At 37.0% G+C, this 576,716-nt stretch overlaps 3 protein-coding genes and 1 long non-coding RNA gene across 9 annotated transcripts; 2 read left to right on the top strand and 2 right to left on the bottom strand.

Moving 5' to 3' along the window:
• Positions 1 to 4,352: 4,352 nt before the first annotated feature.
• Positions 4,353 to 6,467, top strand: CCN1 (cellular communication network factor 1). Its single transcript, XM_028102537.2, has 5 exons — positions 4,353 to 4,415; positions 4,714 to 4,927; positions 5,278 to 5,634; positions 5,766 to 5,977; positions 6,100 to 6,467. Exons 1-5 carry the CDS (start codon positions 4,353 to 4,355, stop codon positions 6,400 to 6,402), a joined length of 1,149 nt encoding a protein of 382 aa, XP_027958338.1. The 3' UTR covers positions 6,403 to 6,467.
• A 26,361-nt stretch (positions 6,468 to 32,828) lies between these two features.
• On the top strand, positions 32,829 to 42,044 carry LOC114208349 (uncharacterized). Of its 5 annotated transcripts, none has more exons than XR_003609015.2 (6): positions 32,829 to 33,429; positions 33,710 to 33,965; positions 34,265 to 34,350; positions 34,731 to 34,923; positions 40,275 to 40,372; positions 41,554 to 42,044. It is a non-coding gene; the product is annotated as an uncharacterized LOC114208349 (long non-coding RNA). The 5 variants fall into 5 exon arrangements; XR_003609012.2 differs by lacking the exon at positions 33,710 to 33,965 and adding an exon at positions 33,535 to 33,652 and having other exon boundaries at positions 32,834 to 33,429; XR_003609014.2 differs by lacking the exon at positions 33,710 to 33,965 and having other exon boundaries at positions 32,839 to 33,429.
• Positions 42,045 to 60,193: 18,149 nt separating this feature from the next.
• Positions 60,194 to 121,198, bottom strand: ZNHIT6 (zinc finger HIT-type containing 6). Of its 2 annotated transcripts, XM_028102416.2 has the most exons (10): positions 120,398 to 121,198; positions 119,153 to 119,218; positions 118,959 to 119,065; positions 118,791 to 118,876; positions 107,863 to 107,966; positions 85,929 to 85,997; positions 85,070 to 85,150; positions 83,533 to 83,610; positions 64,191 to 64,315; positions 60,194 to 60,390 (listed from the first exon to the last, which is right to left on the bottom strand). In XM_028102416.2, exons 1-10 carry the CDS (start codon positions 121,027 to 121,029, stop codon positions 60,350 to 60,352), a joined length of 1,389 nt encoding a protein of 462 aa, XP_027958217.1. In that variant the 5' UTR covers positions 121,030 to 121,198; the 3' UTR covers positions 60,194 to 60,349. The 2 variants fall into 2 exon arrangements, with proteins under 2 accessions (XP_027958217.1, XP_027958218.1); XM_028102417.2 differs by lacking the exon at positions 85,070 to 85,150.
• A 17,902-nt stretch (positions 121,199 to 139,100) lies between these two features.
• Positions 139,101 to 521,032, bottom strand: COL24A1 (collagen type XXIV alpha 1 chain). The gene is made up of 60 exons (XM_088022947.1): positions 520,977 to 521,032; positions 511,486 to 511,550; positions 484,635 to 485,983; positions 478,044 to 478,097; positions 475,307 to 475,360; positions 444,887 to 444,940; positions 441,474 to 441,527; positions 429,370 to 429,414; positions 424,452 to 424,505; positions 423,216 to 423,260; positions 415,740 to 415,793; positions 412,856 to 412,900; positions 400,820 to 400,873; positions 398,698 to 398,742; positions 391,499 to 391,552; positions 391,378 to 391,422; positions 390,722 to 390,775; positions 390,402 to 390,455; positions 385,806 to 385,859; positions 365,668 to 365,721; positions 341,864 to 341,917; positions 340,171 to 340,215; positions 335,838 to 335,891; positions 332,552 to 332,596; positions 301,989 to 302,042; positions 299,144 to 299,197; positions 297,687 to 297,740; positions 296,294 to 296,347; positions 287,120 to 287,173; positions 286,791 to 286,835; positions 286,626 to 286,670; positions 271,012 to 271,065; positions 260,719 to 260,772; positions 254,476 to 254,529; positions 254,032 to 254,085; positions 252,684 to 252,737; positions 252,408 to 252,515; positions 229,038 to 229,091; positions 227,063 to 227,170; positions 223,775 to 223,828; positions 223,466 to 223,519; positions 222,779 to 222,835; positions 217,767 to 217,820; positions 210,918 to 210,971; positions 210,755 to 210,808; positions 205,385 to 205,438; positions 204,155 to 204,262; positions 183,750 to 183,857; positions 182,029 to 182,136; positions 181,881 to 181,934; positions 181,160 to 181,222; positions 176,765 to 176,818; positions 172,463 to 172,498; positions 164,551 to 164,586; positions 164,428 to 164,454; positions 152,042 to 152,107; positions 151,231 to 151,399; positions 145,063 to 145,172; positions 142,325 to 142,540; positions 139,101 to 139,247 (listed from the first exon to the last, which is right to left on the bottom strand). Exons 1-60 carry the CDS (start codon positions 521,030 to 521,032, stop codon positions 139,101 to 139,103), a joined length of 5,124 nt encoding a protein of 1,707 aa, XP_087879073.1.
• Positions 521,033 to 576,716: the final 55,684 nt, after the last annotated feature.

Genomic DNA, 576,716 nt, shown 5'->3' with positions numbered 1-576,716 from the left:
GGTGGGCTCGAAGTCGGAGCAAACGCCACCCTCTGACACACACACACCCACACCCCCGCGCCTGGGCGTACCCTCTAAGTCTGGCACAACGCGGCAACTCGCTGCCCCGCTGGGAGGACGAGTCAACAGTGGGGTGGACGGGAAAAGTGACATAATCCGGCCGCGGCGCCCTCCGCGCCAGCCTCCCACGCAGCGCGGGGTGGACCCGGGGCCCTCGCAGGGGTGCGGGCTGGGGCCGGGCCACTGCGGTCTCCCGCGCGCGCTCGGACCCGCCCGCCCGCAGCTCCTGAGGCCCCGCGGCCCGAGGCCCAGGGGCCGGCACTCCGCGGCAGCGCGGCGGCCGCGCGGTCTCAGGCCCTGCTCCGGGGGCCGCCGCCGCCCCCCGGAGCTGGATGACGGAGTCTTGAAAGACTTTCACCAAATATGGGCCGGGGCTGGAAGCGTCCTGCGGCGCGCGCCGCCGGAAACCTCGAGCCCTGCCCACCGCCGCGACTTCGGGCGCGCGGGCCGGGCGGCCGGCAGGGGGCGGCGGGCGGCGGGCGGCGGGCGGCGGGCGGCGGGCGGCGGGCGGCAAGCGGCAAGCGGCCCTGGCGCGCCGACCGCTCCAGCCCCCGGTCTCCCCGCCGCGGAGACCCTGCGCGCTGTTTCCGCAGGGGTCCCCAGGGCAGTCGAGGCCCTCCCCGCGCGCCGGCCACCCAGATCCCGCCGCCAGCCCGATGACCTCTGGCTCTCCCTACCATCACTCCACGGGGTGGGGTTGGGGGCCCCGAGCGGGGTGGAGGGAAAGGATGGCGCGGGGACGTCACCTTAAAGCTGACCTTTCGCCGTCACCATAAATTGTTCTGTTCATTAAAGTGGCTATAAAAACTGTAGTTGTGAGACTGGGTGTGCAGGCGAGGACCTGACCAAGAGGGCACATGCCCGCGCAAACACACCGCTGTAGAGGCGCTCCTATGGTCCAAGGCGGTGGTTCTCAGGGTGTGATTCCTCGGGCCAGCAGCTGCAGCATCACCTCGGGACGTGTTAGAAATGTAGCTAATAAGAAACGCTGGGGTAGGGCCCAGCAATCAGTCTCTTAATCAGCCCTCCAGGTGATTCTGAGACACGCCAAAGTTTGAGAACGACTGGTCTAGGGCTGGGAAACAGGAGTCGGCAGTTTTAGGGTGATTATTATTCTCAGTTGCCGCCAGTGAACCCTTCTTTTGGTGACCTAAAATTCCCTGGCAGCAGCGGGTGAGAAATGTCCCCATCACTCAGCTCAAAGCTTGGAGCTGCCGAAGGCAAGCAGCTCTTTCTCTGTGTCTTGCAGCCCAAGGAAACAACGCGGGCCCATCATTCCTTCACGGGGCGCCCGTACAGGGAGGGAGTGAGGAAAAAAAGCAAAAGAGCCATGCAGAATTAGCATCCGAAGACACTTACCCATAAACATTTGCACATTTCCCCTCTAATCTGTCAACGTGAACTGATCTGCAGCTCTCAGCGGAGGCAAGAAGGCGACCGGACATCTGGGGTTTCTGGACCATCCTTAAGCTGGACGTGAGGATCTGCAGTTCCTCTCGTCTAATGCTCTCGTTTACTAGCAGGCACACCAGGACATAGTATATGGAAAGGCTGTGCACATAGGTTCCTCCAGTCTCTCCCTCTCCCCACCTCCTGGCCCTGTTTGCTCCAGCCACCCCCCCCTCAACAACATACTCCCTGCCTTAAATGGGTAGCTGATGGTAAGGCTCTCTAAGTTTCTCCTTTAGGGCAAACTGATCCTCCAAGATGCCCCAAATGAAGCCCAGAAACAAACCCACACACCCTTGTTAGAAAACTTTAATCTGATTTTTAAAGGAATCTCTGGAATGGCCTGTGTTTCAAAGCTGTGCGGCAGACTGAATCTTTTTGCGTATCTCCCATCCCCCCTCAATAAAAGAGCACGGTATATCCACTGGCCAGTTGGATCATCCACTATAATTTTATTTTAAATCATGATAGACAGATTGCGTGAAAAACAAGGAATTCCAAAGAATTTCCTGCTCTGGGAACAGAAGTTAAGTCTATATTTAACAACATTTGAAGCTGTCAAGAATGCTTTGTGGTTGGATAACAGCGGCAGAAAAATGTTAAAAACGCAGGCTACTGCTATACCCAAATATGGAAATATTGTTACGTCTGGTGTCTGATTCACCATCTGGAAATACTTACAACCATGAAGTCAAATAGAAAAGACTCCACAACAGAAGCCAGGAACACTCCTCTCCATTCTCTCCCCACGACCTCCTCCCACCCTGTACTGCGCCTACTCACCCCCATCCCCAGTCACTTCACTAAGAGGGAAACAATAATGAAGGTTTAATGCAGGAAAAAAAATTTTCCAAATAATAATGGATGGACTGTCTTGAGTACGAAGTAGGGCCCAGATTTTCCTCACTTTATTTGCATAGCACCTGACAAGCCATAGTCTTGAAAAGTAAGCCCCGCACCCCAAACCCCCTCCAACAAAGCCTTAGAGATCCTCCTCCTAACTAGCAAAAGACTCTTAGACTTATGAAAGGGCACTTTTGAATGAATGAAACTTAACTCTTTCCTGCCACAGTTCTCTTTATTGGAGGATGTTTTCACTGCAATAGCTTCTCATTGTGATTACCAGAGTCATTCACAGAAAAGTTGGCACTTAAGGACTTCTTAAGCAAGACTGCTACATTGTGAAGACTGAGCAGCCCTACACTTTAAAAAGGCCGAAGAGTTCTAGAGCACATGTAAAAGAAAGATTAGCATAATTACTTGTGTATGTTTTTATTAAAATTGCACAAGAAGATAGTTTTTGAAATTTTGAGGGAAAATTTATCAATCACACTAATGATATTGATGATGTTAAAGCAAATTGCTTTGCAGGGGAGTCTTCTACTGAGTGTGTGGAAGACAGAATAGGATCTTATATTCTGCTAACAGTTTTACTCCAGAACATTATATTCTAATCTATTTCTTTGTACTTGACTAGAAAAGCATTGCAATCCATTTGAAATGGGAGGCTTCTAAGTGGTCCCAAGGAAATGTGTTAAAAACCCCACATAACTTTTAGCTTTAGATCCAGTGGGCACAATGGTGCTGGAATCTGGTTTGGCATTGCAGTATACACAGGTGATGATCTCAGGACAAATCACTGCAAGGTGGTCCCCCCCGGCTTTTGGCTGGCTGCTTAAGTTAGCATCGCCTCCCGCCCGCGGAGGGAGGCTGGAAGGGCTTACCCAGTCTCCCGCATCCGTGAGGAAGTAGAAGTCAGCCTCCCGGAGAATTCCCTGCGTTCGTTTCCTCTCGGACTTCCAACCCAGGCAGTGGGCTGGAACTAAAGTGGGAACCTCCAAAAACAAACAAGTACGACATACCAAAAAAGGGAGGGGGGCGGAAGGGGGAAGACCTCTGCCTGGGAATCTGCCAGACAGTGGGGGAAGTTGATTTTTTTTTCCTCTTCTCATTCATAAATGCCAGTGCGGGTATTAATTTGCAATACACTTAACTTGGCTAATAAACACCATGCCAAAGCTTTGGGACTTGATTCGAGCATGCCTGTATGAAATCTACAAATAGAGTCCTGGCTCACAGACGCAATCCCCCTCCCCGTTCACCTCTCAATAGATAACTTGACTCTCACCTTCTCTGTAAACAAGCAAACAGCTCGCTGCCTTCCCGGGTGAGGGCTTCCAAGGCTGCCCGGTCAACTCGGCATCACCAAACAAAACCACTTTTGTTCCTTCCTCCCAGGTCTTCCCACCCTCCCAGTGCAGGCAAAGTTCTGAACTCGTCCCCCTCGCCCCTTCCACCACTTTCACCACCAACACGCCAGAAAGAGCCCTCCCCAATAGAAGTAGTTATTTTAAAGTGGAAAAAACGGGAGATTGTTTTCTTGACGGGTCCAGGACCAAAAAAAAAAAAGAAAGAAAAGAAAAAAAAAGATGCAACGGAGCCAGGGGAGGCGCTTGGCAGCAGCCCGCGCCAACCAGCATTCCTGAGATGTTTGAGAATTCTGGAACTCGCAGACAGAGCCGACGTCACTGCAACACGCGGCGCCGCGGCCGGCCCGTATAAAAGGCGGGCTCTGGGCGCTGGGGCAGACCGCGAGCGAGAGCGCCCCCGAGCAGCACCCGCGCCCTTCGCGCCTCCTCGGAAAAATCTCAACAGAAGGACGCCTGCAGCCCGCTCGCCGCCGCGGCCCTCGCCCTCCTGCCACCGGGCCCACCGCCCCGCCGCCCCGCCGTCCGGACCGGAGCCCGTCCCGCCGCCCGGAGCCCGGGACCCGACCTCGTCCGCTGCGCACCAGTGTGTCGGCGTCTTTGCTTCCGCGCTCGTCCGGACTCCTGCGCGCCACAATGAGCTCCCGCACGGCCAGGACGCTCGCCTTCGCCGTCACCCTCCTCCACTTGGCCAGGCTGGTGAGTTCTTTTGCCTCCGCTTCCCCATCCGCTCTCCCAGGCCCTTCTCCTTTCCCCAGATTGCCCCCGGCAGAGAAAACTAAACTCAAAAGTTCGGGGGCTTTCTTTAGCGCCCCCCCCCACCCCCGGAGACGCGTCGGGGGCCTTGCTGGCAGACGCAGCCGCCCGGACCGGCCGGGCTGGACAGGATCAGAGACCCCGTGCGGACAGGGTCGGAGGAACTCCTCCACCCCCTCCCTTCCCTGGGCTCCTCTGCGAACCGCGCCGAGTCTCACGCGTGCCTTTTCTCCCCCTCTAGGCGCTCTCCACCTGCCCCGCCGCCTGCCACTGCCCCCAGGAGGCGCCCAAGTGCGCCCCAGGAGTCGGGCTGGTCCGGGACGACTGCGGCTGCTGTAAGGTCTGCGCCAAGCAGCTCAACGAGGACTGCAGCAAAATGCAGCCCTGCGACCACACCAAGGGGCTGGAATGCAATTTCGGCGCCAGTTCCACCGCTCTGAAGGGGATCTGCAGAGGTAAGATGCTTGTGGTTTGGCCCCCTTAAAAAAATAATAGTCCTCGTAGTCAAGAAGTTTAGTAATTTTGAGACCATGTATGGTGATGCTTTGTTGTTGGTAGCTTGGCAGAAAGGCACATGATTTCAGCAGTCTGGAATGCAATTCAGTGTGTCTGGGCCCAACGAAAAGCGCATACGGAAAAGTGATTCCTGACTAACTTATTGTTCTGGTCTGGAGTCCCCGAGGAATTTGTAGGGAACTTTACCATAAATTGAATTTAACAGCAGAAAATAGGTATGCGTTTCAGGCCATGGTTGGGAATCTTAGCTTTATTCTATTTTCCGTTTCTCTTTTGGTGCTCTTTGCAGCTCAGTCAGAGGGCAGACCCTGTGAATATAACTCCAGAATCTACCAGAATGGGGAAAGTTTCCAGCCCAACTGTAAACATCAGTGCACATGTATCGACGGCGCAGTAGGCTGCATCCCTCTGTGTCCCCAAGAACTCTCTCTCCCCAACTTGGGCTGTCCCAGCCCCCGGCTGGTCAAAGTTACCGGGCAGTGCTGTGAGGAGTGGGTCTGTGACGAGGATGGTGCCAAGGAGCCCATGGACGACAGGGATGGCCTCCTGGGCAAGGGGCTGGCCTTCGATGCCTCTGAGGTGGAGTTAACCAGAAACAATGAATTAATCGCTGTTGGAAAAGGTGGCTCCCTGAAGCGGCTCCCAGGTAAGCTGAGACTGAGCCCGAAAGATGTTGTACTGAAACACATTCCTAGTTTGGAGCTTTGTAGAAATGAGTACTTGAACGTGCTGGGGTCAGTGTGCCTCTGAGAAATTTGTCCTCTTGTCTGTCTCTAGTTTTTGGAACGGAACCTCGAATCCTATACAACCCTTCTTTACATGGCCAGAAATGTATCGTTCAAACAACTTCGTGGTCCCAGTGCTCAAAGACCTGCGGCACTGGGATCTCCACACGAGTCACCAATGACAACCTTGAATGTCGCCTGGTGAAGGAGACTCGGATTTGTGAAGTGCGGCCTTGTGGCCTGCCGATGTACAGCGGCCTGAAAGTAAGTTCGTGGGGGTGCTCAATAGCCCCGTCCCCGGCAGGCAGCTGGGCCGAGATGCGGGCCTCTCTTCCAGGAACGAGAAACCCCCGTTCATAACTTTCCTTCTCGCTCCTCTCTTACAGAAGGGCAAGAAATGCAGCAAGACCAAGAAATCCCCCGAACCTGTCAAGTTTACTTACGCTGGATGTTCAAGCGTGAAGAAGTACCGGCCCAAGTACTGCGGCTCGTGCGTGGACGGCCGGTGCTGCACGCCCCAGCAGAGCCGCACCGTGAAGATGCGCTTCCGCTGCGAAGACGGGGAGGCGTTTTCCAAGAACGTCATGATGATCCAGTCCTGCAAGTGCAACTACAACTGCCCGCATGCCAATGAGGCGGCCTTTCCCTTCTACAGGCTGTTCAATGACATTCACAAATTTAGGGACTAATTGCTACCCGGGTTTCCGGAATTGCTACCAGGGTGACCGGAACTGGGGAGAAGAGTGCCAGAATCACGGAGCTATGGGTGGGGGCGGTGGGGGTGAGGGACTCATTGTAGAAGGGATGCACTGCTCATTCGTGAGTAGTATTAAGGTATTTTGAAACTGCCAAGGGTGCTGGTGCAGATGGACACTTAATGCAGCCACAATTGGAGAATACTTCGCTTCATAATATTGGAGCACACATTACTGCTTCATTTTGGAGCTTGTGCTGTTGATGACGTTCTGTTTTCTGTTTGTAAATTATTTGGTAAGCATATTTTTCTCTAGGCTTTTTTTCCTTTCGGTTCTACAGTTGTTAAAAAAAAATTAGTTGATCAGTTAAAGCCTTCATCTTTTGACAGAAGTAAATGGGAGGGGGTTCCATCCCTTCCTGGAGGTGACACTCTGTGAGTGTCCGTGAGAGGCAGCTATCTGCACTCTAAACTGCAAACAGAAATCAGGTGTTCTAAGACTGAATGTTTTTATTTATCAAAAATGTAGCTTTTGGGGAGGGAAGGGAAATGTAATACTGGAATAATTTGTAAATGATTTTAATTTTATATTCAGTGAAAAGAATTTATTTATGGAATTAATCATTTAATAAAGAAATATTTACCTAATATCTGCGTGTGTGGCGTTCAGTATTTTTAGGGACTACCCAGAGTCATTGGGAACAGGCTAACTTATGCATTCTTTCAGTCATTCAAACAGAACTACTTGAGTGCCTGCTTTGTGCCAGGAACTGTTCTAGGAGCTTAGGATAAGAGCAGGGAACTAACCCTACAAAAATAAGACAATGATTGCTTTTATCTTCAGTTGAGAAAAATCTTTGCATTTAAAAGTAATCTTTTTAAAACATGTATTGAATATGAGGCATTGTAGGAAGCACAAGGAATCTGAAGCTAAATTTGTGATTTAAATAAATAATGCTTTTTTTCATAAGAATTCAAAGCCAAAGGGTCTCCATCACCCTATCACTGCATGGTGGGTATAGTAGAGTCATTTATCATTTTAATCACTAGGTTATTAGGCTTGTCACCTTGGTAGAGGAGAGAAACTTTAATGAATACAGTCCATAACCCAGGCTGCCCATATCTAAATCCATGGGCAAGATTAAGTAGGTTGGATAATGTGTTATAAAAGGTCACTTGTTTATAACTTTGTATTTTCCCAATATTGCTCCTAAAACGTAGGTGAACTACTTAAAAATCCACCCTTAGTTGGGATCAGAGAAAAAATCTTGGGGAGTCTATAGGAGTCAGTCTGTTTTCACTGAATGATCTTGAAGCAATGACTTGTGTTAATCCTAATAAGCCAGTGATTAGGTAAACATGCTGTTAAATGCAAAGGAATGCAAGGAATTTCAAGTACTTTTCCAATAGCGTGAGGACCAAGCTACCCCATCCCCCCTTTCCTTTTTATAATATATGTTATACTGATGGAGGAGGGAGCAGTTAGATAGAGTTGGCTATCCAGAAGGTCAAAGGCTAGATGCAGAGCATTCCTAAAAGAAAAGGACCTCAATCTTAGGTCTAGGAGAGGTTGAGAAGGCTGCGTCAATGTTTGTGAAAATGTTGGTAGCCTGTTTTAGAAGAATCCACCTCTTTAGAAAGCACTGACAATAAACCTTTTATAGAGGAGTTTTCCTTTCATCGACCCTCTTGGCTCTTGTTCAAATCCATAGTGAAATATTTCAGTCTGCACTTGGTTAAGAGAGTACTTGAATTTTTAGGCATCGAGAAAGTGCTTTGAAAGAGGAGGAGGGGGACAGCTCGTGGTGATTTTTCAAAACAGTTTAATACCCGATGCTTTAATGAAGACCTACAGAAATGCACTGCCTAAGCATCTATGTTAAAACCTTACTGAAATGCATAAAGGTTAATAGAAATGTGATGGTAAAAATCTATGGGCAAAGGCTCTTCTGATTTTGGCAATGTCTTGCCTGAAATATGACAACTTGTGCCTACTGAGTTGTCAGTTTTTCTTGCCTGAGGCATTCAAATTTTAAGGTATTTGGGAACTGAAACACCACCTGGTGCAGTCTTGGATGCAGTTAAACTTGTCAGTGCAATATTAACACGTGAAACAATAAAAGTGTGAGGTTTTTGTGGTGCAGTCTTGTTGAACAGACATCTAAATTTACAGGAAAGATTTTCACATTCCCAGGCAGCAATCCTGAGGTCTTTTCCTCTGACACTGAAGCCCAGCAAATCGCTTCTTACATAGAGATCAAAGAGTAGTATGTTATAGATCCTTTAAGTGCGTAGGGAGGTAATATGTATACAAAGAGGCTCAAATGCGAAATAAAACCAGACATGGGAAAATACTGGATCTTTGGGTCATTAATCGTACTGTAGTAAATATAGTAAGAGTGATGCATAAATGCTGATTCCATTTAAATAAGAGTGCTCAATTAATAAAGATGAATAGATGCAAATTATGTCCATTTTATTTGACTATAAAAAGTGAATAAATTCAAAGTAGTTGAGAATAAAATTATACAAAATAGAACATAAAACTTTTATCTAGGCCTGGCATGGAGTTCTGCCTACTTCAAGTACTGAGAAAACAAAATCAAACACCATGCACCTGCATATATGAAACAGAGGTTATTTAATATAAGCACTCAAAATATAGATATACCCCTCCACGCACAGCAAAGATTTGTGTTGTTCTGGCTTTCCAATCCAAAAGACCCTGGTGGTCTTGAGCTGTGTTTTGTTTTTGTTTTGGGTGACCTGAGAATCTTAGGAATTTAGTGAATTTTAAGAAGTATTCTATGGGACATTTAGCAGCACCGTAAGTGGTCTCACTGTGATGATTTTCACTTAAACATATGTGTTGTCCACTTCACAAAGAGAAGCAACTGAGTCAAAATTAGCAAAGTATATTTTAGAGTTATCTTTCCAGCAGAGACTAGATTTGCTTTGTTCACAGTCTTCTCCTGCCCTCTGGATACTCTTTGTAAGTCAGATGAGCAACAGCAAGGGTCCAGTAGGAACCACAGTAGAGAACTAAGCCATGTCCTGGGCAGGTGGCAGGTGATGCAAGGGAAAGAATCCCAGACTGGAATTGGGAGACATGTCTTTCAGCACCAGCTCTGGCATTAATTAAGTGGGTGACTCTGGGGAAGTTTCTGGATGGTTCTCTCCTGTTCTAAAATGGCACAATAGCTTCCAGCTATATTTGTCACCATAAATATTCTTTTTCATATGCTCTCTTTGGTGCATTGACTTCCATACCTGAAAAACGTTGTCTCTCGAGCAACTGAATACATGAGGTGAACACCACTCAGGTCTTTCTGTGGGCAAATGCGCTCACCCCTACGAAGCCTCTGAAAATGTAATGTTGTTAGGCCCTCTTTCCTCTCTAAAGTACTCTTGGTTACAGGATGTGGCAATCCCTGGATCTCAGTCTATAGGTCCATGCTTTCATCTCCCTGTATAGCCCCAATATCTGGGCCTCATTAAATCCCTGCCCTAAATAACTCATTCTTTAAAACAAAGCACACTGTGAAGCATGACAATGATGTATGTGTCCTATTGATAGAAGAGACTTATTTGTGACTTACTTTATTGGTGGTGGGCAACACTCATCCGTGTCATCTTATAAAGTGCAATTCAATTAAACAAGCACTCCGATGCATTTGTTAGTGCTTTACAATTCTCATATCTTCTGCTCACATATTCTGAATCTGCCCCTTTCACATGTCCAGTGCAAACATCCAAATCGAAGCCATCATCGTCTTTTCCTTTGAATTACTGAAATGGCCTCACTTGTGACATACTGTCTTTTCCAAAGGTGGCTGAAAGAATATCTTCCACCCCACATAATACCTTTGCCCTTCTGCAATGTGACCCTGTTGCGTAGATGGGGTTTATTTTTCCACCCTCTTGGATCTGGGTGGGCTTTTTGACTGCTTTAACCAACAAATACCCAGGAGGCAATGCACTTTGGTGCCAGTTCCAATTGTGGCAATGGCTAGAAGCTCCTACTTCATTTCTCTTAGAAATGAGCTTCCATATAAGAAGTATAACTACCCAAGCCCAGCAGGCTGTGAGAAGCCCATGCCACAGTGACAGGCCCCAGAGAGTACAATGCCATGTGGAGAAAGAGAAAGGCCGGGAAGTACCTTCATGGGAACTACATGTGCAGGAGGGAACCATCTTGGAAGCAGATTGTCCAAGCTGAAGTTTGTCTTGTGAATCAGAAATGGAACACCACTTGAGTCCTTCCCAGATTTCCTGACCCATAAAATACTGAGCAAACTAATGTGGTTATTTTCAGGCCCTAAGTTTTGGGTGTTGTTTGTTACACAGCAATACATAACCCAAACATCACTGGTTTCCTGCAAAAATCCATTTTCCTTATGGGAACCAGGGTGATTCTTTAAAAATGTGAAGCAGAGCATGTGAATCCTTGGCTTAAAGGCTCCATGGCTGCCCTTTACTCTTGGAACAACATTCAACTCCTTACTTAGCATACAAGTCCTGGGCCCTGCCTACTTCTCTTCCCAATCACCCTCACCATAATCTCGCTTGCCTGTTTCTCTCTGAAGTAAGCCATGTTAAGTTCTTCCTCAGGGCCTTTGCACTAGCTGTTCCTCTGCCTCAAATGCCCCTCTTGCCTCAGTGTCCTTTATGCTTCTTCTTGTCATGCAGGTCTCGGCATAAATGTTACCTTCTTAGACCTTCCCTTGCCACGCAGTCTAAAGTAGTTCATTCTATCAAGTAATTTTGTTTTCATCACTCCCTGATATTTTCTTGTGTATTTATTATGCCTCCCACTTCTAGAATAGACTCTATGAGAGGAGAGATTTTTGTGTTTTTCTCCACTGTCAAAGCACCACTTGATAGTGTGCCTGGCATAAAGTAGGTGCTCATTAATTTAGATTAATGTTGTCTTAAACTGAGGCTGAATTAGAAGGCATCCCTTCCCTGGCACAATGTGTTCTTCCTACTTCACCTTGGGCTTTCCCCTAGCTGTTAGTCATTCCTCTGTCCTTGCATTCATACATCCAGTCAGTAGACACTTGTTTGGCACCACTATATTCCGGGCACAGTGCTATGTAGTTGTCAACAGTAGTTGACAAAGAAGCAGGGTTCCTTCACTTTGTGGTATAGGAGACATGCACATAAGCAAAAATGAGTTAAGGATAGGTTCAGCTGCAAGTAACAGAAAACTAAATAAAAATGGCTTGAGGAACACAGAGGTTTATTTCCCTCTCATGTGAAAATCCAGGTAGGCAGTACAGGGCTGATGTGATGCCACAAGGTTTCAGGGACTGAAGCTCCTGCTATCTTGTTCACCATGTGCGGCCTCCATTCCTTAAATCACCTCATCTAGCTGCAAGGAAGGCTGGGAAATGTAGTTCATATGCTGGGCTGCCACGTCACTGGCTAAAAATCAGAGAGCCTGTTACTACAGAGGAGAGAACTAGTAGTCTATACCACATAGCCCAAAATATGTTGTAATAAGTATAATAGAGTACAGAGGATGGTTGAGGAGAAAGCTACAAACTCTTTGAAGCTGGGATGAAAGAGGGCTTCTTGGAGAAGTTGTCACTTCAGTAGTGTTTTCAAAGATATACAGGCTGGAAACTATTCAAAGGCCTTAATGCTTGAGGTGGAAATTTCTGAAATAATTCATGATATCTTCCTCATCTCAGCCATTAAGAGAAGTCAAAGACATCTGCACTACCTGGGTTTGGAGTCTTATAGACCGTTAGTATTTGAAGCTGCTTGTATTTTTTGCTTTGGGTTCAGAAGTATCATGAAGAGGGTACCCACGTTACAGTTCTCTAGAGAAAGAGAACCAATAGGAAATAGGATATATGTATGTGTACACACACACACACACACACACACACACACACACAAAGAGAAAAAGAGATATTTATTTTATGGAATTGGCTCATGGGATTATGGGGGTTGGCAAGCCCAGAATCCTTAGGGGAAGCCAGCAGGTTGGAAATTCAGGTAAAAGTTAAATCTTTTTTTTTTTTTTTTTTTTATTTGAGAGAGAGACTGAGAGCACATGAGAGGGGGGAGGGTCAAGGGAGAAGAAGACTCCCTGTTGAGCAGGGAGCCCGATACGGGACTCGATCCAGGGACTCCAGGATCATGACCTGAGCCGAAGGCAGTCGCTTAACCAACTGAGCCACCCAGGCACCCCAGGTAAAAGTTAAATCTATAGGTCAGGCCAGGAAGGCTGGAAACAAGGCAGGGTTCCTACTGTCCAGTCTTGAGGCCAGATTCCTTTTTCTTTGGGAAACCTCAGTCTTTTCTCTTAAGGCCTTCAACTCATTAGATGAGGCCCACCCACATAATGGAGGATAATCTGCTTTACTCAAAGTCAATCACGTCTTTAAAAAACCATCATGGCGGGACACCTGGGTGGCTCAGTCGGTTAAGCATCTGCCTTCGGCTCAGGACATGATCCCAGGGTCCTGGGATCAAGTCCCGCATTGGGCTCCTTGCTCAGCAGGAAGTCTGCTTCTCCCTCTGCCTGCCGATCCCCGTTTCTGCTTGCTCTCTCCCTCTCTCTCTATCTCTCTGACAAATAAATAAAATCTTTAAAAAAAATTAAAAATAAGATACCATTACGGCACATCTAGACTCATGTTTGACCAAACAAATAAATGGTCATATCATAGCCTAGTAAAGATGACACATAAAAGTAGCCATCATAATACCTATGTAGTAGAACCTTTTGGGGGCAAGAAACTCATGTCCACTCTCTAAAATGGAAGAAATTTGAGCAGAGTCAGAAAAAGCAAAAGCTTTGCTAGTTATACCCAAGATGCCCCCAGGCTGTCATTGTGCTTGTGCATGTGTGGGGAAGGGGGCCAGCATTTATTTTGCATCGACCAGATTCGCGGGCATCTCAAAAACGCTCTGGGCACACTGACCCCCAAGCTCCTTACAGAGCTGGCAGGATCTACTTTAGTCGAGATGGCTATGGGATAGGGGGAGCGGAGAGAGATCCTTATAAGAGCTGTAGAGAAAGGCTTTGCCTAAATCTGCACGGACACAGCAGGACTGAACCCATCACTTGCACACACCCCAAGACAGACAAATAGTACTCCTTCCTCTGGCCCTTTACGCAGATCCTCACCATAGCACTGACACCACTGTATTGCGACTGACTGTTTAAGCTTGAAGAGTTTTGTCAATGAGTGAGCACCAACTAAGAATAAATTGAAAGGGGTATCAGAACTATCTTCCAACATCTCCAGATCTTTATGGAGAAGAGAAAGCAAATGTGTTCTACAACGCCCCAGGGCAGAGTTCCCAGGCTGGGGGCTTGGGCAGGATTGGGCTAATACACATGTTTTGTTCAACTGGCACAGGGTTTATAAAAACTGAGATCTGTTGCCAAGATTTGAAAGCTGAGAAGTTTTCTGAGAAATCCAAATCTCTGGCTTCCTTTGAAAACTTCATAGATCTGGCAGCAGTGGACTGACGGTTGCTACGTGGTGGGAGCGGAGTTACAGCCTCCTCAGAGCGAGTGCTCTGCCGTTCCCCAGCACAGACTGAAGGAGAAGAGCCGTGTGTGTATGGCGGGTGGCTGGGGGGCTGAAGGGCAGGACGAGATGATCTCTAAAAATTCAGGTTCTTTCTTAAAATGGCACAACCTAGAGCACTACTTTTACTATGAGAGTGCTTAGAAAAATAATTTTTGGCATGGAAACACTGTTGTCATAAGCCCAGCAAAGAATAGAGACTGCTGCATTCATTTCAAATGCCTGTGGGGCTGTAAACATGGCCTCACTTCCCAGCTTCCTTGTACAATAACAGTCTGTGTATTTTTGAGTAGAAGTATACACCTATTCCATTTATAATATCATGTCACATTTTCCAACAGACACTGGATAAGCTGATCAAAGATAAACACTGCATCCTGAACCGCCACTGAATCTAACCACCTATTTTTGTAGTAACCAAAGAGCCTTCAGAGGGGCATCACAACAGATAGCCGGGAGTTTGCTCTAGAATTTTTTTTTTTAAATGATGCGAAGTCCTTCCTTCTTCCTTTTAAATGACGCGAAGTCAGCATTCCATAGCAAGGATGGCGCCCTTCTCCAGCAAACAGAGAATGATTCAGCGCGGTAAAAATTTGGATCTTCCATTAAGGAGATTTGCTCGCTAAAAAAAAAAAAAAAAGTTGCTCATTCATGGAGGGAGTTTAAATTCTGGGCTCATGAGCAAAACCTTCATAGAGGTCCTTCCTATATTCCAAATTAATTTGTTCTTGGAAAGGAGCCCACGTCTTTTAATTGACTTCATTCAGAATGATACTTAGCTATTTACAGTGTTCTCTTTAATGTCTGGGGGTTTTTCTTAACAAGAGGAAGGCATACTTATACAAGAACATTATAAGAAATACAGAATGTCAAAAATGAAGGTTCCTAGGAAACATTCCCCTTTAGTAAATGCATGTGCCTGTGCACACACGCTCATACACACAGCTACTTTTAAGCGCATTGTGCTCATTATTCACAGATATGGGGGAGTTCCTAACTTGCATGTATTAAAAAAAGATTAGGCCGTACATAGAGCTTTACATTTACTATACCTTGGAAGTCAATTAATGTTGCTTTATGCAGTTCTCCCTTAGTTGCTATAATGGTTTTATAGACGTTCATTATATTACTGATGTGCCATAATTTATTTAAATACTTGATGTGACAGACACTACTGGATGCCCATCCAACAGCCATTCCCCCGTTTCCTTGACTCCTTGCTACCAGAGCCCCAATTTTGTTCAGGTGTTCTCTCTCCCATTTGACAAAGGAAATCCTGTCTCCACTCTAACGCCAGGGTTTGCATCAGGCCTGGCTTCAGCCAGCTTGAGCCTTCTTCCCTTATCAGTGAGAGGCCCTAACAGGTGATTCACCAATCTTGTGGGGGTAGGGAAAGGTTCTGAGAAAGGGGTCCTTGATAATAAAAGGAGACTGGAAGAGGAAATACCTTTCCTCTTTGCTGGACATCACTCCTCTTGAGCCCAGGAAGGAGGCGTCATTGACACCCTGACGATGGCAAAGCAGAAAGGGGAAAAGCCCCCGAGTCTCTGAAGAGATCACTAAGCTGCTGAATCACCCAACCCTGGCCTCACCTGACAGCCAGATCTCTTGTTTGGTGTGATGATAAATCTCCTATTATTTAAGCCATTTTTGTTAAGCCAAATGTCCCTTATAGCTAAAATCATCCTAACTGATGTCTATGGGCTTTATAAATAGCATTGCAATAACCATTTCCAAAGGAGAAGAAAGTACTTTTAGATGTGAGTGAATAAACCGAGAAACAACTATTTGGCAGGAGTAAAACTTTCAGTTATTTATTTAACATTACTAAGTATATAGCACTTGATAGACCATGGGCCAGCAAGACATGGGGTGACAAACAAGGAAATAAAGAGACATGGCCTCTGGCCTTAAGGATGTCACATCTAGCAGAGATAGCAATATATACAAATAATTCTGGTGCATTGTAACCATGCCAAAAAACTCAGGACTATGAGAGTATAGAGGGTAGTTGGAGGAAGCTTCACAGAGGACAAAAGAACTGAGCAGAGTTCTGAAGGATGAATAGGAGTTTGCTCTTTGGAATTACGTCCCAAATTGAAAAACACCAAATCATTCGAAGCCTAGGAATACTATCAAAGTCAGCAAATTTATGGCCTCAGACAAGACCTGAGCAGTAAAAGCCATTTTGCATTTTCACTTTTGCACTTAATGGCTGATAAGAGGAAAAGCAGCCCTCGGCAGGGACCTGTCGGAGACACGCCCTGGTGATGGGGACAGGCCTGTTCCTTCCACGGGAGTTAGCTCTGGAAATCCCCCGCTGCCCCAGGAATCAGGGCTGCTGGCCTGCAGAGGGTGAATTAGCACTGACACCCCCAGATATGAGCTGGAAATGGTGGCATGCAGCCACTGCACCACACCAGCAGGAGATAACAGCCGTCTGCTTCTCCACATGGCAGCCTCAATATGACAGGATCACTGGTGGGTCACCCAAGGCTGCCCCAGTGCCGACTTGGACCCAGTGGCAAAGGCAAAAAGCCCAGAGAGAAGTGGCCTGGAAAACTTGGTTACTGCCACCTGACGCTCCTGTGTTTGTGCCACAGGTCAGATTCTTGTAGGAGGCCAGCCCCTTAATGGTTTCCGGTTCCTCCCAGGGCAATGCTCACACTTACTGCTAGCTGTGCACAGCTTTGTTGTACAGGAGTTTAAAGTCGACAACAGTGTGACATGGAAACAAAAGGCCACAGGGACAGCTCCATGCTGGCTCCATAACCTCATCTATTCCTGCAGACTCGAGCGAACTATCATAATGGCACTCACAATCAAAGTGAAAGTCAAGAAAAGGTATTAACTAGACAGCCAAGGGTCTTTGCATTCTGTATGGGTGAGTATTAATAAGCAATTCACAGTCTTATGTGCTACATCAATGATAGCTGAATTAGAGGATTTGGATGATTTCATTATGTCCAGGCATTTGGTCTACACCATTCTGGGTATCTGCATATGCTCCTAAGGACGTGTTTAAGCCCGCCCCCCACCAGTCACCCTCACGGTCACCTGCCTAACAGTTGTACATTCACTTTATGCCCCCAGACGCTGGAGACCAGATCTCTTGGCATGCTTATGGGAACCTAGCCATTGAAATAAATGGAACATGGCAATTGTTCAGCACCAACAACAGGATCCGCTGCTTTTTTGGGTGAGGAATGGTGAGGCCAAAAAAAGAAAGGGAAGAAATCCCCTGTAACATTAGACAGACTCTAAGAAGTTCTGAACTGGGGCCAAAAAGTCAAGATTAGTAGTCACATCAAATTTTTTCTGTAATGCATTTTTGGCCTAAGTAACAGATATTCATTCATTGATATATATATATCTGCACATACATTTAAATGTGTCTATTGTACAGTCACACACACACAGAGTTGCTGTTTATAATTCCTGTTCGTTATAGGCCAGGCACAGTGCTGGGCCATAGGGGCTACAGCTCAGTAAGGACTTGCTGTCTAGGAGTCACAGAATCAAAACCTAGGTCCTCATTCCTCAAGGGCTGCTACCCACAACTGTTCCTGCTACTTTGCTCCTCTGGTTTTCCCACGACCTTCATGGAAGGGAATCAGGGCTAGGTGGTTACACACTCCTCACTCCCAGAACGGAGGAAGGACAAAGCCACTCTAGCCCAGCTTCCCTGGATAACTATGGAAAAGGGACATTATTTTAAACTTATGATATACATTCTCTGCAAAGGGAAATCCACGTGGTGTATTCACATAGAGGCCCAAATTTATCCCTCAAATATCAAATCCCATTTGGAGTCCTATGGCATTAAACCATTACTTAGCACTTTCATATACCCTATATCATCTAAGACTTTGATGATTGTTAAGATACACCACCATTTTCCACACCACTAAGAAAAATCCATCCAAATATGGCCAACTATGTCATACCCCCTGCAGTAAAATGCACCTTGATTTCAGAGATGTTAAAGGGTAAAAATATGTCCTTTCTAGAACCAATGACATCCAAGGACTCATCTCTCAACTGGACCGAGTTCAGAGAGGACAGGAACGCATCTTACAGTCTTCTCTACTTTGCTGTGTCTAGCACGGTGTCATGCACATAGAAAGTACATCGTAAACACTCTTGAGTGAATGAATGAATGAATGAATGAGTAGCTGCTACAAATTCTATGCCCCCTTACAGGAAAGGGTGCTGAGCATTCTGTCAGTGCATTCAAGGAGAGGTAAGAAGGTCCAGATTGGGTCTGCTTCTTCCTATGGCACCTAACACTGCAAACAGCTGGACTCAGTGAGCAGACATGGAGGGAGCTCCTCTAGCACTCACAGCAGCTCAAGGCCTGCTCACCTCAAGGCCTGGTCAAGGAGCTGCTGGCCAGACACACTGCGACGCCAGGCTCCTCGGGGACCTATTTATGTTTCTCCTGAAAACCAGTGTGTAATATCAAACTTCTGAAAATAAAATCACAGTTTAAGTGGACTGTGGGAGCCGCATCTTTAGAGGAACCTGCTGGCAAGTTCTCTTGTAAAGTCAATAACCATCCCAGGTTTATCTATTGTATGACTTTGTATTTTGTGTATCGCGTTCCCGTAGAGCAAGGCACACACCCTTATATTGAGTTTTCCCACAGTAGAGTCTTTGTGCTGGGTCAGTGGCTTAAAGCGCTTTTGCTACAACCAGCCTCTCTTCCTTGAGGGTTCCTGGTCCGCTCAGGCGGTCCTAGTCAGACCAACCCCCTCCCCCAGGTGCCAGGGCTTCCCTGTCGTAGATGGAGCAAATGGAAACCACATTTTCCTTTGTTTTGTTTACTTTAGAATGAAGTTATTTCTGCCCAGAAAGTTGCATTCCAACTTCAGAGAGACGGGCCACAGCGATAACTCAAGCGCGTTCCCCGCACAGAACAGAGCACGTGTGAGCGCACGCATGACGCAGGCGCGTGCCCTGCGCAGAACACAGCAAGCGTCAGCGCACGCATGACGCAGGCGCGTGCCCTGCGCAGAACAGTGCATGCGTCAGCGCATGCATGACGCAGGCGCCTGCCCCGCTCAGAACAGAGCACGCGTGAGCACATGAATGACGCAGGCACATACGGGGCACAGAACAGAGCACGCGTGAACTCATGCGTGACGCAGGCACGTGCCCCGCACAGAACAGAGCATGTGTGAACGGACGCATGATGCAGGCACATAGCCGGCACAGAACAGAGCATGAGTGAACTCACGCATGACCCAGGCACATAGCCGGCACAGAACAGAGCCCGCGTGAGCACATGCATGACGCAGGCACGTGCCCCGCAAAGAACAGAGCCCGCGTGAATGCACGTATGATGCAGGCAAATAGCCGGCACAGAAGCGAGCACGTGTGAGTGCACACATGACGCAGGCTTCTACCCCGCACAGGACAGAGCCCATGTGAGCATGCCACCCGTGTGGGGAGGGAAAGGGAGGAGCTTCATACTTTTGACCCATGTGTACTGAGCATCTGAGACATTCTAGGTTCTGTGCCCCTTGTTTGAGAGAATAAAGAGATGAACAAGACTCAGCTTCTGGCCTCATAGTCTAGTTACAGAAACCTGTGCCAAATAATACAATGCAGGTGTGAGGCTACCTCAGCCTGAGAGAGTTGGAGAAGGTTTTACATGAGGTACAATCTGGAAGTCAGGCCTTGGTAGAAAAGGGGAAGGGAGAAAGGGCAAGGCAGACAGTGACAACAGCGCATACAAAGGCACAGGTGCGCAAGAGCGTGGAGACCCTGGAAATTTTTGGTCAGAGGACACTCTGCAAATCTCTCCCTTTCTTCCCACTCAGAGTTGGTGACAGTAAGTGAAAGACATCCCTAGACTGGGCCCATCATCTCAAGCCTCTAGGGAATCCTAAACTTGACCTCCCAGATCCTGTGTTTCCCACAGACCTAGGAACCTGTAGTTCTAGTCCTGGTGCTGTTGGTGCTACAGGACCCACCAACAGGAAATGGGACCCACATATGTGAAAAGATCTCCTCCCCTATAGTTTTGCTGTCTAAAGGGTGAGAGAAGCGGGAGTGAGCCAGTGAGGGTCTTTGGTGATGGTTCTGGCACGACACTGTAATACCCGATCAGAAATGCCAGATGGCTTACTTACACTTGCTTAGTTCTCTTCCCTTCTTCATCCTAAACTGCCACATGGCTTGCAAAATCCACAGGTTCATATTTGCTTGACCTGCTCCTCTGAGTCTGCCCCCCACGGTGTGATAAATAATCCCCGGAAAACACAAGTTCTCATGATCCCTTCAAAGTGGTGAGAGACATCAGAGGCAGCCGCTACGGGTTCCTGAGGCTTTAATTCTCATGTTCCTAATCTCTGGGCTCAGTCTCCTGTCATCATTGGTGGACAGTTCTCCCACTCACTACTGGTGGGCAGGTGTCATCTGTTTTATTTCTTAATACTATTCAGTCAGAATAAAAATAATAGAACTACAGAGGTGAACTGGGGGACCCTACACTTGGGAGAGACTTAGAGGTTCCTGGCTCCACCTACCCCCCCCAGAACCCTCTCCTCAGGTCCTTGGCAAGGAGTGACCTGAGCCTTTCTCACGGACAGAGATGGTATCTGCTCTGCCTCTTTCTGTAGTTCATGCTCCAGAAGTGTTAGCTGTTCTTCTGAATATTACCTTGAAATCCATATCCCTATAACTTTTAGTAACTGTTAATGGTTCTCCTCCTGGCAGTGCTCAGAATGAATTTAATCCTCTTCCACATATATTTAAGGTCCCTGAATTATATGCTTCATCCCCAGGCTGCACCCCCAGCCTTTCTTTTCTTTTCTTTTTTTTTTTTTTTTTTTTCCCCTTAAACATTTATTGTGGGTAAAATTATTCCTCACATGGTCTAGTCTTTAGGCCTTCGTTCCCTGGTTGCTTGCTTCCAGATACATTGGGAGTTTGTCAAGGCCCCTCTAAAAACAGGATATTGGTGGGTTCATTGGTGGGTTCACAGAACCCTCTAGATCTTCCCTGAGTGCCAATGCCAGGAAGCCTATCAGCTCCCTTAAGGAATCTAAGTGCACTTTTATTTACAAATCCACCTTCCCTACTAAACCATGAGCACTTACTCTCTTGTCTTCCCAACCTCCAACACAAGTACAGACTTAAATTTCAGAATCCAAGAGACAATATGGTACAGGAGGATTGGGTCTTAACTTTCTTAGTATCCCCAGACACCAGCACGAAGCCTGGTAACCAGCACGCCCTTAATAACTATGCGGTCAATTAACCAATTCATTTGTTTAACGAAAGCACATTCAGCTTGCCTTTAATTTCTTAGCAGTATGTCAATACTTACTAATATAACAATTATTAACTGAAATCTCATGGTCTATTTCATATGACCTCTATAAGGATGAGCTGCCACTTCTACTTGTATTATTGACTTTCCTTAATGTAAATTTAGGATCTGGCATTTGTGCAACAAACCCTTCCAAAATTTGGTGGCTTAAAACAACAAGGATTTATTATTTGTCACAATTTTGTTTGTCAACTGGGTGCAGCTGGGTGGTTATTCACGCAGTGACTCACTGAGCCAGGAACTTGGGCTGGGACTGAAATGTCCAAGATGGCCTCTCATCCCCTCGGTCTCTCTTCTTGCATCGTCTCATCATTCAGTAGTTTAGCCTGAGCTTCTTTATAGCCAAAATGCTGACTACTAAGAGGAGATGTTCCATGAGGACAGTCCCCGTGTGCAAGCACCTAGCACGCCCGTGAGTGCTTCACACTTACTAAGGCCTCATTGGCCAAAACAAGTCACATGGTCAAACCCGGAGTCAATGTGGGAGGGAACTGCACAAGGTCTTGGGTACCAGGATGTGTGATTCCTTGGGAGCTACCAGTCTTACAGTCTATTTATCCTTGTTAAATTTCACTGTTACACTTTTAAGAGGGAGTATTTTTTTTCTCATGACTTTACAGAATCCCAAATTTTTCTGGATATAGGCAAGCCTGATGAGGAGGAGGAGGAGGGTACATCATTTATTGTCTACTGTGTGCCAGGTGATTCTTTTCATATTTATGATTCATGAAAAATATCCCAAGGACAGAAGTATTAGTTTCATTTTAGAGATAAGTGAGGTTCAGAGAATCTCAGTAAGTTCCTTAAGGTTTCATGTGTAGTTGAAAGTAAGATTTCAACCTAGGTTTCTCATTCCAAAGCATGTGTTTTTTTTACCACTGTACCATGCTGTCTCTCAGAGTCTGTACTTTTGACTCAATGAAATATATAATTCCCTGCAAAAAAATGTTCTTTAAATTCTAATAAAGAACCCAAAAAGTCAGAAAATGCAAAATAACTTTTCTTTCTCTAGAGTTCCTTAAATGTTTATCTTGTTTTGTCCCAGGGTATTTTATTGGTGGTGGTGGTGTTTTTTGTTTGTTTGTTTGTTTGTTTGTTTGTTTTTTAAATATAGCTAATTCTCCTGTGAAGTGAAGGAGCCCTAAAGTGCTGCTCATCCAGCAGGGCTGGAGAGTTTAAGGATCTGAATGAGGGTTCTGATAAGACTTTACATACATAGTTATAAGGCAGGATTCCTATACAAAAAACCTGGGTTTGAACTTGAATTCAATCTTAACCCCATCTGTACTGTCTGAATTGCCAGCCTAATTGGCCTCCAAGTAGAGAACTATGCTTTTTTCTTTATCTACTCTAGTAAATTATTAAAGGGCTCTTCTGCCCAAGGGGAGATCATTAACCACCTGGGAGGCTGCAGAAGGCATCTGGCAGGTGCAGCAAGATGAACCAGGGCAGCTCCAGTTAGGATGGCAGAACTCAGCTTCCTCAGGCAGCTTCCACTGGTCAGGCAGAATGAGGAAGAGACCACCACCGGGCAGGGGGAGATGGGGAGGGGCCAGTGGGCAAGAATGGAGGCAAGAATGGGATGGGATGGGGGCACCTGGGTGGCTCAGTCGGTTAAGCGTCCAACTCTTGATTTCAGCTCAGGTCATGGTCTCAGGGTCGTGGGATGGAGCCCTGTGTCACACTCCTCCTTCAGTGGGGAGTCTGCTTGAAATTAACCCTCCCTCTCCCTCTGGCCCTCCCCACCCTGCTCTCTCTCTCAAATAAATCAATCTTAAAAAAAAAAAAATGGGATGGAGGAAGAGGGCCTCCCCTGTCTAGCCTGCAAATGGATTTTAAACTCATTAGGTAATAAAAATCCCATTTGCCCGATCGAATATGTGCCATATGTACCTGCATTTACCCACACTTTGTGGAATTCTGAGGTGACAGCCTTGTTCCATGTAAAAGTAGAGGTTGGGGCAAGTGCCAGATTGGTCACTGGAGGAATGTTTATGTAGGCGACATGGAAGAGCAGCAGAGTCATAGAACCTCAGCTTATTTCTTTACCAGTCCAACCTCCTCATGTCATAGTTGAGGTGACATGGGAGGTTATGTGACATGGCCAAGGCCACTGACTTTGTTAGTTCCAGAGATGGGACTAGAACACATATCTCCCAACTCTAGGTCAGGGCTTTCTCCTTGGCGTTGATGCTGTTGCCAATCTCCGTAGGTTTAATGAGTGTTTGGGGGTAAAAGTTGAAAGCAGTTTTCCCAAGGAGTCGGGGGACTAGAGCATCCAAATCACGGCCTTTAGGCCAATAATTCCCAGCCTGCTTAGTTTCATGCTCTCATTCCATCCTTCAATGATTGCTCCTTTTGGAATGTGCTGCAGCCATTAAGAGAATTCTCATTCCTGTGACTCTCCTCTCAGCTTTTCCATCCACGGAATGGGCCCCAAGTACAACCTTTTACTCCTTCCCTGCCCAAAGATCTTGGAAGGCTTCCTGAGGTACCACATGGTTCATCTTGAGTCATTTTCCAGGGTTCACCTGTGTGGTGTCAGAACCGATCTTCGTGCAGATTTTGGGTTGCTCTGTCCCCGAAATGTGCACACACAAAAAATCACCCATTTTTGATTTAGGGGATGATACTTCCCTTTGTGAATGGTTTGTACACCACGCCAACTAGGGGGCGAAACTTGGTAAGGAAAGGGATGGATGGAAGTATAAGCCGAAGAGAAAATTATGTCCATGATTACTGAAACATACTTGATAGACGTGTGCCTATTTCTCACTGAGAACAGTACCAGGGATTAAAGGTCCCTGTACTTTGGGAGGTCACTGTCTATGGGAGCGGCAGATCAAAACAAATCATTTTAATTCACGAGGAATGTGAGTGTGGGAGGTTAAATTGCATGGCCAAGGCCAGAGATGGGACTAGAACCCACATCTCCCACCTCCCAGGACAGGATTTTTTTCCCCAACCTTGGAGCTGTCACCAAGCTCAGCAGGTGTAACTATGTACAGGGCAGACATGTTGAAAGCCATTTTCTCTAGGGGCCAGGAGTTTGGGGGTTGAGAGAGGCATGCAACAAAGCCCTGCAGAGCCAGACTGCAGAGCCTCTGCTTCAGGGCAAGCTGACAAGGGCCTGGGGAAAGGCATTCCAGGCAGAGGGAACAGCCTGGGCAAAAGCAAGGACGTACTCTGGACAGTCTTGGGCTGCTGTGGCTCATGATCTTCAACCCCACACAGGAACCGGGTGCAGAGTGTCTGCCTTCACGTTCTTCCATGTGGGGGGCCTCCCAAGGATGTCCAGAGAGCTCGGCCTCAGGTTCTTATTGTCTGAGGTCACTGAGCCTCCTGAAAGTATTTCAGGAATGTGGAGGCCTGACTCACTCTCTTCCTTGAGTTCACAGTCTGAAGTTCATAAAATCGCTTTCTCCTTTAGTCATTCTTATTCAAACATCGGCCCACATGCTTCACAGATGGGGCTGGCAGGAGAAATCCGGGGACACATTTTTTGCTCGGGCTGTGAAAGGAGATCAAGGGGAGATTATTCATCAGGGGCCATCCACACACACAGGGAACAGGCCAGCTGGTGCAGGGAGCAGAGAGCCCTGGCAGAAAGGAAGCTGTGCAAGCTTTTATCTCTGTGCTTTGGTCTTCTCATCTGTAAACAGGGACAGTATTCACACCTGTTTCAGGGAGTCGTGATGATGGTTAAATGAGTTAATCCACATAAAGTAATAAGCACTTGAGAAATCCTAGTTTATTATTGATATTATTGCTCATACTTGGCAAAAGAGTGAGTTTTCTAAACACAACGTGATGGGGGACAGGAAGTGTTCCTGGAACAGGACTGCAGGAAGTCAACCTGGAAGGAAGACGTCCCCTGCAGCACACAGAGCTGTCTGGACGAGGATGACTTGGACCACAGCATACCCACAGTGGGAACGGCAGTGCCAAAGCTTGGATGAGAAGAAACTCAAGTGTCACATCTGGCCAGACGCCAAAGACAAAGTTTCAACTACAGTCTTCTTCCAGGATGGAAACGGGTATCAAAATGTGCAGAGAATAAACACAGGGGACAGGGAAGAGACAGTGGGAGTATGGGCTGGGCTTCCAAATAGCCCTGCGCAGAGTTCCAAATTGGTCATTCATCTTATTTTTCCTGCTGCGATGTAGGCAATGAAATTATCAGCAAGGCGGGCTAAGCACAGATCAGATGCTCTGTGTTCCTCCTTTCTGATTCCAGGTCATTTGAGAGGACTGAAAATGCCTGGAGACTTCTAGATCAAAACTGCCACCCACACTGCCCCCAAGCTGGTTTTGAGATCTCTCCCACAATACATCATTGGTTGTCTTGACTCAGAGTTGAGTCCAAGCGGTGTTTCCATTGTTGGAATTCTGTGTGGACAAGGTGAACCTCTCTCTGCCTTCCAGAACACTCCTCAGGGAAACTTTCACTCCTGCCCAACTTAGACAAAGCACCGGGCACAGAGTGAGCCCCAGAGAAGGTAAGCACCCAGGCCCGTGGGGCCTCGGGAACGTCTGGCCAGTACAGTGCTTGATTTCTTCCTTTTACTCCGGTCCCTCAGTCCGCATTGCCTCTCCTCTTCCCCTCAGCTGGAAAGGGCAGGCACCTGCCTCCTTGTGCTTCCGTCACTGTAGTGACCACAAGGTAAGAATCCCACATGAATTTGAAAGCCTTTTTTTTTTTCTTTACAAAAAGTAAAAATACTCCCAGTGGAAGAGAGGATTCAAGGGTTTCACTGAAAGGCATTGAAAAACACTATTGCCGGCTCAAAGAGAAAGATGGCTGAATAGATATGAGAAGAAGGCTACATCAGTCCTATTTTCAGACCAATGAGCAGATATAAATTACATTACTCTCTTGTTTCATGAAAAGAGACTAGAGAGTTGAGACGAGGTGATTCTTGAAAGAAGAAAAGGTTATTAGATTCCTTACTATTAATCATTAAAATTTCTCAATTTTTTATTAACTAGCTTTTTTAAAAAATAATAAAATACGTGCTTATGGCAAATAATTCAGGATAGAAAGAAATGAGGTGAAAAGTAAAATTCCTTTCCTCCACTCCACACCCTCCTTCCCACACCTTCCTGAGTCCCACTCCCCAGGGAGAAACCACTTTTAATAGTTTCTTCCCCATTTTTCTAGAACTTTCTATGTACATTCCAATCTCCTCTGATACTACTCTCCTCCTTATTCACCCACAAGAGGCCTTCAAACTTGGGATCTCATAATATTCTAATTCCTTTGTCAGAAAAGCACTTCTAGTCTTTGCAAGGCTGGCTCCATTATTCTGCTAATATCTACTTCAGAATTGTCACCTACCGGAGAGATTTTCTGTGACCTCTCTAAATAAAAAGGAATCCTATCAACACCACCATTCTCTACCCATCAGGGTATGCTCACCACTGTCTAGCCAACCCTTAACACAATGTCTAGCACACAGAAGGTATTTGATAAATATATGACGGACACACGCATGAGTACGTTAGGCGTGTGCATGCACGCACACGTACAGATGGTGTCACACAAAGAATTCTGCCCAAAATGGTAATAAAAATAATTAACATTCCTTAAGCATTTATGTTGCAAGGACTGTTCTAAGCTTTTTACGTGTATTCTTCCATTTGGTCTTTACAACAACCCCATAAGATAGGTACTAATACTATCTTAAAGAGGAAAGCGAGAGATGGAGCCACAGGGAGGTTAAGGAACTTCTTAAGGTCACATAGCCTGCAGATGACAGAGTCAGCACATATAAATTTACCTTCATTTAAAAATGACTATTTAGCCTTAATTAATATATTTTTGATTTTTAATATACACAACATGAGATTTACCATTTTAACCATTTTTAAGTGTAGTTTGGAGACATTTAGTAAATCCATATTCTTGTGCAACCACCACCACCATCCGACTCCAGAACTTTTCTCATCTTCCCAAACTGAAACTCTGCACCCATTAAACAAAAACTCCCCATCCCCTCCTTCCCCCAGCCTCTGGCAGACACCATGTTATTTTCTGTCTCTATGAACTTGACTACTCTAAATTCCCTCATATAAGTGAAATCATACAGTATTTGTCCTTCTGTGTCTTATTTCACTTAGTATAATATCTTCTTTAATTAATGTTTTAATGAATAATTTTATTAATAATTTTAATGTTCTGGGGCGCCTGGGTGCCTCAGTTGTTAAGCGTCTGCCTTTGGCTCAGGTCATGGTCCCAGGGTCCTGGGATTGAGCCCCACATTGGGCTCCCTCCTCCGTGGGAAGCGTGCTTCTCCCTCTCCCGCTCCCCCTGCTTGTGTTCCCTCTATAACTGTGTCTCTCTCTGTCAAATAAATAAATAAAATCTTTAAAAAAATTTTTTTAGTGTTCTACTCATACACACGATACAAAACTCAAAAGGCACAAAAAGACATAGAGTAAAAAGCAAGTTCTCCTCCTACCTCTGTCTCCAAGCACCACAGGGCAACCACTCTTCCAGTGGCCTTCCATATACAATTACATACCTACACAAATATTTTTTACACAATGAGTAGCATATTCTGCATATTGCTCTGTTATGTGCATTTCCCGCTTAACTATATACCTTAGAGACAGTTCCACATCACTGTACATAGACCTGCTTCTTAATTATTTTTATTGAAATATGATGTACATACAGAAAAGCACATATACTGTAAGTATGTTTACAGCTGGATAAATCTTCAAAAGCTGAACACACCTGTATAACCAGCACCCCCATCAAGAAACAGAACGTCACCAGTTCCCCGGGAGTCCCTTTCCGACACCGTTCCAGACATGATCCATTCCCTCACCAAGGGTAACCACTCTTCTGACTCCTGAACAGACTAGATTAGACTCATCTGTGTATGCAGGTTTTATGGAAAGCATCCTACTGCCCATACTCTTGTGTCTGGCTCCTTTCATTCACCATTATGCTGGGGAGATGCACCCACGTCACTGAATTTTGGGGGACACGTAACGATATCCTTGGATCAATGAAAGCCCTGTCCCCGCTGGCTGGAGGTCTTGCGTGTGGTATGCACAGTCTCTCCACCTCGCCCTCGAGACCCTTGAATTCCTCTCAGTGGCTCTGTGATGCCTTAAAGAGTCCACAGCTGGCCAGAATGCACCTCCAGCTGAAGAAGTGATGAAAACCAGCAGCCGTGGGTTGAGGTCTGTGCAGAAAGTACCATGGGAGCAAGGAGAGGGGAGAAAGGCACAGCAGCCCTGCCCTCGGATCAGCACCTCTGCAGCCGCGGCTCAGGAGGACATGCTGCTTGCGGCCTCCTTCACTCCGCCAAGAACTCTAATCTTGGATTCCCTGAACATGCGGATTCATGACAAAGCACTGGTTTGCGTTCCCTTTGCAAATGTTACTTTTAAAGTGGAGTCAAAACTACTTCCAAGTGAAGAGCTAAGCAGCTTTAACTAATATCAGCAAAGGGCCTAAAAAAAGAGATGTAGTTGATGCACTCCATCTGTTTGCTCTCTTCTGCCCTAAGACTCAGGACAAAATACCTTTTTGGGAAAGGAACTGTCACACACAGGGCAGGAACAACGTACCAACAGGCCAGAGTTGGACATGCTATCCAGCTTGGGCTGCCCACTTACGAATTCGAAATCCCTAACTGTCAAATCAGTCCCCAACCTCACCCCCGTCCATCCCTAGTCTAGCAATGACACGAGTATCTATTTCCAGATATGAGCAGTTAAGTGGCAGAACCCATCGGCACATTCGTGTGGCACATCACCGCCCTGAGTGGCTCAGGAGGCAACACACAGGACTGCATTCTTGTGGTTCGCCTTTCCAGAAAGGCCTTTCCAAAGCACCACATGCTGCCCGCACGGGGTCCAGCAGAAGAGGGGGAGGCAGAGGATGTGCCCTATGGCAGACTCTGCTTTACCAGAATAATACCATGCTCCTTGCTTTGGCCCATTGCATTCCTCTCCGCACAGAGGCCTTCTCCTGGAAGGCTGCACTGCATGGGCCTCCCCAGAAAAGCTCCTCTCTATTTACGAGACAACCTGTAACGAATTAAGTATAGTGGCTCCAGGGTATCCTGATCTCATTTGGGTAATTTAGCAGCAAAAATTTGCTGAAAACTCAAGATAATCCAGAAATCATCCCCTGGCTTTCACTTAGGATGTGGAAGGAGAGAGAGAGCGAGGAAAAAAAAAAAAAAAAAAAAAAAAAAAAGAATAAGCACAGGAACAGAAGAATAAAGAGCTTACGGGAGAAGTTGAAAACAAACCTTATCCCAAGTCCAGACAGAATATTCCATTTAAATGCTTTATAAAGATTTTCTCTGGTGAGTTACAGAGTACTGTTTAAGGCATGCTACTTTATGGTGACTTCTCAGTCTGGCAGTTGTTGAAAGGTGTTATATACCCACTGCAGGCAAAGGAAAAGACACAGGGGAGGACCACATACTCCCAAGGCCAGTTAAGGACAGAGGAGGGTCTGCCAAGGCCAGAGCCAACCTTTAGTCTATGTCACCAAAGGTTGCTGTTCCTCTGACCCAGGAACCTGTGGAGGCCACTCCTGGGTAACCATCTACCACCCTGTTTGGCTGTATTCCACATTCCTTCTTGGAAACTTCTCTAAAAAAAGAGAATGGAGATGAAAAATGCCCACAGGGAAAGTTTTCATAAGGGCCCACAAGCTCAACTGGCTGGAATCTGAAGAGGGCAAAATATGGAATGTTCACCCCGAATGACTGAATAGAAGATAAGCAAACATCAGGTGACAGAGCAAACACACAGGAAATATGATCTACCTACCCCAGGAAGGACTACAGTTCTTGAGTTCGTCTTTAAATGGGAGCAGGTTCTTATTGACTCTGGGGTTTTGAATCCAAGTCTGAGCAAAAGCTGCCCTCTTGATTCTAGGAAGAACAGGAGAGGGCAAGGGCCAAGGATTTTTAGAGCTGGTATAGACTGGAACCAGTAGACTGGAACCAGCCCCGTGGGAATAGAAGTTCCAAGAGTCAACAGTAGCTGGCAGCAGAGAGCCTCTCCAGGCTGGAGGATGGCGGGATCCTCGACTGTCCATGCCAGAATGTACCTTAGAGATGGCCCAACACGGAGTCCTTTGTTTTTCAGGTGAGGAACCCCAGGACCAGAAAGGGTAAAAGGCTTGTCCAGAGGCACACAGTTGGTGTGTGACACACAGCTGGGAGCAGAGCCGGTGAGCTGGCTTTCATTCCCCTGCCTCGGCCAATGTGTGACACAGGACCACAACAGTTGTGGGGCAGAAAGAAGGGGAGAAGTTATGAGCTTTGAGAGTCATTAGTAATCCTATCATTAGACACACAGTTAACATCATTAGCCAGCGAAACATGCTAATGTGTTTAATGTGAGAGGCAATACTTATTGCACTAATCAGGTGACTGGTGCCAGTGACCATTTATGGCAGACATTTTTTTTTCAAGTTTACGATTATAGCAATAATACATACATAAAAAGAGATTTACACATTTCCTGTCTAAACACACACCTTGACCATCCTATTATGTAGACTGAGTGAGTGAACATGTCCCTTAATTTTGTCAGAAAAAAAAAACACTTCAATTGAATTATAGACAGACTGAAGACAAAGTTATGTGGCATATAGTTTAAAAACAAAATTGGTTAGGTCCCCCTCCCCTTTTCTACTATTCATTAGTTTTAGAAAAGTGACTTCAGTCCTAATGAAGGTGTTAAGAAAGCAGACGCAAAGACAAAAGTCCATTCAATCAGCACTATGCACGTGCCGGGAGGGTGAGGAACAGTTTGCCCAACTGTGGAGTCCCCAGCTTGGGGCAAGGTCCCATGCCCATGAAAAGCATGCCTGTGAAAAGCATGGGTGAGTCAGTATATTTTAGATGCTTTTTTTTAAAGGCCCTTCAAGGAGCTGAGAGAAACTAGAGCACTCAGGTTGAGGGAGGATACAGACTTTTTTCTCATTGTTTCCTAATGTAGGTTAGATCATCAACAGTCTAGAATGCTGAAAGAGACCTCTTGTATTCTATTCAAGATAGATGAATGCCATACTGTCATAGCCACGTAGGTCTAGAAGGCCTTCAGAAATCACCTAATCCAGCATCTTCATTTTCCAGATCAGAAAACAGAGGCTCGGTTAGATCCAGTAACTTGATAAAGGTTAGCACAAGCTCTCTGTATACTCTGCCAACCTCCAGTGTGTATACTGGAGAAAGGGTTTGGGGGTAGGGTGGTGCAGACAACCTTTCAACAGGTCTGTGAATCTTTCAAAACGCAAGCCATACAAAAAAATGTATACAGAGTATTTTCCTGGAAGATTTCGATCTACATGAATTAAACTTGAAGATTTAAATGAAGGTTTTAAAACATTACAATTATAATTATCATCCAGCCCTCCAAAGTGTTCATTCAGAGTAGGAAGCAGGTGTGAGCACTTTGGAGATGGGCCTTCTGTTCTCTTGGAGGTGCTCAGGCCTGTGCTGACAGCTGCTGGTGACATGGAGTGGGGAGATCAGAGCCAAATGCTGAGAGGAACGCACTGGTCCAGCTGACAGTGTCACCAACTTGCTGAGACTCAGCATCCTCATTGTTTGCAGGGGGTGACCCTTGACAGCTGAAGTATACACTTTTCAGCAATTGTCCAGTCTGACGACAATTTTGTGACGACACAAAACCAAGTTTGGCCAGCACTGAACACCCCTGGCTCCTCCAAAGTGCTCCAAACCTCAAAGCCCAAAAGAGAGCTTGATGAATGAGCCCACATAATGGAACGTAAATGGGATGCTGTTACCACTCCAGAATGACCACTACCGTTTAATGAGCACTTACTATGTATGGTGCTCATGACCTCTTACCTCATTTTCGCTCAACAAGAGCGATGCACGGTAAGGGTAACTGCTCTCTGTTTCAGAGATAGGAAAAAAAGACCAGCCATGGCCCAGCAACTTGGCCAGACACCTGGCCAGTTAGTGGCAGATCGGATTAAACTCCACTGTCTGACCCTAACTCCCCTGCCTCCTCGGTTAGGACCCAGGCAGGTGGAGCTGCACTCATGCACCAGTATTCCAGATTTTAAGTTATTGTCGAGAGACCCCCTTAATTCCAGTGTTTGTTCGGAAGCCTGTTTTCTGAAACTTCGCGTTTGTTTTTCATGCATGCGTCTGACTTCCTTCAATTTCTCTGCAAATTTCCACCAAATAAAACCATATGCACTTCCATAGCAACACTGCAACACAAACATGGTGTAATCTTTGTCCACTGCAGTACACAGCTTGAAAGGTTTAAAAGAAAGAAAGAAAGAAAACCCAAAAAACCAAAAAACCCCCAAAAAACAAAAACGACATCTGTATACAGTTGAACCGAATCCCATGGTAACAAATACAAACATACACTTGGTTCTTTTCTTTAAATGTTTTCTCTTTCCTTTTTAATAGTTTTAGAACAGAACCTGGGTTGCAACACTTGTGACTAAGCAGGGCCCCCATCCGGTGACCGATGAGCCATCGGGGCGGCGCGGGCCTCCTGCGGGACAACGGCTACTGCCCTCCGCGCGAGCGCCAGTCCCCTCCCAGGAGCTCCCGCCGCTGGCGCTAGAGCACGCGGGGACCCCGGGGCCGCGCGCCTGGCCTCGTGGAACCCAGAGCGGCGCTGGCCACCACGCCGGGTCGGGTTCCCGCGGGAGGCCGGGCGCGACCCACCCCGCAGGACGGCGCGTGGCTGTGGGGAAGGGGGGGTGCTGCTGGCCCCTCCCCGCCCGCCCGCTGCCGCGCGGTCCGCCCGTCCCTGCCATCCCCGCGCGCTCCCTCCGCACGCCCAGGCGCAGTGCCCGCCGCGGCCCGTTTCATCCTCCGCACCAGCCTCCCGCGGCGGGATTAGCCACATTTTGTACCAACGAAGGCCTCCACCCTCCGGGAAGACAGCCACTGACCCAAGGTGACACGGCTGGAAAGGAAGAGTGGAGGGACTTGAATCCAGGACTTTTTTTTTCCTTTTACTCTACTTCGCGTGGCCCCTGGCGGCTAGGGTGCGGGGGAACCTATCTGTAGCCCCGTGCGACCTGTGCGGTGACTCCCCGGTTGCGCCTCCAGGGGACCGGCTGGGTTTGGAGGCATCGGCTGCCGTGATGCAGGTAAAGGCGGGTTTGTCTGTCTGCGGTCCCTGCTTTCCCCTCTGCTTCTCTCTCCTCCCCGGAGCCCAGGCTTTTTAAGCGCTTCCTCTGTCCTGACAAATGCAGATGCCTCAGAGATGAAGACATCTCAAGCAACTAGTCAGTTGGGGTTGTGCGGTGACCGGCTCCTGTTCCTATAGGAAGGTCCAGCACTCACTAGCTGAAGGGGGAAGGAATTCACCAGGTAAATGCCATTCTCCGGGCTGCACATTCGCGAACCCGAGAACCTTCTTATGACCAGGTGCTAAAACCTGAAGAAGATGTTCCTTGGCTGCTTCCTCACTGGGCTTGTGCTGAGGTACCCGATGATCTACTGAGGTGGCAGGTAGGAGGTTGAGGGACAGCCAAGTGGTGATAACAAGAAAGCCTGCCACTTCTGGAATACTTCGGAGGTGCCAGGCGCTCTGAGAAGCTCTTCAGAAGATTTCATCCTCACAAACCCAGGAGGCAGTATGATTCTTCTGCTTTAACCCATGAGAGATCCAAAGCTTTCAGAGGTATCTGTCCTGTCCAAGATCCTGCGGTGGCAGAGCCGGGTTCTGCCCAGGGCTGCAGATTCCAGAGCCTGTGACTTCCCCATAGAAGGGGATGGGGACCGCTCATCGGAGACACACAAATAAGAGTGCACAGGGAGACCACATTATTCCTCAGACTCAGGCGAATTTGAACCAGCTTTAAGATATGGGGTGGGGGCGGGGGGACGGAGACATCCCTGCTTCTTGGCCAAATCCAAAGAGGAGATCCAGGGTTTCAGTCAGGAAGGCTCTTTTTTTAATCAATTGTTTTTTGTTTTCAGAACTAAGGTGGAAATGACCCAGTGAGGAAGGAAAATGAGCAAGGCCTGCCCTGGTCACATAATTAAAACATATATGCTGGCCAAAGGTACATCACTCCCCTACCCCTCCCTCCAGTGAGAGAAAGGCCCTTTCTGAACCGGAGGCCTATTAAAGCATTCCACTGGAGAATTCTCTGACCCTTCTGAAGGGACACTGTGAGAACCTTGTTCCTTAGAATGCAGTCACACAAAGGGTTTTGTGCAAATACCGAGCCATGATTCTATAAATGCAAAGAAGCATTAGGGATGGTATGTGAACAAAAGCTGGACAGAGGATGCACGCCCAGATGCTGAAGTTGGCCAGGTTGCAATCTGAATGATCTAATGTTTTCTGGCTCCTTCTTGCTTTGCTTTTCCAATTTGGTTTGAATATTTGCATTACTGTATTATTTTCCCTGTACAATTGCTGTTGTCTGTACACAATTAGGTCATTTTCCTAGTTGGGTGAGGAGACGCTTCAGACGTGAGATGAGCTACAGCTGGTAGCTGGTTCTCTCCCGGGATGTGCGTTTAGATCCCCATCTTGTTGATCCCAAAGACTCTACCTGCACCCAAGATCTGAAAGTTTTAATGTAGGTCATTCAACCAAGTGGAAAGAACCACAGCATCCCTTTGTAATGGTGGGTAAGCACATCTTGTTTCTATAACTTTCGGGTTGATCTGCTGATCTAATTATGCTGTTCCTTGGGCCAAATCTAACCCTGTATCGTAATGCTCCAGACAAAAGGAAGGGCTGTTTCCTGGCGGCCTGTGGCTTCTTAGGTCGGTGGAAGTCTGCTAAAGTAGACCCTGAGCAAGGGAGAAGGAAAGGGAAGTACCACGGTGAAGAGGAAGGGCAAGCTGCCCCCAGACGCGAACCCAGAAATGCACGTAGATGTTCAAGCCAGTACAAGAGGTTGAACTTTGACCTAGGACTTTGAAGAGGGAGAGAAAGGGGGATCCCAGAGGAATGGAGGCTTATTTCGCAGATGAAAGCTGATTTGGGCCATGTTCACAAAGTGCTCTGCAATCCCTCACCGGTGTAAAATCTCACTGATACACATGCCTCTAATCCAGCTTTCTCACCTCTCTGGAATTTGTGGCCCTTTGGGCAAAGCCAGTGCTACCTTTTATGTGTGTGCTACCTTTAAAATAAGGTGGGGCCAAACAAATGGAAAGGACAGGCTGTGATTAAAGTCACCAGGGAAGCCCCCTGACTCTTAAAAGTGCTTTGTAATCAGACATGACCACACTTAGCTCATCGAGTGCTGCATTCTGGCAGGACCATCTTTCTGGCTCAACCTTCTCATGGTTCCTGCTTGCTTCCTCTCCCCATTCCTGAGATCTGAATCTATGACGCTGAACTTGTTTCTCCTCTCTCCTTTCCTTTTTATCCAAATAATTCATTCATCATTTGTTTACTAGATATTTGATCACCTATGTCACATCTGTTCTAGATGCTGGAGTTACAACCAGTAAATAAGGAGTCTCTGCTCTCACAGAGCTCAGTCTAAAGAGGAACACTGACCACAAAGTGTGATAGGCATCATGTGAAGGGAAGCCCACTTCAAGAATTTAGCAGTGACTGAATCAGGAGGCAGCCAAGACTCAAAGAGATGGTTCTCACAGATGGCTGATGGCAAGATTGGAGCTAGAGAGACCATTCAGGAATCGAAGCCTGGCCTCCTGCCACCACTTCCTTCCTAAGGCTATCTAGAGTGCCATAGTCAGTCTTTTTTGGTCTTTTTCATCCAGTTACACAGAGTTCACACAGCCTTCTCCCAAGACTATGCTATTCCCACCTCAGTAAAACTTTCATTTGTCACTAAAGCCAAATATGTGCCCTACCTCCGAGAACTGATGTGCTGATAAACTGAGCTGATAGATGTAAAAGTGCTTTGAGAACTGCACTGCAATACAATTCTAAGTACTAAAGCTACTATCAAAGTAACATTTAGTTTCATCGACAAATCAGCCAAGGGATTAACCACTAGTCAATACCAGGCTCTGTGGGAGTGAAGCTGTCGAAGCTGTCTTCATGGATATAGTATGGCTCCATCCCTAAAGGAATTTATGACAAGCTGATGGTACAAAGGGAAACAGAAAACAAAGTAGGCATTTATGGAGTGCTTGTCATGTTGGTTTCCTTACAGTATCTCAAATAATCCTCACAGTCGTCTAGGATATAGGCATTATTTTCTTCCAGGATGGAAGGCCCTCCCCCAATCCCTGTCTGTTCAAGCACAATACAGCATAGTAGCTAAAAGCCCTGGATCAGGACTCAAACTGCTTGAATTCATATCCAGGCACTGCCAATTGCTTTCTATATGATGGGGAACATTACTCAAATTCTCTATGCTTCAGCTGTAAAATTGAGATGCTAAGAATAGTACCTATCTTATGCTTTCTTGTAAGGATATTGTGACCATACATGTTAAGTACTTGCCACAGTGCTTGGTCCAGAGTAAGCATGAGACCAAAGGTAGGTATTATTATTATTATCCAGCTCCAACACCTTTTTATCTGCAAAACCTTCCCAGATCCCCCATTAGAATTGTTTACCCTTACATCCTAACATCACTGTGGGCATGTCTCTAAGCATATTTTTAAGTGTACCTGGTTATTAGTGTCTAATACAGAAAAACCAATAAAAATGTTGATGGTTGGATAAATGGATGTTTCTGTCTTCCAAAACTATATCACATGTTCATAGAAGGCAGAGTATTGTGTTTCTAGCTCTAAGACAGAACATCTGGATATCCTAGATAAAATATAACAAATATACTTTTAAATGCATAGTCAAACTCTCATGCAAATTAGGGAAATCCTCATCACACACGTGTGTATGCACATGGACTGGGATTCAAAATGGTAAATTGCCACTGAGCTCTGCTGCTTTGGGAAGCCTGTCTATCCCAGTGACTTTGAGGCTTGGTTTTAGGGGCATTATGGGAGACACGAGACCAGGCTTAGTGCCCTCAAAAGATGGAGAGTTGGAACAGAGAATTCTGCATAAAAGTGAGACTCACAAAAGGATACATACTAAATGAAAGAATAGACTAGAAAAAAAGCCTACCTATCTGCAATGAAGAGAAATGAGAAACTTTGTCTGTCTCAGCCTGGACTCATAAGATGTTAAAACACAATCTTTCCCTCACACAAGTGTAGGATTTGAAATTTATACTATCTACATTGTCTGGGAAACTTCAGCTGTAAATTAGTTTAAATTGGCCCTAGGTTGGTAGCATACCAGGGCACCTGGAAGAAGCAGCTCCTTTGTGGAAGGACATTCCACAAGCTTCATAGGAGTCTAACAGATAAAGTCCCAGTGAACATAAGATCACAATTAAAATGATAACCACGCTAGGAAACACACAAGCTACCCTGAGTGAAAACCAGTAGAAACCACAATGAACAGAATTAGACATTATATAACAGTTCTTGTATACCAAATATCAATTGTTTAAAATGTTTAAAGCAAAAGAAAGGGGAAACAAAAACATGAAAAAAGAATAAACAGAATCTAAAAAGACCAGGCAGAATTAAGAAAAAAGCCAAATACTACTTCTGAAAATAGTTAGGATAATTATTAAAATTAGAAACAGGAAGCAAGTACAATAGATACAGATAAAGAGAGAATTAGAGAACTGGAAGATAAATCTGAAGCCATTACTGAAGCAAAAAAGGGGAAGGCAAAGAAATGGGAAACAAGATATTAAAGAGGTCAGGAAGAAAAAAAATAGAAACGTGAGAAAGGCAGTATTTAGAGAAAAGGGGCTAAAATATTTCCAGAATTAAGGGAAAGAAGTAGGCTTGTTTAATCTTTGAATCTATTTTTTTTAAAGATTTATTTATTTATTTGAGAGAGTGAGAATGAGAGAGAGAGAGAGAGAGCACATGAGAGTGGGGAGGGTTAGAGGGAGAAGCAGGCCCCTCGCCGAGCAGGGAGCCCAATGTGGGACTCGATCCCAGGACTCCAGGATCATGACCTGAGCCGAAGGCATCTTTGAATCTAAAGCATCTGGCAAAGTGCCTGGTACATAGTTGATGCCCAATAAATGTTTGTTAAGTTGAACTGACACATGTGCTATAGCATTTGCTTGTCCATTACTTCATACACCTATTTATTTAAAAAATTCACCAGAGATACAGTTGTGAATGAAATAGACAAAATCCTTGTCTTTATTGACCTTGTGTTCTGGATGAAGAAGGCAAATAATAAACAAGTGAACAAACTAATACTCAAGATCCTTTTTGATTATAAGAAGTGATATGAAGAAGTAAAAGGGTTATTTAGTAGATATATCTGGACGAGGATTTCATTGAAGAAGTGAGACCTCAATGATAAAAAGTCAAGTGAAAGAACACATCCTAAGCAAAGAATATAGCAAGTACAAGGGCACTGAATGAGAAATAATGTGGCATTTTCAAGGAAGAGAAAGAAGCCAGTGTGTCTGGAGTTCCATGAGTGACATGGAGAGTGATATGAGATGTGATCTGAGAGGTGGGCAGGAGAAATGGGATTTTTTTTTTTTTTTTTCCTGAGAGCAGTAGGAAGTCATTGGAAGATTTTAAGTGTAGGAAGCAGTGTGCTCTGTTACCTTGGCCACTGTGTGGTGTGGGAATGGACTGTAGTGGGAAAAGAATGGAAGCAAGGAGCCTCATTGGTGATTTCAGTTGTCCAGGCATGAGATGACAGAAACTCAGACCAGGATGATTGCTGTGCATATGGAGAAAATTGTTTGGATTTAGCTATTTTTTGATGTAAAAGGTGAAGGAAAGAAAAGGAGGAATCATGCATAATTCCTATTTTTTGATTGAGCATTTAGGTGAAGGGTAGTGCCATTTTCCAAGATGGAGAAGAGTTCTACTCTTCTCTAACACTTGGGTGGGGGTGAGGTGGGAACATGAAGCAGGAGTTCTGTTTTGGGCATGTTAAGCTTGAGAAGCTTATCAGACATCTAAGTAAACAGCTGTATATAAGAATATGGAGGAGCTCAGGAAAATGAGCCCCAAGTGAAGGAACGGTCATATATTAAGATGTAGGTTTCCTTCAAGATCTTCTTAATAGTGTAGGCTTGGACAGGGGTACACATAGGAGACTGACCACTTCCAGCTGCAGACCCTGTGGGAATAGTCAATGTAGCTCCAGAGTTCAGAAGACTCTGCCTGCCCAGTGTCCAACCCAGAGGGGAGCCTGGAGTCTTCCAGCCCCATCTAAACTCATTGCTTTTGGTAGTGGCTGTAGTTTTAAGCCAGTGTGCAGTCTGAAAGATGCCAAAAGACTGAGTACAGAAACGGTGTGGTGACAATCCTAAGCGGCTCTGGTGTAAGCAAGGGTGGAGAAGTCATCAGATAATCTGGCTCCCACCCACTCCCACCCACCAGCTCAGAGCATTGTATCTAAGAGATCCAAGGGAGTAGAGTCAAGAATATGACGCATCAGGAGGTACAAAGAAAAAGGAGATCCCAGCATGAGGTAATGACTGTAAAGTGCCATAGCCCATTACACAAGCGAAAGTGAAACCTCTGAGGAACAAATAAACAAAGGGTATCATATTGATATAAAAATACAAGAAGCTCACTCTGTGGTTGCTGACACACATCACTGTGGAAACAAAACCATGTCCAAAGTGGCTATGGTTAAACTTGGAACCACATGACAGGAGGTTTAGGAAGTTCCAAAATAATCAAGAATAACTTGAACAAAGTAGCATTCTTCCCCAGGCTTATGGTTTTGAGAGAAGGGATGAGCATTCCTCTGGAGAGGAGGGGCAGAAATTCAAGGGGTCAAAGTGACTCAGGGTTCATTTGAAAGAAGGAAACTACTGCAGCCTTGGAAAAGGCCCATCAGTTGACTGACACTAGTCAGGATTCACTCTCAAGTCCATGAGACTATAGTAGAATGCTTTCCTTCTCAGCACTGCCCCCCCACATATGTATATGTGTATATCCATTCTTACTTAGAAATTTGTCTTTTTTTATTGCTCAGGAAAACCAAGACTATCACTTTAATTCTGTACCTGATCATGTCCACTTTACCTCGGCCACTAGGAAACTCAGAACCAAATGAAGTACATAAAACTTTAGGTAAGCATGTAGCCTGTGTGGCAACTTCATTGTTGCCTTAATCTTGTTTTTATATTCTTATTTTTCTCTCATTCACCATTTTCTGATTTAAAAACAAAAACAAAAACAGCGTTTTTGACCTACAATGTGTTTTGGAATAAAGTAGAATACAAATAAATAAACTTTCTGTCCAAACAAGGCAGCATGAAAAGCAGGCACCTGGTGGTAGTATGCCATCCCAGTGAGCCAAAGAGGTTCTAATTACTGTCTGTTAGACACTCACGTCAGAATCATTAAGTTCATTAGATAGACAGGAATCTTGCTTCAGCCATAAACAAGATGACAAATTAAACATTCATGAACAAAAGAAGGAGGTATTCAAAGTAAGAAGGGCAGAGCCAATAAAAACAATCAAATGCGCAATTCTAATTCCTGTAGGGGGTGATTTCCACCCAGCCCAGGGTAAAGCTTCCAGGAGGAGCTCCTCTGGCCTGCCTGGGTGGTTCTCTTACAGAAACTTGGCTGTGTCCTGGGTATAGCTGGTCCCTCAGCTTTCAACTACTAGGATTGACCACGCTTTTGTCTAGACAAGTGGGTCAAAACCTCTGGAAAGTTTACTTGGCCTGGTTTCTGATTATTTCTTTACATTTTAATAGTTTTTATTCATTTTTTGTTCTTTTTTAAATTACCAAAGTTATTCAACTTTTTTAAATTATAAAGGTAACACAAAGGTAATAAAAATTCAAGTAATATCAAAAAAGGAAAATAAAAAATCAAACTTCCCCTTCTTTACCTCCCATTCCATTGCTTCTCCCCATTCATCAAGAGTAACCAGCAATATCTGTTCAGTATGGATACTTCTGGATCTTGTCTATGCACATTCAGACATATTTACATATGTATACATATACTCATAAAGTTTATGTATAGTTTTGTGTTTTTTTAAAGAATTTTTTATTCACATTATTCTGTCATTTGTTTTTTGCACTCATTAAAATATTGTGGATTCTACTTCTATTACATACATATCAACCACATTTTTTATAATGGTTCCTGAATGAATCATGAATCAGGAAAACTATACCATACTATATTCAGTCTATTAAGGAACATTTACATTGTTTCTAATATTTTGATAGTACAAGTTAATGTCACAATGAACATTCTTATACTTGTTATCTTTTTGCTGTTTTCTTTCTAAGGAGAACTGCTGGATCAAGGGTATGCATGTGTTAAATTTTGATAGACACTGCCAAATTGCCTTCCAGGAAGATTGACCAATTTGCACTTCTACCAACTATGAAAGAGTACCCTTTGTTCACATTCTCATCAACAATGGAGAGTGCCAGTTTTTAAAATTTTGGCAGAACTGATTGACAAGAACACAGTACTTATTTTAATTTGTCTTTGGCCAGTAGTAAGGCTGATCATCATTTTTAGTCCTTTTTACTATGGCTACAATGAAAGACAAAGTTGAAGGTGTGGTTTTGGTTTCTTTTTGATACAGATGACCATCAAAACAGTGATATTTTGAACTATTGATCCCTACGAAGATCCACATGTGAATGTTACACATTTCCATGTCAGGAAAGTCAATCGTAATTGAACTCCTAAGGTCAAATTGTAACTGGTGTTTATTCTTGGATTCATTTAATGGCTTTGGTCCAAAGTATTAAAAGATGTCAGAACTGTATTCTGATAATGTTCTCTTGTACCACCATTATCACACTAACAGTTATATGTAACAGAAACAACTCTGATCAAATTATGGAAAAAGAAACATATTAGACAACTATTGGGATCCCACTATTGAGTTAATTAATGGATGACTGGGTCCCAGGAACACCATGGTGATCTCAGAGCAGGCATGGTATGGCTAGAAGGTCACCTCCAAACAGCAAATGTTTTAAGTTTCTAGATCTCTGTGCTCAAGCCTAATTCTCTTTTTTCTTTCTCCTTTCCTTTCCTTTTCTTTTTCTTTCTTTCTTTCCTTCTTTCTCTTTCTTTCTTTTCTTTTCTCTTTCTTTCTTTCTTTCTTTCTTTCTTTCTTTCTCTCTCTCTCTCTCTTTCTTTCTTTTTCTTTCATCTTTTTCTTTTCTTTTGTTTTTTTTCTTTCTTTCCCTCCCTTCCTCCCTTCCTGCCTTCCTTCCTTCCCTTTCGAGAGAGCGTGTGAGCAGGGGAAGGGGCAGAGGGAGAGAGAGAATCTCAAGCAGGGCTCTATGCTCAGCACGGAGCCTGATGTGGGGCTCGATCTTATGACCCCAAGATCATAATCTGAGCCAAAATCAAGAGTCAGATGCTTAACTGACTGAGCCACCCAGGCACCCTCCCCCAAGAGTCTAATTCTAGGAAGAAAACATTTTATTGGTTTAACTTGGGCCTCAAGGGAGGGCAGACTCTTAATTACAGTCCCCATGGATGACAGACTGAATCCAACAGGAAAGAGATCCTTCTTCAAAAGGAAATGAAGTACCCTTAGGAAGTGAAATGGATGCTCCTTAGCTAAAAAACAAACAAAACTATCCCCTACACTCAACTTTATAATCGCCACTTCTTCTCTTCCCCTCATAAACCTGCCCAGTCCCCACAGTCATACAGATAATCTGACAGACAGCATGCTCCTCACATCCAAAAGGGGAGCTTATGCGGCGGAAAAATGGAGACCATCCTATTCGTTACATTTTGTGCAATGCTTGTTCAAGAACCTTCCACTTTTCCAGCCCTGGGATTAAAATATTTAAGTCTTAGAATAAGAACAATAATCCTGAGGTGTTTTTTTTTTTTTTTTAAGATTTTATTTATTTATTTGTCAGAGAAAGAGAGAAAGAGCACAAGCAGGGGTAGTGGCAGGCAGAGGAAGAAGCAGGCTCCCTGCAGGGAACTCGATGCAGGGCTGGATCCCAGGACCCTGGGATCATGACCTGAGCTGAAGGCAGATGCTTAACCAAGCCACCCAGGCCTCCCCTGAGAGGTTTTAATATTGGTCTTCACTCATTCTCCCTTCTCCTTGGTTATCCTTAAATGCACAGAAATTGTTTATTCATTTATTCATCCATGCAACCACTATTTATAGAGAGCAACCTTCTGCTAGACATTGTTGTAGGTTCTGAGGGAACAGCAATGAAATAGAAAGACATGGTCTCTGTCTTGGTAATAGATAAGGCTGGAAAGAGTAAGCAAGGTTGGAATTTGGACTTTGGATTTTATCTGAAAAGCAACAGAAAGTTACTCAAAGGTTTTGGGCAGGCAAGAAACATGATCAGATTATACTTTAGATAACACCATTCTAAACGGACAGACAGACAGAGTGGACTCCAAGGGTCAAGAACAGAAGCCAAGAGACCAGACAGAGGATCAATGAGGTAGCTAGAAAAGATGGTAGCCTGGACTAGTTTGGTGGCCAAAGAATACAGAGATATGCACAGAATGAAGAGATATTTAGGAGGTAGAATGAACAGGATTAGATGATTAAAATGTTATAGGAAAGAGACAAATATAACTGGTATTTCTGGTATGAGCAACTGGATGACTGGTGATGACAATGGGTAGCCCAGGAGGAGCTGGTTAGAGGCAGGTGGAGAAAAGGATAAATTAGCTGTGGGTCACACTGAGTACATGTGATTCGCATTTCAAGTTAGGTGTCTGGTCTAAGTTCAGTAGAGATATTCAGAATATGGAGTTATCAAGGGACATGAAGCCAAGGAGTTGGAAGACTCTGCCCAAGGAGAAGGTGTAAATTGAACACAGAGGGTCACCAACATTGGACTCATAGTTTAAAGAAGAAACCCTAGAGTATTCTGCCTCAAGAATTATAACTTCTGTATCCTGTGGAAGTCCACATCAAGTCTTCTCCATCGCAGTTTATTCTATAGACTGTAACAACAGCCAGCTCCTTCATCTCAGATTAATGACTTAGGCAACAGTCCTGGTGGATCCGCCATTTGCTTCAGCTTGGAGAAAGATTCCCAACTAGTTCTGTTCTGTTCCATCTTGTTTGCAGAAAGAGGTGTTCCTCATCATGCCCATCTTCTCACACGAATTGTCCAGGCAGGTCCCCCACCTTTGGTTCAAGCCATTGGACCCCGGGCTATACAGGCTATGGATTGGTGGTGAGGTGAGCCCAGCCCTGACTGAGGCCCTGCCTTCTACTCTGTTCTTTTGTCCTCATGGCAGATTTGAGGATGGCATTTCCTCCACACAGTGTGGTCCCAGTTGCCCCTCTCCCTCACTTCAGTGCTAGGTTAGCCAGTCACTGGATATGGAAAAACTGTGCATTTGCTGGATCCTTTGGGTCTTTGTTTCTGTTTCTGTCTGAGGTCCCAAAAAGAGAGATGAAGAGAAAAGAAATACACAGGAAGCACATTAGTAGGCTGAGCTAGGACTGTGCTACACTTTCAGATGACAGCTTCCCTACAAACAGATGATTCAGGGATCAAGCTGGAGTTCTTAATACTGCCAGGAGAGACCCAGAAGGCTGGGAATAGGGCGAAAGATCAGACACCTAAGTTGTTGAAAACCACACAGAGTTTTGGTAAATATATGCACAATTTAAAAAACTTTTTTGCGGGGCGCCTGGGTGGCTCAGTCGTTGGGCGTCTGCCTTCGGCTCGGGTCATGATCCCGGGGTCCTGGGATCGAGCCCTGCATCAGGCTCCCTGCTCAGCGGGAAGCCTGCTTCCTCCTCTCCCGCCTCCCCTGCTCGTGTTCCCTCTCTCACTGTGTCTCTCTCTGTCAAATAAATAAATCTTTAAAACAAATTTTTTTTTTTGCAAAAATATAGGTGTCTCCAGTTTAGCCCTCCCTGCTAATCCAAGGAATTGCTTGAGCCTCGTGGCCTAGTCCATGATCCTGGCTCTGACTGAGGCTGCCCATGAAGGCCTCAGTGAATTCCTCTTGGAGCCTCCAGACTTCCTTGGCTGGTAACTTGTTCCTCTTGGGACAGTTTTGCCTGAGTTGAACGGCCTGGCCCCCAGCTGTGTGCCGGCCCTCTCTCCGGTAAGAGGAAACGCTTTCAGTTTAGTCCATTAACACAAACATTCAAAAGCAAACATTCAAAAGCCACAGCTCATGTTCATATAAATAAAACAGGATTGAGGAAAGCTGCACCCCAAGAAACCAAAGGGGCATTTAAAAAACTGCCCTTGCCTTCCAAGTAGGCAAGCCGGCAGCAAAGCCACAGCGATCCCAAAGGCTTGTGTGCCTGGTAGAGCTGGGTGGCGGAGGCCACAGACCTTTGAAGAGGAAATGCCATCCCCGGGACAGGCAGGCAGCCAGCCCCTGAGTCCTCAAAGTACCAGAGAGGAGCAGAAAGCAGTGAAGGAGAAGGGGGAGAGCAGTGAGGAAGTGAACAAGGGGAGGAGGGAACAGAGCAAATAAATGGGGAGACTCTTCCCGACTAGGGTCCCCACACCCAGACCAAAGAGTCACTAGACAGAGCAATTCACTGTGCCCCTGAGACCAAGCCTGGGCATCGAGAGTCCTGGGCGGCGGGCACAGCCCAGGGTGACTAAGGCTTTGAGGAGGGGAGTGTGTCGCAGCTGAGGGGTGGAGAGGGGTGGTGGTGTCTGGGCTGAGAGATGCCTTCTCTTTGAACGCTTCAGAGGAAATTAACTTTACAAGGTGCCTCCCTGTCTCCTAGAGTTATTAAAAGAAAGGAGGGAGCAAAGAAGAAATGGAAAAACGGTAATACCTCAGGAAGGGCTATGTGATCCTAAGAGAAGGAAATGAGAGGAAGATTAAGTGACAAATGTGCAACTTACCCTCAGGGAGGAAGAACTCTGAATGTGACTTTGTGCAAATGGAAAAGAAACACAACAACCAATGTGGCAAAGGGCAAAATGTGCCCATGCGTGCCCACGCACGCACGCGCACACACACACACACCTCCAGCTTTGAATATCTAGAGATAAATGACTAAATGCTGTAAGACTCCAAGAGTCTGTCAGTAATCCTGTCTCAAGAAGGCAGCACTGAATGCTAAAGGAATGGCAGCGAGTGGGGGAGTTGGTGTAAATCATGGGGTCACCAGAAGGTATAAATCTGGGAACCTTTGCAAGTCTTAACAGTGGGGCTAGTAGATGGATAAGCTAGGCACTGACTGCTCTTTTGTTGAAGAAAAAAAAAAAACACTACATCTAAAAACTCTTAAAAAAACCCCAAAAAACCAAGGAAGCCAACTGAAGCCATCTATTTCACAAGGTAGGAAGCCAGGTGTTTTCCTGCGTGTTAAAAAACCAGGATTTAAATTTTTAAAACCCTCCTGCCTGACAATAATCCTCAGATCAGATGAAGCTACCCTCGCCCAACTCTGGTAAGCCCTGCCAGTGTTTGAAAGCACAATCCTTAGAAGCCTGTGCCTGCCCAGACACATGCATCCAGTAACTTCTTAGATTCAAAACTGCGTTCAGGTAGAATGGCAAATCCCAGGTTGAAAAAAAAAAAAAATTGGGAGAGAAACAACCCATCTATCGCTTCTTCTCTGTCTCTGCACTCCTAAGTCCTTTAGTCCCTCAAAGTCACTTAGGATGGCAAGTCTAGAAGGACTTTGATGCCTCTAGAGGTGACACTCAGGGTGAGTGGCCTCCTCATGCAGGAGATACCCCTGGGCCTTCCAGATTGCACTGTGTTTAGCCCACTGGTGAAGGAAACAACTCTAGGTGGTTTCTGCTGGCTCCTTCATCAAAGCGGCTCCTTGAACCTCTCAAAGCTCCACTCCTTCCAACATGGAAGCCCTAAGAGGGTTAGGAATTGTCTTCACCAAATTAACAGAGTATCCTGATTGATGTACTTTAGGACAGAAACTAACCAAAGCAAAGTATACAAGGTCATGATGGATAGCTCCATTCTTCATGGGCTAATTTTTATTTTCAATTTTTCTTATTATTTTGTGTATCAATAGATTTAGAAACAATTATAGCCAGGGTATACTGAATGTTTACCATGTGCCAGATGCTACATATATATCTTGTATAATTCTTATAAGCCTGAAATGGGTACCATATTGTTTCCTTGGTTAACTGAGGCTCAAAGAGGCTATATAGCTTGTGAGAGGTTATACAACTAGTAAATCATAGAGTCATAGTTTGAACTCAGTTCTATTTAATACCCCAACCAGTTCCTTTAATCACTATACTAGACTGGCTCCAGGGGCAAAGATAGTTTTATTTCTGTAGCAGGGAGAAACCAGTAAGAAATTCCATGGTGAGACCTTTGACTAGTATAACTCAATGTTCTGCCTCTGATATTGAACAGCAAGGACATTGGGTAGGCAAGGCTAGGATACTGTATTAAACAAGTCGAATAATCTAAATACCTTTTTATTGCTCATTAATCTATGTTAAATCCATTAATGTTTTCAGTCTACATAAATCTCTTGGATACTAAGTTCTATAACTTTATCATTTTATTCATTCACTATATTTTTGTCTCCTGAAACTACTTTTGTTAAGTTTCAAGGGAAGCCCTCATGCTCTAGTATTCCCAGATTTATTTAAAATATTTTATTTATTTGAGAGTGAGCGAGCGAGAGAGAGAGGTAGTGAGAGTGAGAGCGCACAAGCAAGGGTGAGGGGCAGAGGGAGAGGAAGAAGCAGACTCCCCACTGAGCAGGGAGCCTAACATGGGGCTCAGTCCTAGGACCCTGGGATCATGACCTGAGCCGAAGGCAGATGCTCAGTGGACTGAGCCACCCAGGCGCCCTAGTATTCCCAGATTTAATAAAATTGCTGATAGAATCAAGATAAAAAAAAAAAATCTCAAAAGACTGGAATGAAAAGGAGTAAGAAAAAATTATAAATCATGAACTGTGGTTCCATCAGTCAGCCTGTTGACTACGGAATGATGGTTAAAAAAGAAGATGGACACTGTCACTCAGTGGTCAGCCACAGGATGTGGTAATCTCAGGCTGCCTGAAGAGAAACATGAGGTCCAGGACAAAGGGTAGGATTACTCTGGTTTAGTCTTCACTGCATGTATAGTAAGTCATGTTCTAGACACAGGTTTAATAACAACAAAGACATCTGAGTGTTAAACAAGAATGATGAGAAAATGAGAGTGATTCAAAACCACATTCCATGAGTGTGAGTGTATGTACGTGTATTGGTCGTGTTGAGGAAGAAGTGGAGGGGGGCAGAGTAACTGACATGAACATTTGAAGGTGGGGAGTGGATTCAGAGGGAAGAACTGGAACCAAATGGAAAGAAATTGCAAAGGGATGATTTTGGTGCAGGGTAAGGGAGAATTTTCTAACTCTCAGAACTGCTAAAATAGAATGTGCCACCTCAAATGGTGATAAGCTTCCCATCTGTGGGGGTATTCAAATTGAGGCTGAATGACCATTTGTGAGAGATGCTGTTGAGGGAATTCTGACATTGGAGGTGGGTGAGGGTGCGGAAGTGACTCCATGATCTTCAGGATCCCTCCCAGTTACCAGATGCCACACTTAGTATCTCTCACCATCTGGGCAATCCCTAAAAAAGCTATTAATCTCTCAAAGCTTCAATTTCCCCTTTAGTAAAAGCATTACATAAAACCTGTGAAATCACAAGTTTGATGTGAAAGTGCTAGTTATATTTTACTAGGATTCATCACAATAATTATATTTATGAAAATAAAAAATATTCATGAATCACCTAAAAATCACCTTGCTTACCTCCTGAGGCACCTTGGAAGGCCCTGGACTAGCTGATCTCTATGATCCTTTTGGGTGTCAGATGCCAAGATTCTATGGTTCTGCAGACTTGACATGTTGGAGGTGATCAGAGAGGAGAGCTGTTTGGAAAAGATGACAAGACCACTAACAGGAGGTGCTCATTTAAACTTCCTCACATTCTCTCTATCATCACTTGGGCAATTGTTACTGCTGCAGTTGCAAACGAGAATAAAGGAAGCATGCCAGAAGGACTGCAGAATGACAGGAAAATGTTACTAGGATCACCTCTCAACTCCACTTCTAGTTTGATTCTCAGGCTCGCTTCCCCTATGTCACCATATATGGGTACGCATCCCCATGTAAGTTAGCCCAATGAGGAAGAGAGATGGAGTTCCAGCATTCTTAGTGAAAATCCAGAGGCTCACTCTGGTATGGATTGACATGCCCATTCCTGAACCAAATTACTTCGGCTGAGAGGGTGGAATGGGGAGAGGGGTATCAATCTCAGCCAAACCATACAGCTGAGAATGAGGAGAAGTAGCTCTCAAAGGAAATATGGAGTATTAGATAGGACTAAGCAATGTTGGATAGTCCAAGCTCTGGCCACCTAACATCATCCCACAGCTTCCAAACATACAGGCCACATTCCCTTCCCAAAGGGAGATAATATAAAAGCTCATCCAGTTACTAAAGCTAGATCCAAGTCCAATATTTAAGTCAATGTGCAAATCATGTCAAGTAACTCTTCATGGTTCAGTGATCTGTGGGTAAATAGTAAGTTTAACCACACCCTATATATAATAGGAAAGAGAAAACAGAACTGCAATAAAAATTTCAAATAGCAGAGGGGAGAATGTGAAACATCCGGTGGCCATCAGTCCTCACACATATTACAATCTTTTTGGGCAGAGATGGCAAAGACTCCCTATCTTGCAGTGAAGTGAAGGTCTGGGGTTGCCTCAAGTTCACTCTCCAAGAGGATCTCCCTTGTCCAACCTCTTTAGAGGACCATACAGCTTTAGCAGCCACTGCTGGTTGGTTTAACACTAGAGTGTATGAGTGGTGGGGGATGGGGCTCTGAGGACTGATTTAGGGGTTGGGCAATCATTTTGGTCATTGGGGATTTCTCTGTGATATAAATCCCTCATGACTTTTTTTTTTTAAGGATTTTATTTATTTGAGAGTGAGCGAGAGAGAGAGAGAGAGAGAGAGAAAGAGAGAACGAGTGGGGGAGGAGCAGAGGGAGCAGCCGATTCCCTGCAGAGCAGGGAGCCGGATGTGGGACTGGATCCCAGGCCCCTGGGATCGTGACCCGAGCCGAAGGCAGACGCTTAACTGACTGAGCCACCCAGGCAACCCCCTCATGACTTTAGTTGGCTCCCATCTGTGTGTTTTTGGTTGTGATGTTTATGTGTCAACTTGACTGGGCCAGGTAGTGCCCAGATATTTGGGCAAACATTATTCTAGATGTTTCTGTGATGATATTTTAGATGAGATTAACATTTAAATTAGAAGACTGAGGAAAGTAGATTGCTCTCCCAAATGTAGGTGGGTCGCAGCCAATCAAATGAAGGCCTGAAAAGAACAAAAAGGCTGACCCTTCCCAGAGTAAGAATTCCTCTTCCTGACCACCTTTGAACTAGGACATTCCTTCAGACTTGAACTGAAACATTAGCTCTCCTGGGTTCCTAGCTTGCTGTCTCACCTTGCAGATCTAGAATTGTCAGACTCTAAAATCACATGAGCCAATTCCATATAATAAATCTATTTCGAACTGGAGGGTATTATGCTGAGTGAAATAAGTCAATCAGAGAAAGACAATTATCATATGGTTTCCCTCATTTGTGGAACATAAGAAACAGGGCAGAGGACTGTAGGGAAGGGAGGGAAAACAGAATGGGAAGTCATCAGAGAGGGAGAAAACCCATGAGAGACTCTTAACTATGGAAACAAACTGAGGATTGCTCGAGGGGAAGTGGATGGGATGATGGGATAATTGGGTGATGGGCATGAAGGAGAGCACGTGATGTGATGACCAATGGGTGCTATATACAACTGATAAATTACTGAACACTACACCTGAAATTAATGATGTACCATAAGTTGGCTAACTGAATTTAAATAAAAATGAAAGAATTTTTAAAAAGACAAGAAAAAAATATTAAATTTCTCTTTCTGTATATAAACCCTTTTGGTTCTGGTTAGAGAACCCTGATTAATACACTGGTCAATTCCGTGGGTTAGTAATAAAAGTAGAGATCTAGTTGATTATAATAGCTTTTCATTTAGAGTACGGGTTTGGGATGGTTATAATTAAGGGCTTCTGCTTCCATATTGGCCTCCGTCTGGGGGCAATACAAAGCAATGACCTAGAGAGGGGAGGAAGAGCCCCTTTCCCAGAGGGCTGCACACCAGCTGCATCTTTTCAAAAGGCACGGATGTCCCTTTGGACAGGTTGGAAGGGTATAACAAGAGGATTCTAGAAGAGGCTTGGGAGATCCCACTTATTCCAGGTCCTAATCTTTCCCTTCTCCCTTATTTTGCTCAAACTAACAACTGTAGGAGGGAATCTGGCTTTTCCATTCAGTCGAAGATCCCAAACTACTGCCTCTACTTGGGACTACCCATCACAAGCAGAAAGCATTTCTTATAGCAAGGCTCTATTTTATGCTTTCTTGTTTTTTAGAGGCATTAGTTTCAAGGTAAATCTCTCTTACAAGATTTACAAAGGCTTCACCTTATAATCAATCCATCCTACAGCCTGAACTTTTGTCCAAGTCTCTTAATTTGGCACCCCAGGGAGACATATGAACTGAAGGTCCCAATATACATTAGACAATGGAAAAACCAACTATTCCAGTACCACAAAGCAAGAATTGCTAATGGTCAACTATAGTACTTGTCCTCCAACACCCATTTAATTCTCCTCCTCAGAGGAGGTCCACAAGTTTTAGTCAATCACATTGCCACCCAGTGTCAAAACTTTCTTTGGTTTCCTTGTAAGCAGGTGTGGCCACAAGGCCAAGTTCTATAAATGGGATGTCACAGAAGTGCTGTGTGCAACTGCCATAAAATGTCCTTAAAGGGAAAGTTAAGATTATTTTTCCTTTATGGACAAATGTTGTCCCTACCAACTAGACACTCTAGTCTAGGACAGAGGCTCTCCTCACGATCTTGATTCAGCCAATTCCATAATCAAGGGCCTATAACTTGCCACACTTCATTTCCTGGTTTCAAATTCTGATATAGTTGACAGAAAATCCAACCTACAAATACTTGAATAAGGAAAAAGAAAGGAATGTATTGGCCAGTGCAACTGAACACTCCACGGGGATATATGGCTTGGCTTCAGGCTGGCTCTCCTTACAGTAGCAAAACAGGCTAACCCACTTTCAGCCTTACATTTTTACAGCAGGGGAGAGTCCATGCCCTGCCTGTTTTGTAGTTCCCTCAGAATGCACCAGCTTAGGCCACCTGCACAGTTGGAACCAAACATGTGGTCAGAGGAGTGGGATACTCTGATCTGTTTAGGCTGATGAAAACCCACCCAGGAGCTAGGGTTGGGCTTAATCCCATCCAAACCAGATGGCTGAGAACAAAGAGGAGCTGGTAGTTTCCCAGAGGAACTCAAGGCATGGTTACCAGAAAGAAGGGGGATGCCTGTCAGGGAGCAAACAACAGATTTTTACTATACCTTTTAATATAATCCACACTTGTACCATCACTTGGCCTCAGCTTTCTAGATTCCTTACTACTCTTTGGAGAACGACAAAATGGGACTGTAGGAGATTTCAGATGATAATGAAGTACTTCTGGGTGGGCTACATTACAGAATTCCAAATCAAGTACTTTTTGATGTGTGATATAAGCTGAGAAATAACTTGCTTATCCTCTCACTGCTAAGGGGCACCCAAGTTTGGTAGGAAAGAGAATCTGATTGCTTAGAAAGAAAACCAAGCCAAATCTCACAACTGCTCCCCTTGCCACTTAGAAAGTGAGAAAAGAACCTCTGGATCATGTTCTCCCTTTGACTGTCCACACACAGGTCAGCCACAAACAGTGGCTTCCTTCTTACAGAGTCCCATGAATTCATTCCCGGGGAGACCGGATGCCGGCTCCCACTTGGCTCTCCTCAGCACCTCGTTTTCCATTTCTAATGCTTAGAAGTTTTGTTTGTGAGGGTCCAACTGTGGCAGAAACTATTTACAGGCTTCTAAGCTGCACTAGCGGCAGAGGCCAAAGACGTTGGCCGAACAACTGACCAACCTTTCCAGGGAGAGATCTGAAGCAGAGGGTGTGAAAAAACACCTTCCAATCTGTCAGGAACATGGAAAATGCTGTCTCTTCTGTGTTGGCGGGGGCCCAAAAGCACAGCATCCCAGCACCTGGTTAACCAGCCACCGAAACTTCAAAAGAGGTTGGACCCTACTGTTTTTCTTTAGGAACACAGAGCAGCGGTCAAGAGTAGGACCACAGGGCTTCTAGTTTTCTAGGAAAACTAAGAAGTTACTGGGCATTTGGGACTGTCTTTGCACCACGGATTTATACCATATGGACTTAAACTAGAATCAACTGTTCAAGGAGCCAAAAGGAATCATGATACCAAGAGGTGGTGTGTGACGGTCTCTTCTCACAGTAGAAATAACTGAGTGCTTAACAGAAACCTGGGAGAAGGGAGGTCTTTCTGAAGTTAAGAGCAAAACCACCATTCGAGAGTCCCTGCATGACATACCCCAGGGAGATAGAAAATTCCCCCTTTAAAAATCAAGTGGTTTAATGTACTTCTCTCCTTGGTTATATAGTTTCAAGCATGAGAAGTGGCTTGAGTTCTATGGAATTAAGAATGAAAACTCACATTTCCCTGTTTACAAGGCCTTTCATTTGTCTGCTCTGGTCTTTTCATGGGTTTCCTCCTACCATCCCATTTCCACTTCCGAAGCCATTCCCGATTCCCAACAGGTCCTGAAATGATACTTCCTCCCATGGGTTGTCCTAACTACACCCCAGCCTGACCCCCCCCCCCAAGCCTGTCCTGTCCAGAGGCAAAGCTTAATCGCTCTCAGCTGGAGTCCCCAGCATGCCTAGCACATGTCCCTTCTGCAACATGACAATCATTAACAGTTGTCTTTGCATCCTTATGTCCTTTCCCTGTGGGCCCTTTCCCCGTGGGCCGTATCCCAAGGAGTCCTGGAGAGCCATGTGCCCTGAGGTCTGTTGCAACTGCTTCGAGCAGTGCTCAAATTGGCAGTACACAATTCATAATGGCCAGCAAAACAGACTTGAGGCTAATACCCTGGAATCCACTGAAAGAAACTGGCATAAGCATTAACAGCTGCTTTCAAACCAACTGAAGTGACTGAAGTTTTTATGCCCAAACCAGCGAAATATGTGAGTACTATGGATGAAATGCCCAGAGAGGAACAAAACATATTAGGAGAAACTCAGCCTGCTGTCCATCATCGAAGAGAAAAAACTCCAAGCAAAGCAGTTTCACAAATTATGAAGAAACTGACCTTTTCCAAAAAACGACCAGACCAAGCTCACTCCGGAGGTTATATAGCCTAAAGGTTAACAACATGACCTCTGAAGCCCAACTGGCCTTGGTTTGAATCCAGGTTCACCTCTTTACTCTCCGTGTGACCGACCCGTGGCTCAGTTTCTCTGCCCATATCCTACAAAAGGGGGATGATGGTACTGCACTCAGGGGACTCTCGAGCCCACATTTTAACATCTCTGAAATCTTTAGTTGTGAAATAGCTTTTGGCCAGGCCACAGTCACGAGGTAGTTTTCACTGCTTGTACATACATGGACTCGGTGGCTGTTTCTGGTGGCACGAGTGGATAACTGCAGCCTTTCAGTATTTGGGTCCACAAATCACTGTCCTGATTGCTGGGAAGCTCTCAGAATGCCTTACCCAGTAATTTCACTTAGGTTTTTCTTTTTATATGAGCACAGAGTGATACAAAAACTTGTCTCAATACCCTATTACATCAGTTCTACACTATTATTTCATATTTTACCATCTCAAGTCAGGATGTGACACAATTAAGCTGTTTTTCGTTCCTGGAGGTATACAAAATAGTGTGTCTTACAAATCGACGGAGTGTTAGATTTGTTGAAATAAAATGACTAAAAGAGCTCTCTAAGTATAAACAGTCTAAATTGAGTTTTTAAAAAGCATTGTATCATTAGTGTAACTGGCAGCCATCTTTTCTTTCTTAGTGTTACATAAAATACACATCGTGTCATTAACGACATTTTAGGTTCAAAAAAACACAGCAGTACCTACCTCACAGGATTGTGAGGATTCAGTGACTGATAGTTATGTTTACAATGGTGCCTAGATCATGCTAAGTTCTAGGTTTTTAGCTATTAATATTATCCTATCAGTCAGGGATTTTGCCACAGATTGAAGGAGATCAATCTATAAAAATTAAAACTTTTTATAAAATCTTTTGATCTAGAGAGGTTTCCTACTCCTCCCACCTCATCTCAACACCCAACCTTCACTGAGGGCTTACGTCATGCCAGTAACTGTGCTTCCGTTCTCATGCAAGTATCAACCATAGATTTGGCCCTTTAAGACGAGAAGAATTTCACCAATAATTATATAGACAGGAAGAAAGATAATGCCAGGTACAAAGAGGAATCAAGAGAAGGAAAATATTCAAGCTCCATTATTTACCATTTAGCAATTTGGCCTAAGAATAAGCTTTAAGCTCTATGCTTGGGTTTTTCACCTGTAAAATGGATTTAAGGTAAATCCTGTCAGTGATGCTGCCGACATGACCATTTCCATTCCCCACCTAACCCCTGTTCACAAGTGGCAAGTGGGCTCAAATTCTTAACTCTTGGTGGAGCTGAGGAATACGAGAGGGGAGGTGAAGCTGGGGAAAGAAACGGCAGGCTGTCTCAGGAAGTGGGGAAGCAGGGGGTGGGTTAATTTCAGATAAGGATGATGAAACAGGCATCACCTACCCAGGAGATTGCTGGACTCACCCTGTTATCCTAGAAGTACAAGTCAGATATAGGACTGACTCAGATTTGTCCCATCGACATTTCAGCCTGAGTGACATCTGCCACCATGTGGTGCCAAACTACAGAATGGACTTGGGACTCTACGGTTAGATGCTCGGAATTCCTGGACAGTTAGTTGCACCAACGCAGCCTGTCCTATCTTTCAGCCTGCAACAATGCAAACCCATTTCACGTTACTGCATTTTTTTGTTTTGTACCCCACTTACTGCAGGGCTTTACTCTCACATCTACTTCACTAGACTGTTGTGAGAAATCTTAAATGTTGATCCAAGTACATAAAGTGCTTGGAATAATGCTTGGTATTTTGTAAGCTATTAATACATGTTAGCTATTACTCTTATTATTAGTATGATGTTAAACACATTTAATAACCGGTATGGCATTAGCATCAGACAATCAGGAGACACATCCAGGGTGAACATTAACTATTACTTCTATATGCGGGGATCACAACTATTACTGCTCAAGCCAGGTCTCAGAGAATAGGTAGAATACGTTCATGGAGAGACAATGCATCAGAAGAAAGGCACAGAAGGGCAAAAAAACCTGGAATGTCCATAAAACTTTTATGTTGTTTCGTGACTGAGGCAAAGGGTTGGAAAAAGAAAGAAAGGGGGGGAAGGGGGGGAGGGAGGAAGGGAAGGGAGAGAGACAGAGAGAGAGAGACACCGAGGGAGGAGGCTGTAAAACTAGGAGGTTGGGGCCAAGTCATAAAGGGTAAGGGTCTTGGTACTTTATTCAGCAAAAAAGAAAACTGGCAATAGATTTGTATAGTAGCTCATCAAAGGCTAAAGGATGCATTCAGTTATGAAGTTCAAAATGAGCGCAGTCACCACACTCCAATATGGGAAATGTTTACATTATAGGTCTTTTTAAAGAACATGCGCACACATACTTTAGATAGCTTTCACCGACCAAAGTTGAAAGAAAACACTTTGTAGTGAAGTAAGATCGCCCCAAATTTATTTAAGGGTCTATTTTTATTTAAGTAGTGTTCAGTTTTTAAAGTATTTTCCTCCAGTACAACTCTAATTTCAATATCAAAATTTCTCAAATGTTGATGAAACTGGAAGTTTCCAAATCTGTGATGGCAACAGATTGGCGCTGTGTGCATGTGATGAAACCAACAGCAACAAAATGTCAAACACAAATGGAAAGTATTTTTTTTAAAGTCTATAATGGCAACTCAAAGCAGCAATGGCATCAAGCAGGAATTAAAATCTCTAGTTAAAGCCAATGAAGGTTTACAGGTTAGTTTTGAATTTTATTCCTTATGTTATTTCAAATCGGAAGACTCTTGCTACTCAGACTCAAAGAGGGTACAACGAACATCTGTTAGTTTTGTATTCTCAGTAACCATCTTGCCTCTCCTGTTCCCTACCCTCTTCCTTTTTCTGATAATTTCTCCTTCCTCTGGGGTAGCTCCTCTCTGGATCAGCTCAGGGATGGAATATGATTGAATGTAGGCAAAATCAAAGTTCTTTCCCAAATTTTGTATAACGTGCTGCCATGCTTTGTTTATGACATAAGCTGACACCGTCAATGGCTGCCATCTACAATTCTCACCTCACTGCCTCCCTCCCCAAAGAGAAAGTTGGCCTGAAAGAGAAAAACAACCCAGGAAGGCACAAATCAGAGCTAAGTATGAGAGATGGAAAGATGCCTTCCTAGGGTGTTTGGACCAAGTCATGCCTGGGCTTCCCTGTATATGAGCCAGTAAGTTGCCATTCATGCTTATGCTAGCCTGCGTTGAGTTTCTGTGACTTGCAACTGAAGAACAATTGGTTAATACAGTATCTACTTGAAAATAAATTTTAACACAGTAGTGTATGATTAAATAAAAGCAGACGAGGTATCTTTACTTAAAACTTAATGACTAATATGAAATCAGGTATAACACACTGTATATGTCAACCAAATTAAACCAAATGTGTAAGAAAATTGTTGGCATTAGTTAGGCGTTTAACATTTCACTATACACTGTGAAACCTGAACCACACTACTTGCTACAGGGAAACAAATTGGCTCAACTACACTTTGGAATCTTAAATATCTATTATACTAACTCTCTTTAACTCCTATTTATAATATGAACAGGTGCAAACTTTGTTTACTGTAATTTATGGCTATCAATCCCATATATAATAATTAGCAATTATGAAAGGCCTACCTTGCCTTTGAAATCATTGTTTAAAAAATAAAGAAGGCCAGGTGAAGCTTTCCTCCTTTTAAAATGTGATTCATGAACAAAATGCAGGATGTTGAACTTAACATGGGTCAGGGAGTTTGTTTATTCCTCTGAATTAATCAAGAATCCAAATGGAGAGGGTCTCAAAAAAAAAAAAGAAAAAGAAAAAGAAATTAAGTCTTACTACTACGGACTTCTAGGGCTCTTGATGAATTATTCCCACTTCACCCCCTCCAAGTAGTTGTCACAGTTATTCGCTCAAACATGTTTATTGTAAATCCTGTGGGAATAAATATGTATATTAATCAAATGAGCTGATAGTTATATTTAAGGGAACTATGCTAAATTCTTTCCTAAGGAACAGTCTATAACTGAAAAATCTAATAGAATTCTAGACTATATAGGGATGGCAGAGACACATTGCATCACGCAGATGTTTTCCCCCTTTTGGGGGAAAGTATAGGGCAGGGGGGAAAGTATAGGATAAATCCTTTGGTTGTCCAGTTTTCAATTTAAATTCTAGAAGACATGGAACTCAATACTTTTCTTGGAATGAGACTGTGTCATAATAGATTTCATTATCAGGAACTGCTCTCCACCCTGATGCTCAGATCGTACGCTCCTGCTGTGTACTTTATCCCACTTTTCCCACTGACAATTCTGTGACACATTTGATTCAATTCATCCTATTTCTTGCCTGTTTCAAGAAAACAAATTTTACTTTTAGATTAAATATGAATCCTTTGAAATCCCATTTAGTTGTCTCCCCAGAAATACCGTGAAAAACCTAATTCTACACAAACCTTTCACGTATGAGGAAGATTCCTGAAGCTGCTTTAGGAAGTGTAGCTATTTCTCAAATTGCAACACCTTATTTTCTATGAATTACAGTTCCACTATTACTGATATACTAAGGGTCTTTGTGGCATTATTGTCTTTGGATTCGCTTCTCCAGTTTTGACCTCCAGGTTACACATAGTTGTGTTCTACAAGTTTCTCCTACGCTCATCTTCTCATTTCTATTTTTCCCAAGCCTCTTTAATTAATGCCTCTGGCTTCTTTTTGGTCTAAAACTTATTCCAATTATAAACTAAAAATGAATTCACCAATGTCCCATTTTATCATTGTTTTCTTAACCATTAAGTACACAGATGCAACACAGATGTAATAATCTTTTACTCTTTTATAGACATATTGCAATTTCATAACTGTGTAAATTCCAATAAAACTAGGAAACTTTAATTTCAATATGTGAGATCATAATGTATACAGAGCTGCCATAAGGTATAAATTAAGCCATGTACGTACATAAATGCACATATACATTCCAGTAACACTTTGAAGAGTTCCAAGTGTTTCTTTCTTTAGTTATTGCTGGATGTTTCTGCTCATCACAACACCCCTGTATGGTAATGAGGAGAGTGGAATGGGAACGGGATGAAAGGCACAGAATTCATAATAAGACACAGCTCACTGTGCAAACAAGGAGAGCCAAATTTGTGAGCACTGATGGTTCAAACAATGAGAGGCCATTGATTTTGTGAACTGAATATAAGAAGTAATAGTTAATAGTATTTATTTATCCTTTACATGTGACACTGAACTAGATGCTACCCAAGTAAAAAAGACCCACTCAGTCATCTCAAGAGGGTGAGTTACAAACAAACCCCAAAGACAAGAATGGGCAACGATGGGTCAGTCCTCCTGTGGCTAAATGGTGTGTCACACAGCCTTTATGTTTAGTGAGGTTCTACCAATGAAACTGCCAACTTTGTGGCTGACACAGGTGATTCTTGGGTTTGGGCTTGCATCAAACTAAACAAAAAAAGTTTTCAGCCTTGGAATTAAGCGTATTAAAACCCTGGGCCTAACTGAAATAAGCACTATGCTGGTCAGGTGCAAAAAAGGGATTATTACTAGGAATAAGGGCCTTACAAGTCAATCCAAGAGGCTAGGAAATACACCTTTTCGAAGAAACTTTTAGATTGTTTAATTACTCAGAGAAACAAAAAATTTCAACCACCCACTGACAACATCCCAGTCATCCAACAGCTAGTCAATGCATAGTCAGTCCTCTGCAATTGTCTGGGAATTTTCGCCTTCTTCCTCCAGAAGAAGTGCTCAATTTCCATTGCCAATGTTCTTGGGAGATTCACTTTTCACTGAAAAAAAAATAAGTAAACATACAGTCAAGTGTTTATACTGTTTCTGTTTAGCTTGTTGTTTTTCCTTCTTCTCTCCTCCCTTCTGATGCATACCAACAGCACTGCTCATGGGGACAGACAAACCATGTCATGTTCCAGGCGGCCAGGATATACAGCTCTGGCCACAATAAAGAAACGATGTCTGAGAGTGGCAATTACAGTTTGTGAGGCAACATCCTTCCTGACTCTGTGGAAGACTTGGGAATGGTCACTTCACAGTGTGGTTATGATCCCATATTCGTACCACTGGAAAGATCACTATTATCACATAGGCTGGCCAAGTGTGGTTGGAATAAATTTTTCCGTAATTTTTTTTTTTTAAACTTAAAATTGAGGGTCAGTGTATGTTGAGTGAATGTGCGCTGAGAGAAGACTAGCTAATCGCCATCTCCTTCCTTTCATAGGAAAGATAACTTAGAGCAGAAATGGAGCCCCTTTAAAGGAGCTGTCCTGACTGGAGCAAGCAAGACTATGATTCACTTACTAAACTGAGAGTTCCTTAAGGAGAGAGACTAGATCTTTCCTCCTTATAGCTAAGGAGGAAAGATCTAGTCTTATAGCTTACACTCCCAGTGTAACCTGTTTGCTGAATCAATATGAATGCAAGTCAACCAGAGTAACAGCTCTATTTCATTGCATAGTGAAGCTAAAAGGAAATAATATATTAAAACACTATGAAAATTAAGGTTAAAATACAGATTACTCTGCTTCAGGCTTATAGCCTTTTATTTCCATTGTGTAGATGAGGGAAATAAAGCTCAGAAGCAGAGTAAATGCTCAAGGGCCCACAGCTTAGTAAGAGCTGATGCTAGAATCATAAACCGAGATCTTGCCTCATATTCAACTGCCAAGTTCCTTGGGGTTTGTCAATGGTACCTAGATTTAAGATTGTCCCAGCAACCAAAATGTTTACTGAATCCTTTTTTATGAGTAAAGGATTGAAACAGGTTCAATCCAAGATACAGTCCTGATCCTTGTAGAATTTTATAAACTCTAGCACAGTCCTTCAAGTATTTCCATGATAATACAAGTCAGTTTTTCTCCTCTGGCTTTCTTTGCAATGTATACACATTTTATTATAGCACCTATTGTACTGTAAAGTTTACATGTGTGTTCTTGTGCCTGAGGTCCATTCCCATCTCCCCACCCCAATATGTCACACACAGTGAAAAAGAGGAAGAGAAAGGGGGGTAAGGAAGAATGAGGGGAGGAGAGAGGGAGAGAGAATGGATGAAAGGATATACTGGCCCAACATCAGACTGATGAATAAGTAGCTCCTATGTTATATATTTTCACTAATTGAAATCATCAGTTTTGGGTTGGATTCCTTTTCAAAAGGCAGAGGCATTTTCTATTGGAGTTACCTTAGAACAACAGAGAAATACATTTTGCTGATATTTTTAAATTAATGGAGCTTTGTACTACTGCAGTTTGGGGGAAACCCTTCTCTTTCTTTGCTTCCTAAACTGTCCTGTTTTCTTCTTTTATTGCACTCCATTTTTTTTCCCTTAAGATTGAAAAGCAGCAGCTCTTATTAAATCATCTAAATCTACTAGCTACCTTTGGCAAATAGGGACCTGTGAAGCAAGTAACACCACTCTGAGCACTTCCCACTGGACTGATACAAGATGGGTGATCAGCACTTCACATTTTCAATCTAGTGGGCTACCTTAATGGCTCAATCTTTTATAGTCAACCTTTTACATTGCTTAAAAAGCAAAAAGCAAACAAACAAAACTTGCCTATTGCCCATCAATACTGGCAGACGTTTGAAAAACTGTGGCAATCTACAACCATAGCAAACATTGTAACAATGATCAAGTGTGAAAACTACTGAATGCCAGCCCAGAAACATTATTTTTCCCAAACGAGAAGAGAGACACCTTGTGCTATGAACTCAAGATCAAAATCCAACATTTTTGCCTCCAGAGAGAGAAGGAATTTCAAGGCTTTCCAAAGAAAATGCCCTGTTCTTATATAACCCTCTTCCTGCATTAAGGGACCACCCTGCAGAATATCCAAAGCTATGAGAATATACAAAAAAACAGACACCTTGAAGTGCTCACACAAAGAAATGCATGTACAAAACACCTGGCATTATTTTTAAAGTGTATTTATGATGTGACAACACTGATATGGTCCTTAAGATCCTGTCAGACCCTCTAAGTTTTTTGCCACAGCAGCTGTAAAGGATCCTCTATCCTGAAAGCATGAGTCACTTGTCTTCCTGTAAATAAGTCAAATATCACATACCCACCAAAAAATAGCAAATTTTACTTAATCAGGTTCCAAGTACACTACAAAAGTAGCCTTTTCATTTTGCTTCATTACAGGAAGCCTTCCTTCAGTGTGCATTCCTAAACAAGGTGAAAGAGGAGCTGTGTGTGCTCTGTTTATTTACACAGACATGTTTGCCCTGGCTAGTACCCCACATTACTAAACAACTTTCCCTGAAACCAACATTTAGAGAGCTATGTGAATTATAATAAGGAAAAAGTAAGGTTTTACACAGCTAAAAAAAAAAAAGTGAAATTGGTCATTTATAACACACTTGTAATTTGAGAAAATCAGATATTCTCAAATTGTGAAAAATATAAAGTCAATAATTAATCTAAAGATTTAGAGGCCCATAACCAATTACTAGAAACTTCACGTTTGCTATCTAACATTCTAGATTCAAATTGTGACGCTGACAAAATTTTGACCACTTTGAAAAAAAAATTTCTCTTTTACTAAGAAAAAAACCTATTATACACATGTAAGAGAACACCTTAAAACAAAGGTTACTGCCTATTTCAGCCTATACTGCTGGTGTAACAATAAAACCTTAACCACCTGTTTCGAGTAATTTTATTTAAAAAATAGATTTCAATCCAATCCAAGGATTCACTGGCCATCTGGAGACTGTTAAAATGAAACTTGGCCTGTAATTATTATTCTTAGCTGAAAGAGGTATCTAATGGTTTTGAGTTGAGTCACCTCTCTCCCTTTTAAAAAAAGTAATTTCTGAATTTTATTCATCCTCTAGAATTTGCATTCAGAAACACAAGAAGCTTACTCTAATCAGCAGTTGCAAATATGGATGAGTCATTTTAGATACTAAACTTTTACATATACCATTTCCAGTTTTAATACTTCCAATTCCACTATGCACCAAAGAGGGACAAGTACCTTACTTTTAAAGAATCACTAAAATGACAAGGAATATAGCCAAAGAAACAAACATCAAGGAAAATAAAACCAGCGCATTTAAAAAAAGGAGATAAAGGTCAAGTCAATGTCACTAGCTTATTCTAAACACAGTCCAAATTTCAAACATGACGTTCTTTTAAACATTATCCCTTTCTATAAGGTAAGATACTAAAAATGTTTTATAATCCCTCATTTTAGGAATCTCTTTCAGAAAGAGTTTTAACTAGAGAGTAAATTTATCTGATATTGGACAGACTGTTACTTAAAGGTTATTAGCTTTAAAAAAGACAAAAACCTGTAGAACTCCAATAAGGCAAAGAATGTCGTTTTATAGCCAAACTTATTCATTTTGAATTGATATTATAAGCTATGTGCTCTCAAACACGACAGAATCAGTAGCTCATTCATTTGGTTCTTTACATTAACTATAGCTAGCTATAGAGCAAATTCAGTTAAGTGTGTAAATACAGTGAGAAAACAAATATATAAAGAAATAAACCCAGTTGTGTAATTGCTCAGGCTCACTAGAGTTATTCTAAGCATTACAGGAACAAATTTATATTTACCTTGGTGAAGAACTTCCATGTCATGACTGGATTCCTTTAATACCACATGTAATGTTGGATACTCAATGATCACTTTGTTCCTCAAATTGTCACGGAGACTTTTGTAAGGATCCAGTTCATAATACCTTACAATAAAAAAAGCAAAACAAAAATTAAAAACAGCCTTAATATTCAAAGTTACTAATAAGATATATCAGAGTCCCTTACATTAAAAAATTTTTAAATGTTAATGACATTAATTCAATACTTATTTCCTTATAATATAGTAAGTTTAGTGCCTCTAAAAAAAGTTAAAAGTGCTATTATTATACAGGTTCTAAAGCTAAATAAAGAGCATATCAAATAATTTGACATTAGAAAAGATTGAGAACAAGTCATTTTCAGATCAAGGAATAAAGACTAACTTTTATACAATATCTATGGTTTGATGTGTCGTGAATTCTTCTTGGATCAGGCAATGACTAGTTCAAAATTCAAATTCCTCAAATTTATTTAGTTTGAGCCTTAAAGAAAAACAAAAAACTATCCCATGATAATTTTCAGTAATATATGGTGTTAAAATAACTGGCTACCAATACTTTCGTAAAAAGTTAATTCTAATTATAAAAATAGTTTCCAGAAATTTACATTGCCATACAATTAAATTTGGCCTTCCTTTATTTTGAAATTAAAACAAAACAAAACAAAACAAAACAGTGAGTTTCTGGATGAGCCTAAAACACAAAATTTAAGGAATATGGAGTTTATCAGTCATGCTATCAGTCATGACATAGCTGTCAAATGTGTCACAGGTAATTAGATGCTAATGTTCCTTAAGGTATGAAACTCTCAAGTCATTACTTAAAAAAAAAAAACAACAAAACACTTTTTTTTTTTTTAGTTGATGAAAGATGCATTCCCCTAACATCCTCCCCCTTGCTTGCTTTCTGGAGTAGCAGAGAAAGAGGTGGAATTTCATCTAGCTCACTAGGAGTTGCATACGGGTATGTGTTGGCATGTGAATATCATGTCACATTAAAGACGAAAAAGTTGAGAACATGTCCACCAGTGTAGTCATAATTCTCCAACTTTTTTCTTCCATCTCCACCAATGACAGATGATATTCACATGCAACACACACATCCTAAGGGATACCCAGCCTGACAGCTGTAACTCCATCCTTTTCCCTCCTACTCAAGAAAGCATACTGGATCCAAGTGATCAAGAGTGAGGTTATCACTGGAATATATTTGAATCTGCTGTAATTTTGTTAAGAGTAAATCACTTACAAACTTCGGTATTTCCTAAATTAGTAAGAGATTATTTGTACAGTCACTCGCAGCTGAGTGAGGCATGCAGTGCACTTCTGAAGAACTCCTGGTGTAGTGACCTCTCTGTAAGTTTGTTCCATGGAATACTTTTCAAATAAGGGGAAAAAAAAGTGCTTAACAAAATGAAAAGACAAACCTGCTGTAGAAACTGATTTCTTTTTCAGAAGTAGGTGACAAGTGAGAGAATAACTGTACTTGACATGTTTGCCTGACTACATTCCCTACCCCTGGAATTCCATTCTTCATTTTAGAGTCAAAGAAAATTTTTTATGTTGAAAAAAACATGAAATGCAAAATACTCAGTTTTCCTAAACCAGCCACCCCAGTGCCCATAGGCCACGGAATGCATACATTCTTTTCCCTGTGTAATGTAACACAGATGTGCTTACAATACTTTAAAAGTGGTTCCAGCATTCAAGGATTAAATGCTTCACATCTTTTAAACATTATTTCCCTTTGAATTAAGCAGTGTCTTTTTTTTTTAAAGTTAGCAGTAATTACACATAAGAGAAAAATGAGATTGAATTAGATATTGAAGTATAAGATTAACTTTTAAAGTAAAATATAAAATGGATATAACCAAATTTTTCTTAGGAGAAAATAAGACTTGAATTCTCAAATGAGAAATTTTCAAGTAGTATCCTACAAATGCTTGCAGTAACTTATCTTCTGTGAATTTAAATGAATCACAAGACTTCTATTAAGAAACATTTCACAAATCAGGGAATGTTTACTTATTTCAGTCTTTCGTAATTTTCAGTGTAGACTTAACATTTTAGGTAATTTGTTTCTTTTCATAATATTCAATCTTCATTAGGTTTCTCTATATTTCCAAAGCTGAATTTAAAAAAAAAAATTCTTCAAAAGCCACATGGTAATTGGAAGCCTACACTCTTGCTGATACAGTATAAAATAGGTTCCCAGCAGAGGAACATCTAGAAATACTTAAGAATTACCATATAAGTTATATATTACTTCAACCTTAAAACTACAATGATTACTTGTTCAGTTAAAAAAAATTTTTGGTCCCTGTTTTATGTGTGTAGCAGGCCCCTTTTTTCTTTCTACTTTAACAAAGCACTTAGGATGCAAAAATTTGTAAGAGCTTATAATGAATTATTTTTAAAATACTATATTCAAATACAATGAAAATCTGGTATGTTGTATGGTTTTCATTAGAACCGCTGAATTTTATTTCGTGTTTACCCTAAAATGTTGCAAACTTCTAATCACAGCAATATTGGTACTGAGTGTCAGTAAGCTTCTAGGCTCCAGCTTTCAAGTCTGTTAAAGAGGTTGGACTTCACTAGATCATCTTTTAGTTGAAATCCTGAATTTCTTTCTTTTTCTACTACTAATGGTTACTCTTAGTCTACCGTTAAAATGTGCCCGTAAATTTAAAAAGAAAATTATGTAAACTGTTTATAAAGAAAAGCCATCAAACACATATGGGGTAACATTTTGTGACTTGCAGTTAAATAAAGCAGCAACTTTTAGTGGCTGCTTGGGTTTGGGGCCCAACACTGTGAGTTAAAGTCCATCACTTAACTGGTCTGTGATTCTGGACAAGTTACTTTACTTCTCTGATCCCTAGTTTCCACACATGAAACTGGAGAATGACAAGTGTCACTTCAGAGAGTTATTGTGGGGTTAAATGATAGAACAGAGAAACTGCTAGCTCAGTTACTGAAGCCATGAACAAAGTTCTCCATTTGCATAATTACCTAAAATAAAACACATTCTGATAGAAACTTTAGTTCAGGACAGTCATTGGACTTCTTCAGAGTAACAAAGAATGGCACTTATTATGTTAGCACGGAAACACATATTTGCCTTTTTATGCATTTTACATTTTAAATACAGAATTACAACTTTCAAACTATTATTTTAGATCACATTTCCTTCCAGGAGGCTAAAAGTACGTTGAATGTTTCTATTTCTATTATCTTTAGGCAAGTTGTAGAGTCCAGCTTGGCACTGCCTAAAACATTTAGACCTTAGCTCTTTTGCAAGCCATTAAGTTACTGAATCCTAAGGGACACCTTTATCTGTTTGAAATTTTCTCAGACTCTGGAGTTCCCATTAGTAGAATGGCTCTGCTACCCTAAGATAAACTACTTAGGTTTGGAAGAATTAAGACACCAACATTTGTCTTTTTTTTTAACCCTTAGGGACCCTCTCAGACATTTCCTCTTGTTATTTCACTTGCTCACCCTCACAGGCTTGCTAGCTGACCCTGCTCCAGGCAGCTTCACAGGGGCATTATAAGGGCAACATGGCTCAGTAGGCTAAACAGGTGTTACAGTGATTGACATTATATAAATAAAAGTTGTCTTGATGGTCAAGGGTATGTTTTTAATCTTGGCTCTGTTACTAACTTTCAAAGAAACTGCCCAAGTTCTCAACTTCTTCCTCTACTTTACTTGCAAATTAGGATTTTAAAAAAATTTCTCCTAACTCAAAAGAAGACAGACTTTTAAAAAGTCACAAACCACTTTATTTCCCATCACTGACACTCCTTAGATCATTTCCTTTCCCCTCCTAAAAAATATTGAAGCTAAATATGAATATTCTCCAAATTTAATAATCTAATTTTAGTCCCGAGGCCACAGAACTTTTCCCTAAAAAATAAAGTCACTGGATGAGGTGATCACTAAGCTGACTCCAACTTTAAAATTCTACAAGTTTTGATATATATTTTAAGGATCTTATTTGACAGAGAGAGCGAGCACGCAACAAGCAGGGGGAGCGGCAGGCGAGGCAGAGGGAGAAGCAGGCTCCCTGCCGAGCAGGGAGTCAGACGCATGGCTCGATCCCAGGACCCCGGGACCATGACCTGAGCCGAAGGCAGAACTCAACCGACTGAGCCCCTACAAGGCTTTTTTTTTTTTTTTTTAGATTTTATTTATTTATTTGAGAGAGAGAGAGAGAGCGTAAGAGCAGGGTAAGGGGCAGAGGGAGAAGCAGGCTCCCCGCTGAGCAGGGAGCCCAGTGTGTGGGGCCTGGTCTAGGGGCGCTGGGATCAGGACCTGGAAAGGCAGGCACTCAACTGACTGAGCCACCAAGGCGCCCCTCCTTACATGTTTTGAAATTTATGTGATATTTATAGCACTTATGTTCTTAACCGTTGCATTTATTTCTCAATCTAGATTTCAGAGTTAAAAGTGCAACTAACTGATTCCAAATGTACAAGGTTGAATCTCTGGCTATTAAGAAAGTTACTGTATATGCATGTATACTGTAAGCAAGCTCTACGCCCAGCATGGGGCTTGAACTCACGATCCGAGATGAAGAGTCGCATGCTCTACGGACTGAGCCAGCCAGGCGCCCCAAATTGACCTTAATATAAATCAGTTATCTGAGAGTTAACTGTTTTTAAGGTATGGCTCATCCTGGCATAACTGAATTATGGTTTTTGAATCAACTGCAAATTAATTGTTTTAGATTCACATTTATCAAATTCCTTGAAAATAATACAAACTTTAAAGTACTAAACTTTATGTAATAAAGTAGAAAGTGAATGGATTAGAGAAACAAACTAGTTTTCAAAATCCAAATGAAAAGGAAGAAAGAACCCAGATTGTTAAAGAAGACCCAGAGTAGGAGAAGAAAATACATAAACTGAAACATATAAAACCAAACTAAGTACAGGGGTCAGAGAGTTTGAATTCTTCTGTTTAAAAGAAAAAGGTACTATTTAAAATTTCTCCAGGGGCGCCTGGGTGGCTCAGTCGGTTAAGCCACTGCCTTCAGCTCAGGTCATGATCCTGGAGTCCCGGGATCGAGTCCCGCATCGGGCTCCCTGCTCGGCAGGGAGTCTGCTTCTCCCTCTGACCCTCCCCTCTCTCATGTTCTCTCTATCTCATTCTCTCTCTCAAATAAATAAAGAAAAATCTTTAAAAAAAAAAATAAAATAAAATTTCTCCAAATAATACTCCTTTGTCACAATTTCTGCAATTCATACAGTCCAAGTCATATTAGAAACGGATCTTGCCAAAGTTGAATATTTTTCTTACCTAATTTCTCTTAGTTTTCATATTAAAAAAAAAAAAGCCAACAGTAGTTGAATTAGTAATTTGCTGCACTTTGTTTTGGGACTTTAATATATCTACGTAACTGACGACCACAAGTGCTTGATAATGGGGCACCAGTCATGAGCTGGTAGTACTGTATATACATGCATATACAGTAACTTTCTTAATAGCCAGAGATTCAACCTTGTACATTTGGAATCAGTTAGTTGCACTTTTAACTCTGAAATCTAGATTGAGAAATAAATGCTTTCCTCTTTCAAAAGGAAAGCTCAACAGTCCATAACTGCAGTGGTAAATGATTCTAGTCTATCCATGGTATGAAAGCTATGGATGTGGTAAAACAGTGGCCAATTACATATTTTAAAACTTTAAGGAGGGGGCGCCTGGGTGGCTCAGTTGGTTAAGCGACTGCCTTCGGCTCAGGTCATGATCCTGGAGTCCCGGGATCGAGTCCCGCATCAGGCTCCCTGCTCAGCAGGGAGTCTGCTTCTCCCTCTGATCCTCCCCCCCTCTCATGTGCTCTCTCTCCCTCATTCTCTCTAATAAATAAAATCTTAAAAAAAAAAAAACTTTAAGGAGGGCCTTACAAGGCTCTTACTTGTTCTAGATGCCATTTGTTCAGTCTTTCCTGATCCTTACTGGAAGCTCAATTATTTTTAAATCCAGAGGCTTGGGTTCCAATCTTAAGATCATTAAGATCTGTGACTCCTCAAGGGTACTCCATTTTCTTCATCAGTATAATGATGGAAAAGTTATCTATTCAAGGGCTAGCTTGTAAAGATTAAATAAGTGAATTTAACAGACGAAAATGCTTCTAAAGTGGAACTTGTCCAACTAGTATCAGTAATAAGATTTTATACTCCAAAGATTTTTTCTAATAAAGCAGCTCTAGCAGGGAAATGACATACTAGTCAGGAATTATGTTCACGATGTATGATGAGACTAGTTAGTAGAAAAAGCATATCTTGTAGAGAGACCTAAGTCCAAATCCTGGCTTTGTAACTATAAATTGGTTTCTTTTGGGTAGGTCAATTTCTGAGCTTACTTTTCCTATCTTGTAGAGATATAGTATGTTACTTCATTACAATTAATGCATGTAGAAATGTAAACACTTATTCATTAATTCCTCAAATATTTATTTAGTATCTAACACATACAGGTGGTCTGCTAGGTAACAGAAGTTCACAGAAATAAATCCCAGTTTACTGAGGGTACTAGTCAAAGAAATAATTACCACATTTCATTGGGACAAGTGTTATGATAGAAATCTAAAGCTAAGTAGATACTCAAAAAAACATTCTTTCTTGTTCCTTACCCACCTGCAGATATTCTTTCAGGCTGCACAGTACACTCAATATCTAGGTACTTCACTTGCTAACCCTAGCTACCTCTCCCACTTCTTAACTGGTTCTTAAAATCCCTCCTCCTTCAAAGACTTTCTAATTAACATAGGGAATTTTAATTAGCCTTACTCTTTGTTAACAAAACATATTTCTTTTGGTACTAAATTGACTGTAAGAGTATGATTACAGACAATCTTCAAAAAATTTTTTTTAGGATTTACTTATTTATTTGACAGAGAGAGTGAGCACAAGCAGGGGGAGTGGCAGGCAGAGGGAGAAGCAGCTCTCCTCAGAGCAGGGAGCCTGATGCAGGGCTCTATCCCAGGACCCTGTGATCGTGACCTGAGCCGACTGAGCCACCCAGGCGCCCCTTAATCTTCAATTTTTATTAGAAAGTATCATTTTGCAAAATATGATCAGTCTCCTCAGAGAAACTTTTGCTTAAACGTTAAATAGTTCATGAATTAACTACACCACAGAATGATATCACTTTAGAAATGGCAAGTATTTAGTCTTTTTTTTTTTTTTTTTTTTTGTCTTCCAGCTGAGGGCAATGAAGCCCTGAGAAATTAAGTACCTTACCCAGGGTCATTCAAGGAGATGCAGGGTTGGGGCTACTGAAAGCAGATCTTGAATTCCTTCACTCTACTGTTTGCTTGTTCACTTATTCCTCACTCAATACATATTTACTGAGGGTCTACCTTGTACCAGACACTGTTCAAGGCTCTGAGAAAATAGTGGTGAGCTATTAGGTATTCAGTCAAGGATGAAGGCTTTTCAGGAAGAAAGTATATGTACAAGGTAGACAGAGTCAGGAGTAAGCTAGTGTCCACAGGACTAAATGGAAAGGAGACATGGGAATATACATAGAATTCATAGTTTGGGGGGGCGCCTGGGTGGCTCAGTTGGTTAAGCGACTGCCTTTGGCTCAGGTCATGATCCTGGAGTCCCGGGATCGAGTCCCACATCGGGCTCCCTGCTCAGCAGGGAGTCTGCTTCTCCCTCTGACCCTCTTCCCTCTTGTGCTATCTTTCTCTCTCTCAAATAAATAAATAAAATCTTAAAAAAAAAAAAGAATTCATAGTTTGGGTACTTCTAAAAAAATTAAAGAGAAAGGCCGGAGGAGGTTGAAGCTCTTTGGCTAAAATGAAATACCTGAAATCACTTAGAAATGTCAACTAATCGTGTCATTATTACCACTGAAGAGTATATAAAGTTGGTTACAAATTACCGTATAACTAGAATGTATAAATTTAGTACATTAACACTGAGAATTAAAATCTATTTCCCAGGACACCTGGGTGGCTCAGTTTGTTAAGTGTCTGCCTTCAGCTCAGGTCATGATCCCAGGATCCTGGGATCGAGTCCCGCATCGGGCTCCTTGCTCAGCGGGGAGCCTGCTTCTCCCTCTGCCTGACGCTCCCCCGTTCTCTCTCTCTGACAAATAAACAAATAAAATCTTTAAAAAAATAAAATCTATTTCCCAAGCTTTCAGAGAAAACTCTCACTTTACATTTCTCATAATTTCTGTAACTAGTAATGAATTTAGTATATATTTGAAATGAGATCATCAATATGGGAACTGTAGACTTACAATCTAGTAAGAATCTGACCATCATATCACTTTGGATCTTCAGTACAGCCTCTCAAATTAAAATTCTCAAGTTCACAACTACTAAGACTTTAATAGTTGTGCTTGCATCCGTCCTGTAAATACTAACCCAGCTTTGCCAACTGGCTGAGCTTCAGCTTCCCTACAGCTAAATTTACAGTTCTTATCATAAAACTGCTTTAAGCAGAATTCCCTGCATAAAACCCACTGGATATGTCTTCTCTGATAAAATATTTAGTACCTCACTCTACATATTTCCTTTATATGTATGGACGTTCTTCAGGTTGATTTTAACATTTTACAGTCTTCAAATGATCTCTTGCTTTCTTTATTCTAAGGTCTAGATCTGAAATGTGGTCAAAGGTTAATACCATTTTGAGCACATACTCATCTGATCATGTCTCTCACTCTGAAAAATAAGCACAATCCCAAAAAGCTGTAACAAAGAACTGGGGTTGGGTTTTACATAATCTAAGAACACGCATTATGTCCATTTACGGCATGTGCTCTATTGAAGAAAACATACTAATGCATTGGGAGACAGGCAGGCCTAGGTTTGGATCTAGGTACCACCATTTGGTGGTTACAAAGCTGCAGGCTGGGCTCTCTATGCAATTATAATGTGTAAAACTTATAATGCATGTATAATGTACCATAATCATAATGTATACAAATGCTTACCAAAGCACCTATAAAACAGTAGAGGCACTCAATAAGAGGTTGTTATTAATAGTTATTATGTTTCGTAAAGATACCTATTTGCCTCTAGATTTAACCTTGTTTTAAACTCACCCTTGCAGCAAACTTTTTTGTGTTTGGGAAAACTTATTCAGGATCTTCACACTTTTTTGGTTATATATAACTTAAAATAGTTTTGGAAAACAATGATACTTTTGTGTATATATATTTCTTAAAGATTTTATTTATTTGAGAGAGTGAGAGAAGAGTGAGTGGACACGCCAGTGAGGAGAGGAGTAGAGGAGGAGGGGGGAGGGAGGGGAAAGAATCTCAAGCAGACACCGCACTGAGCATGGAGGAGGAGCCCAATGTGGGGCTCAGTCTCACAATCCTGAGATCACGACCTGAGCTAAAACCAAGGTTGGACGCTTAATGGACTGAGCCACCCAGGTGCCCCACTTTTGTATATTTTTAAATAGATTATCTAAACTTTCATTTAAAATCTTTACTCACAAGTTTAAATAGATGCAAAGAACATAATTTATTGTGTAGTGTAAATACTGATTGAAAATGAAAATGTTACCTTACTCTTAAGTAAATTCACTCAAATCTAAATACCACAGCAATTTGATACCGATTATCATCCATTTAAAATGCTCTTCTCTTTTTTCCTTTTATTCCAAGCTCTTCCGTAACAGTTAGAAATCTTATATGGTTTCCTCTTCCTCTTGAACTTGTATTTCCACTCCAATTCTCCGAAGAATTTTACCCTGAGTAATGCATTTATGTTTGAAAATCTTTTATTGATTACCCATTTATACTTTTCTGTAACAAAAATGTGTATGTAAGCTAAAAAAATTAACTTTACTACCTATGACCTTAATACTTTAAATGTTAAAAATACTTTATTACTACAAAATTGATCAAAACACAAACATACTACATTTGAAGTAAAATTTTTACTGGAAATGCATCTCATGATGGGCAACCATGGGTGATGGCATCTTCTATTACAGGCAAGTTTGCTTACTATTGTAAGTACTCATTAATAGAATCAAATTCCAAAAGGAAAACAAGGAAATTTAAGTAATGCCATCTAGAGACATATTGCTGTCTTTACTAACCCTTCAGCAGTTACTTTCAAGGGATCTAATAAAAAGGCAACAATGGAGCCTGCAATTTTCATAAGACAAGACATCTGAAAGTAATTAATGCTGTTCTTAGACATTCTGGAATTCCTTTAATGTTGTCTGATAATATATTTAATTCTGTACCAATATTCTCAAAATAATAACTTCTAACACCTTGTTTTCTAATGGCAGGACATTTTTAAAAATCCTAACTTTTAACTGCATACTATAAATTTCTTACTTAGAATATCTTCAAAGTATATTTTTTAATTATTTTCTATAAGCCTGAAATAAGATAATTTAATCTTCCAGTTCCAGTTCAATTAGGCAAAGGGTACAGACTAATATCTTTAAAGATGTAAAAATCTGATTTCAAAAAATCCATCTTAATATCAAATTATATATTTCTCTATACATCTTCAACAATTCAACTGAATAAACATCTGCCAAATACTTATTATACAGAAAACATGTCAAACACTGTATGGGAACCAAAAATGTCCTCAAGGAGTTTACCACCCTGGCCAATATTTCTCAAAGTATGATCATAGGGATAACTTAGGAAGCAGAGACTGTAAAAAATGCAGGTTTCTGGGTCCTATATGAAACTGATAAACCAGAACCCCTGAGGGTAGGCTGGAAATCTATATTTCCAACAACTGTCCTAAATGATTATGATGGACACTGAAATATGAGAAGCACTTTGTGAGAAAAGAAGAAATACAGGTTAAATGTTCAGTTGGGGAGATGTTTAAGGTAAGGAGGAATAATTGGCCAGTAGGGATATGGGTTAGGTGAAAAGCAAGGAGGGGTGTGGCAGGGCTATGAGGAAAGGCAGGCAAGAGACCAGGCTCTTAGAATCAACTAAGGCTGAGAGGTGGTATCTTGCAGGCAGAGCTGAGTGTCAGGGAAATCAGAATCTGAGCAAGTTACATGAACTGGAGGTCAGCTCTGCTCTAAGGTAGAAAAGGTCTTTGCTTGCTGGGCGGGGAGGGGGAGTTAAGGGGGGGAGGGATTTGTGTTAGTGAAAGCCAAAAGGAGGTCAGATGGGTCTCACTAGAGGCCTTTACATAGGCAAAATCAGTTTCTCTAAAACAACATAGGAAAAAGTATCTTACCTCTTTAATTTCACTGTAAATGATTTTTTAAATATTTCATGTTACAGATCAAAAGAAAGTAAAGTAACTTTAGTTTTTATTTAAAAAACCTCTCAGCATGGAAATAAAACCTAAGAGAGAGAGCTCATATTTTTGCTCGTTTTTCTTTTTCAAAAAAAAAGAAAAAGAAAAAAAAAGTGCTCCAAAAATTATTAACTACAACCAGCACAGTAGGAAACAGCCAATAAAACCTGTGCAAGTACAGTAGGGTAGTATCCCCAAGAGTAATAATCTTCTGCGATGCTCATTAAGTCAAAGCCTAAATAATATTTTAACTTGACTTGGATTTAAAGTCTAAACTCTTAACTTTATATGCCAATCTTTGGAAGTAGAATGAAGGCAACCGGTGTGAGCTTCCATCAAAAAATGACAAGTCTCACATGTCTATGCAAAATGCTCACACCTTCCACTGGGCACTTGTTATGCCTTATATATATAAAATACATATCTATTGTAGCATTTACCCTATATCTACCTTCTCCCCTAGACTGTGAGCTCCTTGAAGGCTAGTCTTTTAGAAGCCTGTGTAACCCTAGTGCTTAACACTGAGCTGGCATAGGAAAGGGACTCCATGATACTTTAGGTCAAGTTCATTTATCAAAAAGCCTATCTTTTGAGCAGGAACTGCTTTTTCTGAAGTGACTTTTAATTATACTGGGCAGTTGTTACAATCTTTTTCTATTTTTCTCTCTCATTTTCCATATTGAGAATTGAAGCCCTCAACTGACTAAATGATATAGTGACAAATAACCAATAAAAAATGCTTTAGGGTTGCCTGAGTGGCTCAGCTGGTTAAGCGTCCAACTCTTGATCTCTGCTCAGGTCTTATCTCAGGGTTATGAGTTCAAGCCCCATGTTGGGCTCCATGCTGGGTGTAGAGCCTACTTAACAACAACAACAAAAAAAAGTCCTTCAGAGCAGAGATTGGTAAAGTACGGTCAGCAGGCCAAATCCAACCCACTGTCAGTTTTGTAAATAAAGTCTTACTGGAACATAAGTCATACCCATTCATTTATGTATTATCTATAGATGCTTATGTGCTATAATAGCAGAGTTGACAATTGTGACTGAATGGCCCACCATGCCAAAAACATTTACTCTCTGGCCATTTTAGAAAAAGTTGTCCCAGTCCTGCTTTTGGGTATTAAAGTGGTATCAACACCTAGCAAATAGCAAGCATACATACATTTAAGTGAATTAGTACACTACTTACTAAAAAAATTAAAAAGTCATTGACTTAGTACTGCAGGAAATATAAAGATGAAGATGCCTAATGTAGTCACTGTTTTCAAAAGGGAGTTTATCATCGAATAGGATAAATCTTGTTGGGAGAAAAATAAGACATGATTGCAGGAAACTATGAGAAGTACAACACATTTTTTAAGGCTCAAGGGATAAGGAAATCACATCCAGTTGGTGGGAAGGGATAGGCTCCACTGCAAATACTGATAAACAATAGTCACTCAGAAAAACGGAGAGGAGAGACTCATTACGGAGGCAACCATGTAAGCCAGGGTGGTAAGGGAGAAATGAAAGATGGCTCTAAGGTCTTATGTCTCACTATAAGAATGACAGTGCCAATAACAAGGAGTAAGTATCAACATTTGCTGACTGCTTACTAGATGCCAGGAACGTAACCCATTAATCTATATTTAAAACAAAACACACACACACACACAGGAAGAAACAGATGTGGTGATGCCAGGAACATAACCCATTAATCTATATTTCACACACACACACACACACACACACACACCAGGAAGAAACAGATGTGGTGTGATGAGATCTAAATGGTTTGAGTTTAAGATTTAATGAGATGTGTTAAGATAGCTACAAACCAGGATTTGGAGTTTGGGAGAAAGGCTGAAAATATCTACATCTGGGAGTCATTGTACAGAAATAGTACTTGATAACACCTTAAGTACACAAGCTCCTCAAACCTCAGATTCTCTTAATATCCAATTTATGCTAAAAGAAACAGAAACTAACATGATTGGGTATCTGCCCCCATGTGGTTAATGGTGAGCATGTTGAGAGTATAGCTAATATTGAACTTAGTTCCCACAAGCATAAGAAATACAAAATGGTTGAAACAAGTTGTTATTTAAAAAAAATGTAATGCATAATACAGTCCACTGCTGGCTACATGGAATTTTTTTGTTTTAAACAGATTTCCTCCTTTTTCTAAGGAAGTAATCTTTAGGATTAAAACAATAATAAAACCCTTATATTGAGTCAGTTCTGCAAGATGTTGACAATATCGCAACTCTCATTTTTTATAATTTTTTTAAAAAGATTTTATTTATTTGAGAAAGAGAGGGAGAGCAAGCACAAGCAGGCTCCCCGATGAGCAGAGAGCCCAGTGTTGGGCTTGATCCCAGGACCCTTAGATCATAACCTGAGTGAGCCAAAGGCAGATGCTTAACAAAATTGAGCCACCCTGGCACCCCTATGGCAACTCTTAATACATGAAGAGTATGTACTTACCAAGAGTGATTTGCTATGTGCCAGGCACTGTGCTAAGCAGCTAACATCACAAAGTAATCTTCACAACAATGCACTATTGCTTCTGTTTTGATCCCCACTTTCAGGTGGGAAAACAGGCTTAGTAACCTTCCAAGGTTTGAACCAAATTTGTAACATTATTTTGACTTCATAGAAAATCTACTTTGATGTAGGTTCTTGCATAAAAACAAAAAGGTTATTAAGTGGAACATCTCATAATTTGGGTTAGGTTTGCGAAGCAGTGATCTAATATAATAAGCTTAGTATTTACAACGGTGAGACTTTTGGTCTACAAAGTCTAGTCTGGAACCTCTCAAAGTAAAATCAGGTCTAGTCCACAAATTATGTATTCTGAAAGGATAATATTACTTACTGGAATATGATATAATTTCACTCTGAAGGAATCCTAATATCAAATGAGTAGTATAAAAAGGCCATTGTTTTTATTTATTTTTAAAGATTTTATTTATTTGACAGAGAGAGAGAGAGAGCGCGTGCGCACAAGCAGGGGGAGTGGCAGGCAGTGGGAGAGGGATAAGCGGGCTCCCTGCTGAGCAGAGAGCCCGATGTAGGACTTGATCCCAGGACCCTGGGATCACGACCTGAGCCGAAGGCAGATGCTTAACGACTGAGCTACCCAGGCGCCCAAAAGGCCATTGTTTTTAAAAATAATGTTCCAGAAAATGATGCCACTTCTACTGAAAACTCAATGTGCCCTAAGACTCTCCAGGTCCTACCTGCATCTCTCCAAAAACAGATCCATGCCAGGAACCTTAGTCAGTCACCTTTGCTTCCTGTTCGTTTTCCCCATTCATTCTTGTATAAACCCCAGTTTTTATTTCTATCCTTCAAAGATAAAATGTGCTTAATTAATGGTTTTTGAGTAAATTTGGCAAGAATTATCCCATAATAGCTTAAACCACATCTTTATCAAAAGTAGGACCTTATAGGGGCGTGTGGGTGATGCAGTCGGTTAAGCACCTGACTCTTGGTTTGGCTCAGGTCTTGGATCTTGAGGAGCTGTGGGACTGAGCCCCACATTGGGCTCCGTGCTCAGAGTGAAGTCTGCTTGGAATTCTCTTTCCCTCTGCCCCTCCCTCCCGATGTCTCGCTCTAATAAATAAATCTTAAAAAAGGAAAAAAACCCAAAAATAAAAAGGACCTTACATAAACATCAAAGCAGCAAAGTAAACATAAAGAATGAAAAATGTATCTCATCTTCCTTATGGGAAATAAATGGTTTCATTAGTAAATACAATACAGAAAACAGATTTGGAAAATTACAATTGAATGAACAGTACCAAACTTGGGAGTATTCTGAATTCTTCAGTCAGTAACAACTTAAGTGAGCAGCAATACAATGACTGCCTCTTATAGTACCTGGCATTACCGACATAGGTTTTTCTGTTTCAAAACCACTCATTTACTTTCTGAGAATAGAGAGCTGGTTAAGAAATGATGTGGCAAGAGATAAAGGGTGGCCTGCTAACACAAGCACCTTTCATGAATTCTCCTCCACTGAGAATGTAAGCTCCAAAGGGGCAGGAATGGTTCTCCTTACTGCCATCACCCTAACGTCTGGAATACCCACCTGGACCACAGTGGGTATCACTGTCTGAAAGTGAATGAATACATGAATTTACTTAAGAAGCCATATTAGCTCTTATAAGAAAACACAAATTCAAACTCTGTGTATTCTGGAAAGAAAACTCCCGAACAGATCAGCAGCAAATTCCTTAGGGTTAGACATGCATTCTATAATCGATCTAAAAATAAAAGTCATGTATGGCAAAGCTAAAAACTGGGAAACATTTAAGATTGCTCTAGCTGATCAGGTATATCATGAGACAACTATCATAAACCCTCCAAGAATGGAAAACACAACCAGTAGAAACTGGCAACATCAAGTATTTGGTAAACAGACTTTACTCTGGAGTCATCAGAATGCTGTAAATTGTAGGATACATTTAAAATCAACAGCTACAAGGAAACTACATGTTTCTGCCTTGTAAGTACTTTTAGGAAATAATAAAATCCTCCTATTTTAGCATGCTTATCTTATATTAGAAGCCTAACACTTTAAAACCTATAAAATCTTACTTAGACGTTCTCTGAATGTTTAATGATAATTAAAAGTGTAATTATACAATCAGACGTTAAGTGCTCATCTTATCCTATCTATGAATGCATTATCTGAAAAACACTGTGATATAAAAAATCAAATGAAAATCTATTTCTGAAAGTATTCTCATGTATCTAATTTCATTAGTCATGATTAGAAAATACTTGAAAACTGGGAAGTTTTATAGAAATTAGGATCACTGTATCATGAAGCTGACTTAACAATCAGAAATATCTGATGTACCTTATCCCACTTTAGAATAAAAACTCCTTCACTATAGAGTTTCCGAGGACCTAGGTTGTAACCTACCCTTTCTTCCTAATGTTTTCATAGATCACTGAGTTCAAATAAACAACTCAAATGGGGAAATTTGGATGGCAAGTTTTTTATATAAATAAGAGAAAAGCCAAAATACTTTGGCTCACGTTTAGTATCAAAACAGCCTATTCTAGGTATTCCTTGAACAACACTCACCTTTTACTTTATTAATCTATCATTCTTTTCCCCTTGGGGATTAAGGTTAACTCAAGACCCAACTTTGATCCTCTATCGGTTCCTAAAGAAGGTATAAAATAAGAGAAGATAAAGGACCTTAAAGGAAAATGAAACACAGAAAAACTGAGTGCCTAGAATTAGGTCATTCAGTGTACTTCTCTGACCTTATTTTAGGTTCTGGTTTACCCTCTCTGTTAAAATAAACTTTTCCAATCTGACTGGTATCTTCCTGTGCTCTGGTCTCTCTCTATCCTGATGTCTTTCTAATGCAATTGCGTGAAATGATTTTCCCAACTGCTCCCCTCTGGATCATGTCATGCTATAGGCATTTCTGCCAGCCACTCTCCTGGAAAACCCTGGTCTGCTAGGACATGCTGAGATCTCCACCTCGAAATCTCTATCCTCTTTGTTCTTCGAGCATTTATAGCACACATTTCCAAATTAAAAATGAATGCTATCTGTGCCCAAACAGCCTGTCCTGTATTATAAACTTTAAAATACTCAGTATCCACCTTTTTAACATGTACAATTTGAGTTTCCTTGAATTTTAGAAGAAGAGGATACTAATGCCAAAGAGTCAAGTTTGACTGGCTCAGTGAGCTGGCACATTTCTTTACTGGCCACTCCCCAGTTTGCCTTGACTTAAAATAAAAATAGAGTAAACCTTCTCTTTCTGGTAATGGAGGAAATAAAAATGGAAACAACAAAGAAACAAAACAAAAATCATAACTAACACAAAACAAAAAAGGAAAAAGAAAACCCCAACCTTTTGTTCTTAGCAGTTGTACCAAAATTATAATGGGTTGTTTTCCTTAGCTTTGGTAAAAAAATTTCATTATTTGCCAAACAGATGAGGTAAACAGGGTGACTGTGGTCAAGATGATGGCCAATCTCACCAAAATATTTTTATCAAGTCTAGAAAAGCAATATGGTATTTCAAACACATACTTATTAAGAAAACAAATAATTGCATTCATGGCCATTAAAATAGTAGCCAATGGCTGCTATCCGTAATTATTCAAAGTCTGATAAGTACAACAAAGGAAAATGATGACGCAATCAGTTGGATGGGTAGCACTTTTACTGTCTCCCTTCCAATCCTTCTGGAGCCATTTACATGTTATCCCCACACTGGCAGTCTAGCACCAGGAGCTGGTAAATGCTCAGAGTGGTACAGAAGTGTTAGAATGTTGGACACATCAGCAGGTTGTCATGAGAAGACTTGGGAGAGTATATATTAGTTCCATGGCCTAGAGAAGATGAGATGAGACAACTATCCAGAAAGCAATTTCATTTTTCATAAAAACCCTCACAGGTGTTCTTTTAACAGGCTTATGAGACTAAAGGCACAGTATACCCATCAAGAGTGCACCACATAAATGTGAGTAACATTTACAAGAATTAACTAAATAAGATATAGTAAATGTTAAGAAAGGAACTGAATTTGAATGAGATAACAGATAATAAAAGGAGGAGAAATTATTTAATGACTGACAGGAGGTAAATTCCAAGGGAATGTTGCAAATTGTTTTGTTTAATCATGAATTGCATGAAATTTAAGATTTTGCTAGGCAAAACTGAAAGAATGCACCTTTTACATCAGTATTTCTCACTAATTACATAAATGTTTGATTACCAATTTGAGAAATACTGATTTTGGTTAGCATGGATGTTACAACTGGATAAACTATCTTTGCAAAACCCACAAAACCTTCTATCCCTCTCTCATTTGAGATTCCGAATCTTTCAGGGGAAGGAGAGTTAAAGCATGAACTGCATGTAAATATACTGAATTAAGAAGTCTAGGGAAAAAACTATGTGATAGAAAACTTGAATTTTTTTTATCACTGAACCATGATCAGTGATATGAAGTTGAGAGTATTTGAGATATGTTGGTAAAAGGTGGTCAAGATTTGGTGTTTAAATCTATTCTTAGCTACAAGTGTTACAATCTTATGTGTAGACATTTTGTAAGAATCCATTTATCTGGAGTAGTTATAAAAAAAGCATGCACTTACCGTGTGCTGAATGAACTATCTTAATCTTTCACGACAACCTTTTTTTTTAAGATTTTATTTATTGATTTGAGAGAGAGAGAGACAGAGGGAGGGAGGGGGCGCGCACACAAGCAGGGGGAGCGGCAGAGGGAGAAGGAGAAGCAGGCTCCCCGCTGAGCAGGGGGCTCCGACTCAGAGCTCCATCCCAGGACCCTGGGATCATGACCTGAGCCGAAGGCAGACGCTAACCAACTGAGCCACCCAGGTACCCCTGGGATTTCAACCCAGCTCTGCTGGGTTTCACAGCTTGGACTCTAAAACCTCTACGCTATGCTAACAAGTCAAATCATAGGTGAGACTGACCAGATACAGTCTGAATTGATTCTAGTAGTTTTGTTAATTGAACAATGGAAGAGCATCAAAGGTCATAAAAGATCAGTGTTTTGTAATTCAGTACAACAACAACATAACTGGCACATAAGGAGACTTTGTAGAGACTCCCAGAGATTGTTTGGTGTAGTCTATTTTACCACTCCATTAATGAAGGAACAGAGCCTAGTAAAGTTAAGAACTTTCTCAAATAATATGGTTTGTGAGAACCCAGCTCTCTTTACATTTCTCTGCAGAGAAAGCAATACATGCAATCCTCAGTTATCACATGAATTTTTGCATTTCCAAAGGCAAAAACGTGAACACTCAAACTCTGTTGTAGAGAGTATTTCTTGAAGTAAGTTAAAATGGGAATTAGGAATCTTTTACTTGTACATAATGCCATTTTAAAATATCTTAACCAGAGTAATTTTTCAATTGAACTTATTCTATAAGTGTGATTATTTTAAAATTTTAATTTGAAAATCATAGTAGTATAATAATCAGCTACTTAAGCTAATCAAGCTACTTAATTATATTACAGAATTAGAAATTATATAAAGAAATGGGGAGGGAAGCAATTTTACCTTACTAAATTTTGCTGCATATATTCAACCTTCATTAAAATTTGGACCCCAGTTTGAGAGCGAATGTAGGCTTTCAACCTGAAATAAAAATGTCATATTGAAGGAAGCAAAACTGATTTTTAATATATTTCAAGATAGTATCTATGGAAGACCAAACATTTATGAGTAGCTAATAATACTTAAAATTCAACTATCCAAGCATAGAAAAGAGGTTAAAGATATTTTCTAACCAAGGATTTGAATTTTAAAAAATTACCTTTCTTCTCTCTGTAAAATATCTTGAATTAAAAAATATCTATTTCAGTTAAATTAAGTTAAACTTGATATTTTATTTATTTTAAATAAATGTATACAATTTAGTGACAGGTACTTTGTCTTACTGCCAAACACATGACCAATGATAACAACTGGATTATCAGTAATAAGAAGGAATAATAAGAAGGAACCACTATACGTGTGCCAAAGACACTACTTGATATGGGGCATGGATCTGGTTCAGTCTGGGCAACCTTTTTATTAGAAGTAGAAGATGAAATTTAACTAGAATTGGATCAGACATTTTAGAATCCACCCAGTCTAAAATTTAAACACCAGGTTACTCTGGAACCAAACCAAGCATTCATATCCCAAGCAGGTACCATCTGGAGAAAACAAAGTCAAAGGGGTTCCTGCTCAGGAAAACTAATTCACACTCTATTAGTTTCCCTTTTTGGGAAACTGCCTACTGTGTGCTAGGCCCTGTACTAGAAACTTTATATATGCTTTTTTTTTTTTTGAAGCTTCAAATAACCTTAGCTAGTGGATATTATCATTCTCATTTTACTGATGAAAAAATTAAGGTCCAGAAGTTAAGTAACTTACTCCTTGATCACACAGCTAAAAAGGGACAGAGTGAGCTATTCTAGCCCAGATATTCATAACTGAATCTTTCTACTACTCTAGGTTAACCATTTTTGTTAATGCTGTATTTCTGGACAGGAGGCAGAGTGTATCTTAATTAGTTTTATGAAGACTTGGCTGAAACAGAATTCCCTGTCTTTAACAGTTACTTGGAAACTCTTAATTTTCAATGTTTTTGATTCAACTTTAAAGAAGTTTTATTTGAGAGCTAACAGTGCAGACTCGGATTCCAGACTGCCTGGGTTTAAATCCCAGCTTCCCTGCTTATTTGCTATATGAATCATTTAGCCACTTTAAGGCTTAATTTCTCCATCTGCAAAATGGGTATAATAGCAATAATCTACCTTAAAGGGTTACTGTGAAGATTAAATTAATTAACACATATTTATTATCTCTTTCAATGAGGATCTGGAAAACAGTAAATACTAAGTATTACACACTGTTTTTATCGCTATCTAAAAGCATCACCCATGACTGACAAAGCTTTGGGGAAACACCAAGGAAATGGCACAGAAAGTAAACTGCACTCACATACCACATTCTAACAAAGTCATAGCTTTACATAATAAATAAACACATAACCAGTACCTCAACATTTTTAATAATGTCAGAAAATTACAAGATTTTTGAACCATACCTTTGACGAATTACAGGATCGGACTTTTCAGGATCAATGTAAGGTCTTAGGATTTCATTAATAGTTTTATCATCTGGTACTCTTCCCAACAACAACAACAACAACAAAAGACAAAACTTACATTATAAGTTTCTACTAATGGTGTTAACTTGAAATTACTAAATCTTGTGGCTTTTTTGTTTAAATGACTGAACACAGACCTTTTATTTTACTCTTGGCAAAATATAACATCCTTTTAAACAAAAATTACTTAGGAAAAAAGCTCAAAAAGACTTCTTGGACACACTTAAAAAGTCCTAAAAAGCAATATTTTGAGAAGCTCCCTATAAATCAATTATAAAAATATGAAGCCTCTTTTAACACACACCTGTGCTCACAGATGAGAAGAACTCAGAGTGAAATATATTTGAAAGTTGCAGAAATATAAAATCTGAAAAAGGTTGCAGATGATGCTAATTTCAGTGCATGTTCAAGTTTATTCATTCTAAATCATAAGACCAGGTTAAAAACTGATACTACTTTCCCCGGAAATAAAGGATTTCAGGTTTTTCAACTTTCCGGTAAATACGCACATTGTTTAGAACTATAAATCTGTAAAAACAAAATTAAGACACTGCTTTGAATGAGTAACTTTCCTCAATCAATTATGCATATTCATATATACTATTGTGCTATATATCCCTACCCATAAAATTTAAGTCCTTTCTGTGACTTTAGTCTGGTATACAACTTCAAAGATAACAACTTAGTTATCCATTCTACTCCTGACATACATTTAATGATATCACATTTAACAGTTTATTGTAAATACAAAAATACAATAAGAACAAAGAAGTTCTTAATAGTGGTAATACTATACCTTTTTTCTATGTACACAGCTTGACTCTGAGGAAACTGGAGCTTCACATGCCAACAAAACTGTTGTTTTCTAAATTAGAAGATAATCTTATAAGGATTAAGGTAGACAATGAAAGTTTGAGCATAGATCAAACCTCTTGAATTTTTGTTTTCAGATACTAATTCAAAAAGTATTCCTTGAATTTAATGATTTAATGTATCTTTTCTATTTTCTCTTTTCTAAGATTTCAGAGGCTGTGTTTTTTAAACAACATACCTGTAAGGATTTTTAAGAGGAAAACAAAATTAAGTGCAGCAGTTATGAATTACAAGGACTTTACATTCCTGAATTAGAAGGCAATTTCTCACAATTCAGGGGCTTTCGAGATCAGTGTGTTACTACTTGAAGTTTACAAACAAATCTGCTCATCTCTAAAAACAATGAGCTGATGTCTTTGCCTAACTAGTCTGGAAATTAGGTGAATGAAGTGTTGTCTGGTTGCGACCAGCTGGCTGCAGACACACTTCTGAGCCATGAGTACGTGCATTCAGTAGCAAAACAGTGGACAACAAGTTGGTTGCTAAGCAGAACACACTCTGAGCTAGAGTCCTTTTGCTTTCAGGTCTAAACTTTTTGATACAGGATCAACAGTAATAATTCACTAAATGTCTAATTTTAGCATAATGACCACATGTTCTATTTAACATACCTAAATTTGGTGACACTATATGCCATTCTTTCTTTAAAAAAAATTTAATGCTGAATTACTGAATCCAACAGAGAAATTTAGTATTTCCAATGCAAAATACTGAATCCAACAGAGAAATTTAAATGTTTTCACTATATGATGGTTTTACATGTTTTCCTTACTTAGAAGAAATTTCTAACAACCCACTGGCAAGTTAATGGACAACAGCATGTCCAAGCAAATGACCAGCATCACTAGAAATCTATCCCTTAGCAGCATGGCTCCAAAATCTCAAATAATTTTCTTTTAATACAATCTAAGTATCTCTCACTAAACATTTATATGATTTAGTCAACTTTTTGTCAGAAGATAATAACCATAAAAGCAAGTAAAAATCCTTCTGTTATGGCAAGTCTATCACAGATCTGCTTATGGAAGTTTTCTTTAATAACAAGACAGTTTTTGGCTTTAGCTAGAAAAAAATATGCTTGATTATGCTTATGTTGAAAGTGCCATTTACCATATAAGAAACAATCATGTTAAATTTAGTATTTGTTTTTTTGATAGAACAAAGGCATAAAGCACCCTTTACTAATTTAAAGACCAGATGTCTAAAATCTCAGAGGAAAAAACTCTAAAAAAAATCTAAATGCAAATATAACAGTTCCTGGTTTTAAATAAACAATTCTTCCAAAACAAAACACTCTGCAATGTTCGTAATCTGCCAAACAGGTATCACATCATATCACTATCAAGAGGCTCAGAGATTCCACATTTCTTTTTTTTCTAAAGATTTTATTTATTTATTTATTTATTCACTTGAGAGAGCGAGCGAGCGAGCACGAGTGCAAGCATGGCAGGGGGGAGGGAGGGAGAAAGAATCTCAAGCAGATTCTGTGCTGACTGGAGTATGGAGCCCATACTCCAGTCAGCACATACTCCATCTCACAACCCTGAGATCATGACCTGAGCCGAAACCAAGTCAGATACTCAACCAACTGAGCCACCTAGGCACCCAATTCCACATTTCTTAGTAAGAAATATAAACTGATTTTTTAATCTTAATGTATTATATGGTTTCTTTCTAAATATATTTGTTTTTTCCATGTTAAGTTATAGGGGAGAAAAAAGATTATGAATTCGTCATCTTATGGAATTGTAAATCATATTCAATTACTCCAATCATTGCTTGAGTAATTTCAAGAACCATTTATCTTTCTTAACATTCAGTAGACCCTAAATACCTTCAGAAAGTACTTAGCATTCCAAAAACAAAGGAAGAAAAGCCCTTGGAAATAATTTTATTTGCTATAGTTAACTAGTTGTGATTGTAAAGAACTCATTCACTACTGTTTTATTATATATACATTGCTAAATTAGGACTATTATAAAAATCTTTCCATATTTGGTCTCAGTTCAAACATGAACAAATTTGAAAAGTACGTTTACTTTTAAAAAATGTGACCTTGCAATTTTTCAAAAACAAAGAAAAAGAGTATAAAGAACACTCAATGTACCCATATTCAGGATTAAACCAACTTGCATATTGCCATATTTGTTTGAAATACTTTTTTCTTCTATGGAATAAAAAGTTATTTCTACTGTTCCTTGATCAAATTCCCTTCCCATCCGTCATCAGAGGTAGCTAATTTCCTGAGGCTGGGTGTGTATTCTTGCCATCCATGGTTTTTTATTTTATGTATATATACACACACACATACCTATAAACAATATAGTATTTTGTGTAATATTAACATTTACTTCAAAGTTATCATACTCTACCTAAATATCCTATGCCTTGCTTTTCATTTACATTATGCTTTAGATTTATAATACATACAGATTAGTTCATTAATTTAAACCGTTGTACAGTATTTCATTTTGTGAAAAATTCCAAAATCTATTTATCCATTCTCTACTGATTGACATTATGACCGCTTCCAATTTTCTATCATTTGTTCTTCCATATTAAATTACAGTATAGAAAAAAATAAAAGACACTCCCTAGGGATGGGTCTATGATTTCCCTCTACTGGTACACAAAATTAAGTTAGCTTCATTGAAAGACTGCCTGTACCTTTCAACTCTGTAGTAGTGTAAAAGCATTTGCAAACAGTAATTCAGAGCAGAGGATTGAAGTGAAAGAATGGACACAGAGAGGTTGAAGGGTACTGTATAAAGAATTCCTGAAATGGCTGAGTTAATTTATCTCTGAAGTAGTTGCCAATTATTTAGTGTTCCTGAAACTGATGTAGTCCTGCCGTGGGCAATCAAATCTCTTCTAAGTCTCAAAGAATTAGGTTTTTTTATTACGTAATTTTAACTCCAGTGTAGTTAACATACAGTGTCCCATCAGTGCTCCTCACGATAGGCACTAGCATCTATTTCACACCCCCGCCCCCACCTCCCCCCTCTGGTAACCAGCAATTTGTTCTTCAAAGAATTAAGTTCGTTCCCCACTTTTCATAATTATATATAGCAATATATGCCCCAATTACAAAAATACACATATACCAAAATCCCAATAACATTATTTGTGAGGGGGATTGTGAGTAATTTTATGTTTTTTGTATTAGTGAATTTTCTAAAAGAACATTGCAAAGGGAAAAGTAACACTTTGGCGAGTATCTTTATGCACACACACGTTTTTGTATTTTAGACTGTTTCGTAAAGACAGATTCCAAGGAGTAGAATCACTGGGCTAGAACAGGGTTTCATAACCTAGGCAGTGCTGACATTTTGGACCACATACTTCTTGGTTATGGCGGCGGGGTAGGGGGGAAAGGGGTGGTGGTGGTGGGAAGACAGGGGAGACAATTTCCCCTGCAGGATGTTTAACAGCATCCCTCGAGATGCCACTAGCAACACCCACTCTTCCAGCTGTGACAGCCAAAGATGCCCCCAATTACTGCAGATGTCCTCCGGGAGGCAGAATCACCACTTAATGAGAACCAACGGGATAGAGGTTAAAACATTTACTATTACTCCTACTACATTAAGACTACTATTCCCTAAATTCAACAAAATGCCTTCAACTATAGTAATGTCACTGTGTCCTTGCCATAATTACCAATGTTTTCACGAATGGAAATACTATACCCGAATATTCTAGGTAACTTAGGTACCTCAAGGCACTATGTCTAGAATTTGATAGCAGACTGGTTTAGAAAACGGTGGGAATTGTTAAACCTAATGTCCCCTTCTGGACCACCTGACAAAGTAAGAGAATGGTGACCTCTCTCTGAGTCCCATGAAACTAAAAAACTACTCATACATAGCAAAGCTTTTTCTCCTATCCCCTCAATCATGCATTCTTAATTGCGGGCAGCATCACCCCAAAGGGGGTAAAGTTTGTTCTTGAAAGGGCTAAAAAAAATCTTAAATACCATGGTGTGTGGGCTTCCAAAGGGCCACTGTACATAAACAAATAAGACAAATAAGTACACAGTGTATCTATGGTATCAAATATCATGGAGGAGCAATTAAAGGGAAAATGTCTAAAAGGGCTCCTTGGGAGGCAAAATAAATAATAATAAACAAGATTGAGAAACACTTATATGTATTAAAAGAGGAAAATAAATATTATTTTACACTTGGTTTTAATAAGGTAATACAAGGCACTTACCTAACAGCTAATGCTTATTAGAAACTGTTAAGGGTCATTCTCTCCCACAGTTTCAAGAAAATAGTATGTGTATGATGACACAAATTTATAGGGGATGGAAGTTCTAAACCCACGCCTGTAATTATTCTTCTGACTCCATGACTTAAAACTGCTAATTTTCATATCTGGAATCCTACCATAATTCCAAGGAAAAAGGGCAGAAAACAAAGGCATCAGATCCTTTTAAAGTGGCACTGATCTCTTGATACAATAATATTTTCAATCTCATTTATAACCAAAGAAATATAAATAGAAATATTTTTACCTGTCAGATTCATAAAGATGTTGTTAAAATTAGAAATACTAGAGAAGTATGGTGAAATGGACACTTTCCATTGTTGACAGGAACATAAATTGGTATAAGCTTCTGGCAGTTCAATTTCAAAAAAGCTATAAATAAATATTCATAATGAAAAAAATACACGTATTTTTGCCTCAAGAGTTTTATTCCCAGGAATTTATTCCAAGGAAATAATTGGACAAGTAATGACATATGCTCATGTCCAGTGTCACTCTAGAAAAAAATAAAAACAACCTGATTGGATATCATCAGAGAACTGATTAATAAATTATAGCAGATCTACATAATGAATGAAAAGATGAGGCAGAACTATATGTACTGAGGTAGAAAAATGTACGTGTTGAATGAGGGCATATATGCTTAAAATATATATTCATACATGTATTTACAAGTATGAAGGACATGCCCCAAACTTTTAACTATGGTTATTTCTTGCCATTACGGAAGGACTTAATCCTACTTTATATATCTCTATTAAATCACTGACATAATGATTTGCTAATTTTTATCAGCAAAGTAAAAAATGTTTCCATTGGACAGTACAGGATGGTAGTCCTAGAAAGGACAGGACTAATTTTATTTTATTAATTTTAAATTAATAAAATTATTAATTATTAATTTATTTTTACTAATTAAATTAACTTAAATTTAAAAAGAATTAATTTAATTCTTTTAAACCTAAAAATATTCCTTATTCGAAATTTCTTTTAAGAGGTCTCCTTTTTATCTCAGAAATTATTACCCAACCAGAACTAGGGTTACTTATCTAATCATTCTGACAGCTTCAAAGTTATCTTCCTCAAGAAATATGCCACAGCTAAGAGTTATATATGAAGGTTGAATTCTAAGAACTAAGATTTCTAATATAAAATTTAAATGAGCTTGAATATTTTTGTTCTTAAAAAAAAAATCACCAATTTTCATTCCACTCTCTCACTGACTAACCAGTATTTATTCAAAGCCTCCAAAGCGCTCCCTAGGCATTAAGGATGCGAACAAAGGGAATGAGGCCAAGGAAAGCTTCTGCTTGGGGCCTAAGCCAACCACCAATCCTGGGCACGGTGTTTCCCTTCCATATGGCTGAGAGAGGAGGAGTACAGAGTTTCCATATGAAAGCACCTTGTTCTTCATGGATGCTGTACAGAGGAAGAACACTCTACATGCTGTATGGACCAGAAGTAGGACAGGGCGAAAGTTAAGTGGACTCTGTGCTTGAATCCTGCTCTTAACAATTTATAAAACTTGATGTATTCTTGAGCAAGAGACAAAATCTGTGACTCAGGTTTCTCACAGTAAAATGGAGATAACAGTAGTATTTATATCATAGGATCAAATGAGTAAAAATATGTTGAGAGCTCAGAACATATAAAAAATGTTAGTTACTGTTATTGCCATTGTTGTAATTCTACATTCAATTCAGTGTTCTGAATTATGAAGCTTAGAACAGAAATATTCACAGGTCCTTTAACTGAGAATATTTTGCCACAAGTTCCTAACCAAATTCCACTTACACTGAATTTAGTGTTTAGTGGCTAGAGATGAAACTGAACATCTGGATTCGTCTTAGATTATTAAAAGCCCTGAATGTTCTGCTAAACACTATGGATTTTATTCTGTGGTTAATGCACCAACAACAAAGGTTTTTAAAGAATGAAATAAAGGGCTTAGAGAGAGACTCATCATCCTACTACTTAACTCCCCTAGTAAATATTTCTATAGTATATTCTACAGTAATACTGATTCAAGACATTAACTTTTCAGCCCTTGTTTGTAATTATTAAGGGAAACTTCTCTCACTAATTTTGAGAAGCACAATGACAGATCATGTCAGTTCAAATATGTCTAAAATTTTTACTTCCATTTTTAAATACAGGTGACACCATGGGAGTAACCTAAAGCTAGAATTTCCACATGTCTAATCTTCAGAATACTATACCACTAATAATTTAATTATTAATTATAATTATAATTAATTATTTACTAATTAATTTAGTAAATTAAAATTTACTAATTTAAGTAAAGTCTAAAGATTATCAAACCTACCAGCAGATCCTTTTATCAGAGAGCACTAGCAAGTAGCAATAGTAATAAAAATAGTTTATTAAGTGCTTTTAATATGTCAGACATTGTTCTAAATGTTTTACATGTTAGGCGAACGTGCTAACCACTACACTACGGAAACCCGCTACATGTTTTACATGTATTAATTCATTCAATTCTTATAACTCTGAGATGAATGCCATTATTTCATTCTACAAATGAGAACCCTAAGATAGAGAAAAGTCCCTCTTTCAAGGTCATTATTCAGCTGGAAAGTTGCAGAGGTAGGATTTGAACCCAGAAAGTACAGTAACTCCAGAGTCTATGCTCTAATCAGCTATACCATTATGAACTTACCAGAACTGCAAGTTCAATAACAAACCATGTATTTTTATGTACTGTTAATTCAAACGCAGCTCAGTTGTATTTTATATATTTGCCTTCGTATTTTGAAATCATTTATGAGTTATAGTTCAATTGCCTCCTTGGCAATCTCTTACCACTATCCTCCTTCCTAATCCATAACCATACTTTGATGAGTGGAACCCATTCCCTACCTCTAGGGACATGCACTTAACTAGCTGGCTTAAGAAAATCACTATCCTAGATTTTCCTTGATACAATGGCTCAGGCTCAGGACTGGGCAGCTGACCTAGGTGGTCCAATCATGAATTTCAGGCTTCCTGTTCAGTAATGCTGGGAGAAAAGCACTCCTAGATGTTTACTGCAACTCAAACTGTTACCAGGGGCACCCTATGACCTTGAGGATTCAGCTGACACCACTGAAGATACAATGGAGAATCAGCAATAAACTGGGTTGATGATGTAATTGAGTCATTTTATCTATTAACTCTGAAGTCCACCCTACCTCTGGACATTCAGTTATGATGGCCAATAATGTACCTTTTATAGCTCAAACCAGTTTGAATTGGGTATTTTATTTCAAGCAACATCAAGTATGTTGATATAAGGAATTAAAGTTTCTTCTTTCTAGGTTTCATCTTTCATTTTGAAGCAGTAGAGAGGGAAGATAGACTAATCTATAAATTGTCAACTCTTATGAAATTTGGAAGCAGCACATACTACCTGAAGGAATTTCAGGAAAAAACCATTTTGTCCCACATCAGTTATAAAACCTTATTTAAATTTAAAGGGGAAAGAAAATGTACCAAATTCTGAAACCCTTCAAGGAAAAAACAAATGTGTAAAATATCTACATAATCCTTCACTCACAGGCATTTTATCTTTTAAAATACATTTCAAGAGCAAATTTTAAAGTCTCAAGAATATAACTATTCCTCATAAAAATAATCCATCTATTTTATTAGGAATGGTACCATAATAAGTGTTTTTGGAAGAGTGAATAAAAAGGATCTGTGTAGTTACTTAGCATGGATTAAAATTACTGGAATTGGGGAGAATGAAAACCATAATTTTATATGTCTCACATCATTATGAAAATACTTTGAAAAGTTCCAGTTATATATTACATTTTGCTCTTTTAAAAATTAGTTTCACCACTACACAATAATAATAGGAAACAGGTTAAGTATGTGGTACTGGCTTTAGTAGACAGTATATTAAGAAAATGGATATAGCAGGTGAAGACTGAAATGAAAAAGTACATTTTGCTTCAAATAACTGATAAATACTTGAGCACTTAATAAAGCAGTTCTCAACTGGGAGCTGTACCAACCTGGGCGGTGGGGACATTTGGAAATGGCCAGGCATTTCTGACTGTTCCAAGACTGGGAAGCACTTTAGGCATTTTAGTGGGCAGAGACAAGAAATGTTAACCTTCCTGTAATGCATGGGAAAGTCCCACACAACAAAAAACTGTCCTGTTCAAAATGCCAACAGAGCCCCTACTAAGAAACACTAGAATGCAGAAGGGAGAGCAGATATATATGCATTAGCAAAAACCGAATGCCAGCACTAAATGCAGCATGTGTTTCATATTAACTATGGAGAAAATATGCATTATAGGAACTGCAGCAAAAAGAAATAATGGAGAAGATGAGCTATCATGTGTATTTTCACAGATGGCTAGAAAATAATGGATGAGGAAAACATTCTAAGATTAAGCATGGTGACCAGCCTGGGTACACTTGGTTGAATACATTAGGAAATTAGGTGGGGACAAACTATGAAAATTCATTATTTAGTTATGGGTCCCTCATACCAACAGAAACATTTTCTGCTCAAAGTATGACTGTCTAAACTCCCTGGCATGGCATATAAAGTCCTGTAAAGCCCAGCCCCAGTGGGGCTCTCTCCAACCTCATCCCCTACCACTTACAAACTCCCAACCTAGTTTCTAGACACACCAAACTACATACACTGTCTTAAATTTACTACTTTATCCTTTTGCATCTGATATCCTCACCACAAGACCATCCTTAAACCTACACTGAACTTCTTGATTTTGAACAGGTGATCATCACAATAAAAACACATTTTATAAAGATGTATCGGACAGCCGTGTATCGAGTGACTGAGGTAGGGAGGGTGCTTAGAAGTTCCTCAATAGTCCAGGGTGAGACAAGGTGGGCCTGCATGGGAGAATACAGTTGATAAATGTTACAGTGAAGTAAGTGGAAAGGGACAGATGCCCGAGGCATATCAAGAAGTAGTAGACCCGGGGACTGCGGAAGGAAGTCTCTAACTGAACCAGGATGGGGACCCCAAGATGACCAAGGGTGTTTTCCATTTCCATGAATGCTGGCTAATTGCTATTATGGAAAAGTACAACCTCTGTGATGCTCTGTCACAGAAACTTTCTCACCACTGCCTACTTGGCCCCCATAAGGAAATGCCTGTTTGGGGAACCAGTAAGTTTCTACTTTTTCACACTGTTTTTTCTAAATCCCTGTTGTTGCTCTGAAATCCTTCCACCAAACTAGATCACTGCAAAATCCACTTGTCCCCCCATGACCACAACTGTTATACCCGTCATTTCCTTTTCCTTTGCTCTTTTCTAAAGTCAGTTTGCAGTAAAGGACAAACCTATACTACTTATGGGTCATCACGTAAATAAAATACTGTGCTTTATGAAGTGTATCACCACATAACTGCTTAAAGGAAAAAAATGCTACTGACACTAATAAAGAAGTAGATGGGTATATTACTGCAATATAATTAGAATGCTGTAATTTTATCCGAAGGAAAAAAAGTAATATTGCAAAGCTGTAAAAGGTTATTTCTTTACAAGAGAGACATCTAGTGGCTAGCTTCTGAAACAGGACTGGAGCTCAATTATTAATTCACACTGTTGTTAAATAATGGGCACACTTCTACCATCTTCATACTCTAAGAAGAGACTTAGGCTCTCTTAGACATTCCGTATTAGTACATTCAGACCTATTCCATTCTTTTTCCATTGTAAAAACATGCCATAATTTAAGTAATCCACTACTGGCAAATAACTTAGTCACACCAGTCTTTTGCTATTACAAACAACACTGCACTCAATATCCTTGTACATATTCCATTTTCCATTTAAATGGTTGTATCTATCAAATAAATTTCTAGAAATGGAATTGCCAGGTGAACAAGTAATTATCATGTCTTCCTGATCCATCTCTTTTCCACTACTGACCTTACCTTTGTCCTGGGGCCAGTGTTTATTTTAAACAATTAGGACATTTTAGAAAAGATAATCTGAAAACCTTCTCGATAGCATACATTAAGAAATCCTGAAGAAATAAAATAAACAGATTGAGCTCATCAGCAAGTAAGAGCTATCTTCTGGAACCAGAAGGAAGCAGGAACTAAAGATCCTGGAGGGATGCTGAAGCAACACCTGCTCTGGAAACCTTTGCCAATTTTGATACCGAGAGGCTTGTCGACAACCACGGGGTGACAGGAGACAAGATCTTGGGCCCACATATGTTGGAGACCTCAAACTAGGATCACAACATAAAACTAGCGAAAGTGTAAACCAGAAACATCCTGCCCACTAGCAAAGGAAGACAACTAGGAAACGTGTGGACCTTAGCTCGGGCTCTAGGGAGAAAGGTAGAGAGGGTGGAGGGAAAGATCTCAAATGAGAATGCAAAACTGTAATTTCCTCAAATTGGTTGGGATTCCAATTATTCCTACTAATATAGTCTGAGAAACTTAAGACTGAGAAATTAAAGAGGATCCTGAATTGGCGCCATGGAGTATCTTGGCATAAGCAAATGCATGCCACCTTCTATGTCAACTTGCGTTCACAGCTACTTTTTAGAAGAAAAAAACAAGGAAACCAGCCACCATAATCAAAAGTCAGCAGGAACAGCACACAACAGTAACAGACTTCCAAGAACGTCTAATACTGGAATTATTTACACAGATAATAAATGTTCTAAATTAAACAAAGGGAAACTTAAACATGAGAAAAGAATACAGTTTGATCTAAAAGAGCAGATAGATTTGGGAAAGACACAGAAGTTCTAGAAATGAAAAACAAAACTGAAACAGAAAAACACTCAGTGCATGAGCTAAAGATTAATCAGACATAGCTGAGGAGATAGTGACTTGTATAACTGAATAAATTACCCCGAATGTAACAAAGACAAACAAGAGATTAAAATAATGCCTTAGAATTTCCAGAATTGTCATATTCAGAAAGCACAAATCCCAAGGAAGATAAATTAAAAAAAAAATCACATGAAGACCCATATCATACTGAAACTGTAGAACTCCAAAGACAAAAGTGAAGATCTGAAAAGCAAGTGAAAGAAAAAAAAAATACTATATAAAAAAGTTCTCAAAAGTGGCAAAAAATGTAAGACAAGGAAATAAATAACTGAATAGAAGTATTAAAATAAAATATCAAGATATTTCATATTCAGCTAAACTATCATTCAAAAGTGAGGGTAAGCTATATGATCCCATACATGGAATTTTAAATAAGGCAAAAACTCATCACCAGGACATCACAGGATGTCCCTGGCAAGGAGAGGAGCTAATAAGGAAAGACCTTTCTGGGGTGATGGTAATATTCTATATATTCATAGGGACTGTGTTAAATAGATACAGGCATACCCTGGAGATAATCCTGGGTTTAGTTTCAGACCACTGTAATGAAAGTAAATACTGCAACAAAGTCGGTGAAATGAATTCTTTGGTTTCCCAGTGATAAAAAGTTATTTTTACACTATACTACAGTCTGTTAAGTGTGCAGTATTATGTCTAAAAAAAGTACATACCTTAATTAAAAAATACTTTATTGCTAAAAAAAAAAAGGCTAACCACCATCTGAGATTTCTGTGAGTCATAATCTTTTTGCTGGGGGAGGGTCTTGCCTCAGTATTGATGGCTGCTGACTGATCAGGGTGGCAATTTTTTAAAAGACAACAATCAAGTTGGCTGCATCGACTGACTCTTCCTTTCACAAATGACTTCTCTGTAGCATGTGATGCCGTTTGATAGCACTTTACCCACAGAACTTCTCTCAAAACTGAGGTAACCCTCTCAAACCCTACCACTGCTTTATCAACTAAGTTTATGTAACATTCTTAATCCTTTGTTGTCAATTCAACAATCTTCAGAGCACCTACACCGGAGTAGATTCCATCTAAAGAAACCACTTTCTTCATCCGTAAGAAGCAACTCCTTATCTGTGAAAGTTGTACGGAGACAGCAGCCATTCAGTCACATTTTCCGGGTCCCCTTCTAGTTCTCCTGCTATGTCTACCACATCTGTAAGTTACTGCCTCCATTAAAGTCTTAAACTCCTCAACATCCTCCATGAGGGCTGATATCACTTCTAAACACACCTGTCAATGTTGCTATTTTGATTTTTTCCCATGAATCATGGCATCTAGAATGGTGAGACCCCTTCCAGAAGGTTTTCAATGGACTCTGCCCAGGTCCATTAGAGGAACCACTATCTATGGCAGCTATAGACTTATGAAATCTTTTTTTTTAAGATTTTAGTTATTTATTTGACAGAGAGAGACACAGCGAGAGAGGGAACACAAGCAGGGGGAGTGGGAGAGGGAGAAGCAGGCCTCCTGCTGAGCAGGGAGCCCGATGCGGGGCTCGATCCCAGGACCCTGAGATCATGACCTGAACCAAAGGCAGACGCTTAACGACTGACTGAGCCACCCAGGCGCCCCTGAAATATATTTCTTAAATAGTAAGACCTGAAGGTCTAAATGACTCCCTGACCCATGGGCTGCAGAATGGACGCTGTGTTAGCAGGAATGAAAACATTCATCTTATTGTCCAGCTCCATCAGAGCTCTTGGGTGACCAGATGCATTGTCAATGAGCAATATTTTGAAAGAAATCTTTTTTGTCTGAACAGTAGTTCTCAACAGTGGGCTTAAAATATTCAGTAAACCATGTTGTAAACAGATGTGCTGTTATCCAGGTTTTGTTGTTCCATTTATAGAGCATAAGCTGAGTAGATTTAGCATGCTAGGATTTTTGGACCAGTAAAAGAGCCTTGGCTTCAGCTTAAACTCCCCAGCTGCATTAGTCCCTAATAAGATAGTCAGCCTGGCCCTGAAGCTTTGAAGCCAGGCATTGACCTCCTCCCTAGCTAGGAAAAGTCTAGAGAGCATTTTCTTCCAATATAAGGCTGTTTTGTCTGCACTGAAAATCTGTTGTTTAGTGTAATCACCTCTAATTATATTGGCTAGATCTTCTGGATAACTTGCTGCAGCTTCTACATCAGCACTTGCTACTTTACCTTGCACTTTTATGTTGCAGGGAGGGCTTCTTTCCTTAAACCTCACACACCAACCTCTGCTAGCTTCAGACTTTTCTTCTGCAGTGTCCTCACTTCTCTCAGCCTTCATAGAACTGAAAAGATTTAGAGCCTTGATCTGGATTAGGCTTTGGCTTACAGAAATGTTGTCACTGGTTTATCTTCTATCCAGACCACTTAAGCTTTCTTCACATCAGCAATAGGCTGTTCTGCTTTCTTATCATTCCTGTGTTCACTAGAGTAGCCCTTCTAATTTCCTTCAAGAACTTTTCCTTTGCATTCAGAACTTGGCTAACTATTCAGCACACGAGGCCTAGCTTTAGGCCTATCTTGGCTGTGACATGCCTTCTTCATTAAGCTTAATCATTTCTAGCTTTTGCTTTAAAGTAAGAGACATGAGACTCTTTCTTACATCTGAACACTTAGGAGGTCACTATAGCATTATTAATTGGCCAATTTCAATACTGTTGTATTTCAGGGAAGGCCTGAAGAGAGGGAGAAAGATGGGTAATGGCCAGTCGGTGGAACAGTCAGAACCCACACAACATTTATCAATTAAGTTGACTGTCTCATATGAGTGCAGTTCATGGCACCCCAAAACAATTACAATAGTAACATCAGGGCGCCTGGATGGCTCAATTGGTTAAGCGACTGCCTTCGGCTCAGGTCATGATCCTGGAGTCCTGGGATCGAGTCCCACATCGGGCTCCCTGCTCAGCAGGGAGTCTGCTTCTCCCTCTGACCCTCTTCCCTCTCGTGCTCTCTATCTCTCATTCTCTCTCTCAAATAAGTAAATAAAATCTTTAAAAAAAAAATAGTAACATCAAAGATCACTGATCACTGATCACCGTGACAAATAATAACGAAAAAGTGTGAAATACTGTGACCATTACCATGTGACATAGAGGCACGAAACGCCCTGCTTGACGCAGGGTTGCCACAAAACTTCGACTTGTAAAAAACACAGTATCTCCAAAGCACAATAAAGTGAAGTGCAACAAAAAAAGGTATTATGCATTTGTCAAAACTCAACAAGTGTACACTTAAGATTTGTGCATTTCACTGCATGCAAATTTTATATCAATAGGAAAAGTGAGCTTCCTATCTTTCAGATAACTGTTTAAACTGTTTTCTCTTTCATTGAACATATCATAATGTCATTTCATGACAATTCTTCCACATCTAATTTGTTTTTGTTTCATGGCTACCTAGACTTCCACCTTGGGAACATACCATCAATTTACCTCAGTCCCATAGTAGTGACACTTGAGTTGTTGCCAGTTTTTACACTATTAAAATTAATGCTGGAATAGATATGTGTAATTCTGTAAACTGTACGAATACATTTGTGGGCTAAATTACTTGAGTATGCATATGTAATATTTTGAGAAATAATACCAAATTGCATTCTAAAATGACCACTAATGTATATTCTCAGTAACAATGGAAAAGCAAATTGGTCTGGCTAACCCAGACCTTCATTAGATATTATCAATATATACTTATAGGCCATGTATTTATATGTATATATCTTTCTATGATATATATATATATATAAAACTTTCCATGACCATCTATTCCTATCTTTTTCCTAATTAGGTACTAGTCTTTTTTCTTATTAGCGCATAAACACTGTCATATATGCTAAAGATTTTTTTTGTCTAATTAGTCTTTTGAGCTTACTACAGTCTTTTTTTACCATACCATTTTTAAAAATTTTATGTTTAGTTATTTTTTTTTCCTTTATGGCTTTGGATGAGGTATTTCCTCTCTTCAAGATTATAAAAATACACCCGTATTTCTTATTTCAAGTTTAGGATTTTGATCCACCTGAAATTCTAGTCAAAATTCCAGCTTTTCCCTGATAAACAGCAAGCTGACTCAACCCCATTTATTAATTATCTGTATTAATTTGAAGTGCTATCTTCGTCATATGCTAGAGTACCAAATAGCCTTCATCTACTTTCTATAATTTAAGCTACCTGTGGATTTCTATGTCAACACCAAAAAATTTTACTAGAATTTCATAAATTTTAATGAGTCCAGCCTCGTTACTCCTCTTTTTCAGGTTTTTCCTGGTGCTTCTTCCATGTTTATTCTTCAAAATGAACTTAGGTCATTTTGTCATAAACTCTTTCCTTCTTCTCAAAAAAGAAAAAAATTCTCAAAATCAAAACCAAACAAAATTAGTATTTTGATTAGGATCACATCATTAAGAAATGTTATTTCTATAATACTGAATCTCCTAAGCACAGGTACCTTTTTCCATTTGTTCTAATCTTTTAAGTTATTCAGTAGAGTTTAGGTTTTCTTTATACAGATCTTTCATATTTCCTCCATAGTTTTTGATTAGCATTGGGTGAAAGTGAACATAAGTTATACATCTCACAAAGAGATGAGGTAAAGGAGTTACCTCTGAAAGCATCACTATTTTAAGGAATAGTCTGGGATCTGCTCCAAAGTAAGTAGGGAAGCCTTCTACTGGACACATTTCCTTATCAGGGTCCTCTATTTTTTGAAAGAGAAGGTCAATATTGTTTTGGCTCAATTTATTCTTAATATAAGCATCCCTTAACTTTTCTTTGTTCATTAAAGTTACCCATTAGGACATTCCTACAAATTCACTAGTCCTCTAAAATTCATCACTATTAAATACATTTAAAAAATTTATTTTATTTTATTTTTATATATAGAGAAAGTGAGTGGGGGAGGGCGGGAGGGGAGTGAGAAAGAGAGAATCTTAAGCAGGCTCCAGCCCAGCATGGAGCCTGACTCCACGTGGAGCTCGATCTCATGACCTCGAGATCGTGACCTGAGCCAAAATCAAGAGTCAGGCGCTTAACTGAGCAAGCCACCCAGGTGGCCCCACTATTGAATACATTTTTGATCTCACAGATTGATTAGTGTTATACCCCACTTTGACTATAAAATGAAAATTACACTTCCTATTCTTATAAAAAGTCACGCATCACACAATTTTGCATGTGAGATTTAAGAGATTTACAGTCATACTGGTCAAAAACTCCTGCCATAAGGATGCCTGGATTTACAATGAACCTTCGCTTCTAAGGTACCCACTGCGCCTGCTATATAACCTACTGATAGGTCTACAGAGAATTCAGGCACAATGGGGCAGTAGTCACACTTCACATGTATTTATGTGTGGTAACACCCACAAAGAATTCTTCACTCTGTTCAAAAATTACCATTGGAACGTTTACTTCTAAACAAGTTCAATTTGAGTTTTTGACTATATTGTAACTCAAGCTGCTTAAACAAGCAAATGAACAATTTAATATTGAGGGAGTTACAGCAATCATCTTAGTACCCAGGACGAAAATCTCATATGAACAGTTACAGTAAAATCCCCAAATATCTGAAATTGAAAGTTTTCTCAGTAACTCCTCTGCTAGCAAAACCTGCCTGAGCCAGTTCACAATCATTATTTACCCATTATAATGTAAACATTTGTAGGTTTCACTGTAGACATAGTATCCTTTGATTATGTGATGCTGCTCCAGACCTCCTAGAGGTGAATATAACATAGTAAATTTACCACATCCCCAAGGATTTCAGATAAGAGAAAGCAGACTTGAATTGTCATTGTGTATTATTTACTAAGTGCCAGGTACTACTTTAGGTATAATTTCATTTAATCCTCTCAACACAGTAAATTCAATCTTGCCGAAGATCACCTAGTGTGTACTAAATGGTAGAGGCAATATATATATATATATTTTAAAGATTTTATTTATTTGACACAGAAAGAGACAGTGAGAGAGGGAACACAAGCAGGGGGAGTGGGAAAGGAAGAAGCAGGCCTCCCGCCGAGCAGGGAGCCCGATGTGGGGCTCGATCCCAGGACCCTGAGATCATGACCTGAGCCGAAGGCAGTCGCCCAACCAACTGAACCAACCAGGCGCCCTGGTAGAGGCAATATTCAAATTCAGGTTTATCTGAGTCAAAGCATTAATCACTTTTGAAAGTTGAAAAAAAGTACGGAAAATGAACCTCTTAAAAATAGAATATTGGGGCATGGGAAGTGAAAATAATCCTTTGAAAAGATTTAGTATCCCCCCTTCCCTCCTTCCAGCAATCATCTTAATACTAATAACACTCATCTAATAACACTAAATCATAAAGTAACACTAAATCATGAAGTAACACTTAAAATCATTAAAACCTAGTCATTTTCATATGAATGGCTAAGAAAACAAAGGTATCCTAAAGAAGGTACTTCTAAATTTTCTAAATTTTGTTCCATTTTTTTCTCCTACAAGTGAAGTTCAGGACTTTATATATTTATCTTGCTACTTATACACCACCTTTGAGCAATAGAAATTTTTTGCAATCCTGATTCTACTATACATTAAGTTCAAGAAGTAGGTCTTCTGTATTAATCTAAATCATTGGTTCTCAAGTAGGGGTAATTTTGTCTCTCCCCTTTGCCCCAACTCCAGGAAACATCTGGTAATCTCCGGGGACATTTCCTGTTGCCACAAGAAAGGTGGGTGGGTAGAGAGGGTGTGTGTGTGTGTGTGTGTGTGTGTGTGTGTGTGTGTGTGTGTGTGTGTGTGTGTGTGTGTGTGTGTGTTACCAACATCTAGTGGGTAGAGGCCAGGGATGCTACTAAACATCCTAAAATGCACAAAATAGCCCCCCGGGGGGGTAGAGAGGGGTGGGTGTGTGTGTGTGTGTGTGTGTGTGTGTGTGTGTGTGTTACCAACATCTAGTGGGTAGAGGCCAGGGATGCTACTAAACATCCTAAAATGCACAAAATAGCCCCCCGGGTGGGTAGAGAGGGGTGTGTGTGTGTGTGTGTGTGTGTGTGTGTGTGTGTGTGTGTGTGTTACCAACATCTAGTGGGTAGAGGCCAGGGATGCTACTAAACATCCTAAAATGCACAAAATAGCCCCCCACAACAAAGAATTCTCCAGCTCAAAATGTCAGCAGGGCCAAGATGAGAAATCACGATCTAAATCACTGATGGAAATGCTGAAGAAGAATAAACAAAATACTGGGACACACTAAAGAGATTTCCAAGCTGATTATCAATTAACTAACTAGCAATATTCTCAATATTCAGTATGGCTTTCATCTAACTGGGAACTCATCTTAATGCTTTATTCATCTAACATCTGAATACAGACATTTTAAATTCAGTTAGTAGCAAAACCATTTTCATTTAAAAATAATAATGGGCAATTTAACAACAAAACATATGGAAAATTTAGTTAGATTTTGGATTATTATTATTATTTATAATTTATTATTATTTTTTTTCACTGAACTGACCCCCAAAACGGTCCTATGAATGAAAGATCATCTTACCATAATGGATTGGATTAAGTCAAACTTTACACTCTGAAACATTTAAATATTCCATATCTCAGTAGAATTAAATAAAAAGCAAATTTAAAAAATGTCATTTCAACCTTTCAAATTAGCAACATTTTTTCTTTAAAGAGAAAACTCAGTGGTAGGGACGTTTAAACGGGTATTCTCATATACTACAAATGGAAATGAAAACTGGTTTAGTCCTAGTTTATTATTAAAAGTCACACTTCACAGATGAGGAAACTGAGGCAAAAAGAAGTTAGGTGGTTTAGCTTAGTATCACATAGCTAGGAGGAGGCTGGTTATAAATTTGAATATAGGCAGCCTGGCTCCAGTTTCTGCTCTTAACTACTCCATCTTACTATCTCTATGTTGTAGAGACTTTTTACAACTATTTAAAATGCATCAAAAATGATTGTAAGACCAAATTAAAGGATAAACAGACTGGTGAAAATATTCTCTATGTATGGAACAGAGTAAGATGAGCTATAAACAGGCCCATCTTAAAAAAAAAAAATTCAAGAGCTCACCCTTTCCAATAATTAGATGTAATCTCTGTATTCTCTGATCCAGTAAGTCTACTTTCTAGGGACTGATTGTACAGAAAAAGTCATGTAAACACACAAAACAATTTCTTCAAGAATTATTATTTAATGTAATGTTTATTATGGCATCATTTCTAATAATTAGAAACTAAAATAAGCTAAATGTTCATGAATATGGGAATAATTAAATAAATTAAAATACAGCAGCCATAGCTGGAATATACTACTTAGAAATAAGGCAGATTTGCATTAACAAGAAAAGAGCTCCTAGCTGCAGAAAAAAGTATTCTTTTATTTATAAAAATTTAGTAATGTTTAACTTAAAAAGAGTCATGTAACTTTGTATACTCCTATGTATTCAATATTGTTTTATTTTATTAATGGAAAAAAGAAGAAAACATGATTGAAGGAAACATGAAGCGTTATCAGTGGTCATCTCTACATAATGGAATTATAGGTGCTATTTTTCCTTTAAACTTTTTCATGATGAGGCTATATTATTTTTTACAGTTGCTACATACACTGATTCCTTCCTACACTCCAGTTAGTGATTAGGTAAATTAATACATTAAAGGTCACAACTCAGGGAGCTTGGGTGGCTCAGTCAGTTAAGCGTTTGCCTCTGGCTCAGGTCATGATCCCCAGGTCCTGGGACTGAGCCCCGCACTGGTCACCCTGCTCAGTGGGGAGTCTTCTTCTCCCTCTCCCATTGCCCCTCCCCGCGCCTGTGTGCTTTCTCTCCCGATCTCAAATAAATAGTCTTAAAAAAAAAAGGTCACAACTCTACATAATAACTATCATCAGCTCCATTTTACAGATGTGAAAACAGCAAAGAAATTGACTATAAAGCCTATTATGAACTATGCTGCTAATCTCCCATGTGAAAACACTAAAAAATTTTAAGAAAACCAACTCCAAATAACTATAAATTTATGAGCAAAAGGCATAATGTAAAAGGAGTCCAATTTGCTACTTCAGAGATCTGAGGTGTTCCAAAATAACCAACTATAAATTTGGGTTCTAAACCCAAGAAATATACTGAAAGTTAGGGGTGCCTGGGTGGCTCAGTCATTAAGCATCTGCCTTCGGCTCAGGTCATGATCCCAGGGTCCTGGGATCGAGCCCCACATTGGGCTCCCTGCTCAGTGGGGAGCCTGCTTCTCCCTCTCCCACTCCCCCTGCTTGTGTTCCCACTCTCGCTGTCTCTCTGTCAAAAAAATAAATAAATAAAACCTTAAAAAAAAAAAAAAGAAATATACTGAATGTTTATTTTTGGAAACAAAACAAAACAAAAACTTCCTACATACATTCATGTATCTAGAGACCCCAAAATTTTACATTTGAGGGTATATGCTTTTTAGTACTAAGAACTAAGCTCTGATGGTAATCTGAATGGTTTCCTTCATAACACAGGAATACATTTTATATTTGAGAAGACACAAACCAGTTACCTTAAATTTCAAATAAATTATGTCAATTTCTAAATATGTCGGTTTCAAAATGCACACTGGAATCATCTCATATTTGATAAATGAAAACACTACTTTATTTCTGAAAGCTACCCAAGAAAAAGGAAAACCACTTTTACAAATACTTGTCTTGAAACATATAAAATAAATGGATAACACTATCTTCTAATATAACTTCTTTTGAAAAGGTGGAAAGTTTATTGGAATAATGATTATTCTGATGGTTTTGCCTTTTCAGTTTATGAAGCAACAGAACTGGGAGGGAACCTTAGTTTACCTACTACAACCCCCACATCATACAGATGAGACCCAGAGAAAGTAATCTGCTGAAGGCCTTGCAGTTACTACGAGGCTGAAAAAGGTAAAACTCACTCAGGATTTTTTACTCTAAATCCAGAATCTTGACGTTTGAAAAGTATTACCTAATAATTTAGTGGGCTTACAGTATTTTGGGATCCCGTTCTCCTCTGTACTAATGGGACCTTTTAGACCTAGCACTGACAGAAAGCAGCAGACTAATCTCTACTGTATTATCCGTACTCACAGATTTACTATAGAATAAATGTTTTCCAAACCTCTCTTTTCCAACATTGGCTTTCAAGTGAATCTTACTGGAACCCCAAAGTGGAAGCGATATAAAAACCAAATTGCTCCAGTAAAAATTGTACAGGGGTCCTGCTTTAATTTACCATTTTGTCCTTGTAACCTCTGAAATACTTCCATGGTACCTTAGGTTTCAGATATACATATATACACACACATACCATAAGCCCAAATTTTTATTAGTCACATGACGTAAAATTGGTTTAAGTTTCTAAATGCTTTTCTTTTTTTTTTTTTAAAGATTTTATTTACTTATTTGAGAGAGAAAGAGTGAGAGAGAGTGCACAAGAGGGGGTAGAGTCAGAGGGAGAAGCAGACTCGAGCCCGAGTAGAGTCAGAGGGAGAAGCAGACTTGAGCCCGATGTGGGATTCCATCCCAGGACTCCAGGATCATGACCTGAGCCGAAGGCAGTTCCTTAACCAACTGAGCCACCCAGGTGCCCATAAGTGCTTATTTTCAAATTGTGCAATTATCTTGGCATAGACCAATAACAAAAAGCTTACAGACCACACTTTGAGTAACTATGCTCTATAGCAAACCAAACCTTAAAAGATGTTCCTGATCAAATCAGAATACCCAATATACTAAGAATGCAGTTAGAAACTTACTTCTTATCAAAAAATGTTGAATTTTCTTTTCTCTTGGTGAATCCATTGGGTAGAAGCTTTAAGTTAATACCTTGTCTTCTGGCACGATTTTTCATAAAGTACATCTAATAACCAAAAATAAATAAATAGACTAATTTTAAAATGCCTTAAGTTTCAGAAGTGAAAAAACAATGTTCAAAATATAACAGTTAAGATTTATTGGGTATTTATGTTTCACAGACTGCACTAAACAGCAATATCTCATTTAATCCTCACAATACTATCAGATAGGCACTATTACTACCCCCAATCCAGGAACGAAAGTTAATGAGATGCCAACATTATATAGCTATTTCCTGAGAGAGTGAGCCTGGGTATACTCAGGTATATCTAATTCTAGAGCCTGTGTTTTTAACCGTACATTCTATACGCCAAAAGAAGGATGTAATGGGATTTTTAAAAATATAGGTCATCTGGCAATTCACAGGGGCTACCTGTACCGTGCCTTTTCTTTTACTGAAGGGTTTATACCATACGTAGCTGTATACATGCCTGCTCTGATTATTAGACAGGTAGTTACACTCGGGAGGGGACCATGGCATTGCCTAGTACAAGGCCCAACTTAAAGAAGTCACTGCTGTAGAATATACAAAATGGGATATGTGAATAATCTGGCTCTGAAATGTGTTACTCCACTGACCATCTGCGTTGGCTGAGCTGAACTAGTCAACTCCAGAGAGTAGTGAAGGAAGTAGTATCATCAAGACTTCTTCCTTGATCTCTCAAATGGCAAAGTATAAATGCATGTTTTTGGTTAAGTGAATGGGAATCTAGAATTTGCAATGCAAAGAGTTAGACAATTAAATCATAAGCCAAGGGAAAGGAAGAGTCAGTTATCATTTATTAAGAAGGGAAATAATTTAAGAAATTACATGCAATTTTATAACTCATGGGACTTTGGTTTCAGTAATGGCAATGATTATAAGGACCAATCCTCCCAATGAAAACATCTAAGCATTACAGATAATGGAGGAAATAAATACATGAAATAAAATATATTTAAAAATCACCTTAAAAGCATTGAAGAGCTGAAAAAAAAAAAACCAGGAAAATACAAGCCATTATTTAGTGAAAAGCAAAAGCCACTTTTGCAAATTCTGGCAAATATAGGCTTTCCCTTTCAACAGCCTTCTCAGTAAGAGGGTTAGAGTTAAGATCCTGTAATCTTCTAGGAACTCCTCCTCAAATGAACCTCAGTAACAGAATATGCCTATTAGGCAATAAAGATAAGGATGAACCAGAAATAAACCCTGTCCCCAGAGCATGCGAGGAAATTTATATTGGAATGACTGGAACAGAGGGGAAAAAGGAAAAACAATTCATCAGAACCTGTGGCCATGGGCCAGCTCTTGCTAAGATTTGAAATGATTTGCCTTGCTTGTGTAGTCAAGGGAATCTTAAACTTTCAACTTGGTTTAAGATAGGTCCAGATTTGCAATATTCCCCAGTACCTGGCAGAATAAAAGAAGGTCTGCGTCCTACTCTTCAAAAAGTTCTCACAAATAATTTAAGAAAAAAAAGGAGTATTCAATAAAAAATAAAGAAGCATAAATAATGCAAGAAAACAAAGGTCAGTGGGCAAGAACCGAAAGAGAAAAAAGAGGTAACTGAGAATTCCCCATATATTCAGACACTAAAAGGATCATACACAGACTGTAGAACAGCTCTGCAAAATTTAAAAACATAACAGCTTGAAAATACGTGCAGTGAAGAGAAACTATAAAAACTGACTCAGGAGATTTTTTCAAAGAACTAAATAAAACTAGAACATTTCCAGAATATATTACAGAGACAAAAAAGATTTAAAAAATTAGAGACGTTAAAAGGTAGGTAAGATATGGGGAGAAGACTTAACTCACTTTCAATGGTAGTTTTAGAAGAGAAGGAATAAGGCAGAGGTAATCTTTTAATAGAAATGGGCTGAAAATATCCCAGAACCGATGGAAGATATGCCACAGATTCAAGAAATCTAACAATTCTCAAGTTAAGATGAAAAAAAGAAATTTGCATTTTCGTATTATAGCACAAATACAGAATACCAAAGAGAAAAAAATGCAGCCAGATTAAAAGATTTTAAAAGCAATTAAAGACCAAGTGGGACTTATTCCTGGGCTGCAAGGTTGGTTCAACATCCGTAAATCAATCAATGTGATACAATACATTAATAAAAGAAAGAACAAGAACCATATGATCCTCTCAATAGATGCAGAAAAAGCATTTGACAAAGTACAGCATCCTTTCTTGATTAAAACTCTTCAGAGTGTAGGGATAGAGGGTACATACTTCAGTATCGTAAAAGCCACCGATGAAAAACCCACAGCGAATATCATTCTCAATGGGGAAAAACTGAGAGCTTTCCCCCTAAGGTCAGGAACACAGCAGGGATGCCCACTATCACCACTGCTATTCAACAGAGTACTAAAAGACCTAGCCACAGCAATCAGACCAGAAAAAGAAATAAAAGGCATCCAAATAGGCAAAGAAGGGGTCAAACTCTCACTCTTTGCAGATGATATGATACTTCATGTGGAAAACCCAAAAGACTCCACACCAAAACTGCTAGAACTCATACAGGAATTCAGTAAAGTGGTAGGATATAAAATCAAAGCACAGAAATCAGTGGCATTTCTATACACCAACAAGACAGAAGAAAGAGAAATTAAGGCGTCGATCCCATTTACAATTGCACCCAAAACCATAAAATACCTAGGAATAAATCTAACCAAAGAGGCAAAGAATCTGTACGCAGAAAACTATAGAATACTCATGAAACAAATTGAGGAAGACACAAAGAAATGGAAAAACGTTCCATGCTCATGGATTGGAAGAACAAATATTGTGAAGATGTCATGGCTACCTCGAGCAATCTACACATTCAATGCAATCCCTATCAAAATACCATCAACTTTTTTCAAAGAAATGGAACAAATAATCCCAAAATTTGTATGGAATCAGAAAAGACCCCAAATAGCTAGAGGAATGTTGAAAAAGAAAAACAAAGCTGGTGGCATCACAATTCCAGACTTCAAGCTCTATTACAAAGCTGTCATCATCAAGACAGTATAGTATGGCACTGGCACAAAAACAGACACATAGATCAATGGAACAGAATAGAGAGCCCAGATATGGACCCTCAACTCTATGGTCAACTCATCTTCGACAAAGCAGGAAAGAATGTCCAATGGAAAAAAGACAGTCTCTTCAACAAATGGTGTTGGGAAAATTGGACAGCCACATGCAGAAGAATGAAACTGGACCATTTCCTTACAACACACACAAAAACAAACTCAAAATGGCTGAAAGACCTAAATGTGAGACAGGAGTCCATCAACATCCTAGAGGAGAACACAGGCAGCAACCTCTTCGACCTCAGCCGCAGCAACTTCTTCCTAGAAACATCGCCAAAGGCAAGGGAAGCAAGGGCAAAAATGAACTATTGGGACTTCAAGATAAAAAGCTTTTGCACAGCAAAGGAAACAGTCAACAAAACCAAAAGACAACCGACAGAATGGGAGAAGATATTTGCAAATGACATATCAGATAAAGGACTAGTATCCAAAATCTATAAAGAACTTATCAAACTCAACACCCAAAGAATAATCCAATCAAGAAATGGGTGGAAGACATGAACAGACATTTTTCCACAGAAGACATCCAAATGGCCAACAGACACATGAAAAAGTGCTCAACATCGCTCGGCATCAGGGAAATCCAAATCAAAACCTCAATGAGATACCACCTCACACCAGTCAGAATGGCTAAAATTAACAAGTTAGGAAACAAAGATGTTGGCGGGGATGTGGAGAAAGGGGAACCCTCCTACACTGTTGGTGGGAATGCAAGCTGGTGCAGCCACTCTGGAAGAGTACGGAGGTTCCTCACAAAGTTGAAAATAGAGCTACCCCACAACCCAGCAATTGCACTACTGGGTATTTACCCAAAAGATACAAATGTAGTGATCCAAAGGGGTACATGCACCCCAGTGTTTATAGCAGCAGTGTCCACAACAGCCAAACTATGGAAAGAGCCAAGATGTCCATCAACAGATGAATGGATAAAGAAGGTGTGGTGTGTATACACACACACACACACACACACACACACACACACACACACACAAATGGAATACTATGCAGCCATCAAAAAAACCCCAAAATCTTGCCATTTGCAACGACGTGGATGGAACTAGAGGGTATTACGCTAAGCGAAATAAGTCAATCAGAGAAAGACATGTATCATATGATCTCACTGATATGAGGAATTCTTAATCTCAGGAAACAAAATGAGGGTTGCTGAGTGGTGGGGGGTGGGAGGGATGGGGTGGCTGGGTGATAGACATTGGGGAGGGTATGTGCTAGGGTGAGCGCTGTGAATTGTGTAAGACTGATGAATCACTGACCTGTACCTCTAAAACAAATAATACATTGTATGTTAAAAAAAAAAAAAAAGAAGACAGTAGGAAGGGAAAAATGAAAGGGGGGAAATCGGAGGGGGAGACGAACCATAAGAGACTATGGACTCTGAGAAACAAATTGAGGGTTCTAGAGGGGAGGGGGTGGGGGATGGGCTAGCGTGGTGATGGGTATTAAAGAGGGCACGTATTGAATGGAGCACTGGGTGTTATACGCAAGCAATGAATCATGGAACACTATATCAAAAACTAATGATGTAATGTATGGTGATTAATATAAAATAAAACAAAATTTAAAAAAAAATAAATCTGAAAAAAAAATTTTTACCTAAATATATTCAAATATATACTGACTGAAAAAATATAAAAATGATCCTGATTGAATGAAAAAAAACCAACCCTTTTTATTATCAAAAAAAAAGGGGGGGCAGTTAAAATTCCAGGTGACTGCAACAATAACAATGGAAGCCGTTAAGGCACTGGAACACTAATTCTAAACCAGAATTCCATACAGAAAAATCATTTCAAAATGAAGAATGGCAAATAAATAGAAATTCAAAAAAACCCAACCAAACAAAAAAACCCAAAAACCCGACAGAGGAACCCAAGACATGGCAAAAGAGCAAACCCTCTCTAAAGGAAATTCTGAAGGATGTACTTGAAGCAGGAAAAAAGTGATCTTTCAGATATAAGATTTAAGATGATGACAGAAGGAATAAAGAGCAAAGAAAGTGGGCTATATAAAGATAAACTCAAGGGGCGCCTGGGTGGCTCAGTGGGTTGTCTGACTTGGGCTCAGGTCATGATCCAGCCTGGTGTCCGGCTCCACACTCAATGGGGACTCTGCTTCTCCCACTCCCTTTGTTCCTCCCCCTGGTTGTGCGCGCTCTCTCTCAAATAACGTTAAATGGAATTTAAGGTAACTGCTGGTAAACTGTTATTGCCTGCTACTTACCTTTATAAACAAATTATGTTGGAATGCAGCCCCACCCATTCATTTATATGTTGTTTATGACCATATGGCCTGGAAAAAAAATTGACTATTTGACCCTTTACAGAAAAAGTTTGCCAACTCCTGTTCTAAGGTCTTTTGCGTTGTTTAGGCACAGGGTTCGGGTACTACTTAACTTTAGATACTGGCAAATTAAGCATGCATGTTGTAATGTCTAGCTTAACCAATGGAAGGACAGAAAAAGGGTGTATAACTTCTAAACTGATAAAGAGAAAAAAATCAAATAACTAAAAATAAAAAAGTCCAAAAGATAAGAAGAAAAAAAAAACTGGTACAAATAGCAAAAATAATGCGACACATTTAAAGTCAAATATATAGGTAATTTTATTAAAATGTAAATAAACTTAATGATTTAGTTAAAAGTTACAGACTATCACATGGAAGAAATGGAAATATCAGAACATAAGGACACAGAAAGGCCTTAAGTAAGGAAAAAAGAGACCATGCAAATACCAAACAAAGACTGATAGAAGTAATACTTTATAAGTGTTGGTCAAAGCACACAAAAAGCTAGAGACAAAGAGGGTCACCTCATAATGCCAAAGGATAAATACACCAAGAAGATGTATTTCCTGAGGCAGGCATTTAATAATTTAGCCTTAAAACATATAAAGCAAAACAAACTGAACCACAAGGGGAAACAAATCAAACAGGTCTGTTTATCTACTGGGAAATGTTAACATACTTCTTTTTGAAAGTTACAGAAGAAACACATACACAAAAAAAGTCAGTAAATATAAACAATTTGAACATAATTAATAAACCTGACCTATAACAGGTATATAGAGTACTATATTAAGCAACTGCAGAATATTCTTTTTTTCAAGCAAACAGAGAACATTACAAAATCTGACCATATACTGGGCCACAAACACAAGTACTGATGTATTTTAAAGGAATGTTCTCTGACCGCAGTGCAATTAAGCTGAACATAAAAAAGAAAGATTAATAAAAGTTGCATTAAGAAAACAGAGAAAACACATAATAGCAACTGATCTAAGAAAAAAAGACATAAGTAACCAATATCACAAATGAAATTACTACAATTCCTATAGAGCTGTAAAGGAGAGGTTCATGAAGAACTTTATGTCAATAAACTTGAAAACTTAGGTCAAATGGACAAATTCTTAGAAAAATGTAATCTAGTAACATTAACTCAAGAAGACAGAGAAAACCTGCAGAATCCCACAAACAGTAAAGACTATACCTCAGTGGCCCAAACTCTAAGCCCATACTGGTTCCTTAATAATTTTACCAAACTCCCAAGGAAGAAGTAATTCCAATATTAGTGAATGCATCCAAGAATAAAATGGGAACATTCCCAAATAATTTTATGAAACTGGAATTATTTTGATATGGAAACCTGAAAATACCAAAAAGGAAAATTAAAGGTTAATCTCACTCATGAAGAGAAATACAAAATGAGAGCATGGATAAGGTGAACACACCCATATAATTCACATGAATTCTGCAGAGTATAAAAAGCATGATATGATAATAACACACCATGCAAATTTAGCTTAAAATAGAAAACGAATTAAAAGATTGCTCATATTAGAAAATTATAGATTAAAAGAACAAAAATGAAATAATCAAATACAGAAAAAGCACTTGATAAAATATAACCACCCTTCATAATAAAATCTGATAGCAAACTAGGACTAGAACCTCTATAATCTAGACATCACATTTAATCTAGAAAAAATTTAAGAGCAAACATCATGGTGCAATCTTGGAGGTTTTCCTTCTATAATCAGGACTTATAAAACAAAAATGTACAGAAGAGTTAACATAGCAGGCCTGAGACTGTTATCTTTAGGTGGTTTTGCTTGCAAGGCTGTCCCTTGGCCGGTGCCTGGAAATTTGAATGATTGTAAATGGTTCCCTACACTGACTTTTCCTAAAACAGTAAGTGTGGTTCACTGTGCCTGAATTGTTTGTATAAACAACATGGTTTTATTTGCTTTCCTTCTGGGAGTCTGGAATTTGGCACTTGCTAGGCAGAGGGAGGGTGCCTCTGTGACCAGCTCCAATAAAAACCTTGGGTAGTGCATTTCTAATGAGCTTGCCTAGTAGACAATACTTCACAAGTGTTATCACAACTCACTGACAGGAATTAACTGCATACTGTGTGACTCCAGATGGAGAGGATTCTTGGAAGCTTGCAACTGGATTCCTTCAGATTTTGCTCCTTTTCTTTTTGCTAATTTTGCTCTATATTCTTTCACTGTAACAATTTTTAGCCTTGAGTACAACTGTATATTGAATCATGTGAATCCATCTAGCAAATCAAACCTAGGGAGGACGTGGGACTTACAACATAAATATCTACTATCGTCATTAGTACTTGACAATGAATGGGAAGTCCTAGCTATTCCAATAAGAAAAAGAGAAGAATAAGGAGAGAAAGATAAAAACAAATTGGGATGAATCGTTTATAGAGAAAATCTCAAGGAATCGATAGATAAGGCACAAGTATAGATTTTATTTCTATAAAATGCAGATTATAATGCCATAAAATAAATAACAAAAATTACATTCTTCAATACCAGCAAAGAGATTAAAAATAAAAAAGAAATACTATTTTAAAAAGCATGAAAAAATAAAGTGCCTAGTAACAAATCTTTTAAAAAAAATTATTTATTTATTTATTTGAGAGAGACAGGGAAAGAGAGCAGGGGAGGAGCAGAGGGAGAGGGAGAAGCAGATTCCATGCTGAGCACAGAGCCTGATGTGGGGCTTGATCCCAGGACCCTGAGATCATGACCTAAGCCGAAATCAAGAGTCAGACACTTAACCGACTGAGCCACCCAAGTGCCTCTAAAGTGCCCAGGAATAAATCCAACAAAAAATATATCAGATCTTTACAGAGAAAATTATAGGTATTAAAAATATTAAATAAATGCAGAGATTTAAAAGATTTAATGCTGTGAAGAAGTCCAATCACCCAAGTTACTCCATAAAACAAATGCAACCCCAGTTAAATTTCCCAGGTGGGGAAAGGGGAATGTAGAATCAGTAGGCTGATTCATCATATTTGTAGAGAATTACAAGGAGCCATACCCGTAACTAGAGGATAGCCATACTCCAGAAAATGAACAAAGTCAGTGGAATTACTCTAGGAGGTAGTGAGTTGCAGTAAAAAATTAAAATTGAGACAGTGTAGTATTGGTGTGGATAGACAAGTAGGCCAACAGAATACAACAGATAGGCCAGAAACTGACCCAAGCAAACATGGATGCTTGATATATGACAAAGGCAGTCCTGCAGAGCAGTAGGGAGAGAATGAACTTTTCAATAAATGGTGCTAAGAAAGTGGGTTATCCACATGGAAAATTAAATGGGATCTCCACTTCACATGATACACAAAAATTAATCCCAGGTAGTTTACAGATATAAATGTGAGATGCAACACTATAAATAAAGCTTTTAGAAAATAACTATGGGAGAACCGCTTAAGTAAGAAAGAGTTTCTTTATAAACATATAAAACTACTAATTATAAAGGAAACATGATAAATTTGACTACATTAAGGTTAAGATCTGTTCATCAAAGATATTATAGAGAGTGAAAAGCCACAGAATGGAAAAAGGTATTTATAAATAACCAACAGACATCCAAGAAATACAAGGAATTCCTACAAACCAGTAAGAAAAAGAAAGTTGACCAATAAAAAGATGAGCAAGAGACCTGACCAGGCATTCTACAAAATGAAATCCAAATGGCCAATGAAATATTTGAAAGAATGCTCAATCTCATTAGAAATCAGAGAACTACAAATTAAAAACCCCGATAAAATTACAAAGCCATCAAATCGCAAAAATTTTAAAACTCTGATCAAATCAAATATTGGAGAGGATGTGACAACAGGTACACACAACACTGGGAGTCTAAACTGGTATAACCACTTCGGAAAATGTTTTGGTTACATCTAGTAAAACTGAAGATGTGCGCACCCACAACAGAGTAATTCCATTCCCAGGTATAAACCCTAGAAAAAAACAGGTACGTACATAAACCACAATTCATAAACAAAAGTGCTCAGCAACACTGTTACGGTTTTTTTTGTTGTTGTTGTTATTACAGAAAACCTGGAGTCCATGTTATAATAGAAAACTCGGAGTCCATGAACAGAATGGATAAATAAATGATGATATGGTCCTAAACTAGAAAACTATTCAGAAGAAAGAATGGATCAGGGAATGGCACAAGGGAGTGGCAGGGAATTTTTGAGAAGTTGGTAATGTTCTAATTCTGGACCTGGGTGGTAGTTACATGGATGTTCACTTTTTAGTTATTCATTAAACAGTGTATTTGTATTTTATGTTTTTTTAATATGCATGCAATTCTTTATGATAAAAACAAAAAATTTAAAAAGTAATTTATCTTTTAAGCAGAATTTTAGAAAAACATGATGCATAATTTTTCTTTCAGAAATATGAAATGTCAAGGCTGTACCAGTAATAACAATAAGGTGTTTTAAAAGTGCTAAAATGCTGCAACTCCAAAGCCAAAATGGTCTTTGAAAAAGGAACATAATTCTATGACATGATTTAATAACACTATTAAAATTTCTAGAATAGCAGTTGCAAATATTTCAAATACATAAGCTTTAATTTGCATGCTTAGCTTAAGGAATGCAAAAGGGATGAAAAAGTATGAAAATTAGGTGTAGTAGAAGAGAAAGCCGTTAGTTCTTCCTTCAAAATTAGAATCTGAACACTTCCCAATAATTTAACAGCATTATCCAAGCCACCATCATCTTTCACCTCAACAGCAACAGCTTTATAACTAGACTCCCTGCTTTCAATCTTCCATTCTTGCCTACTAAAGCTCATTTTTCAGACAGCAGCAAGAGTGATCCTTCAAAAAGCAAACATGCTCAAAACCCTCCCATGGCTTCTATTTTCACTTAGAATATATTAGGAGCCCTCACCAGTTTCTCTAAACTCATGTTCAACATTCTCCTTACTCACCTATGCTTCAGTCACCCCGTCCCCATTTTAATCCTCAAATACACCAACCTCATTCCTAACTCAGTCTTACTTACGCTTTTGTCACTACCTGGAATAGTCTTCCTCCAAAGGTTCACGCGGCTGCCTCTTTCTCATCATTCAGATCACTGCTTAAATGTCATCTCTCAGAGAAGCCACTCCTGACTACCGTATTAAAAATAGTCACGACCTCCTCCCAAAAAACACCATTTTCATTTCCTTTTATCTCCTGTGCTTTACTTTCTACATGCACTTAACTCTATCTGAAATTATATTTGTTCCTCTACTCATCTCCTGTCTTTCCCCACAAAATACAAGGTCCATGAGGGGAAGAACTTTGTTTTGGTCACTGATGTATCCCTGGTAATTGGAATAGGTCTGGATCACAATAGCCACTTACTACATTTATTAGGTGAAAAAAATGAATCTAACTGATTAAAAGAATTCTAACTGGAAGAGATGAAATACTTACATGTTTATTGCTTATTGGTCTTTTTAAGAAAGCATCTCTAGAAATGTGGTCTGCCGTTCTTGCCACATCTTCCAAAAACCGATAATCTAAAAATTTCAAAATAGAAAAATAAACTGACATATGCCAATGGCCAGGAAGCATCAATCTGCTATGCATAAGATGACTTACCACTTAGGAGATTCATTTCAGTAAACTGTTGTATGGAAACATATGCAGTCTTATCCCGGACTCCATTACAGGTCAGTTCTGCTTTGTGTTTCTTTACACAGGGCAAACTGAAGAGACAAATGAGGTGGTACTTTTATACTCTGAGGTAAGAAAGGTACAGACAGAGGTGGTAAGGTAGGAAATTACATACATACCTGCAGGAATATCGCATACAACGTGGACATTTGTACTTTGCTTCTTCTGTACCACAAGTTTCACACCTACAAAAGCCCACAAGAAACTTACTAAGTTATCAAATATTAATTCTACTTACTGACTTATAAATTTTTAATGCTGAGTCAATTACTCATCACAATTTATAGACATGTAGTCAGTGAATAAAGTACATGGAAGTTACTCTGATAAAATACTTGATAGCTGTCAAACATCCTTAGAACATTCTCCTCCAGGAAACTGTCTCCGTCTCCAAATGACAACTACATTTACAACGTTGTTAGTACTACATAATCTAAGCAAACATACATTAAATTAAAAAAAAAACTCACTTTTGACTTCTTTTTCTACTGCAATCAGAGAATGAGATTATTCATTAGTATTTTAACTTGTAATTCCTGGCAGTCTGCTAAAGATTGTGTGTGTGTGCACCTATACCCAGAAGTCCAATCCATGAGTTTACATACCTTAAAGCAAACATACCACAAAAAGAATATGAGACCAGGTCAAATTTACAGAGTATCAGCTGTATCTTTTCTCATCTCCACATCCAATTTAAAATTAGCATTAAAATAATCTTGAAATGCTATTACCCATCATCTATCTCCAATTACTCTTGTAGGATCTTGGGATACTGACAACCAAACTACAGTCATTTCTATTTGGCCCACTGTGTTCTAGACAGTAATAGTCCCAAGAATCTGATTACTCTTATATCCCACGCTGTCACATGATCATACACTATAAGGAAATTAAACATAAAGCAATAAATATGCATACTATCCATAAAGAAAGTAAACAGCTGGGTGAGTTCAAGTGCATTTTTGTCTAATTTTAACTTAATCCATGTTGTCATTGTTAGTTTTATTAGACTTTTCCTTATGTCTATCCTCTTTTTAAAGAATACTGAGTCAAGAGCATATTAGATCAAATCAGAATCTGGTCCAAGGGTTTTCTGGTCCCCAGAATTTTCACTTCCTTACTTGGCCATTGTCCACTGGCCACTAACAGCCTGACATATTTTCACTGAATTTGTTGTCCTTTGACAAAACCCTGCCTTCCCAATTACCCCCTCCCTCCACCACCAACACACACGCTCCAGGGACCCAAGTTTGCATTTATTTTTCCACCATCATTATGCCACACCCGGCTGCTAGATTTCCTTCAATCCAGACAACAGAGGACTCCACAGCTTTATTTCCCCGATGAATTGCTCCCTGTCCTACCTTGACATGGCCAGTTTCCGTTTGAAACCCACTGGTGGATTTATCTGAGGCTCTTCTTTCACCTTTGGATCATCCATCACTTCTTCCTTTGGGAAATACTTCTCTTCTTTTACACAAACGTCATCCATCATTTCCTCCTTTTTTATGTTCTGAGCAACAAACACCTCCTCTTTTATCTCCAAGTTATCTTTCTTCTCTTCCTTCACATCTAGCCAGTCCATCACCTCTTCCTTCACCTTCACTTTCTCTTCTTTTACCACAAAACTACTATTCATCTCCTGCTTCACCTCCAAAGTGCCTGGTTTCTCCTCTTTCACCTCAGGCCCATCCTTCACCTCCTGCTTTACCCACCGGCCATCCAGCATCCCGTCTTCCATTTCCGACCAGTCCATAATTTCTTGTTTCACAACCGTTAGGTCCACTCGCATCTCCTCTGCCGTTTGTCCACTTCCTTCTCTATCCTCTGTCTTCTCCATTCCTGCCTGTCCATCCCCCGCTTCTACACTGCCAGCGTCCGTCCCTGCTGTGCCCCGGACTCTCTCCCTACCGGACTCGAGCCTTAGCCGCGCCCCCTCAGCTCCACTCTGCAAACCTCCTCCCAACGTCCCTTCATTTTCAACAGCAGTATCCATCAGCTCACGACCTCTGGCCTTCGCTGCCACTCTGTCCTTCAGTGTGGCTTCTCCACGCCAAAAGGAACGATTTCTGGGTCGGAACACCGACAGCTGCCACGTGCGGGACCGAAAGCCGCAAGTAGCAAACACCCGCCTGCAGCTTTCGTCCAAATCGTCGTAAAGCAACACTTCCGCGCCTCGCCACTTCACGACTCGTAGAGCCCTTTACGGCTCTGCGGCAAGTCCGGGCCCAGAGACACGCGAGAATCGGCGTGAGGCCACGCCCTTGTGAGCTCACTTTTGGGGCGGGGCTTCGTCAAACCCTGCCCCGGGGGAGGCAGCCTCCCTCCGCTTTTCCCGCCCCCAATTCGTGCTTGGCCACACTCCTCGGTAAAGAGTGGACTTGCGGGGCGGAGCAGGGAGAGGCAAATCTCTGACCGTTTTGGAACGGTTAAGACCCACCCTGGTCTGTATTATCTTGTATGAAAATGGAAGAAACACTTGATGCCACGGCTCGGCAAGCTTCATTCTTCACCTATGCACTAGAGACGATGGTGTTGTTATTGTGAAGATTAAATGGAGTCATGCATGGAAATAAGCCAGTAGTTACTGAAATAAACTCAATAGATGGTGGCTGTTGTCACAGGGAATCCTGAGAGGTTTCAGATAGGAAAGAAGGAATTAATTTTTATTCTTTAAGTTCCGTCAGTAAGAGCCCACAACAGCTAGTTTCCCATTCCCAGCATCCTACAGGATTCTCTCTTTAAAACAAACCGAGCATTGCTGGAGTGGTGGGGGTGGGAGGGATGGGGTGGCTGGGTGATAGACATTGAGGAGGGTATGTGCTATGGTGAGCGCTGTGAATTGTGTAAGACTGATGAATCACAGACCTGTATCTCTGAAACAAATAATACATTATATGTTAAAAAAAAAAGATCATAGGAAGGAAAAAATGAAGGGGGGGGAGTTGGAGGGGGAGACGAACCATGGGAGACTATGGACTCTGAGAAACAGATGGTTCTAGAGGGGAGGGGGGTGGGGGGATGGGTTAGCCTGGTGATGGGTATTAAAGAGGGCAGGTATTGAATGGAGCACTGGGTGTTATACGTAAACAATGACTCATGGAACACAACATCAAAGAAAAATAAATAAATAGGAAAAAAAAGAATGTGTGTGTGTGTGTGTGTGTGTGTGTGTGTATCCCTAAAGACTGGGCCAAAATTTCAATACCCAGGAATAGAAGATCTAAAAAATAATACAAAAATGCAAAAAACAAAAACCACACTTTTATCTATCTCAATTACTTTTTTTAAAAGATTTTATTTATTTATTTGACAAAGAGAGACAGCAAGAGAGGGAACACAAGCAGGGGGAGTGGGAGAGGGAGAAGCAGGCTTCCTGCCAAGCAGGAGCCCGATGCGGGGCTCAATCCCTGGACCCTGGGATCATGACGTGAGCCAAAGGCAGACGCTCAACCACTGAGCCACCCAGGCCCCCCTCTCAATTACTTTTCAAAATTATTATTATTACATATGGGGCATTAGGCACTTTCACCTAATCTTCACATCATGTCTGCGAGGTGAGGTATTTTTCTCACTGTGTAAGGAAACTTCACAGGAGATACATTTTTCTTGCTGTATAAAGGAGTCTTCAAAGACTTCAAAGCAGCTGTAGGGTGCTTTGTATTATCTCCTCAATGCAGGGCATTTAACTGTTATCACTCATTTGCAAGTTGGTCAAAGAATGGGAATTTTGAATGGGTGAGCAGAGCGAGGGAGGGAGAAAATTTTGAAACCCAGTTGGGGCACGAGGGATTAAGTAGTGCTGGAAGGAGCACAGAAGTAAATTGGGAGAGTTCAGTACAATCTTCTTATGGGTTGTGAGAAAGAAGCTTCCAGAGGAATCATATGGATAGTCTCTTTTGGAGATACTTAGAGATGCTAGCTGCCGTGGAGTCAAAGAAAGCCTGATTGGATTTTCAGGCCAGATCACATATTTACACGGGGGAAAGGGGCTAAATGGTAGAAAGAATCCATGTGGTTTTTGCTAAAGACAAGATTTGTGAGATGGGAGCAACAAGAGGGAGTGTTGATCCTCAAGAGAACAAAACCATCCAGATTTCCATTTAAGAAAGGGAAAAGTTCTGGAACTACAGATCAGGCACCAGAAGCATGAAGACTCTAAGATTTTAAAACTTTTGTCATTTGTTCTTGTAACCTGTGTTTTTTTAACAGTCACTGGAGGAAAAATCGTTAAACCAGTAAGGCTCATTGATGGCATCACAGCTCATCATTTACCTAAGTTAAACAATCCACACTGTGGGATGGTAGTTTTAATGGAGATACTGGAAGTTGTGGTGATATTGTTGAATGGTAGTTTTGAAGGAAAAGGGAGGCTTGAGTAGTCCTGAAAGAGGGAAATTTGGGGTGTTGGAGTATAGAGCACAGCATTGTATGCAAGAAAGGAGATAGCACAAGGACAAAGAAAGGGAGGCAGAAGTTATGTGGAGCTGTCGCTGAATTCCTATCCAGTTCCTCAAACTCCTTTCTCCCCCTTTTCCACCTCGGTGGAGTACAGGGACAAGCCCAGCTCTTTCACAATAGGATTGTGCTTATCATTTCTGTCTCCTGCCTCTGCCCTAGGCATCACCCTGCAGCTCTCCTAACCACTTTGAGAAGTGGCCCTTTGTCAAAGTCATAGTGGAGTTCATTTTAACAGCCAGAAACTTAGGAGTGCTTCCTAGGAAAGCATCTTAGCTGTGATTGAAATGTCATGAAAAAGTGTATCTTAGGGATGGTTAAATCATTTCAGCAGCTCAGTAGGCTCTTTGTGTAGTCAACTGTCTGCTTGACTATAGAATGAAGATTATAAGGGCCTTTCCTGACCCTTCAATAGGTAAGAAAACAAAGACCCAGAGAAATAAAATGATTTGTTCAAGATTAAATGGCTATTTAGTGGCAGCCCTGACACAGAAAATTAACATTCTGGTCAAAGCCCTTTGTTTGCACTTGAGCTAGTTTAAGATAAAGGCCAAGAGTTGGAATTTCAACTGTGTCCACACAAAAGCCAGGAACCAGAAAGCCTGGAAGTCTGAGTTTTATTGTGTATGTGTTGTGATGTGTTGCAGGTGGGGCTATTCAGAAACAGATACTGATAGGAGTTGTTAGGGATCGATACCTGTGAAGAGAAAGGGGAGGAAGCAGGATCGGCCAGAGAAAGCATTTAAATTGTGATGCAGGTCAGACCAGCCTTGGCCAACCTGACAGGTAGCTCAGAGAAAGCATTTGTCTTTAGAGTGTCCCACTTCAGGCAGAAATGCCTCATACTTTATATCTGGCCCCACTAGGTCATCTGACACAGGCTGTCCCAGAAACGGCTTGATCTTGGGCCAGAGGCTTCTCTGCAGCTGGAGCTGACAGCTGGACTGCACTCTTTGTGGCCAGGTAGCAAGTCCTTCTTTGGAGAAGATCTGGGCGGCACATCTCTGTGGCTACCACGGTATGAATGTGTGCCTCTAGCCACATGGCTTTTTGTCACTGAGTTGGCTTCATCCTACTTTCTTTGTAGGCAAGTTGTCTCTCTTCTCCATGTACCTTGTTAAAAAAAATACTGCCATTCCACAACTCCAAGGTTTATATATCCTCAGTGCTTGTATAATCATGGAGACTCACTATTGTCTAATTCCAAATGTTTGGGGAAAAGAATCTGATTGGATCAGCCAAGTAGGGGAGGTAGGGAAAAGCTCTCCTTTGCCAGTAGCTAGGTGACCACTCTGAGTCTCAGTCAATCTATCTGTAAAATGGAGATAGTTATACGTATTTCACAGATCTGTTTTGAGAATTAAATAAGACAATGTATGTGAAAGAGCTTTGTAAATAGTAAAGCATTCTACAAATATAAGTATTATTTTCCTTATCCTACCAGTAATTTTGAGAGTCCTGCTGATGATAGCTTGCTTAATTGTTTTCTCTTTCAGTTCATGGAGGACAAAGTTGAGATAATCACATTTCCTAGTTCTGGGCACATTCTTCTCATGTGCAACAACACTTTCCTTAATATTTTTGCTATTTGTACATCTCCACTATCATTACCCTCCCTTCGCTCTTATACATTTAATATGATTCCATATATATATATATATATGTCTTTGTGAAATACGTAGAATTGTTTTATTGTGTGCATCTTTTTAATAGCTTCATTGAGGTATAATTCACATAAAATAAAATATGTCTATAATAAATATACAATTCAATAATTTAAACTTGAAATTTTATACAGTTTTGCAACCATCACCGAAATCCAGGTTTAGAACATTTCCATCTACTCCCATCCAATACCCTTGTTCCCATCTGCAGTCAATCCCTGTTCCCATCCCCAGCCCCAGGCAACCATTGATCTAATTTCTATTCCTATAGATTTGCCCCTCCTGGAAATTTCATATGAAATAATATAATATGTGGTCTTTTGAGTCTGGCCTCTTTCATTAAGCTTAAAGTTTTTGAGGTTCATCCATGTTGTAGCATGTCTCAGTAGTTTATTCCTTTTTATTGCTGAATAATATTCCATTGTATGGATATATCACATTTTGCTCATTCATTAGCTGATGGGCATTTGGATTGTTTCCAGGTTTGGTGTTATGAAAAATTCTGCTTCCACATTCCCATACAAGTCTTTGTGTGTATATTCTCATTTCTCTTGAGTAGGTACCTAGGAGTGGAATTTCTAGACCATATCATAAGTTTAATTTTTAAGAAAGAGCCAAACTGTTTTCCAAAGTAGCTATACCATTTTACATTCCCACTGGCAGTGTATGAGGGTTCCAGTTTTTCTACATCCCTGCCAACAGTTGGTATTAATTGTCAGTCTTTTTGATTATGGATAGATAATGATATCTCACTATGAATTTAATTTGCATTTCTTTAATGATTAATAATGCTGAGCATTTTTTTCATGTGCTTACTGGCCAGTTCTCTATCTGGATTAGTGACATATTCAAATCTGCTTTTAAATTATTTGTTTTTTATTACCAAATTGTAGTAGTTCTTCACATGTTATGGATAAAAATCTTTTGTAGATAGCCATCAGGATGTTCCTTAATGATTCCCACCTCCTGCTATTCGTGCCAATGTATAAAACTTTCCCAAATTATCCAAGATTGGCCTGTGTTACTGATAGCATACAGCAGAAGTATATTGTGTTGCTCCTGAGATTAGGTTTGAAAAATGGCTGTGGTTTCTCTTTCAGGCAATTGCTCTCTCACTCCTCTCCCAGATCACTTACTCTGAGGGAAGCAAGCTGCCATGTTCTGAGTTGCCCTACCAGGAGGGCTCATGTAGCAGGGAGCTGAACTCTCTATTATAAGGCTGAACTGTGTCCCTCCAGAATTCATATGTTGAAATCCTAATCCCTAGGACCTCAAAATGTGGCTGTATTTGGAGATAGGGCCTTTAAAAGGTGATTAAGTTAAAATGAGGCCATTCAGGTGGACCCTAATTCAGTCTGTCTGGTGTACTTCTACAAGGGGAAATTTGGACACAAATAGAGATCAGGGATGTGTGCACACAGAGAAAAGACCACGTGAAGACATAGCAAGAAGGAGGTCATCTGCAAGCCAAAGAGAGAGGCCTCAGAAGAAATCAAACCTGCCAACACTTGATTTTGGAATTCTGGCCTGCAGAACTGTTAGAAAATAAGTTTCTGTTATTCAAGCCACACATTTGACCTATTTTCTTATAGCAGCCCTAGCAAACTAATACACTGGGCAACAACCAGCGAGGAGCTGAAGCCTGTCAACAGCCATGGGAGTGAGCTTGGAAGCAGATTCTCTAGTCCTCGTCAAGTCTTGACATGGCTGCAGCTCTGGCCAACAGTTGCTCCTCATATTAAAAAATTGGGTGACATAATAAATATTTGTTGTATTAAACTGCTAAGTTTCGGGGCAGTTGCTACACAGCAATAGATAATTAATACCAAGTCCTTGTATGGTTTGCAAATATATTCTCCCACTATGTGACTTGTTTTTAATTTTCCTAATTATGTCTTTTAAAGAGCACAAGTGTGATATTTCAGTGAAGTCCAGTTTATGAGTTTTTCAAATGAATTCTGCTTTTTGTGTCACACTAAAAAGTTTTTGGCTAGCCCAATGTACCAAAGATTATCTCCTATATATTCTAGAAGTTTTCTAGTTTAGCTCTTACATTTAGAGCTGTGATCCATGTTGAGTTTTTTATAGAGTAAATTAATGATTTATTTTTCACATATGGATCTCTTCTTATCCAAGAACCATTTGTTGAAAAGATCATCCTTCCCCCTTGAATTGCCTTGATATTTTGTAAAAAAATGAAGTCATCACAAATATAAGGGTTTATTTCTGGACTTTCTGTTTCATTGATTTATATGTCTATCTTTGCACCAACATCATACTCTCTCGACGATTGTAATTTTATAGTAAGTTTTCAAACTGGGTAATTAAGTCCTCCTCTACTGGTCCTTTTTCAAAATTGTGTTGGTCATCATAGCATAACAGATAGAGGTGTTGAATCACTATGTTGTACACCGGAATCTAATGTAACATTGTGTGTCAACTGTACTAAAAAATTTTTTAGAAATTGTGTTGGCTATTCTGGGTCTTTTGCATGTCCATATAGATATTAGGATCAGTTTATCAATTTATACATAAGAGGTTGCTGGGATTTTGACAGGGATAGGGTGGAATATATAGATCACTTGAAAGGAATTAGCATCTTAACAATAGTGTGTCTTACAATCTATGAAAATGGAATGTCACTCAGTTATTTAGATTGTCTTTAATTTCACTTAACAATGCTGTGTAGTTTTCAGTGTACAAGTTTTTGCATGTCTTTTGCTTAATGTATTCCTAAGTATTTTATTCTTTTTTTTTTTAATTAAGTAAGCTCTACACCCAATGTTGGGTTTGAACTCATGACCCTAAGATCAAGAGTCCCATGCTCTACCGCCTGAGCTAGCCAGTATTTTATTCTTTCTGATGTGATTTTGAAAGAAATTATTTAATTTCATTTTTGGATTTTCCATCACTAGCCTATAACAATGCAATGGTTTTTTTATATTGATTTTGTATATTACAATCTCACTATTCACTTTTTTATTATATATATTATATATAGCTGGATTCAATTAGCTAATATATTTTTTAGGAGATTTCATATATGTTTATGAAGGATGTTTGTCTATAGCTCTCTTTTCTTGTAATGTCGTCATGTTTTGTTATCAGGGTTCTGTATGCTTTTTAGGAGTGTTCCCTAACCAATTTCTACTTTGCTCATTTGTTATTTGATGGTATCCAATCTTAGCCAACACATCCACTAAGTTCATTTCAATCACTATATTTTTCATAATCAGTTTCTCCAGCTTCCTTTTGCTTCATATTACTAATATTCTCCCTTATCTCTTTGGAGATATTTCTTTTACTCATTTAACATTTCTCACTTTTTTTTAAAAGATTTTATTTATTTATTTGACAGAGAGAGAGAGAGACACAGCGAGAGAGGGAACACAAGCAGGGGGAGTGGGAGAGAGAGAAGCAGGCTTCCTGCCGAGCAGGGATCCCGATGTGGGACTCGATCCCAGGACCCTGGGATCATGACCTGAGCCGAAGGCAGCCGCTTAATGACTGAGCGACCCAGGCACCCCTAACGTTTCTCACTTTTTAAAAAATCTATTAATTTTGCTCCACTAGTACAAATTGTCCAGTTTTCTAAGAAAGTTCTTTTATGGAATTACACTCTTCAGATGCTGTAATATTTTCCCCTATGATCTCATATTCACTTGGGAGTATCAGCATCTTCAGCTGTAATTCATACTTGAAAGGGAGGATCAAAAGCCTGAGACTTGGATTGTGATTCTTCTGATTTTTTTTTTTCGGGGTGGCTGGTAAGAAAGAGAGTGGATGAGTCTTAGGGTAGAAAGCTCCTGATGTTATAGTCAGAGCTCCACTAGAACCACTCGGGTCTTTCATGAGGAAAACATGCCCCGTATGCCTGCATTTGCCATCCCTTTCAAGAACTACTATATTCTGTGGTTTCACCCAGGGTAGAAGGAAGAGAAAAGAATTGTTGCAAGCCAATCTGTATGTATAGTTATCAGCTTCCCTGATGTTACTCCACCTCCATGGGCAGGTGTTGGGCTGGCCCTGCTGTTGGCCCTTGAATTGGGGTGGGCTGTGATCCACCAAGGTTAATGTGGGTAGACAAGGGCAGAACCAGAGATACCACCCCTCCATTTTACCCCTTACCTCCATCAGTGTCCATCTATGACTCTAGGCCTTCCTTTCCCACCACAATGGGCCCCAACTCCCTTTCATCTTCTACAGGCTTTTCAGTATTTCTGAGGAGGCTCCAAGATCCATTACCACCCTCTCATCTATATGACATCTTCGGGATTAGACTTGGGGACTCCAGGAAGTATTGGCTTCTTTTTATAATTGGCTATCTTTTTCAGCAACTGGATTCTCCAGATTTATTTAAAAGATAGGGATGATAGTAACTTTCTGAAATAATTTCAGAGGTGTCCTAAACATCCTTCCTACTGGGTTTCCCATGATATTGCTCAAATTTTTCCAGGATGCAAAATGTTTTATTATATCCACAAAGGTTTCATTGTATTCGCAACTTTGAGGCAATGTAGCAATTCCCATATACTTGTCCATGGACTGTTTTATCAGCATCACCTTGTGTGTTTGATAAGATTTCTGGGTCTTTCTATAGAGGTACTTAATCAAAATAGAGCTACTGGAAAATCTTTTAACAAGCATCTCTGTGTGTACTTACGACGTATAGGCAGGTTTGCGAATCACTGGGTGAAGGCATTACAATTACACAGTCCAAGATGGTAGCCACAGTAGCTACTGAGCCCTTGGAATGTGGTTATCCAAACTGAGATGTACTGTAAATATAAAATGTACACTGACGGGCGCCTGGGTGGCTCAGTTGGTTAAGCGACTGCCTTCAGCTCAGGTCATGATCCTGGAGTCCTGGGATCGAGTCCCACATCGGGCTCCCTGCTCTGCAGGAAGCCTGCTTCTCCCTCGGCTTGTGTTCCCTCTCTTGCTGTCTCTCTCTCTCTCTGTCAAATAAATAAATAAAATCTAAAAAAAAATTTAAAAAAAAATAAATAAAATGTACACTGACTTTCAGAGATTCAGTACATAAAAAAAGAACGTAAAATATCTCATTAATAACATTTTTATATTGATCACATGTTGAAATGAAAATATTTTAGATATATTAGGTTATGTATAATACATTATTAAAATTAATTTCACTGGTTCTGTTTTGTTTTTACTTTTTTTAATGTGGCTACTAAAAAATCTTAAATTACATATGTGGCTTATATATTTCTATTGGGCAGTGTTGCACTAGAAGAGGTTATTAGAATTCAAACTCCAATTAGCTGAGATTTAGATAATAGAAATATTCAAGAATCGGCTAAGTGTAGTGGTTCATTTGTTAATTCAGTCAATAAATATTTGTCTCTTCATTCTTCAAATTGTAGCCTGAGCGTCTTTGCAAATCACAAGTCTGATAATGTCAGCCAACTCCTTAAAACCCTTTAAGGTCTAATTTTTGCTCTTAGGATAAAGAACCAAATCCTTATCATGGCCTTGCAAAGATCCCTCATAATCTGACCCATATCTTCTCTTCATCCTCATGTCTAATTACTCATCCTTCAGATGGAAGAAGGCCCTACTTCCCTAGGGAAGCATTCCTTAGGCACTCCTCCTCCCCTCTGCTCCAGCCTAGGTCAGAGTTCATGTGTATGTGTGTGTTTCTTTCAGAGCACTGGTTTCAAGTTGTGATGATATATTCATGAATACTATCATTTGCTTAACATGGTTTATCTCCTATATAGGAAGCTCATTGAACACAGGGACCTTGCTTTTTTTGCTCAATTTGAATTGCCAACTCAGAGCACAGTCTCTAGTTCACAATATGCAATAAAACATGAAGACATGGAGGACTTGAGCACCTATTTGCATCATACACTGTGCCATTCTATGTGATTATAAGCATTAAAATCTACACTTTGTCTTCAGGGAGGTCACAGTGTAGTGAAGGGAGACAGGCATGTGAAGAGCAGTAGCAACCCATTGAAGCAAGTGTAGAAGACAGAATGGGACCCAAAGAGGAAGCAGCATGCATTCCTTTGCGGGAGAAGTTAAGAAAGGTTTCCCAAGGAGCTAACTTAAAGAAAGAGTAGGAATTGGCCAGGAAAACAAGGCAGGAGAACTTTCCAGGCAAAGGAATGAAACATATAGTATGTTCAGAGAACGTGAGATAAGTTAGGTATGGCTGGAGTATACAGACTCTGATGAGAAAAAAAGGTGAGCAGGTTGATAAGTAGTCAGAGGCCCGGTCACCAAGGCCTTATAGGCCTTGCAGAAAAGCTTGCATTTCTTTATCCTATAGGTGATCAGGAGCCAGTTTCATTTCCTCAGCTTGGGTTCTGAGGTTGGGACACAGAGAAAAAAACCACAGATTTGTTCTGGGTATGATTATTCTTTAGCAGGGGAGCATGACATACTATGATTTGGATGGGCCTATTATTACAACACAAGTAACTTGTTTCCAAAGAATTGGCCAGATCCATTACTGGCAAAAGCATTATTTGGATCAAACAAACAAATCATGATTCAGGAGGTTCAATCATAATTGATGAGCCTTTAGAAGGATCCAACAATTGGGTCATTACTATTAGAGGAATCCAGGACCTAATACAGAAGGCCTAACTGTTTGCAGCAGAGGGGTACATGAAATAGATTTCTCAAAAGGTTTTAGAAAAAAATTTACTGAAAAATATCTAAAACATTTATTATCTTTTAACATCTGAACCCTGAAGTCAGCAATAACATTGGTTATAAAATCAAATAAATAAAGTCTGATTGCTTTAATTTCTCACTTCCAACTATTAAACCAAAAAATTGTTGGTATCTAGTAACTAATTTTTGTCCAAAGTTTTTTATTTTTCATTGTAGGAAGACTTGGAAAAACGTATAGTGTTTTTCTATGGCATACTGAATTATGTAGGAAATATTTGGGAAAAACTAAAAATTATTTTAACTGAATACTTCATATATTGTCTGCGCATTTGTTTTGGTAGTTAAATGGCTTAACCTCTTTTACAAATTGAAACACTCAACTGAGAAAAATTGAATGTAATATCAATAAAGTTCAATTAAAGTTTTTATATTCTAATAGTTGAGGGAGATCTTTAGCCCTTCATGAAGAATGTCTGTTTCATGAAACTGGATTTCCAGTGTCTGCTTCAAGAAATGAGAAGTTTTCAGGAAGGGGGTGGGAGGATGGGTTAGCCTCGTGATGGGTATTAAAGAGGGCATGTGTTGAATGGAGCACTGGGGGTTATACGGAAACAACGAATCATGGAACACTACATCAAACACTAATGATGTAATGTATGGTGACTAATATAATAAAATAAAATTAAAAAAAAAGAAATGAGAAGGTTTCTTGAATTTCAACTCTAAATTTGTCCTAAACTGGATACCTTGTAAAATCAAATTATTTTTAATGGATTGTTAGTGAGATTACTTTGCCCTTGTGTGCAGTCCTGAAATTTCACTGCTGGTATCGCCGAGATGATGCTCGGATTCCCCACCAGTTGCTCTTCTCTACAGAGGTGCCATTTTTCTAAATTAGCTTTGAATTATACCAGGACTCTGAATCCAAAGCACACAGATTGCATAATTGTGTACCTGGGCTGAGGTGATAACGACTTAATCATACCTTCAGAGCCAATTACTATGTAGGTCATGGTAGAAAAGTTGTGCTTGAAGAGGGCAGAGCACATTACATTGAGGGCTTAGCTTACACTTATTTCTGAAACTATGAAAGCTGCTAGGCTTGTGTGGGAGGACCAAACTTAACATTTTGGTCAGAAAATGAGGTCTGTCACAGTGCCTACTGCTGATCACCATGTTTCTACTGCTCAGGTCATTTCTGTGCCACTAGCAACATTCCCTCTTTTTGTTTATTGTAGTCATCAAACAAAAACTTGTTGTTTCCTATACAGAGAACAACATTTATGTTTCATTCCAGGTAAAAAGCAGGGATAGATCTAGGTTTTGTGAAGCCCAAGGCTCATACAACTTAGGGTCCTCTTTATGGAAAATAACTAAAAATTACTGTACTTTTGCAAACTTTACAAACATAAATGCCCACATGAAGACATTTTTGAATGCTACTTCAGGGTCCTGAAGCTTAAATTTATTAGTGTCAATGGTAACTTTGCCTCTATATAAAGCATATGTCATCTTCTCTTGCTTCTTTCAAGTTCACCTAAAATATGAAGGATGGAAGGAAGGAAAGAAAAGTACAGGAAAGTATAAATAGGTGGATAAAACCAAATAAATATTGTCAGTTTAAAACATTAGAAAATAATAATATACCAAATGATTCTAAATATGTGCAGAATTAAAATACCTGACAATAACATTCCAAAATGTCAGAGAGAGATAAGTAGAGTTAAAGTTTTGTAATATCCTTGAGTTGTCTGGAAAGTAGAAAAGTACTAATTTATGTGGCCTCTACAAAGTCAAGGATACTTATTATTGTCTTTAAAGTAGCCACTAAAAGAAAATAAAAATAATGTTTAACAAGCTAAAAGAGGGAAAATGGAATAAAAAATATTTTACCAATCCAAAGGGAGAAAAAAGAAACAGAGATGTGACAAATATAAAATAATAGTAAAATATTAGGTTTAAAAGAAAATATAACAGTAATTACATTAATTAAACAGACTAAATACTCTTAAGAGTCTAAAATTGTCAAAGTAGTTTAAAAATAAATAAATCTACAAGCATATGCTGAGTATAACAAATATGCCTAAACAGAAGGATGCAGAAAAGTTAAAAATAAAAAGAGGAACAAAGATGTACCATGTTGACACTAAGTTACAACACAGAATTGGTATGGTCCAAGCATTTACACCATGAAAACTGGCTAATGCTACAAGTAGGGATTGTTTCTCTTTTCACCCTGGAGGGCTAGTTATTAAACATTTACCAGGACACCTCTGAATAAAGCTGTGGTAAATTTGAATGCAACTAATTACAAGTATAAAGCAAAAATGTGAGATGTAAAAGGAGAAACAGGAGTGTCCATAATCACAGTTGGAGATTTTTAACACACCTCTCTCATATAACTAGAAGAAGCAGACTAAAAAAAAAAAAAAAAAAATTGCCCAGTATAGATGAAGAAACAGAGAATTAGTGATTTAACCAAGTACCCCAAACCGATGAGTGAGAGGGTTGGAACTGAATTCAAATTTTATGCATCTAAATCAAATATTCCTTCTGCTCCAGTTTTAAATCACAAAAAAGATTGGTGATATTTACTTATAACGACCACTGTAATTCCTACATTAACATACAAAAATGGGGAGAAAAGGGAGAAAAGGCACATTATATACTTATATACTGTTATAGTTGTACCTTATTTCTAGAAAGCCTTTATATATAATCTATGTTCTAAAAATATAAAATCTATTGTTACAAAACAAATTATGGGCATGACTGTAAAAACAGATGAGTAATTTTATTAAGGGATTCATCACCACCTCCTTGGTGATAACCAGCATGGAGCTTATCCACTAAATCTTCAATGATGTTGTTGCTTCAACAAGAGCAGCAGCTAAGGCTTACAGAGTGATTGATGGCTTTGTGCAAGGCAGTTTTATACTTTCCCATAATTTATTTAATCCATTCAATCAGAAAATGAGATAATGTGACAGTTAATTTTATGTGTTAATTTGACCAGTCATAGGTGTCCATGTTAAAAATTATTTCTGGGTTTTTCTGTGATAGTGTTTCTGGAGGAGATTAGTCTTTGAACCAGTGGACTCAGTAAAGTAAATTGTCTCTCTCCTACAATGTGCATGGGCATCATCCAATCCACTGAGGGCCTGAATCAAACAAAAGGCAGAGTAAGGAAGGATGTGCCCTTTTTGCTTTGTCCGCCTGCTTGAGGTGGGACCTGTCATCTTCACCGGCCCCCAGACTGGATTTTAATCCATTGGCTACCCTGGTTCTCAGGCCTTTGGATTTAACTGAATTACATCACTGGCCTTCCTGGGTCTCTAGTTTACAGGCTGCAAATTGTGGGACTTCTCGGCGTCCATAATTGTGTAAGCCAACTCATCATGTTTCCATATAAAAACATAAAATAAAAAATATTTTTATATATCATACATATATATAACAATATTATATGCATATTATATATAAAATCTGTATTTCTACTTATATCTATCTATATCTCCCACTGGTTCTGTTTCTCTAAGAACACTAACTCATAAAGATTTTTACTTTTATTATCCTCATTTTGCAGTGAAGAAACTGAGGCAATGAAGAATAATATACCCAAAGTCACACAGCTAATCCCCAGAGTACTCTTAACCACTACACATATTATACTGCCTATGATTATGTTGATTAAAATGTGCTTTAAATTTAATATTTCAAAAACATAACAAAACATAAGGTAAGATATTTCTATTTTATATATATTTCTTAAATTATATCTAGGAAAACCACTTATGTCTCTGAAATAAATTTTTTTGGGGGGGAACAAAAGGTATGGCACATAGACAGAAACTCTACTTTCTTTCATTTAGAATCAACCTCTGCTCCTTTTAAAAAACAATTCTATGGTCCTCAAGCAGGAAATCAGACATATTTGCCATCGCTCCATTTAAAAAAATCGTGGTAAAATGTACAACACAACATTGGTCATTTAAATCATTTTAAGTGTCGATTCAGTTGCACTGAGTACATTCACATGTTGTGCAACCATTATTACCATCCATCTCCAGAACTCTGTCATCATCCCAAACAGAAACTCTGTACTCATTAAAAAATAATTCCCCATTTTCACCTCCCCCAGCCTGTGATAACCTCAGTTGTATTTCCTGTCTTTGAATTTGTCTATTCTTGATACTTCAGATAATTTGCCCTTTCTCATCTGGCTTATTTCACATAGCATAATGCTTTCAAGGTAGTCAGTGTTGTAGCATATGTCAGAATTTCATTCCTATTTAAGACTGAATAATATTCCATTGTATGTTCATACCACATTCTGTTAATCAGTTCAACCGTGGATGCACATTCGGGTTGTTTCCATCTTTTGGCTATTCTGAATAATATCTCTATGAACACTTGTGTACAAATATCTGTTTGGGCCCCTTCTTTCAATTCTTTTGGGCATATACACAACTTAGAATTACTGGGTTATATTGTAATTCTATGTTTAACTTTTGAGAAACTGCCAAACTGTTTTCCACAATGGCTGCACCATTTTACATTCCAACCAGCAACATACAAAGGCTCCACTTTATCCACATCCTTACCAATGCTTGTTACTTCCCTTTTTTTTTTTTTTGGTTTGTGCTTTTTTTTTTTTTTTAGATTTTATTTATTTATTTGAGAGAGAGAGACACAGTGAGAGAGGGAACACAAGCAGGGGCAGTGGGAGAGGGAGAAGCAGGCTTCCTGTGGTGCAGGGAGCCCGATGTGGGGCTTGATCCCAGGACCCTAGGATCATGACCTGAGCCCAAGGCAGACGCTCAACGACTGAGCCAACCAGGCGCCCCTGTTTCGTAGTGAGTGTCAGGTGGTATCTACCTATGGCTTTGGTTTGCATTTTCCTAATAACTAGAGATGTTGAGCATCTTTTCATTTGTTGGTCATTTAATATATCTTCTTTGGAGGAATGTCTATTAAGTCCCTTGCCCATTTTTCAATTGGATTGCTTTTTATTTTGAGTTGTAGAAGTTTAAATTAATTGATTAATTAATTAAATTTTGGTGCAAAATGGTGGGCTTTTTAAAAAGATTTTATTTATTTATTTGACAGAGAGAGAGACAGCGAGAGAGGGAACACAAGCAGGGGGAGTGGGAGACGGAGAAGCAGGCTTCCCGCGGAGCGGGAGCCCGATGTGGGACTCGATCCCAGGACCCTTGGGATCATGACCTGAGCCGAAGGCAGACGCTTAATGACTGAGCCACCCAGGCGCCCCCCAAAATGGTGGTTTTATTAAAGCATGGGGACAGGATCTGTGGATAGAAAGAGCTGCCGAGCTGTAGGAGTTTAAAAAAAAAAAAACATTCTGGGGTATTAATTCCTTATCAGATATAAGATTTGCAAATTTTTTCTCCCATTTTGTGGGATGTCTTTGTACTCCCTTGATAGTGTCCTTTGATGTACAGAAGTTCTTAACTTTGAAGTAGTCCAATTTATCTTTTTCTTTTTTCGAACATGCTTTTGGTGTCATCTCCAAGAAATTATTGCTAAATTCAATGTCATGAAGACTTTCCCCTATGTTTTCTTCTAAGAGTTTTATAGGTTTAGCTCTTATATTTAGCACTTTGATCCATTTGAGTTGTTTTGTATATGATATCCAGATAAGGGTCCAACTTCATTCTTTTGCATGTGGATATCCAGTTTTCCCAGCACCATTTGTTGAAAAAACTGTCCTTTTCCCATTGAATTAGTCTTGGCACCTTTGTTGAAAGTCAGTTGACCATACATGAGAGAGTTTATTCTGTGCCATGACCTCATTTTGTACAAGTAGGAGATAAACCCTCTAATCCTCTTATAGGTATGTAACAGATATTTTGTAATGAGGCAAATGTACAGAGTACAGAAGGACCATGCCAGAGGGCTATTATACATAATAAAAGGATATGGTAACAAAAGAAGAAAAACGAATACCACCAAAAAAAGATTTAAAGCATATTTTTATTATAGATAGGTAAGTGTGGTTTGCTGTGGCTAAAGATATGTTTATAATGGATGTACAAGCTTTTCTATATACCGAAAGGTATATTTTTCTTTTAATACTGAACTAGCGGTTCTCTGACAAGGAAAGTCTGAATGGGCTGAGCCTATTTTAAACGGCTAAAGACTTTTTTTTTTTCCTGAATCTTGCTTTAAAGACTGGTGAATTGAATTCTTTTAGGTCCCAACACAGTAAATTTAACAATAGTGAAATAAAATCAATGAATACTACAAAACATGTAATTCCTATGAAGCAGAAATAATGCTTTTTATAATTTAAAAGCAGCAATTTCAAAAGATTTGCTGAATTAAAACTTTACAAAATATATATATACATAGTATCATTCCAGATGATCATGGATTTTTTTAAAATTAGTATATCACAACCCCAAACTCTAACCCAAACCTACTACTGGAAGTAGCTGGCCTGTAATATTTTTTACAACAATTTAAAAAATAAAAACAAAAGAAACCTCCCAATTCTCTTGTGCATGAGCACAGGTGACAGTGTGCTGGCTTTGATTCCATATCCACGAAGAGAATTTTAAAACAGAACAATGACTTCACATAAATAATGTTTTACTTGCTATTAAGTACGTAACCAAACAAATTAAAATAAGTACTAACAACCAAAACATATCTTGATGTAACCAGTACATACACTCTTAAAGAATGACAAAGACGAAAAAAGAAATAAAATAGTCTCTGAAAGCCACAAGCACCTTGATCTAGAAAGAGCACCGAGCAACACAAAAAAGCAACACGGAAGAGGTAGTGCACCACCGGCTAAGATGTATATGCCCGCTGGGGGCCTGAATACAGCTTAGTGTTTGGGAAAATAAGACATGTCAGACTGTGGCTTGTAATTTTTAGACAGAAGCATTGCACATTTGGAAGCATTAGCCAGTATTGCTCCACAGTGCTCTGCATCTCCAGCTGTCTAATGGGTACTTTGCTCTCAGTCAAAAAATAGAGGCTACCCTGAAGAATTCCATGTTTATAAATTTTCAGTTCTCGGGAATTCTCTAAGAAAGCTCAGATCAATATAATTTTTTAAAGAATTAAATACTTTATCAATTATAGTCCTTTAAAAATGCCTTTTCTCCTTCTTAGGAGGAAATCTTTTCTTCCTGAGATTCTTTAAGATTTAGCCAATGCTTTATTCCATGCATTGCACAATGATAGCATCTTTCTGTCTGAATTTTTCCCTCTGCAGCAATTACCTGGCCAACAGCACAAATTCTGAACTAATTCAGAAACCTTAAAGAAAGCATACAGAACTGCTTTCCATATAGTACTTCTTTGGGGTTTTGAGATGAGGAAGTTTTTGTACTTCAATTACTGGAAGCTGATTAGGGTCCTGGGTGTGAAAAAGGAATTTTGCCTTATGCCACCTGCCATCTTGAATCTGTAAAACAAGAACAAAATGCTTTGGTATGTAATTGTGTCATTAGCAGTCATTCTCAGCAGACGATGCCCTTCACTGTCAGACAATGAAGATTTACTTAAGGATTAGAGATAACGAATAGAAAGTGCCCAGAACAAAGTCAGTGCTCAATGGTAACAATCACTAGGGCTAATTGAAAACATGGGTTCATTCCTTTCTCTAAGTGGCACCAAGTGTTCTGATTTTTCAGTCTCAGGGACTAAGGCTAGGCTTCTGCTTCTCTTGTCTGTGGATCATTGGACCAGATATAAATTAAAAGGCTGTACTCTTCCTAATCTGAGGAACACCCATCTGTTGTGTGTTCCTTCATCTGGGGCTGATTCTTTAGGATGGGCATTCTTGGATGAAAGGCAATGAGCTATCTCACCCTCTCTGAACTTTAGGCAGGAAATAACCAGAACTGCTTCAGTCAGAAGTAAATTACAAATATGTTGAATCACCTTTTAGGTTTCTTTTTTTCCAGTCTGTGGTTACTGTTTATATAGTTTGTTTCCTCTCTTCTTTCTAGGCCTTTCTGTTTTTCTTATTACTGTATGCTCTTTTGTTTCTGACAAATTCTACTATGGAACAAAAACATCATAAACTCTCTTATGATTAAGATTCAACAAGACAAAATAGAGAAATACAATTGACTAGTTTTGTGATGCTTTTTAAGTTTATTCACTTACTCGTTTACAGAATTATCATGATATAAATTTTAAAATTTGAAGGATCCTTAGCGATTATTTAAGCTATAAGTTCCATTTACTAGTCATCAGCTTGGTATGTGTGTATAAGACACCATTAGATTAACTCATTAAGTCTTTCAAGCAATATTTATTGAATACTAAGTACAATTGGCACAGTTGAGTAAGATGTAGTCCTCTATTTTCTAACAGTGTTTGGGAAATATGAAGATGAATTAATTAGTTCTGGCTTTTTTTTTAAAGATTTTATTTATTTATTTGAGAGAGAGAATGAAAGAGAGAGCGAGAGAGAGCACATGAGAGGAGGGAGGGTCAGAGGGAGGAGCAGACTCCCTACTGAGCAGGGAGCCCGGATGCGGGACTCGATCCTGGGACTGCAGGATCATGACCTGAGCCGAAGGCAGTCGCTCAACCAACTGAGCCACCCAGGCGCACTAGTTCTGGCTTTTGGATACTAGCAGCTTATAAATCTAGTTGGAGAGGGGAAACACAAACACATAGACATTAACACAAGACAACACATAGTGAGCGCAGTATAAATAATGTAGACAGTGAGTGCTAAATCCCTCATTTCCAACTGAAGTACTCAGGGAAAGCTTCAATGAGCTCAGAATTCAGAATTTAAAATGGGCCTTCAAGTATGCCTAGTATTTCCACTTAGTTAGAGAGGTAGAGAAGGCATTTCAGAGAAAGATAATGACATGAGTAGAAACAAACATACAAACAAAAAACTGCTGGAAAAGTAGAAGATGGTTGCAAAAATAAGCCTAGAATGGGGATGAAGTGCAGATTTTGATAGAAATCCAGGTACCACCATTCTCTTTATATATAAAATTTGAAAAATAAAAACTTACCTCACACAGTTGTGAGGATTAAATGAGATTACAGTTAAAGTACCTAGCAGTATAGTGTGTCATGGGCTTTGGAGTTATACACACCTAGGGTTTATTTCTTACTCTCCACTAATTAGCTACATGACCTTGAGCAAGTTATTTAACCTCTCTGTGCCTTCACTTTCTTACCTATAAAATGAAACTTCTTTACAAAGCTGTTATAATTAAATAAAATAATGTATGTAATACAGGGTAACTGCTATATAATAAGGCCTCAATGACTAATAGTAGGAATTATTGTTGATTTTATTATTATTATTAACAGATCAGTTTGGCCATACTTTAGGGTTAACAGCCAATGAAAGCCCAAACTAGAAAGGTAGGTGGGACCTGACTGTTTTAGGTGCTAAATAAAGAGCTGGTAAGTTTAGATTGTGTCTCAGAGACAGTAGTGAGTCACTGAAAGTTTCCAGAAAAAATGATTAAAGTTAAATGAGTTTGTTGATAATATTGATCTCTTTGCTTATAGAGAATGAACCATATATTTCTAACAGTTTGCCTCTCATTTTTCAAATACTCAAGCACTATTTGTCTGAAAATAAAATGTGAAAAAGTAGAGTCCCCTGGAAATGATAAGAGATGTTAAATCACGGGCTTCATGGTACACACGAACAGGAAACCAAACTACTTAAAGTCATTAATGATATGTATGTAAAATGGATGCTCTTTATAACAGGGTTGGGAAATTCTTCTGTAAAGGGCTAGATAGTATATGTTTTGGATTTTGTGAGCCACAGTCTGTCACATTTATTTAACTCTGTCATCATAGTGTGACAACAGCCATAGATAATAAGTAAACGAATGAGTGTGGCTATGTTCCAATAACATTTATTTACAAAAACAAGTGGTGGGCTGGATTTGATCTGTGGACTGTAGTTTGCCGACACCTGCTTTATACCACAGTATTTTAAAATTATAGATTTTTCATGACATTTGTTATTTAATTTTAGTAAGAAAAATGAGCTATTATTCAAATATTGATTTTTAGGGCCAGTGAATCTGCAATTCTGCCCATATTTGGTATCAAGTATAGGGACTGACAAAATGAAATACAATGGACTTGCCTCTATAACCTGTATTCCAGACATAATGAGATGTAGAATTACAGTAGTGAAAATATAAGAAATCAATCTATTTATTTATATGCTCTTTCTATCCATGCAGGGGTAATATAAATATTTCATATGAGCAATAAAAATTAAATTTATGTATTAATGTCTGTTTTGCATATAAAAATCCATGGATAACCAGTGGGTGTGACAAAAGTTGACAAGATATGATATAAGCAAATGATTGATTCTGAAAAATGTAATGTTATTACAAATCAGGCACATTAAAACTTACTACCCTTCTGGATCTTCAGTTTGCAATTAAAGTCTTATCCCCGTTGTTTTGATTTTATGGCCTTATCAATTTTATGTTAGTTATACTGAACAATTCTAAAAGTGCCATCCCTTACCTTGCAGTCATCTGAAAGTACTTTAGGTTCAAGAAGAGTGTTTTCTTCAAAAATCTGGCCATTCCATCCCTTGAAGCCAATAGGCAATCCTGAGCCATTTGACTGAGCACTTGTCCACACTGGCATGTTTAGACAGTGAATGGTGATAATATGGGTGGCTTCTGAGCTCAGTAAGTGAAGGAAGTTCATCTGGACTTTTCCAACTCCAAACTCCAACTAATGTCATAGAAATAATATACAGGTTATAAGGTGGCAATTGAGAAACTTCTAATTTGGGGGAAATCTGAGGAAAGTCCTTGAAATGCAGCCTTGAGAAAGCCCCTTTCCTTGGCATTTAAGTGCCAGTCAACAGTGTGCTGATAAATGCTTAACCACTGGCTCTTGCAAGGGTGGAGTGGGGGTGGTAATCCCTGATTTACAGCATTTTCCAATTTCCGTGGTATAAACACTCCTACTCTGACTGACTTCCGGCAATCATGGTAGTATCACTGAACATGGGAGTTGGAAAGGGGTGTTAACAATAGGGTCTCCTGAGTCTGTATGAGCTGGCTTCAGCATACCTTTAGGCTACTAGACATGACAAAAAAATGTTATATAAATTATATATAATTTATATACTTTCCTTTGAAGATCTTTTTTTGAGTTTCCAAAGATAAGTTACAAGTTGCAGTAATACCTTGTTGAGTCGTTTTAACTATGAGAGCCTTTAAAGACAAGGATAGAATCTTATTCTTTGTGTTGCCAGCCCCTAATGCAGTTCCAGTCATAGAGTGGAGTCATCAATAAATGCTTATTGAAATGAATGAATGCATGAACAAGTATTAATAATAAAGTCAGCAATACAGGGCAAAATTGGAGCAAGGAGGTCTGTTGCAGGTTTCCCAGGCTTGGACAAGGAAGTAGATTTTTCTATAGCTTTTGACATTATTATTATTTTATTATTATTCAAGCAGGCATATTGTCATAACATAAGTGAACAAAAGTGGTTTCTACAAGGAATTTATATTAATTTCCAAACCTAAAATTAGAAAAATATCAGTTATGAGGTATCAGAGAAGGAAAAAAAAAAAAAAAAGACAACCACCAAAAAAGTTAAAGGAAAAGGGAAGAAAGGCAAAAAAAAGAAGGTCAATGAGGATGAAACCATGGAAGGATCATCATAAGGAACATTAGAGTTTAAGTAGATCAGGCTCCTTTATTTTATAGCTGAGAATCACAAACTTGTAAACTATTTAATCTTTCTGAGCCTTAGTGTCTTTGTTGGTAAAGTGGAGTATGACACTGACATGGCAGGATTGTTGTAAGGATTTAAGGTGCCAAATGTCACTTACCTAGCACAGTGCCTGGCACAGAGTAGGCTCTTTTGTGGCTCAGAGTATCATTTGCCAGGTTAGTAGAGGGACAGAGACTAGAACTCAGGTCCCTGGTTCCAAGTCTACCATTCTTTCCACTACCTGCCCAGTCTTTCTCAGGTTGAGTTTATGGATAGGAGAGATAGGAGAGTTGATTCAGCAAGGAAGGAATTAGAGTGCAGCAACTTCACTGTTCCTATCTCCTTTGTACACACTTCCCGATCCCCATCTGTCTTCTGTGATAAACCAAATAAAAATCCTGGGCCAAATCCAGGGGAATGAGGATGATCATGCAGATAATCTGGAATTAGGACTATCATGCTGATCTTCATCAGAGGAACATGGATTCCCTAGGAATGGAAGAATCTTTCCTGCCTCTGCTTTGAGAGTAATAATGGTGAATGCCTACCACGATGAACTGGTGAAACACCCTTAATGAAGAGGGATATTTTAGAAAAGGGCAGTGAAACAATAAGCAGCTACAGAGACTAACAGACTGCACATTTTAGCTGCTGCCTCTTTATGATGGACCAAACATACAAAGGGCAGGTGTATCAGTTATTTGTCAATGAGAAATAAGTCCTTGGTAATAATACCAAACTGGTTTAACCAGAAAAAGAAAGAAATGCAGTTTTGATTTCTTCAATATGTTATAGGTAGAACTAAGCTCTAGGTTTTATAAATGCTTGTTATAATCCCAGTATCATACCAAAATAACTTTCATTCATTTTATTATACTTGGAAGAAGTTTTAAAAAATATTCAATGGATGTTTAAGGGAGGTTCTTTGTGCCAAATCCTCAAAAATAGCAAGCTTTGTGGCAAAATTCCTTTTAATGATGTCATTTTCAGAAAACCTTTAGGTAACTGATTACTTACTAATTACAAACATTGCAGCTGTTCGGGGATTTTCTAATGTATGTATATGCAAAAGAACATATGTATCACTTTTTTTTTTTTTTTTTGAGAGAGAGAGCATGCATGGCAGGGGGAGGGGAGAGGGAGGCCAGGGAGGGGCAGAGGAAGAGGGAGAGAAAGAATCCCAAGCAGACTCCCTGCTGGGATCACAACCTGAGCCAAAACCAAGAGTCAGCTGCTCAACTGACTGAGGCACCCAGGTGTGTGCCCCCCAACATTTCTAAAAGGAAATTAAAAAGCATAATCAGTAGAATAAGCCATGACATGCCAATCATAAAATATACAATCAAAATATCAAGATTCTACTAGAATTGTTTTTTAAAAACAAAAAATTCTTTCTTATATATGGTAGAAAATGATCTTGCTTCCATTCATAAAAATCATAATTATTTAAAGTGACAGAATTTAAAAAATCATGTTCACTGATACTGGGCAAGTACCTGCATATATTCTACAATTCAATACATACCTTTGTTACAGAAATAGGAGATACACATGTCTGACCACCAGCACTGAAATTACAGAAAACCTCAATGGCATCTGAAGGGCATCCGAGATTTGGATCAATCCAGTATTTTCCTATTAATTCATTGTAAAATGTAAAAATACTTAAACTCCATACTAAAACATATTTGAACCATCATTGCAAATTATCACACTTTAAAAATATATTTTTATAGTCTTAATTGTAAAAAAACTTAGAAGATTATGAAGATATTTACATTTAGTCAATGAATGAAAGCGGTGAGCGTTATGTAAAACTGATACCCAAAATACTGGGTTTTTCATATACCTATCAATTTAAGGGCATTTTATAATTTTGACAAAAACTGATAGAATGGCTGAATTTACTGCTTCTTTCCACAGATGAGCTCATCAGCTTAAAGGGAACTGTCTAAAATTACATAGTTAATAGAAAAGTTGCAGTTGATGTGGTGTACTTATATACATCTGTTCTGTCATTACAGAGTTTAAAAATGAATATATATATATATATATATAAAACAGAAACAACTTCTATCTCCCTGAGCTAAAATATTATCTTTATAATAATCAGAATAAAAATAATAAAACATCCTTTGTTTTCACAGAAAGAAAATATACAATTAAATGATTATCATTTTTGTGCTTTCTTCATCAGATTTGTGAGAAAAACTGAAATCCCTACAGCCAGTGTAAGCCTGCCAACTTTTGTCTTCACTGAATGCCCAGCAGAATCAAATGGAGTCTTAAAGTCAGCCTATAGGAAATACTCAGGCTGAAAAAGTACTGATCTAGTATCTTAATTCCAGAGTAACAGGCTCAGAATATTGAAGTAGCGCCTTATTCTAACAGCAAAGACTAAGAATGTTTGAATGAGATAGCCCTGCTTTTTTTGCATTAAAAAGGCAAGACAGTCAAACAGTATTTGGCAAATGTCATTTCTACCGTAGGTAGAAATCCTTGTCCGTTCCATCCTTACCCTATTGCAAAGATTCCTCTACCTCATGCTGGGCTTCCTCTCTGGTCTGTTATTTTAGACTTCCAAAACATCCTCAACTCTTCTTTCCTTTACTATTCTAATCCTTCAAAGTGAATACTTGCTGAACTGGTGGATCCAAGAGTAGGGACTGTCCTCTACTGCAGCATTTTCAAATTTGGTGGCATTAGAACCACCTGTTAAAACTCAGATAGCTGGGCCTCATCCCGAGTTGCTGATTCATTAAGTCAGGGCTTGAGAATCTGCATTTCAAGAGAATCTCGTTCTGGTCCAGGGACATTTGAAGAACCACTGCTCTATTGCAATATGGAAGAAAGGGGCAAAAGAAATCCTACCCTCTGGTCCCTTTTTGTCCCCTTCCCTTAGAATTTTGGACATTTTGTCAAATTTATAGAAATGAGTGCTGGACTTTTTACCAGGGTCTAATGCAGGCTTCCAATCTTACCTAATGGGGTAAAAACATTATCTTCACTACTATCTCTTCTCTTCCGAGAAACAGTTTCCTTCTATTTTGTGAGCTAATAAATTCCTTATAAAAAGTTTTCCATCAAGCAAACTCTTGTTGTTATATACGGTAGAATTCTTTGAATTCAAGCATTATGTTGTATAATGGGGACCTGGTAGGGACTTCGTAATTTTTTTCCGGATATGCTGAGCTATTAACGAAGCACTATACCATAATATATCTTTTGTAGGCCTAAATGTTCTAACCCAAAACTGGCTCTCCCATGAGGACAGTGCTTCCCTTTCAGCCCTTTCAAGTTCTGCCACAGCCTCTATTAGCATTGTGCCTGGAGTAGGGAAGGTGTCTTTCTTGCTCTTCATTGCCACCTCCATTCTCGCTATTTTTTCCCTAAAACAACTCCATGGTAAAATTACTATCATTACATTATGTCATCCATTACCCCTTCCCATTGCAGTCATCCACTTTCTTGGAAGATTTTAGCATTGGATGGCTATCACTTTCAGAAAATATATTTATGACCCAAGCCGTGATGATTTTAAATTCACATGGGTAGCACTTCCAACACCCTGGCCTCTCAGTTCCTTGAACTCTTCTGCCAGTGCTCTCTATCCTTCCACTGCTCCCCCTACTACCCCATTCACTTTAACCATTAACTTCCCAGGCCATATTCTAGCCTTTGTTATTACCTACAACTAGAATTCTGCCATAATTTCACCTCTTCTCTTTTAAGCTCATTCACTTTGGTGTCCTGATTCTAATAAATTCTTCCATTCCTTCAGGACCTAATATCCATTGATACTACCACTTTTTTCATCTCTCATCATATGTGAATCATATGTTCAATTCTCTTCCTACCCAAGTAAACCCCTAGTCCTTTACTATAATTACTTCCTTGGAGACTTCCTTAACATCCCTGCCCTGCCTCACTTCAACGTACTTGTCTTATAAAGTCCCAGTCTTATAGAAATCCAGTTTTGTGCCTAATCTGTGCTTGAACTCACGCAGCTAAATATGGCTAAAGAAAAATACAACCATGCAGGGGCACCTGGATGGCTCAGATGGTTAAGTGTCTGCCTTCGGCTCAAGTCATGATCCCAGGGTCCTGGGATTGAGCCCCACATTGGGCTCCCTGCTCCGCGGGGAGTCTGCTTCTCTCTCTCCCTCTGCCTCTCCCCCTGCTCATGCTCTCTCTCTCTCTCTCTGTAGCTCTGTGTCTCAAATGAATAAGTAAAATCTTAAAAGAAAAGAAAAGAAAAATACAGCCATGCTGACTGGACTCACTTTAAAATTCAAATGTTTGTAAGGCTGCCAGATAACGACACTATGTTTCCCTCTGTCACTCACCTAGCCAACTAGCTGAAACCTTTTCTTCTTCCCTCAACTTTATTATACCTATTCCTTCATCCTTATTCTTGACTGATAAGCTTTCAATTTCACTAAGACAACCAAAGCAATCTGAAAGGAACTTCTATAAGCTCCCACTGCTACAACTATTTACCTATCTGTATGTGCGCACATATATTCTGTCTTCCTTGTTACTCTTGTGAATAAACTGTGTTCCCATATAAGGCTTACCTTGTCTATTATACCTTCAGTTTCAAATTCTTCCTCTCTTATTTTTCTTTTGAGTATAATTCTGTTTGCTATTTCTGCCAGTTCTCATTCGTGGTGTTTTACCAACCAGTACTCCTTATTACCATTGATTATGTGCTGGGCACTCTATTTGAGAAATGATTTGTGGAAATAATTTGAGCCCTAGGAGGATATATTTTATAGAAGACTTTAGTTTCTGTCAGAATGGGGTAGGGGGTACGAGCAATCTGGAACCATCTTAGTCCAAGTTCAAAGCTTAAGATTCTGAGCTATCTTCATGATGTGAAGCTAGGTTACAATCTGTATGAATGTCTCTTTTCTTCCAGTTTATGTCTCCTCTTAGAACGGAGCCCTTTGAAAGCCTAAATCCCCACGCTTGGTGGACCACAGATTCCAACTTTTGACTCCTAGCCCCATGAAGCCACCAAAAGCAGTACTTAGTTTGTGAACACACTCAGGACAAAAGCAGCTCTAAATGTGTTCTGTTCATCTCTCTGCAGTCTTCAAAATGTTGGCTTGAAATGTTCTCACTATTTTGTTAGCTATTTGATGCTTTTAACTTAAAAAAACATTTTAAAAAATTTAGCCAGGCAATTTGAATTACCTGCTTCATTATTGGAAATGGATACTCTCTGGCTCTACAGTTTTCTCTTAAAATTGGATAAAGTTTTAACCACTACCATTCCTCTAAACTGCTCCTGTGAAGGTCATCACAGAACCTCATACTGCTAAATCCAGTAGCCTCTCTCAGTCTTAAGTTTACCCGACAGGGATCCAGTTGATCCCTTCCTCCTCAGGCAAACATTTTCTTCACTCCACATGCATCTAGTTTTCTTCCTATCAGGTATAGCTTCTTCTTAGTTTTCTTTGCTGGTTCCTTCTCATTTCACTGATTTCTAAACATTGAAGAGCCCTGAGGCATAGTGTTTAGACCTCTTCGCTTTTCTTTCTCCACCTACTCTTTAAGGAGTCTTAAGCAGTCATAGGGCATTGGATGCTATTTATATGCAAGTGAATTCATAATTTTTACCCCTAGCCAGGACCCCTCTTTTTAACAGCCACCTACCTCCTGGACATTCTTACTGATCCTTGACAGACATCTCAAATGAAATGTATCTAAAACTGAACTCCTGATCTTTTCTCTAAAACTTGCTTCTCCATCTCTATTACAGCAACCCCACACTTCCATCTGTTAGTCAAAAACGTTGTTAGAGTCATCCTCTATCCTTCTATTTCTTTCTTAACCCACATCCAATTATCAAAAACTGCTGGCTCTACTTTAAAGCATAACCAAAGACTCGATCATTTCTTATCACTTCCTCTGCTACCAACTCTAGTTCAACCCATCATCATCTCTTACCCGGATTTTTTCAATGGCCTTTTCAGTGGCTTCTTTTACACTTGTCTTCATTATATTTGCAATACATTAGCCAGAGTAATATTTTAAAAATCTAAGTCAAATCATATCATTTCTTTGCTGAAATACTTTTAATGGCTTCCCACCTTATTCAGAATAAAAGCTGGAGTCTTGAGAGTAGTCTATGAGATCCTATATAGTCTGTTTTTTTTTTTATATCTTTCTGACTTCATTTTCTACTACTTTCTTCTTACGTATTCTCTTCTCGTCACACTGGCCTTCTTGCTAATCCTAGAACACACTGAGGACACTCACTGCCAGGGCCTTTGCAGGTGTTCTTTCTGCCTGGAAAGCTCTTTCCCTAGATTTCCTGTAGCTTGTACCCTTACCGCCTTCTGATATTTCCCAACTGCCATGTTCTCAGACATGCCTTATCTAACCACTATATTTAAAACTAACCCCACTCCACTTTCTATCATATCCGATCCCTTCCCTGCCGTTTTGTGTTTCCCTATAGCATTTACTGTCTCCTAGGGATGAAAATACTTTTGGGCATTAAAACCTTTCTGCTACCTTGCAATCCATACCACTTAGCTATTTTTCCTACAAGGAAGGCAGACCTCGAATTAGATTTTAGTCATTTGTATGCCTTAAAATGTCTTTTTTTCCTTTCAATTCTATAGAATTGCAGTTCTATGCCTTCAAATATGGGAAAGAATCAAACTTAGAATTACTATAGGCAGTTGTAACTATAAATATCAGTTTAGTTTTTGTGGTAATCTAGGGCAAGAAATATCTATAGAAGTTAAGCATTTTATCAATATAAATAAAATGAATATTTTCATTGTACTTCTATTGGAAGTATGTATTTTTGGACAAAAATGGGTGTGTGTGTGTGTGTGTGTGTGTGTGTGTGTGTGTGTGTGTGTTATGTGGCATATATGTATTTAAGTTAAATAAAATATGGACTACTATTCACCCTACAGAAGGACATAACATGTTTTTTTTTTTTCAAATCAGCATATGTGTCACTGTGTTGGAAATAGAATTTTTAGTAAAAAATGGTAACTACTAATATTGATTGTACCACTGACCACAGACCCAATAGAAATTAAAGTTAAATGATGTATTGCAGCAGACAGGGTTCCCCTACTTATCATTAGATAATATAACTGTTCTACTTGCTTTAAAACTTTTCCTTGATGCTTCTACTCTAAATTCATTTTTGCACCTCTGGTTAATGGATTTGGGGTATCCCTGTAGGGACAAAAAATTCCAAGAATTAAATGATGCATTTAATTTCCATTTTGTGTAAAAACCATAATGTTAGGAGGTATGGTGGTAGGGACTCTATCATGTTTTTTCATGTTGCCACCTCTGGTGGACCTGACAGGTACTCCTGTTAACCCAAAGGTCAGTCCTTTCTATTTTAATTTTTAACATGAATGTGATATGTTCCGGGCACAAAGTGTAAGCAAGTGATAGAGTTCAGGTGGAATAGGAAAAACTGGGGATCAATAAGGCTTGCAGAAGACATTGTTAATGTGAACCCTCAGAAAAGGATACTCTGACTTCAGAGTTATGTCTCCCTCTAAGAGTATTTGTTTTTTGAAAACACTAAAATGCCTTTTACAAGGGTTTTATCAAAATGATTACGATTTGAAATGAATACACTGTAAATCTCAAACACACTGAAATGATGAAATTGGACATCAGAGTTTGAAAAAAACCAAGAACTTACCGTCTGATACTTTGTGTTCACAGTTAAGCAAATCTTTACAGATTCGTGCTGGGTTATCTCGTGTGCCAAGAGGATTCTTGATACTGTGCAGTAAATTGCTAAGGTAGTTCAGGGTTTTGAATATCTCTGCACTGTAGTCAATTAAAGTTACTTCGGTATTCTGGTAGCTCTGCCAAGTCATCATAGGGATCATATTAGCAAAAAAGCATAGAGTAGCCATTACCAGTATGTAATCCTCACAATCAACAAGGACCAAGGCAGAAGAAAAATGTATTCTTGTTGTACACAATGAGTTGGGAGTGGGGTGTAAAAAACAGTTTATATTTAAATATAGGCTTATGTGTATGTTTTATTAATCTTGATCCTAAATAAGAGATTAAATTCACTCTAAAGGCCTAGTTTTCAAGCTAACACGAAACTTAACAATTATTATGGCTACTGTAGTATAATGTTTTAAAGAAAATCATACATTGAATAGAGTTTGAATAAGAAAAATGAGTAACAATGATAGATCCCATTTTAAGAAATGGCTGGGCTTCATTTAACTATTTTCTTCTACAGTATCTAATTCCTTATTTAAAAAATTCCTTAAATATATTACATTTTTGTTTTAAATGTTTTCCTTAAAAAACATTCTATGCATATATTTGTTTATTAAAAAATGCTTACTTTGTCCTTAAAAATAGTTTCATTATGTTCAATCTGTTTTAAGTACAATCTTTGAGATAAAGCCACATTTTGGACTCTGAAAAAACTTTCTGTTTAATTTGTATACTGAGACTGCCAATGTAAATAAAGCCAGATATATTACCTCCAACTGTAGGGCAGTATGTGATTCAATCAAGGCTTGAATAGCAGCATTGATATCCATTTGTTTCTGGGTAAAACAAAACCATTTGAGATTAGCAGTAACATCAACACTGAGTACTCTAAAGTAAAGGCTGTAAATTCTGAAAGCAGTGCTATTAAAGTATACTAGACTTATTACCTGAAGGGGGTTTGTAACTCTTACGGTTAGACAGATCTTGCAAATTTTGCCTGGATATCTGAAAGGACAATATGCTGCCTTCATCCAAATCTCGAAAGTCTCCTAATTAAAACAGGACCAAAGTCTAGAGCCCTCAAATGAAAAACTATTTGTCACTGCTACATAAAAACGCATGCAAAAGTTACTCAAATGGAAGAAGAATGAAATATGACCCCCTCAGTTAATAAATTGTAAAGTGAAGAATAAATAACTGTAGTAATTTATAACAGTTACATTCTTGGAAGGAAAATATAATAAAATACTACTGTCCTGAGGTAGTCACCACATTCGTTTAATCTGATACTTTTGCGGTCTTAAAAACAATTTCTGAAGTTGGAAAATGCACCATTAGTACCAAAAGAAATAATACAGCATGAATCCAATCTCCTCCTGTATTTAATAAAAGATATTTTTAGAGAAAGGCTCAGCATAACCATTAGTAAAAGTCTTTTTGTATTTTATTTTTTAAAAAGCTTGGAAACTAAGAAGTATGAGTGGGGAGAAAGTTCTGTGAAATGGCATCTGTGTCAACAAATCAAGCAATCTAATTTCTTTCAGAATGACTGTGCTGCTAAGATATCTTTTTACTTGGAGGGCCATACAATAAAAACTGTTTTCAACAGATCTCTCATAACTCATGGCTAGTAATTTGAAAAACTATTTAAAATGATGGGACAATCAATAAAATGCACTCTTCCTTGCCTAAACATGTGGTTTTCATATTGGAAAATAATTGAATCATTCTGTATATATATATATATATATATATATATATGTATATATATATATATATATATACTGCCAAATACTGTGATACATATTGAGGCCAAAACAGTATGCTAAAAAGAAAACTTCCCTTGTGAAGCTGAAGTTTAAGGGAGAGAAAGGCACTAACCAAATCTTAAAACTACATACTTACAAATTGTGATATGTGCTAATGAAAGAAAAAAATGTGCTTGGACCCATGAAGAGATTAGGGGGTTTCAGTGAAATCTAGAGGAGAAGAGCTTTGGAAGGAGTAGGTCAGGGAGGGTTTCTTTGAAACAATGACATTTGATTTGAGATCTGAAGACTAAATAAGAATTGGGGTGGGGGGGGAAGCTTTCCAGACAGAGTAATAGCCTTGCACAAAAGCTATCAGATAGAGAAGAGTGGTCTATTCACAAAGCAGGAAGGGATCAGCCTTTCTGGTTCTATGAAGAATAATTCTGACCATCATTCCTGTGTGGATGAGCAGATTTTGTGCATGGGTCCCATAAAAATATTGACACTAAACATGGGCAACTGAATTAAGTACTAAATAGTAGTCAGTCACCTTTATATTTTCCAGTTGGTTTGTGAATAGAGCTTTGATCTTAGAAAACCTAGCATAAGCAGTTCCCAGACTCTTCAGTTCAAGACTTTTTGCACTTTTAGATATTATTAAGGGCCTTAAAAGAACTTTTATTCATGTGAGTTACAGCTTTTGATATTTACCACAGTGGAAATTAAAACAAATTTTAAGACTATTTGTGCTAACTGCTTTAAAATAACCCATACGTTAATACAAATATTTTAATGAAAAATAACTGTATTTTCCAAAACAGAAAAGTGTGGTAAGAATGGCAGTGTTTTACACGTTTGTACATATCTTTAATGTCTGGATTGATAGAGGATAGTTAGATTGTCATATTTATTTCAGTATTCAATCTGTTATGTTATTTTAGTTGAAATATATGAAGAAAATCTGGCCTTACAGAGATATACAGTTGGAAAAGGATTCTTTTATTTTTTGAAAAGATTTTATTTTTTTATTAGAGAGAGCATGCCCTGGCAAATAGAGGGAGGGGCAGAGGAGGAGGGAGAGGGACTAGCAGATACCACCCTGAGCATGGAGCCCAAGGTGGGCACATCCCACCACCCTGAGAGGAAATAGGATTATTTTAGTAGCCTTTTCAGATAATTGTGGATATTCTTCTTTGATACAACAGCAAAACTTGACAAATGATAGTTTAAGGGTTAGTTGAAATGTGAAATCTGAAATCAAGTCTGTGAACTTTTTATGCTTTTTGTATTAAAAACTATTGCTCTATCTTAAACTGTGAAAGACTCTTTCATGTATCCACGATTTTGTTAACATCGTGCATTGCTTATTTAGAAAATACTGATTTATGGAATTAGGCAGATCTTCCAAATACTGACACATTTCATTATTAATATCACACAATTACATTTGTTAACATCATCACCAATCTCACCAGAAAAATATAACAGGGAAGCTATCAAGCACAGTGGTAAATACAAGTTTTCCCGAATTTTTATTTTTGCTTGGCATCAACTTCTGTCAGTTCTCTTGAAATGACAGGCTCACTTAAATCATGTTTAAGGAAATATCTGCCAAATACTCATGTCTGTATAACACTGTCAAGTAAATATGGTGTTCTATGAAAAGAGCAGCTAGTTCAGTTTGAGGCAAACATTATACTTCAGTATGCAGCAGAAGCGTTCTTCTATATGTTATTCTATTTCATCACACAGATTATTAAAAAGCTATATACTCAAGACCGGAGTATTTAGGAGACAGAAAAAACTGGAGTAATGACCTCTCAGAACTGCCTCTCCTATAAAAGCAATGAGAAAACTGGAAAAAATGTCAGAATGAAGATTTTCCAGGATTATAGAAATTAACAAAATGCTTGCAGCAATGTGGGGAGCATTTACTTAAGAAAAATAATCTCGTTAAGGGCAGTGAGCTTCATGTAACTTTAATTTGCCCCATTCCCATGTCTTCCTTCCTTTCTTTCTTTTTTCCCCCCATGTCCTCCTTTTCAGTTCTGTAGTAGCTAAAAAATAACACCACATAATTACAGTAAAAACAAGAAGCCTAAAAGCCATGAGGGGGGGCGTGCAGAATGGTGTTGGAGTTGCTTCCAAGAGTCATTTCCCGTGAATTATCATTATCTGACCTGTTTGGTGGTCCCCTGGAAGACACTACTAGCAAAGCTGTCTTTATTTTACTTGACTCATAGCTCATAGCTCACCCAATGCAAAACACCTTTTCTCTGGGAGCATTTTTCAAAAACATTTACAGGGAATTGTTTAACTCTGTGTCCACAAAGACTCTGAAAAGCTTTGACATATTTCTGGAAATCTAGAAGTCCATGTGCATATGTAAGGTTGTGCACATTCTTAGAAAATATCTGAGACGACCCTAAGTTCTCTCCTCTGGCTTCCAGTCTCTGTGAAATCAGGAAGTTAAAGCTAAGGTATAGTTTTCAGTTGGCTGGCTGAGCAATGAAGGGGTGCCGCAACATACACAGAGACATTTGGTAAAAACTGGATTTACTGGTTCTTCCATTTAAGGAAATCTCTTTCCAATTGTTAGCTGGCCATTAAGCTAATTGAATAGACTTTAGTGGTCACACATGTCAAAGAACACAGACTTTATAATATTCAGAAAAGTCACTAAACAAACAACAACAAATAGCAACAAAAATAAAGCCGGGGCCAGGGGGAGCAATTTTATTTCTAGAAATGCCACATTACATTATTTACAATGCACAGTTTTCAACAAAACAACAACAAAAGACATGCAAATAAACATTAAAGTATAGCCCATAAGCAAACAAAAATGTAGTCAATCGATAGAAACTGCTCCTGAGGGAGCCCAGATGCTGTATTTTGTAGACAAAGATATTTATTAGCATTTTAGATATGTTCAGAAAACTAAAGGAAACCATGTATATAGAACTAAAGGAAAATATGAAAAAGATATCTTATAAGTAAAGAATATTAATTGCAAAAAAAAAAAAAAAGAAATTATGGAAAAGAACCAAAGAGAAATTCTGCAGTTGGAAGGTACAAAAAAATGAAATGAAAATTTACTAGACAGGCTCAACAGTAGATTTCAGTAACAGAAGAATCAGTGAACCTGAAGACAGGTTTATTGAGATTTTCCAGTCAGAAGAGTATACAGATAAAAGAGTGAAAAAAATGAGCAGAGGCTCTGAAACTTATGGAACACCAACAAGAATAGTAACATATGCATAATGGGAGTCTCAGAAAGGGAGAAGAGAGAAAAAGGGGCAGAAAGAATATTTCAATAATGGCTGTAAGACAGTGATGAAAGAAATTAAACAAGAAGACACAAACAAAAGGAAAGATATCCCATGCTTGGATTAAAAGAATTAATATTGTTAAAACGTCCATACTACCCAAAGCAATCTACAGAGTCATGCAATCCCTTATCAAAATTCCAATGGCACTTTTCACAGAAATAGAACAAACAATTCTAAAATTTTTATGGAATCCCAAAAGACCTTGAATACCCAAAGCAATTTTGAGAAAGAAGAACAGAGCTGGAGGTAGCATGCTCCCTAATTTCAAACTAGATTAAAATCTATAGTAATCAAAACAGTATGGTATTGGCATTAAAGCTGACACCTAGACCAATGGAACAGAATAGAGAACCCAGAAATAAATCCATGCTTATGTGGCCAATTAATTTACAAGAAGGGAGCCAAAAATATACAATGGGGAAGAGGCAGTCTCTTCAATAAATGGTATTGGGAAAACAGGACAGCCACATGCGACAGGATGAAACTGGATCACTACCTTACCCATACACAAACATTAACTCAAAATGGATAAAGACTTGAAAAAAACACAGGTGGTAAGCTCCTCGATATCAGTTTTGGTGATAATTTTTTTTTGGATTTGACAACAAATGAAGCTGGTCCATTCCCTTACACCATACACAAAGATAAACTCAAAATGGATGAAAGACCTCAATGTGAGACAGGAATCCATCAAAATCCTAGAGGAGAACATAGGTAGTTACCTCTTCGACAACGGCCACAGTAATTTCTTTCAAGACATGTCTCCAAAGGCAAGGGAAACAAAAGCAAAAATGAACTTTTGACTTCATCAAGATAAAAACTTCTGCACAGCAAAGGAAACAGTCAACAAAACTAAGAGGCAGCCCACAGAATGGGAGAAGATATTTGCAAATGACATTACCAGATAAAGGGCTGATATCCAAGATCTATAAAGAACTTCTCAAACTCAACACTCAAAAAGCTAATAAGCCAGTCAAAAAATGGACAGAAGACATGAACAGACACTTTTCAAAAGAAGACATACAAATGGCTAACAGACACATGAGAAAATGCTCAACATCTCTAGCCATCAGGGAAATACAAATCAAAACCACAATGAGATACCACCTTACACCAGTTAGAATGGTAAAAATTAACAAAACAGGAAACAACAAATGTTGGCGAGGATGTGGAGAAAGGGGAACCCTCTTATACTGTTGGTGGAATGCAAGCTGGTACAGCCACTCTGGAAAACAGTATGGAGGTTCCTCAAGATGTTAAGAATAGAGCTACCCTGCAATCCAGCAATTGCACTACTGGGTATTTACCCCAAAGATACAGATGTAGTGAAAAGAAGGGGCAGGTTCACCCCAATATTCATAGCTGCAATGTCTGCAATAACCAAACTGTGGAAGGAGCCGAGATGCCCTCCAACAGATGAATGGATAAAGAAGATGTGGTACGTATACACAATGGAATATTATTCAGCCATCAGAAACGATGCATACCCACCATTTGCATCGACATGGATGGAACTGGAGGGGATTATGTTAAGTGAAGTAAGTCAAGCAGAGGAAGACAATTATCATATGGTTTCATTCATATGTGGAACATAAGCAATAACACGAGGACCATAGGGGAAAGAAGGGAAATCCAAAGGGGGGAAATCAGAGAGGGAGATGAACCATGAGAGACTATGGCCCCTGAAAAACAATCTGGGGGTTTCAGAGGGGAGGGGATTGGGGGGTAACAGGGTAATAGGTATTGAGGAGGGCACTTGCTGTGATGAACACTGCATGTTATACTTAACTAATGAATCACTGAACACTACATCAAAAATTAATTATGTGCTATACAGTGGTTAACTGAACATAATAAAAAAATAAAGTATAGTTGAAGTCCAAAAAAAAAATAAAGAGTACTGCTAAACATAGCTATAGAGGTAAATATAAAAGAGAATATAGATTCTAAATAGTCAAAATAATCCTGAAAAAGAATAAAAGAGTTGAAATCCTCACACTTCAATTTCAAAATTTACTACAAAGCTACAGTAATCAAAACAGTGGTACTATCATAAAGATAGACATAGACCAATTGACTAGAATAGAATCCAGGAGTAGACCTTCACACATACAGTCAAATGATTTTTGACCAAGGTGTCAATACCCTTCAATTGGGAAAGAACAGTCTTCAACAAATAGTGCTGGAAAAATTTGATATTCACATACAAGAGAATGAAGTTAGACCCTTACCTCACATCATATATAAAAATAAACTCAAAATAAATAAAAGACTTAAATAAAGGACTAAACCTATAAACCTCTTAGAAAAAATAGGGGAAAAACTTCATTACATTGGATTTGGCAATGGTTTCTTGGATATGACAGTAAAAGCAAGGCAAGAAAATACAGACAAATTGGACTACATCAGAATTAAAAACCGCAAAGGACACTATCAACAGAGTGAAAAGGCAACCCATGGAATGGAAGGAAATATTTGTGTCATATACTGGATAAGGAATTAATATCCACAATATATAAAGAACTCCTACAACCTAACAACAACAAAGAAGCAACCCAAGTCAAAAATGGGCAAAGGACTTGAATAGACATTTTCCAAAGAATACATATAACTCAATGAGCACATGAAAAGATGTTCAACCTCACTAATCATTAGGGAAATGCAAATCAAAACCACAAGTAGATACCACTTCACACCCATTAGGATGGGTGTTATAAAAAACAAACAAACAAACAAACTAGAATATATAAAGCGTTGGCAAGGATGTGGAGATATTCGAACCCTGTGCAATGCTGGTGGGAATGTGTTAGGGTGCAGCTGCTATAAAAAAACAGTAAAGCAGTACCTCAAAAAATTAAACACAGAATTACTATACGATCCAGCAATGCCACTTCTGGGTATGTACCAAAATGAATTGAAAGGAAAGACTCAAACAAATACCTGTACACCTATGTTCATAGCAGCATTATTCACAGTAATCTTTTAAAAGATGGAAGCAACTCAAATGTCCACCTGGATAAACCAGTTGTATATATACAGACAATGGAATATTATTCAGCCTGTAAAAGGAAAGAAATTCTGACACACGCTACAATGCAGATGAATCTTGAAGATATTATGCTAAGTGAAATAAGCCAGTCATAAAAGGTAAAATACTGTATGACTGTCACTTACATGATGTTCCTAGAGTAGTCAAATTAATAGAGACAGAAAGTAGAATGGTAGTTGCCAGATGCTGAGGAAGGAGGAATGGGGGAATTATTATTTAATGGGTACAGAGCTTCAGTTTTGAAAGAGCAAAAAAGTTCTGGCGATGGATAGTGGAGATGGTTGCACAACACGTGAAGGTACTTAATGCTACTGAACGGTACACTTAAAATGGTTAAAATGATAAATTTATGTTATGTATATTTTACCAAAATTAACAACAATAATAAATAAATAAATAAATATGCTCATTATCCCTTACACTTAACCATCCCACTGCTGGGAATTAGTCCTATGGATATTCTGCAAAATGATAAGCATAGGGGCTGGACAGTTGTACTGTTTGTATTAGTAAAAGATTAGAAACAACTTAAACATCCACCAACAGAGGACTTACATCACTATTCTTAAGTAAAATGACTATTTTTTTATTTTCTGTGAATGGGGGGCAGTGAAGAACACAATGGCTTTTAGTAGATTAATAGTGTAGAGTATGTTTCTTAATGCATAGTAAGGTACCAGCAATTTTAGATGTTAACTCAATGAAAAAGGCTTTTATTCCTCCCTCCCAATAGGCATTAGAAAGAAAAGAAATGTCGTAACGCTTAGTCACTCATAAATTTTCTTGGCAGTACACATATTTGTATAATTCCCAACGTAGTCCCAAAGCCTAGCTCATGCCTGGCACATAGTAGGCATTCAATTTGTTGAAATTATTAATGTTTTCCCAAGGATAGTCTTTAGTGAGGGCAGGCTCAGAGAGACTATTAAGAGGATTTGCTGGGGGAAGACGTTCAGTAAATCTAAGTGCCCATCTGAGTGTAAAACTCTCATTAGGTGCAGTGAAGGAATCCGAAAGCAGGAGCTCCCTCCATGTGCTCTTGTTAGAGAGAACACGTTCTCAAATGAAAATCACTTAAAGTTTATAAACATGAACATAAAATAGAATATAGGGAATAAGAAGTAATCAGATTGTTGGCACTAATGAGGGAAATTAGGATTCATTATACCTCGGGAGAATGAAATCTTCATAATTCTTCCCCAACTTATTTGAATAAAATGTAGATCTAGTCTAAGCACTCTAGTATTTTGAGGAACAGTGTTATTTTTAAGGTTTCTGAAGTCTTAAGATCACTGCATAGGGTAAACACTGATGGGATAAGAACTGATTTCAGGTCATACCCTTCTCCACAGTGGAAGTAACCGCTTGTCCTAAGGAACCAGGACTATACCAGCAGCTGCAACCTCTATATTCACCAATCCAGGTTTCACAGTTGACCCACTGATTGGAGTAAATCAGCTGAATACTCCTTATCTCATTTAATTATTTTTAATGATTACTGTTTCCACCCCCTACTCTTTAACACACATACTCATCTTGTTCTTCCCTGCTCCCCATCAATCATTTTTGGTTAACTTTGACAGCCTGTTGTAGATTTGTTAGTTTCTAAATATTTTACCATGTGCACTGAGGTCTGGCCATCACTGTGATAATATCCTCAAACCCAAAAGCACCATCAATATATATTCCTTTTCCTGAAACACTTTTTAGCTATTCTTCTTTAGGAACTTGGGCACAATACTTTACTTCCATAGGTCTTAAGAAAAGGGAGTTAAACTGGATTCAAGGTTTTCAAACTTATCTTGACCCATAGCAAGAAATATATTTTTACTTCATGATAAGGTTCACCTAAAAATACATACATTTAACTGAAAAGTTTTACAAAACCATATTTATTCTTGCTAGGGCTGATATACCGATTTTTTTTTTTGCTTTTTCTATTGAAATAAAACTCACATAACATAAAATCCACCATTTTAACCATTTTTTAAAGTGTACAATTCAGTTGCTTTTAGTAATTCACTATGTTGTGTAGCCATTACCACTACTTAATTTTGGAATATTTCCATCACCTCTAAAAGAAACCTTGTACCCATCAAGCAGTCACTCCCTGTATTTTTTTCTCTTTCATTTAATTTCATTTTGAAAGAATTTTGAATAAGACTCACTAAACTGTTCCAATCCATGAGCATGGAATGTTTTTCCATCTCTTTGTGTCTTCCTCAATTTCTTTCATAAGTGTTCTGTAGTTTCTAGAGCATAGATCCTTTACCTCTTTGGTTAGGTTTATTCCTATGTATCTTATGGTTTCTGGAGCTGTTGTAAATGGAATTGATACCTTAATTTCTCTTTCTTCAGTTACACTGTTAGTGTACAGAAATGCAACTGATTTCTGTCCATTGATTTTGTATCCTGCCACGTTGCTGAACTGCTGTATGAGTTCTAATAACTTGGGGGTGGAGTCTTTTGGGTTTTCCACATAAAGTATCATGTCATCTGTGAAGAGAGAGTTTGACTTCTTCTTTGCCAATGTGGACGCCTTTTATTTCTTTTTGTTGTCTAATTGCTGAGGCTAGGACTTCTAGTACTATGTTGAACAATGATGGTTAGAGTGGGCATCCTTGTCATGTTCCTGACTTTAAGAGAAAAGCTCTCAGTTCTCCCCCATTGAGAATGATATCCGTGTGGGCTTTTCATAGATGGCTTTTATGATGTCGAGGTATGTTCCCTCTATCCCTGTACTTCGAAGAGTTTTTTTTTTTCGAAGAGTTTTAATGAGGAAAGGATGTTGTATTATTTTGTCAAATGCTTTTTTAAGAAAAAAGAGTCACTAATGAGTCACAAGTCAGTCTCAAATAATTGCTAAATAAATTACTAAGAGAACGTTTATCTCTAATTCTATGATCCTATTCCATTCTGGACATTATTTCCCTCCAAGTGAAATATTCTTTCTTGGAGGATTCCCACTGAAATTTTCCAAGAGATGCAACTTGCTTTTTGGACTCATTTATTCATTCATTCAACACTTATTAAAAGCTTGGATGGAAAAGAAATTAAAAAAATAGTTTCCACCTTTAGAGAGTTCACAATCTCATAATAGAAAGAGACTAGCATGAAAATGATTGAGTATCAATACGAAGGAGAAGTTCTACCTTGCAGTGTGATGAGAAGGAATTAGGAAGAATTTCAAAGAAGCTATGATCATAAGTTGACCTTAGAAAAAATATATAGGTATTTTCTCATTGACATTTAGACTCCTTCTCAGGGTTACACTGCTGCTTTCCTACCATGGCCTGTGCAAATCCCAGAAGGATAATATAAGGAAACTAGCTTTCATACTGACCAAGAGGAAGGAAGACAAAAAGGAAAGAGAGGAAGAAAAGAAGGAAATAAAGAAACTAAAATTTATCAAGTATCTACAATGTGACAAGCACACATATTTTCTTATTTAATTCTCCTAATAATTCCTCAAAGTATATACTCTTATCCACATTTTGTTCAGAGCAAAAATCTCTCATACTACTTCATTTTGGCTGTATAGGAACACATACAAACATTTTTCAAGTGAGACAGGGCTATGGTGCTACAAAGTTTGGTATTTCAATGTGAAAACTTCCACTAAACACCTCTAATTTGCCAGTGATCTTTTAGGACTTATATCAAAGTCATTATAAAATGCGAAGAAAACTGATGAAGGTATTTGTAACCCATGCTTTGTAGAGAGCTAGGGGGGAAGAGGACCAGAAGTAGAGAATACTTTAAGATTAAAGACAGGCATTCGTACTGATGCTCATGCCAGGGAAGGTTTCAATCTCCCAGTCAGATGGCCAGAAACGGGGAGTAATTTTTTAAAAGTCATGGAGAATGAACCTCGTGTTTCCAAGGATATAATCTTCCTGTGGCATCCTGCTTGAAAGTTATTCTTTGCCCTGATGAAAAGCTGAAAGGAATGAAGCATTTCTCGCCTGCTGAGAATAGACCACAGTGATCCACCAGCTAGAACTGTCAGAGATCCAAACGATACTAGAGCAGCATGTAGAAGTAAGTAAGGCCAGAAAGCATAGGACTAGGCCTTGTTTAGGATAATATAGACAATGGTGGATCTTTTTTAGGCAGGAAATCTGAACAGGGAACATTGTAGACCAGGCTGCTGTAAGAGTGGGTCAGGGGTGAAGGTTGGGGATGGAAGGAGACCTCTTGCAGGAAGAAGGAAGACAAATAGATTATTGAGTATGAGAGTGAATGCAAAGCATGTGGGGAACCAAACTGGGAACTTTAGAGTCCAGGAGATAACAGCTGAGAATGAGGCAACAGAAGCATTGCTTCAAAGATAAGGGTAGAAAAAAAATAAAAAAGATAAGGGTAGAGAGCTCTGGGTTGTCATAGATAACAAGCAAATACAGAAGTTGGAGGCCTTCTACAGCCACCAGCAACTGAGAAGGATTCATGTAAAGCCTAAGAAGTGGGTTACTGTTTGGCAGAAAAAGAACATTTAAAAAAGGAGAGCCAGAACTCAGAAGTAGGGAGAAATGGAAGGAGTTAGTATTTTTTTGAGCACCTATTATGTCAGGCATTGTGCTGTGTGTTTTACTTCTTATTTAAAACTCATGGGACACCTGCATGCTTCAGTTGGCTGAGCGTCCAACTCTTGATTTTAGCTCAGGTCATGATCCCAGGGTCATGGGATTGAGCCCCGGGTTGGGGTCCCCACCTCAGTGGGGAGTCTGCTTAAGATTCTCTGTCTCCTTCTGCCCCCCACCACTCTCTCTCTCTCAAATAAACAAATCTTAAAAAAGTAAAATAAAACTCAAATCCACCCAAGAAAGTAAGAGACCATTCCCATTTTATAGACAAAAAGTCTGGGGTTTAGATTTTGTTATTGTAGTTGGGAAGACACTATATCAGATTAGCAAAAAGAACAGAGGTAGGGAGAAGAAACACCTTTTAACAGGGAATTAGAAGAAGCTTTAAAAAGCTTTAATGTAATATGCTAAGATAAAGTAAACAAAACCAAGAAAACTTACCCTTGGGCCCGGTGCTCCAGGTGGACCCTATAACATAACAAATTTTAATTTTGCAGTAGAGATCTCAAACCAGGCAAGCATATAAGCATCAATGTAAACAGATATAAATGTAAATAAACTCACTGGAGGCCCTGGTTGACCTTTTGGCCCTTGGGGACCCTAGAAAAATGGAGACAAAGCACAATATGTATATCTTATGCTTTCAGTTTGGTATAAACAAGACAACTAAGATTCAACCTCTACCACTGCCTTTCCTGTGAGGCAGGTCATAAGATTCAAAGTTGTTTAACTATATTGAAGTTATATGGTCTTTTTACTCAACTTTCACACACATTCATGAACAAGCTGGATATTTACTTTCATGTTTTATTAATATTACTAGAAACTGAATTTATTCATTTTAATAAACAATTATAAATGTAACATTTAAAAAAGTTAATATTGCTTAAGTATGTTTTTCCTGTTATTTCTATCTACCATCCACCTTATCAGCAAAGATGGAAACTTTAGTGTTCTTAGACACCTCCTTTTCCATCAACATCCACCTATAATTTGGCTACCTACTACTATTGAATTGACCTCCAAATCTCTCCAAAATACTACTTCTCCGTCTTCACAGCAACTGTCTTAGTTTAGTGTTAATCATGTGCTATACACCGAACGTTTGTGTCCCCCACCCCCCGCCAGATTAACATATTAAAGGCTTAATCTCCAGTGTGATGGCATTTAGAGGTGGGGTTTGTGGGAGGTAATTAGATCACATGGAGCCCTTATAAATGGTAGAGACCTTCTAAGAAGAGGCACAAGAAAAATGATCTTTCTACCATATGAGGATACAGCAAGAAGGCAGCTGTCTGCAAACCAGGAAGAAGATCCTCACTTGACACTGAACCTACAGCACCTTGATCTTAGACTTCAGAGCCTCTAAACTAAGAGAAATAATGTTTGCTGCTTAAGCCATCCAGTCTATGGCAATTTGTCTATAACAAATTATAGCCCTAGCCAAGACATCACATTTTGCTTGGACTCCTAATCTGACGTCCTGACTTTATTCTCTCTACCATGCTAACTATATTTTACTTATAAAATGGAAATCTAATCAGGTCATTATTTAGTTAAGATTATTCAATGGCTCTTTATTGTCTAGAAGATAAGTTATAAACTTCCTAACAGTGGTAGCTACTATTTATTGAGAACTTACTACATACCAAGTCGTGTGCTCACTTTTTGAGAACTAACTATATGCCAAGCTGTGTGCTATATTTCAGTTAAGAGAATGGCAACCAGCAAATACCAGACAGAGCTAGGATTAAAATTGAAGTCAACTGAATAAAAATGTATATATTCTTAATCAATGTACACCACTGCCTCCTCTTCAAAATATGGGCCTCACCTCTACTTACTCTCCCCAACACACCTACACTCCATCCATAACCAACTACTTGTAGATCTCTGAATCTTCAAAGTTCTTTCACACATGCTTGCTTTTGCATGTGCTATTTCCTTGACCAGGAATGCTCTTCCTTACTTTCTTTATCTGTTTAACTCTAATTCCTCTTCCAGTATGTCTTTAAAACTCTATATTCACCTTGCTCACCCTTCCCTGGCCACCTTTCTCCTGTTCACCCAATCACTTCTGCATTCCCTAGTACATAACACAGTGGAAAATCCCTAGGAACCCTTAAGAGTGTCTTAGTCACCTTTTCATTTTCTGGAACAAGAATAGTGACTACTTTGTAGCAGGTATTTGAAAATTGTTATCGAATGAATGGATATTGTTAAAATTAACTAGTATTAATTTAGAAATTAGAATAATTAAAATGTGTATAGTAAAATGTGAAAAGTTATGTTGACATTTTTCAAAATGAAACAACAGTAATTGGGGCGCCTGGGTGACTCAGTCATTAAGCGTCTGCCTTTGGCTCAGGTCATGATCCCAGGGTCCTGGGATCCAGCCCCACATTGGACTCGCTGCTCAGTGGGAAGCCTGCTTCTCCCTCTCCCACCCCCCTGCTTGTGTTCCCTCTCTCGCTGTCTCTTTCTCTGTCAAAAAAATCTTAAAAAAAAAAAAAGAACAGTATTCACTGTTAAGAATGTCTGCTCAAACTATGGACTCTGAGAAACAAACTGAGGGTTCTAGAGGGGAGGGTGGTGGGGGATGGGTTAGCCTGGTGATGGGTATTAAAGAGGGCATGTACTGCATGGAGCACTGGGTGTTATACACAAACAATGAATCAGGGAACACTACATCAAAAACTAATGATGTAATGTATGGTGATTAACATACTATAATAATAAAAAAAATGTCTGCTCAAGGGGAGCCTGGGTGGCTCAGTCAGTTAAGCATCTGACTTTGGCTCAGGTCGTGGTCTCAGGGTAATGGGATCCAGCTCCACATCCAGGTCCCTGATCAGTGGGGAATCTGCTTGTCTTTCTCCCTCTGCCCCTCCCACTGCTTGTGCTCTCTCTCTCTCTCTCAAATAAATAAATAAAATCTTAAAAAAAAAAAGAATGTCTGCTCGGGGCGCCTGGGTGGCTCAGTCATTAAGTGTCTGCCTTCAGCTCGGGTCGTGATCTCAGGGTCCTGGGATCGAGCCCCGCATCTGGCTCCCTGCTCCGCGGAAAGTCTGCTTCTCCCTCTTCATCTGCCTGTCCCCCCAACTTGTGCTCTCTGTCTCTGAAATGAATAAATTAAATCTTAAAAAAAAAAAGAATGCTCAAACTTTCACTTATTTGATGGTCAACTGAATGTTAAGATAACATTGAGTTAAATTCAGATTATGGTTAAAAGATGACAAAACACAATTTATCTTCAATTGAGATTTGAATAATGTTGATGTTATGCTTGACTTATATTAAGTATTGCCAGAGCTGTTGATTCTAAATATCCTGTGACAGCTAGAGCCAACAATAGTAACTTAAAAAATGGTAGAGTACTCCAGTACCACGCTTGCTGGTCATTTCTTAGTTTGCATGGCTTATGATTACAATTTAAAGTAAAGAATGTACAAAACTTGTACCTCAGGAGCTGCATGATAAATTATGGAAATGTCATATCGGAGATAGCCTTTAAATATATAGAGGCTCAGAATGAGTTTGGCTGTGTAAGTTTCTCCATTCTGGAACAACATTGTAAAAATAAACAGTGTACATTTCACCCCACTTGGCATATTTCTGATATTTGCAAAAATCTCACTGGTGGTTCAGGACAAAACATATGTCTTATCTTTGACTTTGAAAGAGGAATTTATCATAAAAAGAAGAAACTATTTCTACTGCTGATTTTATTAATTTCTTTTCAGCTTGTTATCCAAAACAAGTCAGGTCATCGCAAATATGATCAAATGAAATACTTGCAACCAAACAAGACAGAGCAAGACAACCCTAAGAAAACAACTACATAGAACAAGGCAATTAGCCAAGTAAAACAAAATATTATTCAACAATATAGCATTTATTAGTTCTTTTCTATTCCTTTAGCTCACTCTCTCTAGATACTATAGAAAAAGTATCTAAAGCAGTTTATAAAAAAGCAGTTTAAAATGAAACTGATTGTCTATGTTAATTTCCTAAAGGGAAACCAAATTAATGTGAATGGTTAGGGTGATAATTTGGCCACAGTCAAAGCCCACTACTATTGGAAATAGACTCTCTATTTAATCCCAGAATTCACATTTGATCCTCCAAAGGTAACATATTTTTTCTTACTCTTTTAAAATACTGATAAGTGCATGTCCTTGAACCCGAGTATGTTAGAATTTGCCTTTATATAAATGCAATCTTGACTTAGTTTCATAACTTTAGGCTGGCTTAGGTACAGAGGGCTTCCTTATTCTCATTTATAAATTGAGAAGCTTACATTATAGAATGTTTAGTAGCATCCCTAGTCTCTACTCACTAGATGCAACTAGCAACTCTCCCTTTTCCCCAGTTGTGACAACCAAATATGTCTCTACATATTGCCAAATGTCTCCTGTGGTGTGTGTAGCTGGGGGGATGGCTCCTGGTTGAGAACCACTGATTTAGAGGGTTTAATTGGTAATTTAGTAATATTAAATAATATTTATTAGAAGTAATATGATTAGGATGGAATCAGTGAATTATATGGCACAGAAGATAACTACAATTAGGAATCTACGCATGTGGAATCTGCCATATAAATGGCTGAGCTATTCTTAATGTATCTATCTATCTATCTATACCATCTCCTTGCCCAAGTTGCTCCTAAAGCTTATTTTCTGAGACATACTATAATTAATAGAAAAGTACAATAGTGTGGGAATTGGGAGACCTGGGCTCTGGTCTTATCTCTGCACCTAATTAACTGTATGTCCTTGAGTGAGTTGCTTCACATTTGAATCTCAGATATCTCAACTGTAACAAGATTTGGTGAAGATAAATCGCTAAGATTCACTTTAAAATTGTGATTTTCAAACATTTTATCAATTTTCTTCTTCATATTTTATATTTGAAGAAAGAAGGTGACCACACACATACAAGTTGGGAATTTTAAATTTGAAGTTTGTATGAATATAAGGAAGTATGTACTTGAATTAAAAGAGTTTGATAATTTTTTATTTGAATGAATTATACTATCTATGAATTTTAAAAAGAATCATATACATATGTACTTTAAATTCTTAATTTGTTAATATTTAGGACATATTTTCCCATAACTTAGCTTTTCCTTATAAGGCATCTTCTTCACTTTCAAATTGGAGGCAAATAAGATAATTCTGCTAATCAAGAACTGTAAAGACACATGAACTTAGATATAATATGTGAGAAAATGTCAATTGTATTCTTCAACATTTTACTGATTTCCATTAAATAATATGCTATAAAAATGAGGCAGCTAAGCTAAAAATTTAAATGCTGAGATCATTCTCTATTTTTTTCTGCTTCTGTGGCTTTAAGCCACAAGTTGTGCCATTTTGTCAAAATCCTTTTCAGATGATTGACACCAGGATATTATTTTTGTTATGAGTTAAAATTTTATTTTTTTACTAATTGTATCTTTTATTTCTGGTGATCATTTTTGCATTACTTACTTCATAAATTAATCACATTCTAAAAGTGTTTGGTGCCTTATGGAAACCAGGAGATTTTTATAACTTTTTAAGATTAATTTACCAGTAACATAATAGTTTTGAAGCAGGGGAGAGGAGGGGGTTCTACGTGCTATATGCTAGGATGGCTTCTTAGGACATCGTAAAACTCTGGGTCAGTTTAGAGTGTATATATATATATGTATATATATATATAGGAGTGCAAGGACTTATTTTTAAAATAGTCCATAGGCAGGCAGATATGGAGCACATATAGGCAGATATGGAGCAAATACAGAATAGAAAGGAAAAAGTCACTCTTTAATATATGGCAATACAAAAACAACTTTCTTTGCGGTGGAGAGGACCTATTTGGGACCAACACTAGAGTTTATAATGTTAAATTGTAGAAGATATAAAGCTTCCCAGCCATGAAACCCAAATTTATTCTCAAGGGGATACATTCATGTATTGTATAATGAGCTGTAACCTTTTTTTTTTTTAATTTTAAGGCATTGAGTAATGATTTGATCTTGGTATAAAATGGCATAGCTTTATAAATTCTTATGCCAGCTTCACAGAAGATTTAAAAGATTTACAAATCCTGCCTGATAGATTCTTACGTTTCTGATCTTTGTATGAAGAGTGAAGTATCATATTTGTCTCAATACAATAGATCTTGGCTAATAAAAATTCATTCCAAAAATGCCTCATGTACTGGTATTATTTGAGGCTGACCGCCTTGAGGATATATTCGGAAACATAATAGGTACCTAGAAGTCTTTAAGCAGTCAGTTACTTAAACACAGAAATGGAAAATTCAGTTCAACAAACAATTTAAAATTTATCCTCGAGAGTCACTCATATTATACAGATTCTTCCTCTCAAATGTTTAAAGACAACTATCATGTCCCAACCCCTCAAATGTTTTCTAACTCATTCACCAGTAATTTACTAAATATTTACTGAACACGAACTATGAGGTAGGTACGATCTTAGGTGTTGCAGACACAGCTTTATAACAAACAACAGATAAAACTGTCTGTGTCATGGAGCCCACAATCTAGTGGGGCGAGATATAATAAAGCAAGAAACCCAAATAACTATGTAATATGTCAGGTTGTAAGGAAGCAGGTAAAGAAAAGATAGGGAATCTCAGGCAGATGGGGGCATTGCTATTTTACATAGGCTAGTGAGAAAAAGCCTCTCTGAGAAGAGGACATTTAAGTCAAGACTAAGGAACACTTCCCAGGCCTTGTACTATGTCCTACTAGTTCTTATGTCCACAGGTGGCGGTTGGGTTGAGGATAAAGTGTCAGCAAGGAAGTCCACCTTGAGCAAATTATCCCTAAATTACAACTTCATGAATAGGAACTACAGAGATAAAGAGCATATGGGCAAGAAAAAGCAGGTGCAAAACTCAGGAAGTGAAGAGAGAGCAGTGAGAACAAAGGAAAGGGATGCTCAGGTTGCAGAAGTCTGGCAAGGGCAAAACATTCCCGCTATTTCGACTGGTTTTTCAAGGACATGGCTCTGGGATACATCACTGATCTGAGAGAGCCCTTCTCTGAATGTGCTTTACTTTTGTCCATGTTCCCCTGTGGGGATGGCCTGACTGGTGCCACCACCTGCTTTATTCTGGATGCCATATGTCTATCAGCACCACCTAAAATTTCAGGCATAATCCGCTGAATTTGCAATCCATCAGAGCCACTGAATTTTCTTTCATACGATATACCTGTGACATTGTCATAGGGACTTGTGGTTTCCTAACCCTGAGGAAAGCTTATGTTCCAGCCACAGAACTTGGAGAGAACAGGTCGGGAAGGCAGTTGGAAACAGACAAGTCTGGAAAGTGGGCTAATTCCAAGCCTCTCTACTTTTCCTTTCCCCTTTCCACTCCTTCTGGGGGATATGACTTCACTGTGTGCAGTCATCCTTGCTTCCTGCTAGAGTAAGTCCCCTGAGGAAATATGCAGGCCAGGCTTCTGCAAATTAAAAACATCTATTTTGGGGCACCTGGCTGGCTCAGTCTGTAGAGCATGCATCTCTTGATATTTGGGGTTGTGAGTTCAAGGCTCATGTTGGGTGTAGAGAGTACTTAAAAATAAAATCTTAAAAAAGAAGAGGAAGAAGAAAAATATCTATTTTGATCCCTCTGGGGATTCTTAGGCTATCTAAAATCACTTAATTTCCCTTCTTCAGCTAATTAACATAACTGCAACGTACTTATTCTGAGCCCCAAGCATACCCTATGGTGAAAAGAGAAAATGTCAGCTGGGTCAATGTAATTTCATTACCTTTCAAGCAAGACTTTTCTGCAACCTTTAAGTTTATTCTTATTTGCCTTCTGTACTTGGTTTCACTCTCCCTCATTTTACTCCATGCCTGCGCTCTGTTTAAGCTCATGCTTTAGTAAGTTCAGCAGAATCTCTGCTGGGGAAGTGGCCTCTTTACAAAATATCTTCTTTAACCTGGAAGAACTGGCATCCCATAAAAGTAGGAAATAGTGCCAGCATAAGCCATATAGGGCCAGAATGTGCTATGTACCTTTTGTCCATCCTTTCACAATTGTTTCCAATTGGCTGCAATATATAGCTCATGATTTGCTTCTGCTTTGCCCCTCTTGGGCGCTGACTGGACACAGTGGGCATACCCCTAAGGCGACTTGGCGGCGCTCTTGCCCCAGCACTGGTGTAGAAGGCTCACAGAGCAAATGCCTGACGCCCGACAAGGCAACTTTGCCATTTCACACAGTGCCTGGGAAGTATTTGATTGGCGGGTTCTTAAACATGTTTAGGGGTTATGTTCAGGTCTCACTACAAGGTACCATATAGGTTAGTTCTACTTCCTGAAAACGGTAATTTTATTTTTATTCCACAAGTATTAGAGACATAATAATGAAAAAAATCAAACAAGGCCCTTGCTTTTATGGAACTTATGTAGCCTAGTGACAAGTGATAATATAACCACAAATTTAAACTTACAGTTTCACCTCTGATGCCTTTTTCACCTCTGGGTCCCTACAAGAAAACAAAAAATGTCGGTTTAGTGCTACTGAGTTATTTATCCAATGTAGTTGAGGCAATATACAGAAACATGATAACTTATGTTTTTGTTCTTTCTATCTAGCAAGAGCTTCTTTAGCAAATTTATATAAATTCTAGTTTCCTTTTCCTAAAGTAAGCAGAGCAAAACACAAACAAAAACAATTTATTGATTTATCATGTTGTGCACAAAGTGAGACAGGGATAACAAGCACTCAGTTAAGTCAAAACAGCTGATCTGACAATCAAATACAGAGCAATTTAGAAGGGAAGTTACCAGACTACATTCTTCTAATATTTGTTTACCTCAGCCTTTGAAAACCTTGTTTCTAGGGTGATGTCCTCCTTTTCTTTCATTTTCTCTTTCTATTCCTCCTTCTGAGCTACATCCCACAAACTTTGCTACGTTGCACACAAGAACATTCAGTTTGAAATATTTTCTAACTTTCCTTGAGACTTTCTCTTTGATCCATGGATAATTTAGAAGCACATGGTTTAATTTTCAAGTGTTTGGAGATTTTCTTATTATCTTTCCAGTTTACTGATTTTTACTTTAATTCCATTATGGCCATAGAACATACCTTGTATGACTTCAGTTCTCTTAAGTTTAGTAAAAAGTTTTTTAATGATTCAAAATACGGTCTATTTCAGTGATTTCCCATGTACAGTTGAAGACAAAGTATAGTCTGTTATGAGATGGATGTACTATTTAAAAAATTTCTGCTAATATTTTTGTTTTCATCCTTGTGGAAATTATATATGTATTTTTTATTTTAAAAATGAGATAATACTATTCATCTTTTCAAAACCTGAATTTATACTTTTACAATATGTTATGAATATTTTCCATACTAATCCACATTCTTCCAGATAATTATAATGCTTACTTGTGCTTAATAAACTATAATCTTTTTATTGAATTTCCTATTAGATTATTTCTAATTTTGGTCATGATAACACTGTGACAAATATCCTTGTACTCTGTAAAAATTGTCCTCCAGAAAGTTTGTTTGAGATTGCATGCACGCCTGCAATATAGGGGAGTATATGTCTTCTGATACACACCAGGTACTATCATTCTTTGTTCATCTTGCAGGCTAAAAATACGATCTCATTATTTCACCACTGATATCACTTCTTTTGTGTTTCCTGTCTTGTTCTGAACTCCTTTTAAACTGGGATATTAACTTTCAAAAACTAATTTTTAAGATACCTTTATAGAACTTGTTTTTATGCCCCCCTCCCTCCAGCCCAGTATTAACAAATTGGTATGTACGTTTTTTCATACCTTTTTTCCTAATCAATATTGACAAATATATTTATGTATGTATGGGGTGATTGGTTATATTTTATAATACTGATATCATATTATGTACTCTTGTATGCATCAGATTTTTCACACTTAACAATACATCATGAACAACCACAAGGCAGCTGAACTAGATATAACTGTTTTTAATATTCACGTAGTAGTCTATGAAATGGCTAGACCAAGGTTTACACAACCATTCTTTTACAGATGAACATGTGATTTCAAGTTTTGCTAATACAGCCATTACTGTGAAAAAAATCTTTGTAAACATTCCTTAGTGTACTGAGTGCTTAATTTCTATGGCACAAATTCCTCCAAGTGGAACTGATTGGTCATAAGGTATATGCACTTACATTTTAACAAATATCTTTCCATGGAGGCTATAATTCACATTTCGACTAGGGATAAACTGTTCTCCCTAATACCCTTCTGAGAAGTTAGATGTAATATCCTATTATTACTTTAATTTGCATTCTGTGACTGTAAGTTAGGAGAGCATCTTTCCAAATAATTATTGACCTTTGGATTTGTTCAATTTTCTATTGAGTTTTCTTTTTCATACCAACTTCTAAGAGCTCTTTATACATGAAGTCATTATATGTTTTTGCAATCACTTTTCCCCAGCTTATATTAATTTTGTTTGTGGAATCTTTTTCCATTCAAAATTTTAAAATTTTCAAGCAAATACATATTCTGTTCTTTTATATAGTTTTAAGACTTCCTTTCTTATATAAAAGGTCTTCTCAACCCTTAAGCTACACTTTAGCTTTCTAGATTTTTTTTTTTATACTTTAAAGTCTTAAAAAAAAAGATTAAAGAAGTTGGGTGAAATAGGGTTCCAATTTCTTACAGCAACAGTAGGACTAAAAATAATTCCATCTCCCTTCCCTATCACTGGTATAGGAATGCGCATGTGGCTGATCAGTGGACATGAGGAAAAATGCTATGGGAGACTTCTGGAAAAAAACTTCATTTTTTCTGAAGATAGGGCTGTTTTCACTTTGGATAATTACATCTGGATGTAATTGCTGAGAAATTGTAGTCATCTTGCTAGAAGCCTAATTATGAAGCTAACACTCAGGACGGCAGACTAAAGACATGGAAAGAACCTGGTCTTAGATAACATGATTGAGTCACTAAATTAACCAAACCTGAAGCCCTTCCTACCTCTGGGCTTCCCACATGTGATATAAATTTCCTTATTATTAAAACCAGTTTGATTCAGGGTTCCTATTAATTTATAGCCCCAATCATCCTGATATACCATTTTTGTTATAATTAAATTCCTATATATTCTGAGATCTAATTCTGGGCTCTAGCCTGTTTACACTCATCTATTTGTTTATTCCTTTGTACTACCATATAGTTTCATTTACAATGACTTAGAAGTAATGTTTCCTTATTTGGAAAAGCAAGTCTTTCGTCCCCCACTGTTATTTTTTTTTTTCCACGAAGTATTGGCCTTCTCAAGTGCTTATTCTTTCATAGTGAGCTTTTCTTAGAAGTTTCTTCGTAGAATGGAAAAGATGGAATATGGAAAATATTTGATGTGCATGTTGAATATCAGAAGGACCTTTAAGAACTATCTATAAACAAAAGATATTTTAATTGGGCCATTTCTTTATTATAGTTTCCTTGACCAATTAAATTTGCACATTTTTTGACAGAGGAGAACAATCATTCAGTAATCACAAATATGTGTTTCTTAGCTTGCTGAAGAACCACCCACCAAAATCTGAGAATTCTCCCACTTACAATATCCCACTTAGACTATATGGCTCTGAGTGGTAAATGCTGAAAATCTAGAGAAATGTTGAGTTATACTTTTTATTTTGTAAAGCCAAAAACTCAGCAATTTTGGTGGGAAATTCTTTCCTAATTTATCAAAGAGAATATACTTTATACTCAAAGCATTCCATTTTATATATTAAGACTGTGTGTCTCTCCATATAACACTTTCAAAGGATTCAAAATACTGATTCCCTAAAGGGAATACCTCTTTCCTCTCCAAATCTCAACTTGCCCCTACCTATTGGGTTCTTCCTCTTGTATGTTTACACTACTGTTAGTATTGTCAAACTCTCCCCTGACCACTCTGCCAACCATTGTCTTATTTTTCTGTTTTATTTCGTACTCAAATTTCTAAAGGCACTGGCCTCTACTAACTGTCTCAATTTCCTCTCCAGACACAGCTTGAATGGGGGCAGAAGGAGCACTGATCTTGAAGGAAGAAACATCACCTATGTAATTCACTAGCTGTACCACCTTGAATAACTAGGTGAACCTCTGTAAACTTAATCTGTTTCCCCATGTCTTAAATAGAAATAATAATACCTACTTCAAAAGTTTGTTGCAGGAATTTGAGAAAAGTTATTAAATATTGATATTTATTTCCTTCCTTACTGCAGTCTGTACTTTATCTTCTACTACAATTTATTTTCTTAAAGATCACTGTTAACCACTCCCTACTTGAAACTCATCTATCTGAACCTTGTGCTTTTCTGTTTTTCCTGGTATTCCCATGAACTATCTCTTTCCTTTACAGTAGGTCAGCACTTCCAAAGACTCAAATCTTGGCTGCCTGCAGTTCTTTTGCTAAGCTTTCTCCTTGAGAAAATGGATTCCTTTTATTGCTTTAGTGATCACCTCTATGCTAATGATGCTCAGCCCCTTCTCCCCTGCTCCAGTTCTATTTTCCTTTCTTAATTCAAGTTTTAAGTGTCTCCCTCACTATATACACCCCCTTCATTACACATAGGATCTCTAAGTTCTCAGGAACCACCTTCTAAATGAAAATGCACATCCATTTTTGCCCTTGGCTTCTCAAATACCCAGGGTGATCCTTTTTGGATTACTCTAGAAATAGGGTTAAAGGGGAAAAAACAAGAATATGAAAAAGAAAAGGAAGACCTATATTGTAACAAACTTACAGTTCTACCTGTTGGGCCTATTATACCTTCTTTGCCAAAGGGGCCAGTGTTTCCCTGTTGAGGTAAAAGGAAATCAGTCAGTCTCACCGCCAGTATAATGCAGAAAAATTCTAGAAAATTTCTTGTGCAACGGTAAAATAGTCCGTGTTCACGCAATTCCAGTTTTTAGTATAAAATCTTATAGTATCAGAAGAAATCATAGTACTTTTGATATGCAGAATGTGACACAATTCTATATATTATTACAGATTCCTATCAGGAGAGTTACATCTGTATAATTTCTAACAAACTGATAAATCAGTATTCCAACTTTTATGTGGTGATAACTTCAACGATGCCATTTTACATGTGGGTCGTTACATAACAAATGCAATTACTTTACATAAAAAAGACTACATAGAATGATGAACAAAATAAAAAAGAGGTGGTCCATATATGCAATGGACTATTACTCAGCCATCAGAAAGGATGAATACCCGCCATTTGCATCAACATGGATGGGCCTGGAGGGGATTATGCGAAGTGAAGTAAGTCAAGCAGAGAAAGAAAGTCAATTACCATAGGGTTTCACTTCTTTGTGGAACATACGGAATAGTGTGGAGGACATTAGGAGAAGGGAGGGAAAACTGAAGGGGAAGAAATCAGAGAGGGAGACGAACCATGAGAGACCCTGGACTCCGGGAACCAAATTGAGGGTTACAGAAGGGGGCGTTGGGGGGATGGGTAACCGGGTGGTGGATATTAAGGAGGGCACGTATGGTGATGAGCACTGGGTGTTATACACAACTAATGAATCGTTGAACACTACATCAGGAACTAATGATGTACTATATGCTGGCTAATTGAACATAATAAAAAAAAGAAAAAATTTTTGAATAACTTTCTTTATAGACGTTGAAGGAGATGTCTGAGTGACATGCAGTATAGAATTGAGAGAAGGTTTGGGAAAGAAACACAGAACATCATATAGGACCAACTTCAGTTTCTCCATCTGTTAAATAAGATTGCCTGTGTCATAGGGCCATTGTGAGAATTAAACGTGAAAAACGATTTTGAAACTGTAAGCTGTTATTGATTATGAAGATAACTTTGAATAAGCTCAATCTGGTCAACTCTTCCCTAACTATGTATGGAACCGATCTTTTTTTTTTTTTTTATTGAAGTATAACTCACATGCAATATCCTATTAGTTTCAGGTGTACATCACACTGACTCAATATTTGTATGCATTACAAAACGATCCCCACATTGTCTAGGTACTATCTAGTATACAAAGCTATTACAATATTACTGACTACATTTCCTATTCTGTAAATTACATCCTCATGACTTACTTATTTTATAACTGGAAGTTTGTACCTCTTAATTCCCCTCACCTATTTTGCCTGCCCCCAACCCCTCCCCTCCTCTAGTTACCAACAGTTTCCTTATATCTACGTATCTACTTCAGTTTTGTTTTGTTGGCTTGTTTTATTTTATTTTTTTATTTTTATTTTTCTTAAAGATTTTATTTATTTATTTGAGAGAGAGAGAATGAGAGAGAGAGAGAGAGAGAGAGAGCACATGAGAGGGGGCAGGGTCAGAGGGAGAAGCAGACTCCCTGTTGAGCAGGGAGCCCGATGCGGGACTCGATCCCAGGACTCCAGGATCATGACCAGAGCCGAAGGCAGTTGCTCAGGCAACTGAGCCACCCAGGCGCCCCGGCTTGTTTTATTTTTTAGATTCCACATACAAGTAAGATCATACTGTATTTTCCTTTCTCTGTCTGACTTACCACTTTTTTATGAATACAAAATACCTGTTGTATTATTTTCCCTCAACCTCCACTCCCACTCGCAGCAAATTTCAGTCTTTCTGGCTCACACTTAACCCGAATTCTTAAACGTAGTTATCTAATAGGCTTTCTTTTTGTCCAACGCCTGCCAAGGTACAGAAAATACTAGCAATTGAGATCATTATGTCATAAAGTCCATCCACAGAGAGCCTAGAATGAGATAAATTAGCTGGTACTATAAAAGTAAATCTAATGGAATCACTTTTAAATACAAAGACTGACTTTAAGTGATAATTTGTAAATACGGCACCCAAATCTCAAAGATCCACAATCAAATCCAGAGAGTTGATTTCTTAACCTAATCAAATTTAAGCCCTAGACTGGTTTATCACTGAAAAAAAGTCAACAAAGTTTTCATCTAATGAACTTGACCATGATCTGACTCTCTAAAATAATGATTTGTTAAAAGAATGGAGAGGTATACATGAACTCTAGAAAACAGTAGACCAAACAGCAAAAAATTGTCTATGTTTATCTAAATGTGTCTGAAACACGAGGTGTTATGATTTTATTATTTATTATTTATTTTATACTTTTAGAGAGGGAGAGAGAGGTGTTGGGGGAGAGGCAGAGGAAGAGGGAGAGAGAGAATCTCAAGCAGGCTCCACGCCAGCATGGAGCATGAGGCGGGGCTCCATTTCACAAGCCTGACATCATGACCTGAGCTGAAATTGAGAGTCAGACACTTAGTGGACTAAGTTACCCAGGCGCCTCTGAGGTGTTATGATTTTAATGGTTGGTACCAGCTAACTACATAAATACATCTTTGAGATGAAGAACAATTGATCCAAATTTCCTGCTTCAATTAATTTATTTAATCATCTAGTACTTATTGATTATTGAGCAAGAACTAGTTACTAGGCCACTTAATATCCATTCTATATTCTAATTATGCAATTAGCAGGCAACCTTATAACATATTATTTGATCAATCAGCTGTGGCTTCAAATTTTGGCTCTTCTACTTACTAGCCAGATAATGGCCTTGAGAAAATTACCTATCAGAGACTTAGTTTCCCCATCTAAAAAATGGGGATAATAGCATCTCACACAGGATTTTTATCAGGATTAAATGATATAAGGGTCACAACCTGAACACTGGTAAATAATAGTTTTTTGCTAAATATTAACCTATCGTGACTTTTCATTGTCTTTATAATGACTTAATAAGAGATCTCTGCTGTTATAAATTGGTATTTGTGAGCAGTTACCAGAACTTTACTGTTGGTGAACTGATAAAAGTTTCTGGAGCTGCAAAGCAGTATAGGCTCAGGCTCTGGCCTACGGAAACCCAGCACTTGGTAAGATTCTGCTTAGGACAGATGCTAGGCAGGGAGCCAACTTCTCTTTGACAATATCAAGAAAGGACTAGTTAATGGAGAAAACTTCATAAAACTAGAATGAAGGTATTTAATTAGTAGAGAACTTAATATATAAGAACTTAAAAGCGATATTTATTATAGAGAAGCCTGTCCACATATAACCCACCTGTGGATAATCAAGAATTGGGCCTTATATAAAAGCACCAACTTTCCATGGCTCTTCGGAAATCATAAAAATAACTAATAAATTTGCACCTGAAGAAATGTTGAGGCGGGTCTTTAAGCAAATATTTCTCATGACAACACTGACTTTTGTATTACCGAAAATAATTTATTGTGAGAGTTGGAGAAGGGGTGTAGGATTTCAAAAATTTGACTTCTCATTTAATATTTTGCACAAGATAGTGGTTTTCAGCTGTAAAGTCCTTCAAGATTCCTTTCTCCTGTTTCTGGACCTGTCTGCTTCTTCTCTCTGCTGTCTCCACCCTTGCCCCAGTAGCTGCTATTAGTTAAGGGGGTGCTACTGCTAAAGTCAAACCACTCTTTGGCATTTTATAGCTTTTTTTTTTCAGTTTTATAGATCATCTCATCAATTAGGAGACTGTGGTTAATGAAAACAAAAACAAAACAAAAAGCAAAACAAACAAACAAAACCCAGTAATTGCTGATGGCTTACCTAACGCTATTTCTATTTGCTACAGTCTGCAATTCTAGGCAGAATTCTAGGCAGCTAACTAGAGTTCTTCAGACACCAGCCTTTGCAATCTCTAAGCAGTTCCTCATCACTCTCCAGGGATAGCTACCCCTGAGCTGGGAAAACATAGCTATTGGGAAATATTTTTCAAAGTGTGGTGTGAGGAGCTCTGGTGGCAAGCCTCCTCCAAGTGGTGTGTGGGGGTGGTCTCTGGTTGTATTAATGCTTATAACATGAAACTGCTTTATGTTTTTGTTCCTAGTGTGAGTTAATAAATACATTATCCAGTATCAACATTAATTCTGATATATATTTTCTAAAGTAAGAACTGGGAAAAGGGGTGGTCTCTGGGGTCCTTTGCTCAAATTAATATATTAACTGAAAAAGGCTGAGAACCTTTGCATGCGATATACTGAGTTTCTATCTTAAAAGTCATTTTATTAAGTTATTAATTTGGAGTATATTAATTTTAGAGTTCTTAATGCTAATTCCCACAATAAGCAAAGAATCACAATTTCCCGGCAAGTAGAATGACTTTATACTTACTCTCTGTCCAGTAGGACCTTTAGGACCTGATACTCCAACAATGCCAACATCTCCCTCAGGACCCTAAAAATATAATTAAAATAAAAAGTCAAAATCTTTAATTCTCTATGAACATTTTACAAGTGAAATAATCTTGTAACAATCTATTGAGTCGGCTCTTAAAAAATGGAATGTTAATGTGAACGGATAGTTAATGATGTACATGCTGAAGTGCTACGGAGGAATTGTTCTGAAGTATGCAAGTTACTTTGAAGTACGCCAAAATGAATTCAGAGAGGGAGAGACAGACAGAGAGATTCATGATAGCAGGTAGAATAAAAAGCTGTGGTAGAATCTAGGTAATGGATATATGGGTTTTCATTCATTCTCTCAACTTTGCTGTATGTTTGAAAATTTTCAAAATAAAATGTTACATGCAAACAATGAATCATGGAACACTACAATGATGTAATGTATGGTGATTAACATAATAAAATAAGTTAAAAAAATGTTTGGGAAAATGGAATGTGAGGGGACAAAGGCGAGTTAGTCAATAAAATTGGTAGGAAAATACATAGCTACATAAATTTAAAATTAATACTTAATTTAATAGTCAAAATTCAAATATATAACTGTACCAATGGAAATTTTGCAGATTAAGAAATACAAAGGCTCAAGTCAGAGACTAAATATTGGTATTTCGACATCTTTCTGATGAACAGCAGAAAATGTGTAAACATACTCTGGGGCCTGGGAATCCTTGGAAACCTGTCAAACCTTGAACACCATGTTCTCCCTGCAATATGAATAGACAGGATAATCATTATTGCGCAATGGTGGCCTGGCCTGTAGAATAATAATACTTAGTGAATTTCTGAGTTGGCACATACAGGCTCGCCTTTCAGACCAGGCTCTCCACAGGGTCCTTGATCACCTTGTGCTCCTCGGTGACCTTTTTTACCTTGAATTCCAGGTTGACCAGGTAGCCCTTGTTCACCCTATGGACCGAAAAAAAAAAAAAAAAAAAAGAAAGGTGATCTTGACTTTAGAATCTACAAACATATCGGCTTTTAAATGAAACCCAAATACAGGTCCATCCTTAGGCATAAGTACAAGGCCCTGGGGAAATCAAATTCTGCATGGTCATTCTCCCTACCAATATTTTCACACAGTAATATTTGATTATAATAAGCAATAAGGGTAACAGTGGAGAAAGAAAATTCCAGGGATTGTGGTCGTAAGTGTGGAAAGAAGAGGGAAGGGGTGACCTCAAAACTATGAGCAGGATAGTGGGGCTAGAGAAGGGTGAGAGGTGGCATGTGTGAGGGGGTGTTTATACATAATAGAATTTGTATTGTATTTGAATTGGTATTATTTTGCTGCGTTTTCCTCACCATACAGAGATGATTCAGCTGATAACAGAAACAGAGCAGGGTCTCCTGAAGTGTGAGCCCTGGTTTTTGCCATGGTGATCTTTTCAATCCTATCATTAAGAAATTTCCATTACCTGTTTCCCAAGGTCCCCTTTCATTTCATATATACTCCCTTCGTCTCCTAAAATTCCACTTTAAAGATATACTGAATCACCACTGTTCTATTTGTAAAAGTTAAGTCTTTTCTAAATTTGTTTCATTTTTGAAATGAAAGTTGCAGTATCTTTCACACCACCTCTAAAAATGAGAATCAGGAGGATTTTAGAGATAGGTTCATGAAAAATGATGCTTGGTAGATTTTGATCAAAGATTCTTTAAGATTAGCAAATTATCCTTCACTGTCTGGAAACAAAGATACAGCTTTGGGATGTGACAAATATGGATCCTTTTTATTGCCAACTCATGCTTGAGAGACAGGAATTTTATTTCACTTCCTAGTTTTAGCATTGGCTCAGCTACACTGAATTTTAGTGGAAAGGGATGAGTCATTTCCAGTTTACCCATATGGGTCAGATACCTGAACATTCTTTAGAATAGGAACTATGAAAATCAAATTAAGAGGTAATAATGATGAGGGTGCCAACATCTTAACCCTTGTCTTTTATGAAATTGCTTTAGATACTGAACTAAAGTTGTATGGGTTGTATGGGTCAATTCTGCACTGAGATAGTTCTAAAACAGGTTTTATTTAGAAAGCCTTATTGAATATACAATACTCCATACAATGAATATTAATGCAAGATTTAATTATGATCACTTTGACTCTAAGAAAAAAGCTCTACTCTTATCAGATTTATTAATTGGTTGGTTAGATTCAGATTCAGAGGAATAGGAAGTGTTTCTAAGAAAGTATGTATCTGGAAGTAAATAAGATTTCTCTTTTTAGGAGAAGGTGGATGACAGGGAAGAAGAAACAGAACGAGTCAAAGAGCATTTTTTTAAAGCACCGCCAATACTGAGTTAATGAGTTGTTCTGGCAAATTACATGCACTGTGGCTATCACAGGAGATGAGTATGTCCAGGCCACACAGTTTCCTTTTCCTCCTAATGTGTATTTATTTTTGGTCAAATTTACTAAAAGCTATTAATCTTACCATCCTGTGATCTAGCCAATGAACTCAGGGACAATATGTTTGTCAATAGTGCTGCTCACCTATCAGAGAAAAATGTTAAAGTACCTTTGGGCCTGGGACCCCTGGGCTTCCCGGAAGGCCTGATGAGCCCTTGGCTCCTCGCGGACCTGGAGACCCCGCCAGTCCCGTTCTTCCTGGGCTGCCTCTGGTGCCCTAAGAAATAAGATATAAAAATTGGGGCATTTCCTAAAAATCCATCCAGAAGCTCAGTATATGTAGGAGGGGTTGGTCTTCTGAAAGGCTGCTGTTGACACACAGCCCAGGTTTGAGAGTTATCCTGGGCCTCTTTCCCAAATAAGTGAAATATTCAAGTAATGTTTTGACTCACCTAAAGTCTCTAATTATAGTTAATGTAATGGTCTGAGGTATTTAAAATGAAAATACTGAGGCAGTATAGTCTGTCAGTACCTTCGGACTTAAACAGCCTAGGTGTAAAGTATGTGTGTTGTATTTTAACATTCTGTATTATATTCTGAGGTATGCATGACAACTCTAATAACTGATTAATATTTCCTTAAGAAAAATATTCTATGGCTATTAACTAGACCTATTGTGATCATTTCTCAATATATACATATATTGAATCATTATGCTATATATCTGAAACTAATATAATATTTTATGTCCCTTATATAGATTTCAATTTAAAAAAAGACTAAGAAATTTTAAAATAAGTTTGAGTGGTTCATTTGTTAGCTCAGCATGGAAAATCACTTATTGATATGACTTAAATCATGTCCTCAAAGTAAACTTGCTTGAGATTATTGGCCTTGAGGCAAGAACAATGGCCTGAAATGTTAAAGACAGTGAAGCAGTATCAGTAGCCAATTAAAAAACAAGGCAAATGCTTTTGAGTGGTTTTCCTTTCCTCTTGATGAATCAATAGATGCTACCAATACTACTCAGTTGTTTCTTTGGGGGGTCAAGGCTGTCCTGAAGGGACTGAAGAACTAACTTATGTGAACAGTTTGTAGACTGACCATAGGTGAGAATATTTTCAAAGAATTTAAAACACGAAATCAGTACAACCTCAAGTGGAATCTGCTCAAGTGTGATAAAACCGATAGCAATGCAAAGGAAAAAGATTTATTGAACAAATTTACAAAACTTGTGAAAATGTAAGGTATTTAAAGCTATGGATATTCATTGTATTATTCACCACCAGGTACACTGAGGAAAACACTCAGACCTAGCATGTGTTTTTGAACCAGTAGTATCAACAGTGAATTCCATTGACTCTTGCAACCTTTATCTATTCTGTGATTTTTTTTGTGAAAATAGAGACTGAATATCCTAATTTTCTCTATCACACAGCAATCTGATGGCTTAGCAGGGATAAAGTTTTATTGATATATTTTGAGAATGAGATTGAAATGTTTTTGAACAGGAAGAACCACCCTCAACCTCTATTATTGAATAATGAATGGCTTTAGAAACTAGATTTTGCTGCAGACTCTATAATGCTTATCAATGAATTTAACTTAAAATTACAAGGCAAAACAATGTCTATATGTGAAACATATACTTTGGTAGTCATTTCTTTTTCTTTTTCTTTTTCTTTTCTTTTCTTTTTTTTTTTAAGGGTGAGGGCAAGGGCAGAGGCAGAGGGAGAGCGAAAATCTTAAGCAGGCTCCACGCCCAGCACAGAGCCCAATACAGAGCTTGATCTCACAACCCTGAGATGATGGCCTAAGCCAAATTCAAGAGTTGAATGCTTAACTGCCTGAGTCACCTGGGCATCCCAAGTAATTTCTTTTTTTTTTTAAGTCATTTTTTTTTTTTTTAAGTAATCTCTATACCCAACATGGAGCTTGAACTTACAACCCCAAGATAAAGAGTCACATGCTCTACTGACTGAGCCAGCCAGGCACACTGTGGTAAAGTCATTTTGATGACAATTAATGTTTGAATCACAAGTAACGTCAAGCAACTTTATACATTTCCTGTGGTGTCAAAAATTAAAACAATAAGTGAGATCTTCATTTCCCACACAAATTTGCAGTGGGTAGATTTTCTGAGCTCAACTTCTTTCGGTAGCATTTTTTAGCACTAGAGGGAAGAAATCTCTATACCTCAAAATCCATTCAACTCTGCAGCTGAGGAGTTCCCACCTAACAGTTCAACTAGAAATGCTAATATACAGTGTATAACGACATGCTAGAAGGCAAATAGTCAAGAGAAGAATCTAACAGAATTTTATAAATTCCTTCCAAGTAATGAATATGCACAATTAAAATCATATGTTCATGAATTTGGCAGTACCTATCTGTGTGAAAAGAATTTTCAAAGATAAAATATGGAAAACATGGAAAATCTCATTATAGGTCAGCATTAACAAATAAAAAGAAAATTTTGAGGATAGGAAACTGTAATAAGCTAAATATTATCTCTCCTCCCACAAATCATTCTATTTTTTCTCATTAGTAGACTTGTATTACAAAAAAATTGTACTTTTATTGTATTTTAAATTTCATAAAGAAAAATTTTGTGAAAAGTCTATTTTCTCTCGTTACATAAGTTCTTAAATAATACCCTTAAGTTTGCCTCTTGCTCTGCAAAGCCTAAAATAGTTACTAATATTTACGGAAAACATTTGCCGACCCATATTTTAGAAGATGACTGCTACTTTCTCAGTTGATTCCTGGGATACTAAACTGGGGTGTGCAATCATTCTTCTAGGCATTCAGCAAAGATTTGATTATTATATAGAATATCATTTATGTGAAAGGAAGGTACCATGGGAAGCCCTATGAGGAATACATATATAAATAAAATATGGTTTTTGTTTTCAAGAAGCTTAAAATTAAGTGAAAAAGATAAAATGTAATATATAAATAGTTATAATAAAGACAAATATTTTTAAAATTGCCAGATGAGAAGAGAGATACAAAGCAAATACTAGAAGGGTCTGCTTGGTGCTCATCAAAAAAGGAATTACTGAGAAAGTAGAGTAGAACAAGATCATAAGATAAAGATATTGCTGGGGCCCCTGGGGGGCTCAGTCAGTTAAGAATCTGACTCTTGATTTTGGCTCAGGTCATGATCTCAGGGTTGTGAGATCAAGCCCTGCATTAGAGCCCCATGTCCGGCTCGGCACTGAGCATGGAGCCTGCTTGGGATTCTCTTTCCTTCCCCCCCTACCCACGCCCCCCACTCGCATCTGCTCTCTCTCTCAAAAAAAATAAAAGATAAAGATATTGCCCTTAAAGTTACAAATGTGATAGGAGAGGTGATTTTATCTCTTACCATTTCTCTATATTAGTGGCTCTCAATATACATAAGGAACAATTATGAGGACAAAATCCTCATTGGGGGAAGGTAAAAGGGAGGGGAGAAGGAGAGACAGAAGGTCAGTAGGGGGGAGAGTGAGAAGAGGGAGGGAAAGAGAGAGAGAGACAGAGAGAGAGGGAGGAAACAGGGCAGGGTAGAAGAGAAAGAGAGAGAGAGGGAGATCGATCCACATTGTGGACTTAAGATTCAGGTGGTATGGTTCTCCACACGTTGCTTGCATCATTGACCTAAGTGCACTAATCTCTATTTCCTTCCCCTTGCGACATGAACTTGAGAACCCTGGATTCATGTAATCTATCCTATTTCTTTCCCCTTGCCACACAAACCCTGGATTCATGACATGGTGTCATCTTAGAAATCATCAATGCAAATGAAAGCAAATCCAGTCATAGTCATCTGAGACTTTGGGATATACAATTTCAAAAATGTTCAATGAAGACATAGCTGTTATACCAATGACCAGGTCTCTAATAGGAATATGACTTTACAGAAAAGGCAAGTCTCAAAAACAAAATTCTGATAAACAGTGTCCTCCTCACTAAAAACAAAAACAGGTGAGAAACCTAAAGAAACAACAGCTTGCAGAGAAGGAAGGGTATGTAAGCAAGGGAAAAAACAAAACAAAACATACAGACCTAGGTCAATATACAGACTTAGTTCCAGAGTTAAACTAGGTGGAAAGTAGATCAGTGTAAGGATTTTTAAAAATTTTTTTAATTTTCAATTTTTAAATTTTTTTAAATTTTATTTTTATTATGTTATGTTAGTCACCATACAGTACATCATTAGTTTTTGATGTAGTGTTCCATGGCTCATTGTTTTGTATAACACCCAGTGCTCCATGCAATAATGCCCTCCTTAATACCCATCACCGGGCTAACCCATCCCCCCACCCTCAGTGTAAGAATTAAAAAAAAAAAAAAAAAAAGGTGGGTTGTCTTGCAAGGCTGTGAACATCCTCTCCTTGAATGTATTACAGAGGTAATAGATGCCACAGGAGAGACTACCACAGGACAGATTACCCTAGACAGTTTTAGGATACCTCAACATTCCAGAATTCTAATATAGTAGCACTTCACTTGTAATTTTAGGCAATTTTTTAAGACCTTTATTCACCAACAGGAAAAAAATGTATCTTTTGGGTGATTCATGGACAACAGACATTCAGATACTGCTGAACACTCCTGAAGTCAATAGATATTTTTAGCTGAGAATAAAAGGACGCTCAGACTAGTCCTTAGGGTTAACTGAAAACTAGAAACTTTATTTGTAGTGCTATCACACATTTAACAGAGCACAACGAATATGTTCCAAGTCATTTACTGTTCATGTTGGTTTCTTAGAGAGAAATTTGAGGATAGTAGCAGAGTGTTCTGGACAAAGTTCCAAACAATGTTTCATACAAGTAGAGAACAAATATTTCTTATTATGAACACAAAGATGGGTGAGTAATTTTGCTCTCAAGAGAAACAGATGCTAATGCCTAGGCATTCTTTCCAGTATCTTCTAAATGATTTGTTTAAAACCCATCAGCAAAGAGTAAGTCATTCTGAGCAAATTTTTAAAAGTAAATAAAATCATATTTAATTTGTTCATAGATGCTGAAACCAATAAACAGTTTACCTGAGTCTTAAAAAAAGTTAATAGTATAATAATACATGATGTCTCATGGCTAGAGACTGCTATTATCTTCAGATAGGGGTCAGATTCCCTGGTGAGTAAGTTTTTTTTTTAATTAACATATAATTGACGTATAATATTATGTAAGTTTAAAGCCTACATATTGTTGTTTTGGTACTTTATGTATTACAATGTGGTTATTACAGTAGTGTTAGCTAATACCTTTATTATATCACATGTTTATAATTTCTTTTTTGTGCTGAGAACAGTTAAGATTTAGTCTGCTAGCAACTTTGAAATTTACAATATGGTATTGTTGACTATAATCACTATGTTGTGCATTAGATCTCCAGAACTTATTTATTTACTAGTTGTGACTCTGTACCCTTAAATTGGTTTTCAACTCTTCAGGAAGTGTCAATTTTGACTGGACTGAAACTGGTGACTGCTTGGGTCAGTCAGTAATCAACAATATCAGCCACAACAAGAGTTACTTTTTATTGAGTGTCTTCTGTGTATCAGAAACCATAATGGTAAAGAGAGAGAGAGAAAGAGAGAAAGAGAGAAAGAGAGAGAGAGAGAGAAAGAAAGAAAGAAAGAAAGAAAGAAAGAAAGAAAGAAAGAAAGAAAGAAAGAAAAAGAAAGAAGGAAAGAAAGAAAGAAAGAAAGAAAGAAAGAAAGAAAGAAAGAAAGAAAGAAAAAGAAAGAGAAGGAAAGAAAGAAAGAAAGAAAGAAAGAAAGAAAGAAAGAAAGAAAGAAAGAAAGAAAGAAAAGAAAGAAAGAAAGGAAGAAAGAAAGAAAGAAAGAAAAAAAAAAGAAAGAAAAAGAAAGACGAAGAGAGGGAGGGAGGGAGGAAGGATAAAGAAAGAAACTATAATGGCAATATGGTTGTATTATTTTATTTAATCTGTCAGTGAAGGAAAGAAGAGGGACATCCTTATCTTTCACTTTGACTTCCCTGTGGGGAAAGGAAAGAAGGGTATGTAAGCATATACATGTTTATGTATAGAATTGCCTTTTCTCTGGAACTGAATGTTAAGATCTGGGATGGAAAATGGACTTATCTGCATACATTTAGAGGACAGAAAGAGAAAGATTTTGGAACAATGATGACTAGTTTGTATATGACAGTGGAACATAACAAAATGAATGGCACTCTGTTACTTCCTAGGCCTCTTAATTCAGTTGTTTTAATTTCATTAGAATTGGAACAAATATAATAAGGAATAAGTAACAAAGAAATAAAATTTGTTAAAATACAGGCAACAGTAGAAATCCACATTTTAAAGTAGACTAACAAAGGAAAACCATCTTTAAAACTATGTTGAATGAAAAGTATTTTTGATGTTAATTTTATTGATTTCTCAACAGCAGAATGATAAATTTAAAATGACACTAAACTTCAAATTAGTTGTTTTTCTTTAAAGTAGCACCTTGAAAATTACTAGAAAGTTTTTCCCTTTCCCTATTTCCAAGCATCCTCTGTGCTCATAGCATTATGTTTATATAGTTATTTACTGTGTGAGAAAATAGCAATTAAAATTAATTTACTTTCTATAGTGCAAAAAAATATGTATGATGCCCTGAATTTTTTTGCATTATTAGGAAACGTAAGTACTGCATTTTTTGTTAAGCCAGCAAACCCATGAGTTATAAAAGTAACGCTTTGCTTCCTTTATTCCAAGCAACTAAAAACACTTCTGTTTAAATAAGGATTTCTCATTTTATTTGGTTTACTAAATATATCCCCCCTAGGAAAGAATTGGCTGTTTGAAAATGTGGGATAGTAATTATTAGGTGATTATATGCAAGGCTATATTATATAAAAATAATGTAGCATTCATAACATTTTCCTTCAGTGCCAGTCATAAGTAATGTGGCCAAATGCTGGAAATAAGATTTATGAACGAGCTGTGCACTAGAGTCAGGAGGTAACTTTAGTTTTGAATCTCTAAACATATTAAAGCTTATGGAACTTGGAGCAGGGTTGAGACAAGTCATAGAGTAGTGGAGACAAGTCAGGTCTGCTTGACTTAGGTCCTATTCCCAAGAGTATACAAAACTAACTCTTGTTCAGCCTTAATGAATACAGGCATTTCAACATTGTATTACCTCAAAGAAATTATTTCTACATTTCCATTAGAATAACTGGTGGTTTACCAGTCTTGCAAAATGGACAGTGCAAATGTCACTCTAATATTGGGCAAAATTAATGTATCTTTTGAAATCTCCTTTACTCAGGTCTTAATCTATAATCCAGGACTAACAGGGACTGGAAGAGGGTATTTCATTTATACTTTGGCTCCTAGACATGTCTAGGCTCACACTACTATGAAGAAATAAATGTCCATCTTTTATTTCAAAAATAACCGATCTATACCCATACTCTTATTTGATCCTCTGATAAACCTGTGAACATGCCAATTCTTTCCTAACTGCAGGTTTTTCCATTTTGGTTCCTTTACAAAATATGTTTTGTTCCTCATTCTTTATATGCCTAGCTCATTCTTACCCTCTCAAGGGAGATATAGATAACTATACCCAAGTATGACCTCCTCCATGAGGCCTCCACTGTCTACTCCATCTATAATCTGTCTCCACATGCTCTATCTCAAAACACTATTTATTTCTCTCATAGCACTTAGCACAATTTGGAATTAACTGATTTCTTTATATATGGACTACTAACCAATTACTGGGTTGATTCATATTATATTATGAATTCTTTTTCTTTTTTTCAGGTCAAAAATGGTCAGATGTCAGGATGCCTGGGTGGCTCAGTCAGTTAGGTATCTGCCTTCAGCTCAGGTCATGATCCCAGGGTCCTGGGATCAAGTCCCACATCAGGCTCCTTGCTCAGTGGGGAGTCTGCTTCTCCCTCTGCCTGCCGCTGTTCCTGCTTGTGCTCTGTCTCTCTCTCTCCGACAAATCAATAAACAAAATATTTTTAAAAATGGTCAAATGTCAGACATTTCTTGCTGTTCCATGTATGTTTCATGGAGGCAGTTCTTTGTCTATCTTGTTCAGTGCTATATTCTCTAACTCCTGGCTCATATTAAGCACTGAACAAATATGTTGAATGAATGAATGTTAGCTTAACCATGGATATCTATTATTACGGGAAGATGATAATAGCAATAAGGGCATGTAGTCTGCTAAACACTTCACATACAAACCATATGAAGTAGGTATTATTACATTCCTGTTATAGATGAGGCTTAAGATGTTAAGTAGCTGACACATCTTAATTTTATTCAGGACTCCAAAGTCACAGTTATTATGCAAAGACCATTCATTCTTCAAACATTTTTTGAGCTTCTTCTTCTTCTTCTTTTTTAAAGATTTTATTTATTTATTTATTTGAGAGAAAGAATGAGAAAGCGAGCATGAGTGGGGGGGCAGGGAGAGGGACAAGCAGACTCCCCACTGAGCAGGGAGACCGATGCAGGGCTCGATCCCAGGACCCTGGAATCGTGATCTGAGCCGAAGGCAGACGCTTAACCAACTGAGGCACCCAGGCACCCGTATTGAGCTTCTCCTATGGACCTGAGGCTGCTGAGTGTTAGGGCTGCAAAGATGAATAAAACACAGTCTTAATTCTACATGAGTTTGCCATCTTTTATTGCAGAAAGACATGAAGATATGTAATCAACAACCATATGATCTGTGCTCTGATGGAAGCAGTGTATACAAGTTCAGCGCAGGGATGCTTAACTCTGACTGGAGAGTGCAAGGAAGAGTGTCTGAAGGAGGTAACAGTTCAGTTAAGTCCCAAAAGAGCAAGAAATTGTTCATCCTAAAGTTAGAAAGATGGAAGAGCTTTCCAAGCAGAGGGCATAAATGACATGTACAAAGGCATGAAAGTAAGGAAAATATACAGAATTTGGGGGGAATACCTAATTAAGCATAGCTGAATAGGTATAGCATAGTGGTTAAGAACACAGGCTCTGAATCTAGATTGCCTGATTTTGAGGTCTGGCTCTATTATTTGTTGTCTATGTGGGCTCAGGCAGGTCCTAGTCTCTCTGAGTCTCATCTTCCTTTTCTGTAACCTAGAGATAATAACTATACCTACTTCATGGGGGGTTTTGTGAGGATTAAATAACTTCATACATATTCAGCACTTTGAATAGTGCCTGGCACATGGTAAGCCTTTAATAATTGTTAGCTGTCATTATGACTGAAATGCACAGCAAATGTGAGGTGAAAGGTAGAATATAAGACTGGAAATGTAAACAGAGGCCAGATCATGAAGATCAACATTCCCCAAAGAGTATGAACTTTATTGGACTGGGAGTCACTGAAGAATCAACTAGGAAAGTTACATCCTTTAGCAAATCTTTCATTTTTTTGCTAATAAGCAGCCAAACAGACTGTGTTTTGTCTGTTCTGGAAGCGTTCCTAATGAGCAGTAAATGGGCCAAAACAAGCAGCAGGGGAAGAGGGAGAAAGTAGCAATCAGGATAAGCCATAACTGGAAATCACCCTCTTAATAATCAAGAGTTGACAGGATCTGCTGAATGTAGATCTGGCAAATGCAAGTATGTTTCTTTCTCCAAACTACCGTGAAGAAAGAAATGAATCTTCTCAGAAACAGAAGTTTCTTTAGTATGATTAGCTCACAGGCTAGAGAGCACAACAGATGGGTGGCAGGGCTGCTGGTGTTCCTAACAGAGGCTTCCATGGTGGTCCTGCTACTCTGTGCTTGGACTATGAGTGGGCTGATGAAGTGTGTTTTCCCTTCTTATACTGGACACAATCCACAGTGGAAACCTCAAGACTTTCGATGTTCTTTTAGGACAAGCATCTCATTTTCTGCAACACTTAAGCCTGTGTTCACCTGACAAAGTGCAAAGTCAAGATTGAAAGGCCTTCATTTGCCTTAAGTCAAGATGTTAGGTTTGTTTCTTTCCCTCTTTTCCAATAACCAATTTTATTAGTTGCAGCAATAAAAAATAAAAAGACTGGTAAGCCTTCGTTTCGATGACAAATAGATTTACGATCTTTGCAGGGAAAAGTTGTTTTCCTTTTTCATAAATGATTAAGGCACTACAGAAGTCCAACTCGATGAAAACAGCATGGTAGACTCATTTACTACAGATGTGCTAAGTTGACTAGTCTCAAAACACTCATTTATACAGAAGGAAATTCACACAGGCAACTGTGAGCCTCCCCAATACTGTCCTTCAGTTATAGTCACATGACTTTGAAAAAACACTGAAACTGTGGAGTGAATATGCCAAGAATTCTTTAACTCCTTGGCCACATCAAAAAAAGAAAGAACATTGTTTAGGAAAATCAGGCAGTTGCATAATGCTAGAAATCCCAGAATAAATATTTTTCTCAGTGGAAAAATCCAGCAGTCTTTAAAGGTAAGCCAAGAAACACCACGGTGCCATGATTAAAAAAAAAAAAAAAAAAGACCAATGGAAAGATGTCCTTATCCGTTGTTGAAAATATTCCAGGGAATATGCTAGTATTTAGAGACTGCGTTACTTTCTCTTAATTAGTTTTTCTATTGCCATAGTAAGTTTTAGAAATAAATAGAAATCATTTTACCTAGTGACCAGTTTAGCCATTGTTATCTAATGTCACTGACCAGACTAGTTCCTCATAAAGCATCACCATTCTAATTTCATATCATATATTCTACAGGAAACAGAACCATTTGTAGAAAGTATTTCTGTATTCATAAATACTAATAGCATGTGCAAACTTTGGGGTTAAAAAGGGGATTCCTCAAGGGAAAGTTATTTTGTTTTTTTTCTATTTTGATGGATACAAAACACTTCAATATTTATGACATCCTGATATTCAAAGTATGCATGTGAAATTTTTCTAACTTATTCTTTGAAAATGCTAAAAGTAGGAGATGATGAATTATGATCTGATACCTAATTTCTTACTAATGGCAATAGCAGATACCATTCAACTTCATGGCCCTAGGCAATATACTGCAGCAATATTCAACATTATTGTAATTCACATCAATTTCTTTCATCACAAAATTCCATGAGATTTTTATATTAGCCCTATATAAATGGACACGTAGCTCAGAATCTGTTTTTTAAAAATGACTGCCCAGTTAGAAGTAGAATAGTTTCAGAAGTGGAACTAGAATGTGCATGTTTTATGGTCTAATTTATACGCAGATTCTCCTTTCTCTTGATTATGTCTTCAGCCTCTCCATCTCTACTAGGTCCACCTATCATTTAAATGTGCTCAAGTTTCTCTCACTTCAAAATAACTTCTACTTTAATTTCAGTTTTGTCTCTAGTTATTGCCCTACTTTCTCTTTCAGAGCCGAATTTCTCCATTGAATTGTCTGAATATCTGATTTCCTCACTGTCCACTCTCCTCAAGCTCTGTAATCCTATTTCTGCCCCCACTAATCAAATCAAATGGCTACTTGCTGAAGTTACCGATGACCTCCATATTCTAAAAATATAATGGTTATAATTTTATCTTTTTTAGATTTTGGTACCAGACAGGGTCCTTATTTGCAAACATCAGAAACCAATTCTGCATAATTTAAACAGAAAATTTACTGAAAAGTCATTGAATAGCTTATAAAATCACAGGTAAATCCAGAAAGCCAGGTTTGGAAAATGCACAGAATTGAAGGAAGTTTAGGCAGCCAGAGTTTGGACACTGCAGTGTGCATCACTGTGGCTGCTGGACATGGTCTCTGGTCACCCCTGGAAACTGAGTACTACTGATGTTACTGCCACTGCCACTAGAAGAGAATCTCTATTATCTCTGCTTCTGCATATCACAAACTCCCCAGCCAAAGGTCTTGGTGGACACAACTGATTGGTTCGGCCTAAGTCATGGGCCTATATCCCTGTTTCAAGGAGGAACTGGAAGGTGAGAGTCTAGAATTCAACCTCTGTGGAAAGTGGCCTCTCACTGGGGTGCCTGGGTGGCTCAGTGGATTAAGCATCTGACTTGATTTTGGCTCAGGTCACGATCTCAGCATTGTGAGATAGAGCCCCGCATCGGGCTCCATGCTCAGCAGGGAGCCTGCTTGAAGATTCTCTCTCTCTCTCTCTCTCTCTCTCTCCCTCTGCCCCTCCCCCCACTCTCAGTCTCTCTCATTAAAATAAACTTTTAAAAAGAAAAAGGAAAAAAAGTGGCCTCCCCCAAGATCAAACAGAGAGCAAACACAAACATTTATAAACATAAAAATGAGGTTAAGATGCTGAGTAGCCAAAAAAACAAAAGCAAAATTAAAGAATACATGTCCAAAACAATCTCTCAGGATTATTAAACATAGTTGATAACTTCCTTCTTGAAATATTTTTTGCTAAGTTTCCATGACATGATATTCTTTTTCTCCTATTATGATCACTCCCTCTCAGTCTCCTTTGTAGTCCCCTCTTCTGCTTTTACCTTTTTTTTAAATATTTTATTTATTTATTTGACAGAGAGAGAGACAGCGAGAAAGGGAACACAAGCAGGGGGAGTGGGAGAGGGAGAAGCAGGCTTCCTGCCGAGCAGAGAGCCCGATGTGGGGCTCGATCCCAGGACCCTGGGATCATGACCTGAGCCGAAGGCAGACGCTTAACGACTGAGCCACCCAGGTGCCCCCTTTACCTGACTTCTAAATGATGGCACTCCTCACAGCTTGGTACTGGACTTTCTTTCCATTGTTTACTTAATATTCGTGTTTTTCTTCATCTGTTCCCCAAATCTATTCACTGCTTCTTCTCTATCTTGCTATTTGACCTGGGAATTTGACCTTCACGGACTGCATCACCTGAGGTCCCTTGTCCTCTCTTGACTTTCAGTGGAGGTTGGCCCATAGGCTACATATCACTAGGATATTAGAGGAGGGAGGAGTACTACATTTATTTCTCCCATTTCCTCCTGGCTTTGACATTCTGTCAGTGGCTGGGTTACTTTCAACTATAGCTCCTGTGAGGTGCTCCTTTTCCGACAGTTCCAGCTCTCAACTGGAGTCTCAACTTGACATTTTTTCTTTCCTTTAACCTTTCAGCTCTAAGGGCAGTAACCACTTTCTACTGTTGATAGTCTCTGGATTCCCCCAACATCCCTTATTGACTGTCTTAACCCTGTCAACATTTCTGTAAATATCCTCTTCAATATTCAAAAGTAGAGTATTTAATCTACTTTCTAACATGACCGATTAAGTACATTTTTGTACGCTGATGACTCTCACATTTCTATCTGACCTCCTCTCTGAACTCTAGGCTAGAATATTTAATTGCCTACTTAAAGTCTCCATCTGGATCTTATAACCTTGCCCATAAAACCTGCATAGAATGTTTCTTTCCGGCTTTCCTCACCCCCAATAATCATGCCTAATTTACCAACTCCTGCTTATTGTTCAGTGTCATCTCTCTCTCCCTACCCCCTCATTTCAAGCTACTTTACTGAGGTATAAATGACATAAAGTAAGTTGCAAAGTATATAATTTGATAAGTCAGCATAAAGGATTTCACACATCTGTGAAAACATCATCATAATCAAGATAACAGATCCGCCCTCTCCTCCAAAAGTCTTACCCTGTCCCTTTGTAAGCCCTCCTTCTCACACCTCCCTACATACACTCCATCTATAGGATACCCCTGATGTGCTTTCTGTCACTACAGATTAGTTTACAATTTCTTGAATTTTACATAAGTAGAATCATATAGTATGTGCCTTTTACGGGTGTGTGTATTTTTTTTTTCAAGTAGGCTCCGCACCCAGCATGGAGCCCAATGTGGGGCTTGAACTCATGACCCTGAGACCCCAAGACCTGAGGGGCTTGACTCAAGACCTGAGCTGAGACCAAGTCGGATGCTCAACCTACTGAGCCACCCAGGCACCCCTGTCTGCTTTTTTTCACTCAGCATATTTGAGATTCATTCATGTTGTAGCATGTATCAGTAGCTCATTCTTTTTATTGCAAACTAATATTTCATTGTACATATGTACCACAGTTTTTTTAGCCAGTCACCTTTTGACGAACATTTGGGTCATTTCCATTTTGGGGCTATTACAAAGATAAGTGCTATAAATATTCATGGACAAGTTTTTGTGTGGACATATGTTTTCATTTCTCTTGGCTAAGAGCAGAAAGGCTGAGTCCCATGATAGGTATATGTTTAGTGTTTTAAGAGGCTGCCAATGCCAAAATTAACATCTTAATAGTATTAATACCTAACACTTAAGTATTAAGTATTCTGACCTGTGAACATAGTATATATACCACTTGTTTAGATCTACTTTAATTTTTGTCAGAAATGCTTTATACTTTTCAGCATATAGGTTTGTACTTTTTTGGGGTCAAATTATCCCATTTTGGTACTATTGTAAGTACTGTTTTTTAAATGTCACTTTCTGAATGTTCATTGTTAGTATATAGAAATGCAATTCAAATTTGTATATTGTTCTTACATCCTCCAACTTTGCTAAATTTACTTAATTTTTTTGGTAGATTCTTAAAGATTTTCTACATAGATGATCATGTTGTATATGAATAAAGACAGTTCTATTTCTTCCATTTCAATCTGGGTGGGTTTTATTTCTTTTTATTACCCTGACTAGAACCTGATTGCATTGATTAGAACCTCCAGTACAGCGTTAATGTGTCATTTAAATGTAAGAGGGTAATACAGATATCTGTAGGCGTATGAGGCCTCAGAAGGTTTGTCTCACAAATACCTACATTGGAAATACTTTCTGGAGGAAGTCCTGAAATAACAAAAGAAACAAATTCAAGAGATTCTATAAAGGTTATTGAAAGTAATAGTGATAAAATAGCTTAATTAAGTTTACTACTCAAAAAAGAAGCAATGGAAATAAAAACAGAAAGTAAATGCGTAAAAACTTAAAGTCTGGGGCACCTGGATGGCACAGTCAGTTAATCGTCCAACTCCTGGTTTTGGCTCAGGTCATGATTTCAGGGTTGTGAGATCGAGCTCCATGTGGGGCTCTGTGCTCAGCATGGAGTCTGCTTGAGACTCTCTCTCCCTCTCCCTCTGCCCCTCCTCCTATGCTCACGCTCTCTCTCTTTCTCTCTCAAATAAATAAATCTTTTTTAAAAAACCCTAAAACTCAAAGTTCAAGGCAATATCAAAAAACGATGAAGGCAAAGAGTAGTTTATAGAAACAAAAGGAAATGAGAGCACACACAAGTTCTTATTTTGTTAGAGACAAGATACAGATAGTGATATATTTAACAAATCAATACAGTTAAATACATACACATTTGGTTTTAAGTTCAGTGCAACTGCTACAAGAACATCCAGAAAGGGCAATTGCAACAATTCTAAACAATGTCAGGGATAAAACAGTCTTTCCCATTAGTGCTGCTATCATCACACTTATTTAGTTGGGTTTGGCTAATGGAACATCCCGGCAGGGGATTGGAGGTCAGGGGAAGACTGAAATCTGCAGCAGATTCAGGATGTCATGTAAGTTACCTCGCTGTTTGCATCTTATGATTGAGCAATGATAATATCCAATAAGGACGATAATTGTATATATCTTATAAGATTATTAGCCTATCCAATGGGAATCAAGAAAGAAAGAAAAAAACAAAAACAAAAAAGATAGTCTTAGACAAGGAAAATACAGAATCAAGATGGAAAATATTCTTAGTGGAGAAATTTTAGATGCATCCTCTACAATCTACAGCAGAAGGATGTTCACTGTTGTTGCTACTGTTCAACATAGCATTGAAGGTCCCTGCCAACTTATGTGGAAGGAAAAAGAAGTGAGTGTAAGAAAAGAGATCAATCTGCCATTATTTGAAGATGATATTATCTACCTCAAAAACCCAATAGAGTCACAAAAGGAAATTATTTGAAATTTTTAAGAATCTAGTTGTATAGAATATATCCTGAATCAGTAACATTTACTTAAACTAGTAATAATGGGGGCGCCTGTGTGGCATAGTCAGTTAAGCATCTGATTCTTGGTTTTGGCTCAGTCGTGATCTCAGGGTCATGAGATTGAGCCCTATGACAGGCTCCAGGCTCAGCGTGGAGTCTGCTTAGATTCTCTCTCTCTCCCTCTGCCCCTCCCTACCATGCTCTCTCTCTCTCCCTCTAAAACAAATAATTAAATCTTAAAAAAAGAATTGTATAAATAAAAAAATAAAATAAACTAGTAATAACTAGAGAATAAAATAATACACAAGGCCTTTATTATGGGGCAATATTGCATATTGTTAAGAGCAAAGAATATGGAGTTAGGCTGCTTTTGTGGCAATGAGACAACGAAAGTGACAGTCTCTCAGTGCCTCAGTATGTATGTAGGTATGTATTTTTTTTTAAATTGGAGTAGAATTGACCTCAGTTTCTTCATGTATAAAATAAGGATCATTAATTGTATGTATCTTATAAGATTATAAAGATTAAGTGAGTCAATATAGTCAAACACTTATCATGGTACCTGGTACATACTTAGCATTATATGAATTTTTGCCATTATTGTTTTGGAGCTATTCTATTATAGCACAATAAAGATGATAAAAATAAATATTTCATCTCTTTTATTGGATAACTACAATGATAAGATATGAATTTTCTCCCAATATATCTATGAATTTAAGGCAAACCCAACGACAATTCAAGTTTTCGTTATGTTTTTAGAGAAACTCAGCAAATCTAAACTCAAATGTATGTGGTAGAAGAATAAAGAAGGGGGACTTGCTCTATTAAATATGAGGACACATTACAAAGCCATAGAATAAGAACAGTGTGATAATACAAACAGACCAGGGCAGGGGACAGCCAATTTTTTCTGTAAAACGGCCAGAGAGTAAATATTTTAGATTTTGTGAGGCCATTGGTCTTTGTTGCAACTACTCAACTGTGCTTTGTAGTGCAAAAAGCAGCTGTATGTAAACAAAACACTGTGGCTGTGTGCCAATAAAATTAATTTATGGATACTGAAATTTATGCTTCATGTAGTTTTCACACGTGACAAAACCTTCTTCTTCTGTTTATTTTTTTCTACCATTAAAAATGTAAAAACTGGCTTAGCTCATGGGCCATACAAATATAGATCCATCTGGTTCATCAGGTGTAGTTTGCTGATACCCAGAATGGAACACTGATATAGACCATGTATAAATGAGAACTTAAATAGAGTTGGTTGGATGTTTTCTGTTTGTTTTTGAGATCCAGTCTCTGCCCTTCTCCACCCCACTCTATGCTCCGGCAGGTTCTTTACCCTCTAGCTGTTGGTTAGTGACATACGAAGGGGAGGTAGATGGGAGAGAGCCCACTCTTGGTACAGGCAGAAAGGGAATATATTGTCATTAATAATTTTTTAAAACAATAACAGCTTTTTTCATCATCATATACTGGCAATTCTAAACAATGTCAGTGACAAAACAGTCCTCCCCATTAGTGCTGCTATTATCACCCTTATTTAGTTGGGTTTGGCTAATGGGACATCCCAGCAGGGGACTGGGGGTCAGGGGGAGACTAAAATCTGCAGCAGATTCAGGATGCTATGTATGTTACCTTGCTCTTTGCACCTTAAGATTGAGCTATGATAAGATCCAATAATAACAGAGGGGTCTGGGGCTGGTAGAGATACTGTATGGACCTTCTGAGAACCCCTCTGTAACAGAATCACAGCTTATATCCATAAGGTTTTGAAGACAAGCCACGCCTTCCTTTGTCACGTGTAATTTCCCATCTGGAATGCAGTTCTGCCCTTGCACTGCTTAAAACTGAATAACAGACCTTGAGACATCAAACGACTATGTGCCCTGAATTGCCCATTATGAGCTAGGTGATATCTGATCTGCTGATTCATAAAACTGGATGTGCAGCAGGAGCATTCTCCTCCTAAATGGAAATGGCCTATATTGAGACTGGGTGCTATCAGGTCCAGAAAGAGCAAACAAAATATGGAAGCAGCCAATTAAGAGTTCCATGATACCTGCTCAACTGCTTTACCTCTGCTCCTTCAGCCTAGAGAACTCCCTTTCCCAGTTAACGGAGGACGGAAAAGCTCAGATCTGATTTATGGATAGATCTACACTGAACATCACCATCAGCTAGAAGTGAAAGGCTGCTATGTTAAAGCCTCAAAGGTGTCATCAGTAAAGGGAGTTCTTCCCCAGTGGGCAAAACTTGGGCAATCCATATCTACGGGCAATCCATATATCCATGTTTGGTTATTTGCCACCAAACAGCCCTGGTTGATACTCTTAGAGTCCTAACTGCCTTTTGGAATAGCCCTGAGTGTGCAAATAGCCTCAGCATCTGGCTTTAAGCCCCCTTCATTCTTGTCTGTTCCATGTAGGACCAGTGACTTGATTTCATGCATAATCTTTCACCCACACAGTCAATAAAAACAGTGTGGCAGATTCTAGCAACAAGGCTTGGAGTGGCATCAAATGAAATCAGTATCTTATTTGTGTTGATTATTTTCTGTATTGGCTTTCTCTCAGCCATTAAATTACTGCCCTTTAAGCATGATGCCACTATTGAAGAAGGGTGTAGAGTTGTTAGAAAATGTCTATTTTCTTGCTAGAAACTAGCAGCAGGTAATAGTCACTTGCCACATTGCTGTTTTTATGCCTAGAAAACAATTCATATTTTGGTCATCTAAATCAATGTTTTCATTTCATGGAATTTTCAATCCTTTGTAGGGAGAACTTCAGGTATCACATATTGCCAGAAAAGAAGTTGTCTGTCACATGAACCATTGAGTAAACTGATATAAAACATAATTGATAACTTTGACCTGTCACTAATGTCTGACGATTGCCTAATATACTGAATTATCTGAAATTCTTATTAAACACATTTATGTAGGATCCTGGTTTCTATTATCCATATCTGGAATGAGTATCTGAATTAGTAGTATTAGCCAGACAAGAAATGATTCCCTCTTCCTAGTAATTAAATAAATCTGTTTGCTATTAGTAGTATTTACAACTCACTTTTAAAACCATCCATCCACATACATACCACCTCCATGATCAAGCTTGTGTTCAGCAGCAAGAAATATGATATGTTTTGAAATGTGGTTTTCTTTGTTTCAGTTCTCAAAATCTTATCTAAAGTAATAAGGTAAGATTCACTATAACATTTCCCCAGTAAAACTTAATCCACAAAAATACAGACTCTCAGAACAATTCAATATGTTTTGTTTTAAAATCCCCAACCTCATTTTTTAAAAAAGATTTTATTTATTTATTTGACAGAGAGAGAGAGAGAGAGCACAAGTAGGCAGAGAGCAGGCAGAGGGAGAGAAGCAGGCTCCCACTGAGCAGAGAGCTCAACTCGGGGCTGGATGACCTGAGCCGAAGGCAGACGCTTAACCGATTGAGCCACTCGGGTGCACCCCCCAACCTCATTTTAAGACTAGGACATGGTGAGTCTGGAGAGCAGCATGAGAATGAGGGTCCAGTGCATAAATGTCCTTAAAGACTGAGATCTCAAATGAAAGAAAATCCTCTTTCAACCAGACTGTTGTCGATGGCAGACAGAAGTCTATAAAATAACTATTTTAATTAAAAATATCAGACTGCTGTCAAAGTTTTCTAGGTCTTAACCTGTTGCTCTGATGTTCTGACATACTGCCTCCAAAACAAATAGAAGCCATGTTTAGACTCCTTAAAAATATTCATCTTTTCAGATAGAATCTGGCTGTATTACTTCTGAAATAACTGAATTGTCTAGCTCATAGTTTCTTTAATTAATTAATTAGTTAATTAACTATTTCAAATGAGATATCTCATCATAATGAAAGAAGAATATTAGTTTGGGTTTGGGCTTAGGTTTAGCACCATGCTATATTTAAATAAACAAGTAGGATTGATTTAGTATTTAAGAAAAGAAAAACAGGTCCACAGACAACCACATCCAAATAGCAGAAATGTAAAAGGGTAAATATACAGGGTTCCTGAAAGTACGTGGTTTATTATTCTAATATTTCAAGTGAAAACACAACATTAGATTAAAAAAACCTGGATTATGAGGATATTAGGGAAGGAAAGAGAAGAAATGGCTAAATGAAGACAAAATATGATTTTTAAGTTTCTGATCAAATAAATAAGATAAACATTTGCATAAAAATCAAAGAGAAGCTATATCATTGCATCACCACTAGATGAACACAGAGAAAATATTCACACAATTTTTATAAAATACTGAGGCTGTAAAAGTAAAGGGAAAATGAATTTTTGCAGAATTTCCATTGAGTTACTGTCAACCCTTAAATATTCCAAAGGTGGCTTAAGATATTTGATGAACTCAAGACATAGCCAGGTTGTGTAGTCCCTAAAATTTTGCTTCTTTATGGTTCTTATTTATAAGTTTTATATGTGCAAAAATGGCATGTATTATCTATCATATGAGTTGTTAGATATGAAATATCCAAGAGAATATACTCATTGACATTCCCTGAAGATCATAAACACAATTCCAAAACAACTATTAAAGCAGGGGTTGGCTAATCTGAGCCAATATCAAAACCGAGAAAGCCCAAATATATATGGTCTAGCAAACAGATGCTTATTAATAAGAAAGGAAAAGTAAAGAGAGATTCATTCTACTCACAGGAAGTCCCTGTTTTCCTGGTAGCCCAACTTTTCCAGAGTTTCCTGAAATGCCATCAGCTCCCTGGTATCCTTGCATGCCTTTTGGCCCAGGTAGGCCAGGAAAACCCTTGGTAGTCAAAAATTAAGTGGATTATAGAGAGATGCTGTACAAATGTTTAAATGACAAATACTTGTATATTTGGGTATATTTTTAATACCCCACCCCCGGATAAATTTTCCTGTTTCCTTAATTCTTTTTTGGGCTCAACAGATCAGGTAACTGTCTTTAAAAGTTCCTTAAATAGAAATGCCGAGCTAACTAAAATGTACTGTGTAAGCTTTTGAGCTTCAGTGCAATTCTCTCGTATTTTTCATTGTGCTGGCCTCTGCTCTACCCAGCTATGGAGAAAAGTCAGCTATATCTTCACCTGTCAGTTTACGACACAGCTATATTTTACCATCAGCAAAACCTCATGCTGTGTTATTTTCTCAAGAAACAAATTATGGTTCTTTTTGTTGCCACTCCGAACTAGATAATTATATGACTGCATAAAGGTCTGAACATTTTGTTTCTACTCTTGGGCAAGTAGATTTTATCTGTATGAATCTCTGATCTGAATGTGTTTATAATTTATGTTCATTTTCTTTTCTTTTTTTGAACCAACGCAGGACACCCAAAGTAGGCATCTAGCCCTTGGCTACGGAAGCCCAGCAGGAAGTAAGTCTTTGCTAATAAGCCAGTCAACACATATTTGCTTGGCTAGAGGAAACTGATGGCTAAGGTAAAATTAATCTTTGTTCTGCGATGAGATGATTTAAAACATTTTCTTCTAAGACTTTCTGTTCTACTTGCCAGGAAACTGAGAGGATATGTCCTTCAATTACAGTCCAGCTCATGCTTTTTGTTCATGCTTGAGGATCTCTGACCTTTGTCACCAATCATTTAGTCATATTTCAAGTTCCCTGTTTTCAGTCAGGATCAGAGAGTAGGATGAGTCCACAGAGAGAGCTCCATAACACTGGAAAATAGCATCCTTCAATTGCAGAGACTTATATTTAAACAGCAAGCTTGGTTTTGAGCTAATGGTCATATTTTGTTCCCTGTGTTCCAGCTCGAGCTTAATTTTTTTTTTTGAAGACAAGCTGATTTATCCAACACTTGTCACAATTGGCCCCAAACTTTTCTGCTTGCTGAAGCTGCCAATTCTATTTAGAAAAACAAGAAAGATGAAAAGGGCCTGCTACTTACAGGAATCCCAGGTTTCCCAGAAGGACCAGGAGCTCCTTTTCTCCCCCTAGGGCCCTAAAAATGTGAAGCACAGTTATCACTTAATTGTAATAAACTTAACTAAGCTGAAGGCATAGAAAAGAACCCTGAGACGGGGATGCTGCAGCCAGTCCTGCCTAGTCCTGGCTAGCTGTACATCACCGAGATTTCTGTTTAACTTCCCGGGAGCCATTTTCTTTATATGAAAATGGGAGAATTTGACCAGATAGTTTATGAATTTCCATCTAGCTCCAAATTCTAGGATTTGAGAATTTAAATCTTGGCTCTAAAAGGGAATCAAATATTAGTTAGTAAATGTCCATGTTTTCAGACAGGGCCTTTGTCTTCCTATTGAAAGTGGCTAAGTGCTTCACTAATTTCATAAACATTTATTGACTATTTTGTATGTGCTGGGGATGCAAAGTCAAAGTTACTGATCTCAAGGCACTCACAGTGTAGTAAGGGACATGAATCAATAGCCTAAAATGTGCTTATCTGGAAGCACGGAGAAGAACATACTTGTGAATCAAAGAAAAGATATTTATTTCCCACGGAACTCTTTGTTTTTCCATGTGTGAGATGTTTTAAATCATAATTGATTCAGCAGTAACTGGTCTGCCAGGATAGTTAGGAACTTTGCCCTTTGTGAATCATGCCATTATTCTGATGATATCTTAAAATTATTTTAAAAAGAAAAATGTGGGAAAGAGTGACCTAGTTCACAAATAAGAAAAGGAGGCCTATTGTCATTACCAGACACATTTCTCAGAAGTCATCGAAAGTTCTCACAAACAGAATAATTCCACCAAAATGGGATGTTATGTTATTCAAATTTGAAGACAAATTGTGCCAAAGATTCAAACTGACAACAATAACAAAGTAAATAAGTTCATAACATATTACATCCTCTGAAAATGATCTTAACATTTTAAGAAGGAATAGTATATGCAGTCATAGAAAAAAAGGGTATTTTCTGTAAGAGATAAAAATCCAACTTTGTTAGAATTTGATAGTGGGGAGGTATATGAACTAAGAGTTCTACCTCCAGCTTGGAAAACTATTTTACTCGCCTTAAAAAGTCACTAATGTAAGGTCCTTCTAAGGGTCAGGAAACCAGGAAATGAAACAGTAGATGATTTGACTTTAGTTGAAGAAGATGCAATTCCTGGAATAATATGATCTCTAAAATACAGTATATCTTTTAGAACAAAATAAGGAAGTAAAATAAACAAATAAGATTTTAAATATTGAAAAAACTGTGATTTCAGTTACCTCTAATATCACTAATTAAATAGTATATGAACTGTGATAATATTCAAATATGTTAACCAGAGTGTTTTTTTCCTTTAGAGTATTTGTTTTTATGCAAAGTGACAGATCTGTTCTAGATTTTAGATTTTCAAAACAGACTTTTCCTTAGCTTATGAATTTCAAAATAGTCCTCTGAAACTCATGGTGGAGTAATAACTTGAGAAGGATATAATATTTTGGGAAGAATATATTTTTAAATGCAAAAGCCTGGTTTTTAAATATTTAAAGCCTGTATTTGAGTATCAGAAACCAAGGTGACAAAGAATTCAAATCATGCATTTTGCCATAAAGAACAGATTTAGAATTATAATAGTATAAGAGAAAATTTTTCCTACTTAAGGGAATATAAAGATGTTCAAGTTGGAGAAAAGTAAGAAGAGAAGTAAAAGAGAAGCAAGACTGTTCAACCCTGACAGGGATCTCTGAGAAGGGCCCTTTACACCTCACTCTGCCCTCAAGTCCTAGCTTGGGTAGAAGTAATACCCTCAGATAAGTGTGGGGATTTGGGCACAGAGACAATGGCTAGGGAGACTAAAGTCTTCATTTAGAGGCCCACATAAACTACACTGAGTGTCAGCAATAGAGTAGAAATTTCTGTAGGAGATGTCTACGCCAGTGGGCTTGAGAAAGTCTGAGTCCCCCAAGCACCCAGCATGGTATAGGAATTAGAATGTATTTCCACGTGGCCAAGAACAGAAGCATATAGTGGTAAGGGCCTATATAAGGAGACTTTGTACATTTTCTATACTCAGAAAATAGCTGTACATGTCAGCAAGGTAGGGCCCTGGTAGATGTCAACATGGTGGGATCATAAGCAACTGGGGATAAACATGGATAATGTGCATTTCAGTGTATACTATTGTAAATAGATGACTAAAGACCAAATTCACCTTCCATTCCTCTTCCCCACCACGGCTACCCAGAATGTAACTGCAAACTTAACAAGAGAGTGAATAGGGAAAACTCTAAATCAAATGTAGGATATTTGTGTGGATGGAGTAAAAGGCACTCAACTGATTAGATTTCCACCAATTAGGTTTCTACCACCAGGAAGGATGGGCACTCAGGACAGATGTTAAGTTCCATTATAAAGAACACAAAAAACAAAGTCTTATTTTTAACATACTTGAGTTTATGTCTTATGGTTCAGACATACCACACATGTAAGTAAGGGTTTTACTCCAAATGTTCATATAACAAAATAAAAACAAAGAGATTCACATATCATCACAGATTGATTACATTTTGGGATGACCATTATGTTGGGGATTATTTCAGAAAAGTTAAATGTTGTGTAATGAAATCTACACGTATGGGTCTATTATCATGAAAATTAGAATGGTATTCAGACTTGGATGGGCATCAGGAAGCAGCTCCCAATAGAATAACATGAAAGGGAAAGTATGACTATGAAGTATTTTTTGCTACTTGTAATAGGACAATTGTGGCAAAATCTGTCTATTGAAGACAAAAAGTGTTTAGCAAGTAACTAAACTATAGTCTCTGCTGTTTTGAGATGTTCAATTCAGGAAAGATTTCTTTATTACAGTTATTATCATCATCATACTAAAAGGAAGTAGGCCCGCTAGGAAAAAAACATAGTCTTACAATTGAGATTTTAAAAGTATAACAAGATCAACAGGGGCGCCTCAGTCATTAAGCGTCTGCCTTCGGCTCAGGTCATGATCCCAGGGTTCTGGTATCAAGCCCCACATTGGGCTCCCTGCTCAGCAGGAAACCTGCTTCTCCCTCTCCTACTTCCCCTGCTTGTGTTCCCTCTCTCACTGTCAAATAATAAATAAATAAAAATCTTAAAAAAAAATAAAGATCAACAAAGTGTAGAACACTGATAGAAGGTAGTCTAATTCTGTTGATAATGGACATTTTAAAATGTGTCATTATAGTCCAAACCCTTGTTTGCTTTTTATTTAAATGAAACTGAAAGACAGTTACCTCAATACTTTGCTTGTTCTAACTTTGTTAGAGAGGATAGCTTTACAATATGAACATAGATTTAGAGTTAGGCAATAATTACTCTTTTTCTCTTCTTCTTTTTTTTTTAAACCAAGAAATTTCAATTCACTAAAATCTGGAATTTTGTTTTGGAAGAAAAATAAGATATTGGCTTGAGTCTTAGTCTTTGAAAGCCATTATAGGACAATTCACTACATCTGAATTAAAAAAGTCTTTGAAAATGTAGTGGTTGTGCAATCAGCTTTGATTTGCTCTTTTTCTCTACACATGCATGAGCATGCATGAGAGCCCAGTGAATAAGTTAGTTGGTTAAGTAAGATTAATCATATTTTACTTAATTTATAAAAGATCTCAAAGTAATAGAAGGCTTTTGTATAACATTGAGAGACAGGAAATTTCTAGTGTTGGTTCTGTTGTTAACTAATTCTGTGATCTTAGGTAACTCTCTCTGAGATTCAAATTTCTTCATCTGAAAAATGAGAGGGTGGTCCAGATGATTTTAAAGGGCCATTTGCAAACCTAAAAAACTTTGCAGCTTTGCAAAAACAAGATGACAACAATTGGACAAGATCCACCTGACCACTGAAGGTGTCCCTACTGAATAATACATGGTCAATGATTATTCTTGTAGCAATTATGACTATTTTAAATTCTAAGAGGGTTTTTAATGTAACCTTGAACTGTATGCCAGCATTGCCCAAAGCAGGATAGAACTAATTCCCTTGGATTACACAGAATTTAAACCATGGTTTCTCAGCATCTTTTGGCTCTAATACACAGGGAGAGTTGACCATGGCAGCTGGATATGTGGTTGTCTGGTGAGAATATTTGAATTTCATTGACATAATTTTAATAGATACTAATAAATACTTTAAAAATTTCTTCTTCCTGACATATGTCAAAAAAGAAAAAGAAAATACTGAGAATATGAAAGTACTAATTGTAAGAGATTAGAAATTTTAGGATCAAACCTTGGGAGCGCATTTGCATCCTTAGGCACTTAATGCAAATATAAGGAAGTAGTAGTGTTCTAGGATCATAGCTTTTTCCACTATTTTTTCCAATTTGGGTATTAAAAATTGTAAGTAAACGGGACAATTACTTGAGAAAAGGTTTTCTCTCTGCATTTTTTTCTTGTTAAGACTTGCCTTCAATGGGATACTTTTATTTTTTATTTATTAGTTCTTATTTATTAAGGAACCTGACAGGGATTTACTAGGTAGATGTCAAGACTATTCAAAATGGCTGTAGGTGAGTGAGCACCTATGTAATATCAGATTCAACCCAATTTTACTACTTATTCCCACAAGTAGGAAACACAAAGTATGGATGAAAACTTAACAAATTAGGAGAAATGTGGTCTCAAATTGATTACTTTTTATCCATTCTCACCTAATTTATTACTAAAATACGGTACGTTTTCTTAAGAATTTAATTTAAAATCAATAGCAGGTGAAATCAGAATGCTATGAAAAGCAAGGCAGCAATGAACTGATGGTACAAATTACAAAGCAAGTTATAAGTCAACAACCTTCCGTAAGGTTGAGGCAACATCAGTGCGCAGGGCAAGAGATGTCTAAATTCAGTGGCTAATACATTTGTAGTTTATTTGATAACAGATAATTGGCTTGTCTTATGGAAAAGAATATTTTAAACCAATTGTGAGTCTGTGTCACATAGTCAAACTATTTCTACCCGTATCCTTGCTGCAACAAAACAGGTTTAACTGATAGGTTTTCACTTTTCAGCACTGGTTTTAAGGCTTATTTGTATTTTTGCTTGAAACCCCAAGGAGAGACCATTCGTTTTGGACAACTTTGGGCAATTTTCACAAAGCCAGAAAAGGCTGCTGGTAAAGGGAAATTGGGATGGCAGTCAAAACACATGAAATAGTCAATGATCATGTTTTCGCACCATTATTGACAAACACTCTGATCAGGGGCCTGCAGTGATCCTTGCTCTGGAAGTGTGAATGATCATTTAAATGACAATGAACAGCAGCTCCCATGTTCCTGCCTTCTCAAACAAACCATAAGTACCAAATTGTCTTAAATAATTTCAACTTACTTCAGATTGTCTCTCTCCTTTTAGTCCTTGTTCACCTTGGTCACCTGGCTCACCCTTTAATAGGAAACCAAACAGAAATCACGTATGAAGCAGAGACTAAATAAGATATACAAACACTAATTTTTTCAATGCCAGAATTGCAAAGAGTGTTTTCAAAACATACTGGGGGCCCTTGTTGTCCAGCAGCACCTCTTGGTCCTGGTAAACCCACATGACCCTAGGAATAGAAAATATTGTATTATTAAAATAAATAGAGACATGTAACTTAGAGAATAGGGTAGTATCACTTAGAATGGTAGCAAAATGTTACAAAGTGCAATTTAAACATCAGGAATTATGATTCTCTCTCTGAAATGTTATAGAACATAATATCCATTGGATATTATGATAACTGAGAAAGAGTGTAAAGTTTTGCTTTATTTTGCACATAGGTTAATGTAGTGGGGTGAATGGTGGCCCACCAAAAGATGTCTATGTCTTAATCCCCAGAACCTGTGAATATGATTTCATCTGGAAAAATGGTCTTTGCAGATATCATTGAGTTAATGATTTTAAAAAGATATCATCCTGAATCGTCTATGACAAGTACCCTTAAAAGAGAGAGACACACACACAAACAACAAAGGAGAGGGCCATGTGAAGACAGAGGCAGACACTGGCGTGATGTAGTCACAAGGAGCACTGTCAGCCCCCAGAAGCCAGAAGAGTAAAGGGAGGATTCTCCTCTAGAGACTGTGGGAGGGAAGACGGTCTACTAACACCTCAATTTCAGATTTCTGGTATCTGGAACTATGAGAGAATAAATTTCTATTGTTCTTTTTGTTGTTGTTTTTATTTACTTATTTTTTTATTATGTTACGTTAATCATACATTACATCATTAATTTTTGATGTAGTGCTCCATGATTCATTGTTTGCATATAACACCCAGTGTTTTAAACCACCCAGTTTACAGTAATTTTGGTCAGGAAACGAGTACAGTAAATAACCATAGGAATAGAGAGTTTGAGAACAAATTTCTTTCTTCAACCTATTCCCACTGTGGAAGTGAACTATGGTCTCCATTTTTACACACTAAGTTCATACCATTTGGATAGATTTATTGAGTTGAAAACTGGAAGTTGTTACTCTATATAATGCCAAGGCACATCAAGTGACTTTGATATTCAGCAATCTGTCATTACCCTAGTCCTCCTAAGAAGGAATGCTGACCTACCACATTTCCCTTTTCAAGTGTGTAAACAGAAGCCAGCACAACCCAAGGGCATGTCAGGGTATGCATGAGGAATTCTGCATGTAATCTCTTTTATCCCCTTCCCTACTGTCCTCTTTGTTTTAGATTATTTCTTCCTACTCTCTGTGCACTACAGAAAGAATGCCATAGGCTCATCTGTTTTTCTGGGCTACGAGAAGCAAGGATTGCCTACATAGGCTAATGAATTTATCTCATAGAAAGATCAGTTGAAGCCTTCTTTGTTTGCATTCTTTGAGGCAAATGTTTATGGTTTTAAGATCCAACTTCCTGATTAAAAGAAAAAAAAAAAAGGAATCCTGTTTAAGAGAATGAACAGTGGCAAGAGGGAAAGGCTAGCTTGGAAAGCTTTCTATAGAACGTGGCCATAACTAAAGAGAATACCATGGCCTTACCTGACCAGAATCAGGTCAGTCAAGAGGAAGTTTGGTAAAGTAAATATGATTGATTATAGGTCATTTATTAAGCAGAACTCAGGAGAGAAGTGATTGGTGAAAAGCTGGAGTTACAAAGTGCAGTGAGATCGAGCATACGAGCACACTATAAAACTCAAAACCATGAATGGCCAATTGTGATTTTGCTACCATTTTTGTCTGTAGTTTACAGGGACTCTTTTCAGAATGATCATAGAATAGCCAATTGCTTCTCTTGGTTTTGTGAAGTCTGGATACAAATCTCATGAAAAACAAATATGCTTTCTAGGAGTTTCACTATAACTCCTCTGGTTCTTTCTATTACAATAAAAATCGACAAAGGCCATTTTTTCTGCAGTGTTAAAAATTAAATATGCTGTAGTAACTATTATTATAAAGTCAGGTAGGCAAGGTTATGGGAAATGACTGACTTTGCCTAATGATATTAGTGGTGGGATGAGCTAAATGGCCAAGGGGAGCTAGATGGTCAAGGATTTTATAAGGGAAGTGATGATAAGCTGAATCTCAAAGGATGAATGTTCCAGGCAGGAAAGTAAAAAGAAGACATTCTGGCAGAGGAGACAGCATGGGGGAATAAATGGAGATTCATCTGACAGAACATGTTAAGAGGAGAATGGATTTGAGAGGGCTATCACTGGGGATAGGGAGTCTACTTAGGAAGTTATTAAAGTAATTCAGACAAAAATGATGAAAACTAAACTAAAGTAGGGCAAAGTGGCTAGATAGCAGAGCTATCTGAGGTCGAAAGAAGTGGCCAAACAGATTTGAGAGATGAGAGGAGAGAGAAAGCAGTGAGAGGAGGGAAAGGATGAGAGAGACAAAGAGACAGAAAGAAACACAGGGAGAGCAATAGACACACAGAGAAAAACAGACACAGAGAGAGAGCAATAGAGAGAGACACAGACCTAGACAGACAGAGAGAGAGGGATGATTAATTTATTGGCTTGAACACCTTAATGTCTGATGGTAGCATTCACTGAATTGGGGACATAGAAAGAAGAGGATCAAATTTGGGGAGGATGATGGAACTGTTGTATAGGACATACTGAGGTAGAGAGGTGCCTGTGATGCTATCCAATAGCAATTTGGATATGCATGCCTGACGCTAAGGAGTGATGACAACTGAGGACTTAACATTGTTCTTTTATTGTGTGCAAAGATGTTATGGACTTTGCCAAACCAAAGTGGAATGGAGTTTGAGCTAGAACATAAGTTATTCAATGTATTTCTAGGACTTCATCTCACACAAGTGTAGTCTGACTTCATCTTGGGTATATGTATGTTTCTGCCCATAGCTTTAAAAAGCCAATGTTGACAGTATAATATGCTTATTCCCACTATGTACTCTGGCTTTCTCAAGCCTCAGATGAATTTATCTTGACCTATGGAATGTATAGCTTTCTGGATGACAGCTATAATTTACTATATCTGTTTTTATACTGATTAAATGTTCTTATTCTCTATGTCTTCTGCATATGATGTCCGCAGAGGTAAGGACTGTGCCCGGGGTGTCCAGTATTAAATTCATGGCACCTAGTTCTGCTCCTGGCCCATGGCAGACATTCAAAAATATGATGAGAGACCAGAGATGTTACTATGCATGATACATAAGATCTGTCATGTATAATAATGCCTAATGAGTATTTACTGATGACAATGAGCAAGACACATGACTTTTATAATTCTGTTTCTTCAAAAGGAAAAAAGAACAAAGGATGGTGAAAAAGATTTTAAAAAATTTCTAATTGTTCATGGCTAAATGGAAAGAAAACCTGCATTATCCATTCAATTTTTTAAAAAAGATTTATTTATTTATTTGAGAGAGAGAGAGGGAAAGAGAGTGTATGCCTGCACACGAGTGGGGAGAGGAGCAAGGGGAAAGAATCTTCAAGCAGACTCCCTGCTGAACACAGAGCCCAACGTGGGGCTCTATCTCATGACCCTGATATCATGACCTGAGCCGAACCAAGAGTGGGACACTTACCTGAGCCACCCAGGCACCCCCATTCCATTTTTTTAATCCAATAGGCTAACCTTGAGTTCACCACAATTGTAAGAATATTTGTGAATATAAAAAGGTTTTTAAAAAGGTTGGTGATTATTCAGTCATAAAAAGGCATGAAGTACTAATACATTCTACACTGATGAACTTTGAAAACATTATGTTGAAAGAAATGAAGCCAGACACAAAAAGTTATATATTGTATGATTCCATTTATATGAAATATCCAGGATAGATAAATCAATAGAGATATAAAGCAGAGTAATTGTTGCCAAAGGCTGGGAGAAATACAGAGTGACTGCTTAATGGGTATGGTGCTTCCTTTTGGGGCAATGAAAATGTTCTAAAACTATGTAGTGTGTGATAGTTTTCAATATTGAGAATGTACTAAAAATCTCTGAATTTACACTTTAAAATGGTTAAAATGGGGGTGCCTGGGTGGCTCAGTCTGTTAAGGATCTGCCTTCAGCTCAGGTCATGATCTCAGGGTCCTTGGGATTAAGCCCCACGTTGTCGGGCTCCCTGCTCAGCGGGGAGCCTGCTTCTCCCTCTCCCTCTGCCCCACCCCCCGCTTGTGCTCTCTCTCTCTCTCTCAAATAAGTAAATAAAATCTTAAAAAAATAAAATAAAATGGTTAAAATGGTATATTTTATATTATGTGTGTTTTTTTTAAAGATTTTATTTGAGAGAGAGAGAGAGAGAGCACAAGCAGGGAGAGCAGGCAGAGGGAGAAGCAGACTCCCCATTGAGCAGGGAGCCCGATGCAGGACTCGATCCCAGGACCCTGGGATCATGATTTGAGTCGAAGGCAGAGGCTTAACTGACTGAGCCACCCCGGCAAGCCTATTATGTGTATGTTAGCACAATAAAAAAGAGGGCTTGATGATAATGCTAACCCTCATTTTACTAGAGTGAAAGGATAGTATATACATTTTAAAATTACAGAAAAGCAAACATTTAAAAATTTCATCTGAGGCTACAGCAGAATAATCTAACTCTAAATAAAGCATGGTTCCCCTGCATGAATCAAACTTGTGCTTGGGAAAACTTGGCAGGGGACAAGTGCAGATATCTCATGGCTCTTAGACGTCTAAGCTATAAAATTATTGTGGCTGTCTGGTTCAAGATGGCTTGTTTAGAATAAAACCAGCAACAAATGAAAAAATGACCTCTAAAACCTATAGCTTAGACAAAGAATAGAATAAGACAGAAAGGAAGATGTGGATCAAACTAATTCATGAAATATCCACAAGTGAAAACTTCACCGAGAGTATTTGTGGAATGAGGAAGGAGAAATAGATTCTACAGTAGGCCTAGGAAGAAGTTCTCAGATGAAGGATTTCTGAATAAGGTGTGACTATCCAGAATAATGCAGGCAGGGTTTTTCTTCTGCTAGCCCGGTGAAGAGATTCTTTTTTTCTTCCAAAAAATAGTTACCTGTTTGTTTGGCAGTAAATTTGCTGGTTTAGCTACCAAATGTTTTGTAGTTGGTAAAGGCCAAAAGAAGATAGTGCAAGAACCTGATTTTCCTGAGAATGTGTGAAGTTATGCACAACAGAAATGAAGTTTTAGATGCTTCTCAAATTATTCTGGAAGCAGTGGGTTGGCTTCTCAACCCAAAGAAAACCTAATTTCAAGTAAATACACTGGCTTCCTTGGATTAAGAAACACTTATAGATACAAATTTTTATATAAATTTGAAATAGAATATATATATATATGACATCCTAAAAATGTTTCTCCAAAAATAGAAGAAATGCAAGATGACCATCAAAACAACTTCACAAACATTTACAGCTACCTTCAACATTTACTTCAAAGAGAATTTTAGGAAGTGAAAGTTGATTTTTCAGATTTCGGCCTTGAGAAAATCAATTTATTAATGATAAGTATCTACCTACCAGCTTGTTCATTCAATCTGGCTATGTAAATCTTCATTTCAGATATGATTACTGAAATTATATATGAGAGAGGTATATTGGATCAAATAATCCATCAATTCATTATTAAAAATGAATTATGTTTATATGCATATTATATACTATTATATTCAAAGCTCAGAACAAAACCCTGTAGAAGAAAGACAGAAGTCATATTCAAATTGGAGAGCTAAATATCTACACATTAAAAATAATTAGCAAAAATATCAGCAACAGAAGATGGTAAAATATTTCTGTAGAATGATTTTTAGAAATAATAAATATTATAGGACTACAGAATAGGGAAAGATTCCTGTTAGGGTGAGTTGGGAAAAAAGAAGTTTGAACTAAATTATAAAATATAGATAGGATTTGTGTAAATAAAGAGTAGATAATACTGTGAGTAAGCACAGAATACTGTGAGCAAAGGAAGGACATAGAAACTATAGGAAGAGAATTAGCAGATGACCATTTTGTTTCGCTATTGACACTGTAAACAGGAAGAGAAGAGAGATGAGGCAAGAATACTGAACATCCTAAACAGAAATATGCTAATAAAAAAATGACACAGAATACATTCTATACTTAGTCTAATATAATTTTGGCTGACGAAGTTGGTCTCTCAAAATACTTCTAAGAATAGAAGAGGACAAGAATTGACAGAAGGCTTGAAAGTAGGACATTCATCCACCCACTTGACAACTCTTTATTGAATTCCTACTACACACCAGGAACATTATGTTCTAGAAATTGGGGATATAATGATGAGAAAGACAGACAAGAGTCTTATTTTCATGGATCTTACTTTCTGGTAAGGAAAAATAGACAATAAACAAAAAAAACCCCACAAATGTATAAAAAAAGGTAAGATAATATAGATAGCATTAAATATGATATAAAGTGATGGATAGAAAGGGCAGTTAGGGAAAGTCTTTCAGAAAGTAACATTTCAGCTGAGATCTCAATGATGAGAAAAAAGCAGCAATGGGAGAAGACAAACATGATTCTAGAAAGAAGGAACAGAAAGTACAAAGAGCTAGGCTTGTTCCAGGATCAAAACCACACGACATTACTAATAACTCAGTGATGCTTCTTTTCTTTTTTTTTTTTTAAAGATTTTATTATTTATTTGAGAGAACAAGACAGAGAGAGAGAGAGAGAGAGAGACAGAGCATGAGAAGGGGAGGGGCAGAGGGAGAGGAAGGAAGCAGACTTTCTACTGAGCCAGAGCCTGACTAGGAGTTTGATCCCCTGACACTGAGATCCTGACCTGAGCCAAAGTCAGACACTTAAACGGCTGAGCCACCCAGGCGCCCCAGTGATGCTTATTTTCATTTGAAACTGAGAAAAATCACAGAGAACACTAATTCAGTGTAGAAGCAAGGTGTGAAATTTGCTGTATTTACCTTATAGCCCTCTGCTCCAAGCTCTCCTCTCTCTCCTTGTTCCCCGACTGGGCCCTGCAGAGACCACGTGCAAAAATAATCAGTTTCACAGTTGGATCTCAGTATTTGTGAATGAAGATAATACAGTTAGTGTGGAATATTTTTTTCCAAAAATATGAAACCAAATGTATAACAATTTGCTTAGTTCCACTAAATAATTTCAAAAGATTGAATTTCAATAAAAACAAGAACGTCATAAGCATGGAATTATTTAAAGAGAATCTCATAATGATTCTGCAAGAAAAAATATTGAAGAAATGAGGTCCACTTAAACAATATAAATTTTCAGATGGATAAAATATGTTAGGCATGTTGGCAAAATAACTTGCATTTTTACTTAATGTTAAAATGATAGAGAAAGATTTAATCTGAATCATTCATTAATTAGAAGATTATATTTAATAATCTTTTTATTGATTTATTTTTATTTTTTTGAAGTACAGTTGACATACAATATTATATTAGTTTTAGGCATACAACATAGTGATTCGACATTTATACACATTAGGAAATGATCACCAGAATAAGTCTGGTCACCATCTGTCACCATCTGTAGCTATTATAATATTATTGACTGTACTCACTATGCTATACTTTACATCCCCATGACTTATTTATTTTATAACTGGAAGTTTGTAACTCGTAATCCCCTTCACCTATTTCATCCATCTCCCTACACCGTCCTCTCTTGACAGTTTGTTCTGTGATTTATGAGTCTGTTTATGTTTTGTTTGCTTTGTTTTTTAGACTCCACATATAAGTAAAATCATACAGTATTTTTTTTCTTTAACTTATTTCACTTAGCATGATGCCCTGTAGGTGCACCTACGTCGTCACAAATGGCAAGATTTCACTCCTTTTTATGGCTGAGTAGTAATACGTGTGTGTGTGTGTGTGTGTGTGTGTGTGTGTGTGTGTGTGTGTGTGTACATACTACATCTTCTTTACGCATTCATCTATCAGTAAACACTTACGTTGTTTCCATATCTTGGCTCTTGTAAGTAATGCTACAATGAACATATGGGTGCATGTAACTTTTCAAATAATGTTTTTCATTTCCTTCAGATAAATACCCATGTCGAATAGCTGGATCATACAGTATTTCTATTTTTAATTTTTTGAGGACTCTCCATACCGTTTTAAATAGTGGCTACACCAATTTACATTCCCACCAACAGTTCATGAAGGTTGGAATTTTTTCCACATCCTTGCCAACATTTATTTCTTGTTTGTTTGTTTTTTTATACTAGTCGTTCTGACAGCTGTGAGATGAAATCTCATTGTGATTTTGATTTGTATTTCCCTGATTAGTGATGTTGAGCATCTTTTCATGTGTCAATTGGCCTTCTCTATGTCTTCTTTGGAAAAATACCTATTCAGATCCTCTACCCATTTTTAAAAAAATCAGACTGTTTTATTTGGGTTGAGTTGTAGGAGTTCTTTATATATTTTGGATAATAATCCCTTATTGGATATATCATTTGCAAATATACTTTCCAATTTAGAAGTTTGCCTTTTTGTTTTTTTGAAAAAACATTTTAGTTTGATGTAATCCCAATTGTTTATTTTTGTTTTGGTGCCTTTGCCTGAGGAGACAGATCCAAAAAAATATTACTAAGACTGATGTTCAAGAGTTTACACCTGTTTTCTTTTGGAAGTTTTATGATTTCTGGTCTTACATTTAGGCTTTTACTTCATTTTGAGTTTATTTTTGCATGTAGTGGGAAAAAAGTAGTCCAGTTTCATTCTTTTGCATGCAGCTGTCCAGTTTCTCCAACATTATTTATTGAAAAGACTATCCTTTCCCCACTGTATATTCTTGCCTCTTTTGTCATAGATCAATTGATCATAGAAGTGTGTGTTTATTTCTGAGCTCTCTATTCTGTTCCATTGATCTATGTATCTATTTTTGTGCCAGTACCATAGTGTTTGATAACCACAGCTTTATAGTACAGTTTGAATCAGGCAGCATGATACCTGCAGCTTTGTTCTTCTTTTTCAAGATTCTTTTGGCTATTTAGGGTCTTGTCATTCCATACGAGTTTTAAGATCACTTGTTCTAGTTCTATGAAAAACCCTATTGGAATTTTGCTAGGAGTTGTATTAAATCTATAGGCTGCTTTGGATAGTATGAACATCTTAACAATATTAATTCTTCCAACTCATGAACATGGTATATTTTCCATTTATTGTCATCTTCAGTTCTTTCATCAGTGTCTTATAGTTTTCAGAATACAAGTATTTCACCTCCTTGGTTAAAATTATTTCTAGAGATTTTATTATTTTCAATTCAATTGTAAATGGGATTGTTTTCTTAATTTCTCCTTCTGATAGTTTACTATTGTATAGAAATGCAACATTTCTACATATTAATTTTGTATCCTGAAACTTTACTCAATTAATTTAGTAGTTATAATAGCTTTTTGGTGAAATCTTTATTTTCCATTTATAGTATAATGTCATCTGCAAATATTGACAGTTTTATTTCTGTCTTACCAATGTGGATGCCTTTTCTATCTTTTTCTTCTCTGATTGCTATGGCTAGGATTTCTAGTACTATGCTGAATAAGAGTGGTGAGAGTAGGCATCTTTCTATTGTTCCTGATCTTAGAGGAAAAGCTTCAGCTTACACCATTAAGTATGATGTTAGTTGTAGGTTTGTCATATATGGCCTTCCTTATGGAGGTTTTTATGGAGAGTTTTCATCATAAGTGGATGTTGAATTTCGTCAAATGCTTTTTCTGCATCTATTGAGAGGATCATATGATTTTTATCTTTCATTTTGTTTTTGTTTTTTTTAAAGATTTTATTTGACAGAGAGAGAGAGAGCACAAGGATTGGGAGCAGCAGAGGGAGAAGGAGAAGCAGGCTCTCCGCTGAGCAGGGAGCCCAATGTGGGGCTTGATACCAGGACTCTGGGATCATGACCTGAGCCAAAGGCAGACGCTTAATCAACTAAGCCATCCAGGCATCCCATCCTTCATTTTGTTAATGTGTGTATCAAGTTGATTGATTTGAAATATTGAACCATCCTTGCATTCCTGGAATAAATCTTACTTGATCATGGTATATGATCCTTTTAATGTATCGCTGAATTCTGTTTGCTAATATTTTGTCAAGGATTTTTGCATCTATGTTCTTGCATGTATGTTCTATGTTCATCTATGATATTGGCCTGTGATTTTCTTTTCTTTTCTTTTTTTTTTTTTGTACTGCCTTTATCTGGTTTTGGTATCAGGATAATGCTAGCCTCATAGAATGAATCTGAAAGCATTCCTTCCTCTAATTATTTTTTGAGTAGTTTGAGAAGTATAGGTATTAATGCCTCTTTAAACATTTGGTAGAATTCACCTATGAAGCCCTCTGGTCCTGGACTTTGGTTTATTGGGAGTTTTTTGATTACTGATTCATTTTTATTACCACTAATCAGCCTGTTCAAATTTCTATTCCTTCCTGATTCAGTCTTGGAAGATTATACATGTTTAGGAATTTATCCATTTCTTCTAGGTTGTCCAATTTATTGGCATATAACTATTTGTAGTAGACTGGGAGATGCTGTTTTTATTTTCATTTGTCTTCAGGTATTTTTTGATTTCCTCTTTAATTCTTCATTGACCCCTTGTTTGGTTAGTAGCATGTTGATTAGCTTCCGTGTACTTGTGGGGTTTTTTCCAGTTTTTTTTTCTTGGTATTTATTTCTAGTTCTATACTATTATAATCAGAAAAGATGCTTGATATGATTTCAGCCTTCTTAAATTTATTAAGACTTGCTTTGTGGCCCAACATGTGATCTAATCTAGAGAATGTTCCATGTGCACTTAAGAAGAATGAGTGTTCTGCTGTTTTTGAATGTTCTCTGTATATCCATTAGGTCCCTCTGGTCTAATGTGTTGTTTAAGGCTACTATTTTCTTTCTGGATGAACCATCCATAGATGTAAGTGCCCTACTTTATTGCATTACTGTTGATTTCTCCCTTTATGTCTATTAATATTTGCTTTATAAATTTAGGTGCTCCTAAGTTGGTTGCATAGATATTTACAATTGTTATATCCTCTAGTTGAATTGATCCTTTTATCGTTACATAATGCCCTTCCTAATGTCTTGTTACAGTCTTTGTTTCAATGTCAATTTTATCTGATATGAGTATGCTACCCAGGTTTTTTTCATTTCCATTTGAATGGAATATTTTCTTTTCCAACCTTTCACTTTCAATCCATGTGTGTCTAGGTATGAAGTGAATCTCTTGTAGGCAGCACATAGATGGGTCTTGTTTTTCTTATCTACTCAGTCACCCTATGTCTTTTGATTGGAGCATTTAGCCCACTTACATTTAAAGTAATTATTGAAAGGTATGTACTTATTGCCATTTTGTTAATTGTTTCCTGGTTGTATATGTAGTTCTTTTCTGTTCTTCTCTTGCTCTTTTCCCTTGTGATTTGATGATTTTTTTAGTGGTATATTTGGATTCTTTTCTCTCTCACTCTTTTTTTTTGTGAATCTATCATAGGTTTTTGGTTTGCAGTTTACATGAGTTTCATATTTAACACCCAATGTACATAGCAGTCTATTTTAAGTTGATAGTTCCTTAAGTTCAAGCACATTCTAAAAGTCCTACATCTTTATTCTCCTTCCCCATATTTTGTGTATTTGTTGTCATAATTTACATTTTTTATTTTGTGTATCCCTTAGCTAATTACTGTAGATATAGTTGTTTTTACTAAATTTTGGGGGGGGGCAGAGGGAGATGGGGAGAGAGAGAGAATCTTAAGCAAGCTCCACACCTAACATGGAGCCCAACACAGATGGGGCTTTGCATTTAGATTATACAGCTACAAATAGTGCATGCCTACAAAATCATGTTATGAAACTAACAAAACAAAACTCCTTGAAAAGATGTGATTGGTGCTGTCAATCTATTATCTTCATTGCATTTTATCTTGAAACATCAAAATAATTTTAGAAAAAGACCTACTGGTTCACCTCGAGGCCCAGGTGGTCCTAGTACTGTGCTATCTTCTCCTGGATAACCCTGTAATGAAGATAATGATTTATAAACAAAACCAAATTAATAAAATAACCTTTGAAATATGCAGGCTATAATTGTCTAATATGTTATGAAATATACTATCTTTATCTAATTAAATGGAAAACTTTTACCTATAAAACTTAGCATAGGATATTTTATACAGGTGTGATTCCTATAGGTTCTAAGAAGTGTCAATCTGCTTTAATTACATAAAAAGCAGTTTAGGAATTTGCTCAGAGTTTCAAGTTTGCAATGATATTGTAAATCAACAGGAGTACTGTTGTAGTTATTCTTAATCCATAAAAAATTTTTACTACAAATGTACCAGTTATTTAATCTGTAGTCTCACAATTTCTTTGAATAAGTAATTAGTTTTACTTTTACAAAGCTTTACAGATTGCAAAGTGCTTTAACATATATTATTTCATGAATATCTTGAAACAGCCGATTGAAGACATCTCAATGACTTGTTTACATTTTTGTCTTTTATTATTTATCTTTTAGAATTTGCAGTACTTCCCAAGTTGAAAAGTGTTTCTTTTATTCTTTGAAAATATTGCATGCATATTTTCAGAAAGAACACAAAAATTTAATATTTAACTTTAGGATTAAAAAGTCAATATACACACATACCTTTTCTCCTTTAGGTCCTGGCAACCCAGAAAGTCCTGGTTGACCCTGATGGCCCTAACAAAAGGACAAGTAAGCAGACAGTCTCCATATAATTTGTGCATGTTCTACCTAATAACACCAAGGCCATCCTATTAGATATGGCAATATTCTGAATGAAAAATGAGATTTATTCTCTAGGGGGGTGAGGCCTAACTATACTAGAAAGCTTGTTATCAGTGAGATTTCATCTTAATTTGCATATCTGAGATGACATCTTTATATAACTATTTTCATGTAAATGCATTTTAATTTCCAATTAGAAATGATTACCCTATATCCTGGAATTCCTGGTTCTCCATCAGGTCCCATCAATCCTAAATGTCCCTAAAAAACAAAGTAAATATTAGAGAGAAAACAAACAACTGTTCAAACCATTAAACTTATACTCTTATTATTTATTTATTTAGTACTTTTATTACTTAAAATTTAGATTTTTTGAGGTATAATATTTTACTTAGTCTGAAATAGAAAACAAAAAATAACACTCTAACTTTTGTCTTATTTTTCTTCTGAACCACAAGAGTCCCACCAAAAACATGTCTCTGTAGTTTATTTCTGGTATGAATATTCTTAACCATATTAAGAAAAATATTTTCAGTTGTTAGAATCTGATAGGTTTCTAGTAAGTTCTGGGAAATGTAGTTTGCACCTGTCAAAGTTTATGGTAGACGTGCATCACTGAATATTAGAATATAGTCTGATAGTTTTCCATATTGTCACAATGGGATCAAGGAGAACATATGCATTGATAGTTTCAGATGCTTTGATGAACTAAGTTTCAGCTCTGGTCAAGCTTGTTAAAATAGAAATGATTGACAACTTATGTACAATAATCACCCTATTATTGCTTTTCTTATCAATATTTTGCAGATGAGGATACTATATAAATTAGGGGTCATTAATAAATGCCCCCAAAATACTGAAAATGTGACTCAGATAACTGAAAAGAGCAAAAATAATAATCCTAATAATGTCTTATCTTTCATACTATTAAAAAGTTTCCACATCAACTCTCCTATTTGAGTTTGAAACTAAACAGGAGATGAGAAAATTAAGGCATAGAGTAGGTATATGCTTAACCAAATATCAAACTAGAAATTCTAAATATGATTATTTACCCAAAGAACCCATGAGAACCACCTATCATTAAAGTGGATATAAAATAAAAATATTAAAGTAAATAGGTATGTTACACAGGATCAATAAGAAGATATAATGGGAAAAAGGACTGTATTATAAATCATAAAATCCATAAGAAACTAACAATAAACCTAACAAGATAGAGGTAAGAACAGAATGAAGGAAATAACAAAACTTTATTAAAAGGTATATAAGAAGATATAAGTAAATGGAAAGACATATAGTGCTTCTCTACTGAAAGATTCAATATTAAAGAACTTAAAGAGCTGATTTTAAAGTTCACATGGAAGAGAGAATTATAGTAAGAGCTGAACTTTTTAGAAAAATGAATTATGGAGTACTTGCCCTGACAGATCTCAAAAAATACTGTAATAGTAAAATAATTTAAGTAGAGTGGTATTGGACCTAAAAACAGACTAACAGAGTGACAGAAGAAAACAGAGAGAATGAAAAAAGCCAATAAATATTTGAAAGTTTAGTTTATGATAAGGGTAGTATTTCAGAAAAGTGGGAAATAGATTGACTATTAAATGATTTTGAGACAACTAAATATCAATTTGGAAAAGAGAAAATCAGTTCTTTACAACTTATTTCATAGCAAAGAAATAATTTTCATATAAGTTAGGGGTAAAAATAAAGCTATAAAAGTATTAGAAGGATATAGAAGAGTGTTTTCATATACTTTAGGTGGGAAAGGCATTTCTAATGAAGAAATAAAACCTAGAATTGTAAAGTAAAAAACTGACAAATTTGGCTATATAATTAACCTCCTGTCCAGCAAAAGATATCACAAACAATATTAAAAGATAAATGATAGAAAGGGAAATGTATTTGTAATATATTTTATAACATATTTAACAAAATATATTATCTAAAATATATAAGGCATTATTGCAAGTCAATAAGAAAAAAACAACCTAATACAAACGATGTAAAGTACACATGAAAAGGCAATTTCCAGAAAAAAAATACAAATTACTTAATTGCAATCAGGGAAATGTAAATGGAAAGAAAATGAGACACACTTATCAGATTGCAAAACATCAAAAGAGTTAATAGGAAGTATTGGTGGTGGGAGAGTGAATTTGATGAAACCTTTTGGGAAGGTTAAATATGTGTCAATATTTAAAAAGTGAATATTCTTTTTAAACAAATCCAAAGTAGGAGCCTACTTTGATGGCAAGACTGCAGATTAATTCTGATGTTCATTAAAAATTAATCATATTATATAAAGTACTTTAACATATAAGCCAAAAGCAGAGAAATATTAGTAATTTAAATAAAAGGAAGTAAGAAAGACCTGAAGTAGTAAGATGAATATGTAAAAGGAGCCTGAGACAAACTTTCCTCAGACAACAGATGGATTATGCAATGCTCTCAAGCAGGCGTTGGTAAAAAGTCTAGCATTTGTGACATTTAATGGAGAGTAGGAAATATACATGCATTGTGTATGTAAGCTTATGAAACAGTGAAAACACTAAACACTAAATCACAAATGTTCTGCATCTCTTGTGCTAGGACTTTCTGAACAGGTCCAAATATATTAGCAATAAAATTTTGCTATTATAGGTTCAGAGGTATTATGTGACCCTTGCTTCCAACATCATAAAAAGTTCATGCAAAAGATTAAATATTAGATGTTATAGATATTGTTCACAGCTGGTTAAAAAAAATCTCCAGATAAGCATGTGGAGTCCAAGCTTATAAATAAAACCTTTAAATAAATCTAATTTTGGGGGCGCCTGAGCAGCTCAGTCAGTTAAGCGGCTGCCTTCGGCTCAGGTCATGATCCCAGGGTCCTGGGATCAAGCCCTGCATCGGGCTCCCTGCTTGGCGGAGAGCCTGCTTCTCCCTCTCCCTCTGTCTGCGGCTCTGCCTACTTGTGCTCTCTATCTCTGTTAAATAAATAAATAAAAATCTTTAAAAAAAAAATCCAATTTTCAAAGCAATTTGCCAATCCCGACAGTGTAGTTTTATACAGATATTAAATTCTGATTTTAAGTGCAAAGAATAATATAAACTTTGAAAACTCATTTTTAAATAAACCTAATTTTCAAAGCAATTTGCCAATCCCAACAGTGTAGTTTTATACAGATACTAAATTCTGACTTTAAGTGCAAAGAATATAAACTTTCTTACTTAGGAGTTATAATCTGATTTTTTTAAAACTTCATTTCGTATTTTATTTCCATTTTGAGTTTTTTTTTTCCCCTCTCCCTTTTCCATGTCCAGAAACCACTAAGCCATTTAAGTACTGTGGAATGCTTACAATTCTCCACAGCCCATGGAGGTAGATTATTTTCAATGGAACTATTGCTTTCTCTGTAAAATTAATCAAGGGATGAAACTTTAAGGACATGGATACATTTCTTTTCCATCCACAGTGAACTCAGGTCTGGAAACAAATCAAATACTAACCACAGCACCTCTAGTTCCTCTGGCACCCTTAGGACCACTTTCCCCAATTTGTCCAGGAGCACCTCTGCTTCCAATTTCTCCTGTGGGCCCTATTTGTCCTTTATCACCCTGTGGATTCATTGGTAAGAGAGAAAAGTGAGAAAAAAACAAGTTTTTACTTAGATGAATTAACTATATCATATACTTGGAATGACATCAGAGGATATTCTGTAAGCAAAATTCTGTAAATAGTAACTTTGCTTCAACTTAATAGTAGTGGAGACCATCACTGACAATAATAAACCATCACCACCTAGGTTAACTTAAAGATATAACTAAAAGTAATTTAGGAGAAAGAACAATTAAAAAATAATTTTGCCCTAATAAGCAGGGGAGATTTGGTGTTCTTGCTGAATTACAAAATAACCAAGTTTTTTATTTTGAAATTTTTATGTATGTATGTTTGCATGCATGCATGTTTTTCTTGTCATCATGAGAAAACACAGGCCCTATGAGAAGCCTGTTTCTATAAACAGCTTCAATGCCACAAAGATCTATTTAATGCAAAAAGTTTCCAGTGTATGGTACTGTATATTCAGAATCATCACTCACTTGTTTGGAGTCTGCCTTTAAAAATCCATAACATTTCTTTTAATCGATAATATTTTTATATCATTTTGTATCCTTTTAAAAACTAGTTAGTTGCCTTCTGTTTTCCATCAAGCCGACTGATCATTCTCTACCACCAAAATACAGCTTCTTGGAAGCAACTTGAAGTACTATAATTCGTTTTCTGAAAGTGGGAACCAACCTGTTCTATTATTGATATTCAAGTAGATACAAAGAAAAACTAGACTGTGATCACAGTCAGGAAGTTTTTGGTATTCATAATAATTCCCAGAGGTGCAGGTTATTGTAAGGACTTACACTGTCCCACTTCTAATGTTGATTTTAGATATAACATTATGTATGATGAAAAGAGGCTTCAATATTGGGGTTATTTTCATGGGCCAGAATAGCTACTAAATATTCAAGTGATGAATCACTGAATTCTACGCCTGCAACTAATATTATACTTTATCTTAACTAACTAGATTTAAATAAAAACTTGAAACATTAAGAAAAAAAAGAATGGCTACTAAAATTTACCTCATTAATTTTTCTTTACCTTTTATTCTCACTTATACTGTCCCTACATTATGACAAAGATGGAGTGGGTGTATATTAGTAGAAATGATAAATGATAAAATTAGACTTTGGGGGACTAGATATGGTATGCAAGCTCTAAATACAGTAATATATTCAGAATTGTTGTGGTAGAATTAAGAAAATCATTTCTGTCTCACCAATACTTGAATAAATTATTGACCCCATACAAAGGAGAAATTTTCATTATAACATTCTAGAATTTTATAAATATATCATTTTTTAGTAAAATATAAAAGAGACAAACCACATTCTTTATTTGTGATTCTTAGCCAATATATGGGAAAAATAAAATCAATCATTAACCTTTTCAATTTAGATAAACATAGTACAAATAAACCCAGAAAAACATAGTACAAATAAACCCAGAAACAATGCTAGTCATATTCCTTTCCCCTAACCATTGTACTAAAGTTGTTACCAAATACCACAAATGGCATAATGTTTTCCTTTTCTCTCCTTTCCTGCCCATAGTCTATTAAAGAATTTTTGGCAAGTAGGAAAAAGGAAAGGCAAAGATCTTTATACAACCTACAAAGTAGGAAATTTGCGTTTAAATAATTAAGGTGATGGGTACTCCTAAGTAGAGTTAAATATTAACTTATACAAAAATGCCTTTTAAGAACGATTTATAGTACTTTATTACTTTATATCCAGTGCAAATAAAAACATCACAACATCCTATGGAGCTTGGGCACATCAGAAGAAAGATGTGCCATAAAAAGATGTAAAAAACAAAAGATGTAAAAAAAAAAAAAAACCAACCATAAAAAGATGTTAAAAAAATTACCTTTTTCCCTGGACGACCTCTTTGTCCTGGAATGCCCACAATTCCTGCAGGTCCCTGGGCATCCAATACAAAAAAGAAAATAAACTGTTAAGGAAAGGACTAAACGGAGTGTTTAAATACTTACATCCCATAACCACTGAATTGAACACTATGTAAAAATGAGGGTTACTTTTCAACAATAAATATTGTGTTTGAATATTTATTTATTTTTAAAGATTTTATTTATCTTAGAGAGTGCGTGCACGAGTCGGGAGAGGGGAAGAGGGATAGGGAGAGAATCTCAAGCAGATTCTGCACCAAGCGACTAGCCCCACGTGGGCTCCCCTGAGATCATGACCTGAGCCAAAACCTAGAGTCCAACGCTCAACCAACTGAGCCACCCAGGCGCCCCTGTGTAATTGTTTAAAAAGACGTCACAATGATTTAGAGGTCTAGTTGTTATTAGTGAGTAAAATTTACATATAGAAACCAGCCAAGATAGATAAAATTAACCTGTTCTTTATTAGAGGAAAAACATTACTTGGTTTCAGTGTAACCCATTTTAATCGGTGAGAAAAGTAAACCCAGTGCATCCGTTTCAGCAGTTCTATGAGCTACTGTGGGTTCAACATCTTGTTGATGGTATAGGATTATAAAATATATCTAAAACATGGTCAAGAAGAATCTCAAAATCTTATTGGAGTAGATTAGGAGATTTTCTTTAGTCTGTGGAAAAAAGGAGAGAGGGAAATACATGGAGAAAAAGGAGGTAGTCATATTAAACTGTTTAAAACAATATTTTCATTTCAATCTGTATTTTGTTTAGACAGAAATTTTTAATATATATTTTTTAAAAGTAAACATTGGCTAAAATATTTCAGATGTCATGTGAATTTGCAGGTCAAACAATAATTAGGCTTAAATGCGATCCACAGTAAGCCAGAGGATGCAAGTTCTAAAATGGCTAAGAGTTAATCATAGCACTCCTTGCATTAGTTGGAAGTGAAAATGGAAATCTCAAATTTGTGTCCCAAAGCTTGGCAAACGGCAAAAATGACATAGACAAGAAATAAATTGCGGTTTACCACTGTGCTATGTGGGCTCTTGATAAATATTTGTTGAACGAATAAACAGATACCTAAGGAAGTGACTCATACCCTATGCTCCTGAGCAAATGCTCTTCTAGCCTCAGAAAGTCACTGAATTTAGAAGCCAAAATGGTTAAGTTCTATTGCTGTAGTTCTAGCTGCATCCAGAGGTTGAAATGATAGTTGCACTAACCCGAGATTTCTTTGTGGTTAATGTGGACTTTTAAAAAGAGACAGATTAATCTTCATCAGGGGTTAATAGTGTGAACTTTTTAAAAGTTAGACTGCTCTTTTCATATTCTGGCTCTGTACCTTACTGCAATAGGACCATAAATAGATTATTTAACTTCTAAAGGTCCCAGTTTCCCATTATATAAAAGAGGTAAAATAATACCTTTTCATAAGGTTACTAAGATTAAATGAGATAATGCATGAAATGCTTAGAAAGAACTGGACTTATACTGAAGAACTTAGTGTTAGTTCTCACTAACTATTGTTACCTTTTTAAGGTGTATTATGTAATATTTAAATATATATAAAAAGATACTAGAAGGTACAATAAATACCCACGTACCCACCACCTACTTGAAGAAAAAGAAGCAATATACATATGTACACACTTGAAGTCCCTTTACACATACCTTTCCAAACGCGTTACCCTCTCTCTTCACTCAGGTGCAACCATTGCCCTCAATTTGTTTATCATTCCCATGCATTTCTTTATACTTTTACTCCATTTGAAATATATGGTTATTCTGCATCTTTTCAAACTTTAAATAAGCGTACTTTATGTATTCTTTTGAAATTTTTTAAACACACATTTTGTTTTTGAAATTAATCAATGTCTTTAATCCATTCATTTTGTTTTTCATTCTACAGGATTCCATTTTCTTATCACAACTTATTTAAACATTTTCCTACTGATGAATTTTTAGTGTGGGTTTTTTTTTCTGTTATAGATTATGTGCTGCAATAAATACCTTGTGCATCCCTCTATGTGCCATGTCAGTTTTGTTTGTTTGTTTTGATTTTAGGGTATAGCCCCTGAAGTTAAATTGCAGAGTTATAAAATATATGCATCATCAAGTAGACAAGATATTGTTAAATTGTTCTCCGAAGTAGCTTTGTCAATTTACACTTCCACAGCGATGTTTGAGTCCAATTACTCCAAATCTTCTGTAATGCTTGGTACTATCAGACTTAAAATATATCCATCTCATTATGGAAAATGATATATTGTTGTGTTTTCAATTTGCATATTTCTGATTACTAAGGAGGAATGATTATCTATTCATATAGTTATCTGACATCTATATGTGAATCTCTAGCTTTTATCTTCTGTCCAGTATTCTCCGGAGCTATTCTTACTGAGTTATACATAAAAGGTTTTTTTTTTTAAATTATATTATGTTAATCACCATACATTACATCATTAGTTTTTGATGTAGTGTTCCATGATTCATTGTTTGCATATAATACCCAGTGCTCCATTCAGTACGTACCCTTAAAAGTTTTTATACATATTCCTGATACTTGTATTTTGCTCATTCTATATAATACAGATCTCTTCTCTCAGCCTGCAGCTTATTTTCTCACTTTATTTAACATAACTTTTGATTAATACAAGTTTGCAGTTTTAACGTAGTCATATTCATCAATATTTTCTTATTTCTTTCACTGTTTAGGAGATCCTTCTCCTCTCTCTCAGGTGTTCATGAATATTCTCATAAATGTTCTCATATTTAACATTTTGATTTTCACAGTTAGGTCTTCAACTGGAATTTCATTCTTCTGTGTGTGTGCACATTGGTGTGAAGGAGCTGTTTTATTTTGTTTTCCATTTGGATAACCAGTTGCACCAGTACCATTTATTGAATATTTCATCCTTTCCTTAATGATCTGAAATCTATAATCAATTTATTGAACTTCAAGTTTCAAAATATGCTGAGATCTGAGTCTAGGTTATCTTCTATTTCCACTGGTCTCTTCCTGTGAATGAGTATGACACTGACTAAATTACTCTAGCTTTAATAATAAGTTATGATATCAGGCAGGGCAAGTCCTCTCTTCCACACACCACTGTGCTCCCACCCTTTGCAACTTGTTCTTGAAAACTGTCTTGATATTGGCCCTTTGTTCTTCCACATTCCTTTTAAAATCACTTTTCATGAATCGTGTCCTATAAAAAATTCTTATGAGGATTTAGACTAAAATTGTACTGGATTTATAGACTAATTTAGGGGAGAGATGATAATTTTTTGATATTGAGTAGTCCTATCAATGAATATAAAATATCTCTCCATTTTTGTTAATAAACATATTTTTTTCAATAAAATTTTGCAAATCTCTTGTTAGATTTATTCCTAGGTGCTTAATTTTGTTGTTGATTTTATTGTCAATAGTATTTTTTTAAAGTTTTCTAAGTGCTTATTGCTGGGGAAGAAGAATGGAATCTTTACTTTTGCATATTCTTATATTTAGCATCTTGCTAAAATCTCATTAATTCTAATAATTTATCTGTAGATTATTTCTCTTGTTTTATTATACTGGCTGGGTCTCTGACTAAATGTTGAAGAGAAATAGTGAATAGTGGTGATCTTTGCTCATTTCTTTTAAGTTTTACCATTACGTATGACAGTCAATATGGATCTTAAATCTTTAGAAATACTTTTTGTTTCATCTATTGAGATTATACTTTTTCTTTAATTTGTAGTTATGTGACTTAAACCTAAAATCCTTAAAAATGTTAGACTTTTGTTGCAATATTTGTATGAGAGGGAGTTCATAAACCCTTTTCTCATATCAGCACTCCACAACTGCACTGAACTCAAATATTCAGGTGTCAGCTGACACTACTGTGTGGAAATGCTATCTGCCAACCAGTAATGCAGTTTAAGTATCATTGTGTTTATATATTTAAATATTAATAAAAATTTGTGCATAAAGTAAAAATGTGACAAATTTAAATCTCACAAACATGTATAATCGAGAAATTTGTTATTATTCTGCAAGATGGCTTGCACATTCTTCAAACTTCCATTCTCACCTCATTTTCAAGTTAATAACCTTCCCTCATAATGCACTGAGACCAGCAGTAGTCAAGCAAGAGCCATCTCTTCCCAACACTGAACGTACCAGCACACCTCCTTATGTACGCACATATTGTTTCCCTTCTCTGATGAAGGAAGAAGTTTTCCTGTTTCTTCCCTGAGGCCAGCTCCTCACTTGCATCTAAACCCCATGTCCTTTTCAAGGCCTTCTCCTACACTTGCACTATCAATTGTTTTCTCTTAAATGAATCACTTCCAACAGCAATTAAATATGCCAGATAGCACTCATTTGAGAAAAATCCTTCCTTGACCTCACGTCCCTCCCTCCCTTCCTATTCACTCATTCAATTTCTCATGTACTTTTCCAGTTCCATTTTTGCTTCCCATCATAGCAAAGCATTTTGAAAGATTTGTGTATGCTCATTGTCACTATTTCCTTACTTCTCATTCTGTCTTCATTTGGGCTTTTGTTCTTACCACAACTCTGAAATTGCTTCTTTTCGGACAACTGACCTTCAAATAACCTAATCCAATAATCCAATGGCTCATTTTATCTGAAACTGTTTTCCATTCTTGCAACTTCTTAAAACTTTTGTTTACATTGCAGCATGCTTCCCAAATTTTCTAAATTCTTAAAGCATCTCTTTATCTCCTTATAGCCTAATGATTCCTAAAGTTATGTTACCTGTCCTGACTGCACCAGTGACCTTCTGATTTTCCTACCTAGTGACATCTTTTTGAATTTCTAAGAGGCATCTCAAACTTTATGTTTCCCAAACTGAGCCTTGAATTCCCTCCTCAAACCCCTAAACCTTGTCTTCCCCATCTCTGCTGTAATGGGGCAATATTTTGGAAATCATTAAAATTGCTTTTCTATTTTGCCTTTTTGAATATATAGACTTTACCCTATTCACCTCGAGGGGTTTGTATGCCAAAGGGCTGAATGTATGGAGAAAATTTTTCTGTTTTCCTTGTTTCCAACTTTAAAATTCACAAGTTGAGCCTGGAGCACCCAGCACATGGGCTGTCCTATATTAGAGAAAAGACACACTTTCCATCTACCGCAATAGAACTCTAAGGCTTTTACTAGATTATAGAAGAATGAGGGTATGACAAAGGGGAAATATAGAGACAGCCAGGTTTGTTTGTTTTGTTTTGTTTTGTTTTGTTTTTTGATTCCAGGAGTATGCAGGAAGGCAAAGAGGGAGGGAGAGACATAGATGTTCAGATTTTCCTCTTTCTGAGTTTTGGCAGAATGAAACCTTTGTTCCCTACTACCTCTTCAGGATGCAGGAAAGTTACCTCTTTTTAGATATCACTTGGTTTATGGCCACATCAATTTGGATGCTCAGGAAAGTAAAAATGAGGAACATTTCTTAAATTTTCCTGAGCTACTCCTTGATTCCTATATGATGTAGATGGGAACTTAGAAAGCTCTGGGGAGCTTGTGTGTGTGTGGCGGTGGGGCGGGGGTGGTCATTACTCTAGAAAAATGGGGCTCTACCATAAGGGCTGAGAGCAGATTTCCTGGACTAGAACTGAATGAGAATCCAGAAGACCTGAGAGGGATCTGCAGATTAGTGGAAGCTGACAGGGAACACCACCCGCGCCCCCAACCAAAGAAATGAAAACTACTAGCTACAGACATCATCATCACAGACCAGCAGGGTAGGCAGTAAGCAAATTGACACGGAATGTTTCTATGTCCCTATCATTATGAGTAACACCGGTATCTAGAACCAACGCCTTTTCATCCTTGCCATTAGCAGACATTCAGACTCTTTAATGGAAAGGAGTAAAAGAGGGAGGTCGAGAACTGATCAGTCTGACAACCACATCGTAAGCGTCTGAGTCTTATCTAAAGAGACTACTAATTTATAGAAATAAATTGTTTAAGCTTTCAGCTGAGTTGGATTTAAAAATTTCTTCTCCCGGGGCACCTGGGTGGCTCAGTTGGTTAAGTGTCTGCCTTTGGTTCAGGTCATGATCCCACGGGGTCCTGGGATGGAGCCCTGTATCAAGCTCCCTGCTCAGCAGGGGAGTCTGCTTCTCTCTCTCCCTTTGCCCCTACCCCGCTAATGCTCTCTCTCTTGCTTACTCTCAAATAAATAAATAAAATCTTTAAAAAATAAAAAAATAAAAAAAATAAAAATTTCTTTTCCCCCCAGACCCCAACAACTCCTCACTAATCAGTAAGTTAGAGCTTGTGAGGAAACCCAGATGAACCAAAAATAATGAAATCACATATTTGCACATATATAAGTACCAATTTGTAGCCCCATACTACATTTAATAGTATGACTACCAATTCAATTACTCCAGCTAAAACCCAGGATTTATTCCTTATAAATTTTTCCCTCTTTCTCAACATCCAAACAGCAAATCCAGTCAGCTATATCTCCAAACTATGTCTTGAATTGGATCACTATTCACTATCTCTATTGCCCCCTTACATTCCAGACCACCATACCACTTTTCATCTACACTACGGCTGTAGCCTTCTAAGTCCACTTTCAACCTCATAGTCTGTTTCTTCAAAATACCCCACATTATCACTAACAATGTTAATCAAACACCTCTCCCTGTTTAAAACCTTCCAAATGGCTGTCCACTGAAATCAGAATCATCTCCAAACCTCTTATCATGGTCCATAATCCTCCACATGATCTGGCTCTTTCTATTACTCTGACATCATATTTTCCAGTTGCTCATTACATTCTAGCTACTTGGCCGTATTTCCCGCTTTCTAACAGTGCATCTAATCAATGCCCTTTCTGCCTTAGGGCATTTGCATTAGATGTCCCCTCTGCCTAGAAAGCTTTTTCTTAGATATTCACATGACTGGCTTCTTCTTATCTTCGGGCATCTCGCTCAGTGTAACCCTAGGTAGTCCTTTTGTGACCACCCCAATTTAAAGTAGCCTCTACTTAGTTACTCTTTATCCCATTACCATGTTTTATTTTCTTCACAGCACTCATCACTATCAGAAATTAACCATTCTTGTTTACATTTGCCTTCCCACACTACAGTGTAAGTTCCAAGACAGAAGGGAACTTGCCTGTTTTGTTTAGTGCTATAACATTAGTACACAGAACTATGCCTGGCATATAACTGATGCTTAATAAATACTTAATAAACAAATGAAAGATAGAATGCATGCCCAAAGTAGAAAATATTTAGCCTTAATCAGACAGTAACCTAGTCTACTTGGTATCCATTTGTAAAGAAATAACATCTTAAAAAGCATGTACTAAAGTTGGAAGTAAAACCAAAGTTTATGAATAAAAGGTGAAGAGTAGTGAGACATTTTTATACTACTAAAACTTCTAGTTTCTAAGAAATGTAGCATATGGATCTACTTGGAACATTTTGCACAGTAAACTTTTGTACACGTGAAGAACACATTATGTGTGAAAAAGGGGGTTGACTGTATTCTATATTGTATTTTCTTCTGACATTGTCATCAGAAAAGTTTCCCCTCGTTCTTTTGGCCACATTTTTTTTCTCTTCAAAGACAGGTTGTTTTCTCTTCTTGCAGGGGTTGGGGGTGGGTGGGTGGCAGTAAACTTCCACTGATATTAGGATGGTTTATTTTAATGTTTGTTCTGAAATGCATAAGAAACATCTTGCTCCAAAATGTTGGCTATTAAAAGTTAACATACCCACTGCAACCCATTTGTGTATTTAGAGGCTTGCAGGGCAGACTGGAAAAATAGCAACAATTTCTAAATGTGCATGTTTTAATAGATTTCTTCAACAATTATAAAAATAACAATGCTTTTATATAAATGTCACATTGACAATTGTTGGTTTGATGTTGAGCCTACTCATAAAATAGGAGTTGGGATTCCAGTCTATTACTTTAAATATGTGAGAATAGCTGTATTGTCTTCAAAGTAACACATCACATCTATTCTTTAAACAACTTTGAGATATAATTCATATTCCATATTATGAACCAATTTAAAGTGTACAATTTAATGATTTTTAGTATATTCACAGAATTGTGCAACTATCACCACAGTAAATTTTAGAACATTTTCATCGCCCCAAAAGAAACCCTGTACCCATAAGCAGTCATTTCCCATTTCCTCCCGACCACTGCCTGGCCCTTCAACCCCCAACCCTAGGCAACCACTAACCTACTTTGTGTCTTTCTGGATTGCCTTATTTGGGACATGTCATATAATATATGGTCTCTTTTGACTGGCTGCTTTCACTAAGCAAAATGTTTTCAAGGTTCATCAAAGTTGTAGCATGTATGAGTATATCATTTCTTTGCATTACCAAGTTATAGTCCATTGCATGGGCATACTACATTTATTAACATACATTTACTAATTCATCAGTTGATGATCATTTGGGTTATTTCCACTTTTTGGCAATCATAAATAATGCTGCTATAAACATTTACGTACAAGTTTTTGTCTGAACCCTGTTCTCAATCCTATTGGGTATACACCTAGGAATAGAGTTGGTGGATCATATAGTAACTCCATATTTAACATTTTGAGAAATTGCCAAATTGATTTACAAAGTGGCTGCATCATTTTACATCCCATCAACAATGTATATTTACATCCTCATCAACATTTGGTATTTTTTTTTAATTTAAATGTTTTTTTATTATAAACATCCTAGGCAAGTGAAGTGGTATCTCATTGTGGTTTTATTTGCATTTTCCTAATAGCTAATGATGTTGATCATCTTTTCAATTGCTTATTGGCTAACTATATATCTTCCTTGGAGAAACATCTGGAATGTTTAAATGTTTTTCAACTGGTTTACTTTTTACTTTACTTTACTTTTACTTTTTACTTTTTACTTTACTTTACTTTACTTTTACTTTTTACTTTACTTTTCAACTGGTAAACTTTTTACTATTGAGTTGGAAAAGTTCTTTGTATTCTGGATACAAGTCCATTATCATATATGATTTGCAAATATTTTCTCCCTTTTCACGGGTGTCTTTTCACTGTCTTAATGGTGTTTTTTGAAGTATAAAACTTTTAATCTTAATGGGATCTAATTTATTTTTTTCTTTTGTCACTTGTACTTTTGGTGTTACCTAAGAAAACTTTGCATAAATCAAGGTCATGAAGATTTACGCCTATGTTTTATTCCAAGGCATTTACAGTTTTAGCTCTTAAATTTCAGTCACAGGCCCATTTTGAGTTAATTTTTGTGTGTAGTATAAGGAAGGGTCCAACTTTATTCTTTTGTATGCAGATTTCTACTTGTTCTAGCACCTTTTGTTGAAAAGACCATTCTCCCCCTCTTTGAATTATCTTGGTACAAAACATGCTCTTGCAATTCAAATTTATTTTGTTCTGTTTTTGTCCCCTGGGTTTATTGTATCCGTTGAGATAGCCAATAACAAAGTTTGCAAGTTATATATTGATTCCTATTACAGACTCTGTTCCTCTTCTGCTTGAAACATTGCAATGCCTTTTTACTATGCTTTGAATAAAACCCAAACTTCTTACCATGATTTAAATAATCCTTCATGATCAGCTTCCTATTCATTTCTTTAAGCTCATCTCAAACAACTTTTCACTATTCATTATGCTACAACTATAATTAGCGTCCCTTTAGTTTTCCAAAAATACCTAGACCATTCTCACTTCCACCTCTTGGCCCTTGCTTTTCCATCTACCTTGAATCATCCTCCAAAGTTCTTTGCAGGGCTGGTTCTTTTTCATTCTTTAGGTCTCAACTTAATCCTCCCCTATCCAGAGAAGCCTTCCCTCAGTGCCTTGTTGGAAGCAGGCTTCTCTTCCCTTAATCAGCTATTCTTTTTCATCACCTTATTTATGACCATCATTGCACTTATCACTACTTGCAATGGTCTAGTCTATGGTCAATTTTCACAATATTATAAAATCTGAGATGAGGAATCTTGCTAATCTTGTTGCCCTTGGTATCCCCATGGCTTAGCAGAGTTCTTGGCTCACAGAAGGTACTCAAAAACTTTGTTGAATTACTGAATGGACAAATACATTTTATAGAGTCACCATCTGTAAGGCTAATAAAAATTTAGGAACATCCAAGCTAATTTTTTTTTTAAGCTATAGAGCCTTTTCTTCTAAAGAAAGCCTATATAGAAGCCAATATGTTAGATATATATACAAAGAATTTTTTTCTGACTCACCTAGTAATAGAAGAACACTCCTGCCCATTCAGCATCCCTTCCTGATACAGCCATCCTGGGAGGTTCTGCATAGTTCCCTTTATGTGTAATGTGTAAACTGAGAAACCAAAGAATGACTCAATGTACAATGTACCCAACAATGTACAGCTCTTTAGTAGTAGAGCAGGGATAGTGGTAGAACAATTCTTGCATAATGGTCAGTGCAGGGTTCTTTCTATTTCTGTGTTGGTTTATGACACAACAGTTCAGAACAAACAAGCCTAAGACCAGAGTCATAAAAATCATTCAGAAGATAAAGATTTAAATAAGTCCTTTGTTTCTTAATGCCACTGACCTCAAATTTCCAGTTACCATTTTTCAGGGTTTCCAAGGAAATTACCTCAGAAATAAGAGTCATGTGTACCTTTATCATTCTTTTCTAACTATTGATAAGTCCTCTCATCTTTCTGACTTTGCTTTTAAAGATTCTACTGAGAAAGCTTCTTAGCTTTACTTGGCTTCATTTTTTCTTAAGACATTCCCCTAGTAACAATGATCATACCATTTTATACAAATGGTAAAAATCACACTTCAATAAATCCAGCCAAGTTTTGTCCTAACAGAATAAAAGAAGACAATTTCATTTTTATATATTCAACTTTTAACTCTCATAGTTTCACATCTGTTTAGATGTTAGATACTACAGTGATAGATTTTTTTTTTTTTTTTTAGAAATGGGTGATAGACCATAAGTCAGGCAGATGTTTCTTCTCAGATGTTTCCAAATTCTTTTCCCATACAGAGTTATACATTTAAACAACTGAACACTTTAGCACAGAATTCAAGCACAAAAAACATTTTAAAATTCTGTTCAAAGAAGTCTACATCTTAGATTTGGGAATTTGTTACTGATGCTTCCCTTGCTTTATTTTTCAATCTAGTTCTCATTTTCCAATCTTCTAGAAAGAAAGGCATTTCCTTCCTTGAAAAACAAGTTTTATTTCTTTCTCTCACTCTCTTTCTTGTCTATTTTTAAAGAATAGGTAGCATCTTTGTGGCATTGCCTAAGGAAGAATTTTTTAAAGTGAAAAATAAATCCAACATCAGGCTGTATGATTAAGCAATAGTTCCTTGGATCATAAAATTCTTTTGAAAAAATGTGCCATGGTATTTTTATTGAGTTTATGAGCTGAAAGGCATTTAAAATTCCAAGGAGAACAACAAAAAGAATAAAAAAGAAACACACATGTGTTGTTACTAAAAAAGGCACCAAAGATATGTATGAGGCAAGATTGTTCCTGGGAAAAATTATGAAGCAGATGAAGTCTGTGTTTATCATTTTTCCATGTTTTGTTTTGAGCCCCTTTTTTCATCTCTGTTCCGCCCATCACCAGCTGTCATGCTGCATCATCTCCGTCTGGGACTCATGCCTGTTATCCTATGGCATGGCTAGGCCCTTCTTTATCTCAGTTTTGTTCTCCGCACCAACATTTAGGGTTCTGCTGGGGAAACAGACTAGGTGATTGAAAAAATCCATGCTAAAGTATTAATAATTGTTAATGGTTAATGACTTCCTCATTAAAAAATGAATTCGATAAGAATTCTCAGAAAGATAATCACACTGTTTCAGCATTTGTCACTTGGCTTCTCTGTGAGTCCAGCCCTGATGACTCCTCTAAAAAAGATGAAAAATATCAAGAAATCCAAAAAGGCGAAATATAAGCCCGAGCCTGGTTACCTCATGGAGTAGTGTGGCTGAGAGGCACAGAAGTCATAATAAAGGAACTAGATAGAGCCAGCTCTGCTATCTGCTACAGTCTTAGCTTTCTCCGAGCCTGCTTTTTTTTTTTTTCAGTTGTAAAGTGGGGAAAATAAAGCACCACTAGATTATTGGAAGGATTCTATGAGAAAATCTAAGTGAAATTCTATTGTTCAGCCTGGATCCATAGTTTGAAGATAATTTGGGAAGGGGGTGATTCTCTAATGCTTTGTATTTGCTGTAGTGGAACACCTATCATAGTTTTCCAGGACCGAGAGGGGCAAGACAGAGGAGAAATGGGCACTTTACCACTTATGTAAAACCAGAGGGAAAAAAGACTCAATTTGCCAATTGCTGAAAAACAGGCAACATTTCTGGTTTACCCTCAAAATTCAAATGTCATGTTGATATACACTGGTACAATTATTTATTATTTTGGGGAAGAGGTGAGATAGCATTATTTTAATTATTGCTAAAGGAATCAAAATTATTGGTAAATGATATGAATGGTAAGACAGCCAGTTTGTGCTTCATTTATGGTATTTGTTGTATTCTTCCAGATAGAGCTTCTTCTCAGTTCTTGGAAATGTAATTGAGATTACTGGAGGCAGGAGCTATCTTTAAAAGGCTAAGTAAGACTCCCATGATATGGCAAAAAGAAAAATCATTTTCTGGGAAGGTCATAAGTGATGGCTCCCAAGATATGAGAACATCTTCAAAGGCAAGAATACTTAGAGAAGTAAAGAGAGAATAATTTGGTGGAGATCTCATATTTAAAGATGTGAGGCAAGGAAGATGGAATAGTAAAATAAAAAAGTAAAATATTCAGAGAGGCCACATCTGGAAGAATATAGCAAATATCATAAATTAAGCATTTAAGTAAGAGACAAGATGTTCTTATTATTTATTTACATCTTCTATTTGCCCTGTGGTGAGAGAATCTGTCCAATGTGACATTTAGAATTTCCCTTGAAAGAATACTACAATTTGAGGTCAGATATTGATAGCTTAAATTATGCCTGCAAAGGATTTCTTATGTCATTCTGGAGCTAGGATATTACTCTATAGGAATAATGTCAGCTATATGAATAAAAATCAGAAATATTCAACGTAAGTTTGAGATAACACAAAATGTTCCCCTTCAAATGCTTTATGACAGAAGTTCTATAGCTGAGGTGACATCATCAGGATAGTGACATAAGTCATTCCTGAATTCAGCCATCCTCAGAAGAAGACCAAGTAGCAAGTATCCACATAAAAAACCGCCATTGTGAAAATCCCAGAACCTGAGGGTGAGGCTGAAGCACTGTCTTAGATCACAGAGTTACAGTGCTGAAGCACTGTCTTAGATCACAGTAAAAAGGTAAGAGTAAAGATTTCATTTTGATTGCATTGTCCTTTCCTCAGACCAGCACAGCACTGCATCAGGTGGCTCCCTTGGTTATAGTTACTCCAGTGAGGAAAAGAAAACCCAAAGTGGACATTCAGCTCCCCCAGTGTTATGGAATGCTTCCAGAGTAGCCCACTAAGGTCTTACTTCATGGACATCACTGGGGAAGCCTGGGGGCTTGACCACTGAGGATCAAATAGAGACAGAGGACAGAGGCAAGGATTATAGCAACCTGTACCATATCTTGGTGGACTGCATTCCTGTTTGCAGTAGCACCTGAGCAGAGATCCCAGTCAGTGATTCTGCACTTTTGCAGAGCTGAGTTGGTGGCTCTGTCTGGTTGGGAGCTTTGTTGAAGGGTTCTGCATGATTTGGGTCCCCAGCCAAAGGATTTGGGTCCCCAGCCAAAGGATTTGGGTCCCCAGCCAAAAGGCTGTGGAGCCCATTATATGGCCCTGAGTTGCAACCTTACCCAAGAGCTAACCATATACTCCCATCCCACTTAACCAAGATTGCCTGGGCATAGAACATGGGCAGTTGTGGAGTCCATACTATATATAGTTCTACTCAGGCAGGCAGCCAAGCCAGCAGCCCTGCCAAAATGCTGGGAATGACCACAGAACCTGAACAGTGGTAATGGGAAGCCTTGGAACCCAGCTTAAAGTACTGCCCAGCTGTGAAGCCTAGCCAACAGCTCTACCCAGCAGCAAAATCTAGCTTATAGGCCTGTACAATTACTAAATACAGCCTGCAACCTTGTATAGGCAAGAAGCCTGGGCTAAGTAGCCCTGCCCAATTACAAAGCATAGCCTTCAGCCCTGCCCAATAAAAGCTCAGACAGTAACTCCACACAACCATGGAGCATATAGTCTCCAACCTCAGCCAACACTGAGATACAGCTGAAGAGCCCACTTAACCAGAAAGCTTGGCAAGTGACCTTACCCAACACAGGGGCACAGCCGTGGGCTAAGTAATCATGAAGCACAGCCTGTGACTCTATACAAACTTGGGGCACAGCCTGTGGCTATGTCCAACTGTGAAGCCATGCCTGTGGTCTCATGAACATAGAGTTCAGCCAGAAGCACTATTCAGTTAGGGTGCACAACAGGAGACCTTGCCCGACTACAGAGTCCAATCAGAGGTATTGTCCTGCCAGGGAATCACCATTCCAGCACTCCCGCCCAACCAGGGTGCCTATTCACTGGCCTCCCTTGAAAATGAAGCCCAGCCAATGGGCTCATCCATCTGCAGAGAATAGCCAGTGACAACTCTCCCCAGCTCAGACCATGGGTAGGGGCCTTGCCCAACTGGAGACCTCAACAGTAAGCTGTGCCTGCCCACAAATGCTACCAGTTAACCAGTCAGCTAAACACCCAGTTAACCAGTCAGCTAAGCAGATTGGTGAAGGACTTTCCTTGACAAAATAAACTTCTAATGTCTGGAAGAGGGACTCCTTATTCAAATGTGCAGATACCAGTGCAAGGATACAAGGACCATAAAGAATCAAGTAAAGATGACAACGCCAAAGGAAACTAATAAAACTTTAATAACTGATACCAGAGTAATGGAATTCTATGGACTTTCTGACAAAGAATTCAGAATAATCATCTTAAAGAAGTTCAGTGAACTCTAAGAACATAAATATAGACAAATAAAATTAGATAAACAATGCATGAACAAAATGAGAAATTGAACAAATAAATAGAAACCATAAAAATAAAGAAAACAAAAATCCTAGAGATGAACAATACAATGACTGAAGAATTCAACAGAGAACTTCAGCAGTAGACTCAACTGAGCAGTAGAATCAGTGAACTCAAAGACAAGTCATTTGAAATTATCCAGCGGAGTAAAAAGAAAAAAAAAGGAACAAAATAAAGGGAAAAAAATCTATGGTGCTTGTGAGACAGCATCAAGTGAAATACGTGTATTGTGATAATGGCAGAAGGAGAAGAAAAAGAGCGAAAAGTCTATTTGAAGATATAATGGCTGAAAATGTCTCAAACTTGGGGAGAGAAATAGACATCCAGATTCTTGAGGCTCAAAGGATCCCAAATAAGTTGAATCCAAAAAGAATAACTTTGAAACACCTCATAATTAAATTGTAAAAATCAAAGACAAAGGGAGAATTTTGGAAGCAGCAAGAGAAAAGCAACTTGTCACACAAAAGAGAGTCCCTGTAAGACTATATGTACATTTCTTAGCAGAAACTGCAGGCCAGGAGAAAGTGGAATAATTTCTTCAAAATATTCAAAGAAAAAAAGTTAACCAAGAATACTATACCCAGCAAAGCTGTCTTTCAGAAATGAAGAAGCTATAAAGACTTTCCTCAAAAAACAAAAGCTGAAGAGTTCACCACTAAACCTGTCTTACAAGAAATGCTAAAGGGCATTTTTCAGGCTCAAAAAAAGGGATGTAACTAATGTCATAAAACCATGAATGTATAAAACTCACCAACAGATGTAAATATATATTCAAAGCCAGATTCTCTAATATTGTAATGATTGTGCATAAATCACTTAACAACTCCAGTTAAAAAATTAAAAAACAAATGCATTAAAAATAATAACTAAAATAATTTGTTATTGTATCATAATATAAAAAGATGTAAATTGTAACATCAATAACCTGAAATATAAGGAAGGGAGAAGAAGTAAAAGTATAAAGTTTCTGTATAGTATGGAAGTTGTTATCTGCTTAAAATAAGATGTTAAAACATATTTTATGTGAGCCACAAAGAATGTAGTAGATACACAAAATTTTAATAAAGGATTAAGTCACACTGCTACAAAAAGTCATAAAATCACAAAGACAACACAAGAGAAAACAAGAAGACATGACCTATAAAACAGTCAATAAACAATTAAAATTAAATGTCAATAGGAAGATCTTACCAATAATTACTTTAATTATAAATATATTAAATTCTCTAATCAAAAGATACAGAATAGCTGCATGGATAAAAAGACAAAACCCACTCATATAGACTCACTTAAGCTTTAACGACACACAGAGACTGAGTGTGAAGAAATGGAAAAAGATATTTCAAGCAAAAGAAATAAAGGAAACCAGAAGAAAGCAGGGACAGTTACACTAATATGAGACAAAACAGACTTTAAGCTAAATATAGTCATGAGACAAAGAAGGTCATCATATAGTGATAGTAATCAATAATATGTAATTATAAATATTAATAATATATAACAATTGTAAATATTTATGCACCAAACATTGGACCTCTTAAATATTGAAGCAAATACTAACAGAAATAAAGAAAGAAATAGCTATTCAACAATAGTTGGGGACTTTAATACCCTATTCTCTAAAATGGTTATATCATCCAGGCAGAGAATCAATAAGGCAACAATGGATTTGAACAACATGATAAACCAAATGTACCTAACAGACATATATAGAACATTCCATCCAACAGCAGCAGAATACACATTCTTTTTAAGTCAACATGAAACATTTTGAACAATAGATCATATGTAAGGCTACAATATAAGTCTCAACAAACTGAGGAAGATAGAAATTACATCAAGTATCTTTTCTGACCTCATGGTATCAAACTAGAAGTCAAAACAGGAGGAGAGCTGGAAAATTCACAAATATGTAGAAATTTAAAAACACAGTCCTCAACAATCAATGGATCAAAGAAGAAATCAAAAGGGAAATTTAAAAAATCTTCAAACTAACAATTGTAAATATTTATGCCCCCAACTTGGGAATACCCAAATACATAAATCAATTAATAGCAAATATAAAGAAACTCACTGATAAGAACGTAATAATAGTAGGGGACTTACCGCACTTACAGCAATGGACAGATCATCTAAGCAGGAAATCAACAAGGAAACAATGCCTTTGAATGATACACTGGACCAGATGGACTTAACAGATATATTCAGAACTTTTCATCCTAAAGCAGCAAATACATATTTTTTTCGAGTGCACATGGGACATTCTCCAGATCACATACTGGGTCACAAATCAGGCCTCAATCAGTAACAGAAAGACTTAGATCATACCATGCATATTTTCAGACCACAATGCTATGAAACGTGAAGTCAACCACAAGAAAAAAATTAGAAAGACCACAAATACATGAAAGTTAAAGTTAAAAAAAAAAAGAAAGTTAAAGTTAACCAGGAAAATATAAATAAAAAAAAAAACACATGTAAGCAAAGGAAAATGAAAACCCAATAGTCCAAAACATTTGGGATGCAGCAAAAGTGGTCATAAGAGGGAAGTATATAGCAGTATGGGCCTACCTCAAGAAGCAAGAAAAGTCTCAAATATACCACCTAACCAACCTTACATGTAAAGGAGCTAGAAAAAGAACAGCAAATAAAGCCTATAGTCAGCAGAAGGGAAATAATAAAGATTAGAGCAGAAATAAATGATATAGAAACAAACAAACAAAAAAACCCACTAATCGAACAGATCAATGAAAGTAGGAGCTGGTTCTTTGAATGAATTAAAAAAATTGATAAACCCCTAGCTAGACTTATCAAAAAGAAAAGAGAAAGGACCCAAATAAAATCATGAATGAAAGAGGAGAGATTACAACCAACACCACAGAAATACAAACAGTTATAAGAGAATATTACAAAAAATTGTATGCCAACAAATTGGGCAATCTGGAAGAAATGGACCAATTCCTAGAAACATACAAATTACAAAAACTGAAACAGAAAGAAATAGAAAATTTGAACAGACCCATAACTAGCAAAGAAATTGAATCAGTAATCAAAAATCTTCCAAATAACAAAAGTCCAGGGCCAGATGCCTTCCCAGGCGAATTTTACTAAACATTTAAAGAATAATTAATACCTATTCTTCTAAAACTGTTCCAAAAAATAGAAATGGGAGGAAAACTTCCAAACTCATTCTATGAGGCCAGCATTGCCTTGATTCCAAAACCAAAGACCCCACTAAAAATAATTACAGGTCAATATTCCTGATGAACATGGATGTAAAAATTCTCAACAAGATACCAGCAAATCAAATCCAACAGTACATTAAAAGAATTGTTCACCACAATCAAGTGGGATTTATTCCTGGGCTGCCAGGGTGATTCAATATCCACAAATCAATCACCATGATACACCACATTAATTTAAAAAAAAGGATAAGAACCATATGATCTTCTCAATAGATGCAGAAAAAGCATTTGACAACATACAGCATCTATTCTTGATAAAAACCCTCAACAAAGAAGGGATAGAGGGAACATACCTCAACACCATAAAGGCCATATATGAAAGACCCACAGCTAGTCTCATCCTCAGTGGGGAAAAAATTGAGAGATTTTCCTTTAAGGTCAGGAACAAGACAGGGATGTTCACTCTTACCACTGTTATTTAACATAGTACTGGAAGTCCTAGCCTCAGCATTCAGACAACAAAAAGAAATAAAAGCATCCACATTGGCAAGGAAGAAGTCAAACTTTCACTATTTGCAGATGACATGATACTCTATGTAGAAAACCTGAAAGACTCCACAAAACATTCTAGAACCGATACATGATTTCAGCAAAGTCGCATGTTACAAAATCAATGTACAGAAATCTGTTGCATTTCTATACACCAAATATGAAGCAGCAGAAAGAGAGATCAAGGAATCGATCCAATTTACAATTGCACCAAAACCTATAAGATATCTAGGAATAAACCAAACCAAAGGGTAAAAGATGCGTACTCTGAAAACTATAGAATACTTACAAAAGAAATTGAAGAGGACACAAAGAAATGGAAAAACATTCCATGTTCATGGATTGAAGAAACAAATATTGTTAAAATGTCTATACCACCCAAAGGGATCTACACATTTAATGCAATCCCATCAAAATACCACCAGCATTTTTACAGAGCTAAAACAAACAATCCTAAAATTTGTATGGAACCACAAGAGACCCCAAATAGCCAAAGCAATCTTGAAAAAGAAAAGAAAAGCAATTCTGGACTTCAAGCTATATTACAAAGCTGTAGTTATCAAGACAGTCTGGTACTGGCACAAAAACAGATACATAGATCAATGGAACAGAATAGAAAACCCAGAAATAGACGCACAACTACATGGTCAACTAATCTTCAACAAAGCAGGGAAGAATATCCAATGGGAAAAAGACAGTTTCTTCAACAAATGGGGTTGAGAAAACTGGATAGCCACATGTAGAAGAATGAAACTGGACCACTTCCTTACATCACACACAAAAATAAATTCAAAATGGATGAAAGACCTAAATGTGAGACAGGAAACCATCAAAATCCTAGAGGAAAACACAGCAGTACCTCTTTGACATTGGCTGTAGCAACTTCTTACTAGACACGTCACCAGAGGCAAGGGAAACAAAAGCAAAAATGAATTATTGGGACTTCATCAAAATAAAAAATTTCTGCACAGTGAAGGAAATAATCAACAAAACTAAACAACAACCTAAGGAATGGGAGAAGGTATTTGCAAATGACATATCTGATAAAGGGTTATTGGGCAGAAGATATGAATAGACATTTTTTCAAAGACATAAAGATGGCCAAAGGACACATGAAAACATGCTCAACATCACTTATCATCAGGGAAATACAAATCAAAACTACAATGACGTATCACCTCACACCTGTCAGAATGGCTATAATTAACAACAAAGAAATAACAGGTGTTGGCAAGAATGTGTAGAAAGGGGAACCCTCTTACACTGTTGGTGGGAATGCAAACTGGTGCAGCCACTCTGGAAAACAGTATGGAGGTTCCCCAAAAAGTTAAAAATAGAAGTACCCTTAGACCCAGCAATTGCATTACTAGGTATTTACCCAAAGAATACAATAATACTGATTTGAAGGGACACGTGCATCCCTATGTATATATATATAATGGAATATACATGTATATAAAGGAATATATATATGTGTATATATATGTATATAAAGGAACACATATATATAATGGACTATTACTCAGCCACCAAAAAGAATGAAATCTTGCCATTTGCAGCTACATGGATGGAGCTAGAGAGTATTATGCTAAATGAAATAAGTCAGTCAGAGAAAGACAAATACCATATGATTTCACTCATATGTGAAATTTAAAAAACAAAACAGATGAACATAGGGGAAGGGGGGGAAAAGAGAGGGAGGCAAGCCTTAAGAAACTCTTAACTACAGAGAACAAACAGAATTGATGGAGGGGAGGTGGGCAGGGAATGGGCTAAATTAGTGGTGGGGATTAAGGAGGGCACTTGTGACAAGCACTAGGTGTTGTATGTAAGTGATGAATCACTAAATTCTGCTCCTGAAACCAATAGTATGTTAACTAACCAGAATTTAAATAATAACTTGAAACAAAAATTAAAACAAACAAAAAATCTTCAAACAAAATTGGAACCACAATATAGCAAAAATTTATGGAATGCAGCAAAAGCAGTTCTAAGAGGGGAGTTTACAGTGATAAATGCCTACTTTAAAAAAGGAGAAAGATCACAAATAAATAACCTAACTTTATACTTCAAAGAAATAGAAAAAGAACAAACTAAAGCCAAAGTTAGCAGAAGAAAAGAAATGATGAAGATTAGAGCAAAAGTAAATAAAAAGAAAACAGAAAAATTAGAGAAGAGATTAACAAAATAGTTGGTTTTTTAAATGATAAACAAACCTGACAAACACCAAGACAGAAAGGCCTCAAACACAATTAGAAATGAAAGAGAAGACATTATAAATAACACAGAAAAACAAAAGATCATAAAAGACTACTAATATACAATTATTTGTCAAAAAATTGGACAACTTAGAATATATCTATTCCTAGAAGCATACTACTTACCAAGACTGAATCATGCAGAAATAGAAAATCTGAACAGACCAATAATGAATGAGATTGAATAAGTAATAAAAAATCTCTCAACAAAGAAAAACCTAGCATTTCCTGATGAATTCCACCAAACACTGAAAGAAGAATTAATGGTAATATTTCTCAAACTCATCCAAAATTTTGAAGAGGAGAAATATACCCAAGCTCAGGTCAGCATTACCCTAATACAAAAGCCAGATAAGGATATTATAAGAAAACTACAGACCAAAGCCCTGATGAATATGGATGCAAAAATTCTCAACAAAATACTAGCAAACTAAATTCAACATCACGTCAAAAGGATCATACACTGTGTTCAAGTGGGATTTATTCCTAGGATGCAAGGATGGTTCACCTGCAAATCAATCAATATGATATACCCCATTCACAGAATTAAAGATAAAACCATATGAGCATCTCAATAGAAGCAGAAAGAGTATTTGACAAATTTCAATAACTTTTCATGATAAAAACTCTCAATAAAGCAGGTATAGAGGGAACATACCTCAACATAATAAAGGCCATATATGACAAACCCACAGCTAACATCATATTTAACAGTGAAAAGTTGAAAGGTTTTCCTCTAAGATCAGGAACAAGAGACCAAGGTGCCTACTCTCACCACTTCTATTCAATATAGTACTGGAAATCCTACCAAGAGCATTTATGCAAGAAAAAGAAATAAAAGGCACCAAAATGAGAAAGGAAGAAGTATAACTGTCTCTGAAGATGGCATTATCTTCATATACAGAAAACCCTAAATACTCCACAAAAAAACCTGCTAAAATTAATAAATGATTTCAGTAAAATTGCAGGATACAAAAATCACTTAGAAAACCCAGTCATGTTTCCATACACTAACAATGAATTATCTGAAAAAGAAAGAAAGAAAACATTTCCATTTACAATAGCATCAAAAACAATAAAATATTTAGGGATAAATATAACAAAGGAGATGAAATATCTATACACTGAAAATTGTAAGACATTGATGAAAGAAATTGAAGACACATAAATGGAGAGCTATCTCATATTCATAGGTAGGAATAATTAATATTGTTAACATGTCCATATTATCCCAAACTATCTATAGATTCAATGTAATTCCTATCAAGATTCCAATGGCATGTTTTACAGGAATAGAAAAAATCCTAAAATTCACATGAAACCAGAAAATACCCCAAATAACCAAAACAATCTTAAAAAATTAAAGCTGGAGGTATCACACCTCTTAATTCCAAACTGTATTAATACAAGACTACACTAATCAAAACAGTGTGGTACTGGCATTAAAAAAGACATACAGACTAATGGAAAAGAATTGAGAGCCCAGAAAAAAATGCACGCATATATGGTCAACTTATATTTGAAAAGAGAATGGTATATATATATGGTTTATATATATGTGTACTGTTCAGTCACAAAAAGAAGGAAATTCTGACACTTGCAACAATATGGATGGACCTGGAAGTCATTATGTTATGTGAAATAAGTCAGACAGAGGAAAAAAAATTCTGTATGATCTCACATATGTGTGTTATCTAAAAATCTGAAATCATAGGAACAGAGAATAGACTGATGGTTGTTGCCAGTAGTGGAGAGATGGGGGAAATGGTGAATGGATACAAACTTCCAGTTATAAAATAAGTAACTCATAGAGACATAATGTACAATGTGGTGACTATATTTAACAATACTGTATTGTGTATTTGAAAGTTGCTAAGAGGGTAAATCTTAAAAAATTTCACCACACCACAAAAAGGTAATTAAGTAAAGCAATGGATGTGTTAACTAACCCTATTTGGTAATCATGTGCGTGTGTATAAAATCATCACATTACACACCTTAAATTTACACTATGTTAGTTGTCAATTATATCTCAAAGTGGGAAGAAAAAAAACTTCAAGGACTTGTGTGACACATGGAGAAAGTGTCTTTCTTCCTTGGATGTTAGCTAGGCTGATTATCAGTCCCTGGTTTGGCCCTCTCTCAAGCCACAGTTCCACACCTTCAGTTATCCAAAGAACATCTGAGAAAATCAGAATGTGTGTGTGTGTGTGTGTGTGTGTGTACATGTAGAGGACTGAGTTCACGGAGTACTCAAAAATGAGCTCAGCAGTACTTACCAGAGGGCCCGTTAGACCTGGTCTACCCAAGGGCCCTGAAGCCCCTGGTAAGCCTGTCTCTCCTTTTTCTCCATCCTCTCCGGGAAGACCCCTTCCTCCGGGGTTCCCCTGTAACCCAGTAAAAATTTTTAAGAAAGGGAAAGCAATAAAATAAGTATACCACACAATAAGCAGATTTTTGTTTGGGACATAAAAATAATCATGTAATTATGTAATATTTGAAAGATTTCACAAAAAATATCTACTTTTATATGTAATGAGAAAAGTATAATTTACCTTTAATCCATCTTTTCCTTGGAGACCTTCTTCTCCAGGAGCTCCTGGTTCACCCTATTTTGTAGCAAAAACAGTAAGATTATTTTGCTAAATTGCTCACCTTAACTTATTTTTTGCTCCTGGTATCTATAGAAAGTAGCAGGTTTGTGTACATTTATTCCTACTTCTAATTTATTTATAAGGAACATTTGGCAGTATAATAAGCTTGATATAATTTGCTTGGAATAGCTCTGAAGATGATTTAAAGAATCAGTATTGTAAATTCAAATATATATAAGATAGGCCCAGAATTTTAACTTTAGATTATTAAGAGAAATACGCATTCATTTGGTAGCTCTGAAAATTTATACAGCTAGACCTGCGTTTCCTGAGTTCAAGGACTATAAATACTGTATCTCTTAAAGTTGTAGTACCTTCCTATACTGAATTAAATGGATTAATATGACTTAATTCAGTTAAAACTAGATTTTTAGGGTCTGTATTTTTTTGCTTAACAAGGGAAAGGCAACAATTAAGACCCTGGTACATCAAGAAGCTGTCTTCCAGATATAGAACTTAACAGAAAAGTAAGCCATAGTCTATGAAGATATTAAAGTAATACTGGCTCTCTTGTTACCTAAAATATTTACAAGTGAGTTAGTTAGTGCATCTTCACAGTTGTTCCTTTGCTCCCACCACTGACACTTCCATCACCCCAACCTCAGACTGCCCACGCTCTGCAAATAAAGGGCAAATGAAAAAGAAACTGGATGTAAAACCTGTCTCCCTACTTTGCCTTTTAGTATGCAAATGTATTTTGAGATTACTTTGGGCATTGTTTCTTGGGAAAAAGCTTACCACAGCTCAAATTACAGGCTGTCTATATTAGAATAACTTCTGTAAACTCTCTAATCATACTTATTTACGATTATTTCCTTGAATCTTGTTAACTTTGTGACTTTAGATTTTTGTTGTTGTTTTTTCAAACATAAATTAGGTTTTAATCATTTGTTTGCCTTGTTAGGTCAGGAAATATCCTGAGAGCTGATGACTGTTATTTGCGAATTTCTTCTTAATGTGAACATAAGTGACAATCACAGCTACTCTGCATTATGTGTAAAGCATTCTACAGAGTACGCTCCATACTGAGAAAAGGATGTATGAGGTTAGAACTCCAAATGCTACTAAATGACAGTGTGAACAGGGTCTGGCATGCAGCCTTTAAAACTAAGAAATAAAGACAAACGTTTTTCTGTTATGCACCAGAAAGGTTTAACCATTATGCATTTTCTGAAGCTTTATTTATCTAAGTTTTGAGTCTCTGAACCACTCAGGCCTGTGCATTACAAAGGTTTCAGTAGACATTTACCCGTAACCCTGGTTCTCCAGCAACTCCAACATTGCCTGCAGGTCCAACATTTCCCTGAAGAAACAAAGGGAAAGATTAAAACTTTTTTCTACTAAAACAGTATATCTAATAATTATGGAAGGTGTATCATGAGGATAGGGCTTTCAAAACACTTCCCATTTTTTTTCCTTTTCCCCAGATTAATTTATTGATAATAAATTGCCCCATTAGCTTTATCATTTGTATTTCTTCTCTCTTTCTCTCTCTCTCTCTCTCACACACACACAGACTCAGTACATAGATAGATGATAGATAATATTTTTTTCTGACTCATTTGAAAACACTTCCCATTTTTATCTGCTCTCCTTCACTTGCTTTCAAGATGATGGGTATTTGCCAAAACATGGCAAACAGGGGATTCAGTGGTAAAAGTTTAGAGACCCTTTTACTATTTAGGAAGATTACCTTTGCACCTGGTTCACCTTGCAGACCAGAGTCTCCCTCAATACCTGAAGGTCCCTAGAAGAGAATGATTTGACACGTCATCTGTATATATTTCTTCACCAATTACAAAGGCAATAACAACCTCATAAGAAGATCATAGTAATTTGTAGCCCAAGGGTGAGATGTATGTCCAGGAAAATATTTGTGTTTCCACTTTATAAACTTGATGGCATAAGACCAGATAATTCTGGGATCATTTAACAGTTCAAATGCCAAAATAACATCACCTGAAGTCAGGACTTTTAAGACCAATTTCTTCTATTCTTCGCGTCATCCTTTAATTCTTGGTCAAAGACAAACCACCTCCGATTTCCCCTTCTAATTTCCTACCCACATATTCTTACTATTCTCAGTGTTTTTTACTTTTCACTCTTCCTATCCATTTCTGTTGAGCCCTCTGGAGCACACTTCCTTTAAAAAGTTCAGTTTTCTTTATTCATTTCATAAAAAATATCACACAAAGATGATATGAATTTATTCACATTTTAAAAGATGTATATGGCAGCTTTTCCACTTTCCTTTTGTGGGCGGGTCCAGGTGGGGAGAATTTGGTTCCTTTTACCTTGAAAACATACAACTTCTTGCAACCTCTGGCTATCTCTAGGCCTGGAGCTCCTACAGCTACTGTTGTATTGTTTGTTTGTTTCCGAGATACTGATCTTGTGTTTGAGCACACTAAGTGTACCCCTCCCCTCTTCCCTTCCTCATTCCCTCTTTCTCTTCTCCTCTCTCTTTCACTGTGTGCGTGTACTTATTGTATGCATGTATATGCATAACTATAAAAACACACATGTATTCTGTAATTCCCATGTTTTTGGAGTAGAGGGGTAGCTTAAAGCATTAACTCACAACACACTCTTGACAAAAAGCTTCCTGTTTCCCTTCTATCTTTCAGTGATTCCTCAGTAGTTCTGATCCATGGGTGATATTCTTCCTTATAACTATTAGAGCTTAAAGTATCTTTTATGTCATAGTATTTTAGATAAGAGGAAGTTCAGTTTTCCATTTTGACTCAGCTTCTGCAATACATATTCACTTTGCTTTTTTTCTAAAATAAAAGCTACCCATGCACAACAGTACAGATGGAATTATAATGAAAAGCCCCAGTCCCATTCCTCAGAGGCAACTACTTTTTTTTTTATTTTTATTTTTTCAAAGCTTTTATTTATTTGAGAGAGACACACACACACAGCGAGAGAGGGAACGTAAGCAAGGGGGAGGGACAGAGGGAGAAGCAGACTCCCCGCTGAGCAGGGAGGCTGATGCGGGTCTCTATCCCAGGACCCTGGGATCATGACCTGAGCCGAAGGCAGACGCTTAACCGACTGAGCCACCCAGGAGTCCCAGAGACAACTACTTTACGAAACAATTTTTGTTTTCCTAGTGGTTACTTCTATAACTCAAAAATTGTACCTCTACATCTCGATGTATCACCTTGCTAAAAGTTTAGTTTCCTTATTCTCCCTCCATTTTACCATCATTTCATAATTTTTTAATAGTTACATTATTTAAATTCTTCTGTGGGTTAGTTTTGTGACTTCTTTACTGTTACAAGAGACAGTACAGTACAGGACTTAAGAGGAAAAATTATGAAGTGAGACTGCCTGGGTTTCTGCTCTGCCTCAGAAATGACAGAATTTAATATCCTACTTTAGGATTCATATTCTTTCTTGAGAGAGAATTCCAACTCTCTTAGAACTTCTTCCATATTAAAATTGCTTTCAGTGTCACAGATCTCCTCTGGTTCCTAATTTCTCCCAACCTGTCAGCTCCTCTTGGCTTCTTTTATTCCTTTCTTAAACGAACTCTAATAAAGATCTGAACTCTGTGCTGTTTCTTTTCTTATACCAATCTTGGATTAGCACTTTAAATCATCTCCATTTCTATTTCCAGTTGAACACTGCTGGGAAAAAAATTACACACTTGTGCAAAGTGGCATCATTACATGTTGAGAGGCATAGTGGCTAAGACAATGGGTTGTGGAGAGAGACTACCTGAATTGAAATGTAGGCTGTACCACATGACTCCTAGCTATTGCCCTTGAGCAAGTTACTTAACCATTTTATGCCTTTGTTTCCTCATCTGTAAAATGAAAATAATAGCTGTATCTATCTCATAGGGTGTTGTCACAATCCATTAATATAGCAAAGCACATAAATACTGCTAGGCACATAGAAAGTACTTCATAATTGTGGGTTTTTGTCATCATTATTATCAATATAATGCAAATTCATGGTCTCCTACTAAAAGCTTGACTTTTAGTAAGGTATATCTGCTCTTTCACTTGCCTGTAGTCATTTCCCTCTCCCATTATCTTCAACCACTATTCTAAACCAGCAAATTTGCCTCAACTGACCTACTCAACCCCTACTCCTTATCACAACATAATTTTTATCTCCTACTCTTTAAAAAAAAAAAACCCTTCTAGTTATTAGGTATGACTTTTCTCAGCTTTCTTTAGGCTCACAAGATGTGGCATAGTATAGATTATCAGCATCAATTTTTGAGTCAGATGTGGATTCAAAGCCAGTCTCTCCTACTTCTTAACCATTACCTTGGGCAGATTAACAGATGATGACCCCCATCTCCCTAATATTCCTCTTTGGTCTCATGAAAGGTATTTGCCAACCATCCTGTTGCACAGCCTAGAAATCTGGGAATAATTTTTGGACTTCTCTTTCCCCTTTACTTCCCATATTCTACAAATATGAAGGTTCTGCAGAATTTATATAGAAAACATTTCTCAAATCCATCCACTTCTCTCCCTTTCTATCCCTATACTTTAGTTTAGAAGTCCATCGTTTCTTGCCTAGTTGAATGCAATGGTCCTTTATTAGGTATTCATGGCTTCACTCCTGTCCTATCAAATATATCCTCTGTGCACACGCTGCTAGAATTATCTTATCGTCCAAAAAAATAAATCTGACTTTATCACTGCTCTGCTTATCATATCTTACAATGACTTAATACAGCCCATAAGATAAAAAATTTAAGCATCTTAACAGAGTACACAAAACTTTTCATGATCTAACGATTTTTCCATAATTTCATCTATTACCACACCTTGCTTTGACTTTCAAAGAATCCATATTGCCTTATGTTTGTATGTTCTTGCTCATACTATTCCTATTTTCTGGAATTTCCTTATCCTTATTTAGTCTTTTCATATGGCTAACTCCTACTCATTTCTTAAAAGTCATCTCATCACCACCACACATTCCCCACAAGTCGTCTTCTTCCCTGTATCTAGGTGGAGTTAAATGCTCATTGCCATGTTCCTATACTGACCTGTGAATATCTCCATCACTGGCTCTAATACACTGTAATGTAATAATCTTTTATATGACTATCTTCTGGAATGAATTATAAACTCCTAAAGGAGTCAGGGACCATATATCAGCCATCCTTGTATTACCAGTGGATACAAAGTGCACAGCAAGAAAGCATGGCATAATCATGGAATTAAAAATAGGTCAACAAACCTGGAGCACGAGGGGGAGGAGAAGAGCTTTATTGGTATGTGGCTGAACAGGTCTGCATTAAGTCAGATAATGTAGAACATTATTTATCATGTTAAAAAGTTGGCATTTTGTTAAAGGTCATGAGAGCTATAGAAAAATTCCAAGGGGAGGAATGATATGACAAAGAGAAACTGGCAACAATTAGCTAAGGAATGATAGAGGTTGCTGGAGACATGTAATAAGAGCAGAGGACTAGAGCACTGGCAATAGGGATGAAAAGGAAAGGATAAAATTGAGACGCTGTGGGGGCTGTGGGGGCTCATTCAGAGGGAAATGATGGCTGACTGGAGAAAATAAAGTAGGAAGAGGAGGCTGGGAAGACTCAGTTTTGGGTTGTTGGACATAAGGAGTATCTTTCAATGAGATGGGAATAAAAGGAGGAAGAACAGCAGGAAAGTGATGGGTTTGGTTTAGATATTTTGAATTTAAGATGTATGTGGGCTATTTAGGTGCATATGTAAAAGACAACAGGGAATCAGTAACTGCTGCTGAAGAAAGGCATGAGTTAGAGCCATCAAGATGAGAGCTCTAAGAATAATATTGGTAATTAAAGTCATTGTGATAATATGATTGCTAGGCTGAGAAAGAAGGACAGCTTCACATCAAGACTGAGAAGGCTAATGAGAAGGTAAAGAGCAGAATCAAAAGAGAGCAGTTTCACAAAAGCCAAGAGAGGAATTTATGTCTAATTTATTTACAGCTAAAGTTAACAAACAACAGAAATGAAGTAATTGGATTTTATAATTATAATGAGTATAGTTTATTGTTCCAAAATATATCCTAAATAGGGGTCACTTTTGTAAAAAAAGATTTGTTTATTTATTTGAGAGACAGCATGTGAGTGGAGGGAAGCAGAGAGAGAGACAATCCTCAAGCAGACTCCCTGCTGAATACGGAGCCTGATGCGGGCCTTGATCCCAGGACCCTGAGATCATGACCTGAGCCGAAATGAAGAGTTGGACACATAACAGACTGTACCACCCAGACAGTCCAGGGGTCACTTCTTAATATTCTTCTATAAAGGAAATATAACATCTTAGAGTGAAGGGTTATCGAGGTAACTCTAAATGAGCGAACGGTAAGTGTTATTCACTTTTTGTTGTCATTTAAATGGGCTGTTAAGAGAACTTCATGTGTACAGGCAGTAACCTCCTTGACATAGGCTGTAGCAACTATGCAAATATGTCTACTGCGGCAAGGGAAACAAAAGCAAAAATAAACTTTTGGAACTTCATCAAAATAAAAAGCTTCTGCAGAGCAAAGGGAACAATCAACAGAACTAAAAGGCAACCCAAGGAAAGGGAGAAGATATTTGCAAGTGACATTATCTGATAAAGGGTGAGTATCCAAAATATATAAAGAACTTACAAAACTCAACACCCCAAAACCAAATAATCCAGTTAAAAAATGGGCAGAAGACATGAACAGACATTTTTCCGAGACATACAGATGGCCCACAGACACATGAAAACATACTCAACATCACTTATCAGGGAAATGCAAATCAAAATTACAATAACATATCACCTCACACCAGTCAGAATAGCAAATTAATAAGAGAAGAAACAACAGATGTTGATGAGGATACAGAGAAAGAAGAACCTTCATACACTGTTGGTGGGAATGCAAACTGGTACAGTCACTCTGGAAAACAGTATGGAGTTTCCTCAAAAAGTTGAAAATAGATCTAACCTTCCAGCAATTTCACTGCTAGGTATTTAGCCAAAGAATACAAAAATACTAATTCAAAGGGATACATGCACTCCAGTGTTTATAGCAGCATTATCAACCATAGCCAAATTATGAAAAGAACCCAAATGTCCATCAACTGATGAATGGGTAAAAAAGATGTGGTGTATATATACAATGGAATACTACTCAGTCATCCAAAAGAATGAAATCTTTTTTTTTTAAAGATTTTATTTATTTATTTGACAGAGAGAGACACAGTGAGAGAAGGAACACAAGCAGGGAGTGTGGGAGAGGGAGAAGCAGGCTTCCCGTGGAGCAGGGAGCCCGACGCGGGGCTCGATCCCAGGACCCTGGGATCATGACCTGAGCCAAAGGCAGACGCTTAACCGACTGAGCCACCCAGGCACCCCAAAGGAATGAAATCTTGCCATTTGCAACGATGTGGATGGGGCTAGAGAGTATTATGCTAAGCGAAATAAGTCAGAGAAAGACAAATGCCATATGATTTCACTCATATGTGTGATTTAAGAAACAAAACAAATGTGCACAGGAGAAAAAAAGAGGAAAACCAAAAAACAGTTTTAACTATAGAAAACAAATTGATGGTTACCAGAGGGGAGGTGGGTGAGGAAATGGGTTAAATAGGTGATGGGGATTCAGGAATACATTTGTTGTGATGAGCAGTGGGTGCTGTATGTAAGTGTTGAATCACTAAATTGTACACCCGAGACTAATATTATACTGTATGTCAAGTAACTGGAATTTAAGTAAAAACTTAAAAAAAGAGAACTTTATGTGTGTAAAATTAGATTCATAAAACAGTCTTCCCTACTTTTAATGGAATTTTAGGCTTTATTTTCTGAATATGAAACACAACACTACAGAATTATTCTTTAAATATATACCTAATGTATCAACTTTACCTTGAGAAGTCTTACAAAAAGTACTGGGTATTGACGAAATAACAAAAAAGAGCCACAAAAAAAGTTACCTCAGCACCCATTTCTCCAGGAGGTCCAGCATCCCCTTGCAACCCTCGTGGTCCCTATAAAATTTAAGATCTGAGAATCAAAGTTTACTCTGTATTCCGATTAACGTACGCATCTAAATATGGAATTTTTAATATATAATATGTAATAGAACACATAATACATTTATCAACTTTTTGTATAAACAATTATAATTTATAGTTGATTCATCTGTTGCGTGTGTGTGTGACTAGAAGGCTATGTTGAGATTCAAAAGAAAAGGAAAGAAAGGACACTACCTTTCATGCTTTCATTCCTTAATTCACTCGTCCATTCAATAAACATTTATGAAGCACCTCATAAGTATCAAATATCATACTAAGGGCTTTCAAAAGTTATCTTATTTGATGGACGTGACAATTATATTTCTACTCGATATTCATGGCAAATACGTGACAAACAAAATAGCATTTTTAAAGAAGCAAATATATGGTCTCCAATGAAATAAAAATATGTTAGAATTTGCCTGATGTCGGACTTTATCATGGCAGTGAATCCAGTTCAAAAATTTCTCTGTTTTACATGAACAGATATAACAATGTTTACCCATATGATTTAATCATTAAGGTGCAATAAAATGGATATTGGGACTTTTATTGGAATCCTGGTCACTGTAATACTGAATAGTATAATTTTAAGTAAACAAATACTGAATATTCAGTTTATTGCATAAACATTAAATTGGCTAAACCAAAAGGATCTTCTTAGTGTGTGGAATCCATTTAACTGGCTAGAATTATTTTAGATAGATTAATACTTATTTAGCAACTACAATATAATGCTATTTCTCCAGCCATTCAAAGAAAATACTTGCACTATTTCACCTTTCTGGAAAGATAGTAGAAAGAACGTGTTTTCTTAGATTCAGAAAATAACAAGATAGTTAAAATTATCTGTGAGATTATACTCCGTAACAATTTTGTAAATACCTCACCTTTAAAAAATGTAGTAATGGAAAGCAAAGTGTGCTATGGTTGGTTATCTTAAACTGTTTTCTGAATTGTTACAGTCAGTAATGTTCATTTTAATTATTTGAAAGTATGATAAAACAAGATTAAGCACATTACCCATAATTCTACCATTCAGAGGCGACACTGTAAATATTCTTGTATATTTCCTTCTAGTTCTGTTGTGGGAGCATACTTACAAATAACTTTATATCTCCCTGTTTTACACTTACGATTCTATTCTGAATATAGACATTTTACCATGTTATTATAAATACTTCCTAACAAATTGTCCAACAGCTACATAACATTCCATTTATCTCATATTCTGCAGTACCATAAGTTAGTCATATTCTTAATACCAGACATTTATATTGCTTCTTTATCTTCTTTACAGTACAATTTTACTTTACTGGATTTATCATATGCATGTTAGACTCTTTATCAGTGAATGTTAAGGTCTGTAATATCAGGTGATATTGTCAAATAGCTGAGATAAACATTGGAATGATAGGACTGCAAGGCTGGTATGCAGGGGTCACATATGTCGTCTCTACTCAATAGTATAGCTGTTAAAGGTATTAAGAGGTCCCTGTTGCTTTTCAGTTATGGCTTATTAAACATTATGTATAATATTTTAAAATTTGTGAATTCCCCTCAGAATGTGTTTCTACACTATTATAAACACACTGAAAGAAACATGTCTGTGCAGAAGTCTGTGTGTATTCTGCATTTTCTCCCTTAGAACAGAGTCTGAAATGGTACCATTATTTGGTCATGAAGTCAAGTAAATTTCCTGAAATGTTCAATAATTAACATTCTGCAAGCAATATATAAAAGTAAAATCTATTTCATTGAATCCATGCCAACACAGAATATTATTTTTTAAATTCTTCATTAATTTGATGGACAATCTCTTATCTTAAAATGTGTATATACTTGACTATTAGTAAGGTTGAATATTGTTTTTGTTATTTGTTTATCAGCTATCTGTGATATTCTATGTGTTTCTTGATCATGTCCTCTGCCTATGTATTTTGGGAATCATTTAAAAGATTTGTATGAGTTTTTTATGTGTTGTGGTCATGAACTTATAGGCATCCTATTTTACCATTAACATCTGCCTAGTATGTAGTTTGTCATTTAATTTTTTTATATATTGTTAAAAATAAACTTTCCCCCCTAAGTATGATCACTGTAGAATACCTGGAAACTCATAAAATAAAAATGATCCAAAATAACCACTTAAACCACTTAACATTTGCTGTAGTTCCTTAAATCTTTGAGCATAAAAAATTTGGGATGAGAGAAATTTAAAATTTGTATATGTTAAATCTGTTAGTCCTTGAGGACCTTTTCCATCACATTTAAGGTTAAAACATCTATTTCCATGTAATTATTCTATATTATTTCTTTTAAAATCTACCAGCCCTAATCCTCCTTTTATGGCAGGTTAAAAATATTAAGCTATTTTGCCTGTTTGTTTTTATAAGTTATTCTTATGATAATTAAATCCCACACCTGATTTACATGGGTAATGGGATTTTTGAATGGGACTGTGTTAACTCTAATAAATACATTAATTTTAAAAATAGTCTTCTAGTTAGAAAATAATTTGACTTTTTACTTAAGTCTGTTTCTAGGACTCTTAATGAATTTTTGAAGTTTTCTTTGTATGTGTCCCATCCAATTCCCCTTAAGTTTATCCTTAATTATTATGTTTTGTTTCTAGCTAGAGTGGGATATTTTTCTATTATATTTTATTACTTGTATACTATATGTATAGCAGAAAAACGGATTTTTAAAAAATGTCTATTTTACGTCTTGCCATTATATTACTCTATCACAGAAATTGAAAAATACAGAATTAACTCTTTGGGTTTTATAAGTTTTGGGGGGTTATTTAAATTTTCTCTAAATAATAATGCTTTTCTTCCCTTATATGATCATTTCTATGTCATATGCCACTACACTAGCTAAAACTTTTCGAATAATGTTAGATAATATAGTGACAGTTGGAAATGTTATATTGTGGTTCCTATGCTTCTGGTGTTTCCATATTTCCTAGTAGGTTGGGTGCAGATATAAGATAAGCCACTTTACTTTATTACAGAACTATGTTTGATGTTACTAGAATATTTTGTTTCAATTAATAAACTTTATTTCTTAGAGAAGTTTTAGATTTACAGAAAAATTAAACAGAATGTACAGAGTTCCCATATACCACCCTTGCCCAGTTTTCTTTATTATTATTAACATCTTGCATTAGTGTGGTACATTTGTTACAATTGATTAATTGATATTGTACACTTAAAGTTCATAGTTTACATTAGGGTTCACTCTGTGTGAACACAGACACAGAGTTGTACAGTTGTATGAGTTTTGAGATATGCATAATATCATGTATCCATCATTATAGTACCATATAAAATAGTTCCACTGCTCCCAAATTCCCCCGTTTTCCACCTATTCATCCCTGGTCCTCTACCCCCAACACCTGGCAACCACTGTTCTTTTTTACTGTCTCTATAGTTTTGCCTTTTCCAGAATTTCATATAGTTGGAATCATACGGTATTTAGACTTTTCAGACTGGCTTCTTTCACTTATCAGGATGCACTTAAAGGTCCCTCTGTCCTTTTGTGGCTTAATAGCTCTTTCCTTTTTATTGATGAGTAGTATTTCATTGTATGGATGTACCACAGTTTGTTTATTCATTTATCTTTTGAGGACATATCAGCTGCTTCTCATTTGGGCAACTATGAATAAAGCTGCTATAAAGCATTCATGTGCAGGTTCTTGTGTAGGCATTAAGTTTTCCAATCATTTTGGTAAATACCAAGGAGCATGATCACTGGACCATAATGGTAAGAATATGTTTAGCTTTGTAGAAAACTGCCAAGTTGTGTTCCAAAGTTGGCTGTACCATTCTCATTCTGTATTACCACCAACAATGAATGAGAACTCCCATTATTCTACATCTTTGCTAACATCTGGTATTGTCAGTGTTCTAGATTTTAGCCATTCATACAGGTGTGTAATGATATGTTATTGTTGTTTTAATTTGCAATTCTCTCTAATGACATATGATGATGATAAGCATATTTTCTTATGCTTCTGTGCCATCTGTAGGTCTTTGGTGTATTGTCTGTTCAGATCTGTTGCCCACTTTTTAAATTGATTGTTTGTTTCCTTATTGTTAACTTTTAAGAGTTTTTTCTATATTTTGCATACAGGTCCCTTATCAGATATGCATTTCACAAATGTTTTCTCCCAGGCTGTCGCATGTCTTTTATTCTCTTAACATGTCTTTCACAGAGCAGAAGTTTTTAATTTTAATGAAATCCAACCTATCAATTTTTCCATTCATGAATCATGCTTTTGATGTTGTATATAAAAAAAAGTCATTGCCAAATCCAAGGTCAATGAGATTTTCCTCTTATGCTATCTTAAAGAAGTTTCAGTAACACATTTTAAATTTAGGCCTATAATCCATTTTGAGTTAATTTTTTTGAAAAAGTATAAGGTCTTTGTCTAGATCCTTGTTTTTTGGTTTTGCTTTTGTTTTTATGTGGACACCTAGTTGTTCCAGCACTATTAGTTGAAAAGTGTTGCCTTGGCAACTTTGTCAAAGATCAGTTGACTATATTTGTGGACTTCTATTTCTGGGCTCACCATTCTGTTCAAATGATCTATTTGTCTTTTCCTACTACATTGTCTTGAATACTGTAGTGTTAGTGTTATATTAAGTCTTTATGTTGGATCGTGTCAGTCCTCTGACTTTGTTCTTCTTCAATATTATGTTGGCTCCTCTGGGTCTTTTGCCTTTCCTTATGAACTTGAGAATTTCTTTATCAATATCCACAAAGTAACTTGCTAGTATTTTGACTGGAATTGCTTTGAATCTATAGTTGTGACATCCTAACATTTACTCTTCCTATCCATGAACATGAACTATCTCTCCACTTATTTAGATCTTCTTTTATTTCTTCAGTCAGTTTTGTAGTTTTCCTCACATATATTCTGTGTACATTTTGTTAGATTTATACCTATTTCCTTTTTATTTCTGATAGTAATATAAACGGTGTTGTGTTTTAAATTTCAAATTCCTACACTACACTACATCAAAAACTAATGATGTAATATATGGTGATTAACATAACATAATAAAAAAATAAAAAATACATTTCAAATTCCAATTGCTTATTGTTGGTATATAGGAAAGCAACTGACTTTTGTATATTAATCTTGTATTCTGATATCCTGCAACCTTGTTATAATTGCTTATTAGTTCCAGGAGTGGTTTTTATTGGTCAATTGCTTGGGGTTTTCCACATAGTTGGGTTCATACCTACTATATTTTTTTACTGTTTTCTATTTGTTACTCATGTTGTTTCTTTCTTTTCTTTCTTTATCTTCCACTCTTTTTTAACCATGAATTTTAAGTGATTCCATTTTCTCTCTTATTTTATCATATCAATTATACTTCATTTAGAACATTCTTAAATGTTCTAAATGTTCTAATTAAAAATGCTCATCTTTAAACTCTCTAGAGTTTGCAATGTATATTTACAATTAATCCAAGTCTATTTTCTCAAATAACACTATACCACTACACTTATCCATAGGGTATGAGATTAAATACAATGTTGTGATTATTATTTTGTACAAACTACCTATTCTAGTAATTAAGAATAAGAAAGAAAAAGATTTGATTTTACTTTTATATATTCCTTCTAAAGTTCTTTCTTCCTTTCTTCTATCCTAGATTCTCATTTATATCACTTTCCTTCTCTCTGAAGAATTTAACATTTCTTACAAGGCTGGTCTACTAGTGACAAATTCCATTAGTTTTTGCTTGTCTGAGAAATTCTATTTCTACTTCACTTTTAAATTCCCAGGCTGAAAATTTCAAAATCTCTGCTATATCTGAGTCTGTTCCTGATGCTTGCTTTGTCTCTTCAGACTGTTTTTCCCCTTTTTGCATGCCCTGTAATTTTTTTGTTGAAAGTCAAAGACAGTGTATAAGGTAAAAGGACCTGAGGTAAACAGGCCTTCAGTGAAAGGTTTTAAGTTATCTGGTTGGGAATTAGGCTGTGTTTATTGTTTGCTGCACTATGGTGTCAGGAGCTAAATTTCCTCCTACTGTCATTGTTTTTGTCTTGTCTGTTGTCTTTAGGCTTTCCCAGAGATGCCTTAAATAGGGTTTGGGTCTGCAGTTCTTTAAGCTGTAATCCTCAGCTATTATACAAGAGCCCTATTAATGTGATGGTAAGTTATAAGATGAGGAGAAGCACTCTATATAGTTTTATGATTAGGTCTCAGTCTTTCAATGAGCCTGAGTTGGGTATTTTCTTTCTCCCATGTCCAAGTCTAGAAGCATCTAGGGTTGGGGAACTGCTCTTCTCCCAAGTTCAGTAGGCTTCCGCAAAAACCCAAATCAGTTAGACTCAGATAAAACAATTTCCCTTGAGGGCAAGCTTTGTTAAGGAGAACAGAGCACTCTGAGTGTATTTCAAAATGGTTACTTTTCCCATCCCACTGCTAGAAGAAACAGATATGTCTCTGAACTTTAGAGTGAGAACCTAGCAGGTCTTTTGGTGGTAAAACTCAGGGACATGTGGCTCCTTGCTTCAGACGGGGTCCCCTCTTAGTTTTTTAACACTTATGATAGTCTAAATTGTGTCTTAAGCAATTTGTCAATTTTATATTGACAAATATAATCATAGTTAAAGTTCTCCTACCATCCAGTTATGGCCTTCTGCTCCTGGTAAGCTGTCGTTCTCTATATCCTCCTGTCTCTCCAGTTTTCAGGCAACAGTTGGTCCTTTGACCTCAATGATCTAAAAAAGTGTTGATTTTCAGTTTGCTCAGCTTTTTCCTTGTTGTAAAAAGGGGGATGACAGCTTCCAAGCTCCTTACAATTCAGACCAGAAACCATTTTTTTTTAAAGATTTTTATTTATTTATTTATTTGAGAGAGAGAGAATGAGAGACAGAGAGCACGAGAGGGAAGAGGGTCAGAGGGAGAAGCAGACTCCCCGCTCAGCAGGGAGCCCGATGCGGGACTCGATCCCGGGACTCCAGGATCATGACCTGAGCCGAAGGCAGTGGCTTAACCAACTGAGCCACCCAGGCGCCCGACCAGAAACCATTTTACTATAATTTTTAACAAATCAAAAATAGTTGAATTTTATTTTATTTATTTATTTTTTTAAAAGATTTTATTTATTTATTTGACAGAGACACAGCGAGAGAGGGAATACAAGCAGGGGGAGTGGGAGAGGGAGAAGCAGGCTTCCCACTGAGCAGGGAGCCCGATGTGGGACTCGATCCCAGGACGCCTAAAGACTGGGCCACCCAGGTGTCCAAAAATAGTTGAATTTTATTGAGTACTTGTTTCTAGCATTTTCCTACTACATCTGTAATATGTTATATTATGGATTTCTTAATATTAAGTAATTTTTGCCTTTTTAAAATTCTTCTTTCACTTCATTTATATTTCATTTCAGTCACTTATTTCTTTATATATAGTTGAATTTTACTTGAAATTTTTGGTATTTGGCTGAAATTTATCTTTAGCTTTTTCTGTTGGTGCTATTTTTGTCTGATTTTAGTACTGTCAAAATTCTACTGAGACACTGGTCTTTTATCTTTTGCTTCTAGAACTGTTGCCATTTTTTATATCTTCATAAGTAATTCAATGTCAGGTTTTATCACATACTTTTAATTAATCTGAGAATCCTGTTAATTATCTTTTACGGTGAGTGGAAATGACTTCTGGTATTCAACTAAGGAAGTGTATCTAGAAAATAATGGCTTTTAAATTGGAGGGCATATTGTAAAGCAAACTTATCAAGAATTGATTTTTTAGAAACAACAGCATTCCCCTCATGTTCCTTTTTAAAGGCAGTTTTCAATGTTTAAAGATATCAAAAATATTTATTTGGGTCAGCCAGAAACTTAGGACTCACTTTACATATGGACAGTCTATCTCCTGTTGATTTCATATCTCCTTTTGAATCTTTTATATCTATCCACTTCTTTTCTCCACTAATCAAAAGCATTCTACCATCTCTTATTTGGATTACAACAGAAAGCAGTGCTTATCCACTCTTAGTCCCTTCCAATTTGTTTGAGTGATCTTTATAAAACAATAATATGATTATAAAACTAGCCCTATCTCTTCAATGACATCCCTTTGTTCTTATGATAAAAATATAAATCCTTGGGAATAGGGCCTGCAAAGCTACATGTTTTGTCCCCTGCTTCTTTTTTCATCTTCATCTTACACTTACATCCCACCTGACTCTGTGCCATTGCCATGCTAGCCTTCTTTTAGATCTTCGAATAAATATGCAGAGCTTCCTCTCAGCTCATGACTTCTCTCTAAAATAACCTTTCCCCATCTTTGCCTAAGTAATTACTATTCATCCTTCAGATCCTAGCTCAAATGCTCCTCCTCTGGAAGCCTTTCCTAAGGACAGTTTCTCTGTTATACATTCTTTTAGAATTGAATTCCTACTTCACAGGATTTATCTCAGTTTGTAATTATCCATTAATCTCTGTGATAATTTAATTAGTATATATTTCTATCATTAGACTGAAACCTACATATTTACCACTACATTCCAAGTGCAGGTACTTAATAAATAATTGTTGATTGAATGAATGAATGGCCAACTATCCAAATCCCAGTATTTGCATTGCAATGAGCAAACTGGTTTTGGAACTTGTCTGGGAAAAAGAGACAACTCTAATAGATGCTGACTATAGAAAGGTGTAGTCTTCTCTATTTTATTATTCTCAAAATATAAATATGTTTCAACATCTCTTCTGTGTCCTTCATTTTGCCAATTTACTTCTTTTCTTTTCTATAATTTAACCAGGCAGCTCAAATATATGCAACAAAGCCCATCATATCCATTATAAATTGATTTATATTTTATTTACCAGTCTACTGACCCAGTGACCTGAATGTTAACTTTTAGGTGCTGTTAAACTATTTAGTTGTTTATGCCTATAGTAACAAATCTTTTCTTATATAAAGTCTAAGATATTGTCTCTGCTGTTGCCATAGCTCTTTTGACAGACTTTACTTAAATGTGTTCCTTACTAAGATTAAGTTAGTTGCCATTGCATTTCACTTCATCTAATATCACTGGCTAAACAATTATGTTTTTGGGTATATGACCTTTTGTCAATTCAGTTTAACAAACATACCCTAAGTAGATCTAATATGCTACACTTTATACCAGGCAGGATTACAAAGATGAGAGAAATGGTCTCTAACTTCAAAGAGCTACAGACTTTTTCAAAGAGATATTTAAGTAAATAATGCTAAAGAGAGTTGCATTATTCTTGGTCAAATAAATATTAAGATTGGGATGGCAAGAGATACAAAACAGGGAGAGAACCAAGAGGATTTTAGTTTGATAAAATCAATACCATATCTAAAATTCTTCATTTGGAAAGAATTATATATACAGTCAAATCTTTACTTATTGCTTGGAGAATTTATACCATAGGTTAAATACGTAAAGGAGGAAATGAATACAATTTGATAAGAATAGCTCTTTGAGTATTACACTTTCCACTTGCTACTAGCTAAATGAATTACACAAAGGCCACCTGTAAACCTTTGGGTCAACTAATAGATAAGATCAACCCAGTAGAGTTTGAAAGACTATATTGTATTATACATCTTACAAGCATGTTACAGCATATTACATCTGATACCATTAACCAGAAGAATGACTTCATAGGCAATAAAGAATAAGTTGTGAGAAAGTAGGTGTGACAAAAATCTTTCCTTTTTGCAATCATTTTCCATAGAAATTTTATAATGGAATCACATTTATAAAATCGTGATGTAAGTTTTTGCATTATTGATATACCAGTATTTCTATCATGTTTGTACATTTAGGCCCATCAGATGTAGAGTTTGGGTTCTTTGTATGGTATTTTATTACAGAGTTGGCCTCAAAAATATAATTTTGTGTGTCTGTGGCAGTATAATATAGTCATTATAAGAACAGCAAGGCATTCACAAAGAAAATTTCTCCAAGTCCATAAAACAGAACTATCTTTGTTGAAAACAGAAATATGTGAAATTTTAACAATTCCAGAAAAATAGGACCATTTGACTATATGAGACCAGAAAGGTACTAAAACCTATATTCACAGCAAGATATTTTCTATATAATTAGGTGTCCATGATAAATGTGTATGTACCAGCCATAGCCCAAGAGTGCAAGAAAAACACAATTAGAAAAGTATAAAGATATATATATAGTATAAAGATAAACTTACTGGTTCTCCTTCAAGTCCTCTGTCTCCTGTACTCCCAGGGGGTCCCTGTGAACCCTGAATAAACAAAGGCAAAATGTGAAGAAAAAGTGCTGCTTGAAAATGTTTTACTTTCCTTACCTCAGCTTTCCTTTACAATCCTACCACCTAATTTTTCTGTGTACCTCTATTCTCTCTTTTCTTTTTATGGTAAAATATGCATAACATAAAATATATCATTTTAACAGTGTTTAAATGTACAGTTTTGTGGCATTATGTACCTGTGCATTGTTGCACTACTATCATCACCATCTATTTTCAGAACTTTTCAACTGCTCAGACTGAAATTATAAACCCATTAAATAACACCCTTTCCCCCTCGCTGGTTCCCCTGGCAACCATCATCCTGCATTCTGCCTCTTTGACTACTCTAGGTGCCCCATATAAGTAGAGTTATACTATGTTTGTTCTTTTGTGTCTGGCTTATTTCACATGGCACAATGTCTTCAAATTTCACTAATACTGGAGAGAAGGAAGATGTCAGTGGAGTAGGTGGATCCCAGACTCCTCTCAGTCCAAAAATACAACAAGGTAACTATCAAATCATCTTAAATACCCCCAGAAACTGACCTGAATACTGACAGAACAAACTCCACAACTAAAGGGAGAGAAGAAGCCACACTGAAGGTAGGAAATGCAGAGATGAGGTTTAGGGGAGACGCAAATCCTGACTGCTGTGGAGGGGAAGGAATCATGGTGTGGAGAAGGGTGGGAGAGAGGAGCACACAGAGGAATGCACAAGGAGAATGTTTCCCATAGCTATTCGCTTGGAAAATGAGAAGAGCTGAATTTTGTGAGTTCTTGCAACGACTGGGGCTCAAAGCCTAGTTCTAAAGGCCAGCAGGCTTGGCTGGGATAAGCCCAAAGGGCATTGTGCTGCTCTTGGACAGAAGGCAGGCAGACAACTTGGGAGCATACAGCATGGAAAAAGCAATCTGAAGAGTGCTTGGGGCACAAAATGGGGAGATTATACACTCTTCTTAGAGCAGATCCCTGAGAGGCAGTGTTCAAGGAGACACCTCTAAGGGAACAAAGAAGCTGGCCAGCACCATTTCCCTCCCCTACCCCTCAGCATAAATACAGCAGGAAGCAGTGCAGCACTGACACTGGCTGCCTAACTTGTTTACACTAACCACCCCCCCCCCCACTCTGCACGCTGGTGGGATCTCAGTCATGCTTGCCTTGGTCCCAGCACAACAAGGCCCTCCCCAAGACCAGCACACGTCCCTATTCATACCACATCTCCCAACCAGAAAGTTTTGCAGAGCCTCAGTTCTGGAGGAGGTGGTGACAGGTCTCATTCCACAAGCAGACCAGAGCACACCTAGTTAAAACTGACCACATTCAGATGAAGAACCAAACACTGCCCACAACAGATAAGAGGACTCTCTAGAGACAACTGGCCTGAAGGACAGAGCAGCCAGAACACAAGAGCAGAGCACATGCAGCACACACTAGAGAAACTCCCTGAAGTGCCAGGCCCTGGGAATTACATGACTTCTTTTTCATAAGGCCATTACTTTCAGGAACAGGAGATATTACTGGTTTTTCTAACAGAGAGAATCAGGCAGAGCTTTAGATAAAATGAGAAGACATAGGAATTTACTCCAAATAAAAGAACAAGATAAAGTCATGACCAGAGATCTAAGCAAAACACATATAAGTAACATGCCTGATGGAGAATTTAAAGCAATGATCATAAGGATAGTCACTGGACTTGAGAAAAGAATGGAAGATATCAGTGAGACCCTTATCAAAGAGATAAAGAGTTAAAAAAATAATCAGTCAGACATGAAGAGTGCAATAAATGAGATTAGAAACATGCTTGATGCAATGAGTATCAGTTTGGAAGAATCAGAGGAACAAATTAATGACCTAGAAGACAAAATAATGGAAAGCAATGAAGCTGAACAAAAGAGAGAAAGAAGAATTATGCAAAACAAGAATAGAGTTATGGAACTCAGTGGCTCCATCAAATGTAATAACATTTGTATTATAGGAGTCCTAGAAGAAGAGAGAGAAAAGGGGGCAGAAAATTTATTTGGAGAAATAACAGCTGAAAACGTCACTAATCTGGGAAAGGAAACAGACATCCAGATATAGAAGGCACAGAGAACCCCCATCAAAATCAACAGAAGTAGACCCACACGAAGACATATTATAATTAAATCTGCAAAATTTAGTAATAAAGAAAAATCTTAAAAGCAGCAAGACAATAGAAGTCTAATTTAACTTACAAGGGAAAATTCATAAGGTTAGCAGGAGATTTCTCAACAGAAATTTGGCAAGCCCCAAGGGAGTGGCATACTGTATTCAAAGTGCTGAATGGGAAAAATCTGAAGCCAAGAATACTCTCCCCAATAAGGCTATCATTCAGCATAGAAGGAGAGATAAAGAGTACCCTAGACAAACAAAAATGAAATGAATTCATGACCACTAACCCAGACCTGCAAGATATATTTAAGGGGACTCTAAGTGGAAAGGAAAAAACAAAAGTGACAATAAAAGGCAGGAAACACAAAATTAGTAAAAATGAACATTTCTGTAAAAATCAGTCAAGGAACTAAAAAAAAAAAAGAAGATATAAAATATAATAACATATACCTAAATGTGAGGAGGAGAGGAGAAAAGAATGGGTTCAAACTTAAATTACGATCAACTTAATATAGACTGCTGTATACAGAAGAGATTATTTACAAACCTAATGGTAATCAGATATCAAAAACCACTAAGACACATGCAAAGAACAAAAAGAAATAAATCCAAATATATCACTATCAATGTATCGGCAAACGATGAAAGACAGAAATGCAAGAAAGGATCAGAGAAAAATCTCCAGAAACAACCATAAGACAAGTAATAGAATGGCAATAAATATGTATTTATCAATAATTACCTTGAATGTAAATGGACTAAATAATCAAAGACAGAGTGTCAGAATGGATAAAAAACAAGACCTATCTATATGCTGCCTACAGAGACTCATTTTAGACTTGAAGACACCTGCAGATTGAAAGTGAGGGAATGAAGAAATATTTATCATGCAAATGGATATCAAAAGAAAGGCAGAGTAACAATACTTAGACACTACATGGACAAACTAGACTTTAAAGCAAAGACTGTAACAAGAGACAAGGAAGGACACTATATAATCATAAAGGGATAATCCAACAAGAAGATATAATAACCGTAAATATTTATGCACCTAATGTGGGAGCACCCAAATACTTAAAACAATGAACAACAAAGATAAAGGAACTAATCAATAATAATACAATAATAGTAAGGGACTTTAACACCCCACTTATACCAATGGACAGATGATCTAAACAGAAAATCAACAAGGAAACAATGGCTATGAATGACACATTGGACCAGATGGATTTAACAGATATATTCAGAACATTTGATCCTAAAACGGCAGAATACACATTCTTTTCAAGTGCACATGGACTATTTTCCAGAATAGATCACTTAGTAGGTCACAAAACAGGTGTCCACAAATACAAGAAGACTGAAGTCATACCACGCACCTTTTCTGACCACAATACTATGAAACTAGAAGTCAACTACAAGAAAAAATCTGGAAAGATCAAGTACATGGGGGTTAAAAACATGCTACCAAACGATGAATGGGTCAACCAGGGAATAAAAGAAGAAATGAAAAAGTACATGGAAACAAATAAAAATGAAAACAGAATGGTCCAAAACCTTTGGGATGCAGTAAAAGCGGTCCTAAGAGGGAAGTATATAGCAATACAGGCTTACCTTAGGAAGCAAGAAACATCTCAAATAAACAACCTAACCTCACACCTAAAGGAGCTAGAAAAAGAACTACAAACAAAGCCTAAAGTCAGCAGAAGGAAAGCAGTAATAAAGATCAGAGTAGAAATAAATGATATAGAAACTAAAAAGGCAATAAAACAGATCAATGAAACCAGGAGCTTGTTCTTTGAAAAAAATCAATAAAACTGATAAACCTCTAGTCAAACTTATCAAGAAGAAAAGTTTAGAAAGGGCCAAAATAAATAAAATCACAAATGAGAAAGGATAAGTAACAACCAACACCATAGAAATACAAATGATTATGAGAATATTATGTAAACTATATGCCAACAAATTGGGCAACCTAAAAAAATGGGTAAATTCATAGAAACAAATAAACTATCAAAACTGAAACAGGAAGAAATAGAAAACTTGAACAGACCAATAACCAGCAAAGAAATTGAATCAGTAATCAAAAAATCCCCAGAACCAGATGGCTTCACAGATGAATTCCACCAAACATTTAAAGGGCACGTACTGCATGGAGCACTGGGTGTTATATGCAAACAATGAATCATGGAACACTACATCAAAAACTAATGATGTAATGTATGGTGATTAACATAACATAATAAAAAAAATTAAAAATTAAAAAAATAAAGGGGAGGTAATACCTATTCTTCTCAAACTATTCCAAAAAATAGATAAGGAATGAAAATATTCACATTTATTCTATGAGGCCAGCGTTACCCTGATACCAAAACCAGATAAAGACACTACAAAAAAAGAGAACTATAGGCCAATATCTCTGATGAACATAGATGTAAAAATCCTCAATACTAGCAAATCAAATCCAACAATACATTTTAAAAATCATTCACCACCATCAAAGTGGGATTTATTCCTGGGTTGCAAGGGTGGTTCAATATTCATAAATAAATCAACATGATACATCACATTAATAAATGAAAGAATAAGAACTAGATGATCAATGCAATAGATGCAGAAAAAACATTTGACAAGTACAACATCCATTCATGATAAAAACCCTCAACAAAGTAGGTTTAGAGGGAACATACCTCCACACAATAAAGTCCATCTATGGAAAACCCACAGCTAATATCCCTGATGGGGAGAAACTGAGAGCTTTCCTTCTATGGTCAGGAACAAGACAGGGATGTCCATTCTCACCACTTCTATTCAATACAGTATTGGAAATCCTAGCCATAGCAGTCAGACACAATAAAAGAAATAAAAGGCATCCAAATTGGCAAGGAATAAATAAAACTTTCACTATTTTCAGATGACATGATACTACACATAGAAAACACAAAAGACTTCACCAAAAAACTGCTAAAACTGACAAATGAGTTCAGTAAAGTCACAGGACACAAAAATCAACATACAGAAATCTGTTGCATTCCTATACCCCAATTATGAAGCAGCAGAAAATTAGGAAGTCAATCCCGTTTACAGTTATACCAAAAACATAAGATACCCAGGAATAAACCTAACCAGAGGTGAAGGACCTGTACTCTGAAAACTATGAAACATTGATGAAAGAAATTAAAGACAACACAAAGAAATGGAAAGACATTCTATGCTCATGGATTGGAAGAACAAATATTGTTAAAATGTCAATACTATGCAAAAGCAATCTACACATTTAATGCAATCCCATCAAAATACCAACAGCATATTTCACAGAGCTAGAACAAACAATGCTAAAATTTGTATGGAACACAAAAGACCCCAAATAGCCAAAGCAATCTTGAAAAAGAAAAGCAAAGCTGCAGGCATCACAATTCTGGACCCTCAAGTTATATTACAAAGCTTTAGTAATCAAAGCAGTATGGCACTGGCACAAAAATAAACACACAGATCAATAGAACAGAATAGAAAACCCAGAAATGAACCCACAATTATATGGTCAATTAATTTTCAACAAAGCAGGAAAGAATATCCAATGGGAAAAAGACAGTCTCTCCAACAAATGGTATTGGGAAAACTAGACAGCAACAGAAAGAATGAAACAATCACTTTCTTACACCATACACAAAAATAAATTCAAAATGGATTAAAGATTGAAATGTGAGACCTGGATCCATAAAAATCCTAGAAGAGAACACAGGCAGTAACTTCTTTGACTGTAGTTACATCTTTCTAGATATGTCTCCTGAGGCAAAGGAAACAAAAGCAAAAGTAAACTATTGGGACCTCTTCAAAATAAAAAGCTTCTGCACAGCAAAGGAAACAATCAACAAACTAAAAGGCAAACTAGGAATGGGAAAAGACATTTGCAAATGGCATATCTGATAAAGGGTTAGTATTCAAAATATATAAAGAACTTATAAAATATATAAAGAATTTTTTTAAATTTTATTTTATTGTTATGTTAGTCACCATACAATACATCATTAGTTTTTGATGTAGTGATCCACGATTCATTGTTTTCGTATAACACCAGTGCCCCTGCAGTACGTGCACTCCTTAATACCCATCACCGGGCTAACCAATCCCCCCAACCCCCTCCCCTCTAACACCCTCAGTTTGTTTCTCAGAGTCCATAGTCTCTCATGGTTCATCTCTCCCTCCGATTTCACCCCCTTCATTTTTCCCTTCCTTCTCCTAATGTCCTCCATGCTATTCCTTATGTTCCACAAATAAGTGAAACCATATGATAATTGACTTTCTCCACTTGACTTATTTCACTTAGCATAATCTCCTCCAGTCCTGTCTATATTGATGTAAAAGTTGGGTATTCATCTTTTCTGATGGCTGAGTACTATTCCATTGTATATATGGACCACATCTTCTTTATCCATTCATCTGTTGAAGGGCATCTCATCTCTTTCCACAGTTTGGCTATTGTGGACATTGTTGCTATGAACACTGGGGTGCATGTGCCCCTTCTTTTCACTACATCTGTGTCTTTAGGGTAAATCCCCAATACCGCAATTGCTGGGTCATAGGGTAGCTCTATTTTTAATTTTCTGAAGCAGCTCCACACTGTTTTCCAAAGTGGCTGTACCAACTTGCATTCTCACCCACAGTGTAAGAGGGTTCCCCTTTCTCCACAACCTCTCCAACATTTGTTGTTTCTTGCCTTGTCAATTTTTGCCATTCTAACTGGTGTAAGGTGGTATCTCAGTGTGGGTTTGATTTGAATTTCCCTGATGGCTAATGATGATGAACATTTTTTCATGTGTCTGTTAGCCATTTGTATGTCTTCTTTGGAGAAGGGTCTGTTCATGTCTTCTGCCCATTTTTTGACTTGATTATTTGTTTTTTTGGGTGTTGAGTTTGAGAAGTTCTTTATAGATCTTGGATACCAGCCCTTTATCTGTAGTGTCATTTGCAAATATCTTCTCCCATTCTGTGGGTTGCCTCTTTGTTTTGTTGACTGTTTCCTTTGCTGTGCAGAAGCTTTTTATGTTGATGAAGTCCCAAAAGTTCATTTTTGCTTTTGTTTCACTAACCTTTGGAGATGTATCTTGAAAGAAGTTGCTGTGGCCAATGTCAAAAATGTTACTGCCTATGTTCTCCTCTAGGATTTTGAAAATATATAAAGAATTTATAAAAAAACCCCAAATAATCCAGTTAAAAAATGGGCAAAAGACATGAATAGACATTTTTCCAAAGAAGATGCACAGATGGCCAAAATATACATGAAAAGACACTCAACATCACTTATCATCAAGGAAATGCAAATCCAAAATACAATGAGATATCACTTCACTCCTGTCAGAGTGGTTAAAATCGACAACATAGCTAACAAGGTGTTGGTGAGGATGTGGAGAATGCATGTATATGTATATGTATATGCATATATACATATATATGTATGTATATATATTCTATATATATATATATGGAATATTACTCAGCCATCAAAAAGAATGAAATCTTGCCATTTGCAATGACATGGATGGAGCTAGAGAGTATTATGCTAAGTGAAGAAGTCAGTCAGAGAAAGACAAATACCATATGATTTCAGTCATATGTGAAATACAAGAAACAAAACAAACAAGCAAAGGGGAAAAAAAAAGAAGAGAGAGAGGCAAACCAAGAAACAGACTCTTAACTATAGAGAACAAATTGACGGTTTCCAAAAGGGAGTGGAGGGGTATGGGTTAAATAGGTGATGGGGATTAGGAGTGCACTTGTGATGGGCACCTGGTAAGGTATGGAAGTGCTGAATCACTAAATTGTGCACCTGAAACTATTATACTATATGTTAATTAATTGGAATTGAAATAAAAACTTTCTTCAGTTTTAAAGTTCAATAATATTCCATTGTATGTATATGCTATATTTTGTATATCTTTTCATTCATCAATGGACACTTGGGTTTTCTACCTTTTGGCCATTGTGAATACTGTGCCTATAAACACTATAGAAGGTTTAGTTTCTAAGTCTTTGCTTTCAATTTTTTGGGGGTATAAATCTAAAGTGGAATTGATGAATTACATAGTAATACTATGTTGAACTGTTTGAGGAGCCACCAAACTGTTTTCCATAGCAACCTCACTGTTTTATATTCCCACTAGCAATGTACAAGGGCTCCGATTTTTCTACATCTTTGCCAACACTAGTTACTTTCTGTATGTATGTATGTATGTTTTGTTTTGTTTTGTTTTTCTTTTAAAAATAGCAGTCCTAATGGGTTAGAATTGGTATCTCATTGTGATTTTGATTCACATTTCTCTACTGTCCAGTGATATTGAGCATCTTTTCATGTGCTTATTGGCCATTTGTATATTTTCTTTGGAGAAATGTCTATTCAAGTCCTTTGCTCATTTTTTCATCAAGTTGTCTTTTGTTGTTGTTGTTGAGTTGTAGGAGTTCCTTATGTCTATCTGTATTCCCGTACTTAATCCTCACTCATATACAGAGACAATTATCCAGAATTATTTTAAATTTCGATTTTTTTATATTTTTAGTATCTCTATAAAAATGGTTTCTTTCTCCAAAAATAATAACCTTGTGATGTGTCAGTAAGTATAACTTATGTCCTTAAAACCTGGTAAGGCACAGGAGTCTCAGAACCTAGTTGACCAGAAATGACTAAATTGAACTCTCTAACATCCTTTATTTTCCCCTATTTTTACACCATGCCATCTATGATACCATTAAATTGAGTCTTAGAAGTGGGGGTATATTCCAAAATGGAATATAAGTCAAATTTTAGGTCCTCTTTTGTTCTCCCATTTAAAGATTTACTGAGTGTGTACCATGTGCTAGACACTGATGACTATTAAAAGATATAGAAAACACTGCCCTTCTCTATTTGCAATTCACCTGTTCTACATTATTGACCTTGAGAAGGTTGGCAAATATTCAGTGGATAACAATCCCCATTTTATATTAAAACTAAAAGCTAAGAAAAATATGATGTTAAATTGGAAGTAAAGATATTCAAAACTCCTAGCAACATAAAACTTTCTAAGTTATAGCCATTAATGCTATATTTAGTTGTGTATAGTTCTCTGGTTAAGGAAAGGAAGATATGTAAAATCACCGGCTCACATCTGACTAAGGCCTTGTTTCAGTCATGAAAATTTTATGCCATCCATTCAGTCCAGGCTCCAATATTAAGAGACAGGATCAATATAAGGGTCTGATATACCAACTGAAACATACAGCAAAAGTTCAGAACCTTGAAAAATGTCTGCCCAATTTGCTTTGTAAAGTGGGCTTGTACACAATGTCAAGCTTGATATATACTTTTAATGATGTTAATGGTGCATAAAAGCTGTTTGGCAAAGTTATGAAATGATCTAAATGGATCTACTTATTTTTATTAGAGACAAAGAAGTAAAGCACAAGCTGGTACAAAATAAAAATCCCCTTTAAGGCTTTTCAGATAGTACTAAAAATATTCTTTTAGTAGACTTTCTTGCTCCATGACTTCAACCCAGCAATTATGATAATGATGACTGGGAAAATAATGATTATTGTGGTTACTATGTATTGAGAGCCTATGCCACGCACATAATGAACATCATTTGATGTAACTATAAAAGGTATCTCATTTTATTTTATTTTAATTTTTTTAAAGATTTATTTGAGAGAGAGTGTGCCTGTGTGCGTGGGGTGGGGAGGGGCAGAGGGGGAGGGAGAGAGAAATCCAAGCAGACTCTGTGATGCGCATGGAGACCAACACAGGGCTTGATCTCATGACCCTGAGATCAAACCTGAGCCAAAACCAAGAGTCAGAAGGTTAACCGACTGCACCACCATGCTCCCCAAAAGGTATTTCATTTTAAAGATAGGAAAACTGAGGCCTAGAGAGATAAAATAATTTGTATAAAGTCAAAACAGCTAGTAAGTGGCAGAACCAGTATTTGACTTCCAGTGTCTGATTCCAATGCCATGCTTATCCACTATACTGTACTGCATTCTACTGATTTCAATAAGAAATCAAACATTCAATGCCTCTTCCTTTTACAGTAAATATATGGATAATCTTCAAAGACTTTTTATGGGAATAAGCAAGGGAGCAAGTAAATGTTTTTTCATTGTAGGATTATGAAAACTGTATGCCTCATTATCTGAAAAGGGAGAAAGCATAGAGTTAATACCATACAATTTTTATATTGTAAAGATTATGAAATAAATGAAATAAATGTTTCTTAAGTATTCTGAGCTACTCCAGAGAAAACTATTTAAAGAAGAACTGTTAAGAATTTCCACTTCCAATATTGCTCAAGTATCTCCTATCCAAATCACCTATATAGGGATAACTGTAAACCCAAGACAAAATATTTTTTAAAAATCTGAAGAAAAACCAAAAATAGGTAAAAAGTAGAGTGGAGAGGTCTACATGTACAAGAAAGGAATGGCACTAAGTGAGTGTCTGATTTTTAATTTTAAATGTGGCTTTTAGCCAGAAGGTAAGCTATGTAGGATGATTAAGAAAAAAGGAGGAGAGAAATCTGCAGTCTTACTGGCATGGAGAACCAGAGGGTAGAATGTGGGGTGACCACAGCTGCTGGGAAGTGATGGAAGAGAAAGCAAGAGAGGAGGAACCTCAAATTCTGAGGTAAACTCTGCTTAAATCTCTTGCTGACATTTGAAGTATATATGGATATGGTAGACACCAACCATCCTAGCAAGGCCTAAAAGAACTGGACAGAAATTTCAGTAGCCATCTACCACAGAGGAGAGAGAATCTGGAGTTTGAAAGCAGCCAAGTTAATGATTTGCCAAATCAAAAAACAAAACAAAACATAAAATACTCTTCAAAGAAATATAACAGAATTTGGAGTATCTACGATGAATCATTTAAAATGTTCAAGATATAGGGGTGCCTGGGTGGCTCAATCAGTTAAGCATCTGACTCTTGACCTCAGTTTAGGTCTTGATCTCAGGGTCATGAGTTCAACCCTTTGTTGGGCTCCATGCTGGGTATAGAGCCTCCTTAAGGAAAAAAAAGTCACTACATCAAAAACTAATAATGTACTTTATGTTGGCTAATTGAACATAATAAAAAAATGTCCAAGATATAATTCAAAATTACTGGACAGGAAAATTTTCCCATATTTACAAGAAAAGGCAATTAATGGAGACAAAACTCAAGATTACCCAGATGTTAGAATTATCCCATAAGGATTTTAAAGTGACTATTATAAATATGCTCAGTAATGTAAATAAAAATGCACTTATGATGAATAGACAAATAGGAACTCTCAGAAGAACATCATCTATAAAAATGGAAATTATAGAACTGAAAATTAAGTATCTGAAATAAAACTTAAAAATTCCATATCATAAATTAAATAAAATTTCAGTGAATGGGTTTAAAAAGTGAGTGAAGATAGAGTTAGGTTATCCAATTAAAAAAAGAAAACAGGAAAAAGAAAGATTAAAATTGGAATGAATAAATGTTTAATATATATTTAATTGGAATCCAAGAAGGAGAGAGAAGACAGAATAGGGAAAAAATTGAAATAAACAAAGTTGAAAAATTTCCAAATTTAGTGAAAACAGAAACTTACACACAAAAGAAGCTCAGTAAATCTCAAGCTGAATAAATGCAAAGAAAATCCATCTAGGCACATCATAGTCAAACTACTAAAAGCCAAAAGTAAAGAGAGAATCTTGAAAGCAGCCAGAGAAAAATGATACATTACATGCAGGGGGAATAAAGATACCAATAAATGTGGACTTCTCATTGGAAATAATTGAGGGCAAAAGAAAATGACATGTCGTCTTTATAGTGCTGAATGCAAACAAATAAAAGAAAACCCTGTCAGCCCAGAATTCTATATCCAGTGGAAAAATATGATCTTGCTCAGATGTGGAATTTAAGAAACAAAACAAACAAGAAAAGGGGGGGCGGAAGAGAGAGAGAGGCAGAGCAAGAAACAGGCTCTTAACTGTAGAGAACAAACTGATGGTTACCAGAAGGGAAGTGGATGGGGGGATGCGTTAAACAGGTGATGGTTATTAAGAAGTGCACTTGTTGTGATGAGCACAGAGTGATGTATGGAAGTGTTAAATTACTATACTGTATACCTGAAACTAACATAACACTGTATGTTAACTAATTGGAATTAAAGACCTAAAAAAAGAATTCATGTAAAAAAATGAAAGTGAAATAAAGACATTTTCACAAACAAATACAAAGAGAATCCATGACTGGCAAAGTTTGACTCTAAGGAATCTAAAGTAAGTTCTATAGGCTTCAAGGAAGTGATACCATTGGAAATGCAGATCTTACAGAAAAGAATGTAGAATATCAGAAAAAGTAAAGGCATGGATAATAAAAAAGTAAACAAACAAACACTACTTCCCCCTAAATACCTTAAAACACATATTTCACTTATAATAAAACAAAAATACTTTATTTATATTAAAGCAAAATTTTAACTTTGCAAAATGGGTTTATAACACACAGATGTAATACATAGAAACAATTATAGCATAAAGAACAGGATGTTGGTGGTGAATGGGTCTATATGGTTGCAAGTTTCTTGCAATTATGTTAAGTTTTACTATGTTAACTCTAAGTAGACTTTGGAAAGTTAGGATGTATACTGTAATCCCTAAACCAGCAGCTGGCAAACTATAGCCTGGGGGTGCAATCTGGACCAGCACTTGTTTTTACAGAAAATGTTCACTGAGTCCTGACCTAGAATAACCACCTTAAAATAATAGTTCAAAGAAGTATAGCTAAAAAGCCATTATCTAAATTAAAATGGAGTGTTCAATGCCAAAAGAAGGCACTGAACAACAACAGCACCACCACAAGGGAAGAACAATCATAAAATAGTTGACAAAAGTACAACCAAATTGATAATTACATTAAATGGAAATGGACCAAACACTAATTGAAAGGCAGAGATTTTTAGAATGAATAAAAAAAAAAGGACCCAATTATAAGACACTCACTTTAAATACCAAAACACAGATTGGTTGAAAGTAAATGAATGGAAAAGACAGGCCACACAAACTGCAAGCGTAAGTAGGCTGGAGAGACTTCCTAATCAAATAAAGCCAGTTTCAAAAACAAACAGTATTATCAGGAATAAAAAGTATTACCGGAGATATAGAGGAATATTTTGTAAAAATAAAAGGGGCTCAGTTCATCAGGAAGACAATAATCATAAATGTGAATACTCTAAAAATAGCGTTTCAAAATATATAAAGCAAAATTTGACAAATTTAAAAAAACAGAAAAACAAAATCATAGTTGGAGATTTAACACCCCTAACTCATCAACTGAAAGAATATCTAGATTAAAAAATCAATAATAGTTATAGTTTTTATAAGATTTAGAAATCTAAAAACAGTTACCCAGGTTTTATCACCTTAATAACACCATGGGTCATGGCCTTTCCTCTTAAGTCAGATCTACGTGTGGATGGAAGGCAAGTATAAGAAACAGAGTTGGTCCATAGACAAATGTACTTTTCCTGGTTATCTCGACAACCAATGCGTTACCGTTTTTCATTTAATACCTAGCTTTAGAATTATGACAATTTAGAGATGTCTCTTTATTTTACACACAGAGAAAATATCATCCAGACAGCTAACTATTTTAATCAAACTATACAGCTATTAGGAGCATGTACTGGAGCAAATGTCAGTTTGACCTTCAATGTATCTTTCTATTATACAGCACTGCCTGCTTGTCGACAGTTGCATAAATGACTACAGACATTGTGGAGGATCAAACAAATCTTCAGGGCCGTCTGGATTTCTTGGATTGATTGATCCTAGCTTCCTTAAGATCTCAAAATTCTATTCCAGTTCAATCAAGAAGAAGGGGACGATGTAGGTATTATAGAGCTATGTAAACCTCAAAAACTACTATAAACTCATGATTTAATGTCCAACCCATGTCATCCACTAAAGTAAATTTACTCGATTTCTTGCCTTAAGCCATGGTTACAAAATGGTTCTAATGTCTTTTATTTGATTGAGGAAGTCAAACAGCACATTTCACATTTATCTAGGCATATCTGATAGGCTGCAAATGAAAGTAAAATTCTAAGGAATGTCAACAATATATAAAATGAGTAAGTAATTTTATTTCTCTAGGCCTCCTTTCTCTACTATAAAAAGAATGAACATGGTGAGCTTTAAATTTCTCTACCATTGCCACATATTTTAAGCTTTGTATACAGTGTAGCAAAGTGGAAAGAATCTACAGAAACACCATTTGCATTGATATAACAGAAACCCAGATGATGAATATTAATACTCAAAGAATGTACTTTGGGGATGACTTCAATGGATAACACTGTCACAGACAAGTTCTTTCCCTCAGTATAGTCATTTTTCTCCTTTAGGTCTCTGATATTTTAGATTTGACCACTGACAAATATAATGAATGCCATTATGGGAAACAACAGGCAGGGGGCAGCAGATTTCAAAGAGGAAGAAGTAAATGCAGGGACATTAGTGACAACTACTATAGCAGAAAAAACATTTTTCTCTTATCCTTTTCCCACTTTTCAGCTGCCGTCCATTTAAATTATTATCTAATTTTATAACTTTAAATTGTGTATAGATATGTATATGAGAAAGCAAGATGTCATTACAAATAATTATCATAAAAATTATGATTCTAAATAAAAACAGAAATATATGAAATGTATGAAAGCTCATACAATTAAGCTTATGTACTCAAAAATTTATATATATGTACTAGCATATATGTGTGTGTGTACATATGCATATGTGTATCTTTTTGTTTTTGTTTTTACTATTTCTCCCCTTTGTTAGTGAACGAAGACACTGTGATCTTTTTTAGTTGCCAAACTTCTGCTTATTTCTGTTCTATGAACATAAAAAAGAACTTTTGGCTACTCAGGGAAAAAATTGTATACTTCTGAAAAGATGTTTTGATGGTAGAAAAATAGCTAGTATTGTATAATCTTAAAAACTCTTAGAGCAGTGGGATGGCAAGGCACGGTGACACACAGAGCTCCAGGCTCCAAGGGTTCAAAGGACACTCAAATAGAATTAAAATGGAAGTAGGCAAGAAATTTCTTGTTATATTAGCTTTATTCATATTCCATTATATTTATATAATATCACACCATTTTATTCTGAAATGGATTTTATAGAAAAGTAATCATACCTAGGGTGGAGTGTAACAGTTATCACCACCAGTTTATAAACAGGTAGCACTAAGGCATAGAACGAGTAATCAACTTGCACAAGTAACACATCTACCTAATGACTGAAGGAGGAAAAGAACTGGTATTCTCTTAGTCTAACGTACTGATAATAACAAGAGTTGTGCCAGAGAATAAAATGAATAAAATTTATTCATAGCTTAATTATTCTTTATTACTTACTGGTTTCCCTTGAACTCCTCTCTCTCCGGGGTTTCCAGTCTTACCCTACATAAGGAAGAAAATGTTTGGGTCGCGGAGCTCCCTCACCAAATATTAATCATACACTAAGAAAAACAGGGAAGATTTTATCTATTTATCTTTAATGTGAAATGTTTTACTACTTACAATAAGACCATAAGGCCCTCTTTTTCCTTGATCTCCTTTTTCACCCTAACAAAGTATCAATACCACAGGAGTTAGTATGAATGTGAATTATGGTCTTACATGTGCTAGCGCACACTCACATACAAGAAAATAGGACATCAAGTATATAATTCAATATTTTAAAAAAATTTCCCGATGCATAGTAAAAACTTTATGTATGTTTCATACTTCTACTAAGAGAAAATTTAGAACCATACTTTTGTAAGGAAATACAACAGTTTTAAGTCAGGTAGAACGCATATGGGCTCAAAAATCTTAACTGCATATGAAATGAAAAAATCAGTATTTACCTTGACACCCCGTACACCTTGTTCCCCTAAGACACCATCTGGTCCTCTTGGTCCCTAGGGATGGAAAAAAGTCCCATTGTTAATTTGAAATGTTATTTTTTTTATTGTTATGCATCCTTACAAATGAACACACTGTGTTCTTCTTGACAAATTCCTTCTGCTTGTTTCTATACCATGACCACAGAAAAGAATACAGCTAGATACAGTTCATACGGATGAACCTATTTGTATGGGATAATCAAGCCTGTGTTTTCAAGATTTATTGCCAAATAATCAGGTGACCACAAAAACAGCTGATTACTCAGTCGTTGAGGTGGTTATAATATAAGTTTGTTATTTGAATATTTTGTTCACCTTATTTACTCAGGAGCCATCCACGATTTATTCTAGGAACAACTCTGCATTAACTTAAAAGTGGCTAGCTTGTTTGTCCAACAGTCTTCTTAAGTTCTATCTTTTTGGAATGGCGCTCAGAATGAGTGCTGACTGCACTGGATTCACTATGCACCTGCTTGACAACACTTACTGAAAGGTGGCCAGGGCACAAAAAAGGAACAGAAAATACTGCTGGGAATCTTCATGCACATGTAAAACTTCTCAGCTAAGTTGTTATCAATATTTAGTCATCAGTTGTGAAGAACCGCTAGTTGCAAAGGTCACCCTCTAATACAATGATGGTATGTGTCCCCATGCCTAAATAATAACTGTCCTTGGAAGATTTTAAAGTCCCTTTCATAGGAATTACCTCAATTCTGCAACACTGACAACACTACAATGTCCACTGTGGAAAAGGTCCTGCATTGTGTTACAGGGGTACACAATTGTAAGAACATTACTCCTTCATGAAGCTTAAAGAATGGTTAGGTAAACGACACAGATGATGATAATATAGGTTGAGGTAAGGCATTTTAAAGGCTAAAAGGATTCAAAGGAGGGAAAGAACTTCCACATGTTTGTATGAGGAATAAAGATATCATTTTGACAGTTGGAGAGCATGCTCTAAAAGGAACTCTGACAGAGGGATAGGATGAGAAAAGCGTACAGAGGCAGGAAAGGAGATACCCAAGAATGAAAAAAGTAGTTTGGTGAGCTGGTCTATTGACTACAAGTAGTATTTCTTAGTATTTCTATACTAAGTATTTTCTATAGTAAGAAATAATTACTAAGAAAATTGTGGAAAGACTGGGACATAAAAGGTGAAAGACTGGAGTTTGTAATTTAAATCAACAGGTAATGAGAAGGCACTGAAGACTTCTTTTTTTTTTAAGATTTTATTTATTTATTTATTTATTTATTTATTTATTTATTTGAGAGAGAGAGAGCGAGCAAGCAGGGGGAGGGGCAGAAGGAAAGGGAGAAGCAGACTCCCGCTGAGCAGGGAGCCTGACTCAGGGCTCGATCCCAGGACTCTGAGATCATGACCTGAGCCAAAGACAGACGCTTAACCAACTGAGCCACCCAGGTGCCCCCAGAAGGCCCTAAAGATTTCTATACAGAATGGTAATACAAATTTCCCAATACAACATGCTGATTTGAAGGAATCCCCTAGGCTCCTTCTCTTTTATCCCATCTGAGGTCAGGTCGGTTTAGTTTTATGTTCTTACTGTAATAGGACTCTCTTCCCGGGTACTCTTAGGGTACTGCCTTCCCTGATCCTCGTAGGCACTTTCAGGAGTTTAGAGAGAAGGCTCACACTCCAGGAGGTCTATAGCTCCACTGGTTATACTGAAGTTAAAGCCAGAGCTCTAGCCCTTCAATCTCAGTCTGTATTGAAGGTACTCCATGATCTGGCCCTAACTTCTCTTTCTGCCTTATTTTCCCACAAAAGACTGTAAAACTGAGTTTCAGTCTTATTGTGTAGAACCTTGAATATCAAGTTGAGGAATATGGATTTAATTTAGTAGATAAGAGACTTTTCAAGTGTGTTACGCATTTAACAAACATTTGCTGAGTACCTATTATAAGCCAGGCATTGCTTCAGGCACAGAAGATAGGTGGGGAGAAGAAGACACATTCCCGAATTCATAAGCAATCAAATAAATATATAAACTTAATGACAGTGAGTAGTCAAATGTAATGAAGTAAAATAAAGGACCTTATGGGACTAGAGAGAATTCAAGATGGCGAGCCCTATTTTAGACAGGGTAGTGTGAAAAGCCTCTCTAAAATGGCATTTGGGCAAGATCATTCTGGCAGAAGAAACAGAAACTACAAAGGTCCTGAGGTGGGCACATGCTTGGAATGACTAACAGTTAAGTAACTGAAGAAGAAAACAGGAACAATTATTAAAGGATGACTTTGAAGTTTTAAGTGCAAAGATCCTTCAGGACCTTGTTCTAAACATCACCTTCACCTTAAAAATTCAGCAGCCTATATTGATTCACTTTCTCTGTCACCTTCTAAACACATTCTCCTTTTCTGCGCTGTAAGGAAACACTTCACAAATATTTTTTGGAGTTATAACAGAAGGTGGCTGAAGGAGTATGAAAAGAAATGAGTGTTGTCTGGTGACAGCAGCTATACTTGTGATGAGGATAGCATAACCTACAAAGTTGTTAAACCACTACGTAATACACCTGAAACTAATGTAACATCGCGTGTCAACTATACTTCGATTAAAAAAGAAAAAAAAAAGGAATACATGGTCAGCATTCTTAAACACTGCAGAAAACAAGTGAAATCTAGACTGAAAATGTGTCCATTGGGAATTAGGCACTTAACCCTTTTGCAACCTGAAATCTCGTTCTTGGATATTTTGTTATAATAACCAGTAGAGTGATGACAGCATTAATAGCAAACAAACTGAAAGTGTAGGCTTGCTTGGCTGGAGAGGGAGAGTGAGAATGCGGCAAATACAATGAATGTGATTCTAGACAAATCACCCACAATGAGGCAGCTATCTCCAAGGCTAGTGCTAGAGAGTGCGAAGTCATTCTGTATAGGTTTATTTTTTTAATTTTTTAATTTCTTTTAGATTTTATTTATTTATTTGACAGAGAGAGAGAGAGAGAGAGAGAGAGCACAAACAGGGGAAGCTGTAGGCAGAGGGAGAGGGAGAAGCAGGCTCCCGGCTGGACACGGAGCTGGAACCCTGGGATCATGACCTGAGCTGAAGGCAGATGCTTAACCGACTGAGCTAACAATGTGCCCCCATTCTGTCTAGGTTTAAATGGTAGCATCGATATGGATAAATCTTCAAAAGTCCTCCCAGACACAGAGTTGTAAATTTAGAATTTAAAAAAAATTGTTTGGTCTAAAGATGGCAAGTCTCTTCCCTTACATAAAATCAGTTTAAGTGGCTGCCTGGATATATACATAGAAAAGACTGCATCGAGGTCAGGAGGAAGATCTCATACTCAACGGCCAGTTTCTGCTTCTGAACGTAAATCACCTAATGTCAAGGCTGAACTAGTGCAAACCTCCACCTTTATAATATGAAGAAATGGAAACCTGCCGATATGAGTTGCCTGATTCATATGATGTCTAAATGTATAAAGACATCAAATAGTTGTGCTTTATTAAGTTTATTTTCTCAAATGTTAAAAAGAAGCAAAGGTCGATCTTGTTAACAAGTGAATTTAGATTGAAATAGAGGACCTGAAGTTTAGAGGAGGTTTATAAAATGAATATGAAACATTTACAAGTGCTGACTGGCATTATAATTGAAAGGTGCTCCCTCCAAAACTAAGGAATACACATAGTAATGATAATCACTCATTTTATAATGCTTTTGTCAAAATACTTTTACTCTAAATATACTTTCAGATTATTATTTCATTTACTAAACCAGGGAACAAAGAAAGAAATGTCTGCTCCTAAGTTGATGACAAGATAACCACGTTCAGTTTAGTTTAGTTTTTTTTTTTTTTAAAGGTCTAAGTATAGCAATTGTATTAACTAAAGGCTATAAAACCTAAGGTTGCTGGTTAAGAGGTTAAGGCTGAAAGAACTCTAGGAAAGCTTAATACTCTCTATGTTTCAGTTAAGGCTAAATTAATTAATTAAAAGCTTAGCTTTCTCAGCATCCTTAAGTTTCACTCTGATATTGGTTGTAAAAGTTACCCCTGGGTTAGTTTATATGCCTTCTTTGACTCCTGAGACAAAATAAGCTTTGGGACAAGCTCTAAGAGAGACCAACAGCATTATAATAGGCATCTAATTGGGCATAAAGTTATTTTTTAAATACCTGCTTTAAAATATCTGATTATCGGAGTGCCTGGGTGGCTCAGTCAGTTAAGTGTCCGATTCTTGATTTCCGCTCAGGTCATGATCTCAGGCTTGTGAGGTGGAGCCCTGAGTTGGTCTCCATTCTGGGCATGAAGCCTGCTTAAGATTCTCTCTTTCCCTCTCCTTCCGCCCCTTCCCCGCCACTCATGCACATGCGAGCTCAATAAAATAAAATAATAAAATAAAATAAAATATCCAATTATCTGTAAAGCTCTTGGAGAATGTATGCTAGCTAAATAAAAAATCTGATCTTTTCCTCATCATCTGTAAGACAAGTTAAAGTTGGCTACAGCAAGTGGCTATAAGTAGGTTCTAAAAACTGGAATAAAGTCTGATAGCTCAGCTATGTAAATTAAGCATGTTTCATAAAATAACAAGTACTTGAATTGTAGGCAATAATATTAAAGAGTTAACAAAAGTCCTGAATAATCAATAATCCTAGAAGTATTAGATGATAGAAGACAAAACCACTACTTCATATAAATGCTACAATTAAAAAAAATTATCATTAACTATCACACTAATATAAACTGCACACTAGTTTATGTAGGAAGCTTTTATGAGAATTACAAGGCCATCTCTATAATGCTTGTAATCAATTTTAAAGAGCTAAAGCATCTATGAATGAAAGAAAACAACTCTTATTCACAGAACAAATGTCCTTCTAACTTGGATTCAGTATATTTATATTTCCTTTTAACCACATCCATCTGTCTTTGCTTGACCCCTCCATTAATTTTAAATTACTCAGATGCCTAACTAATTATGCCTAGCAGTCTGTTCTGGCTCTTGATTGATATAGCTGGGACAAAATGTTCCCTTAAACAAAAACTATATTATCTGTGATTTTGTAAGGAAAATCATTTCGTTCTATTCTTTTTTTAAAGATTTTGTTTATTTGACACACAGAGAGAGAGAGCACAAGTAGGCAGAAAGGCAGGCAGAGGGAGAGGGAGAAGCAGGCTCCCCGCTGAGCAGGGAGCCCCATGCGGGACTTGATCCCAGGATCATGACCTGAGCCGAAGGCAGACACCTAACCGACTGAGCCACCCAGGCACCCCCATTCTATTCTTTTATAAATTTTCTCAGGAGAAGAAACCACACAAAAACTCTTCTTTAATACTTGGCGTGACCCAGGTAGTACTCGCATTGAATCTAAATACAAATGTTGATGGCTGGTTTCCCAATATGATATGTGGTTCCTCGAAGAAGACACAATTCAGAATATTTATGGTCATATCCATTCTGCAACTTGCATAGAAAATCTTAAAACATTACATATTTCTAATACAGTTAATTCAATCTTTTTTCCTCATTTAATATTAAGTAGCATAGAATAAAAAGTTACTCACTTGTACGCCTCTATACCCACCTTCCCGAGAAAGGGTACAAAATCTGAAGTTGCCTAATGATCAAAGGCCCAATCCATGGGCAAGAAAAGAGAGGTTAACTCTGCTCAGTGTGTCATCTCTCCTGTCAGGGCAGCTGGAGACAGGACACAGAAGTACACATTGGAGAGACACCAAAGGATCAGTTACCTAGCCCCAGTGAGTTAAATGTGCACATGAGGGACAGCAACTAAAGTTGTGCTGATTCCTAGTGACCCAAAAAGGCTAAGCCACCATCTTACTGGTACTGTAGTAGAGAATCTGCTAGCCTAAATTGTCTATGTAATGGATATGATTGTATGTATTATATTAACTAGCTTTGGTGTATTAAATTATTTTACTAGACTTAACTGACTATTCTTCAGCCAAACTTGGCAGGTGAAAAAAAAAAAAAAAGCTTAGAGTATGTAGGATAAATAATAATACTTTACATTTATGCCAAATCTCCCACCTAAGCCTCTCAAACCATAAGAATGATACTTTCAACTAATCCTGCTCTTTTTCAGCTATATAAGAGGCAGGATTATACAACCTTCACAAAGCAGGTTAGACAAATTTTCATTATATTAATTTATTGAAGTTGTTTCCTGAAAGCAGACATTGTTGCTTGCCTGAGCTCTTCTTGTCCTCTGGAAAAGTACCAATATTGTATGATACTTCAAAAGCCACTGGGCTGTAACCAATTAAATAGTGAAACCCATGTGGTCCAGATCTAAAAGATAGTTACCATTGAATCCTCCATGGTATGAGGAGAATGCTCAACGAAGTATAAGAAACCAGTAAATGTTAGATAGTTGAATGACAGATGGATGCGCAGGCAGACCCCTAAGAGCGTGTCCTATTATTGATGATGTTCACGTGGCCATGTGATAACAGTGTAAGTCACGGGCAAAACAGTAATAAGTACTAGTTCCATAATAATTATTCTCTGCGTCATCTCAGGGTTAGTGTGCATAGGGCACAGCTTCCTCTCCAGTGTACTATGACACAGTAGTGTGCCATGAAGGGGTTATAGGAATGCTGGGAAGATCAACCCCCTCAGCCTTTGGGGTGGTGGGGAAAAGCTGGAGCACAGGAACCTCCAGCCAGATACATTTTCATTTATCTCAGTGGGGTAGACACATGTTCTTTTTGTGTGTGTGTGATTGAAAAACAGTGGGAAAAATGGACCTAGCATATTGAGATCACATCCATAGTGGAGAACAGATTGATAAGAAGACAGTAGAAATAGGAAGATATTACATGACATCTGGAATGGAACTTTCTAATAATATATTCTTAAATATTCTGGTCTTCAGTTCTTTTTTGTATTCTCAATGTTCAGGAATTACCTGAAACATTCTCCTGCAAAGGAAGTGTTTTTGTACTAAACAAAGTCTTTATTTCTAAATAAGATTTCCTTGTTTAGAAAGTACTGAATGAATTTTAAGTAATTGTGAGAAGCCATTTTGGGAGAGAATCAGTAAAATGTATTTGGAGGATAAGAGGAAAAGAGACCATTGAAGACGTAAGAGCTGAGGACAAAGTGGAAAGTCAGAAAAGGATAACAATCTATTGACTGATGAATGGATACAGACGAGGTGGCATATTTATACAATGGCATATTACTCAGCCATAAAAAGGAATGAAATCTTGCCATTTGCAACAACGTGGATGGAACTGGAGTATATTACACTAACCAAAATTAGTCACGGAAAGACAAATACCATATGATTTCACATATATGTGGAATTTAAGAAACAAAACAGATGAACACGGGGGAAGGGAAGGAAAAACAAGATAAAAACAGAGAGGGAGGCAAACCATAAGAGACCCTTAACTATAGGGAACAGACAGGGTTGCTGGAGGGGAGGTGGGTGGAGGGATGGATTAACTGAGTGGTGGGCATTAAGGAGGGCACTTGATGGAAGGAACACTGATGTTATACATAACTGATGAATCACTAAATTCTACTCCTGAATCTAATACTACACTATGTTAGTTAGTGTTATGTTAACTAACATGAATTTAAAGAACATCTTGGAAGAAAAAAAAAAGGGAAAACAAAAGGGTAACAATTACCCACGGTTCACGGGGAAGTTAGAAAACCACGGAGCAAATGAACTTTCCATATGACTCAGGAGAAAACACAAGTGGTTCAGGAGGAGTTCTTACTTAGGTACATGGCTTCTATAAGCCTTCAATTACTTAATTAACAAAAAGTAAAACATAGCAAAAAGTATTTCTGCTTTCTTTCAACTGTCACAAAACTGGCTGAACTTTCTCACTTTGACTAATACAAAGTTGAATAAACACATTGGACCTGACCAAGTACTGAATGCTGGCAGGGTATAGACCACTAAATGACAGTTTGGGTACAGATCATCTACTGTCTTTTTCTTTTATTTTAAATCTCATTTGGGCTAAAATATAAGTGGCCATCAGGATTACTTATAAATTGTAAATCTATAACCCAGTAAGGAAAATAGTTTTTCAGAAAAGAAATAATAATAAAGGCAAATTTACTCTCTTTCATCAATCTTCACTTAAAACACAGGACATGAAACTAAAGTTATTATTTCAAATGGCAATCTTAACACTTTTCTCTCATTTGCCAACTGGAAAATGAAGTTTTTGTTTTGTTTTTAACTTTTGTTAGTTGGACACCATGTTTTTAAATATTTTCTTCACTAATTCTAAAAATCAAAGTAAAGCCAAGGGAGAAAGGAGAATTCTTACAGCCCACATATTCAGATTTATCAAAGAAAAAAAAAAAAACAACCTCCTTAGTATTCTGTGTGGTGTCAAATAAGCATAGGCTGGGGAGATAGACACACTAAGATTTGAATCCTGGTTTTGTCATTTCTCTCTGTGTGCCTATAGGCCATATACTTGAACTCTCTGAGCTCTGTTTTCCTCAGCTATAATATCTGAGACAATACATCTTCTTTGGGTAGTTCTAAGTATTAAGTAAAATAATAGATGTAAAGGTGCCTGGCATATGATGCAATAAATTGTGGTTCTTATTTCTTCAAAGAAAAAGAAAGGATTTAATGTTTAAAAAACTCAAAGACTGAAAGATTTCTAATTTAATTCTTATACATAATCACCAAAAGATGATGATTATATCACTTCTGATTTATAATTAATAAACAGTCATCCTGCATTTGTCTTCATTCCACTTCCTATTGCTCTTACTCTGTCATGATGTTACTATTCCTTGCTATGTAAGTCTCTCGTGAGTAGAAAAACAGTTAATTTAAACATCTTCACCTTTACAGTTCTCCCAAAGAATGGAACTGGAAGTTGAGAATGTGAAAGAAGAATTCTATATGAATTAGTAAAATTTGTAAAACATAAAATGGAAAAGTATGGTTTTATGAGTACAAATGATAATGAGTCACCCTTCAATTAATGTAGGTAGGTAGTTCATCTAATATAATGAAAACAAGGAAAAAACCAACAATATCCAAGCACCATCTAGAAGACATAGAACTATTTTTGCTGAACACATCAGTATTTATAAAGTCATTTTTTTGAGGTTAAGGTATTAGATTACTTCCTGCGTTAGATAACTTACTCTTTGTCCCTTAGGACCTTGACTCCCAGGTGGTCCTCTTGCCCCCACATGACCCTACACATTAAAAATTTAAAAATTAGTTATAGAATTCACAGGAACATTAGCAAAATAGGAATTATAACCTTTCTTATGACATGTAATTCTCCTTGGGAATTCTTAAAATAAAATTGATTAATCTCCTTTAAAATATGCTTTATTTATGAAATAAACGCCATAATTTCTTTCCCCATTATTCTGCTATTCTTCCCTCTCCCAGTATTCCAACTAGTTTTCAGGAGGAACACATGGATTCACAGTGGAAAGAGACACCTATTTGGCCAGTCTGACTAGTCTAATCAGCTTGGTCCATCAAAAAAGTGATTGGCTATTGCTGCAAGATTTCTTTCTCATTATTCTAGACATTTATGATAATCCCATCACATAAAAATAGATTTTTTCCTGTTATGATGAAAAATGTCACAAAATACCCCAAATATGCCACAAATAGATGTAATGAAGATTAAGTTGTTACTTATTACTAAGTCAGTTACAATGAATTTTTATACTTGATAGTCTTTAATAAAGAATTAGAAAACAAAATTTATTTATCTATATGACATTAGGTAGATAAAAACAGTGAACGTTCATAGGATCTTAGATTTATTTATTATCTTCTGTGAATAAAAAGACTGGCAACTGTACCAATCTACATCCGTCTTCCTAATTTTAGAGGTCAATAACATGGCTATCTATGTACTGGAAAGTCAGGCCTATCTTCAAAACAAAAGCTTCCCAAAACAGCATAAACCGTTTCTTTCTTTTTTTTTTTTTTAAACCATTTCTGATAATAGTTCTGTTTAGGGGATTATTAAGGCTTATCTTTTTCATATTTAAGTTGATAATGGACAAATTTTGATAAGCAAGCTTTATTTCTTTAGAGGCAAGATTTTGTTATCTTTCTCTATATAATAAATGGAGTATTTTTAAAACTCAAGTTTTGGTCAATAAAGATACATTTTCTCTGACTTTTATCTGGCTGTTTGAGAATATTTGCAAATTTCTAAGAAAAATATGCTGTGACTTAGTTGTGATTTGTTTATCCAAGCTCACATGTACGCTTGATTGCTGACTCTGTTTTCTTATATGTGGTTTTTCAAAAGAAAGTTTAAATTTCTTTTTGTTTTAGGCTACAAAATTGTACTGATTATTAAAAGTACATGATAAAGCAAGTAGAGGTGAGGAAGTTTAAGATACCATGAAATATTCTAGAGTGTTTTACATTGAGGAGAGAAGTAGCCTTCATCAGGTTATACATTACTTATTTTGCATAAGAACAAAAAGTATAGTATAACCAAAATCATAGATTTAAATTTTAAATAGACATTCTAGGAGGGAATATAAAGTCTTTACTTACAGGTAATCCCAGTGGACCAATGGGTCCTGGATCCCCAGGAGGACCTGGATATCCCTATAAGGAGTAAAAATATGAAAGACATGAAGTCTCTATCATATCTGATTATTTTCATTGAAGACAAACCAGTAAATTATAAATAGTAATAAAAGTGATAATGTAAATAAGATCTCTCTTTCCTATCCAAGATATAAAAGGCCATGGGAAATGTACTAGAGTTAGAAATAAGACATGATTACACAGAAGCTGTATGTACTTTTATTAGTAACTCTGCCTAGAAAAGAAATTGGCTAAACAGAATCACATATTATGACCTATTGAGAAGAGAATATTCATCTTATCTTTCTGTAGGTTTTGTTATGCCATGAATAGATATATGTTATATTATATAGATTATGAAGCCATTTCATTGTCAGAGGCCAGAGAATTCTATAATTAAGGAATGTGAATGTGTACAAATACTCTACAGCCTGTTAAATTTTAGAAGGAACACACCCTTTATGGCATTAATACTAATTTAGAGAATGTCTTAGTAGGTAGTAATTCCTGAAATTGATTAACCTAATGGGTATATTAAATTTCTTAGTTTACAGCACCTGGACATAGCTAAAAATGAAATCTTACAGTGCTTTGCTGATAATACAGAAGTTAAAACTAAAGAATAACTTAGGTAAAATAAATTTGTAGACAGTATTATATGCCACCAGATCTATTACGATATATTTTCTGAAAGCAAGATTCTTTTATTGATATTTTTTGTACTAGTTCCTATCATGTTTAGAAACTATTTAATAAACTAAAAAAATATAATCTATACATAATATTTGTCATCTATTACTACCTTAAAGATGCAAGAGAGTAAGATGAATTCTGGATTCTGATGTTTCACATATTATCAAAGAATTACATCAGGACCACAAACTCATGGAAGAGTGGCAGTGATGGTATGTGCCATAGAAACTATAAGCTATATATATATTTTTTTATTATTATGTTATGTTAATCACCATACATTACATCAATTAGTTTCTGATGTAGTGTTCCATGATTCATTGTTTGCGTATAACACCCAGTGCTCCGTTCAGTACGTGCCCTCTTTAATACCCATCACCAGGTTAACCCATCCCCCATCCCCCTCCCCTCTAGAACCCTCAGTTTGTGAAATTATAAGCTACAAAAGTAGAATCCTAACTGAATTTTCTTTTTCATCCATTTCAGTTAATTTATGGTGGTTTAATTCTTCTCTTAAAACTATTAACTCATTTGACCAAGTCATCTGATTTTCATGCTTTGCAGTGCCGATCAGCACGTGAAAGGTAAACTGTTTAAAGGAAGGAAAATTCTAAAGGAAATACATCGTAAAATAGACATTTTCATTTACTAAATTCCATTCAAGGCAATTTCACCTCTAGAATTATGATGTTCTTTGGAAACATATATTTCAAATCACTGGCTCTTACCATAACACCCTTTTCCCCCTGGGGACCTAGTGGACCTGGACTTCCACGTTCTCCCTTTTAAAACAAAGAAACAAGAAAAACATTAAGGCATGTTAATCAGTCATGACTGAGCTAAGCCTCGACAGGAAAATTGTCAGAATCATAACTTACATGCATATCTCATCCTAACTGCCAATACTTTTTAATTTACAAATTTTGTGTTTTTACCTTAAAGTTGCTAGACTTCTAATACAATAAAAATCCTCAAAATATATTTCAAGGGATAAAGTACTAAAAGTATTTTTATAAGTAGAAATGCTTATCATTTTGAGGCATATGAAATAGGATAGTAAAAGTATCAAAACATATTATAAGAATTAACTAATTCCTATAACCATTGAACAAAATTTTATTTCTGTAGTCTACCACAATTAAATATAATTAAGATAATTAAATACGCCATAGCAGATTAAAAGAATTAAGTTGATTCACATTAAAATTCCCAGGATTGCCATAATCTTAGTGTAGAACATTTGACCTTGCACAGAAGAAACTAAGTCAGAATAAAAACAATCACAAATCTAATTTTTTTTAACTGAGCTCATTTTATATTTGTTATATTGTTCTTTTTTAAAATTTTTTTAAAGATTTTATTTATTTATTTGTCAGAGAGAGAGAGAGAGAGAGCGAGCGAGTACAGGAAGGGGGAGAGGAAGAGAGAGAAGCAGGCTCCCCACCGAGCAGCGAGTCTGATGCGGGACTCGATCCCAGGACCCTGGGATCATGACCTGAGCCGACGGCAGACACCTAACCGACTGAGCCACCCAGGCGTCCCTATTTGTTATATTCTTAATAAAAAATCAGTAAGTATATATTAAGCACTTTCGATGTACTGAGAGTTGGAGAGCTATAACAGAAATTGACTTAGTCTCAAGTATTTGGAGACATGACATTAACAAACTCTCAAGTATTTGGAGACATGCCGTTAACAAAGGTCAATCAATTAGAAGACAATTAAATTGTAAACTGTGTGGTGCTTATTCTAAGTCCGGGAAGGAAAGAAATCAGGAAGGATTAGAGGAATCTGGCAAGACTTTATGGAGGAGATGAGAATTTGAGTCCTACAGTTTGTTTTTGAATAAGTAGAGGGAATGAGAGAGGATACTCTAAGCTAAACAAACAAACAAACAAACAAAAAAACCAGTAAGAACAGGAATAGGAACAAGTATGTAGTATATGAGACAGTGGAGAGAGAAAGGTTTATATTGGAGAATATTAGAAAATTTGTTGGATGGGGCGCCTGGGTGGCTCAGATGGTTAAGCATCTGCCTTCAGCTCGGGTCATGATCCCAGGGTCCTGGGATCGAGTCCCGCATCGGGCTTCCTGCTCCTTGGGAGCCTGCTTCTCTCTCTCTCTCCCTCTGTCTCTCATGAATAAATAAAGAAAATCTTTAAAAAAAAAAAAAAAAGAAAATTTGTTGGATGAACTGATTAAGCCAAAATTATGTAGTACTTTGACAGCAAAGTAGAGGGGTTAATAGGGTCAACAGTATGGAGTCAATGATGGTTTTTTGTTTGTTTGTTTGTTTTTTTTAATTTTTTTATTGTTATGTTAATCACCATATATTACATCATTAGTTTTTGGTGCAGTGTTCCATGATTCATTGTTTGTTCATAACACCCAGTGCTCCATGCAGAACGTGCCCTCCTCAATACCCATCACCAGGCTAATATTTGATCATGACCCATCAAAATTAGTCCTCTGCTGTAGTACGTAGGATGGATTAGAGGATAGAAATATGATGGGGTAAATTTAACATAAACTGATAAGAGTATGTCTTGGGGGGGTGGGGAGGGCTTTGGATTGACTATTAGAAAAGATGAATTACATAGAAAAAAACTCTAACTCCTGCTAAAAGATTAGGCATAGAGAATGGAGGAAAAAGGAAAGCAGATATGGATTTCACTCTATTTATTCTGGAAGACTGGAAGAATTGAGATAGGTACAAGGCATACTAATAGACATGAGATTATTGGGAAGAGACCAGTTTAAATGTGGGAAAATAGTGATAAATTTTAGACATGTTGACTTTGACTTAAACTAAAATTTTCAGATGGCAATAACTGGAATATTATCTAATTTACTTCTAATCCCAGCTCTACTTAATTACTCACAGGGTAGCCTTATGTAGTAATTGCACAAGACTCTCATGCTTACAATTTATATCTAGCAAATCAGGTTTTAGTCAAAGACCCAAAGTTTTGGTTTATTGTCTACAAGCCCATTATAAGATTCCATAAAAACAATTTAAAATGCCCTTGGTGGTTTCAAGTAAAGAATTACTTTTTATTTTTTTAAAAAGACTTTCCTAAATTTGAAACTAAACGTGGAAAATCACTCCCAAGGTAATGATTTCTAGGTAATCTTTAAGCAAATTACAATTTCCATTACAATATCCAGGAATATCCATGAATAATTGCATACTGGATTCCAAGTGGAAAGCAAGAGATTGTGACTGAGACTTGGATCAGGTAAAGTGATAACTTAATCCCTTTCAAAACTGCTTCCTTTAGGAGGCTTGCTCTGATAAAGTATATTTAAAAATGGTCTAGTCATAAATCTAAACCATCAGTTTCACCTTTTTTCTTCAGACCACATCATCACAACTTAAAGAGTAATCCGCCCTTTAAAAATTAGAAACATATAACCTATTAGCTATATTTCCATATATTTAAGATATTCAAGACAGATGATGCATTTTAAGTTATAAGTGATTTCTAATTAACATAAAATACCATATGAATGTCCCTCATTTAAGTTCAGCCTAGAATTCTTACTATTAAAAAAAAAAATGAAAGACATTACCTTTTCACCAATGCTTCCAGTAGTCCCAACTTCTCCAGGTAAACCAACAGGTCCCTTTTAGAAAAAAATATAACAGAAAATACACATTTTTACTGCATTGCTATTACAGCATCTTGGTTTTAAATCACCTTAATCCATGTTTATTTTTAACTCATCCTAAATTTTATCTTAGAGTAAAATTCCTCCTAGTATAGATGTCCAGCCTATGACTTCACATCAAAAAGTAATCTATTCATTCAATCAACAATATATATGAATGTCTGATATGTGTCAGGCTGAGCTGGTAGGCACTTAGTTTCATATCCAAACACAGTTCCCATCCTTGTACAACTTATAATCCAGTGGATGTTATAAAGAACTGTCGTTTTTGTAGCTTCTTGATGTGGATACACCAGCTTAAGAAGTCATTCCTGTGACTTCTTTGAAAATCCCTAATACTAGCACACATCCATTCATTAATTCATTGTCACTCAAGAAATATTTGGTGCCTGCTCTGTGCTGGTCCTACATTGCTTTGCAGAGATTTTGTTAGCAAGTAAGGCAAACCCAAGCCCTGCTCTCACAACACAAAAAGTCTTATACAGAGACTGAAAAGAACTAAATTAAAAAGTAATAATTACAAATCATCACATTGGCTAATATAGTAAACAACTGTGATAGCAAGGTAGAGAGTGAAAGAGAAGACCTATGGAGAGATGGTCAGGGTAAACCTCAGGTGGGACATCTAATCTGAAAGCTGAAGAATAAGAAGAGGCCAGTTGGCCAACAGAAGAAAAGAGGAAGTGTGTTCTAGACAGAGTAAACAACTTGAGTAAAGGATGAATTTAGTGCACTGAAAGAAATGAAAGAAGGCAATCAGTAACACTGTTTCAGAGTGAACAAGGCTCAGTGTTCATCTACCTTGTCTTTATGGGTTTTACTTCAAGCTGTATAGAAAACAAAATAACATAGACCAAGCTTTATAACAACAACATAATCTTTCTCATGTCTTCAGTTATGAAGCCCTTTTCTGCTATTGTTTCAAGATGTATGAAGCATTTTCTTTTTCAATAGCTATACTGTGCTTAAATAGATTATTATATGATAATATAAGTTAGCATATAGAAGGCACCTAAATCATAAAAAAAAAATTATTTGCTATGTTGAAGCTAATTGAAGTTTTTGCATGGGGCATGATTATGTCCACATATATTTTTATCATTATCCTTATCAATCTCTCTCTCACTCTACCTACCTAGCACTCTACCTACCTAGCACTCTACCTACCTACCTCTCTACCTACCTACCTCTCTACCTACATACCTACCTACCTACCTACCTATCTATCTATCTACTCATCATGGATACACTGACATACACTATGTACTTCCTGTGTGTCTAATTTAATCCTCACAACAGCCATATTTGGTAATATTATCCTAATGCCCTTACAGACAAGGCAGATGAGTTAAACAGCTTGCTGAGGTGGATGCCTTTAAGTAGTGTGGATGAGTTTAAGTGGCTATTGAGCACTTGAAATGTAGCTGGTCAAAACTGACATGTAAATGTAAAGACATCAGATTTTGAAGACACTACAAAAAGAATGAAAAAATCAAATCATTGTTTAAATTGATTACATATTAAAATGATAATGTTTTGGATATATTGGTTTAAATAAAATGTTACTAAAATCAATTTCATTTGCATCTTTCTACCTTTGTAAATATGACTACTGAAAAATGTTAAATGACATTTGTGACTGGCCTTATATCTCTATTGGACAGCACAGATCTATATTCGCAAACACTATTCTAATGTTAATGGTTATATCCAGTTGGAAGTGATCTAATATATTTCTATGATTATTGATTTTAAGAGAATTAACACTTCCACTCTGAAACAATGATCAATGGTCAGTTAATCAAATTTGAGAAGAACAATGAAATATAACTCTTTGTGAGACAGTAAACAAAATAGCAGAAACTGAACACAGACTAACATTGATCTGGGGGAAAAAACTCTTTTCCTAACATATATAATCTAGGTATGGAGTAGGCCCATTTGACTTACCCCAATATTGACTATGTGTGCCAGAACAATGTCACCTACAGAACTATTTGGCTTAGCTCACAGCACTTGCTTACTAATTAATAGAAACTGAATTAGGTACTAAGATTTAAAAATGCAGAGATTTTTATATATAAAGTTTAAGAAGATTGTTAGTTTCAGATGACCTAGCAAGCATAGGCAAGCATTTTCAAAGGCAAATCTGGATGGATCTAAGCAGCAGTTGCTACCTAGATGCATTCTTTAGGTCACCACAGCCCATACCAATTGCTCTTGTGTCTTATACCTGACCCATTTCACTACTCTATACTACCTGCCTGCTTCCAATAGGGCACTTGAGGTTGTCAGTCTGGATTTGAGTATTAGGAGGGGAAGTCTATCAAAAGGCCATACTTGGAAGATAGGTTCTCATTGGAAAACAGGCAGTTCAGAGGCTTACATCTTTGCCCACAGGGAATCTTTAATGAAACTTAAATTAGGGGAGCATAAACAATGTATTAAGACTCTGATTCCTCCCAACAGTTTTCTTCAGTTTCTTATATCTATTTTCAAGTTACACACTTCTGGAGAAAATTCTAAATTAATGTTGTTGGAATGATGTACATTTTCCCAAAGGTGAAATGTATAAAATTTTATTCTTATTTCATTAGTTACTGATTAGCTACCAGGTATAAAACACTCTACTAGTCAATTTAGAAATAACTAATAACTAAAATACAAAGTAGATAGCAAAAATATTACAAGAAGATAAAGTCTACAGAGTATGGGATAAAGTGGTAGTCGGCAAACTGTGACCCCAAAGGCTGGCTACCTGTTTTTGTAAGTAAGTTTCACCGAGACACAGCAATGCCCACTTGTTTACCTATTCTCTATGGCTGTCTTTGCTCCACAAAGGCGGACCTGAGCAGTTGTGACAGAGTCTGTAGGGCCCACGGAGCCCAAACCATTTCTCTTGGGGTACTACAAAGCAGTCATTGAAGCTATAGCCTTCATTTATAAGAATAATCAGCAATTTGTACTTTTTTGACCAAGAATTTTCATTTAAAAAGTTTTAAAACATTGATTCTATGTCTAACACACATTAAGGAAAATGACAAAGCCTAGAGCCAAAACATGCTGTGTGTTAAGAGCTGGACAACTCTACAATAACTGAAAACATTTCACTTTTTATAAAATAGGATATGTAATAGTCTATTTATAGATTTCATTGGCTAAAGCAGAAATTCAGAAGGCCAAAAAGCCTTATGTATAATAAATCACTTGTTAGAACTGAAAAGCATTATTTTTTTTAAAAGTCAGTAAAAACTCTAAAATACACTAGTTCTATTTTTTTAAAGTAACCACATCTTTCTTACTCACTAAAGACTAATGTAAAATTAGAATATTTCCTAGTTGGAACTAAAATGTTTAAAAAATTTTTTATATAAAGTTCTTAGACTTGACAACTCTGCTTTAACTGTGGTTTAGAATCTATCTGTATTGTTTCAAATTTTCTTTTCGGTGCAGAAACAACTGCAGTTACAAGATAAAAAAAAATCTAAGACACCAAAGCTCTTTAAATTCTCTCGAAAATGGAATATTATAACGCGAATTCTCTAGGACGTAGCTCTGTTTTATGTTAGAAACATATTAACTTCAATGTTTGTATTTATTAGTGTTATAATATTTACTGTCTTTAAAAATAAAAATTTTAGAAGTCATCTTACCACAATAAAAGTAGTATTTGGTTGTACTAGATGAAATTGCTGATATTTGGCTTTTTTTTTTACCTTAAACATTGGTAATTTTACATGATTCAATCTAGTATAAAATTTTGAGGGTCAAAGAAACAGAAGATTGGCCAGACATGAGAAAATGACCACTTTAAGCACTACATGGGAAAATATACTTCCATATCTATTATTTAGTTCTCCACCTAAAGATCTCATACCTTCACATATTTGTTGAAGATACTAAAAATACAGACTGTTGTCAGTCTAGATAGATACGGGGAAGACATAGAAAAGTGGAAATAAAGTGTGTGTAATCTATGTGGGTAAGAAAGAGAAATTCATATTTAGATAAGATGAATACAAGATATACATTGGACATTTTGGTAGGAATATTTGCAACACAATTGAGTATACAGGTCTAGAGCTAAGGAAAGATATATGTGAACCATCAACAAAAAGACAGTAAAGAGTAGATGCATCACCAGAGAGTACGTGTCCTGAGAAAAGGAAAGGCCAAGAACAATAACATTTAGAAAGCAGGATGAAAAAAAGAAAACTTATGGAATTGACTATATAAAGAAAGTGTACTGTCAAAAGGAGGATACTGTCAGGGTGCCTGGGTGGCTCAGTCAGTTAAGCATCTGACTCTTGATTTCAGCTCAAGTCATGATCTCAGGGTCATGAGATCAAGCTCTGTGTTGGCCTTGCACTCAGCACATTGTCTGGTTGTCCCTCTCCCTCTGTTCTTCCCCATGCTTAAGCACGCTCTTTCTCTCTCAAATAAATACATAAAATCTTAAACAAACAAACAAACAAAAGGAGGATATTGTCTATTTATTTATTTTTGTCCATAATGTTTCTTCAGAACTTTTCATTTAGGGTTAATTTTATGACTTGACAAACATGAATGGACCTTTTCTGTTTATTTGGAAATACATCATTGTTCCTACAAGGCTAACCTTTGGATCACTTCACCCCTATTTTCAAATGAAATCTATAAGCTAAGGATATATTTGTTTGACAGTGTGCCTTGGACTAAGCAACTTCAGCTCATTGTGCCTCATCCTTTACCATTCAGGAAGATGTAACCTCAAGTTCCTTAGTCTGCATGTTCTATAAAGCAAGGATAATGTCTTATCTGATACTATATCCCTTATACCTGGCATACTTCCTGGAATATAGAACATAATTACTAAATACATGTTGAGTGAATGAGTCGACAAATTAGATGGAGCAGTAGTGGTGGAAACATAGATGAGCTGCCCACATCACCAGCAGAGATGCTTCAGCAGTGAGGCCTACGTGCAAAGACCACCTAAAATGAGAGTATAAAGGCATGTCCATTTTTGCCTAATATGGGATTGCTCTGTTGGGCCATATATGCCCGAGAGCTCCCTAAAGGATTGTTTGGACTCTCATTTCCTCCAGTGGAAGGACAGAGAAACTGGGCAAAAGCCCAGGATTTAACAGAGTGATCAAACTCCAGGGAAGGTTAAATGTCTAACCAAGACAACTCTGTTAAAGCAAGGCCAGGGTCTTCATTGGGGAAAAATTGGGACCCTGACACTTGTCATGAAGACACCTGGATAGAGGTCCCTAAAGATTTTGAACCACCAGACTCTAATGAGCTTACAAATGTGGTCTACCTCTCATTAATGCTAGCACTTTCTCCTTTAAGAAAACATGTGTCCCAATTAGGATTTGTCCATACATCCTCTTTTGGCCATTATGTCAAGAAGTAGGGTTAAGTCACAGCATAACCCATCTGGGAGCTTGCTATGTCTGACACAGGAGGAAGAGACTATACCCCAAAGGAATGAAAGATCTAGCCAGCATATACTGGTAGGAATTGGGACAGTATGTGGGAACATGATTTTAGAGGTACTTAATCAAGGGAGACATAACATAATCTAAAAAAACATAAATATAACATAAATTAGATATGAGAGTTTATTAATTTGGGAACACTTATCAAAGATATAGGATTTAACACCCTGGCAAGGACCTCAAGAGATTGTGCAAACTCCTGCAGTGGATTTAAGCTATGAGATAAGCAGCTCTGCCCCTTGGGCCATATAACCGGGCAGACCCTATATTTTTTAGAAACATCAGAGGTGGGAAAGGAAGCCATATAGAGCTTACAGCAAGACTTGATAGGAACAACACAAAAGGCTCCTTGGATTTTGTAACAAGGCCATGCCATTTGCAGCAGAGATTTACATGTGTTTTGGAAAATCAAATTTTAGTGTGCTACTAGACTCTAATAGATACTGAGCACTTAACCATGGACACCAAATGACCATGCATCTGGATCTATCATAAGCTGAGTTGTGTCAGACATAAGGAGAGCAGTTCCAGTACAATCTGGCATGGAATATGAGCAGGACAGAGATATAGGCAAACTGAACGAACAAGTAGTCTAGACCCCCAACTAGGACCTCTTTTTCATCAGACAACTTTGGCTATCTGGGAGATCTCTTATGACCAGCTGCTTGAGAAGAAAAGTCCAAACTTGGTTTATGGATTGGTAGGCTTAGTGCTATGGACTGGCTATTTGTGTCCTCTCAAAATTCCCATGTTAAATATCCAATGCGATGGTATTTGGAGGTAGGGTTTTGGGGAGGTAAATAGGTGGTGAGAGTGGAACTCCCATGATGGGGTTAATGTCCTTATAAGAAGAGGAAGAGAGCTAGCCCTTTCTCTGTCTACCATGTGTGGATACAGTGAAAAGGCAGCCATCGGCAATTCAGGAAGTGGGCCCCAAATCAACCAATGGATCTGTCCAACAACATGTTTGTTGTTTAAGCTACCCAGACTATGGTGTTTCATTATAGCAGCCTGAACTAAGACACTTACTACATAGTTGCAAACTGAAAATGGATGGAAGCTGTATTATAGCTTCACTCAGGAGTGTCTTAAAAGGCAGTGGAAAGGGAACATTTCCAATGAGCAGAATTTCTGGCAGTGCACCAGACTGTCCACTTTCTGGGAAGGAGAAGTGGCTTCAGGTTAGAATATGTACAGACTAGTGGGCATCTGTGAGTGACCCAGCTGGTTGTTTAGGCATGTGAAAGGAAGAAGATTTTAAGACTGGGAACAAGGTTTGAAAATGAGGCCCATAGCACAGGTGGGTACATTCGACACAAAGAGCAAAGATTTTGTATCAAACATTAATGCCTACCAGAGAAGGTCAAACCTGGAAGACTGCCTGGAAGTATACAGAATGATTCAGAAATTTGACATCAGCAAGTCTTGGTCATTAGTCATCTCAGTGCTGGATGATGGTCATATGAATGAAATGGGCATGGTGGGAGAGGTGGAAGGTATGCATGGGCCTGACATCATGGGTTCTTATTTAACAAGGCTGAATTAATTACTGCTGCTGCAAATAACAGAGAACAAGACTGTGCCCATGAAATGGTGCCATTCTTTGAGGAAAACAACCAGCCCCTTGGGGGCAAATTCATGCCTGGAAAGGCCAAAGATTTATTCTAACAGAAATACCATACTCTGGGAATGGGTTTCTTTCTTATCTTCAGGCCTGAATTAAGCAGCAGTAACTGATAGCTTACAAAGTGTCTAATCTATCATACAAGATCCCAAAAACATCGTGTCAGAACACAGTACCCATTTTACAGCAAATAAGTTGTGAAAATGGACCTAGGTTCATGGGATTTAGTAGTTATATCAATATGAAAACAAGAAGCTTCCAACCTGATGGAGCATTGGAATAGTCTGCTAAAGGAGCCGTTAAAGTGCCAGCCAGGAGGTGATACTTTTTTTTTTTCTTTTTAAAGATTTTATTTATTCATTTGAGAGAGAGAGTGCGAGAGCGCACAAGTAGGAGGAGCAGCAGGGGCAGAAAGAGAAGCAGGCTCCCTGCTGAGCAGGGATTCCAGTGCGGGGCTGGATCCCAGGACCCTGAGATCATGACCTGAGCCGAAGGCAGCTGCTTAACTGACTGTGCCACGCTGGGGCACCACCCGGAGGTGATACTTTTTAACGATAAAGCACCACCTATAGGATAAAAAAGTATACACATCAAATCAAAGACAGTTATATGGTACTGGATCTCCAGTAGGAAATAGTCCCTGGTCTTGGAACCAAGGGGTGGAAGCAGAATTAATCCCACTTACTATCACTCCCAACATCTCTGTAGAGACCCTACACTTTCCATCCCCCCAAAATGTAAGCTCTGCCAGAATAGAGGCCTTGGTCCCCAAAGGGGACATATTTTCATTAGGTGACACATTGATCTATATCCTATGGCTGCCCTTGGAGCACTTCAAGTTCTCTGTATCTGGGCACCAGAAAGCAAGGAAGAGTCACCATTGTGGTGCAGTTAATTCAGCCTGATCATCAGAGGGAGAAGATTGCTATCATTTGTGGTCCTAAAGCTAGCTGCAGTGTTAGGGGCTATAATTTGTACTACTAATTCATTTTCTAAGTTTTCCCTCAGGAAGAGAATCTACCAGAAAGAGGAGCAACTCCCTGAAGGGGTATGAAGTCAACCCAAGCAACACAAGGAGTAAACAGTTGTGAACATCAAGATGGGCCACCAAGATATATCACCAAGGAAGAATATGTTGCCTAAGCTGTCATCAACTTCATGTCTTCATCTTCAGAGGGCCTTCCTAACCAATGCACACCCCAGGGTGACCCATATACTATGGGTGCTTGAGTTGGAGTATAAAAGCCCAGCCATTCAGCCCAGCATGAATGGGTTTATAAAGGATTTATAAAGGATTCAGAGCTTCCTGTAGGGATGGTTAAGATTTAAGTATGGCCTGTATCAATTTGACTTCTCTATCTATTCAACCCAGTTTCCTCTTCCTTTTTCCTCAAGTGTTACTTTCTAATCAACACCCTGCAGCAAAATTCTATCTCAGCAGTCTGCTTCTGGAATATCCCACTTGTGTTCACAGTTTCTCCCTAAATGGGAGCCTCAATCTACAGAGGGCCATGGAATTATTACAAAGTGTCAGTGAGTCCATACATAGGTACTGAGGGTACACTAAATACAGAAAAGCAGGACTCCCATTTGTTGGTCTGTAAAAATGATCTTCACTTGTGAAAAGACTGGGTATCACTAAGAGGAGTCTGAATTAGTAAAGGCAGATTCCTTTTTTACATATTCCCCTTGGCAAGATATAACTGTCATACTTAGTGTAGCTACTAAGGTACACATCGACAGCATACTTTTAATGCCTGGGTAATGACTGTTATCATTGTTAGGATAAACTACGTTAGGATAAATGCTTTATCCTTTTTACTAAAAGGAAATTGTTCCTTACATATATATGGTTTCTGGGGATTGACTTGCAGGTCCAAAGTATAAGAAAATAGCATTTGGAATATATCCCAAATGCAACCTGAGGGAGACTCTCTGAGATAGCATCTGGAGTGAGATTTCATCCCTTTCCCTTTGTACGAAGTGATAAATCTTTTCTTGATAGATCAGGGATGAAACTTTTCAAGCTTGCCAAAGACTGAGGACACTCTGGCAGCAAAAAATTATAGCTTACTGTAATTTGTTTTCCAGAATATTTGACATACTTTACAAAAAATTATTTAACCCTACTTCTCTTTCAAGTAAGGTACACTTATATTATATACAGACACTTTCACTATACCAATATCTAGTGCCTACAAATTTAAATAAAACAAATGAGCACACCATGTAGCATAATGATTATGATAAATCATACCTGTTACTAAATACAGGAAATAGCTCTCTTACTTTTTTCTCTGGAATAATGTAGTATAAGTAAATAAAAACAGTGATTACTCATCTGTGTTATCCACTGTCTTTGAAACCAAGAATATGCCCAATTAGCTTTATTAATTTAAAATTTCTGAAAATTGAAGATAAGCTATCTATATCATAAACACTGGTGACTTACTAAAGAAAAGCCAATTATTTAGCAAACCTGCATTCATGAACACTTTAAAAAGTATAGAAGTGCCCTAAAATAAATTCATTCATTCACTTAGTCAACAAGCATTTGAGAATAGAATACATGCCAGATATTAAAAAATAATGCAGAAAACTTATACAGTCAGCTAAATTTAAAATACAGACGAGCATTTCATTATTTCAGAGGTTTCTGACTGGACAATAGTTTATTGTGGCAACACTTCCTCCACTTCAGACTGTTGGCATTTGGATATACAGGTTTTCTAAAATATGTAACTCAACGGTCTGCTCAGTATCCAAACAGGGATTTCAGTTTCTGACATTTCCCTAACAACTACTTGACTCTTACTTCCTTGAATCATACATGTAGTCATGAAATAAAAGTTCAGAATGAAGTTTTGCCTCAGGAAGGTCTGGCAATAATTAAAAGAATATGCCTGGAATGTCTACTCAACAGATGCTTTTACTCACATGTATGTTATAAGAAGCTTGAGAATAGAAAGGCAACTGGTGCTGTCCTCCCTGCACTAAATTGCCTGGCATCTGCTGTTCACATTATTCTGCTCTTCTGAATGAGTCTCATGACAATAAATCTAAGGTGATAAAGTGAGTATCAACACAGGGCTACCCTTAATCTTGGTTGAACTTCTTAAATTATTGATTAAAAAAATAAGCTGGATGAGAAATAAGAGGAATTCTTATTCCTGCTGTGATACTTGTGTTGAAAAACATTTGAACTGTAAGCTCTTCCTAAAACTTGAATAAACTAGCAAGATCATTCACAGAAAAGAGTATGTGCTTATAATTACAGCATATTTTTTCCACTTTAAAAAAAAAGCTTCTAACTTGTATAAACTCTGAGAGTGGCCTGTGTTCTGTTCGTCTTGATGTTCATCTCAACTAATCTCATTGTCTAGCACCTTCCCTAGCATAGAGCAAGTACTGAGTAAATACCTGTAAAATGAATGCATAGCCTAATTTGGATGCTGAATTTTTTTTTTTGAATTTCAGTATAGTTAACATATTGTGTTACATTAGTTTCAGGTATATAATAGAGTGATTCAACAATTCTATACATTACTCAGTGCTCATCACAAGTGTACTCTTAATTCCCTTCATTTATTTCACCCATAACCCCACCCATTTCCCCTCTGGTAAACATCAGTTTGTTCTCTATAGTTAAAAGTCTGTTTTTCACTTTCTCTTTTTTCTTTGTTTGTTTTGTTTCTTAAATTCCACATATGACTAAAATCTTATGGTATTTGTTTTTCTCTGACCTATTTCACTTAGCATTATACCTTCTGGATCCAGCTATGTTATTGCAAATGACAAAATTTCATTCTTTTTATGGCTGAATAATATTCCATTATATATATACCACTTCTTCTTTATCCATTCATCTATCCATGGACACATGGGCAGTTTCCATAATTTGGCTATTGTAGATACTGCTTCAATAAATGTAGGGTGCATATATCTTTTTGAATTAGTGTTTTTGTATTCTTTGGATAAACATCCAGTAGTGCAACTACTGGACAGTATGATAATTCTATTTCTAATTTTGGAGGAACATCCATACTGTTTTCTACAGTGGCTTCACCAGACTGCATTTCCACCAAAAGTGCTTGAGGTTCCTTTTTCTCCCATCCTTGCCAACACCTGTTGTTTCTTGTGTTTTTTATTTTAGCCATTCTGACAGCCATTCTGATAGGTGATACCTCATTGTAGTTTTGATTTGCATTTCCCTGATGATGAGTGATGTTGAGCATCTTTCCATGTGTCTGTTGGCTATGTATTATCTTCTTTGGAGAAACGTCTGTTCGTGTCTTCTGCCCATTTTTAAACTGGATTGTTGGTTTTTTTTTTTTTTTTTGGTGTTGAGTTGTGTAAGTTCTTTATATATTTTTGATACTAACTTTATCAGATATGTCATTTGCAAATATCTTCTCCCAGTCAGTAGGTTGTCTTTTAGTTTGTTTCCTTTGTTGTGCAGAAGCTTTTTACTTTGATGTAGCCTCAATAGTTTATTTCTGCTCTTGTTTCCCTTGCCTCAGAGATACATCTCTGCTATGGCTGATATCAGAGAAATTACTGCTTATGCTCTCTTTTAGGATTTTAATGGTTTCAGGTTTCATATTTAAGTCTTTAATCCATTTTGAGTTTATTTTTGTGTATAGTATAAGAAAGTGGTCCAGTTTAATCCTTTTGCAAGTAGCTGTCCAGTTTTCTCAACACCATTTGTTGAAGAGACTGTCTTTTACCTGATGTATACTCTTGCCTCCTTTGTCAAAGATTATTGACCATATAATCACGGTTTTATTTCTGGGTTTTCTATTCTCTTTCATTGATCTATGTGTCTGTTTTCATGCCAGTATCATACTGTTTTGATTAATACAGCTTTGTAGTATATCTTGAAATCTGGGATTGTGACACCTCCAATTTTGTTTTTCTTTTCAAGATTGCTTTGATTATTCAGGGTCTTTTGTAGCTCTAGAGAAATTGTAGGATTATCTGTTCTAGTTCTGTGAAAAATGCTGGTAGTATTTTGATAGGGATTGCATTAAATCTGTAGATTGCTTTGGGTAGTATAGACATTTTAACAATATTGTTCTTCTAATCCACCAGCATGGAATACATTTCCATTTGTTAGTGTTGTCTTCAATTACTTTTATCAATATTTTATTTTTTCAGAGTATAGGTCTTTCACCTCATTGGTTAAAATCTAACTTAGGGATTTTATTATTTTTGGTGCAATTGTAAATGAGATTGTTTTCTTAATTTTTTTTCTGCTACATCATTAGTGTACAGAAGTGCAACAGAGTTCCATACATTGATTTTGTATCCTGCAATATTACTGAATTCATTTATCAGTTTTATTAGTTTTTTGTGGAATTTTAGAGTTTTCTATATATAGTGTCATGTCATCTGCAAATAGCGAAAGTTTTACTTCTTCCTTGCTGATTTGGATGCCTTTTATTTCTTTTTGTTTTCTGATTGCTATGGCTACGACTTCCAGGACTATGTTGAATAAAAGTGGTGAGAGTGGACATCCTTGTCTTGTTCTTTATCTTAGGAAAAAAGCTCTCAGTTTATCCTCATTGAGTATGAGGTTCACTGTGAGTTTTTCACATATAACCTTTAATATGTTGAAGTATGTTTCCTCTAAACCTACTCTGTTAAAGATTTCTATCATGAATGGATGTTGTACTTTGTCAAATGCTTGTTTTGCATCTACTGAAATGATCATATGGTTTTTATCCATTCTCTTGTTAAGGTGATGTATCACACTGATTGATTTGCAAATATTGAACTACCCTTGCATCCTGGGAATAAATCCCACTTGATTGTGGTAATTTTTTTAATGTATTGTTGGAAAGGCAAAGAATGAAACTGAACCCTTATCTTATACACAAAAATCAACTCAAAATGGATTAAAGACTTAAATATAAGACCTGAAACCATAAAACTCCTAGAAGAGAATACATAGAGAGGATCGGTCCTTGACATTGGTCCTGGCAATATTTTTTTAGACTTCGCAGCAAAAGCAAAGGCAACAAAAGCAAAAATAAACAAACAGGACCACATTGAACTAAAAAGTTTCTTCATAGCAAAGGTAAGCATCAACAAAATGAAAAATAGAATGGGAGAAAATACTTGCTAACCACATATCTGATAAGGGGTTAATATCCAAAATATACAAGGAACTCATACAAATCAATAGCAATAAATAAATAAATAATCCAATTTTAAAATGGGCAAAGGGGCGTATGGGTGGCTCAGCTGGTTAAGCATCCAACTCTTGATTTTGGCTCAGGTCATGATCTCAGGGTCATGGGACTGAGCCCTGCATTGGGCTCTGTGCTCAGTGTAGAGCCTGCTTGTTCCTTTCCCTCTGCTCCTCCCCCACTCTCCCTCTATCTCTAAAATAAAATCTTTAAAAGTATAAAAAATAAATTTAAAAAATAATAAAATGGGCAAAGAATTTGAATAGACATTTTCCCAAAGAAGACATACAAACAGCCTTCTGGTACATAAAGGTGCTCATCAGTGCTAATCATCAGGGAAATACAAATCTCAGCCACAATGAGATACCACCTCCCACCTGTTAGAATGGCTACTATCAAAAAGACAAAAGATAATAAATGTTAACAAGGATGTAAAGAAAGGGGAACACTTTTATGGTGTTGGTGGGAATAGAAACTTGTACAATCCTATGGAAAACAGTATGGAGGCTCTTGAAGAAATTGAAAATAGAACTACCAATGACCTAGCAATTCTACTTCTCAGTATATATCCAAAGGAAATGAATTATTATGAAGAGATGTCTGTACTCCCATGTTCATAACAGCATTATTTACAATAGGCAATGTATAGAAACAACTGAAATGTCTTTCAGTGTATGAATGGATAAAGAAAATGTGATATATAGCACAGTTATAAGACGAATAAGGCCTGAGGACCTAATGTATATCACTGTACAATACATTGTTACCAACTGTAACAATGTATTGTAAAATTGAAATTTTCTAAGGAAGTAGAACTTAAATGTTTCACATACACATAAAAGGTAAATATGTAAGGTAATGGATGTGTTAAGTAACTCTATGGGGGCGTTCTTTTGCAATGTATATGTATATTAAACCATCACATTTTACACTTTAAATATCTTACAATGTTATTTGTTGATTACACCTCAATAAAGCTTAAAAAATGAACTGATATAATAGAAAATTTTATTACTAGACACTTTAAATGATCTTTGATAATATAAAGAAGTAGAAGACCTCAAGAAAAAGAAAAAGAAAATGCTGTGAAGAGGGGTTTGAATGGGTTTGGGAGGAGGGGTGAGGAGTAAATTTGAATCCAATGAGTCTGAGGTACAATTTTTAACTTTAAAGGAAACTACAGATCAGACAAATCTTTTGGATTTACCTTTATCTATTATTTATTTCTTAAATATATGTTACACTTCATATTTAGGCTGTGCTTCACAAACCCTGGTCTTTAAAGAACTTAATCTAGTACTAGAAAGCCATGTAAATAAGTAAGAGCAGTAAATGATGATAGAAGCATGTATAAGGTATAGAGGATAAAGCAATCAAGGTTTAGAGGAGGTGATGCTTGAGCTGACTTGTGGAAGAACAGTAGGTATTTGTGAGCCAGAAAAGACAGGAAGGACATTACAAGTAAGTAATAAGAGCCAGGTGAGCTGTGACCACTTATGTCTTACCTCCCTCCAGCTACTCTGAACTGCTTATAATATAGTTTTGCAAACATTGCAGATATTTCATGCCTCCATATATTTTATTCTCATGCTGCCCTTCCCATTGAAATGTCCTACCTTATTCAGATTGTCTCACAAGAATATGTCATACTTTCAGACTTTGCTCAAGCACACGAAAGTCCTCTTAAGGTACAGCCAGTAGCAAATAAATTAGAAAAATTACCTTTCATTCTTAATTTATTTCAGTTCCATCATATAAAACATATACTACTGTCAATGCAAAATGTATTAGGTCTGTGTTCATTGCTGTGGGAGGCAGTTTTCTGTATAGATAACTCAAATAAAAAAGTGACTGTGATATAAAGCAAAATAAGCTAAGGACCATGATAGTGTATAGATAGAGTACTGAAAGGCTTAACAAAGAAAGAGATTGAATCTAATTTTGGGCAGGGATACCAGAAAAGACTTTATGATAGAGCAGATGACTTGAGAGGGGTCTTGAGAGTTGATGCTAGGAAGACAATGGGAGTGGGAAAATGAAGGCCTTTAGAGGTTACAGAAATAATCTGAACAAAGGCATAAATAAGTGCGTTCCTTTTAGGAACACTGAATGCCCAGTTTGGCCTAGTAAATTGGGAAGTGTGAGAAATAACAACTATAAGGATAGGTAAAGGATATATTGTAGGAGGTTTTAATAGTCAGGTTGAAAAATTCTTATAATCTATATTCTTAAGGCTTCTACAGACTCATTTCCCCCCTTATAATCTACTATGTCCCATCCCCCTAGCATTTTGGGAGGAGCTTGTGTCATCTAGGTCTTTCCAGATTTCAGTGACTAAATTGATTTTATTGCTAATGATATAATCAACACACCACAGAAACACAGATTTTGACAGAGAATTTTTCCAAAACTCATTAATCAAGAAAGAAAAAACCCTCAAAAAACTGAGTGTAGAAGACTTACATCTCAGAAGCTATGATCTTAGACATAAACATAGAAAGGTTATATAGTTATAAAAGTTTTCTATAAGATACAAAGCTGGCTGTATTTATGGTTAAAATAAAATTATGATTTCACTTAATTATTTTTCCTATGGTCAAAAGGGGACTATTAGACATGTATCTTTATGAACAAAAATGCTGCAATGGTCCCCCTCAGGCTGTTTTGCCGAATTGATGAAAAAAAAGAGATGTTTCATAAACAGAAGATAGAATGCAAATGCAAAATATCTCAACCTAATGGGAAATACAAGTCTAATGACATTCCTTAGAACTTTTCCCAAAGTAATGAAAGAAAAACTCACTAAAAATTAATATATGGAAATCCTTTGACTCAGAGCAGAACTTCAAAAATACATATATAATGTTCAGAAAAATGTTTCCAATGAACTTGTGCACATAAAAAGCCGATTTCTTTGTTCTTGGAAAATACTTCCTGATAAGATTCTTAAGTGTTTGTTGAGGTAAAAAAAAAAAAAAAAAAAAAAAAAGATGAATTGCAGTAGAGTACTTTGGACGTACATGTGGTCTACATATATATGCAAATTAATTCATTATGCTAACGCTTGGTACACAAAATCAGTACATATTAGCAACACAACACATCTGCTAGTTTAATCTGCTTTTTTATTTGAAGAAATCACACTCAAATTTAGTGTTTTTTTATTAATAATAAAACAGTAATGAAGCAGAAACACATATGGCAGATTCATTTAATAAAGATTGTGTAGCCCAAATAAAGTGTAACTTTCTATGAAAGGAAAGGCAAACTAGAGCCTGTAGGCCAAATCCTGCCTGCTGTCTATTTCTTTTTTTGCACTATTTTTAAAAATATTTATTTATTTATTTATTTTATTTATTTATTTGAGAGAGTGAAAGAGAGCACAAACAGGGGTGGGAGTGGAGAGGCAGAGGGAGGGGGAGAAGCAGGCTTCCCGCTGAGCAGGGAGCCCGACATAGGGCTCCATCCCAGGACCCTGGGATCATGACCTGAGCCAAAGGCAGGCGCTTAACCGACTGTCACCAGGTGCCCCTTTTCCACTATTTTTGTAAATAAAATTTTATTGGGAACACAGTCTGAATCATTCATTTCCATATTGTCTAGGAGAGTTTTTGTACTATAATAGCAGAGAGTTGAGTAGTTGTGACAGAGATGATATGGCCTGAAAGTCTAAAATATGTAATATCTGGTCTTTTACAGAAAAGTTTGCTGAGCCATGTTCTAAAACGAATGTAGCTCCTTAAGGTCCAATTCAGTACACTGGTTATGTAGACTTTATGTATTTTTTTAAAGATCAGAACCATAAAATTTTTTCACTAGCCTTGGTCTCAGATTCAAAATTGCATTCACCTTCTGTAAGAGTGGTAGTGCCAACAGGTAGCCCAAGGCAACACCTTTACCCTGGTCCCTACCTTCACTTCCATCAGTTCAGCCCATTCTTTGACATGAACAAGAAATGTATTCTCTATCTTATAAATTCTGAGCATAAAAACATCATTAGAGGGGCTCCTGGGTGGCTCAGTCAGTTAAGTGTCTGCCTTCGGCTCAGGTCATGATCCCAGGGTCCTGGGATCCAGTCCCACATCAGGCTCCCTGCTCAGCGGAGAGCCTGCTTCTCCCTCTCCCTCTGCCTGTCTCTCTGCCTACTTGTGCTTCTCTCTATCTCTCTGTCAAATAAATAAATAAATAATCTTAAAAAAATCATTAGAAGTCTATTTTTATTGATGTGTAAATATCTAAATAAAATAGTACACTACTAATAAATGAAATCAGTGTATTTTTTAAAAAAATTTTATTTGACAGAGAGAGAGAGCACGCACAAGCAGGGTGAAAGGGAGTAGCAGACCCTCTGCTGAGCAGGGAGCCCGATGCAGGGCTTGATCCTAGGACCCCGGGATCATGACCTGAGCCGAAGGCAGATGCTTAAGCAACTGAGCTACCCAGGGCCCCCCAAATAGTGTAGTTTTTATGCAAACATAACTTCAAGGGAAGTCCCTTAGCACTCCCTTCCAACCAAAGTGCCATCCCCACACCCTTCTACATATAAATTTAGAGCTGCCATTTCCTCAAAAACTGTGATTACCACATTGTAGTTATTTCTAATTGAGAAAACAGTAACATGTTTTTAGCCAAATAAAGCTAGGGGTTCATTATCAACATATATATCCTTATGATAGGCATGAAAATAATTTTTACTTTTTTTTTTTTTTAAGACTATTTTCTAGGGTTCCTAGGTTGCTCAGTCTTCAGCTCAGGTCATGATCCCAGAGTCCTGGGATGGAGACCCACATTAGGCTCTCTGCTCAGTGGGGAGGCTCCTTCTCTCTCTCCCCTGCTGTCTGCCACTCCCCCTGCTTGTGCTCTCTCTCTGTCAAATAAATGAATAAAATCTTTAAAAAATTATTTTATCAATTCTAAAATAGGTAAAGTGATCAAGTTTATGTTTCCTTAGTCAGAAAGCTGATAGCACCCCAGGCAGTAGCACACTAAATGCTTACATGTGAAAAAGCCTAGTGTTATTGTTTGTGTTTGGAAGCACAAACTTCCATTTTCATCTCTCTTCTATTTGATTACTTTGAAGCAGTGTATTGTTATTTCAATTGGGCAATCTGGAAACTTTATTAGACTAAGAAGGGTTCTCTTGTTTATTACTCTTTAATATGATATATATGATAAATACCTTGTTCCCTATCTTACTCCATAAATGTTGGATCTTATTCCTTTTCCCAGAATATTTTACTTTTTATCTGTCACTGAATGTATATGTAGTAAGGATAAAAGAAAAATATATATACTTAATATAAATATATAAACCTTTATATTTCTAAGATAGGCTGGGCTTTCAATAACTTCTGTGCTTTTAGCTTGTAGTGCAGTATGGTGTGTATCATTCATTTCCTCCACAGATAGAAATTTTGCCTTTTACTTTTATTTTATAATCATGTGAATTTTTTTTCATTTTTGTTAGTTTCCCCTTAACAACCACTTATATGTGCTTTAATCTTGGTCTACCTCTTATGACATTTGCTTTGAGACATGAACAGTTTTCTATAATCATCCTTTTCCCATATACTTCAACTTTCATAGCTGTAGAAACAAGTTCTATAGGACCACATTTAATAGAGTATTTGTCATTTTCCTACTAATTTATTTCGTTTTTTACAAAGAGATGTCATAAATGTTGAAAAAATTTATATTTTATAGCCCAAAGGATTCAGAAGTCCTTGCAACTTTATAAACATTTCAACTTTTCCCAACAATTTGCTGACTTCATTCTCTTAGAAAAATCTCTTGTGTTTGTGATTAAAAAATGGGTTAGCCTGGTGATGAGTATTAAAGAGGGCACATATTGAATGGAGAACTGGGTGTTACACACAAACAGTGAACCATGGAACACTACATCAACAACAAAAAAACTAATGATGTAATGTATGGTGATTAACATAATAAAATAAAATTACAAAAGAAAGAAGGAAAGCAGGAAATCAATGAACCCCAAAAACAAACAAACAAAAACTGTTGACATCCCAGGGGCCTGGGTAGCTCAGTCAGTTAAGTGTCAGACTCCTGATTTCAGCTCAGATCGTGATCTCAGAGTTGTGAGATCAAGTCCCACGTCAGGTTCTACACTCAGCATGGATTCTGTTTGGGATTCTCCCCCACTTCCTCTGTCTCAATCCCCGCTCCCCCCCAAACGCTCTATAGTCTCTCTAAAATAAATAAATCTTTAAAAAAACACTATTGGCATCTCATTTATGAAATAATAGCTCATCTTGGAGTTACTTGCACCTGGTTTTCAGAGAATGGTAGGTTTCCAACTGTCTTTAATTCACTTCTCTTCAATTTACCTAGAATTGTAATGTCATATATTTTCTCTGTTCATATCCACTGGTATGTCCACGCACTTCGCGTGTATTCCCTTTTGATTTCACTGATTTACACTTTCTAATTTTCTACACCTTCATGGACTTAATACTATAGTAAAATTAGTTTGCTGTGGATTCTTTTTTTTTTTTAAGATTTTATTTATTTATTTGACAGAGAGAGACACAGCAAGAGAGGGAACACAAGTGGGGGCATGAGAGAGGGAGAAGCAGGCTTACCGCTGAGCAGGGAGCCCAATGCGGGACCTGGGATCATGACCTGAGCCAAAGGCAGATGCCTAACGACTGAGCCACCCAGGCGCCCCTGCTGTGGCTTCTTAATCCAATAGGTGATGCTATTTACACATTTCAAAGATGATAAATGTCAAATATATGATCCTAAAACATAATAATTTTGGTACATCTATGTTTTTGAGATACTTCCTCAAAACATAATGTGGTCCTTGGGGCCCCACAATCTCTAACTTTATATAGTAACAACAGGACAATATGTATTCATTAGAAAGACAATTGGAAATCTTCATCTCATTGTTAAGAGGAAGCAGGGTGCTAAATTTCTTAATTTCTCTGAAACATGTTTTCTTTTGTATAAAAGAGAAGTAATTTTTATTTCCCAGAGCCTTTGTGAGGATTAAATGATACAACATACATAAAGTATCTGACATATCACAGATTTTCAATAAATAGTAGTTATTTTTATTATATTCAGGTAAACATCCTTCTCATAATTGTATGTATGGTAGATATACATTTCGTGTAACTTTCCATTCTGAGAAAAATTACCTTTCCCTGCCATGTAGGAGACATACAACAGCTTTGTAGCTGTCCTACAGGTACGTGCAGCTTGGAAACAGGAGGGGTAGATGACATTTTTAAGGTAAAAGCACTGAGACTACAGAGGCCCTACTAGGGCAGTTTGATAGAGTTTTACTTTGTTCTTCTTATTTGGCTAAATGGTGCTATCAGCTTCTGGGACTTTTCCTCAAGAAAATATGAGTCACTTTTTATGATTTAGGTAAGTCCATCTAAAGTAGTATTCTCCTTTTAATGAAAGAAAAAATGGAACTTATTAAATAAAATCAACTTGTATGAAGTTTGATAATAAGTTCATGGTAATACCACCAGAGAGCAACAAAACTTATCACTGTATTAAATGAGGTTTTGTGATGAGCACTTCTTAAACATTTTCTTCCAGATCTTTCAAAATCTTTCCTGATTCCATTGTAAATATATTAAATTATGTTTCAACAATTCTCAGAAATTAATAACATTTGACAATATTTTAAAATTTAATTGCCAGCTTGGCCTAAGAGATTATCAAGCAAAATTTTATTTTGCTCATTTCCAAATCTAACTATCGATTCCCAAGTTTCTATTTAAAGACAGGACAACTAGAGTAGGCTGGGAAGATGGCAGAGTAAAAGGATCCTAGTTCAGCTCTTCCATGGATACAATTAGATAACACTCATATCAGTGTAAATCACCCAGAAAATGACCCAAAGACTGGCAGATCAAACTCCACAACTAAAGGTAAAGAAGAGGCCACATCAAAGAGGTTCAAAGGGCAACAGTGTCCCCAACAGTAAGGAACAAACAAAATGGCAGTCCATGGAGTGGGAGAGGGAGCTGAAGGCACAGAGAAGGAAGAGAAACAGACTCTCACACTAGGGAGCCTGCATGGGGAAGATGAATCCCCATAACCTTTGGCTTTGAAAGTGAGAGGGGCCAAATTTCATGAGTTCTTACAACCAGCAGGTTTTAAAACCTGGAATTTTAAAACTCAGTGGGGCTCAGCTCTGGGAGAGCCCAGAAGGCAAGAGGAATCTGAGTCCCATTCTTAAAGAGATCACAGGACAAACAGCTCCTGCAGATACAGCATAGAAGTGGCAGTTTGAAAAATGCCTGGGACATATAAGCGGGAGAGTAGTTTACTCATTTTGGAGAGTGTCTAGAAGGGACAGGGATCACCTGAAGACCTGACCAGGAACAAAGGAGCTGGCAGGCACTATCTCCATCCCCCTCCCCCCAGCATAAACACACTGCCACCTGGGCTTCAGTGGATTTACCCTTTTCAGTCACCCTTGCTTAAGTACCCTGGCAGCAGTTCCCTTCCCCTAGAAGACCAGCACAAAGCTTGCCAACATCTTGTCTCCTGACCAGTGCACTTTGTGGATCCACCCAGGCTAGTCCCAGTCCCAGCAACGGTAGCGGCAGGTCTCATTTTGCAAGCAGACCGGCAGGCACCGTACTAAAACTGTGTGCCTCACACCAGCCTGGTCCCAGCAGTAGCAGCATGTCCCTGCCAATACACTCACGAGTCTGTTCGAAGTAGAGCCACAAGCCTGGTGGCATGCAAATAGCTCCTTCAGGGGCCAGTATCTCTTCAAAGTGACTACCGCTCTGGGGTGAGGGAAAGATAACCACACACTAAACCAGATAAATTTAACAGATATATTCAGAACATTCCGTCCTAAAACAACAGAACACACATTCTTTTCAAGATCACACAAAGAACATTCTCCAGAATAGATCATATATTAGGCCATAAAACAAATCTCAACAAATTCAAAAAGATTGAAGTCATACATCTTTTCTGACCACAATGCTATGAAACTAGAACTTTTTTCCAGAAAAAGTCTGGAAAGAGCACAAGTACATGGAGGTTAAATAGCATGCTCAATGAATGAATCAACCGAAAAATCGAAGAAATAAAAAATTACATGGAAAAAATGAAAATGAGAACACAATGGTCCAAAATATTTGAGATATCCCAAAAGCAGTTCTAAGAGGAAAGTTTATAGCAATACAAACCTACCTCAAGGAGCAAAAAACATCTCAAATAAGCAACATAACCTTACACCTAAAGGAGGCAGAAAAAGAAGAACAAACAAAACCCAAAACCTAAGGAAGGAAATAATAAACGTCAGAGCAGAAGTAAATGGTATAAAAACTAAAAAAAACAATAGAACAGATCAGTGAAACAAGGAGCTGGTTCTTTGAAAAGATCAAGAAAATTGATAAGACTAACCAGACTCACACATACACACACATAAAAAGAGAGAGAGAGAGAGAGGAGTCAAATAAACAAAATCAGAAATGAAAGAGGAGAAATAATAAGCAACACCACAGAAATACAAAGGATCGTAACATTGTTTGCGTACCCTCTTTAATACCCATCACCAGGCTAACCCATCCCCCCACCCCCTCCCCTCTAGAACCCTCAGTTTGTCTCTCAGAGTCCACAGTCCCTCATGATACGCAAACAATGAATCATGGAACACTACATCAAAAACTAATGATGTAATGTATGGTGATTAACATAACACAATTAAAAAAACAATAAACAACAAAAAAAGGATTGTAACACAATATTATGAAAAATTATATGCCAACAAATTGGACAACCTAGAAGAAATGGAAAAATTCATAGAAACATATAACCTACCAAAACTGAAGCAGAAATAGCAAATTTGAACAGACTGATGTAATCAAAAAACTCCCAACAAACAAAAGTCCAGGACCAGATGACTTCACAGATGAATTCCATTAAACATTTAAAGAAAAGTTAAGGGTTCTAGAGGGGAGGGGGGTGGGGGCATGGGTTAGCCTGGTGATGGGTATTAAATAGGGCACGTTCTGCGTGGAGCACTGGGTGTTATGCACAAACAATGAATCGTGGAACACTACATCAAGAACTAATGATGTAATGTATGGTGATTAACATAACATAATAAAAAAAATAAAGTTAATACCTATTCTTAAACTTTTCTAAAGATCTATCCTTTTCAAAGATCTATTCTTTGAAGAAAAACTTCAAATTCATTTGAGACCAGCATTACCCTGATACCAAAACCAGATAAAGACACTACCAAAATATAGAACTATAGGCCAATATCTCTGATGAACAGAGATGCAAAAATCCTCACCAAAATCTTAGGCAAACTGAACCCAACAATACATTAAAAAGATCATTCACCACTATCAAGTGGGATTTATTCCCAGGACGCAAGGGTGGTTCGATATTCACAAATCAATCAACGTGATACCTCACATCAACAAGAGAAAGGAGAAGAAGCATATGATCATTTCAGTAGATACAGAAAAAACATTTTTATCAGTTTTGGTAAAAACACCAACAGAATTTTTCACAGAACTAAAACAAACAATCCTAAAATTTGTATAGATCCACAAAAGACCCCAAAAAGCCAAAGCAGTCTTGAGATAGAGAAACAAAACTGGAGATATCACAATTCTGAACTTCAAGTTATATTACAAATCTGTAGTAATCAAAACAGCATGATACTAGCACAATAACAGACATGAAGATCAAGACAATAGGACAGAATAGAAAACCCAGAAATAAACCTATAATTATGTAGTCAATTAATCTTTGACAAAGGAGGCAAGAACATGCAACATGAAAAAGACAGTCTCTTCAATAAATGATATTGAGAAAACTGGACAGCTACATGCAAAAGAATGAAACTGGACCACTTTTCTTAAACCATACACAAAAACAAACTCAAAATGGATTAAAGACCTAAATGTGTGGCCTGAAACCATAAAAATCTTAGAGGAGAACACAGGCAGTAATTTCTCTGATATTGGTGGTAGCAACTTTTTCTAGATATGTCTCCTGAGGCAAGAGTAACAACAGCAAAAATAAACTATTGAGGCTCCATCAACATAAAAAGCTTCTGCCCAGCAAAGGAAATAACCAACAAATCTAAACAACAACCTACTGAATGGGAGAAGATATTTGCAAATGGCATATCTGATAAAGGGTTAGTATCCAAAAATATATAATTAACTTATATAATTCAACCCCAAAAAAGTAAATAATCCAATTTAAAAATGGGCAGAAGACATGAACAGATATTTCTCAAGGGGCGCCTGGGTGGCTCAGCCGTTAAGTGTCTGCCTTCAGCTCAGATCATGATCCCGGGGTGGATCGATCGAGCCCCGCATCGGGCTCCCTGCTCAGCATTCTCCCTCTCCCATTCCCCCTGCTTGTGTTCCTGCTCTCGTTATCTCTCTGTCAAATAAATAAATAACAAATCTTAATTAAAAAAAGACATTTCTCGAGAGAAGACATACAGATGGCCAACAGACACATGAAAAGATGCTCAATAGCACTCATCATCAGGAAAATACAAATCAAAACTAGAATGAGATATTACCTCACACCTGTCAGAATGGTTAAAATCAAAAACACAAGAAACAAGTGTTGGTGAGGATGTGGAGAGGAAGGAAACTTCACGCACTGTTAGTGAGTTTGCAAATTAGTGCAGCTACTGTGGAAGACAGTATGGAGTTTCCTCAAAAAATTAAAAATGGAACTACCCTACAATCCAGTAATCACACTATTGAGTATCTACCCAAAGAATCCAAAAACACTAACTTGAAAGGATATATGCACCCTATATTTACTGCAGCCTTAACTAGAATAGACAAATTATGGAAGCCACCCACGTGTCTATCAATAGATATAAATACACACACACACACACACACACACACACACAGGAATATTACTCAGCCATAAAAAAGAATGAAATCTTGCCATTTGCAACAACATGGATGGAGTTAGAGAGTATTATGCTGAGCGAAATAAGTCAGTCAGAGAAAGACAAATACCATATGACTTCATTCATAAGTGCAACTTAAGAAAAAAAATGAACAAAGGGAAAAAAAAAGAGAGACAAACCAAAGACAGACTCAACTATAGAGAACAATCAGATGGCTACCAGAGGGGAGGTCAGTGTGAGATGGGTGAAATAAGTGAAGGGGATTAGGAGTACTTATCTTGATGAGCACTGAGTAATACATGAAACTGTTGAATCACTGTATTGTACACCTGAAACTAATATAACACTGTTTGTTAACAACACAGGAATTAAAATAAAAAAATGAATAAAATACAGTAAAATATAAAATAAAAAGAGAGAACAAGATAATAGGCCAATTGATAAAAATAAATAAATAAAGACAGGATAACTGATTTTTGATGTAGTTAAAAGAACCTTGGAACAGGAAGTAGAAAATCCAGATATGAAACCCAGATCCACTGCTTACTAACTGTATGCATTTGGACACATCACGTAACTTCAATAAATTTCAATTTCCTCACTTGCAGAATATCAATAAGCTTTTTCTCTTACTAGGGTCATTTCAAGATTAAATGAGATAATGGTTCTTCAATAAATAGATTTCCTTCCTTTCATTTTCTCCTCTGACTCCACCTCTATTTGGTCTTGAAGGAATTGGTTATAAACCAACTCAGAATCAGCCATCGGAAGTTCTATGATTCTAAAGGTTTTGTAATGAGAAGTGGAATACCTGATTTTGAGGATTATCCATGGCCTTTCCTCTTCCTCTTCCTTTCTGCTCATCAGTCTCTTACTATATACTAGCACACCAGAGGGCAGGCAGAAAAATAGAGAGGACACAGTAGATTGCTTATGAAATTTTGCTAAATTGATAAATTAAGGAATAAATGATGTAAAATCAAGTAGTTGAGTTATATTTCAAGAGGTAAATCAATATGGCCAGACTATAGGACACTCTTAACAATCCCTTCAAGTGGACAGAAAAGTTGCAACTGAAACTTAATGTAGTCACTTTATGAAAAAAATTCCAAATTTTATATTCAAAATAACAAACCAGAAAAGAATCCTGGGGGTCACTGTCAATCATTTTCCAAAGACATCCAGTTTTTTTGCTACAGGAAAAAGCCTACATGATTTTGAATATCTAGGCAATAAAGGAAATAGAGGTTATTATCCCCTTCATGAAGAAGGCTGTGGAGCCAGTGCCTCTAAAATATTTAGTCTAGTTCTGTTTGCTATAATGGCAGGAATACATAATGAAACTGGAGGCAAGCCAGAGAAAAGAAGCCAAATTGGCAGGTGAGAGGAAGACTAGAAACATTTAAATTCTTAGAAAAGAGTCCAGCATATTCCTGATAGGAATCAGCATATCATAAATAGTTTAAGTTATCAAAGGCCTATTATATGCTGGGGACTGACTAGAATGCTTCCCTTTTTTTCAGATCAAAAATATGTTCAAATTATCACCTCCAATATATCTCATATGCATACACTTCTCTTCTATCCACTGCCATCACCCCAACTCAAGTCATCTTTCTTTCTCATTTAGGGTACTAAAATAGCATTCTAACTGGTCACCCTCTTCTACTCTGCTCCTCATAACCATGTTCCAACTTCCCAATCCATTGCCACCAGCATGATTGTGAAACACAAATTAAATCTTGTCATTGGCTTACATAGAATACTTCAGTGATTTTCCATCTACTTCGGGATCAAGTCCAAAGTAAAAACATGGCCCCAAAAGATTCAGCTCCTCCCTCCTTTACTAATAGCCCCTCACTTTACTTTTCCTTTGGCTCACCAAGGTCTATCCACACTGGCTTTCTTTCAGTTCCTAGAACAGCCAAATGCTTTTCCATATAAAAATAACCACCACCACCACCATTACAGCTTAAATTTCTCAAGTTTTTATTATGTGAATGCCTCTGTGCTAAGTGCTTTGAGTGCATTACCATGTTTAATCCTCACAAGAAACTCTATGAAGTAGTTATTATTTTTATCCTTTTACTGTTGAGAAAACAAATATTTAGAGAAATTAAGTAATTTCTCTAAAGCAAGATAAGACCAAAGGTGGAAATCTGTTATACTGCATATTCCAGGAATGTACTTTCTCTCCACTCTTCCCTAGCTAGATCATACCATGCTTTATGGTTACAACTTGTAGGTCATTTCCTCAAAGGAGACCTCTCATTTTCTGATCGAAATTTGGCACCTCTGACACAGTCCCTTAAACTTTTCCTCTATAGAATGTATCACAGTTTATAATTATGTATTTTTATGCAGGTATTTGTTTAAAATCTGTCAAACCTCCAACAGACTGTAAATTTCATGAAGGCAAGGATAATATGAATATAAATATAAATATAAATATAAATATAAATATAAATATCTGCTGAATAAATGATTGAAGAAAGTCATCCAAACCTTCTAAGAATGAAGTGTTGAATCACTCAGTGGGAGAGTCTGAGTGTTAGAAACGCTATTAAAATATTTTTGCCTGCAAGGAAAGCTGTCCCCTTATGTCTGTCTACTGATCCTAATTCTCTTGATCAATACTAAAAAACTAGATTCTTTTATACCTCTTCAACTACTTTCAGCCTAGAAAGTTAAAGACAAAGAGGACTGGCAATTAAGGTGGGATAATTCCAGATTCATAAAAAAATAGTATGCTAGAGTGAAGAGGATGAGGGGCATCTTTTGGAATTACAGACTTTTTAGGGTACATTTATAGAAATTAATTATTTGCCTACAGTAAATGAATGTAAGAAGTATATAGATACGAAATATAGATGGGGCTACTGTGCTTGGCATGCTGTATCCCAAACTGGGTTCTAATTTGTATAGATCTAGAAAGAAACAAAACTGGAGGAGGTCCAGTTAAAGGTAATTAAAAAAGACTGTACAAAAAGATTGGGAAAAGTAAAACCTAGCTATGCAATTACAACTAACCTTAGTATCCCCAAATTACAAGACTGATGTCAGGAAATGCAATCATATCTTCCCATATCTCTTATGACTTTTGTTTTAACAAAACTCTGGATTAGATGAACTATATTTCTAAGATTTTGAAATTAATAAGATAAAATAAAAGCTGGAGATTACCAAGAGCCAAAATAAAATGTTCTTTAGGCATTTTATATATTTTAATTAACTCAATATAGTCACTGAAGTTTTTTAAGTCTATCTCCCATCTTCAATGACAAAGATGGAACCTCAAAGATGAAATGGCCCTCTTGTTTGATAATATATTTGATGTTTGAAGTCTCTCTACAACTTGTAGTCCAAGTGGCTGTTAGCTAACAAGTAAACATCCTCAGCTATATTAAATGACTTGATGATGGGGGGGATCCTTAAATCATCACATACACTTTAAATATCTTATAACTTTGTCAGTTATACCTCAATAAACCTGGGGTATGATGTTTTGGATTTTGAGATTTAGATTTTGAGTTTGGATCTCTAGGTTTAAGTCTCAATTCTGTGATTTGTTAGCTATGTAACTTTGCACAGATTACTTACTGTGCTTCAGTTTCCTCATTTCAAAAACTGGAATAACAAAATGTGTCTTTTAAAATTGTTTGAGAATTAAATGCAAAGCCACAATATTAAACATCACTTTGTATTATGCCTGGCATATAGCAAATGCTCAATAAATGTTAATTTCTCTCTAATAATAGGAATCCAGTCTCTGCCAAGACAGTCCATTTCCACTTTAGACAGAACCGGCACTGGGTTCTTATACTGTGTGGAACTAGTCCAACACTACTAATAAGTAATAACACTTAGAAGTTTAATATACGATGTTATATTAAGAAAAGACGCTCTTGGGGTGCCTGGGTGGCACAGTCGGTTAAGTGTCTGACTCTTGGTTTCTGCTTAGGTCATGATCTCAGGGTTGTGAGATCAAGCCCCACATTTGGCTCTGGGCTCAACACTAAGTCAGCTTCAGATTCGCTCTCCCTTTCTTTCTGCCCCTCCAGCTCATGCCTCGCTCACTCTCATTCAAATAAATAAATAAATAAATCTTACCCCCCCCCCCGAAAAAAAAAATGGTACTTTTAACTTTGGCTATTAATTCTAGTTTATATATATTTCTTAACAATTTGTCACTCAGAAATGGTAGAATTTAATTTCTTTGAGTGACCTTAGAGAAATATGAGTTACAATTATATTTGAGAAGAACTCTTGAATAATCTTATTGATGTAAATGTTCCACTGGAATTACCTTCTCAGTAAAAACAAGAACAAAAAATTCTCTTTCTAGTGATTAAGGATTAGTTGGTATGGCAACGATCTTTTAAGACTAAAGGGATTCTCTCCTTATTTTTATTAAGAATGACAAAAAATAAGAGTATCAGAAATGTATTGCTGTTTTATCACAAGACCAGGAAATATAATTGTTTGATTACTTGATATTGCAAAAACACTTTTTTAGAAAAGTTTATTTTTATTTAGGTCATAAGATAGGTTAGAAGGAAAAGAATTTGTTCATTTAACCTATTAAATGGTACCACTTGTTTTGTGATAACCCAGCACACTTTGTAAATAAATTCACTTGCCTTGCATCAATGTAATTTACTACTTTATAGATGTTATATGGGTTCATTTGTTAGAAAATATTTCAGCTGGCTTTCCCCAGTACAGATAATAAAATTATTTCTGACATATATGATTCAAATACAATACAAAGCCTCCTACTACTACAGAAATGTAAATTTAAACAAATCAAACTTTTTTTGAGGAAAGAAATTACAATATGCTTTCCAATACTTTACCTCTTAGCTTAATCTTTCAAATCTAAAGAAAAATATTTTCAGACTCAATAGCTTACTATTTTATGGCTTGGTAAGTTATAGCTTTTTAATAATGAAAAATATTAAGGTCAAATTTAGATTGAAATGATCAGAACTAAAATTAAAGACCAAATATTAAAAACAAGAATGCTCCTCGTATTATAAATATAATTTATATTGGACAAAAATATCAGTAACTCTATTTTCCCTCATTCTCTTGTAGAGTAGGTTTTATTTGTTACATCACAAGTGACTTTAAATTTGTAGGAGCTAAGAATTTTTTATTCTGAATTTAATTAAGCACAGATGATGGTTAACATGACTCCTAAACATGCTTACAGATGACAGTAAAAATAAAAGAGCATAAAATAAGCTTACTGTTTCACCAATCTTTCCAATGTTTCCTTGATCTCCTACTTCGCCCTGTTAATAAATAATATAAAGCTGTAAAAATGATTATTTTTCAAACAAGATCACTCATGACATTCCTTCCATTTTCATTTAATGTAATTAGTCAAATTCTTTAAAAAAAAAAGCAAAGAAAACCTTATTTAAAACTCTGTTACAGTATTTCTGTGGAACATAGTCTTTCTACTATTTTCTTAAGTTACATTCTTCTATTTATGACTTTTAGTCACTTTTAAAACAATTTTGCAAATAGAATTTTTTAAAATGAAATATTTATTAAGGTGTACTCTGTAAAAGAGTGGTAGGTGCTGTGGAAGATATTAAGAAGAATAAAAATAAAATAAAGCCTTTGCCCACAGGAATGCTCTACTTGTTTCAGGAGAAAAGATCTCACAATGCTGAGCAGAGCAGAATACCTGCCACAGTTAAGAGGTAAGGAGTTCAGAGGAGCACACACACTGTGGGCTGGTTCAGCTAGAGTTGGCTTCACTGGGGAAGTGATGTATGCTCATAACCTTAACCACAGTCTGTAGTCCATAATGCTCTGAAAACTCAGTTTTTCAAAACTTGTTTGGTAGCAAACTTGACCTAACCTGAATTTATTTGACAGCAATGCTTTATCTGACCTGAGTGAGGCTATTTATAGTCTTGTTTATTTTAATTAATCTGAACACCCTTATATTGCACCACAGAAATATTAATGTTTCTAATTATGGTGTGCTGTCCCATGGCCTGCTGGTGGTAAGTAAAATGTAGTATATTCACCATATTACCTTTTGAAAATCCAAACATCAATGATTTCAAGTAATGGATTATGAAAATATATTTGAGTTGGGCTCTGAAGAATAGGTGATATGTCCCTGGTGATGAGAAAGGTCCATTTTTGATGTTGAGGAATGGCATGAGTAAAGGCCAAACAAAGGCATAGATTAATGAAATGTAGAAGATTAAATTCAGGGTACCATGTAGAGTTAATATGACAAGAATATTTGTTTTATTTATAGAAATAGGAAATCAAACCATCAACTGCTATTTAAGAATTAGTAATTATATTGCAGGGTAGAATAGTAAAATGTTAAGCTGCACTGAACAATATTGTAGCCACTGATAACATAGAGATAGCTACTGAGCATTTGAAATTGGCTGGTGTGAACTGAAATGTGATGTAAGTATAAAATCCGCACTAAATTTCAAAGACTTTGTAGCAAAAAAGAATATAAAATATCTCATTAATAATTCTAATATTGATCACATGTTGAAATGATAATATTTTCCTATTTTGGGTTAAATAAAATATATTACTAAAATTAATCTCATTTGTCTCTTTTCATTTTTTTTTACTGTGACTCACATCTGTGATTCATATTATATACTCTGCTGGATAGTGCTGATTTTAAGCACTGAAACCTAATATTCATATGAGTAATCAATTGAAATGAAGTTTCAAAGACTACACAAATTTTCATTTCAATTCCTGTATGCACTTAGATATACAGTAAAGAATGAAGCAGGGGTGCCTGGGTGGCTCAGTCATTAAGCGTCTGCCTTTGGCTCGGGTCATGATCCCGGGGTCCTTGGGATCGAGACCCGCATTGGGCTCCCTGCTCAGCGGGAAGCCTGCTTCTCCCTCTCCCACTCCCCCCGGCTTGTGTTCCCTCTCTCGCCGTGTCTCTCTCTGTCAAATAAATAAATAAAATCTTAAAAAAAAAAAAGAATGAAGCATTGCAGTAGTTTGTAAATCCTTGTTTTTGACTGACTAGATAGCTTCTTTAGAAAATTTGTGGCAGAATAATATAGATTATTTATTTTCTTGTATTTCCCCCTCCTTACCCAATACCTCTTTCAAACTCCAAGGGAGATGGACCGTTCTATGCTTCGTAGTCTTAGGGGAGGTTTGTGTTAACAGGCAGAAAGCAGAAGCTGCTTGCAGATTACCTGCACTCCTGCTTTAGTTTTCAGAGAGCCTGAAGGTAGGAGGTTAAGTTGGTCTTTGAGGGCAACAAGAGAGAAAGGAATAGTTCCCCAGGCCTAGGAAGAGAACAGAGATCCTAGGGTTCTGTAAAAGGTGGTGTGACCCTTAATCAACTCCCAAGTGCTCCCCCCAGGAATGCCACGTTCTCCAAAGGGAATGCCAGGTTCTAGTGAATAGCTATATGACACACCAAGACTAAAATTCCAGGGACAAATACAAGGAGCTAAACATGAAAGAACTCATTCATCTCCTGGGTTACAATGAGCCACTTAAACGCTAGGGTGATTCTAGTAAGGGGACAGGATGTCACTATGACTAAGATTCAGTTTCTTGCCTGTTTGACTAGATGGTAGCTCACAGGCGGATTCTTTTTAGAGCCATCTGGGAGAACAGCGATTAAACTCAGTCAAGGAGAATTAAGCTTTCTGTTTATAAATATCGTGTTTCCATTTTTGTGTATAACTTTTGTGTACAGAGAAAACATTTTAGCTCATTTTTCTTTATTAATTGACCTCAAAAAATATTGTTCATTTTTTTCTTAGATTCTACTATCACAAAAATAGCTTAATATAGCTTCTCACTTTAAGAAATTAAGCTATAATGCTATAAAGTTTTTGATTTTTCCTTAAGTTTTAAATTTGTATAAATCACCAATTCTTATAAGCTAGTTTCCTTTAGATCTTAGTGTTGCACATATAAAACCAGTGCATTACCTTATATTCGTTGGTGTTAAAAAGTCACACAAAACTTGGAAACAAGGCAAAAAATTAGGTGCCACATTCTTTAAATGACATAAAGTGGTGAAGGCCACCTAGTGATTTTCTAGGCAATGTCCTCAGAAACACTATACAATTGCTTAAAAGACCCAGACTTGATGAAGATATATATATATATAACAAATAGATAATATATATTTAGTGAAGTTATATTAATTTATAGATTTCTGTCCAGTGAAATGGACAGCCCCCAAAATTGTGATTTATTCTCCTATATCTCACCACAAATTTAACAATTTATTAAACTGCATATCTATCCAAATAAAGATATAGACATAAACACAGTCACAGTTATAGATATTTATAGACACAGATCTCTAGATGTAGATCTAGATATAAAGATATATAACTTTTCAAATGCTATTTGAGCCAGTTTTAAAATATCACTGGTTCCCTTATTAATAGGTTGAATAAAATCTTAGATGTTCATTTTATATTTTCATGAAAGTCATAATTTTATCTTTCTGAAAACTATACTTTATAACTCCTAATAAGTCAGCTACTTTACCTTTAAGCCTTCTGGTCCTGGTTCACCTGCAAAACCCTTTTGACCTGGTTTTCCCTAGAAGAGAACAGAAAAAAAGAGATATGTTTAATCATTTCCATTTTTGGAAATTTCCAAACATTTACAAAATTCAGACCATTCTATGAGATGAAACCCTTCAAAATCATTTGATAAATGTATTTTAGCATACCCATTAGTATTCATTCTGTGGTCTTTAACTGTCTACTATGCACCCTGCACAGTTCTAGGGGTTGGGGATTGAGGAATGCACTAAGCCTACCTGCCTTCATAGAGCTTACATTCTAATGAGGATGATAACATTTAATAAAATAAGTAAAATATATAGTATGTTAGGTAGTGGTAAATGTGAAGGACATAGAGTTAAGCAAGGAAGGGAGATATAAACTGTTGTGGGAGTTTTGCTCAAATTTGTGATAAGCTTGACAAGGAAGACCTCACTGAGAAGATGGCAGCTGAGTAAAGGCTCACAAGGGACAAGTTGTATGACTATCTGAAGGAAGAATAGTCCAAGCAGAGGAAAAGAGCATGTGCAAAGGCCCTGAGGCAAGAATGTGACTGGTGTGTTGAAGAAACCATGAAGAGTCAATAAAGCTGGTGCAGAGTAAGAAAGGAGATTAGTAAGATGAGGTCAAAGAAAGGAATGGGGAATGAGAAGCCAGGTCATGTAGGGCCTGAAGGGTTACAGTTAGGGCTTTGCTTTTTACTCTGAATGAAGCAGGAAGACTTAGAAAAGTCTTGAGATTTGAGAAAAGTAGTGTCATTATCTATGTTTTAACAGGATCACTTTGGTGCAAGGGTGGAAGCAGGCAGTACAAAGAGGACTGAAATAATCCAAGTGAAAGATGACAGTGGCATAGACCAGGGTGGTAACAGAGGAGGTTATGAGTAAAACTGTGTATATAATTTGAAGGTAGAGCTTACAGGATTTGCTGACAGGTCAAGTGTAAAATGTGAGAGAAAGAGAAGAATCAAGAATAAACTCAAGATTTTAATCTGAGTAAGAGACTAAATGAATGAGGAAGATTCTAAGAAGAAAGGTTTGGAGGGTAAATTGAGAGCTCAGTTGTGGACACTGTAGTTTGATAGTCTTGTTAGATATTTAAAGTAGAGAGATCTTGCAGTAGTTTTACATGTCCAGAGATCCAGAGGGTAGAAAATTCTGATCTGAACATATGATTTGGGCAATCACCAGCATTCTGATTGTATTTAAAGCCCTAAGACTGGACCAGCTCATCTAGGAGTGAGTGTAAATAGAAAAGAGACTAAGTCCACAAACCAAGCCCTGGGTTTTGTGGATTTACAAAATTTTGGAATTTGAAGAAATGAGGAAAATATGCAAATTTCCTGCCAGAGGGTTAGGAAGAAGATCATGTAAGTGAAGAAAGTGCTTCCAGGAGGAGGGTGTGATCTTGTCAAATGACCATTGAATTCAGCAACATGGAAGTCACTGATGACCTTCATAAGATCATTTGTTTTGGAGTGGTGGGGACAAGAATGGTTTCAGCAGATAGGGTGAGGAGAAAAACCATAAAGAACATGTATAGACAATACTTCTGAAATTTTTTTACTGAAAAGGTAAGAAGAAAAAGGTTACACCTGAAAGAAAACCTGGGATCAGTATGTTTTGTTTTATGGTTTTCAAACTGGAAGAACTAATAGCATTTTTCTTTGCAGAGAGGATTGATCCATCAGAGAGAACGAAATTAAGATGCAGGCGAAAGTGGGAAATAGCTGGGTCAATGTTCTTCAGTAAGCCAAAGGGTAAGATATTTAGTAAACAAGTGGAAGATTTGACCTTGGCTAGAAAAATGGCCTCTTCATCCACAATAACAGGAGGGAAGGCCAAGTAAATGGTATCGATAAAGAGGAGATAGAAGTAATAGTAAAAACTTGTAGAAGTTCTCTGAACACTTCAATCTTCTCAGGGAACTAGGATGCAAAGTAATGGGCTAAGAATGAAAATTAGAGAGAAATGAATGGAGTTGAGAAGAGAGAAAGTGTAAAATAATAATTAGAAAATTAAAAGTAAATGAGAGGGGGTGGGGGCTGGGGGGGTTAAGTGTCTGCCTTCAGCTCAGGTCATGATCTCAGGTCCTGGGATCGAACCCTGTATCAGGCTCCCTGCTCAGCAGGGAGTCTGCTTTTCCCTCTGCCCCTCCCAACCTGTGTGTGTGCTCTCTTTCTCTCTCAAATAAATAAATAAAATCTTTTAAAAAAAGTAAACGACTATGGGAATAAAATTCAGAATGCAATCAAGGGGATAATTTGGTGTTTTAAGCATGAGGAGGGATGTGAGGTCTCTGAGGAAAACAGGAATAATGGAAAGGCAATAGAATCACTAGCTTAAATTTCCTATTGGGACTGTTGGATTGGTTACATGAGAGAATGAACTAGAAAGAAAGGAGATTATGGTTGGGGAGTGAGAAGTTTGAAACTGAAAATAAGGAAGTGCTATTACTGGTAATAACAAGGTAAAAGTTATGACTACAGCAGGTAGTGCCTAAAGAGAGTAGGAATAAGATCACTGAAGAAGAGGAAGTCAAAATCCCAGATATTGGTAGATCAATCCATAGTATGTGGTTTCTAGTATCAAACAACTGATATCTGATTATACAAAATTTGATTAAGGAGATCACTATGCCTCAATCAATGTGTGTGACAAATTCAAATCTAAGAGTAAAAAACATGTGGGGGGTGACTACTAAATAGAATACTAATTTACAATACCTATCAGGTATTATAGATTTGGATTTGATTATTCCTATCCATTAACAAATACTCCTATTTTTCTTTCTTAAAACAAAACAAAACAATCCTCCAGCTTTCATTGTATTTTGACTACATGTAAAAACTTTAGCAACTTAAAAATTATATTTAGGACTTTGATCAAAAAAGCTGCTCTAATTTTTACCTCCACCTTGCTTGGAATTGTCTAGTGGTTTTCTACCAAGCACAAAGAAAAGCAAAGAATAAAAAATCATCCTATTATTGTTAAATATCAATTGCACTCTAAACAGAGATAGGAGAAGAAATGTAATTAAGAGTGATTTGTCTATGATATTCACAAAAAAGTTTTAAAATAATACACTTTATTCACATTGTTTTGGAAAAAGCCTTAGTGAGAATATTTCTTTCATCTCTAATAGTGTAATACTCAAGCATTGCAGTATATTAAGAAATAGTTATACATCCTATCTACATTATGAAAGGAATCTCCCTGGAACCTGTATCAGCACATTTAAAATTTCTTTGAAGTCAAGAAATTCAGGGCGTCAGTGCTGGAGGCATTACTTCTGGTCCTGTTTACGTTCTGCCATATTTGCTTTATCTTGAGCATGTTACACTTGAGCACGTAAGAGTAAGGCCTTATTTTAATATTTTTAAAATGTGGACAATATCCTGCAGGGTTGTTTTCAGGATTAGAGATGATTTATGTGACATACTTAGAGCAATACTAGGCTTAAATTGATCTTCAACCAATAGTAGCAACAATAGTAATACATATTAAGACTGAGTTGATAAGAGGCAAACGTAGTTCTACTGTTTTCTAGAGAAGTAAATTTTAAATGAGATCAATTATACTGGGCTCAAATAACAATAGTCTTCCTGTTATATAACGCACCCCACAAAAAATGAAATAAAAATTCTTCTTTTTCTTTCAGTGGGATAGTGTAGTATATGTGCTAGCGAGGTAAAGGTGCAAAAGAAAAATTTACTATCTCCTTAAATGTAAAAATGTTTTAAGAATCTGCATGTTATGATGTTCTCAAGAAAAAAGAATGATATGTATTTCATGTGAGTCTAATGATCCCTCTTAAAATAAATGTGATACACACACTTTAATTATTTCATAATAATGTAAGCTTTGGTCATGCATGCCAAAATTCTTAAATAACTCATTTTCAGAACTTGAAAACAGGTAATTCATATATTACCACACAATATTATCTGAAGAAAAAGTTGACAGAAAATACATCTTAGTTTCCATAATTTTACTGGCACACTTAGAAATTCCCAGAATATCACTAAAATGGCTAAGGTATTTAGCTTTCTATTACATTTTGAGAAACTTTATAATTAGCACAAATTACTAAGACCATAAAACTACTGAAGGAACAAGCAAATACGCAGTAGGCATATCATTTAAAATATTGCTGGGAAATTCCAGTTATAAGCCTATATTGTTTGGATAGACTGTATGGTTATAGTGTCTTTGTCCTTTATTATAACTTAAAATTTGGTGCTATTAAAAGACATTCACATAACAGTAATTTTAAGAGAAGCACTTTTTGAAAAGTATTTATATGATACCTACTCTTGGCCCCAGTTCTCCAAAGGGTCCAACTGGTCCTTCTTCTCCCTTAAAAAAAAAAAAAATCAGAACATATCATGGCCTGAAATAAGTATTTAAAAAGGTAAACCCTTATTCTATTTATTCTGAAATCTGAAACTCACTGAGATGTGATGAAAATAATGCTGTGACTTTCTTGTATTTTTTCTAAAGATTTTATTTATTTGAGAGAGAGAGAAAAAGAGAGAGAGACCAAGCAAGAGTGGGGGGATGGGCAGAGGGGCAGAAGGAGAAGTAGATTCCCCGCTGAGTGGGGAATTGGAAGTGGGGCTGGATCCCAGGACCTTGAGATCATAACTTGAGCCCAGGTCAGATGCTTAACCCACCTACCCACCCAGGTGTCCCAACTTTCTTGTATTTTACTGTGCCATCCCATAACATTTTAATATTTTGAGTAACAACCCCACATCTACCCTAAAGGGGACATGCACTATTTGACTGTTTTTAAATAGGTAGATGATAAAAGTTATATATAGAAAGTTGAGAATGAATAAGAGTGAAAGTGATTAGGATATCTATCACAAAATCAAGAGAGCTGAAAGGGGGTTAATATCTAAAACATATGAAGAACTTATACAACTCAACACCAAAAGCCCAAATAATCCAATTAAAAACGAGGACCTGAATAGACATTTTTCCAAAGACAACATACAGATGGCCAACAGACATATGAAAAGATGCACAGCATCCCTAATCATCAGGAAAATGCACATCAAAACCACAACAAAGATTAAGAATCACTGAAATCATAAGTTAAGGATAACCTTTACTTTCTTGCACTCAGTATTTCTCCCATCCAGAGAGGAACTCAATTAAGTTCTTAATAGATGGAAATCAATATATCTTGGTATATTAAAAAGTTATTGGTACAGGACATGTTTGCTCTTGGCACATTTTAATACTTCATTCATTCAATAAATATGGTTTTGAGTCTTAGTTCTGTTTTCAGCCTTAGAGATACAAAGGTATATTGGATCCTACCAAATGGAGTTAATATCTAGAGATTCTTCTTGACTAACTTATAGTATTGGGGTGAAACCAGTTATAATGTCATAAAAAGGCAAAATCTTGTGCATTCTTCTAAGGATCAAAAAAATTTATGAGTGGATAGAGAATAAACATCAAAAAAAGAATTTTTATATATTATTCTCTAAGAAAATTAAAAACTAATAAATTTTTTATTACATTTATTGACATATTTTCTAAAACATACTGACTTTTCAACTTTAAATAAAAAGTTGATGTTACCATATCTGAATAGCTTCCATAGACCTATTTAGCAACATGTATTCTATTTTATTTATTTGATCAACAAACATTTTGCTCAATTCACAATTCAATTAAAATAAAATTTACTAGGTCACAAATATAAAACAGATACAAATAGTAAATATATATTCTAGTATATATGAGTGAGATTCTAGCTCATATTCTTCAGATATTCCATGGAGGTCACCGACATAAATTACTTAATGAATTTACAACACTGAAGATGATTCCCAAATCCCATTCCATAACTGCCAATATAAAATGATAACCTGAAATCCTCTATGGCAAAAACGGTCCACACTAAAGCAATGTTTTTCTTTAAACAAAAAATAAAAAGGGAAAATTTGAACTAAAACAACTGCTGACTGGATATTTATTTCTTCCATACCTGAAGTCCTTTGAGACCAGGCGGTCCAGGAGGCCCCCTATTTCCAAGGAGTCCCTATAAAAGCAACATAAGCACAAATAATAACTTTATCCCAATTAATATTTTTCATTCAGCATTAATCTGGAGATGGCAAATACAATTTGGTACCATTCCTTTTCCATTATTAAGTTATCAAAATGAGGTCAGAGGGTAGGTGAGCAGGAAACTACAGGACATCCAAAAAATTGGGAAAGGTGGGATAAACGTATTTTTTTTAAGTATGTTGGTGTTCAAATAATCTTCTCAGTATGTTACTCTTCAACCAGACACTCAGAAAAAGTACTTCTAAATTTAAAGCAATGAGTGCAATTGTTAATTTGATAATAGTACAATAAATACATAATAGAGTATCCACAAAGTCTAAAAACAGATGGAAGCGATATGTGCTATTTAATATCTGTTAAGAGACTAGCAGAATCCAGAACACATTATTTGCACTACATGTTCCTCAGCTTATTTCCCTTCTTAATACAAGCTGGTAAAAAGAGGGCAATTTGCAGAAGAAAGTAACAATTTGAATGTGATTAGGAATTTCACGATTAAAAAAACTCTTGTTAATCAAAATCAAAATCAATGTTTTTAAAAATCAAATGCTCTCTGAATAAAAATTCATTAAATCACTTAAAAAAAAACTTTCTATTCCAGAAAACACCCTACAGTATCTATTTAACATGGTGACATTTTTCTTATTCAGTTCTGTTCCACTAACTATACAATGTGTCAGCAAAGTTTTAAGTAAATCTCTTTTAAAAACTACCTTTTGCATTATTACTTTTAGTGATTCTATAACCATTAAAAGATTTTTTCTAATTTTTAAATGTAGTAAATAACTATGCCAAATAGTGAACCTATCCAGGTGGGTTTAATCTTTAGTTCCAGAATGCAGCAGAGTGATAAACTGCACAAGAATCTTGTCTTCATATTATACCTTGCTCTATCATTGCTATGTTCTAATATAATCAAAAAATGAAAAACTCTTGGTCAGTTTTACAGTCTATAATATAGTATCACAAGCTTATGTATATAGCACCATTTAAGAAACTGTATGAATTTAGGCAATAACATTTTTGTGCAGCTATCTTATTTATTTATTGGAAGAGATGGATTAGATTATTGAAATGGGTGTATGTTCTTTGATGCAAGTCCAACATACATTTGCAAAAGCATCCTAATTTTACTTAGGGAAACACTTTCTCTTCACTCAGCCCACATGATTGAGGGGAGGTGAGTCCACCCCTGACTAAATTTGAAGGTTGACATGTGACATGTACCTAAGTCAGTCAGCGTATTCTATACCCTGGAAACAGTGATTAGTTCAGTAATGAGCCAGAAACCCAATTCAGTCTAACCAAAGGAAATTTTAGACTACAGTGGAACAGCTGGGAGTGGCATTAAGGATGATGTAAACCTCTTTGACATCGCCCACAGCAACTTCTTTCAAGATACATCTCCAAAGGTTAGTGAAACAAAAGCAAAAATGAACTTTTGGGACTTCATCAACATAAAAAGCTTCTGCACAGCAAAGGAAACAGTCAACAAAACAAAGAGGCAACCCACAGAATGGGAGAAGATATTTGCAAATGACACTACAGATAAAGGGCTGGTATCCAAGATCTATAAAGAACTTCTCAAACTCAACACCCAAAAAAAACAAATAATCAAGTCAAAAAATGGGCAGAAGACATGAACAGACCCTTCTCCAAAGAAGACATACAAATGGCTAACAGACACACATGAAAAAATGTTCATCATCATTAGCCAACAGGGAAATTCAAATCAAACCCACACTGAGATACCACCTTACACCAGTTAGAATGGCAAAAATTGACAAGGCAAGAAACAACAAATGTTGGAGAGGTTGTGGAGAAAGGGGAACCCTCTTACACTGTGGGTAGGAATGCAATGCAAGTTGGTACAGACACTTTGGAAAACAGTGTGGAGGTGCCTCAGAAAATTAAAAATAGAGCTACCCTATGACCCAGCAATTGCACTACTGGGTATTTACCCCAAAGACACAGATGTAGTGAAAAGAAGGGCCATATGCACCCCAATGTTCATAGCAGGAAGGTCCACAATAGCCAAACTGTGGAAAGAACCAAGATGCCCTTCAACAGATGGATAGATAAAGAAGATGTGGTCCATACATACAATGGAATAGTACTCAGCCATCAGAAAGGATGGATACCCAACATCTGCAACAACATGGGTGGAACCGGAGGAGATTGTGCTAAGTGAAATAAGTCAAGCAGAGGGACGCCTGGGTGGCTCAGTTGCTTAAGCAGCTGCCTTCGGGTCAGGTCATAATCCCCAGGTCCTGGAATCGAGTCCCGCATCGGGCTCTCCGCTCAGCAGGGAGCCTGCTTCTCCTTCTGCCTGCAGCTCCCCCTGCTTGAGTTCTCTCTCTCTCCAACAAATAAATGAATAATATCTTAAAAAAATAATAAGTCAAGAAGAGAAAGTCAATTATCATATGGTTTCACTTATTTGTGGAACATAACGAATAGCATGGAGACATTAGGAGAAGGAAGGGAAAAATGAAGGGGGTGGAAATCAGAAGGAGAGATGAACCATGAGAGACTATGGACTCTGAGAAACAAACTGAGGGTGTTAGAGGGGCGGGGGTGTGGAGATGGGTTAGCCCAGTGATGGGTATTAAGGAGGACGGTGATGGGTATTAAGGAGGGCACGTACTGCATGGAGCACTGGGTGTTATACGAAAACAATGAAGCGTGGATCACTACATCAAAAACTAATGATGTATTGTATGGTGACTAACATAACATAATAAAATACAATTAAAAAAAAAAGATGATGTAAACCTAAAGAGTGGGAAACCAGGAAGCGGAGAGAGCCTGAGAATGAAATCCATAAATTAACAAATGAAAAGAGCAGGAGTAATTGGATTCTAATGATATTGTTTCTGGTCCTGGATTTAGTTGTTTGAATTCCTAAACTTTTCTCATATTTATATAATCACGCTTAAATTGTTTTCATCATTACAACTGAAAGAATTCTGACTGATAAAATGATTTCTAACTCTTTAATATCCAAAATACTCTTCTAGATCTCTAAGTGATACGTTTTAAGTATTTAGACCGACTTAAGGTATGGAATCAGAATGCTCTGATATTTCCATTCCATCACAGGACAGTTAATGCTTAATTATTTAATTCATAATCATTCATTTTTTCATCCAACATTTATTGCTTTTCTACTATGCATTAGGTCCAATAAACAGCACATTAGGCCCTGAGTATACAAAGATGAAGCACAGTTCCTATTCTCAATGAATTCATAATTTCTTAAGGATGATGACACTTTAAAATAAAAATTAGTAAATAAGAGTTGTAATAGAAGTAGAAGCAGAAGGAAAGTATAATGGGAACTTACATGAAAGAGCAAAATCTTTTCTGGGAGGGTCAGAAATTTTTAAATGTTTGCGAATAATTTTATGCTTAGTTATGATAGGCTAATAAAAACTTACAGCATAAAATAAGCAGACACCACACAATTATTAACAACTTCTGGGGCTCAAAAGATATTGACAAATATACAATTTTAGATTATTGTATATGTGTAAGAAACTGGCTCAGCCCCATATCCAGGGTGTAACTAGCAGGCGGCTGAGTGATCAAAGAAAACTAGGTTCCCCTATTCTCTCATCGCAGCTATTTACTTTGCACAAGTGGTACCACTGTCCAAGACACAAAAAATGACTTCCAGGAAACAGATAAACTCTTTTTTCTCTCTTCCAAGACCAATTTACAAACTTAAAAAGGTTATAAAAGCTGAGTTAAAAAAAAAAAGAACTAGTTATATGCTCTTTATGAGAAACACACATAAAACAAAAATACAGGGAGATTTAAAGTCCAAAAAGTAGAAAAAGATATTCAAGAGATTCACCAGCTCCAAAATAGCTGAAATAATCACATTAATGTAAGATATAACAGACTTTAAGTTAAAACAGATTATTAGAGTTAAGAGGGTCACTAAATAATGTGTTCATCAGGAAGAGATTAAAAACTCTCAATTTTTAGGCAACAAGTAAATTCCAAATACATGAAGTAAAAACTAATAGATAAATAAAGATAAATTGAGAAATCTAAAATTAGAGAGGGGAATTTTAATACATCTTTCAGAAATTAGTAGATCTAGTGGATAAAAAACAGTAGAAATAGAGAAGACTGAAATAGCAAAATTACTTGATCTTATGGCCATACGTAGAACAGTGAATCCCCAAGTTGGAGTTTACAAATTCTTTACAAGGACATGTGGAAGATTTGTGAAAATGAACCTCAAGAAAGAAAGAAGGCCATAAATGTCTACCAACAGTCATATTGATTAAACAATTATATCGACATAGTGGGTTACTATGTAGCAGTAAAAATAAATAAGCTGTAATTACATATATCAACCTAGAGCACAGGGAAAAGATAAGACTGAGTGGCAGGAGCAAATCACTGAAGATTTTATGGAGTATGATTCCATCTATATGAATTTCCAAAACAAGCAAAACAACGAATATTGTGTATACACAGATTGTAAAAGTATGGCAAAAACAAGGGAGTGGTTATCTATAAATGCAAGAAGGGAAGAGACAGATGTGATTAGTGAGGGATACTCAAGAAGCTTATAATGGTCTATTTCTTAATGTTAATACAGTTTGTTTTATTATCATTGTTTAAACTGTGTGCATGTTTCATATTTGTCATGTTAAATACACAAATTCTTTTTTCTTTAATTGGAAATATATAGAATCTGAAGTTGAGTCTGAACTTGATCCAGCTCTGAACATTCCTAGGGCTATAACCTGAGTTTCTTTATCTGTAGAATCATGTTACCATCATCATCATAAGGTTATTGCAAGAAAGAAAAGGGTACCTTGAATATAACAGGGACTCAATAATTATTAGTTTCCTTCTCCTTATGCACTGCATGTTGATTAGTGTTTTCAACAGTCTTTGAACTGATATTGCACTTATCTACTCTATATATTCACGATATTCATATTTATAATTTGCTATTGTATTCTTCCAAAAATATCTTTCATCATCTCACTCCTCTTAAAATCTTCCATAGAGTAAGAGTAGAGTTTTTGCATATAACTGGAGTTAAGGTGTTGTCAGCTTAAAATAGATTGCTATAACTACAAGAGGTTTTATGTAAGCACCACTGTAGCCACAAAGAAAGTATCTATAAAAGATACACAAAAGAAAATGAGAAAGGAATCAAAGCATGTCATAATAAAAATTCAATGAAACACAACTGAAGACAGGAAGAGAGAAGAGGAACAAAGAAGCTTTAAGACAAAACAACTGCAATTAATAAAATGTCAACAGTAAGTCTTTCCTTATTAGTAATTACTTTAAAGGTAAATGGATTAAAGTCTGCAATCAAAAGACTTAGAGTGGCTGAATGGATTTAAAAAAAGATCCAACTGTATGATATCTACAAGAGACACACTTTGGATTTAATGCCATATGTCAGATGAAAGTGAAACATGGAAAAAGATATCCCATGCAAATGATAACCAAAAGAAAGCAGGTGTGGCTATACTTACATCAAACAAAACAGACTAAGTCAAAAACTGTCATAAGAGACAAAGAAAGACATTAACTAATGACAAAAAGGTCAATTTGCCAGAAAGACATAACAATTATAAATAAATAAGCACCCAATATCAGATACCCAAATACATGAAGCAATTATTGACAGAACTGAAGGAAGAAAGAGAGAGAAACACAATAAATGCAAGAGATTCCAATGCCCTATTTTCAATAATTGATATAACAACCAGACAGAAGATCAACAAAGAAACAGAAGATTTGAACAACACTAAAAATCAAATGGACCTAATAAACATAAAAAACATTCCACTCAAAGCAGCAGAATACACTTTCTTTTCAAGCACATATGGAACATTTGACAGTACAGATCAAATAGATCATATTTTAGGCCACAAAACAAGTCTTAACACATATAATAAAATAGAAATTATACCAACTATCCTTTCTGACCGTAATGGAATGAAACTAGAAATCAATAGCAGAAGGAAAACTGAAAAAGTCACAAATAGGAGGAAATTAAACAACACACTCCTGAAGAACCAATGGGTCAAAGAAGAAATCAAAAGGGAAATTAGAAAATATCTTGGGACAAATGAGAATGAGAACACAATATGGGATGCATAAAAATAATACTAAGAGGGAATTTTAAAATGGTAAACACCTACATTAAAAAAGAAGAAAGATCTCAAATAAGCTACCTAACTCTATACCTCAGGAAACTAGAAAAAGAACAAACTAAGCCCAAGTTAAGAGGTAGAAGGAAATAATAAAAATTAGAGCAGAAATAAGTGAATAGAGGATAGGAAAACAATAGAAAAAAATCAACAAAACTAAAGGTCTTTTTTTTAATCAACAAAATTGACAAACCCTTAGCTAGACTAACAAAAAGACAAGACTTAAATAAAATAAAAAATGAAAGAGAAGCATAAGATACTAATATGAACAACTGTACACCAACATTTTGGTTAACCTAGAAGACACAGATAAAATTCCTAGAAACATATATCCTACCAAAACTGAATCATGAAGAAATAAAAAATCCAACAGATCTCTAACTAATAAGAAGATTAAATCAATAATAAAAAACCTCCCAACCAGGAAAAGCATAGAACACAATGACTTCACTGGGGAATTCTACCAAACATTAAAAAAAAAAGAATTAATGTAAATCCTTTTCAAACTTTCAAAAAGCTGAAGAGAAGGGAACACACCCAAACTCATTTTATGAGGCCAACATTACTATGATACCAAAGACAGATAAAGACACTATAAGAAAAGAAAATTACATGCCAAATTCTCTGATGAATATTGGTGTAAAAATCCTCAAAAAAAAATACAGCAAAATGAATCTGACAGCACATTAAAGAACCATAACCAAATGGGATTCATCCCTGGGATATAAGAATTGTTTATATATGAAAATCAATCAATGTGATATACCACATTAACAGAACAAAAGGTAAAAATAACATAATCATGTCAATAGATGCAGAAAAAGCATTTGACAAAATTTAATACCCTTTCATGGTAAAACACTCGACAAACTAAAAATAGGAGGAAATTATTCAACCTAATAAAGGTCATAAATGAAAAGTTAACAGTTTATATTATACTCAAGAGTAGAAAACTGAAAGCTTTCCTCTAAGATTAGGAGCAAGGCAAGAATGTTCCTTCCCACCACTTCTATCCAACATAGTATTAGAAGTCCTAGATAGAACAATTAATCAAGAAAGAAAAAAATGCACCCAAGAAGGAAAGGAAAAAATAAAATTTCTGTTCACAGATGACATCATCTTCTATGTAGAAAATCCTAAAGGTGTTACCAACACATTGTTAGAACAAATAAATGAATTCAACAAAATTGTAGAATACAAAATCAACATACAAAAATCAGCTGCATTTGTATACACTGACAACAAACAATTTGAAAAGGAAATTAAGACAATAATCCCATTTCCAATAGCATCACAAACAATAAAATACTTAGGAATAAACTTAACCAAGGAGGTGAAAGACTTGTACATTGAAAATTACAAAACATTGCTGACAGAAATTAAACATAACACAATTAGTGTAAAGATATATCATGCTCATGGACTGGAAGACCTAATACTGTTAAAACATTCATACTACTAAAAGCAATCTACAGACTCAATGCAATCCCTGGCAAGAACTCAATGGCAAATATAGAAAAAATAATTATATTATTCATATGGAACCACAAAGGACCCTGAATAGCCAAAAGATTCTTGAGAAAGAAGAATGCTGGAGGTCTCACATTTCTTGACTTCAAAATATATTAAAATGTTATAATAAAACAGTTTGGTGCAGGCATAAAGACAGATATATAGGCCAATGAAACAGAACAGATTACTCAGAAATAAAACCACACATATATGATCAAACAGTCTTTGGCAAGAATGCTAAGACTATACAATGGGAAAAAAGATAGTCTCTTCCACAAATGGTGTTAGAAAAGCTGGATATGCAAATTGGACCCTTCTCTTACACCATACATATGAATCAACTCAAAATGGGTTAAAGCCTCAAATATAAGACCTTGAAACCATAGGCAGAAAGCTCTATTACATTGGTCTTGGAATGATTTTTTGGATTTCACACAAAAGCAAAGGTAACAAAAGCAAAAATAGACTAGTAAATACTCCTGCACAGAAAGAAAACAATCAACGTAGTGAAAAGGCAGTTTACAGAATGGGAGAAAATATGTGTAAACCATAAATCTGGTAAGTGTTTAATATCTAAAATATATAAGAAACTCCTACAACCCAACAGCAAAAACCAAATAACCCAATTAAAATAATGGCCAAAGGACTTAACAGAAATTTCTCCAAATAAAACATACAAATGACCAAATATATTTTGTAAAAATGTTCAACATCACTAATCATTAGGGAGATGCAGATCAAAGCCACAAAGAGATCACCTCATACCTGTTAGAATGACTATTATAAACAAACACAAAATAAATGTTGAAAGGATGTAGAGAAATTGGAACTCTTATGCACTATTGGTGAGAAAGTAAAACAGTGCAGCCACTGTGGAAAACTGTGTGGAGATCCTCCAAAAATTAAAAACAGAACTACCATATGATTCAGCCATCCCACTTCTGGGTATTTATCCAAAAGAACTGAAAGCAGGAGCTCAAAGAGATAACTGCACTCCCATGTTCATTATGCAGCATTATGCAATAGCCTCTAGGTAGAAACAACCTAAACACTCCTTGAAGGATGAATGGATAAAGAAAATGTGGATATTCAGACTACTGGGCAATGGATTGTTACCTTAGCCTTAAAAAGAGAAGGAGGAACTTCCATACTGTTTTCCATAATGGCTGCACCAACTGACATTCTCACCAGCAGTGTACAGAGTTTCTTTTTCTCTACATTCTTGCCAACACTTGTTATTTTCTTGTCTTTTTTTTCTCCTCTTTTTAATAATAGCCAGTGTAACAGGTGTAAGGTAACATCGCATTGTGGTTTTGATTTGCATTTTCCTGATGATGAGTGATACTGAGCACCTATTAAAAAAAAAAAGAAAATTCTAACATATGCTATGTCATGGATGAACCTTGAATACCTTATGCTAAGGGAAACAAACCAGTCACAGGAGGACAAATAATGTATAATTCTACCTATGTGAGGTGTCTAAAATAGTCATTGTCATAGAAGCAGAAGGTAGGATGATGGTTGGTTGCCAGAGGTTGGAGGAGGTGGAAATACAGCGTTACTGTTCAGACTGGGTACAGACTTTCAGACATGCAAGACCAACTGGTCTAGAGATTTGCTGTACAACAATATGTATATAATTAACATTATTGTACTATACACTTAAAAATTTGTTGAGAGTAGATTTTATGTTATGTTTTTATCACTACAACAAAACAAAATCTTCCATGAGATTATTGACTTATTAGCATTTAAACTTCTCAGCTTTATATTTCAGACATGTCACAATCTGACTCCTAACTTTTTTTTAAGACAAGTGGGTTTACTTTTGCGCTCCATCCCTGTGTTCATGTTTGTACCTGTTATATAAATACTCTCATTCCTTGACTCTACCTGGCCAAATCCAACCCATCCAACTCAAAATCCTAATTTTTCTGTAAAGTTTCTCAGAAAAATTGCCATATTAGTCATTCTTTCCCCTTCCCCTGAGCTCCGTATCTGCTGCCTAGTTATGCTTTTTTAACTTTTCACATGTGGAAATCTCACACTTTCAGAAAATTACAAGTTCCTAACAGAAGACCATCTTTTAATCTTGTTTTCAAGTAATTGCTTAACACAGTACATTGCTCATTGTACAAACTCCTAAGTATTTCATAGCTGACTAAATGAAGTCTGGAGAATAAAATGATAAATAATATCAAAAACCTTGATTTAGCATATTCAATATAAGTCTTCAGGGTAGGGTCAAGGTGATCTTAGAAAACTACTTAGAGTTATACATTTTCCTCTTAGCTCACCTCTATACAGATGATCACAAGACCTATTTTAATAATTCAGTGTGAAGGTTATTTTCATATATTGTGTAACATAATTCACAAATGGTAGGCTTTCTCTAAAAACTTATCAGAGATGTTATACAATAGAAAATAATAGCTTGTTTTACCATCCCTAATTCCATAGCCAAAGTAACAACACAAATCATAATAGCAATAAATAAATTATTCCTCTGTTTACTGGAGAGCAGAGAATATTTACTGGGTACTCACTTCCTGCAGTAAGCAGCAAAGGATGTGGTTTTTCTAGTGTTGTGGGATGCTTGAAAGCAGATGGTCAAACTGGGTATCTCTTTAAAAAGGCTTGCTAAACTGTTTGTATCTATAAACACATATACAAACACACATATTTTCACAATCAATGGAATCATAATCAACACAAGTTTCCAATCTTAGTTTGAGGTTTTTAGTCAACTGGCAGAAAATGAAGAGAAAACACAAGGCTTCTTTAGAGTTGTGCCAAACTGCTCTGGAAAGAATCCAGTTGGTTTGCAAATAGGGTAACCATGTATTTCACATAGAGTGCACATAATTGTCTTGATGACCACCTTGAATAGCCTTGATGGAGCTTTAGTAATTTATATTGTCCCTCCTTTCCAAACAAGATAGGTATATTAAAATAAAGGAAGTTTTAAGATGCTTCCATGATACAGTGTACACTACCAAAGAAACTCATCATGCTAATAGGGTCAGTATGTTTGACTCTTTTTTTTTTTCCCTTCTGTTTCTAGAAACAACTTCAATAAAAATAGGAAGCACCAAGAAGAAAAACATAACCAGACCCCTCTTAAACTGTAAGACAAAAATCATGTCCCTCTTCTTTTAAAATTTTCTGGTTCTTTTCATCTTTTCTGAAATATTTTAAAATTCGGTGATATATAAACAATCAATCAGTCTAATGACATTGTTGCCGATGGGGCTTCAAGGTCATGTTTACTGAATAAATTTAGATAAAGAATCCACAAAGTGATTATTACTCATTGGAAATTCAACCACTGATATTCATTAAAATGTCTGGTTTTCAGGGTTTTTGTCCCACTTTTAAACAATGTAATTCTAAGACTAAAATAAGGAATGAGAAGGAAGTTTTAAAGATCACTGTTGTAATATTATTCAAGAGATCAGTTGGATTTCTTCAGTTCTCTGACATTTTTCTTGACAAAACTTGAAGTGAAACAAAATTTCCAAATCGAAAAGAATTTAGAAAGCTACCTGGTTCTTCTCCTAGTATGACATGCATTTTTGAAAACATTAAATTTAATTATTATTCCTTTTAAAGTAATTCTCAATTTCCTAGAGCAAAATCTGTTTCTTAATTATTTAGGCTTTCATAGCACTTCACCAACTCTTTTGTATAGCATTTCTTACAACATTTTGTGATTTTTTTTGGTATCTTTCACTAAACTTTACCTCATCCAGGGGAGGAACCATAGTTTAGAAATCTTTATAATCTCACATTTACTACTTGGCTGAAGCTCAATATTTATTAAATGAAATACTAAATGAATGGGTGAATGGTGTTTATATATGCATCAAGTTCAAGTATGCAGCAGGTGAAGGGCTAAACATTACAGGAGTTAACTCCATTCTTTATACTACCGTTCTCTCTCAACATCTCCTCATGCTACTATTTCTACTTTTAAGCTTGGTTTACTGCTATTTATTGATTATTATCACCTTGATGTCAAGCAGTTACTTCAAACTAAATATACCCAGAATGAAACTTTTTGTATTCCCCATCCTCCAAACTAGTTCCTCTCAAGTTCCCTATTTAAGTCAATGACATCAGTAACTCAAGTCATAGTCTCAGCTTCCGTAGTCTTCAGTTTTCTTTCCCCCCATCACCTTCACTTAATAAATTACCAGTTGTATTGTTTCTATTTCCAAAATAACTTTTAAATACAATTATTCAATCAATCATCTATTCAGCCAATATCTACTGCATTCCTATTCTATGCCTATGGATATTATTATGGTTATTGTGATGTTTATAAAATCAATTTGTCTCTTCTCTCAAAAGCTCATAGTTTAATAGAGGGATAAGCAATTAGCAGTTATAATATACAAAGGTAGTTGCTTAATAGATTTTTTTTTCAGGAATACAGAAAAAGGATATCTCGATCAGACTTGTAAGAAACAGCGAAAGCTTCCTGCACAATCTAGTATGTGATGTGTAAGTGTTAGCTAGATGAAGAAGGGCACAGGAAGGTAGAGAGATTACCAGACAAAAAGAAGAGCACACTGGAAGCTTTGAGATTTGAACAAGTATGCCACAGTTTGGTACTCTAAACAGTTTAGATGGAGTAATGCTTTTGGAAGAGTACTGGTAATGTGACTATAGGTAATAGAGTTAAAGAGAGAGGGTAGGTCATAAAGAGCCTTGTGTAAAAAGTAAAGAAGTACAAGCCTTAACCTGGAAGCTGTGGAGATCACTGAAGTATGTAAGCATAAGAGTGACATGATAAGATCTCTACTTTACAAACATTATTCCATCAGCAGATTGGAAGCAGATTTGAAGAAATGTGAGGCTGGAGGCTGGAAGAACATATGAAGGATTATTACTAATGCTGGTGAAAAATAAAAAGGGCCTAAATTACAACATTGGCAGTGAGAATGGTTTTAAGGGCAAAGGAGAAATTTTGATTCAAGGGAGAGATCAGTATAAAGGTGATAATTGATGGCATGAGGTTACTCAGCAGTTAGAGGAGAAGCTTTGATGTAAAACATGTGTGGAACTTGAATATTGAGGAGGAAGAGGAATATTTCTTCTATGGAGACAGAAAAGAAGGAGAAAACACTGTTCTATATACAGAAAGTTTGTAGGTGGCCAATAGGGTTGCCAGATAAAATGCAGGATGCCCAATTAAGTTTGAATTTCATATAAACAATGAATAACTTTTAGTATATGTTCCACATACTGCACTTCCATCCTCTCATAAGTTTCCTTTTCCTGAATTCCATACATGTCCCTTGTCTGTAGGCAAATTCCTACTCATCTGTTATGTCAGCTCAAGTGTTACCTTCTCTGCAAAGCATAATCTGAATTCCTTATCCCATTACTTGCACACTAATACATATTGTATATTATTCATATGGTCATTATAAAGGTTTTCTTGCATCTCTTTCTCTAGATTACAAGGTTTTTTTGAAAGTAGGGATCAACGCCTTTCATCTTTTTAGATGGTCTAGCATCTGGTACAATGGCTGTCATATAAGAGGCAGTCAATAAATATTTGCTGATTGAATGTTCTATTTCAGATCTTTATAATTCTTTTCTATCTTTTTCTGGTTTATCTCCTTGCCTTCAGTTTCCCTCTTATTTTAACCATCCTCATTGCTGAATGAAAGGTATCATTTTAAAACATAAATCACCTAGAACACTTTACTACTTAAATATCTTCGATTGTTTCATGATGTCCATGGATAAAGTGGAAATACTTTAGCATGGTATTGAATGTTTTCCACAGTTTCATCCCAAAGCTAAGTGGTTAGGAACTAAGAACTCAGACTTTGAAATCATATCTGAGTTAGAATCCTGGCTAAGTCACTTGATAGTTATATGACGGTGAGGCAAAAATTTAACCATCTGTAAAATGGGGAAAATACCTACCTCATAATGCTGTTTTGAAGATTAAATGAGATATACATAAGACATTTACTATAGTGCTATAGTACTTAACACAATAGTACATTAACAAGTACAGTTATTACTATCCTTTCCAGTTTCATCTCCTATCAGTTTCTCTATACTCACATTAATCTTCCACAGCAGCAATATTGTATTTCATAACCTGTCCCTTCTCTAAACTTCAGGCTATTTCATCCTTTCGTGTCTTTATTAACAGTACTTTATTTGTTTACAATGCTCATTCTATGTGAGTCTGCACGGTAAACCTGGATATTTAAACTTTTGTTATGGAGAGGCAATCCAAGATGGTGGCATAAAAAGACCCTGAACTCACCTCCTCCCATGACACAGCAAATTTACCACTACATATAGAACAATTCTTCTGAAGAAGAACTGAAGTCTCATTGAACAGCTTCTATACAACAAAAGATAAAGGACCACACACAGAAGGCCAAGAGAGATAAAGGCAAGGTAACAATGGGAACCCCACTCCCAAAGTGGTAACCTGTGGTAGGGAGATATATCACTGAGGGGCTCATATGCAGATTTGCCCACAATGAGGCACGGAGAAAGAGCAGTGGTTTAAAGGGAAACTAGACTGTACATAAAGGAAATCCATTTACTAACCCTAGAATGACTGTCAAATGGGCAGAAAACTGTTGGAACTCTCACCAAAATCAAAAGAGCTGGTGAGCAGCATTTTTTACATTATCCCTCCATCTTGATGGTGCAGACAAGAATAGGGTACAGGTGTTCTAACTGATCTGCTGGGGCCATCCCAGTGCACCCTGGTGTCCTGGCCCACACCAGCTCCAGCTGTCCCTAAAAGGTGGCCCCAGCACAGCATTCCCAAGGCCCCCACACCTCTGCCCACCTCAGCTCCAGCTGTGCTATTACTACAGCCTTGGCATGGTATGCTCTGGGACCCACAGCCTTTGTCTGATCCAACCATACCACCAGAGGGTTCCCAGTAGTGTGCTGGGGAACCCCTTAGCCTGTGTCTACATCAGCTCCAGCCATCCTATCAAGCCAGCCCCAGCATGGCATGCTATGAGACTATATAGCCAACACCTCACACAATGACCCCACCAATGTGGCACTGGCAGAGCTCAACCTGTGCCTCCTCAACCAGCCTGTGCCTACTCCATATGTGAACCAAAGCAGCCCCCTGCACAGCATTCCCAGAAACCCTCCTGGCCTATGGCCCCTCCAGCTCCAGTGTCCTGTTAAGATGGCCACAGTGCAATGCTTCTAAGAACCCTCCTGACCTGTGCCTGCCAAAGCTGCCGAGCACTTCTAGTGTATACAGGAGATTCTCCTACACAAGGCCCCTCCTTCAAGACCAAGAGACAGATATTCTACCTAATTTAGAGAAACAAATACAGAAACAAAATGAGGATACAGAGGAATATGTTCCAAACAAAAGAACAAGATCAAAAACTAAGAAATAAACCCTAATGAAATGGAGATAAGTAATTTACCTGATAAAGAGTTCAAAGTAATGGTCATAAAGATGCTCACCAATCTCAGAAAAATAGAGAAAAACAGTGAAAACTTCAACAGAGATTGAAAATATAAGAAAGAACCAATCAGAGCTGAAGAATGCAATAACTGAAATAAAAAATATACTAAGGAGAATCAATAGCAAATTAGTTGATACAGAAGAATGAATCAGCAAAGTGAATGACAAAATAGCAGAAACACCTAATCAGAACAGCAAAAAGAGAAAAGAATTTTTAGAAATGAGAATAACGGACCTCTGAGACAACATCAAGCATACTAATATTCACATTAGGATAAGAGAAAGAGAAAGGGACAGAAAAATAATTTGAAGAAATAATGACTGAAAACTTTCCTAACATAGAAAAGGAAACAGACATCCAAGTACAGGAAGGAATAAGAACAATAGAGTCCTCAACAAAATGAACCCAAAAAGATCTAAACAAAACATATTTTAATTAAAAATATTATAATTAAAATGGCAAAAGTTAAAGATAGAATCTTAAAGGCAGTAGAGAAGGCACCTGGGTGGTTCAGTTGGTTAAGCATTCAACTCTTGACTTCAGCTCATGGTCTCAGAGTCATGAGATCAAGCCCCATATCAGGCTCTGTGTTGGGCATGGGGCCTGTTTGGGATTCTCTCTCTCCTTCTCCCTCTCCCCCTACTACCCCCAGCTCACACATACTCTCTCTTGGTATAAATAAATAAATAAATAAATAAATAAATAAATAAATAAAGGCAGCAAGAGAAAAAACAAATAATCACATACAAGGGAACACTATAAGACTGTGGCCAATTTTTCAGCAGAAACTGTGGAGGTCTGAAAGGAGTAGCAGGATATATTGAAAGTACTGAAAGGGGAACATTTACAATGGAGAATGCTCTACCCAGCAAGGTTATCATTCAGAATTGGAGGACAGATGAAGAGTTTCCCAGACAAGGAAACTAAAGAAGTTCATCAGCACAAAACCGGCCTTAGAAAATGTTAAGGAGTCTTAAAAAAGTGAAGTCCATAATTAGAAATAAGAAAACATATGAAAGAAAGAAATTCCACTGGTAAAGGCAAATATATATGTAAATAAATAAAGGTAAAGGAGTAAATCAGCCACTTAAAAAGTTAGTATGAACATTTAAAGACAAAAATAGTAAAATCAACTATAAATATAGTAAGTAGTTAAGGGGTACATGAAATAAAAAGATGTAAAATATGATGTCAAAAAACATAAACCTTGGGGAGGGAAGAGATGTAGTGCTATTAGAATGTATTTGAACTTAAGCAACTATCAGCTTAAAATAGACTGCTATATATAAGGTCAATATATATAAACTTCACCGTAATCAAAAACCAAAATCCTACAATATATATACAAAAAATCGAGAGAACAGAATCCAAACATAACACTAAAGAAAAGCATCAAGGGGCGCCTGGGTGGCTCAGCCATTAAGCATCTGCCTTTGGCTCAGTTCATCATCCCAGGGTCCTGGGATCAAGCCCCGCATCGGGCTCCCTGCTCAGCAGGAAGCCTGCTTCTCCCTCTCCCACTCCCCCTGCTTGTGTTCCCTCTCTCACTGTGTCTCTCTCTGTCAAACAAATAAATAAAATCTTAAAAAAAAAAAGCATCAAAAGAAGAAAGGAACAGAGAAGAATTAAAAATACGACCAGAAAACGATGAACAAAATGGCAATAAGTACATACCTATCAATAATTACTTTAAATGTAAATGGACTCAACACTCCAATCAAAAGCTATAGGGTGACTGAATAGATAAGAAAAACAGGACTCATCTATATGCTGCCAACGAGAGACTCACTTCAGTTCTAAAGACATATATAGACTGAAAGTGAAAGAATGGAAAGAGATATTCCAACAAATGCAAATGAAAAGAAAGCTGGAGTAGTAATACCTATAAAAGACAAAATGGATTTTAAAACAAAGACTGTAACAAAAATAAAAGAATGGTATTCTCACATAGTGATAAAGGAGTAAATCCCAAAAGAGGAAATAACATTTATAAATATTTATGCACCCAACATAGGAGCACCTAAATCTACAAAGCAAATATTAACAGACATAAAGGGAGAAATTAACAGTAAAGCAATAATAGCAGGAGACTTTAATATCCCACTTACATCAATAGATAGATCATCCAGACAGAAAATTAATAAGGAAACACTGGCCTTAAATAACACATTAGACCAGACGAATAGCATATTAGACCAGATGGACTTAATAGATATACATATGGAATATTTCATCTGAAAACTGTAGAATATACATTATTTTCAAGTGCATGTGGAATATTCCCTATAACAGGTCACTTTATTAGGCTACAAAATAAGTTTCAATAAATTCGAGAAGATTGAAATTATATCAAACCTCTTTTCTGACCACAACATGAAACTAGAAATTGATTACAAGAAGAAAACCAGAAAAAACACAAACACATAGAGACTAACAACACACTACTAGACAACCAATGGGTCAACAAAGAAATCAAAGAGGAAATTAAAAAATACCTTGAGACAAATGAAAATAGAAACACAAGTTTCCAAAATCTATGGGAAACAGCAAAAGTAGTTCTGAGAAGGTAAGTCCACAGCAATACAGGCCTACCTTAAGAAACAGGAAATAAATGATCTATCTTTACACCTAACAGAACTAGACAATAAACAGAGAAAGCCCAAAGTTAACAGAAGGAAAGAAATAAAAAGATCAGAGTGGAAATAAATGAAATAGAGACCAAAAAACATTTTAAAAGATCAATGAAACTAAAAGCTAGTTCTCTGAAAAGGTTTAAAAATATTGACAAACCCCTAGTAACACTCATCAAGAAAAAAGAGAGCGAGCGCAAATAAAGTAAGAATGAAAGAGGAGAAAACATAGGCAGTACACTTTTTGACATCAGTCTCAGCAGGCCAGAAAGGACTGCCATGATATATTCAGAGCACTAAATGAGAAAAATATGAAGCCAAGAATACTATATCCAGTTGGGCTCTCATTGAAAATAGGAGACATAAAAAGCTTCCAGGACAAACAAAAAATTAAGAATTTGTGAACACCAAACCAGCCCTACAAGAAATATTGAAAGGGGTCCTCAGAGCAAATAGAGACCCTAAAAGTAACATAGACCAGAAAGGAACACAGACAATATACAGTAACAGTCACCTTACAGGCAATACAATGGCACTAAATTCATATCTTTCAATAGTTACCCTGAATGTAAATGGGCTAAATGCCCCAATCAAAAGACACAGGGTATCAGACTGGATAAATAAACAAAACTCATCAATATGCTGTCTGCAAGAGACTCATTTTAGACCCAAAAGCACCTCCAGATTGAAAGTGAGGGGGTGGAAAACCATTTACCATGCTAATGGACACCAAAAGAAAGCTGGGGTGGCAATCTTTATATCAGACAAATTAGATTTTAAACAAAAGACTATAATAAGAGATGAGGAAGGACACTACATCATACTTAAAGGGTCTATCCAACAAGAAGATCTAACAATTGTAAATATCTATGCCCCGAACATGGGAGCAGCCAATTATATAAGGCAATTAATAACAAAAGCAAAGAAACACATTGACAACAATACAATAATAGTGGGGGACTTTAACACCCCCTTGACTGAAATGGACAGATCATCTAAGCAAAAGATCAACAAGGAAATAAAGACTTTAAATGACACACTGGACCAAATGGACTTCACAGACATATTCAGAACATTCCATCCCAAAGCAATGGAATACACATTCTTCTCTAGTGCCCATGGAACATTCTCCAGAATTGATCACATTCTAGGTCACAATCAGGTCTCAACCAGTACCAAAAGATTGGGATCATTCCCTGCATATTTTCAGACTACAATGCTTTGAAACTAGAACTCAATCACAAAAGGAAAGTTGGAAAGAACACAAATACATGGAGGCTAAAGAGCATCCTACTAAAGAATGAATGGGTCAACCAGGAAATTAAAGAAGAATTTAAAAAAATCATGGAAAAAAAATGAAAATGAAAATACAACTGTTCAAAATCTTTGGGATGCAGCAAAGGCAGTCCTAAGAGGAGAGTATATATAGCAATACAAGCCTTCCTCAAGAAAAGGTCTCAAATACACAACCTAACCCTACACCTAAAGGAGCTAGAGAAAAAACAGCAACTAAAGCCTAAACCCAGCAGGAGAAGAGAAATAATAAAGATCAGAGCAGAAATCAATGAAATAGAAACCAAAAGAACAGTAGAACAGATCAACACAACTAGGAGCTGGTTCTTTGAAAGAATTAACAAGATTGATAAACCCCTGGCCAGACTTATCAGAAAGGAAAGAGAAATTACCCAAATAAATAAAATCATGAATGAAAGAGAGATCACAACCAACACCAAAGAAATACAAACAATTATAAGAACATATTAGGAGCAACTCTATGCCAGCAAATTAGATAACCTGGAAGAAATGGATGCATTCCTAGAGATGTATCAACTAACAAAACTGAACCAGGAAGAAATAGAAAACTTGAACAGACGTATAACCACTAAGGAAATTGAAGCAGTCATCAAAAACCTCCCAAGGAACAAGAGCCCAGGGCCAGATGGCTTCCCAAGGGAATTCTACCAAACATTTCAAGAAGAATTAATACCTATTCTCCTGAAACTCTTCCAAAAAATAGAAATGGAAGGAAAACTTCCAAACTCATTTTATGAGGCCAGGGTTAACCTTGATCCCAAAATCAGAAAAAGACCCCATCAAAAAGGAGAATTACAGACCAATATACCTGATGAACATGGATGCAAAAATTCTCACCAAAATACTAGCCAACAGGATCCAACAGTACATTAAAAGGATTATTCACCATGACCAAGGGGGATTTATTCCTGGGCTGCAAGTTTGGTTCAACATCCGCAAATCAATCAATGTGATATAATACATTAATAAAGAAAGAACAAGAACCATATGATCCCCTCATTAGATGCAGAAAAAGCATTTGACAACGTACCACATCCTTTCTTGATCAAAACTCTTCAGAGTATAGGGATAGAGGATACATACCTCAGTATCATAAAAGCCATCTACAAAAAACCCACAGTGACTATCATTCTCAATGGGGAAAAACTAAGAGCTTTTCCCCTAAGGTCAGGAACATGGCAGGGATGTCCACTATTATCACTGCTATTCACATAGTAGTAGACCTAGCCACAGCAATCAGACAACAAAAAGAAATAAAAGGCATCCAAATAGGCAAAGAAGAGGTCAAACTCTCACTCTCTGCAGACGATAGGATACTTTATCTGGAAAATCCAAAAGACTCCACCCCAAAACTGCTAGAACTCATATAGGAATTCAGTCAAGTGGCAGGATATAAAATCAATGCACAGAAATCAGTTGCATTTCTATACACCAACAACAAGACAGAAGAAAGAGAAATTAAGGAGTTGATCCCATTTACAACTGCACCCAAAACCATAAGATAACTAGGAATAAATCTAACCAAAGAGGCAAAGAACCTGTACTCAGAAAACCATAAAATACTCATGAAAGAAATTGAGAAAGATACAAAGAAATGGAAAAACATTCCATGCTCATGGACTGGAAGAACAAATATTGTGAAGATGTCAATGCTACCTAGAGCAATCTACACATTTAATGCAATCCCTATCAAAATACCATCCACTTTTTTCAAAGAAATGGAACAAATAATCCTAAAATTTGTATGGAACCAGAAAAGACCCCAAATAGCCAGAGGAATGTTGAAAAAGAAAAGAAAAGCTGGCGGCATCACAATTCCGGACTTCCAGCTCTATTACAAAGCTGTCATCATCAAGACAGTAAGGTACTGGCACAAAAACAGACACATAGATCAGTGGAACAGAATAGAGAGCCCAGAAATGGACCCTCAACTCTATGGTCAACTCATCTTCGACAAAGCAGGAAAGAATGTCCAATGGAAAAAAGACAGTCTCTTCAACAAATGGTGTGGGAAAATTGGACAGTCACATGCAGAAGAATGAAACTGGACCATTTCCTTACACCACACACAAAAATAGACTCAAAATGGTTGAAAGACCTAAACGTGAGACAGGAGTCCATCAACATCCTAAAGGAGAACACAGGCAGCAACCTCTTCGACCTCAGCCGCAACTTCTTCCTAGAAATATCACCAAAGGCAAGGGAAGCAAGGGCAAAAATGAACTATTGGAACTTCATCAAGATAAAAAGCTTTTGCACAGCAAAGGAAACAGTCAGCAAAACCAAAAGACAACTGACAAAGTGGGAGAAGATATTTGCAAATGACATGTCAGATAAAGGACTAGTATCCAAAATCTATAAAGAACTTATCAAACTCAACTCCCAAAGAACAAATAATCCAATCAAGAAATGGGCAGAAGACATGAACAGACATTTTTCCAAAGAAGACATCCAAATGGCCAACAGACACATGAAAAAGTGCTCAACATCGCTCAGCATCAGGAAAATCCAAATCAAAACCTCAATGAGATACCACCTCACACCCGTCAGAATGGCTAAAATTAACAAGTCAGGAAATGACAGATGTTGGCGGGAATGCGGAGAAAGGGGAACCCTCCTACACTGTTGGTGGGAATGCAAGCTGGTGCAGCCACTCTGGAAAACAGTATGGAGGTTCCTCAAAAAGTTGAAAATAGAGCTACCCTACGACCCAGCTATTGCACTACTGGGTATTTACCCCAAAGATACAAATGTAGTGATCCAAAGGGGTACATGCACCCCAATGTTTATAGCAGCAATGTCCACAATAGCCAAAGTATGGAAAGAACCAAGATGTCCATTGACAGATGAATGGATAAAGAAGATGTGGTATATATATACATAATGGAATATTATGCAGCCATCAAAAAACCAAAATCTTGCCATTTGCAACAATGTGGATGGAACAAGAGGGTATTACGCTAAGCGAAATAAGTCAATCAGAGAAAGAAATGTAGCATATGATCTCACTGATATGAAGAATTCTTAATCTCAGGAAAGAAACTGAGGGTTGCTGGAGTGGTGTGGGGTGGGAGGGATGGGGTGGCTGGGTGACAGACATGGGGGAGGGTATGTGCTATGGTGACCGCTGTGAACTGTGTAAGACTGTTGAATCACAGACCTGTACCTCTGAAACAAAGAATACATTATATGTTAAAAAAAAAAAAAAAGAAGATAATAGGAAGGTGAAAATGAAAGGGGGAAATCGGAGGGGGAGATGAACCATGAGAGACTACGGACTCTGAGAAACAAACTGAGGGTTCTAGAGGGGAGGTGGGTGGGGGGATGGGTTAGACTGGTGATGGTTATTAAAGAGGGAACGTATTGCATATAACACTGTGTGTTATATGCAAACAATGAATCATGGAACACTACATCAAAAACTAATGATATAATGTATGGTGATTAACATAACATAATAAGATAAAATTTTTAAAAAATCATACAAAAAGATGAGATATATACAAGAAATATTACTCCACTATAAAAAACGATGAAATCTTGCCTTTTGTGACAACTTAGATGGACCTAGAGGGTATTACATTAAGTGAAATAAGTCAGACAAAGGCAAATATCATATGATTTCATTTACCATAGGATCTAGAAAACAAAAATGAACAAATAAAATAAAAACAGACTCACAGGGGCAGGAAACAAACTGTTGATTACCACAGAGGACAGGGGTCAGAGCAGGGAGGCAAAACAGGTGAAAGACTTAAGAGTTACAAACTTCTAGTTAGAAAATATTGAGTTATGGAGAAATTATGTACATAATGGAGAACAAAGTCAATAATATTTCAATAACTTTATATGGTGACAGTAACTACATTTATTGTGGCGATCATTTCATAATATTTTAAGTTGTCAAATCACTATGATGTACATAGGAAACTAATAGGGTATAATATATCATAATTATACTTCTATAAATAAAATAAATAAATAAGTTATGCTAAGTTATGCTTTCTAGTAATATATACACGACAACAGTAAAGGAAGTTAAAAATGCTTAGGATTCTTCAGTTATTTTGTGCTATGTATAAATTCCAGGACACCGCAGACTTTCTTGTATTTTAATCAGAGGATATTTTATGGACCCTAAAGGGTTTCAGTGGCCAGAAAACTCTCATCCATACATCATAGGTTTATGGCTTTTTAGGTTTTTTTCATCTCTTCCAAGAAATCCTTTTTCAGTGATTTATGTTTTTTGAAAATATTATCCCCCTAATCTATGTCCATACCAAACAAGGAAAATCATTTTCCTTGACCTGAACCCAAGAAGTTGGATATTTACTCTAGCTAAACAAAGGGTGCCAAAAGAACAACCAAACATGCAAGCTACTTCCTGATTATCTTAAAATAAGCTCTACAGTTTATTAAACGCACTTGGGACAGCTCAAAAATATCCAGACTTGTTCTGATATTCCTCAAGTCTTTTTTTTAACCATTCATTGAAATGTGAGATTAGAAAATTCTAGATATAATACTTTTTTCTTTTTCTTTCCTTTTCTTTCTTTCTTTCTTATTTTTTTTTTTTTTTTTTACCTTTGATCCTTCAGGGCCATTTTGTCCAGGAATCCCAATATCTCCTGGAAAACCCTAGGGAACATAAAAATATAGAGAATTTGCTCAACAGCCATTACTATAAATCCAATAAGCATATGAAAATTTCCTTTGCCATTCTCTCATTCCCAGTTAAAGTAATTTATACTGCTCAAAAACTCAGTATTAAAGGTCTATTATTAGGCAGTTAACACTGGAATACAAAACTGACAAAGTTACTTCACCAGTTCTTCACCAGTTCTTCAAAATCTTCAGGTCCAAAGAAAATTCTTTAATCCAGTCTAAGAGAACCAAAGTCTTAATCCAAAACCATCCACAACATGGAAAAAAGGCAAAAAGGTTCATAATAGGTCCTTTCAATGACCTATGGGACACATGGCCACCCAAGGATTAGGGGAATGTAATTTGTTAGATTCACTGTTTACTAACCAAATGTTAACTTGTAGATTTTTGTTAGTTAGAAATGCAAATAACTTTTGTCTGGTGAAAAAAATAACCATAAAGGTTATGGGTTAATATACAGGATATTAATCAGTTTTGTATCTAATTTAATTATCTTATTCTAACATTCCCATATTTAATAGTCAATACTTAGCTCTTCAAATGCTCCTCAAACTCATCTTAATATCTTACTGGTTTCATCATTAATTAATGAGTTCAAAAAATTTTTTCACACCCATGTTTACTTTTTATTTGCCTAAGAATCACAATTTTACCTTTTTGGAAATTATATTTTAGCAGCCTAACATAGTTGGCTCAAGAAATAGAAAGGAGCTGTAGTGTGAAATAAAATCTGTGCTGGGGAAAGGCCTAGAACGTTGCTCTAAAATGGTTAGATCAATCAGTGTTCTCACTGAAATAATGAATTAGAATGTGATTCATCATGATCCATTTTAATAATGAGAATAAGGTAGTAAGTGCAGTTTTACCTCTATTGTTTTGTCACAGACAAAGCTGTTTCAGTATTTCCTGCTGACTTGCGCAAAGGAACAGAAGGTAAGACGAGTACAAGAATCAGCATCTTTTCAAAAAATATTTTATTTTATTCATTTGAGAGAGAGAGAGAGAAGGAGCAGGAGGAGGGGCAAAAGGAGAAACAGACTCCCTGCTGAGCAGGAGCCCAATGTGGGGCTCCATCCCAGAACCCTGAGATCATGACCTAAGCCAAAGTCAGATGCTTAACTGACTGAGCCACCCAGGTGCCCCAAAAATCAGCATCTTAAAAAGTAACAGTTACAAGTAAATATGAATGTGAGCTAGAAAAGGTAGTTCAGTGAAGAAGTAAATATGATGGAAATAAAAATGTCCACAAGTTACATGGAACTGCAAGGTTGATTCTGGAATATTCATCCTGGAAAGAAAAATCAAAAGAAAGTGATACTAACTCATCCAGTCCAGATTAGGACAGAAATGCCTTGACTCTGATTTGAAACTTGTATTCTATAGAGAAAAATATTACTTAGGGACATTTCTGGCAAAAGAAAAGACAGTGATAACAGAAAGACTGGTCACAGGATCAGATTTAAGTTTAGCAACAGAATATGTTTAAAATAGACTTGTTGATTGCTTTTCTAATGAAAGAAAAAATCAGGTTCACCTATGCCTTCTCTGCCTAAATAATTTTCCCTCACCTTTCTTCACCTGGAAGACTTATGTTTTAAATAGAATAGAAAATTGAATAATATTTTTCCAAGTTTTTATTTAAATTCCAGCTAGTTAACATACAGTGCAATATTAGTTTTAGGTGTAGAATTTGGTGATTCATCGCTTACATACAAGACCCAGTGCTCATCACAAGTGTCCTCCTTAATACCTATTACCTATTTAACCCATCCCCCTGTCCAACTCCCCTCCAGTAACCATCAATTTGTTCTCTGTAGTCAAATTATGGAAGGAGCCCAAATATCCATCAACTAATGAATGGATAAAGAAGATGTGGGATATATAATGGAATATTGCTCAGCCATAAAAGAAATGAAATCTTACCATTTGCAACGACATGGATGAAGCTACTGAGTATTATGCTAAATGAAATAAGTCAGCCAGAGAAAGAAAAATACCATATGATTTCACTCATATGTGGAATTTAAGAAACAAAATAAATGAACATAAGGAGGAATAAAAGACAGACAAACCAAGAAAACTGAATGATATTTTGCTTCTTTGATCCCCAAACCATGAGTTAGTTCTCTTCTAAGAACTCTCACACTATCCTAGAGTCCTACAAGGTCACTTAATGTAGTATTATGGCTTATATTATTTTCCTCATCAGATTGTAAACTCTTTGAAGGCAGTTTTATGTCTTATGAACTATAATATTTCCAGCAACTAGTACAACACCTGGTACATAGTAAGTGTTAAAAAATTTATTTTGTAGTTGTCATTGTCGAGTGACTGACTTGTTTCTCTCAGAAAAAAAAAAAAAAAAAAAACGACAAGTCTGGTAGCTACTTTTGGTCCCTGGGTACTGGTTTACAACCACTGGTTCAGAGGATCCCCATGGATAAATTCATAGTTCCTGTCCATCCTCCCGATGAGCCTGAAACACCTTGTCATTCCAGAAAGCAAAAAGACTATAAAAGATGTCAAATCGAGAGTTATGTTAAAAGAACCGAGGGGGCTTGAAGAGGATCCCACTGAGCAGATATGGGATAATATGAACTTCAATAAGGATAAGAATTACAATGGATTGAAACATATCAAATATGTTTAAATTCATGAGTTTTAATGATACAATTAAAGAACTGCCCACTTTTAGAGGATGAAAGGAAGTCAACTCCTTATTTTGAAAACTGGTAAAGGTGAAGAATCAAGCATTTATTCTACTTTCCCATATATACTGTGCTACTACTAACCAAATAGTAGATGAGGGAATATATTCAGCCAACAAATAAAAAAGAAATGATACAGCAAAAATATCTCCATTTTGCAACCACCTAAATCTAATACATCTGGGCAGTTGAGGAATCAACTGTTACTAAAATCATAAAAAAAGGAACTACACATTATGTGCTTTGTGATGAAAGAATACAGTATCACCTATAGTTTCACCAAAAACAAAGAGAACTGAATATGGTCAAGCCTCTGTATGTGACTACCCAGGTCACATGACCAGGGATCTTTAACAGCTAATTTGTAAGGGGGAAAAGGGAAATGGAAAGAGAACTTGTAGACTGAAAGACATAGTAACAAAATAAGCCTACACTACAATTTTAACCTAACTTGAATGACAAACCATAAAAGAAAAAAGCACTGCCAACTTTTGGGAGGAGAGGAAGGCTTATGGTTGGGTTGAGATCCAAAAAAGCTTCTGGGGATAACTGGCAGTTCTATTCTTGACCTGCATAGCAAACACAATAGTGTTTGTCTTACAACTGTTGTGATACACATTTGTTTTATATAGCTTTTGTATCTGTGTTTTATTTTTTTCAATAAAACAGTAAAAAAGTTATTGAGGTGACTTCTGGGTAAACATGGAATATTAAGTATATCCATGAATATCTGTTCCTTCTTAAACATTAAAATAATAGTAAAGGAATAGTAAAAAGACCTGAAGTGCCAAAGACCAGGGGAATAGGAGACAACAGATGTCAATAATTTGGAAGCCTTTTATTTCTTTTTGTTGTCTGATTGCTGTGGGTAGGATTTCCAGTACTATATCAAATAAAAATGGTGAGAATGGACATCCCTGACTTGTTCCTGACCATAAAGGAAAAGCACTCACCTGTCAGAATGGCTAAAATTAACAACACAAGAAACAATAGTTGTTGGCAAGAATGTGGAGAAAAAGGAACCCTCTTGTACTGTTGGTGGAAATGCAAACTGGTGCAGTCACTCTGAAAAACAGTATGGAGGTTCCTCAAAAAGTTAAAAATAGAACTACCCTAAGATCCAGCAATGGCACTACTAGGTATTCACCCAAAGAATGCAAAAATACTAATTCAAAGGGATGTGCTCCCCAATGTTTACAGCGGCATTATCTACAATAACCAAATTATGGAAACAGCCCAAGTGTCCATCTACTGATGAATGGATAAAGAAGATGTGGTACATATACATACACGCATATAATATGCATATATTTAATGCACACTCACACAATGGAATAATACTCAGCCATCAAAAATAATGAAATTTTGCCATTTGCAGTGACATGAATGGAACTACAGAGTATTATGCTAAGTGAAGTAAGTCAGCTAGAGAAAGACAAATACCATACGATTTCACTCATGTGTGGAATTTAAGAAAGAAAACAGATGAACATATGGGGAGGGGGAAAAGAAAAAAAGGAGAGAAGGACACAAGCCATAAGAAACTCTTAATGATAGAGAGCAAATTGAGGGTTGCTGGAGGAGAGGTGAGTGGGGGATGGGCTATGAGAGATGGGTAGTAAGGAGGGCCTTTTTGTGATGAGCACTGGGTATTGTATGGAAGTGATGAATCACTGAATTCTACTCCAGAAACCAATATTTCACTGTATGTTAACTACATACAGTTAACATAAAATTTAAATTAAAAAAAATTAAACAAATGAACTATCTAATAATAAAAAATAAAATAAAATGTTGTTATAGACAGTAGCATCATTTAGGCCATCTAACTCTTTTGAAAATTTTCAAATTTTCATTGATTTTTATATTGATCATACTTTAAATATACATGAACACAATACAGTTGACTTAAATTTATCTTAAGTAGTTTATAAGTCTGAACAAAGTAGAAATGACTATATCTCATAAAAACAATCATATTAAAACAGGATAAAATTAATAAATCATTCAAGCTAGTGCAACCCATAAGTTATGGACTCCTAAAGGGCAAAGTTATTCAAAGCCTAGTTTGGTGCTTGGATACAGTATATTCAATAAAGATTTGACGGCTTCAATTGATGACCAAATTAAAAATGAATTGTTTGAATAATTATATTTTCAGTTTTGCAGTTTCAAAGTTATTCTTTGTCAAAAAACAAAACAAAACAAACAAAACACTGCCCAAAAAACCCAAGTAGCATAGCTTCTACAGATGGGATTGTAACAATGGCAAACAAGAAAGAATGCAGTCAGAGGGAAAGAGGTTCTATAAGGGGAGAATTCCATTTGAGAAATGGATCCAAAAAACAATCATAAGATTTTGTTCTTTAGCATTTGTGGAAGTACATGCCATGTCAGTAATATGGTGAGTCCAAGTAAGAAAGTAATAAAAAACAAAAAGGATTAAAATGACCTTTTCAGAGTGAGAATAATCCATATAAAAGTTAATGCCAAAAAAAAAATATTTGACAAGGCAGAAGTAATAAATTCACTTTCCCAGGAAGCTATAGAAATGAAACTTAAGCACAGAGCAGCATGCAACTGCAAATTAAGGAACTGTTCTGTCTTCTGGGAAAACCACAAATAGAAAATATGAGCCTCTGGAAAAATAAAGGCAAAATAAGGAATTCATCCAGGTATCTGGCTTTCTTTCACTGCCTTTTGCTGTTTTAGAACTAAAAACCATAAAAACAGATTTTTTTTCATTATGATATCATTGAAAATCTTTGCAATCTTTGTAAATGATTACTGCTATTCATGTATTTTCCCTTTTGCAATTCTATACTTTTGAATAGTAAATATAGCACAGCTGAATTCCATTAATATGTAGCATCCTAAAAACTCAGCAGAGAAAATCCAGAAACAATAAAGACAATGAAAATTCCTTATAACACAACATACACTCTCTGAATGACTTGTTTAATAAGACTTTGTTTAAATAATATTATCAGTATGTTTGAAGTCACTCTACAAAATCAACTGCAAAGTCCATTTTTATTTTACTGAAATCCACACAAAGCTATACTAAACTTCTAATTTTAAGGTAAACTATTTTGACCATTATTTGACCTTTAGATTTGGATAACCTATAGTGACGAAAAGCAGATCAGTGTTAGACTGGGGATGGGAGGAACAGGAGAGACAGAAAGGAAGAATTACAAAGGTGAACAAAGAAATTTTGGGATTTTTAGAAAGATTTTATTTATGTATTTATTTATTTATTTAAGAGCAAGAGAAAGTTCACAAGCAGGGGGAGAGGGAAAGGGGAGAAAGAGGGAGAGAAAGAATCTCAAGCAGACTCTGAGCTGAGCATGGAACCAACATGGGGCTCAGTCTCAGGACCCTGAGATCATGACCTGAGCCAACCAAGAGTTGGATGCTTAACCAACTGAATCACCCAGATGCTCAGAAATTTTGGGATTTGATGGATGTGTTCACTATCTTGATTTTGGCGATGGTTTCATGAGTTATACATATGTCAAAAATTATCAAATTGTACAATTTAAGTATATGTAGTTTGTTATATGTCAATTACACCTCAATAAAAGTATAAAACAAAAGGTAATTGGTACTGGGTGTTTTAGATAATCACCATTCTTTGGTAGACAACAATCTGCAACCATTTAAAGACCCTTAGAAAACTTGTCCCCAGATAAAAATCAGGGAAGCTCAGATTTCAAATTGTTTTGGAGGTAATAACAGGACAATGATTTGATACTTACTTTTGGATAAGTATCATTTTAGGTACCCCACATCTACATATTTGACTCATTTAAAATTCTTGTGTCTTTAATTAAAGAATATCAATTTATTCATTCAACATGTTACTATGTATCAGGCATCATTCTTGGCATTGAACATAGGCTAGAGAACAAAAATATTTCCTCATACCATACAATGTATATTCTGGAGACCCTTTATCTCAGATTCTCCCTTTTTCAGTGTGTGTAAGTTTGTGGCAAGGAGTGGGAAGTTAGGTGATTTTAAAAAGTTGATTTATATTGTTATGAGGAACTGGCATATATCAATTGCCTACCTTTCTTTTAAATGCACAGCTATGGGCCTGTGCCACTCTACCTTGTTTCCTATTCTCTCGTTTCTCCAAATGGAATGAATATTGTGGCTATTTTGTTTTCCTTCTAAAATCATACTGATTATCTGAGATTCAGGCCTCATTGAAAAGAACGCACTTTACTCCAAGAATCTGGCCTTGAAGCTATAAGCAATAAGTGATCATTGGGTTATCTTCCTTTGGAGAGGAAGAGTATATTTTCAGCTGTGTGGGTGGCTGTACTATGTTACCAGAAGCATTTTAAAAACTATATAAGTGTGTTGGGTGGCGCCTTGGTGGCTCAGTTGGTTAAGCATCCAACTCTTGGTTTTGGCTTAGGTCATGATCTCGGGGCCGTGAGACTGAGCCCTGCATTGGGCTCCATGCTGGGCATGGAGCCTGCTTAGTATTCTCTCTCTCCCTCAGTCTACCCCTCTGCTCTTTAATTAAAAAAAAAAAACTGTATAAGTGGGAAGAATGGTAATATATAGATACTGGGCACCAAAGATGTAAAATGTAGAGAGCATCTTCTTTTTTGTATGCTCACCATCTCTGAAAAACTCCTCTTCAATTTGCAGTCTATGTGCTTCTGGTCCCAATCCCAATTTCCAGGGGTGAGTAAATGACCCAAATCTTGCCAATTACAGTATTCCAACCTCATGATTACTGTGATTGGTTTAAAGATGATCATGTAATCCAAGCCAGATTGGCTGGAATCCACCTTAGAATTTTTGCTAGAGCTATAGGAAAGAAGAATCCTTTTTTTTTTTTTTTTTTTTTTGGCTAAGCTTGCTAACTCTGAGGGCGATATAAGCCTAGAATTGCCAAGGGCCACCTTTTCCATAATATGTTCCTGTGAATGAAGCCAACAGACGTAAGTAAGGCTAAAAGATGGAGAGTATCTTGATTATATTCATCAAACTCCTGTATCCAGCCAAAATTCTAGGCACATGCACTGCAGACTTCCTAATTACATCAGCCAATCCTGAGTTTTGCTTAAAACTGTTTGAGGTAGGTTTTGTCATTTTTAATGGAAACAAACTTGACTAAAACACTGAATTATATGCAGTTTTTTAAACACACCTAACTTCCTCATATATCTGTGCTGGAAGACCATTGCACTCTGTTTCCATTTGATAAGCCACTACTATTTCTTCGAGTCTTTGCTCAAGCAACTATACTTCTTAGAAGTCTTCTTTAACTCCCTACTCCAGGTTCTCTCATCAAATCAAATATAACATAATCTATGAAGCCTTTCATGGTTCCGCTTAGCCAGAATCAGTAGCTTGTTCCTTTATATGTATACAGAACTCGGTTAATATGGCTATTTAGGACTAATGACTCTATATAGTAATTAAGGGTTTATTTCTTTTTTTCCAATAAAATGTGAGCTCAAAGAGGAAAATGAAGGTATCTTACCCATCTTTATACCTCTAACATTTAACTTAACATGCTGCTGGTATACAACCCTCCATAGTCTCTTGCATTTCTGCACATTATACAAACGGGTTACTAACTATCCATTGATCCAGTCTATCATTTCAAGGATTTCCATATAGCAAAGATGGCCATAGTGTCTCCCTCTTAGCAAAAGGCAGGCATGCTTACTTTCCATATAATAATCTCTTTCTGGAATACATTATTTTTTTTATAACTGACCATTATAAAAGATTCAGTTTCTCTAAGTTCAAAGTTCCTCTTTTGCAATACAACCACTGCATATGCAAATGTCATCTAGCTCTGTTCACATCACCCTATGAGAAGAAAGGCTCTGTGAATCAGAGCAAAAATGCTGATACTCTGGAAACTGCTATTGTTAAGAATAATAAACTGTCCTTTATCTCTGTCCCAGGAGTCTTGTGTCTTCTAAGAGAAATCTGTGAAACTATCAGGCTAACCGGCAGGTTTGGGATCCTTCATAGTCTCTGACAGTTCTGGTGATGAGAATGGGATACTAATGGAGACACAGCTTTCTGGAACAGGAAGTGTGAAGGCCTTACCACATGATTAATGAGATTTGAGGAAAGTCCACGGGAATAGGCAGTGAACATGTTAACCAAATTGTACAGTCAATCGGGCAATAAATGGTCCTCTACTGTACTGCCTGCTAAAAAGAGGAATTGGAAGAGACGGTTATAGATCAAGTACTGGGAACAGAAAGTATCTTCAAAGACAGTTGTCTTAGTTGTTGCTAACTTTCCTCTGGGTGGGAAGATTTCTTCATTAATCTAGTGAGCAACCTCAGGTCAACCTCAATGTAACAACAGTACTAAGTACTGTTAGTAATAGCAACTAATAGTACTAAGATTCATCCTGGGTAGGCAGGAGATTCTGTCCTCTTTCAGACAACAGTTATGGAAACTCCCACCTACACTATGAAAGGACAGAAATTTGTGACCACAATGGGCAGAAACTAGGCAAATCAATAAAACTTTGGCTGGTTCATTTGGGAGATCAGGGGGCAGGTTCCATATTTTTCACAATACAAGAACTGTAATATTAGGCTTCACTATCTAGCTACTGAATACTCTGCCTTGATATCACTTGGAATCAAAGGTCTTATGCAATTTGGCACCAGCCTAGTTTTATAACCTTATCTATCACTCTATACCAACACAAGGAATCTGTGTCAGCTAGTCAGTTTCATTCACTGATCTATAAATCCACTATCCATATTACCTAGATGTCTAGGCTCTGCTCATGTGGTTTACCCTGCCTGGAATGCCCTCCCCACTTCCTGCCATTTATTCATCAACAATCTAATTCAAGATCCATCTTTTCCATGAACCCTTCCCTAATCCTTTCATCTCATGTTAATCTCTCTCTACTAACAATGAACTATAATAACTACTTATTTCTTACATGATGCCTTTGCAACTATCTGACAGTGTGTGTATATATATATATGTGTGTGTGTGTGTGTGTGTGTGTGTATATGTATATGTATGTATATATATGTATAGGTGTATATATAGGTGTATATATATGTATATACATATATCTTCTTTTTCCAAAATAGACTATAAATTGCCCCAAATTATAGACAATATATTATTTTTATATATATCCTATAGTATTTACTAGCCATAGGTCTTACACAGTAGGAACTCAAGAGATGATTTGTTATTGACTGATTTGATCACATTTTCTTTCAGCACTAGTTTTTGAGTAATAACTAAAAACATCAAATTACTCAACCAATCCCAAGTGGTACTTCTTTGTTAAGAAGTAAGTGGTTTAAGTAAAGGGGATCCATCTGGACTAAGATCTACTCAACTGGCTGCAGGCTGCCTTATGCAAGTAAAGTCCACTGAGGTGCTAAAATGGACATTTAGAAGCGTGCTTTTGCTTGATATGAGCAGACTCTCCAAATGAACTTTGGTATTTGTCTCTAGTGAAGACCACCCTAGTGGAAAAAGAGGACTCACTGCTTGGCCACTGCTGGTATCCCTCTGATTAGTGGTCTTAGCTCATTTTGTAATAAACAACTGGCCCCACTTACCAAGAACATCATCCAAAATTCAACTATTTGGCAATCTCAGTAGTCCAGGGAGGTTAACAGCTGAATCAACAAACATTCTAACTATCCTGCTACCAAATTTGAAGGTGGTTTGCTGCCAGAACTGGGAGGAAGCATAGGTTTAGTGCTCAAAACTGAAATTACTATGCTTAAAGAAATAGGGAAGATTCCTGTACAGCATTTTCCATATGTTTTTGTTAAAAGCAGACAAAGAACTAGCATGGAAAAAATTTTAATCTTATGTTTTAAAGCATGTGATGTTTTATTTTGTGACATCTCTAATATTTACAATTCTGGAAAGAGCTAAGTGCACAGATACGTTTACTTCTTTGGTACAGTAATTTAACTTGCCTACAATAAGTAAAACATTATGAAGCAAGGGAAAAAAAAACTTTGAAGTGGTTTGAAGTGACATTTGTTCAGATGATCTTTAATGATGAACAGTCTCTTCAATGCCAATGGCAAATAACAGCATTTACAACAAATCTTCAGAGTGCTTTGCTTTCACTAACTCTTATGAAGATCTGAGCTTCTGAACTAGAAGGTACTAGAAAGAAATATTGGCCAGTTTTTTCCTGTCTTACTGGTAGTACAGATGACAACTTATATGGTATGATTAATTTGAGGAGCATCAAAGTTTAAATCACCCACAAATCTTTCTCTGCTCACTAAATAACTCCCTAAATTCTACAATTCAAGACTCACTGCATTAGTTCCAGGTGTCCGTTTAGTGTTAAAATGTAAATATCCTTGAAATGGGATTCTATTGAAGGTAGCTGTTCTGCTTACCATTTACTGCTTGGAGTAAAATATATTTATTAGGTCTTTAAAAACAAGCTTTGATGAGAAGGGTAAATTATGGAAAAGAAAAGAGAGACTGGTTGTTTGAGATAGACAAGAACTCATGCTCAAAAGGGAAAGAACAGAGGAAGATCAGTGGCCATAGGAATTAAATTCTTTGGCTATTTTATAATTTTTTCTAAGGACTAAACTGATTCTAGACTTTTAAATAATTAAATGATTTTTAATTTTTCATTTAATCAAACCTAATTAATTTTGATGTCTGAAAAAAGACAAATAGAGACAGTGGAGGCTTTGACATAGTTGGAATTGAATATTGCTTTCTTGAATATAAGTTCTTTGAAGTCAAGACCAAATCCAATTGACCTCAGCATTTTCTTTTTAGGGTTGAACATATAATGGATATCTCAAAAAGATCTGTTGAAAAGAAATAATTAGAACTGAATTCTTTAAATAAGAGCCTAAATGGAAGAGATACTTATAATAGTTAAGTAGACCTCTGGGTTCTAAGGATCAGACAATAACTCACATCTACATGATTGCCAATCATATCGTGTAGAGAGAATGTCAGAGATCCCTGCCAGCATTAAAAACCTGAAATATGAATGTGTGATGGTCTCTATCAGAGCACTGTTAAATTCACCAGACTACCACCTACAAAAGTCAGTTGGATTGTGGAGACTGACTGTAGACTACCACAGCCCCAGTTGCAGCTATTGTGTCAGACATAGTGGATAACTAAGTCCTTTTATATTTGGTATGTAATCACTGATTTGGCAAATACACTCTTTTCCTTTATAACTAAAAGAAAATTAAAAAATAGTCTGCATTCATGTGGGGCCCTTCAAATTTGGAAGTATCAGCAGTTCATCTTCACAGAAACAGATACATATTTTATAAGAGTTTACCTTTCCTTTCTTTAAAGCTCCAACTAGCACCACTATCTAGAAAATTACAGAATGTCTGATCCACAGGCATGGAACCCCATAGAGTATAGCATTTGAACAAGATACCCTCTCTACAAAAAGCTACAAGAGTGGGCCCCTGATATGATTCATTGGCCTTCACCCATTCTGCACCATTTAGAGGTAGTCAGCCTTACAATACATTGCAACTGCTTTTAAAGTTATAAGGGAAGGGCCAACTTAAAAGAAACAATATGAAGGGAGTACCACTCTTTGGGATATAGTGTATTTTTTTAAGTTAGAAACCTGTATATGGTACTTTTATCTCTAATAGGAAGGATGCATGACTCTGGAAACCAAAGAATAGAAGTGGATGTGTCTTATTTACCATCACTCCCAATGATGCATTATATTTTGTACCTTCTTTCCCCACAACCTTGGACTCTTCAGGATTAGATATCCTGTTACTCAAAGGGTCTCTCTCTCTTGACAGGAGACAGAGCAAGTATCTCACTAACCTAAACTTAGGGCTCTCAACAGGGCACTTTGGACTTTTTATGATGAGGTCTGAGCAAACAAAAAGGGAAGTCACCATACTGGCATGGTTAATTGACCCTGAAAAACAAAAATAGGCAAGACTTCTTTACATAAAAAGGGCAGGAAGGGATACATGTAGAACTCAGGTGATACACTGGACACCTCTTAGAACTCCTATCAAGAGTTCATATTCTCAGTAATGAAGGTTAAGGTCATACCACTAGCTAAGCCACCAAGACCCACTCAGGTGATAGCTGAAGGTGAAAGGAATTTAAAATGGGTAGTGAAGGAGGGAATGATGAATACCAGCTGTGACTCCAAGAGCAATCAGATCAGCAGCAGCCATAGTACATGCTATTTACATAGATCAATTAGACCAAAAATAAGTGAAGATATAGCAAAACCTAAACAACATAATAAAGAGCAAGTCACTATACTATATATTAAACTTCACATTTAATGATAAAAATATACCTCCTTGTCAAGTGTATATTAAAATGTATAATGAAATGTCAAGTGTATATTAAGTCACAAAAAATGATCACAACAAAAAAGAAAAGATTGATAAGTTCCAAAAAATAGAACAACATCCTCTGATAACAATGCAATAAAAATAAGAATTATTAACAAAACCAAAACCAATAGCTCTTCCACCTGGAAATTCTAAAACTCCTTTTTAAGTAACTCTTGGGTGAAAAGAGAAATAACTGAAATTACAAAATATCTAAAAGACAATGGTAATAAAAATACTCCATACCAGAATCTTTGAGGTACATTTAAAGTAGTAGGCAGAGGAAAAGTGATAATTCTTAATAGTTTTAGGAATGAAAATAAAATAATGAAAATAAATAAAATTAAATTCCTAACTAAAAAAAAAAAAACATAAACCAAAGAATCTCCAAGAAATAATAGAGATAAAAGGAGAAACTAATTATGTAATGAAAAGAAAAACAGAAAACAATAAATAAAAATTTCAAAATTTTTTTGAGAAAAAAAGTAACTGGACAAACTGAATCAAGCCTAACCAAGAAAAAAAAAAGAATAAGCACATATATAAATATTTAAAAAAAATTAATGGCACATGGGAAACAACCATTAAAACAAAAATTTGAAAATCATGAGATTATTTTGTTAATTTATATGGAAGTCAATTTGAAAACCTAGATGAAACAGATCTTTTCCTAAGGCCAATATAACAAAGCTAACCCCATTAGAGATAGCTTAAAAAGGCTAATTTCTGCAGAAGCAGTAAAATTTCAAGGAACTACCCCATAAAAAAACAACAATTCCAGACGGTTTCACAGAGGAATTCCATCAAAGCCTCATAGATAAGATAGCCCCAATGTTCCATAAATTACTCCATAGCACTAAAAATTAAGAAGACTTCCTAATTATTTTCATGAAATAAGTATAACACTAATACCTAAACTGGACAAAGAAGTACAAAAAAAGATTGAATATTATAGATCAAGATCACTTATAAATATTGAAGCAAAAGTCACAAATAAATATTAGTACATACTGGTAAATACTGGTACAGCCATTATGGAAAACAGTACGAAGTTTCCTCAAAAAAATTAAAAACAGAACTACCATATGATCAAACAATTCCACTTTTGGGTATTTATCTAAAGAAATAGAATACACTAACATAAAAAGATATATGCACCCCTATGTTCATTGCAGTATAATTCACAATAGGCAAGATACGGAAACAAAATCCAAAAATGGATTATCTAAAAATAATCCATTTGATGGGTGAATGGTTAAAGAAGTGATATGAAGGAGAGAAGATGGTGGCAGAGGAGGAGGACCCTAGACTCACCTTGTCCTGCGAATACAACTAGATAACTATCAAATCCTCTTAAAGACCCCAGAAATTGACCTGAAGACTGGCAGAACAAACTCCATGACTAAAGGTAGAGAAGAAGCCACATCAAAGAAGGTAGTAGAAAGTACAGAAATGTGGTTTGGGGAAGAAAGGATTATGGTTGATGTGTTGGGGAGGGAGCTGCTGTTGTGGAGGAGGGTGAGAGATAGACTAGCACCAGAGGAAAATGAATCCCCCTAGCAATGGCTTGGAAAGTGAGAGGGGCCAAATTTTGTAAGTTCTTACAACCAGCAGCACTTAAAGCCTGAAGTTTTAAAGCTCGGTGGGTATGGCTGAGATAGACTCCAGAGGGCATTGCCCTGATCTTGGAAAGAAGGCAGGCAACCTGTCAACATACAGCATTGAAACAGCAATCTGAAGAGTGTCTGGGGCACACAGTGGGGGGGTTATTCACTCATCTCGGAGCATGTCCCAAAGAGGCAGCATTCATGAAAAGACCCCTCTGGGAACAAATGAACAGGCTAGGGCCATGTCCCTGCCCTAAACTTCAGTATAAGCACAGGGCGCCCTGCAGAAACCAGCACAGCCCAATACTCCCTACCTAATTTGCTTACAACAAGCCCTGTCACCCCATGCTCCAGTGGAACCCGCCCTCTCAGTCATGCTTGCCTCAGTCCCAACCGGCCTCTCCCCTTTAAGATCAGCCCAAACACTTGCTCACATTGCATCTGTGAGGGTTTGCAGAACATCAGTTCCAGTGGCAGTGGCAACAGGTCTAATTTCACAAACAGAACAGAGCATACCCAGTTAAAAGGCCAGGGACCAAACACTGCTCACAATAGGCAAAGCGAGCCTCTGCAGATGACTGGCCTGATAGATAAAGCAGCCAGGACAAAACAGCAAAGCACACATATCCTGGAGATACTCTCAAAAGTGCCAGACTCTGAGGAACAAGGGATGCTACACAGCAGGGCAATACAGGACCTCTTCTTCATAAGGCCCATTACCCTCAAAAATAGCAGACATAGTTGACTTTCCTAACATGCAGAAACAGGCACAGAAACTTAGAAAAAATGAGGACAGATAAATTTATCCCAAATGAAAGAAAAGGAAAAGGCCACAGCCAGAGATTTAAGTGAAACAGATATAAGTAACATGCCTGATAGAGAATTTAAAATAATGATCATAAGGAGATTTCCCGGACTTGAGAAAAGAGTAAAAGACATGAGTGAGACCCTTAACACAGAGATAAGAAATAGTGAAGCAGAGATAAAAGGCTCCGTAAGTGAAATGAGAAACATGCTTGATGGAATTAACAGCAGGCTGGAAGAAGTAGAGGAACAAATTAATGACCAAAAAGAGTAATAGAAAGTAATCAAGCTGAACAAAAGAGAGAAAAAAGAATTATGCAAAAGGAGAATAGACTTAGGGAACTCAGTGACTCCCTCAAACATAATAACATTCATATTACAGGAGTCTCAGAAGAAGAGAGAGACAAGGGAGCAGAAAATTTATTTGAAGAAATAATAGCTGAAAGCTTCCCTAACCTGGGGAAGGAAACAGATATCCAGATCCAGGAGGCATGGAGAACCTCTATCAAAATCAACAAAACAGATCCACACCAAGACATTGTAATCAAACTGGCAAAATATAGTGATAAAGAAAAAAATTTAAAAGCATGAAGACAAAAGAGGACAGTAACATACAAGGGAAAACCCATAAGGGTAGCAGGGGTATTTTTCTACCATTGAAACAATGTGACATTTGTGTAGGAACAGACAATCATTCAAGGGGAATAGAAAACAAAATCCAGACATAGGCCAAAGAAACAAGAAAATTTAGTATTTGTTGAGGTAGCTTTAAAATGACTAAAGCAAAGACCAACTGCTTAACAAATAGTCCTGGAACAACTGATAACCCATTTAGAAAAAGACAAAATTAAATATATATATCACAACATTCAAAATTTTAAAAAAAGTTCCAAGTAATCTGCTCAAGTTACTTAGGCTGCTATCATTCAGAAGTACTAATCCCAAAAGTATGTTATTTTTCAGATATCAACTTAAACATTTTGCCACCCAATAATTAAGAAATGTTATCACAGAAGTATAAAAACTGGGTGTCATCATTTTGGCTCCTAATAGAATTACGTTTACTGAATTGTACTTTGGTATTATGACATCAGTCTGAAAGATGGAAATCACACAATACCATGAACTGCTGCCCTTCTTTTGAACTACTAATGTGTTTTTTATACAAGGGAGAAGAGAGTCATATAATTGATCATGTGTCACTGTTTTGGCCAGTAGGAAGTTCAGACTAAAATTTACAAAACAGTTCCAAAAAAATGTACAGGACTTTGTGGCTATACATTGAGAAAAGACAGTTTTTCAATCTCAGCTGAGTTCTTAATTTTTTTAACGTTATTTATTGATTTATTTATTTGTCAGAGAGAGAGAGCACAGCAGGGGGAGCAGCAGGCAAAAGGAGAAACAGGCTCCCCAATGAGCAGGGAGCCTGATGTGGGACTCGATTCCAGGACCCTGGGACCATGACCTGAGCCGAAGGCAGACACTTAACCAACTAAGCCACCCAGGCATCCCCTCAGCTGAGTTCTTAATACTACTCAGAAATTATTTTATAAGTCTTCAGTCACTCCCCCACTTACTCTTCACGGATCTCCTCAAGCACCCTCTTTCCACATGCCCACAGTCCTCTAACTCTTGGGATTGTCTCCTACTTACAGAGAAAACAAAATCTACTTATTTCACCTCCTTAACTTCTCCCTTTGAAACAAATACCTATACTTGTGCTATGCACAACTCATTTATTCTTGATCTTTTTTGCTTTTTAGAGAAATGTGAATTTCCCCCCAGGTGTTGCTTAAGTCCAACACTCAAATTTTTATAGTGGTTTGTTCTCATCCAGTTCTAAATATTTTCTAATTTCCACTGCGATTTTTTTTTCTTTTCTGTATGTTTTTACATTACCAAAGTTTATCTTAACAGCTCTTATATTGTTAATTTAAAACTTAATTGCACTCTAGTTAGAAAATGTATCCTTCTGGGGGTGAGTGTCCAGGCAGGGTATTTTCGAACCTTATTTCATATTCTCTCCCTAAATGATTTCATCTGTTATAACTGCTTCAAATAATATGTGCTTCAAATCTATGTGGATGATTACAAATGTTTATCTCTAGTCCTATTCTCTTCTGAGTTTTAGGCCTATAGTTTTCTATAGACTTATCAGGTTAATTTCTTGTATGTCCAACAGACACTGCAGCCCTAACAAATTCAAAACCAAAGCATTATGTCTACCACCCCTCTGAAAATCTTCTTCCTTCTCCCTTTTTATTCTCTATTTTTAGAATGGTGATCCCACATTCTACCCAACTCTTCAAACAAGAAACATCAAAATTGTCTCTTATTCCCGTCTTACACAAAGTAAATGAACTGGAGTGGTTCAAGAGCTGTGAATTCTATATCCTAATTATCTCTGGAAGCCGTCCTTTCTTCTCAATTGTAACAGGCCCTCATCATTTAGAGCCTGGCCTTGCATCATCCTCCTAAATAATGTTTAATTAGTTTTGTCACCTCTCCCTCTCTCCTTCTCTTTTACCGTTTTGCTCTTGCTACCACACGTGTTGAAAACACAAGTCTGATCATTTCATTCCCTTGCTTAAAAATCTTTGATCACTGCCTAAATAAAGTCTAAATTTAACACAATATATAAAACCCCTTATCTGAGAAAATTTATCTACTGCGCAAGTAGAAACTTCTCAGGCTTTATATAATATTAAACATACTATTGTAAATTCTTGGACCTGCAACTCTATCAAAAGTCTAATGTGATGGGTATTAAGGAGGGCACGTATTGCGTGAAGCACTGGGTGTCATATGCAAACAATGAATCATGGAACACTACATCAAAAACTAATGATGTACTGTACGGTGACTAACATAACATACATAACATAAAAGAAAGTCTTATGTTGAGAAGGAGTTGGATACAAGTGTTGCCTCATATATAACTGCCTACACATTATACTTTTATGATTAAAAAAAAACTTATGATCTTTAGACCACTTTTCCAAAACAACCTTGTACCAATTACATGAATACAGGTTACATCTTTGGCCCAAGGAAAACATTTAATGCAGGTGAGCAGGAGGAGTGGGCACAGTCTGACAAGGCTGGAGCTCAGGACCTTGTATTAGCAGTACATAAATCAAATACAATGAGACAATGTTTTGAATAATGATTGCAAATCATAAAATCTCAAAGGCAACAGAGAAAAAAGAAACATCTTTGGAAGACCAAGTATTGAGTAAAAACATGGCCCATGCATCCTTTAACCTGGCTTTAGGAAAAAAGGAGAAAATGATCCCAACCATACAGATAATTAGGAGGTGACACATTCCTCCCTAGCACGCATCCTATCTGTAACTAAAGTACAACAGAACAACCCATGTTCATAATAATAACCTTTAAAGATAATAAAAGATAAATTGGGTTCTGTATCCTCAGTATGAGAAGAGAGGTATATAGAATTAATTTCAAGAAGGTTTTCATGAAAAAATTATTAAAAGCATACAGGCTTACAGAAGATATAAACTTATATTAATGTGTTAATTACTATTTTAATTATCTGTTAATAATTGCTTCCAATTACTCCAAACAATTTCCTTCTTCCCAGAATGCTGACATCGATATATTGCTGTATTTTATCTCCTACTATGTCCTTATTAATAAAACTAGGTACAATGTAGTGTTTTAGATTTTTGAACTACCAATATCCAGTGTGTTTTTAAATGAGACAACAAGAAATAGGCATTTGCTGAAGAAATCAGCCAACCCTGAAAGAGAGATGCAGGGTAAGAAGTAGATTTTATGGTTTACAAAGAGAGGGAGAAAGCATCAGTACAGTGTTATTTCTAGAAATTCTGCCTACTGCTTTGACATTGTTTATTGTTCTGATTTATTTATTCTGAAGCCAAACTCATTTTTTCAGCTTTACTGCTGTTTCTATGATTCTGAATTAGATGTGTATGTGTATTTATATGTGTATGTACATATTTTTTGGCTTATATTTCTGAACTAGAGTGAGCTTCAGAATCTTTATCTCCATGTGGTATATATCTTTGACTCATAAAATGATTTTTAAAAAACTCAAATATTTCATGTTAGAAGCTTGTGTTCTTTGTGAATTTGCAGGGAAAAAAAAGACACTCTACATCAAGTACTCAGCCAAAGTCAAATTTCAAAGAATAAACAAGCAAATTTGATATATGTACTATAGACTTAATTGTATTTATTCTAGAATATGAGATCTAAATGATATATGCATACAGGAAAATTAAAAATTCAGTGGAGTTTATCCTGAAATTTGATTTCATGCCCCAAGTATGTGTTATTAATAGTTGTGCCAAACAAATAAGTCAGCTGTGATCGAATCAGGACTATAATGTGGCTAATACCTTTCTGTTTCCTCGGGATCACTGTTGCATACCTTTTAATATGGGATAAAAGATTTAGTCCAAACTATTTACAAAGATGTGAATTTTAACGAGAATCTTTCTTAAGCCTGTTATGTAAAAACAGGCTTTATAATCAAGTTTAATTTTTACTTTTGTTTCAAATTTATTATCTTCCAACCAACATTTTACCTCTGGTCCTGGAGGGCCACATGGTCCTTGGGGTCCCGAGTCACCTATCTGGCCCTAAAATGGGGGTGGGGATCAAAGTATAAGTATTAATCTGATATATACAATTTAAAACAGAAGCAGACATATGGTAAGCAAAAAGAACTCAATGTATTATGCCACACAAAATTATAATGACTTTTCAGCAAACAACAATGAATATATTATGTCAAACAAAGTTGTAACTATCATTCAGAAAGACTTAATTTGTAACCATCATCACTGTGGAAAACTCATTTAAATAAAAGATGTATGGAGTAATATATAGTTACTCCTAAGTGTTGGAGATACAAACAAATTGAGTTAAGCGCTCAAATCAAGAAAAAAGTAGTGTGTGTATGTGTAGGTTAACCAGAGATAAGGCAATAAAGTTTGACTCAAGATAGGGGACTCTAAAGGAGGAACTGCTTTCATAAATAACCAGAGTCCGGGACTGTCCCTGAAAATTCCTCTCTCCTTTGATACTACAAGAGGCCTGATTTAGTAATTAAGAATCATCTGGATTTAAGTCCCTGCTGCTTAATCTCTCTTAGGCTCAAATTCTCTTAACAATAAAATAGGAATAATAGTGATAACAAGTACTAACATTGTTACAGGGTAATTGTGAGGATTAAAGGAGACAATATATTTAAGGTGTTTAGTTTAGCACCGTGTCTGGCAATAAATGTTAACCAATTTTATAACCATTAATCTTTCCCTTTATATCCTCTGTCCTCTCCTAGGTACCTATAATTCCTAGATTGTTTTGATCATTATATTAAAATGTTGAGGATTTATTGTCAATATTTCTGAAGCCATTTTCTGACATCTGGATTAACCATGTGAAATCAGGGCTGGAGAGGAAGTTCAGAGGAGAGAAAAGTGGTTATAAAGCCTGAAACTAGAGATGAAAGGAGGCAGTAATCTGATACCCTTGCTTTCATAAGAAAAATTACTGAATTCATTATTTTTGTCATATTAAATTTCTATGTGAGTTTCAAATTTGACCTAATAGGTCTCAGATTACATAAAATTACAAGAAATAATGTGTGCTTATCCACGTTTCAAGAAGTAAAGCACAGTTTTCCATAAGCACTAAAGTCATTCTCATACAATGCTTAAGTATCTGGGTATCTGGATACAAAACAGTACACAATAGAACTACTGCAATCAAATCCAGAGAAAAGTAATGAAGTATTATATAAAACTTGATTTAGGTTCTCCTAAATAAAGTCATAATTCATCATAATCAGTATCTAGAGGAGTCTTAAATTCTTTAAAATGGCAAGTACCTCTCTTAAGGAGGTACTTTATCTCTTAAAGAGATAAAGATGGGGCTCTCACTGGAGACCTCTGGTGGCAAAAAAACAAATGAGAAGCTAAATTTACAAGCTTTGAGGAAAAAATAGCATACTCTATATCTTTGTTTTCAGAAAAGTTAATTGACAACCACATAGTTAAAAGCACAAATTTTGGAAAAATTTCATTCTTCAGAATAAATCATTTTTGAAAAACTTCAACTGGAAGTTTCCTTGAATGTCAAGTCTCCTTTATAAAAACTGAATTTTCAAGTAAGTTTTAGACAATGGAGTAATGATTAAGTAAACCTCTATAACTGAAAACAACTTCTAGTAAAAATATGGAAAAACATAATAATTGTCTTTGTTTTCTTTGTTTTAAGGAAAGAATATTTCTTAACTTCTGATTGGTAATTGTCTCTGGTTTTTAGATGCTTGCTGAGCAAAAGACACCCTAATTCCAAAATGAAGAAAGCTTTCCAAATCAGGACATTCTTTCTTTTATCTTGTAAGTATTCCTTCATGTTACAACTTAGATTCATTTGGGAAAAAAAAATATCACTAATGACTGCATTTAGAAAACAGAAAGCCAAAAGTAGGAGATATAAAATAAGAAAGACGTCCTTATGACTTTGACATTCTTTGTCATGATAGTAAACAAATGATTTAGATAGGCCCTAACTTGTATAATTTCTTTTTAATATAACAGATTCAGCGCAAGCAATTTTTCATTAAACAGGTGTCTCCTTCCAAAACTAGGGAAGGTTTCCAGGTCAAACCCCTACAGTTTTTTTCTATTAATAAGATACAAACAAGTGATAAAGTGAGAGACTACAGATGCTCACAAATATTAATTCATAAATATCTATCTTTAGTCTGATGTATATTTTTCAAAGATTTGATAAAACAAACAAAAGATGGTCAACTATCTTCGGCCAAAGTAATCCCTGCTGACATTAAAATTTTTTTTATTAGAAAAATATAGAAAGGTACAAAATGAGCAAGTAAAACCCCCACTTTTATCATCTTAATACTCCCTGCATCACAGCCCTAAAAAAACATACTAGAGTTGGTTCTGGTGATTTATTTCAGGAAAAAAAATAACATTAAGGGTTTTAAGACAATGTGTTAAGGTGAAACAGGCTCTCCACCTTTTCTTTAGGTTAGACTGGAGAAATACTGGTAAACACTATCACTGAGAGAGGAAATTAAAGAGTCACAGATTTGCAAGGAACTTACACAGTGGTTAAATGCTCAAGGTCATAGCAAGTCAGTGTAGGGCTGGGACTAAAATCTAAGTCTGTTTCTCAGAGCAGTATACCCCCCCTGCCTCACAATAAACATATTACCAATATAAACTGTATCAAAAAGTAAGGGAGGGGCTCCTGGGTGGCTCAGTCGTTAAGCATCTGCCTTCAGCTCAGGTCATGATCCCAGGGTCCTGGGATCGAGCCCCATATCGGGCTCCCTGCTCAGTGGGAAGCCTGCTTCTCCCTCTCTCACTCCCCCTACTTGTGTTCCTTCTCTCACTTTGTCTCTCTCTGTCAAATAAATAAATAAAATCTTTAAAAAAAAAAAAAGTAAGGTAGACATTAAAAAGGTTTACTTTGTATAAGCATGATATCTGACTTTAGTTTTCTCCAGCAATTAATTGTAAAGCATTACAGAATAATATTGATACCATTTATTACTTAGTATTGGCCTTAGAAAATGTGTTGTACCCACTCCTTTTACTATTATCAAAAGTCAGAAAACCTTCACATTATGAACAACTGAGGATGTAAGAAGTTTAGGGTCTTACTTCGCCAACCGCTGCAGATATTCTAAGTTCCTGTTATGTGATTAGAATCCTCCTTGAAAAACGGAAGCTTTTTGTTGGTTTCATGACCTATTTTTCTCTCCCTTATTTATACTCTTTGGAATTTCTGAGATTCAACTCCAGAACCCAAGTCTGGGTACATGACTGACCAGGTTTAGTCTGAGTCCAGGGCAAAAAACTAATAAGAGTGAAGCTCATCACCAGCACGTCACTTGACAAAAAGATACTGAACATTTTTCTTTGGAATAAATACTTTCTGAGAGATGTATATGAAATGCTGTCACTGTTAGAAGTCATACAGAATGAAGTATATAAAGTACTATAATTTAATGCTGCTTCCTCTGACAAAAAAATAAAGAAGCCTGAGATGGGAGGAGGGAGTTAGAGGAAACACGATGATTTGCTCAGGGAACCACACTCTTTTTAAAATGTATATTTTAATATTATATTAATAAGTTATAATCTTCCATCTGTTTATTTCTATCTACAATCACCTGCAACTTCATAGAGTTGCAATCAATATTAAAAATCCTAAAACAATCTTAAAATATTAATTTTTTTAATATTTAATATTTAAATTTTAATATTTAAAATACTGTTTAAGTACCCTCAAACAGTATGGCATAGTGGCTAAGTACGTGAGCTCTGACACATGATTATCTAGGTGACCAACAAGTAACTGTGGAACCTTGGGCAAGTTATTTGACTCTGTTTCAGTTTCCCTAATCTGTAAAATAAGAATAATAACAGTACCAACTTCATATGATTTTTGTAAAGATTAAATTAGAGGTACAGACCTTAGAATAGAGACTGGTACTTTGTAAACACTCAGTAAATCTTAGCTATAATAATTATTATGACTTTTAATATATAGAGACATGCTGTTAACTCATGTTTAACCATTATTTAAATGATTTTAATTACTCAGTAATTTTAGTTTGAGTTTGGTTTCATGTTAACTACAATATAAAATATTCTTTTTTTTCCCAACTAATTGATGCCCAAAGGTTAAAAAAAAAAGACAAAGAACTAGTATATTTGTGCTCACAGAGTGTGACATGCTATATTTTCTTCAAAATATTTCTTTAATGAAATATATTGGAATGAAAGATATTTGGAAAAATTAAAAATATTATTTAAGGTGCTTTGTATTTTCTGTCTTAAATGTTCATTGTTTACTTTAGATACTATCCATAACAGATCAAACAAGATCTTTAGGGCTCACAGAAATTTGGTTTTAGCCTGGGATGAGGTGGGGGCAGGAAGGATGAGGTCCAATACTCTATGGAATGTGGGCTGAAAACTGGAAGGATTATCTATACCCTAAAACTGAAGAGAAAAAATGCCAGACTGGTAGGCTTATCTCCTACTTCTTATATTCTACTAATACCAACAAGTGTGAGGACTCATGCTATGATGTACACTTCATTAATGGGAAAGAGCAAAGCAAAAGTTCAAACCTACTGAAGGTCCTGGCTTTCCTCTCATCCCTGGTGGTCCTGGAACACCAACAGCACCCTAGAGGATGAGAATAATAGAGAAGATGAAAGCTATTATACCACAAAAGGCAGCTATGCCTCTATATACAAACTGCTTAAAAAATTAATGGAGTGAATCTAAAAACTTTGAGAAAACCATTTCAAACAAGACCTGTAAAACCATACTGATACCATATCCTAACAAACTACATGCTTAAAATAATCATACTCCTTTCTTTTTAAAGAATTTATACCTTTTCACTGAATTTTTTGTATTTACATAAACTAAATGGAAAAAAAAATTACCTTGTCTCCAGGATACCCTAGTTCTCCTGGCTCTCCTGTAATGCCTTGTTCACCCTAGAGGGCACAATTTCATACAAAGACACTTAAGTAACACAAACATGGCAATATTATAAGAAAGTAAAATTAATTATAGAAGAATAGTTTCTCTCTTTTTCCTACTTCTGATAAAAACTGTATATCTGACAGTATACATTAGATCCCATATATAAAAACAAGATATTTTGTTGAATCACAGATCTGTACTTCTGAAACAAATAATGCAACATATGTTAAGAAAAAAGAAAAAGAAGAAGATAGCAGGAGGGGAAGAATGAAGGGGAGTAAGTCGGAGGGGTGACGAACCATGAGAGACAATGGACTCTGAGAAACAAACTGAGGGTTCTAGAGGGGAGGGGGGTGGGGGGATGGGTTAGCCTGTATTAAAGAGGGCACGTTCTGCGTGGAGCACTGGGTGTTATGCACAAACAATGAATCATGGAACACTCCATCAAAAACTAATGATGTAATGTATGGTGATTAACATAACAATAAAAATTTTAAAAAAAGAAATGCAACAGAAAAAAAAAACAAGATATTTTATAAGTTGTATTGACTAAAAAGAAAAAAATAAATGTGATGAGAAATTATCTCTATGATAATGTAAATATTTAAATCACCTTATCACCTTTCATTCCAGGTAGGCCCTTATTCCCAGAAAGACCCTAAAAAAAAAAGGGATATTTTGTGACATCGTAGAGAAATTAAAGGGAAATATCCATTATGCAAATAGAGACATACCATTGGGCCAGGAGTTCCAGAAAGTCCGAATGGTCCAATAGGGCCAATACTGCCCTGAAAAGCAATTAAACAGAAAGGCATCATTAAGCATCCACTAGGATTGGAAAGAGAATATGGTAAAATTAATGAACTAGCCCAGAACAGTTCATCTCACTAAGCGCCCACACGTGCCTTGTTCTTCCACAACTTCTTTTCCTCTCCACATTAATAAATCATACCAATGTGTGAAACTTTAGTGAGGTCATCCTACTCCCTGAAGCTCTCCATACCAGGCTAGTCCACAAGGATCCTCCCCTTCCTTTAGTTCGTATAAGGCTTAACCGTCCCCGACATTCATCTTGAAATATTTCTCTAACTAGATAATATCTTGAAGATAAGGGAAATATTTTTTCCTTTCCTAGTAAGTGCCACATTCCCAGGAGGTATTCAATAAACACTTCATTTGATCATCTTATATTTTTATTTCACCCATTTATTCAGGAATTATGTATTGGGCACTTACTATGTTCCAGGCATTCCAGTGATTTTATTTCGTGATTTGAAATTTGTAAATGATAAAATTTACCATAATTTCAGGGATAAGCTGAGTACTGAACAAAAGACTCTACTCTTCTGGGCTTCTGTCAGTCATACATCGTTTAACATTTGTTGAACATAACATGTACACAGACACTGTAGTTGTGTGGAGGAAATAAAGATGAAAAAGACATAGTCACCAACATCAAGGTTCTCAGTTTAATGCTCCAATGCAAGATTCCTCAAAAATGTAACAAACTATCATCTCCAGCAAGCAAGTGATTTAAAAAAAACTCCTCAAATATATCATCTTAGAAGACAAAGGACAATAGCCACAATAAGGGTATTTCAAAGTAAAATTTGAAAAAAAAATGGTTTGGGAATCACTTACAATTTTCGTGCCACTGACACCTTCATTTTCCTTCTTTCTGTTGCTACCTCTCTGTGCCTACCTTCTGTATCATCCTTCATCTTCAAAGAACAAGTTGGCTTAAACCTCCCCTTTATGGTTTTCAAATGTTAAGGAACTTCTAAAGGTGTATTTGTGGCAATGCTAAAAATGTTGCCCCTTTTACCAAATTGCTTAGGAAAGCATCCCAGGTTTGCACCAACCCTTCCTGTCTTGTCTACTTCCATTTGTCCCTACTCCTCCTTTACTTCTCCCTCCTCCAAATCCCACATTCTAGCCACAATGGACTGTTTTCCATTCTCTGAACATGCTCTCTCTTTATCACATGCTCCAAGCCTTCAAAGATGTGGTTACCAATACTGGAATGGCTTTCGACTACACTCATGAGTATACTGTACTATACTCCCCCCTGTGTTCCTAGTCCACACATTCTGTGAAAGCAGAAGCGAGTTGATTGACATTTTACTTTCCAGACCCAACATAGTAATTGGCACATAATTGTTTTGAAATAAAGTATGGAATGAATACTGAAGGACCTGTCAGAATAGTCAGAAACAAAAAGACAAGAAATAACTAGTGGTGGGGATGTGGAGAAAAAGGAAGCCTTGCGCACACTGGTGGAAATGCAAATTGGTGGAGCCATTGTGGAAACCAATATGGACACTCTTCAAAAAATTAAAAGTAGAATTACCATATGACTCAGTAATTCCACTACTGACATTTACCCAAAGAAAAGGAAAACACTAATTCGAAAAGATATATGGACTCTATGTTTATTGCAGCATTACTTTCAACAGCCAAGACATGGAAGCAACTCAAATGTCCATCCATAGACAAATGGATGAAGAAGATGTAGTATACAAACACACACACACACACACACACACACACACACACACACGAATATTACTCAGCCATAAAAAAGACTGATATTACTCAGCCATAAAAAAGACACACACGTGCACAGACACACACACACACACACACACACACACACACACACACACACACACACTGGAATATTACTCAGCCATAAAAAAGACTGTTGTTTCTTGCCACTCAAAACAACATGGATGGACCTAGAGGTTAAAATGCTAAGTAAAATAAACAGAGAAAGACACTTAACCATATGATTTCACTCATATGTGCAATTTAAAAAACATGTGCAATTTAAAAAACAAAATAAATGAACAAAAAAAAGGTAAACAAACAAAAAACCAGACTCTTAATTAATTAAGACTCTTAATGCAGAGAACAAACTGGTAGTCGCTAGAGGGGAGGTTAGGGGTGGGACGGCTGAAATAGATGAAGGGGATTAAGAGCACACTTAACATAATGAGCACTGATTGATGTACAGAATTATTGAATGATTATACTGTACATTTGAAACTGATATAACACTATGTTAATTGTACTTCAGTAAAAAAAAATTTTAAACAGTGATTTCAAGAACTCTATCTCCCAACATAACAGAGCATTGCTAATAGTTTACACTCATATAATACAAATTTCAGAATGGAAAATATGACATCTTTACTTTAGTGTGAGTCCTAAAGTCTGTGAAATATAACTGAGATAAATTATTTCCAATATGTTTAATCCTGAAATATATGAGACTGTGAGAGGGAAGAGTAATATTTTCCAACTTAAAACAGATATGCAATATTCATATATCACTGACAAATTCTATCAGTAGGAAACAATTGTTCTTATAATTACAGTGGCTAGTTTATTCAGAGTTCATAGCTTAAAAATAATGAGAGTTTCAAAAAATACAATAAACATTTCTGCTTGGAAATTATGCAGCAATAATCTATGTAAGTATGGAAGACTCTGAAAAACAAACTGGGGGTTCTAGAGGGGAAGGGGGTGGGGGGATGGGTTAGCCTGGTGATGGGTATTAAAGAGGGCACGTTCTGCGTGGAGCACTGGGTGTTATGCACAAACAATGAACCATGGAACACTACATCAAAAAACTAATGATGTAATGTATGATGATTAACATAACATAATAAAAAAACAATAAAAAATCTTATAAACATAAACAAACATTTCTTTGTCATCCTGTTGGTTTTTTCTATAGGCAACAATATTAACTTTGTTTCAGTAAATATATCACTGTGCATAGACTAATATCTTCAGATGAATGTACTTTGTTTGCACAATCTACTGTTTTACTTTTTTAGTGACTCTAAAAGAATTAACACAAAATAGTAAGTGTTGAGAGATATCAAAGATGTAAAAGATTATAGTAAAGATATAAAAGATTTAGGGATGCCTGGGTGGCTCAGTCAGTTAAGCGTCTGCTTTCAGCTCAGGTCATGATCCCAGGGTCCTGGGATCGAGCCCCGCATCGGGCTCTTTGCTCAGCGTGGAGCCTACTTCTCCCTCTGCCTATGCTGCTCCCCCTGCTTGTGCTCTCTCTCTCACTGTCAAATAAATAAATAAAATCTTTAAAAAAATATATACACATATAAGATTTAGTAAAATAGGGAATTGAAAAGTAAAATAGTATGGGTATAGGAAGCTCCAAGAAATAGCAAACATTTTGTGGTATGTTACAAATGGTGTGGAAAATCCTAGTCCTGAAGAACTATAGCTTTCTCAAAGCAACCTGCAATAGGCTAACAGCAGTTTTCAGCTCCACAGGATAATGTGAAAGTCTTCAGAACTCTCTGCTTACCATACTCCTCTTCCATGAGAACACAGAGAAGATAGGAGAAACACTTCCATGCGTGGCAGCTTAGCTGAGGGTGTCTGGGATACAGCACCAAAGGCAGAAGAGCCTCCCACACACCCAGAAATAATAAAGAACTTTCAAGTCAAAGTGAGTCAAAGAAACAGAGATTCAAGGATGGGTTCTTCATATAAAATGAGCACCCGCCAGCCAATTAGAGCTCATACAAGTGAGCACACTGTAGAGAAGACTGTGCGCTCCTCTTCAGGCTCTCCAACCACATCCACCCACACTCACAGATAATAATCACTATCGCTAACTAAGAAAGCAAATGACAATCAGCTGCAAGGAAAAAGTCATTTAGAGAAAGCTGTATCATCTCTTGTCAGAAACTGTACTTCCTATAAGGGAACAGGCAGATGTGTGCTTGCGGATAAACTGGGCAAGCAGTTTACTATGTTTACTATGAAATATAAAGGTTCTATATAAATCTTTCACAATTATCTTCAAAACCTCACCTCCTTCCATTCCACTTCCATCCCCCCATACTTCCTAGGCTACAATTCCCCTACTCCTCTTCCCCCTGCCCAAACATCACCTTTTTTTCACCTCTTCTGTGCATTTAAAGAGGCATTCTTCTGCCTAAAGAGCGCTTTTCCTGTCTACTCCACTCCACTCATGCATAATCTTCAAGATATAATTAAAACACATCTGTTTTGTGAAGCCTCCTCTCTCAAGATAACATAAATTGTTCCTTTCTCAGTGGTTTTTAGTCCATTAGAGCAGTGATCACATCGTATGACATACCTATTTTTCCTTCTATGCCATTGGATTATAATGTTGCCAAAAAACAGAAATCTTGTTTGTATTTTTAGGCCTAGCTCTAGTTCAGCATTTGATACACAGTAGGTACTCACACTGTTTTGATTTAAAAATTTAGTAAATGTAAAATGGAGGTTGTAATACCTATTCTATCTACTTGAGGAACAAATGAGATATGTGTGTGAAAGTACTCTGAAAAGTACAAAGTACTATCAAATCAATGTAGAGATGAGGATTACAAAGATGACTGTTAGTATCATTCGCCATTTTCTTTTCTGTAGAATCTCTTCCCAGCAACCAAAGGGTAAATTGAGAAAGAGAAAGGACAAAAAACAAAAACAAAACAACAACAACAAAAAACCCAGTTATTTTTACTAAGCACTTTTATGTGTTGGTACTGTGCAAAGTCCTGGAGTTGAAAAATGAGTAAGAGTTAACTGTTAGGTAGAAAAGTACAGGTAAAGTGTTTCAGGTAGACAACTAAGTTCAAGTGCAAAGCCATATCGTAGGAAGGCTGCATGGCACCTGAGAATAAACAGTTTTGCTAGTGCACAAAGTATGTCTCAAGATCCAATGAGAACCAAAACAGTCTAGACATGCTAAGAATTTTGGGTCTTAAACTTGAGCATAAAAGCAGAAGCTGCTGAGTTAACCAACTGAGAGGTTAAATGAAGAATGCATAAAAACTATCTTTGGAATCCAGCTCCCTTTCCCAGTTTCCTTTCTACCCCATTGGTAAGGCCACAACTACCACCTACAGGTTTAATCCTATTCTAAGTTCCGAGAAAAAACAAATTGGCCCTTTGGGTTCCACCTTCAAACAGAGCTTCTCATGAAGCCTAAAGAAATCTCATAAGATAAATGGTATACATTTTAAGGTAATACAAGTTTTAAGGAGGTGGTATAGCACACTGGTAGAATTTTGGGCTCTGGTTTAGATCACCTGGCTTCAAAACTGGGCCTAACACTCATATGAGTGCTCTTGGCTTGTTCTGAAAATTAAATGACCTAGCACTGACTAGCACATGGAAAATACTAAATAAAAGTGAGCTGTTATTGGGGTGCCTGGGTGGCTCAGTTGGTTAAGCATCCAACTCTTAGTTTCGGCTCAGGTCATGATCTTAGGATCATGAGATCAAGCCCTGCTCTGAGCCCACCATTGGGCTCTGCGCTCAGCAAGCAGTCTGCTTGAGCTTCTCTTTCTCTGCCCCTTCCCCATGCTCTCTGTCTCCCTAAAAAAATAAGTAAATCTCTTCTTAAAAAAAGTGAGCTGTTACTGCTAATTTTAATATTAGTATACTAATATTATCATGTAAAAGAAAAGTTTAAATGTCTTAGACTCACTCAGGTTCTCTGACTCTTAATTCTATATTCTTGCCAGCCCCAAATGGCAAGTTAAAACTTGTTATACTGATTTTCACCATAGTTCCAATAATTGAACTCCTGATGTATTCCTTTGGTCAAGTTGTCACCTTCTGCCTTGGGGCAGTTAAGGTGGGGGGAAAAACATTAAATTTGGACTCAAAAGACCTGTGTTCAAATTCAGGCTAAAAATAATTGTGGCTGTAATTTATGGCATAAAACTCTGGAGTCTTAAGTACCTACTTCATGTGTTACGAGCAAGCTCTAAATTGATTTTTAGGGAAAATCTTACCTCTGCCCATGGTCATTTCCAATTTTTATATGGATATACATATAATTTTAGGATTCTATTTTCATTAGGCTCCTTACATTTTGTAAAAGTATGTGAATCTTGCCTTTGGCTCAGCTGACTGTTAAAGCACATGGCTCTTCAATTTATATAAAATATCTGCAACTTACATCCCTATCATGAACCATAAGCTTGACTGAGAGAATATATTTATGAAGATACGGCAAAAGTAGCAGTCTGTTTGCTTCAATGAATATTCTAAAATTTATCAGATCACTACATATCTGGAGTAGATTATTTTGCTCTCCACAGAATTGCTTTTACTAAACTGTACTTTGCCTAGATTAGAAACTCCAGTGAAACTCAGAGTTAAATTCACTGAATAAAAGTGGACAAATAATACAATCACTTATATTTTTAGTATATAAAATTAGGTATTAAAATGTTAGCAGCAGGGCGCCTGGGTGGCTCAGGGCTCAGGTCATGATCTTGGGGTCCCGGGATAAAGCCTCGTGTTGTTAGGCTCCCTGCTCAGTGGAGAGTCTGCTACTCCCTCTCCCTCGCCCTCTGCCCCTCCCCCCTGCTCGTGCACACTCTCTCTCTCTATTTCAAATAAATACATTTAAAAAAATCTTTAAAAAATGTTTAGCAGAATTAGTGAAGTGCAACTACTACCTATTGTTCAGGATGTTTCCCAACCATTTATTCAATTTTATTCCAGAAATAAAATCTACAGTTACCATGTGCTATAAAATGGTATGGTATGATATTTAGCCCTATCTTTATCTATCCAGGCCACATGGTATGAAAGAATATTTCAAAGGAGAGAAGTGGCTGTTCTATGTCATACTTTTGAAGAAACAGTCTTAGGTATCTATTAATGAGACAGACATAAATACATATGTACACATAAATCTGTAGAAGTTTGTTATTTTAGGTTATCATAAAATTTATTTTTTGATTCATACTCCTGGTCTAATTTGTGTATCTGGTGGGAAAATACATTTGAGCAAGTCTGATATCCAACAATGATGCTAAAACATCTCATTTTTCTAAAGATTTTAAAGCGCATCTAACAAATATAAACACAATATTTTATAAGAATGATAATACTTGATACTCACTCTAAGCCCAGGAAATCCTGGAGGACCAATGCTACCTACAAGTCCCTATATAAAAGAAAAGTACAAAGTTGGTTAAATACAATTGCAAACTACTGAGGGCATTTTTTAAAGACAAAGACAAATACTTCTAGAAAAAAAATATGTCAAATTTTACCCTCATGCATCCTCCTAAGAAGTGTAAACTCTGGTGGCAGTTTAAGTTCTCAAAAATGCCCCTGGCTCCATGCTTTTGGATGCAAGGACTACCACCTAGCCTAGGATATAGATTGTTCTGTGTCTTTTATATATCTAATAAAGAAAGTAAATCCTATAAGTAGTCAGCATTATAGACATAACCAACATATGTATTATATAATAAGATAAGTTGTCAGTATATAGAGTTAGAAGAGTATTTTCAGATGGTTTAAAACACTACCCACTCTCGAAGTATAATATTTAAATTCTCTAAACTTCAGTTTTCTCATTATAAAATAGGAATAATAACATTTGGGGATGCCTGGGTGGCTCAGTCAGCTAAAGTGTCCAACTTTTGATCTCGGCTCAAGTCTTGATCTCAAGGTCGTTGAGTTCAAGCCCCCATGTTGGGCTCCACAGTGGGCATGGAGTCTACTTAAAAAAATAAAGGAATAATAACACTTGTTCTCAATGATGTAAAGATCACAATGAAAACTGTTATAATGTACAAAAGGTTTTGAAAAATTTCTCACAAATGTAAGAAATTACCAATATCATTAATTATATATATAATAAATGAGATTTTAAATTATCAATATTAATTTTTCCACTTGATTTGTGATGGTCTTTTGAACCTGTCATTATAGTCTTTATGATAATCCCCAATCCACTCCATGGCAGTGTCACATGATACGAAGTACAAGAATGCCCCCCCTTTTTTGTATTTCAAGTTCTGTTTTGAAAATAAGGTAGAGTAAAAAATGTAGAGAATCATAAGCCAATAAACTAAAACAGCCAGTTTATTATTATATTTTAAAGATAGTAAAGCCTGAAAATGCTCTTCAAGAAGCATTATATTTAAATAAAGAGCATATTTCAAAAAGAAATATTTTAAACCCTAACAAACTTCATGTATATTTAACTGACAAAGAATTAAATGAGATGGCTTCACAGTAGTTATGCAAGTACATAAGTGGTATTAAAGGAAAAAGTAAATAATGCTTACTTTTTACTCTTGAAACACTCTTGTCCCAGAATCAAGGGCAAGAAAACTATGGTAAATATTCTACTTAAAACATCATTCAGGTTTTTAATGATTTATTTGGAAATCAGTTCTACTCTTATCTGCCAAGACTTACAACAAATAAAACTTTGGCTAAACTAACTGAATAACTAATAAAGTCATAATTTAGAAAAATAAATTAAAAAGAAACTATTTTCTAACACTTTTAAGTATAAATGCTAATAATTTACCTATACCTAAATATAGGAACTACTCCTAATTTAGGCTATAAGGATTTAGTGATTGACTCTAATTCACCTTAAAATCTTATTAAAAGAACATATGCATGGAATAGATTGGAGAGAGCTGATAGATGTTTACTGAGAGCAAAAAAAAAAAAAAATGAGATTTTTCTACCTAATGTCAAAAAAACAACAATCCACCATCATTCTTTGATAATATAATTAAACTAATTATAGAATAGTAACTCCCTAATCTGAAAATAATAGCTGAATAATCCCAAAGTAGAAGACTTCTCTAGAAATAAATACCCAAAAGTCAGGTAAATCAATGACAGGCTTGAGTCAAAAAGAGCAGTCACTGAGTGCACAATTTTTACATGAGGCTTGCTAGTACATTCATGTACATGAAAGGCTTTCCCCTCATCCCAAAAATGTACAAGTCAGCATTATGATTGTATATTTCTAAAATTTCATTTAAGTAGGTACATGTAACATGGTCACAACGATTTATTTTAATGATTATCTCCCAAGACAGAATTGACTCAGAACATTTTTGTCTTTACAAATTGGAATGTGCACAAAAGTCTCAAAACTGTCTGGCCGATCATGCTTATTTGAATGTCATAATGAGGACGGCTAGTGCAGGTGCTGTGATGTCTGAGTGACGTCAGATCGCAAGGCTGGACCATCACAATGTACTCACAGGACTGCCATCAGGGCCAGCAGGACCTCTGTCTCCAAAGTCACCCGGAAAACCCTGGCCCAGGGAAAAAAGAAGAAATGCTATTAAAACCAACACAGATAAAGAATTCACTTTTGTTGTGTTTTCTGATAAGGAACTGATTAATAGGAAATATTTATTTCCTAACCTCTAAATTGTAGTGCAACAAAAACTTGTATTTGTTTCGTATAACACTTCATTGATTTTGTTCAGTACAATATTTCTGTGTTTTACAAAAATTATTTTATATGCCAAATAACATACACAGAAAGTGAAGTTGGAGAAAATATACATTTGTTCAGCACTATATAAAGAGTGACTGAATGAGAGAAAACATAACAAAGATTTCTGCCTGACCAATCCGTTAGTTATCTCCGTGATTTCATGCCATTCCTAAACCCGCATCACAAAGAATGAAATGGCTAATATTATTTAAGCATGTATTTAGCACATTTTCCATGTGTTAAGGGCTTTAAACACTTTATATATACATACTACTTCTTTTTATCTTCATAACAAGTCGAATCAATGAATAGTAATATCCTCACTTTGCAGTTGAGAAAACTGAAGCACAGAGAGCTTAAGTCACTTGCACTCACCAGTCATGAGTGGGACTAAGATTTGAATGAAGGAAGTCTGAATGCAGTCAGTGCTCTTTCTCCTCATCTACACTGAATATTTTAGCTCATCATTCCAAGATATGATAAACATGTAACAAATATCATTTAAGTACTATGTTATTGGGGAAAGCCATAATGCACAAAAATCCTGCAACCACAAAATACAGTGACACTGAAAATCAAGTTTCCCAAATGTCTACTGAGGATTCTACACTGTGAAACTATGAAGGATAGTAAGTAACATACTTTCTTAATATATATTCTTTTATAAAATAAGTCAATGACTCATTTTTACTTTATATACTAAAATTCTTCCCTAAAGATGAGCCACTAGATTTATCAACTTTAAAGCTCACTTTTTAAAAGTTACTTTGCAAAATGGTTTATAAGATTTATTATTAACATTTTAAATAATATCCCCTTTTAAAATTTTTTAAGACTAACAAAAATAAAAGTACATTATTAGAGTCTTCTAATCTCTTTATTTAGGCAAACCAGTTATTAAATACATATTTAATAGACTGCCAAAAATCACTGGTTCACTAGCACAAACATGAATGGGCAAAACTTAAAAGATAATTTAAGCAATGGAAAAAAAGGATGATGTTTCTAAGGCGTAGTTAACTCATACTAGAAGCGGTTTTTCTTATTCTGTAATCAGAGGATAATGCAAAAACCATCTGTGTAGTCAAACATATTGTAGCCATACCCCCTTCAAAGTCAGTTGAAGTTCAGGCAGGCGTTTTGCTTTCATTGTCCTTGGAAGTCAAATTCTGTTGTCAACAAGTTCACATGCCTGCAATACATCATACTATTCGGTATGAGCTAATAAGGGTATTTCAAAGTATTTATGATGTACAGGTAATGGAAAAAGTGGAGGAAAATTCTGTAATAAATCTGAAACATAAGAGATGATTGATTTTTTAGATAGATCATAAGTAGGTTTTTCAAAAAGTTCAGTGAAATAATAAAGACTGGGGTACATATTGCAGGATTCCATTAATGTAAAATGTCCAGAACAGGCAAATCCAGAGACATAGAAAACAGATTTATGGCTGCCTCAGGCTGGTGCTGCAGGGGGCAGTGACTGTTAATGGGCACAGGGTTTCTTTCTGGGTGAAGAAAATGTTCTAAAATTAGTGTGACAGATACACAATTCTGTCAATATAATAATAACCACTGAACTGTACATTTTAAAAGGGTGAATTTTATGGTATGTGAATGAGATCTCAACAGTTTTTCTTAAAAAATGAAGACACAATCAGTCTGAACAAGGAGCAGAGAGGGACTACTGCAAACATCCTTGGGGACTCACTCAGGATTGCCTAGATGTGCTCTTTGGGACTGAGTGGCCCCATCCTCATCCAGTAGGAGGAGCTGCTCTCCAGTTCAGCTTTCCATAAAATTAGTGATTTCTACCCCCACCCCCACCCCCACCCCAGGAAGGGAAGGGGAGAGAACTATGATCAGTTCTTCACTTATGACAAAACCTGCACTAGCATAATAAATAATAAAATACTTATTAATCTCAACGTCCTATTCTTCTGATAGTTCAACATTATAATAAATATTAGCTGTTCAACTTGACTTTGTCCCTGAAACAATTTAAACTGAGTAATACCAACTTTTAAATTTTTTATGTATTATTTCTCCTCTCACGTTACTACCCATTAAATATTTAATTTCATTCATAATTCTCTAGTCTAGACAGATCATTTGTTTTATTATTTTTATCCTTCCTATATGTTGACCATGTCATCAATTTCTGAAATAATTCCTATTAAATCTAGACATACTTTCCTGTTTAATGAAATATAGCACAGCTCATGCCACAAAAAAAAACAGCATTATATTTGGCTATATACTGGACATATATTTTCTTTTATTTTTTTAAATTTAATTTAATTTTATTATGTGATGTTAGTCACCATACAGTACATCATTAGTTTATGATGTAGTGTTCCATGATTCATTATTTTCATATACTTTCTTTTAAAAAGCAAGCATCATGCCAATGTCTTATGTTGTTGAATAAGTCATGTGCTCGCTGTTTATCAGTTGTTATTTCATTTCTAGTAATTACGTGCATGATTTTTTTAAATGCAGGAGAGGTTCTGTATTCCTTTAATTAGGAGCCAAAGGGTTTGCAGCCACAAATCTCCATTGTCAAAAACTGATCTTAAAAGATTGGTTGTGAAACATGGAACAATAGTGACAAAACACTTTGCCTTTGAACTTAGAATACAAAAGATAGCTTCTACAGTTTCTCCATTTGAAAGAATTTGTTATAAAATAAAATACCAAATTTTCTCTCACATTTACCTAGTGGAAAATTATAACCATTAATTCAAATCAAATTGTGCTTTCCTAGGAATGCCTTTACACTGCCAAAGGATTTAATAACCATTTTCCAGGGGTATCATCCATAGGGAAGCTTGAGTTTTTGCCTTTCTTGCCCAATTTGCCAATTTCACCAATGTTAATAACTGTCTACTAATGGGCAAGCCAGAGTTGCACTGCTTCTTCTGTGTTGTGCATAATTTTCTTTCTTACATTTTAATTATTTTGATGAGTTATAAAATTTTATCTTATGAAGAATATGACATTTCAGGGATTTCACTCGATCTCTTGCAGTCGTGAATAATGTTCTTGCTCACTTCCACTGTTGGATCAGTAACAGTGGACAGACTTTAAGGTGACCTCCTATGATTCTGACCTCCTGCTATTCTCGCTTTTGTGTGACACCCACCCTGTGAGTGAGAGTGGGACTATGATTTGCTTATTCTAACAAACAGAATATAGCACAGGTGATGGGATGTCACTGATATGATTATGTTATAGTATATAAGACTCCATCTCCCACATGACAGGGAATTGTGAGTGATCTCTAGGAAATGTGGACAGTCCATAGGACTTAAGGGTGGTCTCTAGCCAAGAGCCAGCAAAAAGCGCAGGGCATTTAATTCTACAGCCTTGAAAAAATGATATCTTCTCACAACCTGAATGAAGCTGGAAGTGAACTCTTCCCAAGCCAAGCCTCCAGATGATCGTGCAGCCAGCTGACACTTACTCTGACTGCAGCCTTGTGACCCTGAGCAGAAGACCCAGTTAAATAGCACCTGGACTCCCGACCCAGGAGAATTGTGAGAAAATAAATGGGTGTTGTTGTAAGCCACTAAGTTTGTGGTATTTGTTATGCAGTGACAGAAAACTAGTAAAATTGGTAATAAATCTTTAAGTAGAGTTGTGTAAAGTCCTATTTGCAAATTCTACTAAGTGGTAATGTTTAATATAAAACTACTTACATTGTTTCTAGATTTTAAAAATTTAAATAGATCACCTCTCTGAAGACTTTCTATGGATTTTTTTATTTTCTATTGCAAATTATAATTACTATCAATATTAAATTAAAATTTTATATTTACTTAAAATTTTTAAAATTTAATCTAATATCTATATTTTAAAAACTTCATCATTTTAGCATTTCATATTCATCTAATTGCTAATGCAAAATTCATGCTTCATGAATTTTGTATTTAGAGTTATGAAATGCAAATTTAGGAGTAATATAAATTGCTTAATAATGCAAAATATTTCAGTCTCTAGGTGCAGCCTTTGAAAAGACTGTACTAGTTCTATTACCTCTGAAACCATAAATCATAACACAAAAAGAAGGAAGAAAATAGAAGTCTGCATTATCGGGAAACAGTACTTCTTTGTACAGGATTCTACTGCATTCATACTGAAAAGAGAATTAGAGAAGTTAATTAATTCATCTTTGCTCTTACCTGCTTCTACTTCCTGCCTAAATCTCACCACAATCTTGAGCAGTTTCTGTCTCTAATTTTGGCAGTTGTACCACCTACAAAGCTTCATAGCATTCAGACATGAGATTATAGGCCACAGATATGGAGAAGAATTTCTCTGAGGCCTGAAGACATTAAATTGTGATAGCCAGTCTCAAAGATGGACCCCCATGGTTCTCACTTTCTGATATCAATGCCTTTGTGTAATCCCCTCCCATTTTGAATCATGGCCGGCCTATGTGACCAAAAGAATATACTTTGGAGGTTAGGTTATAAAAGGCACTACACCTTCTACCTTGCTGTCATGGACCACTTCATTCTGGCGCAAACCAACAACCATGTCCTGAAGACACTCTAGTTGCCACATGGAGAGGTCCCTATGGAGAGGAAATGAGGCCTTCCAGGACACTAGCACCAAACTGGCTGGCCAGCAAGTGAGCCCCCTTAAAAGCAGATCCTCCAACACCAGTCAAGCCTTCAGATGACAGTAGTTTTTCCCAAAATCTTGACTGTGACCTCATGGGAAACCCTATGCTAGACCCACCCAAATAAAGCATTCCCAAGTTCCCAACACACAAAAACCCTGAAAAATAATATATATTTACTGTCATTTTAAGCCACTATCTTGGAGTAACTTGTTATATAGCAATAGATAATAGTAACAAGAGTGGTTATCTAGGATTACAGGTCATATTATACCAATGCTAACTGCTGGATCCTGAGCAACAGGGCATGCATGTGTTTTGTTTTTGTTTTGTTTTATTTTTAATACATTTACTTTATTTATTTGTGATATACAGGGTCCTCAATAGTATAGAGCCCAGATCAAGTTTCTCTCTTGCCTGGGTCTAACAATGGTACTGTTAATCAAACATGGTAGTTATCAAACACTAAGAACTATTCTAGACTTGGCATGCCTGAACATATGCATGGTATTAATATTTTAGAGCACAGTTACTAAACTTGGTAGTATATCTAAATATCTTGAAACAGTGGAAAACTTATTGCTTAGGGAGTCTAGTAAAATCATTTTCCTAGTTCTACAAAGAAATTAGAAAAATACTGACTATAAAATAATTAGGAAAGTATGAGGACCAAAATAACCATAAAATACTAATGACTACATTTACAGAATTTGAAAAAATAAAAGCAATGCAAAATTGTTCTGTTAAAGGCCACAGTTAACTATGAACATACTTTGTTTTTTTCAGAGAACAAAGGTTTGGAAACAACATCAATCTAAAGTAGAGATAAATAAGAATTATCATAAAAGACATATACACTAAATAAGCATTACCAACAAAAACAGGAATTCAACTTTTTCTAAGACTAAGCAATGAAAAGAGAAGATCAGACTAACCTGTCTAGGATTAGAAACACTAAAATAAAACCTGGTAGTTGCTTCTACACCTTTTACACATCAATACATATTACCACGAAATTGTGATATTTTTTAAATCCTTCAAAAATAAAGTACAATTTCTATAGGAAAAGGCTAGAGTGTGAAGTACTCTGTGAAGATTCATTCAGTCTCTTCCCCTTTCTTTTCCTCAGGTAGGACAATTTGATCCATACTTTAAGGGTCAACCATTTTCTTGTTGGTTGAAACTAATTTTAAACTTAGGTAGGAATTTAAGGAGCTCTAGCCCAATTCTCAGAGACTTAGCATCAAGTCAGGCTTACTGTTTACCTACTTATGATCTGGGCCTCAGTTCTCAGATTCAAATTCCTGCTTTGTTCTTAAAGACTGGTTACCATCTTGTACTCCAGTTGTGGGAATTGCAATCTGCCTTATTCTTGTGTCCACGAAGCAGTTTTGGTATACATGTTCTATCCCTCGATCATAAGGGCCCCAACTTTATTCTTGCCATTTTCCCACACAGGGAATACAGTCCCTGAATTCAAGCCAAGTCTTATGGTCATATTTGCACTCACATTCCTGACTTTGATAACCTACAAGTCTCTGAATTTTCTCTTATGTTATCTGCCCTGAAAATAACTGCCTGCCTCAATTTTCACCTGTTAGTGTTATCTATGAAATCATGCTCTGCCTGGACTTCCTCCAAATTATCAGCTGTAGTTCACTGGGTATCTCTCTTTTCTATCTATCCCAACCTGGAAGGTAGGTTTAATTCAAAGTCCTGGCCTCTTCCATATGTCTTGTCAAGCTGTAGGTAAGCAAAATGTAGTCACTACAGACTACAACCAGTAAGTAAAAATCAGAAAATACATTTTTTCTGAAAGAGACAGAATTACTTAAAAATTAACATTTTTTTTCCAGAATGCTCTAGCAACAGTAGTACTTTCTCCATAATCAAATTAACTATGACTTTTTCTTCGAACAAAGAAAACACGGTCTCCAAATTCTTGATAAAATGTATGTATCTGAGACACTATTATGCAATACGTAGTTAAGACTGTCTTGGGCAAAGGATAGAAACTAATAACAGATGTCGAACAGAAGGATTTTATATTCTGAAATTCTAACACTAGAGTTAGAAGCCAAAATACAGTTTACTTTAAACAGACTCTTCTAACAGAAAGATGTATGAGAAAAGAGGAGGAGACACTCCTTTCTATAGTTAGAAAAGTAAACATCTCTGAAGTCCAGGTGCCTTAAGGGTGTTATTTTGTCTGCCATTCTAAGGCTATGATATTTTGATTTGCATCAGAAGAAAACTGAGTATAATTTTTCTTTGTCAAACTTTAATGTAATATGATTTGATTATTTATAATCTACTCTTTCAGATCTGAAAAACTCTTTCAAAAACCTCTATACTTTGACAACAATTTTCTAGGCATTGTTGAGAGTAAATTCCAGCTCCAATTTCATTTTTATCTTCAATCCTGACAAGTCAGTTCTGGCATAAATATTTTAGATCTGTGGAGTCATATAAATTTGCATAACCTACTTAGTACAACAAAGAGACTACTGATTAAATCAATCCGGGAGCCATGTAAAATGCTTTTTTTTTTAAGCAACTATAGAATTTCCTGACTGTGGCACTCCAGAATGAAGTTTGAAAACTTTGCATTAAAAAAAAAGCTGCTTACAATTAGGTAACACGTATAAAATCTGATGTTAACAAATATATATGAAACCTCTCCCTGCCTTCTCTCTTTTTTTTAATAGCATTCTTCTTTTCTATTATGTATCAGTGGATGACTTAAGAATTTAAAGAATCTGGCTCATCAGATATGTTCCAAGAAGTTTTTCAAATAAAGACAGTAAAGCATATAAAATAGAATGGTAGTTCTATGGTATTTAAAAGAGTCCTGGCCAATAAAGATTGTCTACTACCTTGTTTTTATCAGAGATCTCTTGAGAAAGAACTTGAGATCAATTCAAGCTATCCAGGGACAGCAAAAAGAATGGACGAATAGCACCTAGAGCCCCATGTCTGTTCTCTAATATTAACTGACAGTAAGGATTTTGATCCAATTGTAACATGTAGGGAGTGAAAGAGGGGAGGAAATAAAGAGGTAAGAACTATAATATCTCAATGCCCAAAAGCATGAGTACATAAATATTTACTAATATGTAACTGACTACATGAAGTCTTTAAAAATAATTGTAATGATTATTAGTAAATACCTTATCCTAAAATCTTGAAATCAGAAATAGCATATAGTACAGGGAAGAAAAAAATTCTTAAATGCCAACAATGTAAGACCAAAGAACAAATAAATTTGTTAATATAACTACTTTTATATACTCTGATCCTAAAATATACCAAGTTTCCAATAAAACCAGTTTTCTTACTTTTCCTGGTTGAAAAAAATAAAAACACATTGTGTTATAAATATCAAATCCATCCGTAAACACTGAATAAATACAATGTTTTATTTTGGGGAAAAGTTTCTGGGAAGTAAGATTTAAAATGAAGTAACTTTTGACCCAAACATTAAATTTAAAAATAGCAGTATAAGGCTAAATACTAAATAACTCTTGAACAACCAAAATAATATGCTATTTTGAAATGTTTCCATTTTCAAAAGAGTTCATATAATATTTATACTACTTAGGAGAAGATATCTCTTACTTGTAAGTCTATCATTTTATGAAAAAAAATACAGAAATCACTAAGGAGGCTGGTTCACAACAACTTAATTCCATGCTTAGTGTTTACTCAGGAAAAATAAATGATGATTTGGCCAGCAGTGTGAGTGTATGATTGATAGCAACAATTTCGGAACTGAACAATTTTGAACAGGATTTTTACTACTACTCTATGTTTCTGCACTATATGTACATAGCATATGATGTCTATATATATGAGAGAGACATAGATATTAATATTTTGATAAACTTCATATCAAACACACAGCTTTAGTACATAGATTAGAAACCAACTCAGTAGCTCATCTTGATTAATATTTAAAAAGGCCTGAACTTGGATTTTTGAAGTTTTCTATGTCAATTTTGACTGTCAAAGTGTTTCATACATACATAATACAGAAAGTGAAGTAATTTATTTTACCAGCTTCTGGCCTTAATTTCAGAGACTTTAAAAACCTGTGTAAAATATTACATAAAACTTAAGGAGTTATCTAAAAAGGATTATTAATTTTCTACAAATCACATTATAAAAATTACTTCAAACTGAATCATATTCTATGTTTGTAAGACTGCATACTTCTATCTACCTAAAATTTGAGGAAATGAGCTAATTTAACACACAGAAAGAATAATCAGATTAATTAAAGGGAATGATGATTATAATAAAGTATATCTAATAACATTCATACTAATGATAGTAAATGAAATAACATGGGATCCACACAGCAGTACCCTAATAAAGCATGAATCCACACTTCTAAATATCTCTGAAGTCAGCTGAAAATTGGAAGTAACTGCCTTTGGCGTATGTATAGCCAAAAGTTTCTTAGATACAAGTGCTTTTAGATTTCAGTATTTCCATGGTTTCTGTTATATTCTTTCAGATATTGTAGGTTTCTGTCCTTTTCTTTATGGTGGGCTAAAATGCTTTAGTTCTGCCTCTGTATTTGAATATCTATTTCATATATAATAACAAATACTATACATAATTTAATAAATTGCCAAGAAAAAAATGGCCAAGTTTGTATTCCACACACCTAATATTTTCTACATCAGAGAGTGGATAACTCATCAAAAGATATTTTCCTTTTACTATTATTAAAACAGTAATAAGTAACCATTCTTCTCATGGAATTTTAATCATCTAAATTGAAATACAAGTGTCCCATAATGCATAATATCCCATGCTAATACGGTTTGCCCTTACTTAATGTCAAAGCTATTTGAAGATGATTTTACTTATAATAAACAGAACATAGGGGAGCATTTATACATAAGATACTATTCTAGAACAATGTCTGAGGTCAGTCTTGGCATAATTTGACTTGTGGCTGTAACTGTATCTTACTTTAAGTGCTGTGATTTCCTCATAAACATGGCCAAATCATTTTGTGGTAAAAACAGAAGTGCATATAGCATACATGACATATTATAGCACCAGACAGATTTTCTTCTATAAACACTATTTAGGAAAAATGAGGTACATATGTTTTTCAAATATAATTTTCCCAAGGATTAAATCTGTGAGAAGGGCATATGCTTTTAAAGAAATAAAACTTTACAAATTTTGTAGTGTAAAGAACAGAGTTATCAACCCAGTAATCATTCTATCCATTATTTTTCCAGTTTTCTTGAACTCCTCTTTTGAATTCAATAGCATCTGTTGGATACTTTTACAATTCTCTAGGCAGCAAAAAACCAGAAGTTATCTATAAATTTCCATGGATAATTTCAGTTCATGATGGAGCAGGAAACTGGAAATTACCTATACATTTCCAAGATAAAGTTAATATCTATATAAAACCAGCCATATTGCTAAATGAAGTTGGTAGCTACCTAAGTGATAAATCACAGGGGCTTTGGGAGAATGCTCTATTTTTTCAACAATGCCTAAAATTCCACGATTGTAGATTACTTACTTTGTCTTAAACTACACTTAAAATATAATTACTAATGGGTAAGGTAACAGTTGAAGCATTAGAAATAATTTATATAATACCGTAAATAACTTTATTATTCTTTTACTGATGTCATACTTTGGTAGGAGGAGGATGGAAAAAAAATAAAGACGCAGAATGGAGAAGACAAGAGTAAAGAAGATAAATTTCACCTACTGTTGATTTTGAGACAGCCCACATCTGCATATTTAGATTAGATATTTGTACATGATAATTAGAGAGCTATTCTACTGGGGTGTGTGAATGAGGGCTTAAACAAAAAGAAGTAACATAACATTCTGCAGTATAAGAAGTGTAATCAAATGAGATGGTATTTATCAGAGTGTGTAAGAGTTAAAAATGCAGGTGGTGATGGTGGCAGTTGCTGTGGTTAGAAATGCTAGAAGATTAGATTTAAAGCTGACTATAAATGTAAGAAAACAAAACGGTTGGCTAATTTTTAATTTCTTGACAGTTTGGTAAACTTATCTTAATAAACTGAAATTTTTAAAGTGAAACTTTAAAATAATTTTGTCCCATTTTGGCCAACTGTCATGAAAACATTAATCATGCAATTGTACGCAGTGTGAGTCACAGAGAGTAGAAATACTGGGGAGTAAGGAAAAGGATCCTGGATTTATATGCAGAGGGTCTGAGATCAATTCTTGATCTTAACACCATTATCCATGGAATTCAGAGCAAATCTCTCAACATCACTGAGCCTCATTCTCCTCATCTATACAACAATGATATTAATACCTATTCTAATCTACCTTCAAGAAATACTGCAAAGCGCAAGAATACAATGCTTTGGAAAGGACATGAATATTCTGGTGAGGTTTGTAATCTTTTACAATTATCATCAAGGTTTTATTTATATACACCAACATTTTAGAAAAGCTGTTATGAAAAACCCAATTTCCTTCCTCATAGATTAGAAAACACAGTGCAGCACAAAAAGTGCTACCCTAATAAAGACCTGTGGATAGTAGTAAACACAACACAAGGGACAAGGAAGGTGGCTAGGTAGCTTTACTAACTCAGCCAGGATAACAGGGGGATGCTTCCCTGAACCACAGTTTTCTCATTTGTTAAATGATGGGGGCATGGGATGATGTCAAAATTTCCACCATCTCTGAAATTATTATATTACCTGGCAAAATTCACTTTCCTTGATTTTCTTAAGTCTGAAAATATAAGAACTGTAGTGAACTAGTTTTTGAGCTAATATCTGAAGCAGGCATTTTTAAAACCTGTAAAACATGAGGGTGAATAGTGCTATCATTGGTATTTTAAACTGTTCATGTATTTTCTCTGACATTTTCGTTCCTTGTCATAGAGATAAAGGTCCTTTCCACTGGTCTGTTAAATGGGTTAGGAGAATTAAATTTCATTATTTTTTAATCTAAAATTTCCTTCACAATCTCAGGTATTATTTGATAGACTGTTAAGGTAGCAAAAATTAAATTCTGTTGAATGAGATAAATTGTGGGCAACAAGAACAAACTACATTTATATTTGTACAGGTAAGAAATATGCACATAATCAGATTATATTTCTCAGAATTGAACCTCAAAAGACAAAAGTTGAATTACCTGTCTTCCCTTAAGACCCCTCTTTCCCCGGATCCCAGGAACACCCTAGAATATATAAAAGTCAAAAATAAATATTTGTTGAAAAAAATGAATGAGTTAGACATTACAGATCTTTTTTTCCTCAAACATCAATTAATGAAGTATGACGAAGAGAAAAATGAATTGTTCTTTACACTGGTATGACATTCAGAAAAGCTTCAATATATTAATTTAACTGAAGTGTCTCCTTTTCTTCTTCATAACAGCATCTTGATTTTATTCTGGAATGTATCCTATCTGTACTTTCAAATGGGATCCTGACATTCCTCTGGTGATAGTTATCTGTCCAGAGGTAGGCATACAACCAAAGCTGGCATGACCAGATAAACAGGAAGGTCTTACTTTTCCAAAACCTAAGGGACAATCACCTCATCTCTGTCTCCCTATCTCTCTGGCTGGACATAAATGAAAGCACAGTTAGCTCTTGCACTGGCAATTCTGCAACTGTATGGGAAACCTGCCTTAGTGTAAAGCCAACATTAGGCAAGGCAAAGCAGAAAGATGGTATCACCGTGCTCAAGATCATATTGTGCCTAGATCTCACCTAACCTATAGATTTCTGGTCATGTAGGAAGCGGTAGGGCATAATACGTAAACACTCAAGCATTGGAGCCGAACATCTGTGTTCAAATCCTGGCTCTGCTCTTATAACCCGTATATAGTCTTAGATAAGTCTTTCTCTCTGTATGCCTCAAATTTTTTCATCTACAGTGAGAATAATAATAATAGTACCTATCTTACTGGGATTTGTGAGCATTAAAGGAGTTAATTCATATAAAGTATTTGCATAGTGCCTTGCATATATATAACCATTCAGTAAACTGTTTGCTATTACCGTTACCATCATTATTAAAAATTTCCTCATTTTTGAGCCAGTTTGAGTTGGGGTTTTCTGCTACTGACAGTCCAAAATATCCTCACTGATATAATCACGTTGAGACTTAGAATCACTTAGAAGCCTTAGAGACTAAGATATCTGCCAGAACCATGTAGCTTGGAATTTATAGTAGATACAGATAAGTTAGAAGATATCATTAACTGAAGTAATCCATCCACTTCCAATTCAACAGTGTTTGATACATACTTATCTACTGTCTTATCAAAAGGGTATGGGTGAGCAATAGGACTCATTTCATTAAGACTTTATATATTTTTACGTAATATAGCCAACCGTTTTTTCAAAAAATAAGGTAATTATTTTTTATAACTTTAGTAGCTCTACTAAATCTCTGCAGGAAACCCAAGGATAATACAGACAAAATTATATAAGCACTTTGTCAATTAGATATATATATACACATATGTACATTACTGACTCCCAGGAAGGAATTTTTCTCTTTGTTTTCAGGAATGATTAGCATTATACTCTTTTTGTTTGCTCTTCTCTACGCTTCTTCTCTACTCTCTTCTCTATACATACACAGTTTATAACATAATAACAACACACTGTTAGCTATATTATTCATAGTTTTAATGAAAATTTTGAAGTAGCCAAATAGTATTAGGACATGTTACCCATGATAGTCATAATATCACACAATTGTCTTATATTTATGATTTGAGACAGGTGTTAACATTTTCACATAGACTGGTCAAAACTAGTGAGCATGATTACAGGCAGTGTGCCTAATGTTGGTCAGTGATGGGATCCTTAAATTCAAGATGATAACATTTTGCAAGAATATATAATTTTGCTTTATTTATTACATTATTAACTAGAAATAAGGTCAGGAAAGTATTATATCATGAGCAGCAGAGTAATCACAATGTAAACTGTATATACTCCTTTGGTCAATGAGCAGTAGTTCAATTCTTTGCATGAAGAGATTGGAAACATGATCTATAAATCTGCTGTATCACATGGCAATTAAGTAGCTTAGTTGTGGGATCACACTGAAGATATTTCTGCAAGTGAAAGAAATGACTTGTATATTCACCAAGGGACAATCTTCATCTCATCTCATCAAAGGAAACTGGACATTTTGATTGTCACTGCAGCACATTTAAACTCTGAATATCTCTCCTCTGTCAGGAAATTCACAAGTGATTACAAGAAAATGTGATATAATTCACTCAAACTATATATTTGAAAAATTCATCCAGCAAAGAATAGTCAGGTTTACTTTCACTTGCAAAAACCAGTTTCCAGAAATGAAAACTCTGGCTTGAATAGCATACCTATAATAATAGTGTTGAATACTAAATTCTGAATATGATTATTTTCAAACCCAATGTTGTTCAATTCTATTTTTTCAATGAGTACTGACAGTAAAATGAAGGAATACAAATAGAAAGCAATGAACTGCATACAATGCTGAAAACTAGACATGATGGAATTGGAACGCCAGAACTCTGTTTTAAAGTAACAACCATTTGCAAAGATTCTATCTTTATTCACAAGTACCTTTATTCACAGTAGGCATCTGTCTCATACCTACATTTATGAACAGTTATCTTCCATTATTAAACAAAAAATATATCTTCTGAGGCTGGATTATTTACTGTATATTATACTATCAAATATAAGGCCTGTCAAGAGCTTGTGCTTAAAGGTTAATGAATTATAAAATAAAATTTTCATAATTAGGCATTTTAATATTCCAACTTGTGTTTTTTTTAATTGCATTTAAAATAGCTAACCATATATGTTTGTATCACCTTACTTCCTTAAAACAAAAGTCAGTAAAATTCCAGAGAGTCTAATTATATTTCCGGTAGGTGATTTTTCTTAAAGCCGCGTGCTTCACTCCATAAGATTCCCTGCCTGACACGTGAGCTTATAAACTCTGCGGTACTATTATAAGCATATCGCTTCAGAAATAATATTTGAAGGAAATGGACTTACTCTCTCTCCTTCAGGTCCCCGTTGCCCTACTTCTCCAGGAGAGCCAATAAAACCCTTAGAGGGAGCAAACAGTCTTTGTATTATTTCATTTGAATACTTACCCTGCAAGGAATTCTAAACAGAGATCATAAATTTGTTCGTAATAATATGAAACTCTAAGGCAGAACAGAATAAATAACTTCGTTCCTTTGCTTTACCACCTTCCTTCCAGAAGTTACAGACCTTTCCATTAAAAAAAAAAAAAAAAAAGAAAAAAAAGTAGGGAACATAACTGAAGATGTAGGGACAAATGAAAATCAAGACCAAATCCTTTTCTCTGTTGGATTTTATAGTGGGGAGAAAATATATAATTAACTAAAATGTAAGGCAGAATGGAAGTACCGAAAGATACTTAGTACAGAGTAAGAAGAAATCCATTCCAATGTGGCAGGAGGTAAAGGCAATAAAAAAAACACTTCAAAAGAGACTGGCACTTGAGACAGGCATACAGAGTAGATAAAATCCTGACAAACAGAGGATGGAGAAAGGAAACTCCAAGCAGAGCAATTATAGGAAATGGAAACAAAGAACTTCAGGAAGTGTCTCTAAATAGTAACGGATAACATTATACCTGTAAAATGCTTTGGAGAAGACCAAAGATCCATTGTATCCTAAAGAAGATTCCAACTGGTCTGACAACAAGGGGTACATATAAATAACAATGCAATGTACTTTATCCTAACATACTTTAGTTATATCTCTGTGGCAAATAAAAATCTCTTCAACAATTTAAAAGACAAAGTGTATGATAGTTTGGAGACTAGATTAAGGAGACCTTTAAATTTCAAGCTAAGAATTTTAGACTTTATATTTTATAAAACTGGAAGCTCCTGCCTTTAAGGCATTGTGGTAGTGCCCTGAGGTTAGGTTGTATTTCTAAAACATTAATCTATTGACAGGATATAGAATACATATGAGACAAGAAACAATGAATGTAGGAAAACCTGTTAGAAGGCTCTTTCAATGGTCCAAATTTGAAGTAATATGAGCCTGGATCATTGATTCAAAAAACATTACTTAAGTGCCCACTATGTGGAATACCATAAAAAAATAAAATAAAATAAAAAAAGAAATCTTGCCATTTGCAACGATGTGGATGGAACTAGAGGGTATTATGCTAAGCAAAATAAGTCAATCAGAGAAAGACAATTATCATATGATCTCACTCATATATGGAATTTAAGAAATAAAACAGAGGATCAAAGAGGAAGGGAGAGAAAATAAAACAAAATGAAATCAGAGAGGGAGACAAACCACAAGAGACTCTTAATCATCGGAAACAAACTGAGGGTTGCTGGAGGGGAGGTGGTGGGGGAATAGGGTAACTGGGTGATGGACGTTAAGGAGGGCACATGATGTAATGGGCACGGGGCATTATATAAGACTGATGAATCACTGAACTCTACCTCTGAAACTAGTAATACACTAAATGTTAATTAATTGAATTTAAATTTTAAAAATAAATTATATCCATTCACATGTGTAAAAGAAAAACTGTGAGCAAATCCAGAGAAAATTACTAAAACAGCCTTGGTACAGGATATCCCAATTCAAAGTGCCAAATGCAACACTGCCAAGAAGGTTCAACTGACTTACACATCATCACAATAAACGGGTTTTTTTGTTTGTTTTGTTTTTTAAGTAGGCTCCACACCCACTGTGGAGCCCAACACGGGGCTTGAATTCATGACCTTGAAGTCAAGACCTGAGCTCAGATTGAGTCAGATGCTTAGCCAACTGAGCACCCCCGGTGCCCCAATAAATGTTTATTTTTTAAATAAATACATATGTATAAACAGTAGGTCAAATAGTTTTACATAATGAGAAAAAAAGTGCCCATTATGTGCCAGGAGCTGTAATTAAAAGATGAATATGAAAGTCAGTGCCCTCAAGAAGTTCACAGTTTTTTAGGAAAGAAGGTCATACAAATAAATAATTATAACTTCATATGATAATTATAATATGATTATGTAATATATGATGTGATAAATACAAAATACAACAGAAATTTGGAGGCAGAATGACCAACATCACCCAGAGGGATGATTTAGGAAAGCTTTACAGAAGAGGCAACATTTGAGCAGGGCTAACAATGTACTATCATTCATTCAATCAATAAGAATGACATGACATGGCATTTATACAGAATTGCAAATAGTTCTCTATGCATGATAGGCAAGTGGTGAGCTTGGAAAGGGTAGCAGTGGCCACATCAAGAAAAGTCTCGTATGTAATGATGGAAAGTTTGGAATTTATACTGTGAGCCATTAAAAAAATATTTAGGCATAGCTTTGATACAATCAAATTTGCAGTCTATAAAATTCACTAGGTTAATAGTGGATCAACAGGTCTTTGTAATTGTCTCTAAAGACTGAGGCAAAGATGACTCTAAGGTTTGTAGTTGGACTGATAAGCAAGTGGTAACCACTGGTAGAAATACAGAAAACGAATAGGAATGCTATTTGGTAGAAAGAGGGTAAGTTTTCTTACTCATTTTGAGTCTATGGTGTTGATGAGGCATTCAAATGTAATTATCTTACCAGGGAACTGGAGATATGAGACTCACAGAAAGAGCTCATAAAGAGATAAGGTTTTTAGGACAGGTATGTTGGAGGCCTTACAGGTTACTAGAGCTCTGAGGAGAAAACAAAAAGACAAATTATCACCAAACCAGAGAGAGGCTGAAATGGAGGTGGCAAAAGCAGAATAATTTTACAGATACAGAGAAAAGCCCAAGTATAAGAGAATTTGAAGGAGAGATACAGGAGGCCATTTTGACTCAATTCTATAAAGGCTACTTTAATCAGAGAATGGGTGACTTCAGAGTGAATGCTTCCATAATAATATACATTAAGAAAGAATGCAGATTTTTTTAAAAGTAAATATCATTTGTAGAAGCAGAATGGCATTATTCACAATAGCCAAAAGGTAGAAGCACCCCAAATGTTTAACACATGAATGGATAAACAAAATATGGTATATACATACAATGGAATATTAGCCAGCCTTAAAAGGGAAGGAAATTCTGACACACGTTACAACATGGACAAACCCTGAAGACAATCAGGCTAAGAGAAGTAAGCCAGTCACAAAAGGATAGATACTGTATGATCCCACATCCATGATCCCACTTTATGGGTACTTATACTAGTCAAATTTATAGAGACAGAAAGTAGAATGGTTGCCTAAAGTTGGGAGGAAGTGAGAATGAGGAGTTACTATTTAAAGGGTATGGAGTTTCAGTCTGGGAAGATGAGAAAGTTCTGAAGGTGGATGGTGGTGATGGCTGCACAACAATGTGAATGTACTTCTTGCCTCCTGATATGGACTGAATTCATATGTTGAAGTGTAGTCCCCAATGTGATGGTATTCCGAGGTGGGCCCTTTGGGAAGTAATTAGGTCATGGGGGTAGAGCCCTCATGAATGCGATTAGAGGTGATTTCTATCTCAGCTATGTGAGGATACAGTAAGAAGGCAACTGTCTACAGCCCATGAAGTAGGCCGTCACCAGGTACTGGATCTGCTGGTGCCTTGATCTTGAATTTCTCAGATTGCAGAACTGCGAGATACAAATGTTTGTCATTTAAACCACCCAGTCCAGGGGCACCTGGGTGGCTCAGTCATTAAGCATCTGCCTTCGGCTCAGGTCATGATCCCAGGGTCCTGGGATCGAGCTCCGCATCGGGCTCCCTGCTCTGCGGGAAGCCTGCTTCTCCCTCTCCCACTCCCCCTGCTTGTGTTCCCTCTCTCACTGTGTTTCTCTCTGTCAAATAAATAAATAAAATCTTAAAAATCAATCAATCAATTAATAAATAAACAAACCACCCAGTCTACATTTCTATCATAGCAGCCCAAACTAAGACCACTAAACTATACTCTTAAAAATACTCATAAAATGGAAATGTTTATGTTATGTAGACTTTACCATTTTTTTAAGTAAATATTTCAGGAACCATTTCTGTTTTGCCTGGAATAACAACCTTGGGAGGGACTTAATCTTTGAGAGTGAAAGCTAGTTGGGTGTTGCCATAGTAAGAGCAGCACTCTTCTTTGACCAGGAAAAACACCTTTAAAATTCCCTATGTTCTACAGTTTGTATGAACAAGCAAAATTTTTTTAAAAAGAGAAAATTAGTTTCCTTCTACTTAACTTTAGTAAGTAAAGCATCTATAATTTGTTTGCTTAAAAGCCAAGCGTGTGGAGGATGTGAAAAATTTCTTGTAAAATGAAGCATCCAAAAACATTCCTGATATCAAAACATTTATGATTATGATGACATGCTATATATATTTTCAGAATCACCAGCTACAGATAGCCTCAAGTTTAAAAAGACTTAACTTTTATTTTAATATATACAACTGAATTTTTGCTTATAAATAAAAACAATAGACACCCTAACTGGTATACACTCATCATTGAACTAAGTAATCAGCTGAGAACTCAGGAGAAAGTGAGACCTCTACTCAACATAGCCTGAATAGGGTGCAAAAACATTTTGCAATTAAAGATTTTAATGAGTAATTATATTGGTGTTTCATAAAGGTTTCTTAATAATTATTATGCTGATGCTAACAGAAATAAAATGCCAGCAGCACCCACTAAGAAATCACATGGGGTTGTGGTCATTCTCAAGACACTACCCCTAAGGGGTGCCTGGGTGGCTCAGTTGGTTAAGTGACTGCCTTCAGCTCAGGCCATGATCCTGGAGTCCCGGGATCGAGTCCCACCTCGGGGCCCCTGTTCAGCAGGGAGTCTCCTTCTCCCTCTGACCCTCCTTCCTCTCATGCTCTCTGTCTCTCATTCTCTCTCTCTCAAATAAATAAAATCTTAAAAAAAAAAAGACACTACTCCTAGAGTTTAACGTGTAATGAAACAAAGAACATTAAAAAAATAACAACATATATGCTTTTGACTTTTAGATAGAAGGTTATATATCCAGTTAGAGGCAAATTTGTGTCACCAGTAGGGCCACTAAAAAGTCAGAAGAGGCCCTACACACTTCTACTTCTCGAGGCACCAAGCATATAATTACACAAAGAAATGCCAAAAGAGGGTTACAAAATACACATTTAACCTAGAAGTAATATCAGGGCACCTGGGTGGGTCAGTCAGTTAAGCATCTGCTTATGGGTCAGGTCATGATCCCAGGGTCCTGGGATCGAACCCCACATCCAGCTCCGCATTCAGCAGAAAGTCTGCGTCTGCTTCTCCCTTTGCACTCCCCCACCGCTGCTCATGCTTGTGCGTGCTCTCTCTCTCTAATAAATAAAATCTTTAAAACATAAAAGTAATATCATAACACCAAAAAATGGAATCAAATAATGCTGCCAGTCAAAAGATCATTTATCAACATGATTGATAAATATATTAATTTACAGTATGTAGCCTGTGGCATAGTCCAGTAACAGGACACAAATCAAATGAAAAACATTTTATAATCCTGTTGGTGTGTTTTTTGTGATTTTTGTCTTTTAATCTAATCTGGATTTGAAGTTAAAGTTAAAAGTCTACGTTTGAGACCCTCTGTGAATGTGAAGCCGAAAGAAAAAGGCTTCCTGAACCCTCCTGTATTCCCAAAGGAAAATTAAAGAATCAAATCAATTAAATTAATCAGAATATATATTTGTTATATTTTATTTATTTATTTTAAGATTTTTAATTTATTTATTTGACAGAGAGAGACACAGTGAGAGAGGGAACACAAGCAGGGGGAATGGGAGAGGGAGAAGCAGGCTTCCCGCTGAGCAGGGAACCTGATGAGGGGCTTGATCCCAGGACCCTGGGATCATGACCTGAGCCGAAGGCAGACACTTAACGACTGAGCCACCCAGGAGCCCCATATTTGTTATTTTTTAAAGTGCTTTTATAAAGCTGGCTGTCGAAACCTAAAACTATAACTTAAAAAGGGTTACAACACAGACAACAGTTTCCATACAAGTGAAGAAAAAAGCAACAAAAGGATGTATAATACGGTACAAAAGGATGTATAATATAGTGGTATAAAGAAGAACTTAGGTTTTGGGAATCACTGAAGCAAGATGAGAAAATATAGTAAGAGAAAACTACATGGTACCCAATAACATGTCTTGGAGTTATGAGTTCATGCACAGAAAAGACTCCCAAATTCCAATAAAACAATAAAGTCTGCATAGAAAATGCATTCTATATACTAGACACTATGGTTTAAGAATGTTAAGCTCAGGCAGTTCTTGACCACTATTCTCTACTTCCCAGATCCAAGTCAATACGTGCTTTTGGTACAGTTCCTAATAAAAAAATACATGACCTTTCTCCATTGTATTTTTCACTTAATATGGGGGTAGAGACAGGATAGGAGAGAGGAAAGAGTACATAGGTAAATGTGAGAAGACTTTGGTTCTTTGGCCAGCTAGGACTTTGCCAACTTTGGTAAATTCCTTAGCTTGCTATTTTCTCATCTGTAAAATTACTTCACAGGATTGAGAGCAAAATAAAAGGAAGAAAAAACATATGAAAGTATTATTTAGAAATTTTAAATTTAAAGCATCATTATAGCACATACTGTTTAAATACTTTATGCTTTATTTGAAAAAGGTATTTTATTTTTTATTTAGTTATATTTTTTAAAAGAGAGAGGGATGGGGCAGAGGGAGAGGAAGAGAGAGAATCTTAAGCAGGCTCCACACCCAGAACGGAGCCTGACATGGCGCTCCATCTCACCACCCTGAGATCATGACCTGAGCCGAAATCAAGAGTCGGATTCTTAACTGACTGAGCTGTCCAGGTGCCCCTCAAAAAGGTATTTTAGATAATATAAGGCATAAACGTAGATTCTGGAAAATAACTTGCTTTTAAAGGTAGAGAATTTTAAAAACAAAAATTCCAGTTTACCTTTTCTTATTTTTCCTAGACTAGATTTGATTTTAATTTGTAGCACACTATATAAGATATCGTAATTTTCTCACTTCCTTAATGATTAAAAGTGACTAAACTCTTTAGTGGTTTGAAGTGCAATGGTATACTCTTGATATGATAAGCTTATTTCCTTCTTTGCAGATTTTTTTTTACTGCAGATAGTTTTTATATCATATTATCTCAGCCTTGAAATTAATATGCAATTTTTTGCCTCTTTGTATTTTTTATCATGATTTCTTAGGTCTATATACGTTCATATATAAATTATACTACAAATGTTGATAGAGTCCATTCTAACATACCAGACATTATGCTAGGAGCCAGAAAACAATAGAAAAGAATGAGGTAAAACCTACTACTATAAGGCTGCTTTCTGTGGCTATTAACAGGGAAAGCATCTATTAAACAAATGTACTTCTTTTCAGGCTAACCTGGCATTACATTCAAAGTTCCTACGGAAGTGTGAAACTGATACCTATTTTACAAACTTCATTTGATTTTTATGCAAGCATGCTTACAAAATGATGAAAATGTTTACTTACTCGTACACCTTTAGGACCTGGATTACCTTCTGGTCCAGCTAAACCCTAGTGTGAACAAAAGACATCATTATCATACTACAGTATTTTGAAAGCACTGTTGATAAATAAAATAAAATGGTCATATAAAGAGGTATCATTTTCACAAGTATAAAATTCAGAACTAGGTACACTTAATGAAGACTATATGTGTTCAAGGAGTTTTAGAATTTTAGAGCCAAAAGAGGTACTATATATATAATCTATACAAAAACATATTTTAGATATCTAAAAAAGGTAAATTAACACACAGTATAAGATGCAAAAAAATAAATTCTAATTAAATTATTTCTCATTGGAAAACTGTGTTTTTTTAAAGCACTTCTACTTAACTTATCTAAAATATATTCCTATAATTTAAAAATCAATACATTTTTAACTTCAATCTCCATATGCTTGAGTACTTATATATCTTTCAGACAACACAAATCATCACTTGGTGGTAAGACTCTAATATACAATACTCTCCATGTATTTTTAAAGGCCTAAAATATGGAATTTTGTTAACTATAGATTACTTTTTGGCATTTTCATTTCCCTCATTCTTGAGAATAAAAAAGATATTATAACTATAGCTTTCTAGTATGCTAAATGAATAATTAATTTCAAGAGTAAGTCTTCAATTCATGAAAACCTCAGAAAGAAAATTTGTTCTATTATTAGTCTATATGAAATAGATAAAGTTATAAATGAGAGGAAAATAAATATAAAATGTTTAGAATGAATTTTCAAAACTGTATAAAAAGACTTCAATTCATTTCAGATAAAATTATTCGGTAGTGGTATACATAGCACTGCCAAACTGTGTCTCAAGTTTTTATAACTCTGCTATTAAAAAATAACGCTTGTTATACAGTCTTAACTCTTACCATTACTTCATTATAGTGAGTGGCAGTATTGTAAAATCAGTAGCAGGATTGTTTTAAAATCTTATTAGACCCTTGGGCATTTTAATTTTGAAGTTTCCACTGTATCACATCACACGTTTAAAAACCCTACTCCCATTTTAAACAAAACTTTCTACAGTAACATTTTTAAAGATTTTTACAATTTTAATTTTGAAATTATTTTGCCATGAGGCATTCATTATTTAATAGAAATAAACCAATTATTATTTGAACATTAACTCTGAAAATCAGAACATACAATGCATTAATGAAAAGGAACATAAAAGGAGAAATGTAAATATAGTTACCTCACCTGCCTTCCAGGGTAACCACGTGAACCAATACTACCAGTGAATCCTAGAATTCCCTGAAATAAAAAATAAAATAAATGAAACAATATAACAAAATCAAAAGAAGCCCAAGGAAACAAATTTGGCACAATTATAATACCCAAGTTTTTAAAGAAATTTTTCCCCGTAAAAGTACTAAGGGTCCTGAACATTGTGTATCTGACTGAAATCACCTATTTGAAATAAAAATGAGCCAAAATTATTAAATAGAAAAATAAAACTGTCAGATTAGGGGCCTTAAATGAGATACAGACTATTAATAATGATAAATCTAGGATGGAAAAATCCAGCACTACATAAAGAAGACACTTATTCTAGAAAAAGAGTTGATACATTTCTTAATAACCAGTATCTTTTTACATTGAATTCCTTCTTACCTCAATCATCTCACAACTCTCCTTAAGTGTCTAAGCATGAGCCCCAGAAGACTAAAAGGGGCAGTGAACCTTAGAACAAACCTCTTCTTCCTTCCTAAAGTAAACTCATTCTTACAGCAAGTCTGATTAAGAAATGGATATTAAGTGGTAAGTACCTTTATCATGACATAGATCCATCTAAAAATTAAAACTAACTTTGGATGGTAAACTCATTTTAAATTGACAACTTTGTATTTTTAATTTTAAAACAAGGTTTGCTGAAGAAAGGAGACTCAAAGGCATAAGAAAGGAAACCTGCTACAGAATTGGGGGGCGGGGGGGCGGGGATCAAGTGAGAAGAAATACCTCCACTTTGTTTTTACTTTTCTTTCATTGATAAATTCATTCATTAGTTTATCCAGAGTTTAGGCGTATTAAATAATTCTTGAACCAAGGAAATGGCCAGAAGACTGTATGTTGACCTGCCTTTACTTAAACTCAGATGGTGACAGCAATGTTAAATTTCATAGATTATTTATTTATTATGTAAAATTCATTTCCTTCTTATTGTTTGTAAGAGATAAAAGACACTAGCCCTTTGCCCGTCTGCTCTGAAGCACACAGAAGAGTGTTACCTTCAGTTTAAGTACAAAAACACTATAAAATTCCTAAAAATTTGGAAAATCTATAGTAAGAACAGACAAAGGAAAAGGCAATTGGAGGATCACAGATGAACATTTTATTAGACATGAAGGCTCCTAATATATCTTTATCTCCACTTTTCTCAGAATCTCTCTCAATTTTGTTCTCTTCTCATTTCTCTCCCTCCTCCTCTCCCCTTCCTCCAACAATTACCATTTACTGAGCCCTTTTTATGTGCCACTCACTATGCCAAGCACATTACATCAGCTTTACATCTATGAGATAGATACTATTTTCTCTATTCTACATTTGAAGAAAGTAAGATACAGAGAAGTTATGAAACTTGCCCAAGATGCTATAGTAAGTAGCAGAGCCCGAATATGAACTCAGACAATCTGACAAAAGTTGTCATGTCATGCACACACACATACATATATATATATATATATGTGAACTATATACGTATAGACCATTCATCCATACTATATATATATATATATATATATGACATATATATATGACAATGGACAATTTAACAGAATGTCAATAAAACAGTGGCTTTCTGAGAAGTACAGAATAAAATTCTTATCTACATATGGAGAGATTTATCCTATGAATTTCAGAAACCATATTTCTGTACTAAATATCACCTTATTAAAAACATGTTCAATATATAGTATCATATTCCCATAACATTCATTTAGCACCTATCATATGCCAGGCACTATTTTAAGTATTTTATATGTATTATCTTATTTAATCTGCCTAAACCCTATAAGGTAGGTGCCATTATCCCTATTTTACAGATTAAAAAATGAAACATACAGTATCTGTCACCAGTGGAAAGTCACTCAGCTAGTATGTGGGAAGCGAGGATTTGAATAAGCATGTCTAATTCCAGAGACCACCATCCAAGGCTGCTTCCCTAGCGTAGTTCTAAAATGTACATAACTTCCAATAGTACTCTAGGGAAAGCCCTCTAATTATGAGATTTGCTCCAGTCTATTTACAATTGCTTCCTTTATGCTTCATCCAATTCTAAAATACACAGGCCTATATCCAGACATTCACAAAACCTCATATTTGGGTATGCCAATAGAAAGGAGTGAAAAAATTAAAAGGGCTGTTTTTATTCTGTAGGTCACTGTCTGGCTAAGACCAACCACCATCCCTTTCATTCCTCTCCTAGCCAAATTAGATTAATTGAGCTCTATTAAAAAGCAATCTGTTTTAAGTCATAAAGGAAATCTGATTTTGAACGGATTTTCATAGAAGGTGTTAAGGCAACATGTAGAGATCTAAAACATTCCAGCTGCAAAGAGAAATACACAAAAAAATTCTGGGGGATGGCTAAATTCTGCTATCCTGGAATGGCAGTAGACAAAGTAAACAAGTAAGCTTTCAGTAGTCTTATATGGTATAAACATGTATATGCCAACCACACTCTAAAATCACTATGACAACCACAGAAGCTCAAAAGAAACTCAAAGCAAACATTACAACTTAAAATTCACTATGCACTTAAAATTGGTTAAAAACAAAAAAAGTTGGCCCACTTAAATCTATAGATTGAATGGAGCAATTTAGACACAAAGATCTATCTCTAGACCCTGGAGAAATTAGGAATAGGAAACTTGCCCCAGTCCTACTTCTAACACCAAGAATTAAAAGCACAAGCTCTGAGAAAATCAAGACTTCATTGGGAATCCCAGCACTGCTACCAAGTAGAATTAGTAAAGTAGAATAATAATATCTAGGTCACAGGATTATTGTGTGGAGAAAACAGAACAATGTGTAGAAATACATTTAAAAGTGGGAGAAACTGCAACAATCCTTAGCATTGCTGTGCATTAAATTAGTTAACATACGGAAATAATAAATAATTATACCACTAGAAGTTATAGTTGATAGTAGGTATAGTTTAGCAATTAATAAGAATTCAGTAAATGACAGCTCTAATTACTAGCACTTGCACAGATGATAAAATTATTTTCCAAATGCTTGTTGACCAATTTATAGATATTTTCAAAATTTTTCAGAAGTAAATGTCTCCTAGCAAACTAGTTATGCTCCTCTTAATATCCAGTGGTTCACAGTTAAAATGCAAAATGATTTTAGATGTATTTCACAGTTACCACCAATTTTGCCTTTTTTTCTGGAAATAAACAGAATGGAAAGCCATAACTGCTCCAAAATACATTTTCCAACCTTTAAAACTGATTTTAGACTCCTAAAATGCACACTCTCAGAACAATAACAAGTATACTAAGAACTAGGTTATAGAGCAGTTGTGAGAACACTTGTAAGTATTAACATGGTCAATTTTTCATTTACTTGTGAAATATTAGGTTTTCTTTATTAGAACCCAGACATTTGTGTCAAAGCAGTTTTCTAGAGTTTTTTTTTAAAGATTTTATTTATTTATCTGACAGAGATAGAGGGACACAGCGAGAGAGGGAACACAAGCATGGGGAGCGGGAGAGGGAGAAGCAGGCTTCCCGTGGAACAGGGAGCCCGATGCGGGGATCGATCCCAGGACCCCGAGATCATGACCCGAGCGGAAGGTAGACACTTAATGACTGAGCCACCCAGGCACCCCTAGAGATTTTTTTTCTCCCCAGGGACTAATCCTTCCTGTCCTTCCGACTTTTTTCCCATAAATGCTTTTTAGCACTTGTTTGATCTTCAAGAAACTGAGATTGCACTTGTTACAGATGACATTTATCACTTTACTTGCTACTTCTAGTAATTAGTAATCTTGAAAAACTGTGCCTCAGGACTGAACAGAGTATACTGTCCCACTTAACATGAATGAAAGAGAAAATTAGCTTTATTTCATTTATATCTTTCCCTCAGGGACATTCTATCACATTTCTTTCTGGAGCTCTCTTTAGGGCTTCCTGAGGCTCTTTGCTGAATCTGCAATAACGGTGTCCATCACCCTAGTTAGTTTCTTATCTCTTATCCTTTTCACTGCTTTATTTATACTGACCTAGTATATACTGTATTGAAAACAAGAGATATGGCTTTATTTTTTTTCCCTATGACATATGATATATTATTTTCTGGTAGGAGAGAGCAATAATAACATGATTAAAAACTAAAGAGTTCCCAAACTATTCTGACTTTAAATATGTGCATATGTGTCTAATGGACAATAACATATGTGCTATTCTAATTTGGATTTTTATTAAAATTTATTTACATTCCCTTATGCAAAGGTCAGGAAATTAACAGCTATTAATAGGCTTTTGTAAATAGGCAAAGCCCTGAAACCGTATAAAAAATCAAATATGTGGGGCGCCTGGGTGGCTCAGTCGGTTAAGCGTCTGCCAGGATCCTGGGATCGAGTCCCGTGTTGGGCTCCCTGCTCAGTGGGGAATCTGCTTCTCCCTCTCCCTCCAACCCTCCCTTCCACTTGTGTGTGTGTGTGTGTGTGTGTGTGTGTGTGTGTGAGCACGAGCACGCTCTCTCTCAAATAAATAAAATCTTAAAAAAACACAAATGTGTGAAAGAAAAAAATGAAAACAAAAAAATAAAAATAAATAAGTGTGTGTGCATGTGCATGAATATGTGTGTTTTCTGGGGAAAGAGTTCATAGCATTTATTACATTCTTAAAGGGGCTTGTGAACCTCAAAAGTTTAAGAACTGCTGTTCTGGAACATCTTAGGCAGATAGTTAAAGTCAGTCAGGGATTCAGGAAAAAAAACAAAAACAAACCTATAACATGATCAATTGAAAAATTCTGTCTTACACTAAAGAGAGTGAAAATCACTGAGAAGGAAATTTTAATAAGTGGGGGAAAATAATCTCTCAATGGAGTTCACTAATGTGTGTCTTTTTTACTGGAGAAGATACAAGTTTTATAAATGAAGTACTTACTGGTTCACCTTGGAGTCCTGGGAGCCCTGGATAGCCTTTGAGTCCCTGCAAGGTTAAAGGTGAAGACATGCTATGAACCATAAGCTCATACAAGCCGAAAACTAAACAAAGGTTCTAAGTTGTTTTTATCCCAACTTTTGGTTTCCTCATCAATGCATATTTATAATTTATTTCTTATTTATCTTTTTAATATGAGTATTTGAATTATTTGTTACTATCAACAAAAATGGTAGCATACTATTGAATAGAGAATAAAAACAGCATCTTTTATATAAAGCTGGCATCCAGCAATGGATCTGTTAAATCTTACTGAAGCTTTTAAAAAGTTGATTTTAGTTTATTATTTATTAATTTATTATTTATTTATTTATTTTTAGAGAAGTGAGGAGGGCAGGAGGGAGAGGGAGAGAGAATCCTAAGCAGTATCCATGCCCAGCACAAAGCCCAAACCAGGCTCTATCAAGTTGGTTTTAGTTTGTTAATGCTGAAGCAAAATGCCCTCAGACATAATCTATTTGTAATTACTGAAAAACTGGACCATAATCTGGCCATTTCTCTAATCCAAATCATTGTCACCACACTCCATGAATGACCCAAGAAAAACCAAAGAGGCTGCTCATGGGTCCTATGAAAAAAAGTGGTTTTATAGAGCTAAAAAATTAGTATCAAAAATTTTTTTCCATATAATAGAACCCAAATCAAATCTTTAATCTCCATTACTAATACCCTAAGACATAAAATAGATAATATCCTTTCTCTTGTAGAAAGATCTGTGAGCAAGATGAAGGAAGCTAAACAAAAGAACAGGAAGAAAGAAATAAAGGAACACTTTGGAGTTTATTTTTATAGCTCTAATCAATAATCAGTAAATCAACCGTTTACTAGGTTTTGACATCTACAAAACAACAAGAAAAATTCCCTTTTCTTAGGAATCTCATAGGACCTCTGGGCACCTGTGTAGCTCAGCTGGTTAAGCATCTGACTCTTGGTTTCGGCTCAGGTCATGATCTCAGGGTCTTGAGATGGAGCCGTGCATGGGCCTCTGCATTCAGTAGGGAGTCTGCTTTTCTCCCTCCTCCCCTCTCCCTTAAGCATGCATGTGTGTATGTGTGTGTGTGTCCTCTCTCTCTTTCTCTCTCTCAAAAAAATAAACAAATCAAAAAAGAGAGAGAGAGAGAACCTCATAGGATTTTAAGCAAATTCTAACTCAAAAACTGAAATGATTTTGAGCATACAAATATTAAAAACTTGAAATTAACGTACTGCAAACTGAAGGTAAGTTTTTAGAATTTCAGGATATAGAATAATGGAGTCAAAGAGTCATTCAGGATTAATCACTGAGGGCTTTATCAATCTGTATTAATGAATTAGAGAAGGAAGTAATGCTTTGGCTAGACAATGAGGAAATCAGAAGAGGTGCCTATTTGAAAAATAAGGAAGTGATTTAAGCAGCTTCTGAGATGTTAAACTTAAAGCAACAATAAAATGCTGAAGTAAACAGGTCTCTTGGGAACCAGAGAAGAGACCGGAAAAACTAAGAGAACAAGTTTAAAGACAGATTTTTGTGTTCTCTCTATGTTATATGTAAGCGTATTTAGCCACATTGAGGTAACAAAAGGAAAAATCAAGAGGGCAGAGGAAAAGGGCTATCCTGTGGGAGCTTGGTCCTTTTGTGTTTAGACTATTAGAAAGAGAACAGAGAAGTCGTCGTGAGAAAGAAGGAGGGAAAAAAGGGGGGGGAAAGGAAGAAAGGAAATTCACTGAGCTACTATGTGCCAGATGTTGTACCAGCCACTTCCAAATACCTCTGTTGATTCGATGGCAATCCTACAAAGTAGGTATTTCTCCCATTTTTACAGAAAACAAAACAGTTCTGAGAATTAAGTGATTTGACCAAAGTGATACAGGTAGCAAGGTGGAATCATGTCAGTTTGACAGATTTACCAAGAATTGAGGATCCTGCCCTTCTACTTATTCTAGATGCATGTAGTTGTCAAATACACTCATTCTCATCAATATACACAAATGTTAATTATAGATCACCAAGACAAATCAACCAAAGGAATTATATATTTCATAAACTTGGTGTTATTAAAATTACTCATCTACCAACAACATCTAATAGACCCAAAGTTTTAGCTCAATTTTGCCCTGAGTTTATACTTTTTTTAAGATACCTAAATATCAGCCTAATTACAAAACCCGAGATATACTGTTCTCAGTTGTCCAAGTGTTAGGTGAGATTCCACAAGTAAAAATATTATCAGAGCTAAGTTTCTTCACTTTTTATAATAGAACATAAGAAATGTCTTCAGCATTAAGGCAGTGGCGGTGGCTCCCTAGGATGGGACAGCAGTTCTAGGAGGGTGGGTGCTAAGAAGCTCCTGAGAAGTGTCAGGAAGATGAGGAACAAGGAGCCAGGGTAAGAGGCACATAGGTAGAGAAACCTCTGTCCTAAGCCTATTTCCTTTTCCCTTTTTTTTTTAAAGTACGTGTTTATTTATTTACTTATTTATGTTTATTTCTGTGAATACTTGAGTCTAACTACATGCTTCCCTTTCTTTGGCTACCAGATGTTTTTCCAACCAGAGTTTCTTCCCTCCCCTAACCCATGATAAACAGAATGCAGAGGCAGTACAACTTCTTTAATTTACTTCTCTGAAATACTTTGTAATGGTGAACTAGACATGTTAAACATGGTATCTTCTGTATGTAAAATTTCCTTTGAAGGGATTGTGCCATATCCAGAGACTCTAATAAGGAGGCAGCAACAGTAATGATCTTTTCTTCATGAACTCACTCCTACTCCACCTCAGCCACAGGACACAACACTTGATCTAAGGGAGACCAATATCAAGTCTGGGCAGTAGCCAATGAAGTCACTTGGAATAAAGAGTTTTGCCTAAATAGGAACAAGTCAGGTCAGTCAAATCCTTTTTTTAATTAGGTTAAACTATTTTTTTAAGAAGGAAAGAAAGAAAAATTCAGGTACTTAGTAGTGTGTGGGGGGGAGCTGAATTTCCTTTTATTGTTAGCATTATCTGGTTACTTGGGTCTATAAGAAAGTCACTACTTTCTTTTTTTTTTAATTTAGCTTTCACTGAATGAAAAACAAAGGCATTTCATGAGTCAATTTGGGCTTAGAGGCATGAGAAGAATTTAAGTAAGATTGATTTATGTATCAGAGAAAAAAACAGATTCAGGCACATGATATAAAATAAAGATAGAGACTGAGAGTATAGAATAGAAGAGAATGGATCAGGTTGGAGGCTTTTATAGTATAGTGAAAGATAATTATAAATCAGATTTTAGTGGTGGAGTAAGAGATGGTATATAAGCTCCTTACAGAGTTTAAACTGAAGTTCTTTATTTTATTCAGTGTGGTATCCTCAGTGCCTAGAACAGTACCTGACTCACAGAAAGTGCCCATTAATTAATTAATGATGAGACTTTGATGAATGAATGAACTGATGGAAAGACTTGAATGGATTTGAGTTACCTGAATGGAAAATAGATTCTAATTCTTTTTTTTTTTAAGACTTATTTATTTATATATTTGAGAGAGAGAGAAAGACAGAGAGGGTGTGGGGGTGGGGAGAGAATCTCAAGCAGACTCCCTCCTGAGCACAGAGCCTGATGCTGATGAGCTCCATCTCACGACCCTGAGATCATGACCAAGTCCAAATCAAGAGTTGGATACTCAACAGACTAAGCCACCCAGGTGCCCCAAAAATAGACTCTAACTTTAAGTATCTAATATGACATCTCAATTCTCTTAATGTTAAAATGAAAGGTAAATAATTAGGACAAAGAATGTCTTCACTGTGTTCCTTTGGTTGCATCATGTAGAGTCTCTCAAATGGCAGCCAGTCCCAGGATCAGCTATTTCGTCTATAATTCCATTTATGTTCAATTCTAATTTTAAGTCCTCTGTTATCACTATTCCTTTTTTTTTGCTATACTCTCATCTTTGTTGGTAAAGGACATCTTTTGATTTTCCATTTGTGTAAAATATCACATAGGTTTATCACTGAGAGACAAGGAAGCGACACACTATACACTTTGCTGTCTGTGCATGAACTGACTAACAGATGTGCCCTTGAACAATCACCAAGAGACTGAATGAAATGATGTGACTGGTCGTATCTGTTATTTATGCAGTTTTTGTGGTTTATTTTGTTTTGTAGACTGAAGAGAGAGTAGCAAAATTTGTACTTTATGCAATTAATCACAGTTAACAATTGCAGTAAGTGCAATCTGAAACGTTGCTGGGAGACTGGGTGATATTTAATTAAACATGGTAACTGAAATCTGTGTACATGGGAATCATGCAAAGTGAGGAATGCCTAATATATATATATTTTTTTCACTAGATGGAAAAGACTTATATTTACTCAGATAAGGATTTTTCCTACATATGAGAAAGCATCCCCTATGGTATAAGACAGCTTCTGTATTTGTCACCCTACCATTCTACCTTGGGCCTCCTTTTATAGACTTTAGGTTTCAGAAAGGTAGAAGCATTCCTCTCTAGAACCCACAAAAATGCCAAAGAAACTGGAGAGTAGATGATTTGCCTCTGGCACTCCCTTTCTTAAAACCCTCCAGTAGCTCTCTATTACCTGATAAATTAATATATATGAGTGATACATGATACAAGTTCCTCTATAAGTTGTCCCCTGAATACCCCTCAAGCCTTATCTCCTTCTTGCCCATGAGCCTTTCTTTACACTGACACCTGTGTGTTAGACGACATACATATGTCTATTAACTACAGTATCATCAGGATAACTGCTGCTCATCCTCAAGATGCAGTTCAGATGTTGCCTCCTTCCCTGTGCCCTAAACACTCTCCCACCTCCTGCCCCTGGAAGTTTGGGTAACCCTCAACTATGTCCTATAATAACCTTTTTATATCTTCACTTTTGTCCTTGCCATGGCATAATTCATCTTTGTAATTTACTTTAGTGTGCTTTCTTTTTTAGACACTAAACTACTCAAAGACACAAACTGTACCTTATTTACATAACACTGGTTTCCTGAATGATATGCAAGGCAAAAAGATATTACTAAAACAACTGTAGCATTCCAGAGTTAGTGACAGATTTTATCTCCAGAAGGAAACTGCTCTTTTGTTTGAGGCAATTTCCCTGGATCTTTTGCTTCTGTCTAGTGTCAAGAAGCTGAGGCAAAGGTGGGCTAACCTTGTATATAATCATGTGAAAGGCAACATCACTGAGAGATTAGTAAACAGGTTAACTAGTTCTACTCAGACTACCAAAAATGGGCTGAAGTCCTGAAAAGAGGACCCAGGGAAAATAAGACACTCATTTGAAAAGCAGATACTAAGGAAGAAGATGACCACTAGGATTGGGTGAAAGGGCACAGTCAGTTAAACTTAAGAGCAGCAATCTTCAGTCACTCACTAAGAATACATGCCAGACACTAGGCTGAGATACCACAGTGAATAAAATATAGTCCTTGCACATAAGGACGCCTAAGTCACTCATATATTTCCCTTTAGCCATTGCTACTTCACTGTAGTCTGAAATCAATATTAAGTTTCATTTCTCTGTAATATAACAGCATTAATTTACAGATTAGGTAATTCCAACTTTCCAGTGAAACTTGTCAAACACTACAGGACTCATAGCAACAATGCCTTGAGGAATACAGACAAAGGCCTATAACCATGTTTTGGCCAAAATAACCAGAGGAAACTATGGCAAAATTGAGAAACTATGATATGATGACCATAAAAAAAGAAACCCTAAGCAAGAAGTCAGAATGAGATGAAAATCAATACCTATGAGAATGTAAGCACTTCTTGGGGGAAGGCAATACATTTCCTTAAGTCCTAAGAATAAGAAGTTTAAATTAAAAAAAAAAAAAAATAGAAGGAGGATCCCAGATAAATGATGAACTTGAAGGGACTCAAATTATAGGATGACTACCACACAAACCTCTCTATTCTACCTGCCTCCCCTTCTTGGAACATACTTCCCTCATGCATACAACAGACTTGTGCCAACATTTGCTCCAAACTCCTTGCAATACTGACCCACCAACCTCCTTTAATCAGCACTCAGTTTTTACTCTGGTCCCATAAACCCTAGTAACAGTCCTTCTCAACTAGTTCTCACGGAGAAAAAGAGTATGATAAACTAATTCTCAAAATGGGGCTACATGACAGATAGCAGCTTTTCCTGAGTACACGGAATTTTATTTTTAATTTCTGAAAACTGAAATACTTTTAGCCAAATGAGTTTATCCTTAATGTTAAAATGTCAATCACAAAAGCCAGACAGAGGAAAATATCTTTGGACACAGGGAAGTTTTCAAAATCCCGCCAATTACACCACTCTGGCAACCACTGGCTTGTCTGTGGGGGAGCTCAGTACCGAACTGCCTGGCCCTCTGTGTCCCCTTCAGTTAGTGGGGGCGGGGGATTGAGGAGGAGTTGGCCACAGTGGTGCCAGCATAGCTCCTATGCAGTAGCATTTGTATTAGACCTTCAGTACTACACTTGGATTGGAAACCAACCCAAAGTGAAGTGTAGCTTTGCAGGTTCCTACCAGGAAAGTGGGCAAGTGAGAAAATAATCTATAGAGATAGCTCTGTAGAAACAGTAGAACTCTCCTTATTTCTCTCTCCATGCACCGATTGTATGCCAATCCTGATTTTTTATTGCTGTTCTCATGGACATTCAGTATTTTAGCTCCTTAGTACTGCCCTTGCTTTAAATAGATTATGAAAAGCTATATAGTTTTTGAGTGACTAATAAATCCCAGTGCATTCCCCTTGATACTTTCCCTGTTTTTTTCCTTTCCAACTTTATAAAGATATTTACTGTGTACCTCATTCATATGTAATGGAAATTTTTTTAAATAATTGAAAATAATTCCATTAAAACAGAATAAGAATTCACACTGATTTGTAATTATTGCTAAAACCATAGTAGTTAGTATTTTTCATATTCAGAAAAATACTGCCATACATTATGCATAAAAATCTGTATGACAACGTGCGCATCATATTTCACAACTGCTGTGAGTTATATGCCTGTATGCTAAGATGTGCTTAACTGCTCCCATCTGGCTTCTCCTCTTGATTCTAGAAAAACTGCTCCAATTGAAATCATTGTTAATGTTCTTACAATTTTAAATAGCAGACTTCCAATATTAATATAGAAACTGATTGGCTATATTAAAAAACAATTTAAACTCCGTGTGGAGTCCAAGCTCAGAATTAGGACTCTTGTCCTCCATCCAACACAGCATGCACTCTGGATCCAACTTATCTGCCTTTGGCACAAATTTAGACACTTAGTGAGAAGTAAAAACATACTTTAGTTCCTAGGAAAATAAGAGGACATGAAAGTGGCTAAATTGAGGCAGTGTAACCAGTCAATCTGGGGAAACACAGTGCTTGTTAAGATGTTAATACTGGTTTAAAAAAAAAAAAAGTTGAGAGGCGAGAGATAAAAAAGAAGAAAGGAAAGAAGCAAAATAAACTCTACTGAAGAGTGAAAAAAAAACCTTGCTACTGATTTATTCACTTCATTCTCTCAATATTACTTCTAGTTTTCGGAATGTTTTCAACATCAACCTTCTGTTTATCTCAACAGTTTTCATGAGCTCTCACTGTGCTCCACATGTCTTTCTTGCAGCCATTTTCAAGATTACTTGAGTATGGCTTATATTAAAAGAATTTTAGTATTTCCAGATAGTCCCAGCAAAAAGGAATAATGAAGTCATTATTATCTGTCATCCAAAACTATATCTGTTCCCTTGGCTCTCATGGAAAACAAAATTTTACTTCCTCTTGCATACATGCCTGGGACAGTGAAAAGTACTGAAATACACATCTAACAAAAATTAGCTTAACAAACTAATTAATTAATGGGGAAGCAGTATTTGAAGTTAATAAGAGCAGTCATATGTCAAATAGGCCTGGATTTGAGTCCTAACTCAGCCAATTAATAATTGTGTGGCCTTGGGTAAGTGATTTATACTAAACATACTGTTTGTCTCGATGAGGTTTTTTTTTATTTCTTTATTTTTATTTTATTTATTTATTTATTTATTTATTTATTTATTTAAGATTTTATTTATTTATTTGAGAGAGAGAGAATGAGAGGGAAGAGGGTCAGAGGGAGAAGCAGACTCCTGGCTGAGCAGGGAGCCCGATGTGGGACTCGATCCCGAGACTCCAGGATCATGACCTGAGCCGAAGGCAGTCGCTTAACCAACTGAGCCACCCAGGCGCCCAAGGTTTTTTTTTTTTAAAGATTTTATTTATTTACTTCTTTGAGAGAGAGAGAGAGCACACATGCGTGTGCATACATGAGTCAGGGGAGGGGCAGAGGGAGAGCCAAAGAAACTCAAGCAGACTCCACGCTTAGAGCGGAGCCTGACCTGGGGCTTGATCTCACCACCAGAGATCATGACCTGAGTCGAAACCAAGAGTCGGACCCTCAACTGACTGAGCCACCCAGGCACCCCACAATGAGTTGTTTTTAAGATGAAAAGAAACAGGGCTCAGCAGAGCAACCAGAATATTGCACATAATAAAACAGCTACTATTGATATTAGCATAATAAATGTAATGATATTTCACAAAATAGTTTAGTAGATAAAAAGATGTAGTAAACTTCATCTTAATCAAAACCCAAGTATCTTGTTTATCTCTCATAATATGCAAAGAACAGTTAAACGCACAGTGGATTCAGTAGCAATAAGTTTCATCTCTAGATCCTGCCATAATTTTGAGTGACCATGAGCAATTAATTCTCTTAACCTCTCTGGACTTATCTTAGATTTCTCACTTAAAAAGTGAATAACTTGAGTTCTTGTCTTGACCTTCAGAATTCACCTAGCACTGACACTCTGGGTAGAAATGCAAGGATGAAAGAAACAGGAGCCCCAGGTTACAGCTAATATGAGCCATTATTCTAGGTTCTTCTAGCATGGATCCTGTTTGCAAGGAAGTAACCTAGAGTGACCTAGGTTTTTCAAAACATGAACCAAAATTAGTAAATTCCATAAAAACAGCTCATGATTTACCAGAACACTTTACCCATTTTACCTAATAACTGGTCTTGCCCTTTCCCCTTCTATACAAACCATAGTAATAGTCTATCAAGCTCATTTTGGACGTACTTCTATTATATATTCATTTTAAAATAAGACATGCCCATAGTGTGATAGAAATTTGTCCCAAGCGTGCTATGTGGAGAATTAATTTAGGTTTAAATTGACTCCGTATGTCCTTTTCCTAGCAATACTTATTTTTTTTTAAATCTGTATATGGTTTCTATTAATAGCCACACTATATTTAAAAAGAGGAAAAATCCTCAGAAAAACTACAAAATCGTTTCAAGTGTTTCAACATTGTTCTATACTACTATCAAATCGTAGTAAACCATGAATGCTTCATTTATCAGAAAGTAATTTGGTTTCTAAATATTTTCAATTTAGGGCACCTGGGTGGCTCAGTTGGTTAAGCAGCTGCCTTCAGCTCAGGTCATGATCTTGGGGTCCTGGGATCGAGCCCCGAGTGGGGCTTTCTGCTCAGCAGGGAGTCTGCTTCTCCCTCTCCTCTGCTCTCTTACTCTCGCTCTCACTCTCTCACTCTTGCTCTATCTCAATAAATAAATAAAATCTTTAAATAAATAAATAAACAAATAAATATTTTCAACTTAACTTTATCTCTAGAGAAAATTGAGCTACAGCTGCTAATTGATCACTGGCTTTGGTATGATCGATTTTAACATTAAAAAAGGCAGATTTTAAAAGTTTAAAAAATCATATAAGAGGAAAAGAAGTCTGTGAAAGATAATCTATAACTGGATTTGTTTAAAAAAAATCTTAAAATAATGCTGTATTTCACTTTATTAGACTTATACAGACCAAAAAAGCATATGTTAACCTTAAGATTTTAAAATACTTATAAGCCAAGACTTATAATACATGCACAGGTCTTTGGAAGTTAATATCTTCTGCTTTAAGTAAGTACAATTTCAAAGTTAAAATGATAATCTGCTCTAATGGTTAAAATTAGCCTTTTAAAATTTGTCTCTATAGATAATTCTTTATATACTCTTCTACACAACAGCCACTCAAACTTTACTTAGAGTTCCCTTTTCTGGATTGCTAATTTCATGAACCACAGGCATCATTTAACTTTGGAAAGTAATGATTAGTTTTTCTGTCATATGCAGTATCATTCTTTAGGATGAAATAACTGTATATTTAATAGCAAATAAAATAATTAAGATACTTTTCATGAGATTGTCTCTATTTGACACTATTTGTCAGTACAGTTTCTTCAGTGGTATACAAAGTAGCATTAATCAAACAGATTCATGATTATATATCAAGACCAATTCTGTTAGAAATGATCATACTCCAGTTTCCTGTCTCCAGCAGAGCAACCAACAACCTCAAAGAAGTGATCAGATTCTAAGCAATGTCTATGATGAAGATTAGTCTGAAGGCCATAAAAATAATGGTAGTGTGGTCATGGGAGGAAAAACTCCATGAGATCAAAATCTTTTTCATCATCTTAAAATTCAGCCCTTTAGCAGGAGTTATGAAGGAAAACAAACAAGGTCATGTTCCAAAACCAGATAAAGAGCTAATAGCTAACAGTTATTAGGGCTTGCTATTTGTCTAACACTGTATTACTTGGATGATCTCATTCCTTGTTCCAAAATCTCCCTATGAAGTGTGTAATATTATCTTCATATTTTACAAATGAGGCAACTGAAGGGTAGAGAAGTTAAGCACCCTACCCAAAGTCAAGAAAACGGCAGATGGGATTAGAACTAAGTAACCAGAGCCTAAATACCACTTCCAACATAAATCTCCCAAGAGGAAAGGAATATGAAACAACTAAGACATCAACATAGCTTATTATTATTTGTATTTAGATATCCATACCAAGTCAAATACTGCCCTTCAATATTTTGGGGCCCTTAATACTTTAAAAGATATTTTGTATCTTCCTTTTCCCCTGCAGAAAGTCAACAACTCAGTGTTTGGGAAAACAAAATAAAACAAAACAAGCTGAATATATAGAGGAGAAGCAGGAAACTACACAACATATTTTATATGAAATAATTCTAGCAGCTGTGTAAATATTTCTTTTTATCTCAGAAAAAGCCTAGTCATATACATACCACTACTATTTTTTACCAGTTATCCCCAATTCTCACTTCTTTCCTACTCTTCAGGCCACACATTCGTGCATATATCATGGTAGAGATTATTATTTCCTAAGAAAATAAGAACACTTTAAAAAAGCCTAAACTATTACCTATAACCAAGTATACCTCACTTCACATATAAAAGTTAAAAAGTGACTTCAGGGGCACCTGGGTGACTCGGTTGGATGACTGCCTTGGGCTCAGGTCATGATCCTGGAGTCCCGGGATCGAGTCCCACATCGGGCTCCCTGCTTGGCGGGGAGTCTGCTTCTCCCTCTGACCCTCCCCCCTCTCATGTACTCTGTCTCTCATTCTCTCTCTCACAAATAAATAAAATCTTAAAAAAAAATTTAAAAAAATGACTTCAGAGTTTCAGAAGTAGGTTACTGCCCTAATATTAAAAAAGGAAGAGGGGCACCTGGGTGGCTCAGATGGTTAAGCGTCTGCCTTCAGCTCAGGTCGTGATCCCAGGATCCTGGGATCGAGCCCCACATCGGGCTCCTGGCTCAGCGAGGAGCCTGCTTCTCCCTCTGCCTCTCCCCCTGCTCATGCTTTCTCTCTGTATCTCTGTGTCTCAAATGAATAAATAAAATCTTAAAAAAAAAAGGAAGAAGAAAAGAAAAATTTCAACATTCTATCAGTGACTTTGACTTCTTTCTTCATTTGAATTTTGTCCCAGTCATTAACTGAAGGGTTTTATTTTTCATAAGGTACTGCCTTTTGTGGGTACCACTTTCCTGGATTAGGACACCATCCTAATCCCTTTCGCTGAGAAAAGGAATTTAAAACATGACTTTGGGCACAACTTCAAAATGAGATTTTAAGAGTTCAAGAGCTTCCAGACCCAGATGACATCCAATTATGTCAAAGTAAAATTATGTCTCACCAGTCTTACCTTATTACCGTGCATACCAGGGGGCCCCATTAATCCAGAAAGGCCTTGATTGCCCTAAGAACAAAACACAAACAGAAGTGTAATGTTATGAAAAGGAAATGAAAATTAGAATTCCCTTGCTGCCAGATTTCATCTTGGACGTCAAAATCTTACTGCATTCATTTCTGATTTTTGCAATCCACCTCAAGTTCCACCTCCTTTCTGAGTCCTTTTGAGACTTTTTCTGAGGCTATTTCTCTCTTCCCATGCTGAGTACCACTGTACTTCCCCGCCTCCATACCCCCGTTCCTTTTTTGCTGATGTTCTTTTCTCTAGGAATGCCCTCACTCCCCAAATTCCTGTAGTTCCAAGGTTTACTGTGTTTTAGAAAAAAAAAAAAGTTTGCTTAAAAATTCTCCAAACACTTTGTGTAGCAGCTGTGGAGGGCTCGGGCTGCCTCCTGGCAGGACTCCCACTAGGAACCTCAAGGCAGGGTTGTGCGGAGCAAGGGCTGGGTTCACATGGCACACCAGAGAAAGGGACACTTCGCTTCCGGGCTGCACTGGTATTGGTCGCTGCACCCCTGGGGAGTAAATGCTGTGAAAATTTTTTGGGAGGACGTGTGTTTGGCTCCAGCAGATGGGACTTCACCTATTAAGGCGGTCCATCCTCCTGATCCCCCAGCTTTGATGAGGGCCTGTGAGACCATCTTAGGGTAAGAGGGAGAAAGTATACTCATGTGAGGGGGATGGAGTGTCTGGTGGGTAGAGATGACAGTGGGAGATACAGAGGAGGCTGTGTGAATTGACAAGGAGAAAACATCAAAAAGAAATGGGAAGGTAATCTTGAGGCACTTTGCTCCAAGTGGTTTTTCTTAACTTCCCTTTCTCTCCCCTTCTGCTGCAACAAATATATCGTGCATGAAACACACACACACACACACACACACACACACACACAATGTTGTGAAAGAAAAAAGGGTACTTAGGTAATAATCCTACATAAATTCCTAAGTGACTGTGTTGTGTTTAATATTTAGTGCATCAAGTACCTTAATATGTCGTCAAATTAAACAATCAGAACAGGAAAGAATGTTTCTGATGATTAACAATCAAGTACCTTTCCATTTGTACTAATTTTAATACTTCTTTTTTTTTTAAAGATTTTGTTTATTTATTTGACAGAGAGAGACACAGCGAGAGAAGGAACACAAGCAGTGGGAGTGGGAGAGGGAGAAGCAGGCTTCCCGCTGAGCGGGGAGCCCGATGTGGGACTCGATCCCAGGACCCTGGGATCATGACCTGAGCTGAAGGCAGACGCTTAACGACTGAGCCACCCAGGCGCCCTAATTTTAATACTTCCTGACATTTTACTAAGATGGCTTCCATTTTTGATGGGATGACCATTTTACACAGATAATTTTTTTTTTTTTACATTCATTACTCTGATAGAGCGAAAAGAAAGCTGGACTAGGAAACAGGTTATTGGAGGCTTGTCTCCTTCTACTACGTCTAATCATGGGTGGATCACTTGATTTCCCTTCAAAGTTCCTCCACCTGAGAAATGAGAATAATATCTCGTCTGACTTATAGGAAAGGAAAAGGGAAAACCACTATTTAAAAGTTATTTGTGTGCCACTGAGATCCCCAAAGGGTTTAAACACTTAAATATACTCTATGAGAGACATTCTTTAATATGTGTTCCATGCTGAAGGACTAGCCCCTGCACTTCTTTTGTGTCGTCACTGACCATATATTTATTGTAAAAACGGCTAAATGATTAAAAATAAAACGCAATTGTTTTCCAAGCCCCTCAACTCTCACCAATATGATGTTCATATTTTTTTATTCATAATATATGTGTATAACTGATATCCTGCCTCCTCAGTTTGAACCCAATCTAATGTAAATACAATGTCTAAGAAATGTTTTTAAATTTTACCATTTTAAAAATACATCTCTCAGTTTTAAAAGCTGGATTTCACTTAAAGCTCAATGGCAACATATTATTAAATCCTGTATCTTACTACCTTACTCCTATATAGCATTAACCACAATTAGTATGTGAGTAACTCAAAAAGTGGAAAAAGGACATACTTCCAAGCCTCAATCCCAATGCTGAACCATCCAATATTTTATACAGATACTGTACACATACTGAACCACCCTATATTTTGTACAAGGAAGCCACAAGTAAAGATAAAACCAAGCATTTGATATAAATGTTAATGCTTAATTTGGGGGGGGTTGTTTAAAGCAGTCACCAAAACAGAATGGACCTCTAATTTCTAAATTTTAAGTAAGAAATCAAATGTTCTATATTTAAATATTTTAAAAGATGGCATTTTGTTTCTCAGATTGCAGGATATTTTTCCTTGCAATAACAACGGGACCGATGAAAATATGTTTCTAATAAATTTCTATTCTAAGTTATTTATATTCAGTGAACTCTGTTCCATCACAGGAATAAAATTCTCAAGATTCTAGATTAAAATTTTTTTAGGATTTACTTCTTAGTATAATACCTGTAAAGTTCATTAATATGGTGTTTTTTTTTTTTTTTTTAAGTTTACAAGAGTTTCTATAAGCCAATTAAAGATCAGATTTCAATCCAGGAACCACCAAAATTATTCAGGAATTTTAAGTTTGTGAATGTATACCATACAAACAAAAACATCTTGTAATTGTATCACATTCATTAAGTACTTGTCCAAATAGAGATTCCCAGATGTATTCCTAAAGACTCCAATTTTACTCATCCTCACTGGAAAACAGTATCTTCCTTCTAACAAAGATTTTGTTGCTAGTTTTATTCAAAATGTTAGTTTCTTTTTACCTAAATGTGAATGCATATGTTTGACAGCATTACGATAAAATGAAATGCATACTAGACAAAAAGTCAAACAAATATATCATTAACTCAGCCACTTACTATCCATGAGTCATTTAAATTCTATGAATTCTGTTTTCTTAACTAGAAAACAAGATAATGATGACTGCTTCTCTTACAATTACTGGGGACTTAAAAAAGATAAAGTACGTGGAGCTAATCTAAATAAGACACAAAATAGCATTAGGATTTATGTATTATTTTGTGTATGCCTTTTAACAGCAAATTTTTGAGATTAGGGACACATTCTGCTCTAATCTTTCACCCCACCCTTCCCTAACTGGCAGGTAGCACAATGGTAGGCCATAGTAGACACTCAATAAAATTAATGTTAAGATTTTAATTGATGCATTAAGCTGATGATATAATTTATTTTTCAATTATTTCCCCTTCATTAAAGTTCTTTATCTTCTGTCTGATACCTTCTCTAGTTCTCTGTCTCCTCTGTTTGAGATCAAGTAAAATCTACATTTTAAAAAGGTAAAAATGAATTTTTAATGCTTGAAATATATCATCATGATTTTTTTCCATGGGCAACTAATTACCTTTTCTCCAGGAACAGCTTGACCAGGGGAAAATCCTGGATCTCCTTTGGGGCCCTAGATAAAACAATTATAAAACCCTTGGTGAAGCATAAATTACATATAGTATATCATACTTCTTCAGTTGAATGCATCATCAGATTATATATATATGTATATATATATATATATAACATGGTATTAAATAAAATTATTTTAAATCGAGATGGTCATGCCTTATTTGCTTTTTTATTGTACTTTTTATTAGTCTTATTTTTAAATGCTAAGAAGATTGTCAGACATAGATGATTTTTTAAAATCTAATAAAGTCATGCTGCTATTGAAACATCTTTCCTCAAGGGACCTATTTAAAGGCTCCATTAACAACCATTTTTGTGACATATTCAGTTATAACTCCTATTTTAGCATTGGAAAACTAGTTACTTTTAGTAAAAGAAATCTTCTTATAATTCTTAAAATGTTATGATATCATTCCAAGTTTAAATATTTTCCAAAATCTTGCAATGTACATGCATTACTTTTGCAATACAGAAAAAATAAATCAAAAAAATACCTCTCATTGCCAAAATAGATATAAAAATACTTTTCATACTCTGGGAATATTTTACATTTCAAGAGAACTATGACACTAGGTTCCAACCAAATTTTTTTGCACAATATTAAAGTAATCTTTCTTATTATGCATACTGGCAAAGTATCTCTTTTTCTACTTCCCATCTCATAAAATTAAGAGGCCACAATTGAAACTCTTTATAATTCCAATTATGATTTCATTACCATTCCCAACTAGTAATAATTTCCATTCCTAAAGAGTTCTAAATGCTATTTTCATACTATAAGGAATAATCATGTGTTCTTTCACAAATTCAGGGACGCTTGAAGCAAAGAAAATTTTTAAGGAAAGTTTGTTTTCCAGGTTGACCTCTTCCCTTCCACAGCTATCAATGCTTCTATCACTAAGGCTACAATTTTAGACCATTAATTACAAAATTATGGGACCTGAGAAAAAGCTTTAGTGATATCTCAATATTTAAGAATTCAATCCATTCTCCAAAAAAAAAAAGGTAATATAGTTAGAACTTAAAAGAGATATTAGAGCTTATCTAGTAAAACACATTCTATAGATAAAGAAGCAATGAGGTCCAGAAAGTTAAATGATTTGATTAAAATTGCTTAGAAAAGTACTGGCAAACCAGGCCAATTTTCCTTCTCATATCACAGTGTCTATTAAATAAAAATCTTATTTATTTTTTTAATATATTTCAGTCTTTTATTATAAAACCTAGCCAATTGATTTGAGGCAATACTTACAAAGAATTTTAAAAGAAGTTAAGAAATGATAGCCTTTGAGAATTTTAAATATAATATAATTCTTTGTGGTCAATGTTTTTACTTATAAATATCACATTAAAAATTCTTATTTTTAGGTGCTTTCTGAATTTTCTATTATCTACTTTCTTATTATCATCAATATTTTAACATTTCATTCTCATTAGAAAAAAAACCCGAGAATGTGGATAAAAGTAATCAATTGATCAATAAAAATCAGATTTAAAGACAAAGCTTTTTCTTATTCATAAGCTTTATGTATCTGGGCAACATATTTAAAGAAATACATGCCAGATCTCTTTTATTCCCACACAAATGTGCATGAGTTAATTGATCAACTTGTTCTACAACCATAATTCTAGTCAACATGAAGGGAATGCTCTTAACTTGGCCAGTCATGGCTTGGGATCCTCCATAGTATAAAATGCATGAGCAGAAATTATTGAACATGCCAACTTTACCTAAAACATCAAAGAAGTAGGACATATTTCTCTGCATTAAAGAATACTCCAAAATTTCTTACTTTCTCCCTCATTTTGTATTAATTCTATGACTCCCAACACACTTTTAGTCATACTTGATTGGCTTTTCAAATCCTCTTTGGAATTAAAAGTAAATGTTTATAAATTAATTAATCATAATTGGCCTTGAGTTTCAATACTGACTTCTACATTACTTTTGTTAAAGGAGCTATATATCCTTTTGAGTGTAAGAGGAAAAGGAAGTTGCCTACCCATTATTACTCAAAGAATTCTCAAAGTCCCACCTATTCTACTGTTCTGCTATATAGCCTAAAATTCTCATTATCAGGGTGCCTGGGTGGCTTAGTCAGTTAAGCGCCTGCCTTTGGCTCAGGTCATGATCCCAGGGTCCTGGGATTGATCCCCATGTCAGGCTCCCTGCTCAGCAGGAGCCTGCTTCTCCCTCTCCTCCCGGCTTGTGTTCTGTCTCACTATCTGTGTCACTCTCTCTCTCAAATAAATAAAATCTTTAAAAAAATAAATAAATAAATAAAATAAAATCCTCATTATCAGCACAGCTCTTTTAGACTATTATTGGATCTCCAAGGGCCCTCTGTCTAGGGAGGAAAACTCCCTAAGTACTAGCCCCATTAACATGTTAGAAAAGATTTATCAGATTAGAGCCCATTCAATATAATGGAAAGAACATTGGGATTTAGAGTGAAAACACTGAACAAATCATTTAATCTCTCTAAATTTGAGATTTCTCCTCTGTAAAATGGAAATAAGAATAACAATGCCTGCCTAGTTTAGTTTGTAAAATATAGGTAAAATTCTCTATAGAGTATAAAAATGTAAGTATTAAAAGTAACAGGACTAAAGACAATCATTAAAATCAATTTTACAATTATTGCCATCTTAAAAAGCAAAAAACACAATTCTTGAATGAATTATTGATGGAGCAACAAAATTTAAATGAAAAGAATTTGGAATTAAAAACTCAAATATGGTTAAGCTAAATTGGGAGAGTCTCATAAAAGAAACACAAAGTGACATGATCTTGAGGTAACATCACTTGAATATTCTTCACTTAACATTACTAATAACTATATAAGCTCCATAATATCAATTTTAAGCATTATGTAATATTCTCTAACCAACACTTCCTATCTTTTTAGCTCACTCTCTAAGCACCCACAACTTTAACAATCATTTGACCTACTGTAACTGCTAATATGTGATCCCACCACATTTTCACTGTCTCATCCCCATGTGGCCTGACTTCCAATCCTTAAGCAGCCTAAATACCAAGGTCTGACATTATAATCACCTCCTGACATACATAAATGGCACCATTTCTTCTTTCTCCCTCTGTCTTATAAGCTTACCTGGCAATTATTAAATGTAAACTTACCCCTACTCTGTCCCATCCCCTAGCAGCTAAATGTGACTAAGAGAAAACAGTCATACTGACAAATTTCACTTTAAATTCATGACTTTTTACATTAATTGGTTTTGTTTTCTTTTGTTTTTTGGTGTGTCTAATAATTACCTTAGTCAATTCACTTTCCCATTTTCATAGATAATTATAACTCTCTTCACTCTGAGTGGGTGATCTTGCTTTTAACATTCACAACCTGTCACAACCAAATCCACTATCCCACCTAAATCTGTTCCAAAATACTCTGCCTTCATAACCAAACCCACATTCTCTCTCATCAGGACATCATCAATACACTGTCTTCCCTATATTATTTTAATTTTTATTTATTTCCAGGATAATTGATATTGCCAAGTAAACACACTGTAATTTCTCCAATCTTAAAAAAACAACTTTTCTTGAGCTACATCTCCCTTCTCTCCTCCATTATACTATTTCCCTGTTAGAGCAAAACTCTTAGAAACTCGTCTATCTTAACGAAGAGACTTCTTCCATTCTCTCTTGGACTTAGTTCACTCAGGCTGTTGTCCCTACCCTACTTCACTGTCATTCTTTCTCAGTTTCCTTTGCTAGTTCCTCTTCTTCTTCCTAATATACTAAACTCTGAGGTACCCGAAGACTTGGTCCTTGGACACTTCTATGTCTATATTTATCCATAGGTTAAGACAAGATACACAAAACAACGATTTGAATGCACAGGAGAACAATCAAAAAGCAGGACACACTGGAGGGGATTCAACTCTTGCAAGAAAAGAACCACACTTGGTACATACACATTTATACAACTTTTCTTCTAAGGACCCTCCACAGTCTGCATGGAATGATTAGAATTCCAGCAGAAAACCACAGATGTTTTGGCTAATGGTGTCAGAGGACAGATTGTGAGACTACCTGAGTAACTGTAAATTGAGGGGGGAAATCCAGGAAGGAAGGAAGGGAGAAAGGAAGGAAAGAGAGAAAGAGAGAAAGAGAAAAAGAAGGAAAGAAAGAAAGAAAGAAAAGAAAGAAAGAAAGAAAGAAAGAAAGAAAGAAAGAAAGAAAGAAAGAAAGAAAGAAAGAAAAAAGAAAGAAAGAAAGGAAGAAAAAGAAAGGAAGGAAGGAAGGAGAGCTTCCCCTCAAAATCTGGATAAAGACTCTCTTCAATTCTTGGCTGATACTAAATGTGGTTGCATGAGACAGATTCCAAAGAGTTCACCAAAAAGCAACAACCAGAAGGCTAAAATAATTGAATATAAATTTCAGCTGCTGGCCACCACAGGAGAAATAGTTTGGGGTTTGAGTCACATCATTTTAAGGGACATGGTAAATGCCTTAGTAATCACCTTTCCATTGAAATTCAGGAAGGGCTATACTTTAGAAGTAAATATTATATCCTTGGACTAACTATAAGCAAAACTGAAACAAATCTGTCCCTTAAAAAAGTTACCAAACCTGTACAAGTTTAAGGTGATGAGTCAGTTATTTAATTGCCTATAGAACAAAAAAATCAGTCATTATCAAAGGATTTCAAAGAAAGATAACAGAATCTAAAGTTCTTCCACACATCACCCATAATATCCAGTACATAATCAAATTTTTCTAGACATACAAAGAAAAGTAAAATCTGACCTGAGTTAAGATAAAAGTGGTCTATAGAAACAGACCTCAAAAGGAACCAGATATTGGAATTAGCAGTCGAGGATTTTAAATTAACTATTATATATATGTTCAAAGATGTAACATAAATGCTCATCATAATTAGTGAACACAGAAATATCAGCAGACAAGTGAAAACTATACAAAAAAACAATAGAAACCTAGAACTGATAATATATTATCTGAAATGAAAAATTTTCTGGATGAGATTAACAATATATTAGAGAAGGTGGAAATTAAGTTTAGTAAACTTAAGGAGAGATCCATAGAAGTTAACTAATCTGAAGTAAAGAGAAAAAAATGCAAAAATGAGCAAAGCTCTAGTGACCTGTGGGACATTAAGTAGTCTAACGTACATGTAAATGGAGTCCCAGAAGGAAAAGAGAGAATGAATGGGACAGAAAGATTATTTGAAAAAAATAATGGCCAAAAATATCCCAGATTCATTACAAACAGGCCAAAAACTTACAGATCCAAGACATTCAGTGAACTCCAAACAAGAAATATCTAAGGGAAACTACCCCAATGTATGTCATCGTCAAACTGCTAAATGCCAGAAAAAGAGAAATATCTCAACAGCACCCTATGAAAAATGTCACATTACACAAGGGAAATAACAATGTGACTAATGACTAACTTCTTATCAGAAACAGTGGAGATTACAAGATAAGAACCATAAGCATCTTTAAAGTTCTGGAAGAAAAACACTCTCAACCAAGATTTTTATACTCTATAAAAATATACTTCAAAGAACATAGATTAAAAAAATTGGGGGTAAATAAAAACCAAGAGAATCCATCACCAGCATAATTGCACCCCAAGAAATACTGAAGGAAATTCTTTTAGCTAAAGGGAAGTGATACCAACTAGAAACTCAGTCTATAGGAAGAAATGAAGAGCCCTGGAAATGAAAATAAATGAGGAAATATAAATGATTCCCCTCTTTGTTTCTTCTCTTAATTTCTTTAAAGAGTGGTCACTTAATACAAAAATTACTACATTGTACTTTAGAGTTTATAATAACTTAGATATAAAATAAATGACAACAAAACACAAAGGATAAGGACAGTGCATAAATATAAGGGTTTTATATTTTAAATGAACTGCTACCATATTAACTCTAGTAAACTAGAATGAGTTAAGAATGCATATTGTAATCTCTAGAGCAACCATTAAAATCAATCAATCAGAGGTATAGCTGAAATGCCAATAGAGAAACTATGTGGACTACTAAAGAATATTTTATTAACCCAAAAGGAGGAATAAGGACCAAAAAACATATGAGATAAGTGGAAAAGAAATGACAATGTAGGCTGAGACCAAATCATACCAATAATTACACAAATATAAATGGACTTAACATTCTAATTAAAAATCAGAGATCATCATACCAGATAAACAGTGAGATCTAATATGTATTGTCTATAAGATATATTTTAAATATAGAAAGGGAAAGGGAAAGAAAAATATATACCAGTCAAACACTAATCATAAAAAAGCTGGTGTGGCTGTTACTATCAGACAAACTGGACTTCAGGAAAAGGAGTACCACTGGAGATAAGGAGAGATACTTGATAATGATAGAAAGGATCAATTCATTAAAAAGACACAGCAATCATTAAACATGTATGCACAACACAGAGCTGCAAAGTAAATGAACCTAACACTGACTAAATACTTCCTAAACACTAAACAGAGAAACAGACAAATCCAAATTGTAGTTGGCTGTTTTAACACACCTGTCTCAATAATTAATGGAATGACTATAATTTTTAAAAAACCCAGTAAGGATAGAGAAAATTTGATCACCATCAACCACCTTAATCTAATTGGTATTTATTGACTACTACAACCAAAAACTACAAAGTACACAATCTTTTAAACTTTACAGCAAGGAAGGGAGTGGCATGATACATTCAAAGTGCTGAAAGAAAAAAATCTGCAGCCAAGAATACTCTATCCAGCAAGGCTGTCATTCAGAATAGAAGGAAAGATAGAGAGTTTCTTAGATGAACAAAACCTAAAGAAGTTCATGACTGCTAAACCAGCCCTACAAGAAATGTTAAAGGGGACTCTTTGGGTGGAAAGGAAAGACCATAAATAAGAGTATGAAAATAAGTGTATCTGTAAAAATCAGTCAAGGGATTCAAAAAATAAAAGGATGTGATGTATGACACCATATATCTAAAATGTGGTGGGAAGAGGAGTAAAGAATGAGTTCCAATGGAAGTGACCATCAACTTAATATAGACTGCTATATGCATAAGATGTTATATAAAAACCTAATGATAACCACAAATCAAAAACCAGTAATAGATATGCAAAGAGTAAGGAGAAAGGAATCCAAGGATATCGCTAAAGAAAATGAGCAAACCATGAAAGAGAGCCGGATAAGAAAAGATCAAAGAAAAACTACAAAAACAACCACTAAAAAAGTAACAAAATGGCAATAAGTATGAATCTATCAATAATTACTTTAAATGGGAATGGACTAAATGCTCCAATCAAAAGACACAAAGTGACAGATGGATTAAAAAAAACTCATCTATATACTACCTACAGGAGACTCCTTTCAGCTCTAAAGACACCACCAGCAAAGTGAAAGTGAGAGGATGGAGAGATATTTATCATGCAAATGCATGTCATTAAAAAAAAAGCCAGAGCAGCAATAACTTATATCGGACAAAATACACTTTAAAACAATTGTAACAAGAGACAAAGAAAGACACTATATAATCATAAAGGAAACAATTCAACAAGAAGATATAACAATTGTAAATATTTATCCACCCAACATGGGAGCACCCAAATACACAAAACAGTTAATAATAAACATAAAGAAACTAATCAGTAGTAATACAATAATAGTAGGGCACTTTAACACCCCACTTGCATCAATGGACAGATCATCCAAAGAGAAAATCAACAAGGAAAGAGTGACTTAGAATGACACACTGGATCAAATGGATTTAACAGATATATCCAGAATTCCACCCTAAAACGGCAGAATACACATTCTTTTCAAATGCACATGGAACATTCTCCAGAATAGATCACATATTAGATCACAAAACAAGTCTCAACAAATTCAAAAAGATCAGTCTTACATCTTTTCTGGCCACAATGTTATGAAACTAGAAATTACTGTAAGAAAAAATATGGAAAGAGCACAAATACATGGAGATTAAATAACATGCTATTAAACAGTTAATAGGTCAAGCAAGAAATTAAAGAAAAAAGAAAAAATTACATGGAAGTAAATGAAAATGAAAAATATACACTTCCAAAATATTTGAGATGTAGCAAAAATGGTTCTAAGAGGGAAGTTTATAGCAATATAGACCTACCACAAGAAGCAAGAAAAATCTCAATTAACAATCTAAACTTACAGAGCTAGAGCTAGAAAAAGAACAAACAAAATCCAAAACAAGCAAAAGTAAGGAAATAAAGATTAGAGCAGATATAAATGATATAGAAAACTAAAAAAATAATAGAACAGATCAATGAAACCAGGAGCTGGTTCTTTGAAAAGATCAACAAAACTGATAAACCTCTAGCCAAACCAAAAAAAAAAAAAAAAAAAAAAAAAGAAAGAAAGAAAGAGAGAGAGAGAAAGGACTCAAAATCACAAATGAAAGAGGAGAAGTAACAGTCAACATTACAGAAATACAAACAATTGTAAGAGAATATTATAAAAAATAATAGGTGGACAATTGGACAACCTAGAAGAAATGGATAAGTTCCTAGGAACATATAACCTACCAAAACTTCCAAAAGTGGAAAAGAAAATTTGAACAGACCAATTACCAGCAATGAAACTAAATCAGTATCAAAAAACTCCCAACAAACAAAAGTCCAGAACAGATGGTTTCACAGGTGAATTCTACCAAACATTTAAAGAATGAATACCTATTCTTCTCAAACTATTCCAAAAAATAGAAGGGTAAGAAAAACTTCCAAGTTCATTCTATGAGCCCAACATTACTCAAATACCAAACCAGATAAAGATACCACCAAAAGATAGAGAGAGAGAGCTATGTGCCAATATCTCTGATGAACATAGATGCAAAAATCCTCAACAAAATATTAGCAAATAGGGCGCCTGGGTGGCTCAGTTGGTTAAGCGACTGCCTTCAGCTCAGGTCGTGATCCTGGAGTCTTGGGATCGAGTCCCGCATCTGGCTCCCTGCTCGGCAGGGAGTCTGCTCCCTCTGACCCTCTTCCCTCTCGTGCTCTCTATCTCTCATTATCTCTCTCTCAAATAAATAAAATCTTTAAAAAAATATTAGCAAATAAAATCCAACAATACATTTTAAAAATTACCACAATGAAGTGGGATTTATTCCCAAGATGCAAGGTAGTTTAATATTTGCAAAGCAAACAACGTGATACATCACATCAACAAGAGAAAGAGCATATGATCATTTCAATAGATGCAGAAAAAGCATTTGATAAAGTATAACATCCATTCATGACAAAAACCCTCAACAAAGTAGGTTTAGAGGGAACATACCTTAACATAATAAAGGTATGTTTGAAAAACCCACAGCAAACATCATATTCAATGGGGAAAAACTGAGAGCTTTTCCCCTAAGATCAGGAACAAGACAAAGATGTCCACTCTCATCACTTTTATTCAACATAGTATTGGAAGTCTTAGCCACAGCAATTAAACAACAAAAATAAAGAAAAGGCATCAATTGGTAAGGAGGAAGTAAAACTTCCACTATTTACAGATGACATGACTCCACCAAAACTCTAAAGACTCCACCAAAAAACTACTAGAACTGATAATTCAGTAAAGTTGCTGGATACAAAATCGATGCACAGAAATCTGTTGCATTTCTATACACTAATAATGAAGCAGCAGAAAGAGAAATTAAGGAATCAATCCTATTCACAATTGCAACAAAAATAATAAAATACTTAGGAATAAATTTAACCAAAGAGGTGAAAGAGCTGTACTCTGAAAACTATAAAACACTGATGAAAGAAATTGAAGATGACACAAACAAATGGAAAGACATTCTATGCTCATGGATTGAAAGAACAAATATTGTTAAAATGTCTATACTACCCAAAGCAACCTACAGATTTAATGCAATCACTATCAAAACACCAACAGTATTTTTCACAGAACTAAAAGAAAGAATCCTAAAATTTGTATGGAACCACAAAAGACCATGAATAACCAAAGCAATCTGGAAAAAGAAAAACAAAACTGTAGTTATCACAATTCCAGACCTCAAGTTATATTACAAATCTGTAATAATCAAATTAGTACAGTACTAACACAAAAATAGATGGATCAATGGAACAGAATAGAAATCCCAGAAATAAACCCACAATTATATGGTCAAATAATCTTCAACAAATCAGGAAAGAATATCCAATGGGAAAAAGATAGTCTCTTCATCAAATGGTATTGGGAAAACTGGACAGCTACATGCAAAAGAATGAAATGGGACCACTTTCTTAGATTATACACAAAAATAAATTCATAATGGATTAAAGAATTAAATATGAGACCTGAAACCATAAAAATCCTAGAAAAGAGCACATGCAGTCATTTCTCTGACATCGGCCATAGCAGTACTTTTCTAGAAATGTTTCCGGAGGCAAGGGAAACAAAAGCAAAAATACACTATTGAGACTACATCAAAAGAAAAGTCTTCTGCACATCAAAGGAAACAATCAACAAAACTAAACAACACCCTACTGAAGGGGAGAAGATATTTGCAAATGACATATCTGATAAAGGGTTAGTATCCAAAATATATGAAGAATTTAAAAACTCAACACCCAGAAACCAAATTATCCAAGTAAAAAATGGGCAGAAGACATGAACAGACATTTCTCCAAAGAAGACATATAGATGGCCAGCAGACACATGAAAAGTTGCTCAACATCATTCAGCATCAGGAAAATGCAAATCAAAACTACAATGAGCTATCACCTCTCACCTGTCAAAATGACTAAAATTGAAAACACAAGAAATTAAGTGTTGGTGAAGATGTGGAGAAAAAAGAACCCTCGTGCACTGCTGGGAATGCAAACTGGTGCAGCCACTCTGGAAACCGTATGGAAGTTCATCAAAAAGTTAAAAACAGAACTACTCTCTGATCCAGTAATTGCACTACAAGATGTTTACACCCAAAATACAGAAATACTAATTCAAAAAGATACATGCACCCTGATGTTTACTGCAGCATTATTTATAATAGCCAAATAATAGAAGTAGCCCAAGTGTCCATCAATAGATGAATAAAGAAGATGTGGAATGTGTGTGTATGTGTGTATGTATATATATGTATTATATATATATATAAAACATATAATGAAATATTATTCAGTCATAAAAAGAATGAAACCTTGCCATTTGCAACAACATGGATGAAGGTAGAGTATAATGCTAAGCAAAATATGTCAGTCAGAGAAAGACAAATACCATATGACGCCATACATATATGGAATTTAAGAATCAAAACAAATGAGCAACAGAAAAGAAAGGAAAGGAAAGGAAAGGAAAGGAAAGGAAAGGAAAGGAAAGGAAAGGAAAGGAAAGGAAAGGAAAGGAAAGGAAAGGAAAGAAAAAGGAAAGGAAAGGAAAGGAAAGGAAAGGAAAAAGAAAGGAAAGGAAAAGAGAAGAAAGAAAAGGAAAAAGAGAGATAAAGCAAGAATCAGAATCTTAACTATAAAGAACAAACTTATGGTTACTGATGGGGGGTGGGGGGGGAAATGGGTGAAATAGGTGATGGGGATTTAAGAGTACACTTCTCATGATGAGCACTGAGTAATATAAGGAATTGTTGAATCATTATATTGTACATTGAAATTAATATAACACTGTTAACTATACTGCCCCTTATCCCTGCCTGCATTTCTTCTGACAATCCTTCATTAATGTCAGCAAAAAAGGCCATCAGCATGTTGACATTAACCTAATACATAGACAGATATATGACCAAAGCCCTGATTGGCATGACTCAGCACACCCTGATTGCTTAAGATTGTTCTGCAAAAGAGTTCATAAAAACCCCTAAACTTAGAGCAAGATGGCAGAGGAGTAGGAGACCTGGATTTTGTCTGGTCTCAGGAATTAAGCTGAATAGGGATCAAACCATTCTGAACACCTACAAACTCAACAGGAGATCAAAGAGAAGAATAGCAACAACTCTGAACAGAAAAGCGACCACTTTCTGGAAGGCAGGACGAGCGGAGAAGTGAATCTGAGGCGATATTCGGGAGGATAGACCGCGGGGAGGGGGACTCCGTCGGCCGCTTCTGGCAAGTGATAGAGCCCCGGAGCACAAAATCGGAACTTTGAGAAATCGGCTCCGCGAAGGGACGTCGCTCCGGTGGCTAAGCGGGGGGTGGAACCCTCACGGGACAGTGTGGTCTCAGGACCCTCGGGGTCACAGAAAAACCGGGGGTGCCTGAGTGCAGCAGAGCTCCCAGGTATCGGAGCGGGGAAGCCGGCTGCAAAGACGGAGCCAAGGCGCGGGCTCTCAGCTCCGGGTTGCCATGAACTCTGATCCGCAGCCCGGTCAGGCCACTGCTCCTCCAGCGGGGACCCAACAAGCGGCAAATCCAGGGAGACTCCCCTTCCTCCCCCCGGGAGAAGCGGCGCGGGAGCGCACCGCAGGGATCTGCTGGGTCTGGAGACTCCACACGGGGTCGGGTGCCAGAGATAGAAATGCTCGGTCACAGGCCAGGTGAGCACCGAGTACGGCCAGAGACCAGGGACACGGGAGTGACTGCTTTTCTCTGGGGGTGCACTGAGGAGCGGGGCCCCGAGTTCTCGGCTCCTCCAGGGCGGAGATTGGGAGGCCACCATTTTCACCTCGGTCCTCCAAAGCTATACCGAGAGCTTGCAGGGAACAAAAGCTCCTGAGAGCAAACCCAAGCAGCTTGTTTAGCCCGACCGACAAGGGCGGGGCAATTCCGCCTCAGGCAAAGATATTTGGAAACCTCGGCAACAGGCCCCTCCCCCAGATCAGCACGAACAGCCAGCAACCCAAGACCAAGTTTAACCAATCAAGGAGAACGGGAGAACTCCAGCGCTAGGGGAATACTGCACATAGAATTCATGGCTTTTTTTACCATGATTCATTAGTTTTCAAAGTTAATTTTTTTGACTGTTTTTTTTTAATTTTTAGTTTTCCCTTTTCAACCAACATCTTATCAATCCTTTTTTTAAAAAAACATGTTTTAGTTTTCATTTTTAGAGTCATATTTTATCCCTGCATAGTAGTTACCCTTATTTTTGGCATATATATATAACAGTTTCTTCTAACAGATCAAAATATACCCTAAATCACTAGTGTATGGCTTTGTTCTAGTCTCCTGCCTGATCACATTCTCTTCCTTTTTCTTTTCTTTTTTTTTTAAATCTTCTTCTTTCTTTTTTCAAACAACTTCTTAACTTATCAATTCCTCTTATAAAATCTTTTATGATTTTCATCTTTACAGTCATCTTCCATCCCTTCATTGTATCAACCCTTATTTTGTACATATATAAGTCTTTCTTCCTTTAAAATTTTAGGAGGCACTTTTTTCTAACAGACCAAAATATGCCCAAAATCCAGTGTGTGGCACTGATCTATGCATTAGCCTGATTGTATTTGATCATATTCTGTTTTTTTGTATTGTTCTGTTTTTGTTTTTTCCTTTTGTTTTTTTTTTTCTCTCTTTCTTTTTTCTTTGTTTCCCTTTCTTTTCCCCTGGTTTCAGGTCTTTTCTAATTTGTATATAGCATATTTGCTGGGGACGTTGTTAACCTGTTAGCATTTTGTTCTCTCATTCATCTATTCTCCTCTGGACAAAATGACAAGACGAAAAATATCACCTCAGCAAAAACAACAAGAGGAAGTACCGTCAGCCAGGGACCTACTCAATATGGACATTAGTACGATGTCGGACCTAGAGTTCAGAATCATGACTTTAGAGATACTAGCTGGGCTTCAAAAAAGCATGGAAGTTATTAGAGAAAGCCTTTCTGGAGAAATAAAAGAACTAAAATCTAACCAAGTTGAAATCAAAAAGGCTATTACTGAGGTGCAATAAAAAATGGGGGCACTAACTGCTAGGATAAATGAGGCAGAAGAGAGAATCAGTGATATAGAAGACCAAATGATGGAAAATAAAGAGGCTGAAAAAAAGAGAGATAAACAACTACAGGATCACGAGGGCAGAATTCGAGAGATAAGCGATACGATAAGATGAAACAACATTAGAATAATTGGGATCCCAGAAGAAGAAGAAAGAGAGAGAGGGGCAGAAGGTATATTGGAGCAAATAATAGCAGAGAACTTCCCTAATGTGAGGAAGGAAACAGGCATCAAAATCCAGGAGGCACAGAGAACCCCTCTCAAAATCAATAAAAATAGGTCAACACCCCGACATCTAATAGTAAAAATTACGAGTCTCAGAGACAAAGAGAAAATCCTGAAAGCAGCTCGGGAGAAGAGATCTGTAACCTACAATGGTAGAAATATTAGATTGGCAACAGACCTATCCACAGAGACCTGGCAGGACACAAAGGACTGGCATGATATCTTCAGAGCACTAAACGAGAAAAATATGCAGCCAAGAATACTATCTCCAGCTAGGCTGTCATTGAGAATAGAAGGAGAGATAAAAATCTTCCAGGACAAACAAAAACTAAAGGAATTTGCAAACACGAAACCAGCCCTATAAGAAATATTGAAAGGGGTCCTCTAAGCAAAGAGAGAGCCTAAAAGCAGCATAGATCAGAAAGGAACACAGACAATATACAGTAACAGTCACTTTACAGGCAATACAATGGCACTAAATTCATATCTTTCAATAGTTACCCTGAATGTAAATGGGCTAAATGCCCCAATCAAAAGACACAGGCTATCAGATTGGATTAAAAAACAAGACCCATCGATATGCTGTCTGCAAGAGACTCATTTTAGACCCAAAGACACCCCCACATTGAAAGTGAGGGGGTGGAATCCATTTACCATGCTAATGGACACCAAAAGAAAGCTGGGGTGGCAATCCTTATATCAGACAAATTAGATTTTAAAACAAAGACTGTAATAAGAGATGAAGAAGGACACTATATCCTACTTAAAGGGTCTATCCAACAAGAAGATCTAACAAAGGTAAATATCTATGCCCCTAACATGGGAGCAGCCAATTATATAAGGCAATTAATAACAAAAGCAAAGAAACACATTGACAACAATACAATAATAGTGGGGGACTTTAACACCCCCCTGACTGAAATGGACAGATCATCTAAGCAAAAGATCAACAAGGAAATAAAGACTTTAAATGACACACTGGACCAAATGGACTTCACAGACATATTCAGAACATTCCATTCCCAAAGCAATGGAATACACATTCTTCTCTAGTGCCCATGGAACATTCTCCAGAACTGATCACATCCTAGGTCACAAATCAGGTCTCCACCGGTACCAAAAGACTGGGATTATTCCCTGCATATTTTCAGACCACAATGCTTTGAAACTAGAACTCAATCACAAGAGGAAAGTCGGAAAGAACTCAAATACATGGAGGCTAAAGAGCATCCTACTAAAGAATGAATGGGTCAACCAGGAAATTAAAGAAGAATTTAAAAAATTCATGGAAACCAATGAAAATGAAAACACAACGGTTCAAAATCTTTGGGATACAGCAAAGGCAGTCCTGAGAGGAAAGTATATAGCAATACAAGCCTTTCTCAAGAACCAAGAAAGGTCTCAAATACACAACCTAACCCTACACCGAAAGGAGCTAGAGAAAAAACAGCAACTAAAGCCTAAACCCAGCAGGAGAAGAGAAATAATAAAGATCAGAGCAGAAATCAATGAAATAGAAACCAAAAGAACAGGAGAACAAATCAACGAAACTAGGAGCTGGTTCTTTAAAGAATTAACAAGATTGATAAACCCCTGGCCAGACTTATCAAAAAGAAAAGAGAAATGACCCAAATCAACAAAATCACGAATGAAAGAGGAGAGATCACAACCAACAACAAAGAAATACAAACAATTATAAGAACATATTATGAGCAACTCTATGCCAGCAAATTAGATAACCTGGAAGAAATGGGTGCATTCCTAGAGATGTATCAACTACCAAAATTGAACCAGGAAGAAATAGAAAACCTGAACAGACCTATAACCACTAAGAAAATTGAAGCAGTCATCAAAAATCTCCCAACAAACAACAGCCCAGGGCCAGATGGCTTCCCAGGGGAATTCTATCAGACATTTCAAGAAGAATTAATACCGATTCTCCTGAAACTGTTCCAAAAAATAGAAATGGAAGGAAAACTTCCAAACTCATTTTATGAGGCCACCATTACCTTGATCCCAAAACCAAAGACCCCATCAAAAAGGAGAATTACAGACCAATATCCTTGATGAACATGGTTACAAAAATTCTCACCAAAATACTAGCCAATAGGATCCAACAGTACATTAAAAGGATTATTCACCATGACCAAGTGGGATTTATTCCTGGGCTGCAAGGTTGGTTCAACATCCACAAATCAATCAACGTGATACAGTACATTAACAAAAGAAAGAACAAGAAGCATATGATCCTCTCAATAGATGCAGAAAAAGCATTTGACAAAGTACAGCATCCCTTCTTGATCAAAACTCTTCAGAGTATAGGGATAGAGGGTACATACCTCAATATCATAAAAGCCATCTATGAAAAACCTACAGCGAATATCATTCTCAATGGGGAAAAGCTCAGAGCTTTTCCCCTAAGGTCAAGAATGCGGCAGGGATGTCCACTATCACCACTGCTATTCAACATAGTATTAGAAGTCCTAGCCACAGCAATCAGACAACAAAAAGAAATCAAAGGCACCCAAATCAGCAAAAAGGAAGTCAAACTCTCACTCTTTGCAGATGATATGATACTTTATGTGGAAAACCCAAAAGATTCCACCCCAAAACTGCTAGAACTCATACAGGAATTCAGTAAAGTAGCAGGATATAAAATCAATGCACAGAAATCAGTGGCATTCCTCTACACCAACAACAAGACAGAAGAGAGACAAATCAAGGAGTCGATCCCATTTACAATTGCACCCAAAACCATAAGATACCTAGGAATAAATTTACCCAAAGAGGCAAAGGATCTGTACTCAGAAAACTATAAAATACTCATGAAATTGAGGAAGACACAAAGAAATGGAAAACGTTACATGCTCATGGATTGGAAGAACAAACATTGTGAAGATGTCAATGCTACCTAGAGCAATCTACACATTCAATGCAATCCCTATCAAAATACCATCCACTTTTTTCAAAGAAATGGAACAAATAATCCTACAATTTGTATGGAACCAGAAGAGACCCCAAATAGCCAGAGGAATGTTGAAAAAGAAAAGCAAAGCTGGCGGCATCACAATTCCGGACTTCCAGCTCTATTACAAAGCTGTCATCATCAAGACAGTATGGTACTGGCACAAAAACATGCACATAGATCAATGGAACAGAATAGAGAGCCCAGAAATGGACCCTCAATTCTATGGTCAACTCATCTTTGACAAAGCAGGAAAGAATGTCCAATGGAAAAGAGACAGTCTCTTCAACAAATGGTGTTGGGAAAATTGGACAGCCACATGCAGAAGAATGAAACTGGACCATTGCCTTACACCACACAGAAAAATAGACTCAAAATGGTTGAAAGACCTAAACGTGAGACAAGAGTCCATGAAAATCCTAAAGGAGAACACAGGCAGCAACCTCTTCGACCTCAGCCGCAGCAACTTCTTCCTAGAAACATCGCCAAAGGCAAGGAAAGCAAGGGCAAAAATGAACTATTGGGATTTCATCAAGATAAAAAGCTTTTGCACAGCAAACGAAACAGTCCACAAAACCAAAAGACAACCGACAGAATGGGAGAAAATATTTGCAAATAACACATCAGATAAAGGGCTAGTATCCAAAATCTATAAAGAACTTATCAAACTCAACACCCAAGGAACAAATAATCCAATCAAGAAATGGGCAGAAGACATGAACAGACATTTTTCCAAAGAAGACATCCAAATGGCCAAGAGACACATGAAAAAGTGTTCAACATCGCTCAGCATCAGGGAAATCCAAATCAAAACCTCAATGAGATACCACCTCATACCAGTCAGAATGGCTAAAATTACAAGTCAGGAAACGACAGATGTTGGCGGGAATGCGGAGAAAGGGGAACCCTCCTACACTGTTGGTGGGAATGCAAGCTGGTGCAACACTCTGGAAAACAGTATGGAGGTTCCTGAAATAGTTGAAAACAGAGCTATCATACGATCCAGCAATTGCACTACTGGGTATTTACCACAAAGATACAAATGTAGGGATCTGAAGGGGTACGTGCACCCCAATGTTTATAGCAGCAATGTCCACAATAGCCAAACTGTGGAAAGAGCCAAGATGGCCATTGACAGATGAATGGATAAAGAAGGTGTGGTATATATACACAGTGGAATATTATGCAGCCATCAAAAGGAATGAGATCTTGCCATTTGCAACGACGTGGATGGAACTGGAGGGTGTTATGCTGAGTGAAATAAGTCAATCAGAGAAAGACATGTATCATATGACCTCACTGATATGAGGAATTCTTAATCTCAGGAAATAAACTGAGTGTTGCTGGAGTGGTGGGGGGTGGGAGGGATGGGGTAGCTGGGTGATAAGCATTGGGGAGGGTATGTGCTATGGTGAGCACTGTGAATTGTGCAAGACTGTTGAATCATAGATCTGTACTTCTGAAACAAATAATGCAACATATGTTAAGAAAAAAGAAAAAGAAGAAAATAGCAGGAGGGGAAGAATGAAGGGGAGTAAATCGGAGGGGGAGACGAACCATGAGAGACGATGGACTCTGAAAAACAAACTGAGGGTTCTAGAGGGGAGGAAGGTGGGGGGATGGGTTAGCCTGGTGATGGGTATTAAAGAGGGCACATTCTGCGTGGAGCACTGGGTGTTATGCACAAACAATGAATCATAGAACCCTACATCAAAAACTAATGATGTAATGTATGGTGATTAACATAACAATAAAAAATTAAAAAAAAAACAAACCCTAAACTTAGAAACTCCCAGGGCAATCATCTCAGGTCTCCTCCCTCTCAGGGAGCTTTGTACTATTGCTCAATAAACTTCTCTTTGCTGCCCACCAATCTTAGTCTGGTCTACCTCTTCCTTCTTCGAAGTGACATGACCAAGAACCATGGGCACTAAAGGCGGAGAAATCCTGCCAACACAAGGGCCTACATAATCCGGCTTCTGGCTATCTCTCCGACCTATCTTCCAGGATTTATCTCATTCAGTTTATCCTCAAAACCACCAAGCAGCCTCCTGCCTCAAGGCCTTTGGATTTACTGGGTTATTTTTATTTTTCTGCAACCCTTTCCTCATCAGGGTTGCAAAAACGGTAATTTTAAATTCTAACATGCTTCCCTCATTTCCTAGCTTTTTCTATAAAAAGAAACTACCTTTCATCAACTATTTGGTTGTCCTGAGCTTAATTTCTATAAAAAAAGCAAGATAATTTTATAAGAAAACTTTTATTCCCTCCCCTTATTTTTCTTCTATTTATCATTTTTCAAAATAATGATACTGTGGCATAATAAAAATATATATTTGGTCTTTGTTCCTGGTTTCTGGTACAGACCTCCTAAAACCCTTGGAATTTCCTGAGTCATACAAGTGTCTTTTGTTATTCATAACAATCCCCTTTAACCACATCTGAGCTTATGCTAATGAGGTGACGCATGGTGGTACCCATAGATAGCTTCAGGATGGAGGCTAGTCACCAGAAAGGCAAACAAGTGGCTAGAGGGTGGGAACTTAGGAGGAGGCCGGAGGGGGGGAGGAGGGTGAGAGACTGAATTACACAAAATTTTGAACAAAGAGATTCCAAGAGCTTCCAGTTTGGTGAACACACTGATGTGCCCAGAAGGTGGCACACCTGGAGAGGGCATGGAAGTTCGAAGCCCTCACCTTCCATACCCTGCCCTATATGCATCTCTTCCATTTAGGTATTCCTGAGCTGTATTTTTTATAATAATCTTGGAAACCTGTTTTCCTGAGTTTGTGAGCTGTTCTAGCACAGTATTAAACCTGAGGGAGTGGGGGGCTGTGGGAACCTTTGAATTGGTAGTCAGACAGAAACATAAGCAGCCTGGACAACTCCTCTATGGCTGTCGTCTCAAGTATAGACAGTCCTGTGGGACTGAGCCCTGATGTCTGTGGAGTTTGACACTAACTCAGAGTTGAATACCCAGTTGGTGTGAGAGGATTTGATAATTTCAGAGATGTAATTCCTTAGCATCCTCTAAAGGTGACCAGAGAGGGTTTGTCTGTCTGTTTGTATTTAGCATCATTATAACTCATGGATTTAGAGATACTTGATGGGATTCAATCCACTGCAATTATTATCCTTAATGATGTTCAAATCACATCACTCTTTGGCTAATGGAAGTCTTTCAAACTGGCTCCAGAATCCTTCTGATATAACCCTCATAATCTTTGATACCCAGAAGTTAGCATTTTTAACACATTTAAGTCATATTTTAACTGAAATCACAAGCACAGAATCAAAAGAAAGGGTCATATTATTTTTTCTGGTCCTTTATAAGATGATCCCTATGTTGACCAGAATAACAGAAGCACCTCAGTCTTCAACATTTTAAAATACATTATATTTTCAAAATGCTGGACTGAACATTTTTCATAGCGATTTGATTCAGCAAAAATTCTTAGAATGGGTCAGCATCTATGCTTAATACATTTATTTATTCACATGTAAAGAAAATGGGACTTCTAGTTTAGAAGACATGGGGACTTTGGGTCAAAACCAGGAACAGAAAAAGCACTAAGATTATTCTTTGGGATTCAGTATTAAGTATTATTAATAACATTTAATTTAATATTACTAATGGGACAATGTTATTGTAGTTTATTAAGGTTAGATGATTCATATAACTGGATTAAACTTGGATTTTTGTTTTATTGGTAAAGATTATTTTTATCTAATTTAATTTTAAAACAATTTTGAGTATAGTTGATACACAATGTTACATTAGTTTCAGATGTACAGTATAATGATTCAACATCTTCATACATCATGCCATGCTTACCACAAGTGTAACTACCATCTGTCACCATATAATGTTATTATAATATCACTGACTATATTCCCTATGCTGTGCCTTTTATTCACATGACTTACTCATTCCATTACCAGAAGCCTGTATCTCCCACTCCCCTTCACCCATTTTGCCCATCCCTCTTCCCTTTGGCAACCATAAGTTTGTTCTCTGTATTTATTGGTCAGATTCTGCTTTTTGTTTATTCATTTGTTTTTTGTTTTTTTTTTAGATTCCACATGTGAGTGAAATCATATGGTATTTGTCTTTCTCAATAACTGGATTAAATTTGAAGGAACTATTGGCCTTGACTAAAGTAATATAAACTGTGAATGTTTATGGGAAGGTTTTAAGTTTCCTTTAAGAAGTGTTTTTAGGAAAGGAACTATCTTGACCACAAATAGATTGCCTGGACTAGAATTATAAGTATATGGTAGGCTGAAGATACAGATTTTGCATTCATTACTCAGGTTTAAAGATCTACTGCATAACTAATCATGTGTTTAATTAATAGTAATAAAAATATTCATCACCCTGCAAATAAAGTTCATTAAGTAGATAAATATGATAAACTGTGAACCAAGATGGCATTTGCTGACAAGGAAAAAAAAAAGCTATTGTCGCTAGTAAATAAGAAAAGGAATTTACTTTCTTCTATTTTTTTGTGACAGCAATTTATTTATGTAAAAACACTCTCCAACATGATCATTCCCTCCACAAATAATTTAAAGGGAGAGAATATGAAACCTAATCAAGCTCAAAACAGCCTGTATCCAAAGTTTTGGTAAAATCCCTAGTGTACTCTTTTATTTTTTATCCCTTTCTTTTATTCAAGTATATTTTATACACAGTGAAATGCTCTGATTTTAAGTGTTATCATTTGATGAGTTTTGACAAATGAATATACCCATACACCATACTCCTATCAATATATAAAATATTGACATCACCCTAGAAAGTTCCTAAGGGCCTGTTCTCAGTCAACCTCCATTCCCAGAGAAACTACTATTGTGATCTTTTCCACTATAAGTTTGTTCTGCGAGTTCTGGATGCTCATACACAATGTATTCTCATGTGTTTTGCTTCTTTCATTCGGCACAATGTTTTTGAGACTCATTCATGTTGCTGCCTGTCAGTATTTAGCTCCTTTTTACTGTTGAGTAGCATAGTATGAATAAACTAAGATTGGTCTATCCATTCTCCTATTGTTAGAAACTTGGGTTATTTCTAGTTTTTGACTTTTGTAAATAAAGCTGCAATGAAATTCCAGTTTTTTCAGACATACTATTTCCTTTTTTCTTGGGTAAATACTAGGAATATAATTTCTGAGTCATAGGGTAGGTTATGTGCAACTTTATAAGAAACTGCCAAACTATATATTCTAGGTCCTTGTACCACTTTATACTCCCTCTAGCAGTGTGTATGAGTTTCAGACGCCCTAGCTCCTCACCAACATTTAGTGTTTATAGACTTTAATTTTAGCCAGTCTGGTGATTTTGAAGTGGTAATTAATTCTGACCGTATTTGCATTTCCCTTATGACTAATAATGTCAAGGAGTTTTTTTCTGATACTTATTGTCCATATTGGAATTTACTTTCTTGTGATTTTTCTTAGAAGGACATTGTTTCTACCATTAGTCTCCTGATTTCAGCTAATGATTTTAGTTAATGAGCTCAATAGTCTTTATTTTTAATCATACTAGTGTTACTAATGCTGAAAAAAAATTGGTATGTGACCACTAAAATTTTGTGTGACACTTCATTCTATTATTTAACAATTTAACAACATAGTTCTCAAGGACTAGAGATCAGTTTCACTCTTTATGCAGTTCATCTTTATATGTTATTATCAGTATCCACAGAATAAGCTGGAATGTTGGAATAGACATGTTTTGTTACTATTGTTAAATGAATGCATAAAGTCTTTAAATTCCATTAGGTTACCCCACTCGCCTTCATCCTTCAGGTAGTGTTTTATAAATTAATTACTCACTATTTTGAGAGACAACCTGGTGTTAGGAAGAGAGTAAGACAGATTCACTTATTTTTTTTTTAAGATTTTATTTATTTACTTGACAGAGAGAGACACAGTGAGAGAAGGAACACAAGCAGGGGGAGTGGGAGAGGGAGAAGCAGGTTTCCCGCGGAGCAGGGAGCCGGATACGGATGAGGATGCAGGGCTGGATCCCAGGACCCTGGGATCATGACCTGAGCTGAAGGCAGACGCTTAATGACTGAGCTACCCAGGAGCCCCAAGACAGTTTCACTTCTGAATATAACTCTACCAGTTACAAGTTGTGTTACCTTTGTTAAGTACTTAGCTCTCTAGGTACGTTTTCTTCTGTGCAAAGCAGAAGATAATAAAGCCGGGGCACCTGAGTGGCTCAGTCATTAAGCATCTGCCTTCGGCTCAGGTCATGATCCCAGGGTCCTGGGATCGAGCCCCACATCGGGCTCCCTGCTCCGCGGGAAACCTGCTTCTTCCTCTCCCACTCCCCCTGCCTGTGTTCCCTCTCTTGCTGTGTCTCTGTCAAATAAATAAATAAAATCTTTAAAAGAAAAAAAAAGAAGGTAATAAAGCCTACTCTGAATAGTACTTTTAATTGAAATGAACCTGAATGAGATGCCGGACATAAAATAATTGTCAGATATTAGAAGCTTAGTAAGTACCAGTTCTTCTCTTACGATACCAGTGCCTTGTTACTAATATTAACTCAGCTTTTTGGTTCAGTTTTACATTTATTGAGTGCCCAACATACGCTGGGCACTGGGCTAGACACAAATCAAAAATGAATAAGTTCTGGCCCCTGCATTCAAACAACTAAAAGTCTATTAAGAAAGACCAACACATAAGTGAGAACTCATTTTGTCTGAAGAGAGATGAGAACTACCAAGATCAGTTTACATTTCCTGTCCTTTATGATAAATACCAATTTTATTGTAAAAGCAAAACAGAAAATAAAATGGATTAGTTTTTGCATCAATCTAGAATATTTTAGCAAAATAAGCTTTATTCTTATAAATTTTAAAATAGCCTTATAAATAGAACATATTTATATACTGTCTTAAGGTATTTTCATTCATAAAATTCACAAGACTTACTTTTTTTTATTTACCAAATAAGAAGTGTGGTATTTTTAGCAAGTCACATTTCTAATTTTCCTAGTTGCCTCATAAGTAGCTCCTTCAAGAAAAGAAAAATAACATTTTCTTAAGTGTCAACTATATACAAGCATTCTAACAGATGCTCTGTGTGCTTTAAATCATTTAACTTATAAAGGTAACTTTTCATTCTAATGACTTTTATAAGATGCATTAATCCAAATATGTTTGTATAGAGATTCCATTATGCATTGTCATTTTCTATTTCAGTTAAAACTTTCTAAACTGCGATTGCATTAATTTGCTCTTTCCATAGATTCATGTAGCTTCCTTTTGAAGTGGACAGATTATTTCTTTGTGCAAGAAACAAGATAACTTTTTACACAGTTTTCTTAGAGGCCAACAATTCTACCTCCTATTCTTGCTAAATAATAACTAAGAAAAGAAAAATATTTGGGATTATCTTTATACTTTAAAATTTCTTAAATTAGAAGAAATCTTTACTCCCCAAAGGAAAACAAATCCTATGATTGCACGTCAAAATGTATCATCAAAACCTTGCACTCTGCCTTTTTTGCATTATCTTGAAAAAAAATTATAGGAGGATTATAAAGTTTGAATGTTCTATTGACCTTGATTAATCTAAATTGCATGGTAAATATTTAGGAAAGTTTTTAATAAAACCACACCCTACAAGCTTTTTGGATGCATTAAGACACGGTGGTAATTTTTAACACCTGTCACAAATCTAACGTCCTCTGCAAATACGTGCAATTAAAACAAATCATGGTCAGTTTTGCCTATTGTGGACATAGTTGTCAAATTATTAAGTTAAATATAAATTGAAGACTAATATTCCAGTTTATAAGATTAAGTCCTCAAAAAGGCTAATTAGTTGCTTACAAGTTAAAAGTAGGGCTTTTTAAAAGTCCCTCATATATGGTTACATAAAAATACTTTATTGGTGAATAGTTATAAATAGTGAAAATATAGCCACACTACTAAATATAATATTAAAACTTGAGATTCAGAGGTGCCTGGGTGGCTTAGTTGGCTAAGCATCTGCCTTCAGCTCAGGTCATGATCCCAGGGTCCCAGGATCGAGTCCCATATTGGGCTCTCTGCTCAGCAGGGAGTCTCCTTCTCCCTCTCCCTGTGTTCTTACTCTCTTGCTCTCTCTAATAAATAAATAAAATCTTAAAAAAAAAGTTGTCTGTCTTTTCTCTCATTGTTACACATCTAGTTGATAGAATTGCAAAAGCAGCAAGAGAAAAACAACTTGTTCTATACAAGGAAACTGCCATAAGAGTATCAGCAGATTTTTCAGCAGAAGCTTTGCAGGCCAGAAGAAAGAGGCATAATATATCCAAACTGCTCAGAGGGAAAAAAACCAACCAAGAATACTCTACTGGTAAGATTATCATTCAGAACTGAAAGAGAGATAAAGAGTTTTCCAGACAAGCAAAAGCCAAAGGAGTTCATCACTACTAAACTGGCTTTATAAGAAATGTTAAAAGGACTTCTTTAAGCTGAAAAGAAAGAGCATTAATTAATAACAAGAAAACATATGAAAGTATAAATCTCACTGGTAAAAGTAAATATATAGAAAGGAGTGGATGATTATAAAACTTCTACACAGGTTAAAAGACAAAAGGAGTAAAAATAACTATAATGATGAGTTAAGGGACACATGAAATAAAGATATGTAAAATGTCACATCAAAAAAATAAGATGTGGGATGGAGTAAAAATGTAGACTTTTAGAAATTGACCAAATTTCAATTGCTATCAACTTCATATATAAAATTCACATATAAAATATATATGTGTGTGTGTGTGTATATGATGTTACACGTGAGCCTCACATTAACCAAAAAGCAAAATCCTCTGCTAGACATAAAAAAGACAGTAAGAATGGAATCTAAGCACAATACTAAATAAAGTCATGAAAACACAATGGAAGAGAGCAAGAGAAGGAACAGAGAGTCACTACAAAAACCCCAGTCAGAAAACAATTAACAATAGGCAACAAGTACATACCTATCAGTAATTACTTTAAATGTAAATGGATTTAATACTCCAATCAAAAGACACAGAGTAGCTGAATGTTTGAATAAACAAGACCTATCTATATTCTTCTGCCTACAAGAGACTCACTTCAGATATAAAAACCACACAAAACCTGAAGGCAAAGGGATGGAGAAAGAAGTTCCATGCAGATGGAAACCAGAAGAAAGCTGGGGGAGCTATACTTAACATCAGACAAAATAGACTAAAACAAAGACTATAATAAAAGACAAAGATGGACATTACATAATGATAAAGGGGTCAATCCAACAAAAGGATATACATTTGTAAGTCTTTATGTACCCAACATAGGAGCACTCAAATATATAAAACAAATATTAACAGACCTAAAGGGAGAAATTGACATCAACAATAATAATAGGAGAGTTTAATATCCCATTTACCTCAATGGATAGATCATTCATATGAAAAATCAATACGGAAACAATGGCCTTGCCTTTAATGACACATTAGACCAGCTGGACTAAATAGATATATACAAAACATTCTATCCAAAAGCAGCACAACATATATTCTTCTCAGCGCACATGGAACATTCTCTAGCATAGATTATATATGTTAGGTCACTAATCAGGTCTCAATAAGTTTAAGACTGAAATCATATCAAGCATTTTTTCTGACTGCAATGATATGAAACTAAAAATCAATTAGAAGAAAACTGAAAAATCACAATTATATGGAGATTAAACAATGTGCTACTGAATAACCAATGCATTAATGAAGAAATCAAAGAAATTTTAAAAATACCATGAAAATGGAAATACAACTTACCAAAATCTTTGGGATGTAGCAAAATCAGTTCTAAGAGGAAAGTTCATAGTGATATAAGCCTACCCCAAAAAGCAAGAAAAATCTCAAACAATCTAACTTTATACTTCAAGGAACTCGGGGGGAAACAAAAGATCAATGAACTAAGAGCTGGTTCTTTGAAAAAATAAACAAAGTTGACAAACTTTTAGCTAGACTAACTCAGAAAAAATAGGATTCAAATAAATAAAATTTAAAAAAAAGATTTACAATGGATACCACAGAAATACAAAGGATCATAAGAGACTACTATGAACAATTATACACAAACAAGTTGGCCAACCAAGAAGAAATGGATAAGTTCCTAGAAATACAATCTTTTAAGACTGACTAATGAAGAAATAAAAATTTGAATAGGCTGATTACTAGTAAGGAGATTAAAGCAGTAATCGAAAACCTCCCAACAAACAAGAATCTAGGAGCTACAGCTTCAGTGGTGAATTTTACCAAATATTTAAAGAAGAGTTAATGCCAATTCTTCTCAAACTCTTCCAAAAAACAGAAGAGGAGAGAATGCTTCCCAACTTATTTTACAAGGATACCACAAAAAAAGAAAACTACAGACCAATATCCCTGATAAACATAGATGCAAAATCCTCAACAAAAGAGTAGTGAACTAAATTCAGCAATAGATTAAAAGGATCATCAAGTGGGATTTATTCCAAGGATGCAAGAATGGTTTGACATCATCTGCAAATCAATCAAAATGATACACCACATTAACAAAATGAAGGCTAAAAATCATAGATCATCTCAATAGATGCAGAAAAAGCATTTGATAAAATTCAACATCCATTTATGATAAAAACTCTCAACAAAGTGGGTATAGAGGGAATGTACCTCGACATAATAAAGGCTATAAAAGACAGCCCACAGCTAACATCACACTAGATGGTAAAAAGCTAAAAGTCTTTCCTCTAAGATCAGGAACAAGGTAAGGATGCTCATTCCTACTACTTTTATTCAATATAGTATTAGAAGTCCTAGCCATGGTAATTAGGCAAGAAAAAGAAATAAAATGCATCCATATTGGAAGGGAAGAAGTAAAACCGTCACTATTTGAAGATGACACGATAGCATATATAGAAAACCCTAAAGACTCCACTGGAAAGCTGCTAGAACTAATAAATTCAGTAAAGCTGTAGGGTAAAAAAATTAACATACAAAAATCTATTGCATTTCTATATACTAACAAAGAACTATCAGAGAAATTTTAAAAAATCTCATTTATAATTGCATCAAAAAGAATAAAACCTAGGAATAAATTTAACCAAGGAGGTAAAAGACTTGTATGCTAAAAACTATAAGACATTAACAAAAGAAATTGAAGACACAAATAAATATAAGACATTCTGTGCTAATGGAGTAGAAGAATTAATATTAAAATGTCCATATTACCCAAAGCAATCTATAGACTCAATGCAATCCCTGTCAAAATTCCCATGGCACATTTCACAAAGACAGAACAAATAATCCTCAAATGTGTATGGAACCACAAAAGACCATGAATAGCCAAAGCAATATGGAGAAGAACAACAAAGTTGGAGGCTTCATGCTCCCTGATTTCAAATTATATTACAAAGCTATAATAATGAAAACAATATGGTACTCACTTAAAAAGAGTCACATAGATCAATGGAACAGAATAAAGAGCCCAGAAATAAACCCATGTATGTATGGCCAATTAACTTACAACAAAAGAGGCAAGAATATACAATGGGGAAAGGACAGTTTCTTTAATAAATGGTGTTGGGAAAACTGGACAGCCATATGCAAAAGAATGAAATTAGACTATTCCCTTATACTATACATAAAAATAAACTCAAAATGAATTAAAGACTTTAATTTAAGACCTGAAACCATAAAACTCCTAGTAGAAAACATAGGCAGTAAGCTCCTTGATATCATTCTTGGCAATTTTTTTTTAGATTTGACTCCAAAAGTGAAGGCAACAAAAGCAAAAATAAACAAGTAGGAATAGAGCAAATTGAAAACCTTCAGCAAAGGAAATCATCATAAAAATGAAAGGCAACTTACTGAATTGGAGAAAATATTTGCAAATTATATATTCAAACTCATACAACTCAACATCAAAACAAAACAGTTGATTAATAAATGGGCAGAGGATCAGAATAGGCATTTTTTCCAAGAAATACAGATGGCAAACAGTCACATGAAAAAGTACTCAATATCACTAATCATCAGAGAAATGCAAATCAGGACCACAATGACATCACTTCACACCTGTTGGAATGGCTATTATCAAAAAGACAAGAAATAACTAGTGTTAGTGAAGACCGGTAAATATGTGGAGAACAGGGAACCCAAATGCCCTGTTGGAAGGAATGTAAATTGGTACAGCCACTATGGAAAACAGTATGGAGTTTCATCAAAAAATTAAAAATAACAAACTTCCAGTAATAAGATAAATAACTGGGCGCCTGGGTGGCTCAGATGGTTGGGCGTCTGCCTTCGGCTCAGGTCATGATCCCAGGGTCCTGGGATCGAGTCCCACATCGGGCTCCCTGCTGCTTGGGAGCCTGCTTCTCCCTCTGCCTCTCTCTCTCTCTCTCTGTCTCTCATGAATAAATAAATAAAAATATTAAAAAAAAATAAGATAAATAACTTAAGGAGATGAAAAATATAGCATAGGGAATATAGTCAATAATATAAAATAAAAAGTGATCAGAACTACCATATGATTCAACCATTCAACTTCTGGGCATTTTATCAGAAAAAAAAAAACAATAGCCAAGATATGAAAAGAATCTAAGTGTCCATCAATGATTGAATAGACAAAGAAGATGTGGTGTAAACACACACACACACACACACACACACACACACACACACAATGGAATACTACTCAGCCACGAAAAAATGAAATCTTGCCATTTGTGACAACATGGATGGACCTTGAGGGCATTAGGCTAAGTGAAATAAGCCAGACAGAGAAATACAAATATTGTATGATCTCAATTATATGTGGAATCTAAAAAACAAGACAGGTGAACAAATAAAACAAAATTTACGTATTCAGTGAACAGAGTAGTGGTTGCAGGGATGGAAGGGGGGTACACACTTCCAGTTGTGAATAAATAGGTCATGGGGATATGATGTGTGGCATGGTGATTACAGTAAATGGTACTGCATGCATATTTGAAGGCTGCCAGGAAAGTGGCTCATGAAAATTTTCAACATAAGAAAGAAAATTTTTTGTAATTTTTTATGGTGATGGATGGTGGCTGGACTTACTGTGGTGATTATTTGCAGTATGTACAAGTGTTGAATCATTATGCTATATAGTTGAAGCTAGTATAATGTTTATGTCAACTATATCTCAATTTAAAAAAAAAGTTAAGGACCTTCTTTAATAATGTCAGGAAAATAATGTGATACTCACTAGTCATCACTCACCTTTGGACCTGGCAATCCAGGTAACCCAGGATTTCCATGTGGCCCTGGTATGCCCTGCAAATAGTAAAAAGGTCAGATCACTCTTAGAACAGATGTAGATACAAATAAACAGTGTTTATTGCAATGTTCAGATAAATATTACATAGCATAATTTCATTAAAACGTATTTCACCTTTTCTTTGCCCCCACAAAGTTCTTTATTTTTTCCTAGATGTTGGATATTTCATCTTGGAAAAGAAAGCTACACTAATTATAGTACATATTTCCTTCTTTTGATTCAAAACACTGCCTTGAAATGGTTACCTCCTTCATTTATCACCCCTATCTCCAGCCATATTGCATAGTGCTACTTCTAAAAGCTGTGCAGAGTAAGAAACCTAAAAATAAGAAAGTGCAAATGTTTATTCTTCTGTCAACATGAGCTAACCCTTTCTGCACTTGGGTTTTTGCTTATGCCATTATGTATGCCTTAAAGACTTACTTCATTTCACTTTGCCCCCCTACAGCCACCCAAATCATTCTTCAAGCGTCAACTAAGATCCCACTTCATTTTTAAATCCTAGCTGCACTATCTATCATAAAGTGACTTCTCTTTCCTACTAACTTCCATAGAAATTGCTACATGTAAAATTCATTTGCAATTAATTGTACATTGCTTTAGGACATTTCTTACACTGTTCTAATCTGTTAGTTAAATATTTTATTGCTATTTTAACTATCTTATGACATGCTATTTAGTTCTAGGATTGAAATTTTTTTTAAAAACGGACTGTTTTTCATATTATCAGCATAGTAGTTGGAACATATTAGATACTTAATAAATATTTGTCAGTAATTGCTTCTATTTACCAACTATGCATAGATAACTGTGTTAATGCTTTATATTTCTTATTACTAATCCTTATAACAATCCTGCAAGGTGGTTATTTTTACTCCCATTTACAAAGGAAGAAACTTAAGCTCACAGAACCAACAAGTAGAGGAACTAAGATTCACCTCCAAAAAGGCTTCCTGGTTTGCAGACCCCTATATTCATTTGGGTTTGGTGCCCACTTCTGGGCTTTTCAGCCATACCTCTAGGTTAACATATAACATACAGTTAATAATTACTTATTTTTCTGTCTTTTCAATTCTGAATTAATAGAGCATTGTGTTTCAGAAAGGAGAGGGGCATCAGCAATAGCAATATTGGAGGTATAACTAGCAAGATTAAAACTAAGGGAAAAAGATTAGATGTTATGGCATATGTCATTTGTAACATTCAAAACATAAATTTTAATAAAATAGATAGAAAAATTTATGGGAATTTACAAATGATTTATTGATGGAGATGTAGGGCAATGGCATAAACTATTATTTTACAAAGCTCAATAGTGAAACCGTGAGCCAGGACAGTAACTTTAGGAAAAATTAATGTCAGTGAAAGTTCGAGTTTTATTTTTTAAAGGATAATTCGTTGGTTGTTGCCAAATGAGATAAAATCTCAGGAGAGAAAAAATGCAAAGTGGCAAGTTTTAAGTTAAATAATGGAATGGAGATAAAATTAGGAACACAAATGTTCCTAATGGAATGGAGATAAAATTAGGAACACAAATTAGGAACACAATAGCCTTGAGAGGAGGAATAGTGTTCCTTCCTTAAAGAAAGGATTGGACAAATAAATTTAAAAAAAAAGAAATTAGAGAAGGTAACTGCTGTACCATGAAAATAGCTGGACTCAGACGTTGAAGGTCATACTGTGGGAGAACAGCCTCAGTAGTGGAAAGGGAATGGAATTAGCACAGAGAGAGATCCAGTCCCTCAGAAGAGTAGGATCCACACAGAGAGCAAGGAGGATGAAAGAGGTGTGCCAGCTACAGGAGAGTGGGCGCATTGACGAGAGACTCTGGGAGGAACATGACAGATCATCAAGTAGAGAGAAGTAAACCAAATGCTAAACAACTACCACCAGTGAGCATTCCTGAGGCCTCATACAGATAAGAGTTTGTTGTGAATATGGGTGGCTCACAGTAATATTTCAGGATATGATTTCTCATTATGTTGTGTGTATGATAGATAAAAATCAGGATAGAAAGAAAGTGGATTGTCCGTGGCATGTGCATTTGTCTTTAAAACACACAGTCAAAATTCCTTTTCTGGCTCTTTGAGGAATTTCTGTTAGTAAAAGTCCACATTGTTGTTGGGTTTTTTTGTTTTGTTTTTTTTTTTTTTAGTTTTGAAAGAAATGAATTTTAACACAGCAGTAAATCTTTTGTTGGACCTGTGTAATGTGAGAAACTACTGCTGATGCTTACGGCAGCTTTTTCCTCAGGACAATTATTTTTCTAGTCAGTTGTTCCAGCATTTTCCACTATGTAATCCAGGAACGTACTATTTTAAGGCAGCCCACTCCTCTTCATTTCCCAAAGCAAATGAACCCCACCTTGAACTATCAATTACCGATGAGATCACTTTATAACTAAGAGTAATGTTACAAGTAGCACCAGAAGAGCCACTAATCTACAAATTTGATAATCCTTCTTGGGCATGTTCACAGAGAATGCTTTGGCTGGGTGTTTACTCTCAAATAAACAAGCTGCACATGTTCCTGAGTTTCTCTTGAATTGGCAAAGGTAGGGCTACATTTGAAGATCCAGGCAGGTTTCCAAAGGAAGTACATACTGTACAATATGAGGAAAAACATACTGCAAAGTTACTAATTCTAACAGCAAGTGGGACTCGGAGCCCATTTACTTACCCGTGGACCTCTCTTTCCTGATGGACCTGGAATACCTGCTGGACCTGGTGGACCCTTGGAAAACAAATGCCAAGATGTGAGACATCTAATAGACACATCTTTTCTCATGAATCTCATTAAGATTCCCGCACTAGGGCTTTTTCTTTTCAGTCCCCAGTTCCCGGCTAATGATGATTTTAAAGTAACATGAATCCCCTCACCCTAATCAGCAGGGGTGAGAGTTGAAACTCAAGTGTCCTCTTTAATCTGGCCAGGGATGGCAACAGGAAGTCTGTGACTTATGGTTACAGCCACTGTGTCTAGTTTTTACAGGGACCATAACTAGTAGTTTTGTGGGTAATTTTTATCTAACTTTACTTTTACTGCTGAAGGCAGAATTCAATTTAGGGTTTGGAGACCAACAGCTACAGTTGTGTTCAAACACATTTCAAAAGACTTGCCCTGAAAAATTAAAGCACTGACAGTATTATGTTCTTTTAAAAGACTTATAGCAAGAATCTGTGTAATGTGTTAAACTGTTATAATGAGATCCTTCTAGTATATTCAGTAATAAATCTGCCTTACACCAAATATAGCATACCAGGAAGTCAGTAATAGACTTAAATGGTTTGCAAAACAAAGTAGGAAAGCAAAAACTGATCCATTTTAAAGTGTTCTGAGTTCTTTAAATGTTACTTATTAAATATATCAAATAAGAAATAAGAAACTACTACTTTACTTCCTTGTGTAATGCTTTATGTCATCTTTTTTACTTTAACAATCAACTGGGGCAGAATAAATGTTCATTTGGGAGATGGTTAACACATTCACTCATCTTTCACACTTAATTGTTACTGAGCACTCCGCTGATGGAATTATTCTTGGTGTCTCTAGAGCATACACATATTCCATTTTACAAATGTTCATTCAATATTGCCTTAAAGTGTAGTACAAACATTGAAATTAGACATATCAAAGTTAAAGTACTAGCCCTATCATTAACAAGTAGCATGACCTAATGAGCCTCATTTTCATGCAGCATTTTTTCTCATTTCTCATTCTTGATATTAACTACTGTTTGAAACTTTCTTCTTTTCTTATATTACAGTCATTTTGAAGTTTTGTAATGCTCTTTATATATTTCAAGCTGTCCATTTTCCTTTAATTGTATTTTTTCTTCTCCTCTCCCCTAACTTAATAAAAACCGTTCATGTATTTCCTAGTATTAAGAGATAAGTACTATTTGTATTCAACCTCAGACTGAGGGCATTCTCCTTCCTGAACTGTTCAAATATTTTAACAGCTATTATTATATTACTAGCATCCATCAAAAACTAACTTCCACTTATTTTTTTTTAAATTGGAATTCTTTTCAATAGTTCTGGTTCTGTTGTTATAATCAGAAATTAAAGGCTATTTATATGAAGTCCCCCAAAATAAGAAAAATGAAAAACTAAATGAAAATTAAAACAGGATGTCTAGTTTGGTTTATTGCCCTATCACACTACATTACAACAAAAGAAAACACCATTCCATTCACATGGAAAAGGTAATTAACATTAGATACTGGGGAAGAAAGAAAGCATATTTTATGTCCTGATTGAAATATTTAAGTTGTTTAATAAGCACTAAATAAAAATCGATTTTAGCTTTCTTCACAATTTTGCATTTTCAAATCTTTCAGAATAGATTAATAATAGGGATTTCTGGAAAACAGGGAAGCAAACTGATTTTATATGTCATGAGTGACTTGTTTGAGGAAAATAAGTTATTTTCTGTAAATAAAGTTAAGTACTAAAAATGGCACTTTAACTTTGAGATTATTAGTTATTAAGAGAAAGTATAATTCAATGAAAAGAACAATGGTTTTGCAATTGTCGAGCCTAGATTCAAGTCATGCCTCAATCATTTACTAGCTGAATGACCTTGCACAAGTCAGTTACTCTTTCCAAGCCTTATGTTTAAAATACTGGTGATAAAAATATACCTCGCAGGAGGAGCAAGTCGGCAGAGGAGTACGGACCTGAATTTCGTCTGGTCCCAGGAATTCAGCTAGATAGGGATCAAACCATTCTGAACACCTATGAACTGTACAGGAGATCGAAGAAAAGAATAGCAACAACACTCTGAACAGAAAAGCAACCACTTTCTGGAAGGTAGGACATGGGGAGAAGTGAATCCGAGGCGATATTCGGGAGGACAGATGGTGGAGGAAGGGGCCTCCATCAGCCGCTACTGGGAAGTGATAGAGCCACAGAGCGCAAAATTGGAAATTTTAGAAGTTGGCTCCGCTGAGGGACATCGCTCCAGTGGCTAAGCGAGAGGTGGAACCCTTGCGGGACAGTGTGGTCTCAGGACCCTCCGGGTCACAAGAAGACTGGGGGTGACTGAGTGCATCACAGCTCCCAGGTATCAGAGCGGGGAAGCTGGCTGCAGAGATGGAGCCGAGGCGCGGGCTCTCAGCTCAGGGTTGCCATGAACCATGATCCACAGCACAGTCGGGCCACTGCTCCTCCAGCAGGGACCCAACAAGCGGCAGATCCGGGGAGACTCCTCTTCCTCCCCCGGGAGGAGCGGCGCGGGAGCGCACCGCAGGGATCTGCTGGGTTTGGAGACTCCACATGGGGTCGGGTGCCAGAGATAGAAATGCTGGGTCACAGGCCGGGTGAGCACAGAGTGCAGCCGGAGACCGGGAGTTGGGAGTGATTGACTGCTTTTCTCTGGGGGCTTACTGAGGAGTGGAGCCCTGAGTTCTTGGCTCCTCCGGGTTGGAGATTGGGAGGCCGCCGTTTCACTCTCCTCCTCCAAAGCTGAACGGAAAGCTCGCAGGGAACAAAAGCTCCCGAGAGCAAGCCCGAGCAGATTACTTAGCCCGACCCGGCAAGGGCGGGGCAATTCCACCTCCAGCAAAGACATTTGGGAACCATGGCAACAGGCCCCTCCCCCAGATCAGCAAGAACAGCCAGCCAAGACCCAAATTTACCGATCAGTGAGAATGGCAGAACTCCAGAGCTAGGGGAATACTGCACATAGAATTCATGGCTTTTTTACCATGATTCTTTAGTCTTTCAAAGTTAATTTTTTTTATTTTCTTTATTTTTTCTTTTTCTATTTTTTTATTTTTCTTTTTCCCTTTTTCAACCAAAATCTTATCAATCCCTTTTTTAAAAATCTTTTTTACTTTTCATTTTTAGTCATATTCTATCCCTTCATTGTAGTTAAGCTTATTTTTTGCATATATATATATATATATATGTATGTTTTTCTTTCTTTAAAATTTTGGGATACAGTTTCTTCTAACAGACCAAAATATATCCTAAATCTCTAGTGTATGGCTTTGTTCTAGTCTCCTGCCTAATCACATTCTCTCCCTTTTTTAAAATTTTTTTTCTTTTTTCAACCAACTTATCTTCTCAATTCCTTTTATAAAATCTTTTATAATTTTCATCTTTGCAGTCATATTCCATCCCTTCATCGTATTTACCCTTATTTTTGTACATATATAAGTTTTTCTTTCTTTAAAACTTTGCAAGGCACTTTCTTCTAAAAGACCAAAATACACCCAAAATCTAAATGTGTAGCACTGATCTATGCACTAGACTGATTATATTTGATCATATTCTTTTTTTTATCTTTTTTTCTTTTTTCTTTCTTTCCCTTTCTTTTCCCCTGGTTTTAGGTCTCTTCTGATTTGTTTAGTATATATTTTTCTGCGGTCGTTGTTACCCTGTTACCATATTGTTCTCGCATTCCTCTATTGTCCTCTGGACAAAATGACAAGATGGAAAAAATCACCTCAAAAAAAAGAACAAGGGGCAGTACCAACTGCCAGGGACCTAATCAATATGGACATTAGTAAGATGTCAGAACTAGAGTTCAGAATGACAATTTTAAAGATACTAGCTGGGCTTGAAAAAAGCATGGAAGATATTAGAGAAACCATTTCTGGAGATTCAAAGAACTAAAATCTAACCAAGTCAAAATCAAAAAGGCTATTAATATGGTGCAATAAAAAATGGAGGCTCTAACTGCTAGGATAAATGAGGCAGAAGAGAGAATTGATGACATAAAAGACCAAATGATGGAAAATAAAGAAGCTGAGAAAAAGTGAGATAAACAACTACTGGATCACGAGGGCAGAATTTGAGAGATAAGTGATACTATAAGTAGAAACAATATTAGAATAATTGGGATCCCAGAAGAAGAAAGAGAGAGGGGGGCAGAAGTTATATTAGAGCAAATTATAGCAGAGAATTTCCCTAATTTGGGGAAGGAAATAGTCATCAAAATCCAGGAGGCACAGAGAATCCCCCTCAAAATCAATAAAAATAGGTCAACACCCCAACATCGAATAGTAAAAATTACGAGTCTCAGAGACAAAGAGAAAATCCTGAAAGCAGCTCGGGACAAGAGATCTGTAACCTACAATGGTAGAAATATTAGATTGGCAAAGGACCTATCCACAGACCTGGCAGAGCACTAAATGAGAAAAATATGCAGCCAAGAATACTATATCCAGCCAGGCTGTCATTGAAAATAAAAGGAGAGATAAAAAGCTTCTAGGACAAACAAAAACTAAAGGAATTTGCAAACACGAAACCAGCCCTATAAGAAATATTGAAAGGGGTCCTCAAAGCAAAGAGAGACCCTAAAAGTAACATAGACCAGAAAGGAACACAGACAATATACAGTAATATTCACCTTACAGGCAATACAATGGCACTAAATTCATATCTTTCAATAGTTACCCTGAATGTAAATGGGCTAAATGCCCCAATCAAAAAACACAGGGTATCAGATTGGATTAAAAAAACAAGACCCATCGATATGTTGTCTGCAAGAGACTCGTTTTAGACCCAAAGACACTTCCAGATTGAAAGTGAGGGGGTGGAAAACCATTTACCATGCTAATGGACACCAAAAGAAAGCTGGGGTGGCAATCCTTATATCAGAAAAATTAGATTTTTAAACCAAATACTATAACAAGAGATGAGGAAGGACACTATGCCATACTTAAAGGGTCTATCCAACAAGATCTAACAACTTTAAACATCTATGCCCCTAATATGGGAGCAGCCAATTATATAAGGCAATTAATAACAAAAGCAAAGAAACACATTGATGATAATACAATAATAGGAGGGGACTTTAACACCCCCCTCACTGAAATGGACAGATCATCTAAGCAAAAGATCAACAAGGAAATAAAGACTTTAAATGACACACTGGACCAAATGGATTTCACAGATATATTCAGAACATTCCATCCATTTTGAAATGACTATTTTGGGATTTACAGAAGAGCTTAATGCTCATCTCATCATACTGACTTTTTCTGAAGAAAGTAAATGGCTTTCATGACTATTTATTTAATATGACCTGTACCGTAGCTCAGTTTTATTACTAAGATGTTAATAATTTATTGCTATAGCTGACAAGAGTTTATTTCTCTATAATAATACATTCTTCAGATTTTATTTTAAAACCTTTAAACATTAACTCTAATAAGAATTGTTCAATACCTATCAAATCATTTCAAACAAGAACAACAAAGGAAACATAAACTAAGCAGGTGACATCATTTCCCATTCAGTTGCCTCTGGAACCAAACCAGTGACTCAGATTTTATTTTCATCAAAGAAAGAAATACTTCAAGATATATTTTCGTCTGCTTGCAATTAGAAAATTATTTTCTAAACACATACAGGTTGATTACTTAAGATATAAAACATAAAAGGCTAAAACATGTTTCTAATGTGATTTTAAATAGATTTAAATAAGTTTTAAATGACTTAGAAATTTTTCAAATGTTCATCTATAATTGCCCCTACACAATAAAAGAATTTCAGAGCTGAAAACATCTATTATCTCATAGTTTTGTTTATATATTATTAAATAAGTGATTTGGCTGGGGTTTTTTTTCCATTGAATAGACAGATGGGCTGTTAGCTAATTTTTTGTATTAGGTAGCAGGAGATTTTATTAATTCATAAATGTAAATGAACTATGTCATTAAAGATTTAATGAAATATGTTATTCTTAATAGATACTAAACTATTTCATTTAGAATGATAATGCAAGGGTTTCCTTTTTTCCAGTGATTCACTACAAAATTACCTCTATCTAAAATAAATTTTTATACTCTATTTTAATTCACTTGATATTATTTTGCTGAAAGATGTGTTTAATGATTATCAATTAATTTAATTGATGTATTTAATGTATTTTTCTTTAGTGTACTACAACTTTCATATTCTTCTCTTAACATGACTACGTATTAAGTGTATGGTTTTTCTATAAAGAATGCTGATCTATATTTAGCAGTTGAATTCTTGGTTGAATTTCAACTGGACAAGAAAAACATATAGCTTACTCACCACTTTACCAGAATTAAGTAACCTTTCAGTCTGCCAATAAAAACAGCAACAAAAATACAACATTTGAGCCAGGGTTGCATTCCGGTTGGATGTATTATAATAATGACAAATTCACTCACTATAGCCAGGATATATTCCTGAAACAGATCCGATCTGTTCTGAATTGTTCAGTCTAGAGATTTCTTTTTGATAAGTTAATACATTAAGACAGATTTAAAAAAAAACAACAACTTACAGGAGGTCCAGTGTCCCCTTTTGGCCCTCTTAGAGTCTCCATTTCGAGCATTGTATTAAGATCTTCATAATAATAATCATAATCATAAAGGTCAGTCTCATAGGTACTTTCAATGGGGTAGGTAGCGTCAGGATCAAATTCACCTTCTTTCCTCAGGTCAAGGTGATTGTCCACAGCCGGCTCATCTGTCACTCTGTATAAGGTTGTGTTTAAAATCTGCTGTAGTTCCATGAGTTCATTAGTGTGTAGATTTGCTGTGATAGCCTTCTTGAGATTAGTAATTGTTTCCTGTTTCATATGTGGAAGAACAGATGATATCTTCTTAAATGGTGACAAACCAGTTACTCTATCATTATGTTGTGTGATATTGTCAGACACATTTGGGAGAGAACTAAATTTCTCCTTGCTATTTGTTCTTGCCTTATTGAGATGATGGGTCACCGATAGGCTTAAATTTGTCTGAGTATGTTCCTCAGTGATAATTTCTTTGGCCTGAATTCCATGGTTTACAAGATCCACAGCGGAGACATTGCTTGAATGAAGAGAGGTTGACTGAGATTTTGATATCTGGTGTCCTTGTTTATGGACTGTGGCAGAATCGTTAATTATGATATTTGGGATGCTTTTGCCTTTGGTAAATGTGTCCTCTGACAGCAATTTTTCACCAAATTGTTTGGGCAAACGAGAGTTTTCCAGTATCTCAGCTGGTATGATGGTTGTATGAAGAAGGCTTATCTCAGGGCAACAACGCTGCTTCACATATTTGCAATAATCTGCAGATGCTTCTGCAGAAGGAATAATATCCAACTGACATACTATTCCTTCAAAATGTACAGAATTATTATTCATACTTCCTAAGGTAAACACACTGTTAGAATCAAAAGTCTGAACTTCCAAAAGAGTCTCTCTGCTAAAATATTTCTTTCCACACTCAACAAACATTGAGACAACTTGGTTTCTAATAGTAATAGCAAATGAGTGCCATTGCTCATTGTGAAAACTGTAGTTGAAAAATACAGACTGCTTTCCTCCAAGGTATACTACTAATTTTTTAGGTAATAATTGCACTCCTAATTGCAGTCTATTTTTATTTCTAATGCTGAAAAGAAATGCATTGTTTACTCTATGTGACTGCAACCCAATTAATATTGTAAATGGCTGTTCTAAGATGACTGGTAAAATTTTCAAGAGAGGTGACTCAATGTAAGCATCATTTGTTAAAATGACACCTGATTCTGTTAAATGGAACCCCTGAGGTAATGGTGTAGGTGATGATGGTACAGCAGTCACTGATGATGAATGTCTTACATCTTTGCCTCCAAGGCCTAGCTGATGAAGAATATCTATGCCTGGGAATTAAAAAGAGAGAGAGAAAGAGAAAGAATCTTACTTTTATGCATTCACATGTTCATATAAATGTTTGAATATGAGAACATATTCCTTGTCTGTATCAACAGTAACCCCTAAAGTAAGCATGCTTTATCAATTTCCAGGTAATGAAAGATATGGAGAGGAAAAGTAAAATGTTATACTCATAATTTGAAACACACACATACGTACAAACATAGCCATGTGACTGTGCATGCACACACACGCACATGCACACACACACACACTAATATTCCTAAACCCAAAATTTAATAAATGTTCCCTCATTTTTCCTGATCAATTAGGAATCTTATTTGTTACTCCAATGAATATTACTTCTTTAATTTAAAACTTAAAATTTTATGATTTCTATGTTAAAGAGGAACAGGGGACGCAGTTACCAAAAAAAATTTATAACTTGGAAATCATTTTATAAATTAAGTTCACATAATCTTTAAACTATAGTTTTTCAGGCTATTTTCCCTTGTGGCCTTCTGGGAATTTACAAGTCATATAAAAGTTTTCCCTATGCCTAATACCTTCACTTTGCTACACATAGAGCATTCAGTCACCTTGATATCTCCTAGACAGGAGAACCTTAATTCCTATTGTTGATGATCACATACTTTTTCTTTCCATTCCAAGTTTCTCTTGCTTCCATTATTTTCTCAGTCCTCCATAGTAATTTTTATCCAAACAATTTTTAGACTTTTTCAATAATTATTATATAATATAGATTTTATGTAATACAAAATTTTATAAAATTATGGCCTTTCCTGGTTTATTTTTATTGCAGTGTTACAAATAGTATACTGTTTCTCTCCTTTATCCAATTATAAACTCTTAGAAGACAGGTTCTATGTCTGATTCATTATTGCATAGCTACTATTCTTGCCTTGAAAATAGTTCTACAATTTCTAGATTAATGAATATGCCCCACCAGGATTTTATCAGATGCCACATTTATCTCTGAGAGAGTCTTATAAAATAAAATACAATTTGTAAAGAATGATGAATCATTTCTTAGAGATATAGAACAGTTTAGTCAGCCATATGATCTTTATGATTTTGGAGGTTATAAACCTCCCACCTGTATCTTTGTACATATATAATTTCCAATAAGAAATGTCAAAGAATATTAATTCATAACTGTGATAACAGAAAAAAATAAACGTTTTTGAAGATTAGCCCAGACAATTGTGAATCATCTTAGTTTTTCTTTTATAAAAAATTAGTAGATATTTGATGTTCATGTTTATTACAAATAGTAAAGATAATGGCAAATATAACTCATGCATAATCTAGCAATACAATTAAAATGTTTTCTCAGCAGACAGCTTTACAAAATACTCAAGTGTTTTAAGGTTATAACAATCATCATATTTATAAAGTAGTTGTAGTTTTATAATAGTTTTAAAAGTTATAAATGTTTGTATCTAAGACACAGTATGACGGCAACTCTCAATCTTTTCCACCAAAACATTACTAACAGCAGTTTAGAATTATATATGTCTCCAGGAGTTTGGAGGAATATTTTAAAGAGGCCCCATAAAAACACAAAAAGTATCTTGACTTCTCATATTTTATAATTTAGGAAACACTATAATTTTACTCTGGCTATTTTTAATATAATATGACTATTTTTTAATATAAAACATAAATTACCAGTTAAATTAGTTAACTATCCCATCCCCAATCTTCATGGAAAATTTATACTTCTGAAACATGTCTGCTTAGTCTGTGACTTTGGGTACTCTTGCCCAATATATCTGCCTCTGTGGGTGTGCATATCTCAATCTGAGAAGTAAACTATGTTAGAAACACTACTCCTAGAAAAATCACAATGCTTAAAATATAATCATATATTATGTGAAAGTTATCATTCTAAGATGCCAGATAGGCTATCTTTACACAAAGGAAGTGCCACATTTATGTGGTATGATAACAAGAGCTGCTCCTTGCCCAAAGAAAACTTCTCCTTCTATTTAACAATAACCCCTGCTACATAGTACCTCAGATTTCCAATGCTCTTAAAGGAAATATTACTGGAAAGAGTATTATTTGAAAACTTCATTATATATATGTGTGCGTGTTTAATATTTCATATATATTTTTCCTTTAATTCTATTTTATTTGAGTTTTTATAACAAATAGCTGAGATTAAGAAAAAAATGGCTTTGAGAATTTGCTATTCAGTAAGTGTCTTGTTATTGAACCATTCTTGCATTCCTGAAATAAAATCTACTTGATGGTTGTATATTATTCTTTTGATACCTTGCTGGGTTCTTGAAAAATAGTGTATGTAGAACCATCACATCAATATTTATAAGTTAAGACTGCTCTGTGTTTTTTCTCTTATTGTACTATCTTTATCAGACTATAATATCGATTCATTATTTTCTATGGCCTAATTTAAATAGAATTTATTAGGCTATGTTTTAAAAACATAAAGTACAAATTAGATACCATTCTCTCATCACAATGCTAACAAGTTACATTTTAATAACAAAATCAGAAAACAAAGAAACAAACAAAACCCTTTAACTGGAAAATGTAAAGGTTTTCTCCTAAATCATTTGGATCAATGGGAAAATACAAATAAAAATTACATGGTTTTTAGAAAACAACAAAAACAAAAATACTGCAGATCAAAATCTATGGGATACAGCTCTAGAATTATCTTTTAGAAAAAAAGATTTATATTTTTATTCTGCTACCTTTAAAATTATAAATTTATACAATGTCCCTAGTCCTCTTTATTTAGACATATCTATTATTTCTTTCCTATGAACAGTGTTTCCTTTTTCTTCCTCCTCCCCTTTACCTTACCATCTAATATTAGCCAATAGAATTAGCGTTCTTAGCATTTACCTTTTTATTATTAAATATCCTGATAGTATTTTTTTTATTTGCTTTATCAGCTTTGGATAATATTAATTCCCAGCTTCTACATATAAGCCAATCAGCAAACTTAATATACCTCCTGTCTTTTTTCCCTCTTCCCCTCCCATTTGTCAAGGATTGTACCCCATTCCTACATTAATTCATATGGTAACTTATGCGCAGTTCTGTTCCCACATTTTCTTCTGATAAATATAGCCAGTCTTTTGCAGTCATTTTCTCAGTTATTTATTTTTGATGAAGTTATCCTCTATTATTAGTCTCTTCAAGAAGTATTCATGGGAAAATTTCCTGGATGTTTGACTTTTTAGGATTGTTTGTTGTTATCCTTGTATCCTAAATTTCATTGGATATAAAATTTTTTGCCAATACTTTCTTTCCTTAAATATCTTATAGATATGATTCCACTATCTTTAGGTGTGGAATGTTAGGATAGAAAAATCTGAAGTCAGCTAATTTTATTTCTCCCCTAAGTGACTCAATTTTTTTGTTACCAACATGCCCCAAAGAGAAGTTCTTTATCTTTGAAGTGAAGTGCAGATTTTATTAGGATATGGCTTCATATTGACCCTTCTGGATAAATGTTTCCAGGCATACAGTATGCCCATTTGTTGTATAGATCCAAGTTTTGTTGTTGTTGTTTACTTCAGCAAAGTTTTCATGAATTATATCCTTGAATATTTGTTCTATTTTATAGTTTTGGTTTTCTTCTTCAAAAATTCCTATTGTAAGTATGTTTAATCTCCATTGCTATCTTCTATTTCTATCATTTCTCTGCAATCTTTTAAAATATGTTATCTTCAGTTCTGCTATTTTCTCACTTCTGTCTTTACAGTGTTTCCTATAATGTTTAAACTCTCTTTGTGCTCCTTCCAATCTCATCTTGATTTATATTATAAAGGTTTTTTCCTACTACATCTTTTCTGAGTTCTACAAGCTCACAATTCATATCCATTTAATGTCTTGCCATATCTTCCTTCTCTTGAGTTCTTATATTTCTGTTTTATGATCTTCCTTCATAGAGGTGTTTTTTTTCCTTATGTGTGCATTCTCATTTTGCTGCTTTCCCCTATATTTTCCTTACTGTACCTTTCTATTTATGCTGTGCCAGTTGCTTTTAGTTACTTATTATTTCATAGCCCAACAATTTATAGAAGGATGCTGAGGGAGAAGACAGAGGGCCATGCCTTCCAATCTCAAAACCCAAAGGCTGTTTCAGCATTACCAGCATTCTTTCTCAAATGGCTTTTTGATATAGCCTCACCTTTTTCTCTAAATCAAACCTATCTAGCAGAACTTCTACAGCCAGCCCAGTTGGCAACACCTTACTCTCCTTCTCCTATATCTGCTCTCCTTCCCCTATATCTGCTCTCTTTCCCCTATGTCAGAATGAATCCTTCACCTTACAAAGTAGGTTTGTGCATGTTCTGAGATCTGTCCCCACTGAGCCACCTAGTTATTATCTGTACTTCTTTCTTGTACTTGCTCCTGGGCAGCTTCTGTCCTCCCCAGATCCTGTAGCACTTGTTTTGTACAGGGTATGCTCCTCATCTTTAAGAAGTGTGTGGTTATGCTGGCACTTATATGCTTTTCTCAGCGTATTTTGAGAGTTTGCAGATTTTATCAGTCCTCTAGTTTTGCGGAAAATGGAGTTTTCGGCGTTATTTACTATTTCATTCATCTTTTCTTTTCATATGATATCCAGAAACGGAAGTGGGAAGATAATATCTCATGGTTTCATGTTTATACTTAAAGTCTATACCTATTTCACAGATGAAGAATCTGAGGCCCAGAGAGATTACATAACCTAGTCAAGTCATATAGCTGATAAATAGTAGAAATGGATCCAATCAGTCCAATCAGTCTAGCTTCAAAGTCTATAATCTTTGCCCCACCACATTGCCTCACAGCCACTCTATGCTCCACATCACCTCCCTTGGCAAGCCTCGTGAATTAATCATAGTTATTTTTCCCACAGAATCTCACAGTGGGAATACTATCTAGTTAGCCACCAGAGTTGGATCTGAGTGGATATCTAAATGTGAATCCAGTTTTAAACTTTCAAATCTTAGTGTGAATATGTTTAGCAAATGCTTTGAGCAGATATTGATAGAACAGAGAACTCTTAAGGATAAAAGGTACAGATGAGAGGGAGTGGGGAGAACAGGAGAAAGAAAGTCTCCTATCAGAGGACAGACTCTTTATTGTTAATTTAGGTCTGACCCTGGATATCATGAAACTGCAATTTGGAAGTTAAATTTAGATCATTGGTTATGTGGGAAACAAAGGCAGAAGAGAAATTATTAAATTTCCTTACTACCTACAGCCCATTGACAAGTCCTTGAAACAGGCAGAGTGACATTCCTCTAGGGACTCAACTGCCTCAATGTTAATACTTTGCTAAGGGTAAAAGGCAACGTTAGCCCAACCCCCAGGATCCTGTAAGTCTACTTTAACATATAAAAATTCCTTTAGAAATTTCCTTTATCTCTAACCCCACCAAAATATCTGTTGGCAATCTCCCCCCAAGCATATGGCCTACCAATACATATATCTGAAAAGTCTCATGACTAAGATTTTATTAGATGGTAATAAATAACTTTCCCAACAATAGCTAGCCCCCTCAAGGTCCTAGAAACCTTGCTTCCAAAATTCCTTAGAGACTTACACTATCCCTAACCCCCTCCCAACTTGAAAGTATATAATGGGCCACTCCTCATGACCCCATGGCACCTCTTTCTGCCCACAGGTCCTGTCCCCATGCTTTCATAAAACCACCTTTTTGCACAAAAGACGTCTCAAGAATTCTTTCTTGGCTGTCAGCTTCGAACCCCAATATCTTTTCCTATATCAATTGGTACTGATGAATACAGCAAGAAAAAACTTAGTTGTCTATAGTAAGTTACTTGTTTCATGAGTGGCCCTAACCACAAAATCAATCCAGTTTGTGTCACTTAGGAAATCAGTTACTATTTAAAGAACACTGATTACCAACTAGGCACTTCATTGAGTGCTTTGCATTTTTTTTCATTAAGAAAGTTTTTCCCTTTAGAAATTTTTTTCTAAATAATTTTTTATTTGAGTGTAGTTGGCACACAATGTTACATTATTTTCAAGTGTACAACATAGTCATTCAACAAATCTATATGTTATGCTATGCTTACCATAGCATAAGTGTAGCTCCCATCTGTCCCCATACAATGCTATTACAATACCATTGACTATATTCCCTGTGCTGTACCTTTCATCCCCATGACTTCATTCCATAACCGGAAGTCTGTATCTCATACTCCCCTTCATCCATTTTGCTCATCTCTCCACCCCCCTTCCCTCTGGCAACCATCAATTTGTTCTCTGATTTATAGCTCTAATTCTGCTTTTTGTTTGTTTATTTGTTTGTTTTGTTTTTCAGATTCACGTGTGAGGGAAATCATATGGCATTTGTCTTTCTCAGTCTGATTTATTTCTCTTGTGCTTTGTATTTTTTAAAGAATAAAAATAATAGCAGAATTTGTTAGTTCTATGTACCAAGCACTGTTCTCACAACTTTATTAAGCCACGTAATGCTCACAATAACCCTATGAGGTAGGTACTATGGCTAACTCTATCTGACAGTCATAAAAACTAAGTCACAGAGAATTTGAATAACTTTACTAAGGTCACCCTAGTAGGAAGTGTAGAGGCAGAATCTGAAAGCAGGCAGACCCCCTGACTCAATCTCTCAGCATGGCAACTTCTAGGAATGCATATGTCATCTAACAGCAGAGCTGATTTTATCTCTTTTACCTATTTGCTTCTCAAACAGAGAATAAATCATGGTGTCACCAAGACAACGGGCTTTGCTCTTTTTACTGTAAACACCAAGCCTAATGACTTCACCCAAAACATGATTTCAATAACCACATATGCTGACTCACAAACCTCTCTTCTGGACTTGCATATCCAATTGCCTACTGAATTTATGCAGTAGAGATTAGGTGTCCTGCAAGTACTTCTAACTTAATATATTTTCCCCATGTGTTCCTCTTACTTTAATGCCTCTCTTAGTGAAGAACCCTACTACCAAACCACCAGCCAGAGTGATATTTTTATAGTCAATTATATCATGCCAATCTCCTGAAAAAAAATCCTCCCATGGCTTCCTGTTACAGTAAAAATACAATCCAACTCTTTACATGGTGTAGGAGACCAATGTGGTCAGCTCCCTTCTTTCCTCTCTTATCTCATCTCTTTTCATTTCATCCCACCTTACTTTGCGCCAGCCACACCAGTCTTTTCTTATTCCTTCAAACCACTAAACTCATTTTGAATTCGTGGCATTTGCACTTATTGTTCTTTCTGCTTAGAATGCTCTAAACCTTTCATTTATTCATTCAGATCTAGGCTCAAATGTGACCTCTTCAGAGAGGACTGCCCTGACAACAATGCCTAAAATATAAAATTGTCCTCCTCCTTGCCCCAGTGACTCTCCAACATCTTACTATACTTTTTTTTTTTTTCCTCACAGGACAGAAAATTTAGGGGGTGATATATATAAATATATCATATATTATATATATCACATTTTATATGTATGTGTGTGTATATATATATATATATATATATATACACACACACACACACACACACACACACAGACTTGCCTGTTGCTTTGCTCCCCAGTTGAAATGTAAATCCATGACGGTACTTCATCTTTTTTTACTGTTATATTCCAACATATAGAATAATGACTAAAACAAAGTAGGTCCAAAATATTGCTTGAATGAATGAATGAATCAATACAGCCATCTAACCCAAAAACCTGCTAATCACCTTTAATACTTCCTTTCCACCCATTCTCCATACCTATTCAGTCACCAAGTCCAACACAAACCTTAGTTAAGCTCTCTTTATCCTTAGATTATTATCTTAGTCTCCTAATAGATTTCTCTGCCTCTTTTAAGACACCCTTATCCAATCTGTCATCCACACTACTGCCAGAGAAACCTTTCTCTCTTTGTAGAGAACAAAATGAACATTTAGTTCATGACACTGCTTCCTATAATACATCAGTGGTTCTCAAAGCTTTCAGTGTAAAACTGAAACTTCTTTTTTTTTAAAGATTTTATTTATTTATTTGAGAGAGAGAATGAGATAGAGCATGAGATGGGGGAGGGTCAGAGGGAGAAGCAGACTCCCTGCTGAGCAGGGAGCCCGATGCGGGATTGGATCCCAGGACTCCAGGATCATGACTTGAGCCAAAGGCTGTCGCCCAACCAACTGAGCCACCCAGGCGCCCAAACTGGAACTTCTTATTTCAGCCCTCAGGAACTTAGTGATCTAACCCCTGCCTGCATTTCCAGTCTCATATCTCATGCCTTCCTAATGAGCTTTCCCCTTTTTAATTTATGCTAAACATCAAAGGTGATCAAACCCAAAAGATCAGAACAGGAAAACTTAGAATGTAGGGAAAAAAGGATCACTCTCCACAAGAGAATATACTAGAAATAAAAAAGAACCAATAAACAAGGAATGAAGTATCCATGCTCTTTCAGCCTTATGGATGTCCTGTTTTTAAAAAAATCTTTTATCATTTTTCATGCCCTCACTCTTTCATTAAAAGATTATGACTTCATTTTAAAATGATTTTTGTGTTAAGATATTCCATGGAACTGTGTATGTCTGTGACACCGTTGATGAGGTTGAGCAGATTAGCATATTTAAGATTATCCTTATAATTGTGAGTGGTATGGTAGCCTTATTGCAAACTGCCAAATTATGCAAGTGAATCACTGGGACCCCCTGTCCTGATTTCATTTTCCCCAGCCCTTCTTTTCCACCATTTCCACTATGGCACCCAAAGTCCACTACTTATGTAGTAAAAATTTAACCTTGCCCAAAGAGCAGTCAGACATTTGTCCTCAGCTCCTAGGAGGCACTCTCTAAGCCCTTGAATATCTTGCCTGATAAAAATATCTTTGTTTATCTGAGGGTTGTGGACCATACCAGATAGTCCAACAATGTGATTTATGGTAAGGGCTTTGGTCATGTGGTATCTGTTCAACCTCAAGAGGGACTGGAAACTGAGGTCAGCTACATGGGCAGTCCACCCTGTCTATGTGACAGAGCCCCAGTAAAGACTCTGGACATGAGGGCCCAGGTGAGTTTCACCAGATGGCAATATTCTGTGCATACTGTCACATATCATTGTGGGACAGTTGGCACTGACTCCTGGGAGAGGACCACTGGAAGCTCCATAGGTGGGACTTTCCTAGACCCTAACCCATGTGTCTCTTCTGTGGGCTGACTTCAATCTCTATTCTTTTGCTGTAATAAACTATAACTGTGAGTATAACAAATTTCACTGGGTTCTATAAATCCTTCTAAAGCATTACTGAGACTGAAGGTTGTCTTAGGGACCCTCAAACTTGCAGTTGGTGTCAGAAGTAGCTTGGTCTTGCTGACTGCCCCCTAGTATACTCTAGCCCTTACACATTTTTCCTTCAGTGGTACCTGCTCACTCCATGGCATTCTCCACTCTCACGTTTTTTTCTTTTCTTTTTCTTAAATTTCTTGCTATATCAAAATGTATCTGTGTTTAAAAAAAATAAATCCCATTCTTTCAGAGCCCTGCTAAGTATATCTCTTCATGCCAAATTTACTTATCTTGTAAGATGCAGTTCAAGTGTTACCTCCTCTGTAAGTCTTCAGTGTTTGTGTAGTTTTTGTTTGTTGTTTTTTGTTATACACTAAGGACAAATAGATCATACTCAATTTGCTAATAAAATCAATCTTCTAAGCCTGCGAGGCTGATGCTGAGATGTAGGCACAGACATTCCAACCTTGCTTGCCTTTCATTTGAACTTGTATGGTAGGCACCATTGATACTATTATCACTAGTTAGAAGAAAAGAAAAGGGGAGAGAGGTAAGAAGAGAGGAAAATGGGAAGAGAGATAGAAAGTGGGGAGAGGAAGGAAGAATAGGAAAGGAGAGAGAAAAAGGAAAAACTGAGTCTCAGCAGATGATAAAATTATGACTAATTCCCTAGTATTTGACTTTAAATCCAGTGGCTATATAATTAACTCTATGGTGCCTAAAGAAATAGATATGGGAGAGCCAATTGTTATACTTGTTTTACAAGTCTTACAAGCACTTCTTTTTATAAGAGAACCAAGGAAACATTGTAGCTGTCAATATTCAACAGTATTCTATCATAAAATGGAGGAACAATAGTAATATTATGTTTGCCCTTCAAAAATGTAAGGATTCTTATATTTCTTAGTATGTGGTAGCATGAAAGATTTAAAAGTTATCAACTTTTAGATAAAAGTAAAGAGTAATATCACTTGACAGGGTATAATAAATTACAGTGTTAACTCATTAAATAACTAAATTAATATAATATAGCACTTAATAAATTCTCAGTTTAAAATTTTTATATATCTGGGTCAGCAAAATATCCAAGCTATATTCTCTCTAGTTTGTAGAAATGAAAGAATAGAATGATTGTTTATTTTATTTATTTATTTATTTGAGAGAGAGAGAGAATGAGAGATAGAAAGCACGAGAGGGAAGAGGGTCAAAAGGAGAAGGAGACTCCCTGCTGAGGAGGAAGCCCGATGTGGGACTCAATCCTGGGACTCCAGGATCATGACCTGAGCCGAAGGCAGTCGCTTAACCAACTGAGCCACCCAGGCGCCCTGAATGATTGTTTAAAATAAAATCACAAAGGGGCACCTGCACCCAGGTCAGTCAGTTAAGCATCTGCCTTCAGCTCAGGGCATGATCCTGGAGTCCCAGGATGGAGCCCTGCATCAGGCTCCCCACTCGGCAGGGAGTCTGCTTCTTCCTCTGACCCTCCCCCTCTCATGCTTTCTCTCTCTAACTCTCTCTCTCTCTCAAATAAATAAAATCTTTTTAAAAAAATAAATAAAATCACAAAGTTGTAAATAAGAAAAATAACATAAGCCTTAATATATTTTCATTGCCCATTTACCCAAATTGATTAAATTAACCAGATAATTGTCCAATATCCACTTTCTATTGTTCTATATAGTCTCAGCCAAATACTCAGTGCTAGAATCAAGACTCAAATACAAGCTGCCTGGCTTCCAGCTCACTGAGTTAAGGAACTAAAGGAAGTTGCTTAAATTCAACGATTTTAGTTTATTTCAGTTTTTCAATATTATGAGCATATGGGAAAAAGGAGGGATCTTGAGTATTCTTTTTTCCTTAAAAAAAAAATTATCGTGTCTTCATCATTTAACAGGCATGCACTAAACACTTGACATATATTCTCTCATTTTACCCATACAACAACCCTATGTAGTAAGAACTATTGTTATCTTTACTTTGGAGTTGCTGAAAATAAGCTCAGAGTATTTAAGGGACTTGCTCCAGATCACATAGCTAGCAAGCACTGGAACCTGGCTTCTAGCTCTAGAACACCTGTGCTTTATTAAGCACCACTGTCACACTGGGTATGTGTGACTTTAAAGTATTCCTACTGTAAATAACACATCTATTATGGATAAAGAGATAAAAGCAAACTTATTCATAAAATGAGAAATGAAGCTTTATCCTATGTGTAAAGATTTTGGTTAAGTGTCCATAAGGCGTTTCAGCAGAAAATCCTTAGAGTAACTGCAGCTAGAATGAGCTGATTCTCTGTTAATAATAAACACATTTTGGATTCATTTCCACAGGAAATACTCTTTTTGGAAATAGTATTCTACACACAGAGATTTCTATACATGTGGTTTTCATACTTAGGGATCATGAGCCTGAGAATGCTGTGCATGTTGAGGATTAGCTACATGTCTTGCATGTTGTACGTTATCCTGTAGAGGTACTGCAGCTAGGTCCATCTCTGGTGGCCAGCCCACCAACACAGACTGAGTAATAAGGAAAGCAGACCTTGTCAGATAAGAAAAGGGATCTGTCTCTGCCAAATACTCAGAAAACTCAGCCTTAAATAAATTTTTCCTTGAAACAGAATCATGTATTCAATATAGGTTGTACCTAAAACTTGATTATAAAACAAATGCAAAATTTAAAGATATTTATTTATTTATTTATTTATTTATTTGAGAGAGAGAGAGCACTCATGCACATGAGCAGGGGAAGGGGCAAAGGGAGAGGGAGAAGTAGACTCCCCACTGAGCAGGGAGCTCCACATGAGACTTGATCCCAGGACCCTGGGACAATGACCTGAACCAAAGGCAGATGCTTATCCGACTGAGCCACCCAGGGGCCCCATAAAATTAAATTTATTAACAAAGTATTTTAAATTATTTTCTTGGCTGTGTTAAAGCTTCAAGGAATAACTGAAAACAGGGCAAATAAGAGATGTTTATATCTGTTTGGTCTTAAATCTCACTAAAATGAGAATAAGGAAATGTGCTCTAAACCTACCTGGGCAAAAGGAATGGCTGGAAGAGACAACAGCAGATAAGAGATATCAATAAATTCTTGAAAGATGAAAAGCACAGGAAGGAATTAGCAAAACTGAAGAAAAAAAAAAACTGAAGACTAAAGGCTTGTAGCGTAGCATTGTAAGTGCTAATGCAGGTGGGCCAACTCACATCCCAAAACCCTGAAAAGGCTCAAGAACTGAAGGTGCCAAGTCAGTGAATTTAGGAGGAAGGCAGGGGGCTTCAAGTGGGGGTGGGGGTAGTAGGTGGTAAAAGTATGTATAAGAAACTTTGAAACCACAACAGAATACTAAAGCTTACTTGTGTAGAAATATTGAATCACTCATAGCAGTAGATGGAAGAGAAGCACCATAATGAGAACAAGGGGATTCAGTTAAACTCTCTGTACTGAAAGATGAGACAGCCCCTCTTGCCCCCACCAGTTATATAACTTAACTCCAATAACAGAGGCAACCAGGATTATACTCCACAGGTAAGATACTGAAGAATTCTTCTCTAAAGAAACTGTACAACCTTAGACACTTGTGGGTCCAACAAGAAAATGGTCAGCTAAGTTCCTACTGCAAGGCCCTCTATGCAAAATATACCAGTTAGTAAGCTTACCCATGAAAGCAGTTTCCAAACATATTTTTAGTGCCTTACTTTTAAATGACAAAACAGGTGGTACAGACATAAAAACTTTTTCCAACACAAAAGACAGACCAAAACAAACAAAAATTTGTAGGAAAGAAAGGCAATGCGGGGAGCACAAGAAAAGTTCAAGAAAGTTATTTTTTTAAAAGATTTTATTCATTTGAGAGAGAAAGAGAGTAAGCAAGAGAGAGAGGGAGAGAGAGAGAGAATGAACACGAGCCAGGGGAGGGGCAGAGAAGCAGACTACCCACTGAGCAAAGAGCCCACTGTGGGACTTGATCACAGGACCCTGGGATCATGACCTGAGCTGAAGGCAGATGCTTAACCAAATGAGCCACCCAGGTGCCCCCAAAAAGTTAATCTATCTTTACATACATAAGAGTAGATAGTGCATCAAAGAAACAAGAACAAGATGCTATCTTTCTTTCTTAAAGAACAATCTGAGTAAGAACGCTCTTAAAAATATAAATACAGCAGAAATAAAAAAAATTAAATGTTTGGAATAGTGACTCATGAAAATCTAATTATAAAATATAATAAAAAACAAAGAGGGGAAATAAGAGCTAAAAATAAGAATATAAGGATCCCAGATCCTTTTTTTTTTAATGTAACTAGAACTTAAATGTCTCATTTTTATTTTTTTCATTTTTTTTATTAACATAGAATGTTTTACTTGTCTCAGGGGCACAGGTCTGTGATTCATCAGTCTTACACAATTCATAGCACTCACCATAGTACATACCCTCCCCAATGTCCATCACCCAGCCACCCCATTTCTCCGACCCCCCACCACTCCAGCAAACCTCAGTTTGTTTCCTGAGATTAAGAGTCTCTTATGGTTCGTCTCCCTCTCTGGTTTCAAGCTGTTTTGTTTTTCCCTCCCTTCCCCTATGATCCTCTGTCTTGTTTCTCAAATTCCTCATATCAGTGAGATCATATGATACTTGCCTTTCTCGGATTGACTTATTTCACTTAGCATAATACCCTCTAGTTCCATCCACGTCGTTGCAAATGGCAAGATGTCATTTTTTGATGGCTGCATAATATTCCATTATATATATATATATATATATATATATATATATATATATATATATATATACACACCACATCTTCTTTATCCATTCATCTGTCAGTGGACATCTAGGCTCTTTCCATAGTTTGGCTATTGTGGACATTGCTGCTATAAACATTGGGGAGCAGGTGCCCCTTCAGATCACTACATTTATATCTTTGGGGTAAATACCCAGTAGTGCCATTGCTGGTTCATATGGTAGCTCTATTTTCAACTGTTTGAGGAACTTCCATACTGTTTTCCAGAGTGGCTGCACCAGCTTTCATTCCCACCAACAGTGTAGGAGGGTTCCCCTTTCTCCACATCCTCACCAACATCTGTCATTTCCTGACTTGTTAATTTTAGCCATTCTGACTGGTGTGAGGTGGTATTTCATTGAGGTTTTGATTTGGATTTCCCTGATGCCCAATGACATTGAGCACTTTTTCATGTGTCTGTTGGCCATTTGGATGTCATCTTTACAGAAATGTCTGTTCATGTCTTCCGCCCATTTCATGATTGAATTATTTGTTCTTTGGGTGTTGAGTTTGATAAGTTCTTTATAGATTTTGAATACTAGCCCTTTATCTGATATGTCATTTGCAAATATTTTCTCCCATTCTGTCAGGTGTCTTTTGGTTTTGTTGGACTGTTTCCTTTGCTGTGCAAAAGCTTTTTATCTTGATGATGTCCCAATAGTTCATTTTTGCCCTTGCTTCCCTTGCCTTTGGCGATGTTTCTAGGAAGAAGTTGCTGTGGCTGAGGTCGAAGAGGTTGCTGCCTGTGTTCTCCTGTAGGATTTGATGTACTCCTGTCTCACATTTAGGTCTTTCAACCATTTTGAGTCTATTTTGTGTGTGGTGTAAGGCAATGGTCCAGTTTCATTCTTCTGCATGTGGCTGTCCAATTTTTCCACACCATTTGTTGAAGAGACTGTCTTTTTTCCACTGGACATTCTTTCCTACTTTGTCGAAGATTAGTTGACCATAGAGTTGAGGGTCCATTTCTGGGCTCTCTATTCTGTTCCATTGATCTATGTGTCTGTTTTTGTGCCAGTACCATACTATACTGTCTTAATGATGACAGCTTTGTAATAGAGCTTGAAGTCCGGAATTGTGATAACACCAGCTTTGCTTTTCTTTTTCAACATTCCTCTGACTATTTGGGGTCTTTTCTTGTTCCATACAAATTTTAGGATTATTTGTTCCAGCTCTGCGAAAAAAGTTGATGGTATTTTGATAGGGATTGCATTAAATGTGTATTATTTGTTCCAGCTCTGTGAAAAAAGTTGATGGTATTTTGATAGGGATTGCATTAAATGTGTAGATGGTTCTAGGTAACATAGACATTTCCACAATATTTGTTCTTCCAGTCCACGAGCATGGAACGTTTTTCCATTTCTTTGTGTCTTCCTCAATTTCTTTCATGAGTATTCTATAGTTTTCTGAGTACAGATTCTTTGCATCTTTGGTTAGATTTATTCCTAGTTATGTTATGGTTTTGGGTGCAACTGTAAATGGGATTGACTCCTTAACTTCTCTCTCTTCTGTCTTGTTGTTGGTGTAGAGAAATGCAACTGATTTCTGTGCACTGATTTTATATCCTGCCACTTTACTGAATTCCTGTGTGAGTTCTAGCAGTTTTGGGGTGGAGTCTTTTGGGTTTTCTACATAAAGTATCATATCATCTGCAAAGAATGAGAGTTTGACTTCTTCTTTGCTGATTCAGATGCTTTTTATTTCTTTTTGTTGTCTGATTGCTGAGGTTAGGACTTCTAGTAATATGTTGAATAGCAGTGGTGATAGTGGACATCCCTGCCGTGTTCCTGACCTTAGGGGAAAAGCTCTCGGTTTTTCCCCATTGAGTACGATATTCACTGTGGGTTTTTCATAGATGATTTTTATGATATTGAGGTTTTAATCAAGAAGGGATGCCATAATTTGTCAAATGCTTTTTCTGCATCTATTGAGAGGATCATATGTGGTTCTTGTTTTTTCTTTTATTAATGTATCCACATTGATTGATTTGCGGATGTTTGACCAACCATGCAGCCCAGGAATAAATCCCACTTGGTCGTGGTGAATAATCCTTTTAATGTACTGTTGGATCTTATTGCTAGTATTTTGGTGAGAATTTTTGCATCCATGTTCATCAAGGATATTGGTCTGTAATTCTCCTTTTTGATGGGTTACTTGTCTGGTTTTTGGGACCAAGGTAATGCTGGCCTCATAAAATGAGTTTGGAAGTTTTCCTTCCATTTCCATTTTTTGGAACAGTTTCAGAAGAATAGGTATTAATTCTTTAAATGTTTGGTAGAACTCCCCTGAGAAGCCATCTGGCCCTGGGCTCTTGTTTGTTGGGAGATTTTTGATTACTGCTTCAATTTCCTTAGTGGTTATGGGTCTGTTCAGGTTTTCTATTTCTTCTTGGTTCAGTTTTGGTAGTTTATATGTCTCCAGGAATGCATCCATTTCTCTAAGATTACCTAATTTGCTGGCATACAGTTGCTCATAATATGTTCCTATAATTGTTTGTATTGCCTTGGTGTTGGTTGTGATCTCTCTTCTTTCATTCATGATTTTATTTATTTGGGTCATTTCTCTTTCCTTTCTGGTAAATCTGGCCAGGGGTTTATTAATCTTATTAATTCTTTCAAAGAAACAGCTCCTAGTTTTGTTGATCTGTTCTACTGTTCTTTTGGTTTCTATTTCATTGATTTCTACTCTGATCGTTATTATTTCTCTTCTGCTGGGTTTAGGCTTTATTAGCTATTCTTTCTCCAGCTCTTTTATGTATAGGGTTAGGTTGTGTATTTGAGACCTTTCGTGTTTCTTGAGAAAGACTTGTATTGCTATATACTTTCCTCTTAGGACTGCCTTTGCATTCCAAAGATTTTGAACAGTTGTGTTTTCATTTTCATTTGTTTCTATGAATTTTTTAGATTCTTCTTTAATTACCTGGTTGACCAATTCATTCTTTAATAGGATGCTCTTTAGCCTCCATGTATTTGAGTTCTTTCCAACTTTCCACTTGTGACTGAGTTCTAGTTTCAAAGCATTGTGATCTGAAAATATGCAGGGAATAATCCCAGTCTTTTGGTACCGGTGGAGACCTGATTTGTGACCCAGGATGTGATCTGTTCTGGAGAATGTTCCATGTGCACCAGAGAAGAATGTGTATTCTGTTGCTTTGGGATGGAATGTTCTGAACATATCTGTGAAGTCCATATGGTCCAGTGTGTCATTAACCTTTATTTCTTTGTTGGATCTTTTGCTTAGATGATCTGTCCATTTCAGTGAGGGGGGTGTTAAAGTCCCCTCCTATTATTGTATTATCATCAATGTGTTTCTTTGCTTTTGTTATTAATTGCCTTATATAATTGGCTGCTCCCATATTAGGGGCATAGATGTTTAAAGTTGTTAGATCTTCTTGTTGGATAGACCCTTTAAGTATGGCATAGTGTCCTTCCTCATCTCTTGTTATAGTATTTGGTTTAAAAATCTAATTTTTCTGATATAAGGATTGCCACCCCAGCTTTCTTTTGGTGTCCATTAGCATGGTAAATGGTTTTCCACCCCCTCACTTTCAATCTGGAGGTGTCTTCGGGTCTAAAATGAGTCTCTTGCCGACAGCATATCGATGGGTCTTGTTTTTTCATCCAATCTGATAGCCTGTGTCTTTTGATTGGGGCATTTAGCCCATTTACATTCAGGGTAACTTTTGAAAGATATGTAGTTAGTGCCATTGTATTGCCTGTAAGGTGAATGTTACTGTATATTGTCTGTGTTCCTTTCTGGTCTATGTTACTTTTAGGGTCTCTATTTGCTTAGAGGACCCCTTTCAATATTTCTTGTAGGGCTAGTTTCATGTTCACAAATTCTTTTAGTTTTTTTGTCTTGGAAGCTTTTTATCTTTCCTATTTTCAATGACAGCCTAGCTGGATATAGTATTCTTGGCTGCATATTGTTCTCGTTTAGTGCTCTGAATATATCATGCCAGTCCTTTCTGGCCTGCCAGGTCTTTGTGGATAGGTCTGCTACGAATCTAATGTTTCTACTGTTGTAGGTTACAGACCTTTTGTCCCAAGCTGCTTTCAGGATTTTCTCTTTATCTGTGAGACTTGTGAGATTTACTATTAGATGTTGGGGTGTTGAACTATAATTATTGTTTTGAGGGGGGGTTCTCTGAGCCTCCTGAATTTTGATGCCCATTTCCTTCCCTACATTAGGGAAATTTTCTGCTACAATTTGCTCCAATATGACTTCTGCCCCCCTCTCTCTTTCTTCTTCTGGGATTCCAATTATTCTAATATTGTTTCATCTTATGGTATCACTTATCTCTCGAATTCTGCCCTCGTGATCCAGTAGTTGTTTATCTCACTTTTTCTCAGCTTCTTTATCCTCCATCATTTGGTCTTCTATATCATTAATTCTCTCTTCTGCCTCATTTATCCTAGCAGTTAGAGCCTCCATTTTTTATTGTATTTCATTAATAAGCTTTTTGATTTTGACTTGGTTAGATTTTATTTCTTTAATTTCTCCAGAAAGGGATTCTCTAGGATCTTCTATGCTTTTTTCAAGCCCAGCTAGTATCTTTATAATCGCCATTCTGAACTCTAGTTCCAACATCTTACTAATGTCCGTATTGATTATGTCCCTGGCAGTTGGTACTGCCTCTTGTTCTTTTTTTGAGGTGAGTTTTTCCATCTTGTCATTTTGTCCAGAGAAGAATAGATGAATGAGAGAACAAAATGCTAAAAGGGAAACAACGACCCCAGAAAAATATACACTAAACAAATCAGAAGAAACCCCAAATCAGGGGGAAAAGTAAGGGGAAAAAAAAAAAGTATATGATCAGGCTGGTGAATAGAACAAAGCCACACATGAGATTTTGGGTATATTTTGGTCTTTAGAAGAAATTGCCTCTCAAAATTTTAAAGAAAGAGAAACTTATATATATATAAAAAATAAGGATAAATACAATGAAGGGATAGAATATGACTGTTAAAATGAATATAAATATATTCATTCATATATATAAATATAAAATATGTTAAAAGGAAAATAAGATGTTTGTTGAAGGGAAAGAAGAAAAATTCAACTAAAAAAATAGAAAAAGAAAAAACAAAGAAAATTTTAAAAATTAACTTTGAAAGACTAAAGAATATTGGGGAAAAAAGCCATGAATTCTATGTGCAGTATTCTTCTAGTGCTGGAGTTCTGCCCTTCTCATTGAACTTGGTCTTGGCTGGTTGTTCTTGCTGATCTTCTGGGGGAGGGGCCTGTTGCCATGGTTCCCAAATGTCTTTGCCGAGGCAGAATTGCCCCGCCCTTGCTGGGTCCGGGCTAAGTAATCTGCTCGGGTTTGCTCTCAGGAGATTTTGTTCCCTGCAAGCTTTCCGTTCAGCTTTGGAGGACGAGAGTGAAAATGGCAGCCTCCCAATCTCTGCCCGGAGGAGATGAGAACTCGGGGCCCTACTCCTCAGTGTGCCCCCAGAGAAAAGCAGTCAATCACTCCTCTCTCCCCAGTCTGTGGCCACAGTCCGTGCTCACCCGGCCTGTGACCAAGCATTTCTATCTCTGGCTCATGACCCCGTGTGGAGTCTCCAAACCCAGCAGATCCCTGTGGTGTGCTCCCGCGCCGCTCCTCCCAGGGGAGGAAGGGGAGTCTCCCCAGATCTGCCGCTTGTTGGGTCCCTGCTGGAAGAACAGTGGCCCAACTGTGCCGCAGATCACAGTTTATGGCAACCACTAGCTGAGGGCCCATTTTTTGGCTCCATATTTGCAGCCGGCTTCCCCGCTCCAATCCCTGGGAGCTCTGCCACACTCAGGCACCCCCAGTCTTCCTGACCCTGAGGGTCCTGAGACCACACTGTCCCAGTGAGGGTTCCACCCCCTGCTTAGCCACTGGAGCGATGTCCCTCAGCAGAGCAGACTTTTACAGTTCTGATTTTGTGTTCTGCTGCTCTATCACTTGCCAGTAGCTGGCTCCCTCCCCCCACAGTCTCTCTTCCCGTATATCGCCTCAGATTCACTTCTCCACACGTCCTAGCTTCCAGAAAGTGGTCACTTTTCTGTTCATAGAATTGCTGCTATTCTTTTCTTCGATCTCCTGTTGAGTTTGTAGGTGTTCAGAATGGTTTTATACCTATCTAGCTGAATTCCTAGGACCAGACGAAATTTAGATCTCCTACTCCTCCACCATCTTGCTACCTGCCCCCAGATCCAATATCCTAACAACAGAATTTACAGAAAGAGGAAATAAATATGAAGGAAGAACTAACACAGAAAAACTCCCAGAAAATGAAAGATGTTTCTACATTGAAAATCCTACTGAGTGCCCAGTACAGTAAGTTGAGAAAAGATCTGTACAGGCAGAGGCTGCTGGGAAGATGTAAGAGTAGGACTTCCCTGAGCTCACCTCTTGCTGCGTGGCTGCCTAGAGAGCACCCACGTTGGCATAAATAACCCAGAAAGCAGACCAAAAACTGGCAGAACAGACTCTCCACAGCTCGGCATAGACAAGAGGCCACAACGAAGCAGATCCACCCCCTCCGATCGTTCTTGGCAAGATCTTGTCAAAGTGGTGCCACAAGCCTGGGAGTGTACAGGCGGCCCAGACAAGGGTCAGCACCACTCCAAAGTGAGTCCTGCCCCAGGGAGAGGGGAAGATAACCACACACCAGAGTGACTGTGACCCCAGCAGTGGGCTGGGTGCAGGCAGTGGGTCTGACTGCAGGCCCCACCCACCAACAAAACCTTCTCCAGGGACGACACAGGGACAGTGCCTGCAGTTTCGTGCTACTGCATCTTTGGCAAATGCCTGGTCTGACTCAACTCAAGCCCAGGGCAGCCCCGGAGCAGCCCACTAACACCACAGGCACCAGACTCTGCCCACAATAGGCAGAGAGCCATTGCAGACAACAGGACTGAAGGGAAACACATCCTAGCCACAATGGTAGGACACCCCTGGAGCAACACACATAGGAGACAACCCCTGAAGCACCAGGTTCTGGAGAACAGACATTGCACTACAGGACCTCTTCATAAAGCCACTACTTTCAAGTGCAGGAGACGTAGCTGACTTTCCTAACACAGAAAAACAGACAACGCAAGAGACAGAATGAGGAGACAGAAGAATATGTCCCAAATCAAAGAACAGGACAAAATCAGAGCAGGATATCTAAGCAAAATGAAGGTAAGTAATATGTCTGATAGTGAATTTAAAGTAACACTCATAAAGATACTCGCTAGAATTGAGGAAGGACTGCAGGACCTCCATGAGACCCTCCACCAAGAGCTAGAAGACATAAAAAAGAATCAATTAGAGCTATTGGACTCACTAAATGGAAATAAAAATAGACCATCTGGAATAAATAGCAAGCAAGAGGAAGTAGAAGAAAAGATCAGCCACCTGGAGGACAGAGTCATGGAAAGCAATCAAGACAAGCAGATGAGGGGGGAAAAATATGCAAAATGAAAATAGACCCAGGGGACTCAGCAATACCGTCAGGCCTAACAGTCGCATGATAGGGATCCCAGAAGGAGAAGAGCGAGAAAAGGGGGCAAAAGATTTGTCTGAAGAAATAATAGCTGAAAACTTCCTGAATCTGGGGAAGGAAAGAGAAATCCAGATCCAGGAGGCACAGAGAGCCCCCAACACAACCAACCCAAAGAGTTCTGCACCAAAACACAAAGTAAATAAGATGGCCAAAAGTAGTGATAAAGAGAGAATTTTAAAAGCAGCAGGAGAAAGGAAAGCAGGTACATACAAGGGAAACCCCATACGGCTATCAGTGGGGTTTTCAGCAGAAATTCTGCAGGCCAGAAGAAAGTGGCATGGTAAATTCCAACTGCTAAAAGGAAAAAATCTACAGCCAAAAATATTCTATCCAGCAAGACTTTCATTTAGAATAGAGGGAGAGATCAAGTTTCCCAGAAAAACAAAAATTAAAAGCAAAACCAGCCACATCCCTGTCACACACAATGCCATCAGCCTGTGGGTCCCAAATTCACAGTCCAGCTGCCCTCCTGCCCGAGTCAGCATGCACGGCCTGCCACCTGCTAAATGCCAAGTCAAATGCCTTCACCTCAGATTGCCAAGGGCTCAAATTGACACTCTTCCCCTCAAATTCCAGCCCCTGTGCTCAAGTTTGTGCACAAAAGTGGGTATAATTATAACAGCAGAATGAAGCAACCCAAACATCTAACTATTTCTGTGGAATATAGAATGGATAAAAGGAATGTGCTAGGCTGAGAACATCTCCAACAAGCACATCAAAGAATGATACATACAGCATGATTCTGGTTAGTTAAAAAAAAAAAAAAAAAAAAAAACCCTGGGAAGAATAAAACAAGATGAAATCAGAGAGGGAGACAAACCATAAGAGACTTCTTAAGCATAGGAAAGAAACTGAGGCTTGCTGGAGGGGAGGTGGGGGGGATGGGGTAACTGGGTGGTGGGCATGAAGGAGGGCACGTGATGGAATGAGCACTGGGTGTTGTATGCAACTGATGAATCACTGAACTCTACCTCTGAAACTAATAATACACTATATTGTTAATTGAACTTAAAATTTAAAAAAAGGAAACCCCCCCAAAAAAAATCTGTACAAAGCACATCAGTGTAAAATTTCAAAATACCAGGATAAACAGATTATCTTAAGGATTTAAGGAGGAAAAGAAAAAGGTCACATGTAAAGAATTAATATAACATCAGACTTCTGAACTGCAAGACAGGAGAAAATGGACAAAAGTCTTTAAAATGGAGAGAAAACTATTTACAGACTTAAAATTCTGTACCCACTCAAATTACCTTCAACTTTATGGGTAAAATAAACACATTCTCAGGATGCTACTGGATGATACGCTCCACTCAAATAAGGAAATGAACGATGAAAATGAAAATATGAGTTCCAAGACACTGGATCTGACACAGAGGAGAGACATTAACTCTACAGGAAACTTAAGAGAACTACCAATCCACAGTAGAACAGGAGAATTTTAGCTTCTAAAAGGAATAGCTCAAAGAAAAAAAAAAATCAGATGGTTAGTGTATTTGTTTTTTTTTTTCCTTTTGGAAAATATTTTTCAAAGTTTTTAAATTCTTTTCCAGTATCTAAGAATTATTGATAGTGATATCTCCTGATTAAATGTTACATTATTGTTTCATGCCAATTTAATAAAAAATCTACTTCAGGAAAAAAGTACTTCTAAGTTTAGAGTACTACTATTTTTATTTCATTTTTTTTAAAGACTTATTTATTTATTTATTTATTTATTTGAGGGAAAGTGCACTCATGTGCACACAGTCATGCACATGTGAGCAGAGGAAGGGGCAGAGGCAGGGGGAGAGAAAGTCTCAAGCAAACTCCCCTCTGAGCACAGAACCAAATGTGGGGCTCAATCTCACAAACCTGAGATCAAGACCTGAGCCAAAATCAAGAATCGGCTGCAGACTGAGCACCCCAGGTGCCGCTTCATTTCTTTTTTTGAGTTCAAAAAAGTATCCAATTTTTGGAAGTCAAAGAGGTTTTAAAAAGATTTTTCTTTTTATTAAGAACTCACAATAAAATGTTATGGTTATAGGAAAACTAAAAATCATGATGTTCACTCTGAAAGAAGCATATTTTGTATTCTATAAATGAAATCTTAAGGCTGAAAGACATTATTTCCTTCATTGGTTCTGAATTTAAAAAAAAAATCCATTCAAAAATATTCAGTTTTCTTTATATTCTTCTTTGCCTAGGTTTTTAATATCTTGATAATGCTACCTTTTGTAAATTATTAAACTCAGGACAACAGCAGATGGCAATTGTGAAGCCAGAAGATGTATACTGGAAAGAGGCTTTTTTGTTGTTGTCAAAGATGGACAGGCCTAGATTCAAGTCCCAGCTGTATACACCTGAGCAAGCCCCTTCCATGAACCTCAGTTTCTTCATCTATAATCCCTATCCTGCAGGCTCATTATGAAGATTAGAATAATAAATGTAAAGTGCCAGCCAAAGACAAGCCACAAAATATATATGTAATTAATAATGACAATTCTCCTTCTCTTTTTGATCTTCTCTGTGGTCCAAGAGGCTTAATTTTAAAGAATTTATAGACTTTGCAATCAAAATACCTGAGTTCAAATCTTGGTTCTTCCATTTATTTGCCTGTAACCCTTGGGGTTAGTTACTTATTCTTCTTAATCTTGGTTTCAGCAATTCTATCATGGCATAATCATAAAAACCCTGTGATGAGGTAGTGGTGAATATATATTCTACAAGCATGGGGCTGGCACACAATAAATCCTCAGAAGGTATAACATAAGTAATAACAATGAACCAAAAGATACAGTTTCTCTCTTCTTCATGGCTAATTAAAGCAAAATAAAGTAACAGAAATGACTTGGTCAAGAATAGCATTTCAGGAAGTTATACGTGACACGTGACCTAAATTAACCATTTCTCCGTAAAACAGAAAATGCCTTCCAAGATATCTTTTAATTCATCTACGTGCTACTTGACAGAATACTTATCTGTCTACTTGTCAGTTTGGTCAATCAGGTAAAGCACCACCCCTTCCTTAGTGCACCCTCTCTCTACCTATGTATATTTCATTTCCTTCTCTCTTTCTTACTGTTGTTTAGTTGATTGACCAAACTGACAAGTGGCTTGTGGAATTGGTCACTGAATTGAAATGTTGGTTTTGTCAGAATAAATAATTTGGCAGCCCTCCTGATATAAGACAGAGGAGTAAAAAACAAAAAATGGGGCCATGATGATACTGTCTGTAGATCCAGCATAGTTCCTGGGTTTTTCTCTTTGACTTTGGCTTTTTATTTTTTAATCTTTGACAAAGTCACTTGTTTTTACACTTTGAGGTCAGATACATTATTTTATATATATTTCCATCATGGGCAACTAGGATATTATGTGGCAAATAGGAGATACTTTTTAAAATGTTGTTTAATAAATTAATTTGAGTATACATAGATTCCTGAAACTCTATCACCATACTACCAGAGCAACTAGCTAGCACGCAAAAACAAAACATTGAACTATTTTCTAAACCTCTCCATTTGAATTAAATAAAATCCCAAACCCACTGGTATGCAAATTCTATTTTGTTTCTTAATAATGTAAATCTAGATGGAACATTTAGTATATGCATGTGTTATTTCAAGAAATGCAAAGGTAATTCAGTCAGTTTGCCACCCCCAAGAACTCCCACTTCAAATGAAGTCACAAGCAAAGACTTTTCACTATACAAAACTTCCCTTTTATAAAGAGTTTGCTTAAAAATCTAAGTAATTTCTTAAAGGTCATATTTCCCCCAAAAACTGGTTTCTTCACCCTTACATTCTCATTGTACTGCATAGAATTTTTTGTTGTTTCATGTTGAATTTAAAGTTCTGATGATTTTAAAGTCATATACCTTTGCTGTTTGGAAGCAGAATTTTTATATAAGCAAATAAGCAACAAGGTAACTTTCTTACCTTGTTCTTGTGCATGAACAGCACCTCCTGCCACACATAGCACAATAAGATGAAGAAGCAGTTTCCTAAAACAAAAAAAAAAAAGGAAAATTTTAGTGGATATTTACAACCTATAAATCATATAAAATCCAAAATGAACTCTAGTACAAGATTAAGAAGTAAGCTATCATTTTTAAAAAGATTTTATTTATTTATTTGAGAGAGAGCAAGAGAGAAGAGGAGCAGGTGAAGGACAGAGGGAGAAGCAGACTCCCCGCTGAGCAGGGAGCCTGATTCCAGGCTTGATCCCAGGACGCTGGGATCATGACCTGGGCCGAAGGCAGATGCTTAACAGACTGAGCCACCCAGGTGCCCCAAGAAATAAGCTATCATTTTAATTAACACAGTATTTTAATACTCATAATGGTTAAGAGCAAGGGCTCTGAGTTTAAGTTCCAGCTTTGCCACTTACTATATGACTTGGGCACACTTTTTATCACCCCAGTGTTTCTTCATCTGTTAAATGTATCTCATAAACTTTTTCAAAGATTAACTGAAAAATTTCATGGAAGGCACACAAAACAATACCTGGCACATAGGAAGCACTCAAAAAACATGAACTAGTATAAATGATATTATTATTATTATGACTACATATTATACCAAATTATCATACCTAAAATTTTTTACAAAGTAATATGTTTATACAAAGTAAAAGAACTTATAGTCACTTAACCATAGTGATTATAAATTGTGGAACCAGTGATTTGTTAAAATGAATGTTTATATGTAAAGCCATTTGATTATCATATCAAAACCATTTGAATATCTCTTGTACTAGATTTATGATATTTGGGTTCTGAAAATAGCAATGGCCTGTAGATGTCAACATTGAACATTTTGATTAACAATAATTGTGAGCACAATACTCAATCACTGCTTATCAAAATGTTCATTCATAATGATTAGCTGACTTTTGATAGATTTTATTGAGTAGTCTTCATAATTGGCTATAGCTACCTCTCAAGTAAAAACCATACAGATAATTTCAAAAAGTAATGGTAGGCTGGCTGAAAACAATAGTTGATCACATAATTCTGTTTTTTTTTAATTATTATACCCCAGGGACTTCCCAAATGACATTTCTGTAAAATATAGTTCTGTGAGTGATTACAAAGTTCCTGGTGTGCTAATAGTAAATGGTACATTTCCTGTTTATTACCAATGATAAATATGTTATCTTTTCAACTAGTATAAGGAGCATGTTAATATAACAAAGATAATCTTTTACAAAGTGAGCCAATAATATGTAATTATACTTTTCTCCTTGGTATAATGGAACTATCATTTAGATTAAAATGGCTTTAACCATATTTTAGTAAATGAAAAATGCACACGCTATGGTCATACTCAGTACAGAGCACTTTTATAAGTTTTGATAGAATACTTAAAACTGTCATCAATTCTATAATCTAATCAACTGAACAATTACAGAAATTTCAACTGGTATGGGCGAATAGCTGAACCATATATTTTAATGAAGCATATAAAAGATTCCTATGTGTGGTGTTATCCATTTAAAACAACAGTTCTCAAATGTTAGTTTGCTAAAAGAACCACCTGAGATGCTTGTAAAAAATGTAGATTCTAGGATTGCTTCAGAGATTACGATTTGTAAATTTGGAGTGAATCCTCAGTTTGTATACATCTTTAGGTGATTCTAATATGGATTGTGCGTATATCAAACTCTATGAAACAATTTAGAACATTTATTATTTATAGTTACATTGTACTTAAAACACACAAGTATTATTTTGCTTAAATATCAATCTAATTTTATTGACATGACCTAAGATTATTTGACCCTTGGGGGGGTGTTGTTGTTTGTTTGTTTGTTTTGTTTTTACCCTTTTCTCCTGCTCTAGATCAGTGGTTTCAAACTTTACTGTGCAGCAGAATCACCTGGAGGGCTTGTTAAAGATTTGCTGGGCTCCACCCTGAATGTTTCTGACTCACCAGGTGTGGGGTGAGTTTTGAGAATTTGCATTTATAACAAGTTCCCAGGCAATGCTGATGCTGTGAATCTGGGGTTTACACTATGAGGACCACTGCTCCGGAATAGATGCTCAAGAGATGATGAAAGGCCTACCTGTTTTGAATCTGGTTTTTACCCTCACTGCACAGTGGAATCACCTGGAGAGTTTTAAAAACTACTAATACTTGCATCTTGCCCTCTCCACGCATGCCCCCAGAGATTCTGATTTTAATTTGTCTGTGGTATAGAGATTTTTAAACACTCCCCAGGTGATTCTACTGTGCAAACAAGTTGAGGACCTCTGTGTAAGATTAAAATGATATCTCTAGGTTCTCCAGGATGGATCCCAAAGTGATCTAGAGTTTGAGTAAAAAGAGGCTCTTTTCCTTTCAACTTTATATTTTCAGCAAATAACTGGCAGGATACATAGATCAGTGAGACTGAAAAATAGCTCAGGATTACAATCACTGAAGGAGAGTGCAGCAGATTATGCTGTCAGCAGAAAATGGAATGTGAAAGGAATCATGTCTCATCTGCCCAAGGTAAACTGGCTCACTCAGAGTTTAGAAATAACCCAACAGGCACTCTTCTATTCAGAGGAAGCTAACTAATGAAGAGTACAACAACCAGCAGTATTCATTTAGCAATTCAGCCAACTCATAGACTTCCCCAATGACCTCAGGGGAGAAAAATGAAAAATAAAGTTCTTTCTAGACATGTTAACAAGTCCATTCCTGGTGTAAGGCAGGAAAACCTGAACACATCAAATATCATCCCTTAGCCAGGTGATCTTAGGAGATTATGACAAATCAATTGAGCCATACCTTATGTAAGTGTACCTACGTATTAAAACCAATGACTAATAGTGAAGTAGAGATTGATGACTGAGATTTTTTCTCTTTTTCTAATTATGTCCCAAACTTACAGCCACCTAAGGAAGAACATATGGATATCCGTATCCACAGCAATATGGATTCCATTACGCCTGACCTCCCCTCCCCTGAAGCTACAGCCATATCACATTATACCTTATTCCCTGGAGAGACCTCATAAGTATCTTAAAGGCCCTCATCATCTCCACCTGTCAGAATCTTAAGTATCATCAAAGCCTAATTTGAATAACATCTGCTCCATGAAGTTTCCATCATCTCTAAAGGCTGGATTTTTTCCTCCTCTCTGTACTCTTAATGCTTTAATTGTAACTTTATTATATCCCATATACGTTGTACCTCTTAGGATGAATTAGTAAGTAAATACCTGAACAAGCAACAGGTCTTCACCTTTTATCTATTTCTTACATGAAATTGACAATAAACATTTTTAACTGACTGAGCCACCCAGGCATCCCTTTAAAAAAATATTTTATTTATTTATTTGTCAGAGAGAGAGAGCACAGGCAGGGGAAGTGGCAGGCAGAGGGAGGGGAAGAAGCAGGCTTCCCGCTAGCAGGGAGCCCGATGTGGGACTCAGTCCCAGGACCCTTGGATCATGATCTGAACGGAAGGCAGAAGCTTAACCAACTGTTTAATAAACACTTTTAAAATGGAAAGGAATAAGAGTAACATCTCCCAATGACTGAGGAATTCAATTTTTCCCAATGGACCTAATTCTTCTAACACTTGGGAAAAGTAAAGTAAAATAAATAAGAGTACTTTTACTTGGCTATCCAAAGAGAGAAAGAAGAGAAAGAAGAACGTTTAAAAATATCTGCTAAGATAGGGTAAGTGGAAAGGCTTTTTTTTTCTTCATTGTGACTGTTTTTCTCATCTCTGAAGTGGGAACACAGAGAAGACATCAAGCTTAATTGACATATTCAGTTAAAGAGCCAAACTCCATCATTGTATGACATGGATGTCTAATGAATCCAAGCTTTCTGGAAAATGTCTAGTTGGGCTGGGCTTGTTTATTTCTTTGTTTTTGCCCCCCTCCCATGATATCACATTTACTATACATTCACTTAAGAAAAAATGTCACATTTCCACATTAGCAGTAGATTATAGAGTTCTCAAGGGCATCAGCTGTGCTTTACGCTTTATGTACCATATATACATTTAGTGCTAAGACATGCCAGAGTTGTTGAATAAGTTAAAATTAAAACTGCATTAGGTTGTAGAGAAAACAGCATGGTAAATAAGAAAGTAAAACTAGACTGGGAGTCAATAGACTAAAACTGGTTCTATTTCTAACTTACTGTGTGACTTTGGGTGGTTCATTTCACTGTTGAGTCTTGGTTGACTTATCTCTCATGGGATGAGATAATATAAATTTTATATTTTGCATTCTAAATATAAAACCCTAAAATCCATGTGTATGGTAGGATCCTTTTAGTATACTGGCATTAAAGGACAAAGATCAAATTATTTAGCAAGATGTTCCATAAAGCACTATATATAATAGACATGATGTTTAACCACAAATCTGGAAAGGTCTTCCTGAAGGTCTGGCCAATATTCTTTTAATTATATAATCTAAAATAGTCTACTAAGTTTGCTCATTTGTTTACATATTTACTTTCACAAAAAGTCTAGTTGGTATATTAAATACGACTATTTTTCAAATATTTGGAGCATGTCTGCTTTTGGTCACTTTTCTGTATGTCTGGAGTGTATGTCACTAATAGAAACTACCAGAAGTACTTGTACTCCGACATTTCACAAAAACAGACCAGATCTAAAAGAAGTCAAAAATACGGTAACAGTCAATAAAAGTTCAGAAAATATAACCCATGATATTAATATCTGAGGATCTCTAGCAAAATATGAAATATTTCTGTGTCTGGTCTGCTAGCCACATTTTCAGTATAACAGAAGCCACAATCAAAACATAACCAGACACGTGACAGATGAAGCCTGGAGGGGATGAGACAGGAAATAGGTATCCAAAGACCATACTCAGAATATTTAAGGAACTAATATCCATCCCAGGCATCTTCCCTAAATAATTCTTAGGGCTATTCAACTTTCTCTTTATCTGAAGGGTTTAAGTTACTTTGGGAGAATCCCAGGCATCTTTTTGTTTAGGGCACCCATGAGACTCTCATGTATTGTGTCTGCAGGCTACCGAAGCTCATTCTGACATAGATTCAAGTAATAATTATAGGAAGGACTTGTGAAATCTTGTGAATAGGGAACCTTTTTTTTAATGAGTTGGTGATTTTAATCTAAACCAATTTCTAAACCAACTGAAAACCATACGTGTGATATATATCAATAATTTCAGCAATTACCATTACACTACATTTACAAGCCAAGAACTCCTTTAAGTTATGACAACTTTACAAATTTTGCTCTTTACTAGCTGCAAAGATCCAGAAATAGTAACATTTCTGTCCTTTGTTGCCCAAATAACTGAAGATCAGTTCTCATCCCAGCAGTTGGTATAAAGTTGGATGATTCAGGGAGTGAAGTGTTGTCACTAACTTATATACAATGAATTTCTGAGACTATCAATTCAGCTTAGTAGGTACTTGTATAACTAATGCAGTGGTGAAGCATACTAGAATTTTTGGTTAAATTTCAAGCAAACAGGCAATTCATGAAGTACAAGGGAGATAAATGCTTAAGGACTTCAAGTGATCAAACTGCCTAGAGTCCAGTCAGTAGCAGGGAAGAAAAATACCTCAGCTAGTCCATCCTCGTAATACCCCAGAGATTGTTAACATGATTGCTGCCTAGCCTGGCACACACTAGTGGTAACTAAAGTTTTTTAAATGAATGAGTCAATCTTCAGTTAGCAAGACTATCAGGTGGTCTTGAGTTTCAATAAACATACAACTTCTCCAGCATCTTCTACATGCACACTGATCCCAAGATCAAGAAGTCAGGTCATCCTAACCTCCATTTATTTAGCTAAGAAAGTGACCTGGTTTAAAGACCTTGCAGAACCTGGTCTCTGGTCTCCGGTTCCAGCTCCAGTCACTCTTCCTCTAGAAAGTGTGCTCTACAACCAACTTCACTTCTTTCTGGCCCTCAAATGAACTGTGCAATCTCACCTCTCTCACCTTTTACTGTTCTGTCTGGAAAGTTCCATGCCTTTTCCTGTTGGGACTCAGTGAGGATTTCATTTCCTTTGGTCAGCCTTTCTTTCCAGGATTTCCCTTCCGTATCTACCCCACCTACCCAGGACTTCTAGGTGTCCTCCTCTCTGTACCTTTACCTCATTTTGGTATACCTGGTTGTTCATTTTCTGGTTCCGATACTAACGTGGGCACATTGGGAGGGCAGCAGTTGTGTTTCTGTCTTGTTCCACCATTGTATCCCTTCTGCTTAGAGTGATGCCGGGCACGTAGTTGGGGCTCAGAAAACATTTGTTGAATAAATGAGTGAATGATTGAGTGAATGAATGCCAGAATAATGTTAACCTTTTATGCGTATGAAAACAAAATGGTCTTTACTCACTTCTCATTCAGAGTTACAAATTCTAAAATAACTCATGGTTGCAAAGCATGGCAAGGAAACTAGGACAGCTATTTTAATTTCCACAATAAAATTTATTTTTTTCTCCTGCCACTTCAGATCACCAAGCAGAATGTCTAAGCAACACTCAAAACTACTTTCCATAAGTACAATCTCTCCCCTTGAGACATTAGTTTATTTTAAACATCTACTTGAAAGCAAAGATAACTAAGTAATTTTAAAGAACTTTCATGCTAACTAGGAAATAGATGTTTATATCCCAAACTGCTCCCCACTCGCCCACCCCCCACACACACACCTTTGTTATAGAAACCCTTTAATTACAATAATAGCCTGCCTGGGGAAATTTCTGATACTGTTAAATCATTGTATCTAACAATGACTTCTGGTTTTAATTTCCTTTAATATTACTTCCACGAATTCACATTAGGTAACTCACTCAAAAGCAGCCCTATGAAATAAAATGTCTTTAAGGATCCAGTTTTAAAGCTGTAAACGTTTTTGGGTGAGTAATCAGAATTGTGATTTTAAAAAACTGCTCCTGTTCTTACAAAAACGTCACCACAAAAGGATGGTGGAAAATTAAAACCTCAAGGATTTCATTAGACATTCTAAGGTTTAATTCAGTGGACTGACATTATCATCAGCTAATCAGCTGCTTCTGCCAAGTCCCCTCCCTATAGGGTTGGTAGCGTTTTGTTTTTTTTTTTTAAGATTTTATTTATTATTTGGCAGAGAGAGAGCACAAGAAGTGAGGGAGCAGAGGAAAAGTCTGAGAGAGAAGCAGGGAGCCCAATTTGGGGCTGGATCCCAAGACCCTGAGATCATGACCTGAGCCAAAGGCAAAGGCTTAACCAACTGAGCCACCCAGGCCTGCCGGTTTTTCTTTTTTAAAATTGAAGAGCACTTAATTCTTTAAGGAAATTGGATTTTTTTGAGACAATTTTCTCAGATCAATCAGCAACTACTCTTTCCCCTACTTGGCATGTGTATGGTTGGAGCTATAAAGGGGTGCTATCTGATGTAACCTTGAATTACCCTTATTCTCTGCAGCCCACCCCCACTGACAACTGTGGTGGAACAAACTGGATGTCAAAGGAGGCTGCAAGGTCCCTGACGGAGAGACCTTCTAGACCAGTGCCTTCACCCAGGATCTGCTATCAACCCCAATTCTCTCAGCCAGGGTTCTTTTCCCATTCCACGTAGTTTCATTTTTCCTCAGTTCCTTGGTGTAATCCATTCTCTTTGGTTTCTCTGCCTCCCTACCCCCAATCATCTGGACCCAATTTACAAACCCCAAACTGCCCCAAAATTTATGCAGGGCCTTTTCTGGGAGCGTCTGGAAGGGAAGTGTAAACCAGACAAGACAGAGGCCAGGAGCAGAAGATCTGCTTTAATCTGAGAGGTCGGTCACAACTACCAACCCCGCGGATGGTGGAGCACCGACGCAGGCCTTGCTCAGCGGCCAAGGGAAAGCCCTTCAGGTGGGAGCTGGCCGGCAAGGCAAGAAGGGCAGAGGGATGAACGCAGAGGTTGCGGGCCGGCCAGGAGGTGCACTGCCTCACCCACCCTCTCCTGGTGGCTCTGGACCCGCGGGGGCCCGAAGCTCTTGCCACCATTCCACCGACCCGGATCAGCAGGAAGATGCGCGCGGTCCCGCAGGATCCGCTACGCCCGGAGCCCGGCTTTCCGACTGGGTCCACGCTGAAGGGCTTTTATTGACAAATGTGGCGGGAAACGTGCCTGGGAAGTCGGTGCGACGCGCGTGAGTCGCCCTGGGGAAGTTAAGCGGAATTGCCTGAGCTCTTCCGCGACCCGGACTTCCCCGGTCGCCGGCACTTGGCCCCAAGCACGGGATTGCGAGCTTTCCTCCCCAAATTCGTGGGGCTTCGGGCGCGTGAGGAGGTGCGTCCTCCACCGCCGGGAAGCCCAGCTGCCCGGGCTCCCAGGGGTCAGAGCAGAGAGCGCGCGAGCCCCAGCCACTGTCGGCTGCACGCGTCTGGGAAGCACATGTGCACACAAACACTGCCACAAGGCGGTCTCTCTTCGCGCCCCGCCTCCCTCCGCCTGCCCTCAGCGGGCATGGTCAGTTCTACCCGCGACCCTCACCTACTCTCCCGAGGGGCAGATCCGGGGCAGAGAATGACCGGAGCCGCCCCAGGGGCCTGAAGCCGCCCCAGGGGCCTGGACCCTCCCGCCCCAGGGGCCTGAAGCAAACTTGCATAACCCACTGACCTCTTCCAGGGGGAGGAGGGCTGCCAGCCAAGGCATGCACCCCCCCCTCCAGGCTCTTTTCCCAGTAAGGGAGTGAGCAGGAGCAAATACAGCGCCCAAAGAGGCGGTGGGGTGCCAGTCAGGGCCTGCGCGAGCACTCTGCGGGAGGAGCAGCCCCGCCCCCGCGTCCAGCCCCTTCCCCAGTGACAGGCCAATGAAGCAGGACGCAGCCTCGGCCCCAGATGGGCAGCACGTGTGTTGGCCTCCTAACGACAAGAGGCGATTGCCTCTGAGTCTAGCCGCGTCCCGATGCTCGAGGTTTTGCGGGTACCCTCTCCTCCAGCCCAGCAACCCTGCCCCACGTCTGTGCCCCGCGGTCCAGGCTGCGCGCACAGAGCCCAGAGGACCGCCGGCGCCCGGGCTGTCCCCAGGCTGGACGCCTGAAGAAGCACCACCGGGAAGCAGAACCTGAGCCAGGGCCCTGAGAAAGGAGAAGGGAGGGAGAGCGCGAGAGCGGCGGGAGCTGGAGCTCCAGCCGGCGTCTGAGCTCAGGTCGGGAGTCGCGGGAATCGTGGCCGCAGGCACCGGGACGCGCGCCAGCGAGCTTTCCCTCCCCAGCCTCAGGACCTCTTTAGCATAAACTTTTTGAGAGATCCGCTGGCAGGAGGCTTCCTTTCAAACACCATATTTTACAAATTGAGGAGACAAGAGGAGGATGCCACGGCTGCTCTCTGGCTCCCAACTTCAAAAATGCCAAGGAGCACAGACCTCCAACCCGCCCAGCCGGTCCCGAGGCTGGGGAGAGGGGTGGGTCTAACCCTAGCCTCCCGGGGAAGTGAGCTACTTACGTTTTTGCCGTGTGGGAGACCTTTCCACGCCTTGTCCTGTGGGCTCCTAAATGCATTTGTATGCATTTGTCCCTGCAGCGAAGCGCTAACGGAAAACAGAAGGCAACTCCGAACTGCTAAGGGTGCAGGTACTGGCCATGAAAAAGGAAAAAAAAAATCACATGAAAACGATGCTCCAAAACTGCAACAACAACAAAAAGGGAGGAGGGAAATAGGAAGAGGAAAGAAATAGCACCCAAAGGGTAGATCAATCAGCTAGGCTTAGCTCCCTAGCTCGGTAACGGACGAGCCCGGGGGGGGGGGGAGCGCTCCCCTGGGAGGGCGGGCGAGGAGCAAGACCTCACTGGCAGGCGGTGGGGCGCCGGCGGCAGCTGGAACTCCGCCGCGAGTGCAGCCCTCGAGTTCACTTGCGGTTCAAAGGCGACTCTGTGACTCCAGTGGAGTGCTTTGGGCCTGGGAGGAGAGAAGGGCTGGGGGAGGGAAGGAGATGAAGGGGGTGTGTGGGGGGAAGTCCTTGGAAACAACCCGCGCCGGAACATTTGTCAGACAAGCACACACACCCACTTCGGAAATCTAGTCGGTGCAAGGGGGCCGGTGGCAACTGCAGGCGCTCAGCGTTGACTGCCGCCGGCTGCTTCCCCTGGAAGAAGAGGAGCCCAGCAACTCCCGCCGGTGTTAAATTTCACCGCTCACTGACTTGCAATGACATCACCAAACACAGTGCACACCTCCCCCTCCGCCCCGCAACCTACCCCCAACCCGCGCGGGGCTCCAGCGTCCGGGTCCGCAAAGCCCCTGGGCCCGCCGAGCCTGGGGAACGCCGGCAGCCGCCCGGGCAACGCCCGCACGCTCTTGCTTCCCACGCCACACTCCTTGTCTTCCCCGAAGCTCGTAGGTGACTAGTATACTTCCTTCGTCCCTTTTTCGTCAGCCCCCAATATGATGTTTTCCTCTTGCATGTCTCCCATCCCCAATCTTTTTGTCTGTACTCTTCACGCACGCCCGTCTGAAATCCTACTCAGCGGAGCCCTTCGTTCTCGACCTTCTTGCACTTTTTTGCAGTGATTCTTGTGGCCCACCTAAGTCATATTATAAACGGACTGCGACGGTTCTCATTTCTACCTTTCCTTCCTCCGCTCTGGCCTTTCAGTCTGCCGTTGTACTATTTTGCTGCTGATTTTTCTCTCCTGTAATCCACTTTTCTGCTTTCTGCCCTTCCCTAGTTTATAAACATGGATTAATGATCTGCATTTATGCATCTAGAACATGCTAACAGACCATGGTCTTTCCAATCTGAATACCTTCTCCAATTTTTGTAACAAATTTCTTTTTTGACATAAGCCTCCATGCCCGCACAGCCTTTCACAGCCTGACAAGTCCACCTTCCAAGTTTTGGGGGGTAAAAAAAAATTAACCTTCTGATTTTATCTTTATTAATAAGACTGGAAATTCCAGGAGGCCAGGGATCTGTTATCTTGCTCATTGCTGTATTTCCAGCACCTAAAATACTACTTAGCATGTCCGTTTAACCAGTCACTGTTGTATACCATCGAATATCATTTCTCTAACAAGTTTTCCTGGCCTATTCTGTGTGCCCTCCATAGCTAATGATCCCTCCACATGCTGAAAAGCACCCTACAGTACACACACATTATAAAAGTTAAAGCAACCATATTGATGAATAGAAATGATTGATGCAACCTTTAGAATTTTAGGAATTATTTCAAAAAATTTGGGGGATATCCCCCCCAGGAATATAGAACTTAATTCACCTTCCTTTCCATCAATTTTTCAACTTTTTATTTTGAAATGGTTTTGAAATAGATTTACATAGAAGTCACAAAAATAGTAGAGAGTTCCTGTAAACTCTTCATTGACTTCCTCTAATACTGATATCTTACATAACAGCAATACAATGATCAAAACCAGGAACTTAACACTGATACAATACCATTAACTAATCTATAGCTCTTATTCAAATTGTGCCAGTTTTCTAAAATATCCTTTGTCTGGTCTACTATTTAATTCAGGATCTTATACTGTTTAGTTACTTAATTAACAGAGAGATTGAGCTGTTAGATCTCCTCAGTTTCCTCCCTTCTGTGGGAGTTCCTGTCTTCTTTTGTCTTTCATGACTTAGACCCTTTTGAAGAGCACAGGTTAGTTATTTGGTTGAAGGTCTGTCTCTCAATTTGGATTTGTGTGATGTGTTCTCATGATTAGGTTCAGGTTATGTATTTTTGACATAAACACTATTGAAGTGAGGTTGTCTCTTAGGGCGTAATACTGGGTATATATAATGTTGATATATCTTATTACTAGTAATGTTATCTTTGATCACTTAGTCAAGGTGCTACCTGCCAGATCTAACCACTGTAAAATCCTTCCCACCTCTTGATTTTTGTAACAAATAGCTACAGCTTTCTGGAATTCTTCTAGAAATCCAGGGCTGAGGGAAGATAATTATTTTAAATAGCCTTAAACTATGGTTTTTCTATTTTTGGATTACTAGTCAACTAAAGAAAGACAGGTGGAAAGAATAGGTAAGAATTAAGCAGTAACTCACCTAATCTTTCTCTCCATTTTCCCATCAAATTATTAAGGATTAAAAACATTTTTTCTATTGAGTGTGAATATTTGAATGCTATATGAAATTGAATTATTATTAAAATGTATCTTGGGTTCTTTGACTATAAGAAGAGAACGGTTGTTCATTATAGTTAATAGAGCTCTTATCATCCAGAAGATTCCAAAGTGTACACATAGCCTCAAATAGAGTGTATTTGTTTGTGGGAGCAGAGGCAGTTGCCTAGTAAAAAATAAATAATGTAAGGTTTAAATGCCATAGAGTTTTAGGATGGTGGAGATTCACATAGCTCAAATTGATCAAGAGACCTTGGGACTTAGCTGAAAAGTAAAGAGGATTTACATAGGTGGAGCAGAGAAAGATAATGTGCTTAGAAATGGAGAACAGGAGATTCAAAACAATGGGCAAAACGAGGATATCTTAATTATATTCAGAGGGAAAGAAATAGATTCATTAGTTTGTATTAGAAGTTTGTGCAGTGGAAGAGAGATTGAGGGCAAAGTATGGAAGTCTCTAAATGCCAGGATAAGGGTTCATTCAATCATTCAGTAAATACTTAGTGTGTTACCTACTATATGCCAGGAAGTCTTCTAGGCACTGAGTTACATTGGTGAACAAAATGCATGAAAATTCCCTTCATGGAGTTTACATTCTACCATTTAAGATTTGATCTATGGGCAATAGGAAACACATTAAAGAATTTCAAACTGATAAATGATTATGTTCCAAATTCCCATTTTAAGAAGACTGATCAGTACCAGATGCCAAGATTGAAAAGAGAGAAGGTTGGAGGATGTTAGATGTAAGTGTTGAAATATGCTAGTATTTTCAACTATGGGAGAAATGGTAGAAAACTAAATAAGGGAATCATTATTAAAAGAAATTAGGAAGGTCTGATAACTGGTCACATTGGGAAGGGAGAATGAAATTTCAAGTCTGAATGACTGGAAAATTATGCCATTGGCCAATGTCAAAGGGAAAACAACTAATTCAGTTTTAGACATATTTAGCTTGATATCTTGGTAGGAAATCTTTGGAACCATCCAAAGATCTGTTGGAGTTCAGGAGAAACTCCAGGGCTAGTTTTAGATTTCTTCATTATCTGCACAAAGTGGTATTTGAAACTTACCTATTTTCAAAGAAGTGAATGTCGAAATGGAGAACAGAGAGCCAAGGATATAAACTTAGGTTATGGGAAGTGGGGAGAAACAATGCAGAATTAAAAGAGATAGAACCAAAAGTATGCAGCATTATTAAATAATAGTATAGGAGTTCAAAAAATAATATAGTAAATACTTCATAATATTTACTATGCATAAATATTGTTTTAAGTATTTTTTATATATTAACTCATTTTATCCTCTTAAGTAGGTACTGTTTATCATCCTCATCATACAGAGGAGGAAATTAAAGCAGAAAAAGATTACAGTGGAACCTTGAACAACTCAGGTAATTAGAGTGAGTTACCAAGGAAGGAAGGAAGGGAGGAACGGAGGGAGGGCGGGAGGGAGGGATAGAAAATGGAAGGAACAGTGGAATTATTGACAGCATCAGCTTTATCCAGGGTCAGTCTACATGGGTTTAAATCTTGATTACCAGTTTTGTGATCTCAGGCAATTTAACTACAACTGACCTTTGAATAACATGGGTTTGAACTGTGTGGTTCCTCTTATACATGGATTTTGTTCAGTACAATACAGTACTGTAAATGTACTTTGTCTTCCTAGGATTTTCTTAACATTTTCTTTTCTCTAGCTTACTTTATCATAAGAATATGGTACATGAGTTGCTTTTTTACAATTATGGATTCCTGAATCTTATGCCTAGAGATTCTGATTGAGCATGTCTGAGGTGGGACTCAGGAATCTGCATTTTTAACAAGCAATTGTTAAAAGTACTACAAGTAATTGTGATACAGATAGACTAGTGATATGTTAACTTGTCAACCCATTCTTGACTTAGTTATTAAACACAATGCTGACTGCCTGTGAAATGTCTTAATAAGTATTCTTGTTCATATGTACCTGAGCAGAATCACTGTGGCTTAATCAAAATTCCATGCTTAAATATTTATGGAATGAATGAATAATTAAAAGAGTGTCATGCCTACTGTATATCAGGCAATGTCCTAAGACCTGGGGTTATGAAGATAACTCTTTAAGGAGTTTATTACCTGCCAGGAACAGACTCTAATAAGAAAAATGAGCTGGTATAGATGATAGAAGTAAGAATAACCAACTGGTGACATAGGGCAGAAGATAATACATTATTCTGTTGAGAGAGAGTGGGAGGGAGCATGTGAAGCTTGGGTCTTTAAAAACGAATACGTGTTTGCCAAGGAGACATGAAAATTCAAGCCAATCTCCATGGAGGTGGCAGCATAGGCAACAGCATAGAAGTATAAAAGGTCCTAGCATCATGATTAGGGACCTGCAGTTGGAATGACTATAATATAGAGATGAGGATGGAAAGATCGTGGAGTGTCTTCATTGACATTTGAGAGATATGTGTTTAAACTTTACTCACTTTAAAATATGGGTCCTGGAAATTAAGATTTCATTTTGTGTTTAGTACATAATGCACCTAAGTTAGAGACACAGAGTTTGTTAAAGTACAAGGGATACTTACTCTGGCTATGGTAATTAGGTGGGGACCCCAGGCCAATAGCTGGAAGTGTTCTTTCACTGGGGCCTTTGAGAAGATGACAAAAAATTCATAAAAATGACTTAATATTCACTTTGGGAAGAGAACTATATACACTTGTCAAATAGCTAACTAAAGCAGGTATATATATTGCAAATGATAAAATATTTCAGTCCCTCCTCACTAGAGAAACTGATGAAAATTCTTAGCTTGGATGGTGAGGAATTTTTTTCAGTTCTGATCCAATGTGAATTTCCTGTCTTTTATTACACAAACTTTTTTGATATTCTTTGCTGCCACTATTTCCTTCCCAAGTCTGTTTATGCTACGATCTTTCTTCTTTTCTTCTGTTCCTTTATTCTCAGTGTCATGAACTAACTCAAATCTGCTTCTAAAACAGTTGGCAGAATGATGTTCCTTTCTTAGTTTTCTGATCCACGAGCTAGTGAGCTTTCCAAAATGTGTTCTTCTTCCATGTGGATGCCCATGTTGTGGGCATGTAGTGCTGGAAGGGTGTTTTATTCTGACTCTACTGGGAAATGTAAACTGAGAAGTTTATTGGGACTAGACCTGAAAACACAGACAGAAACACACCAGACAGTCTTGACACATTTTGCATATTACAAAGAGTCCACCATCACAATCCCACCCAACCACATTCCCTTTGAGCAGGATCAGTTTGATCAATTCCCACATACTAGAGTCTAGCTTACCTGTTCAAATAAAACCTGGAAGTACCAAGAACTAAGCTAAGCCCACTATCTATTAATTACTTGCTTCTGCCATCCCACTTGCCTGTTTCTCATTCCTTCTGTGTCATGTCTTACTGTTCTTTCCATTTAGCACAGATTCTGTATTATTCATTTGTGAAGTGAACTAGATGGAGGCCACCAGTTGATTTGAAGGCAACTCACTTTTCTCTGGCAAGGAACCTTAATCAGTTTTAAGGTCCTAACCAATGGACTAGGATAATCTGAGTCCAAATACCAGACAAGATAAAATAAAAGGGACACATATGTTCAGTATGTCCCACTAAGTGCTCTGATATCTTATTTTGGTCTGCCAATCAAACAAGTGTCTGTGTGTTGTGTGTTAAAGTTTGAATGAAAGTAAAATATAGCTACAGGGATGTTCATTACAATGGGCATCATGCCTATGAAGCAAAGTCTTACAGCGACACCATTCATATCACTGAAGTTCATGATCTGTGAGCATTTCCATTTTAAACTCCTTCTGAATGAATTCCAAAAGCTACAGTATTACCAGAGGGCCCATTAATTTTCAAATGTATATTTAAAGTTAATTAAAACTGGTACTTTAGAGTATGTCTTTGAAACCTTAAAGATTTCTCCCCTGACTCTCTCTTCCCATTAAAAATTAATTGCTACAAACAATGTGCTCCTGATACCAGATGTGGTAGCAAGGTGGAGACAGGAGACAGACTGACTGAGGGAGAATTCTCTATAGGGATATATATTTTCTAAACTTTTTAGTGTATCTCTACCCAAATTCCTTGATGGGACTGTTATAATGGAGTTATTTTATGGGAATAATAGGTATTTCAGTAGTGAAAGGAATTTCTACTCAGATTTACTTCTCCTGAATCTCCCCTGGCAATTTCCCTCATTTTTCATAGTACAAAATTCTAGTCTAAAAGCTGGTGGGAAAAAAAAGCTTAATGTTAACAACTTTTAATTAGAATGTGAGATTCTAGATGTACATAAATAAAATAATTTTTAAATAACAGTTTGAAGCTATGTTAGCAGGTAATTATGGTACATAGAATCATAATAGCACACCAAATGACATTTCCTAATATTAAATTTTTTATCAAGAAACATATCATTGGGGATGCCTGGCTGGCTCAGTTAGTAGAGCATCTGACTCTTGATCTCAGGCTTGAGAGTTCAAGCCCCACGTTGGGCATGGAGCCTACTTAAGAGAAAAAGAAGAAAGAGAGAAAGAGAGAAAGAAAGAAAGAGAGAGAGAAAAAGAAAGAAAGGAAAGGAAAGGAAAGGAAAGGAAAGGAAAGGAAAGGAAGGAAAGAAAGAAAGAAAGAAAGAAAGAAAGAAAGAAAGAAAGAAAGAAAGAAAGAGAAAGAAAGAGAGAGAGAGAGAGAGAGAAAGAAAGAAAGGAAGGAAGAAAAGAAAAGAGAAAAGGAAAGGAAAAAGGGAAGGGAAGGAAAGAAAAAAGAAAAGAAAACAAAAGAAATATCATATGTCAATACAAAATTTAGAGAAGAATAAAACACAGTACCATATAGGAAATATGACAATATTAGTACCTTTAAGCCTTTGTGTACTTCACTCCCGGCATCTAGTCCCACCCTTACCCCAGTCACATCTTGTAACATTTTAGAAAATATTTTAAAAGAAGGCTTAGGCTGAAACAATTTTGTTTTCAAGTATATGAAGAATTACTATTTACTCAGTGGCTTTTGTGAAAGATTATGCTAGGGGTTATATTTTTTTCCCCACTGACAATAAATCCTTTGGTTTTTAGCTTCAGACACTTCTACATTTGTCCAGTCTGTCCATGACTCCATCTATGAGACTCATCTAGATCTTTGGTTGGAAAGGGCTCTCCCATTTCTGATCTCTCTGTGCCAGCCCTATCTGTCTATCACACTTATTTCCCAGCAGCCTTTAAAGAAGAGTGTATGATTAATAGCAGGACTCAATATATAACTACTCTTGATTCCATTGGCTCTTATCCAATAGAGAAAATGAATCCAAATGATTACATGTGACCCTCTTATGCTCTAAAATAAGATTTCCAACATATTCACACTTTTATTTATACCAAGGTCTCAAAGGTTTCAGATTGGCAAGAATTCCAAGATGAAGTTTTCTAAATTTACCCTTTGAATTGCACCTTTTAAAGTTATTTATCCTGACATACAATGCTTAGGCTTTAACATTTACTATGATATAGTGCAGGTCTCCCATTTTGTTCAAGCAAACACTAGAGCTTATACTGACCATATAAACTCATCATGTAATTTTCCTTCTATTTCGTTTAGTGTTTGCACACAAATACTAAATTAAAATTCTTTCCTGTGCACCTGTTGGGAGAGACAGAGAGAGTAGAGAGACAGAGACAGACAAGACTCAAGACCCAATTTCTTTTCCTTTAAGTCTATTTACTTAGCTCACATTTCCACATTTCAATTTAGGACGTAAATTGACTAGAAGGCTTTATTTGGATAACATACAAATCATTTCTCTCCTCAGAGGAAATTTTAGTCATATTTAAAGACTCTATAACGGTTCTAAAAGTTCTTTAAATTAATAGTTAATATTGAATAAAACTAAAAGAATTGCAAAACCATCTTGATGTTTAAATTGTCTCAAAATTAGAGATTTAGGATAGTATCTGCCCATTATAATCACTCATCATTTTATTCTCAGAGAGCATTTAGTTTTTCTTCATTTACCCACCCTCATAACCACTATATCCAATGTGTGTTTTAACAAAATATCTGTAGCCTAGGACAAGAACAATATATTTTGGAATATATATTCAAGGGGAAAGTATTTAGAATTCCTTTAGTGCCAGCCCAAAAGTATGGGGCATTACTTCGGTCAAAGAAATACTAAATGTGGATAGAAAATATTTAGGAATTATAAGAAATGGAAAGAATTAGAGGATGTCTTCAAGGGTAACCATACTAATTCTAATAGAGATGGATGTTCTTCCTAAATATCTTTGGTTTAAATAAAATGCAAGGGAAATAGTGTTGGACTACAGTAGCAAAGATGATTTTTGCTCCCCAGATCAGCATTTTGTAAAAGAAGGAATATGAAAGGAAGGATTTTTAAACTTATGGCTCAGATTGCATAAAGGATTGTTTCCATTATATGAAAGTTAAGTAGCTTTTGAATGTCATGAATGAATATCTGCTTTGTGTGGAATGCTTCTTTTAAATGCATTGTGATATTAAGCACATTTATGTAAATAATGGGTGATGGTTTAAATATTATATAAACATCACCTTTGAAATGTGATACTTCTGAAAGACTCCACTGACCCTGTTACTTTTGGCTTAAGAAATCAGTGAAATCATACAGGATTTTAAGGAAATCCACAGGAATGTATAAAATCCCCCTCCTACTCTGGAAGAGAAAATCAATGCTTTTTCTATGTACCTATAATTCTATAGGCAGGTCTATAGCTTATAGCTGGAATAAGTCCATGTACCTTTGTATGTGATATGGTAGAGTAGGCTTAACCCAGTGTGGGATCAAATCCTAGCTTTGCCACTTAGAAGCATGGGATCTAAGGTGGATTACTTAATTTCTCTCACCTTCAGCTTTCCTGTTTGCAAAGTAAGTGTAATATACTGCTATTCATGTTCACAAGGGTGCTGTGAAGATTAAATGAAATAATCCCAGGACACCTGGGTGGCTCAGTTGGCTAAGCATCGGACTCTTGATTTCGGCTCGGGTCATGATCTCAGGGCGGTGAGATTGAGCCCCTCACCAGCTCCACACTCAGTGGGGAGTCTGCTTACGATTCTCTCTCTGTCCCTCGGCCCCTCCCCTCTCTTACTCTCTCTCTCAAATAAATAAATCTTTAAAATATAATAAAGGAAATAATCACATGTAAGTTGCCAGTCTCTGGCACATAGCACATGCTCAATAAATGTTATGGCCTCCCAACCACCCTTTGAGGTCTGTAGTTGAAGTATTGTTTATCCCAATTTTACAAATCATGAAACAGACTTGAAGACAAAGCTGCAATCACAGAGCTAATGAGTAGCAGACTCACATTAGGAATATAGGTCTTGGGGTGCCTGTGTGGCTCAGTCATTAAGCATCTGCCTTCGGCTCAGGTCATGATCCCAGGGTCTTGGGATCGAGCCCCACATTGGGCTCCCTGCTCCGCGGGAAGCCTGCTTCTCCCTCTCCCACTCCCCCTGCTTGTGTTCCCTCTCTCGCTGTGTCTCTCTGTCAAATAAATAAATAAAATCTTAAAAAAAAAGGAATATAGGTCTTGCTGATGATAATGATAATAATAACAGTAGTAATTCTATTTCTGATGATAACAGTAGTAACATTATATTTACTATTATTAGGTAATGACTTTCATGCTGGCCTATTGACATTTTACTTCAGTTTGCTTCTTATTTGCAACTCCTGTGAAGGTTTCACTGCAGCCAGGAAACAAAGTATCCTCTCACACAGAGAAAAGCTCTTCCCTGGGTAGTACAAGCCAGGGACAACCAGAAACAGCCCTGTTTTCACTTGGAAACAAAACAAAACAAATTTTTCCCAAGCTGAAATTACTTAAGCTATCAGTTCAAACTGAGATCCATCTGCCTCCTAACCTTTCCAAATGGTAACAATTACTGGTTTTAATGTTGATGACTTGCCACTACTCAAGACCTATATTTATATCCCTATAAATGAATGTGTATTCACAGAGCTAGTTTACATGTGAAATAAACATTCCTATGAATCCTAGAGTGTTTGCTTTAGACTCGTGGCCAGTTAGTTCACCAGGTATTAGCAGGCCAGAGTCCATGTCTGTGCATGAAAGATTTATTTCAGTAACATGGACAGCTTAATACTGGCTACTGAATCTAGTATAGTCAGGAGAGGAAAATCCTTTGCTGCCTTTATTGGTTTCAATATTCTTGAAAACCTGCGAAATCTGTGGCCATGTGTGTACAGGGTAGAATATAATATTTCTTTATAAGTGAATCAATGTTGATGCAAGATAAGGTTCCAGAGGGGTTAATTCTACCCAGTTAAAGGACTGCTCAGACGTCTGTGAATGTGTGCATGCATTGCACACACACACAAGCTGTGACCATGTGAAGCCAGTATGAGTTCACACTGATAGACTAATCTAATTTCCTTTTTGAACAGATTGGCAAAACTTGGATCAAAGGAGTGAATATCAATAAGTGTGTCTGGATCTTGGCAAGGCATTTGACTAGATTTTTATGATACTCTTATGAAACCAGAAAGAAATGTGTTTTAGATGATAATAGGCCAAATAGTATACAATTACTCAAGGGATGTTAATTAATAAATAGATACAAACCGCCATAAATATCTTACAGTACATTATAAGTTCTGATGTTAGCAATTTCCAAGCTGAAGTTTTCAAGTTCTTAAATGAGAACATCAAGGACATTTGAGGATGCTGGTTAAATTTGGAAACACTACTATCATTGGGATTTGAGTGGGGTGAACAACTTTCCCCAAATTGCCTCAGACTTTCCCACTTTGAGCACTCAAAATCCCAAATCCTGGGAAACCCCTCAATCCCAGGTAAACCAGTGTGATGGTTAGTAATCCTAGATTTGAGCAGTGACTAGGAGTTAGAAATGACCAAGCAGCAAACAGGAAAGCACTAATTCAAGAGAGAGCCCGAGTATGTTTGAAGACTACAAGTGGTTCAGGCTTGCTGGAGCAAATAGTGGTACACAAGAACAGATAACAAGGAATCAGGTTCTGCAGAATTTTTTTAAATTGTTGTGAAATATACCCAACATAAAATTGACCATTTTAACCATTTTTAAGTATATAGTGGCTTTAGGTACATTCAGCTTGTTGTGCAACCATAACCACAGCCAATCCAGAACTTTTTTCATCTTCCCAAGCTGAATTTCCATATTCATTAAATAGTAACTCCCGTATTTCTCTTACTGCCAGCTTCTAGCAATCACCACTCTATTTTCTGTCTCTATGAATTTGTCCACTTTTAATTACCTCATATGAGTGGAATCATACAGTATTTGTCTTTTTGTGACTGGTTTATTTCATTTAACATAATGTTTTCAAGGTTCATCCATGTTGTAGCATGGTCAGAATTTCCTTCCTTTTTTAAGTCTAATATACATATATATACCACATTTTGTTTACCTATTTATCCCTATTTATCCCATTCATTCACTGAGTGACATTTGGGTTGCTCCCATATTTTGACTATTGTGAATAATGCTACTATAAACACGGGTATACAAATATGTTTGAACCTCCATTTCAATTGTTTTGGGTACATACCTAGAAATGGGATTGCTGGATCATATGGCAATTCCATTTTTAATTTTTAAAGGAACCTCCATACTGTTTTCGGTAGCAGTGACACCATTTTACATTTCCACCAGGAGTGCACAAGAATTCCAATTTCTCCACATCCCTGCCAAAACTTACTTTTTTTAAAAAAAATATAGTAGCCATCCTAATGCGTGTGAAATGGTACCTTATTGTGGTTTTTCATTTTCCTAATGATTAGTGATGTCGATCATCTTTTCACATGCTTATTTGTCATTTGTATATCTTCTTTGGAGAAATGTCCATTCAAGACTTTGTCCATTCTAAAAATTGGGTTGTTAGTTTGTTTAGTTGTAGTTCTATGTTATAAATTCCCATCCTAATGAGTGTGTCCACAGGATCTTAATGCCATCAAATGCATTCAGGATTATCCTCTCACAAGATGAAATTATTTAAGAATTTTGAGCAGATAGTATCAAGAGAGTTAAATTTAGGTGGTTCACTCTGGAGAAGAAGGAAGATTGAAGGGGGGTGCCTGAAGCAGAGTAACAAAATAGAAGCTTTTATTATTATCAGTCAAAAAACAATGAAGACCTTTGGTAGGGGAGTTGAGGAGGAAGAGATATACATGAGATTTTTAACAGGACAATATCAAAAGGGCTGGATGACTGATGGGCTGTGAGTGGGAGAAATCCAAGATGAATTCCCAGTTTCTTAGGAGACTGGGTGGATGGTAACATCATTCACCAAACTCAGGAGTCAAGGGAAAAGTAAAACCAGTTTTATTTAAATTGAATATGAGGTACCTGTGAGGCAGCCAGGTGGATATGCCTAGTTGGTGGCTAAATATATTAACCTGGAGGTGAGCACAAAAAAATCTGGGCTTGAGATAGACTTATCACTGTGTAGGTGAACCCTGAAACCATATATTGTCCAAGCACAGTGGGTGAAATAAGAAAAGCATACTGATTTCTGAGAAACACCCAAATTTATGGGCTGGGCAGAGCAAGAAAGAACAACTTCAGCTCAATATAAGAAGAATGTTCTAAAAATAAGAGTTGTCCAAAAAATGGGGGAAAAAATCCTTTTGCTGAAAGTAGTTCCCAGCCACTGGGACTATTGTCAGAAGCAGGACAACCACTTACCTGGATGTCACAGGAAGGATTCATTCCCTGGTAAGGATTTGGTTTCTATTTAAGAATATACTTTTTTAAAAAGATTTTATTTAATTGAGAGAAGGGAGAGCGCACGAGTTGGGGGGAGAGGAAAAGGGTCAAGCAGACTCCCTGCTGAGTGAGGAGCCCGATGTGGGGCTTGATCCCAGGATCCAGGGATCATGACCTGAGCTGAAGACATACATTTAACCTACAAGAATATACTTTTAATGACTAAAAAAACTTACCGTTTCATCAGAAAACAAGGTGAATTAACAAAACCCTAGGAGATCTTTACTTGTTTGATACTTGAAGTTTCTAGGACTGATTGAAAAAGAATACATGAGGCTTTTTTAGTCTTCTAAATTAAGGGCTAGGCATATCCCACTCAGAAACTGCTGCAAATATTTTCAAAATATAAGCCAAAATAATAACTGATTCTCTTATAAATAATGCTTGCTGAAAGACTCAGACTTACTGGCCAAAAGTCTTTAGTTCCAGTAAGATGAGTAAAAGAACTTGCCAGCTCTTCTGAAGACAACTCCCCCTGTGGCAAAAGAAGTCTGTGTGTTCAATTTTTTTCCAGTTATTAATTATGAATATGGGGACATAATGAATAAAGGAAATATGAATAAGAACATAAAGCAGAATTACTCTTGTTCTCTGTCCCAAATCATGAGGATTACAAAATCCCGGGGAAATGGAAAGCAACGGAATAAAACTTCTCCAAAGAGCCACTTAATAAATATTCCATCTTCTGGCTGGAAAGAAAGAGCAACCTTTGCCTTTCAGTCCTTTCTTTGGTTCTGTAATTCATAATGAGGCCCACCTGCCTCAGCATGCTGACTGACGGCACAGCTGCATTCTGTCAGGCAAGGTCTGCTCCCAGGATCCACCAGACCTGGATGAAGTTCAGATCACCAGTTAATGCAATCTTATTGCTGGTCTCTGAGGAATGGTTACTGGCTTTCCAAACAAATACGAACAGTCTGGGAATCATCTCTATAGTCTACACATAGGCAAAGCTATTTGGGAATGAAGGCAGTAAGTCTTTTTTTGTTTAAAAGCCTGAATTATTCTTTTTTTTTTTGTCAGTCCCTCTGCCATCCTCACTTCTGAGAAAGTGAGATTTCTATAAAACCTGCACCATTCTAATATTCTTTCAAGGTCAGACAGTGATGATTTGAATCCTGCCTCTATCATTTGTTAGCTGTGTAAACTCAGCTATCTTTGCCTTGGTTTCCTTATCTGTCCAATTTGTTATAATACATACAGAGCTTATAACAGTGCAGATACATAGTACTCAACAGTGTATGCAGGATATGCAGAGTTCCTGTACCCATCGATTTAGAGAACTCATCAAATCAACTGATGTTCTTCCTGAATGGGTAAGGGAAGAGGACCAAGGATGCTTAGAAAATTAGCCTTTGGTTCAAAATTGAAATAGATTGCTTCACTTGTTGAGCTATTGGTGTAAATCACCTTTTCACATTTATTCTCCAGGGTCTAGGGTCTCCAATCTTATCCTGATGAGGAGCTATTTATGAAGTAATGCCAGCCCCCAAATCTTGCTGACCTCTGTGGGGTCCTTTGAGTTCCAGGTGATGAGAAGTTTCGAGGCAGAAGGAAACCCAATTGCTAAGAATTGATATCATCTGGCTCATTGATTCAATTTTTGAACTAAAGTACCTTTCTATTTTAAGCTATCACCATCACCATCAAATCCTAGAATTTTAGAGCTGGAAGAAACATTTTATTATTATCAAATCTAACTCCTTCAATACATATATATTACATATATATATAGAGAGAGAGAAAGAATGAGACACAGATGCTGTCCTTTGCTCAATAATTTTTTAAAAGATTATTTATTTGAGGGAGAGAGATTGAGAAAGAGCACAAGCAAGGGGAGAGGGAGAAGCAGGCTCCCAGCTGATCAGGGTGCCTGACGCAGGGCTCCAGCCCAAGACCCTAGGATCATGACCTGAGCTGAAGGCAGACGCTTAACTGACTGAGCCACTCAGGAGCCCTGCTCAATATTTTTTAATCAATTAGTGGTAAAGGACTAAAATCCACCCTTCCTGGTTCAGTTCCCTCATTCATACTTTCATCCAACAACTATGTCTTAGATTCTTCTGATGTGCAAAATATTGAGAGTAAGGAGGTCAATAAAAGCATAATCTTAGCCCTCAAAATGTTACAGTCTAGAGGAACATTATACCAAGTAGATGGATGATTCCATTTTGACGGTAAAATATTCAGTGTTCTACTGTTGAATGGAAAGATGCCAGAAGGGCATGTTGTAGTCTGCTGAGAACATCACATCATCACTGAGGAGGACTTACTTTGTGTCAACACTGTCTAAGACTCGGGATGCAAATGTACAAAGGCACACTACCTTCCAAATGTTGTAAAGATTATCACAAATACAGTAAAAACTAGCACATTCCGTGTTATGTGAGTATTGCAGACAGTAGAGTACTAAAGAGTTTAAAAGACGGAGAGCTCACCAAAGGATGGGGCCATCGGAGGAGAAGAAAATGGCATTGGACTTCAAAGGAAATAACATTTTGTGTTTGGAATTTATCCCAAAAAAGTAGAAATGTGATTCTTCCTTATGTCAAACCTGATTCCTTCCCCCAATATGACAGGTGTTCTCACGACAGTCTTTTTCAGAATTTGTAAGGAAGAACTTAAATGTGATAGTCTTAGAGCATCCCTTCCTCTGCCACATGTCTTATTTTCTCTATTCCTAGTTTATCCTCTCTCAAGGATTTTTTTTTAATATTCAAATGTACTTTAGAGATTATTCACTTATTCCTTCTCATATCCCATTCTAGCTGTTCCTCCACAAATCTTTTTCCTAATCCAGGTTTTTAAGAGATATTTCAAAATAGGTTTTATTTTTCATATTAAATTTTGACATTTTCCTAACATAGTTCAACATGTGTCTTTTAAGTAAAAAGTTTTCCAAACAACAAAATTGTCACAATGTTACCATGAAATATCTTTCAACCATTCAAGTGTGAATATGTGTTTGTGAATTTTAAAGTATTAAAATTTACTAAGTGAGTGATAGGAAAACAGACTAATATCGAATGACTAGACATTATTGCCTAAACTTGGATAAACCAGGAAATTTTCCAAATCAAAGCCCAATATGAAATCATCAGCCCAATATGATTAGGAGAAAAGTGATGTAATAAAATCAACTTTTAAATATCTATATGGCATGTTGCATTTCCTAGGAATCTTCAAATGTTTGCTTAAGGATAGCCAAAGCAATTGCAATAAAAGATAACTCTTTGAAATCATATTTCTAAAAATTTATAAATTTCCCCAATTCCCTACATTATGTAAAGAAAAAGTTATTTTCCCAGGAAGGAAACTTCATTTTAAAAAACCACTCCAGTATTTCCCTTGCAAAGAAATAGCCAGATGATTCTAACACATGGAATTTTACTTAGGGAAAATTCAGAAATAGAGGGAAACTTTAGTAACTCTTTCATACTAGCAACCACTGTGTAATTCCTAGAAGTTTTCTTCTTGATGAAGGATGATGAGATAATAATCAAAGTCTACTGCGAAACAAAATAAACAAAAAAACCTGGAAACCAGCAGCAAGTGGTTATATGGTATCCATACAATATTCTATAAAGAACCTGGACTGGCATCAAGATGCCTGGATTTGCCACTTACCAAGTAGAAGAGAACAGATTCCATAGATTTGTTCCATTTGATGTTTTTGACAAATGTATCTACCTCTGAAACCACGACCCCAAACAAGATACAGCAGGTTTCCATCACCCTACAAAGTTCCTGATGCCCCACTCAGTCTCCTCCCCCATCCCGGCCCCAGGCAGCTACTGATTTTATTTCTACCACTATATATGTTTTATCTTTTATAGAACTTCATGTAAATAGAACCATGTAATATATACCCTCTTGTCTGACTTCTTCTGTTCAGTTGTTTTTGAGACTCATCTATGTTGTCATGTGTGTTATTCTTTCTGCTGCAGAGTATATCCCATTGTATAAATACACAATTTATTTATCCATTCCCTTGCTGATGGATATTTGGGTTGTTTCCAGCTTGGGACTATTATAAGTAAAACTGCTATGGATAATCTATCATCATACTGTTTTCTATTTGTCTCTTCAAATTATTTGTTCCTCTGTTTTTCCTTTCCTGCCTTTATTTGGGTTAATCAAATATGTTTTTAGTGTTCCTCTTATTTCCTCTATTGGCTCCTTTACTATAACTTTTTGTTTTTAATTTTTAAGTGGTTGCTCCAGCACTAACAATATGCCTATTTAATTTATCAAAGGCTATTTACAGCCCAATATTTTACCACTTCACTCTTTATACCAGACTCTTCACACCTTCCATTTGCTACTCCCCATGTCACAAATATAATAATTTACAAGAATATAACTTCATTTACCTACCCTTCCTTTTACTCTTTCAAAGCTGTCAACCTCACTTTACAATGTTGTTATTTTCCATTTAGATGGTAAATGACTTTTATATCTACCCATTTACTTACCATTTCCAGCTCCCTCCATTCCTTACTACAGATTGGAGTTCCATATGGCATAACTTCCCTTTAGCCTGAAGAATACATTTTATCGTTTCTTATAATGCAAGTCTTTATTATAGGAGTTTTTGGAAACTATTTCTGAAATTCTTCAAAAATTGAACTGACAGGGGTTTTTTTTTTTCCAGCAATTTAAAGATATTATTCCATTGTCTTCTGGCCCCCATTGCTTCTGATAAGCTAGCCATTATTTGTATCATTACTTTCCTATAATTAATGTCTCTTTCCCTTCTACTTTCCAGATTTTCTCTCTCTTTGGTTTTCACCAATTTAATGGGTTTTTATTCATTACTGCTTATTTCTTGGATATAAATCAATGTTTTTTATCAAATTTAGTAAAACTTCAGTCATTATGTCTTCAAATATGTTTTCTTCTCTATACTCAAGTCTTGGGGACTCTGTTACATGTATGTTAAACCATTTGCTATTGTTCCATGGGTCCTGAGGCACCCTTAATTTTTCGTTAATTTTTTTCTCTGTTCTTCAGATTAGAAAATACCTGAATTTTAACTCAGGGTCATTGATTTTTTTCTTCTGCCATCTATAGTTTGCTGTTAAGCTCATCTGGTGAATTTTTCACTTTATTGGAATTTTCCATTCTAGAATTTCCTTTTTTTTAAAGTTTTTTGTACTCTGCTGAGATACCCTATTTCCTCATCAAGATCATACATTCCTTACTTACTTGAAAACATTTTTGTTTCATTCTTTTTAACATTTTTATAATGGCTACTTTAAAGTCTTTATGTGCTAAAACTAATATGTGGGAATTCTGGAAGTTGGTTCATATTAACTGCTTTTTTTTTCTTTTTTAAAGATATTATTTATTTATTTGACAGAGAGAGAGAGAGAGAGAGAGAGACTGGGAACACAAGCAGGGGGAGTGGGAGAGGGATAAGCAGGCTTCCCGCTGAGCAGGAAGTCCGATGCGGGGCTCCATCCCAGGACTCTGGGATCATGCCCTGAGCAGAAAGCAGACGCTTAACGACTGAACCACCCAGGCACCCCTAACTGCTTTTTTCTTGACTGTGAGATTTCTTTGCATGTCTAATAATTTTGTTTGCATATAAACTTTGTAGATGATTCTTTGCAGAGACACTGGATTTTGTTAGCTTATTTTAAAGAGTGTTGATTTTTTTTTAAAGATTTTATTTATTTATTTATTTATTTATTTGAGAGAGAGACATATAGAGCCAGCACAAGCAGAGAGGGAAGGGCAGAGGGAAAGGGTGAAGCAGGCTCCCCATTGATCAGGGAGCCTGACATGGGGCTCAATCCCAGGATCATGACCTGAGCCAAAGGCAGACACTTAACCGAATGAGCCACCCAGGCTCCCCTAAGAGTGTTGATTTTTGTTCTAGAAGTAGTTTAACTGCTGAGCAACTTGAACTTGGGTAACCATGGTCTTACACTTTGCTAGGATGGTTCTGTGGAAAGTTCAGGGTGTTTTCCACATTCCTATTACTGGGCATATTTATCTCTAGGCAGGGAGTTTGGAAGTTTAGGTTTTGTTATAGTGGATCTAAAGTAGATGTTATTCTAGAGTGTGCTTCTTACTTGTAGGGTATGGCCTTACTGGTATTTCAGCTAAATGGCTAGGATGTTGATGAAATATTAACTCAATCTCTCTATTCTGATTGGGCTGGAGCTCTAATGTTTTCCAGCACTGCTTGGTCCACCAGCTTACTGTGCCAGGGTCAAAAAATTATCCCCAGAGATCAAGGGTGAGGCTCACCTTGTGAGCTTTCCTTCTCTCAGAGATTATTTTTGTGCTGCCTGTGGTCAAATGCCTGCAAACAGTTGCCTTGTACATTCTGTTTCGTTTTATGGCAGGAGGATAGTCCTCTGCCAGTTATTCAGTCTTACCCAGAAGCAGAAGTCCTCCCCAGGTATAAAATGACTTTGCTTTCTGGCTTGAATGACTAGGTGGTGAGGGCTCCATTAACTGCCTTAGGAAATCTGGGATCAGGAGCAAGTTTAGGATGAACGGTGATGACTTGGGTTTTGTTTGTGTTGCATAGAAGGCATGAGAGAGGCTAGTAGAGATAGTGATAGTTATTCATTCATTAATACTTGCTCTTAAAATTGATCACCATTTATGCATACACAAACTATTCTTTCCTATTATATTACCTTTAAATATCCTCTTTAGGTTTACCTGGGTGGCTCAGTTGGTTAAGTGTCTGACTCTTGATTTCAGCTCAGGTCTTGATCTCAGGGCCATGAGTTCAAGCTCTGTGTTGGGCTCCATGCTGGGTGTGGAGCCTACTTAAAAATAAAATAAAATAAATATCCTCTTTAAATTTTAAGAAACAAATAGCATTGATTTGGACTCTTTCTTGAATTATTTTAGAACTAGAAACAAAGTTGTAGTAAGGGAAGTGTTTGTTTCCCAAGTGAGTTGTCAAAAACTTTGAAGGTTTTTTTTTTCTTTTCTTTGAGGGGAAAAGAGCATCTGTTTAATCTTGTGATAAGACGATTTCTGTCTTTTTCTTCCACACTGCCTGAGTGTTACCATTCAGCTACTGTACACAACTCTGTGCCACACACACACGTGTTCTCACTGAGGTCAGACTCCTTCAGCATACCAACCACAAATATGAAACAAAGGTGCTGACCCAACTGGAAGAACATGAGCAATAACGACGAATATATTTGGGTGTTCCTGTGGGCTAAGACAGGAATGAAAGTTAAAAAACAAAAACAAAAACAAAAAGACCCACTCTTATACAACTCTGAGCCATCACTATTCCACTAGACATTTCAGTTTTACCAGTGGTAAAACTGCATGAAGGGCAGTCGAGGATTAGACTGTAAAATCTCTTGGCAGTCATTCAGGGGCAGCCACTGTCAAGGAGAAATGATACCATGTCCATTTCTGCATAACTGGGCAGGTCAGCTTCCCACTTGCATCCAGTTTATTACACTCCCTATATCTGGTTGGTAGCTAAGGGGGCTGCAACCTTGAACCAAAGGTCCACAGGGATTTGTACCCTCTGGTTTCTCTTCTAAACATGTTAAATGCTGAGCCTCATCAGCAGGAACATTTTGGTGCTGCAAATTTACCAGTTTTACTATCTCCCCCCTCCACTCCCCTCCCCCCTTACTAGCACCTGTTTCTCACTATCTCAGGTTCTGCTCTTTGTGCCATATGGATGCATATTACAGTTTATTTTTTATTAAGATTTTCTTTATTTGAGAGAGAGAATGAGATAGAGAGAGAGCATGAGAGGGGGGAGGGTCAGAGGGAGAAGCAGACTCCCTGCTGAGCAGGAAGCCCGATGTGGGACTCGATCCCGGGACTCCAGGATCATGACCTGAGCCGAAGGCAGTCACTTAAACCAACTGAGCCACCCAGGCACCCCGCCATATGGATGCATATTAATTGAGCTAATCTTGGTTGCATGAAAATGAACAGAAAGTGCTATGGTTTGCTTTTAGTGTTATGGCAGAAATCAAAATAATTCATAAGAATTTAATATTCTTTAGCTTGACTGGTGACCATTAGATGACAGACAGCTTTAAGTCTGTATTTTATTTACTTTGCTTAAATTCTTGGTGCCTAACTCAGTGCCTAACCCATGGAAAGCATGCTTGATAATTTTTGCTGTAGAACGAACACCAGGAAAAAGACACCTGTTCCAGTTACTTTGGCATAGGACACTCTAAAGAAAGGTAATATGTTGGCATTCCATCACCTTTAGTCCCAACTGCCTTCATGTGCTTTCCTGACATAGTGGAATGAATTACTTGTTTGCTACACCAAAAAAAAAAAAAAAAAGAAAGAAAAGAAAAAAAAAGATGTTGACAAACTTTGACATTTAAATCCTGGTCTCATTAATTACTACTTAGCTGTATGGCAATGGGCAAGCTACTTGACATCTCTGTTTTCTCATCTGTAAAATGCAGGTGGTAATTGTACTGACTTCATAGGATTCTTGTAAAGATTAAAAAATGAATGGCATTATACGTGTATTGGCCACAATAAGATCTTAACATATAATTATTATTATAATTGTTCTTGAATAATTTTTAAGGAGATAAATTGATAAGAATGATGTTTATAAATGCCATAAAAGCTACAACTAGTAGCTTCATAAATGCTAACCAGAAGCAATAAATACACATACTTTGGTTATTAAACAAAAATCTGCCTTCAGGCCAAGTGGAAAATAAATTTGTTCTTGTATAAGCAAAGATTTTTAAATACTTGTAGCCCATTCTCATGCCTGAAGTAATGCATAGGTATATTTATTTACTCAATAACTATAGTTGTCTGGATTATATCGCTCCAAAAGTTATGTTGAAGTCCTAATTTCTAGTACCTGTGAATGTGATCTTATTTAGAAATAGGGTCTTTGCAGATATAATCAAGTTACAAAAAGGCATATTAGAGTGGGCCCTGAGCCCCATGACTGGTGCCTGTTTATGAGGAGGAGAGGAATATCAGATACAGAGACACAGATACACAGGGAAGAAGGTCATGTGAAGATGCAGGCAGGAACCTGAATGATGCAGCCACAAGCCAAGGACACTGGAAACCCCCCAGAAGCTAAGAAGAGGCATGGAAGAATTCTTCCCTAATCCTTCACAGGGAGCAGGGTCCTGTTGACAATTTGATTTGGGGCTTCAAGGCTGCAGAACTGTGAGAGAATAAATTTCTGTTGTTTAACACCACAAAGTTTTTGTTACTTTGTTATAAGCCAGTCCAATAACTTACAGAAAAGGGGGGCCATTTTTTTTCTCCAATTTAAAATTTCATTGTGAAACAAAGCTTTAAAAATATCTTTAGTTGGATTTTGTTTAAAATACATGGTTTGCATGCAGGAACTTCACACTTCATTTTCCTTTTTAAATTTTTTGGAGGGGACTGATATAAACTATGGAAAGACAACTGCAGGGAGAGGTGTTTTAAACATGGGGTTATGTTTAAGTAACGTGACTGATCTTTAAAGAGTGTGAGTTACATTCTAATAATGTGGAAGTTCTTTATAATGTTTTCCAGGAGACGGGGTTTTGAACTCTATGTGCAGGAAACCATTACATTGGGGGAAAATATTGGTTTATGGGTCTCTGGCTGGGACTTTTAAGTGTTATGTATGAGAAAACATTGAAGCTGGGGGAAGAGAAAGATGTTATAACAAAGTGATCTTTATTATGTTTCAAAACACTAAATTCTGAAGAGTGTTAATAAGCACTCTTCAAATTCATTCTTATTTGATTGCTTTTGTTCGCATTTCTGGAGTTGATTTTACTTGTGTTTAAAAAAAAGAAAAACTCCTTTGGAAGTAAAATAAAAACTTAACGCACAAAGCCTTTCAACCAAAAGCACACAATGCTTCTTGAGATATCACAGTTCTAGTTAGAGTAGAGAGCATGACACAGCTCTCTAAATTATGGACAAATAGAGGGTATCCAGGATGTGGGCACAGGCAGCATGGGTGAGAAGAAAGAGCTTTGAAGTTACATAGAGTCCAGATACTTGGAGGACAATGGTCATTTCAGTCACATTTATTTTACCTTTTATTTTTCACACCTATATAATGGAACAAATTTTTTAAAAGATTTTATTTTTTATTTGACAGAGCACACAAGCAAGGGGAGCGGCAGGCAGAGTGAGAGAGAAAAATAGGCTCCCCGCTGAGCAGGGAGCCCGATGTGGGGCTCAATCCCAGGACCCTGAGATCATGACCTGAGCCGAAGGCAGACTCTTAACTGACTGAGCCACCCAGGCACCCCTTTCTTATACCTCATTGGTTCTTGATGGATCATTTGAGCAAACACACAAAGTGGATAGAATAATTTCTAGCACTCAGAGAAGCTCAGTAAATACCTTTTCTCCTTCTTCTCCATTGAATCTTTTACATTTGAGATGATCTCTCTGTCTTTACATCCGGGAACTGGAGAGAGGCTGGATGAAATGTCAGCACTGTATCCACAGACCCAAGTTATACTGCAATGACTAGAAAATTCCAGTGTCTTCTTTAGCAGCATGGGACCTGTTAGATTTCCCCTGGAAAGCATAGGGGCTTTACCATCATACTGGGCAATGCCTGGAATTGCCTGTTCAGGTGTAATCACATTCTGTCCCAGAGCTTGAAGGAGATTTCTGCTCATTTTGCGATTTCAGCATGGTACAAAGAAAACAATACTGAACTGGGAGCAATGAGAAATAGGTTGGGGTATAGCTCTAATCTATTTTGTCCCTAATTCCTTCAACTATAAATTCAGCAGGTGGGAACAGATTATCTCCAAGATTATTTTGGAGATATTAGCTAAGGTATATTTTGGAGTCAGAGGGCTTGAATGGTTTGAATCTTGGTGCCACCACTTAATTGTTCAATTTTTGCCAAGTCATTTAACCCCTTGGAGCCTTAGCTGCATCTATTGAAAAATAGCCAATAATACATAATTGAAAGGATTGTTGTAAGGATTCAATGAGAAAAATATTGGAAGTACCTGGCACAAAGCAAATTCCCAATAAACATTAGCTCCCTTTTACTACATGAGTATTTCTTAAACTATAGCATGAACAGAGTCACCTGGAAGGCTTGTAAAAACACAGAGGTGAAGCCCCCAGAATTTCTGATTCAGAACGTCTGGGGTTGGAGCCCCAAGATTTGCATTTCTAGTGAGTGCCCAGGTGATGTCCCTGATCACGTGTTGAAAATCAATGCTCTGCATCAGGAATTGGCAAAGTACAGCACTTGGGCTCTATTTGGCCCACTGTTTGCTTTTGTGATTAAAGTTTTATTGGAACACATACATGCCCATTGGTTTACATATTATCCATAGTTACTTTCCCACTATAACAGCAGAGTTGAGTGCTTACAACAGAGACTGTATAGCCCACAAAGGCTAAAATATTTATTATTTGGCCTTTCACAGAAAAGTTAGCAGACCTGCTGTAGACTATTATGTGCTATTCTTCCTAGGGAGTTTTAGGGCTCTGACATTTTGTTTAAAGTGTATTTTCTGTCAGGAGGCCTAGATAGCTTCCCAAATATTAGAAAACATATTCTCTGTGAGCCTGAAGACTTGCTTAACTGAATCCATGGAAATATAATGATATCCTTGCATAGCATATTTACTAAGGGGTCTCTTGAATTTGAACCCAAGCTTTGGTTATTTCACTTCTTATACGTTAAATGGGGATAGTAATAGTACTCATTGCATAGGGCTATTAAGCGGATTAAAGGGAGTTATACACTTGAAGCATTTAGAAAAGTCCCTGGCATATAGAAAGCCATCAGTAAGTATTAGCTATTACCATTATTATTACGGGAAAAGGCACCTTCAGAGGGCTCTGTTCTCAGAACCACACTTCCCCTTTCCAGGTTCTTCAAGCTTTTTAATTAGTACATGAGATCATAAAGTGTATTCATTATATGTTTATGATAGCAATATAGCCACTTACTCTAGTTTAAAATATTTGATCACAAATCTTGTTATCTCTAATAAATATCAAAAGCAAAGAGACCAAATTGCGTTTTTATGGGGATGATTCATTAGAACTAATGACAAAATTAATAGGGCAGATTTAGACAAATCTGTTCCTTCCAGCAGTCCTTTGTGGAGCCTTAAAGTCTTTTCTGAAGTGGGAAGGAGATGAAAGGTCCTTTAGATGGAAAAAAAAAAAAAATCCGGCATATCATGTGAAGGAATCTCTGCGGTCAAGTTTAAATTTTTATCCTGAGTTGTTTGTTCTGAGTCTGAGGCCGTCCAGAAAGGTCATGGAAAATAAGTTTTCTTTGGGTTCTATCACAGGGCTGTTTTGCTTGTAGAACTTTGCCTTCTAACAATCTTTGAACTTGAAGCGCTGGGCACACAAATGATGAACTACAGGCGCTTACTCGGGACATGAACACGGTCTCAGTCGGCTCCACCCTCCTTCCCATCGTTTTGACTGTGATCTTGCTGTCGCTAGGTATACTAACACCACACTTTTCCTGTACCTCCAAACAGCACAACAGTCTTAAGAGCTGGGCAGATATCCATTAGATTCCTGGGTTTTGCCTTAGAACTTCTAAGCCTGGGCCTCTTTTTCCTCTTTTCTAAAATGAGATCATTGACTCATATAGTATTGTGAATATGAAATCTGAGAGCATGGGACAAGTGCTTGGCGAACTCCTGATGTATGTGAGGACTCCACAAATGTTACAGGTTTGTCTTCTACCCCCGATACCCCCGCCATTTTTTGAACGATGTAATGAGACCTTATAAAGTAATCTGTCTTTACTTAGTCCTTTAAAAATGGTTTCCTAAGAATGTGGGTCCTTTAAGCTGAACTGTAGCCCTCACTCAAGGGGAACAGCCGTGTGTGAAAGAATTAAAAGCAGCTGGGTTAGGCACAGGCCTTCCTTTAAAGGGTGGTTCTGAGACAGCGCTGGGGCATGCAAGGGGACCAGAGGAATCACTTAGGCAGGGATAAACTAACTGCTGCTAGGGGGTAATGGACTGCCCTGGGAGAAGCCCTGTAGTGTTAACGAGGCAATGAACACTAGGGTGAAAAATAGTAGCTAAGTTCATACTGAAACAGATGGAGTTGAAAGCAATGAAAATGGCCTGAGGCCATTGTAGGTGCAAATAAGGTGAATACACATATATTTTAGGAAACTGAACTGCTAAATTAGTAAGGGTACAAATGAGATTTTTGAAAAGAAATGCCCCCTAACCAAGGTATTGCATAGGTAAGAGTAATATAGATAGTATTAAATAATTTCTTTTGATTCAAAACCTGAGTAGGTGGAGAGCTTATTCCTACATCTGTAGGGTACTTCTCCACTCTGGAAGTAAGTCAGAACATCTTACCAGTATTTTCACAATTCCACATTTCCTGGTGACAGCCTTAGAATTGCTGGTGAAGTGTCCATAGACCTGTCCATCGTTGCAATTGATCCAAAGTTGCAGAACAAAACCATGCAACTTTCTCTTGAATCAACACCAAACTCCGAATCTTTAACTTTGAAGATAAAGGTGTACAGTTCAACCTTTATTTCCCTTCACTTGTCTTTCAACCAGATAAAACTGTTTTTCCCATTCTCCAAGCAGCGACCCTCCATTTCTTGGCTCCTGATTACAGAAGTCGGCTTCATCTGTTCATCTTAAAGACATCCAGAGAGCAGCAGGAATCACTTGAATTTCAATATTCCTATTTATTATGGTAGATGATTGAGAGATGACCTGTAGAAGTCTTTTTTAATTAAAGTATAACGGACAAACAATATTCTATTAGTTTCAGGTGTACATAATAGTGACTCAATATTTTTATACATTATGAAATAATCCCCATAAGTCTAGTTACTATCTGTCACCACATAGTTAACACAATAGTAATGACTTAATTATCATGGACTAGTGTTGAACTAGTATAATGTGTAGTTTTGTAAATAATATCTTCGAAAGTTTCTTGTAACATTCAAGTAAACAATCAAAACCTCATCAAGGTGCTGTGGAGAACTGAATTAAGGATAAAAGGTTTCGATATGCTTTGTTTGCTACACAATATGGTATTTATGCAAATTCATCTGGTGTGGAGTTTAAATTTCCATCCTAATTGTAATTAATGAAGAATTCAAACTTCAGAGGGCAAGGAAAATTTGACTAGGTTGATTTGACCAAGGTTGATCTGACCAAGACTTTTTAAAATCCAATTACTCCTAATTTATTCCAGAATCTCTCTTCCTAAAAAGGGCTTATACTCAATTGGCCGTGAACAATAATCGATGAGACCGACTATAAGTTGGCATATTTATTGTTTAGATGCCATAGAAACATAAACAATGACAACAACAAACAGTTTAGAATTTATCTAACATGCTCAGGAATTGAACTATGGTGTCAGGGGACAGCCGTAAAACTACTGGATGAAGGAAGGAGGTACTGAGAAGCTACTGGACAGGACTGATAGAGAAGTACCCCTTCTCCCACCCCCCAGTGCCGGCCTTGCAGAGCTATTAATTTGTAAAACTCATTCAGTCTTTCAAGATTAAATCATGGATGTTTAATTTCTCAAAAGAACTGGCTCAGTGGCAGAGAAGAATTTATCAAGAGGGTCAGACAATTACACAATGGTCTTAGGACAATGTGTAAAAAGCATGCTGATGATTACAATGATGTCTTTGTTTTATGCCTGAGCATCTTAATTTTATTTGGCCTTCTTGATGCTTGCATTAGAACACACAAACAGCTGTTTTACATCAATCCTCATTTGGTACATTCCACATAGTCCATCAATTGTGAAGTGCAATCAATCAATTCCCCAATTTTTCAACAACCACGGCCCAGATAAGATGTGCTTTCTTAAGACAAAACGGTTTTGACTCTGTAGCCAGCAGTATTTTACACTGGCCGTATACTTTCTTCCTCCTCCCCACTAGTATATTTTTTTTTCCTTTGCTGTTAGCGCTCATGACTAATAATACCCTGTGCCTAATCTCAGGCTGTGTGTTGGCCTCATCTCAACTTTTTTAGTTTATCCAAATCCTCTTTTCTTGGGTGACGACCACAGATGGCAAGTTCTGTAATTAGCGCATTGGTCATACAGATTTAGTATTGTTTAGTGGATGGGAGGGTAGAATTTGTGTCCAATGGCCCAAGTCCTCTCTCTTCTCTGCTCTCCACTCTGGGACCCTCGCTCGTCAAAACTTTATGTTCCTATTATCAAACAAGCTGAAAAACACCTACCATCATGTATATATGTGAGTAAATATACTAGGGGGAAAGGTTGACTACATAAATCCATGATATCGATATTCTCATCAACATGCAAAATGCATCAATGTGCAAAATGCATCTCATAATGCAGAAAGGTAAAACATTGTGAGAAACTCTTATTGGTTTTCTAAAAAAACAAACAAACAAAAAAAAACAAACCCAAAACACCAAAACATTTCAGTTAGTATATACCTAATAAATATTTATCAGATACCCTTTAAATTACAGTGAGTCAAATTCCCTTTAATTCAAACTAAACATAAGAAAAAGAAACTATTTTAGATATTAATTTTCCTAATACCAGTTAACACGGCATGGTGTGAATAATTTTATCCTGTAACAGAAATTAATGGAATTCTAAATGAAATATAATCTATAAACTTGGTAAAGGGGGAAGAATAAAGGTGACACTGACAAAGTTAGCATAAATTAAAGCACAAGGAGAAACAACTGAGATAAAGCAATCTTCCAACACTGAAGAAATCATATGCAAGTTATATATCAAGTAAACTTAAGGGTGCCTCCTTGCGTCAGACTTGTAAGGTAGAAAATTCTGATATCAGCACTGGAGAACTTAATATGACTCAACTATGGCTAATGACCCCTGTTTAATAGGAGAATAATATTCATTAGCTATTATTAGTGATACTTGTGGACATGACACCTTTCTTCCATTACTAAGTTACCAGAAAAAGATGATTCTAAACTAATTTCTCTGTAATAATGTAATGCATGGTATTTCCCCAAATTCACAATACCTGAAGATTCACTTTCACCCGGTTTTCCTGGAGGTAATGCTGCTCCTCATCATGGTAATCTGAGAATCTTCCTCTGAATTAAAAACTCAGCTCCCACTATTTGGGCTCCGATTTTTGCCCCTACGTGGCTCTATTTCCTAATCAAGTTCACGTGAACCGTCTCCATCAGTGCCATACAGGATTTCCATCTTGCTGCCAGTCCTAACCTCATCATGGTACCTAAGAGTTCTATTCCTTTGCCTGCACACCTGTACTTAAATGAAAAATGTTTATTGTTTTCAGTTGCTCAATCCAAACATGATTTTATTGTTACTCTGATTGACAGTATGTATAAAAAAGCTAGTAAATTTATAGTCTGAACTTCAGGCAGCAAGCCAATTCTGAGATAAGTTTCTGCAATCAAAATTAACTGCACCATTGACTGGAATGAAGAAAAAGCATGGAAGTAGAGGTTAACATCATAAAAAGAACAGAAGAACCTGTGGGGGGAAGTACATCTCCCCACTCTATTTTCTTAAGATGTCTTTCAAGGATCTTTTTGGACTAGTGATCAAGACCATTTCCTGGTTACAAAAGCTCTATATCATTAAGGCAAAGGGCACAGTGGCCATTCTGTCCTAGATTTTATTGGCAAATGCCCAGCTTTGATATTATGTATGTAGCGTGTATGCTAGGCAATTTGAAATAGACCTTGAACTCTCCGGTGCTATCAATGATTAGACTTCTTTCCCTCAACATAGACATTGACTTCTAAAAGCTGGGGGGTTTTGTTCTGATGTCTACTATTCAAACCTCTCTACCGCCTGTCCTATCCCTGCCTATGTCAGATGATTGTCCCATCTGTTTGCATAAAAACCCTGATTTGGCCTGGATTTGGATTTTATTTTTTCCCACTCCAATGTATCAGATACCACCCTAACCCATCCAAAAAACAAGAACCCACATATTTCTGCACAGAATGACTGACTCTCCTCTGACCCCATTGACCTACCTGGACTCCCAGTCTAGATTTTCCCTCTGGGTCTTGGGTTTCCTGTTGCTGCCTGACAAGCTCTGCAACACCTCGGGCTTCCAGTGCCAAGAATCCTGCTCCAGACTGAGAGGGCATGCTCATTATCCTTCCAAGTGATAGATGTCACCATGGCTTCTGTCTCTGAGGAAGAAATATACTTCTAGTCAGAGCTAACAGTGTCCGAGAAATACAAAAGTTTGGACTAGATAATTTCTAAAATCTCTTTCAGGCCTAAATTCCGGATTTCACATTTATAGGTGGGAAAACTGAGGCTTGGAGAAGTTGACTCTTCAAGGAAAAGAGAAAATGTGAAGTTGCCTATTGATAAAGGCAGAGGTACCATCAGAGATGCGCTGGCAAATGTTTAACAACCAGATCTCGGGGGTGGGGAAGAAAAAAGTTCTGATTTATAGCATTTCTGTAGTGTACCTCAGGTGCTGATTTCTATGGTATCAATACTCCCATGATAGTTGATTTCAAACTACCAGCATGAGTCAACCAGCTGCAAAATTCCTTAAAATTTAACAATCAGCTCTTGGGATCTGGTACCTGTCAGCTCCAGCACATCCCCCAAAATGTTCTGATTTGATAGTGATAATGCAAGGACCACTTGGTTGGTTCTATTGCCCTGCACTTCTCCAAACTTTATAGGTAAGATCACTTAACCCTAACCTGAGGGCATGGCACCATTCCAGACTCTGAGACTAATGCTGTTCCTAGACTCAGGGAACATAAGGACCCCTAAGGCAGTAATTCATTGAGCACTGACTTTTTCAGGCTTCCTCACTCCCCTGTTCCCTGCCTTGTTCTTTGGTTCTACTGTGAGGATATCCAGTCTCCTCAGGGGCTGGCTTGCTGCCCAAGAACCTACTCACCTTAAGACTCAGGTTTCCATACATGGTAACTAAAATCCACCCCAAGACACACTCATGAGTTTATTTTACTCTAATATTTTATCCAGTTGTGTAGGTGAGAACTGAAACACTAAGAGAAGCAGCTACAGTTGAATTGTGGAAAACAGGCATCAGGGTGGTGTGAGAAATGCTCATAATGAATCTATAGCCACTACAGAAATGTGTTCTTTCTAAAGACATTGAGCTCCTTTATCTTCTTTCACTTCTGACTTATAAAAGACTAAAAATGCATAAAAGCCTTTAATGCTGAGTCAAAGAAACATCACAGTCATGTACCTCCCTCTTGAACAAAAGACATTCCACTATGATGTCATCAAAGGTAAACTGAATTCAAAATGTAGCCTAGGAAACCCATCATGAATGGCTATCATTTTGAAACCAGAACTTAAAAAATATGAATTCTGGCACAAAAATGAATAGTTATACACAGTCATGATCGCAAATCATAGTGCACTGACCAACTTGTTAACAATTCAGAGAAAATCAATCCAACAACAGAGAAATACACAAGAATGCATCTAACAAATTATTATGCAAACCTTTAAAATTATAGTTTTGAAGACCATGCAGCCACATGAGGGATGCTTAAGATTCTGTAAAAAGACATGAAACCATGTATCATTAATAGTATAACAATGTTTGTAAATGTACATAGTAAAAAAGCCCTAGCAGATATTCCTGAATTATTACATTAGGGTGGGAATTACTAGTTTTTCCTTTTTTCTAACTTCCCAAAGTTTCTATAATGTGGTTACATTATTCTTACACTGAAAGAATATCTAAGCTAAAAACAAACGATTAAGTAATAAATTCAAAAGCCACCTGGATCCCTAACCAGGACCCTGACCACTCTTATGAACGCTGAGAAAGCCCTCGCCCTGAATAAGATCCTTGCTGCACGTATGCAAGGCTCAAGGCAGACCTCATCACATCGCTTGGACCAGAAATACCATTTCAAATAGCAAAAGACTTGTGGCAAAGTGAGGACACCTGAGGTGAGCTGCTGTCATTCATCCTTTTTCCTCGGCTCTCCCAGGAAGAGACCAGGTCTTCTTCCTTGTCACATTGTTACTGCTACAGAATGCCTCCCCTCAGTGGACTGTAATCCACTACTGACCATCTCCCCCTTTGTACCATGGTCTCTAGATCCTTTATTCCAGTGCTAACTCACTTCCTTAGGTCTTCAACCTCTTTGAACCCTTGGGCAGAGAAAAACTTGGCTTCCTGGTTCCCCTCAGTTGCATCCAAAACTGCTGATCCTTCCCACTCTGGTAAAAGCTTATCCTTCTTGAGACTCATTTTATTCCATTGCCCCACTTCTATACTTCCTTGGTAATGTTTACTGTCTCCTGGCGACTTCCTATCTTTCACTGAAGACTTTGGCATGTGGCTCAACATCTCCCCCTTTACTCCCACCAGCAAAACCCAAGTCTGGATCAATACTGTATCTGCAACTCTATTCTTGTATTGGGATGCCTAAAAACTGCTGAAAAGCAAACAACTCTGCAAAGTAGAGCTACAGATTTGCAACTTCCCAGTGGTGTTTCCTCAATCCTATCTCATTCATCTTTACCAGAGAGGTACAGAAAGGTCTTTGGTAAACAGAGTAGCAAGTTGCACAGAGTCCATGCTACTATCAATTGTCTCTCAGTTCCAATTCACCCTTCAAATATATACTCTGTGACAATGGATGGAATTGCTGGAAGCATTTCTCTGTTAGCATGATGTGAAGCTTTCTCAGTAGAGAGCGCTGGAGGGACACTGCAGGAGGAAGGGGCTCTCTTGAGGTTTCTGGCTGCAGTGTGGTGGTTCAGCAGTGTGGGTGTGAGGACATCTGGTGATACTTGGCCCTAGGCACCCACCCAGCAGGCACTGTCCCACAGGGACATTGCAGCCCCAGCGCAGCCTGGTGATCATCTTCCTGCTGCCCTCTCTATACAGATATCCTGTGCTCCAGGCCTCGTCTCTGTATTGGCTCCCTGATTGTTTACACTAACTCCCTCCTCAGGTGTGGCTCCCATTATCCTCTCCATGCTGTGCTCCCCGCAACCTCACATTCTTCCCCATAGGGACCTCAGGCCTCCACTGCTACTGCACACCCATGCACTGGCCACCAGCTGTGGCTCACCAGCCCTGCCTGCATGCCAGAGGGTTCATTCCTGCTCATCCTGTGACTGCAGACCAGCTCTGGCCAGCAAATCAGCAAACTTCTCTGCCATCTAGGAGATTCAAATACACATTTCTCCAATGAGATTCAAACCACGGCCTTGAGGAGAGGGCCACCTTCCAAGTTTGTCCATCTCCTTCTGCCCTAAGATACCATAAAGAGTAATCTTATATCCTACAGTTACTCTATTATTATAGTTTAATAATTCTTTATATTAAACTTCCCATTTATTTTTTTTTAAAGTTCCCCTGTTTAAATCACTGTGTGGTCTCAATCTCCTGATTGGATCCAGACTGCTAGAATATAAGAACCTATCTATTTACTCAGAGAGGATGGAAGTAGTCAGTGGAAGATGTGTCTACACTTGCTGCTTCCACTTAACGTCCTATCTAGTCTTCATCCTACAGTACTCTGGCTTCCACCCCATTTACTGAAAAAATTTGCTCCAAGAATACCAACAATCTTATTGTTTGTTTTTTTTTTTAAGATTTATTTGAGAGAGAGCATGAGCACGTGAGCACACACAAGCCAGGGGAGGGAGAGAGAGAGAATCCTCAAGTGGACTCCCCACTGACTGTGGAGCCCGACATGGGGTTTGATCCCAGGACCCTGAGATCATGACCTGAGCCAAAATCAAGAGTTGGCCACTTAACCGACTGAGCCACTCAGGTGCCCCCAACAATCTTATTGTTAATGTTAATGGACAGCATTTTGAACCTCATCTTATGTGACTTATCTGCTCCATCTGACACTGACTGGTTGCTTTTATTTTGTGACACATTTTCCTGATTTTCTTTCTACTTCTTTGATAATTTATTCTCAGTCTCCTTCAGAGGCACTTCTCTCTGTTTCTTCAAATAATGTTTTTCCAGGATTCCGCATTTGGTCTTCTCCATGTAATTTCCTATATAACTTCTTCAGCTCTCATTTACATAAGACACATCCCAGATTTGTAGGCTTAGTTCAGATATCTGTCCTGAGCACTATGTTCCTCTACACATTCTCACCATGATTCATAGGCAACGAAAACACAATGTGTCCAACTGAAATGATCATCTTCCCTGCCAGATTTATTTTTCTCCTCCATTTTCTGTATCGTGAATAACTCTACCAGTCACCCTGTTCAAGGCAGGTACCTGGATGTTACTCCATATTTGCTTCCCTTTCTCATATTCAAAACCCATCAGTCACAAAGTCCTCTTGATCTCCCTCCTGAATAGCTCTTGAATCTTCCAACTTCTTTTCATCACCATGACCCAAACTTTAGTAAGAAGGTAAATTCTAAATGAGAAGGAAACATATTCAAGGAATAAGGAGACAACACGAGGGGGTACCTTCCAGAGGGTGGTTACAGCTTGTACAAGAGCATGGATATGAAACAGTATGATCTCAGTCCATGTTGTTCTTTACCATACCTGCCATATGGTGAAGAACATGTTGCTGTGAAGGAATTTTGTACACGTGGTTAACATCTGCAATTAGTTGACTTTAAGTAAAAGAGATTACCTTTGATAACATAGGTGGGCCTCGCCCAATAAGTTGAGGGCCTTAAGAGCAAAATCTGAGGTTTTCTAGAGAAAAATAAATTTTGCCTCAAGACTACAACATTAAGACCGTATAGTACTGGCACAAAAACATGCACATAGATCAATGGAACAGAACAGAGAGCCCAGAAATGGACCCTCAACTCTATGGTCAACTAATCTTCGACAAAGCAGGAAAGAATGCCCAATGGAAAAAAGTGTCTTCAACAAGTGGTGTGGGGAAAATTGGACAGCCACATGCAGAAGAATGAAACTGAACTACTGCCTTACACCACACACAAAAATAGACTCAAAATGGTTGAAAGACCTCAATGTGACACAGGAGTCCATCAAAATCCTAGACGAGAAGACAGGCAGCAATCTCTTCGACCTCAGCCGCAGCAACATTTTCCTAGAAACATCGCCAAAGGCAAGGGAAGCAAGGGCAAAAATAAACTATTGGGACTTCATCAAAATAAAAAGCTTTTGCACAGCAAAGGAAACAGTCATTAAAACCAAAAGACAACCGACAGAATGGGAGAAGATATTTGCAAATGACATATCAGATAAAGGGCTAGTATCCAAAATCTATAAAGAACTTATCAAACTCAACACCCAAAGAACAAATAATCCAATCAAGAAATGGGCAGAAGACATGAACAGACATTTTTCCAAAGAAGACATCCAAATGGCCAACAGACACAAGAAAAAGTGCTCAACATCACTCGGCATCAGGGAAATCCAAATCAAAACCTCAATGAGATACCACCTCACACCAGTCAGAATGGCTAAAATTAACAAGTCAGGAAACGACAGATGTTGGCGAGGATGTGGAGAAAGGGGAACCATCCTACACTGTTGGTGGAAATGCAAGCTGGTGCGGCCACTCTGGGAAACAGTATGGAGGTTCCTCAAAAAGTTGAAAATAGAGCTACCCTATGACCCAGCAATTGCACTACTGGGTATTTACCCCAAAGATACAAATGTAGGGATCCAAAGGGGTACGTGCACCCCAATGTTTATAGCAGCAATGTCCACAATAGCCAAACTATGGAAAGAGCCATGATGTCTATCAACAGATGAATGGATAAAGAAGATGTGGTATATAAATACAATGGAATATTATGCAGCCATCAAAAAAAAAAACCCCACAAAAACAAAATCTTGCCATTTGCAATGACGTGGATGGAACTAGAGGGTATTACGCTAAGCGAAATAAGTCAATCAGAGAAAGACATGTATCATATGATCTCACCGATATGAGGAATTCTTAATCTCGGGAAACAAACTGAGGGTTCCTGGAGTGGTGGGGGGTGGGAGGGATGGGGTGGCTGGGTGATAGACATTGGGGAGGGTATGTGCTATGGTGAGTGCTATGAATTATGTAAGACTGATGAATCACAGACCTATACCTCTGAAACAAATAATACATTATATGTTAAAAAAAAAAAAGAAGAAGATAATAGGAAGGGAAAAATGAAGGGGGGGAATCAGAGTGGGAGACGAACCATGAGAGACTATGGACTGTGAGAAACAAACTGAGGGTTCTAGAGGGGAGGGGGGTGGGGGGATGGGTTAGCCTGGTGATGGATATTAAAGAGGGCATGTATTGAATGGAGCACTGGGTGTTATAGCAAACAATGAATCATGGAACACTACATCAAAAACTAATGATGTAATGTATGGTGATTAACATAACATAATAATAATAAAAAAAAAGACTACAACATTAACTCCTGCCTGAGTTTCCAACCTGCTGGCCTACCCTACAAATTTCAGGCTTGCCAGCCCCCAAAATTGCATGAGCCAATTCCATAAAAAATATGTATATGCCTATATATCTTTATTTATATATATTTATATATTATATATATCATACACACACACATATCTATCTCCCATTGGTTCTGTTTCTCTTGTGAACCTTGACTGATACCTCTGCAAAATTCCTTCACTTGGCCTACTTGAATACTTGATGGCCAACTAACAGATGGGTCTATCTCAGAGTTTCAAACTCTGCAATTTAAATCTCCCTACATTCAACTAAATCAGAAGATATGAAAACCAAAGATCACGTTTTTCATATTCCATGTATGAAGTCATGTGGCATTTGTGATAAGAACCGTACTTTCTAGCTTTAGAAATATACTTTGTTAGAATTTTTGGTTTTGAGAAAAAAGAAGAAAACAAAATACATGAGGAGTAAACCAGTTTGGTTATCAATAAATTAATTGGACTGACAGCTTTAGAAAAGATTAGTTATTAATTTCTCCTTTGAATAAAAAAAGAAAAAAACTGACTAGTTCAACACCTACATGGAAAGAAGTCCAGAACTAAATTCCATTTTTGTCTACTGTCTTAATAACTTTTCTGGCTTGTTTCTTTTTTTTTGTTTTTTTTTTTTGTTTGTTTGTTTTTTAAGATTTTATTTAGTCATTTGACAGAGACACAGTGAAAGAGGGAACACAAGCAGGGGGAGAGGCAGAGGGAGAAGCAGGCTTCCTGCCGAGCAGGGAGCCCGATCCGGGGCTCGACCCCAGAACCCTGGGATCATGACCTGAGCCAAAGGCAGACGCCCAATGACTGAGCCACCCAGGCACCCCTTGTTTTGTTTTTTAAACAAAGAGAAGCTGTAGGAGCAAGGAGGCACTGAGAAGTATCTTCTTGTTGGCACATTTCATCTAATTTCTGGTGTTGAGAACGAGTAGAATAAAAGGGTCAAGTTAGCATTTATAGCAGGCAGGAGAATCCATTTGTAGTGTCCAAGTATCTAGTGATTTGAAGGGGACATTCTTTTTTTCCCATGACAATTGTTTATTATAAAGGTGAACCCTGATCCTCATGATGGGCTTATCAGTAGGATTTTTGGTAGCGAGCACAGCATCAGGACAGCTAAACTTTTTGGATTCGTAGTATGGGGGATTAGCTACCAGCAGGGTCCAGTCGTACTGGATAAGATGTCTTTGATCTCTGAAGGTGACATTCTTGAATCAAATTTCCCTCTGGAGATGATCTGGATTAGTTCAGTGATCATCAACAATTTTGCAGATGAAACAAAGTCTCTTTTTATAACAATTCCACATCCTGAGATGTTACATCATATTTATGCTGAGAGAGCATCCCCAACATGTGCTCTTGACTCAAGAAAAAATTTAGCAGAACTAAGGATCCCCCCAAAATGATGCTGTGACTCAAGCTAACCCCACAGTGCCTAGAAAGAGCTCAGAAGATTCATTTCTTTGTTCATTTGTCAAACAAATATTTTAGAGACTTTTTTTTTCCTCTTCATTTTCAGGACAGAGGAAGGAAGAAAAGCACAGGAACTGTTTTAAAAGATCTAAAGTTTTGGGCGCCTGGGTGGCTCAGTTGGTTAGGCGATTGCCTTCAGCTCAGGTCATGATCTCAGGGTCCTGGGACTGAGTCCCACATTGGGCTCCCTGCTCAGCAGGGAGCCTGCTTCTCCCTCTGCCTCTGCCTGTTGCTCCCCCCACTGCTTGTACACTCTCTCTCTGTCAAATAAATAAAATCTTTAATAAATAAAAAAATAAAAGATCTAAACTTCTGAGTAGAGATATGTCAGTTTTAAATTAAACAAATGACTAAAAAAACTTCAAGAGTCTAGTATTGTATGACTTAGACTTTTTAGCTTCCTAACAGCTTGTTGCACTTCGAATGTGCATTAAAATAATTATGGAATTCATTGCCTGAAATGTAGCCGAATTATCAACTGAACTGCATTGGAAAATCACAAAGTAAGCTCAAGAATACCATAATAATAGTATAACAGTGGAGAACTGAAAATTTGGGGGTAGGATTTAAACACATTAATAGCTCTGTCTCAAAAAACACCAAAAACTTCAGGTTTTTTTGCCTTATGTTTTCAAGTGAAATTTGACCTTTTTCTTAAAGATCAAAATTTGCCAAGCAACCAAGTTTGTAGGTCCCCTGCTAGTCTTTATGATAAATTTTAGTGGTATATGATTATAAGAGTCAGAATCTACACAAAAACCAGGAATTTGTCTGGTTTCTATTGTGGAAAGTTCCATTTCTGAGTCTCATCTTAACCTTACCACCAGTCTACCATAATTTTAATGTTATACATTCTGGAAAGGCACAAGGAGCTAGCAAAATAAGGTGTCAAGCATTTTCTTTTTTTTTAAGATTTTTTTATTTATTTTATTTGAGAGAGAGAGAGAGAATGAGAGAGAATGAGAGAGAGAGAAAGCACATGAGATGGGGGAGGGTCAGAGGGAGAGGCAGACTCCCTGCCGAGCAGGGAGCCCGATGCGGGACTCGATCCAGGGACTCCAGGATCATGACCTGAGCCGAAGGCAGTCGCTTAACCAACTGAGCCACCCAGGCGCCCGGTGTCAAGCATTTTCTTAGCACTCAAACATTTTGTTAAGTTGAACGAGTAAGTAAGAATTAATGAAATTTGGATGGTGTTGGGAATTCTAAAATGTTTTTGATAGGGGCACTAGATCATTACCTTGACCTGAAATTCAGTTACCATGAAGGCTATGGCGCTACATGTAAATCAAGACTCCATTCGTGGGATCTGGTTCTACTCCAGACAAAGACATAATGTTGCCACAGTTTTCCCATCTGTGGAAAGTAAATAATATGTGGGAGATAAAAGCAATAATGAAATAGACTTGGTTATATTGTAAATATCAAAAATATTCTCATTTCATAGAATAACATATATTAAGTCCCTAAGAATAGCATCTTGACATATTGACGATAGCATATTAGCATATGATAGACACTTGAATGTTTGCTAAAAACTATTAAACAAGCATGTGGTTGTTTTTATGTAATGGAGAAAACTTTCTCAGATTCTTGCATTATTCAGCAGTTGTTGGTTCGTGCAGCACAAAAATTGGTATTTCAGTTCAGTTCCAGTTGAAGTAACTGTCCAGCATTGGAGATCCAGTCATACATTGGTTTCACATTAGCTATGCCTTAATGGGAGATTGTTTGGCAACAGTGTCAACTCTGGACCCTCAGATAATTTATATAGAGTCACTCCATTCATTGTTGAATTGAAATGCTACAGATGAATTTGCAATAGAGAGACCTTCTGTCTCTTTTTATGACACAAAGGAGGGAATTGCTGGGGCAGGATTTGCAACTTAGTAGCAGCTAAAGCCTTGCCAAGAGCCTGGCTCAGGAGTAGCTGCTGTGAGGACTAGTCATCACCCCCACTTGGGAAGTGGTGGGAGCAGTAGCTAAGAGTCTCTCAGCTTGGCCCACATCCCAGGAGGAGGGTGGATACTGGAAGCTGAAGGAGTGTGATGGGTGAGAAATGAGAAATGAGAAAAACTGGCATGTAGCTGTGCTGTCAGCTCCCGAAAGGCTGGGCTCTTCTCAAGTGTCACCAAGGAGAACTGGAGACAAGGTCTATAAACAACCACAGTTATAATAAGAGGCTAAGAAACAAGACTCAGTCAAAAGGTTTAAGGAACTGGGATGAGTTATTCTAAAGAAGGGAAGCCGAGAAAGATGTATTGGGGGCTACTCAAGACTCAGCAGGAAAAAAATAATTCTACAGTTGACTGAGTGCTTTTGCAACAAAGCCAGGCATTTTCACATACTTGACTGCCATTTTAATAGTAACCCTATGAAGAAGCATCTTATGGATGAGGAAAATGAGGCTCTCAAAAGTTAAGCAACTTACTCACATCACACAGCTAATATGGATAGAGCTGAGATTTTCTTCCAAGTCAGCCTGACTGCCAGTCTTTCCCTACAGGGTAGTGACTGCTCTAGAAAGTTCCCTACTCACAGATGGATCTGCTTACAAGCCCAGAGATGAGGCTCTAATAGGGTAGGAGAGTAGTCCGTATACATATCCCATGCCTGCCTCTAGATACCTTCTGTCTGCTAATGGCAACACAAATTACACCTGTCTCCCACACTCCCAACCCAACATGGTTGCACACTTGTTGCCAGACTATAGAAGGACTTTCAATTCAAATCTAAGTGACTCCAAAACTTAATGATGGTTTTACACACACACACACACACACACACACACACCTCCCTCAAAGCTTTTGGATTGAGGTCATATACTTCAATAAAACAGCCAGTGCTCTCTCATAAAGAAGCAAAGGACTCTGACTTGGCCAGTGTTAGAGTTAGATAAGAAAATAAAATAAGACACTACAAAGGTGCTTCAGGCAGAGACTAAAAATAATAACTCCATAACACTCCCCCTCACCACATCCTGGGGCCAGGGGTAGCACCATTATAGTATGATGTTAGCTTGTATCTAAAACCAGAGAAAGGCAGAGAGGAACTTGGGGTCACCTGGTCCTAAAATCTTTTTTAAGATTTTATTTATTTATTTGACAGAGAGAAAGAGAGAGAACAAGCAGGGGGAGAGCAGCAGAGGCAGAGGAAGAAACAGGCTCCCCATGCAGCAGGGAGCCCAATGCGGCGCTCGATCCCAGGACTCTAGGATCATGACCTGAGCTGAAGGCAGACACTTTACTGACTGAGCCACCCAAGGAGCCCCTCACCTGGTCCAGTTTTTACGTCACTCATGAGGAATCTCCCACCAAATAATCTTGGTTTAGACAAAAATAGGATTAGTGTCCATATTTCCCAACTAACTCCAAGATACACCCACAAGGCTCCCATACAGTATTAGTCCTTCCCAGGACCCAGAAGATGTCATTTATTTATTCTCATTCATTCCCATTAATTCAGTTTCTTCAGGCCAAGTACATAGGTTTTACTCTCTGTCATCCTACCTTTCTACTCCACCTCCCAACTCTAGTTCCACATACTCTATGCTCCAGCCCGACCATGCACCCTGCTGTTTACTGAACACTCCATGCATGATCACACCTGTGGACTTCTGCTCATGCACTTTCTTGGGCTTGGAATTCCCCTACTGCTTAAAATGGCAGACTCCTCTTCATCCTTCCAAGCCCAGCTCAAAACAGTCATCTCTGTGAAAACTTCCAAACCTTGTGCTCATGGCAATTAATATGTAAATAGTGTGGCTTTTATGATGATGTTACAATTTCCTACTTCCAAACTAATACATATCTTTATTACACAGACTGATATGAGCAACTGTACCACTTTCTCATCTCTGTGTTTTTTCCCTTTCTCTGTTGTTTGACATCAGGGTCACTTTCCTTTAGAAAGTACTTGTGAATCTGGAGCTCTTAGAGGGGTCTTGTGGGAGTCTGGAGAATGGGAAGCAGGAAGCTGATGTCTTGGGATTTGCTCTGGGTTTAAGGCAGACAGAAGTAATGAGGACCTTGGGTTTCTATTTAGACCATATTCCCCACGTTACCAGTCTTGGAAAAGCAGCAGGAGTTGAGTGCAGAAACCCTTCTCATAAATGTATCCTTTCTTCATTTGAACGGTCGTGAGGACTGAACTTTCACAGGAGAGTGAAAAAAAACCTCAACCTCTGTCATACAGTCACATTTAATTAATATTTGCTACATTTACTTAAACTGAAGAAAACTTTCTGACATATATAAATTTAAGTTCTTCATCCAGATCTGGTCTTAAATATAACTTGCTTATACAAACCCCCAAAACTCCTTTACTGCTGGCCCCAACAGGTTCTTGGGGCAAAGTCCCTGAAGGGTCCCTGTTATATGAAAAGGATTAGACTATTACTAACCATTATCCCCATGGCCCTGATTCATTTCTTTAACTGACTAGTTAGTTAGACAGCAGCTGGGGAATGATGAAAGGGAAATTAAGATGCTTGGGGAATAGATTTGAAAATGCCTGAAAGTTCAGGCATTGTCTGGGAAAGAAGACATCATAGAAAAATGTTTTGAGAAACTCTAATGGGGATATTCTGCAGTGTACATAAGTGGGAGAAAGGTATTAGGAGTCTGGAGGTGACTAGGAAGGAGGTGAGACTAGAAAAGATAAAAATTGAACATTGAGAAACACCTAGATCAGCTTTGCTTGACTTCTCAGATTTTCCCTAGCCGTGACCTAGCTTACCATATGTCTATGCCCTTAAGCTTCTAACCACCAGTCAGAGAAGTGGGCACATGACTTGTAAAATCCTGAATGAGCCCACTCTCATTTAAGGACCCATTATGTTCTCCCTCCCCAAGTGATCAGGGATCATGGCAGCACGGGGAATTAGGACTCCCCACAACTTAAGCTCCCAGCTGGTCCAGTCCTTTTAGAAGAGGATGAGAAAGTTGTATCTCAAAGAACTTACAGAAATTACTCAAGGTCACACTGAAGCCCTAAATCTCCTATTGGGCTTTTTATACACAATGCTGTCTCAATATCTTTACAAAACAAACAAAACCAGGAGGTTTATATAAAAAAATATTTTTCTATTAAAGCACTACATTGTTAAGGGCAATATCTTTCCTCTCAACTCTTAAACATATCTTTATAGGTTATAGCCTCCCTTTTGCCCCAAACAAACCATCTCATCCTTAAACCCCTAAGGATGGTGTTTTGCTGATCGTACCTACTGGGTCCACAATGTTTTAGTGTATTCACATGCAGCATAATTTGGTGACCTGAGTTCAAATCCTGACTAAACTCTATAGTAGCTACAACCTCTCTGAGTCTGTCTCCTCTTTTATAAAATGAGAGTAATCATATTTAACTCATGGAGTTTTTGTGGAGATTAAATCCAAAGTGCACAGAAAGCTTATAGTACGGTGTCAGACATTAATTCTCATTAATGCTAATATTATTTACATGCTCTTTCTTTTACTTATATTACTTAGCTTCCACACAATATTGCTTTTATATTAGGTACCTAGTTTCCACCCCTTCTTGGCATGTCTTGCCTGGCTTGTTTTGGATCTGTCATTCATTTACAAGGACCTATTATGTGCCTGGTACTGCTCCTAATAATGGGGATGTGAAAAATAAAGCAGACACAGCTCTTTGCTTTGGAATATTCTTTCAGGTGACCGCTCACTGATGGAGGCTCTCTGATCACTCTACTCTGACAACATTCTGCTTTTAACATGACAGGTGTGAAATCTACTTCATGTCCACATTTCAGTACAAAAAAAAAAGGTATTCTGGATGCTATTATTTGGGGTATTGATTAGCACTGCTTTACCAAAATCAAAATGACAATAACTTAAGCAAAACAGAAGGTTTTTTCCGCTCTCATGTGGAAGCTGTTAGGTGGTTGGGGCAGGGGTGGGGGGATGAGGTTGTAAGTCTGCTACTTGCATTGTCTAGGTATCAAGGTTGCCTCTAACTTATTGCTTCCATACTCCCCTAGCTGTAGTCTTCATATATTGGTGAAAGCTGGCTCTTAAAACCACGTCCACTCCCAGAAAAAGTGGAGGACAAGCATGACTTTAAGGGGATGACATGGGAATTGCACATTCCCATCCCATGAACCAGAACTCAATCTTATGGCCACACTTAGCTGCAGGGGAGGTTGGGAAATGTAGTCTCTCACTGGGAAACCACATGCCCAGCTAAAACCTAAAGGGAAAGTAGATATGGAAGGTCAACTCTTGGTACCTGCTGCAAACAGAGAGGTGGCTCTCCTGTGAAGGACACTAGCCAACCAGTTAGAACATCAGAGATACAGGAGCCTCACTAAACCATGGATAAGAATGACTCCACTGTCAATGGAAGGAAAATTTCCAAACTCATTTTATGAGGCCAGCATTACCTCGATCCCCAAACCAGAAAAAGACCCCATCAAAAAGGAGAATTACAGACCAATATCCCTGACGAACATGGATGCAAAAATTCTCACCAAACTACTAGCCAATAGGATCCAACAGTACATTAAAAGGGTTATTCACCACGACCAAGTGGGATTTATTCCTGGGCTGCATGGTTGGTCAAACATCCGCAAATCAATCAATGTGATACAATACATTAATAAAAGAAAGAACAGGAACCATATGATCCTCTCAATAGATGCAGAAAAAGCATTTGACAAAGTACCACATCCTTTCTTGATTAAAACTCTTCACAGTGTAGGGATAGAGGGGACATACCTCAATATCATAAAAGCCATCTATGAAAAAGTCACAGTGAATATTGTTCTCAATGGGGAAAAACTAAGAGCTTTTCCCCTAAGGTCAGGAACATGGCAGGAATGTCCACTATCACCACTGCTATTCAACATAGTCCTAGAAATACTAGCCACAGCAATCAGACAACAAAAAGAAATAAAAAGCATCTGAATCGGCAAAGAAGAAGTCAAACTCTCATTCTTTGCCAGATGATATGACAATTTATGTGGAAAACCCAAAGACTCCACCCCAAAACTGCTAGAACTCATAGAGGAATTCAGTAAAGTGGCAGGATATAAAATCAATGCACAGGAATCAGTTGCTTTTCTCTACACCAACAACAAGACAGAAGAATGAGAAATTAAGGAGTCGATCCAATTTATAATTGCACCCAAAACCATAAGATACCTAGGAATAAATCTAACCAAAGAGGCAAAGAATCTGTACTCAGAAAACTATAGAATACTCATGAAAGAAACTGAGGAAGACACAAAGAAATGGAAAAATGTTCTGCTCATGGATTGGAAGAACAAATATTGTAGAAATGTCAATGCTACCTAGAGCCATCTACACATTTAATGCAATCCCTATCAAAATACCATAAACTTTTTTCACAGAGCTAGAAAAAATAATCCTAAAATTTGTATGGAACCAGAAAAGACCCCAAATAGTCAGAGGAATGTTGAAAAAGAAAAGCAAAGCTGGTGGCATCACAGTTCCGGACTTCAAGCTCTATTACAAAGCTGTCATCAAGACAGTATGGTACTGGCACAAAAACATGCACATAGATCAGTGAAACAGAACAGAGAGCCCAGAAATGGACCCTCAACTCTATGGTCAACTAATCTTCGACAAGGCAGGAAAGAATGCCCAATGGAAAAAAGACAGTGTCTTCAACAAGTGGTGTGGGGAAAATTGGACAGCCACATGCCGAAGAATGAAACTGGACCATTTCCTTACACCACACACAAAAATAGACTCAAAATGGTTGAAAACCTCAATGTGAGACAGGAGTCCATCAAAATCCTAGACGAGAAGACAGGCAGCAATCTCTTCGACCTCAGCCTCAGCAACATTTTCCTAGAAACATCGCCAAAGGCAAGGGAAGCAAGGGCAAAAATAAACTATTGGGACTTCATCAAAATAAAAAGCTTTTGCACAGCAAAGGAAACAGTCATTAAAACCAAAAGACAACCGACAGAATGGGAGAAGATATTTGCAAATGACATATCAGATAAAGGGCTAGTATCCAAAATCTATAAAGAACTTATCAAACTCAACACCCAAAGAACAAATAATCCAATCAAGAAATGGGCAGAAGACATGAACAGACATTTTTCCAAAGAAGACATCCAAATGGCCAACAGACACAAGAAAAAGTGCTCAACATCACTCGGCATCAGGGAAATCCAAATCAAAACCTCAATGAGATACCACCTCACACCAGTCAGAATGGCTAAAATTAACAAGTCAGGAAACGACAGATGTTGGCGAGGATGTGGAGAAAGGGGAACCCTCCTACACTGTTGGTGGAAATGCAAGCTGGTGCGGCCACTCTGGGAAACAGTATGGAGGTTCCTCAAAAAGTTGAAAATAGAGCTACCCTATGACCCAGCAATTGCACTACTGGGTATTTACCCCAAAGATACAAATGTAGGGATCCAAAGGGGTACGTGCACCCCAATGTTTATAGCAGCAATGTCCACAATAGCCAAACTATGGAAAGAGCCATGATGTCTATCAACAGATGAATGGATAAAGAAGATGTGGTATATAAATACAATGGAATATTATGCAGCCATCAAAAAAAAACAACGAAATCTTGCCATTTGCAATGACGTGGATGGAACTAGAGGGTATTATGCTAAGCAAAATAAGTCAATCAGAGAAAGACATGTATCATATGATCTCACCGATATGAGGAATTCTTAGTCTCAGGAAACAAACTGAGGATTGCTGGAGTGATGGGGGGGTGAGAGGGATTGGGGGGCTGGGTGATGGACATTGGGGAGGGTACGTGTTATGGTGAGTGCTGTGAATTGTGTAAGACTGATGAATCATAGACCTGTACCTCTGAAACAAATAATACATTATATGTTAAAAAAAGAAGAAGAAGATAGTAGGAAGGGAAAAATAAAGGGGGGGAATCAGAGGGGGAGATGAACCATGACAGACTACAAACTCTGAGAAACAAACTGAGGGTTTTAGAGGGGAGGGGGGTGGGGGGATGGGTTAGCCCGGTGACGGTTATTAAGGAGGGCACGTATTGAATGGAGCACTGGGTGTTACCCACAAACAATGAATCATGGAACACTACATCAAAAACTAATGATGTAATGTATGGTGACTAACATAATAAAATAAAATTTAAAAAAATGACTCGACTGTCATATATAAACATTCCTGCATCATTCATATATGTGCTATTTGCATAAACCAGGGGATAGGGCATGTAATAGGGTATTTTCAGCTTTTATTAAATGAAGAGTTACTTATGTTTTGAGAATGTTTCATTAGCAAAATATATTGAATTGACCATTGCCAGATATTTATTTAGAACAAAAAAGCTATTATAGCCACATAAAATCGAAAATGCACATTACTTCATTGCAAACAGAATTATTGCAACTTGCATTCTTATCAAAGAGCATGATTTGATTAATTCCTAGATCCACTGGACCACAAGTAATTTCCACCAATCAGATCTCAGTCACAAACAGAGTCAGTTTATTTCATCTCTCAGAACAAAACCATAGTAATAAGTGTTGCTGTATTTTATATGAGCAACATATATATTCACTGATACAATGAATTAGCTCATTATCAATTTTTAAAGATTTTATTTATTTATTTGACAGAGAGAGAGAGAGAGAGCACACAAGCAGGGGTTGCTGCAGGCAGAGGGAGAGGGAGAAGCAGGCTCCCCATGGAGCAGGGAGCCCGACATGGGGCTCGATTCCGGGACCCTGGGATCATGCCCTGGACCGAAGGCAGTTGCTTAACCAACTGAGCCACCCAGGTGCCCCAGCTCATTATCAATTAATGAAAAAGTTTTGACCATTACAAATTTATCTCCCAGCGGAGAGAAAAGACAAGAACATTTGAATCTATATATATAAAAATACAAATTCAGGTGACTTTGAACAAACAGGATGTGGCCAATATATAACTGTTTCTTAAGGCTTTGCTAGCTCCAGAGTTGCTTCTGTTTGGACACACTATTTTAGTATCAATTTGAGTGAGAAACTGTAGATGGCAGAGGAACATTAAGTTGCCTACCATGGCAGACTAAGGCCCCATAACATAATCCATAGTTAACATTTATTGAACTCTTATTATTCTAAGCACTTTATATAAGTCACTTATTGGATCCTTACAATAACCCCATGAGTTACATACATTGACTGATTTTACATTTGAGAAAGCTGACCCACAGAGCCATGAGGTATCCCTACGAGTTATACAGCCGAAAGTGGCAGAGTCTGGCCACACCCTTGACTATTACACAACATTGCCTCTTAAACAACAAATGGCCTCTGCTTACCCTCTTTTATCTCATTCCTTGCCACTTGTAGCCCTGCAAACTAAGCTCCGGCTATACTAAGCCACTTGAATTCCCTGACACATGTCCTGTTTTCCCTTGCTGAAATGCCCTTTTTCCAGCCTTCTCACCTGGATAACTCCCACTTACCCTTCAGATCTCTGCTCAGAGAGTGTCTCCAACCAGCGACATCTTCCTTGCTATCACCCACCAGCAACATAAAGCCCAGAATAGGTCTGCCTCTTATGCACTCCCATTACCCATGCTTCCCCCTATCTGAGCCCCTATCCCTTTCCTTACTTGCATTTCCTGGGGCAGAATGCTGCTTGAGTGCTAGAATGCTGTCATGACGGTCTTGTGTCCTGTGTGCTGAGCATTGTGGCTTATACATAGGAATCTACACAGGATGGACCAGGAGACCTGACACTTAAAGGTGAGGTCTCCCACATGCCAGGAGATTGTTTCTATTTTCCTAAAAAGTTTGCCACTAAAAGAATGTCAGTTGCACGAGAGCTGGGACGTTTGTCAGGTTTATTCACTGATGTACCTCTAGAGCCTGGAACAGCACCTGGTACCTTGGAAAAACTCAATATACATTTGTTGAATGACACAACAAAACAAAATGTCTCTACTTATTAGTGATGTCATTTGCTTTGAAAAATGTGACACTGAAAGGCATTTTTGCATTACTTTTTCTCTAGTTTCCCAATACCCATCCTCTTATTGGATATATATTTGAATGTTAATTATTGATTTTATTTTTTACTGTGATTTATAAGCAGACAGATTTTGCAAAATACATATTTATATATATACATATATTTTAAAAGATTTTATTTATTTACTTGACAGAGAGAGATAGTGAGAGCAGGAACACAAGCAGGGGGAGTGGGAGAAGGAGAAGCAGGCTTCCCGCCGAGCAGGGAGGCCGATGCGGGGCTCAATCCCAGGACCCTGGGATCGTGACGCAAGCCAAAGGCAGATGCTTAACAACTGAGCCACCCAGGCGCCCCACATATTTATATTTTTAAAGAACTTCTTAAAATATTTCAAGGTTATCTATAATTTTTATTCAAAATAATACATGCAGATAGGAAAAAGTGGGGCAATAAAAACCACCAATGGTCACTGGCAATCACCAGAGTGATTACCTTCAAGGCCTCACATTATTTTCATTTTTTCCTCTCAGTCTGTACACATACATGATATATGTGTGATATGTGTGGCCTATATACCAAATATTTATGTACAGATTGAAAGAGAAAATATATATTTACATATATGTACATATACACATATTTGAATATATACACATATAGAGCTTTTATAAATGTATTTATACATGCTGTCTTATAAATTCCCTAACTCACTTAACAGTTATAAACATAGTTCTGTACCAGTAAACACTTTTCCACATTGCCATTTAACCTACTTTATGGATTTATCCTCTACCAGACAGTAAGCAATTTGATACTGGTTGGAAGGCTTATTCCGAGTAAGGATAAACATAGTAGCCCTCAAGGAACACCTGCCGAATGGGTAAGTGCTATACTCTAAGCACATTTTTTTCAGGTCTAAAGTTTCCATGAGGGATCATTCAACTCTGAGTGGTAGACAGCTACCTCAACCATGAAAAGAGGAGACTCCTGGTAAGAAAGGGTCAGGAGCCACAGCTGGACCTCCTGAGGCACAGGAATCAGGAAGCCCCAGGCTCTGGAGTTCCCCTGCTGCTGCTGCTTGCTCTTCTGTGTGCCCTGCCCTATTCTGGTCTCTCCTTGTAGATCAATTCCCTGCTCTGTGCACAAGCAGAGGTGACAGCATCAGACTTTTGGTTCACATATTTCTGTTCAAGCAATGAACAGCATCCAACTAGTCTCTCTGAGTAGCATCTTCACCCTCAGAGGAGAGAGAATCTGGCTCAGGGATCCACACATGGTTCAGCTTGCTCTTAACAGGGAGACAGAACAAGTAATGACAACTCTGTCAGAGGGAAGGGAAATACCAGAGAAGGAGGCTCATGAGCCAGTTATGTTAAGTGATTCAATGTCATTAACCTCAGATGTATGTCTTGGAGAGCAGGAGAAATGTATAGAAGAGTGGATGCTACTTGAATGGAGGCATACAACAATTTTCCACAAGCATATCCAGCAATAATTTATCTGATGGCTCTGTGTTTCCAAGGGCCCGCCCTCTGCATAACCATGAAACAGGTCAAATTTGTCATTTGTGCTCTTCCAGCTTTGATTTCAGAGTGCCCCTCCCTCTGCGCAGTTAGCCCCCTTTTTCCCTACTGAGCAGAAGCCCAAATTTTGTCCCCCTTCCCCTGGAAGCTTCCCTCCAATGTTCACAAAATAATGTTCCATTCCCTCAGAACTCTTTTCTCTCTCTGCAAATCTAATGCACAAGGTCTTTACTAAGTTAGCAACAGCAGTGACTTATTTATATATACCTCTTCTCATTCCAGAAAGGATTAAGGGCAGCTTATGAGGATACCTAAAATAAAGCAAGATATCTTAAGTAAAAGTAGGAAAGAAAAACAATGGTAGGAACATAAAATGAAGCCAGGGATAAGGTTAATTTAAAAATGGTTTCTTTTTGCCCATAAAGGCCTATGAGTTTTCTATGAATAGATTATTAATTTGGCTCAATGTTTAAGTAACAAGCATGAAAAAAGAAATCTAATCAGATGCCCAGTTCATAGTATTCAAAATGTAAAAGAGACCAATTGCTCAGAAGTAATTCTTAGAATTAAGACTAAAATAGAATTGTTCTTACGTCCCTATAAAGATGACACAGTCTAATATTATAAAAAAATATCCTCACAAAGATAAGTGTATTCAGGCCTCAGTAGAGCTGATAATATCACACTCAGAGCTCAAGTGAGGGACCAGCCTGTTAGGCATTTTCCAGGGTTGCTAGTTCAACATCGTCTTTTATATATTGGAAACCCATTGCCAGCTGACTCAAATTTTTATGCCTGACTTTATACGTTTCTAGTAAAACATAAATTGAACTTACCACATGGGATTCTGCTGAAGAAAATTGTGTCCTTGGATCAAAATGGGCACTGTATCCCTAACTCAATTTAGTCTTTGTGGTACATATGAGTAAGTTTTTTCGTGCAATTATAGCTGAAATCAGCCATGTCTCAGGCACCTGAAGCTGAAATTCTGAATATGAATAATTCATGGGCTTGACGCATCTACTGGGAAGGAATGATTTATTTTACTCACATTTTAAGTAATTTAACATGTCTCCCAAGAGACATGTTGTCTAATTCCAAATATTGCAAATAATAACTGCATATAATCAATTCCTTATTTTAAACATAAAGTCATTTGTACTCTATTTCCGTTATTAGAAATCATTTTTTTCACCATCTCCACTAAGTAATTATTGAAAAAAATATTTTAGAAATATTGGTTTGGGAGTGCCTGGGTGGCTCAGTTGGTTGGGAGTCTGACTCTTGATTTGAGCTTGGGTCTTGATCTCAGGGTCATAAGTTCAAGCCTTGCACTGGGCCCCATGCACGGAACCTACTTAAAATATATATATTGGTTTGATGAGGTGTCCTATTACTGTCTTACCTAGGGCTCCCACCTATCTCAGTCCAGACCTGATTACACCAATTCTCAATTCAATAAAAGCAGCCCTACATGAGACTGATGACCTAATATGCTGCTTCTCCCAGAAGCTAATGGAGCAGAAAGAAAAGAGATCCCAACTCTGTGGGTAAGTGCCTCTGTACCCACTTATTTACTAGGGCTAAAGTCTATGTGGAACATAACTCGACTATGATCAAATATTACCAACCAAATGCAAATTTACTTTCAAAAGTAATTAACAGCTGGTAAGAGCCAATAAAAAACAAAAACAAAACAAAACAACCAAATAGATAAAAGAGCGATGCAAAGAAAGTCCATAATACCCAGAGACAGTTTTCATTACTCCACATTTGGTTGTATAATTGGGTCAGCATTTAATGCCTCAGTCTATGAGGAAGAATCAAGAGACATTCATCAGCCCTTTATCCTTTGCAAATTTCACAAACACCTCAAAGGAGGAATAGTTTTCATCTTAGAAAGAGTTCTGACTTTTTTGAAGGAAGACTAAATGTTATACTTAAAAGTTCAAGGTGGCACAGTGAAAGTAACTGCCCACAGAGAAACTGGGAATCCAGATGACTAGTTTCATGGCCTCACTAATAAAATTCTGCTGATAGGAAAATATGAACTATTTCTGAAAGAATAATTTTCCTAAATTTTCAAGAAAATTTAGCCAACTTCTTCTAGTTTGTACATAAAGGAGTACAAATAAATATATTTTAGAAAAGTGTCTGGGATCAAAATATCTGAATCTTCATCCCTGAAAGAGTTTTAGGGCCCCTCAAATCTTTAAAAAGTGCCACCAATCTCCTGGGAAGTGCTACCTATAATAACATGCCCTGTGTTTTCATACACCAAATGCTGAGAAGAAAAATAAAAACATATGTGGCTGGGATCTCTTTTTTTAAGAAAAGAAAACCATACTTAAGGTTTCCTGTCCAGATGCATCAGTGAGACACATCTTGCTTGTCTGCCTCTATAACATCCTAACATCCGGTCACGGTGCACAATTTTATGTGAACTGACAGATTCCTACCAGAGGAGAGAGGAATTCAAGCTTCTGAATTGTGAGTTAATTTATGCCACAGAGTATACAAAGTAGTTTAAGATGGTATTTTTCCCCAAGTCTTTTAATTTAACTTTATATATCCATCACAGTTCTTGTTTGGATAACAAAGATAAATGTGCACCTTGGGTCCAAATGTGAATGCTATTTTTAGCCCTCTCCAGAGTCATTTAAGCAAATAAAGAAAGTATCTCTGTTCCTGTCTTCCTTTGAAAATTGTCTTAATAAGCTAAAAACAAAGACTTCCTCTACAGGGTGTTTTGTTTCTAGGCTATGACGATTAATGGTCAGGAATAGCTAAGCTCAGTGTTTTAAATTTTAGGCTTTGGAGTCAGATAGACCTAAGCTGACCTCTGCTTATTGCTGTATGAGCTTGGGCCAGCCACTGAACCCCTTAACTAAGCTCTGGATCCTCAACTGTAAAATGGGATAATAATAGTACCTATCTCCCAGGTGGTTGTAAAATTAAATGAGATAAAGCATATGAAGTGCTTAAGTAGTGCTAAGAACAGTAAATATTGACTATATGTTAGTTTAAAAATAAGAAGCCACCAAAAAAAAAAAAGTCACCAACAAGAGACTTTTCTCCCAGTGACAGCAGACCAGGTCACTTGGAACAACCCTCCTAGTGATAATAACTAACAAAATATACTTTAAAACATTGCTTGAATACATCAAAGAGCTAATAAGGGAGTAACGAATTTGGGGAGTAATACTTAAAAGAAACAATTTTAGAGAGCATGACTTTCAGAGCTCTTTTCTCCCTTGGGATTTCTTCCAATTCTGAAAATCTGAGAACCCAAGTGGAGCTTTTGTCAGCCTCATGGAGTTAGGGTGACAAAACTAGAGTTCAAAGACTTCCAAAGGGAGAGGCTTTGGGTTAGACACCAAAGCAAGGGTCAACTTGAAACAGGTTCCGGTACGGATGAAAGTCTAGTTTCAAATCATCTCAATTACAAGTTTTTATTAAGGTAAACCGGCATTTATGGGGTCCTTAGCTGCTTACAACTATGTAAATACTCTCGGGGATAGAGAATCACTCTGGGCTTCACTTCTTTCTAGAATTTTTCTTATACAATGTCTGGTGCTTAATCAAAAATAACTAGACCTCTTTCTTAGATAATTCAGTTCATAATCCATTAGTAAAATGGGTATTTTTGAGGGTGACAGGGTACTAGTTCAGCAATTGGGTTTTGGGGACTGAGCAGGGTGATGAAGGCATCTATGACATAGAGAAGGATAATGAAGATAATGGGAGACTGGTTACACACAAAAGGAGTTTATCCAATAAGTAAACATACTGAAGAAGATAAGAAACAGGTTTCTCCTGTCAGAGAAGGGAGTTACAAATATGGAAGGAAAACTAGAATAAATCCTCTGCTGCTGGATTAGAAGTGGGGTTTTGGTATGAACTCATGTTTTTCAATATGTATAGATTGACCTAGGAGTAAATATAGATATAAATGTGATGTACACACATTCACACATATTCCCTAGTTCTGTCCAATGAGAAGGCCTAGGAACAAGACACCCCAATGGCACTGAGTACACCTAGCACCCAGGTCTTGTTTTCTAAATTCCATTCTCCACTAAAAGAAACTAGAGTTCCTTGGGGAAAAAATGGTTTATTCCTGGTTTATTCAGAGAAAGTACAAGCTGAGCCTGGGCCATAAAGTAAAGAAGTGCTCAAATAATGAAGGAACATGTCAAAAGACAAGAAAGTGTATTAGTTTTCTATTGCTACATAAGAAATAAACTTAGAAGCCTAAAACAATACATGTTTATTAGCTCATAGTTTCTATGGAATAGGTGTCTCAGGACCATTTATTTGAGTTCTCTGCTCAGGGCCTTAGAAGGCTGCAATCAAGGTGTCATCTGGCCTGTGTTTTCATCTGGATGTATGGCTGAGGAAAGATCCACTCACAAGCTCCACAGGTTGTTGGAGAATTCATTTCTTTATACCTCAGTTTCTTGCTTGTGACCAACATTGGTTCCTAGAGCCTTCCTATCATCCCTTGATATTAGATCACTTACTTCAAGTCAGGAAGAGCATGAGAACAGTCTGCTAGGACGCTAACATAAATTGCCACCAAAATCTGACAGTATATTACAAGAAAGAAAAATTACAGGCCAATCCCATTCATAACTTAGGGATAAAAATTCTAAACAAAATGCTAGTAAAGAGAATCCAACAATATATAAAAAGGATAATATGTCATCACCAAATTAGATTTATAGAATTGTAAAATTGATTTAACAGTCATAAATCTATCAATGTAATTTACCACATTAATAGAAAAAGCAAAAAACCCCATACGATTATCTCTATAATGTGTAGAAAATCTTTTGATAATATTTAACACCTATTCATTATAAATACTCTTAGCAAATTAGAAATAGAAAAAAACTGTCTTAATTTGATAAAATGTTATCTACAAAAAAAAAAAA

Source organism: Eumetopias jubatus, unplaced genomic scaffold (genome assembly GCF_037043125.1).
Source record: "Eumetopias jubatus isolate StellerSeaLion01/CBP00866 unplaced genomic scaffold, mEumJub1_p1.0 scaffold_4, whole genome shotgun sequence".
In the NCBI taxonomy this organism is placed as follows: Eukaryota; Metazoa; Chordata; class Mammalia; order Carnivora; family Otariidae; genus Eumetopias; species Eumetopias jubatus.
This window is presented reverse-complemented; position numbering and strand designations above follow the sequence as displayed.

Bases quoted from the DNA above. Each gene is read 5' to 3' on its own strand.
- COL24A1 (XM_088022947.1), bottom strand. From the start codon at position 521,032: ATGCATTTAGGAGCCCACAGGACAAGGCGTGGAAAGGTCTCCCACACG. The intron at 297,741-299,143 runs GTAAGAGCCAGT...TACTCCTTATAG, and splicing joins AGGGGGAAAAGGGTGTTATG to GGATATCCAGGTCCTCCTGG. The intron at 176,819-181,159 runs GTAAGTATAAAG...TTACCTCAACAG, and splicing joins AAGGTCCTACTGGACAGAGA to GGAAACACTGGCCCCTTTGG.
- ZNHIT6 (XM_028102416.2), bottom strand. From the start codon at position 121,029: ATGGATACTGCTGTTGAAAATGAAGGGACGTTGGGAGGAGGTTTGCAG. The intron at 83,611-85,069 runs GTATGGTTCAAA...TTTTTATTTCAG, and splicing joins GATCCTGTAATTCGTCAAAG to GTTGAAAGCCTACATTCGCT. The intron at 60,391-64,190 runs GTAAATATAAAT...TTTTTTTTTCAG, and splicing joins CATGGAAGTTCTTCACCAAG to TGAAAAGTGAATCTCCCAAG.
- CCN1 (XM_028102537.2), top strand. From the start codon at position 4,353: ATGAGCTCCCGCACGGCCAGGACGCTCGCCTTCGCCGTCACCCTCCTC. The intron at 4,416-4,713 runs GTGAGTTCTTTT...CTCCCCCTCTAG, and splicing joins TCCTCCACTTGGCCAGGCTG to GCGCTCTCCACCTGCCCCGC. The intron at 5,635-5,765 runs GTAAGCTGAGAC...GTCTGTCTCTAG, and splicing joins CTCCCTGAAGCGGCTCCCAG to TTTTTGGAACGGAACCTCGA.